This window comes from Rattus rattus, chromosome 15, assembly GCF_011064425.1.
Source record: "Rattus rattus isolate New Zealand chromosome 15, Rrattus_CSIRO_v1, whole genome shotgun sequence".
Taxonomy (NCBI): domain Eukaryota; kingdom Metazoa; phylum Chordata; class Mammalia; order Rodentia; family Muridae; genus Rattus; species Rattus rattus.
The window spans coordinates 67,134,740-67,660,679 of record NC_046168.1 but is presented as its reverse complement, the minus strand read 5'-3'; the positions used below and the strand labels follow the sequence as shown (position 1 = coordinate 67,660,679).

The 525,940-nt window shown below is 41.8% G+C and overlaps 2 protein-coding genes, 1 non-coding gene and 2 pseudogenes across 3 annotated transcripts; 2 read left to right on the top strand and 3 right to left on the bottom strand.

Moving 5' to 3' along the window:
* Positions 1-38,559: 38,559 nt before the first annotated feature.
* Positions 38,560-68,417, bottom strand: Txnl1 (thioredoxin like 1). Its single transcript, XM_032885355.1, has 8 exons — positions 68,109-68,417; positions 59,063-59,159; positions 57,306-57,479; positions 54,977-55,099; positions 53,106-53,175; positions 51,808-51,980; positions 49,974-50,078; positions 38,560-41,684 (listed from the first exon to the last, which is right to left on the bottom strand). The coding sequence occupies exons 1-8, from the start codon at positions 68,204-68,206 to the stop codon at positions 41,655-41,657; spliced, it is 870 nt and encodes a 289-aa protein (XP_032741246.1). The 5' UTR covers positions 68,207-68,417; the 3' UTR covers positions 38,560-41,654.
* A 10,413-nt stretch (positions 68,418-78,830) lies between these two features.
* Positions 78,831-350,765, top strand: Wdr7 (WD repeat domain 7). The gene is made up of 28 exons (XM_032885554.1): positions 78,831-79,023; positions 90,668-90,840; positions 91,265-91,371; positions 94,203-94,281; positions 97,808-97,982; positions 98,620-98,696; positions 99,739-99,858; positions 104,600-104,745; positions 105,407-105,509; positions 108,119-108,260; positions 108,474-108,722; positions 109,351-109,571; positions 127,697-127,892; positions 133,002-133,216; positions 150,051-150,820; positions 152,336-152,424; positions 164,780-164,872; positions 167,253-167,371; positions 169,362-169,485; positions 197,545-197,658; positions 235,436-235,657; positions 273,974-274,160; positions 287,447-287,564; positions 289,541-289,690; positions 290,163-290,245; positions 297,692-297,791; positions 342,130-342,234; positions 348,159-350,765. The coding sequence occupies exons 2-28, from the start codon at positions 90,682-90,684 to the stop codon at positions 348,360-348,362; spliced, it is 4,467 nt and encodes a 1,488-aa protein (XP_032741445.1). The 5' UTR covers positions 78,831-79,023; positions 90,668-90,681; the 3' UTR covers positions 348,363-350,765.
* Positions 279,682-279,785, bottom strand: LOC116885088. Its single transcript, XR_004385959.1, has one exon. It is a non-coding gene; the product is annotated as a U6 spliceosomal RNA (small nuclear RNA).
* A 94,489-nt stretch (positions 350,766-445,254) lies between the features above and the next one.
* Positions 445,255-445,679, top strand: LOC116884779 (annotated as a pseudogene).
* A 63,490-nt stretch (positions 445,680-509,169) lies between these two features.
* Positions 509,170-510,040, bottom strand: LOC116884407 (annotated as a pseudogene).
* Positions 510,041-525,940: the final 15,900 nt, after the last annotated feature.

Genomic DNA, 525,940 nt, shown 5'->3' with positions numbered 1-525,940 from the left:
TGGAGGAAAAATAAATAAATAAATATTAAAAAATACTCAATTTAATAAAGATGGGAAAAAAGTAAAAAAATAAAATAAAATAAAAATAATTTGATGGACAAAAAAAAAAAAAAAAAAGGAGGAAGTGTTACAGCAATGGGCAGAGACCTTCCAAGCATATCAGCAGACCGTCAGTTATGTGATTTCTGAGAAGCCAGTTCTCTTAGCAGGGAAACAGAAGCTTAACTGGCTTTATCATGATGTGGCCTTTGTTTCTATAGAGTTGAGTAGGTTCAAGCCTGATTTGAGTAGGGCCTCACACTTCCTCTGTTCTCTGAGAGATGTCTGGGATATGGATAGCATTCTACTCTCCCTCGTCTGGCTTGGGAACCCACACCCATAGTCTATCTTCATTTCAAAATAATTTTGATTCAAACAACTCATTTAAACTACTTTCTTGTCTTCTATCACCCAGTAAATCTTTAATGGCTGTGTTATTTGTTATACTGACAGCATACAAATGGATCACAATGTTTTTCTCAGTCATTGCTCCTTTTGAGGCATAAGTCTTATTATTCTTCCAGAGTCAGTGTGTCTTGGTGCTGAAGAGCACGTGCTCTGCTATTTCTCAAAATTCCCCCATATCTGATATTTTTTAAAATTGTGCCCTAAAGATCACAATGATAGGCTAGGTGGCTTTTCTAGGCACACTTAGTCATTAGCAAATATTAAATGACTTTCCATTAAAGACAAATCCATCAGAGTGTTGTCTCTGAGCATCTTTGAGAGCAGCCCTGTGACCCCTCTAGCATAATATCTTACAAGACATGGGAACAGAGGAGAATCAAGGCTTACTTCATCAGTGAACGTTAGTCAGTGTTCTTCAAAGAACTGAGGAAAACAGGAAATGGCTCCTGACCATTCTAGAAAATGAGTCCATGGTGTTACAGAGACCATAATTGCACTTATAAGAAAGCAGACATGACTTTATCATTAAATGTATAGAGAGTTAAAAGGCAAATAAAAAACCCAACATATTATGACTTTATAAAAAGTAGCTCAACCAAAGATATTGTTGTAAATGCCCAATTATTTTAATTGAGAAGACAAAAGTCACTCAGTTGAAAATAGCCTTAGGGGAAGTGTGGCAGTTTTGATTAAAATGGCATCTATAGGCTTATACATCTGAATACTTGGTCTCCAATTGATGGAATTGTTTGGGAAGGATTAGGAGGTGTGGTTTTGTTGAACCAGGTATATTACCAGAGGGTGGCTTTGAGGTTTCAAAAGACTGGTGGAATTTCCAGTGTTTTCTCCCTGTCTCCCATTTATAGATCAAGATGTGAGATGCCAACTGTTTCTGCCATCATGCCTTTGCTCTCCCATTATGGCCTCTAATCCTCTGAAACCATAAGCCTAATAAATACTTTTCTTTATAAGTTGCTTTGATCATGGTGTTTTATCACCACAATAGAAAAATAACTAATAAAGAAGTTGGTGCCAGGAAGTGGGCTACTGTGGTGACAGGCCTGATCAGGTAAGAGAATTTTATTGGGAATGGGTGGTAGAAGACTTTGAGATGTTCAGCTAGAACAGCAATTCAATAGTGAAAACTCTGTAAACAAACTTTAATGGATGATCATAGTAAAAGCTTGAAAGAAAGACAACATCTTTTAGAGGAGTATGGGCTATAGAAGCTCAGCTCAAGAGGTTTCAGAGGGGAACAATATTTTGGGAACTAAGATAGAAACCATTCCTAAGATGTCTTGTCAATGACTATGGCTCTTATCATGATGATTTGCCCCAAGGCTATATTGAAAACTCTGGACTAATGTCTTTGGCAGAGGAGATTTCAAGACAACCTAATATTGATTCTGTGTTGTGGTTATCAATAATCACTCTTATGCATGTCTACCATGAAAAAGAGCAAGTGAGGTGGGAAGAAACAGAAAATGTATAGTTTGAACATTAAAAGAGCACCAAGAGCTCTAGAGCCAATATTTGGGCCAAAAGAGGTAGTAAGGATATACAGGAGGCCTAATACAAATTAGACTAAAGAGGGCAGGGCTCTCCGGCCAAGACCCCACCCAGCCAAGTTTCCATCTTGTATAAAGAAAAAGGTCCAAGGATTTTTCTGCTCCTAAAAAGCAACAACATATTAAGTTTCTGAAAATATGATTCAAGGGGGCCAGATACCATCTCAAGAGGGCAGGCTAGGGTTGGGAATTTAGCTCAGTGGTAGAGCGCTTGCCTAGGAAGTGCAAGGCCCTGGGTTCAGTCCCCAGCTCCAAAAAAACAAACCAAAAAAAAAAAAAAAAAAAAAGAGGGCAGGCTAAACTGACCATGTTGTTCATATGGTTCTGGCTTTAGACTAATGAAGGACAAACAAGGAAAGGATTATAGAATCAGCCTCTGTAGCTAATAGGGGTCAGTGGGGCCAAGCATGTGGCAGGGAAGTCTATATATCAAAGACATGAAAAAATTGTTGTATGAACTTGTGAAACTGAAACCTGGATTGCACTGGAAATCCCGAGATGTTAGAATTACCAAGGGCATGAGATATCTGCCAAGGAGAGATGCACAAAGAGAGTGGGACCATCCAAGAGAGAGAAGTATGCTGCAGGCATCAAAACTAAAAGAGAAGAAAGCATCATCCAAGCCCTTTGATATTATATGTGAACCTAAAGGATTTGAATTTGTCCTCTTGTGTTTTAATCTTGCTTTGGTCAAACATTTCTTCACTATGTTCTCATTTCTCCATTTTGGAATGGAAATATATACTGTATGCCACTGTATGTTGGAAGTATGTCATTTCCTTTTTTAAATTTTACAGGGGTTTACAATTAAGAGATTGACTTTAGTCTCAGAAGAGAGTTTGAGCTTTGGACTTTTAAGCAGTGTTAAGGCTGAAAGAATATGGAGACTTTTGTTGAAGTTGAACTAAATGCATTTTGCATTAAGATATCGCTATGAGTTAATGGGGCCAAGGTATTTAATATGGTTGTTTGAATGGGAATGGCTCCCATAGACTCATATGTTTGAATACTTGGTCTTATGTTGGTATAACTGTTTAGGAAGGAGTAGGAGGTGTGTCCTTTTGGAGGAGATAGGAGTAGGCTTTGAGGTTTCAGGACCTTTCTCTGACTCCTACCTGAAGACGAAGATGTGAGCTCTCAACTGCTCCTGCCACCATGCTTTTGCGTCACCCCATAGACTGCAACCCTTGAAAGCCATAAGCCCAAAAAGATGCCATCCATGGTCATGCTATTTTATCACTGCAATTGAAAAGTAACTAATATAGGAAGCAAAAACCTCCAATGCTCATTTGCAAGTGTATTAAAACAAGCAAACAAAAACAATTGAATATACTGAGCTGCTTCTGACATAATGTAAAGCTGAAATTATAACAGTTGGATCCTATTCTCCCATCCTTCTACTTCCTTAGAACAGTATTCATAGTACTGATGCATTATGGGGCTCCAACATCTGAGATGTGAGAACTCCAAGAGTCAATCAAACCTGTTAAATGTTCACTACCCATGGCTAAAAGACACATTCATGGTCAAGACTTCTGATGACTTCTTTCCACACTTGGAATTGTTCCCCCCCACCTCACTGTTTGCCCAGAAAAAGTATTCTTTTGGCAGACTGGAAAGAAAATAGTATGTCTCTGTGATTTAGAGTCAGTTCTCTAAAAAGATTGCTGTATTTTCCTCCACTTGGATTTTACTTCAATTTTTGTAGTTAATCACCTTGGGATGACGGAGACTCTCCCAGGCTGCCAAACCAGTGGAATTTGCTCATCCTGCTACTCTCCTTTGACCATCTGTGGCATCTGGCACATTGACTGTTATGCTCTTTTAAAAATATCACCTTCCTCTGGTTTCCAGAAAAGAACATTCTCTGGGTTTTCCTTGCACATTTTCCTTACCACCTTGTTTGCTGGATCACATCATGAAATATAGTTTCTCTAAGTTCATTTATGATTCATGAATTTCACATTCTCTGAGGACCCGTAGCCACACGATGCATACCAGGTTGCTAGACTTAATCTCACTTGCTCTACAGAAACTCTTCACAGCCCACTGACATCTAGCTATCTCCACTAGGATAACAAAAAGGAATGTGTTACCTTCACACATTTCCAAGGGCTAAGTACAACTTCCATCAAACATCTGGAAAACTTCAAAACCTAGGAATCAGTCTTGTATTTCTGCCTCCCTACCAATGCTCCATCTCTGACCCAAAAGGGACACCATTACTGTCTTACTCCAGGTTTTTGCCACCATCCTGGCCCACATAACATCCACATCTACCATTTACTTTGCCTGCATATGTGTCATATGAGAGATGTTTGTCTAGAGAATATATTGATATCATTAGCCAAAGTCATCTTGTGGATTTAGTCAATTCCTACTATTCAAATGCCTTAGGACAGTGGTTCCCAACCTTCTTAATGCTGCAACCCTTTCATACAGTTCCTCCTGTTGTAGTAACCCCCAATCATAAAATTTTTTCATTGCCACTTCATAACTGTAATCTCTCTACTGTTATGAATCATAATGAAAATATCTGTGTTTTCTGGAGGTCTTATGCAACCTCTGTAAAAAGAAGTAATTCATTCAACCCCCAAAAGGGTCACAACCTACAGGCTGAGAATCTTAGGGGTTAATGAAAGTAAATTGCAAAGAAAAGTTACTATGAATATAGGGCACAGCTGTGCCGTGAGCTACTTGCTTTGGGACTTCATGTGAATCATTTGTGATGGTGGAAAGAACAAAGTGGTTACAGATATTCAAATTGTTGGCCAAATAGCTAATAAAGGTCATGCTGTCACACTCAGCCTTAGTAACAGGCAATAAATTTGTTGAATCAGGTTTCTGCTGTTAACTTTAAAGGGCTAGATTAGTCACTTCAACATTTCAATTTTTAAAAACAAATAACTCTTTCTCTTGATCCTCTGAAGAGCAAAGAAAGCCATGACGCTAGACTTGTGTCCAGTTACTCGGCCAGGACAGCAAATAGAGGCCTGTGGGCATTCAGGTGTTTTCCAAGAGGGAAAAGGTCACCAATTTCTACCCTTGGTAGACAAAGGGATGGCATATTTGCTTGTTGGTATATGAGCTCTTGTGTTTACACTAGGCAATACATAAATGTTTGAGTCTCCCAAAAACAAGAGTATTTCTTCAGGCTCAACATTGTTAAGGAGAAAATACTTTTTGATGAAAACATAAGAAGCCATTTTCAAAGACTGGTGCTTTCCCACAGATGGTCAAATCACTCAGCGCAGAAGCCACCTCAGAAAGTGCATCACGAAGCAACACAAAGTAACACTCTCCCATCACCATCATCATTCCCACATTGAGATTTGTCCATTGATAAACACTGCATCAGCTCTTATACCCTTTGTTGCCACTGAAAGTAGGACTGTGGAATTTTACCCCATCCTCAGAACTTAGCATTACAGACTTTATGCCTTAGATATGCATATACCCATTACATGACAGAAAAGGTGATACTCTAAGAAGTTCATTTTGTAATGGTTCTCAAAGCATTAAGAATGTAAAAATATCTCCCAAGGCACTGTGGTATTAGGGATTATGTGAATTTTAAAGCCAGGATGCCTAAGTTTCTACTTCTAGTAATCACCTGGTATGTGATCATGACATGTTCTTAGGCAAATTGAAACCATTACTTGGGTTGTAACATGAGTAAGCACACAGAGATGAGTCATTCCACACTCTAAGGGAGAATCACACATGAGGAGTATACAAAATATCATCTAGCTCATGGTATGCCCTCAAAAGACCTAGTGAGGTTTGTCAGTCACCTAAGGGGCTGGGAAAGAGTAGGTTACCTCAACCACCTTCCAGACATCCTGACTCATGAAGTTTGGACAAGATCCTGGAAAGCTGGGTTTTCACAAAGCCTGCAGGGGAACTGAAGCGTCACTGTTATGACAATAAAGGTGCCAAATCTGAGGTTCAGTCTTATCACCTGAAAGTGCATTACTTTCAGGGATCTTATTTTTTTATTGGTATTCTACTGATTTTTCCAGAGGTGTTAGGAGTCAGTTCAATCCTATACCTTCTAAAATAACATCTTATTCTTGTATTTTATTTTTCACTTAGCAGTTAAGTCACATTTTTTCCAGTAACTTCTTGCATCCAAAATGACTACCTTGGTTGGAACATGATAGCCATCTGTTACATTGTATCAAGGATTCTCTCTCTCTCTCTCTCTCTCTCCATACATACACACACACACACACACACACATACATACATATATATATATATATATATATATATATATATATATATATACACACACACACACACACACACACACACACATATATATATCCTAACCTGATCTTCAAAAAAGCATCTAGAATAGAACAAGAATGTTTCAGAGCTGTCCACAGGCTGACATTGTCTCCACTGAGACCAGCAGGTCTATGTGCCCATGTACCACACACCTGGTTTGTGAAATTAGCTGTAAAAACACAAAGATAACCAAGAAGCCTCTTAAAATATGAAGATCTTAGACCAAAGACCATATTTTATAAACTTTATTCCAGTGCCTTCTGAAAAAGCAACTTTTGTAACTTCAATTTCACCATGTTGATTTTAGAAAAAGGACTTCAGAAAATAAAGGCAAACACTCTATTATCTTCTGTGGCATTCAGTGAAGACAGCATTGATTCATGCTTCTTAGTTCTCTAAGGACGAGGAAATTTGTTGCCAAGAATACAAATTTATTTTTCTGGTGTTTGTACATGCAGGGCTTTTTTAAAATAAATATCAGTGTGATTTGACAAGAGAGACAGAAAATAATAGAATTATTCTTATTAGTGGGATATTCACTTCAAACAAAGCTCTTTGTGGCCTTTGGTGACTCACTGAGTAGTCTTTGCTCAAATTCCCTTGAATTCTGTCTGCAAAGAGCAATGCTATGAGCCTAGCCCAGTACAGTACTCACTAGCACATTGTGGGATCTGTGACTGGAAAATTGAAGGGTATTAGGACTTTCACAAATGATAGTGAATTCAGTTTCATTTACACATTGAAAGACAATATTTTATACCACTCAGACATGCTCCAAATTCTAAAACCTTGAACTTAAAAAACTGCAGAACTTGCTTATAAGGCTCTCTATTAGCATAAGCATGTGGGATTTTTTTTTCAACCACTTTGACGTGTCCAGCCATCTCACATGTATGTACACAGGTGTGAAGCCACAGAGATTTTTCAATAGAAATTCCTTCACCTCTCCCTACTTAGCAACAACTGTAAAGGTTAGTAAATTATAAAAGATTGTGTAAAATAATATGAAGTAAGAAAGAGTAATAAAACGTACATAGCTGATGATCATAATTATATTCAGCAAGTAGCCTGTACCAATGCTGTAATAAAAGTCTACAACCTGTGGTTTTGGTAAGCTATTGGTTCTCAACCTGTGGTTTTCAAGCCCTTGTAGTTAAATGATTCTATCACAGGATTCACACATCAGATATTCTGTATATCAGATACTTGCATTGTAATTCATAACAATAGCAAAATTGTAGTTATGAAGTTGCAATGAAATAATCTTATGGTTGGGACTCACCACAACATGAGGAACTGTGTTACAGGTTTGCAGTAGTAGGAAGGTTGAAACCCAGTGTTAGTTAGGTTAATGACTGGTGGATTGATTTAGTGATGTGATTTATTTTTTTAGTGATGTGTGTGCGTGTAAAATCTTCAAGTTAGGTAATAGTATATATAATCCCTTCAGTTTATTTGTAGAAATCTATTCAATGGAAATAAAAATTACAGAGTATTAAAGAATATGCAAATGAAATATGTGTGTGTGTGTGTGTGTGTGTGTGTGTGTGTGTGTGTGTGTGTGTGTGTATACAATGACCTCTGAGCTGGTGCAATACACAGAAGAGTACAAACACATTCATTTTGGAGTGAAGAAGCAAGGGTGACATCAGAGTCTTGCTAATGTCTTCTGTCATTAAAATGTGTCACTTTATAATTTATAAAGTGCTGATTTTATAATTTAAGAGAAATTTAATTTTAAAATTAAAGCAAAGACTATGGAAATATAAAAACCACAACTGCTGTGCAAAAATAAAGGGAGTGTTAGTTGGTGTGACATGTTTTTGAATAGTTCAACTTAAACCTAGATTCTCAATTGTAACAATAGCCTCATAAAATACACATTATTGTACCCATTCATAAATGAAAGAATAGAAACTCTGACTTTAAGAGTTGGCAACCTAACAATTAGATGATCAACTGTTCCCAGGCCATTTTTCATGCTTTGGAAAATGATTTTAACCTCTTACTCTTGTCTCAGTCTTTGAGGACCTGAAGCTCTCTCATCCTCTTAACTGAAGACATTCTCCGAAGGGCCTCATGGATGGCATGAAAAAAGAATATTGCCAGAAAAATGGTGTAATGTTAGCATGAAGCATGCTATAGGAGGAAGGAGGAATCTGACACTGGGAGAGGCCTGGATCCCACAGAAGTCCGGAGGTGGAATTGGCACTTAGTTTCTGGCAACAATGACCACCTTTGTGGTCCTTCTTTCTGCATGTCTGCAGCCTTTTTCTCCTGTACTGGATTCTAAACAATTAATAGAAGCCAAATTGACAGCCTCTGGTGTAATGCAACTACAGCCATGTGGGAAAGTCAGGTCAAGCTAGCATCCAGAGAAAGACAAGGAAGGAGGAGGCTGTACACTCCTGAGTGAGACTCTGGATGACACAGTGGTCTGAGGAATCTGGTATAGATGAAACAAAAAGGCAGCATGGAGCCAATGACACATGGGGACTGATGGGAGGTAACCTTTCTTTCCCATCAAGGAAGGAAAACTTGAATAAACCTCTTCAAAAAATTTTAAATCATTTTTATTGAACTCATCATATTGGTCTCATCAATGGACTGATCTAATTACACCTTGCTACAAATGCTAGCAAACTCGTGGGCAAACCTCTTCATCTCTGAGGATGAAGACTCTGGCCCACAGTGACATGGTCCCCATTCAACCAGGCAAGAACTGTCTACTGAGGGCTAATCTAAACCAATCATCGCTGGGCATTCCCTAGAGAGAGGGACTCAGTGACATGGAGCTTGTATCCTAGATGGCCAGGTTCTCAGATTACACCTCGACCCTCTCGCTGGTGCGCCTGTGCAAAGCTTCCTGGCATTATTGTATTTTTTACTTCTGGTAACTGCTTTAAAAGAACAGAGCTCTTTGTTTAAAGGGGCCCAGGGACTTCATAATTGCCACAAGGCACATGAGTGATTCCTATACTTTCTAAACTGTTTCTCTTTTAACATTAAATATTAAATTCATAATGTTTAGCCAAACTGTAGATGCTACCTGGAAAGGGGAGGCAATGCTATCAGAAAGATGGCAGAGACTGGTAAGAGGGACTTCCTGTATTACTTACCTCACAACCAAAAGAAAAATATCACACACACACACACACACACACACACACACACACACACACACACACAAAAACACACACACAGAGCAGGGTGAAGAGGACAGGCTGACCTACCTGATAAAAAATGGCTGGAAAAATAAAGTACTTTGGCTGCTGGAGTGCCTAGGGCTTTGGTCTCAGGCTGTTCTGACTTGAACACGACTATGATTCATCTGCCTATCTCAATTTTTGCCTGTAGATTCTAGAAGGAGCATTTTCAGAATCTTTAGGAGTTCCAGACCACTCCATTTTTCTTGGTCTCTTGGTGCCTCTCTTCTCTCATGACTGGCGTTTGTTTCTCTCACCCAGAATATTTCAGCTGTAACTTGAGCAGAAAAGTTGAGCAGCTCTCATCCAATTCTTCCTCCATAACAAGCTAATCCCCAGCTCTCAGGGGACCATGTGTTGAAAGATACGTGAGAGCATGGGAGGAAGCTGGAGAAAACACAGCTCTACCAATTTTTAAAATAATAATGTCCATTACTATTATTTATTATTATGGCTATTTTGCAGAATGGCTATGCTACAAAAATCATCTGTCCTCAATTTCTTGATGCAAACCTCCAACCTGCAAATACTAAACATATCTGTCTCTGGGTCAAAGAGACATCCAGTGCTCAGCAAACCAAACACATAATCCAGAAAACAAGATCTGAGCTATTTTGAAAAGGCATAAAGGCAGAATAACAAAACAAAAACAGCAATAAAGCCCAGTTCATCGACCTGAATCTGACTTGCAACTAACTGATTCTAGACTAGTTAAATAATTTGATCTTGAGTTTGCAGAATTCACTTCATACAATATATCCTCATCGTGTACGGAGTAGGCTGATTGGACAATAAGAAAATTAAACCTGAAACAGATGAATTCACGTTTTAGCAATCATGGACCTGAGAAGCAAGTGGCCATGTTGAAAGAACAGTTTTGGATCTGAGGCTCACACTGGGTGTTACAGAGATGTTACTGCACTTCCTGCTGCAGGCTGATGTCTGCATTTACTAGAGGAGCTGCTTCCTTGGTTGTTTTGATTCCAGTGCCATTTTAGGAAGAGTTCCTTTAGTCCTCACTGTGCCCAGTATGCTGCTCATAAAATAAGTCAACATCAGCTTGGTCCTGAAAGTTCCAACAAAATATTTTAATTTATCATCTCCCCCCAAAATGCTCATGTGTTGAAGGTTTGGTACCCAACTAATGGAGTCAAGCCCTAAGAAGTGATCAGATCATGAGGCTATCAGCAATACAATGGGTTGATCCAGTGTTAGAGTCATAATTTCTCTTCTTGACATAGAATCTCAATATAAAGTCTAAACTAGCCTTGAACTCACACTCCACCTGCCTGTGTCTCCTAAGTGCTCAGATTACAAGGTATATGCTACCATCCTATATTAATGGGTTCATAATCTGAAGTCATCATTGGGATGTAACAGCAACCTTAGGATTGAGGGCCTACTGGGGTGTCATATTTTCCAGGCCTTGCCCTACCTTCTGTTTGCTTGTTGGCTGCTATGAGGTCTGCTCCACCACACCCTTCAGCCATGATGTTCTGCCTCTCACTGGCCAGAAAATGTAGAGCCAAGTGGTTGTGGATTGAAATATCCTAAACCAGGAGCCACAATAAAATTGTTCTGCTATAAGTGGTTATCTCAGGTACTCCATCACAAGTATTATACTTTAGTTTACTTTCAGCTGCTATGACAAAACACTACAAAAAAAAAGCACCTTGAGGAAAAAAGAGTTTGTTTGGCTTACGTGTCCCAATCATGGTCCTTCATTGAAGGAAGCCAAGGCAGGAACTCAATCAGGGAAGGAACCTGAATGCAAGAACTGAAGCAGAAGCCATAACGGACCACTGCTTCCTGGCTTGCTCTCCACAGCCTTGCTCAATTTGCTTTCAGTCACAATATAGGATGGCTCTTAGTGGGATGGAACTTCTCATATCAATAATCAAAGAAATACACTGACTTGTCTACAGGCCAATATAATAGAGTGTCTTCTTAATTACAGTTTCACTTTCCCAGGTGACCCAGCTTGGGTTAAATCAGATGAAAGGCTACAGAGCACTAGCTCCAGCTAGAACTCAGAAATCCTGCAAAAGCTGCAAAAACATGTAGTTCTCTTTTCAGGAATACTTCTCGGATCTCAATATTTTCTCTCTTCTCTCATTAGCATTACCTAGTCACATAGCCAAATTAAGGTCTGAAGGATGCTGTTAAATGCCTAGGTAAGGACTCAGGCCTTGCTTGTCCTGAAAGGGGAAGAGCATATCTGTGTCACTCTCTGAAACAGGAAAACATTTTCAATTGTGTGTTAGTTATGGTGTTATTGCTGCAAACAGATACCGTGACCAAGGCAACTCTTGTAAAGACATTTAATTTGGGCTGGCTTACAAGTTCAGAGGTTCAGTCCATTATCATCAAGTTGGGAATTATGGCAACACCCAGGTAGGTATGGCGCAGGAGTAGCTGAGAGTTCAACATCTTGTTCCAAAGGCAAACAGAAGACTGGAATCTTGAGACAGCTAAGAGGAAGCTCCACAGTGACACCCTTCCCCCTATAAGGTCACACTTACTCCAACAAGGTCATACCTTCAAACAATGTCACTATCTCAGCCAAGAATATTCAAACCACCACAAATAATAAGTCTCTTCTCCCCTTAACAGATATGAAAAATCTTGTCCTTTCAGATAAAAACTAATCAGGATTTTTTTTTTTGTTTTGTTTTTGGTATAACTTACTATAAAGAATTCTGAAAGAATGGTCACCTTGTGACTATAGAATTGCATCCTCTAGGTAACCTCTGTGAACAGATTAATCCAACCAAACAATGATAAAGACTACAGACCACAAATTATGGCCAAATCAAAGCAAGCTTTATTGTGCACCCCAGAGAGCTGGCTGGCAGTCTCACCCATTTCCAGGGTTCAGGAGAACATCTTCAAGCCAGTTTTTCAAGCCCTTTCAATAGGACAAAATCACAGGGTTGGGGTAGGTGGAGGGATTTTTGCAAGCAAACATGGTTATAGAAGTGAGACCAGCAGTTAAGGAACTCTTCCTGTAATATTTGTTAAAAAACGGTCAATGGTTACAGTGGTTGGCGCAGCCCAGTTCCAGAACCAGAAACTTAAATTTTACAGAAAACAGAAATCTAAATGACTTCTGATTACAAAATGGAGCCTGGCTGGTTTCTCACAAAAATGTACATGGAACTGAAAAGTAAATGCTGGCTTTTCCTCTTACATTCCATCCTTAATTCCTATGTTTTATCAACGGAAATTATAATGTGACCAATAATGAAAAGTATGACTTTTCAAGAATGTTATAACACAGGAAAACATCATTTGTAGTTTGACAGATTTCTTTGTTGACCTCCCACAGAAATTCTTAAGCTACTATTAGTTGACACTTGGTGAACTAAATGTTATAAGAACATTGGACTTTAAAAGCTGTAAAATCTTCTGTATATGCACTGTTACATTGTTCTTTTAAAATTTGTTTTTTATTTTTTAAACTAGTGTACAAAGTAACCTATGAGAACTTTCAATATATTTTATTTGGTCTGAACCACCACCCCAACTTTTTCTTTCCTTAATACTCTTTCCCCAGTTTCCCTCGTACTCTTTCCCCAACATTCACCTTCACTTTGTTCCACTGTCTCCCCCACCTCCTTCCCATAAAGATTTTCTTTCCAAACTCATGGATTGAAAAAGTCTCTTAGGATTAATCCATATTTACTGCCACCTTATAAAAGGAACCAGCACTAGAACCAAGAATCTACACATGAGATATTCTTCTCTGAACCAGAGTTTCTTTGTTCAATGTGTTTTCCATTTTATCCATTTTTCTAAAATGTTTATAATTTAATTTTCTACACCTGAATTAATTTCCATTATGTATTATGCATCCTTCTGTTGATGGACCTCTGGGCTAATACCATTTTTTTTGCTGTTGTGAATGAGGAATTAATAAAACAGCTGTGCAAGTATTCCTGATGTAGAATCCTTTTGGTCTATGTTCAGGAGATATGCAGCTGGATAATATAGTCATTTTCTTTTTTAGTTTTTTCTGATGTCACCACACTGGTTTTCTATACTAGGTTACCTTTCCCCAGTGAATAAAAGTCCTTCTCACCATATCCTCCCCATCATTTATTATTTTTATGGTGGCCATTCTGATGGAATCTGTAATGGTTTCTAATTATTGACAACAGAATCTAGAATTTGATCTGAGAGATACATTTCTGGGCATGTGTGTAAAGGATAATCTTATTGGTTTAATTAAGCTAAGAAGACCCGCTCTAAATGTTGGCAGCACCATTTCCTACATTAGGGCCATAGACTACAAGTCAAAAAGAAAGTTAGATGAGAACTAGTATTAATTACTTTCTGCCTTCTGACTATGGGTACAATGAGATGAGCCACTTCAAATTCCTAATGCCATGACCTCTCTAATATGATAGAAGTATCTTTAAACTGAGAACCAAAAAAATGTTTTTCCCTTAAGTTATTTTTGCCAAGATACTTTATCACAGAAGTAGGAAAAGAAACTAATACAGAAATTTGTTATTGTAAGTGGTGCCACTAATGGAATAAACCTGACCACATGGTCTGCTTTGGGAACTGGCTTGTGGAGGAGTTTTTAGCTGTAGGATAAGGAAGCCCATTTTATGACAGTTAGTCTTGTATTTTGAGTGTTTAAATTTTGTAGTTTTTAAGATATTCTTAATATTAGGCCCCTGTTTGAAGTATAACTAGAAAATAAGTTCTCCTTTTATGAACATTTTCTATCAGTTTGTTGATACATTTTTGGTATGCAGAGTCTTTTACATTTAATTTTATCATATTTATTAATTTGGGCTATTTCCTGTGTTAGTGGGGCTCTATTCAGAAATGTGTTGCCTATACCCACATTCTAAAGAGGTCTTCCCTGTATTTTTAAAGCAGTTCCAGCACTTACCATTTCAAAATAAGATCTTTGATACAATTTGAATCCATTTTTTTTACATGGTGATGGATATAGATTTAATTTTGTTCTTTTGCAGTGGGAGATCCATTTTTGACAGAGCCGTTTATTTAAAATGCTATAGTTTTTTCCAGTGAATATTATGACACCTTTTCAAAAAAAATTAAGTGCCCATAAATGTGTGGGTTTATCTTTGGTTGTTTTTGTTCATTTCATAGATCTACATGTCTGCCTCTGTGCCATTGCCATGCCTACATGTCTGTCTTTGTGCCATTGCCATGTCTACATGTCTGTCTTTGTGCTGCTGTCATGCTTTCTTTATTACTGTGACTCTCTTACATAATTTGAGGTCAGGTAATGTGATGCCTCCTTCCTTGTCCTTTCTGCATAGTTAATATTAATTAATATTGAATAATCATGGATTTTTGTGGTTACATATGGTTTTTTTCTAGTTCTGTGATGAATATGTTTGGAATTTTGATGGAGGTTGCATTAAATCTGAAGATTTCTCCTTATCTTCAGGAGCTTCTGGAGTCAGGACCATAGTCTTTCCGCCATCAAATGTCTTCTTCCGTTTCCTCTTTGGTGCTTAAAGTTCTTCCTTATACAGGATTTCATCTCCAAAATTAAATTTACTCCTTAATATTTTTTTAATTTTTTTATTAACTTGAGTATTTCTTATTTACATTTTGAGTGTTATTCCCTTTCCCGGTTTCCGGGCCAACATCCCCCTAACCCCTCCCCTACTCCTTAATATTTTTGAGGCAACATATATCATCTAAAATCTAGCAATCCTAGAGTAACAATATCTCTTAGTGAGAATGACTACATAAAATTCCAGACAAAGAATTCAAAACAGTGATGATGAATATGCTAAAAGAAGTTAAAGGCACCATTAATAAACTCCTGAATGAGACAAGAAAACACAAACATACAAATAAATGAAATAAAGAAGCAAATACAGAACTTAAAATGGAAGGTAAATGCTGATGAAAAGACAAACTAAAATGATGTTTAAAACTAAAAATTAAAAGAAATTGTACAGCTCATTAGAAACCCTTATTAATAGACTGAATCATGGGGAGAGTACATAGCCAGGCCTTGAAGACAGGTTAGAGGAGTTGATATCTTCAGTCAAGGACAATGATAAAATTTTAGAACTCTACAAATGCAACATGCACTGTCTCTAGGACATCATTTTAAAAAATTAGTAATTATGGCCCAAGAAGAAGGAGAACTCCACACTAAATGCACTGAAAATATTCTCAATATAATCATAGAAGATATCCGAAATCTAGCTTGAGGCCTATCAAAGTATGAGTCATATAAACACCAAATAATAGCAGAAAAGACACTTCCTACATCATATACTTAAAACATAGTGTCCAGAACAATGAAAATATATGAAAGCTAAGGGAAAAGTACCAATTCATATATGAAGCCAGAAACATTAAAACCCAAAAGGAAAGAATGGTATCTATTTATTCCTGAAAGACCGCAGCTACAAACTCAAACTAATAAACCCAGTAAAACCATGTGTTGATGGAGAAAGAGAACTATTCCATGACAAAATTAAACTAAGATATTTTAATGACCACTAAATTAACTCTTCAAACTATACTGGGAAGAATTATTCAGACTAAGAAGAATGAAAAGGCTGCAGTGGGAAAATAAAAGATATTGAAATGTTAAACAAATAAGGACTAGGAACACACCAAACACTACAAAAATCAATACAATAAAAGGACCCCAATCACACATTAAAAGAACTCAATCACACATTTCAATAATAACTCTGAATTTGTTGGGGTTCAGGAAATTGCCACATGAATCATGTGTACACCAATTAAGCAAGCTATCACTTAGTTAAACAAGAACAATTTATTGAACACACACCATAATACTGGATGTCCAGGTCCACAAGAAGGAAAAGCCTAATTGTGGTTGGATCTTACAGTAGCCTTTTTTTTTTTATAGAAAAACCCAGGTTCAAAAGTTCAAAAGTAAAAGAAGCAAAGCAGTTGGCTTACTAGGCAAAGTATTATCAGCTAACCTTTAAGCTGATTGGTCCTGAGTAATGTAAGGAGATGATGGATGGGTGGTGAACATGGGAATTTCAGAACATTGAGATAACAAAGCATGAGTACAATAATCATAACTTTTTGGCTTATTTGTAGCATTCTTCAGTGTCGGCCACCAAAAAGCACAGTGAGCTCATTCATAGGTGTAGGAAGGGCTGCCTGGTGATCAGCCCTGGTGCAAGATATTAGACATAACAGTTTATATTGACCTTTGATTTGATGGGTCCTATGCAAAGCTTTGTGGAAATTTTTTTAAGATTAGCAAACCTCATACAGAACCTTTGGAACATAATGAACAAAACAAGGTATGTGGCCAGCATGTCCTTGAACCAAGTCACTTCTCTGTGTCAATGACGGGCAGGCATATTACTGCAACAATATGAAATAGCTGGCAGGCATGGAAGAAAATGGCTACAGCTACTTTGGGGCAGGGGTGGGGAATATGGGAGAGCCAGATCATAACAAATTGATAGTCTCAATTTCCAAAATCAGAAGACACAGGCAAGCAGACTGGATTCAAAAACAGGATGCCTCTGTTTGCCATCTCCAGGAAACACACTTTGCCACTAAATATAAGCAATATTTTAGGAACCACAAAACACTGTGTAGCAAAGCAATCCCAGGCTAAATGAATAGTACTGAGGATACCAGCACACCTGATTTCAAGTTAAACTATAGATTCATAATAACAAAAACAGCATTGTACTAGCACAAATACAAACACATAGAGCAATGCAATAAAATGGATTTAAGAATTGAGTCTCCTAATTCAGCTTCCATGCCTGCCTGCAGTCACACTTCTCCGTCATGATGGTGACTGAATATTATCCCTCTGGAACTGTAAGTCTAAATAAAACCTTCTCTCAGTAAGTTGCTTTGGTCACCCTATTTTTATTTCAACAATAGAAATGAAAAGGAAACAGTCATGTAGGGATGAGAAGCCTGTTTTGGATGTAAGTATGACTTGTTGGGCCTTGGGATGTGATGTGACTGCTATCAGACAAACAAGCTCTACTGAGCTAATGGCTGTCAGTCAGCCTTCTATGATGCTGATGGATGCTTGTGACGGTCAAGTTATAAACAGAAAAGGTTTACAGCTTTGAAGGTGAATTCAGGTCCACATTTGGCCAACCGTATTGCTCTCAAATGTGTACCAAGACACTATGGTGGCAGCGTGTGGTAAAATCATTCACCTAGTAACAAAATGCCTAAGTTTAAGGAGGCAGAAGGTGTTGGTTGATTCTCAATATTTCCTTCATAGAACATCTCCAGTAGTTCTCAAGGTTCTCAATATCCCCTTTATAGAACATCTCCAGTGGTTCTCAATATCCCCTTTACAGAACATCTCCAGCGGTGTAAAACCATCTACTATGCTCCAACCACCACCACCCATTGAATGGTAGAAACCCTAACCAATACATGGAGTACATTTGTCTAAATCGTAAGAAATAGGGGCCTGTTTAGCGCCCATAGATTGCTTTTTAAACAAGCGCAAGAATACAACAGAAAGTACCACGTATACATTCTCGTGGTGTCCAAAGAAGTTCTGAGAAGTTCATGTTGCTGCATATGAGATTTGATAGGACTATAGAGTGTCCCGTTTTCGATGAGAAAGGAGACTCTTTTATGTCATCTATTCAACAATGGTGGAATCAAAGTCCACCGTGGCCAATAATAGAGATATTTTCAAAGAGGGGGAGGGGAAGGGAGAAATAATTTTTAGTGAGAAGATAGGAAAGGAACGTATGTTTTTTCAGCCTGCTCCAGGCACTATAGAACAGTAAGATACTTCCCTATGAGAAGACTTTGCAATTGCCTTGGGCTTGGCCTGGGATGCTGGTGTTTTCCAACATAAAGAACTCTCTCAAGGATTAGCGAACTTGACCAAAAAGGTGAGAGTGGCATGCTGCTCCACTCTCTGCCTCTCTCTGACACCATGTCTCAACTTTTAATATTGAAGGGTACTTCTGCATGTATTTTAAAACCATGGTGGACACAATGAAATAAAAATATTTAAGGTACTTCTTTTTCCTGGGGAGAGATACAAGTCCAATAATTAATCATTGATCAAACCACCAATGCCTAAAAGAGAGGTGGTTTGACTCATAGTCTCATAAAAAAGAACTTGGTTTTTCCAAGAACTCTTAATTGAATGCCCAGATCAGTAATAGGTGCCTGGCAGCCTCTTTCCTTGGTGCTTAATAGCGTAGGATGTGCACTTGACTTCCTACCAAAGTATAATTTCATTGGAACAAAGAGTAACTTGAGATTTACAAAGCTAGAGGTGGTTTTTTTGTGTGTGTGGTTAATAAAGTACTGTTTAAACCTTAAAATTATCCCAATCTACCCATTAAAATGGCCTATAGGATAGAAACTGGTAGTTTATACTGTTACATTTTTGTTTGTTTGTCTCATTAATTTATTTATTCACTTTACATCCCCAGTCCCTCTCCCTCCTTCCCCCCAGCCCCACCCTACCACCCATATTTGTTTTTTTAAAGCTCTTTGCAATTAATTATTAGCCTTAAAGTCAAAGCTTTATGTGTCCTGTATTATAAAAGTTATTCTGCTTTCTTACATCTCATTTCATGGGAAATAGAAGGTCTTTGGGATAATTAGGTGAATGCTTGTGAAAGAACCTAGCGCAAAAAATTTCTAATAAATTGATTAATTCCGAATTAAGCATCGCTGATTGCAAACAGCAGAGAAGTGGTTGCCAGAGGCTAGGACGAGTGGCGGTGATGGGGAAAGGTTGGTCAGCATGTGCTATGTTACAGTTCGATGGGAGAAAGAAATGCCGGTGAGCTACTGCATAACAGGAGGACCACAGGTACTGATAGCATTAGGTATGGGGTCCTGCTGAAGGCAAGTAGATTTGGGGCCGTTCGGAGAGGAGAATCGAGAGTCCCATTACAGCAGTACTGTGTATGCCAGGTCCCAAGAATGGTAGGTGGGGTTTGGGGCAACCTAAGTAGGAGGAAGGACAGAGTTTTAGTCCATGTCAGTGTCAGCAAGAAGCCCTAGGAAGGAATTGGGAGACATTGGGTCACCTAGGGAGTGGGGAAGGATAGGCTAGAGCCCTATATGGCAGCATGATCAATGCAGGTAGGGTTTTGAAAAACCTCAGTAAGAGGAAGACGAGGACCAGAAACAGCCAAGTCCCAGGAAAGGCAGGGTCTTGGACAGCCTTGGACAGGAAAGGCTACAGCTCTCATCAGCAGTGTGCTCAGCACAGGAAGGCAGAGCAGTGTTAGACCTCAGGGAGGAGGCTGGTTTGTTTGTCTTCATTTAATTAAGGGGAAAAAAGAAAGACCGATAAGCAGGTATCTCAGCATCTTTCTATTTCATCTCTGAACAGAAAAAGATAACTGGAACAATCTTCCCTTCCACAAGCTAGACTTCAAAGTATACTACTAATGTGGGTATCTTGACAGTTTTGTGGAGTTTGTGTGGTTGGTTGTGTTTAAAATTTTTAATGGATGCCTTTTAAAAAACACAATTATATATTTAAATAAGTGTTATCATTTACATTAATTCCATAGGTTACAAAGATGGCATGCAAGTATTTTCTCTGTGCATGGGTGGTGTGAAACTTTATTCTCCAATATGGCATTGATGTTACTCTCCTGAACTGTCAGCAGCTGTGATCGCCCACAGGAGACTCGCGTAAGATTGGTCTCTTTAACATTTAGTCAGAGTGAAGGGGAGATCAAGAGGCAGTTGTATGGCATGCATGAGACTTCACCTTCCCTGGGGTATATAATTGGTTTGAGGTTGTTGGAACAAGACGCTTCTTCTATGGTGTCACAGTCTATACATTGCCCATGCTCCTGTAAGCAACTCCAATGAAACTCATTGGCTAATCAAACTAGACCTGGGTGGAATTATTTCTTTGGTTAGTAGTTAGTTTCCTATTGTAGTTAATAGATGTTTGTGTCTTCCTAGGAAATGTTTGCTGATGCTAGAACTTCAGTACCAAAAATGAAAATAAAGATCACAAAGGCAAGTAAATTTTTATTTAATTCTTACTTTTGCATTCCATTCCAGAAGCATGGGCCATGTCCGCTCACTGTAATACAATACATGCACATGTACACACACGAGAGAGAGAGAGAGAGAGAGAGAGAGAGAGAGAGAGAGAGAGAGAGAGTCAGAGACAGAGACAGAGACAGAGACAGAGACAGAGACAGAGACAGAGAGACAGACAGAAACAGAGGCAGAGACACTCAAAGTCTGAGAGGATGAGAAGCCTCACCTCTGAACTTCTTGATTCTAAGTAAACTAATTATTAAATGATGGCCAACTGCATCATTACCCTGCTCCTGGCCTGTGCCCTCATAGTTTGTCAACACTGGAGGTCACAGAGCCTGGCCTCAGAACCTCTTCTCTTGTCCCTTCTCACACACACACCACATGAGATCACAGACACCAAAGCAGATTTACATGGTTTCAGGGTTAGAGCAGTGATGTAGGGTTCTTTATACATCCCTGTCATAAATGATGACCAGAAGCAGCTTGTATTCATATAGAAAGAGCACACACACACAGATAATACTGTATATATCACACTGCAGCATTCAATAGTACTGTATACATCACAGTGCTGTGCACGTCACACTGCTGTGTATGGCACAGTGCTGTGTTCATCATAGCTGTGTGTACCTCATAGTGTTATATGTATCATGGTCCTGTATACATATGTAGTGCTGTGAACATTTATAATGCTGTGTACATATGCTGTGTATAATGCTGTGCTGAATATGTGCACAGTATTGAGTATATCATGGTGCTTTACACGTTCATAGTGCTTCTTCTCAGCTCATACCTACCACTCTCTTCCTCAGGGCTTCTATTGTTGCCATAGAACACCAGGACCGAAGTCACTTTGTGGAGGAAATGCTTTATTTCATCTTGGACTTCAAGGTAACAAAAGTTAGGGCAGAAACTCTGGTGGGAACTGAGGCAGAGACCTTGAAGAGACGCTGCTTACTAGATTGCCATGGCTTGTTTGGTTGACCTTTTTGTGCCATGCAGGACCACCTTCCCAAGGATGGCACCACCCACAATTGACTGCCCTTTCCACATCAATCACTAAGAGAACACTCCCCAGCCTTGCCTATCACCAATCTTACAGAGGCATTTTCTCAATCGTAGCTCCCTCTTCACGGAGAACCCTAGTTTGTCTCAAGTTGACAACAACAGAAAGGCAACCATCACTTGGGCAGTGAGTGTTCCTTATGATCAAGTGATAGAGAGACAGAAAAAGGTTGCTGTCAGCAGATAGACAGAATTGAGATGGGACAACTGCCCTACTACTGCCCTTGTTGGTGACAGTTGATCCTGACAATGACTTGGGAAAATCTCCCAGTGAGCAGAAACTTGATTGGTCAGTGAGAATGACAATAAAGGGGCATCAATATCAGAACATGCATATTCATGGCTCTGCAGCTGAGAAAGAGATGGTTGGCTTCCCACTTCCCAAGGCTAATCTTTCTGCCACTGCCAACTGACTCACTGTTAGGGTCCAAAAATCACTGAAGGGAGATCCCAGACTCAAATAGTATGCAAAGGCAAAGAGTGTTTACTCTGCAGAAATTACATGCATTCAGGGGTCAACCATTCATCAAAATGGCAACAACTCAGGGGGGTTGTAGTCCCTCTTGTATGCAGGCCTACGGGGATTTTTCCAAAAGGGCTAGATAACCTCTACTATAATTGCTATGGACAAAGCAGTGACACTGGTGCAGTTTTGATTGACTGCTATGTTAGTTTCTTCCTATTTGGTAAGACCTTGAAGAGTCTTAGAAACCAGCTCAGTTCTGGCCTTGTTATTGCCTCCAACCAGGTGTCCCAGGAGCTGACTCAGCTCCAGACTTAGCTTCCCTAAGTCAGGGCCATCATTGGTTAATGGCCCTTTGTCAGTGGCTCCCTCCGAGGAGCCCAGTATGCTTCCCGGGGAATTGAATATTTTTGTTCCCAAGGTTTGTGAACCTCTTATCACCTGAAAGTAAAAAAGATGGGCGCTTAACTTAACATAGTGCTATACCCAGGAGACAGCTAGGTACTTAGAGTGAGCCCCTCTACCCTGGAACAAGAAGCTTCCAAACACGCTTAGCCTTGCTTCTTCTCATAACAGCTGATGTGAGGCTAGACCACCTGTCACAATGCCCTATGGCTCACTCCTGCAGACCAGGGGCTACTTGATAACAGAGGAAGTGAAAGGGAGGTTTGTGTTCCTGGACCCCACTGGCCCTGGTATCCTATCCTAGAAGGGTACCTCAGAGGTGCTAATTAAATTTGCTCAAAATCTCTGATGCATCATTCTGTGTTGTCGGGTCATAGACTTTCAATTTCCCGAGAAGACCCATCAAGAAAATAGCACTTCAATATAAAATCACGTTTCTCTAAGTGTTAGCAATCAGGCGCTAACACCGGCCTAATCTCACCAGCTTATGTCATCAACTGAAGCCACCAGGTGTGACAGGTGTGGCATATAAAAGCGCTACCCCCATCCCCATCACCACAGGTACCTCTCTGTCTCTCTGTCTGTCTCTGTCTCTCTCTCTCTCTCTCTCTCTCTCTCTCTCTCTCTCTCTCTCTCTCTCTCTCTCTCGCTTGATCTCACCCCGTTCTCTCCCTCTCTCCTGTTCTCTCCCTCTTTCCCATTCCTTTTCTGTCTCTTTCTCCCTCGTTCTTTGTCTTGTTCATTCTCTCCGTTCCTCTCTCATGTCTCCACTCCAAGAAGACCTATCGCTCTCCCCTCTCCTCCAATAAACCTCTTACACTGGATCTGTTGTAGACGTAATGTCTCAGCGGCACACCTTGCCAGAAGCCTGCAAAGGAACCCCCGCCCTTGCTGCTCTATCCTATCACTGCGTCCTTTCATCTTGGAACAGCTTCCTTCAGTCGCTTTGCTCATGCTCAGCTGGAGCTTGTGTCATGGGCTGCTAGGGTAGCTGGGGAACATTGTGTCACCTACGTATTCTTGCTCTCTTCTCAGCCTAAGTGGGAAACTTTCAGTAAGTCTGTGGGAAAACACAGGGCTTCAGCTAGGATGCTCAAAAATGTTTCCATTTATGTACCCCTACTTCATTCTTTATCCTGTAGGCTACAGCAAGGGATGCCAAGAAATGAGGAATAAAAACATCCTGTGTGGAGGGAACTAGTTCAGTGGTTTGTTCTGTCTTTCTTCTTAACGATAATCACCATATGATCTATTTTTAGTTAGCTCTAACCCCAGCTCCCTCCCTCCTTCCTTCCCTCCCTGCCTCTTTATTTTCTCCTGTTTAGATACACAAAAGCTGCCTTCTGGATCTGGGCTCACTCTGCCATCCAGAGGACCTTACAGGACACTAAGAGTGTTCTAAGGGGGCCTGTAGGGGGCCCCAGGAACAAACAGCTTAGACCCCTCCTTCACCAGTCCCCTGCCAGTCAGGTCCTCCTGGAGCATAACTAAGAGGTGACGTGGACCATGTCCCCTGGCCTCCATTGTCTGGTCCACGGCTCTCCCTGCCTTTCTGAGGAACCTTTTGGGGCCCCAGGAGTGTCCAGCTTAGACCCCCTCCACAGCCAATCCCCTACCTTCTGGGTCCACCCAGGGTACAACCAGCAGAGGAAGAGAGCATCTTCCTGTTCCCTGAGATCCATTGTCAGGTTCTGCCTGTCTCCCCAAGGAGTCCTGCTGACATCAGCACCATCCAGCCAGGGATAAACAGATGGCTAAAGGACAGTGTAAGAACACAGTCAACAAGAGCTATGGCAATATGGCACCACCAGAGTCCAGCTATCCTGCTACAACATGCCCTGGATATCCTAACACAACTGAAGCATAAGAAAATGACACTAAATACAATCTTATAAAGATGATAGATAACTTTAAAGGGGAAATGAATAAATCCCTTAAAGAAATACAGGAAAATACATTCTAACAGGTAAAGGAAATGAATAAAACTGTCCAAGAACAGAAAATGGAAATAGAAGCAATAAAGGAAACATAAACTGAGGGAATACTAGAGATGGAAATCCTAAGGAAGAGAACAAGAACAACAGAGCCAAGCATCACCAACAGAATACAAGAGGTGGAAGAGAAAAATCTCCAGCATAGAGATATGATAAAAGAAATTGATAGATCTATCAGTCAACAAAAATGCTAATTCTAAAAAGTTCATGACACAAAGCATCCAGGAAATCCGAAAACACTATGCAAAGACCAAACATAAAAATAATAGGAATAGAAGAAGAAGATTCTCAGCTCAAAGGCCAAGAAAATATCTTCAACAAAATCAGAGAAAATTTCCCTAACCTATAGTAAGAGATGTCTATAAATGTAAAAGAAGCTTATAGAATACTAAATAAGTTGGACCAGAAATGAAAATCTTCCTGCTACATAATAATCAAAACACTAAATGTACAGAACAAAGAAAGAATATTAAAAGCTACAAAGGAAAAGATCAAGTTACATATAAAGGCAGACCTATCAGAATTATATATGACTTCTCAACAGACATTCTTAAAAGCCAGAAAAGCCAGGACAGATGTCTTGCAGACCCTCAGAGAACACAGATGTCAGCCCAGACTAGTATATCCAGAAAAACTTTTTATCACCACAGATGGAGAAAAATATTTCATCAGAAAACCAAATTTAAACTGTACCTTTTCAGTAATCCAGTCCTACAGAAGATACTAAAAGAAAAACCCAATGAGGTTAACTATACCCAAGAAAACACAAGAAATTTAACACCAATAAAACCAAGAGAATCACACAGAGAGACATACAGACATGAACACATACACGCACACACACACACACACACTCACACACACACACACACACACACACACACACACACAAAACCATCAACATCAAAATAACAGAAATGAAGAATCATTGGTCTTTAATATCTCTCAACATCAATGGACTTAATTCCAGAAAGAAAGAAAGAAAGAAAGAAAGAAGAAACAAACAAAGAAAGAAAGAGAGACACACATACACAGAGAGAGAGAGAGACAGGTTTATGGAGTGGATGTGTAAATAGGATCCATAATTCTGGTTCATACAAGAAACACACCTGAGCAACAAAGATAGACATTACCTTAGAGAAAGGGCTGGAAAAAGGTTTTCCAAGCAGACCCAAGAAGCAAACTGGAGTAGCCATTCTAGTATCTAATAAAATAAACACAGAAAATTATACAAGATACAGAACATAAATTCCAAATGCAAGGTATTTTTGTTATGGGTGTTTTGCTATCATCATTATTATTATCATCATCATAATAATCATCACCATAATCATTATTATTATTGTCTCACTAGTAGTCTTTTCTGTCTTCAAACTCACTCTGTAGAGGTTAGCCTCAAACTAACAGGGGTCTGCCTGTCCCTGGGTCCCTAGTGCCATCATGCGTGTTAAAATCATTTTAAATAAAAAAAAAATCTTTGACAAGGTACAAGGATCATTAAAGACCTAAGTCTGACCATCCAAACCTATCAGAAGCACAGCTTAGGTAAGCATTGGACAAAGCAGGGTTGCCAGCCATAGAGACCTGCTTTCTATAACAGAAGGAAATGAACAATGTCTGGTCGCCTGGAAGGCCAGCCTGAAAATGGTCAAACACCTAGCGATCCTTTGCTCTTCTACCAGGAGTCAGCCTCCACCTGAATCCAATATCCTGTGCATTGTTTAGGTTCTAATCCTGAGCTTTGTCTCTCAGTGACAAGAACTCATCCTTATGAAAGAGGTGCCATGTGCTTTGCACACTCCATCAGTAGACTCTCTCCTTACGATAATCACAGATCCTTCTTCTAGGCCCTAGCCCTGAGCTCTGTTTCTCAACCAGTAGAACTTACTCTTGTTGTAAAGGTCACAGAGGATTTGCTACCTTGCAAGAGCTATTCTACGTAGCTCTATGCCTAAAATGTTGCTGCTATAATTATCAGGTAGAAATACTGAGCCTAAATGGGTCAAAAGAATAAACCATAAAGTCAGATTTTGTAAGTTTTGACCCAGTACCTGAAAGGATATTACTGACTCTTATGTTTCCTTCTTCACCTCACCTGGATCATCTTCCCAGACTGTGAGTTTTACAGGGTCCCCAACACTAAACAAGGGCTAGTTTATCTCAGGAATTGTAAACCACCGGTATAGCAAAGAAAAATATTAACAGAGCCCAATACAGCAAGACAAAATTCCACTAATTGTATCCATTGCTTCCTGAAAAGGTCAGTACTAGGTTCTGCAACAAAGGCAGGTACTACTTCAGTCCACTGTCCACAATCCGCAGTCATTACCTGGAACCATCCACTTCCCTCAACAGGACTGCCATTCATATCAGACTCTGTGGGGTCAGCGCTAGCTTTCTTCACTCACAAAGAGCTAGGGCCAAGGAGCAGCATAGCCACGTTATACTTTCTGTCAGTGCAAGTCCCCCTGGATCTAACAGTCTCTATGCTCACGTTGAGTTTCGTTGTTGCTTCTGTATTGACCTAAGTACTCAGAGTGTCCTGGGCTGAGCAAACAATAATTCCACCCACAATATTCTTCATTTCTGGAGAGAAATGTACACAGTTACTCTGGGTGGATGGAGAGCTCACCATGGGACAAATGTGTTCTTTTTCTTCTGTAATGCCGTATCATTTTTGTCTTCGCTAAGCTTTTGTCAGGGCCTCAGCCCTTCAGAAACTCACAAGCACTGAACTTATCTTTCTGTCAGCCTTGCTCCTTAGAAATGTTGAGTCAACACAATTAGGAGCAAATTTACTTTCAAGTGATCAAGAGAGAAGAGTCTTCGTTTTCTCCCTTTTTATCCCTTTATACATTAGCCATTTACAAATAAGATGTATATAGCAGTCTAAATGAAGGCAATTACGATCACCGTGGTACTTTAGCATTGGTGGCCGCCAGGACTGAGAGGGTAATTGTTCGTCCATGTGCAAGAAATGAGAAGTAAGGCTTGCTTCCCCCCTAAACTGAGGGTTAGAAACTAGGATTGGAACTAGGATCTCCATGAGAACAACTTAATTGCTTTTAATATCCAGGCTGCATGTGTGAGAGCATCTTTACTTTACTGTAAGTTGTACAACCTTCCAAGTCACTCTGCGTCGTTGACAACTGGTAGACGCCAGTCTGTCCCTGTGTGTCATCTCAGGAGAACGTGTGCTTATCAAGCTCTTTGTGTTTTATGAGCTTGGGTCTTAGCCACAAACCAGGCAGCAGATGGAAACATTGATTACTGAAATTGATGAGAGAGATCTTTACAGGGGTTTATCTGGGACGCAAGTGGGAGTGTCTCCTGGCTGTCCATCAAATCTGAGAGACCATTGCTTGATACGTACAGCTTTATTTTGTGTACTTGTGAGGAAAGTTATACAGTATCCGTTGGAATAGGAGAAGCCACCCATTGGGAGATGTGATGTCATTCCACACCCCACAGAGGTGTTAAATGTACACGTAACTTGGAGTTTTGTCTGTGCCCCGTCCAAACATCAAACCCTGAACAGTGCAAGGCAGAACACTTTGGGGAATCTGATCCAATAAATCCCCATGGATACCTCTTTCTGTTTGCAAATTGGTTCTCTGAGCCTATTCCTTGCAAATGAATAGCACTTGCCTGGGTCATTTCTATAAAATCAAGCATGCTCAAAATCACAGTTGGGAACAGGCTAAAGAGAAAGGAGCGAAGGGGGATGCTGGGATGATGGTGGTGGTCATGGGGGGCCATATACTTTGAATCAGTTGTCAAAATATATCATTATATCTCTCCCTCTTTCGAGGGCCTTAACTCTCCCCAATTTAGAGATTATTCCCACGAGAGAATCCCTTTTGGCTTAGGGCCCCACCAACAGGTAAATGAATAAAGAAAATGTGATGCATATGAATGGCGACCTCATACTCACCTCTAAAGAATGAAATCATGACCTTTGTCAAGAAAATGGATAGTGCCAAAGGTCATTATGTTAGGCAAAAGAAAAATCCAGTATCAAAAAGACAAATACTACATGCTTTCTCTTCTATAGATGTCCTAGATTTTAAGTGTTATTATGTGTGGGTCTGATGAAGCTAGAGAGGGGATCATGAGATGGGAAGAAGAGGCTTCAAGGAGGAGTAATAACATACATGTGGCACGGAAGCAGAGGAGTGGTTATTGGGGACAGCAGGAGGGGTGGGGCTGGAGAAGGGAAGGAGGGAGAGCAATCAGAACAACGTCTGTACACTAGTAGTTCAATGAGCACCGGGAAATGGTTCAGTGAGTAAAGCATTTGCCAGGCAGACATGAAGACCTGAGCTCTGATCCTCGGGATGCATGTGAATGTTGGGCACTATGGTGTATGTATGTAATCGCAGTGTTCTTATGGTGAGAATGGATATCAAGAGAGTCCCCTGAAGATTACACAGCCAGTCCAGCACATGAAACAGTGGCTGACACACACCTATCATACACACATACATAAAATAAATACAGGATAAAAAGATAAATGACACCACAATAAAAATCCTTTACTTGGTATGCTAATTTTTTAATTAATATTTATGCAAAAAGGAAGATAATTTTCTGACATGAAAGAAAGAAAGGAAGGAAGGAAAGAAGGAAGGAAGGAAGGAAGGAAGGAAGGAAGGAAGGAAGGAAGGAAGGAAGGAAGGGAAAGGAAGGGAAAGGAAGGAAGGAAGAAAATCTAGCCACTAGGGTAAAGGTGATAGTGTGTAATCCTTTTGGAAGTGTGAAAATGTGTGCAGTCCTATTAACATAGATGCCGTGTCCCAACTGCTACCATCTGGTGGCACAGCACACCTCTTTGTGTACCTGCCTCCAGTGCTAACACATGACCACAAGGCAATCCTTCTCATGCACCTACCACATTCCAACATAACCTCATGTTCACATGGGCACCCCTGTTTGCAAGCTTGCTATGTCCCAGTGCCTTCGCATGGTGGCCTACACACCCACTCACACATTTGCACCTGCCATGTCCCAATGTCACCACGTGGCACACATTTTCATGCATTCATTCTGGGCAAACACTACCCCCTGGTGGCATGGGCACACCTGGTGTTACATCTGCCATGTCCCTGCATGTCACCTGGTCATGCAGGTGAGCCGGCTAGCCCGCTATAGAAGGTCACAGGAGGGAGGAGTTTATATACTTACCACATCCTAGCTCTGCAGCATGGGGGTGTAGACAAGACTGTTCCTGAAGTTGCCACGTCCCAGTGTCACTGTGTGGTGAGGCACTCACACCTGTTTACATGCTGACCCGGTCCCAGGGACACCGGTGCTGTCGAGAACACCTCCATTAACATGCCCCATGTGTCTCAGAGGCACCATATAGTGGCAAGGATATACCTTTGGCATGCCTTTCATGGCCAATCGCTGCCCTCTGGTGGCATGGGTGTGATTGTTCACGTACCCGTGGTGTGCCAGCGCCACCACAAGGCATTGTGGGCATGCCTGCTTATGTGCCTGCTCTCTCTCAATGCTGTCACACACACAGCAGGGTGGGCATGCGTGTTTGTGCACCTCCCATACTCCCGTGTCTTCATGTGGCGGTGCTGGCCAGCACATTAGTGTCCCTGCCAAGTCCCAGGACCAAGCACACCTGTTTGCATGCCTGCTGTATCCAGTGACACATTGTGGCGGCTTGGCACACTCACCTAACATGTCCCAACTCAGCCAAGTGGCAGTGTGGACAAGCCTGTTCACACACCTTCTGCATCCTGGAGTGTGGCTGTTTTAAACCATTCCACCTTCCAGCGTCGCACTTGGCTGTGCTGGCTCACCTATAAAAGTCTGCTTGGTCTTAGTGCCACCCGCTAGCATCACGTGTACACCTGTCCTCATTCCTGCTGGGTCCCAGCAGCACAACATGTCAGCGTGGGCGGTTGTGTTCAAAGATGCCATGTGCCAGCACCAGTAACCACCTCTGCTCACGTGCACGCCTGTGATGGCACCGCACTTACTGTTCGTGGACTCGCTGTTTCTCAGCCCCGCATAAATGGTAGCCTAGACACACCTGTTTTTAGACATTCCGTGTGCCAGCACCGCCACCTGGTGGCACAGGCATGACTGTTCATGTGCCTGCCATGTCCCAGGGCAGACATGTGGGAGTCATCTGTTCCTATGCCTCCTGTGTACCAGTGCTGCCACCTGCTGGCAGGCAGTGCACTGTTTGTCTGTTCATGCCCCTGTCATGTACCCGTGCTGGCATATGGCTGTACTAGCAAACCTGTTACAACAGTGATGTCCGAGCACCACCATGCTAGCTTGTCCTTTTGTTAGCCTGTCATTTCCCAAGGTTGCCCTGTGGTCGTGTAGACATACCTGTTGTCATGCCTGTCGTGTCTCCGGACCATCACACAGCAGCATGGACACCCATGTCTGTGTCTGTCATGTGCCAGCACTGATCCTGCTAGCACAGGAACATTTGTTCACGCCTGCACTGCGTCCAGGCGCTCTCACACAATAGCAGGGGCATGCAATTTCACATGCCTATGGTGTCCCAGTACTGTCACATCATGACACAGTCATGAGTGTTTGCATTTCTACTGGGTCCTACCATACCTGTTCACGTGTCTATCATATCCCAGTCCCACAATGTGACAATTCAGGTAAGCCTGTCCCCATACCAGCGATGCCCCAACGCTTCCTCATGGCAGCAGGTCTCTCCTATTCATGCACCTGCCGTGTCTCAATGGCCCCACGTGGTGGCCTGAGCATGTCTGCTTGCTCACCTCCTCAGTCCTAGGGCCACCAAACATACATACATGCATGTTCACGATCGCCACATCACAGCAGTACCCATCTCTTTGCACACTGACTGCGTGTGTCCCAGTGCTGAAATGAGGTGTACCTGGCTGGTCTGCTCATGTCTGCCAACTCTGATACCATCAAAGGGTGACGCAGCCACACCTGCCTGCACCTGGGCCCTCTCTCAGTGCTGCCATATGGCTCGCCTGTTTGAAAACCTGTGGTGTCCCAGCACTGCCCTCTGGTGGCAAGAGCACACCTGATTGCATCTGCGTTGTGCCACTGCTATGTGGCAATGCAGTCATGACTGTTCTGTTCATGCACTTGTGGTGTCCCAGCACTACATGTAGCTGTTTGGGCGTATCTGTTTGCGTGCCTGCTATGTACCAGCCCTGCAATGTTGTGGTATGCACCAGCACCTACTATGTCCCCGGGCCACCATGTATCAACATGGCACTCCTGCGGTGCCCAGCACTGCCACATGGCGGCACAGGGTGGCATTTTACCATAGCTTCCATTTTCCGGCACTGCCGCGTGGTGGCCCACCAGTGTCACCACAACTCAGAGGGACTCCCATGTACAGACGCCTGCTATTCCTGGTGCCCCAAGTGGCAGCACGGAACATGTGTCCTCATGTGCCTGCTACGTCCCAATAGCAGCTGGAAAACCCTGTTTGGTCACCGGCCACACACTGGCACCACCACAGGGAAGGACAGCAAACTTATTCCTTGTACTTGCTGTGTCCCAGAAACAACACGTGGTGGCACAACGCTCCCAAGGACCCAGCTGCTGTTCCCAGCCCAGCGGCATGGTCATGCCTGTTTATGCACCTGCTCTGCCCCACGCCTACATGTGGTGTCATGGGCAGGACTGTTCACACATCTGCGGAGGCCAGAATGGCCATGTGGCGGCATGCGCACAGATCTTCACATCCAGGACATATCCTCATGCTGACATACGGTACAGCGGGCAGTGCTGTGCATGGATTTCCGTGTCTCAGTGCTACCAAAGAGTGGAAGGCATGATAGTCCTTGTGCCTGTCATGTCACAGCACCTCCACAAGGTGGCACAGGCACAGGCACATGCATATATCGGTACTGCTCTGCGTGATGTAGAAACATCTGTTTATGTGCCTGCCACGTGCTGTCACTGCTTTGACCAATATGTCCCTGCACCACTGTTTAGGAAACAGCACTCCTATTAGCGTACCCGCAGTGTCCTAGTCCTGCCACACGTTTGCCTGACTGCTATATCTCAGTGTGAGCAGGTGCAGCACACCTGTTTGTGCACCTGCTGCGTCTCAGCGCCAACACCTGGCATCACAAGACAGACTTTTTGTGTACTTTCCCTGTGTCCCGGGATTGTCACCTGGAGAAATATTTATAAGCATCCATGTGACTGCCAAGCCCAGCCATGCCAAGCGGTGGTGAGCGCTCCCGTTCCTGTGTCTGCCGTGATCCAGTGCCATGGTATGGTGGCACAGGGATCTTTTATCATGTATGCCAGGTCCCAATAACGCCACCTGGTGGTGTATGCACACATGTTCATGTGCCTGTCGTGGACCAACACTACACCCCTGCCAGTGCTGCCACATGTTTGCACCTGTGCAATTTTGCATACCTTTCCGTGTCCCAGAGCTGCCATGTGGTGGCAGGGTCATGCAAGTGTGAGTAACTGCCATATCCCAGTGCTACCATAGGGTGGCCCAGGAAACTGCCATATCATACCACCAAGGGACTGTAGTGTGAGAATGCCTGTTCATGTGACTCCCACGTTCCAGCCAAAACACATGGCATCACAGGCAAGCCCGTGTGCACATCTGCCTAGTCTGGGACTTCAGTGTAATGCATGGCCACACCTGTCCCAACCATTCCATGACGATGATGTTGGTGTTGCCGGCTTACGTGTTTGAAAGCCTGAGATGTGTCAGTGCTGCCCTCTGACCATGAGAGCATGCGTGCTTTCACTGGTGCCAGCAAAACCAGTTCGCACATCTGCTGTCTCAGTGCTGCCCCCGGGCAGTACAGACATAACTGTTTTTGTAACCATTATGGCCCAGCCATGTCGTGTGCCAACGCGAGCACGAATGTTCACAGCCACTGGGTGCCAGCATCACGAGGTGCTGACGTACATGTGTCTTTGAATGCACCTGCCGTGTTCCAGGACCACGTCATGACAGCACGGCTCCCTCGTTCCCACACCTGCTGTGTCCCAGCTTGTTTCCATGGCTTTCGTGTCCCAGCTCCGCCAACCTGGCACACAGGTTCCTGATACTAAACCTGCCATACACGCCTGTGTGCACACCTGCTGTGTACCAGCGCTGTCACGTGTTGGGTACACCTGCTCATGTGTCTGCCCCACACCTGCATGACTATGTGGTGGATGAGACTGCCTTTCCGTGCTCCTGCTATGTCTGAGCGCTGTTCACATGCCCACGCCCGTTCATGTGCCTATCCTGCTCCAGTGCCCCTGTATGGTAGCACGGCACTCCTGTTGGTGCGCCTGCTAGGTTTTAACACCACCATGTGGCATTTTCACATGTCCCAGGGCTACCACATGGTGGTATGGGTGACGTCATTCCTAGACTCACAGGGTCCCACGTGGCAGAACGGCTCTCCTCTTTGTGCACCTGCAATATTTCAACACCTCCACGTAGTGTGGGTAAGCGCATTCATCTGCCCGTTCCAGCACCTACCTTCCCCTGGCATCACGGGCAGGCCAGTTTGCTGTCTGCCAAGTCCAGTGCCACAGTGTAGCCGCACAGCTATGCCTGTTTCATCTACAGTGCTGTTTTCCCTGTTCCCAAGCCTGTGGTGTTGCAGCACCGCCCCCAGGCAGCATGGACCCACTTGTTAACACCCAGGCCGTGTCCCACCGTGGCCATTGGCTGTCCGGGCACATTCGTTCACACGCCTGATTCCACATGGAAGTATAGGCACGCTTGTTTCTGCAACTGTTTGCTCCGGTGATGCCACGTGGCAACATAGAACATGCACTTGGGAGACTACTGGGTGCCAGAATTACTCCGTGACGGTTTTCACACCTGTTCACACCTGCCATTTTTGGGTCCCACCTGTTTGCACACCAGCTGTGTCCCAGCACCTCCACATGGTGGTACAACCACGCCTGTGTGCGTTCCTCCAGTGGTACAGCACCGGGAGTGGTGCCATGAATGGGCCTGGTCATTCCCTTGCCGTGTTACATTTCTACCCTGCGGCCACGCCTCTTCACGCCCATGCCATCTCTTAATGCTCCCTCCCAGCAGCACTGGCTCGTGTTCTTTGAAAGCTGGAGTGCCCCAGCCCCACACGCAGACAGCTTTGGCACATCTGTCCACATGCCTGCCTGTCTCCCGCCGCAGCCATCTGTCAGGGTAGGAATGCTTGGTTGCTTTTGGTCGTTTGTTTACCCTTTCCCAGAGGCCGTCCATGGAGGCAGCCATGTCTGTTCCTGTACCTGTGTCCTAGTGTGCTGCCTCACCTGTATGAAAGTGTGTGGTGTCAGAGCACCACATATCAATGGCACAGGCACCTGTCTGCACTTGTGCCTTGTCCCAGTGCTGCCCTGTAGTGGACTGGGCATACCTGTTCATGTGTTTATGTCCCAAGGCCAACACATGGTCGTGTGGGCTTGCCATGTCCTGGCAAAGCCATCAGACAGCATGAGGATCTGTGTTTGTGCCTGCTGAGTCGCCCCTGGTGATACAGCATGCCTGGTCATGCACCTGCTGTGTCCCCGTGTCGGCGGATGGTATCAGGGGCAGTTCTGCCGATCCAAAGGTGCCATGTGGCAACAGAGGCACACATGCGCACATTGGTGCCATCTCTTAGTGCTGCCCTGTGGTGAGGATTGCTCACCTGTTTGCAAGCCTTCAAGATCCGGTACCGCCTTCTGATGATGACACAGAAACCCCTGTACCTACCCGCACTGAGTCCCAACACTGCCACACGGGCAACACAGACATAACTTTTGCGGACCTGCTGTGTCCCAGTGTCACCACATGGCAGTGCGGCTATGCCAGTCTCCATACATGATGGGTGTGTCCCAACTCTAGGCGGCCGTGTGGGTACACTCGTGTCCACGCCCCATGGTGTGAAGCACAGCTTACCTGCTGCCTTAGTGAGGGTTTTATTGCTGTGAACAGACACCGTGACCAATGCAAGTTTCATAAAGAACAACATTTAATTGGGGCTGGCTTACAGGTTCAGAGGTTCAATCCATTATCATCAAAGTGGGAGCATGGCAGCATCTAGGCAGGCATGATGCAGGAGGAGCTGAGCTCTACATTTTCATCCAAAGGAAGCCAAGAACAGACTGAGCATCCCCAGGCAGCTAGGAGGAGGGTCTCCAAGGCCACCCCACAGTGACACAACCTTCAACCAACAAGGCCACACCCACTCCCTGGGCTACGCATATGCAAACCAGCGCCACAAGGTGGTAGCACAGAAATGCCTTGCCATGTGCCTGCCACACCTGGTGGCAGGGGTACATCTGTTTGCCTGTCTGCCGGGTCACAACACCATTTCATGGCAGCACAGATACACTTGCCTGCTGGCTAGGTCCCCCTGCTTTCAATGGTACTGAGGGCAATGCTTTCTGTGTCCCAGCACTGCCTCATGGCACTGTGGGCATGTGTTAGCTTACGTGCCATGTTCCAGTGCTGCCACGTTGTGACACTGGCACCCATCTGTACATCTGCCACAGGCCAATCCCACTACGTGTTGTGGTTTGTCCTGGAGTTATCTGTATTTTGATGCTAATTCCACTGCCCCAAGGACAGCTGCCTAGTCGCATGCTCAGGAATCAGGTGACTTCATGAGAACTTTCCCCTCATTTAAGTTGTAAAATACAGGTGAGGGCAGGAACAGGATAGAAGCAGGCCTGTCATTGGAGGAGAAGGAAGGATGGGCGAGAGAAGAGCTTGAAGGAAGAGGAGGAGATAGAAACGGAGACAGGAGGGAGAGGGCGAGAAGCCATGGCAGGTGACCTTAAGATTCTGCTCTGTGTATTTGCAGGTTGTTATTAATGTTCTTAAGGGATGGATGGTACTGGGCTTTGTATGTTTAGGTGGGAAATTATATCTTATCACTTGGGTCAAAGATTATTGTGTTGTGTGTTCTTTTATGTGACGGTTTGAGTGTAGGAAAGTGTGTGGTGGCTGGAGACACTGGACTGCCGCGGAGTCGGGATGTGTTTCTGCCAAGATATCTAGCAGATCTCTTGGGGCACTGGGGTGCCGGACCTAATAGGGATAAAAGACCACCCTACTTTTTTTATTTTTTATATTTTACTACAACAGGCATCCATATTCAGGCATATGCCAGCGTGTGGGGGCACAACACTCCTGTTTATGTACCTGCCACGTTCACTAAGTGGCATCGTGGGCATATCTGTTTGTGTGCCCGTCATGTCCCAGTGCTCTCACATGGTGACCTGTGTCTGCACGTTAGTACCTGTTGGATCTCAGCATCACTACCTGTGCACAGTACACCTGCCTTTGTACCCAGTGCTCAGCACCGATGGATGGGCAGGGCTGCCCACAGGGACACAGAGCACATGGCTCTGCAGCACACCTGCTTGGACTCGTGCAATCTGCCAGTGCCACCGCATGGTAGTGCTAGCGCTCCTTTTTAAAACCCGTGGTGTGCCAGACCTGCCACCTGGCGGCATGAGCATACCTGTCTGCACCCATACCAGATCCTGAGGCTGCGCAGGGCAGCTTAGGGACACCTGCTTATGTGTCTGTCGTGTCTAAGCACTATCACATGGTGGGATATCCATTCTGTTTGGGCACCTACCTTGTACACTGCCATAAGCATGCCTGCTGTGTGACAGCATCACCAAGCGACAGCATGAAGAGTACCATTTACATGCTTGCCATGTCCAACACAAGCAGGTAGCAATGAGGATAGGCCTATCCCAGTGCTTGCCATGTGGCAGTGTCACCAAACGGGCATGTCTGTTCACATACCTTCTGTGTCCACCTAAATGAGGGTGCAGACACACGTTTGAGTGCCCGTCATATCCCAGCACAGAACAAGGCCAAGCAGCATGACTCCTATGGCCCAGCATCTCTGTGATGGCATCGGCACATATTCACATGCCTGCCATATACCAGGGTTGCTATACGGTGGCATGTACCAGCCCTGCTGCATGTAGCGCTGCTAATAATGCACTTTTTGGGATAGATATGTCCCAGGGATGCTATCCACGTGCCAGGGCTCAGCTTCCCCACTATGAAGCATACTTTAGTGCACCAGTGCTGTGACATGGCAGTGGCGTCTTTTCTATTGCTGTCAAGAGATACCATGACCAAAGAAACTTAGAAATTAAAACAGGGACTTGCTCATTTTCAGAGGTTGAGTCCATCACAGTGAGGAGCATGCAGTAGGCAGGCAGGCAGGCCTGGTACTGGAACAGGAACTAAGAGCTCCTATCTAACCCATAAGCAGGAGGCAGAGACTAGCCTGGCAAGGGCTTTGAAAGCCCACCCCCAGTGACACACCTCCTCCAATAAGGCCACACCTCATGATCCTTCCCAAACAGTGTGCCAACCAGGGAAAAGCATTCAAATATAGGAGCCTACTGAGGGCCAGGAAATGACAAAAGGATTCTCCAGATGAGGAACAAATGGTGTCACCTATTGTGCTGAGGATTGAAGCTTTCCATGTCTGCTCTTCTGAAGAACTCAGAAAACGTTTCTTCTGCATCCTAAGCATGCCCAATATTTCAAGTGCCCCCAAACACTTTGGCATCTTTACTTTCTCCAAAGCCTCCCTCCCCATGGCTGCTTGTCTACACATCTGACCTCCACGTCAGTGTTGTTCAGCTTCTCCCTCCTTCTCTATTCTCTTGGTAGCTAATGAAGTTTACTGCCCTAGGCTTGTTTCTAAATTCTAATAAAATGGTCCTTGAGCACTTATTTGGGCCCATCATTAAATTCTCTTATTAATGAAACCACCAATGTATTTTAAACTTGCTGTAATTTGACTTCCTTTTTTTCTGCAAACTATGAAACAAAAAAAGCTCCATGCTCAAACACAAAACTTGAGGTAACTTAAATGTGTTCCTGGGTAATGATCTCAAAAAAAAAAAAAAAAAAAAAAAAAAAAAAAACCCCTCCATACCCATAATAAACTACCCCTCGCCCCTCGCTCCCTTTACAAAATGTACTATGTGCCTTCAACCCCAGCAGTTGGGAGGCAGAGAGGCAGGAAAACCTCTTGTAAGGCCAGCCTGATCTACATAGTAAGTTCCATCCAGGACTGCCCTCCACAGTGAGACCCTATCTCAAATAAATAAACAAACAAACATATATTAAAATGCACTTTATTAATGAGACTAAAAACTTTAGGAGTAAATTCCAATTTCTCCTGTATCAATATTTCTCAACCACGATAATCAAGTGAGGTGAGTAGACAAATGAGACATTGAAATTTTCATATATAAACAACACTTAAGAAATTGTAGACAAAAATTGTCTTTGGTGTAATAAAAAAAGAAACCAAGGGTATTGGTATTGATTCAAATAAGCTACGTATCAGTCACCTTATACTTTTCAATGTAATTATAACATAATCCCTCCTTTTTCTGCTGTGATTTCAAAGGCCCACACCATTCCCAGTTGGCTCTCCTTGCCTCATAGTTCTGGATCAGACTGTACGCAGGCATTCAGCTACCACCCCAGTACCATGCCTGCTTGCCTCCTGCCATGCTCCCCAACACAGACTCACCCTCTGAGTCAGGGTCAATGAGTTCTTCTGTAACACGCCTTGGTCAGGGGTATTCACAGCAATAGCAGACATGTCCACATATGCATGTACATGAATATAACCTGTCAAGTACATTTGGTATTGCTTGTTTGTATTTAGGGTTGGCCACTTGGGATTGGATAACTTACCAAGAGACTTTTCCCCGGGTAAGACTGGTTCTTAGTAGCTTTTCATGTAGAGATTTGGCAAGTCAGCTGACAGTGTCATTGTACAGGTCTTGTTCATATTAAGATCTGACAAGGATGTAACTGTCACGTACAGACTGTATCTCGTTGCTGACATTGTGATCTCAAAGCTCTCAATTTGATACTAACAACATCCATAAAACAAATGCTGGTATTAAATATACACTAATAGCAAAAACTATTAATAGTACAAAAAAAAAACTTACACATCTTTAATCATTTAAAGAAACACGGTTGGCAGAAGGCTAAGTGACTAACTCCATCCAATATATTCGTATGCCGAGAGGGTCCAATTTGGTACTTGACAGCAGATAGTCAAAGTATAAAGACCAACGGGAACTCTTGAGTGGAGTAACAAGGGCTAGTCTTATTGTTAGGCTTTCTCTGAAAAGCAATACTTTGGCAATACTTTGTTTCTGCTGACAAAGCATTTCATTGTATGTCTCAACTAGGCAGCCTGACGTGAAAAACGATGCATGCAGATTTTTGGTAATAAATATTAGTTTTCTAGAAAACATTAATGGATGGCTAATGATAAAAGAGCTAAGGCTACACATTCCTCATGTTCTTTTGAGAAAAACTTATATGTAAATATACTTACTTATATCTAGAAATATATATTTATATTAACTAGCTTAACAGAAAATAGCATTTTAGCTTGGTTTTATATCTCAATCATGCGTATTTGTTTGTGACACATGTAAGTTTCCTACTAGCATTCTTCACTATTTACAACTTGAATGATGGAATGTCTGTAAGTTGCAACAAAGTAACAGGAATCATATGAACAACAGAAAATCTGATGTCTGATCCTTTGCAAATGTGAAACCACTTTTACTTGGTTTTTCAAGTAGTCGAATAAGATGAGACCATTTACACCTGAGATGAGGCACTTTTATGATTCCCCCCAAAAGGATAAGTATAAACTACAACTTTTCTTGTTAATCGTATTCTCCATTTCAGGTATGATTAACTTCAAGATGGTTTACAGGTACTATAAACTTTTATTTTGTTGTCTTCCATTTTTCCGAGTCAACAAACTCTGTGAAATACATAAAATACAGCCGCACCACAGACCAGTTACTGTACTCACATACAAATGATCTGAACATCACATAAGGACACAAGTTTCAGAAAAGGAGTACTTCAACACTACTTCAACGACGACGATACTTTTTTCATAATTATGTATAAATACATTAGTATCCAAAGGGCAAATCTCTGCACTATTTCTAGATAAGAATGTCCTCAAATGTGTAACTGAATTACAAATTATAGTCTTACATATGCTTTTAAAGTAATGAAGTACAAGACAACCTTGTGGGCCGGAGCAGCAGTCTTGGAGAGGCCGCGGTTTGTTCCTACCACCCACACGGCAGCTCCCAAGCAGCTCCCACCCCTTTTCCAGGGTTTCTGAGGCTCTTCTGGCCTCTGTTGGGCACCACACCCACATGAATACACACACGGAGGCAAAACACACATGCACATAAAAAATAAAGTATTTAAACATTAAATTTGCCAATATTAAGTGTTAAAAAAGCATGTAAGAACAAATATTTGTCTTAGCCAGTCTATTGTGAAAGACCTTTCAATCAGTTGGGACAACTCATTCTAAGCTTTATCATGTTTTCTATCTATATATTTAGAGTGAATGTTTTGGTGAACTTAAGATAATAAATTAGATTAGATTCCACTTCTAAATTTCGATAAATTCGTTGTATTATATTTTTCCAAATTTTCTGAATTTAGTATTAATGCCTGCCTTATTAAAGGGAATAGCTGACTCTAACTTTTAGGTTTATACAGAGAGTTAAAATCTTGGCACGAGAGTGGTATATGCCTACAATCCCACCATTTGGGCGGCAGGTACACAAGGATATCAATGGTGATGATAACTTAGAAACAAAACATTTGTAAACCTGTTAACTGCCAGTGACAGGAGTAATAGATGCTTAGAATTGAGTAAATTTATAAAGCCTAGATCCCTAAATATCTTTTGATAAAATAAGTCAGTATGGTCTTGAACTTGGTTAACCATCCCAAATCCATGCATCAAAACATTCCACATATACGGATGTCTCAAGTCCATATCAAAACACTCCACGTGTATAGACAGTGCTCCCAAGTCCTGCAACGTCCCGCTCCTCTAGAGACAGACTAGCTTTTAGTCAATGACTCTTCTAAAACAAAAGCTTAGCCAATGTTCAAATAAAAAGAGAGAGAATGCATTTATACAGAATGACAAAAATTTAAGCTTGGCAAAGTAATGACTTTTATTTACAACTGCATGTATCAAGATTACAATAGAAACACTAGTAATACCATCTGAACAAAAGCAATGATTTATTGGTACTGGCAACAAATAAAAGATTAACAGTTTCCGAAGAGAATCAAGCAATTATCCAGGAGCTGCAAATCTGACTGCAGTAGTCTTCCAGTGTCTTTTGTACCCTAATGGCTTTCCCCCTTTTTGCCAACTACCTAGAAAAACAAAAATAAAAAGTACAATTATGTATAACTTAATGATTCAGTTTAAAATAGATACTAACGTAGTAAGTTCAAAAAGACTTTTGTCCTTTTGTCCTTGTATTAATTTTTAACCTTGAATCTTTTCCACATGCAATGTGTTTTTATTGTGGCAGCAAACTGTAATATCCCCTTCCCCTAAACACAAGGAATTAAACACATGCAAGCTACTTTTGGTTTTCCATTCTGTCTTAAGAAGAAATGTAATTTTTCCAAGCCAAGTTGACAGTTTAGAGAAGTTAATTTAAAAAAAAAGGGATGCTATGTGAGTAAGACACTCTTAGTGTACTAGTTTTAGGCAATTAGACATCTAATGTTGATTACAGGATAACCTGTATTTAAAATGATATGCTAAAGTCACTTCTTCTAGACATTTCCTTCAATATGAATACAGACTGACAATGATGAGTTCTTTTCTAGTTTTTTAAAAAACCTGGTTGCTAGAAATGGTCTATAAGAAATATAAAAAATAAACCTTGCATCTGAGCAATTAAAGAGAAAAAAAAAAAAACTAGTCCTGAAGGTCTATAAAAATACCTTAGTTCCTATAAATGTCATAACATACACACACAAAAAAGACCTGGTAATCTACCAAAAAGTCATGAAAATAGGTCCTCTGCTGGTTCTGTGTTCTAGAGTAATTTACCTAAACAGAGTGTATCATTAGATAATATATTCTCACAGCATAAATTTCTCAAAAGAAATCCCCTTTAAAATGAAGTACATGTTTGTTGGTAATAAAAAGACTTATAAGTACATGAAGAAAGTTTCTTATTTTAAAGTGATTCTGTTCTTAATAGTAGTGTCCACAGGCTATTAATACACGTGCATAATAGAAAATAGCTGGGGCAATGTCATTCATGAGAACAGACTTAGAAACACCTTCCACTGAGAATTATTAACTACAGAAAGATGATGTTTCTGAGTTTTTGTGTAGTTTGTTTTCCACTCAAGCCAGGGACAACTTTTAAAGAAAGCCCTCTTTGGCCCATGCAAACTATAACAGAATAGCTCAGAAGTCAAAGGGACAATAGCATCAGAAAACAGAAGAGTGGACACAGGTAAGAAAACGGGCTTTAAAATACACCACACTTGGGGTTGGGGATTTAGCTCAGTGGTAGAGCGCTTGCCTAGGAAGCACAAGGCCCTGGGTTTGGTCCCCAGCTCCGAAAAAAAGAACCAAAAAAAAAAAAAAAATACACCAGACTTCAGGGAGAGGGTACCGCCTATTCCATGAAAGAATTTTAGCTGACACACTATACAAAATTACTAATCACTATATTACTTAGGAAATGCAACAGGGAGCTATTAGATTAAGCAAAAGAAAACAATTAATAGTAAAACAAAATTTTAGAGGATGTGATACAGTAGAAGATGCAAGTCTGCATACTGTTTCACAGGCTGACAACTCTCAACTTGCCAATATGTATTCTCTGTAAAAGAAGAAGAAATTGAGCATTCCATGCAGACTCTTACCCCACATAAGCTCTTTTATTCTGTCTTAATTCTTTCTATTACACCCCAGAGAGACCAAAGTCTAGGTACATCACAATTAGATGTTAAAGGCTTTCACTCAGTAAAGAATCCATTGATCTTCTGCATTAGTGTTTTAACCCAGCCTGGTGTTTAGTCCGTATGTCCTTCCACTGGCCTTGGGTTCAGCATGGAGGATACACCACAAAAAGATTGAGGACACTGTTCCAGTGAGAAAACTCACAGCTTGCAACTACAGCCTAAGAAGTATGCAACACTAGCTCTAGTTAAAAACAACCACAAAAAGGCAAAAAAGGAAAGAAAAAGAAAAACTTGTACTTTCTAAAACAATTCTCCTGCTCCTAAAATATAAAACATTAAAATGGATGAAAATATTACTCAACTAATTAAATTTAAAAGCATTTGTAATATTTAAGTTTTACTTCAAAATTATTTCTCAAAATATTAAACAAAACAGCAGTAAGTTAAAAACCAAAAACAGAACTGCCTTGTGAGTGCACAGTGCGGGAAGAAAAGGCACCTGATCGCAAGCAAAAGAAAGGGACAACTGAGTCGTGAGTGGTGGATCTGAGGAAGAGATGGTGGAGGACTCTAGGTAAGAAGAGGCTGATCCAGATGCTGAGGCTGAAGAAATCTCAGAGCAACAAACGGGGAGGGTGGAGGGTGGGTGAGAGATGAGCAATGAAGCAAGGGGTGCGGGGGACAGTGAGACAAGTTTATCTGTATATTACTTCATTTAAAAAAATCTTCTGCTTTTAGTTCATTGAGTTGTATTAAAAAAGCTGAAAAATAAACAGATAGAAGCGTTATAAAAATAGCGTATGTGGTAAATGGCCAGTTTAGAAAAGTCTATCTTTATAAAAAGTGATAAGATGTGGTCTACTTTTCACATGCGTTTTGTACCCTAAAAAGCGAAAGCCCCAAATTTCTCACTTTTGCACACTTGCATTTTAATATAAAGCAATCTATGTAAAAAGTCTGTTTTAGCAAAGAAAATATTTACTCTTAGTCAAAACTGCAAGCTTTCCATGCTGTACCATGAAGAATGCATTTACAGCAAACAGCCACAGTATGCATGACACCTTTGAGGGCAAAACCAGCCGAAAAGAAGGTCGTTCTATTCCAGCAGCTCTATGGTGAATGACAAAGCTGTGGCGGCATGCAGAGGCTTCTAAAGTAACTCTCCACAACCAAGATCTCTCAGGGTTACCTTAGCTTCTGTCACCTCAGTGACATGGGGGAGGGTCATTGACATGCTGAAAACTAAAATAATCTACAAATAACTCACACAACAGAATGTACACTGAAAGACTTAAAACTTACTATGTGATCCATTAAACCATTTGACGTAGCTCTCTCTCCACTACAGCACAATTATCATATATATCTTCACTTACTATAGAATATATACCAAATATATTTTGAAAATTCAAAAATTACAACACAGAGCCTTTCAGATCAACTACACTGTAAAGGGAGTTAAGTGTCACATTTGACTTGTCACTGGATGACTTCTGCACCTTTGAATTTTCGTGCCTGGGTCTCAATGTTTCCATTCTGTCCGGGGCACCTATTCACTCTCTATGGTTTCCTCTGTCCAAATTCTACATTTAAAACAGATCAACACTCCCTGTATCCACAGTTTTTTCCTACTTTCCTAAAGATGGTCAGAAAGGAGAAAATATCATTGTGCTGAAAATATGTGAGAATACTTTCACTGTCATGTTTCTGCTGCTACATAAGAATACAATCCTGTTACAAATAGGGACAATAATTGCTGTGGCATGGTAATACATAAACAGAAAAGTCGAACACATTACTGTCCCAAACTGGAACCCAGAGCTGATAGTTTTTAATAAAGAACTCTATAAAAGGACCAAATAGGCCAATCTCATATAAATCCTCTGAAGTTTTTCTATATTGAAAATATTGTTTCTTATGTAAAAAATAACCCTATTAAAAATTAGTGCCTGTGGGAATAGGGAGGCAAAGTTTAAAACAGAGGCAGAAGGAACCGCCCATTCAGAGCCTGCCGCACATGTGGCCCATACATATACAGCCACCCAATTAGATAAGGCGGATGAAGCAAAAAAGTGCAAGCTGATAGGAACCAGACGTAGATCTCTCCTGAGAGACACAGCCAGAACACAGCAAATACATAGGCGAATGCCAGCAGCAAACCACTGAACTGAGAACGGGACCCCCGTTGAAGGAATCAAGAGAAAGGACTGGAAGAGCTTGAAGGGGCTTGAGACCCCATATGAACAACAATGCCAACCAACCAGAGCTTCCAGGGACTAAGCCACTACCCAAAGACTATACATGGACTGACCCTGGGCTCCAACCTCATAGGTAGCAATGAATAACCTAGTAAGAGCACCAGTGGAAGGGGGAGGTCCTTGGTCCTGCCAAGACTGAACCCCCAGTGAACGTGATTGTTGAGGGGAGGGCGGTAATGGGGGGAGGATGGGGAGGGGAACACCAATATAGAAGGGAAGGGGGAGGAGTTAGGGGGATGTTGGCCCGGAAACCGGGAAGGGGAATAACAATCGAAATGTAAATAAGAAATACTCAAGTTAATAAAGATAAGAAAAAAAAATTAGTGCCTGCAATCAGAATAAATCTCACCAGAAGCAATTACAAATCAATGTAATATTAATATTCTTAATATACCTAAGAAAAGCATTCAACCAATTAAAACTTCAATTTCGAAGCCAAAGGGTTCTGAATCCTGTTTTTAAATTCTTCTCATAGCACCACTGCTAGGGACCATAAAACTGCTCTGTAAGGAAGTCTGAAGTCAAAACTATCTTAGAATACTACAATTATTTTCTTTCAAATTCTCATTCTCTTTAAATACAACACAAATGGTACATGCCATAACAGGCTGAATACAGAAACCAATATTTTCATGAGAACTCTATTCTCATGATAATATTGAGAATATTAGTGAATATTTCATAAAAATATAAACCAATGTTATTCTTATTAAAGTGGTTTTTCTATTGAAAAAGGTAGGCTTTTTCAGATTTTTTATATTTTATTTTATGTGTACAAGCATTCTGCATACATGTGTGTAGAGGATGTGTGTGCCTGGTGTCCACAGAGGAGGGTTTTAATTCTCTGAAACCAGAGCTCTGTGCTCGCTTCAGCAGCACATATACTGAAACCAGAGTTCCAAACTGCTGTCAACCACCATGTCAAACCCGGGTCCTCTGAGAGAGACACAAGTGCTTTTAACCACTAAACTATGCTTCCAGGCCCTGAAAAATGTGTTTTTTCACTGCTAATGTAGAATACATTTACTTACTCATCATGAGCTTTTTTATTCCCAGTTTAACCTTTTCTTGGTAAGGCCTCACACTTGCAGCAGTCACCCTACCTCAACCAAATCTGCAGGTGAATGGATGGACCTAGAAAAGAGTAGCTAAGATCTCGAAAGACGAATGTCATGCTGTATGTTCTCTCTCATCTGTCTCACCTGTTACATCTACACGGAGTAACCACCGAACTGACAAAAGCAGGGCCGGAGATGGGGCCTGAAAGGGGAAATAGCTGGACACAGGTGATAGAAAAGGGAGTGGGTAGATCCAAAGGGGGAGAAGGAAGATCAATACAGAAGGAAGAGGGATGAATAACACCAAGATGGCTTGATAAAGTCTCAAGAAATCATCTCATATTTGCCTAAAATTATACACAATATATACGTGAATGTACGCACACACGCACACATGCACTTGCACCCTGAAGGCAGTTAAGCTATGAGGTAACAAGGCTCCACACAAGAACCACAGACTAACAAGCTCAGAACCAGAGATAAAACCTTTGCAGGCTTGGGGAGTGTTATCCAAGGGACTCCCAAAACAATACTGATTACCAATGCAGCCAACCTTTGGTTGTCACTCAAGGGTTGAAGGTTGGACTACTGCGGAAGACACCACACATGAGGACATATGACCCAGAAAGCCTCTTTGGCATGATTTCAGAAAATACTACAAAAACTATCAAGGAAGGCAAGCAATTATTCAGCTCTGTCCAGCAGCAACAATGAGGAAGCACAACAGGCACCGACACAGCAGGATACGCAAAGGAGCAAGGAGGGTAATCACACGGTGGTGGCAACCAACAGTGTCTATCTGGAACCAGCCAGCTTCCCGGACTACTGAGGTCATGGACATTAGAAAACACTTATTACTGCCACTCTGCTAGATCAGCATAGCCCATTACTACATTTTAAATCTTATCCTTACATCCACAGACCTCATCAAATCTTTTCCTTAGAGAAAATGGAAACCATCACAGAAAAACAGAACTAGACACAAGGCAGAGATCAAAGGATCACGTGGAGCCAGTCCCAGGGGTTTCCACAGCTCCTGCACCTCTGCATGAGGGGACACTGGAAGAGAGGGCATAAAGAGTCTAAGAACCAGAATGTCAGATGCCCACTCAAACATTCTCCTAGAAAGTCTACACAAATAAGACAGGAGCAACAGCAAATCAATGGACCTGTTAATATCCATGGGGAAAGTTTTTGCAGGGTTCAACACCTAGGCAAAAACCTGGGGGCAACTTTTGACTTCTGGGAAAAGGAAACTTGCCCTCTCCCAGGTTGTAAAGCAGAGCACGATATGAGTATGGAATGAATGCGACTGAAGAAAACGGGCTGCCGACTTGAGATAGAGGGTGGACAGTTGCCAACAACTTAGAACAGGAAGGGGCGGAGGGAGGCAAGAGGGAAAAGTGATATAACTCTGTTTTAATTAGAAAACATTTAATTAAAAACATACAGTTACTAATATATAATAGATTTATTAATTGTAATTTAAAATTTTCCCAACTAATCTTTTTCCTTTGAATAAAGGCCTCAAATGAGGTAGCAAAGCTACCACAACTTCCCAAGTACTGAAAATTACAGGTATGAGCCACTATCCTGGATTCCCTGTTTAATTGCTACTAAATAAGTATGTTAATAAAAACTCTACTTGGCCGGACTTTTAATCCAGCTTTTAATCCCAAAACTTGGGAGGCAGAGGCAGGGAGATCTCTGTGAACTCAAACTGCCAGCCTGGACTACAAAGTGAGTTCTAGTACAGCAAACCCTGTCTCACCCTGTCTCAAAACAAAACAAAACAACAACAAAAAAATGCTTATTGATCTTCAATCATCTTTCATACTTTAAATGATACCCAAAACCAGAAAGTTTAAGAACTGTTATTTTTCCATCGTTTAAATAAGGTGAAAAAGGTGCACAAATAATAAAAAAAACTCTCAAGCAAGCACCCTCCTCAAAAGCAGCTTTGAAAGGCAAAAAGAAAAGGCTAAACAAGCTAGATGGGTTTGTGATCAATACTTAAGACAGTCACTAGGCAAACTATAAAAATTACAACTGAACAGCTGACTGGTAAAAACGCAGAATAGAATATTACTTGCATCAAAAACAGAAGTTAAGCAGCAAACACTGAAGGAACAAATAGGATATTGAGGCAAAACTTAATGGTAGGAAGATATTAACCTGATACACAGTATAAACCTTACAGAAGAGCTAAGCCGGCGACAAACTATACAATGAACAGCTAGAGCCAGGCCAGTGCATTTAAGTCAAGCCAGACAAGCAGACAGCCAAACATCTCTGTCGCGCGTTTATTTTTAAAGGAAAATGCATCCCATACAGTAAAAATGAAGCTGCTTTCTACCTGCTTCTCCTGACTAAGCATTTTACACATGCAAAACACCTGGGCACAGCAGCGCTAAGTTCTCAATTATTTCCACAGCTCCCCAAACTCATGCTATGATTGTCAGAAGCTACTGAAAAGTAACCAGCATGTGCTATCCAGGTCTTCCAATTTTTTAAAAAAGCCAACATGCACCTCACTGGACCATCTACGGCTAAGGAATTTAATTTTCTATAATTAAATCAGGTCTATAGCTATCACCAAAAAGAAAAAGACTCCTCAGGATGTTCTAACTCCACAAAACAAGTCCCTGCACGAAATGTGCTGGGAACCATATACTTGGTGAACTGGCAGCCCTAAGGAAACTCATCCCTGGTAATTACGTCCTAGACCGTTGGCTAAGCACAACCATGAGAAGTACTGTGGCCAGTGTTTCCTGTAGTCATGTTTCCCAGCAGGTTTGGCACCTCCGCATATTTAAAAGCCACCCACACAACTGCTGCCAGTAACAAGGTGACCCAGAAAGCATGGGAAGAGGCTGGCCCTCACTCCTCAAAGTCCTTGGTATACAGTAAGCTCAACGGAAAGAAGCCTTAGGGTTGCATCCTCCAAGAACACAGACATATAGTTATAAAAATAGGAGAAAACTTACAGTCACTTTAAAAAGAACACAGACAGTGCTTAGAAGGTCAGACACGTCCATGTGTTAAGATTGGTTTACTCTTTCAAAGTAAAACCATTCAAGTCTTTGTATATACATTTCACTATCAGCAAAGTCCTTAAAATCTTACTATGACTTCCAAGTAATAATTCAACTATAATTTCTTCATTATTCCTAAGCATTTTCTATAACAGATGATTATTTCTTACTCAGATGTATGTACTAATATTTTTTCCATCAGTTAAGAGTTATATTTACTAAAGACTTTTTAGTTGAATATCTCAACATGGTGCCTCCATTTAATCGTTCATGAGACACAGTTTTGAATCTTTATGTTTATAAACAAGGACAACTAAAATATAAGAAATTTTTCCTTTGAAATTGTATTTTCCTTAACTGTCATTTGAACAAACTTACTCGTTTGAAGTCATTCATATTTGTTGCCTGGACGGGAGTACCAATGAAAGTAAAATAGGAAATTCTTGTTGTTTCTTCTTCTCCTTGATTAGACTGAACAAATAACTGCAACGAAAACCACATTTGTAATTTATAATTAGTTATTTCTCATGACCATGCCTTAGATTTAATCTATTGGTTATTAATCTTTCTTACTAAAAACATTTTCCATCCTTTTTAGGAACGAAGTAAGATTACACCTGGGCTCCTAAAACACTGCCTGCTCCCTGTCTGCACTGCAGGTCTCACTTTCTGCAGGGATGCCCTGGCAAGATGCCCACATACGCAAGTTCATAGTAATCTAGCGAGATGGTATAGAGAAGTCATAACTAAGTCTTGATAGACTACAATCAGAGTGTGGAACTCGTGGCAGACTGCTATTAATAATTTTATTAAAATGACAGACTTTCAACAGTGGGAAATCTCTTTAATTAATATTCTTTCTGGTAGTCATGCACTCACTCTATTTCCTAGAATAACAGAAGAAATGATGTTGGCAATCTGCTCCGAAGACTATGTTCTGCCCTCTGATGTGCTTTAAGGCCTAACTCTAACTCTCTATTTTAAAATTTCTGTCAGCACTAAGAAACAGAATTTATTACTTATATATTGCTTGTATTGCATTTTGAAAAAAAATCTTCTATTAAAAAAATTCGATAATCTAAAAATGTTTTCTACTTAATAATACTGTCTCACTGAACAGGACCTGTACTGGTCTGCACCAGGTCCTGTGTATGTATAACAGCTTCAGTTCAGTGTTTATGGACTCCTAAACAAGCAGCTGTCTGATTCTTGTGCTGTCTTCTCTTGGGCCTTCTTCCTTCTGTTGGTTTGTCCTGTCCAACTTAGATGCAACAGTTTTCATTTTATCTTTTATTTTTGTCATGCTTGGTTGTTATCTCTTAGAAGCCTGTTCTTTTCTAATGATAGACAGGGAGTGGATCTGGATGGGAGGGGAAGTGGGGAAGAACAGGGAGGAGTAGAGGGAGGGGAAACTGTAATCAGGATAGAATTTGTAAGAAAAAAAGGTCGGATTTCAATGAGAACAAACTGTCTCTCTTCATAGTGTTCTAAGATATTACTTATTAATTTTTATTGTTTTATTGTTAAAACTCCTTTCAAAGAGTTTATCTAATCAATTTAAAGAATATAATAAGTGCACCATTAAACTAGTTCCCAGTTTACTTATATTCAAAATTCAACTTTCTTTGATTAAACTTCGATCAAGACTATTACTTTAATTCAACCTTCATTATCATAAAAATGATAGGTATGCCTTATGTGTCTTCAGTTAGGTCACTGCCTAATTTTCTGGACATAATCTCAAAGAAAAAAAAAAAAAAAGGTTTAAAGCCAGTCGTCTTAGTACCATGGTAATTACACTGAGAGACTACATTCTAGAAAATTAAACAGGATTTTTCACACCGGTACCAGAACTCATCACCAGCTGTGATAGAGTATACAGAAATATCTTCAGTTTAATGGTAAATGTTCTAGAACTAACAAATCCTATTAATCAACCTCCATTTCTCAACTTTACTGGATAAATTCTACTTTAAAAGATCATTTAGAGGGGCTGGAGAGATAGCTCAGTGGTTAAGAGCACTCACTGCTCCAGGTTCAATTCCCAGCACCAACCTAAGAGCTCATAACTGCCTCCATTTCCAAGGAATCTGAATCCACACAGACATAACATGCAAGCAAAGCACAATGCACATAATGCATCACCTGGATACAGAATTCAGCAATACTGTCCCCCAAGCAGAGGAAGATACATTAATGAAGTGCTACTCACAGTTACACTGTTCACATTCTGAAATTTAACATAACGAAGAGGAACAATGCCATCTTCTTTAATGTCATCTTCTGTCAGTTCCAGAGCTTGGGTTGGCTCACTCCTTTCTGCCTCCTCAAAGTCCATAGATCGGGGTAGGTTGATAAAAATTTTTACATATTTAGGACCCTGACCTATAAAATGGTTTAAAAATAATGAAGTGCTAAAACTATAAACATAACAATATACTTTTCCTTTATCATCAAATGCATCTTATACAGAAACCTGTGTAGGTACACACCTACAAACACATCTTCCAAAACCTCCAATAAAACTTAATCTGAATATTGACAGTCAATCTTTTTCTCCTAATAATTATTTGTTGGTATCTTCTTAGCCTAGCTCCACTCTTCATTAGAAATAAGAAAACATGCATGCACACAGACAGTCCCTACGCTCGCTCAATGACAAAAAACATACAGAGAGTTGGATGTGGTGGGGCACCTGGGAGGCACAGGCAGGCAGATGTACATAGCAAGCTCCAAGCCGGCTAAGGCTACATAGTGAGATCCTGTCTTAAAACAAAACAGCTATACTATAATAAATATAAGACTATCAGTGAAAAGCTTCATAGAACGGAGTAATGGATTCTGATAACATATGCAGGTGAACAACCTTTCATAAAATACATATACTAATTTTTCTGTTGCCAACAACTTACTCATTTTGTTACACAGGAGGAAAACTTTATTAGCATTAAGACTTATCAAAAAAGGAATTAATCATAAAATTACTAAGCTTTACTTTCAATCAGTTAAAGAAGAAAATTGAACCGAATGAATGAAGCCCCTTAGTCCTGACTGCCTTCTCTCTCCAAAACATCAGGAGTAAGAGGGAAAAAAAAAGAGTTGTGACAGAAAAAACAAAACAAAACAAAACAAAACAAAACAAAACGGTTGATTTGATGAAACATAAACCCAAGTCTGTAAAGCCACATTGCTATACATAGACATGACAGTACATCAGTAATGACCTGGAGCCTCATTTTTATCCCCCTGAGTAAGAACAGTCTGAAAACAATTTTGTTTCTAAAAAATGACTGCTAACAATTTAGAAATGGGAGGAAAGTATCAGTACTCTGTAAACAAAGGAGAAGCAAACATTTTTACTTTAGTTCTTAATCCCATATTATGTGGACATTTATAATCTTCCATGAGCAGCATCGAAGATATACCTCTATTTGAAGAAAAAAAGTTTTAAATGCAAGCCAGGTTTAACAAAGTAGAAAGTTAGATTTTCATTAACTGTCCTTTACTCACCATTATCTGGTCCTTGAAACTTCATGGAATAAAGTTTAACTGGTTGATTGAATGCCACAGTAATAAGCAGCTGTAGGGGAAGTAGTTTAATTATAAAAGGGTTTGTTAACACAAGGAATACACAAAATGGCTAAGGGAACTGAAATAAAGAGTGGTACAAACCTAGTTCATCTAACAAAACCACTACAATACAGACTCTGTGAGGCGAATAGTCTGACAGTTAAGGACTGCCACCACCAACTACTGCAGTAAGCTTACTAAACCGAGTGTAAGAGCTGAGGACCGGGCTGGAGAGCCGGCTGTCGGTCATGAGCACGGCTGCCCTTGCACAGGAGCCATCTTCAACCCCCAGCACCCAGGGAGTGGTTGACATCATCTGTCACACCCCAGTCCCAGGGATCCAACACCCTCTTCTCACACCTCTAAGGACACCACATATGCATGTGACGCACAGACAGAATGCAGATAAAGCATTCATATGCATAAAATACATACATACATACATACATACATACATACATACATACATACATACTACCAAAAAACAAAGAAAGAAAAAGAAGCTAAGAACCTGGGATCTACAAAGAGACAAGTAACCCACATTCCCACAAAAACAAAATTCCCGAGTGAAATAAATATAAGTTCTAAGTTTTAATATGCAACACACATCTTTTCTAGTGCACCAAGTATTTAGCCACACTGCTTGACTACTGGAAGGCAATACACAGCTATGCAGAGACTGACCCTCACATGAACTGTGATCTAAAATTCAGAAAACAGGGCTCTCTCTCGGGACCCGTAGCTCGGTGTGTGTACAATGCTGAGTAGTGGGAGAGAGAAAGGGGAGGGAGTCACCAAGATCTAAGGCCCCAAGGCCTTCAAAACTTGACTCTAAATGTGTCTAGAAGGTCACATATAGGAACTAAGACACCAATGCTGTCAAGGCTCTCTGAAACTCTAAGTTATCCATTAATTTTTTTGTCCATTCAAAATTGTATTTGTTGTTCAGAGGTATACTCCTACCCCGTAAGAAAGACTTCCCTTAACAGAAGACTTCAGCAAAGCAATAGACAATGCCACCATCTACCCTGTCATAGCTTCAGGTAACTATACACAGGAATATGAGACTCAGAGTCCGGCGACTGTCATAGGATAACTGCAGTTAGAAGAAAGGGTTTAGACTTAATATTTCAAAATCATATTGTGTTCCAAGAAAACACAATGTCCTCTGTCCTCTGGTTACAGCACTTTCAAGCTTAGCTCGCAACAGCGTGTCAAACACAGCAATCATGGCAGTGAAAAGCTGAAGCGCTGGTAGGACTTTGGTGACCAAGCAGCACCAGTGTGGAGTAAGCAGAACAGAGGACTAGAAAGTAAATTAAGGAAAGCAGCAGCGAGGTGGTAAATGAAGAGAGTGATTGAGGTATCTCCCACTTTCTCTGAGAACAGTATGTTTACACTTGGGACTAAGGAGATGGTCTGACATGGGAGTTCTCATCTAAGCAACCTCTACGTCTCAGACACAAACTACCTGTGTGGGAAAACACAGAAAGCAGTACAAAGATGACCAATGTGGTGGTGACATAAGCAGCTGTGGAGCGCACCACGAGTCCTGCACTGCTCTGTAGGGCACATGGCAGCTCCCACAGAACACAGAGGAGGTGGATCCAGATGGTGATGGACAGGACTCAGTCAAAGAAACCCAGAGCTATACAAAGAAAAGGTAGAAATGATTATGTGGAAAAGAAAGACATAAGCCATGAGACGAGGACAGGAAAAGGCGGATCATCGTCTGGTGAGAGCACGAGCAGGAGCGTGTAAGCGGCCAGCCCCGACCAGCCCCGACCAGCCTTGCAGCAGCACTGGATTACCTGCTCGTCGCAGTCAGACTCCAAGAAGGACAGGTCTTTTCGTAAGCAGTTGTCAAAGCCGTGCTCATCACTTTCATTGAGACATTCGCAGCCAGCTTTGTTAATAAAAGGCATTAAATCCATCTGAAACAAAAGAAACCAAGAACTTAGGCAAAACATTTGACTTTAAAAAAATACAAAGACTTGGACCTTCAAAATCAGGTGATTTTGAAGAAAATGTTTGCTTAAAATAGTTACTGAAATTTTTATAATGGTCTTTCCAATTGGATTTCTAACTGAAATCTATTACTAATTATTAAAACTAAATCTAGGCTTAACTTCCTTAGCAAGGTACCAGAAATCCAACTTGCAGGCCTTGGTACCCCCAGGACACTTACTACAAAGAACGTCTATGACTGACTGTATATACGGAAGCCTCTGTCAAGGACCTAGGACACTTGCGACCTGGAACTGGGAATAGATGTAAGAAGTACAGAGTCTGAGGCCAACCTAGGCCTCATCAGATCCCATTTCAATCCAAACCACACAGCAAAAGCAAGCAAACAAAACACAAAATCCAACCAAACCAAAGAGAAACTAACAACAAATATTACCATCAAAAGAGTAAGATCTCTGTCCCCATGAGACACCTGACTTCAGGAGAGGGCAAACCCCAAACTGAGAATGGCAGGCTAACACGCATCAGTGGACTAACCTCATTCACCCTGAGCAAAAGTATACCCTTACTTCACGGGCTCACCCCTCCTTCATAACATGTAGGTAAGAAGGGGGCTCAGTCCTTTCTTAGGGAAACTAAGTTCTAGGAATCGACACAACCCCAAATCAGGTCCAGGTACTACAAGGACTAAAATAAGGGCAATGGTGCTGGCTGTGAAATTACCACATTAGCAGGACACCACTAGCTTAGTTATAGATAACAACAGGTCATAAGGGCACAGTTGCCTAATTTAGATGCTGTTTTTCTTTAGCTCAAAGCAGCTGAAACCAGTGCCACCGTAGTGGAGTCTAGGCAAGTGTGCCCAGGAACTCCTCTGTCTGATCACGTCTACTGAACACAGGACCCCACACTAAGATCCCACAGTGTGACCACACTGCAGGAACCACCAGTTACTTCACCTTCTTTCCTCCAACCATTGTTTCCCATGCTTTAGAAATACCTTATCCCTCTTAAGTGTCTCTTAATAATATTCTTGGGGACACAAAGTAGAAAAGCATTTTCTGGTCTTCAAGCTTGGATGACTTGTAAATAAACTTTCTCTTTCACAAAACTTGTTTCAGTAATTGGCGTACCAGTACAACAGGTATAAGGACTCGTTCAGTAATTATCCACCCCGACTCAGACACCGTTTATACTTTCTGATTTTAAATACAAACTAATTGCATAGACTAACAGAATATGCCATTATTGTGTTACAGATATTCAATGACAAAGACATATACACACACACACACCATGCACACAAAATCCAAGCTTTCCTGTCTACCTGACTAATTTTTCCGGCTTGACTTTAAAGGGTTTACAGAGAACACACTGATCTGCTTTACTGTACCTAATGTAAATGTTTTAAGGTATTGGCTGCAACTTGAAGAACAATTGTAGCACCATAAGGTACTTCTGAACTTGGCTTCCTTCCTGAATAATTTCAAACTATACAGAACTGCATTAGAACTATTCATATTATGTACTTTAAAATATTGAGTTCTTTAGTCATCTAATTTAAAAAAAAATACCTTACTGTTCAAATACACTCAATCCTAAAGTTACATTTGATTCTAAATTAGACTGTAGGAAGTTAAGTAACATGGGGATTCAGTACATTAAAATTCAAGTCACTTTACATAACTATAAAAATGAGAAATATTACTTGGGCAGTGGTGGCGCAAAATGGTGGGAGGGGAGGGCAGAGGCAGGACAATTTTCGAGTTCCAGGACAGCCAGGGCTACACAGAGAAACTCTGTCTTGAGGAAAGAGAGAGAGACAGAGACAGACACAAACAGAAAGAGACAGAGAGACAGAGACACAGAGACAGAGAAATGTTTCTCAGTGCCATATTTTCCACTCACGAGAGGGACCAAGCATTAGACTATGGCTACTTAATAGTTTAGAAAACAACTGTAAGTGATAAAGGAATTTAGCCTAAGAAATTTAGGGGAAAATGATTTACAATAAAAACTTAAAGTTATAACAGACAGACAAAACTCAATAATCCATTTAGTTTGAAAAGTGCTCATTTGAAAGTATTTTGAATTAGTAAGAAATAAAACAGTACATTTCGTTTCAACAAATCACATCAGATTGAAGCTACTGTCTACTCTTTGGTGACATACATAGCCCTTGGGAATGTCTGTGTCCTCATTGCTTCCAGGGTCATTTTCTAAGTGCTGCTTGATTTTTTCTTCCAGTCCCACAGCATCTGCTCCTTGATACTGATCAATTCTCACTTTGTTTCGAAAAAACAAAAATGTAGGTGTTGCTGATATATTGTTGGTAGCAGCTGTTCCCTAGAATCAGCAAATTAAAGTGTTAAAAATTAAAATAAATCTTATACCACTTTTACTTTTCACTCTACAACCTTAAGCAAATTAAAATCACAAGTACCAACCAGAAAAATAAAATAAAATATTACTAATTGTTATTTAAGAGAGCAACTGGGCTCAGTGGTACTCATGAATGCAAGCAAAATACCCATTCCCATTAAGTAAACAAAGAATAAAGAGCAGACCTACTGGGATTTGCTAAGGAGACACAGCTATATACCCACACACCCACAACAGAGAAGAGCTGCTTTTGTTTGTTAAGATACAAGCTTTATCGTCATTCGCTTTATCTAACAGAACAACTGCCTTCTACTACAGAAACTGCACTTTATGGCAGGCAGTGTTTTTTGTAATTATGAGTATGAATTTTTAAAAAAAACAAATAACTAAAGGCTGGGCACGCTAGTACACACCTTTAATCCCAGCACTTGGGAGGCAGAGGCAGGCAGAGCTCTTGAATGTGAGGCCTGCCTGGTCTATACAGAGTTCAGGACAGCCAGGGCTAAAGAGCACTGTTTCAAGAAAGTTCTACAATTTAATACTGAGTGGAAATTAATAATAATCAAAGGTCCACAGTTTAAACTTTGATGACAATGATTTAAAACCAGCAAAGCAAACCTGTTCTTTCACATACGCCAATCCTATGAAGAGGTACAGAAGATGTATTATTCAAAGAAAAAAACTAAATGCTAAACTCGAAAAGTTAAACTACTAGAACAGTGTTATCTTAAAAAATAAAAATTAAGACACAAATGTGAACTGTACTTATGAACTAAGAATATTTCACATATGAAAAACACTTGCATAGTTCTTTATTTCTTAATTCTCTATATGCAAATACGACTACCACACTACCATCACCAGGCTGATAATACCTAGAGCATATGTCCCAAATAACACATTTTCCCACAGTTAGAAAGGGAAAAGACAACTCACAGATTGGGCAAATATATTTGCAGAACATACTAAACAAAGTACTTTTACCTGTAATGTGTAAAGAACACTTACAAATAAGAACAAGAATAAACCACCCCCCTTCCCCCAAAAAAATCAACTTTTGTAATAGGTAATTTGACAAATGATGTACTTAACATGAAAAGTAGTTAAGAGGGGAATCAGGGAAACTGAATCTACTTTTACTGTAACATGTTTAAAAAAAAGAAAACATTATTCAAAGATAGAGGAACCGAACTTTCTTACATATACTGTTCTTAACAATGTGCAATGTATAACCACTCTTCAAATAACTTTGGAGATTATGAAATGAGCAAATTAAATTAAACTATGATCAAAACTGCTCTGCTGTACCTTGTGATCAATGACCCAATGCCTCAGGAGAAGATACAGGACTGTCAGGTAACTATTTTAACAACATTCTATTAATTTCACCTCATACAATAAAAACTTGAAAGCATATGCTAACCAATGTAGTCAAAATAGAATAATAATTCTAACATTTTCCTGCCTTCTAAAGAATAAATATTACATGAAAAAAGACACAGTGGGTATCATCAGTGTTGGATTTAGGGAAAAGACTCTCGTCTTACCTGGCACTGATGCACATCTACTTCCAAGAAGACTGCCTGTGGGTACTTATTACTCATAGAACTGAATGCCGGGGCGATCCTCAAACATGGTCCACACCTGAGAAAGAGAGCCACATCCAGTAAACAGACAGAGACTGTTCTAACTCATGCCATGAAAGCACTTGTCAAGTTAAACACAATAAGGCACACTGACTCTCTTGGCGTCAGGCATTCTAGTATACTCACCTGGATTATTTATAATACTGTATTAACACCATATTACCCTAATGAGTACAGATACAATATTAGGTCTTAGGCTGAAGACTATAAAATCTTTCCATTTGTTCTCATGCAAAGAAAACAAAGGAAAACAAAGGGTTATGTTTATAAATTTTTAAAAAGTCATTGTGTTAAAGAAAAAAAAATCAATCCTGGATTAGGATTAATAAACAATCTTGATTTTTAAAAAATGAAACTAATAAATTTATATTCTAACATTTCTGGGGTCTTTTCAGTGATAGTGATAAATCAAGTGGTTATTCAAATTTTAAAAACTAACAACAAGGGTTGGGGATTTAGCTCAGTGGTAGAGTGCAAGCGCAAGGCCCTGGGTTCGGTCCTCAGCTCGGAGTGGGGGGGAGGGGCGGGCGACAAAACTAACAACAAAAAACAAAAAGAACCTCTCACTGAATACACAATCAATGATTCCAGATGAACTGAAGATTTAAATGTGAAGTAATAAGCAACAGGAACTAAAAAAGACTGTAAGAAAAAGACAGCCTAAGTTGAGGTTCATATCAAATATTAAGACCTCTCATAAAGCTTTACTAACAGCGTGCAATACAACAGGTTGAACATATTATTTGAAAACTTTTAGAATTCAAAATGATCGTAAACCTCAAAATTAGATATTATATCAGCATTAAAAAAGTGTGACTATCAGAGCGTTCTGAATTTCAAATGTTCAGATTTGAGATATTTATCTGGTAAAGTCTACATTAACTATCCCAAACCCCACCAAACTCTGAAAGCTGCAAACACTGATCCCATGCATCTCAGGTACGGATAAAAGTCTGTAGAGGAATAAACAAACTGGTTAAGACACAGGCCTAAGTCTAGAAGCAGAGCCGCACTATTCAACCATCTGACTTATTAAACATTGAGAATCCAAGCACTAGAGAAAGGTGGTCTTTTTAGTGATAGTGCTAGGTCAAGTGGCTATTCATTCACATTTAAAAAACAACAAGAAACAACCTCTCACTGAGTACACCATCGGCAAGTCCAGATGAACTGAAGAGTTAAGTGTAGTAAGTACAACAGGAACTAAAAACCTGTAAGAAACGATTTCTTAAACAAGACAAAGGACTGATATCTTGATAACTTTAAAATACCAACCCAAGGGTTTTTTACTCATGAAAATAGCAGAAGAAAATACAACCCTTCCGGGGAACAAAGCGCTAGGTACAGGTGGACATATTTAGTTTTATTAACGTTAATTTTCTCAAACCTAAACAAGAACTGCCTATGTGGGTATGTTTCCTGAGCAAGTTCCATGCCCAGGATCCATATAAAGGTGGACAGGGAGAACCAGTCCCACGTGTGTGCCTGCACAGCATCTGTGCCCATGAATACACATCACAGACACAGAAACGATAGTAAATAAATAAGCAAAAGACAATGCTCCTCTTATTAGTAGCTCTGGCCAGCCTGGAATTCACTGGTTGAAAGTGACTCAGCTGCCTTCCTAGCACTCCCTAAAGCATGCACTTCCATACCCAGGCTAGCAAATAACTCTTTAACCATTAAGTCCATGTTATAGTGATATTCCCTCTGCCTGTCATCATCCACCTAACTGTCTACCCACCAACCACTGAGTGAGCTAATTTATGTTAATGAAACACCCTGTAGCTAAACAAACTTTATCAAAACAACATCACCATGCAAATACCTACTTCAAAATCTAACCTGTCAAAAATCAAAATATACCGTTTGAGAGATACACACTAGCCTTCTTTCACATTTTAGTTTTTTCTTTTTTTAACGTTTGTTTGCTTTTATGTGTATGAATGATCTGTTTACACACACACACACACACACACACACACACACACACACACACACGCACAGAGGAGGCCATCAGATCCCATTACAGTTTCAGATGGTTGTGAGCCACCTTGTGGTGCTGGGAATTGAACTCAGAACCTCTAGAAGAGCAGTCAGTGCTCTTAACCACTAAGCCATGATGTTTACCTCTAACATGAGCACTCAAAGGTTAATAAACTTCAGTGGTAGAAAATGTGAAAAGTTCTTGGTTGAATTCACTATTGATTATTTAACTAATGAAAATTTTCTATAACTAATTCAATAAGCCAGTTAGTTTTCCTGAATAAAATAGAAGCAAGAAAACCTTTCATAGATATTATCCAGTATTTCCGAATGTCAGACTGATTTTCTCCTCTGCAGATCTTGACTAGCAACCCCAGACCTCTCCCCTCCACCACCAAAGAAAACCAAAACCAAAACCAGGATTTTTTTTTTCTTTAACTTGTTGCAATGGGGCCCAGAAATCATCTAGTACACGGGTTTAAAGATGGGAGAAGAAAAGTACTTTTCTGCCCTAAATATCTTTGACTGAAGGTTATATTTAGTACAATATATAAAATGGACATGCAAAAAGGGTTTTGAGTTATGCTTTTGGTAGAAGAACATAGAACATAAGCTTATAGCTTCCGACTACACAAAAGAACCAAGTCAACAAGACTAAACTTTTAAACTGATATAACTAATGGAAATTCGAAGGTCTCTTGTGTATACTGTATATCTGCAAACAGGAGTAACTTCATTTCTTTTCCTATTTACATCTTTTTAATTTCCTTCTTCCACTTTATTGTTCCAGCTACTGCTTCAAACACTACATTGAAAACAATTTAAATTAAACGGGACAGTGGACAGTCCTGTTTCATTCCTTAATTTAAACGGGATTTTTTCTTCCTTCCCCAGGATACTGGCTGTGGGTCTGTCATATGCCTTTAAGTTGAGCTCTGCTGCTCCAGTCCTACTCTCTCCAGGACTGTCCCATGAAGGCATGCTGGATTTTGTCACAGGCCTCTTCTGGATCTATTGGTCTGACCGTGCGATTTTAACTCCATTTACATAATTTGGTACAGCTCTTGACTTACATATGATGAACCATCCCTGCATATCCAACCTGCATAGAGAACTCATTGATATATCCCTTTCTGCAAGTATTTTATGAAGAATTTTTGTGTCTTCACCGGGGAATATTGGCCTGTAGTTTTCCTGTTGTTGTTGTGTCTTTACCTGGTTTTGGTATTAGAATAATACTGGCCTCATAGAAGTTTGAAAATGGGGCAGGAGAGATGGCTCAGTGGTTAAGAGCACTGACTGCTCTTCCAGAGGTTCTGAGTTCAAATCCCAGCAACCACATGGTGGCTCACAACCATCTGTAATGGGATCTGATGCCCTCTTCTGGTGTGTCTGAAGACAGCTACAGTATACTTCTACATAATTACATAATAAATAAATAAATAAATAAATAAATATTTTTTTAAAAAAAAGTTTGAGAATGGTCTTTCTTTTCTTCAAGTATCGGTTATAATATGTGCGTGTGTGCATGTATATGTGTGTGTGTGTGTGTGTGTGTGTGTGTGTGTATGTGTGCGCACGCGCATGTGTATATATGTAAAAAGAGGTCATAAATTTGAAGGGGAGAGGAGAAATGGAAAGTTTGAGAGTGGGAAAAGTGTTAATATGTAACTAAAGTTCTCATGCATAAAGTTCTCAGGCTTGGTGTGGTAGCACATGCCTTTAATCCCCAAAATTTAGGTATCACTGACACATAAGATATTTAAACAACCTAATATATATAAAATTTAAGACTACTGAAGAGAAAAATATTTGAAGCATTATGTAAAATAATTTTAAAATTCATAAAAGTTAGGATATAGGGCTGGAAGATGGTTCAGTGGTTAAGAGCACTGACTGTTCTTCCAGAGGTCCCGAGTTCAATTCCCAGCAACCACATGGTGGCTCACAACCATCTGTAATGGGATCTGATGCCCTCTTCTGGTGTGTCTGAAGACAGCTACAGTATACTTATATAAAATATAAATAAATAAATAAATCTTTAAAAAAATCAACTTATGATATAGTAGAATCAAAGACTTAATGCACAAAAACAGTACAAGAAAGTAAAGAATAAAGACAAGAAATGCAATGAGAAATACAGCAAAGGGCAGACTCAACCTATCATTACTGATAACAGTAATGTAAATAAGTATTTAAAAAGCAATTATGGTGAGGTGTGGTGGTATACACTTTCCATCCCAGCTCTGGGGAGACAGAGGAAGGCTGATCTCTGCAAATGGGAAGCCAGCCTGGTCTACACAGCAAATTCAAGTACAGTCAGGGCTACAACTAAAGAGGGACCCATCTAAAACAAAGAACTGAAGGCCAAAAGTTAAATAAGTCATTCAAAATCCAACACCCTAGTTAGAAGGGCCACAAGCAGGATCAACAATTCATAAACCTAATCCAACCCAAGTTCTTTTTAAAAGTTATTGAGCTTTTAGTAATAAATTTTCCTTCTAGCTCTAATACTAAATGAGACTCATGAAATTCTTTCTCCCTACCTTCTACAATAGCCAGTGCCTTTATCTTGAGTAAGGCTTGTATAAACATATATACAACCATGAATAAAGAAAATGTATGCACTTTTAAAGCCTTATTTCATAAGGGCTTGCTTTCCTATATGTTTCAAACAGGCCATTTCTAAATGTACTGTGGTTACTAAAATGCGCCTATATCTGTAACTGGTTCTGTAAATCACATAAAATAAACCCATTAAACTTTATTAATAAAATAATACACTTTGGCCACCTGCTGTATTATACAATTCACAAAGATGTTAAATTATTTTCACCTCATTTAAAGCTTTACAACTGCCCAGAAGAGGGCTAAGGAAAAGAGGTTCAGCAGCAGATCACTCACCTAGCATGTTGGAGTCCCTGGGTCAATCCCCAGCCAGAAACTAAAAACCCTCTAAAATCTTTAACTACCGTCCCCAAAAGTCCACAACAGATCTCCAGTGTTTAGCTGGTGTTCTTCATAAAGCAACAGCCATACCCTACACACTCTTGAAGAAACTGTATCCTCTTCAAAAGGAATAATCTATAAAATACAATTCTCTTTTTATGTGGTTTAAATTCAGGCAAAACTAAGAGTGTGAGAATGCAAGAGTGAAGAGAAGGAGCCTACGGATGCAAAGGTGGGGTTGGAAATAATGGTGTTCGTTACTTAGTGTTGGTTATACAAACGTGGACCTGGGAAGATTTATTAATTTACAGTTAAATTTGTTAAATGTATTAAAATACAGTTTAGTAATTTATGTCTTCTTGAATGTTAGTTATCAAAGACCCCCACCCTCCATGCCAAAAACAAACAAACAAACAAACACTCCAACTGAAACTTTACTCCAGGCCTCGGCATGTCCTGGTCGTACCCACTTCACCTGCATCGCTCACATCACTCGCAAGCATTTATCTTTCTAGCTCCCGCAGGGTACTGGGCTCTTTATTTTGGTAAATTACTTTCAGTCCTCAGCAATTTAGTAATATGTAATTGATATATTATGTATGTTAGTATACTTTAAACAAAACAAGCTACATACTACAGGAACTCATATGCACCACCACCATCCTCTCTGATTGGTATTTGTAATGATTACCAATAGTCATTACAAAATAAGGTCTGCTTTAAGAAAATAAAATACAAAGTAACGGGAAGACTCAAATTACTGAAAAAAAGGTGTGATGTATGTACCCCTTGAAGGTAAAAACATTCATACTATACTAATAGGAAAGAAACTATACATTCTTTTAGCTTAGTATACCCACAAACCAAAACAGTAAAATGGCACTGCTGACAGCCACTCAATGTATCTGGCCATATTTCAGAAGCAACTATTTAGAGACAGTAACTTTAGAAATCTTGTCAGAATAGATATTTAAGACAGAATTTATCCTCTTAACAGTATGAAAGCTTAATATTCTCATCTTACCAGGAAAGTATGAGTAAACTGAATTGTTGATAGGCTTAAGAGTATAATGTAGACAGAATTAATGCATTCGAAGCAATCTTTATCAAGAAATGAATCAAAGCATAGACTGAAAAAGATGTAATATGCCAGTGTCCACAGGAGTGTTCATTATTAACAGCTACAAGCAAACACAAGTGTCAAGAAATGAAAAGGAATGAACTTCTGCGACATCCTTTACTGCAGATGAACCTTGAGAATATATGTGAAACAACTAAGAAAAGAAAGGCAGCATACGTTGTCACAGCTCACTCACGTACGTGCCTAAAACAAGCAGATTCCTAGAGACAGAAAGCACAGTAGAAAGTCAGGAAAGCCAGTGGACATGGGCGAGTGGGATCTAACAGGGTTTCGTTCTCCTGAAGAAGTGAGCACAGGGTATTTCTACTTAACAGGTAGTTTCTGCTTGGAATGATACGGCTATTTCAGAAAATAAAGGTAATAATTGCACAATATTGTGAATGCACGTAACACCCCTGAGTTACACTCTTTGAAATTGCTAAAATCACTCCATGTGGTGGTGCATACCTATAATTCCAGCATTCAGAAGGCCTAGGCAGGAGGATCACAAGTTTGAGGCTGACCTGAGTCAGCTACATAGACACACACACACACACACACACAGCACTAAAATAATCAATTTTATGTTGTATTTATTTTACTATAAAAAGGAAAATGGGGGCCAGGCATGGTGGCACATGCCTTTAATCCCAGCACTGGATAGCAGAGGCAGATGGACCTCTTGTGATTTTGAGGCCAGCCTGGTCTACATAGTGAGTTCCAGTAAAGCCAGAGAAACCCTACCTAAACCCCATGACAGGGGGAAGGATTTAAAAAAAAAAAAGAAAACTAGAAATAAAAACTGAGTGGTAGGGTGCTTACCCAGTATGTTCAAAGGCCCTGTGCGTACATCAAAGAGCAACTGCAGATTCTTAAACAAAGCCATCTACACACTGCTTGAGGATAATTAACTTAGTGCAATGGCTGATAAGGCATACGCAATTTAGCTTAAAATACATAGTTGAAGTAAACAACAGGGTACTAGAGGAAATTATGCCCTCGACCTAAAATGAGGTAACATTACCTTTCTCTGAGTAGTCTCTGTGAAGACTTTATTAGACAATTACTTGCAGGTCACAAAGTATGGATGCACTGCAAGAACCTCAGAGAGAAAGGCCTTGATGGCCCACTTTGAAAGAATGGTAAAGATATTTAAAAGTAAGAAGAATATAAATACAACCTCACTAGACTTATAAATGTTACCTATTCTTTTAAACTAAAAATGTTCTCTACATGTAAGCACCTGTTTGTCCTAAGTTTTTACAAAGGAAATGTAGTTTTCATTCCATTAAATAATAAGTAATGTAGCTCTTTACCAATCAGTCCCTACAGGTACCCTGAAAATGACTCCACGCTGCTAACAGAAAAGGTCCATCAGTAGCAACGTTTCTCCACCTTTCTCACTCCAGTCCTTAACTAGTTATATTATCCTGCCTCTGGCATGGTAAGGGCAAATTAAATGACCGGGTGACAAAAGTGTGAATGCTCCAATTGGCCAGAAGTAGAAGAATGAACTAAAAATAAGATTTGTTGAAGCCATCTGCTCTCTTTCACTGTAGTCTAAGCAAATGAATGGCATTCTCCAGGCTATACACAAGGAAGGCTAAGAAGACATTTCTGGAACTCTGACATTCCTTTGAGACATGTCCTGATACACATGATATAGCCTAACCCCTTCAATTTAGTAAATGTAAAAGCATCCTATCACATGGGGTCTCTATTTCACTCTATTAATGTACTTGCCCCCTTTCAGTTCTGTGGGAGACCCGCCTCCAAACAAAACAAGTACCACCAACAAAACCCTTAGAACTTGTTTTCTTCTCTATTTGTAACCTGATCCATCCCCTAGAGCTATCTACAGTTTATACACAACAGTTCCTGAACCCTGTACTAGAAACTCAATTTTTCTCTGGGTTTAAGAAAAAGCATACAGGCAAGTAAATCTGTTATGTAAACTCCCTCCCAGTTGGTTTGTGTGTAAATAATTCCAGGTGGTCAAATGAAGATCTCTAAACCTTTTAACTTGGTACTGCTACATTCAAGGGCTCTGTAAATAACACGCTCAGTTTTTTTTGGCTCTTAAGGCCTCGTTCCAATTTACAGACGAGAACATTATTTCACGCCCAATAAGCGATCCTTCGGCTTTTTGTCCTTTAGATCAGTTAACATCTTTCCACATTCCTATCGTCTTAAATCATTAAGTTAAAAAGGCAATTTGGACAAACACAGAGGTCTGTCTAACCGGTGACATGCACAAACTATATTTTGTGTCTGTAGTCTGCATACACAGAGGAGCCTAAGACAAAACCAAACATGCAACAAACATGATATGCACAATAAAAACACTGTTCAGACATTAGCTTAATTTAAAATGCACCAACTACGCCACAACACTGCACGTCATTCTGAATAGATGGGCACCGACATCTGGATCTTTCAAAGGCTTTGCAGAAAATACAGGTGACGAGAAATCAAAGGTTTGGAAAAATAAGCTTTCAGAGATACTAAAATGCAAATGGTGGTTGTTGACTCTTCCCAAAGATAGGAAGCGGCGCAAGTTGTAGAGGCTGAGACTCCTACAACCTGGAAACATCGCGGGCCACCCCTCAAGAGCAGAGACATCTGCGATTTTAAACTCGGCGGGCAGGCATGTCCTGAGCGTCGGGACCCACCAGGGTGGCCTCTGTGCCCGCCAGGAAGCCTTCGATGCACATCTGAGACCCGAACTCTAGAGCTGAGGCCTAATCCTGGCAGCGGCCTGGGCTGTAGTCACCACCGGACATTCCAAAGCATAAGACGACAGGAGAACCGGGACCCGGAAAATGAGGGTGGGGAGGCTGGGGGAACAGAGACCCACAGAGGAATGCCAAGAGGACCCAGACTCGGCCTTACCCTCTCATGGTGAACTTGACCACAGCAAGTCTGGAGCCCGCCCCACTCAGCTCCGGCTGGAAATCTGGATCGCTCCCGACCGGCTTCACTCCCACCATCCTTACAGAGAGCCCGGCAGGACGGCCACGACGCCTCCGGCCTCAAAACTTAAGACGAAAGCCCAAGAGAGGCCGGAGAGAGGCTGCAGGAGGCCGGGGCCTGGGCGAGAACGGCGACCACGACGTGTCCTCCCGGAGCTGCGAGTGCCGAGTCACGCCAGGGAGCAGGCGAGCGGAGGGGGAGGAGACGCGGGCTGGGAGGGGAGCTAGAGGGGCAAGGCGCGCAACACCCAGCAGCCACCGCGCTGGGGGAGTCTCGGCCCTTGCGTGTTTGACGTCATTTCCACGTCTTCCGTTTGCGTGCCGACCTGAGGCTTGCACGACCCGAACGGCGCAGGCGCAGACTGTAGATTCCGCGGCGCCGCTGGCCTTCTGAAATTAACTCCCGCTATCTTCGCTCACCTAAAGTTCTCTTTTGTTCTGTTTTGCGTTGTTTTGACCAAGCGCTGACTTTGAGGAGACCCGGCTAAGAGACCGGCACATGACTACAGCCTAAGATCATAAGGCACCCTTTACAAGAACTCTTGACAGTGCTCCTGTCTTGTATTCTGGGCAAGTCACTCGGCACATATAGATATCAGGGACATTTCTTTCAATACGTATGGGTGTTCTCCGAGCAGACATTCAAAAATATGTACCCAAAATATGCCAAAAGGAGACATCCCAATTTTTTTAGGAATCTGGAGTCTAGTGACACACTAAATTAACAAATATGAAAGTTGGAAACAAGCGAGGTGAGGTTATGACTCAAGGTAAAGGGTAGATGTAACTTCAGAATTCAACCTTGTGTAGTCTGGGTTTTAAAAAAGGGACTAGGGACTAGGAATTGGAGAGGGGAAAGTGGGAAGGAGATACAGAGGGCCCGCAGCAGGAGGGAACTGGAATTGACTTGATCAAAACTACGTATGTGTGTGAAATTCTCAAAAAAATATATTTGATATACGATGTGGAAATGCGTGAAAAGGCATCAGTGACAGGCTTTCCGTAAAGAAAAATAATTCCATTTCGAAGGAGAAAGGTGGTAGAAATATTTCAGATAGAGGAACCAGCATGTGCAAGTGAATTGAAAGGGCAGGTAATAGGCAATATTTGCTTAATACATGCATCAGAGTATATATATGTATATATACATATATATTCGTGTTTATCAGACAGTGTAATGACTAATAGAAACTGGCAGCATTTTCCATATTCTCTGCAACTTGTCCAATAGTGCTGGGCAAGCCATTAACCTCTCTGCCATTAACCGCTCTGAACCTTGTCTTTCTTGCTGAGAAAATGTGTTAATTCTACTTTCCAGCATGGTGAATTATAGTGATGTTCAAACCACATATACAATACCCAGCAAATATTGTTTATAAACAGTCGTTGTTAGTCAGCTAGAGCTGTGTTAACAAAATACCACAGGAGAAAGTGGCTTATACAACAGAAATTTCTCATGGATCTGCAAACTGGAAGTCTAAAAGAGTGGGAAGTGGTGGGAATAAGTGGGAAAGAGGGGTGAATGCAGGAGTTAGTTTCCTGGGGTTGTTTTATTTGTATGTGACCCCCTTTTGCTTTCTAGCTTCACATGAACACGATATGATGCTGATATGGTCCATTAGTAGTAGTAGTAGGAGTAGGAGTAGTAGTAGTACTGGTAGTAGGAGGAGGAGGAGTTGTAGGAGTTGTCGTAGTAATAGTAGTAGTAGTAGTAGTAGTAGTAGTAGTAGTAGTAGTAGTAGTAACAAAGATCAATTGTCTTAGGGTTTTACTGCTGTGAACAGACACCGTGACCAAGGCAACTCTTCTAAGGACAACATTTCATTGGGGCTGGCTTACAGGTTTAGAGGTTCAGTCCATTATCACCAAGGGGGAAAGCATGGCAGTGTCCAGGCAGGCATGGTGCAGGAGGAGCTGAGAGTTCTACATCTTCATCTGAAGGCCGCTAGCAGAATACTGGCTTCCAGGTAGCTAGAATGAGGGTCTTAAAGCCCACGCTCATAGTGACCCACTCCTAACAAGGCCACACCTATTCCAACAAGGCCATACCTCCTAATAGTGTCACTCCCTGGGACAAGAATATTTAAACCACCACTCAGATCTTATTAAATTAAGACAGAATAGCTAGATAGGAAATAGGAGGGGTGTCTTAGGGTTTCATTGCTGTGAAAAGACACCATTTATCTTTATAAAGGACAACATTTAATTGGGGCTTGCTTACAGTTTCAGAAGTTGGGTCTATTAACAAGGCAGGAAGCATGGCAGTGTCTAGACAGGCATGGTTCAGGAGGAGCCGAGAGTTCTACATCTTGATGGAAACTCCACAGAAGAAGACTTGCTTCTAGAGAGCTAGGAGGAGGGTCTCAAAGTCCACCACCCCCATGGTGACACAATTTGTCCAACAAGGCCACACTGCCTAATAGGACCATTCAACTCCCTAGGCCAAGCATATTCAAATCATCACCAAGATTATGAGAAAGGAAAACCCCTCTCTTCCTTTGTTCTGAGTCTGTCACTTGCTAACACCCAGATTTTTTTTTTACATAAGTAACTAGACCATAGACCAAATAACTGAGAAACTTCACAAAGCAGCTTGTTAAAAATGTGTTATGACACAACAACAAATGCTGAGTAAGACATTATGGGCACACTTCCATTTACAATACCATTCTAGACAGCAAAATATCTTGAAATAAACCAACCAAGGAGGTGAAAGACCGCTACAATGAAAACTACAATGCCCTGAAAAAAGGAGATGCAAAAGGACTCTAAAATGCGGGGAAGTAACCCGTGTTCATGGATCAGTGGAATTAAGATGCAAAAATGAACACCCTGCAAAAAGTAGTTTACAGACTCAGTGCCATCCCAATCAAGAAACCCACAAAATTCTTTACAGAAATAGGAAAAAATAAAAAAAAATGCATATAAAATCTGAAAACAATCCAGATAGCCAAAACAATTCGAGCAAAAATAAGGACACTAGGGGACTTCCAGACATTAAGATAGATTGTAAAAACTACAGTAATGGAAACAACCTGATATTGGCACAAAGTAGACATATAGACCAATGAAATGCCGGCCCACCCAGTCAGAATGACAAAAACCAGTCCAACTGATAACAAATGGTGGTAGGTTGTGAAGAGAAAGGATCCTGCATCCCCTAAGGTGGTGTCTTAGTCAGGGTTTCTATTCCTTCACAAAGCACGACCAAGAAGCAAGTTGGGGAGGAAAGGGTTTCATCAGCTTACACTTCCACATTGCTGTTCATCCCCTAAGGAAAAGAGGTCAGGGACTCACACATGGTAAGAACTTGGAGGCAGAGCTGATACACAGGTCATGGAGGGTGCTGCTTACTGGATTGCTTCCTCTGGCTTGCAGGGGAACCCAGGACTACCAGCCCAGGGATGGTACCACCCACAGTAGGCTAGGCCCTCCCTCCTTGATCACTAATTGAGAAAATGCCTTACAGCTGGGTCTCATGGAGGCATTTCCTCAAGGGAGAATCCTTCTCTGTGAGGACTCCAGCTTGTGTCAGGTTGACACACAGAATCAGTGCAGGTGGAAATGCGAGTGCGTGCAGTCGCTCTGGAGATGAGTGTGAAGGATCCTCAAAGAACTAAAAATAGACCTACCACATGGTCCAGCTGTACGGTTTCTCGGCATATACTGGAAAGACTCAATGGCCAGCTCCGTGCACTTGCTCAACAATATTCATAACTGCCCTAGTAATACTAGCCAAGAAATGGAAACAGGCTACACGTGCTTTAACAGATGATGGGGAGTGAAAATGTGGTACATGAAGAGTCCGAAGGAGGCCCACACTCAGATAGCATGCAAAGACAAAGAGCGTTTTCCTCTGCAGACGCCTCTAGCATGCAAGGGCTACCATTGTTTCCAAATGGCAACACCCACAGAGGTGTGCATTCCAGTTCCCTGTAGAACAGGACTGCTTAATTGCTTCTGAGATAACAGCAGACTTCTAAAATTTAGGGCACATTCTAAGGGGTTGCAGAGACCGTTAACCACAGATCACAAAGAAGATATACACCACAGGACCCCAGGTGCAAAAACAGGAGATAAGATATCGACTGAGTATGTCTAAACAGAACTTCAAGGACTGCTTAGTTATAGTCTAAAACTTTTCCATGACCCTGCAAGCTGGTAACAAATGGTGAAAGTTAAGCTAGATAATTGCTCCTAGTGTACGTGTACGTAGGCATTCTGTTCTAACCTCTTAATTCAATTTATGAATGAAATTATATGCAAGCTCGCAGTGAGGTTTTTTACCATGTGAACAGAGGCTCTGAGAACAAAGGGCAGAGATAAGTCCCCCTCCCCTTTTCTCCCTGAGGCTTCAACTTAGAGAAGCACGACTCCCTGCTGAGGCTTTACCTAGCCTCCTGCTGTGTCACTTTGAGGTGCTAACCGGAGACTGGCCGATCAGCTGTAGAACTGCAGAAACAGCATACCTTTCTACTAGCAAGTAGTCCACGGCCTAGTTTCTGAGTGGAGATAAGATGAGATATGAAAAATGGATTCCTCAGTACATAATATGGCCCCATACTATCCAGCCGTAAAGAAAAATGCGATTTGTAGATAAATGGATGGACCTATAAAAAAAAAAAAAAGTCCACAGAGTGAAGCAACCCAGACCCAGAAAGACAAAGTCCAGATCTCATCCTCAGTTTCTGGCTTGAAATCCTCAGATGTAAATATACAACAAGGAGCAGCCATAGTTAACAAGGAAAGTATAAGGGAATGGACTTGGGAGGGGAATACATAATGTGATGTGGAAAACAACAAGGAGAGCGCTGTGATGGAGGAGGAGGAAAGTCAGTACAGACAGACAGAAGTACAGAAGTACAGAAGTACAGAAGTAGCACCAAAGAATTGATAGGGAATCACATTGTTGTATATACCTAAAATTATACACAAAACACATAAGCTTGCACACCACACACACACACACACACACACACACAGAGAGAGAGAGAGAGAGAGAGAGAGAGAGAGAGAGAGAGAGAGATTTTAAAGGAAGTTAAGCAACTTGGACCAGCACGTAGCCCTTCACAAGAACCAAATACCAATAAAACCCCCAGCATCCAAGACCAGAAACCATTGAAGGAGGGTTTAGTCAGGGTTGTCCAAATGACTCCTATCTTAATTTGGGTTTTATAGCTGTGAACAGACACCATGACCAAGGCAACTCTTATAAAGGACAACATTTAATTGGGGCTGGCTTACAGGTTCAGAGGTTCAGCCCATTATCATCAAGGCAGGAACATGGCAGTGTGCAGGCAGACGTGGTGGTAGGGAAGGAGCTGAGTGTTATATATCTTGATCTGAAGGCAGACAGAAAAAGCTCTCCTCGGCAGGCAGTCAGGAAGAGGGGGTCCCTTCTTCATGAGCAGAGCTTGAACACTAGGATACCTCAAAGCCCAACTACTCAGTGACGCACTTCCTCCAACAAGGCCATACCTATTCCAACAAGGCCACATCTCCTAATAGTGCCACTTCCCATTGGGTCATGCATATTTAAACCAGCATAACTCCCAAGGCAATATACACCGTTTCTGTAGTTTTTGTTTGCTTCTCAGGGGGTGGAAGTCCCGACCCCACCCCTTAATTTTAAGAAACCACAAACTGTGGACACATGACCTGGACAACCTAGCTGGGTCTGACCTGTAAGCCTTTGTTCTGTGGTCTAGCATTCATAATTCTAGAAAACACCATGAAAAGTATCAAGGGAAGGAATCGATTAGACAGTCCTATCCATCTTCAACACCTATGAAACATACATTACGATCATGGCAACAAGTGGTAACAACCAACAGCTATCTTAATAGATATGAAGCCCACTCAAAAGTAGGGGAAATTGTGTAAAAGGTTAGTCTGGTGCTGCTTGTATCCAAATGCTAAATTCTGTACCTCAAGATCTGGTTGCTCCAAGACAAGCAGATCCTCACATATACCAGCCTTTGTTCTGTAGATCTTACTCCCCAAGTTATCCATGATTGATTTAAAAAAATGCCCACAGCCTGGGCTGGGCAGAAGAAAGGAAGCGGAACAAAGGTTCCTGGGCTTGGGCTCTCAGGCAAGGACCAGGAGGAAAGAGGAAGAAAATGGATGAGGTTGCCATGGGGTACGTGGACTGTGAGTGCACAGCCTCGAGGCCCAGGAAGAACACGTCAAGTGGTATCTTGGGGCTATTGACAGGGAAGTAGACAAAATAGCATAGAGGGTTGACATCTGCCCAGCTCTAATGCTTTAAGGCTCATTATGAATAGAAAGACTTTTGTATCTTTTATTTGGTAACTCTATGGTCTAAGTGGGGTAACCCCTCCCACCCCCCGGAATAATATTTACAACTACAAAATCATGCCTGGTACTAGAAACTTAGCCAGTTTCCAGAGGTCATGGGTCTTAGAAACGAATCCACCACTGACACTTTGCTAGACCAGCCTAATCCATCACCACATTCTAAAATCTTATCCTTACATCCACTGGTGAGTGTGACTACCACACCTCATTGGAGCCTTTCCTTACAGAAAATGGAAACTGTCACAGACAAACACAACAGGACATGATACAGAGATCAGTGGATCACGGGGAGCCAGCCCCAGTGGATGTAACCACACCACAGCTCCTGCATCTCTGGCCGAGGGAACACTGTGCAAGAGAGGGGCATAAAGATGTTTAAAGATGTCTGCATGAAGCACTCTTCTAGAAATGTCAGTATAAACAAGGCAGAAACAACAGCAAAAACAATGGACCTGTTAATGTAGAAGGGGAAACATTTTGCAGGGTCCAACTCCTAGGTAAAAACCTACTGGGAACTTAGTCTCTCCCAGAGATGAGCCTTCTTCCCCTATTGGTTGTCTGATGCTGAGTTGACCACAAATAGCAATATTTGTCAGTTATTCGTCAGTGGGTTGTAAATAAATTGGATTATATTTGTGCACACGCAGAGTATGTAATAAATATAACAAAAGAAAATGAGGCTATCAGCTTGAGATTGGAGATACTTGGGAGAAGCTTGAGGGAGGGTAACTGAGGGGGGCGGGCAGAGGGAGGAATGGGGCCAAGTAAGTGACGCAATTCTATTTTAATTAAAACATTTTAAAAAAATAAAATAGCTAATCAATTTCCACAATTAAAAAAACGGCGTGATGAGCTTATACCTTATGCTCAACCTCCTTGTGGCATATCTGTGACTAAAGATCCCGTTGGTCAATGTTTATTTTCTAGCCAGTGTTCCTTTCTCCAGCCTGCGTCATGTGCCAAAACAAATCAAAACCCCCGGCAGCTTTAGATTTAAAAAGGGCACATACCTCCCCTAGGATCTAAGTTTAGTAACAGATTAAGTAGCTTCAAGACCTACAGTTTCACACACAGCCTCTGCAGAGGTACTGGGGTATGCTTTTCTTTGAATATCTGCCTCTTTCCCAAGTGTGTCTTTTCAATTAATCAATAAATTCACCAACTCGCCTTCACCCTGAGTCATCCTTACATCGCTTTTGTGGCACCCTTGAGGACTGGGTACACCTGAGTAGAGGCCTCCTCAAGCTTTGGGGAGGGGTCCTTAGCCTGTAGCACAGACACTGAGCTGTAGTTTATGTTGCCAATAACCAGAACAGGGTCGTGACTTATGAGCTCATGTAACCTAAAGGTCTTTAATGAGCCTTGATTCTCATTTCCAAAATCAGTGAAACCATATGGGGAATCAGGGCTTCAACTCCTGAGTTCTGGTGTTGGGGAGGGGATCCAGTTCAGTTCAGAAGGGTGGATTATGATTTCTACCTGTCCTTCCACAGCTTAGGAATGAAGTTCTGCCCTTGCGTGCGCGCACGCGCACACACACACACACACACACACACACACACACACACACACGCACACACACACTCTTTAACTGTTCTTCCATGTCACAGAAAGCATCTAAAACAAGACAGCTAAGAAGGTTTCTAAGACACACCATGAAAAGAACTATACAAGTCAGATCTGAGACTGCATTTTAATGTTCATTTTTTTGTGCCCTTCCATATATATTTTCAATCTTTCTCTATCCTCACCTTTGTCCTAGGAAGATGATGTTCATGTACTGCATCAAGGTCTCTCCATAGGATTTATTGGATGTCAGAAAATAATGAGATCTAGATACGTCCTTCTTCTTGCTCTGTTGCCACAGGTTATGATACAACCACAGTCTGCAGCATATGCCATACCATTTTCTAATTCATGCGCTTTGCTTCCCTTGCCTCATCATAGCTAGGAATAGGTATCACTCCTGGTACCCAGGTACAATGTGAGAAACACTGGCCTGGACACCTGCTGCCTGGAAACCTGGGTTGTTATTCTGGATCCTTCTCATTCTCTGACTTGTTCACCTGTGTCTAGCTTGCCCCCCCCCTCACTGTTCTGGTAAAACTGCCTTCTCTTTCTGCACTGCCTTAAGTAGCTTCCTTTCCCTTTTTCATGAGGGTTGCTCATATCCTATTCTATCAAATCTTTCTCTGGTTCATCACTTTATCTGCCACTCAGTTATACATCCCTTTCAAACATTGGTGTTTCTTTCTACAAACTATCTTTACTTCGTTAGGGATTAAAGGTGTTACTAAGGGTGTGTCTGTATTCCAGCCAGAGTAGCCATGTTGCTGGATCAAAATCCCTCTGTGTATAGTCAAAGGACACTCCATCCTATCACAAGGACGTTTTCTCAACTATGTTCACAGCAGCTTTATTCGTAATAGCCAGCAAGTGGAAACAACCTAAATGTCCCTCAACTGAAGAATGGATACAGAAAATGTGGTACATTTACATAGTGGGGTATTACTCAGGTGTTAAAAAAAATGATATCATGAATTTGCAGACAAATGGATGGAACTAGAACAGAGTCATCTTGAATGAGGTAACCCAGACCCAGAAAGACAAACATGATATGTACTCAACTATAAGACGATATTAGCTATGAAGTAAAAGACAATCACGCTATGGTTCACAGACCCAGAGAGGCTAAGTAACAAGCAGGACTTCACTGGGGAAACAAGGATCTCCCTGGCAAGGAAAAGGAATAAATTTTGCTGGTGGACTGGGGTTCGGGGGGATTTGGAACCAGGAGGAATCAGGTAGTGAAGAGATACTGAGAGACACAAATGGTATTGGGGGACAGTTGGAAACATACTCAATAGAAATTCTATGAAATCTATGAGAGTAACCCTGGCAAAGACCTCCAGTAATGGGGGGCATACACAGATCATCAACGGGCTTTCTTCTGTAACCAGGCAAGGCCTCAAGCGGACACTAACTCAGCCGCAAAACCTTCAACCCACAGTTTGTACTGACTGGAGAGTGTTCTGGGACTGGAGCCTCGCAGAATCATCATTAGAGAGACCAGAGAGACTTCGTCCAGCAACTGATGGGAGCAGATGCAATGTCCCACAGCCAAACATTAGGTGGAGCTCGTGAGTTCTTCGGAGGAGTGGGAGGAAGGGCTGCAGCAACCAGAAGAGACAGGTGCACCAAGAAAAAATGAGAACACGGCCCACAGAATCATCAGACTGGGACTCATGGGCCCTTGCAGAGATGAGCGAGCCTGTAGGGGTCTAACCAGGGTTCTCTGCATACAAATTATGGCTACTCAGGGCTTGTTGTCCTGTGGGAATTTTAGCATGGGAGTGAGGATGGGGGGCTGTCCCTGATTCTTTTACGTACTTGTGGAACCCTTTTCCTCCTACTGGGTCGCCTTGTCTAGCCTTGACTTGGTGGTTTGTGCCTGGTCTTGGTGTAGCTTGTAATGTAGTGATTGATTGATGTCACTGGGAAGCTGCACATTTATGAGAGGAAGTGGAAGTGGGGGTGTGTGTGTGGAAACTGCACCCTGGATGTAATATATGAGAGAAGGAAAAAAAAAAAAAAGAAAAAAACAAAAATAATAAATTTGACCTCACCTTAAAAATGTTCATTTTCCTTAGCCATTAGGTACATGTACATCAAAACAACTTTGAGATTTCATCTTACCTCAGAACGCCATAGATCAACAAAACAAATAACAAATGCTGGAGGAGATGTGGGGGAAAGAGAAGAATGTAAGAAGATGGGTGGGTTGGCTCTGCAGTCATCATAGCCTTTAATAAAGAAGACCTGAATATTTTCCTAGGACGTGTGTGTGTGTGTGTGTGTGTGTGTGTGTGTGTGTGTGTGTGTGTGTGCGCGTGCGTGCTGTGGAGGCGCTACCTTAGATGCTGTCCTTCAGATCAGAAGGAAACAGTATATATGATGTCCTGCCTTCTGAACCCATACTTCGGGGTGAAAAGTAAACTTCCACCATCCTGATCCAGGAAGGACCTGATCGTCTAGGCTGACCATTCCATCCTTGTATGCTTTCCGTCAAAGGAACTGGAAGCCAGAACGCAGCCTAGACCGGACTTATAGTAGACAACATGGCGACAGCACATTGGGGACTTCAGTCGCCACAGTAACCAGACCACGCCCTCCTGGGCTGGACGTGCTGAGAAACTGAGCGGTTTCCACCTCGCCTCGCTTTTGCGACAGTTGCAGCGACGTCACGACAGTTGAGGCCGGTGTCAGCTGATTTACGGCAGCTGAGGCCGGTGTCAGCTGATTTACTGCAGCAGCAGCAGCGGCGGCGGCGGCGGTGGCTCCTTGCAACCAGGCAGGGTGAGGTCGGCTGCACCTGCTTGGGGTCCCTCGAGGTCGCCCACCCAGAATTGCCCGGCTGGTCCTCCTCACGTACGCCGCCTTCTTTACCTCCTCTGCGGGGGCGCCCACAGCATCTCCTACAGACATGATTATCGCCTGAGGTGAAGCTTTGACAGGTAAGAGAGCTTTGGAGCCTCCTTGTGAAAGCCCGGCTTTACAGCTTAGCCTTGGAAGGCAGGGGTTAAAGGTCAAGGGTCACGAGCCCTCCGGAGCTGGAGACCGTCCAGCTGTCAGGTTGTTCTGGTTGGCTGCTGCTCTGTTTGGTACTTCTGCTTCAGACCATCTCCAGGAACCTTTTTCTGCAGCGTGGGGGTCTGTCAGGATCCCTTTGGGGTCTCTAGCCTGGTGACATTTGCTGCTTGTGGAAATGGCCCTAGTCTTTAGGTGGAACTGCTGTGCTCCCAGGGATTATCTGTTTGCTCCCAGGGTCGGGTGACTAGAGATGATCATGGACGTTTATTGGTAATGTTCTTGCACTGGGTTCCCTATGTCCGGACTTACCTTTCCCTATTGGTACTACTGTTTGATTGATGCTCCTGGCTAAGGGGCGACAACACTGTCTGTTAGAGGCTCGTCTTTGAGAGGCCACTTGCCTGCTGTCTTTTAGGACTTGCTCTGACAGAATGCCTGCTGTCTTTCTGACTGGTGGGCCCTGGCATTCTGAAACTATGTTCGCAGCTAGCGCTATCCTGCCTTCGATTTGAAAATTATGTCCTTTTTAATCCACCTGCAATGTCTGCACCTTAGGCGCTGTGCAGAACTCTCTGGTTTGTAAGCTCTTGCCGATTCAGGTGCATCACAGACTGCATACATGTTTTCTTGATGCTGACTTTAGTGCTTAGTTAGTACCAGCTATATATTTCGTTTCTTGTAATATTTCTCATGGGACAAAGACTCTTAATTCCCTTCTTTCTCTTCCTCCTCTTCCTCCTTTTCTTTTTTCCTTCCTTCCTTTCTTCCTTCCTTCCTTCCTTTCTTTCTTTCTTTCTTTCTTTCTTTCTTTCTTTCTTTCTTTCTTTCTTTCTTTTTTCTTTCTTTCTTTCTTTCTTGAGGTTGTCTCTCCTTGTATAGCTTTGGCTGTTCTAGAACATGCGTAGAAATACATCCTAGTGCAGTACAGGCTGGCCTCAAACTCAGAGATCTGCCTGTCTCTGCTTCCTGAGAACTGGGATCAAAGGCATGTGCTAACAAACACACCCTGCTATGATTCTTCTCAGTGATGTTTATTTCTTAGAGAACTTCCTTCCCAAGATTACAACGATCAAAGAAATTGAGTGGTTGGTATTTTGTTATGTAACATTTCCAGTTTGCTTCAGCTTTTCCCTTTGTAAGCAGTCTTATGATAGTATGGAGGTGGTTGTCAGACCCCAAAGGAAAAATTCACGTTGAAATTGTCTCTATTATAAAGAATGAAAAACTACTTTGATTTTTACCCAAAATTTCAGCTCTCTGGCACTTCAGGTTGGGAGAGCAGACTGCATAACAACCGGAAAGCCTTAGCGTCAAATGCCAATTAAGAATTATGGTAGGGGGTTGGGGATTTAGCTCAGTGGTAGAGCGCTTGCCTAGCAAGCGCAAGGCCCTGGGTTCGGTCCCCAGCTCTGAAAAAAAGAAAAAAAAGAATTATGGTAGAGGAGTTAATTTCTCAAAATTTCTACTTAAAAATTCTGCAGAGCTCTGCTTTCCTAATAGGACAAAACATCTGGGTGACCGAATGAATCATATAAACTTAGTCCTACCTGTGGGAAGTTGAAATTTGGGGTACAAAGCCTTATCTAGATATTTTCTTTTATTATGAATACAGTTTTTATTATAAAAAGTTAAAGGAAATGGAGCAGTTTTTCCCCTGTGAAAGTTCAGCATTCAGTCCTTTAAAAGCAGTGAGCAGTGCCTTTAGTCCTAGCATTCCAGAGGGAGGGGTAGAGGCTGATGGATCTCTGTGAGTTTGAGGCCATGCCTGTGAGTTTCAGGACAGACCAGACTACACAGAAAGACCTTGTCTAAAGAACAAAACAAAACAGAACAAAATAGTGAGCTATTTTGTGCTTCTTTCAAAACCACAAGGTAACCTACCTCAAGAGAAGAGTAGGATAACCTCATGTTGAAAGGGAGTCTTTAAGTTTGTTTTGAGGGCTGGAGAGATGGCTCAGCGGTCAAGAACACTGAGTGCTTTTCCAGAGATTCTGAGTTCAATTCCCGCAACCACACAGTGGCTCGCAACCATCTATAACGGGATCCGATGCCCTCTTCTGGTTTGTCTGAAGATAGTGACAGTGTAGTCACATACATAAAACAAATAAATCTTAAAAACAAGTTCGTTTTGATCCTCGGGCAGAGGTGTTCAGTGTCCATCACTGGGGTAGTTCAATATTCCAGTTCACATTCTGCCCTATTATTCCAACTCTTGCCGCCGTTTTCTTACTATTCACCCAGTGGAGACCAATACAATGTGTGCGGGGTACTCGCTTTAGTCCGTGTTACTAAACGTGTGTTCTTTTGAGTGCCCGAGTTTTTAAAATTATGTCGTGATTGTATCGTTCTTGTTCTCCCAAGGTGACTAATGCTTCTAACCTCTGACTTTTAATTTAAAGAGGATTTATTTTTGTTCGAGTGTGTGTTGCTTGCGTGACTACGTGCCCTATGTGTGCAAGCCTGTTGAGGCCAGGGGTAGGCATTGGGTCTCCTGGAGCTGAAGCTGTCCCAGGTCGTGAGCCACCTGAGGTGGGTGCTGTGAACTGGAGTCAGGGCACTGTAAGGGTAAGGAGTGCTTCGAGCTGCACCTTTAGCCTCCCGCCCTGCAGTGTTTTAGAATGCACATGTGCTTTGGCTGATCTGTCTGGGTGTATCCACGGCGTCTAACTTTCCTAGCACTGTAGAGGTTATTGCAATAGCAGTCGGTGACACGTAAAGGCCACTTGTTTCCTGAGTATAAAGCAGTCACTGAAGCTCTGTCAAATCGTGTCGGAGAAAAAGCTAGAGAGGTGCGTGCTTTTGCAGGGTAGCTCTTGGGGGTTGCCGTGGCCTGTGGCTGCACTGGTGCCTAGGGGCACTCAGCATCTCTTTTTCCAGACTGTTATATATAAACGTTAGCCTCGACTTACAAGGAATCTGAGCTTTAATTTCTTGTGTGTATGGCACTGGGATTGAGCCCAGGGCGTTACACATTCTAGGCAAGTACTCTACCGCTAAGCTCAGTTCCCAACCCTGAGTTTTTAGCATTTTCCGGTAAGCATTTTATCTTATTTTCATTTTCCTTTTTGTAAAATTGGCTATCCATCTAATTACCATGTTTATTTTGTAGGTCCCGTCTTGGTGTGTTGCTAATAGCAGAGAATCACAGATTTTTTTTTTTTTTTTTTAACCATGACATGGGTTCTTGCTTATAGTCATGGAGGTCTGACTTTGAGTGGGCCTTTTGTGATGAGAGTTTTACATGGGTACTGAGGGAGCACAGGTATTATCTAGTCGGAGATAGGAAATGCACAGGTACGAGCATATGCGTGTGTACCGTATACTGGCCTCTCTGCTTTTAAAAAATTACCTGTGTTTAATTATTGGGCTCCATCCTGAGGACTTTATCTGATTGTAATCACTTCCTAGAGGCCTCACCTCTGAATATCCTGGGTTAGTTTCCACTGGCTTTATTTATTACCTTGAAAAGAGGATTACGTTTCACCACTAAACCCTGGCGGACTTACTCCATAGCACAGATCGTTGTCAGTCTGCATGTTCAGCTGAACATGTCGAGGGTTTCCTAGACCCTAGTCCTGTAAGTTTTACAGATACATCTCTTCGCTTTATGCCGTATGTCAGTGTCCTTTTCTGTACTGCACTTCACTAACAGACACTTTCGATTTTCATATACTAGATTTCCCCTTACATTTAGCCTGCGGCTACAGGTTTTGTTTCTGACGTTTTCTTGACTATATCTCAAGGTAAGTCCTCCTATGTTAAGCATCACTGATTTCATAGTTTTCCTTTAAATGTCTCCTTTTGTATGTCATTATGTGTTGTGATCCAGTTCCTTTTCAATACAGTGTGCCAATTTTCCTATGCTCATTCCCACTTTCTCCCACGTACGGGCTATATTTTGATATTTATTCCAACACTGGATCGTCTTCCTTTAGTTTACTTTTCTGTATGTGCTCTGATGCTATGCTTTCTATGTTCATTTTAAGATTTATTATTACTGAGATGGGGTCTCACTTGAAGACCTGCCTGACCTCAAACTCTGCCAACCAGGCTGACTTCTGCCTTCTGAGTGCTAGGATTAATCCTGTTGCTGCCACGCCCAGCTTACGTTTATTATTTCTATTTGTGTTTTAGTGTATGTGCATGTGCGGGTGCCTGCATGTGTGTGTGTAAATGTGTAGGAGGGTGGAGGACAGACAAGGCAGTTGGAATTCCAGGAAGTTGTAAGTCACCCGATGTGGGGACAACTGTGCAAAGAGTAGGCTCAGGAGAGAAGATTAGGGTTTTATTTTAGGATATGTTAAAGTTTCAGAACTTACTAGTTATGCAGAGGAGTTTGAAGTTCAGGAGACAGCCCTAAGCTGACAGGGGAACCCTCATCATGTAGCTAGCATTTTATTTTGAAGAGGGAATGTTTCCTTGTTTTTTTCACTGTGCCGCAAAGCCACTGCTTCACTTGCAAAGACTGCATCAGCCAGTACAGCACATGTTAAAACACTGCAGCAGCCAGTGCAGTGGATGGTAACACAGCAGCCGCCAGTGCAGCACATAAATGTAGCCCTTCATTCAACACGCTTTTCTGTGCTCCCAGAGATTTCCAATGAGAAGATACATTTCCCCCCTTAAATCCATGGATAGATATAAATGAGTTATACATACTTTCAGTACTGTGTGAAACTTACATTGCTCTCCTGAAATATGGAATTTTTATATGAGTACCCTGTAGCTGTCCTCAGACACACAAGAAGAGAGTCATCAGATTCCATTACAGATGGTTGTGAGCCACCATGTGGTTGCTGGGATTTGAACTCAGGGCCTCTGAAAGAGCAGTCAGTGCATTTAACTGCCGAGCCAACTCTCCAGCCCAAAATACGGAATTTTTATACTCATTTTTTTTTGTTATTGCGCTGGCTAGGTTTATGTTCTATTGACAGAAGCCAAAATCACTGGGAAAAGGGAAGATTAATTAACAAAATCTCCCCGCCAGATTGGCCTGTGGTGCATTGTCTTGAGTGATGATTGATGTGGAGAGCCCAGCTTACTGTGGGCAGTGCTACTTCTGGGATGGTGGTCCTGGGTGCTGAGCAAACCATGAGGAGCAAGCCAGCAAGCAGCATTCCTCTATGGTCTCTGCATTAGCTCTTGTCTCTAATTTCCTGCCCTAACTTCTTTGATTATAGACTGTGACGTGGAAATGTAGGGGAAATAAATCCTTTCCTATGAAAGTTTATATGGTCATGGTGTTTTATCACAGCAATGGAAACCTTAACTATAGAGGTAAGGTCTTACCACGTATCCTGGCTGGCCTGGAACTTGCTATGTAATAGACTAGGTTGGCCTTGAACTCATGGAGATCTGCTGAGTGCTGGAATTAAAGGCTGGTGGAGGAGCACACCCAGCTTTATATCCACTTTTAAAACTGGATATTTTTAATCTCATAATTCTCAACACCAGAATTTAGCCCCTAGTCTAAATACCTAGTCTAGGTTATTATAAAAAGATGTACATTGTGTTTATCTGCATACATTAGGAAGTTGGGGGGATTTTCTTTAATAGCACTGTTGAGAACAGTTTCTTTTCTATCAGTTTTCCTAGAAGTTATTTCAGGTCTTTGATCCAGCACTAATCTAAGAAAACCATGCTGGGGCCAGTTATATCGCACTGTTTTATCTGGTGTGTGTGTGTGTGTACTCCTTAATGAATTTTACATATTTCCCATACATTTAGTCACTCAGTGGTTCATTCCCTCTGAAGGTTGCTCAGTGTCATCTTGACCAGCCAACCCTCTTCATGGCAGGATTTGGTGACGAGCCCTGGGTTTTCTACAGAGTTCTCCATCAACTTCAGTTACTTCTGACAGGACTGTAGAGCTCACCATGACCTTCACCCTCTTTAAAGCACCACAGTTCATCTTGCGTTTTACATTTTGGCTCGTCTTCAGGCAGAGCACAGTAAACACTCTCTCCAAAAGCTTCCGGTGCATGATTGCTGATTCTTACTGCTACATGCATCATTCTCTGCTGGCACATCTTCCTGTTTCCCTGAATTTACGCACGAGCACACACACACACACACACACACACACACACACACACACACACACCACACACACACACCCACACACACACACAGGCACCACACACACACACACACACACACACACACACACACACACACACAGAGGCACCACACACACACACACACACACACACACACATACACACACACACACACAGAGGCACCACACACACACACACACACACACACACACACACACACAGAGGCACCACACACACACACACTCACACACACTTACACGCACACACAGAGGCATCACACACACACACACAGAGGCACCACACACACACACACACACACACACACACAGCGGCACCACATACATTTATGGGGATCGAGGTTAGGAAAAGTAGAAGAAAGTCAGGAGAGTGTGCAGATGTGAAGGTAAAGAAGTGTTTCAAAGGCTGCGTGAACTACATCAAGTGTTGCTGGTAGATTAGTTAACGTAAGGAGCAGGACCTGAGCTTAGTTTAGCTTGGGGTTGATGGCCTAGTGAAGCAGCAGTTTGTAGCTAGGCATTGTCTGTAGTCTCTAAGGAGGACCGTAATATAAATACGAATGCTGTAGCTTAGGTTACACATATCCTCTGAGTTTAGAGGCAGCCAATGGGAGAGCCGGTTCTTCTCCAGCTAAGGTGACTCATACCTTCATACTTACAGCGCGTTTTACTGATCTGATTTCTGAGACATTTTGACCTCTGTCTTGGTTGTCTCTTCTTCTGGGTGGTTTAATTAAGTTTATATATGGTAAAGTTTCAGGGCTCAACTTAGGGACTGAGGATAGTAGGAGGGAAATAGTAGCACTAATTAGAGGTCCTGGGAAGGTGAGAGGGAAGGCCAGAAAACTGGTCGTTCTGCCAAGTGGAACCTGTTTCTGCTGTGGGGTGAGAGCCGATGGGCAGATCAGTAAGTGCTGAGGTTTGGTGCACATGCCTGATGGTCGAGGAGCTCTGGCAGCTGGGGCAACCACAGAATTAAAAACACCAGGGATATGCCTGACAGTCTGTGACTCACTTTTAAAATTGTGATTAATTTCTGTAAAGATAGCCACATAGTTCTTCAAAACCTACAACTCATCGACTTAGGGCTGTTTCAGTAACGAAAAAGTACGTACACTGCTATGTTAACATCCTCTGCTCTTCCCACACACCTTGTGAACAGACAGCACTGGAACTTCCTTACACACAGCACTCCTAAAGTGCCAGCTTCATCAAGACAGTATTGTTTCCTTCCGTCCAGATGGGAAAGGATGACCTTGTCAGCTGTGTGGTGTTGGAAGGTTGTATCCCTCATAGCTCCAATTCCCGAACTGCTCTGTTAAGGTAGCAGCTGAGCGCTCAATTTCTCCCCTGCTTTTTCTGACCTAGCCATCTCTTCATTGTTGGCTTGTTTTTCTAAGTCGTTAATAAGGGCAAAGGCACAAAGAAAATTCGTTACCTTCTTGTTATGTTTTTGTTTTTGTTTTTTTTTTTCTTGAGATGATCTCACTGTGTAGCGTTGCTTGTTCAGGAAATCAGTGTGAGGACCAGGCTGACCTCAAATTCATAAATTCCTGCTGCTTCTGCTTCCCCAGTGCTAGGATTTTAGACATATGCCACTACCTTGTCACAGAAATTCATAATATCAATGGCCACTTTGTTGATGGCAGACCGCAGCGATCTTGACCTGGACACACTCTCTTGACAAATGATGTAGGACCAGCCTCTGAGATTCCAGTGAACCTTTGCAGCCTTGTCCTTTTCCTCACTGCCGTGGTGAGTATGTTTAGCTCTTAGGTGTTCAGTTGCTGCTTTCTGCATCTCTCATTGGTGGAACAATAGGTAGTGCCTGCACTAGTTCCCATAGCCCCATTTTCACAAGAGTCTGAGTTTGTCTGTGAGGTATAGTGCTCAGAAAGAGCACAGACCGAGAAGATGTCGGTGCCTTCGTGAACATGGTCACTGTCCTAGGATGGAAATACATCTCTTTTTTTGCATTTAAAAGTTATAAAAACAGTATAGAAAAATTAACATTCTTCTTTTTATAGGTTATTTTATTTATTTACATTTCAAATGTTATCCCCCTTTCCCATCCCCCCACATTAATATTCTTATACCTGATTAAAAGGCATGTGTGTATATATTAGGCTTGGGTGCACATTTGTGGAGCAAGTGCATGCTTGATGCCGAAGGTTAGCAGGAGTCGCAGATGGTGTGAACTACTGTGTACTTCAGCATGGCCTTCTTTAGGGCCTCTCTTCAAATGCAGTTACATTGGCTGGCAGGGGCTTCGACGTGTGAGATTTTTGGGAGGACACATACTTTGAGTTCACAAGAAAATACATTGCATACAACTTGAGCGTTTTACTTACTTGTCTGTAAAAATACGAAAGACAGTTTATAGATGGTTACAGTAATTTGAATATGGACAGTATTGCTGGTGCTGTTTGATAATGGTATTGTGTTTATCCTGAAGAAGAGTGCTTTCATTTTGTAAGTTCTGTGTTTAAAAATATTTAAGGGTGATACACATAATTTTCACGATACACATAATTTATTTTCTAATATTTAGCTTTCTCCCCATGGACAAAATTCCCATGGCTGAACTTCTGACTTTTCTTTCCAACTTTCACACCATGAGATAAACAATAGTCACCTCCTTTGGAAAGTGTGGAAACACCTTCTAGTTGTTGTAAAGTGTGCAATCTTTTTAACTTTGGGCCGTTTTGCTATTGTATTCCCTCCTTATCTTGGGGTTACAGGGACACCTGGTTCCTGACAGCTGTCTTAGAGAGTACTTTGAGACCAACATCCTTGGGTCTGAAATGGGAAAGGGCAGTCCTGCTTCCAGGGCCATCGTCCCTGGAGCTCAGACAGCATGAGACAGTTGGACAGATGAACCTGCTTTCCAGTTGCAGCTCTGAGCTCTGACCCTCGCATGTGTACAGCAAGTGCTTCTCCACCGAGCCATGCCTCCAGCGATGTATTTTCTGTTTCCAGAGGCATCTAGAATTGAAATGTTTTTATTTATTAGATAATGCTATAGTTTAGAATATAGCATCTCTCCTGAAAATACTAGTTAGAAAATGTTAATATACAGTCAGTGCTTTGGAGAGTTAGTGATGTAATTTTTTCAAGCATTCCCATTAAACTTAATACACTTTTAGTCATTTAATTGATAGTTTTACTCTTGGCCTTTCCATGAATATATGATTTTTTTTTGTTTCAATGATTCCTATGACTTGGTTCATTTCGATTCACTATAAAGATTTTTGGGATATATTTCTTTTCAAGCAATAGATGGTAATGTTAGCAATATGGAGACTGTAGAATTAATAAATAATTGACTAGTTGAATGCTGGTGATTGATTGAAGAGCGACACTCCATGAATTTATATTGCCCCTTTCCTACTTCAGGTAATTCCTAGTGATATCATTGGCTCAGTTCAGAGAAGTTCAGATTTAGATTCTTGTGGTCTGATGATTAAACTTGTTTTAAATCCTGTGATCTAATGACTAAATCCAGTTAAATCTGGACTAACTTGCCCATTTCTCATTTTTAATCAGTTATATAGAGATAAGTCTATCCATAGAAGTATTTGTTATGATTTAGTGATGTAAGCCACATTATCCTTTATTCCATGTTATTTCCTGAGTATTTCTGGTGGCTTTTCTAAAGTTTCACTTTTATTTAATTAGACTTTTAAAGGTTTACATAAAAAATGTTTTTAGGTACTTACTACCATCTACTCATTGGTCCTAGGTCTGCTTTCATTGCCTTTAGCTTGGGTTGGGTTTTGAGTAGATCCTGGACTATCTAGAGGAATGGTGTTTTATTCCCAGAGATCCTGGGGTTGCATTCAATGCTTTGAGCTTGATTGTCTGCTTGGGGGAAATCTTTGGTGATATGATTGAAAGCCAATGTCATCACCATGGAAAAATGAACTCCTTCCAAATATGTTTCTCCAGAAAGTCTTTGTTGAGGAGGCCATGCTTCTAGGAACACACTGTTCTGAATTTACTAAAGTCAGTTTGGAGTTTAGTTTTTCTTGCTAATGTCTGATAGGAGTATGGAAATAATTGCAATCTCACGATAGCTTGTACTAATATAGTATAAATGACTTTATTAATAAGGATGTTTCTTGAGTTTTTTCTTTAAATGTATACCTTTTATTTATAATAAGGAAATATTTTTGAAGAAACAGACTGGTGAAAGCTATAAATTGCAAGAAAAAAAAAGTGTTGTATAGGTTGTTTCTGGTAGATATTCTAATGTCCCTCAACCTTCTTACTTTCCTCATTTTCTCTTTAGACAGTTTCTTTCGATTGACCACGTGTCAGGCTGTAGGATGTTTCAGGCCTGGCATAGTTCTCTGTGGAGTACTCTTTATCCCATCCTTGTAACTTCCCAGAACTCAACATTTGCTTAGGTCTTTAGCCATGAGGTTGTAACACAAGCGGTTTAGCAAAAAGTTATGTTATATGAAGCAGTGATTCCTCATGTTCATGATTTCCTACAAAAATACCTTGAGTACACAGTAATTAATTATCATTTCAAGTTTAAATCTCCTCGCCAGAAACACACCTTAATTTAGGTGCAGTTGTTTAAGGACATTATTTTCCTCCAGGTTTCAGCACTACAAAGGACACACGTGACCTCTGGAGTAAATGTGGTTAAGTGAGTTTCTCGTTAAGTGTGTTCACTCAGTGTTTAGCACACAGTGAAACAGACCTTTTAGTTTGTTTTGGAAGGGAAGTATTTTATACTACTTTGGAAACTCAAAGAATAAGGGAGACTATAGGTTCTGGTGTCAGGGTGCTGATCTAGGCCCGTCACTTGTCTCTGCATGACTCTGTCAAATGACTTTGTCAAAAGACAGTGCCATAGGACTTACTTACGGAATGCGAGAAAGGCTTGAGATTACATGTATTTCCATTTACCCCTACACAAGGCTTAGAAGGATTCTCAGACCATGAAAGTTCTTTACATTCTTGTCCAGTGATTGCTGGTATAGTCTTTAAGTACCATGTTTTTTGAGTACAGTTTTGGATTTGACTGTTTTACTTGTGGAGGCAGAGGACTTGGATCCAGTCAGCTAGGACTTGGATCTGAGCACTGTAGCTCACTAGCTCTCTGCCTCAGGGCGGAATGCTTGTTTCATTTCTTGTCTTCTACGCTGGGAGACTGTTTTAGGACTTGAAATAAAATGGTGCACTTAAAGTTGCTGTATACACTGATGTGATAAATCAACGTATGTTGAAATGATTAGACTTCCAGTAGTAAAATTTAAAAGTTGTGAATGCCTCCAGTAAGTACTTTTGCCCAGTGTTTTAAGCCCCTGACTTTGGGAGTAAATATAAATGAATTACTTTTATTTGAGAGGATTTTAAGTGGTTAAAATTTGGTATTTAGAAAATATACTTATTTTCAAATTATACAAGTCAACTTCATAATAAAGGCATATAATGTGTTTTAAGAAGAATATCTGACATTATTCTTATTACATTTTCAGGTTTGAAAAACACAATGGCAGGAAACAGTCTAGTTCTGCCCATTGTTCTCTGGGGCCGCAAAGCACCCACACACTGTATTTCGTCAATACTGCTGACAGATGATGGGGGCACGATTGTGACTGGATGCCACGATGGACAGATATGTCTCTGGGATCTCTCAGAAGAACTGGAAGTGAGTATTCGAATGTTTGCTGCACATTTAAAACACGAGTCAGTAATTGCTAGCACATCGTACAGCACACTGCCTGCCCTTACTGTTCAGTGTCTGGGCATTATCTCTTTCAGTCCGAGCCTGGATATTGATAGTGACTACTTAAACATGATTACTGATTGAAAGGCCAACTTTCAAAAAATTATTTAGGTGTGTATGTGTGACTCCATGTGTATGTGTGACTCCGTGTGTATGTGTGACTCCATGTGTATGTGCACATGCTGCTGGATGTTCACAGAGTCCCAGAGCCGGAGTTACAGGGGTCGTGAGCCAAACCTAGGTCATCTGAAGGAGTGGCACATGCTCTTAACCCCGTGCCATCTCTCCAGCCCCAAGGCTAACTGTGTAACGTGTTATTTACAGCAGCATATTTTTGCCTCTCTAGGTTAATCCCCGAGCACTATTATTTGGCCACACAGCAGCCATCACTTGTTTGTCAAAAGCCTGTGCTTCTGGGGACAAACAGTACACCGTGAGTGCGTCCGCAAATGGGTAAGTCGCAGTCGGCTTTCCTTTTCAGTTTTTGGTCAGGTTTCTCTCCTCACCCCCCAAGTTTTTATGTCTTAAAGAGTGAGGATCTTGGCTGAGCGTGGTGGTGCACACCTTTAATGCCAGCACCTAAGGGGCAGAAGCAGGTAGATCACTATGAGGCCAGCCGGATAGACAGAAAACTCTAGGCTAGCTAGGGCCACACAGTGAGACCCTGTTAAAAAAAGGCTGCAGCTTTTATTTGTTAGTTAAAAGTGTGTTTATAGGGGCTGGGGAGGTGACTCAGAGTTCAAGAGCACTCACGGCTCGTCTGAGGACCCACTTTCAGTTCCCAGCACCCATGTTGGGCAGCCCACAACCACCTGTAAGATCAACTCCAGGGAATCCCACCTCTGCTGGAGTCTACGGTACCCACATGCACATAGCACATCCTCAGAGAGACTCACACATAAACACACAGGGAAAAATACAAGTAAGTCTTAGAAATTGTGTTTATAGGTTGCCGTGTGACACTGATATTTTCATACTTTCTAACCAGCACCCCTAGGGGGGATTTTCTTTCTATTGCAGCATCTTCTTGCGCTGTCTAAATCTGAAAGAGGATGTTTGGATGTTTGAATTACAGTTTTAAGAATACATGTTTTCACAAATAATTTTCTGTGATACTTTATTGCCTTTTTTTGCTTTTGAGAAACCCAGGCTATCACGAAAGGAAAAGCATGATCATAGCTTGCACAGCGTTTTTATTGAGTCAGCTGGCAACTCCGGGGTTTTTAGGAAACTCGAGTGATGCCATGCTGTCTCCGGCTGGGAGGCAGAGCTCTGCCAAGCTTTTGCTGTTGTGATGCTGTGTGCTCATGTGCACACATGAGCAATTCCCCTGCCTCAGGACGGGCCTTGTGTGGAGAGGCAGCCACTGATCAGTCTCAGTAGGGTCCAGAGGGGGAAGAACTTTAAAAACATTTTTTTTTGAAACAAGTTGGGGAACTTGTAAGACATTTATGTGAAACATCTTTTCTCTTCTATAATTTTTGGGTTGGAATTTATATGAATTTTTTGAAGCAGCAAGAGACAATATTAAGTAAAAACAATACTTTTTTTTGTTTTGGTCATAAAGGATCATTTTCATTGGTACACTTGTTTTACGGTGAATGCTGATTGAAAATTGTTTCAGCAAGGTATGGTGATGTCTGCCTGACACACCTGTTATCCCAGCACTCCAGAGAGAGGTGGGATTGCTGCAAGTTACAGGCTGTTATCGGCCTTTAATACCTAGAAAATTCCATGCCAACTGGAGCTACATAGCAAGACTCTGTCTCAACTATCAAACAACAGAAATATTTTTATATCATTTGAGATGTAACAAAATGAAAACCTTTAGTAAGTATCATTGCATTTTTGTTGCAGGATATTTGATCACAGGGTGAACCTTCGAGATTGTGTTAGTTACTGAAAAAACTTGTTTCTAGTTGTGGTGTGGCTCTGTCCTTAGCACACAACTTTAATCTCTCTGGCTAGAATATAGACATATCACTAGTACACACATTTAATCCCAAACAATGGAGGTAAAGCTGGTTTGTAGAAGGAAGCACCCGTGTTAAGTTATATGTAACTGAGTTGCAGACAAGTGACAAATCAGAAAGATTGGACAGAGTAGCAGGTCCACCTCTCACAAGAAGAGAGAATACAGGGAAGCTCCTGAAGAAAGAGCAGCGCAGGGAGAGGAGGCGCTTTACTGGACAGTCGCACAGAGACAGGCTGAGGAGAGAACAAGCTAGACACAGGTGAAGACAGAAGAAGCCAGAGAGTGAGAGGGAGTCACCAGATTAGAACAGATTGCTAGAGTTATTGTGAGTCAAACAGAGCAATTCAGGAAGGGCAGAGAGAGAGAGAAGCCAGACTGAGTCAGTCAGCTTGGAGAGGAGCTCGAGCCAGAAAAGCTTAGCTGAATCAGACAGCTAGAGATCAGAAAGGACAAGGGAGGGTAGGAGGCTGACTCAGCAGTGAGCCTCAGAGGCTGGAAACCCTCTGGGCCTACATAAGATGGCACAGAGGCCAGAAGCCTCAGACTAGGCCTCAGCCAGCAGATAGAGGGAGCCATCCTCGGAGACAACAATTACATCCGGTGAATGAAAGTCACTCTACACATTTTCTTAATATTTTTCTGTTAAGTAACCTTATTTCTTTAAAAGACAAGGCATAGCAACATGTATAATTTTCAGTGTATTCTTTAGTTTGAAATATAAGGACTTTTTGTTGATGTAATAAAATGCTTTAGTGGTGCTGACATTTGGGGCTCTGTTGGTTTTAGCTGCTTGTGTTTTGCAGTGCTGCATGTGCAGGGCACACTAATGTAGCCCTTGGCTCTCAGACGTTCAGATTACAGCTTTATCTCTGGCTGTTCATTCAGTCCTTGCAGATCACGTCCAGGTTGGCTCTGCTTCTTTATTAATTAAGTTCGAGCTTCTGGACGAGGGAACAGCTGCTGGTTGGAGCAGCCAGTATCAGAAACCTCTGCAAGGGAGAAGGAACGTTCTGGAGAGCCTCAGTTAAGTTATGCCAAGAACTACTCACAAGACTCTACCAACCAGTGAGGAATCAGGAGTGCGTCTCCATTACAAGACTGATGTAGACTGAAATGGGGTGTTGACAGTTGGAAATGGGGTTAGAATAGTGAGGGAGGGGAATGGAAAATTTGATCAAGAGCAATAATGACTATAAACCTCTTTCCTTCCTGCACTATATTAGTTCCAATGGAACCTTAACTGTAAGCCACTGTGACAAGGTTACTATTGTAAATTAGATCCAGGATGAGCTATTATTTTGTCTTATAGAGAGATGTGCCTCTGGGATGTGAATGACGGCAGATGTATTGAATTTACAAAATTAGCCTGCACACATACTGGCATACAGGTTTGTATCTATTTCTTTGTCTGAGTCAACACAGTTTATGACAAGTGCATCATTAAGACATGGGACTCACTGGCCATCCAGCTTACTTGATGCGTTTCAGGCCAGTGAGAAACAAACAAACAAACAAATAAGGTGCCTGGAGAATGACAGATGAGGTTGTCCTCTGGTCGCTACAGGTATGTGCACACATTTGTGTGCACCAGCTGCACTCATGCAAATGCAAATTGCTTCCATTTTATATTATTTTAGTGTAAAAGCTGTGTTAAGCTCATCATATGCAATCATTTTGACTTTCATACAATTTACAGTTATGGCTTAACTTCTGGCTTATGTTTTAGGGGAATTATTTATTTCTGCTGAATATATTTTGAGTACTTACAAAAATATCTAATTCTGTTGTAGACCTTCTGTGTTTAGATTAGCAGTCATATATAAATAGAAGACACCTTTTGGCAGATTCCTGGGTAGTATGGCAACTTACTCTGTCCCCGTCGCTCATTCAGATCCAGAGAGAAATTGTTTAATAATAATAATAATAATAATAATAACAATAATAATAACAATAACAATAGCAACAATCATATTTACTATTGTTGTTATTACTGTCTTCATCATCATTATTGTCATCATCATCGTTGTTATTATTATTGTTGTTATTATTGAGACAGGACCTGTCTACATAGCTCTGACTATTCTGGAACTTACTATGTAGACCAGGCTTCCTTTGAACTCACAGTGATCTGCATGCCTTTTGCCTCCCAAGTACTGGGATTAAAGGTATGTAGCATTACATTGGCAAAGACTGTTTTTATGTACAGAGATGACCCTTGGTGACATTTGTACTCAATGAAATTACATAAAAATAGCAATTTATTAAACAATTATGTACAACATTTTATGTTAATATTTTTGAGCATTTCATATGCATTTAGTCCATTTTCATCACACTTCTCCACTCCCAAGTTCTCCTGGGTCCCCTTCCACACCCACTTCTCAAATTCTCGTCCTCCTGGTCTGTAGATATTATGGTTTCTACTGAGTTCAGTTAATGTTGCCTCTGTATGTACCTGGGTGACCACTTGGGTATAAGCAACCCGTGAGGGAGCTTAAGGTCACTGAAGAGCACTAACTCACCTCCCTGAGCAGCTTACCGGAAGCTGGGGTGGGGTGTAGCGGTAAACAGTTAAGGCGCTCTCTGCGTGGCTCTGCGCCCACCCTCGGTCTTTATGTTCTAATATGCCTTAACGAGCTCAGTGGCTGGCCACTTCCAAACCTCCACACTGCTAGCACACACTTCTCTGGTATTCCTGAGCTATTGCATTCTAAAATCTGTACTTTATCCCTGCTGCTCCAGACCCAGTCAGAGAAGTGGCCTCTGGGGCTGCTTTTCCCAGATTCTTACATGGTGGGTCTTTGTCTTCTACAGCTCTCATGTTTGTATCCTCTTCCTTCCTTCTGCCCTGGCTATTTCCTTCTCCCTGTCCTGTGTTCTCCTTTAGGAAATCCTCAAAGTCCTGCCTCTGTCCCCCGTCCAGCCATTGACTGCTGGCTCTTTATTGATCAGTTTAAAAAACAACTGTTGGTAGGGATGTGTGGATCCCCATGTAAGCACAAATCAAATCCCAACAGTGGGGCCTTGTGAGTCATTCATCCACTCGTGCTGGAACGGGAAATGGTGTGGTTGGTTATGTGCAGGTTTTGTGCAGCAGTCACGGGTGTTGAGAGTTCATGGGCGCAGTTCCTTGTCATGTCCAGCAAACAGTAGAGACATCTTTTCTTAAATGGTGGAAAACTTGGATCTCTATGTAGACCTCCGCCTTCCCAATACCAAAGTGTCTCAAATGCAGAATCAGTATGCGAAAAAGTGTTTGGGAATATAGCATTAAATCAAGTACAGAGGCTTTTAGTCAGGCAATTCTAATCAAATACCCATGCCCTCGGGAAAGTACTCTTCTCTGCTACTTTCTCTGAGCTCATTCTTTCCACACAGCACACCTTCCCCTTGTATGTGTGTACATGCATGAGCTAGGAGTGCCGGGAGCCTTTTTCAGGGCTCTCCAGGGGTCGCAGGAGCCTCTTTTGGTAGTGCCTAGGGGTCCTGAGGGAAAATAACAGATTATAATATGCATGAACATCAGCCACCCTTCACATCTATTCTCTGTTTAGCACATTACTAAATTTCCTTGTTGGCGTGAAAAAATACCTGCTAAGAAGAAATTTAGGGGAGGAAGGATTTATTTCAGGTTACTATTGAAATGGACACAGTCTGTCATTGTCAGAAAGGCACGGCGGCAAGGTAAAGGCACGTTTGCAGTTAGGAAGCAGAGAAAGAAATTCAATGTTCAGCTCAGCTCTCAGCCTATGTGCTCGCTCCACCCTCACTAAGTTGGGTACCCCTTGCTTCTTCAGTTAAGCCAATCTAGAAGTGTAAAGATATTTTGAATTCCTAACTGGTTTGTGCTGGCTGGTTTTATATCAACTTGGTACAAGCTAGACTTATCTTAAAGGAGGGAACGTCAATTGAGAAAATATCCCTTAAGTCTAGTGGTAGGGCTTTTTTTTTTTTGTGGGAGGGCCCAGGTCCTTGTGGGTGGTGCTGTCCCTGGACTGGTGGACCTGACTTCTGTAGGAAAGCAGGCGAGCAAGCCATGGGGAATAAGCCAGTAAGCAGCACCCTCCATGCCTCTGCCTCAACTCCTGCCTCCAGGCCCTGTCCTGCTGGAGCTTCTGCCAATCACTGTTTGTGATGATGAACTGTTACATGGGACTGTGAGTGAAGTAAGGCCTTCCTCTCCACCTCGGTCATGGTGATCACGGTGATTCATCATGGCAGCAGTGACCCTCACTAAGATGTGGTTCAAGATTCTGTCAATGGCTGGGCCGTGATCGACAGTGTATCCATCACGCTCCCCTGTTCCTATCAGAATTTGTATTGGTTCTGTGACTCACACGAGTTTCATTTTTTTATTTAATTTCTTAAGCTCATTTTATTTGTTTTCGTTTACGGCTTGTGTGCTGATTCCCTTCCTTCTGGGACTTTGATGGCAGAGGCAGGTGGATCTCTTTGAATTTGATGTTAGGACAGTGTATATGGAGAGTTCCAGGCCAAGCAAAGCAGAGCAACATTGTGAGACCCTGTGTCAAAACAAAACAAAACAACAATAGCAACAAAACCAGTAAGCAAAGCAAAACAAAAGAACCCAAACCTAAACCAAGCCAAAACACAAAACCAAAAATGAGTCTCCTACCTCCTCATGTAAAAGTCCTCTTTAGATGCTAGGATAAAAAGTTTAATCATTATTTTTGCCTCGTAAGAGTTCAGAAGCGAGTGTGTGACCTTAGGAAAATATGTTGTCTTAAATACTAAAGTTTAGTATAATCCAATACTGATTTAGTCTTCTGAAATGATTACTGGAATAGTGTAATGTTTACAAGAATACCATAGCGTGTTTAATTAATGCATGTAATCAAGTTTCCCGACAGAAGCAGTACATTTAAAAATATAGTTTTTAAAATTTGACTTCAGTTCTACCAGTTCTCTGTTGGAAATCAGCGAGAGGGAAGGCTTCTGTGCCATGGGCATTACCCTGAAATCCTCGTCGTGGATGCCACCAGCCTTGAGGTGTTGTATTCTTTGGTATCAAAGATATCACCAGACTGGATTAGCTCCATGAGTATTATCCGCTCTCACCGGACACAAGGTCAGTACACAACTCCTTTTGGCAGCTTGAACATCTTACTGCTTAATTTACTGGAACAAGCTATAACTGGTCAGAGTTAACAATTTTGTTATATTCTTATATTCAACAGATATTTGTTTCAGTAATTTGTGATCTGGCCCCGTCACCATGGGTTTTGGCTGAGTTAATATTTAACTCACACGTGTTAGATCGGCTTCCCTCAGTGTGACCGGTCACCACCAGGCCTCGGGAAACTTTAGCTTCTGAGTCTTCTCCCGTGAGGCAGGCTTAGCATCACTACAGTAAGAACTGTAGCTTCCTGTGCATTTCTGGATTCTGGTCTTTCCTCTTTCCAAGAGGCACCGTTTCTCATGGAGACAGTGAAAAGGATGAGATAAAACTGGATGAGCGTCTGGGACTGTGCTTGCAACAGTCAGCATTGCTACTGCCGCTTCATTTATTTTGAAGCCTCTCTTTAAAAACTATGAGGATAAACGTAATTTTTTTCCAGAAATGGACATAATGTAAACACTGAGTTTATATTATTCGAAGCATAGGGAACCATGTTTTTTACCTGCGTTCATGAGAGCAGGCTGTTTTAATGTTAGAAGAAAGCATGGTGTGTTTTACCTTGACTTCTTGTCTCTCCCTGGTTTAGAGGACACTGTGGTAGCGCTGTCCGTGACAGGTATTCTGAAGGTGTGGATTGTGACCTCTGAAGTTAGTGGATTGCAGGTGAGATGGGCAGTGATACCTATCCCTATCATTCTATCATTTAAACCTTGTAGGATTTGTGTCAGTAATTTTTTTTTAAAAAAAGCGTTTCTATTGAAGATAGAAGAAGGATCCTTCGTTATGTTTGCTACTGTGAGTGAATTATTTTCCTCCGTTCGGATGGAGAGCTTTATTCCATCAAGGATGTAAAATAGGGAATGCATCGCCTATATGCAGTAGAGAAATGTAAGAGGGGTTTTCTCCTGCTTTTGTTTAGAACAAAGTTAGGAGGTGGCTTGCTTGAATGAACTAAAGAAGCCAACTACTCGTTTTAGTTACTCTTCCACTGACAGAACAGTGACAGAGTGCCTGACAGACGCACTCTGAGGGAAGGTGTCTGTACACCGTGTGGCAGCCCGGAGGCAGAGAGTAAGGAAGTGACTTAGGACCAGTATAAGTTTCAAAGGTCTGCCTCCAGCAACCAACTTCAACTGTACTCACCTCCTCGGGTTTCCAGTGCCTTCCCGTATCAGCAGAGGGTGCAGAATAAGGTTTAACGCTTGAACCCATGGGACATTTCATATTCAAAAACCAATATAAAAAAAACAAAGCACAAAAGCCATTTTTAGTTTTCTTTCATAGCATATGGACTAGAATAATTATTTATTCTAAATGGAAAAATCAGTTTCCTAACAATATTGATATTTTCCACCTCAGTTAGGGAACTATTAGTGTTGAACTTGGAAAAGACTGGAATAATTAATCATTTTTTTAAAAAAAAACTAAAGTATTTATACCTATAGGAAGACTGCAAAATTCAATCTGCCATTTCCAGTGAAGATGTTCTGACTTACACCATCAGGGTTTAAATGTTGGACAGCTTTGTAGCAAAGACATTTTCGTCGGCTGCTCTCAGAGCACATTTTTTTGCTGCTGTAAAGGGTGAAATGATGGGTGTATCACATGGTACTTCTGTTCCCTTGTGGTGTCTTTATCACGTTGTTGTGATGATTTTAATTAATATATGTTATTCCTGAGACTTTGGAAATCTTTTTCTTTCCAGGACACTGAGCCAATATTTGAGGAGGAATCCAAACCAATTTATTGTCAGAATTGCCAAAGCCTCTCTTTTTGTGCATTCACACAGAGGTCGCTCTTGGTCGTATGCTCCAAGTACTGGAGGGTAAGTTGAAAACATGAAATCATATTTTTATTCTTTATGGTTCAATATAGCTTCCCAGATTTTCAAAGATATAAGACTTGGTTCTGACAGTTTTTGGGGAACTGGGATTTATTTCTATGTAGCAGTCTTTTTGTTTTACTCCGTGGAATGAATGATTTAATGACTATTTTATAGGTCTTAATGTCTACTTTTTGCTATTAGTTATTGTGTAAGTGGTGGTAACGAGGTCTCTGTAGGCTGGGCATTTCTCTTTGTAGTATGTTATGAAACCTAAATAATACATGTTTCCTGGCTTCTTCAAATTGGAAGTCTTAACTCTGTCACTGGACAGCTAATGATGAGAGGAGGATTTTTCCATCTGCATTGCTTGTCTTTAATAATAGAAATTAGCCAGTGTGTTTTGAACATTGGTTCTGTACTTAGCAATTTTCAAAACTTTCCATGTTTTAAAAACTATTCCTTTTTTTGTGATTTTTAATAAAATCATTTCCCCTTTCCTTTTCCTTCCTTCAAATAGTCCCATATATTCCTCCTTTCTTTGTTTCACATTTATGACCTCTTCTCATCTCATTAGTCACTGATGTGTGTGTGTGTGTATGTGTGTGTGTGTGTGTGTGTACTTTCCTAAGTACATGAACACAACCTGTATAGTGTTACTTGAATGTATGTATGTATTCAGGGCTGACCATTTGGTATTGGATGGTGAATTGGCGTGCCTTTCCCTGGGGAAGACTGTTTCTCCAGCTCTCAACATTCCTTAGATTCCTCTAAGGAATGTGTGGGCTTCCTCAAGGTCAGCTTGTCTGTTGTCACTGTCCTTGCTCAGCTCATGTGCAGGCAGTCATGCTGGCGAGACTCCATGGTGCAGCTTCTGACAGTTCTGAGAGATGTGATTTCAGAGCAAATCCTCTGCTTCTTGGGCTCTACAACCCCCCCCCCCCGCCCCAAGATCATTCTACAGTGGTCTCTGAGACTTAGCTGAGGGAATTATTTCGTAGGTGTATCCATTGGACTGGATTCCACAACTCTGCTTTTGGATTGATAGTGCTTTTCTGTAGTGATTTCCATCTGTTGGGAAAGAGAGGTTTCTTTGATGTAGGGTGAGGACAAATATTTAGAATTTAGTTAGGGATTATACTGGCTGAGTAATTTCAGAACTTATACCATCTGAGCAAAGTGTGCTTGTTATTTAAATCTGCTTAACAAATCACTCAAAAACTTACATTAAAACAGTAGAAATGTGTTCTTGTCCAGTTTTGTGAGGAATCAGGGCTTAGTTTAACTGGGCACCTCAAGTTGAGTTCTCCATAGGCTGCCATCGCTGTATCTTTGGAGACTTTGATCTCGTTTGCAAGTTTCCTGTTTGGAGGCTCTCCTGTTCTTTCTTATGGGACAGTTAGGCCTTTCTTCTCTCTGACTGGTAAATGAAGACATTCTTCCCATTCCTTATTCCTTGAGCCCTCTCACTGGAGCCACCCTCAGCAGGCTAGCAAGCTTCTCTCCCAGTAAGTAAACAAGTAAAGGGCATTTGAAGATGCTCTCCACGCCTCTCACTATGTTCTAAAAGACAAAACATGCTCTAGGAACTGTCAGAAAATCTAGCATGTACTGAAGGGAGGAGGGTGTTAGGTGGGCACATCTCATAAGCCGCCTACCACGGTAGGAACAGTTGCTTTTCCTACCTTGGAATACTAATTTATTTTTATGTGTATGGATGTTTTCCTGCAGTTTGTCTGTGTACCAAGTGTGTAGTAGATGACAGTTAATACAGAGGCCCACAGCTTGTCAGGTACAGAGACTAAGAGACTTGGGCATACCATGCTTCTCTCCTCAAGGGTCATGGATCTCTGTGGAAGGAGGTGGCAGAAAGATTTAAGAGCCAGAAGTGGTCCATGACGTCAGTGACAGTGCCTTCCAGATGCAGCAGGGCAGTTGTCCATGAGAACTAACACTGCTGTGACAGCATTGTGTGATATGTCCTCCAGCCTGACAAACTCATGGCAGGAGGAGGGGAGATGGACGTGAAGTCCCACCCCTATTGAGGGGCTCTTGGCATTTGATGGCTTCTGGGAAAGGAAAGTTAGTTTTCTTTAACGATATGACACCTGGTCTATTGACCACACTCCCGGGCAGCTCCAGTCCCAGGGAGAGTCAGCTAATACAAACCAGGCTTAGATTGGTTTAAGAAGGTGGTGGAATGAAGTTTGTTGGGTAGAGAGGTGGGGCATCCTGGAGGATTTGGGAGAGAGGAATGAATATGATCCAATAACATGGAATGAAATTCTCAAAGAATTAATTAAAACATTGTAAACTGCTTACCTGAGCTAGAATGATGCCCACACAGTGAGAAAAGATGTTTATGATGTATGCATATATGAATAACGTGTTCATGTTATAAAAAGCTTGTATGAGGAAGAGTAAAAATGTAAATCAACCACTAGGAAAATGGGCAAAACTATTTGAGAAAAGGAGAGAGCCAGGTGGTTAGGAAATGTGAGAAAAGCGCAGTTTCACCGTAAGAGACGTGCATGTGAGAACAAAGCAGGACCTGGAGAGCTGGTGAGTGTTGGCAGTTGGCAGTCCTTGCTCTGTAGAAGCAAGGAGTGGCATCAGACCACAGTGTCAGCAGGAGAAGCCAGGTGTTCCTGCAGATGTCCACAGCCCTACCCTGAGGGGAGAGGAGTCAGGAGGGCCCCTTGGGGCCTACCGCTATCCAGCCTCTGTGAGAGGAGAGCTCCAAGTTCAGGAGAGGCGCTGCCTCAGAGGAACAGGTAAAGAGTGAGGGAGCATGATACCTGCTATCCTGAACACACACACACACACACACACACACACACACACACACACACAGAGTTAGAGCCTTTAACTCACCAGGATGACTTTGCAGGTGTCCAGAATTTGCCAGCTTTGCTATGATCAAATAACATTGTTTTGTGCATGGCTTTTATACTTTATGACACATTTTACTTTTTCGGTCGATCAATGGCTATTTCCATGCTTAAAAAAATAACTCCTCACGTTTTTAGTAAAAGCATACAATAAGGTAGCCCCTGGGGAGAGCAGGTGAAGGCTAGAGCTCCCTCAGTGGCAGATTCCTAAACCACTGCTGTGTGACTCCCAGGAAGACCACATTACACTGACGTGATTGATGTTCACTTCACACGAGCTTCCCTTCCCTAGGGCAGTAAGGGCATTTCTCACAAAAACTAGCCACTCCTTTCCTGTTTTCGATGCAGTCGAGTCATTGGATAACAGTTCGGACAAACAGTAGTATAAACAAAAAGTATAAAACAAACAAACTAAAGGTCATCTAGAGAGTTTTATAATCTGAAATACTCTTAAATTTGGCCCCAAACTTTCTGTGTAGCTGGGATTGACCTCAAGCTTCTAACCCTCTTGCCTGCACCTGAGTGCTGGGGTTGGTATTGCAGACTTACTTTGTGTAGTGGTGGAGATGGAACCCTGGGGTCCCATGCACGCCAGGCAAGCACTCTACTGAGTTATATTCCTAGCCAAAGGCCGTTGTTTTCTCTGAAGAAGAGTAACATAGAAGACTGTGCTATTGAGTGATGAATTCTCACTCCCCTTGAGCAAAATTTAGAATGTACTTTTGCCAAGTATTGCAAATATTGCAAGTGGAAGAAAGAACTAGTCTGTTAGAAATGTAGCCTAGGGGTTTATACCTCCTAGTTTTGTCACATATTGGTATGTACCTATATACCTATTTCTTCTTTCTTTCTCTTCCTTCTTCTCTTCTTTCCTTCCTTCCTTCTTTCCTTCCTTCCTTCCTTCCTTCCTTCCTTCCTTCCTTCCTTCCTTCTTTCTTTCTTTCTTTCTTTCTTTCTTTCTTTCTTTCTTTCTTTCTTTCTTTCTTTCTTTCTTTTTTTTTGAGACAGGGTATTATTATGTGGCCCTGACTGACCTGCAACTCTTATGTAGACCAGGCTAGCCTCAAACTCATAGAGATCCACTTGCTTCTGCTGAGATTACCAGTGTGCACCATACCCAGTTTCTGATGTGTGACATTGAACAAGTGTTGCTAGTGTCCTCTGTATCCCTCTCCTGATGGTAGATCAGGGGGCCAATAGCCACTTGCCTGTGTCTTTTAGTGGGTCTGAGGGTCAGATAAGATAAATATAAATGTACCGTGAACTTCATGTGCTTTGTAAAAGTGAGCCTATGCAAGGTCACTGGGTGCTGTTCCTAGTGAAATTATAGCACCTTGACCTTTCCATACAGAATTATTAAATATTAAAATGGAGTCTTTGCGCTTCCTATTCATAATAATAATTTTAGAACACTGATGCAGTAAGGCCAAGCAAGATAATTCTACTGAGCAGAAAATAATATAATGTCACAGTATATGGTCAGAAATGTACCAGATACAGTATCAGTTATGGTAAGTATTCTAGAGGGTGGAGTTCTTAGTATTTGCCTTTATCCAAGGTGCGCCTCCTTCCTTGACATACAGCAGACTGAGGGTTCTGGTTACTACACTGGGGCCATACCTGCTGCGCTTGACCGAGTCCATTGCCTGCCAGAGGCTGCCCAGAGCTGGGGCCTATGGTGACTGCCCCAGATCTCTCTGAGAAAATATCTTCATCTGCTAAATCATATTTCAAAAGCCTGGGTTTGTTAAATATGTTTTCAGAACTTTTCTTCCAGGTGAAGTGTTATTCTGTCTTATTTAAATCATACCATGCTAGAATAAATTAAAATTGTGAATTTCTTTTTTTCCTAGGTGTTCGATGCTGGCGACTACTCCCTGCTGTGTTCAGGTCCTAGTGAAGATGGACAGACATGGACTGGAGGGGACTTTGTGTCTGCAGACAAAGTCATCATTTGGACTGAAAATGGGCAGAGTTACATTTACAAACTCCCTGCCAGGTATGAAATAGATAACATAAAAAGATTTTAGTTAAATGTAAAGGATTCAGAATTTGAGGTATAACTCTAAAGAAAGAATGTTTATGGAGTGTAAATATTTAGCTTCAGGATGTCTTAAGGTTTGTATGTAATCCCAGTTTAACTTCTAGGTACAAAGAAACAGGTAGACTTGTTTACACTCATTTATTTACTATATGCATGTACGTGCATGTGTGCATGCATATACCACTGTGTATATGTGCAGGTCAGAGGACAACTCGTGGCCATCAGTTCTTTCCTTCCATGTAGGTTCCAAGGATCAAACTCAGGTTCTCAGACCTGGCAGCAAGCCCTCTTACCTGTGAGAAGTCTCACGAACCTTTAAAGAATGTTTTTTTTTAAAGCTATTTAATCTGTACTTAAATTAATTGAAACTTAAAATCCCATTTTTGTCTCTTGTGATAAACCTTGGAATAAAATATTTCATATTTTATTATTTCCTTTATTATTTTATTTTATTTTTGAGACAGGATCTCACTATGTAGCTCTGGCTGTCCTAGAACTCACTGTGTAGCCCAGGCTGGCTTTGAACTGCCTCTGCCTGCAAGTGCTGGGACTGAAGGGGTATGCCACCACACCTCTCTGTCCTATGGGTATTTTGATGCTTACTTTCCTGTTTCAGTTGCCTTCCAGCTAGTGATTCATTCCGCAGTGATGTGGGGAAAGCAGTTGAAAATCTGATTCCTCCCGTGCAGCATAGCCTCTTGGATCAGAAGGATAGAGAGGTAAAGTCCTTCAGGTGTTGTTTCTGACTGATAGTTACATTGATGTGTATAGCATTCCAGAGGCTCAGTGAAGCCCAGCAGAGTGTTAGATCTCACAGAACATTGATTGGGTGATTACAAGCACATTTCAAAATTTGCAGATTTTTAATATGCAATTTAACTATTAAGTAGTACCTGCCTTTATGTAAGAATACAAGTGATCTCATCTTGATTATGGATTAGAATTGACCTTTTACAAAATTCATATTGACCATGAAGTTATTGTATACTCACACAGTTAGAACACAGTGAAGATGGTTTTTAAAGGCGAGGGTAATAAGGGTGCTAACGCTGACCGATGCTGTTATTTGATTCATGCATCACAGTATCCCTCAGATCAAGTAGTGACTCAAAAACCTGGACACTAAAAGTAAAAATTAAGCATTTTTTCTGTATTGAAATGGAAACTCACGGTGTTTTCTAAAAGCCTTGTTTTACTATTTATAATTGAACTGTGCGTGCTGGAGGGAGGGCTCAGGCTAAGAGCATTTGTTGCTCTTCCAGAGGATCTTGGTTCAGTTCCCAGCACCCACATGGTTGCTCACAACTGACACTAACTGTGATCCTAGGGGAACCATACTGTTTTCTAGTCTTTATGGGCAGCAGGCCACACATGGAGTACACAAATGCAAGGCAGGACTCATACACATAAAATAAAAGAAAAGTGAAATGTAGTAACACTTATCCTGGATTTGCACTCCGGTCTCTGGGAACATTGAGAAGAAAAGCTTTGTCCAGGAGAGGAAAGTCTTGTGTGCTCTGGTGTAGGTTGGGTTCCAGTTTAGCTTTCTGACCCTTATGTTCACCGTCAGTGGGGAATGCAGGCAGGATAAGTAGAAGGGAAATGACTTTGTCAATGAATATTTAAATATAGAATTTATACATCTAGGTATACTTTAAAATCCTATATGAATTATTTTCTCTCTCCTTTCTTGAACTGTTAACTTGCTACTGTCCAGCTGGGTCAGTCACTTCCAGCTAAGCTAAGGGGTAGGGACGTGTATGAAAAACGCTGCATTAAAGAACATAACACAGTGTTCACTACACTCCTCGTTGCTGTCACAAAATACCTAACATCACTGTAAAAGAAGCAGCGTGCACCTTGCCTTAGAATCGGAGGATCCCGTCTGTCTGTCTTGGTGGGGAGATCTAAGGCAGCTGGTCCCATTGCTTCCGTCATCAGAACACTGGCTCAGCTTGCCTTCCGTCTGATGCAGTCCTCCCCAGCCTGTGGGAATCTAGACGATCTTTAGCACATCTTCAGACGCCCCGTCTTTCCGGATTCTAGATCCTGTCGAGTTGGCAACCATTATTACCCATCATGTGCCTGTGTTCCTCTTTAAATCCCAGCTGTCTAGTACGTGCTAGTTTACTTAAGTTGTGTGTGTGTGTGATGTGTGAGAGACGCCCAGACCCTGAAATGCGACTTTGGTAGCTTCCATAGCTTCTCCCTGTTAAGTGTGGAATTTTTTAATTTAAATCATCCAAGTTTAAGCAAAGTTAATACTTCCCTATACGTACTATAGGTAGTTTCCAGAGGCCAGTGACTTCTGTGAGGCAGTGGAATACTGCAACTAGATTATTTGTTAGCTATAATTTTTGAAACTGAATTTTATATTATAATTTTTTTACACAATTTTGTAACAATTAGTTTGTTACAATTAGTTATATAAATGTGGTTAATCAAATGCTATAAAGTATCCTTATTTTTAAAAATGGATGGGCTGGAGAGGTAGCTTAGCTCTTAAGAGTGCTGGCTGCTCTTCCAGATGTCAGGGCTTGATTTCCACTACCCATATGGCCTCTCCCAAGCATCTGCAACTCCAGGACCAAGGATCTGGAGCCCTTTTCTGTCCTCCACACTCACCAGGCATTCCCATGTTGTATGGAAATGCTATTATTCCTAGTGACTTAAGAGAAGGAAGAAAGATAGCATTAGTGAATTCGCTTCTTTTCTAAGGTGATTTATTTTAGCTGTTATGTTTTGAATTTCATACTAAATTCTGTATTTACATCATTCTTGTCTCGTGCCTTCCCAGCCCAACTTCTCCCCTGACTCTCGGTTCCTGCTCAGCCTGGGCCTTCCTCCTCTTTCCTTCCCACTGTTACCCAGAGATGTGACTGCCAATACATTCTGCTGAGTCCGCTTACTGCTGCTTATGTGTGCAGCTCTTTTTTATTTTTATTTTTTACAGTGCAGACTTCTTTTTTGTTAAGAGTGACCTGACTTCTATATTAATTATTTAACAACAAATAAGTAACTTTCCCTGTGATTGGTAACCACTTTCTATAAAATGGAACACAGGACTATAAACACTGGTTTAGAGAAAGGCTATAAATAAATAAAAGGTTTTCATTCCCTTAGCGTTTGTTTCTACTGTAGTTGACATGAATATTAACACTATTAAATTACATGAAAATACACTGCATAATCATGCTGTAAGTTCTTTTAGAACTGTGGTATGAATCAAAGCATCTAGACACTTTAGCATGAACACGTTAATCTAAAAATTCCAAATAACAGCTAAAGACACTTGATTTTTCTTTTTCTTTTTTCTTTTCTCTGGCAGTTGGTAATTTGTCCTCCTGTTACTCGGTTTTTCTATGGATGCAAGGAATATTTGCATAAGCTACTAATTCAGGGTGATTCTTCTGGAAGGTTAAATATTTGGAACATAGCAGACATAGCAGACAAACAGGAAGCCAATGAAGGTAATAGTAAATCTGCACATGGAGTTCGTGATTCTTTCTATAACATTCTGAACCTTAAAAAAACTTAAAATATCTATATCACTTTCTTCTAAGTATTATATTTGATCAAAGTAGACTCTTGGTACATTGCTGAATCAATCGATCAACATTATTTAATGTCATTATTTTTTAAATATATATGTATTTATTTTGTATGACACCAAACCTCTACAGGGCTAAAAACGACAACTTGTATTAGTTTGCAAGACGCATTTGACAAACTGAAGCCTTGTCCCGCTGGAATTATCGATCAGCTGAGTGTGATTCCAAACAGCAACGAACCACTTAAAGTAACTGCGAGTGTCTACATACCAGCACACGGGCGCCTTGTTTGCGGCCGGGAAGACGGAAGCATCATTATCGTCCCTGCCACCCAGACGGCCATAGTTCAGCTACTGCAGGGAGAACACATGCTCAGACGAGGTACACTGAAGTCCACTGTGTTCTGAGCATCTGCAACCCTGACGTTGAATTTCCCCACGCTGTTGTTTAAGAACTAAAGCCAGTTGGTGTTGCTAGTGCAGTTGGTTGTAGACATTCAGTTAAATTCTAAATCTCTGTTACGGAAAAAATACTACGAATGACCGTAAATAAGAAAGCATTCAGTTTTCATCTCCTTCACATGTATCAATAGTTTCATAAACTATTAGTTGAGTTGATTACTATATATTATCAGCAATATTGATACTCTTCTAAAACAGTGCACTAATGTAATTTTTTTATAGCTGTGTGAACAGTTAAGTAGATAATGGAAATTAACTACTGCATGTTATGTACTCAACATAGCAGCATTATTTTTATTTCTATTTGTAATAAATATGGGAATTATTTTATATTTTGTACTAATTCTTTACAGTTTGACAGATAGCACGCATGCACAAAGCCTAGCATCATTTTAAAGGCCTGCTAGTTTTGGGGAACTAGCTCTACCCTGCTGCATAGACCTGTTCTACAAGGAGAAGTTATGGCGCTTCAGACATTTCACGTTTGCCCTTTGAAGCATTGTGAAGGCTTTAATTTTCCAATTCTGGATTCCAAACCTCTTTCACAGGCTGGCCCCCGCACAGAACCCTCCGTGGCCACCGGAACAAAGTCACGTGTTTGCTGTATCCTCATCAGGTCTCAGCTCGGTATGACCAAAGATACCTGATATCCGGAGGTGTGGATTTTTCCGTCATCATTTGGGACATTTTTTCCGGAGAAATGAAACATATCTTCTGTGTTCATGGTGGTGAGATCACACAACTTCTGGTACCGCCAGAAAACTGTAGTGTAAGTTGCTTTATCTAATATGATTCTTTTGTGGTAGAGGGAGGGGCTCTGTTGCTCTCAAGTGTATAAATGGGATCCACAGTAACTTAACGGGTAAGACTTGTTTTATTTTTGGTAAATATGGACCTAATATTTATTTTTCATTTTTGTTGATAATTACATTGTCAGAGCTGCTTTTCTGTTAGTACATCTATTTAGAGCAAATTAACAAAATAAATTATTCAGCATTTGTATACCTCTGCATGTAGACATTAAGTTCTTTAAAATATTAGCTAAACTTCCTTATATATTATGTTGTCACACAATATCTAAAATGGTCCAGCAGGGGGCAGCATGGCCTTCGGAGACCGTAATGTAGGCAGCAGCTATGTTTGCGCCTTCATTGCACAGTGCTGGGTTTCTGTTTCTGGGGTACAGGTCTGACAGTGTGAATAGCATACGTGACTAAATATATATTAGTTTGACAAATGTTCACCGCCAGACAGAAGAGTTAACAAATTACATCCTCTTTTTCTTTATTTTTTTTAGAGTTTTATATTTGAGTACTAAAATGATTTACATTGTTTTCACCTCTCCCTTCCCTTCAACTCCTCCTGCACACCCTTTACTCCTTTTCAAATTCATGTTATCCTCTTTTAAAAGTCTGCTTATGTGTACGCTCATGTGTGCATGCACACACAGACACACACACACACACACACACACACACACACACACACACACACACACACCCTACCTTACAAAATGCGTCTGTGTTGGTTGGATGTACATGTATTTAGTGCTGAGCACTGGGATTGGATAATCTATCAGGAGGCTTGTTCCTGGAAGAATTGATTCTTTCTCTCTCAGCAGTCATTAATTGCCTGTAGGGTCTCCATTTCTGGGTAGGACCTTGCGAGGTTTACGCTGTCAAGATTGGCATGTCAGCTTGCGTTGTCGTTATGCAGGTGTTAGACAGGCAGCTGTTTTGTCAAGATTTCGTGACCGTAGTTTCTGCATCACATCTAGAAGATGCCTTTTCCTACAGCAGGCATCCGGGCACTCAGGCTCACATGATATTTCTGCTCCGTCTGATGCAATTTTCCCTAAGCCATAGTTTTTCTTTCTAGTAATTTTCCTTTCATTCTAAGGACTGAAAGCTTTTTTCCTGATTAGCATTTTTCTTGCATTTTGAGTCTGAATTTTTGTTGTAAACTGGATTTGAATGTCGTGTTTCAGAAGATGTTTGTAAGCCTAGCACAGTATCTGAGTCAAGCAAAGGAAACATGTTTATGTAATTACCAAAAAGCAGGAGCAGGATATTACTGCTTATTAAAGAGAATTGTCAGGCCTTGGTGATTAAGAACATTTGTTGCTTTTTCAGAGGATCCATGTTCAGTTCCCAGGACCCATGTGGAAGTTCACAACTATAATTTCAGTTTCCGGGGTTTTGATGCCCTCTCTGGTTTCCTTGATCAAACTGCATTCACCCGTTATATAAATACATATATGCAGGCAAACACTTACATACACACATCATATACACACACAACTTTTAAAAATGTAGTTATCTACAGTGTTCTTTTTTCTCTTTACACCTAATTCATTATATTTCGAGAGCATTTTCATACCATCAGTGAAATTGAAAAATTAAGAATTAAGTAAATAATTCTAGATTGCATAATGGAGGGCAGGACTGAAAGTGACTTTCCTACCTGACCCCCTGCCTAGTGTGGCCAGTGGCAGTCGTTGGTTGAAAGTGTTTCTAGGAATCTGCTGCTGACAGAAAGGGCTGGAGATTTGCTAGAAGGGAAGCTTGGGAAGATTGAAGGGAAAGAGCTAAGCTGGTGTCAGGATACAGGTAATTTAAAAAGATGTCCTCCTATTTATTTATACATTTATGTATATATTTCTTTTTGAGAAAGGGTCTCACTTGTAGCTCTGGCTGTGGAAACCACTGTGTACACCAGGCTGGTCTGGAATCACAGAGATCCTTCTGACTTCGCCTCTTGAGTGCTGGGATCAAAGGCGTTCGCTACTGTGCTTGGCTTTCTGTTCATCTTTCTACGTTAGTACAAGGTTGCTTTTAGTGATTTAAGACACAATTTTAATTTAATTTTACTGGTTTTCTGTTACTAGGCATAAGCATTAGTATAGCTAAGTGTTTTTGTAGGTTGAGAACTTTTTCTAATAGATTCTTAAGTTGGGATTTGTGTACAAAAATAAATGAATTTTTATATACATTTTTTTCATACAGTCTTGATCATAACTTTTTTTTCCCTCCTGCAGTTCCTCCCAGATCCTTCAAACTTTAGGGTTTTTTTTTAAAAAATCTTTCTCTTTTGAAAACGAAAACCCTTGCTTTCCTCCCAACCATATGTTCTCTCTCTCTTAAAAAACATAAACAACCCCACCCCCCAAACCCCAAACAAACACTACAAACATACAGAAAGGAAAATCAAAACAAACATGGGGTATATATCCACCACACTCCAGGGCAGCCCCATGCCCAGGAGCAGTTGGCCAACAGCAAACAAACTTCCCCTTTGTGTGGGCGTGTGGACTTTTGTGTTTTGTTCTCACGTTATTTTGTCATAGTTTTCAAGGCATTTGGACTGAAGTGGCCATATCACCCTCCAAAAACTAGAATTAGGTCTAGCTGCCACTGCACTAAACAGAATTCTTTACCATCCTCTTCAATCTTAAAACTTCATTAATTTGGGGGGCATAGGCAAGAAAAGCTCCTGCTTTATTTAAAAAGATAGACTACATTGGACATTTTTGGCTGGTTCGTGTAGTCTGTGCTTTCTGATCTTTCTTACCTTTGTGGTATGAGGGATCACACTCAGGACTTCGGGTGTTAGGCAAGTGCTCTCCCCATCTGGCTGCACCTCAACCCTTGTGTTTTTAACACCGCTGTTCCTTCTGCGCCTGAGCTAGGCTCTGAAGTCCCTAAGCCCAGGTGACTCTGGAACTTGGGACTCCCTCTGCCTTTGGCTCCTGAATGCTGGGATTGTGGCTCGGCTTTTGTTTAGTTTTTACTCTGTGGTCATATGCTGCTGTATCTAAGATAAAATGATATTTTTATGCTATATATTACTTGAATGGTCAAATTATGTAATGTGCTCCAACTCTTTTGTAGGGTCCTGAAAAGAGCAATACAATACTAAGGAATTATCAGTGCAGGAAGGTCCCTTTCACAGCAGTAAGAGAGATTCAGTCAGCCTGCTGGCTGTGTCAGTATTAAACCAAATATTTAAGAAATGTCTCTATTTTTGTACATTTTTATGTCTGTCGTAAGCCAAAAGAAGATTCCAATGGGCATGAATTTAATTATTTATCTATTATTTAGTGTGTGTGTGTGTGTGTGTGTGTGTGTCTGTGTGTATATGTGTGTGTCTGTGTTTGTGTGTTATGTGTGTGTGTCTGTGTGTCTGTGTGTGTGTGTTATGTGTGTGTGTGTGTTTTGGGTACACATGTGCGTCTTTTGGAGGTCAGGTTACTTATTCACCTGCATGGGACTGTTTTGATTTGGGACAAGGGTATAATTGTGAATAAGATATAGTTCATGTTCGATTAAGTCTAATCTAGGGAGAGAGATTAGCAAGAGAGCGGTCTGACTCATGAAGCAGTTGTGAGGTTTGATGCAGCAGAACACGTTTTTACCCATCACAGCTCTTTGAGAACAGAAGAGACTTTCAGGAAAGCGGCTCAGGGTAGTTTTGGGAGACTCAGAAAGATCACATCCATTGCGTTGGGCTACTTTTGTGTGTGTGTTTATGAAGTCACAGATGGTGTGCCAAGAAAGCCCAATTCTCAGGCGATTTTGCCCATTTGCAGTAGGGCTGTGAGCTCTTTATAACTGCTTTCTTCTCATCCACGCTTAAGCTGCGTGGGTTAGGATTGTTCAAGTAAGGAGTCTCTTATTTCTTCCCAGTCTGACTTTGAAACTTTCAGAGAGGGCGGGAAGAAGGATCAATTAATTATATTTTAAAGGTTGACAAGGTAATTGTCCATATTTGAGGGATAATCCAGCAACTCTGCATCTTTTTATTACTTGGAATAGAATTTTCAAGATATGAAGAGACTGAGTGAGAAGTTTTATTGTCTCCTAATTTCTTAGAAAATAGTTTTAAATTCTACTTTTTCCTCTCTGCTCATTGTCCAAAATTGTGGTTTTCAGTGGCCTGAAAAGCTCAACAGGGTCGTTTCTTTGTGATACCCCAGTGTGGATCACAGAGGGGTACAACTGTTACCTTTGTGGGGCCTTTGTCAGGGAGACCACACATCATAAAAGCAGGAGATCTTGCCCCTTTTATTGATTTTCGTAGGACATACATTGGCTTCCTCACTACTCTCTTGCCTAGTAGTGTACTTTCAAGGTTAGGTTTCTTTATATTCTTTGGTATAACTTAGACAGCAAACCAGTATCTCTTTTAAACAAAGATACATGCATTCTGTTAATATGTTAGGACAGAGACACTTTGTGCCTATGTGGGAGGCATGTAAATTCAGTGTTTATATCCTGCAAGCATGACAGGCCTCAATGTGGTAAGGCAAGGCAAACAGATTAACAATTGCAACTCAGATGTTGGACTGCATTCATGGTCTCTGTTGAGCCACAGAGCAGAGGCCACTCTTGTAGGTAGCCACCTGGTTTTTTTCAGTGCTGATAACTCAGTCTGGGCTGAGCTGGGTTGGGTGAAGAATGGAGATGGTAAACACCTGTATATATGTGCATGCAAACATTGTTTATTATTTTTTAGTATAGGCTTTTGCTGGGGTTAGGATCAACCGTGTCATTCTGTTGGTTATGCCTCCCAAGTGTTTGGATTGCAGGCAAACACATGTCACTGCGTCCTGCACCGGCTGACTCTTTTGAATTACTTAAAACAAAACAAAAAAATCGACACAACCACCGCAAAAGCCTTAAAATATTTTCAGGGTCTTCGTACCTAGCCTTATTGGTCTGTAAAGCCCATTAATACAGATCCTGTGGGCTCTGACTACCTCAGGTTAGAGGCATGAATTGCTGTGCCAGCTTTCATGTTGGTGTCAGGGACCTGAACCTGGATCACCATGCTTGCCCAGCAAGCCCTCTACTGAGACATCTGCCCAGCCCAAGTGAACTTATATTTGAGAAGATTTTATTGATATATGTGACTATCTGGCCTGCATACATGTTTGTACACCATGTGTTTGCCTAGTTCCCTCAGAGGTTGGAAGAAGGTATTACATCCCCTGGAACTGGAGTTGTGAGCTGCCAGGTGGGGCTGGGAACTGAACCCAGGTTCCCTGGAAGAGCATCCAGTGCTCTTAGCACCGAGACATCTCTTAGCATATTTTAGATATATATTTTTTCTTTTGATATTGTGGATGTTATAATTCCCCTTAAGAGTATTAGTTTGAGCTCTTAACTAAAATATTAAATATATATGTTTTTATTGTTGAATTTTTTTTTTTTGGTTTATATCTTTGAATTCTTTAAACTATAGATATTTTCACTTTTTTGTTAGTTCACGTTGAGTTTTTCTTTTTGGTGTAGTTTCACATTTTTTTAAAAGTTTGGAATCCCCTCCCTGCTGAAAAGTTCAATAATGCGTGAATAAAGGCAGTGATTGGATTAAAAATAAATACAAAACTTTTTTATAACTGTGTGGTGAGATAAGAACAAGATTTTCATTTCTCATATAACATAACCACTATGCTATGTTTAAATATATCTTTCTCTGGCATCCTCTGAATCTTGTGTGGAAGATTCATATTTATTTGATGCTTCTGAAAAAGATGGAGATTCTAGTTATCCATCTTGTATAGGGAGTAAAGGAGGATGTTAACATTATCCTTAAAGTAATGTTATTCATGTGATTGGTTAGTTAGGGTTTTAGTTGGGTCATATGATCTCATAAAATAGATATGAAAAACCAGCTTTTTCTTTTTTAAAGTAAAGTTTTCATTTCTGATACTGAAAAAAATTCTGTTTTTTTTGTAGTTTTGTGCAAATGTGGAAATGAAATTAATATTTAATTTCATAGACTCTTTCTCCTTTTAGATAGAATATTTAGAATGATAAATGACATCTTAAAGGTACATTTATGTTCCAAAGAAAGAGTTCTGGGAAGTACGAGAAGTAATGATTACGAGACAAGCGGGATTGATTCATGAGAAAAAAAGCTGGTCAGTTACAGCTTGTCTAATGATGGGCGTGCTTAGGGGGAGACAGTCAAGCATTCAGAGATTTAGAGGACATTTATACAAAGAGAAAATTATTGGGACAAATACAAGACTGCTCTTCAAACAGTGCCACCAAAGGATTATTGTAGTTTAGGAAACAAAAGTAGGAAAACTCGAAAATAAAAATGAATATTAGTTGCATTAGAAGCCATTGGAGAGTGGAATTGTCTCCCCAGGGAACTAGTGGCTGGGCTGAACTAGCTGCCTGGAATATGTGTATTCGTGCTTAGGAACATGTTACACGAGGGGTTTCTGGGAATGCTTTAAAATGTGTAAGGTCAGACTGGATGACCTAGGTGGTATATTTTGACTTTCAGACACCAAGATAGCTTGTAGGATTTTGCTCTTCAGCACTTAAGGTAATGGGAGGATTATTTACTGGCAAATTCAACAAACCTTTTTAAATATTAGGATTAGGTTCCTTTGACAACCAAGTCTCTGTTTTGGTCTAATATTTTTCTACTTGTCCTTACGCCATTTACCTTATTTTTTTCATGAAAAACAATTTTTATTTGGCTAACTATACGGTTGCTTATTGTTAGCTTTTACTTTTAACTTAGAATTTGAGGTCCTAACTATATATTGCCTTTAACACAAGATTAGTATTGTGAAGTATTTTGGCCTATAAAATTATGTCAGTGATAGGCTACTTTGCCTAATCCACACAGATTCTCTATAGCAATGAAACACCTTTTAATGAAATTGATTAACTTGAGATTGGTTGAGGTCAGTGGTTCCAGAAGTTGAAATTGTGAGGTTCGCAATTGGGGTACTTGAAGAAATACTAGAAATTGTATTTATTGGTTCTTTTAAGTCTTAGTAAATGTAAGTTTCTAAACATTTATTTGGATGGGCAGTGATACCATCACTAATTTTAAAAAAAAATCATATGGTATATATTTCCACAAAGAGGGGCCCAAGACCCTCTTATAAGTATGCATCTAGGTAAACTATTTATTTGAGGCATTTGTAGGTTATACTGTATGAAGCAAACAAAACTTAGGGCAGGAGAGATGGGTCAGTGGTTAAGAGCACAGACTGCTCTTCCAGAGGTCCTGAGTTCAAATCCCAGCAACCACATGGAGGCTCACAACCATCTGTAATGGGATCTGATGCCCTCTTCTGGTGTGTCTGAAGACAGAGACAGTGCACTCATATACATAAAATAAACAAATCTTTAAAAAAGAAAAGAAAAAGAAAAAAAACCCCAGAAATTTCAGTGCTGGCATTAAACTCAAGGCTGCATGCATATTATACAAATGTCCTATCACCAAACCATATCCCAGGAATTTGTTTTTGTTGTTTTTTACAATAACACCCTACTACTTTGTAACCCTGACTGGCATAGAATTCATGATCCTCTTGACTTGACTTGGATTTATAGTTTCTAGTAGAGTTATCACAAATTGGCAGAGAAAATATTGATGTTATTTCTTTTATAATGTTTATTATTTTTTCCTTTTATTGAGAATAATTTTTTCACACAATATATCCTGATTACAGCTCCTCCTACCTCTTCTTTACTTCCCCTTGTATCTGGATTCAGCCCTCGTCTCCTTGCCCAGAGTGGAATGACACCTCCTCAGAGGAGGAGAGGGGATGAGGAGCTGTGCAAGGGGGAGACTGGGAGGAGATGGGGACCTGCAATTGGTACCAACGTGAATAAATGGATTAATTCATGGAGGAAAACTTTAAAAGGAGATTAAAAGAAGAAAAGACTACATAGGCTGGAGAGATGGCTCAGTGGTTAAGAGTTGCTTAACTGGAGTTCTTCCAAAGGATCTGGGTCCCATCTCAGCAACCACATGGCAGCTCAGAACTGTCCAGATACACACGCAGGCAAAACACCAATGTACATAAAATATAAATAAATAAATTAAAAAGAAGTCATAAAAAAAACAAATGGACTTCTGTGGGATAATAATAAAATATAATGAGATAAAATTACCACATGTGAGTAGGACAGAACAAACGGAAGGAAAAGAGGCCATGAGAATGTATAAGAAGCAGACCCACTGATTTGCACTCTCAGGAATCCCATAGCAACACTAAATTGGAAGCCATTAATATGCACACACACACACACACACACACACACACACACACACACACACATAGACACGCATGCAAGCACAGGATCAGAAGGGAATAGAGAACAAAAAAGTAATATAAAAAATAAGATAAACTTAAAAGCAAACAAACCAGGAAGAGCCCCAACATGAGATCATGAGACAAGGAGCCTCAAAGATGCCATTGAGTTCATTTCTGCTGCCCCTCTCCTGCTGGGAGTGCAGCCTACCTTTAGGAGAGTTCGTTTCCCCAGTGAGTTGCCCATGGAGGAAACTAAGTTTTATTTGCAAATGATTTTCAGCTGGAGCTGGCTTCTGGGCTGGGCATGTGTCTACTTCTCCTTTTAGCTCTAGAACTGGAGCAAACCCATGCAGGCCCTGTGCACGCTCCTCAGTCGCTGTGAGTTATGTGCATTGGCACTGTTGGTTTTAGGGCCTTGTCTTCACGGTGTCCATCCCCTTGGTCTCTGTTGCTCCTGCCTCCTCTCCGAGGGGTTCTCTGAGCCCAAAGGGGAAGGATTTGACGGAGACATCCCATTTAGGGCCGAGTGTTGTGCATCATGTCTGGCTGTGGGTCTGCGTATGTTGCCATCTGCTGCAGGAGGGAACGTCTCTAAGGTGGCTGAGCAAGGTGCTGATCTGATAGAGCAGGATGGCGTTAGGAGCTATTTCATGGCCACCCCTCTTCTCCTTTTGTAATACTTGGGTTTTATCCTAGGTCCTTGGGCTATCTGGTCTAAGGTTCTTGGTCACCAAAACAGCGTCAGGTATGGCTTCTATCTCCTAGAGTAGGCCTTGAGTCAAGTCAGTCACTGATTGGTCACCCCCACAGGCTAAGTGCCACCATTACTCGAGCATTCTTTCAGGCAGGGCAGCATTGAAGATGAGAGAGTTTGTGGCTAGGCTGGGTTTATGTTTGTCCCTTGGTGTCATACAGAGTGCCTTCCTGTACTAAATATGCTAGAACGTAGGGGTGAAGTCTTTATGTAGGCACCAGTTCGACTTCTCCATATCCATGTTTAATGAGTTCTGTTGGTCTTGTCTTCAGCAATGGGTCTTGCTGTCAGTTTGTGGAGAGCAACATTGGAAATAGCCTGGGTTGTGTGGGGGTTCCCATGGGACCCCTTTGGCCAACAACTCAGTTAGATGTAACCCAACCCCAAAACACTGGAAGCTTCACTGGGTGACCAGAATGTCCAGTTTGGGCTCTCTCTCTCCCTTATTTTTTTTGGCAAATTGTTTAGATTGCTTACACACACACACACACACACACACACACACACATATTTATGATTCCCATCTTCCTGAAGAACCACCGTACTGATTTCCATTGTTGCTGTGTGAGTTTGCACTCCCACCAGTAATGAATGAACATACCCCACATCCTGACCAGCATGGGCTGTCATTTGTTACATTGTAGCTGTTATGAGAGGTATTAGATGAAATCCCAAAGTAGTTTTGATATATATTTCCCTGATGGCTAAGGATATTGGACATTTCTTTACATTTTTCTCAACCATTTAAGTTTCTTCTTTTAAGAATTCTCTGTTTAAACCAGTACTCCAGTTAATTGGGCTATTTGTTTTGATATCCAGTTTTTTAATTCTTCACACACTCTAGATACTAGCTTTTTATCGAATATGTATTTGGTAAAAATATTTTCCCTTTCTGTAGTCTACTTTGTTCAAATGACAGTGTCCTTTGCTGTGCAGAACTTTTCAGTTTTATGAGGTCCCATTAATTAATTGTTCTTAGTTCCTGTACTAATGATATCCTGTTCAGGAGATCTTCCTGTGCCAATGAGTTCAATGGTATTTCCCAACTTCTCCTTTCTCAGATTATGTTGAGGCCGTTGAGCCACTGTGTGTTGAGTTTTGTGCAGGGTGACATGTATGGGTCTGTTTGGATTCTTCTACATGCAGCTCTCTAGTTTGACCAGCACAGTTTTTGAAGATGCTATCTTTTTTCTAGTGTGTATTTTGGTTTCTTTATAAAAAAAAACAAAACAAAACAGAACATATTCATAGGTGTGTGAATTTATGTCTGGGTCTCCAGTTTGATTCTATTGATTAACTTAAAAGTTTTTTTTTCAATTTTTTTAAACATTTATTTATTTATTATGTATACATCATACAGCTTTCTGCCTGCATGTATGAAGGCAGAAGAGGCACCAGATCTGATTATAGATGGTTGTGGGAACTGAACTCAGGACCTCTGGAAGAGCAGACAGTGCCCTTAACCTCTGAGCCATCTCTCCAGCCCTGACTTAAAGTTTTTATGCCAGTACCATGCTGTTTTTATTCTATAGCTCTTCAGTACAATTTGAAGTCAGGAATAGCGATACCATTTTCACACAGAGGCACAGAAGTTATACACGCACCCCGACAGTTTTTAGTATGTAAATGATGGAAAGAATTTGGAATATGAATGCTTTCCAAATAAGTTTTGGTGAATGTGCTACATTTTTTAGTTGGTGACCTTGGTGTATGTGTCTCTGTGAGTGAGTATAGCCTTGTCAACCTGGAACTTTCTGTGAAGCCTAGCCTTGTATTTATTTTTTAATTTTTCCTTTTTTTTTAATTTATTTTTACACTCCAGATTTTATTCCCCTCCCAGTCCCCCCCCCCCGGGTTCCACATCCCATACTTCCTCCCTGACCCCCCTACTGACCCCACCCCCAAGCTGTCTCCACAAGGATGTTCCCAACCCACCCACCCCAACCCTCTGGGGCCTCCAGTCTCCTGAGGGTTAGATGCATCTTCTCTGACTGAACCCAGGCCTGAGATTCTTCTGCTTGTATGTGTTGGGGGCCTCATCTCAGCTGCTGTATGATGCCTGGTTGGTGATCCAGTGTCTGAGAGATCTCGGGTGTCCAGGATAACTGAGGCTGCTGGACCTCCTACAGGGTTGCCCTCCTCCTTAGTTTCCTGTAGCTTTTCCCTAATTCATCTAGAGGGGTCAGCAGCTTCTGTTTGTTGGTTGGGTGCAAATATCTGCATCTAACTCTTATAGTTGCTTGTTGGGTCTTTTTGGAGAGCAGTCATGGTAGGTCCCTTTCTGTGAATGCCCCATAGCTTCAGTAATGGTATCAGGTCTTGGGATCTCCCCTTGAGCTGGAACCTACTTTGGGGCTGTTGTTGGACCTTTTCTTCAAACTCTTTCTCCATTTCCATCCCTGCATTTCTTTCAGACAGGGAGAATTATGGGTCAGAGCTTTGGCTGTGGGATAGCAACCCCCATCCCTTACTTGACACCTGTCTTTCTGCTGGAGGTGGATTCAATAAGTTCTCTCTCCCCCTTGTAGGCCTTTTCATCTAGGGTCCCCCACCCCTTGAGTCCTGAGAGTCTCTCATTTTCCAGGTCTCTGGTATATTCTGGCGAGTCCTCCCAACCTCCTTCCTCTGAAGGTCGCCTGTTTCCATTCTTTCTGCTGGCCCTCCAGGCTTCAGTCCTTTCCCCCCACACAATACCAGACCATGTTCCTTTCTATCCCCACCCCATCCCCGTTCCCTCTCCTGGCCCTCTCTCCCCCTTTGTGGTTGCTTTCTTCTTCCTCCCAAGTGGAACTGAGGCGTCCTCACTTGGGCCCTTTATCTTGTTGACCTTTGCGAGTTCTGTGGACTATATCTTGGGTATTCTGTCCTTTTTGTTGTTGTTGCTGTTGTTGTTGTTTGTTTTTGACTCATATCCACTTATTAGTGAAAACATACTGCATGTCCTTTTGTGTCTGAGTTACCTCCTCAGGATGACATTTTCTAGTTCTATCCATTTGCTTCCAGAACTCAGGAAGTCCTCATTCTTATTAGCTGAGTAGTACTCCATTGTGTAAATGAACCACATTTTCTGTATCCATTCTTCTGTCATGGGACATCTGGGTTGTTTCCAGCTTCTGGCTATCACAAATAAGGCTGCTATGAACATAGTGGAACATGTGCCCCTGTGGCACGGTGGGGCATCTTTGGGGTATATTCCCAAGAGTGCTATTTCTGGATCCTTAGGTCTATATCCGATTTTCTGAGGAACCTCCAAATTGATTTCCAGAGTAGTTGTACCAGTTTGCAATCCCACCAGCAATGGAGGAGTGTTCCTCTTTCTCCACATCCTCATTAACATGTGTTGTCACCTGAGGTTTTGATCTTAGCCATTCTGACTGGTGTGAGGTGTCAGGTGGAATCTCAGGGATGTTTTGATTTGCATTTCTCTGATCACTAAGGACTTTGAACATTTCTTTATGTGCTTCTTAGCCATTCGAGATTCCTCTATTGTGAATGCTCAGTTTAGTTCTGTACCCCATTTTTTGATTGAGATGTTTGGTTTTTTGGAGGTAAGCTTCTTGAGTTTTATATATATATATTTTGGATCTTAGACCTCTATAGGATGTGGGGTTTGTGAAGATTTTTTCCCAATCTGTAGGATGCCAGTTTGCCTTATTGACTATGTCTTTCACCTTACAGAAGCTTTCTAGTTTCATGAGGTCCCATCTATCAATTCTTGATCTTAGAGCGTGAGCCATTGGAGTTCTGTTTAGAAAATTTTTGCCTGTTTCAATGAGTTCAAGGCCCTTTCTCACTTTCTTTTCTATTAGATTCAGTGTATCTTGTTTTATGTTGAGGTCCTTGATCCACTTGGACTTGAGCATTGTGCATGGTGACAAATATGGGTTTATTGTCATTTTTCTACATACAGACAGCCAGTTAGAGCAGCACCATTTATTGAAGATGCTTTCTTTTTTCCATTGTATATTTTTGGCTTCTTTGTCAAAGATCAAGTGTGCATAAGTGTGTGGTTTTATTTCTGGGTCTTCAATTCTATTCCATTGATCAACCTGTCTGACTCTGTACCAATACCAGGCAGTTTTTGTCATTCTTGCTCTGTGGTAGACCTTGAAGTCAGGGATGGTGATTCCCCAGCCATTCTTTTATTGTTAAGAATTGTTTCTGCTATTCTGGTTTTTTTTTTTTTTTTTTTTTTTTGCCTTTCCAGATGAATTTGAAGATTGCTTTTTCCATATCTTTGAAGAATTGTGTTGGGATTTTGATGGGGATTGCAGTGAATCTGTACATTGCCTTTGGTAGGATGGCCATTTTTACTATGTTAATTCTGCCAGTACATGAGCATGGGAGAGCTCTCTATTTTCTAAGATCTTAGTTGATTTCTTTCTTGAGAGACTTGATGCCTAGCTTTGTTTTTAACTCTTCTTATTCCTCTTGGCTCAGCCCTTCAAGTGCTAGGATTACAGGTATGAGTCACTGTGCTTGGCTTGTATAATCATTTTAATTACATTATCAGAGTATTTTATACATTATTTTACTATAGTCGATGTTTCCATGTTTAAGTAGAAAACGACTGAAACATTATTGATAGGTTATAGAATTAGTCATTATACACAAAGTAGATGACTAGTGTTACTGTTCACAAAGAAAGTTGGATCTAAGTCAAGAAGAAATATGAGATGCTAAATATTTTTAGGACATGTATCTTTAATAATTCTGAGGACAGATAAGAACATGTTAATTGTATTTTAGTGACTCTTTTAAGTGCTTTTCATTTAATAGATAGCTAAGAATTATTTATCATAATTCTGCTCATTGAATCAAAATTAATACCAACAAAGTGCACAAATGGTCCTTTTCCTTCTACATTAAATAGGCATTTGCTTTGTTCATATTGTTAATTTTCATACAGGTTTCAAAGGTAGCCATTAACTCAGTTAATTTAGTGAACTCACACTTAATAAGGCTTAACTATATTGAGTCATTTCTACTCTAGGCTAGTTTTCTTTATATGAATTGGACTAACATTTTCTTGAAAGAAGGAAAAATAGGGTTATTTTAACCTTTATTTATAAAACAGGGGGCCATATTTTCTTATAAGTATGTATAATAACCATCCTTTGGGGGACTTACTAATATTAATTTTTTATGTGTGTTTTCATTCCTTATTATTTTGGTTATTTGAAGACTGTTTCTTGTAGTAAAGCTAAGTTCATTCTTCAAATATTTATAATTTACAGTGATCATATGAAATTTTTATAAATGACCAAATAGCACTTTGTGGGGCACTTTCCAACCTCTTCATTTATTGCATTGTAAGACAAGGAAACTCAGGGGCACTGGGCGTGTGGCTCGATTGTTAGAGTGCCTGCTTTGCTAACATGTGTGGTGTCTTGAGATCATTCACTGGCACCATAGTGAAAGCCAGGCCTGGTGGTGATACACTTGGGTGTTGGAGACAGGAAGATAAGTCCAACATCTTTATCTGTATAATGAGTGAAGGCCAACCTGAGAAACATACAGAAGTTCCAGGTCATCTTTGGTTACATAATGAGTTTGTATTTAGGTAAATTTATGTGATAAGAGGATATATTGTGTATACATGAAGAGACAAAATTAGGACATTATACTTTTCTTTAAAATAAGTGTGCATGCGTGTATGTGCATGTGTGTGTGTGTGTGTGTGTTTGCACTGTTGTATACATGCAAGTGTTCACACTTTTGCATGAGCTTGTATTGCAGGCTAGAAGAAGATTTTGAGTGTTCTCGTTTCACTCTCAGCCTACTTCTTTGAGGCAGGGTTTCTCCCTGAACTTGGGGCCAGCATCTTGACTGGGTTGGTATCCTGTGTCTGCTCTGACTGGGCTGTGAGAGCCGTGGTGGGGCTGCTTGGCTTGTTGCTTAGGTGCTCGGATTTTAGTTCCTGTCCTTGTATCCAGAGGAAGAACTCCCAACCAATGGTTCATCCCTTCAGCTCTACATTATAGCATCTTTTAAAAACCGTAATGTCTCCTAGTCCCCTTGTAAAGCTTAGGCTGTTAGCTGACATTTGTTTCGTAGTCTCCCTCCTTTTCCTCTGTATAAGAACAATGTGATATAACCTTTCAGTGTTCTTATGAAGATGGATTGCGTTATTTTCATCTTTCGAATGACTCACTTGCTTATCATGTTCTGACTGGAACTCCTCAGGAGGGTTTCCTGTTTGTAGGAATTTTGTTCATTGAATGGCTCTATTCCAAAATGCTAGATTATAGAGGGGAAGGTTTATTTGGGTTTATCGTTCCAGAGAGAGAGAGAGAGAGAGAGAGAGAGAGAGAGAGAGAGAGAGAGAGAGAGAGAGAGAGAGAACACGCACTGAGAAGCCCATCACTCCAGGGATGTGGTGGCATAGCCTCAGGCATGGTGGCTGAAGTAGCAGGCTTAAAGCTCACAAGTACAAAGCACTGTGAATGGTGTGAAGCTTTGAAATCTCAAAGCCACCTCCAGTGTCACACCTCCTCCAGTAAGGGCACAACTCCTAACTCTTCCCAAACCAACTGGGGACCAAGTATTCAAACATGTGAGTCTACGGGGGACATTCTCATGCAAACCATCACAAAGTTCATTGCCAGTGACATGTGTAGCCCAAACTGGCTTCTGACTCTGACACCACTGTCACCTGCCTCAGTGAAGCACTGTGCCAAAGAACTATTAGCTCTGCGTGGTTGTGTGGTTCATGTGCTCGTGTGTGTGCGTGGGTGGTGGTGGTGTGCGGGGCTGCAGAGGTTGGTGTTGGACGTCTTCCCCAGCCGGTCTTCGTGTTATTTTGGAAGGAGGTTTTCTCCCTGGTTTGGCTCACTGACTGGCTGGACTGGAGGCTAGGATTAGCCCATCTCCTCTAACCCAGTGCTGGTCTTGCAAGTGTGCACCACTGTGCTCGGCTTTTAGTGTGAGTGCTGGGGACCCACATTTAGATCCTCATGTGCAGCAGGCAGTTTACCGACCAGTTCTTTTTATTGGAGGTTTTAGAGAGCTCATGAGTTGAAGCAGTAAAACCACAAGTTGTGGAGAAGGTTCGAGTGCTAGGCCTGAGCGGGCTTGATGGAAGCACGTGATCAGAGGGAGAGCAGCCGTATCTAGGAATAAGTCTTTCCTGTCAGTCAAGATCAGAGATGAGGAGCGCTGCTTCTGTGACAGAAGTAAATAAACCATGTTTTCAAAACAAGTAAATACCAGATGCAAAATAAAGTCAAATCGCCAGATATAGCACTCATCTCTTTTTATAAAATGAGTGAATTATTTGTCAAATCCGAAGTTAGTACTAATGATAATTTATAAACACTCAAGGCTTATACATTATCAAACTGTCTTTCATCTGGAGTTAGCAATATATGTCTTGTGCAACTGATAGATTTAGTGTGTGTTTTGTAAAATAATTGAAAGTAAGAGGCCCAGGATATATATATTTGCATGTGTGTATTTCCACTTTTAATCTATTGTGGCTAAATTTGAATTATTTTTTAGTTTGTTAGTTTATTTTTATTTATTTGGTAATCATAAAATTAATTTGTATGTGTCAGAAATTTGTTTATTTTTCTGTTGTTATCATATCGTTTTCCTGGAAAAAAAGGCATTGAATATTCATAAACAAGCTTAGTAAGTGCCTAAGACAAATCCATGTACTGCTTTAAGCAAAGTTTGTAGTATCTCCCTGAACATGGTTTTCTTAACTTTAAGATTACTTTCAATTATAACCATTCACCAGAGTGAAAGTATAGCTAACTCACCGTGAAGAGGGAATAGGGGATGTGGGCAGGACCAGTGAGAGCCACAGTGCCCAGATACCAGTATCCAGGATGCTGCACTGTTAGGAAGAGAAAGCTCAGTCTTGAGCTAGGAACATTTACAACAGAAAAGAACCCAAGCATAGCAGCTTCCCAAGGGGGCTTTAATTAGAGGATGAGGATCAGACAAGTTTAGAGGTGAATGATGTTCTACATCTTGGTAAAACGGACATATTTGCACCAGTACTGCAAAGGTCCTGGGATATCCTGTGGTTCAGATTAGAACTGAGAATGGGTCCTTTTGCCTGTGATCCTAGTACCTGGTTGGTTGAGGTAGGCATATTCTAAGTCTGAGGCCAACCTGGGCTAGGCCAGGACACTTGACTCAAAAACAAAACAAAACAAAACAAAACAAAACAAAACAAAACAAAACAAAACAGCAAAGCATTTTCAATGAAACAAAAACTGGCAACATTACTTATGGGCCTGATTTCTTAAGGCCTGTGATTTCATAGTCACAATAAATTCAGAGATTGCTTTTATATGGTTACATTTTAAATTGCTTACAGATTGTCCTATAGAAAGTGAATGTCTTTTAATTTGCTGAGGTGTAGATTCAGCTCTCTTTTGCTAGTGAAAATCATTTCTTTGCTTATTTATAAATGACGATCGTTTTAAAGGGAAGTTGAAGGGCGGACACTAGTGACGAGCAGGGAGCTCTGGACAGTGTTTGTGTCTGTCGTGTGGTTAGTCGATTGCCGCACCTTCTGTCATTACACAGACTCCACGAAGGGAGCAGGGGTGCCGGTCTGCATAGCTGTGGCTCTCAACGAGTGACTGTGCTGGCGGGACTCTGAGGGATTTCTATTGGGACAGAAGTGCAGGGACAAGCATGGGTCTAAATGAGTCATGAACAGAAAAAGAGACCACAGAAAGCTCTCTCTGGAAACAAAGAAAAATAAGTTCCTATAATGGAAAGAGAACAAACATATAAGAACAGATCACCCCTCCTACCCTGACCCGCACCATCCATTGTTGCCTTCTCAGATATGGCAATGTTTTTAGTGAGGTTATTTTCAAATTTCAATGACATCTTTCTAGTCTTTAATCTTTTAAAACATATCCTATTTGAACCAGGGACTTTTCATTATAATCTAAAGGAAGAACTTGTTCAACATGACTTAATATGGTGGTTGGTTTTCAGTGGAGTATTCATATAAGTAATTTTCATTTAAGTCACTGGGAGACAAGATCTATCTTATTCCACTTTTAAGGTAAATCTAATGAAAGTTTATTCTTCGTTTTAGGCAAGAGTTCAACACTGCGTCTGTTCTGTGGCCAGTGACCACTCTGTAGGGCTGCTAAGTCTGCGAGAGAAAAAATGCATCATGCTGGCGTCTCGTCACCTGTTCCCTATTCAGGTGATCAAGTGGAGGCCTTCTGATGACTACCTGGTGGTGGGATGCACGGACGGCTCTGTGTATGTCTGGCAGATGGACACTGGTAAGAGTGGATGTGGAGAGGGAGTAGGGTCAGAAGAATGTATTTCATTTCCTGGAAATAGGTCTTTATATGAAAATCAAGCCCGGGAATGTACAGAGTTTCCATGTATATTTCTTTTACTGTCCTCTGTAATACTGCTTTTGTCCATGATGCATATGTAGCATCCTTGTATTTGTTATATTGTGTTTGACCTTGTAGATGGTTCAACGGTCTTTAAAGACATGCGGTTGAGGGTGACGTGCCCATGGGGACCGTAGGCAGTGATGCCCACATTGTTTATGGGTGGCAAGCAAGGTGAGGGGGACAGCTGTGCCTCATGTTAAAAAATAGTGGGAAAAGAAAACCAGCTTTTATTTGAGCAGCAGAGAAGTGAAGCTGGCCAGGTAATTTTAGGAGCTAAATTGAAATGGACATTGTAAGCTTTAGAGAAAACATGTGAGATTTCAGTTTTCAGTTTTATGTATGGGTTTGGTTTAGAATAAATATTGCTCGGCTGAAAAGCACAGGGACCGATAGATGTTCACACGCAGATCAATACAGCTTTTACTAGGAATATTTCGGCAGGTGACTTAATGCTGTAGCTTATGTTTTTATCAAGCATATTTGATCATACTTTTGCAATTTTAAGTAATATGTATGAAAGTTTTTACTCCGCTTCTGTCTGCTCTCCACAACCGTTTTGAGGTAGATTGGACAGGTATGCTTGCTTGTACTGCTACAGAGCAGGGATAAGTAGACATCTTCAGCAGAGGGAGCATTTGTGAAATCTAACAGACTTCTTTTGCATTTAACTCTGTGTTCTGCTTTATACCATAAGAGATATTAATATTTTCTGTTCTACTTTAAAAGCACTAAAGATTAAAGGAGAAGAAAGGAGACTGAAGTCACGTAGCTCTGTGGTAAACATTACCACTGTGACGTTTATTTCTGACCTATTTTGGGTGTTTTAAGGGAGGAATTGCTTTGGGTGGAGCGATGGCGCAGCTGTAAAGAGCACACACTGCTCTTGCAGCGGGTTCTTGTTAGATTACTCGCACTCCCGTGGGCAGCTCCCAGCCTGCTGGAACTTCCACTGCAGGGGCATGACTACCTCTTTGGGCTTTGCAGGCACTCTCACTCACATGCAGATAGCCACCCCAAGCCATACACATTGTTTTAAAAATACGTGAGAAAGAAGCAAGGCTTGGTTTTCCTGGGAGTCTGCCAAGAGATACCAAGGCAGAGTGTCTCCTGTTCCCCTACAAAACCTTAACTAGTTCCTATATCAATGTTCTCTATGATAAGCATCGGTAAACCTCAGGATTCAGAACTTAAAATATCATCAGCTTCCATCATAGCATTTGAGGATTTTACAGGAGATGGAACTCAACAGCTTAATGAACGTGGAGGGGATAGCAATAAGAATGGAGCCATATCTAAGAAAAGATAAGCTCCTGGTTGACTACAATGACAAAGACAATTCAGGACAGATAAAGGAGAATAGTGCCAAGGCAGTGACGTAGATGTGATCTTCAAGATCAGAGCAAATCAAGATCTCCTCAAATTAAAAAAAGACATACCCATCCAGATAAGAGGCAGGGAGGAAAGGCCAGAATTGACTGACACCATGCATCAAATGGACTTCACAGATTATCTACAGAATATTCCACCTAAAACCCCAAAGAGTATGATACTCTGTTATGCTTGCAGACAGGAGCGTGTTGTCCTCTGGGAGGCTCCACCCATCAGCTGACTCAGACAGATACAGACACCCATAACCAAACATTGGATGGAGCTTGGGGACTGTCATGGAAGATTAGAAGGAAGGATTGTGGGCCCCGAAGGGGATAGGGACTATGTGGGAAGACCAACAGTCAACTAACCTGGACCCTTGTGGCTCTCAGAGTCTTAACCTCCAACAAAGAACATACACGGGCTGCACCTAGGCCTCCCTGCTCATATGCAGTAGATGTGCAGCTTGACCTTCATGGGTGTCCTGAACAACTGGGGTGGGACCTGTCCCAAAAGCTGTTCCTATGTATGGATATGTTCTTCTAGCTGCCTCTTCCGGCCTCAGTGGGAGAGGCTGCCTAGCCTTGCAGAGACTTGAAGTGCCAGGTAGGGGAGTCCCCATCAGCTTAAAGGAGAAGGGGAGGGGAAGGGAGGAAAGGTTGTGGGATAGGGTGATTTGGAGGGGGCAGTGAGCAGCATGTAAAGTGAATAAGTATAAAAAAGTCCACCTCTACCCGTTGGCCAGTGGGCGCTTCTCAAGAATAAACTGCAGCACGGACAGAAAACAAATCTTAAGAGATTCAGAAAGAATGACATAGCTCTGGTCGCCCGTCTGACAATAGTGCCACAAAGCTTGAAATTAACAGCAAAGAAATCACTAGTAAGTACAGAAACTCCCTGAGATGAAACAAATCATTACTGAATGATGAATGGGTCAATGAAATAAAAAAAGAAATAAAAAATTCCTGGAACTAAATGACAATGTAAACACAATATGAAAAACCCCTGGGACACATTAAAACCAGTCCTGTAAGGGAAACTCCAGCTGTAAGTGCCTGCAGTAGGAAGTCAGAAAGTACACACATAAGGAGCTTGATGGGGTCACTCAAGAACTTCAAACAGGAACAAACCAAACCCAAATCCAGAACATGACAGGAAATGATAAAAAAGCAGAGCAGAAATCATTGAAATATACAATACAAAGAATCGTATATAAGCAATAAAAAAACAATACAAAGAATCAACAAATCCAAGATAAACAAGATCATCAGACCTTTCACACACCAGTGAAGCTCAGACTACTATAAAGAAATAATTTAAAAATCTGCTCTATTAAATTGAAAAATATAATTGAAATAGATTAATTTCTGGATTCATCAAACCACCAAACTTAAAGAAGAGATGAACAACTTAAACAGACCGACCGTGAGTGAAGAGACTGAAACATGCAGAAAAAGCCTTCTGTATAACAACAGCTCAGGCACAGACGGGTTCACAGCAGAATCCTGCTAGACTGTCTAAGATCCTCAGTCAGTTCTCACAAACGAGTTACATCCATGCCCAAAGATCACTCACTGTCGCCAAGGATGGTTCAACACACACCTTAGTAAATGCAGTAAATCACATGGCTTAGTGACAAAATTACACGATCATTTTAAAAGTTGCAAGGGAGAGTCCTTGATAAAATCCAGCTTGTTCATAGTAATAGTCCTTGAAGAAACATATTTCAACCTAGCTAAGAATACACATACACACACGATAAAACCAGAGCCAACATAACCCTTAATGATGAAAAGCTTCAAGCAATCCCTATGCATTTGAAGAGAAAAAAAATGCCACTTATGTGTGACTCTGGGGGCATCTAACCTAAGGTCAAGCAGCGGAGCTGGTTTTTACGCAAACAGGGAAGCATCCAGTCCATATGAGAAGAGTTAGATTGAGCGTCTCCCCAAACACTATGAGGACAGCTGAGGTAGCTCTTTGGACTTTAAATACATTTCATACATCAAATCCTGCCTGAATCTGATTTATGGAGCTTCATTTTTTATTGATATGATAAATAAATAAATTTAATAAATAAATAATGTCAATACCTTCATGATGTACCTTCCTGACTCTCTGGAGGCCTGTGTATCACTAGCTGCAGCTTGAACATCAGGAGGAGGAAAAGCATGTATCTCCCATCTCAGCTGAAATCCAAAGCAAATGTGATTTCTCTGTCTTTACTTATTGGCCTTCCACCCCACGCCCTGGATTTGTGAGAACTCTCCTATAAGCTGTTAACTATGTGGGTCTCATCAATCAACAAATAGTTAACATAAACATTTTAGTGTGAGCAAAGCACCTTAAATTCTGTATGTCTTGTGTGGTTCCTGGTTCTGGATTTGAGGAGGCATGTACAGATTTAAGTAAGGGTCTGAGGACCTGTCCTAGCAGTTAAGGCCACTAACCTAAGAATTCCCAGCACCCGCCTGGCAGCCTGTAACTCTGAACTCTACTTTCAGAGGCTCTCACACCCTCTTCTAGGCTCTGCAGACACCAGGCATACATGTGGTGCACAGACACACATACATGCAGGCAAAACATTCATGCAAATAAGAATAGTTTAGTCTTAGAGATGTTTAATATACAGTTGAAAAGCTGCTAATTAGAAGTAAGGAAAAAGTAAAACAGAAAAAGAGAAACTGATAAAATAATCTGGGTGTATGAAAAGTGAGGACAAAGTCCAAGTTATAGAGGAAGAAGTTTGTGTTCTAACTTAAGAAATACATAAACCGGGCTTGGGCACACCTTTAATTCCAGCACTGGGAAGCAGAGGTAGGTGGATCCTTGGGTTTGAGGCCAGCCTGGTCTGTAGGTTAATTGCTACGACAGCCAAGGCTACACAGAAACTCTGTCCTGAAATACCAATCAACCAACCAACCAATCAATCAATCAGTAAATAAATAAGATATAGAAGGGAAGACCAGATGAGGTGCTTTGTAGTAGCTGTGGGTAGAAATAGTACTTAGTTTATAAACATATGGGATTCGTTAGAGGGGGAACTAAGAATCCAAAAGATCCTACAGTGGTGGGATACTTTTCTCGCAGCCCTAGTTCGTAGGAGGTGCAGGATTTGATAACCAGCAGTGAAGACGAAATTTTTGCAGACTGAGATACAACATTTCCATTCTTGTTCTGTGGATGTTTTTTTTGAAAAGAAAAGCTTCAGAAATTATTGAAGGAGAAAATGGACCCATTTTAGTGAGAGTTTTTGTTGTTTCAATGTTGATAGAAGACAAAGAAAGGTGAGGTCATTGAGTTTGGTATTTATGAAGAATGTGAAGGTAATAGACCAGTTCAGGAAGCCTCCTGGGAACCAGGAGGGGAAAGCCTGACAGAGGTTCTTAAAGCCTTAGTTCTGAATCTGAGTTTAGTGGGAAGGTTTGTGACACCTTCGGGGAGAGCAGTATTTGTGGCGTCTACACGGAAGATTGGTGTAAGGCAGAAGTGCAAGGTACCGTTTGTGGATAAACACTGATAAGACATCCTACAAAAATGCTATACCATATTTTCTGTACCTAAACAAACAAATGGAAAGTGGATCAATCGTACTCTGTAACCCACGCTGCCTTGCAGGTGCGCTGGACCGCTGTGCAATGGGGATAACAGCCGTGGAGATTCTCAATGCTTGTGACGAAGCTGTCCCTGCAGCAGTGGACTCACTCAGTCACCCAGCAGTCAACCTGAAGCAAGCCATGACACGGCGGAGTCTCGCCGCCCTTAAAAACATGGCCCACCACAAGTTGCAAACCCTTGCAACTAACCTTTTGGCTTCTGAGGCCTCTGACAAGGTGAGCTCTGTATGCATCTTCGTAGTCCGTGGGTGCCATGGAAGCTTGTTTATGAAGTAGCCTTTTCGAGTCCTGAGCATTCCGTCAAAGAGAAGGATTTATTTTTTTTTGCCATTCAAAATCTTAAACTTATTTTTACTGAACTAAATGATGTTGGTTTGACATTATAAAAACACTTTTGTTTTAATCTTTTGCAATCCAGACACTGGCTGGCAGGAGGATGTCCTACTAATGAACAGCGGCAGAGCCAGTCATTTAGCTGGCCCCCCATCCTTCATTTTGTAGAGCTAAGCTGCTGTTTATTCTGTGGCTGTCTTATTCCTGATTTCCATTGTTTTCATAGTGGTTAAAGTTGTGTATAAAACTGAAGGGGTTGAAAGGCTTAGGTGCACACTGACAGTTATCCACGAATCAAGGAATGTCGGTCGTGGATGCGATACCGCCGACTGACTGTCCCATTGACCCATCTCCTCTGTAATTGGCAGTGATACCTCCCTTTGATCATCCTTCCTTTCCCCGAGACATTAATGTTTTATCGGCTCTGTTGGAGTCTATTTCGTTAGTGGGACGTAGGAAACCCTTCTGTGGTTTACCCCCTGCTTTCAGGCCTGTGCTGAAAGTCTGAGGAGAAGTCACAGCGTAAACGTGTTTGTTGCTGTGTTTGCCATTTCTTTCAAAGGCTCAGGTACTCGGCCCAGGAAGTCATTGTCCCATTATACAACGTGGCACGACTTCCACCTTTTACAAATGTGCAGCATATTAAAGAAAGCATGTGTCCATGGCGTTATCGTTAAGAAATAAAAGTTATGTTCTTACATTTCTTGATGGTAGCTCCTAGAAGTACAAAGTTAGACAAATCATTTTCTAACATATAGCTGGGAAATTCAAGAACAATAAGCAGGGTAGTACTATTTATGAATGGCTTTAGTAAGTGTCGGGGTTGATTGGGTGGTTGTTTCAGTCTTGTGTGTCCCTCTTTTAATAATGAATTTTATAGTGCAGTTAGTGATGAAGGCAGCTGATAGCTGTGGGGAGTAATTTTCACCCACGCGGAAGACGGTTATAGGAGGGGAATGGCTTAGGAAGCGGAGGCTGCAGGAGGATAATCACTTCATGAAAAATGTATGTTGGCTGTACCATTAGGGATGTCTCTAACTGTTCGCGCATGCTGCCACAGTCTCTGTGAGCTCATGTGTGCGTCGGCCCTGCTGTCCGGAAGAGGCTGTGTGGTTGGTGTCATCTCGACCTCTGGTTCTTCTTCCACATAGAGCCTAAAACCTTGTCGGGAGGGGTTTGATCAAAGCATTCCTTTTAGGACTGAGATCTCTAGGGTGTCTGACTGTCTTCATACTGTCTGTTTGTAGGTCTTTTTGTTAGTTGGATATAATCTAGAAGAAGCTTCTCTGATCAGGGGCAAGCCATGAACTGACCTGTGGACATAGCATATGTAGTTAGGAGTCATTTTGTTGCTATGTTTAGTTAGCAGAATAACACGACTAGGTTTCCCCCAGGGCCTAGCCTTCTCTAGTCTCAGTTTCTGGCCTCATTAATTGTCCGGTGTGAGTTCCATCGCATGTCTGGTCTTGCAGGTGAGTCCCTGTTGTAGGTCACAGGGTTCACAGCTTGGTGAGATGAATGATTGCTTCTATTCTCTATCATAGAGGACACTATCATAGTGCAATGGATACTAGTCAGTAGGGGTAGAGCTTCAGGTTGGGCAGCAACTGATTTCTCCATGTTCAGTGATGTAAGTGGTATCTTCAGCGACAAGGACTTACCTTCAGGGTGTCGGAGGTAACCAGTCATACTGGCAGTTGCCTGTAATGTCTTGAGGTGTGCTCTGTGGGGTCCCTTTGGTCAATGACGTAACAGGATGCAACTCATTCCTACTACTGAGGTTTTACTTCATATGATGCCTAGTTTATGCATTGCCTCCTGCGTTGTATGGTAACCCCATTTAAATTACATTTACATATGTTATAAATCTTAGGAGGCTTCTTCCAGAGTAGATTTCCATAATGGTCTCTCAAAAGGTTTCTAGTGTTAGTTACCCTCTCCATAGCCCCTCCTTTACACTGACTTCCCATCCCCATTTCAGTTTAATCCCCCAATTCTAATTTTTCCTTATCCATTTTATAACACTAATATTCTGTTTTCCCTTCCTTGGAGCAGCCCCTCATATCCTCTGATTCTTCTCAAGCTATTGAACTTTGAGGATATTCTAAATACAACACACATAATAAGATTAAAAGCTAACATCCACGTATGAGAGAAAACGTGCAATATTTGCCTTTCTGGGTCTGGGTTACATCACTCAGGATAATTGTTTCTAGTTCTATCCATTTACCTTAACAGTTAAAGAATATTACATTGTGTATATGTACCCTATTTTCGTTATCCATTCATCACTTGATGGATATATAGGTTGCTTCCAATGCCTGAGTAGAGCAGCAGTGAACCAGGTAAGAGGTATGTTGATTAGTTTTATGTCACGTTGACACAGCTAGAGTCTTTTTAAAGAGGGTTTCTTGTTTGAGAAAATGCCCCACCAGACTGGCTTGTGCACATGCCTCTAGGGTGTCCTTATGATCACTTAGTGATTAATGTGGGGGCACTGAGGGAGGTTGTTCCTGAGTTGTATAAGAAAGCAGGCTCAGCGAGCCATGGAGAGCAAGCCAAGAAGCAGCCTACTGGCCTGTGCTTTAGTTCCTGCTTCTAGGTCTCTGCCTTGAGTTTCTGCTCTCAGTTCTTTCGATGATGTTCTGTGATGTGGAAATTAAGCCAAACAAACCCTCTCTTTCCCAGCTGATTTTGGTCATGGTGTTTTATCAAAACAACAGAAAATCAGCCCACACAGCAGGCATCTCTACCACTCGAGTTCTTTGAGAAAGGTATCCTGGCTTGTAGGCCCTCAGCTCCTGAGGAGCCTCCCACTGATTTCACAGTGGCCCCGCTGGCTACGCTCCCCCGCAGCAGTGCTCCCTTTCAGAGAAGCTTCTCCAGCACCCGCTGTCTTGATGTGTTGGTCTTGGCCATTCTTACTGGGGTAAGGTGAAAATTCAAAGTAGTTTTCATCTGTATTTCCCAAGTGACTAAGGATATTAAACTTTCAGGAAATGTTTTTCAGCTGTTTGTGTTTCCTATTTTGAGTTATATTTTAGTTATGTACCGTGTTTTAAAATTGGGCTGTTTTGCTGATATTCAATTGAGTTTTTGTATATTTAAACCTCTGTCACATACATAATTGATAAAGATTTTTTTCTAATTCTATAGGCTGCCACTTTGCTCAAATAATGGTGTTCTGTGCTTTACAGAAGCTTTTCAGCCCCCTGAGGTAGTTTAGTAATTGTTCGTCTTAGTGCCTTTGCTATCCCTCTTTTCAGAAAGTCCTTTCCTCCAACAATGAATTCAAGTGTGTCTGGTTTTATGCTGAGATCCTTCATCTGGAGTTGAATTTGTGCAGAGTGATAGATTTGTTTCTATTTTTATTCTTCTACATGCAGCTATTCAGTGTGACCGCACCGCTTCTTAAAGGTGCTGTATTCTTTTCAGTGAAGTTTTTGTTCCTTTGTGAAGAATCACGCATCCATAGTGTGCGGGTTTACATTTAGGAACTCAGCTCCGTTCAGTGGTCACCGTGTCGGGTTTTATGTCTACACCACAGTGGTTTCCAGTAGCTCTGGGGTACGGTTTGAAATCTGGGATGGCAGCACCTCCGGCAGTTCGTGTATTGTTTTAGCTTACATTTTTGTTTGTTTGTTTTTCTATGAGGTTGAAGATTGTGTTTTCAATTTCTGCGAATAATTGAGTTGGAAATTTTGATGGGGTGGGATCTGTAGATTGGTTCTGATAGCATGGCCATTTTGCATGGGGACTTGGATATTTTTGTCTTGTTTTTCCTTTTGTCTGTAGTAAAGTTGCTGTGGGCAGGCATCAAGTGTTTTTTTTTTTATTTTCAGTATTTAATGTAATATAACTATCTTACCTGTGACAATTACTTATAACATGCCTGAGACACTCATGGAGAAGTTGGTTGGGAAGTGTAGATTGAGATCAGACTGTGAAGGAACTCGATTGTCGTGAAGGTTTAACAGGGAAGTCTGTGGTGTTGAACTCTTTTCAAAGGTTTTGTTAATGAAGAGTTTGCCATGTTTAATGACATCTAGAGAATACTAATAAACGTTGTCATAGGGAAGCAGTAGGCTACCGTATTGATGCAGTGAGTGGTCATGAGGGTCAGAAATGGGATTAGGCAGTGAAGCTAAGGAAGGGCTGGTGTGTGCTCTCCAGTGTAAGGCGAACAAGCAGGTCTTCCCAGAAGAGAGCAGGACGGTTCTGACTCAGGATTATTTCAGAGCCCGAGTGCTAATAATAGAACTGACTGTACAGTCTGTGGAGCAGGCCCTGAGGAGGATTATAACAAGAGAGGGTTGCTTCGTCTAGGTGGCAGTGTGAACTGGGTGTGTGTTCTTAGGGACTTGTGATGTTGGTCATTTCCAGTACCCCTGGCCTAAAGGGGAGGGGGGGCACATGGATGTCTTCAGTTAACATTAAACCCGTGGTGCCTATCAGCACATGCAGCATATATCAAACACATATCAAGAGTCTCAAGCATCCACGCTCTCTCAGTCCCGATTCACGTGTGATTGTTTCCCATCTCAAAGCCTCCGAGCCACTCTCACGGCCCCTCTGTCTCTGGCCTCTCATTCTTCTCATAGCAGAGCTAGGCTGGCAAGTCTGCAGCTCTCGCTGTTCTCAGTATTCTCTCTCTCGCTCTCTCGCTCTGCTTCTCTCACTATCTTTTTTCGAGTCTTTCCTGCTATTCTCTTTTGTCGCAGTTAGCCCTGGCCATATCCAATCAATCTCCAATCTATCTCTCTCTCCCCCCACCTCTTGTTTGTGTGTCTGTCTCTCTCTCTGTCTCTCTCGTCCTCTGTCTCTGTCTCTCTTTCTCTCTGTCTCTCTGTCCCTGTTTCTCTCTGTGTCTCTCTGTCTTTCTGTCTTTCTGTGTCTGTCTGTCTATCTCTCTGACTCTGCTAGATGGCTTTCTCTCTCTGCCCCTCTCTTTGCCTCTCTGTCCCTGTCTCTCTGTCTCTCTGTGTCTCTGTCTCTCTCTCTTCTTCGCTTTAACAGATGGCTCTCTCTCTCTCTCTCTCTCTCTCTCTCTCTCTCTCTCTCTCTCTGTTCCTGTTTTTCTGTATCTCTCTCTGTGTCTCTCCCTGTCTCTGTCTGTCTGTCTGTCTGTCACTCAGACCTTCCCCTTAACCATATTATGGAGTGGTCATGCCAGCAGATCTTTCCTGCCATGCCTCTACATATAATTTTCTCCTGCAAGCAAAACCACTTTTTAGTAAAAGTTTATTCCCAGGGAATTTTCTTAACTATGGATTGTCTGGCAGTGTGTTCTGTTTCAAAATTTTGTAACTTGACTGCTGAGGGTCACCCAGGGCCTTATATATATCAGTTAAATACTTTTGAGTTATGTCCAAGTCTGTCTGTTTTGGAAGAATATTTTGCTGATTATATATTCATAGGTTGCTAGTTCTTTTGTTTTAGTACTTTGAATATCCTTTTAAATTTCTCTCCCCCCTACCCCCCAGTCACTAGGAGGCCCTGACTGGTATCGAACTTGTCATGTATCTAGTCCAATATCAAACTTTCAGTGGTCCTCTGCCTCTTAAGAGCTGAGACTTCAGGCAGGCGTGATATTATACTCAACTTTTTGTTTTAGCAATTATATATTATTTATATTATTGTTCTTTAAGATAGGGCTTTTCTTTTTCCTATGTCTATTGACTATTGAAATATGTAGTGTTCTGGTTGTTTTTGTTCTCACTTTACTGGGAGTTTCCAGAGTTTCCTGTGTCTGAGGCTCTCTCTCTTTCATTAGGTGACCTCAGTAACTCATTTGACTGGTGTCCATGTGATCTCTTTTGGAACCTTTTTATTTCTTTGTCGTTAGGCCTGCCTAGATCTGCAGTGATGCTCAGTACTCTTCAGGCCCTTGGAGCTAAGAACAGTATTTACATGTTTAAAGGGTTTAAAAAGGAAAGTTTGTGACAAACATTGCATCGCCTGTAAAACCAGTGCCGTGTCACCATTCTTTGTCCCATCTGATGCTAATGATCACAAATAATAGCAGCCATTATCTCATTTGAAACAAGCCAGCGAGAGCTTTAGGACCCACCCTCTACTAAGGTCAGTCTTAACCGCTTCCTTAGGTGCTAGCCACATCAGTCATCTTCCCTGATGACCGCTAAGGCTCGCCCAGCGCCTTACACACGTTAGTTAGTGTGTAAGCTCTGCTTATGAGCTCTCGGGCCTTCCTGCCTCACCAGTCGTGTGTGAGAGCATGCTCACGTTTCACAATGTATAAAGGAACACCTTTTATAGGCTGTACAGGCATGTGCTCTTTCATGTGTGTATGAGTGCATATCATATGTGCATGTTTTATAGGTTGGGGTAAAATACCTTTACATTTTTCAACTCAGGTCGTCAACATATTTTCTAGTTTGAAACAAATGGGTTTTAAATTTCTATGAATACAATATCAATGATTCAGTTAACCAGTGAAACTAGATTAAAAGTTATAACTAAATAACAAGAACTTATTTTTCTAATTATATTATTTTGGGTTATTTTCCATTTTAAAGAATTCTTAAATTAGATATAACTTATTTAATTATGATGATTTTATAACACCTTCAAATAATGAATTTCCAAGGGACTACGTGAAAGAACTCTTTGGTCCTAATGCCTTATCGGCCATATACCTTTTGCATAGTGAGTGTTCAGTGGATTTCTGATTGGCCTGCACAGGGTACAGTCAGCCTAATGCATCATCAAATCCTAAGTCAAGGAAAAGCAGTTTGTTCTATGATGTTTTTAAATTCAGATAGTGTTTTGCTTCAGAAATACATTAACCAGGTTTTTTTTTTGTTTTGTTTTGTTTTTTAGAGAAAGCATAGTAGTGGAATGTATGTGAGATACAGCAGGGTTTTTTTTTTTTTTAACCACTCCTTATAAATCTAATTATAGATCACCAAGGAGCACTAAGGAAGTTCAATGTGTGACCTCGGGAGCCAGATCCTCCTAGTCCTCATATGAGATTCTCTATCTTTAATTCTGCTTTAAGACCTTGACGTTATTTTTATAGAAGCATGAAGGTTTTTGACTAATTATAAATATTATAGCAATTTGAAGAATTAAGTTCTTTTAGTATTTGTGAAAAAAAATCTGTTTTTTAGACCATATAAAATATTTTGAAACTTTTTGACTTTTATAGTTTATGCTGCAGTCCAGTTCAGTAAGCATTTATTGACTAGTTAGGTACTGTTTGGCCCTGAGAGCCAAATGAATAAGACATGATATTTACTCTCAGGAAATATGAAGAGATAAATTGTAAAGCCCTGTATCCAATGGTGTGGTGAGAAATGCAGAAACTAGTGCAGATGTCTTCCTAGCCTGAGGTGACTGGGATTGGCTGTTCGGAGGAGGGATAAGTGAAATATGTTTAGATTTTGAATGGAGAAGGGCTGCTGTGTGTTCAGCAAAGAAGGAAATGGAGAGGCTCTGTTCAGTCAGTGTTCTTGGAGCTCAGCTGGAGGCCAGTAGTGGTGGGAAAGAAAGGTGAGGTCATCTTGTACCAGGGAAGAGGCTGAAATTTTTACTTTTTATCTCAGTGGCTTTCAAAAATTTAAAAAAAAAATCTTTAGAGTTCTTTACTCAAATGGAATTTTACATGAAAGCCAGTCAATAAATTTGATAAGAAGGAGTACAGTGGAGAATTTAAACTCAATAGTTGAATTGAGTTGTATTCAGTGGGAGCCGATGATTGATTGGGTATGAGTAATAAGGAAGGTTTATCAAAGGTCTCCTGATTGACTGATTAGAAAGTGGCTCTATCAAGTCTGGTATTGGAATATGGGCAGGTTTTAGAGGGACAGTGAAGAGCTGTGTGCTTGATTCACGGTGAACCTGAAGTGCCTGTGTGTCACATATGTCAGGATGTTTGTCAGAAGCTTTAATGTAAGGTGCAGAGACTGGAGGGATTGCTGGGGTGAAGGGATACATAGGTTAATGAATTCTTTATATATATGTATATATATATATATGAAATATATATGGATATATAAAAATAAATATATTCACATGTATAATTAAATATATCTGAAAAAATACATATGGTTGGTTCTTAGTTCTATGGAGTGAGATCATCCATTCATATACAGACTCTTAGAAATAGGAGCTTTACCTAGTCACTATTGCTGATGCCAAGAATGCTTGCTGACGGGAGTGAGATATGGTGTCTCCTGAGAGGCTCTGACAGTACTGGTACAGATGAGGATGCTTGCAGCTAACCATTGAACTGAACAAGGGGACCCAGTGGAGGAGTTAGAGAAAAGACTGAAGAAGCTGAAGGGGTTTGCAACCCCAAAGGAAGAACAACAATATCAACCAACCAGACCCCACCAGAGCTCCCAGGGACTAAACCACCAGCCAATGAGTACACATGGAGGGATCCATGACTTCAGCTGTACATGTAGCAGAGGATGGCATTGTCCAGCATTAATGGGAGGAACAGCCCTTGGTCCTGTGAAGACTCATTTTCCCAATGTAGGCTAATGCCGAGTTGAGGTTGGAGAGGCTGGGCAGGGTGGGAGCATCCTCAAAGAAGCAGGGGGAAGGGAAGGGATTATGGGAGAGGGGAGGGAAAGGGATAACATTTGGAATGTAAATACATAAAATATCCAAGAAAAGTAAAATAAAAAAAAAAGAAATAGCTTTAAATGGAACATGGTGAGGAAGGATTAGGGTAGGAGAAAGAGGAAACATCTGAGGAGAACCAGAAGAATATGCTGATTAGCAACGCTAAGAGGTGCAAGCCAGAAGAGATTGCTCTGTGAAATGCAGCCATCCTTCCACCTTCCAAGGACCAGGCAGGTTTGTCAGTCAGGTCAAAGTATCCCTTCTTCAGACCATCTTTCCAGGGGCAGAAGGTGTCTGTAAAGGACTGAAGAGTGACTAGGAACAGTGGGTATAGAAATAACAAGAGAAGTTTGTACAAGAGGAGAAGGGGGAAGGGCAAGGGAGCAGTCAGGTGGACATGCAGTTGGAGACAGCAGAGAATGCCCTTGGTTGAGGACAAAGAGCGAGAAGGGAGGGGGAGCTTCAAGACGGAAAGGAGAATTGGTTATTGATAAATGAGGAAATGCTTGTGCATTTAAGGGAAATCTATGGGGATGCAGGGCACTGCAGTAGGGGGCTGGGACTGACAGGTTCGGGCCAGAAGAAGCTACGAACAAGGAGAAAGAGGGGCTAAATGTGCAGTTGTCATGGGCTAGAATAAAGGCATATGGAAAACAGGGTGCCTTTTCTTGCTGCTGCAGAATTGCAGTCCTGTCAGAAGAGTGGAACAAGGTAGCTCTGAAAGAATGATTGTGGCCAAGCATAGGGTCACAGTTGGATGGGGGTGGATGAGATGGTGGTCTTTGAGGAAGTGTGGAACCCACTGACAGGATGCCCCTATGACGGGGGTTACCAGACTGCTACACATTGAAGTCACCTGGGATCTCTAAACACTGCTGCTGCCCAGCTCCCACCACAGCCTTTCTGACTCGGTTTATGCGTAGGTTCAGCAGTGCACTGAGAGCTTCGGGAGGCCCTCAGGTCGGTCTGTGTGCAGCAGCGCTGAGTGAACAGCTGTGGGGAGTTTTCGCCTGTAGAAGGTTGTGGCACGAATGCGCAGTTTCTCAGTAGCCAGGCTGGTGAGCATGGCTCTGTAGTGTCCAGCTGAGTCAGCAGAGGGCATTATGACTGAAGTCAAGACAGCTAAGGACTGGTGAGGCTCTCTGACTCTGAATCTTCCAAAGCTTTTCAAGACTTAGCTGTTTCCCATTAGGTCAGGAGTCTCAAAATAAGAACGCAGTGCCATCCAAAAAGCTTTGGACAGGAACAAGGATGGAAAATTGGTTTAAGAATAGCACTTTCACATGTGTCTAGTGAAATAATAGTTTAAAATTCATGCAGACAACCTCCCTTTGAATAAACTAGTAATAAGACTAATGATATATTATATTTTAAGAGCAAGAGCAACGTCAGATATCCATCATTTTTGCTGTACTGATACTAAGCATCCCATCTACAGAGTCAGTGTTTGTGCATGTGCAGTAAACCTCTGTGCCATTAACTGTTTTCTTAACTGTGTAATCACATGCTAACATGACTACAAAGAGGTACAAAGCTAGTTCTGCTAGTAAAATATTCCTAGAATGACCAGGAAGGCTATGACTCTGTGACACTGACATTGGAGTTTTAATCTTTTTCAGCATAGACTCAGAGTGACACATATGTCTTCATACTGCACTCCTTCAATTAACAGTGTAGCAGGGGTTCTCACGGCATGTGTGTCTGACAGGAATCTTTGCAGTTCGTAAGCCCCTTGACCACAGCTCTCCCTAACACAGCCATTCCCCACTGCAGCCCCTGCAGTTAGTTTAACTATTTTCAGGTATCTCTGTGACGTGTGCATTTGACACAAGTCAGAGGAGAATGCTGTGTGTATTACCGATCAGCTGCTTCCAGCCCCTGCAGTAGGTGGTCATTTTTGTTACATGGCAAACAGTAAGCTTGGAGTTAGGAGTCAGCTGCTCACCTCCTCACAGTCTGTGCTGCAACAGAGGGCTCTTGTCTTGCTGTTCAGGGCTCTTGGTTCTTTGGCTGCAGCTGGAGCTTGACTCCCTGTCTGCTGTTGAATTTTACTATATTACTTTTCAGTCTGAATATTATTTAATAATTATTATGTAATAATAGCATCCAGTCTTTATAAGAAATACCTTCAGAATGTTTCTTATGTAAGACATACCGTTTGTATTTGATATTTATAACTACACATTATTTATTATCTGCTAATAAATTCCATTAAAATATAAAAGCTATACTCCTTGATATGTTTAATATCATTTCTTGGTCTGTATTTAGTTAGCTGCTTATTAGGGGAAGCACATGGAAAGGAAAAGATAGACTGTATTACTGTATTATCATTCACACATGACCATGCATTCTCATCCTGCAAGGACAGATTCTTAAGAGGAGTGTAGCGTTGTCTGTTCCGGACGAGATCGCATGCCCAGGGTGGTGTCATGGACACAGTGTTGAGCTCCAGAGTGACTGGATTCTCTGAGGCACTTCCCTTAGCCTACCCGCTAGCATGAAGAAACACTAGTGTGGCAGCAGAGGGCGCCAGACAGCCACGCTGGGCATACAGATTTCCTTGTTATTTTTCCACCTCCCCGAATCTCTTCCTTTCTCCTTCCTCCCTCTCCTTTTTATCTTGATACCTAGAATAGTTAATGTGGAGGCTATGTTGTGAATAGTTTCTAGTAAGTGTGGAGGATTTCCCTCCCTCACCTACCTGAGAGCATTTTAAAAGTCCAACGTGACATCTAATTTATTGAGTGCACCATTACACTTACTGTTGTGCAGGAGAACTTAGACGTCCCTTCATAGAACTTCTGTCAGTATGATATCGCCTACCAGACCAAAGGGAAAGTTATTGTTCCTTTCTGTTTCCTGTGAAATAGTTTTTGATATAAGTCAATTTTTATATCTTATATAGGAAACTTGTTATTTAAAATGTACAGTATAAATCTTATACCCATTCAGTTGTGCATTCCATAAAATAGTAAATTCATATTTGTTAGGCATGTTTTCTTTTGCAATCTCTTTTTTCAGTATTTATTTAAAGAGGTATCTGTGCATGTCAGATGTACGCTCATTTTCTAACCTGTCCTCCTGTCCTTAAGGTCTTTAATCACTGATTTCAAAGCTGATATATATGTATATGTATATGTATATGTATATGTATATTTGTATATATATATATATATGTATGTATAATGTGTGTCAAATTTTAATGGCTATAGAGACTCATTTGTTAGAGTGGCCACCATACAAGCATTTGGAGCTGCCTGAGTTTGAATCACTGAGCCTGACTGCTGGTCGTGGCAGTGCGTGTAATCTCAGAGCTGGAGAGGCGGCACAGGGCGAGCTCCATCAGCAAGGCTCAGAAGGACGCTCTGTTTAAAAAGCTGTGGCTAAGAGGAAGACATCTCACATCAGCCTTGGCCTACATACACCCAGACACATACACCTGACACAGTGTCTGTCTGTCTGTCTCTCTCTCTCTCTCTCTCTCTCTCTCTCTCTCTCTCACACACACACACACACACACACACACACACACACACACACACACAAGTCAATGTTTCTGCTTTGCATTTGATTCTGAATATCAGCTGGCATAATACTTGGTAGTACAAATCAACTATTTTCGATAAAACCCATATCAAATGATATTATAGATTTGATTCAGGAAGAATAATAAATCACAAGACTATTTAAAGATAGCATTGAAAACTGTGTTATTGAATAATGATTTCAAAGTAAGTGAGCTTTCAAGTCAGGATCAATGAAGTGAATGGTGAGAGAGTAAGGTTTCGTGTAGACAGTGGATAAAATGGAGTACACTTAAAGTCCGAAACCCATTAAAGACACTTAAAACATAATTCTGGTATTCAGAGACAATGCTTTCAGATGTTTCAACAGATATGATTTCATCTAGAGTATATTCAATTATATAAAATGATCAAAACTTATATCTACATGTCATCATTTTTTTCTGCTGAACATTCTGGATCGTTATGTTTTGTTTGTGGGGCCTACCATATCTGACATGTGTTGTGCATGTTGTGCATGCGTGGGTGAGCATGCTGGGACGAGAACTCTGTCATTTGTTCTGGGTTTTACATGAGAGATGCTTTTGTTTTTGTTTTTCTAACATTCTTGCCTCAGGTTCACTTTCTGTTGTAAGTCATCGGTTCATTATTTTTCTCCTAGGTTTTCTTTTTTTGTTATTTTTAAAGCAGATTTTCCTTAAGACTTTAAATGGTGTCAGGCGTGTTGGCAGATGTCTTTAAAAACCCAGCACTGTGGAAGCAGAGGCAGGTGGGTATTTGTGTCTCCAGGACAGGCGGGGATACATAGAGACTCTGCCTCAAAACAAAAGAAATCTCACGTGGCTGAAGGTGTACTTCCTCCACACAGAAAATGAAATTACAATAAATTAAATACTTGAAATAGGCATAGGATAAATCTGTGTCCGAGCCTGTTATTACAGTTGCATTCCCTAGCAAGTTTAGACTCAGTCATTTGTATATACTTTATAATTTAACCTTCCTTTTTTGTCTTTCTTAAGTAAATTTTCAACTAATTTTTAAAGGACGAATACTTTGTTTTCTCTCAGGCATATCATACACCATAGATCACTCCTCGTATAACTGTTGAACTGAATAGAATCCTGCTCTGAGATTCTTTAAGGGGAACTGTTTCTACACGTTCCAGCAGATCTAAGAAATGGACAGAGTGAACTTCTTCACCAGTTAGCTTTGAAATTGTCACAATCCATGATGATTCGAACAAATCAGTCTGGTCCTGGGTGGTTTTGAAAACTTTGGAATTTACTAGATGTTTTTGCTCCTTTTTCTATAGTGTATCTTAGCATCACACACTAGAAAACTAGGCATGAGAGTGATGAGCTCAGCCATTTCTTTACCTTTAGCCAAAATGTCATTCTCAAGCTTTGGTGGGCATCTGCTCTTCGCTGGACAAGTCTTCTAACTCAGGGTTCTGGTTATGAGGTTCTGGTGACTGGAGACATGATGCTCATCTACTGAGGGATGCCGTCGACTCACTCCCTTTTCCCTTCAGCCTTACTCTGAAGAAATATCTATGTATTTGTCTTGGTGTTGGTTTCCTTTTATATCTTGCATTCCCTTTTTGTTTACGTTGCTGTTACATTCAGTTTTGAATCACACACAGCACATTCAGTATCTTTGTAACAAAGAGCCTTCAAACCTCACACCTAGACATGGTATTAATTAGATAAGGTTTTTGTTGTGAGCATGTGGCTGTCTGCTGGAACAGCTTCAGAAAGAGACACAGATGCTCGCAGAGCTGGGGTGCTGATGGGCACATGTGTGGCTGACATCAGATGAGACAGTCGACTTGAAGTCTGTCTACCTTGTGTTTCCCTCTTTCTCTTTTTCAAGCCCTTCTCACTGCTCCGGTAACTTTTTAGCCAGACTTGCTTGATTTTATGTGGTTTGACTGGCAATAGTCTCCTTTTCCTAAAAGAATGCTGCAACTGTTTGGTGGAAAGGATGTTATGTAGAGGAGCACTGGGAAGACTTCATTTGACTTGATGTTACAAATTCCCTCACACCTCGTCTCAGCACTGTGCACCCGAGACTGGTATTTCTGTGACACAGCAGTGATGAGGACAGTTCCTGGGCGTGGGCAACAGCTTAGGATGTGGTAGCTGGGATTCACAACAACCAGTCTCGTATTAAGTTCCCACGTGACTCACGTGACTTAGTGCTCGAGGGTACAAAGCACTGAGCATGGTGCCTAACGTTACATGTTACGTGTGCAAGCACAGTCTTCACTCTGCCCTATCGCTCACATTCTTGGGGTTATGGCACCTTTAACTTGCTCACATGGGTGATGTCTGCTGCCTCCCGCTCCATGTCCATGACCCTGCTCTTGTTCCTGGTAAGCTAACAGCACTGAGTCTAGTCACGTGACTCCCTCATCTGGATAGTTGTTCTCTGACATCACTGTGTGAAGTTGTATACTTGCTTTATCTAAGGGAATTCAGTAGATTCTTATACCTCCCTAGCCACACTAATTCACATCTGATGCTCAGGGACCTAAATTTCACCAAAACTGTGATGTTCAGGTTTACAAAATAAGGTTCAAAAGCGGCGCATGGTCTTGTGAGCTCTTAGTGAACTGTGGCCCCCCTTCCTGCTCTTGACCACCTGTGGGTTCCTTCAGCATCCGCCCTGTGATTTCCACTGCACTCAATGAGTGTTCTCTGCTTCTCCACTTAGCTCCTGTAATTCACCCGAGATAGACTTCTCTGCTGTGTTCCCTTAGTTTCATATTGACTATTAAATAGTGAAGCTATATCTTATGAGGTTTATTCTTTAGGTTGTTTACTGTATGTAGTATAGAAAGATTTATAGCCTCCTATAAACATCATTCAATTCAGAGAAGCTTATGTAATAGAGGCAATGATAGCATCTGCTTGAATGACTGTGTGAATGATTTTTGGAAGCTGCACAACTTGAGATATTTTGTGAATGATGATAGAGGAGATGGAGAAGGAATGTGGTCCTCGTGTAAATGTGTGCAAACATCGTCCTCTCGGAGGCTGTTTTTGGAAAGGATAAGTGATTTGGTGTTACGTTATTGGATGGCCTTCAGGGGTGAAATGGGACCAGCAGCGGCACGTTCTGAATGGTGTCTCGTGCTTTGCAGAGAAGTCTGGACTTCTGCTCAAGTTATAAAATGCTACTGATAACCTCAAGCTACAAGCATAGTCAGGGCGGATGGAAACGGAGACAGGGTGCCAGTTAGGGGGATTTGTAACTGTTCCATGACGAGTTGGTGAGCAATAGGAATAATTTTGTAAGACTTTTAGTGTTTTTTGATCATTCGGCTTGGCTGTTTGGTTGTGCAGAATGAATAAGGCATAATTAGTTTGTTCATGATTTGAAATTTCCTCACAGAGAAAGGAAGTAGGTAATTAAAACATTTTTGAGATATCCAAGTATCTGGGGCGTAGTGACTGTAAAATGTTAGGGGGACTAACCTCTGTGGGCTAACCTTTTCCTGGGATAGTTGAGAGTCCTGTCCTCAGTATAAATGAGATATAGTTAACGAAGAAAATGTTTATATTAATGAAAACACTCACCCGTACTGCTTTAATGTGCATCTATGTTGTGATTGAGAATTAGGGTCATAGGAGAGAAGGATGTTACAGAGAATGAGGAAGACTCATGCCAAAGGACACATGAGAGGAGCTGTGTGTCACAGGTCACAGATAAGGTTCAGGAGCCTGTGGAAGCTGAATGGAGAGTTTATAAATGGGCCTTGAATTTGGGCTTAAGGAACCTATATTTTATTCTATAGTTTTAATTTTTTAGTTATGAAAAATAGCATGTGTTAATTATGTGCAAATATATACTAAACGTTCTATGATTCCTTCAGAAAAATAATTGCTGTTTACCTTCTGGCTAACATTTCTTCCCATCCTCTCTTGCAGCATTTATATATGGGCATTCTGAATTTTACACATGTACATGCACACACACAAACACTACTAAGTGAAGTGTACAGTATGCACTTGTACCTCCACAAGCCATTGTCAGATACAGAAAAAAGTGGAGCCCTGCCTCAAAGCTGCCCCGATTCTCTCCACTCTCACTAGATTTAGCTAAAATGGACAGTAAGTAAAGGAGAGAAATAGAAAGAACATGGTCAGGATTGCTGTGCTTGTGTGATCTCAAAACCGAAAGACCTGATTGTGTCTTTCTGGAGAGTGTGTAAGCGGCACAGGATTCCTATGTGGGGTGCTGCGGACTGACCGGCAGCTTCTGTTGTGCACCTACAAGTCATTTTCGGAGCCCACTGATGATGCCGAAACCAATTTTAATGAGTATGGAGACTCCCACTTCAGTAATAAGGCTTTATTAATGTATACTTGGTTTTAATTAACCGTTATTCTAATGGTTGGGTCAGTGTAAAGTTCTCCTAATTGCATATGCTCATATCTTTTACATGTTGCTGGTTGGCAAGGATATGTTAATGACCCAGAAGCCCTACAAAGGCAGCTTCATCAACTTTAATCCAGCTATTTATTGCTCATTAATGAGTGTTGAAATTAAACACTTTGAATTGTAACTATTTCTTTAAAAAATATTTGTTACAGGGGAATTTACCTAAATATTCTCATAACTCCCTGATGGTTCAAGCAATAAAGACAAACCTAACAGACCCGGATATCCATGTGCTTTTCTTTGATGTGGAAGCTTTGATTATTCAACTCCTGACTGAAGAAGCCTCTAGGCCGAATACTGCACTTATTTCCCCAGAGAATCTGCAGAAAGCATCTGGCAGTTCAGACAAAGGGGGCTCTTTCCTGACTGGAAAACGAGCAGCAGTTCTTTTCCAGCAAGTGAAAGAAACTATCAAAGAGAACATAAAGGAGCACCTCCTTGATGAGGAGGAGGACGAGGAGGAGGTGATGAGGCAGAGGAGGGAAGAAAGTGACCCTGAGTACCGGGCCAGCAAGTCCAAGCCACTTACCCTACTAGAATACAACCTTACTATGGATACCGCAAAATTATTCATGTCCTGTCTCCACGCCTGGGGTCTGAATGAAGTTCTGGATGAGGTTTGCCTCGATCGCCTCGGCATGCTGAAACCACACTGCACAGTGTCCTTTGGTCTCCTATCCAGAGGAGGTCATATGTCCTTGATGCTTCCTGGTTATAATCAGGCTTCTGGAAAGCTCCTGCAGGCGAAAGCAGAAGCAGGACGGAAGGGGCCAGCAACGGAGGGCGTAGGCAAGGGGACCTACACAGTGTCCCGAGCGGTCACCACGCAACATCTGTTGTCCATCATATCTCTGGCAAATACTTTAATGAGCATGACCAATGCGACTTTCATTGGAGATCACATGAAGAAGGGCCCCACCAGGTGTGATCATGAGGTTTAATCTTATTCTTTGTTTTCCAAAGGGCTAGGAGAACCATACTTTATATTTGATTCTTGACTCTGCAACATTCTCCACTTTAGTCACGTTAGTGATTTCCCATTTCAATTGTAAAGTAGACGTTTCTAAAGTGCCAAGTTTAAAACATGATAAAATTGTAGCACTGTTTTGTGTGTGTGTGTGTGTGTGTGTGTGTGTGTGTGTGTGTGTCCATCTCTATATATGTTTAAGTGTATTTACAATGTAGGAGTTGGTCACAGAGGATGACTCTTGAGTAAATAAAATCTTAATTTTTTTTTATTTAAGATAATTTTTTTTCTGTGATAACTCTGACTGGTCTGGAACTCAATATAGACAAGACTGGCCATGAACTCCCAGACTGGCCCCTGGCTATTGGGGTTAAAGGTGTGTGCCACCACAGTTGGCAATGTTTATTTTTTAATTGTGTGTTTGTATTTGGGTCTGTGCATGTGTGAATGCAGGTGCCTGTGGCTTTCAGGAGAGGGTGTTATCCCCTGGAGTTGGAGTTAAACTTGGTTATGAGCTGCACAATGTGGGTTTTGGGAACCATGCTGGTCCTCTGCAAGAGCAGTGCGTGCTTTTAACTGCTCAGCCTTGTCTTTGAGCTCTGTAAATACAACCTTAATTTATAGCTTCTGGACGTTTGAACTGATACTCGGTTCAAAATGTGTGTCTGTTCATAATGTTTCTCATTGTAATCTGTATGCAGTAACAGTGTGCCCACGTGCTTGCACTGGAGTGTGGTAATAAGTACAGTCCATAATGTGCAAAATATGGGGAGAAAAATAACTTTAAAAACAGAATAGTTTTAAAACAGACTGTTTTGATTTTTTTACAATACTTAGCCTGAGTGCTATTTTCCATTTTACCAAAGTTATGAAGACAACTTATTATTACACTTCATTAAAAGTTGACCATGTCAGGTTTTATTAAACCTGAGACACATATGTAGCATTTATTTTATGTCATGCTCTGTTCTAGTTACTTGTACAAAAATTCAGTGTCCTTAATCTGGTAAATACTTTGATATATGGAATTGCTGAGCCAGAATCCAAATGAGACAGTTTATCTGTGGATTCCAAGATTTCTTTATGCTTTATTGCCGCGTATATGAATGCTTTTCAGATTAGTCTATTTTTCCATAAATTCCTGTGCGCTGAGCTCCCAGGATGCTAACAGTAAGGGATGGCTAAGGATGATTTTGACTTGTCAACTGTAGTTCACTGGAACATTCAAAAGTATGTGTTAAGACTAACAGAAAGTATACATTTCATTTAAAAAGTTTGTATTTTCTACTTCATAATCATGTAATTATTTTACTGGAATTTGAAACATAAATAAGTATGAAACTTACAAAACGGTCATCTGTTTGAAATAGTAAGATGAAAATGTCCTCTGTGTGTTTTTCATGTAGAGGATAACAATTGGAACCTCTCTGGAAATAGGAAAATGTTCAATGTCTTTTTCTTCTTTTAAAGGCCACCTAGACCAGGCACCCCAGACCTTTCTAAGGCAAGGGATTCCTCTCCAGCGTCCAGTAACATTGTGCAAGGACAGATTAAACAAGGTAAAATTGAATCTTATAAGTAATTGACATGGCATTTCAGCTGTAGAAACGGAGAGGGCATTGCTAATGTATAATCATAATATTTTGTTTGTCTCAGATTGTTAAAAGAGAGAAAAGTTGTTATATTCCAGATGTAAATATGGATAATTAAGATGTCACTTAAAAGTAAATCAGATTTATTTGGAAATTGATAACCGAGCATATTTCAGATAATTTCATTATATTGTCTTTGGTCTAATTTGTATGTATTAGGACCACCTTCACTTGACAACAATAGTTAACTGTGTATCTTAAGTTTAAAAGTGATACCTGTTTTGAACTCTGCATGGGAATGTTCAAATTCACAGGTTTATGCTGTGACTTGTGCTCTACTGTCTGCCAGTGGTGTCTGTGTTGCCATGCATAAGTCAAAATGCCCAACAAACTGTCCTTTGCATTTAAATAATTATATACATAACTTTCCTTTTTAGCTTTGTGTTTCGTTTGTGAGCAGGAGGGGAAAGGATGCATTTCTCCTCTTTTTGAAATCAATCCTAAAATCTTCTGTGAATTAACATACTACTACCCTTTTATTTATGTTTTCTAGCCTTTTAATACTAACACATGAAATACCCACCCCTCCACATACACCAAGAATGTTGGGGGGGCCACTTGTGCTCACATAAGTGTCTTGGGCCAAGATCAGTGCTGGATTTCCTGGAATGAGATGACGTTTAACAGACTTAAATGGCATGCCTGTGGTTTAGACAATAGTAAATGCTTCCCAGCGTCCGTCCATCCTTATCACGGACAGTGGGCTCCCACGCTCTGCACCCTTCCTTTCTAGTTCTTCAGACCCATGGGGCCCCTTTCTCACTTCTCTGTCCTTCATAAAGTTATAGAATCACTTTTGCATGGTTTACATTATCAACATAAAAATGACATGTAGTCGTATTTAGATAATTACAGTGTATTTAGAGCATGCATTGTACATGTACAAATGCGCACAAAGCAGAAATGTCTGCATAAACTGAGCATCCTTGTAACCATACCCATAGAGAAGGCCCAGAACTCAGATGGCACTGCAGAAGCTCCTGCGCGATCCCCTCTCTGTCTCCCTCACAGAAGTCCCTGCGTGTTCCCCACTCTGTCTCCCTCACAGAAGTCCCTGGGTGTTCCCCACTCTGTCTCCCTCACAGAAGCTCCATATATGTTCCCCTCTCTATCTCTCTCCCTCTCCTGAAGAGGCTCCCAGTTGAACATCCCTCTTCTGGGATCTGAATCCGAAATGATTGAGGATATGAATTTTGAGTGTCTTCAAGATGCTAGAGTATGTCTCACATAGCAAATTATAGTAAGAACAAGGTGCCCTTAAAACAATCAGGCTGAAGAGCAGGCTGTATAAACAGACGGACTCTCTGTTTAAACGTGACTCTTCTCTGCAGCTCATCACGATGCACGATATTCCAGAATTAGAAAAAGCAGCAGCTTTTAAAGTGCTTTTGGAAATTTTCTGGTGACCTCTTTCCTTTTTATTTACTTTAAAATTTTTTCTTTGCTGTCGTATCATATTTAAATTCTTAACCTTTATGATTTATTTTGCATTTCCTGAGATTTGCTTGAGCTCTTTTATCATATAGGACCTATATTCTTTTCTTTGGCCTCTACCGTCAGACTTTTCAGTTTTATTGCATTAGAACTGTACTTTGTCACTTTTGTTGTGTGCATTATAAGTTGAGTGCATAGACAACAGTTTATACGTATTTTTCCCTGTTCAGATTTTTTCCAGTATACTCTTTATTGCATGAAAAAGATACCCTTATATTATTAATTTGTTGATATTTTAATTTATTAATAGTTACTGACTTTAGTTAGATTTTCTTCCTCTATCTGTCGAAATGATTTTATAATTTTTCTCTTTTCTTCGTGAGATAAAAAATTTTGATGTTTTTGTTTGAAAATCACTTGGAATGTAGAACATACTTTATTATGATGACTTATCTGTTTTATAGGTTATTACATATAACTTGTAAAACTTGTTTGAAATGTGTAGTGGTCATGGGGATTTCACTGTGTAGTTTCATTTCTGATAATGGCTCTCTGGCAGGGTGGTGGCCTCAGCGAGTTAGTGAAGGAGGACTCTTTGACTTTTCTGTGGAGTGTGTGTGGATGACTGTGATTGACTCTTGGGTCGTCTTCCTCGTTAGCCGAGAGCTGCAGGGCTCAAATACATTTTTAAACTATGTATTTTAATTTTTAATATATTTTAAGTTATAATTTTTGTTTTTTGCTTTTTGTCTTTTCATTTTAATAACTTTGCACACTTTCTACAAATTTATCAGGTAGAAAAATTATAGAATTCTTAGAATTTTCTTTTTCATTTCTGTTATTCGTCTTCAATTTTTTTTTTTAAAATCCAGATAGCCTAGTATGAAACAACTTTTAGGTCTTCTCTAAGACCTAGCTCAGTTGAATTCTATGATTTTTCTGCTTCTAGGTGTTTGGTTTATATTTATTAGCATCTCGTTATTTCTGGTTTAAGTTCACTCCTAAATGTCTGGTTTCATTTTATGGGAACCCGAGGTTAGTTAATGAGATATGGCTGTTCCCCCATACCCTCATCTCCAGTCTGACGTTTCTTCCCGAATGCTGCTTGGCGGCTCCCACACTTCCCATCGCTGCGCTTCTATTTATCAGCAGTTAATTTAGTGAGGATATATTTAATTTTTCCAATTTTCCAAGGTTTTCCAAGAATGTGGAATGTGTCTGGGTTCTCATTGATAGCGAAGTAATATTATTTGATTGATTGTAATCTTTTCGAATGTTCCCAATTCACTGTATTTATGTCTTCAAAAGTAGCTGTGTGTTTGCGGCATGTATGTGTCAATATGCTCATATGCTGTGAGACAGCTAAATCAAGCTGATTATTAAATGTGTTACGTTACCAGTGTGCACATCTGTGTAGATGTGTATGTGTACACCTAAAATGTTTACAGTCTGATGTTAGGCGGAGGATTTTATAAAGTCAGCTCAGTTTGTTCAGTGATACTTAATATACAACTGATCATTGTCTGCCTTCTTGTCTGTATTAAGTAAATAAATACTATGAAATCCCGACACCATAATTATTCCTTTGCTTCCTCACTTTCTGTGAGATTTCTTTCATTTTTAACTCTGTTAGCTACAAAAGCATTTGGACTGTCATTCTTATTATTTGGCCCAGTTTTGTATAAATGACTAGTCTTTATGCTTGCTTGTACTTTTTTCTAAAATATACTCCATTTTTAATACTCAGCATCTTTAGTTACTATGTTAGTTATATAACTTCTCATCCTTTTGCTTTCTGTCTACTTGGGGCTTTGTATTTAAGGTATGTTTCTTATGTAGTTATCATGTAATTTATGTTTTGTTCTTTTAACTAATGTGATTTAATTTGGTTTGTTTTTTAAGAGGGTTTCTCATGTAGCCCTGGCTGTCCTGAAACATGCTGTATAGACCAGGCTGGCCTAGACTTTGCAGAGACTGCTCTGCCTTTGCCTTCCCAATGCGGGATGGAAGGTGTGTGCCACTATACCTGGTTGCAATTTGCTTTTATGAGATTGGAAATTCTTTTACATAGTGCTTCAAATATTTTTCTTTTCAGTAGTCTTTTTATGTATATACTAGTTTGCTTAAAATCGCCTCATATGCCATTGATGCCTTAAATTCTTAATATTCTATTCATTTGCTTGTTTATACATGTTTTTGCTTGTTTACTTACTTTTATATGTTTGTGTGTATGTCCATGCCCACAGTGCCATAGGGTACATGTGGAAGTCAGAGGCTTCCCTGTAGCTCTCAGGTCTTTCAATTGGCTGTACCTGCCTCTGTGCACTGAGCTAGACCACTTTTATGCCTTCCTTCCATATTTTAATTTAGGCTCTATGCCAGTAGTTTCGATTTAATTAGTCATTTTTCTTTTTTTTTTTCTTTTCTTTTTTTCAGAGCTGGGGACCGAACCCAGGGCCTTGTGCTTGCTAGGCAAGCGCTCTACCACTGAGCTAAATCCCCAACCCCTAGTCATTTTTCATTAAGGTCTTATTTTTCTTTAATCTTATCTTAATGTATTTTTAGCCTGGATAATCTTTTTATTACTTTTACTTTTGCACACTTACAGTCCAGCTGTTGCCCGCTCCTGTCCACCCTCTCACAGTTCCTCATCTCATTCCTCCTCCTTTTTCCAAGAGGATAGCCCCCACCCCTCATCCTCCCCACTACGTGGAACCTCAAGTCTCTTGAGGGTTAGGTGCGTCTTCTCCCACTGAGGCCAGACCACACAGTCCTTTTAACTCTCTTAACTCTATCTTTCTCTGAATATATGGGTTGTCTAATGCTTGTCATAGCTTTGCTTGGTTTTTATTTTTTTCTCTTCTGGAGACAGAGGTTCTTTGTATATCCTTGTCTGCCTGGCGGGTGGTGGGGGTAAATCTTGGTCTGTAGACAAGACTGGCTCTGAACTTACAGAGATCCATCTGCTTCTCCCCTTCCTCCCAGCTCCTCCCAATGTTAAGTTTAAAGACATGTACCACTAAAAGTCCTTTTTTTTCTTTTCTAAGTTTCTTAAGACAGGGTTTCTCTGCATAGCCCTGGCTGTCCTGGAATTCACTCTGTAGGTCAGGCTTGTCTTGAACTCAGAGATTCACCTGCCTTCTGAGTACTGAGATTAAAGGGGTTTTTAATTATTCTTATTATCAATTATACTTCCTGCCTCTAAATTTTCATGCTTGATTATCATGGAAAAGTGCTTAAATTTGTCAGATAGGATACTGGATATTTTTGTATTCTTACAGAACTTTCTTTTAGAATGGAGTTCTGTGAGGGCAGCTTGACCATCATTTTTATGATTTGGTAGGTAGATTTTTGAGCACTGCTCTAGGTAACACGAAATATTTCTTATTACTGAGGCAAGACCTGCCTTAGGACTCAATCAAATGTTTCATAATCCTGAGGCTTCCCAGCAGGCTGGTGGAGGGCTTTCTGATGGTCTTCCTCCCTCACTAGTTTCCTGAAGTGCTCTGATTGGTACTCTGCTGAAACGTGAGGAGAACCTTCTGTCATCTGCACGTCTAGCATCTCTCTTCTCTTTCCCAGCCTTTAAGTTCTAGCTGTTCCGTCTCCCTAGACTCCCACTCTGTGTCTCCAACTCATTGAGTTCTGATTCCCTGAGTCATGACTTAGGAGCTCTGTCAAGTTAGTGATTCAGTAGTCCAGTCATAGAGTTCACTTTGTCTCAAGTTTGTGAAAAAATGTTAGTTAATATAAATAAAAATTTTAAAATGACATGTTAATTATAAATAACAATATTTTAAGGGATTCTCAGATCCAACCAGCACTTCACTTTCAGTCTAGATCTCTGCTACTGATCTTAGAAAAGAGCGATAAGCTGTTGATCAGTTTGTAGAAAGATTTCCTAGGATTAATTAACAAGACAGCTTCTCATTTCTTAGATTAGATGATATAAATTTGACTCATTTCTGAAAATAACTTTGCAAAGAGCATAATTTAACCTTAAATCTTTTACCAGTGGGCTTGCTTGTGACTTGCCCACAATAATATCATCAGGTTTCCCTTCCAGATCTTTCCCACCTCCTTATCCACCCAACTTTAATGAAAGAAAGAAAAATCTAGATAGTGTCACTAAATAAGAGGGGAGACAATGTCCCAATTTAATTGCCAATTTAAAAAAAAATCAGCTTATTACTCTAATTTGTTGTAGAAGCCAAAAACGTAGGGATTGTTGTCTTGCTCACGGATTTTTCACAAGTTGTCGGTACAATGGTTGCTTCATGGACGAAGCTGGTAACTAATGAATCCGTATGTACCCTCTTTCTGCTTCTAGAGTAAATATTTCAGTAACTAGGTACTGTGAATGTACAACAAACCAAGTCCTGACTTCAGGGAGTGCGTATGCCTGTTGGAGACAGTGTAGAAGAGTGTGGCTCACGATGGTGCTGTCACAGAGTTATGGCTATGCCAGTACAGTTTGAGAGCCGCTGGCTCTTAGGCTTTGTCTGATTTTTGTGTTTTCATGTTTAACTCAATATTTGGAATGTATATTAAACACCTAGTAAGTGTTTATGATATGGGATGTTTTAATAGCTTCTCATATAAATTCATCTTTCAGTGTAATGAGTTATTTCCCTCATTCTCGGGCTTAGAGGACTATCTCTGTCTGTCTGTCTGTCTGTCCATCTATCTATCCACCCATCTATCATCTATCTACCTACCCACCCATCTATCATCTATCTATCTATCTATCTATCTATCTATCTATCCATCCATCCACCTATCTATCTATCTATCTATCCACCCATTATCATATATCTATCTATCTATCCACCCATCTATCATCTATCTATCTATCTATCTATCTATCTATCTATCCACCCATCTATCATATATCTATCTATCCACCCATCTATCATCTATCTATCTATCTATCTATCTATCTATCTATCTATCTATCTAAAAATTTGTATTCCTATTTATTTACATGTACATGTGTATATGTCTGTATATGTGCCAGAGGTTAGGGGCATCCCCTGGAGCTTATGCAGTTATAAGCTTCCTTTTGTGGGTGCTGGGAATTGAACTTGGGGCATCTACAGGAACAATACAAATTCCCAACCACACTGAGCCACTGCCATTTCTCTAGCCCCCACTTACTGATTTCTGATGTTAGTGGTGAAGATATTTTAAAGCAGATTTTCTTTTAAGTCTCTGGCTATAGCTACAGTCCAAGAAAAGTCACTGTTGTATCTGACCTTACTTCAGTTCTAATGTGAGCTAGTGATGATTCCAAGACTAAGTAATAATACTTGTGTCTGGGTTCAGTCAGAGAAGATGCATCTAACCCTCAAGAGACTGGAGCCCCCAGGAAGTTTAGAGGTCTGGTGGGGTGGGTGGGGTGGGGTGGGGGACATCCTGTGGAGACAGGGGTGGGGAGGGAGGGAGTGCGGGGGCGGGGGCGCGGGGTGGTGGTGGAGGAGGAGGTATGGGATGTGGAACTCTTGGGGGGTGGTTTAGGAGGGGAATAATATCTAGAGTGTAAAAACAAACAAACAAACAAGTCATAATATTTTATTTTAAAGAATATTCTAAATTTATTTTTATTTTATATGTGTGAATTTTTGCCTGAATCTATGTAGATGCACCACACTGGTTTCTAGTGTCCACAGAGGCAAGAAGAGGGTGCTGGATCCTCCAGGTTCCCGCTGTCTTGAGCCACCATGTGGCTGCTGGGAACTGAGCGTAGGGTCTTGTGCAAGAGCAGCAGGGGATGGTAAGCACAGAGCCGTCGCTCCTGCACCACTCCTACAGTCCTTCAGCATCATGAGCGTCTTGCCATGTTGTTGCCCTATCACGCCTGCCTTTCATCACAGTGGATTGTTAATTCATTCTGAAACAGTAGATCCTTAATTCTTTCTGCTGTCCGTACACTTGTACACCCAGCACTCATTAGTTATTTAATTCTCTCACAGAGTTTTTTGGTTTTTTTTGGCCTAATGGTGTTTGACAGTTTGGTTATGCATTGCTTCCTGGTTTGTTCCTCAGTAGCTAAGTAAACATGTCTAGATGATAAGTAAGCACATTACTGAAATAAGGTTTTCCAAGAACGTTACAGTGGCTTAATACAGGGAAATATTTATGATCTGTGGGGTATCCAGAAACAGTAAGTTTCAAAAGTCCACCAAAAACCCCTCCAGGTTTGTATAAGTAACTGTCGTAGTTACGCTTGCTTCAGCAAACATACTCGATGTTTGAAATGATCATAGCTGCTGTGGACTGTAGACCACAGCTTTCATCTTAATGGGCGTAAGAGCTAGTTTTGGGGCGATTGCCCAGGAACATGATTTTGGTTACCCCATTTTTTAGTTTTTGTTCCAGTAGAGAAACAGTTTCATAGTTTTACAGAACAAAGTAAGCCATAAGTCAAGGCAAGTTTAGAATGCACTGGTGAGTCATTGGAGTGATGGTTCCAGCAAGGCAGGGAAGGTTTTTATAGCTTGAAGATGCTATCTGGTGACAGCCTCAGCTTCTGCTGTGGTGGAAGCCAGCGGGCTGCTGAGTTAATAGATTCCTGCATGTTAGTTCAGACAAAGAAATAGTCAAGGCATGTGTGGTCCACAGGACTAGAGGTGGCCAGGATGGGCAACCAGCCTATGGACTGTATCACTCCAGCTTCTTCACACTACTGTGCTTCTAATGAGACTGTCAGTCTCTGCAACCACAGCTTTTAAAAAATTGGTTAATTAATTATTTTTGTTGAGAATAGATATACAATATATTTTTATCACAGTAGTTTCCATTTTCCCAACTGCTACTAGATCATCCCACCCAAATCCATAGCCATTCTCTCATTAGAAAACATCATCCAAATGATAATATAAATAAATAATAAAATGAGATAACAATACAAACAAACAAACCAGAATAGACTTTTTTTTTACAGAAGTTTTTTATTCACAGTTCCAGATTATCAGTCAAATACAGTTTGATTGGTAATATTTTCAAGCATTTATAGTCTTGAAAAAGTAGGGTATTTTGTGTGTATTTATTCTCATGAAGTAATTGAAAGATATTTGTAATCAAATTAGAAGAGTAAGCAACACCAAAATGGCGCAGAGCCTAGCAGTCTAAGGTCTATTGAGAACACTAAGGAAGAATTTGTCTGGAGATGGTAACTTGTTGTTTCAGCAGAGAGGGGCAGAGTTGGGAACTTTGTGATTCAGTGTTTCTGGACATGCTATGTATCATGCCTGGTGGGACAGTGGAGTTGGTGATGCGGAAGATCACTGATCAACCAGAGTTTACTTACATCTGAGTCCCACAGGAAAATGGTTAAGAGCTGCACTGCAACATTGCCTTCATGGTTACCATACACACATTCACAATGGTTAGGTCAGTCAGCACTGCTTTCCATTATCTCTTCTAAATTAGGACATGGTAAGTGTGGAGTTCTCATGACCAAAGGCATTAGAAAAGCAGTTTAAAGTTTTTGTTTCACATTACTATAACATTTACAGGAAGTTACTGTACTAATAGTGACATTTGCTTGGGGCCTCAACATGCAGCCCCACTTGTCAAGGGAGGTGTTACATTGTCTCACTTGAGTTCTTTGAGACCAGGCTGCTTCCAAGCTACTGATCCTTCTCCCCCTTAGCATCCTCCTCAGTGCAGGGGTTGCGGACCTGTACCTCCACTCTCTGGTACACTCCCTAGTTTATACCTCAGTTAGATCTTGGGAAAAGACAAAAGACCCCATTAATGGTTTATCGTAACTGTGTTCACTTAAATAGAGTGCCACGTATGTAAAGCATATAAACACACAGCCATAAAAGCAAGGGTAAAAGGGAAATGAGGCCTCAAGATGCCCGCACTAATGCCAGACCTGGTGCAGATTAGCCTCGTGGTAGATAGATGGTGGCTGGTGCTTCAGCAATTCCTAGTTTCTAAAGTTTTTCTACTTACCCTATTGTGCTCTCTCCCTCCCTCCTTCTGTTCTCTCCCCCTCACCCTTCCCTTCCCCCTTCCCTTCTTCTCTCCTTTCCCTAGCATTGTAATTACCATTAACATATAAAGGGCCATCTAGTATTAAATAATTTTATTTTTCCAGTGTTAAGCTTTTTAATAAAACTTTCCCTTCTAAGGCATTACGTTTATTTTTCTATAGTTTTAGATTTTTTTTTTTTGTGAAAGTTTAGGTGGTCTTTGGGTATATGCACTGAAGGGCTATTGAGATTTAGACCAATATGTAAAGAACCTTTGTCATTCAGAATGTTAATCTCTGTCACACACATGTTATTTACCCCACCGTAGCAGTAGAGGAACAATGGAGTTGAGAATCAACCTCAAGTGAAAAAGATCGATTTAAAGGTAGAAAGGTGGATGTCATAATGTTGAAACCCATGCTTATGCTAACTCACGGAAAGCTGGAGCAAACACTTACAGGCCTATCTTGCTGAGTAAGCTTGTTATAACGATCTGGTTTCCATGGGACACTAAACGACTGATGAGGCTCAAAACTACAACAGTTCTTCCTTAAAGGGCACTACCTGGCAGAATAATAGACCGTATGTCTCTTCAACTGTCCACCCTGTAAGAATGGTGACACGGCCGCCTATCTGCTGTAGTCAGATGAGCAGGCGTGATTTATGCTATGAATCTTGAAAATTCATCCATAGGATGCATTTCTGATTTGACATTTAAACCTTGAACATTTTACTTTGAGTAATATTTTTTTCTTCCAGTTTCTGATTTTTTTTTTTTTTACATGTGGGCAGTTATAAGAAAAGCTGTGACAAGAGTTTAATTTTTCAATAAACTGTAAAAGTGTTTCTGGATTTTGCCATTCTAGTTGTGAGGTAGTATGAGTAAAATATTTTTTATGTTGCTCCAGAGATCTTTAAAGTTTAGTAAATCCAATTTCTTAATCTCTGTTACTTCATTAGTAGCATCTGTTGGATTTATTAAATAAATAAATAAGCACCTATTACTACTTGCATTAACGTGACTCCACAATTATAATACCACGGATGCCTTTTCTCTCCCTGTGCGTAGCTGCGTGTGTGTTGAGCGGCAAGTCCTCGTGTGCATCCTCAAGCAGCTTTGCCAGCTGTGCTCCCGGCTTTCTCTTTGAATATTCATGCAATGAGGAAGCATCATGATTTAATCCCATTTATTTGACATGGCTGATAGTGACCAGTCACTACCGAACTTTCTTAGATCTATTTTTTATTTTTCTCTGATCTTCTCATTCTAGTGTGCCTACAGAGTTAGGGTGAAAAACAAAATTAACACAGTGTTCTCTAGAGAGTGTGGGAAAGGGACCTGTAGTGAAGGAGGGTGGCAGGATGGGAGGGTGACAAGAACATGGTATAGACATGGGACACTGTCTAAGAACACATTTTCTGCAGAAAAGTTTCAGCTGTTGGGGTTCCCAGAGCAGGGTGTTCAGCATTTTCGGTGGCGTGACCTTCAACCACACAGCCTGTCCTGTAGTCAGCACTGCCTCACCTGCTTCTGACACGGAGAGGTGAATCTCAATCACTTAAACCGAATTCGTAATTAAACAATGACGAGAAATGAAATTATTCAGTGGAATGTATTAAGGATTTGGCATGATTTTTAGTATTTAGTGGAGTTTTTAGGTATTATACAATTAAACACATAAGTGTAACACCAAGTAATTATGCCCTTATAACAAACAAAGCCTGAGTCTATCGTAATGAGAGAGCTCTGCAGTTTTCTCTTTAAACCTTGCCCGGGTGCAGAAGGCATGAAGCTAGTTCCCATTCTCCTCCTGTTCACAACTTCTCGGTTGTGCTGGTCACCTCACACGTGCCTGAGTGACATGATGATGCATTCGCGTGAGGATCATAAAAAGCTTGCTTTCCTGCAGCTGCCCAGTCATAACAAAAGGACTTCAGTGCATAAAAAGCAAACATCGTTCTGCAGACAATGCCTGATCTGCTCTGGAGCCCAAACCCATTGCCGCTCAGTGACAGAAGAAAGGAGAGGGATTAATTTGAAGATGCTTATGCAGGCCATATGGTAATTTTTCCATAGGAAGGAAGTGTCGAATGGTGACCCCTAAATCTTCACATTGACCTCCAGTTGTAGAATGCGTACGCCATAAGGTCCCCTGGCTTTTTCATGTGATAATTTAAGCTGCAGCATTCTCCTGGCTGTACAACTTTCTTGAGTGGGGGAAGGGCTTGCTTTATTCACCGAATATGAATTACAAAATTCACAATTGTTTTAGTGCCTATATTTTTAAGCTGAATGAAACTATATTAAAATTCTTCTCAGAACAGTGAAATGGAATGAACTGTGTTTGTTCTTTATGTTATATTTGATAATGAGTTTTTATGTGAGTGTAGGGAATCAAAATGCTATTGATATTCTTTTGAAATATTTAACAATAGTCTACATATAATATTAGAGAATAAACAGAAAAATATGATCAAAATATGAAGGCCTCCTAAAATTTTTCTCTGTGATATATTTTAAAGACTTGGGTTATATTTCTGGTAATTTTTAATGTAGTTTGTTTCGTGGTTATGTTTTTTTTTACATGATTTGCTCTATTGTGGATTTGTAATATCAAAAAGATCAGCGGAAGTTGAACTGCATTGCGATCCCTCTTCAAAGAGACACCCCATCCTTGTGGTGCTTTCTACCGAGCGCTCCTTCCCAGTTACAACACCGTTCTTTAGTTCTGTGTTCACTATGTTTTGCTAACTTTGTCTTCACTCTTCACTAATACTGAGCTTTCTTTCAGAAACCGCTGTACCTCAATTCTTTGCTCTTTCTTTCTCCTTGTTTCCTCTGCAAGCTGCTGCGCCTGTCTCTGCTCGGTCTGCCGCCGACCACTCTGGCTCTGACTCTGCCTCTCCTGCTTTACATACCTGCTTCTTAGTGAATGAAGGTATTCTCTCTCTCTCCCTCTCACATTGGAGCACTTCCTTTCCCTCTCTGCTTTGGCCTGGTAGACTTACCCTTGGATTTTATTTTTAATCTGATTTATACATCCATCTGCTTTATTTTGTATGAATCCCATTCCAAAACCTTATTTGCTGAACTCAATGCCAAGTGCCAGTTGTAAAAAGTGTGATGTCCCCCCTGCTTGGAGTAGAACATGTCTGCTGTCCTCTAGAGCACTGTCACAGGAGTGCAGAGATGCTAGCCTTGGTTGTGAAGTCTGTTGGGAGTTGAATTGTTGTCATAGTGGTCTTTGCCATTTGATTTGTGGCACTAACGATAATAAACTTATTATACATGTACTATTAGTAGTGTATGAGAGACAGTGGGCTGTCTTTACACAGCCATATGCTCTAGTAAAAGACAGGTGAGTCTGTTAATTTGCATCCTCCTTTGAGAAGTCTTCAGATTGATTATATAAGCTGATAGAAATTCACCTTTTCTACTGTTTCTGTTTCAGGCAGAGGCATAAAAATCTATAATGTAAGCCTTTGGTTTCTGTTGGGCTAGCATATCTTTCTTGTGTAGTTACACAAGTGGAAAATAATTTGGAGAATGTGAAATTGAGAATGGACTATTCAGATATTCGCCACCCAGTCCTCTCTTGGCATTGTCTGTACCTGAAGTACCAGAGCTCATGAGCCCCACAGCACAGCCACTGTCTCCATGCGGTCTCCACCCTTACCAGTCTGTGTAAAATAAAGAGATTAACTTTACCAAATCTAAAACATAAATCTAGACACTCCCCAAAGCTACTATTGCAAGGCCATTCAAGCAGAGGGATGGTAGGTCGCTAGCGAGGCACAGAGCCAGCCCCTGTTACAAGTAGTAAGCACTCTCCCAGAAAGAAAATGGAGGAATTTAACAAGAGAGTGTGTTGTTTGTTTCATTTCCCAATCAGAGGACTGTGCTGCAGCTTGTGTGTGAAGGCCGGAGTGAAGTAATTAGAATAACATTTGTCGAGCTATTTTTAAAATAGGTATTTGTTAATTTATGCTGTACTGCAAAGCTTTGGTAAGGATCATGATGTGTGAAAGCTTAGTGGATAAGCAGTTCAGTAAGCCTGCTGGCGAGGCATTGACACTAGCAGAGAGATTATTCATGTGAGTAGGTTATGTATGTATCCATATATGTGTATGTGGATAATATGTATATATCCATATATGTGTATGTGGATATATCCATGTGCTGTACATTTCAAAATGAAATGTATGTCCATCACCTTTATTGATGCAACTACATATTTGTTATCAATTGATGAGAATTTCTTACTGAATGGATGAGTTTTTAAGTAGATGACTTGTCTCTTTAATAATTTAAGAGATCACTTTATAATGTATCATAGTGTTTTGTTATTAATTTAGAAGACTTTAGAAGTTTTAATGCCTTTAAAACACAGAACTGATAAAGTTCTATGCTCATGGATAATACATTATGAATGCTTACGAATGCTTTTTCATCCATTCCTGATTATTCGTCTCTCGATGTTATCCTTGGGAGAAAATGGCACAATGCACTGAGCTAGTAATGCCCTCATACATAATTTGAGAAGATGAACATTCATTGAATTTGTATTTATAATGTATAATATACAGTTTTGCACACTTATAAAGGTGATATAACTCATAAAGTCTGTATACTAGCAGAATGGTAGTCTGTCCTCTCGTATAATTAGATTTCAAATCAAGAATCAGAAATTTGGAAAGAATAAATTGATTTTCTTTCAGTTGAAATCAGTGATGGTTAAGACTGTAAATTTTGGATTGTCCAGTTTTTAATTTTGTACAGTCTTCATTTACATTTCACTAAAATTGGCATTATGTTATCTCAGCTTTGATTGTGATCAAGTTTCTGATTCTTGTAGTAAGAGACGTGATTGTAACTATCTTAATTCAAGCCCCTGACAAAAAGGGAAGACAGCTTCTTTGACCGGGATGTTGGCCGCACACAGATCATTGAAGTGTTGATGTCTGTGAATGGCCTTTTACATGGCAACAAGTTCACATGGACAGCTCTCACACATGTTTATTCCATTCTTCCCCATCTTCTAATATCTTTATTTTAGAAAGTCTTTTTAGAAATGTGTTTCCTTTGGGAATTGGCAAAACTGTGTGGGCAATTATTTTCTATTGGTTTTTATAAACTTCATATCTTACAGAAATGATTGAAAAATGTCTTATGTCATTTCATATATAATATTATTAAACTAAAATTATGTATAGCCTACAGATCTTCCCTTTTTGTTTTTGATAAGTGTACATAAATAACTTCCCCTTTCCTGTAGATACCGAGATGTCTAACGCACTTGTCCCATGTCACCTCTGTAGGATGGAGCCAGTTAGCTGCTATGCACTGTGTCATGCTGCCGGACCTGCTGGGGCTGGGTAAATTCAGGCCTCCTCTTCTGGAGATGCTGGCTCGAAGATGGCAAGATCGGTGTTTGGAGGTAATGTTGAGTGACAAGGAAGGCACGGATATTTCACAAACTCACTGCAATGTGAATTTTAGGCAAAAGTAACTTTTATCCCCTGTGCCTTTAACATTTACTCATTACATTACAGAAAATAGGGATTCAAGATTTCCCCATCCTCCTCCTTTGTTTCTATAGTAAACAGTAAATGTCCTAGTGTGTTTATTTACTTCCTAAAAATTCATTATTTTATTAAAACTTTCACAAACTTTGTATAGTTATTTCTTAAGTGTTGGTTTCTGTAGAGATCATGCATTCGCATGCAAAGACATATGACCCTTCCTCCACGATAGATTATCTGGTACAATCCCTTATATTAGATTTCCAAGAGAGCAGTCAGAGACCAGATTGAAGGTCCTATGTTATAGTAAAACAGGACAGTCTTCCAATTATAATAGAGCTGGACTTAATGCTGGTGCCAACTAGTATTTGCTTGGTAACCCTGGATACTTTGCTTGTTCTATTTGTAGATAATTTGTAAGGTTGAGATAATAATGTAATTCTAGGGCTGGAGAGATGGCTCAATGGTTAAGGGCACTGACTGCTCTTCCAGAGGTCCTGAGTTCAAATCCCAGCATCCACATGGTGGCTCACAACCATCTGTAATGAGATCTGATGCCATCTTCTGGTGTGTCTGAAGACAGCTACAGTGTACTCATATGCATAAAATAAATAAAAAAATTTTAAAAAATAGTGTAATTCTAATGAGAACACACGCATTGCTAGGGTAAGTTGTGCATGAACATCATGGATTATACAAATGTACACTTGCTAACTGACCATGATGTCATTGAGAAAGAATTTGATAGGACCTCTGTATGTCTGGCCTACTGTTGAATGAAACATCATAACCCTGTAAGAGAATTGCCTGCTCCAGCCTCTGTTGACTCAGCTCCAAGCAGAACTGGAGCATGCTAAAGTTTGCATAGATGTGGATTTGCACTGAGTAATCTTTTCACTTACTTTCAAAGACAGTACTTACAAAGGTTTTACTCAAACTCCTTGTTAGATGAACCTGAGTTATCCCTTCAGTCTTAAATAGTTAATTGAATAAATTGATCAGTGCTTTGCTTAAAATTAGACTAGCTTCTTTGGGCTCATGCCTGTGGAGTTTCCACTAAACATAACTAAAATTAAACTGCAAAATAAAAAGTTGCATGACCAATTGGAAGAAAAATTGATAGGATTTTGAAAAATGATTCCCTCAATAAAACTGAGAGAGGCTATGTAGGAATGTATTTGCCCATTTTGTTTGTGTCTAGGTCTATGGGAATCATGTGGATTTATACCTATTTGATTATATGAAGGATCGATGCTTGAGGCAATGTTGATGAGATAAAGTAGATAACAAATATTAAAAGGCTTGGTGAAATGTAAATCTCAAATCAAGAAATAATTTTTTGGAGACCTCTGTCATCTCTCTGGCCTGTTGACTCAAACATTATTATCCAGTGAATGGCTTTAACATATTTATTTGCCTGCCCTGATTCCCTTCCCCTAGTTCCAAGCAGAATTGTAATATATAAGGAATTCACTAAATTAGGTTAAGTTTCTATTGGGCATAAGGAAAAACAATTTAATCCTCCTAACATTGATTTTTAACAATAATACTTACATGGAAATTTAATAATTGGAAGTGCTGTATAATAAGAATGCTTTAGAAAATCAAGTTTTAAGCATAAAGCTAATTAAATGTCTATCCATTAGCTTAAAATATTTTTGAATGAAAGTATCTTTAATGCCTATCTGTTGGCTTAAAAATATTTTGAATGAAAGCATCTTTGATCAGGTGTAGGATGCTAGCATTTAATTGTTCCATGACTACTTACTTCATTATTGGATTAATAGTCTTATATAAATAAGAAATTTCTATGTCTTCTAATTTTATATCATATGAATTTTCTGGTTTGTGGACATCACTTTACAATGTGTTTCTTTTCTTTCATTGTTTCTGTGATTTTGTTAGGTGAGAGAGGCTGCACAGGCCCTCCTTCTAGCAGAGCTGAGAAGAATTGAGCAGGCAGGACGGAAAGAGACTATTGATACCTGGGCTCCTTACTTACCTCAGTACATGGACCATGTCATATCACGTAAGAGTGCTTTTCTGAAAGCCTTGGGAGGGCTCTGTAGAAAGAGTGCCAGACTGGCAAGTGTTGATGCTTCATGAAGTGAACACAGGCGAGAAGACGTCCTAAATCTGGTCTTCTCTATTTGAAGTTTGGTAGTGTAGAATATGGCAGTTAAAAGGAACAAGATAAAACAAATACTAAAATATTCACTAATGATCTGACTTTATAAAATTAATTCCCAATAAGAAAACATATCCCAATCCTGTTTAACCCTGACTTTTCTGTTGTTTCTGTGGACTTCTGGGTCCCACATGTTCCATACTGATTTTGTGGTGTGCATAGCGACTTCTCGCAAGCTAAGATTACATGAAAACCTGAAAGGCAAGGGTCTAGTGAGACTACACCTGCGTGCAGTGGGCAGAGGGAAGATTGGGAGGAGCTGTGTCTGATGAGTCTGTGCAATGAGTATGTTTTAAACACATTGGAAAAATTATTGTATTTTTGGGAACTTTGTGAAAATTATAATTTTTGTACTCATGATGTTAGGTTAAGTATGCTTTGGGAAAAGGTTATACTTGGCACCATCATTTTTTTCCTTTCTGATAAAAATATTTGTCCTAAGTTTATTTAAGTCTTTGTTTTTCTAAAAACAAAAAGGTTAGTAATTAAAACTGTATTTTGATTTATGTTAGTAAGATACTTTCAGTTTTTAACATAAAGTCTTGATTAAAATTAAAAAACATTAAATGGGCTTGCATTTTTACATAATGAACACTGGACTTTAAACAGACTTTGTCCACTGTCAGTTGTTCTTGTAGAGGAGCGCTTACCTGCATCATATCCGTCTTGTGTGGTGACAGCAGCACGTGTGCCGTTCTAGGAGCAAATAAGAGTACGATTGCAGGAAGTCTGTAATGGCTAGAGTGGACTTGAGGACAGGCCAGCTGTGCTCCCCCTCAGATGTCATTAGGCATGTGACTTCGGGGACTTTACCGAGGCTTTATGAGCGTCCATCGTTTCAGTTAAAAGTGAATAGGAGGCTTTGTAGAGTCGTATGCAGTAGAACGAGTTGACCCTTGCTAAGTGTTCAGGCTGGTACCTAGCTTACAATAAGCACTATTGATTTGCTTAGTAAATAAAATTTGAGAGAAGGGTGGTCACATTTTTACATGATGTGACATAATTAAAACTTTTTTCTATTTGTGTATAAGATATTTGTTGAGTGAATTTCTAAAACCTTTAAATAAAAAACTAAAAAGTAATAATACGGACAATAATCACAACAGCAACAACACCCAAACCTACGCACTCAGCAGAGTCTCAGCTTTTTGTCTTTTGCTGCCTCTCTGCCATGATGTGAAGTGCTCCGCTCCCCCGCGCTCTCCTTGCCAGCACTGATTGGCATCCCTGAAGCCATAGACTAATAAACTCTCCTTCCCCAAAGAGAAACAACTTAGGACCTCTAACACATGTCCACTTTATTCAGTATATTAGCCTTGAAATCCTTTTGACAATTTTAACATAAAAATTTTTATAGCTGGTGGTGACTTTAGTGGTAGAGTGCTTACCTGTTTTGATCTTCAGTACTACAAAATAAAATAAAAATAGATTTACAAATAAATAAAAAATTAAAATAAGTTTTCAGAACATACCATTAAGAAAGAAAGAAAAGAAAGGTGGGGTGAAACCCGTCTACCTTGTGAATATGTGAATAGATAATGTGACACACTCCCCCAGTTCCCCATGTGAACATCACCCTAGAAAATAGATTCTAAGGATGAGCTGTGTCATAACTCTTTGTACAAAATGTCTTCAGAGGTCTGTGGAGATGGCTCAGGTAGATCTCCTTGTCCTGGAGCAGCAGACATAGGAGAATCCCTGTGCCCTAACCAGATCAGTGAGCTCCATGTTTAGTGAGAAAATGTGACTGCCCTCAAAATAGTGGCACCCCATATATACACACACAAATGCACACAAACACACACACACACACACACCCCTCTCTTCATTCATATATGTATGTATAAGTAATATTTATATATATATGCATGTGCAGATATGAATAATATATAAATTATATACAAATAGTATATATAATATATGCATAATATCTATATTTAATATACCATATATCACATATTATATGTCAATATACAGAAATAAATACTTTTAAAATTCATTTATATATTAAATGTATGAAATATACAAAATGTATAGTTTATATGAGTTTATACAAATATGTGTGTATATATAGAATACATATATATGCACACTCATAAATTTTACCATGTATCACATTAGAGGACAAACTTCATGAGGTATTTTAGAGTAGGCTGAAGGGGAACTGCACATTAACAAGTCACTACAAGTTCTTTTAAGAGGAAAATTGAATTATAAGAAATTAAAAAACAATGAGAAATATTTTCAAGACATCCGTACTCAGCATGAACTCAGGCTGTCTCTGAAAGGGGTCTGGGAAGCAGCTGTAAGAGTGGGCAAGTGGAGTGACGGCCCCTCGGAGCCCGGATTAGTGATTGCGTATGAAGACCTACGAAAACCACCAAAAGGCACAGTGCAGAGTTGTACTTGGGGCCAGGTCGGAAAAGAGACGCCACTGTTGTTTATATCTGATGCCATGGTATTTTCCTCCTGGAAAGGAGAGAATGGCTTCGCCACACCCTAAGCTGAAGGCTGAGGAGAGCCACTGACTATCCCACCAAGCAGCCGTCGACATGCTGTGAAGGGGGTGCGTGTGTGGCCCGGGAGGGTAAAGCATACAGAGGAAGGACAGCCATCATCATTGGAAACTTTCTCTGTAGCAGTGAGACTTTCGCTGGGCACTCGCCAGGCCTGTGCTTTCTACTGTAACCGTCGGTATGACCTAGTGCAGTACTGTTGTCCTTCTCTGTGTTCCGTTTTCTTTCCCTGAGGGAATAGGCTAAGGGCACTGAAAAAGTGTCTGAAGGAAGGTCCTTCAGACACCTAAGTGACTGCTAGAGTCTAAAACTCATTTTTCTTTTCTTTTTTTAATTTTTTAACTTTTATTGGATTTTTTTAAAATTTAATTTTAAATGTTATCGCCTTTGCTGGCTCCCCTCCAGAAACCTGCTATCCCATCACACCACCCCCCTATACACACACTTTTATGAGGGTGCTCTCTCTCACCAACCGCCCACACTCTCAGACCTCCAGGCAGTCCCTAACACTGGAGCACCAAGCCCTCCCAGGACAAGGGCCTCTTCTCCCATTGATGCCCGACAAGGCCATCCTCTGCTACATATGCAGCTGGAGTTATGGGTCCCTCCATGTGTACTCTTGGGATGGTGGTTTAGTCCCTGGGTGCTCCGGGGCATCTGGTTGGTTGATATTGTTGTTCTTCCTATGGGGTTGCAAACCCCTTCAGCTACTTAGTCCTTTCTCTAACTCTTTCATTGGGTACCACGTTATCAGTTCAATGGTTTGCTGTGCACATCCTCCTCTGTATTTGTCAGGCTCTGGCAGAGCCTCTCAGCAGAGAGCTACATCAGGCTCTTCTTAGCATACACTTCTTGGCTTCCCCAATAGTGTCTGGGTTTGGTGTCTGTATATGGGATGGATCCCACATGTGGGGCAGTCTCTGGATGGCATTTCCTTCAGTCTCTGCTCTACACTTTGTCTCCTTATTTCCTTCTGTGAGTATTTTTGTTCACTTTTCTAAGAAGGTCGAAAGCATCTTCACTTTGGTCTTCCTTTTTGAGCTTCATGTAGTTTGTGAATTATATCTTGGGTATTCTGAGCCTTTGGGCTAATATCCACTTATCAGTGAGTGCATACCAGGTATGAGGTCTTTTGTGATTGGGTTACCTCACTAAGGATGATATTTTCTAGTTCCATCTATTTGCCTATGAATTTCATAAAGTCATTGTTTTTGATAGCTGAGTAGTATTCCATTGTGTAGATGTACCACATTTTATGTATCCATTTCTCTGTTAAAGGGCATCTTGGTTCTTTCCAGCTTCTGGCTATTATAAGTAAGGCTGCTATAAACACAGTGGAGCAGGTGTCCTTGTTATATGTTGGAGCATCTTTTGGGCATTTCCTCAGGAGTGGTATATCTGGGTCCTCGGGTAGTACTATTTCCAATTTTCTGAGGAGTCACCAGACTGATTTTCAGGGTGGTTGTACCATCTTGCAATCCCACCAGCAATGGAGGAGTGTTCCTCTTTCTCCACATCCCTGCCAGCATCTGCCATCACATGAGTTTTCTTTTCTTTTCTTTCTTTTTTTTTTTTATCTTAGCCATTCTGACTAGAGTGAGGTGGAATCTCATGGTTGTTTTGTTTTACGTTTCCCTGATGACTAAGGATGTTGAGCATTTCTATAGGTACTTCTCAGCCATTCGGCATTCCTCAGTTGAGAATTCTTTGTTTAGCTATGTAGTCCATTTTTAAAGTTGGTTATTTGATTCTCTGGAGTCTAACTTCTTGAGTTCTTTGTATATATTGGAAATTAGCCCTCTACCAGATGTAGGATTGGTAAAGATCTTTTCCCAATTGTTGCTTGCCATTTTGTCCTATTGAGAGTGTCCTTTGCCTTACAGAAGCTTTGCAGTTTTATGAGGTCCCATTTGTCGATTCTTGATCTTAGAAGATAAGCCATTGGTGTTCTGTTCAGGAAATTTCCCCTATACCTATGTGTTCGAGGCTCATCCCCACTTTCTCTTCTATTACTTTGAATGTATCTGGTTTTATGTGGAGGTCCAAGATGCACTAGACTTGATCTTTTTACAAGGTGACAAGAATAGATCAATTTGCATTCTTCTACATGTTGACCTCCAATTGAACCAGATGGTTTTAGCTCCTTTATCAAAGATCAAGTGACCATAGGTGTGTGGGCTCATTTCTGGGTCTTCAGTTCTATTCCACTGGTCTATCTGTCTGTCTCTGTACCAGTACCATACAGTTTTTATCACTACTGCTTTGCAAAACAGCTGGAGGTTGGGGATGGTGATTCTCCTAGAAATTCTTTTATTGTTGAGGATAGTTTCTGTATCCTGGATTTTTTGTTATTCCAAATGAATTTGCAAATTGCTCTTTTTAACTCTGTGAAGAATTGACTTGGGATTTTGATGGGCACTGTGGAATACTATTTAGCTATTAAAAATGAGGACATCATGAATTTTATAGACAAATGGATAGAACTAGAAAATATCATCCTGAATGAGGTAACTCAGACCCAAAAGGACATGCATGGTATATGCTCACTGATAAGTAGATATTAGCCAAAAAGTAAAGTATAAAGTACCTAGGATACAACCCATAGACTCTATGAAGTGAAACATACAGAAAGGCCCAAGTGAGGCGGCTTCACCATCTCACTTAGAAGGGGAAAGGAAATGGTCACGGGAGGTAGAGGGAGGCAGGCACCTGGGTGGATGACAGGGGAGGGAAGGAAAAGGGGAACAGGATCAGATATGGGGGGAGAAGATAGGAGAGAAGCCCAGAGAGCCAAGAGAATGATTGGAAATAAGCAGCCTAGGGGAGTGGGAGGTTGGGGGCCAGCACTCTAGAAAGTACTAGAAACCTGGGAGGTGAGACACTCCCAGGATAAATTGGGGTTGACCTCAGCCAAAATGCCCAACACTGGGGAAAGGGAACTCAAAGAGTCCACCTCGAGTAGATAGACAGGGCTTCAAGTGTAAGGACAGGGTTATTAACTCACAGTCAAAATTTCTGACCCAGAATTGTTCCTGTCTGAAAGAACTGCAGGAACAAAAATGGGAAAAATGACTGAAGGAATGGAGGTCCAGTGACCAGCCCAACTTGGGATCCATTTCATGGGGAGGGGCACCAAGGCCTGACACTACTGTATTATGTTGTGCTAAGGAACAGGTACTTGGCATGGCTGCCCTCCAGAGTGGCCCTACCAGCAGCTGACTGAGTCAGATGCAGATTCTTACGCCCAACCATTGGACTGAAGTCAGGGACCCCTGTGGTTGAATTAGGAGAAGGACTGAAGAAGCTGGAAGGGAGAGTGACCCTATAGGACGACCAACAGTCTCAACTAACCCAGACCCCAGGGAGCTCCCCGAGACTGAGCCACCAACCATAAGCATACACAGGCTGGTCCGAAGCCCCTGGCGTATATGTAACAAAGTCTGCCTGGTCTGGCTTCCATGGGAGAAGATGTGCCTAATCCTGGGGAGATTTGAGGCCCCAGGGAAGCAGGAGAGCACCCTCTTGGAGGCAAGGGGGAGGAGGAATGGGATGAGGAACTGTGGAGGCGGGTTAACAACTGGAATGTAAATAAATAAAATAATTTTTAAAAACCAAGATGATAAAAAAATTTGAATTGTATGTTCAGTAATTTTGTGTGCCCATGCAAGGGAAAAACAGCATACATTCTTCTAAAACATCCCCTATTATCAACTTTTGATCTACTGTGTTAATCAATTGGCTGTAATGCCAACTGGGTGTAGAATCAGTCGCACTTTCTTTTATTGGAAGCTTTCTGTTTTAATAAAAGAGAGTCAAGCTAAAGGGGCAGGGATTCTGAACGTATTAAAGGGGCAGAAAGCATTTAACAGATGAGGAGTGAGCACAGACGGCTGTCGGACAGATCTGCTGTCCCCAGGGACCAGGAGGTTAGGGAGCAGCTGCTGGCCTGCCCACACCTGCTGTCCACCTGCTTGCAGTGAAGGCTCTCCCGCCGTCGTCCTCGGGGCTTGTGGAGCCAACCATCACTGCAGTTTTAAAGCACTGTTTGACCAACGCCACTGGCCTGAGACTCTTAGAAAATACACCACTTACCATCAATAGTCTTATAATTAACCATTCTGAGGATTGAAGATATGCAGTAATTACATATTCAGGAAGTGCCTGAGTTATACCCACTTTTGCAGACTTTTTTTTTTTTTTTGATTAATTAAAAAATTCTCTGGGAAGCCCTCAGCCTGCGAGAGATAACCCCTTTACCTTTGAGATCAGGACCAGAGCTTGTATAGGGAGCAGCTTCTTCCAAGTGCAGTCAGGAAGGGGAGGGACTGCAGGTAGAATGATGCCAGCCTTCCACGTCACTAATCCCCCATATTTTATGTAGGTATGGTGGACAATAGGCCGATAAAAAGCTTTTTATGGGTTTGTGTGGAAGAAAGGAACGCATAGGCCAAGGCCAGATGCTTCCCGGGAGTCTTGAGAGCAGTGATGCCACAGTACAAGCAGCGAGCATGGGCTGCTTAGCCCTTCCGATTCCTGTGCCTGTTTGGGTAGCTTGGATTTTCTTGTCTTACTGCCTGAGAGTTCATGTAAATGTCTCTCTCCCAGGGATCCTGATGGTAGACTAGCAGTCAGGAGGGAGGAAAAAGCAAAGCCAGTCTGCCTTAACTGACAGCCACACATTTCCCTAAGACTCCAAAGGCCACAGTTAGTGAATGGCACCACGTGACTTAGGCTTCAGGTGATGGACTTTTGTCTTGAACCAGTCAGCAATCATGGTTCCATCCTTTGTAAATATAAAAAAAAAGGAAGGAAGGAAGGAAGGAAGGAAGGGAGGAGAGAGAGAGAGAGAGAGAGAGAGAGAGAGAGAGAGAAAGAAAAAGGGAAGAAAGAAAGAGAAAAAAAAAGAAAGAAAGAAAGAAAAAGAAAGAAAGAAAGGAAGGAAGAAAGAAAGAGAGAGAAAGAAAAGTGATCTTTTGCTATCAACTTCCTGGCAGGAAAATTTAATGATCGCTGTGGTGATCCCTACTCTAATGCTAGCACTGCATGTATTCTGCAACATGTGGACATGTCATACATCTTTTCTGAGTCATCAGAAATGTGATTCACATTTTTATAGAATTCTAGTACTTTTACTAAATAGGGATTAATGTTATTTTTCGAAGCCATTGAATTACAATGTAGATAAAGATAAGCGTTGCCGAGATTTATTTTGAAGATGTTTCCCAGAGCCTCCTTTCATATATTTCTTACATTTGACATTGTACATGTAGCATTTTGATAATTGACTTTTTTATGGGGTCAGGCACCTGCCGGTTTATGAAATATGCCTGCATTTACCCTTCCTTCCAGTCAGTGACTTCCCTGAAGTAAATGCTGATGGTTCCCATTTCCTTTGGCCTCCAATAGAGATTGACCTTGTGGGGCGCTGGGTCACAGGCGTAATTGTTTCTCGTACATCGTGTTCTGCTTGCTCACCCTGCTCATCTTTTCCAGCTTCAGAGACGTTGGCCACGTAGACCTCACTCTCACTATGTAAACTAAAAGTCTCTCCTCCGGTGTGTGCTGTGATCTTATACAGTGCTCATCAGCGTAGTATTAATTTATGTTTGCCATCTCAGATATTGGTAGAAAATGTGTGACACATTGATGACATCCCGATGCCATCAGACAGCTTGATAAAGTCAAGCAAAGGAACAAAGGTTCCTTTCTCCGAGTCCCTTCCTGTTATGTTGGGTTGACAGGTCGGGCTCCTCTCTTACTCAACCTTGGAAACAATAGAATTTCTTTGTTCAGTGAATGTTTTGGGTTTGACTTCCAGTAGGCCATACTGTCATACCTGTTTTTAACCTGGAATTGAAATCTCACTTCAGATGTTTAAAAAGTAGTGGTGACTGAACACAAATATGGATGGACCAACCACACACATGCAGATCAGACGGTGATGTGTGTTTCAGCTACGTGGAAAGTGTAATATCCCGGAGGTTAGTGTGCTCTCAAGGCTGCTAGTGCCAGGATTTACTGTGGGAAGAAGGTGGGAGAGACTAGCAAGGGGGACACAGGATTGAATTGAATCTGGCCCTGCTCTGAGGCCGGACCGTGACAGCCGTCCTCGCCGCCCTGCCTACTTTCTCTTTTATACTTATTTACATTTGTCTTGCATGTTTGGGACTTTCTGAGATAACCACGTTTGGGGAAGGACTTCTCCACACTAAGACGTTTTAAATTACTGAATAGATGCTCACAGTAGTTTTATGATTCTATTTTTGGTTGAAGTAGTTTTATAAAACTCTCCCATTCTTAAAACATTAACTCTAAGCAGAGGCTGCCATTTGAGGCCACGCTGTGGCGTGACTACTACTGGCTTACGGTCATACACAACCCCTCGATTGAGAACATCTTAGATGGGCATACGGAATGCCTCTTGCATTTCAAGTGGTATTTCTTACAATTTTTCTTCTCTGTCTTTTCATTGTTTCGCAATTGTGATGATTCTTATTGTTATTGAGTTGTTTTATTTCTCTCCTGACGGCTTCTTTCTGATTCCTGATTTTGCTGATTGTACTGCTGTGGGGGTAGGGCAGCCAGGTACTGAAGCTCACCGTGTTCACACATTGGGTAAGGAAAGATGCTCTATTGGAGAGCCACGTGACAGAGACTTGGAGTGAGCGCCACCCCTGCCTCATGCCGCCCTCACTCTGTCTGCCCAGATCACCTCTGTGGGGGCTTTGTGGCTTTCTGGGCATCGTCTTATTTTTAAGTGAGAATATACTAATCTTACAGATTTCCTGCTTTATGAGTCATTGGGATTAGATGTGGCTCCTTCAGAACTGTCTGAAGGGATGGTATTCATCTTATACCGAGTGCTGAGTGTTAACCCCTTCTGTGTACTGGGAGGCAGAAAGGCTTTATCTGCAGATGAACTATATTTATTCAGGGTACAGTATATACCATATCTGCTTACAGTGTTTCAGTGGGAGTTAGGTATTTTTTCCTCGTTTTTCACCTAGAATGTCAGGGGAGTTGGGCTTAACTTTAAACACCCTAGACTGATAATCTATTTAACAACAATAAATGATTCTGCTTATCTATATTTGGCCACAAACCTAATGGAATTTCTACTTAAATATATAGCTACTTAAAAGAAAATCCCTTTGACATTTTTGAGGCATTATTCAATATTTCTGTGATTTTTCCTTTTATGTATTCAATAGTCTTGGGAGCTAGTAAAATGGCCGGTTAACAACAAACGCATATTTTGTGGAGGTTGGCTGTTCAGACCTGGTTTAAGTTATAAAAAGGAACCCATGTAATCATGTACCATGGGCTGGGAGCTCTCAGTGTTAGCTGAGTGAGTGCATGGCTTCCCTCTGAGGATCAGCACTTCCACACTGGCATCAGAGGACAGTCTGCTACTGAGCACTGAAGGAGCCCTTAGCTGTGTTCCACAGTGTGGAACAAAGGGCAGAGTGAAGGGTAAGAAAGCTCACCATCTGTTCCCTGGAGAGCAGTTAGGAAGTGTGGTACCTCCTAGTCTAGGCCTCCTTACCTGCCTCTCTCTAGCTCACCCCATTTGGGTTCTTCTGCAGAGCTACTTGTAAGACCTCTCCTTTCGACGAGTGGAACAAAATTTCTCCTTGATGTGCAGTTTATGCTCAAACAACTAGGAGGCAAGCCTGGCTTCCTTTGAGATGTTTGTGCACTTTTAGCTTGGAAGCACTTAAGCCTGTGAAGACTGTTTTATAAAGGAGAGCTGCCCACTCAACCTTTGATACATTCTTTTTTTAAAGTGATGTTTAAATGGAAATGCCTGGTAATATCTTTAGCTGAAGCTCTAGTGGCCTGTGTGATAATAAATGACCTAATATCACTCACTACAAAGAAGAGAGTATTGATTTGAGTCATCATTCTCTTGCTGATTTGCTGAAGACAAAAATTTATAATGCTAATGGAAATAAAGTACTTTATAAAACATTCCTGTGAACACTGGAACATGTTTTTCTACTAAAGCAAGTGTTCCAGTGAGGTTTTAAATATCAATTCTGTAGTAGTTTGAATGAGAATGGACCCCCTGTAGGCTCCTTTGTTTGAATACTTGGTCTCTGGTTTAGTGGAACTGTTTTGGAAGGGTTAAGAGGTATGGCCTTGGGAGGAGGTGTGTCTTTGGGAGTGGGCTGTGAGCTTTCAAAAGCTAACACTATTCTCAGTTACTTATCTTTGTCTGCCTCCTACTTGTGGATAAGGCTGTTAGCTTGTTCTCCAGCACCATGCCTGCTGCCATGATTTTTGCTGTGATCTAATATCTAATAGCTAATGATGGTTTTTTGCTCTAGTATTATTTGCATATTGTGGGATTAAAGTTCTCCAACTACCTTAATACCTTTTCTCCCCTCTCCTTCTCCCCCTGCTTTTTTATATAGTATTTTGTTCTTTGCTGTTCTCTAGTGATCTTGTTTTGCTGTTTTAACTGCCCTTACTGTATTTATTAAGCATATTTTGATGTGGCTATATATTTTAAAGGATTCATTGTACGTGGCATTTGCAGACTTTGTTATTATTTTTAACACTTTTAGCACACAAGCATAAAGAAAAAAAATTCTTTTTGTTTGAACACCCTAATTGACCCCAACAAGATTGAGATTGATCTGGTTTCTTTCAGCCTGTTAAATGCCAGTCCAGTCGTCTGTAACAGTACTTAGTGTTTTTGTAATTTTCCTGTACATGTTTTCTGTTTATTCCATAAAACTTTCTATCACTTACAAAGATTTTCTTTGCTTGGTTTAAGGATGAAAACAGCCACCATTACGTATTTTTAATGCTTGCTTTAAACCTGTGCCCCACGGGCCATGGCAAGCCTGGAGCATGGTCTCTTACAGTCATGTGAAGGACGTTATGCTTATGGGGAAACGCTGATGAGACTTGCTTTCGAAATGTTCTGAAACTGAAGAACATCCAGCTTAAAGACGGGGTGTGGAAGAGGATGATGATGGTTCTTAATTCACACGAATTCCTAATGGCTCAAAACATGATTGAATTCCATCTTTAGGGCTGAGGACTTAGGTGTGGAGATGAGAGAACAACTTTCAGGAGGTGATTCTTCTGCTGAGTGAATTCAGATCGTTAGGCTTGGTGACAGGCATCTTTACATTCTCACAGAACTGTCTCATGGACTCAGAAATGCTGCATTTCCTGTGCAGTGAAATCTACTTGCTGTTTTCGCCTCTTGTCGCCTTTGTAGAACCATCCCCATCTCTTGATGCTCTATTCGCCAATACCGTCTTGCTCTAACATGATTTTCTGTATCATACATATGCCATGTCCATGTATGTACTTATACTAAAAGTGTAGAGGAAAGAGAGCTAGTGTAGAGTCAGTGTAATCTTTATCATATGTAGACAACTATTCCCTAAGATGTATTTCTGTGCAGATTAACTTTGACTTGTGACTCCTACGGTTGCAATCATCTTTTGGGCAATACGTTCTACCTACTCACCCAGCAAATGCAGTATCTTCACAGATACGAGATAGTTTTTACCTAGTAGCACGATTTGCCATGACGAGCTTGACATACTGTCTGAAAAAGCTGATTCCCAGAAACACAGAATACTTGATGACCCCACATATTTTATTATATGTTCCGTTATTTTGATTTAAAGTGTGCAAATCTGTTAGATATAGATTAGCCATTTTTTGGCTTTGGAACTTCCCCCCTTATATATAATACTATGATTTTATAATTTGACTATGGTTATCTCATAATAGCCATACTCAGTTACAGTAATTACTTTATGGATTAGTTGATTGGATGATAGTAAGTCAGTTAATATGAGTAACTTTCTTTTGCTCTAAGATACTGTGACGTTTTCTCTGTGAAGTTAATTTGCATGACTTCCTAAGAAGCATACTACTTGGACTTTGGTTATTTTTTTTCCTATTAAGTATTTAAAATAAGTACAATAGATTTTGTTTTGGATTAAGTTTGTGGTTGAAGAATTCTTTTTTATATACTTTAAACCTTAATTGTGTGTGTATGTGTGTGTGTGTGTGTGTGTGTCTGTGTGTGTGTTTCTGTATGTGTGTTTCTGTGTGTGTAGGGGGGTGGAGATTATGTGCCTGGTGAGTTCAGAAAAGGGCATTGGATACCTTGGATCTGGAGTTTCATACAGTTGCCAGCCACGAGATGTGAGTGCTGAGAACAGAATTCAGGTCCTCTGGGAGAACAGGACGAGCTCTTACGTAGCTGAGCATCATTAGCGTTTGTCAGTTGTTTTCAACCAAAAAGACGTTTGTTGTCATTTCATGACCAAATCATGAATGCAGGTAACTACAGCCATCTGATATTTGACAAAGATGCCAAAATACATCGGAGAAAAGTTAGCAAATAGTGAAGAATGAATTAGGACCCTGCATTTCACCCTACCTGATAAAGACTGATGGGTCAAAGACTGGTGTGAAGCCTGAAATGCTAAAACTACTAGAAGAAAGCATAGGTGTAGGGAAGTCCTTTCTAAAGAATATGACATTCGCCTAGCAATCATGGCCGACCGTTGACAAATGGCACGTGATAAAAATACAACTAAGAACCGGCTGTACAGCAAAGGAAACTACTGAATGAAGAGGAAGCCCACAGTGGGAAGGAGTCTACGAGCTATACATATTGACAAAGGCTGACTTTTCAGATGTAAAATATATACAGATTCAACAAACAGAGCCAACGGGACAAATGGCCCAGTCAAAACTTGGACTTGGATCTGAACAGGGAGAACAGAGAAGAAATTAAAATGGCGTCATCCTCATTTTGGAGTGGCTTATTTCATTTAGCAGTGCCATTCAAAGGCCCTCATGTTGTAGAATGGTCAGAATTGTGGATGAGCGTCAATACAGTTTTATGCATGCAGTCATTGATTACTACTTTCCTGTTCATTCATTAATATTTACTTTGTTTCCACTAAATGGAAGTGTATGTCCTTGCTACCATAAGCATTGCTGCTGTGAACTTAGGTGCCTACTGTTTCATTACAGTCCTGCTTTTAATTATTTTGAAAATATATTGAAAAGAAGAATGTATAGGTTTAAAGGGTAATTCTGTTTTTGTTTTTTAAAGAAACATTATATTATATTTTCCATAAGTCATACTACTTTACATTCTCACCAGTAGTGAACAGAAATGAATTTCTTCATTTTCTCTGACTCCTCCTTTAAATTTCAGTTGTCTTACAAGGCATGGTGCGTTATTGAGGCTTTGATTTCCACTTTCCTAGGTACTGGTCATATTTAGCATCTTTTCCTGTGTCTGTTGACTACCTATGTATCTTCTGTGGGAGTGTATTATTTTTTGCACATTATCCACTTTAGGACCATGTTGGAATTTATTGTTGTTGAATTATAACCATTTTCTGAGACATTATGTAGCTGTGGCTGGCTCGGAATCCACCATGTACACTCGAATGACCTAAGTTGCAGTAATGCTCTGACCTTTGCTGCCGTCACAGATGAGTACCGTGATCCCAGCCCAGGGATTATGCCGATCAACCGTACAGTAACTTGCTAGCAGATGATTTGAAAACCGTCTGTCTCTTTCCACAGGTGCGCTTCTCGCTCAGGACTGTGCAGGGCACAGGCAGTTTGCCTATGTGTAGCTCTGTTACATGTTCTTTTAATGTCATTGTCAAGAAATCACTGTCAGATCTGATACCATGAAGCTTGTCTCTTGTTTTCTTCTAGGAACTTTACAGTTTTAGGGATTTAGGTCTTAACTTTTAGATATTTGATCATTTGAGTTAATTTTTATTTATGATATAAACTCAGAATCCAACTTAAATCCTTGCTTGTAGATACTATCTAGTTTTCCAAGCTTATTTGTTGAAGTGACATTTCTATCTTTTATATCTTTTTAATTTAACATAATTATACGTGTGTATATGCGTATAGAAGTAGACAAACCATTTAGCTTTTGTCATGAAACATAAATTGGATATTGAGATCTTTTTCTTATTCTTTTTTACCTTGATATATCTTTTTATTATGCTTGGCTTCTAAAATCGACCTTTGGGCTTACGGGCATTCTGCTTCAGTCTAGTCTTTGATACTGCATGAGGGTGGCAGTGAATAAATTCATCGTGTCTTCGTTTTTTGATAGTGTGTCTTAGTATATTTCTAGAAGTGAAATTGTTTTTTCCCTTCCACAGGGATTAGATTGTTCTGCACTTTCAGCAGTGGTCCCTGTGAGGCATTGTCCTCCAGCAGCCTTTACAGCTGAACAGATTCTTACACTCTTGGAACCCCATATCTGTGATGGATGAGGAATGAAATATCACCATTATTTTAGTTTTACTTCTTGTTAGAAACTTGCTCAGTACTTTTTCATATGAACCTTATGAATTTGTTTTCAAGTACCAGTTCGTATTGGTAACTCTTATAGTTTTCAGTAACTGTATTTGTAAGATTAAAGTATCATCTAGTATATCATATTTTTTTATTTTGCTTATGAGTCTATTAAGCATTAGGAGTTGTAGAAGAAGAGAGGCTGCCAGCCCAGGAAAAGGGCACATCAGGAAAATCTCCTGCTGTACAGGCAGATAGATGGCTGGAGTCTGATTCCAGAACACATACAAATGAGGAAGGACAACCAAACTTTACAGAGTTGTCTCTGATCCCCACAGTGTGCTGTGTCAGGTGTGGCCCACAGACCCCCTCCCCTGCCCCCCCAAACACACAACACGAATTATATTAAATAATTATATTAATTATATTAAAGTGGCTACCTAATTTAAAGATATTTTGTTTTTATTTTAAGGTGCGATTCAAAAATAAAGTTGACATTCTTTTTTATATTTTTATGTCTTGGTTATAATAGTGCTTATAACTTTGTTTGCAAGTTGATTCTTCAAAAGCTCTGCCAGGGGCAATGATGAGTGCAGCCTTAGTTAATTCAACTTTTCATTTCCCTCTACATCATGAGTGAGATATGAATAGCTTTTAAAATGAACTGTGAGATTTAATTAGCGTAATGTAGTAGAATGATAACATGCTCTTATAGACGCATTATGCTCGTTACAGACCTTATGTTTGATGTCTTCAGTCGTTTGATTCCATTCTGTCATTTTCCTAGACCGAGTTAACTATATTTCACCAACCTGCTCATTTTGTTTTCTCTGAGGCTTAGCACTTTACTAGTTTCTTTATATTCCATCCAAGAAGGCATTTTTATATTTTATGACATAATCTATTTCATTGTGATCTTAGGGTATGCAGCCTTCATACAAATAAATCCATATAAGTATTTCACTGATAATACCTCCTTTGGGAGTAAGATAAAGACTCCTAATTTTTGATCGCTTGTTAGAATATATTAATTGTTTTAAAAAGGTGATGTTACATACTGATTGTGTTTTTCTTCCCCAAATGACATAACATCAAGTCCTTACCGGACCGTTGATAAATTCTTGGCTAGCCTTATTATTCTGCCCATTGCTTTATTGTTCTAGCATTTGCCCAATGGTTCTCTTTTCATTTGGCACTGGTATCTGTTGATGTGGCCTCAATGATTAAAATAACACATGGCCACTTTTTGGTTCACTCTGCATCTCTCTTGTGTCTTCCCTACTTTCTTCCTAGGACAACCATGTGTGTAAGGAGCCAGTAAGGCCTTTAGTAGAGCAATAGCCTTGTTAGAGGCAACATTCCAGGGACTAGGGACTAGATGCGCTTCCTGCTCCTGGGTTCACACTATCGATCCTCAGTGGACAGAACTGAGACAGAACTCACTCGCATTCTTTGTGTGCCTGCCGTTCTCTCCTCTGCTCTCCTATCTGGGTCTCTCTCCACCGCCTCTCTTTCTCCTGCTTCGTGGCTATCATCACCCTACTTAAAATAACACAGAGTTCACGTCAATGTTACTCACTTTTATTCACACAATGATTCATTCTAGCCCTCCCCTTCTGGTTATTTGGAATTTCTTTCTCTGAGTAAAATTAATCTGTTCTCATTATCCACGGTAGATTTGTTCTCCCCAGCCTTAGTAGACTTCATGTAACTTAGAATTTCTGACACATACCTTGTAAACACCAGTTAACACTAGGGTGCAGTATTCGCATACAGTTCCTGTTTATTTAATTATTTATTTATTTATCTCTGAAGCTTTATATTGTACAGTCTTTTGGCTTATTTCTCTTGTCCTTAGCTCAGGGTCTTTTATGTTTCCTCCTTTTACGGTCTTATGCAGTAAGATTTGTAGTAGATCCATTTGTAGGAGTGTGCACCCCATCCAAGATTCCCTAGCATTCCTGTAAATTCATTATTTTAAACAATGGCATTTGAAAAAGTTAACTCCCTCACCTTTGGATCTTTGGGATGTGACTCATGGGTAGGTAGATGTTTTGTTTCTAGTGCTGCAGTCTTGCGGAGGGTCTTTCTCGCGTGTTAACATTTCCCCGTGTGCTCTGTAATCCACCCAGCTCCGGCACTTGCTGACCTCAGCCACATTCATATTTGAATGTAGCATAATTTGAACGCATTGGCATCTTATTGTGTTTTATCATGTTTCCATTTGGTTAAACATAAAGACAAAAAGCAGTCTCACCAGGTTGCTAGAAAACCGTTGTTTTTCTTGGTTGTTTCTCACAGACCGTAGATTTAGGTAAAACCCTCTGGCCTAATGCTTGTTTTCCCATAGTGGCTTCTGGCTGCCTACCCAAAATGACTTCCAGAAACTATGCTTATAACCAAAAAGAGAATACCAAGACTCTCCCACTTCACTTCAGATATTAAGTTCTCAGTGCAGTTACTGACCTCAGCACCATTTTACTTATGCGTATTAAGTTCTTCTTTCTACCACAAGGTGCCCGGTGCTTGTCTTGAAGGAATCCTGCTTATGAGTTGGTAGTGGTGGCAAAGGCCTTTAGTCTCTGGGAAGCAGAGTCAGGTGGGTCTGTATTCATTCAAAACAGTGAGTTCTAGGCCTGCCAAGGCTGCATAATAAGACTCTGCCTAAAAGACAGTAAAGTTTATTCTTTTCTGCCTGTGTTAGAGCTATCTAGAGGAACAGACCTAATATAATGAACCCGTATATATTAAAGTGGGATTTATCATACTGGTTTAAAGGCTGTGGCTGTCTCCTGACAGAAAGGCCCAGAATCTGATAGTTTCCAGTCCATGAGGCTGGATGTCTTACTTTGCTTTCAGTGATGTTGGATGTTCGCAGAGGTAGGTCCTGAATCGGCGAGAGGGGCTCAGCCACAGATGAATGACCTTGCCAGTGACATCGAGGGAAAGCAGGGGAGAACAGTCTTCCTTCTTCCATGTCTTTTTCTGTGGGACTTCTGACCTCCAGCGATCCAGGCTTAGGTGGCTTCTTTCTACCTCAAATAATTCAATCCAGAAAAGTTTCTCCCAGGTGTGCCCAGCTGCTTGGGTTTGAGTGACCACCAGATGTAGTCCTGTTGACAAACAGGAGTAGCCGTCACAGGTTTCCCATCTTCCCTTAGTGGTTTATTTCTCACTGTGTGTGGGGCTCCGACCTCTGCGGTCTCCTTAGCTGCAGCATTTCCCACATGCTGCCACACCCACCTCCCCTGTCCACGGTCTCTTAGTGCGCTGCTGTTTGATCTTGGAATTGTCTTCACTCAGGGCCGTCCCATTACACACGTCACACACCCTCAGGACCCAACTCAGGTTTCCGTCTCAACTATTTTCACTTACACACTTACAAATCTGCTTTAGCGGCATGGTTGTCGGGTTCTCTAATAGAAGGTCTTATATTCCCCCATAGTTTATTCCCTTTGCTTAGAAAGCCCCCCCCACACACTTTTTTTTAAATGCACGGGTAAATTTTCTCCCCATTTGTGTTGCCTGTATTAGGAAAACCAGTCTAGAAAAGTGCTATTTCAAACTTTTTTGAAAAACGTATTTAGTCTTCAAATGAAAACTCGTGTAAAACATGTGCAAGCCTCTTCACACAATTACACATCTACATAATGAGGTAAAAAAAAAAGTGAATTTCTTTTTGAAAATTGCTGGCTCATTCCCAAATCTTTGTTGTCATATAGACAATTCTCTTTTCTCTACACAGGTGACCGTGTTTCTCTTGTCCACATTCCTGTAGCTACTCCCTCAAGCCCGAGCTCACGGCAGCCCCTGCACTGAGGCTCTCTCTTTAGCCCCACGTCTTTCACTGAGAAGGCTTGTTGGGCAGTGGCTGGAGTGCTCTCAGTTGTGGAAATCTGAGCCCTTGGCACAGTTACCTGTCTTTCCATATGAGCCAGCTTGTGCCTGCTGATTCGTTTAGAGCTAGCCCAAGAGTCAGCATCTTTACTGCTAAAGCCATCCTCTTTTGCGTCCTCCACCAGCATCGCTTTCACTGACGTTGAAGCACCTGACTGTTAATATGTGCTTAGCATGTCTATATTCTGCTGTTTATGCTGCTTGGCTTTCGGTGTGCACGGCCTTGCTAGTGTCTGCACAGCCATTGCTAGTGTGCAAAGAGAGGGAGGAGAGAGGCAGAAAGGGAGAGAGATAGAAGAGGGAAAGAAAGGATATGGACCTTTGAAGGGTTTCAGTGTCAAATTCTCAAGCAGTTCCGAGATGCATAATTCTGCTTGTAACTGAGGGTTCAAATCAGGCGGTTCCAGTGTTAGCATGTGTCAGGACATCTTGCCTTTGTTTTGCATCACATGGAAGGTCACAGCATGCGAGTCCTCCTTTCATTTGTGTCTTCTGAAACAAAAAATGGCTTTTAGTCCACTTACAGCCTGCAAATTAAACACATATTTTAAAAGGTGCCTATGCTGAATTTCAAGTTTCAGGTATTACTTTTACTACAGATCATTTTCAGTATTGTTTCAAAAAGAAGAAAACAAAGCTGTCTGCTCTCACATTATTATTCTGTTGAGCTAGAACACTACCTGTGGTGTCTACCACTTGTACATTGCCCAGCTCGTTTTGCTCTTTTCAGAATGGCTTATAATTACATTTTATATGAGAGCAGTTTCATGAATAGTTCAAAATATTAGGTAGGAAAATGTCTTTCCATAATTAAGCATCTATCCTCATGTTACCAAATAATTATATTCTAATTTAATCTTAAACTATTTTAATCATATTTTTATTTCTCTAATTGCATTGTGTCTGTAATAAGGCCATTTCTTTCTGACAAATTAAAATGATCTTTATTCAGAATAAGGGATAACTACCTTCAAATGATTTTGTGCGAAATCTTTTCATTCCATAACATAGTGTTATAATTTCTGTTTTTGATGCTTAGAGAGGAAAAGTAGATACTGTGTCTTTAATGGAAAGCAAAAGGTTATCTTCTGTGGCCTTTGTGTGTATGTGCTGATGTGAATGTAGGCAGCCAGACAGGCAGTGTGTGCAGAGAGACTAGGGAACGGCTGCGGATCGATATGTGTGGTGTGAAGTGAATTAATGTGAGGCAGGCCGTCTGTCTGTCATGATTGTGGGGAACGTGGAGCAGTGTTGGTCAGCACTGCACAGATCTGACTCTAATACGTTTCTGCCTGAAATGCAGTGGAGATATTCACACGTTCCCTTATTGCTGGATGTCACTCCATTCAAAGTAAATGTTCATATTAAATCATTGCCTCAAGTGTACTTTAATTAGATCACGGCAAAACCACAGTTGCAAGAAACTGATGGAATAAAAATGCCTGCTATTGTTCTGGATATATTTTTCAATCTCACTGGAAACCTATATTTTATGAGAATGAAAAATATAATTTTTATTAGAATTTTGTATGTTTTTGTTTTTCACTCTAACCATATTATCCTTTCTATCTAATCCAATGTAAAATTATAAAGTTACAATGAACTGAACTCGTTTTATATTACAATATTAGTTAATATGTGACATTAAAAACTCTGACTAGGTTAAAGTCTCTTTGCTTGTCGCGTTAATCATGTGTCACTACAGAATTTCTCTGAGTTCATTTCACTTGTCATTACTCAGATGTTGAAAAACGCTTATAATATGTAAGATATGAGATGTACATTCTGGCTAATGTGTATATTTTATTGTTGAAATTAAAAAGCATATTTCTGTGTCTAGGTGTTTTGCCTGCTCCTAAGTCTGTGCACTATGTGCTTGCCTGGCTCTCTGAGGTCAGGAGGGGCATCAGGCCCTTTCAGGTGTTATGAAGCACTGTGGGTGCTGGCAGCGGAGCCTGGCTCTCCGGAAGCTCAGCTCATGCTCCTACCCTCTGAGCCGTCTCTGCAGTCCTCTTGGTAGAATTCCGAGTATAGTGTTAGTCTGTTGATTTTGAAGACTCTATTCTTATATTTACATTAAAAACATTTTTCTCCTAATTAAAAGCAAAACATATGTTCCTTTTATATATAAAGTAAATAGCTGGAAATGCTTGGTCATTATAGGTCCTTACCAATGATAAGTTGGTATATAGAAACCTACAGGTCTCATAAAAGTGTCCTGTTGTCTGTCCCTTGCTTCTCCTGCTCAGTGCAGTGCCTCCCACCCCACGCTGTCAGGATGAGACTTCCGTTTACCATTTTCATGCTTTGTTCTGTGTTCCATGGTTTTCCATTTTCTTCCCAAGTCTCATTATGGATCTGTATGGCAAAACCTATGATGGTAAAATGCACATTGTTGCACTGTGCAAGGCCTGCGTTTGTAAACCTCCTCTTTCATACATTTGCTGTATCTCTGTTGTTAGATCTCTTGCTCTCCTTATGTATTTATTTTCAGTGTTTTCTTTCCCCTTAATACCTTTAATGTTATTTCCTAGTATAATTAGTATAATTTGTGTTATTGGGTTGGAGTTATTGTGTTCTGTTCAATCCAATTTATTGAAATTTATGCCCAGTATTTTGAGTATATTTGTCAAAGTACTATACTTCAGTTTATTTTAAATGTAATTTGACATATAACATGAATTTACAGGACAAAAACAAAGATTCTTTCTTTAATTGATAATTTAAAAGCCTTTGCTTAAAAATAAGCAAGTTTATGTATACAGATCTCATAAAAACTCTTTTTTTATTTCTCCAGGAATATTTAATATTTTTGGATAATAAATCATGAGAAAGTAATTTTATTCTTTGAAAAGCTGTCATATCAGTAAAACACTAATTTTCTCTTATCTCTGCGTTTCATTGGAAATAATATTACAGGAGCTAGGGAGATGCTTTAGTAGTTAAAGTGCTCATTGCACAAACACGGGCCCCTGAGGGCTGGAGACAGAGCTTAGCAGTTAGGAGCCCATGCTGTTCTTGCAGTGGACCAGGCTTCAGATCCCAGCACCCCACCAGGCAACTCAAAAGTCTGTGTAACTAATTTCAGGGATTCCGATGCTCTTTCGACCACTATGGGCTCTAGAAGCACTTGTGGCACAGATACATCCACACAGACACTTGTGTCATAGCAGACATAAATAAATCTTTGAAAGCATAAGAACCTAGACTCAGATCTCTAGTGGCCATGTACAAGGCGTGCCAATGGAAGCCTGTGATCCGAGTGTTGGTGGAAGCAGCAACATGTTTGTCTCGCAGGCTTGCTGGCCTGTCCCAGCCAATCAGTGGGCTCCAAGTTCTCAGGAAGCCTGTGTCAGAAGATGAGGTGCTCTGCACAGGTGGTGGGAGACATCAGGGAGGAAAGCCCACGTTAAACTCAGGCGGCACTCATACCTGCCTATACATACCTGTCCACTTCTTCATATATGCACCCACTGTGTACACACAGAAAAAAGTAATATTTTCTCGCAATCTTTGGTTCTGTCTTGTGACTATTGTATCTTTTTGAAATAGTTGTTTACATATAATTTACATGTAGCAAAATGTGTCCTTTTGGCTCATGATTATGAACGATATGTTTGGTCACATTCAGCTTCCACAAGCAGGATGTAGATTAGCTTTGTCTTTAAAGGTTTATCTAGGGAAGCCTTTGTTATGCCCTTCGCCCCTACCAGCCACTGCTCCTCGATGTCTGTGTGCCTTACGAGAGTAAACAGCACGCATCTAAGTACTGTGGAGACTAGAAGCAGCAAATTGGGTTTGTAACAATAACTTCTCCTGCAGATAGAGCACAAAGTGCTTAGCACCATCTTAACATGCTATTGATCTTTATATGGACTGATAGTTTAAAGTTGTTTCCTGAAAACAGACGGCAAGGATGGCTTTGATGGAGGACTGGAGAGTGTTGTGATTTGTCTGTCTGTCTGAAGCACCTAGCCTTCACTGTCTTCCAGAACGTTTAAGGAGTCGTGGGCAATGGGCTGCCATCCCTGCTCAGTTACGCAAGTTATGGATAGCATTGAGCTTACACTGGGAAAATGGTCTCTTTCGTTCCCTTGTTAGTAACTAAGTAGCACTGAAGATTGTGAGCAATAAAAGATATAAATCACATTCAGGCAAAATCAGGACTATAGTTAAATATCTTTAAAGCATGCAATCTTGGGGTGATGATGTTGTTTAGCTGGTAGAGTGCTTATCTTCTTCCTTGGTCCTGGCACTAAGGAGGTAATAATGGCAAGAATATCAGGAGTTCGAGATCATCCTCAGCTACATAGCAAATGCCTGCCTATGTAAGACACTGGGTCAAAACAAAAACAAAACGAAGTGAGGAAAAAGTCATGTGATCCTAAGCGAAGGAAACTCTCATGGGGTTTCACCTTGCTTCTGTATGAATGCTCTGTTAGCCTTTTCCTCATCTGTTTTTGGGGAGTACCCACAGTATACACACAGTGGCATGGGGCAGCTTGGCTGATACAGAATTTTAGGAATCCAGACTGGCTTTATGGAAATATAATTCATTTACTAGCTTTTCTCCAAACATACACAATCTGGAGAGCTTTTTGCTGTTCATACAGTTGTGCAGCCACCATCGCAGTTGTTGAAAGCCATCCCCACCACTCAGCAGCATCTTCCCTGACGCCCACTCCTGCTCATCCGTAGGCCAGTGTGCAGCTCTGCATGCATGCTCTCCCCTGTCTCTCCCTCCTCCCTCCTCCCTCCCTCCCTCCCTCCCTCCTCTCTCCTTTCTTCCTTCCTTCCTTCCTATAGATTTGTTTTACCTATGTGAGTATACTGTTGGTGTCTTCAGACACAGCAGAAGAGGACATCGGATCCTATTACAGATGGTTGTTGTTGGGACCTGAACTCAGACCTCTGGAAGAGCAGTCAGTGCTCTTAACCGCTGAGTCATCTCTCTAGCCCACTTCTCTGCTTCTATCTCAGTAGATTTCACTGTCTTTGTCTTTATATATAAATAGCATGAGGCCATTTCTTTAAGTTTCTAGTGGGTCTACAGCAGCTGCTATCAGAGCTCCGTCTTCTTGCATTGCCGAGTGGCAATGTTGCTGTGTCTATTCATGGGTTAGTTTTCATGAGGACATGGTTTCATTTCCTGATAGTAATTGCTGGATCATATGCAAACTTTGTTTAATATTTGGGAGTAATTGGAATGCTACTCAGTGGTGAGATTTGGAAGTTTCATATTCGGTCTACATACTAGTCTCCTGTTTAATATGTGATTTAAAAAAATTCTTTCTATTCTTGTCTGTGTCTTGGTCTATTTTTTTCTCTTAAGAGGGTTTTCGCAGAGCAAAACTTGTTTTAATCCTGATGAGGCCCAGCTAATCAATATTTCTTCATGTGGATTATACTTTCAATGTCAAGTCTAACCTTAGAGATCAATGATTTTTTTAAAATTTAAAAACCTCTTATTGTTTTATATTTTATATTTAAGTCCATAATTGAGTTGAGTTAATTTTGTATAAGATGTATGGTTTCATTGAGATATATTCTCTTCCTAATAATTCATATATAAGAGCTTTTTCTCCAGTATAGTAGTATTGAGAGATGGATGAGCATTGTGAAGGTGAGGCTCACAAGAGGCTGGTCAGTTATTGGTGATGTCCTTTGAGAGTGATTGAGGTAGTTCTCATGGGACCTGATGCTTGCCCTGTCTTGTATCATTATATAATCTTTCTTCCCTCACTCTTGCTGTTAGGATTGTAATATACCACTTACCACGAGGTCCTCACCAGAGCCTCATAGTACACATCAGTACCAGGTCCTTGTTACTCCAAAAGAGTAATATAGCGGAATTTTATTGGACTGGAAATAAAACAAGATGATGAAATTCTCAAACAAATGGAATGGATCTAGAAATTACATTAAGTGATAATAAATTTAAGTAAACTCAGAACGACAAGTATTCCATATTCTCTGCTATATTTGGAATGTAGCTTGTAATTTGCATGCATCATTATCATACACACACACACACACACACACACACACACACACTAGAGAGGGGAAGGGGAGTTCAGGGGAGACCAGGCCATGAGATTAGAATGTGTCAGAGGGAGGAGGCTGGGGTGGGGTTTGTAGAGTTTTTGCAGAAAGAGGCCTCAAGGTGTTGGTAGTAACAATGATTCAAGTTTTATCTTTTATTCTGTAACACTAATTTTTGTAGTTGCCTTTTAGAATTCTCTGGATTTTTTATGTGGGCAATTTATCCTTGAATAGTATGCATAGTCAGTGTTCTTTGGAGGGACAGAAACAGGATCGATAAATGAGTGATGGATGGATGGATGAATAGGTAGGTAGGTGGATGAGAGATGATTAACTAAGAGGAATTGGTTGGTTTGTGCAATTAAATAGGTAAAGTCTCACAGTAGGTGATGTGCACGGTGAAGCTTTGGGAAAATGTTAATGTTAGGGCTCAGTCTAAGTCTGAAAGCCCAGGCGGCTTAAGAGCTATGTGTACATGAACTCAGTCAAGTCAGTAGCCGAAATGAAACACCACACTGAGCAGTTTGCATTGTTCTTTTCAAAGTGCATAGATTTTATCTTCTGTTTGGTATGTCATACAGTTTTCATATATTGTTAAATAGGCAAATATGGTCAGAGTGTAATCTTTGTGTATTCCTGACTGTAGAGTGAAAGGGATTGGACTTCCTCCATTAAATATAAATGCCATTTGCAGGTTTTCCTAGACATCTTACAAGTTGAAGAAATTCCTTTCAATTTCTGGTTTCCTATAGTTTGGATAGGGGGCTTATGTCTGGGAAACCAGGAAAGGGAATAACATTTGAAATGTAAATAAAAAAATCCAATAAAAAAAGAAATGTCAATTTTTGTCAAATAATTACTAAGACCTCTTGATTTCACTTAGCTCACTCTTTGGATTACACTATTTGGCTTTTTAAACTGAACCAGATTTGTATCCCTGAGGTAAATTCTTCTTGACCACATTATATAAACATTTATATATATTGTAGACTTAATTTCCCCTCCCTCCCTCCCTCCCTCCCTCCCTCCCTCCTTCCTTCCTTCCTTCCTTCCTTCCTTCCTTCCTTCCTTCCTTCCTTCCTTCCTTTGAGACAGCGTCTCTCACTATGTAGCTAGGCCGGCCTTGAACTTACTATGTAGACCAGCCTAGTCTCCAACTCACAGAGATCTGTTTCCTGAGAACTGGGATTAAAGGCTTTCATTCACCATTATGCCTAACCCCCATTTGTTAATATCTCATTAAGGATATTTCACCTTCTATTCACGAGACATCTTAGTTGGTAGTGTTTGGCTTTTATTCCAAGTTTTATAACCCTTTTTTTCTGAAACACATCCATCAAAGAACCAATGTAAGTCTTTGGTCTTTTGACCTCAGTTCCACTGAGATGTCTGTGTTCACTCTTTAAACTCCACCTACAATCCTGAATGTCTTCCATGGACTGAGTGCCTTGTACAGCTCTCGAGCTCCAAGGATGACTTGACAGCATTCAGACTGAGTTGTATGAGTCTGGTTCTTCATCACTATGCTGTGATGTTCTGTAATACTATCCTCCTTGTCCCAGGAATTTACTTCCTGGCAAACCTTGTGATGAAATGATGTGGGGTGTCAGGGAACTTAACAGTGTTGCTACGTTGAGAACTTTGTCTTGCTGGTTTATAGGATGAGTATAAATGGTTTACTTATAAGCCACAACTTTCACTTTCATTGAATCTCTTAATTTCATGGGAAAGGGGAACGCTAGTGATCATGGCGGCCCAGACTGGTTTTTTAAAATATCTTTTTTCCAGTTTCTCTGATTGTTTTCAGAATTACTGATCATTAGCAAAAATGAGAGTGAGACTTCAAAGGTTATATTTTAATTCAATTATATGAGAAAATGATCTTTGATTTTTTTAAATCATTTGAACAATGTGTCCTTTTAGAAATGTGGGGTTTTTTTTTTTTTCCTTTTTATCGTCTTTGAGTTTTTCAGGTAGCTAGTGTTGATTAAGTAATTAATAGTTTTCTAATAAATCCTTCCTTCATGCTAAAACTGATCTTTTGAACTCAAATATAAATGTACTTTGTAGAGTGGTATCACAGTCATTTTCTGTTCATTGGGGGCCATTTTTTGGCATTATTACTGCCATTTTCTTTCCCTCTTTGCCTCTCCCCTTTCCCCCACCCTTTAAAGGGAGATGAACTGATGCTACCGCAATGGTATCACTCTGTTCTCCGTAGTCAGTCTTTAGGTCTTGTGCTCACCTCTAATTGTTAGCGTCACTCACAGTGGTGAGTAAGTTAAGGTTTTCTCTTTGGTTGCTTTTGGTAAGCCTGGGAAATCGTGTAAGGCAGTACACTTAGAAGAAAAGCAATCCCTTAATATCTCTAGTATTTAGTCTGAAAAGATTAGGATGGCTCCTATTTCAGCAAATATTAACATACTTCTTTAAAAAACTTGATGAGAAATTTCCACTTCTATAGTAACCGTGATGGACGGATGATAGTCATATAAAAACACTATAAAGTCTACTTTCCATTGACAACTTAGAAATAATGTGGTAAGTGGAAATTAACACCAGAATATATCTTTAGGGAGATATGGTTATGGAGGGGAAAGATGTCTGTGTGAACTAGCAGAATGGACACTGTTCAATTTGATAATTGATTTCTTTTATTTTTTTATTTTATTTTTTTCTTTGTCTTCGGAGGCAATGCATGTCTCCAGGCCCACTCCTTCTTCTTCCTCACCTGCCTGCCATCCCCAAGTATTAACATATTAACACAGAAGAGAGTAAACCTTTCAATTAGTTCTTGTTTTACCTTTTTTTCTGATTGCTGCATTATTCCATCTAAATCAGGTAACATAAGTGTAGCAAGAGTGTTGGTGAAAGAAATCAAATAAAAATGTAATTTACATCAGCATTTTGTGTCTGATTTTCTTGGCTGTTGGTTAAAAATAAATACAGGCTATACCTGTACACATCCGCCCATATAAATAAAAGAGCAGAAGTGAATACTTCACTCCTTTATTTGTTTACTAATGTACATTGTTGAATGTTACCTTTAGAGTAAATGACAGTTTTACAGTTTCACTCTCTCTTCATTCTGTAAAGTGAAATCTTGTCACTCTTACCTGTTTAGCTGGAGTCACGGCGGAAGCCATGCAGACTATGGCAGCTGCTCCAGATGCCTCGGGGCCAGAAGCCAAAGTCCAGGAGGAAGAGCATGACCTCGTGGACGATGACATCACCACCGGTAAGCCTGGGAAAAGTACTAGAAGGTGTTGGAGCTCAGATCGGTGTTTCAAGCTGTTCTCATTTATTGGGGTTGTGCCTTGTTTGGGATGGAAGGCAGGAAACTTGAAGTGGAATTGTTGCTTTGGTCCAGGATGGCACATGTCACTGTGGCGGTGAGCCCGTGAGCCGGGCCCTTGCTTTTCTGGAAGTCTTTTAGTTGTGAAACCAGGATCACTACAAAGCTTTGGACATGGAGAGGGATATACATGTGCATTAGGCTGTGAGCGGCTCTGTAGTTAGAACACGAATTCAAGAGTAATTGTGTTGTAGTAACAATGTGTGCAGTGCAGGCTGCATGAGGAATGCACATAGATTCTTTGCACTGAGATTAAGCCGTGAATGCTGCGTTATAGTTGCTGACGTTTAGCTGCTGCCAGACACTGACCTGTGCTTCCAGTCATGGAACCAGGAGTTTGCATGTGACATAGGCAGCCTATCTTTGAATCATTGTGACTAATTTTAATTGATGAATCTCCACATTCATTGTGCTCAATTTCTTTGAATGTACTGAGGATAAAAACAGATTGGATACTTTTATTGAAATTAAAGTGCGGTTTTCTTGTTTGTTTTTTTGTTTTTGTTTTTGTTTTGGTTGATCATTTGCAAATGCATAAAAGTAGTTGAAAATATGACTAAAATCTCTAATTATTATTAAATGTGAATAATAGCTAAAATTTTAAAAAATATATGACCAGAAAATAAGAGTAAATTTTTGATAAAAACAAAAAAAAGTAGAATTTTCTTTCTTTCATAACAATATGTAGCAAGTCTATTACTGTAACCACCTGAACGCCTGTACTGTGCAGGCGTTGAAAGCTCATTGTTTTCCTTCGGTCTTGAGCTTGTGTTTCAGAGCTGAACCCTTAGGCAATGGCTTTGAATAAGTTTTGCCTAAATAGGAGAGCAACAGATGAGGTGAAATGATGGGGTTTCCTTGTTACTTTTTAATACAAGTTTTTATTCTTTGAAATAGTAATTGTAACATTTCCTCCTTTTGTTTTCTTTCCTCCAATGTCTCCTACTTGCTCTCTTTCAAATCCATGGCTTCTTCTTCTTTGTTTTAATATATAAGCATACAACACACACATATACATATATGTGGGAATATATGGATGTAGATTTCTAAATATATAATTAGAGCCTGCTTAGTCTATAATGTTACCTATGTGTATATAATCTTGAAGTTCATATACACTTGGAATTAGATTACCAATTAATTGCTTTTAACACGTAAGTCTTCTGGTGAAAATATCTAATTTAAATATAAATGCTGTTAGGAACCTCCAAAGTTTCAGAAATCATTTAGCATTTACCAATATAGTTCATTTCAGTAGCAGCTAAAGAAAATCATTCATTTGCAGATGCTTTTTAAGTAAGAAGATAAGTTCTAGCTTCTTTCTACTGCTTTTTAAAAACAGTGCTATGGAAATATTCTATCTTAAACACCTAGAAAGCTAAAGATCTTCCTTGTAAAAAGTAATTGTTTAATTTCTTGCAAAGGAGAACTTTGCAGTAGTAGAACAGATCAGTGAGTAGTCTTGAAAAAAGATCACCGTGAGCCCTCAAATAAACTTTAAAAAATTAATAAAAAATTTGGATAACACAATTACACACTCACGAGGGTGTACCAATGCTCATGACTTATCCTTACCAGTTTAATGCAGTTTTACTGTAAATCTCCTTTGTGAATTCATTTGTGCTGCCCACCGTGTATTTTAATCTGTTTAATTTGGCTAAACATGTGTGACAAATGGCATTTGTCAGTTGATTTATTTGCTTCATACCATGGGTACTAGAAACGAGATTGTTCAATATCCAAAGACTTTAAATAACCAAGAAGGCTTTCGTTAACATGTTGTCAGAGCAGCGAGCACGCTATCTATCGTCTGTTGATCGCTCAGGTTGCCTTTAGACTGTGTGACTTGATTAAGCTGTGCTATAGATTTTTGTGACAGTTTAGAAGAAAACCATATTTCTTTTTATTGACTGGAATCCTATATAAATTGCATTATGAAAAATATTGTAGATGCATCGAGAAAAACCCGCTTTGAGCACAGTCTTATTTGGGGATGAGCAGCATTGTCCAGTCCCAGTGCTGCAAAAACAAAGGCTGTCCAATGCCTGTGAACTAAAATTCAAGTAGTGTTTTTGCTTATTTTAAAGGAATTGCTAATAATACCGCTTCATAAAATACCTAAAAATTATGTCATGACATAATTTGATGTATTTAGGTTAATGTGGTTAGCTATTTAATTTTATTTTTGTTGTATGTAGCTGAGTTATTCTTAGAAGTAATTTGATCATTTATCATCAGTTGAAATGCAAAATATAATTTCCTATTTTTCTAAAAGCAGGGTGACTGTCTCTGAAATGGTAATTTTGGCTGCGAATGAATGAGGTATGAATGTTGTTTAGGACGTTTAAAGCTAAACCTAGTGGCTTTTGTTAGTGTTTGCCTCACAGAAGGGAAGAAGCACACGGGTAAAGCCTCCTAAGTGTTGGGTATGATCAATGGAACTAATTAAGTGTATTTGAAATGAAGAGTACTTAATTGGAAGAGAACAGCTGGAAAAACTGGGAGAAAAGAATTGAGTCTTGGTGGAGACGATTTGAAGCTTCGCCATGTCATTTAGACAATATGCTTCTGCTATTTCTGTCTTTCCTTTCAAGCCAATAACCATTGATCAGCACTGCAGAGCAATGCCGTGTGCTCGTGAACACCCTTAGATTTACTTACCATTCCATCTTAACGGCCGCCGAATTCTTTCCTTAACTGTGCTTTAAATTATATAGCACATTTATTTTGGTGGGTCAACATTTTTATGTATAAATATTAAAGATTATTTTTACATGAATCCTATATCATGTAGTATACATGGGAAATGTGCTTTCTTGATAAAGCTGCCTCAGGGCTACCAATATTCTATATATTTAAGATCTTTTTTTAACCAATAATATTCTTAAGGTTAAGTCAAGATTATTTACAACTTCTAGATCCAAAGAGTAACGTCCTACACAGTGTGTCTGCTTCTATCTATATACTGGCCGTGACGTTCTAACCTCTGTGCCACACTACACAGTCCGTATTGTAAATAATGCCTTGCCTGCCTTGTGGATTTATTTTATTTTACTCATGTGAGCGGTGCTCCTGTTGGTGCACAGGGCCTTCATCTTGGTGTCCACCCCTCTGGCTCACCACCCTTCCGTCTCCTCCTCCATGAGGTTCCCTGAGCTCTGATGGAGAGGGAATGTGGAGGCATTCCACATGTGGCTGAGTGTTCAAAGTCTCTCGCTCTGCATGATGTCTGGCTGTGGCTCTCTGTATCTTTTTGCATCTGCTGAAGAGGAAGCTTCTCTGATGAAAGGTAGAGCTGAACAAGACCCTGGTCTGTGAGGATAGCAGAGCATCATTAGGGATCACTTGATCACTGCATTTTTTCTTTTCTTTAACACCAGTGTCATTATGGTTTTTATGACACAATCGTACTAATAGAGGAAAGCGCATTCAAAACTGACCTCCATAGAACAAATTTTAGATGAGGCAGGATTGATTCTTAAGTGGGCCTTCTGTGTGACTGACTTTTCCTTTATAGAGATAGCCTCATGATTAAAAAGAATAAGCATCCTAAATTGAAGTTTGAGTCATAGATCCTCCAAGCTTTTTAAAATTTCAAACGTGAAGGTCGCTGGCGTTTTCAGGTGAGGCTAGAGCGGCGATGCAGTAGTCGGCAGACGTAACCACTCAGAGTGAAATAACTGAGGCGTATGGGTTGGGTCGGCCCATTCACTCTTGTTTTGTAAAATTGTAATTCAGTGCATTTTAGTTACCAGCTCAGGGACCCACTGCTGACACACAGAGCCTCCTAAATGCTTTGTGTCGCTCTGGAGTTAGAGCTGCGGAGACCTGGGTGTGCTAACCTCCTCACCTCAGCTGCATTTGGAGATATAGCTCAGGCCCAGTTAGTTATTTACATAAGTTTGTATATCTGGGATGGAACCCATTTTTTTGTAGATTAATGTAGTTTCAACTTTCATTTCTTTTTGAATTATAGAATCAAAGTATTCTCCAGGTATGACATTAGAGGTTGTTTGTTTCTTTTAAGTAATCAGTCATTAATTTATGGCAGACATTGGTGCTCGGTGTCACTGTGTGTCACTGGAATAAAAGAGTCTTTTAGTTTGATTCCACAGAAACATTTAGTCTGAGTAAAAGTAGTATTTCTATATATTTTACTTTGAATAGTATATGGCAGTCTCATTAATGAGTGTGTGTGTGTGTGTGTGTGTGTGTGTGTGTGTGTGTGTGTGTGCGTGTGTAGTATATTGTTCTTTAGAACAAGTCATTGAAAAACTGGCAGCAACACATTCTAATGGGGGACAATAGACAGTAAAAATAATAATTAAATATACAATGTGTAAGATGAGGCATGCTATAGGAAAAGGTATAGAACAGTAGGATAAATTTAAAGTGCTCAAATTCTTACGTATCCAGAATTGTATGCCTGACTCTTATAAAATCATTTTGCAACAGATACTAGTACTGGCCTTATACATAAAAGGGGAAGCAGGCTTGCAGACAGAGCGTTTCTGGGTCTTGTGCTTGGCAGCGAATATCCTAGAATCTAACATCAGTCCCTCATGATTGAGAATTATTAACCTGTACTGTCTCACGTTCTCAGTGAATGATTAGGCAGATCTATCTCCCTCCCTGCCTCCCTCCCTCCCTTTAATTGAATGATACACAGACTAGTTGTATGTTATGGTATCACATGAGCAGTACGGCACTTAGCCTGTCTCACTGCCTAAATTCAGGGAGTCCGACAAGGGCTGCTCATGTAGCTCCATGGTAGAGCTCCTGCCTAGCCTAAAGCTTCAGGTCCAGCCTCCTAATTAAAGTTAGGCCAAAATACTGGGGAAAGAAAAAAATCACTTATTTCTTGTTTAAAATTTCCAACATTACTTAGAACTACTCTTATAAGATTACAAATAGAAGCATTTCTTGTTGCCACGGCCTCTTTATCACATGCGTGTTGAACAGAGAGCTCATTGTTCTGCCTCTTCTCTGATGTCATCGCTGTACAACTGACACCTTAACAAATATTCATGTATTAAAGTCTCAACATGTCTGTTAAGATAAAGCTGAAAAGAATGTCTGCTCTGAGACTAAATATTGATTTGCTCATTTTACTGCTTACTAAAGGGCCTATTCATAACATATCCTTACAATTTTTTTCTGACTAAAAGGTGAAAAATTTGCCATGTTAGGGTCCAGGTAAGCTGCACTGGGGGGAAAAAGAGGAGCATTAGTCACTCAGTGAGCAACATTCTTTCCTCACACCAAAGGAGACTCTGGACTTAGTAAGAATTATACCTGTGTCCTTTGCCTTTCTCATTTTTAAACTTGTAATTGACAGTGTAAAGAGGAGCGTAAGGAGTATCCGATCTATACACGTAAGGAGTACCCAATCTATAGAACTCTTTTAAAACACCGTCTGCTCTTTCATTTCTTAGATTAATTTTGCTCAGTAATTTTTCCTTTTACATTAAAGATTATATAGTATAATTAAATCATTTCCTTCTTCACTTTCCTCCCTCTACAGTCTCCCATACTCCTCCACTCTCTCTTTCAAATTGATGGCCTCCTTTCTTCATCAGCATTTATTGGAGGTATATATGTGTATGACTATACATTGTATTCCTAAGTATAACCTGCTCATCTGTAAGAGGTAACTTGGACATGTGTTTTCAGGGCTGATAGTTTGGTGTCAGTGCCCTGGAGAGGACTGTCTCCCACTTCGAGCATTCCTCAGTTGCCTGTGGTAGTTGGTGCAGTGTTGAGGACTCATGGCCTACCCACCCTACCCCCATCCACTGTGGCAAGTCTGTCGGTGTTACCCTTGCTCATCTCATGTTCAGGCAGTTCTGTTGGTGGGGCCTTATAGGTGTAGCTTCTGCCATTACTAGGAAACACAACTTCAGAACAAGCTCCCGATTCCTGGCAATCTTTCCACCATGTTTTCTAAGCCTTAGGTCAGGGAGGGTTTCGTACATGTATCCACTGAGAGACTGGGTTCCCGGATCTGCATTGTGGTTGGCTGTGGTTTTCTGGAATGCTCTCTTTCTGGCAAAGACAAAAGTTTCTTTGTTGAGAAGTGTGTCATAAATCACTAAATCTCTGTGACCTTCCACTACTCGTTCTTCTAGCTTTAGACCGTCACTACTGTGACGTGTACCGTGTTCCGGCTCTTGTGCAGGTTACCAAAGCACTTACTTCTTCACAACGTACAACAAAAGCTGGGACGTCACAGTTTTCTCAGTCGAGTATCTGATTCCAAATCATTTCCCTTTCCATGCTTAACTTTTTAATCTGAGTAAGAGAATATAAATTAGAATATTTCTATTTTAATGTTCAATGTTTGCCTTTAGTTGCGTATTAGTGGATAAACACAGTATTTCTAAACATGGTATTTGACAGTTTCTGACAAGACACACAGCATGCCTGCTGTATGCTGTTATGTGAAGTTAACATTACTTTTCTCAAATATCCCTGCTTTGAATTTTATTTAATTCTTTTTGTTTTAGCTACCAGCTGCACGGTCCTGATGTTCACATCTGCATCTGCAGCCTCTGAGATGCCCCATCTGAGCACTAGGCTCGTACGTTCTCTTCTTGCCTGCGTGTCCCATGGAGACTTAATCCACGCCTAGTACCTAAAGCCTTGTCCAAAACTAGCTGCCTGCTCTTTCTTCCTGAAACTTGTCTTCCTGTCACTTCCTCAGGTGAAGCCTCATTACTGGCATACTTAGTTCCGCCAACAGTGCCCACTTGCTGCTAATCTGTGTAAACCGTTTGCCTGATATATCACTTCCTAGGAGTGTCCTAGGCCTGGATGCTGTTTCTCTAGTTATCTGTGTTGCTGTATTCTATAGCTGCCGCCCCGACGCCATCTCTTGCCCCCGTCTATCTCAAGTCTGTCTTCCTTGGAGTCTCAGTGCCTTGTGCCTCACTGCCACTCTTGTCCATTGCTGGAAAGTGCTGTCCCCTGAGGATATTCCCAAGACTTCCCTGAGATCTGTAGAGCCCATCAAAGAGTCCACTTCTCTCCTGAGTCATCAGCTACTACAGTACTTGACTTAGTTCCCCCGCAGTAACCATAGTTCACGCTGCCTGAGCCCCTCTGCCTCAGCTCTCTCACAGGCGTGATGGTCCAAGATTCCCTTCAAAACCTACCTATCTCATGGCCATCTTTGTGAGTCCTTCTGGGTCTGTTTCATAGCTTTTCCCACTCTTTTCTGCACTCTCGCAGAATAATATCATGGACTTTTATGTTTAACCATTTTACCTGCCTTTGAGAGTCATTCACTGCTATGTGATTTTTAAGCTGTTTGTATTTCTAGCATGAGTCAATGCCTTGAAATGTGACACCTCTTTGATAAATTATTTAATAACTAAATAATTGAATTACTGAACCTGGAATTGTTCTTCATTTGAAGTAGCACTCATTACATATTATATGTTTTGTAAATGTATAGATTCATATACATTTATTCTAATCTTTTGTTATGGGGTATATGCATCTTTTAACCCACTTCATCTAAATTGTTATTTAGTGACTCAAAAAGTGTTTGTAACAAGCTGGTGAAGGATTTAGGGCTATTTCCTGACAACTTTCTGTCTTGTAGAGGAAGAGACTGGAGACAGATATAAGAAGATAGCCAACTATCAGGAACCAATCGCAGCTGATTTTCATTAAAAGTGTGTCTTCTCTTAGAAAGGATGTTTGAAAATTATGAAAAGCATGGGTTGTGCAGGATTTTATTAGGGGGTAAAAGGACAGGAAAAGATACCCTAAGACTCCGTGGACTGTAACTGAAACCCTGACGTGTGTGGAAGGTTGAGCAGCTGTTGTGGGTTCTCAGGCAGAAGGAAGCCGGTTTTCAAGTGCCCTCTTGCCAGTGTGGTCTGCAGAGACCTTTCAGGGTTACAGTCTGTGAGATGACAGTTCTACCTTCCTGACAGGCTGTGAGTCTGTGTTTGGTGGCTGCCTCTTCTCCTCCACTCTCTGCATTCCCAGACTTTGCCGTGGTAACTGCTGCATGAACATGGGATGTGGTCCTGTCAAGGGAATGAAGTCTCACGTTAATTTCTTGGAGCCAGAGGTTAGCAGGATAGTCATATGTAATCTGAGGATTGGGGCCTACTGCAGAAGAAGCAAGGTGGTTTGTGTAGAGGGAAGAGGTGTGGAAGTAGGCTGCTCCAGGAAGTACGCAGATCCTATAGGAAGTCTGATAAGTAAAAGACTCTCAGGAGTAGATAGCAAGGTGCGTCTGTGAGTAGGTGCAGCAGCCGCTTATGGGCATTGAGGAAACTTGCTTTGTACTGTCTGCTGAGGGGCCAATGTCGGGGATGACTGAGGACAAGCCTTTCTTGAGGAAAGTCAGTGTAGGATATGTGAGGGCGGGCCAGAATAAATGATTTCATTAAATAGCATTTAAATGGTTAATTTCTCAGTGAATGAATTTTAGGCTATTATAAATGAATAATCTACTTAATATTGCTGTATTTTCCTAAGAATGTGTTTGTACATTTAAATGAATTAAATATCACAAAGCATGAGAGGTGCTGGAGCATGAATTGTTTGAGATGACAGTTGCCTTGGCACCAGATTTTTCGTAATGATATTTTCTAAACAGACCTGACCTCATTCTGATAAGCACTGTTACTTTTTAAGTCTACACATATAGGACATTTGTACATAATATTTTTAAAAGGTTTTAAATGTAATGTAATTAATGTAATCTTAGAAAACTCACATACACTGCCATGTTTAACAAAAGGAACTTAATAACACCACAGCACACTCGACTCTCTTAATACATAACAAGTATCAGACTATGGCCTAGGCTTTTTAAAAGCATTATAACAACCCATGTGACACATCTTCATTAAACAGATTCAATACAGGAAATAACTTTATGTAAATATGAAATTATACAAGTGTGCACACCAAAAACCTAAACATGATTGACTTGTACATTGAATAGCTGCTTATACATCCTTTTGTTGAGCTTGGGGAACCACAGAAACTGTTAATTGAATAAGATTGTAGGAGCAGTATTTAAAGGGAAAAAGACTCTTTCCAGGTAAGTGAATAACCTTGAAGATGAACTTAAGTTTGGTCCTTTGTGGGCTTCGTGATGATGTCTCGAGAAGGAATTGCACTGGATCAGGGTACACCATTGTATACCTGAATGTGAGTTGAAGAACCCTATAATTGATATCAAAGCCATATGACCAGGAGTCATAATTCACAGAAAGAATGACAACAGTGTCTCATAACTCACAGGCCTCATGTCACAACCATGAGTAATCCTTCTCCTGTGCAAGCCATGTGGGGGAGAAGGAGGGTTTCCAATGTGCTGGTCTTCCCTGGTACCTGGTAGTTACTCTGAACACACGGGAAACAAGGTCATGAAATTTGCCAGCCCTGTTGAATCATGATTTTTTTTTTCTTTATGAAAACCCATTACTAGGCATACAGGTTTTCCCCTTTAATTTGAATTTCTTTGTTTTACACATTCCAGAAGAATCCATTTCATAATCATGGGGGTATTAGGTTAAATAAAAAGAGGAGCAGTAAATGATAATCTAGATTAACCCAAGAGAATTTGGCTTTTGATGTGCAACATTACAATTTGCTGTCTTAGATTGTTAGAATTAAAAAGTTTCATTGAAGTTTTAATCAGTCATTCAGCTTTGTAGAATGTTTAATATAGGTGTAGAGTTTTTCCTAGGAATGTCAGAAAACAGTCCATAGATTTCTTTACAGATTCCCATCCATTTCTGTTCAATACATGCAGTGTTGTTAAATCCATACTTATCTGCATAGATCTCTTCTAAGGAAGTCAGCATATCAATTCCAGAATTTTATGGGATTTCCTTCAAGGATGGATTCGTGATCCTCTTAAAATCAATAAGATGGTCTCAGAGTTCATACCCTTGGACAAGGAACTATAGGTAACTGAAGAGTGTGAAGAAAATCAATTTATATATTTGAATGCTCAGTATGCAGCAGGTCACGGAACTCTTTGGAAAGGATCAGGAGGTATGACATTTTTGGAGATGTGTCCCTGGGGTTGAGCCTTGAGGTTTTAAAAGTCCATGCCATTCCCAATTAGCTCTTTCTTTCTCCAACTTGTGAATAAGATGCAATCTCTCAGCTCCTTCTCCAGCACCAGGCCTCCCCGCCCGCTGCCACGGTCTTCGTGAGAATATATGTGTACAACAATAATAATCAGTAATCACTGGAGAAGCTGAGGCAATCAATTTGAGAGTTGGGGCATTGTTAGCATTTGAATCTTGGGAGGGGCTGAAGGGAAGACAGCTGCAGTGTACTTATATATAATAAATAAATACATAAATAAATAAATAAATAAATCTTTTTTAAAAAGTAGAGTTTACTGTTAAGATTGACAGAATAAAACTCTTGATGATAACCCTGTTTCATTTGATTCCCTTTATATGGTTTCTTGTTTTAGTTAACAGATAATTTTGACTACTCACAGGGTTCGAACCTCCAAGGGGAAGGTGTGGTCTCCTTAGCTCTTCTCGCTGTACTTCAGTGGTAGTCTAGACAATCAGTTTCCAGACTTCTTTCACTGGAAACTTCTCAGACTTGTCAGTGATATTCTCTAGAGCACAGTCCAGAACCAAGCAGGCTACCACTTGATGATCAGTGAAGTACTAGAGAACTATTGCTTACTTTATCTGGCTACTATAATTCTGATATTAAATCACTTAACCAAAGAAGCTTACCTGTAACAATTGCCTAACTGCAAGTTTCTACATGAATTGTCTTCTTGAATTAGAAAAAGATACTACGTATCCTTTATGGTTTGTACCTTACTGATTTTTGTTGAATATTTGGATTGGAAATCTTTCTTTCCTGTTTATTATATGAGGTATTTCCTCTACCATTATATGTTCTGAGAATATGATCTCCAAACCTATGTTGTCTTTGGTGACTAGTTAGGGTGATCAGCCCTCACTCAAATCTCTCTCAGTTGGCTTTTCATCCCATATAAAACCACTGGTTTGTAATTCCAATCTGTTCAAAGATTCATTTTTTTTCATAACAGTATTCCTATAAAATGTTCTAGATACTGAAATCAGACTACGTTGTTTTTTATGAACAATGTAGGTAGGAGATAGTAGATTTTACATTTGTGCTCTCATGCCTAAGCTACATGCATATTAAGAAGTTTAAAGATTATTATTGATATATTTTGGTTTCTGGTAAGGATGATTTTATCTTAATTAGCAGCCAACAGCAATAATCAATCATTTTCAGGGTTTCTGAAGTCACCTAGAGTTCGGTCTGCACTGTCAGTTGATGTGCAGAATCTGTGTATGATGTGCAGGACCTATCAGGAAATTATCCACATCATAACTGTATGTGAAACTAATACTGATGACTGTATTTGCTTTGATTATCACCGTGAATTCTTATCGATCATCTACTCATAAGGAAACAAACAGGCTTGCTTTAAATTAAAACTTGAGTTTCTCTGTTTTTGAAGGTTACTCAAAGGTCATGTGAAACAGATCATATTAGAGCCCTGCACAGGGTGTGTTTTAAATATCAGTTTAAGAAAATTTGGCTTGTGATAGAAAACTAAGAAATCAATTTATTATGGTATTCAATTTCAATTTCAATTATTAGTAGATTTTCAGATATTTACATTTGACTTTATTCATACTAATTCATTAAGGCAGTAAGGAAACATGAACATTTATAAATATGGTTTATACTTTTTGAGACTTTTTAAATGAGATGCTTTCAAAGATTTATGAGCTTAATTTTAAAGGAAATTAAGGAACAGGAGATGTGAAGACTAGTTGGAAAGCATTGATAATCATAAACAAAGTGACCCCAGCCTACTAGAACATTCTATTCAGTGGCTAAAGCCTACTTAAAAGACTTTTTTTCCCCTTTCACGTTCTTTCTGAACTGAAGTTGATGCTTTCTGAAGGAGAAGTGGCAGGTGCAGAAATCTCCTCTCTGGGCAGAAGTCACCCACATTTAAGGGAAGACACACAACAAATGAAGCCATCTGCCACTCCCAGCCCACTAGCCTTGCCCACCGTTGGGAAGGGCTGGCCCGTGAGTGGCCTCTGGACAGGGCTCCTGCTGAGGCTCATTTCAGAGGGCGATGGCCAACCCTGTCAGGATGCATTCTGAGATGTGACTCTCTCACCAGCCAGTCTTATGGAGATCAAAGACCTTTTAATTTGCGTTTAATTACGCCTTGAAGAGCCGTGCGCCCTGTCCAGCAGTACGTATTGTATAAAAACAACCACATATGTACACGGTCCTTTGAAACCCGAAGTCCCTTCAAATGCTAAAATAAAAATATTCTTTCTGTAACTCTTGTCATGTTCTCCCCATAAAATCCCGAGTGAATAGCATAATATGAGCAGTAAATTGATGCTTTGTAACAATTTCCATTTTTTGAAAGGAGCCTTTCAACTAACGTTTCTGGAGGCTTGGCTTGGCATGTTTGTCAGTGTGAATTCTTTTATGGTTGGCATATAGTTTCCAATTAAAATCATAGCATTTTTTTATTGGGAGCAATTTTACTGGAATTTTAACACTGTTGTAATCCTTACTATTGTATTAAGGTTGTTTTTTTTTTTTTTTTTTGTAAATTATCACAATTTAACCACAGCAACCACCAAACACTAAAAGTTTTATATCTAAAGTTGTAGTCCAGTGACCAATTGACAGCTGTCATAAACAACTTGTCTCTGAGTTAATACTGTTTGAGCGGGCAGTGCCCTGATTGAAAAGCAGATGTTAGCGGCATTAGGAAGCAAGTTAATTTGAGGGTTTTACCTAAACTGAAGATCACCACTAATCATGTGCTTTTGAAGTACAAATGTAGCCATTACGTAGCACAGCGGCCTTGTCCTCCGCTGGGGAATGTGAAGGCACAGAGCGTCACTGGATCCAGCTTTCTGTGGATATGACCTGGAAAGAGATCTAAAACTCAGTCATTGTGACCATGTTGTAAGCCATTCGATCAGTGAGAACAGAAGTCTATTGATTAGCAATAACTGACATTTAAAAATAACCGTGTAGAAAATGTTATTGGATTTATTAATGTTTCTCATCAGCTGTAATCACCAACAGATTTAAGTAAAAATGTCACAAGCTGAATCTGTTTAACAGCTTGCTATTATAAAACTTGAAACCAGTTATATAACCTCTAATTTTGATGAGTATATTAAAATGCCATGTTATCAAATCACTCTGAGTGGACTTAAGAAAGAGTGAAAAAATAACCAGAGAACTGCTTTACATGCTGAGATGAAATTCATACAACAAAGGCAAAAATTTTGTGGGTTTTTTTTTTGTTTTTTTGTTTTTTTATTGGATATTTATTTCAAATGTTATCCCCTTTCCCGGTTTCCCTATCCACAAACCCCGTATCCCATCCCCTCCCCCTTCTTCTATGAGGGTGCTCCCCCACTCTCCTACCCCTCTTCCAGCCTCACTGCCCTGACATTCCCCTACACTGTGGGGGGGGGGTGGTCCAGCCTTGGCTGGACCAAGGGCTTCTCCTCCCATTGGTGCCCAGCAAGGCTATCCTGCTACATATGCAGCTGGAGCCATGGGTCTGTCCATGTGTAGTCTTTGGGTGGCGGTTTAGTCCCTGGGAGCTCTGGTTGGTTGGTAACAATTTTGAAGTAAACAGTTTGGCTTGTTTTTAAAAATCATAGGACATTAAAAGTTGACATGTGACTTGCCTAGGAGTAAGCTAGCTTTATACCAATGTAGACAAACAAGTGGTTTCTATTCAGAGAAGCTGCTGAGGCAGTTACGTATTTTCACCTTGTAACACAGCATCATGTACAGAAGTGAAAGCATTTTAAAAGCAGTGTTGTGAGGGTTACATACAGAAAAAACAAAACAAAACAAAACAAAAAAACCGAGTTTGTATGAATTCATCCTAAAGGAATCAAAAAGAAATCAAAATAGTAAGATATCTTTAAACTGTATCCAACTTGTTTTTTTACCTCTTTATTTTTGAAAGAATTGGCTTAGATTTTCATTCAGATGCTCTGGCCTGTTTGAAACAAAAGCAGGTCTATCGCCCAGGGACTTCTGCACTGTGTGAACAGACTGAACTGAATGCACAGAGATATTTTAGAATCACCACTTGTGAAGAACCACAGAGGATGAAGGTGGCCATAGTTTTCCTTAGCATTCTTTTTGCATGTCTGCTGGTAGCACATGTATATAATAACTTTAATAGCGAGCTTTTTAGCCTACTTTAGATATGTGTTTATCATATTTATTTTTATTTCAATCTTGAGGAGCCTAGCAATATGAATACCAAAATAGTTCCTATATACAGGAAACCTTTTATTTTGTTGCATATACTCAAAAGTTAGAAAATCTTTCTGGCAAGATAGCTCCGTGGGTAAAGACCAAGCCGAGTACAGTTCCTGGGATTCCAATGGTGGAAGGAGAGAAGCAGATTCCTACAGGATGATGTCCTCTGATCCCCATACTTGTGTAATGTGTACACACACACACACAATGAAATTGATAAGTAATAAAATATTAACTATCAAAGGCTTAGGCATAGACTGTATTTTAAGGGCAGATAAACAGGTTCTCATAAATTGGAACCAGAAGGAAAACCATCTGTATTCTGTGTATTAATCTAATAAAGCAATAGAATCACGTAAGTGTTGTCTAATTCATCAGGTTTGGGCCTTTCAGACTCACCTGTCTTGTAGCTTGTCAGAACTCCCTTCTGTTTAAGGAGGAACAGCACCCAGTGTATGCCCTACCTCTATTGACACTACATACTTAGCTCCTGTGAATGTATGGACATATCTGGCTAAATCCTTCCATTTGTGACTTTTAGATAATTTCCTGTTTTTTTTCTTTTTCTTTTTTAAGTTTTACACTTAAGTTAGAGTTATTGGAACATGCACTGATTGGTTGTATCTTTAATTCCTTAAGACCTTCACATTGTTTTGTACTATGACTGTTCTGTTTTACACATCTACTATTACCATATGATGGCCTTGGTCTCAAATAGTCTCATTAGAGTTCTGCCTTTCATTTCCCTAATGATTATTAATCCCAGGACAAAAAGACATAATTATTTATTATCCTTTTCGAAATATGGATTCACCATTCCTAATCTTCTTGTTCAGTATTAAAAGAACTCCTTTCCCCTTACTGTCCGATCTTTTCCTCTTCATTTATGAATGGCTATTTTTGATTTTTCTTAAGTTAGTACACAGTATTAAGTTTCATTATGTTATTTAAAGAAACATTGCTTTGAACAACGTGGTTCTTCTCCTTCTCCATTTCCCTAGCCTGTGCTTGCACCCTGTTCTGCTCACCTTTTTCTGTGCTCTCATTGTCATGTCTCCCATTGTCCCTGCTCAGCTTCCTTAACATCCTACTCCTCCTGTGTTCGCCTTCTAGTTTATAATTGTCTGTTTTAATGATCTGTGATGTTTACTAGATTACAGCCTGACAAAAACAGTCTCTATAACAATTAAAATACAAACTGAAACAAATTTTTTTCTTTTTGCTTGCAGTATAGAGATGTAATTTTAAGTCGTTAAACTTGCAATTTTTGCTTTATCTTATGAGTAAAAGGAGGTACCATAGCACCCCATGAATGTTTAGTTTATGAAATCATACACATGTAGGTGCAAAGAGAGACTGAGAATACACGTGGGTTACAATTGTCCTTGAACAGTGTTGACTTTTCCTATTTTGACTTGTGTATTTTCTTTGTTTCTGGATATGATTTGGAATTGGGTGTATTGATCAAATGTGTCTTAGTTGTATAATTCCGCTACGTACTTAGGAGAAGAGGTTTCTGCCAACCAAAAGATTTCCTCTTTTGATAATTCTTTGCTCAGTTATCTGTAAACAGCTACAGAGTTCTCTAGTTTCCTGCCATAGGACTGTCTTTTTAGCATTTTGAACATTTTTCCTTTTATCAGCAGCACAGTTTACACAAGGAGACAAGAGTTTTCCCAGAATTTCATTGCTATTCTTTAACTGTTGTGTCTAGAAGATTTACTTAAGTCATGGATCAAATCATACTTATAATTTCTGATTTATAATGGCAAACTCATTTTTATAAAGAGGACATACTATAAGAGTCATGTACTATAGATTCAACTAAAACTCATTTCTATTTGGAATGATATTTTTATTTATGTATATTAATGATATTAGTAAAGATAAATAATTAGCACAGGATTATATGGTGGTTGCTTAATAATGTGTTCATTTTTAGTTAACATTGTTTTCAATAAAATACAAAACACTTTTAAAACATTTTATACTCCTTCTGTCAGATGTAAATCAGTGGATCTACCCAATCATGAACAAAAAATGACTCCTTCCTCCCTTGAGTTACGTCAGGTACCCTGTAATACACACCTGAGAAAATGGAAGGTGTTCAATAAATATTTGAGTGATAGTTCAATTAGCAGCTCAGTTGCTTATTGGCTACATATAAATAGATTATTTTAATTACAATATTTTCAAAATTGAACTAACTTTTCCAATACCAAACAACTTCCTTGATGCTGTGCTGTTGACCTGCCGTACTTACTTCCTTTCACCCTTTGTTCACACAGAGTCCTGCAAATCGTCTGGCAGTTCGTGCTTCCTCACGGCTCCCAAATCTAGCTGAGAGCTTAGTCAGTCTCCTCTCTTAGACCTTTCTGTCTGCTCGTGCAGCCATTCCCTTATGGAGACACACCACCTTCCAATCCTCTCTGCTCTTAGGATCATCTTTACAAATAAAATACTCATCATGTTCCTTGATCTGGTGCTTCAAGTCCATCAGTGAGCCTTGGTGCCTTTGACATAAACCTCCTTCGAGTTGTTCCTGTGACCATCTTTGTCTAACTCTTCCTGCTACTTGGCTTCATTTCTCAACCTCTCTGTTTCCCTGCAGTTATCACAGTATGTTAGCTTTTTATTCTTTTTACCTGTTTACATAGTTTCCTTTTTGGAATCTTCCTATTCAACTTATCCTATCCTATCATCTAGCTATCTTCTACTCATATCTCAATACTCAGATCTTACATGTTTTCTGTAAAGAATTTCCAGTCTGATCCAACAGACCCCCTATCCCCAGGCAGGCTTCACTACCATTTGATTGTCCCTAGCTTAACAGCAGATAGATGGATAGATATCCACAATTACCTATTTATTTGTTCAACTTCCATTTTGAATTTTGACCTCTATGTTTCCTTTTAAAGATTTTTTAATTATATATTTGCATATGTTTACACATTATTATGTGCACATGAGTATTCGTGTTTGTGGAGGCCAGAGGTGTCAGATGTGGAGGCCAGAGGTGTCAGATGCAGATGTGTGAGTTTTCCTGGAGCTGAAGTAGAGACGGTTATCATCTGCTTGATGTGAGTGCTTACAGTCAAACCAAGGTCCGCTGGAAAAGCCCTGTGCTCTTAACTGCTGAGCCAGCTCCAGAGCCCCAGACATCCCTGTCTTAACCAAAGTTCCTGGCCCATCAATTTTAAACATACATCTGATAAAGGATTTAACATTCACTTAATTAAAGAGTTCTGAACTTCAGGCTTAAATATACCAGAATTCCTGGTAATGGTATGCAAAATGTCAGAAGCATGACCTGGTCAGTTTTCTGGAGAGATAGCCCTTAATTCTTCGGAGTCATTCTCCAACAACTTTAATAGTCACCAGTTATGGTCCCTTGATACAGCTTTGATGTTCAACGTATTTTAAACTATAACATCCTACCACACAGGTTTCTTTTTCTCCTTGTCAGTTATTTATGCAAATAACTTAAAGTAGATACTGCTTTTTCTTCTTGGCTAGAAATGTTTAACTTTTCTTTCCTCTTTCTCCTCTGCCCTTTGTAATAGAGTGGATCTGGAAAGATCACCCTTGTGTGCCTTGCCTGCCTATGCTCACGGGACCCATCTGTTTGAGCTTCCTGGGGTGACAGACAGACCCCAGCTTATTTGAGAAAATTTGAACAAGTAGACTCACTTTTGTAGACATTGAGGTGGTCTAGGCTGTAGTTTTGGTTGCTGTTTTGACAGTCATTTTCACAGAAAACATCTATTTTAGTCAGATCATAACTGCCCTTCCTGTCTCTAGTCCTCATATATAAGTATGCTTACACATTGTACCATGTAGTCCTGTTTCATTTTGTTAAAACTCACTTTTTCTTTGTTTGTTTGTTTGCTTGTTTGCTTATTTGTTTCTGAGGCAGTCTCTCTCTGTAGCCCTGACTGTCCTAGAACTCTCTCTGTAAACCAAGCTGGCCTTCAATTCAGAGATCTGCCTGCCTCTGCCTCCTGAGTACTGGGATTAAAGGTGTGTGCCACTCACTGTTTTAGTTTTAAAGGTTTTGTAGCATATGTAATCTATTAGAACTTATTTTTATATTTAATTAAGCAGTCCCAAGATCTTTCTGTGTTGTTGTGTCTAACTGTAGTCTAGTCACAGTTCATTCATTATTTTGGTAATTGGCATTTGGGTTGTGAGGGTTTTTTTGTTTGTGTTTTTTTTTTGTTTGTTTGTTTTGTTTTGTTTTTTTTGTTTTTCACCATTAAAAGTTGGTGCTATGAATGTGTTATCCACGTCATTCATATACTTAACTATAATTTTTATTTTGATTGTATACTGAGGACTGAAGTTACTCAGCATATGCAGATGTTATCTGAGATTATGTGGTTTTACAACTGCTCCAACACGTACTGTCCTGTTTTTCAGTTTTGCCAATTGAAGCAGACATGGTGGTGTGTGACGTAGTACCATTGTGTGGGAGGTGGAGGCAGATTTGTATGAGCCTGTGAACAACATGGCCACATCCTGTCTCAAAACAACCACATCAAAAATATACTCTTTTTAGATAGAAGAGATTTGATTCATTCACAGGGAGGGATGGTGCCCTGTTGTGCTCTTAGCTGCATCAGAGTTTGAACATAGGTCTTTCCTAACTTTTGAGAGGCATGCTCAAACATTTTTTTTGAAGTTTTTTTTTTTTTAAAGGATTTGTGTGTGTGTGTGTGTGTGTGTGTGTTTGGAAAGGTTGGAGATTTTTGTTGTTTTGTTTGCAGTTTTTCTTTTTGGTCGTTCGTCATTTTGTTTGCAGAAGTTCTCTGTGTGTCTGGAACACTCGTGCTTTATTGGTCATTAGTAGCTTCGTTCACACCCTGCCTTGCATTGTGATTTTCTTTCAGGAACTTTTTCTTAGTTTTCGTGTTGTGATCTTATCTGGCTTTCCTTGTATTGTTAATGCTGTTTTGATCTTAAGGTAGCCTTCATACCATCATTTGTACTTTCCTTCAAAAGTTAATGTTTTACCACAGTCATAGCAATTAGTAGCTTGCTAATGACTGACTTTTTTTGTGTGATAGGAGAGGAGAGTTTAATTTCCTTTTACTCACAGGGCAAGCAGACACAACAAAACCATGTTTTCAGTGTGTGTGCATGACCACCGTGCATGACCATTATTTTCAGTGTGTGTGTGTGTGTGTGTGTGTGTGTGTGTGTGTGTGTGTGTGTCTGTGTGTGTGTGTCTGTGTGCATGTGTGTGTGTGTGCGTGTGTGTGTCTGTGTCCACTGATTTTATTGCCGATGCTTGTTTTCCCTTTATTTTATGTCTGTCACAGGACCTTGCTGTTTTATTACTGTAGCTTTATAATCAGTGTTTACACTCTACAGAGCATGTTCTCTCTTCTTTGTTGTTTTCTTCTTCAGAGATGTCTTGCTTATTCTTGGAGCTTTGTTCTTCCAATAATACATTGTATAGTCAAATTAATAATTCATCACAGGCTTTGCTGGAAACCACTCTTTCCCTCTGCACCTGCTTCTGGAAAGGACTGGCTTTGGGGGCAGTGCTGTTCTTTGCAAATAAATGTGTCCTGAGCAGGCATGGAAGGCAGGGAATGTGAGAAGTGCTTGTGACAAATCTCTTGTCCTGTCCTTCGTGTTGTCTGTCAAAAAAGGGGCACTGAGGGCAGAGTGAGCCAGGAAGCCAGTGGCCTTCAGAAAAATCCCTCTGAGGAAAGCAGAGGTGGGAGGATCAGGCTCCATTAATCTCCAGTTTTTAATTATGTCCACTTCTCAAGTTTGCCAAGACTGACTGTGGGCCGTTTGCATGCCCAGCATTCTGTGCTCTCTGACTCCCAGGTAGTCTTGTCTTCTTTGGCAGAAGTCTACTTCTGTAACTTACAGAGCCTGCAACTCCTACCGTCATTGTAGATTCTAATAAGGCATCTTTGAAGTAAAAGACTTGTTATAGTGTAAATGACATTTACACTTCTAGACTTCTGCCTGTAGCTGTCCTGATACAGAAGGGAAACTCTTGAGTAGCTTTCGGAGCTCCATAAAACATTTTGAGGGAAAGAAGACTTTGCTGTGTGAGCTGATGCCGCCTTCATCCCCGTCTCCCATCTCTGTATTTGTAGAAAGTGGGGCTTACGGTCTCTGAGAGCACAGCCAGTCTGACATGTGCTTCCTTATCTGTGATTGGCCTTCCTCATATGTTTCGTGGCATGCTGGAGACCTCTGCTTTCATTTCTCTTTATATAAGGAAGCACTAAGGAGCCCATGAGAATGCATGCAAGGAAGGAGATGTAAATTCTGTAGATAATATAGCCTGCAATGCTGAGTTCTCTGTTGGCTCTACATAAATCATTCCAAAGTAATTACTTTCCTGTGAGGCAGGGCATAAGGCTCCATCTTGTTGTTATTTTATACTACAGAGGGATGAACATTCTAAATAGTGGTTTCTGATTTAGTATTTCTTCCTCAGAGCATGGAACATATCAGCAGCATTAAACTCCATGCAACAACACCTTCAGACACACACACATGCACATAAACATGCACTGTATACTTAAACCAGCGTGAACTCTTACATATACTCATCCCTGTATATGCATGTGTACGTGTCCACACTTACCTTGCAGTACTCTGGCTGATGCTAAGATTCTGTTACTGAGGGAAAGATACACAGTAGTATGTCCCAAAAATGAGTTTTACTACATCTGTAGAACTTCACATTAAGCAATGTGGGAACAAGGTTAGCTGGAGAACAGACTTGAGCTTTCTCTCTCTCCCTCTCCCCCTCCCTCTCCCTTTCCTCCCTGCCTTCCTCCCTCCCCCTATCTGTGTCCCTCTGTGTGTGTACACGCTTGTTTATGTTCATGTAGATGGGTGTACATGTGTGCAGGCATGGATATAGTGATCAGCCTGAGACGTTGTTCCTTGGACACCTGTTGGTTTTGAGACATCTTTCTTACTGGAACGTGAGGCTTGGTAATTAGGCTAGGCTGGCTGATCTCTTTCTCCAGTACTGGGATTCCACCACACCTGGCTGTTACTTGGGCTCTAGGCATCAAACTCGGGCCAACTAGCACTTTATCAACTGAGGTGTCTCCCCAATCCAGTCTGTCATTAGACCTGTGACCTGGGTTTGCCAGATGAAAGAAGCAATATGGAGGCTTTCCATTGCTCCATTCTGTTTCTTATGCTTGATGCACAATTCGGCTTTCTCAGGCTCTCTCCACGTCGTCTTCCCTCTCTGCCATGCCTATGTATGTTCATCCTGTCTTGTGGTCTGACCCGTTATCCACCCAGGAGTAATTTCCTGCCTCTTCTCATTGCTCTAAGGCTTTATTTCCCTTTCGTCTGGCCAGTCTTCTTGGCCTCTGTGTCTTAAGGGTATTTAAACCCAGCTCTATTTAAACCGATCTTCATTTTGTCAGTGATCGTTTTCCTGGCTCTGAACACTAAACCTGTGTTTGACTCTTCTTTCTGGTGTCTTTTGCTAGGGAGATGGGCCAGACAGTGGGAGGGAGCACATGCTGTGCATACAAGGAAGCCCAAGTTCCATTTCCCAGCACCCACACCAAAACCAAACAGAAGCTAACAAACATGGCCACATGGGCCTGCAAGCCTAACCTTGCGGGGAGTAGAAACAAGAGGTCCTGGGAGCTGGCCGGTCAGCCCCATAGCTCAGACGTCAGATCTGAGGTTCAGCGAGAGACCCTGCTTTAACTCTAAGGTAGACTATCACGCAGGAGGGCAGCGGGTCCCCTCCTCCTGCTGCCACTGTGTGGTGTGCCTGGCTGTGCACATATGCACGCACCAGTCCATCATAAATAAAAATAAAGCAACAAACACAGAAGAGAGGTTGTGATGAAATCGCTTGTCTCCATTTCTGCTGCTTTCCTCCTAGCTTCAAAGCTATTGAATTTTATATCTCAATTCTCTTCAATGGATAGTTGTTGGGATTATCTTTCTCATAATCACTGCAAAGTTTTGAAGTCTTCTCTTGTTTTTCACTGCTTTTATAAATCAGTTTCCTCAGTCTGATAGTCACAAAACTCTATTTCATACTTCTTAATTTCTGTCTTTGGTCAGTGCAAGCTGCCGGTATTCTGCTTCTGTCATTCATTCATTCATTCATTCATTCATTCATTCATTCATCATTCATTCAACACAAAGTCCTTAAGTGTCCACATGCAGGCATTGTACTAGATGTACTGTGCCCTTAGGCATCATCTATAAACACAGTGATGGAAATTTCCATCATTATCTTCATGTAACTACATTCTACCAGGTAGGAAGAGTGATTGTGGGAGGGTAATGAGCATATGAAATGCATGTATTAACATTTTCTTCATTGATTTGTTTAGTGTGTACATGGCTATGCAGCCTGCACTGGGGCCGTTGGCTTTCTTCTTCCGTCATGCAGATTCTGAGTGTTGAGTTCAGGTCATGAGGCTTAGTGGTAAGTGTCTTTACACAGCGAGCCGTCTCGCCAGCCGTGGATGCATTTTTAATGTGTAGTTGAGATGGGAAACAAATAGAGCAGGGTAAAGAGGAATAAAAGAGGAATAGAGCGGCACAGGAGAGGGTGGATGTCAAACTTCTGCTTCCATTTCTTTTTCTTATGTACACCCCTTTCTTCCTGTCCAGTCCAAGTGCATTTACGGGCCTCACTAGAATGCCACCTGTTTCAAGCCTCTTTTGCCTGTTGCGACCACATCTCTGAATATCCATGAGACTTGTATATTTGTACTTGAATCATAACAAGTATTGCTTTCCTCCCTGGATTTAATTTATTTGTTAATCCATCCTTGCTTTTCCTGGTAGTTATTCTCATCAAGTTAGGTTGGCATGGGGGAGATTAGTAGACCACATTTATGGGTGTATCTGTGAAGGTGTTTCCAGAAATTATTGCTATGGGGAAGTGACCAAAGAAGACCTGCTTGAATATGGATGGCAGTGTCTAAAGCTGAGAGTCTGCACAAAACAAAATGGGAGGGAGAGGAGACCCTGTAAGGCAGGTCCAGTCCTTTTCACTGCAGCTCTCCTTCAGGATGCAATCCCATGGTCCTGACGTTCTGCCTCCCAATGGATCTAAAGCAATGGGCCAGATGGCCCTGGATGGAAACTGTGATCCTGAATCAGTGCTTCCTTCCCCACGTTAGTTTCCTAGTGTTTTGTCAGTGCTAGACATGGAAACAGCACAGTTTGCTGTGAAGTTCCAAAAGCTTTGCCCAGACTTTCTATCCGATTGTTACTTCTCTGAGATATTTGCTTAAACTCTTGGTAACTAAGAAGAACATGAGGTTTAGATTCTGGCTCCGTTACTTAACAGCAGTTGGAATAAGAACTACTCAACCATTAGTTATGCCTTGGGATGTTCGCCTTGTCCCCCGTCTAACACTGTGTTCTCCCTCGTTCCTTCTTTCACTTTATTTGGCTTCCATACCTGTGTACTTCTGTCTTCGTCTCCTACCAGGAAGGTAGAGGCTGAAGTGCACCAGTACAGGAGGAGGTGTGCAGTGAGTGCGGGTGACCACTGACTCCGAGGCGTCATTGTTAGTGTTTCTTAGTGATGGAAGGACTGCTCTGCTCTGCAGTCTCCCCTGACCCTGCCCACTCCTCCTCTGACTTTCAATTTGTTTCCTCCGGGAATCAGATAAGCATAGTCCACTTTAAAGTCCTTGTGTTTATGGCTTTAGTAGCTTGGCTTTTTGCATGCAGTAGCTAGTAGATGATTATGTTTCATAAACGTAAATGCAAGCAAAATGTTTCATAATGGCTGGAAGAGGAGAGGATGAGAAAGGGTTTCCATCCCTGAGTTGCAGCCCCTGAGTGTGTGGCAGCTCTTGGAATGGAGAGTGCCCCTTCCTAAGCCCTTCACTCTCCTGACCAGAAGCACAGGGTTGTATGAGCTGCTGAGATTATACAATGCTTTTTTGAGAAAACCATATAATGAACCTGCTATCTGTTCAAATTCTTAAAATCATTAGTACTTTGTTGATATTAATCTCCACGTACTTTCCCTATGTAACCATGAGTACACAATTTAATAGGTTCAACTGTTGAGGTATTAACATATGAATATATAAAACTCATCCAGAATATACAAAAGCCATGGTTCAATTCTACCAACACAAAACTCCCCATTTTTATCATCCCTAAATTTGATCCATGTTTCCGACGGTTTAGAAAAGCTAACCATTCCCCCTCCCCCACTGACCTAATGCTTCACTGCCTTCCTCAAATAAAACAAATCAATATACGTACCCAACACTCTTGAGCAACCCTGTAATAATAAAGCAGAGTACATGAAATTGAAATAACTAATTCCAGAAAAAAAAAAAAAAACCTGAGTACCTTTCTGTAACCAACCACAGATGATGTGCAGTATTATAAATATAAAAGTTGCTCTATTTAAATTTTCCAAAGAAATGCTTAATCTCCATCTAAAGGCATTAAATGAATGCATCTGCAGTTCTTTGCTTTCTCACCATCACATATTTAATGTAAGAAATTCTAAACCGACATATTTCAAAATCGTCAATTTCATTCAGTTTTATAATTTCTTTCCTCACCCTTTTAATTCTGCATGCATCTTTAACTGAACATTTATAAAGGAGCATACACATTCTAAATCATTACATTTTATATCAAATATTAAAATATTCTATGGAGCAAAACATCTTTTAAAAGTGTGCATTAATTTTCCTAGAAACATATTTCGTCCATTCTCTGTTTCCAGCTGTGGTTTTGTTGGCTTCTCATTTCTCAAAAATTTACACTAAAAATTAAATGTGCTTTAAAATATTCACTCTTTATACAGGTGGAGACATATTAAATTCTTATGCAGAATAGTGGAAGATCAGGCTATATTGTTCACTGTTTTACTAATCTTTGATAGTTGTGCTTGGATAACTAAATAGATCATCTAAGATTCAATAGGCCAATGGCAGCATGTAATAGCTATTCAGAGGCAATTAAACTGCCTTTTTTCATGCCAGCATGTGAGCCGCCCTTTTACAACCTTCAACTTGATTTGTGGTGATTCAAAATTAACTTAAAAGTCTTGTTTGCTGACAGCTTAAAGCTTAATTGACTGAAAGCCAAATAGAGTGTGTTCTGTATTCAGCACTAAGGCTATTGATAAAGCCATGTGTAAATTGTGCATGGTGAAAGACAGTGATTGGGCCTCCTGTTCATGTATTAGTCCACAACTCCGCGTCGCTGCAGTCAGAACTGCTCTGTGGAGTCTTTTATCACCAGGTCAGCTCTCTCTGGAGCTGCCCCAGCAACAGAGCAGTCGAGGATTGAGCTTGTGTGATGCCGTGGGCCGACCGCAGTTGTTTCTTATTTGTGGGTCCATGTGAAAAATGTATAAAACCAGCCTCTCATCTCTGAATGAGACCTCTGGTGGCATTTTTCAGGAACCTTGTGGTTTTTGTATTGGTCACCTTAGGAAATAGCCAAGTCTTTGGGATGAGAGTTTTGAAAATATTTTAAGAAAAATGAGTATTATGATATTGATATCTCTTACAAAAATTAAAGTGAGCCGTTTTGAACATTTAACTGGGATAATAACGGATGCTTAGTAACTTCAAGGGTGGTGTAACTATTAATCCTAATAATAATTAGACTGTGCTATACTTTAAGTCATTTTACACAAAGCATATTTCGCTAATTATTTAATCTTACATAAGAGTATTATTTGTTTTATTAATTAATCTGATACTGATTTAATAGTTAAAAATTAAAATTTTTATGTATTACATGTTGAAGATGTTTTATAAATAGCATTTGGAGGTTTCGTGGTTTTTTTTGGACACACTGCATGTTGATATATAAATATGCTTGGGGTAAACTCTTCTCTCTGAGGTTAGCTTAATTTTAAAATCAATGAAGATTCACTATGTATTTTTGAACTCTAAGTTACATGTTGTCTATACTAAATAAGTATTTGACTTGCAGTTAACCTAATATATCTTTAAAGGCACAAGGTCTTTCAAAAACAGCATGTTTCGTTTTGTTTGACGGTGTAGTTTACAAATGAAAACAATTGTTAGAGAAGAGATCAAATCCTGTTCTTTGTTTTCAGCATTATTTAAAGAGGAGGCAAAATTTAAATATAGGAATAAAAGTGATTATCACTTAAAGTAATTTAAAATGTTTTTCTCAATAAAATTTTAAAAATGCAGGACAGGCGGCATACATTTTGAGTCCATGGTAGGTAAGAATTTTTCCAAACTGAATTTGAGAGGGACTCAGATCATATGGGCAGGCCTTGCAGACATTGCCAGCCCTGCTGCTAAGCATAACAATCCAAGCGCACTGAAGGGCCCAGGCCAGCTTTTGCCGCACCAATGCTTTACAGTGGCTTTCATTGTGAGTTTTGAGGTAAGGTCTTATGTTGACAGCCCGGTTTGGCATGCCCTGGGCTACAGTCTTGATGTCATACTCCTGGAAGCTGATAGCTACACAAACTTTATAAACTGTCTGTTTTAGAAGTTCATTTTTTGTAAGCCATTATAATTGCAAACATTTGTATATTATATTTGCTGCAAAGGAATATTTTTCTAAACTTTTGAGAATTTTTGAGTTGGGAAGGAGGGAGCTCATGCTCACAAGCTTTGCGCTGAGTTTGGGCGGATCTCTGCGTGCTCCTCTCTTACGGTGTGGGTCAGTTCTAGCATAGCTATGTTTCTTCAAATGTTCCAAAGAAGCCTCTCCTTTTCCTAATGACTAGTCCTCTACCCATCCTTACTTCATTCCTTGATAAATTCAGCACATCTGCTAAGAAAAATGTACTTCAGAGAGTGCTGACACAATTCTGGAAACTTCAGTGCTGCCATATGCTACTCTGGAAGTGTGGACCATTAAAAATGACCTGGAGTGACACTGGGTTTTCTTCTTTAATTGAAATCTTTTACTAATTATGATGTGGTGTAATTGCCAAACTATCCAAGTATTTCTGCACTTATTTCTTAGCAACTGGAGCTTTATTTTGGTTTATTATTATTATTCAGAGAGAAATGAAGATAATAGGCCAAAATTAGAATACTAGGAAAATTTCAATACTAGTATTTTTATCTCTATAGTATATAATTGGAATATTAAAACATTTAGCAAGTAAATGAGCTCTTTTATTTGTATTTAGGGCCAAAAATATACCTGGGAAAATATAACATTATTCTCTTAAATATTCAAATAATCCTATGACTCTCATTTGCACTAACATCTATGTTAAATAAGTTTTAAGTGGTAAGTTATTAAACTGTAGATGGGATTATAAGTATCTGGTCATTTACTTTTATTTCTGCTTTATAAGTAAAGGACAAATTAATGTCTCAGCGAAACAATATTTTCTTTAATATCAACTTGAAAGTGAGTTTGGTGTTATGCCAAGAAAAGATTACTTTGACCATCCAATGATCTAATAACTAAATCCAGACCATTCTGTGTTATCTATTTAACCTTCTAGGTAGTAGAAGATGTGCCTGCCTTGATTTTCTCCCTCAGTTTCATAATATTTAAAATAATAATGGGTCTCGTAAAGTAGTTATTCAGGAACTGAAATGAACATCTATTGAAATTGAGATAATAATTATATTGATATATGAAGCTTTGTTTAAAATACAAAGATCAAAGCCAAGATTACCTACTATTAGGGATTGAGGTCAGTCTGATTCTGCTTGATTTCTTTGTGAGGCTAAAAAACATTTGATGCTGAAAGGAAGGAAGGACACTGAGTTTTCTATGTATAGTACAGTGTGGAATGGTTTGATTATAGCTCTGTGAGGCTGTGTCTTGTTTCTAACCTAGATTGATCATTACATTGAAGTCCTCTTTCCTAATCACTTGTCATCTTTGCTTGCTAATCCATAGCGAGTGTGGTGATATTTGGGAGTGTTTTGATGAGAGGATGCAGTGTGAGGGAGGAACTGAGACATCTGGACACTGATGAGCATTTACTCGCTGTCCAGACCCACGCTGCAGAGGACGCCAAACAAGTCTAGATGTTAAGCTTTTTAGGAAGAGTGAATGATGGCTAATGATTATTTAATGACAGATCTCTGGACTGAGAGGCATTTAGCACTCAAAGTATACTGCAAAGCCTATTTCTCAAACCTTCAGACAGGTTTATTTGGTCTCACCTTGAATAGAACAGTACCATATTGATTTCATTGGTGTGGATTTAAACACACTATTGGCTTAGAATAGCACTGCTATGCAGTGGAGAATGACTGGCCTAACCCTTACGGTGACGCACAGCTCTTCCTTCACACTGCCATGTGAGCCTCAGAGGTGGTGATGAGTTATTTCCAATGATGATGAGTTAGAGGTTACATGTATCCTAACAGCATGCAGACATTAATTGACAGGAGATTGTGCAGAAGCACCTCAGACTCATATCCGTGTTTTAAGTCAGTAGCTTTCAGTCCTGTCATGTTTGAAGACACTTGTTCTGTGGCAGTTTTGATTTTGTATATGCCACACTGAGTTTCCATGTCTGTGGAAGCACTTCAGTGTTCAGTTGGTGGATGGTCATGGTGTTTATGCTAAGTACCTTATTTTAGCGTGTTTGAATGTTCCCTTTGAATCTCCATGTAAGGTTTATTATGTTACTTCAGATGTCTAGTAGAGTATCCTTCCCAAAATTGTATATTAACATTATTGCATACAATGTATGAGAATTTATCTTGAAAGTTTTTTCTAATCAATTTTGCTTACTTATTATTTAAGGAACAATTAAAATGGTACAGTGTTGAAAGTCCCCAGTAGCAATTCACATTGGAACGGGTATTAAATATTAACACGGTTCTATGCACAGCCAATGACATCTAAGCCAGTTAAGATTCTTGGCATCAGTCTGAATTATGTTCACCCACACTTTGTACCTTTCATCTTGTCACTCAATAGAGCAGCTCCTGTGCCACCACTCCCTCCACCCTTCCACCCCTCACACCTTCTACCCCCTCTACCCTCTTCAGTCCCCTCAGTCCCACCCCTCCTCACCCTCCCGCCCCAGCTATGTCCCGGACCCATGAGATGGCTTACATCCCAATCTGGATTTACTCTCTCTTTACAAATTTTAACATTATCTGACTTTTTATTGAAAAATATGGAAAGTAACTGTGAAATGCTTATAATTGTATCACCACAACAAGTACATAGGTCTAGTGGATGTTTGACGTTCTGTAAATATGCAGGTGGAATTTGTTTAGATCCATTAAAAAATTAAAAACAGACTTGAACTTTTTGATAATGTTTTTAAATGGGGAATTTATTTCTTCAACATATTTTGATGGGATTTTCATTTATAAGAAAATGTTTATTATTTATTTTACAGAAATCAAAAACATTGGGTAAAGTATTAGAGAGATAACTCTTTCTGATGCTGATTGAAAAACAAGTGATCTCTAAGAGTAGCCTTGATCACAATTTACTTCTGGCTGTTGGTTGTTTCTCTCTGTGTTAGTCCTTGCATGGGAATGTAAGACACTAACACTGGTGGTCTTGTGGGGTGAGGTAGGAATTCTCAGTGTTCTGTCTTCTCTTGACTTGATATTCTTTTTATTTTTCTTTTTAAACATTTTCATAGTTCAGTAAAATGATAGGCATCTTTGATATGTGTATTAACAACATTAATATATACATATTTTATGACTTTTATATGGGAGTATGTTTAACAATATAAATAGAATTAAGAAAGGAGTCTATCAGGGACCTCTCTTTTTTAAGTCCCAAGTAGCCTGATGACTTGCTCTAGTCAAGAAGAATTTTGAGTAAGTCATTGTTTGAGCATATAACAGAAGTAGATCGCTACTAATCCATCTAGCATCATCCTGTCAACCCAAGCATTTCACTATATACATATGTAGGGTGAGACATTAATCTTTTCTGTTAGTGTTCATTTTATGAATGGCAGATTTCCCAATCTATAGCCATAATATTTCAAGGAATGCGCTGCTCTCGTGTCTCTCGGTGTTATGTTAAGATGGACTCAGATCATCTGGGAAAAGTTTTGAAGCCCAGCGGCTGCTATTTTCTGACATGCACAAGATTGGTTACTAATGTCCACATTTTAAATGGAGTTAACAATTAATAGGAAATCATGTTCTATATCTGTATATGCTTCCAGTTAATAGTATAGGTTTCTAATAAAGGAAATAATTTGTGGACAGAATGTCTGTGAAGAAAAAGTGCCAAATAACAACTGAAATTAGCAGTGTGTTGAAATGAGGATTCGTGAAACAATGTAATAAGTTAAATTAAAGCCATGTAATAATTTTATTAGCACTATTAGCACATAATTCTCCTCCTACATGCAGTTAAAAGCCAACAGAATCCCACACCTATAAAAAGATTAGAAATGAAAAGTCTGTGTAACTGTCTGTTAGATTCAGACTTTCCAGTTTTTCATAATTCCTGAATGCCCTCAGAAATCTGTGGTAAAATGAGGGCTGGCATTGTAGCAGCTCTCCTTCGGCCTAGACAGACAGAGTCCTTGTGTGATGACGGTGAGCAGACAGTGATTTGTCAGTGGCTCTTTAGACTTTGAGCATGGACTCTGTTCACATTGGTTTGCCTTTTTCTGTAAACCCAAGGGTTTATATTCCTGTTTATTTATTAACGTGGCTCTTTTAAAAAATTCCCAAGTTGCCTATGACTTCTCCATTTTTTACAGTTCTTTTCTCTATATTTAACCTCTCCTAAGTTTATTTTCTAATTTTTTAAATTTTACATTTCTTATTCAGTTCTCAGGGATTATGTATGTTATGTATGTTATTTATCACATTTTAATAACTTTCTGGATGCTGAGTTCTTCTCCATGTCTGTGGTTTGTGCTCTGGGTAGAATCTTCACTAGAAAAGTTGGCCCTGGGCTGAGCCATCACAGGTCACCCAGATCTGTGGCTGTTAACACCCAGGTATTGTGTTCTCCTGCCTTCGGTTTCCATCCCTCCTCCTCAGCAGGAGGCAGCAGAAGAGAAAATTCAGCCTGTGATCAGTGTTCAAAAGCAGAGGCAGCCAGAAACCCTGGAAACTCCAGCTTCCTCCACAAAACCCTTTTACCAGTGGAGACTTCAGTCGGGTATCATTGTTTCGTTATTAGGAAGGGTACTACAGTGATTTAAAAAAAAAAAAAAAAAAAGTGCTACAAGTGCTCCATATATAAACAGCTGCCCTGTAACACCTCATGTGGATTAAAGCTGTTGTCCCTTTTGGTCTCAATTTTACACCACTGATGTAATTTTTATGTGAATCCGATAAGTGCTTTGTCATTTTATGCATAAAAATGTTTCAGGTGTAACAGTTTATTTTACTGACTTGTAATGAGCAGGTATAAAAATCTCTGTAGGTGTCCTCTGGAAATTCATGTTTTAAAATGTCTTAAACCCAGCTTTCTGTGTAAGTCTCAACCTAGGAGTTGGGGATTTTTAGGGCAACAAACAAGTAGGAGACAAGATTATACAAATGACTTGCTGTTTTCAAATGTGTACAGTTTATGTAACTATCTCCCGGAAAGTTCTCTTTTTTCAAGAATAATTGTTACAATTTGTATAGCTATAGTTAAGATGTTTTTAAATTCCTTGGGTTGTTGTTTTCTGGGTTTTTTGTTTGTTTTTCTTTTTCTTCTTTGTTTTTAACATAGTGAGAGTGCAGTAAAGGTAAAGAAAATTAATTTGCTTTTTGATGCTTTTTGAAAAAAGTAGAGTAATACAGATCACAGAGAGCAATGTGATAGCACTGTGTGAAGAAAAAGAAATATTTACATGATTACTCGAAAAGCATGCAAGTCCCTGTCAGTAGCTAGGCTCTCTTTGGCACAGCCTGCTGGCATACACCACCATAGCAAGCTGCAAGGGTTCCAGGCTTTTAAGTATCAAAATAGCGTGGGACACCAATAACACTGTTTTACAAAGTAATTTTAATGTGGTCAGATAGTTTGAGTTGATCTGATTTGACAGGAAACGCCGTCATGCATTTTTTAAATGTACACACGTAATACACATTTTCGTAGAGACATTACTTCAAAATAGCTCAATCAGTGAGTGCCTGAGACACAGACCTTGCAGGACCTAGTGTGTTCCAGCAGGGGGCCCTCGTGCATCCATACAAAGTAATAGCAGGTTTGTTTGCTCTGGTGTTTGGAGTGTGGAGTGGTGCAGCACCGCAACAAAAGCAGAAGGCAGTTAGGTGTGGGGGCAGGACCCCTCCACCCCAGCAGGGTGCGGGAAATGTGCTGGCAGATAAGGCTTGGAGCAAAGCAACCTTACTGTTTCTATCACGATGGGAGGAGCTGGAAGGCGGCTCTCTGCACACATACCTACGTTAGCACACCCTGGACGTTTGGAAATAGATGCAGGTGCTCTGTGACAGTCGTCTAAACTAGTTGCTCTTCTTTCTGTTTTTCTTAAGAGGTTGAGAAGATGTAGAGCATGTCTAGAGTACATAGATTTCGTGCTACAATTTATTCGTACAAACGGAGTCACTCTAAGTTATGCTAGCAAATGAAAATAACATGTAATGCCCCCTCTTACTGAGTCACGGTTCACACAAGGAACTGAAGTCCAGCAGTTATAATGCAGGCTTCCTCAGATCCCCACAGGTCCCTGTGAGGCCAGGGTCAGCACTGGCAGCATGCAGTCTAAGTCCTTTCTCACCCTGGATTGGGACAGACCTAAGGTTCATCTCATTCACCCTCTATTTAACAACTTCATTTTTGAAATATTCAAGGAGAAAGTGGTAAACTATATAGCTGAAATTTAATCAGCAGACTATGATTGTACATTCCTTTAAAACTAGATTGTTTTAAAAGTGAGTTAATATTAAAAGACTTTTGTTCTTTTTTTTTTTTCTTTTTCTTTCTTTTTTTTGGAGCTGGGGACCGAACCCAGGGCCTTGTGCTTGCTAGGCAAGCGCTCTACCACTGAGCTAAATCCCCAACCCCAAGACTTTTGCTTCTTTTTAGTATTTTAAAATTTGTTTTTAGAAAGCTCTTTTAAGGCCTATTTGGAAGCTTTCTATTTTATATCTGGTGAAGTTTGACAGTCTTTTTTTTTTTTTTTTTTTTAATGACATTGTATTTTGTCTGTCTTACAGAATCCTAAGAATAACAAAGATATTTAGTTAATCTTTAGTTTAACATTTAGATGGCAGGAACTCCTCAGTTTCAATGTTTTGAAATGTAATTCTAAAATGTGGTCAGCACACGGTAAAAATCTCAAAAGAAATATATGTGTAGCTCACTCAGGTATCACATCTCGAAAGCCTCACTCAGAATGTGGCATATTTACATTTGGGGATATAATCACATACACTGAGTATCTACATATAGAGAGTTAATCAGCAGCATATCATGATGACCAAATGGCTTACCTTAGCAGTGAATTGTTAGTATTCTATTAGGTACTGGGTTCGTCAGTTAAGATCAGAGTCAGTCAAAATGAAGATGACTTTGATTAGTGTACATCTAAGAGACCATTTGACCAACTTTTGGAAATCTGATTTGAAAGCTTCTTGATAGAAGATTTCAATTTCACTCCCGTGTAACATTTTCAGTTCAACTTCGCCGGGGTGGTTTTTTTTTTTTTTTTTTTTTTCGTTTTTATGGTCAATGTTTGCTAATATTGTCACATGACATTTTAAATGTCTTCGGGCTTGAGAAGATAGAAATAGATCCATTGAAAATTTTAGAAGAATTTTTTTTCTAGTCAGAAAGTAGAAATCTGTTGCAGCTCTGGGAATTCATAGTCACAGAATCTTGTGTAGTGCTCTATGTGTCAAGACAGGCTGTTCTGATACCACACAGAAGTTATAAAAATTATTATTTTCTTTAACTGTTAAAGCCTAGTATTAGCACACACACACAAAGAGTTATTTCAAATAAAATAAGCGTGTGGGAACCAGGATCTAAAATACTTCCTAGCTTAATCCAAATTGCTTAAAACAGTTTCATCAGTGGTCATGTACATATCTCTAACACATTTTCTTTTCATAAAAGCATCTTTTGTTTTGATAAAATATAGGATATGTCTTGTTAAGTGCATATTATTTTTCCTTTATAGATGTCCCATCTTATTTTATACATGTGATTCTAAGATATTTTTAAGACTAAAGAAAAACATTTAATATCTATTTCTACTATTTGTATTTACCAAAGACAAATAGCTATTTTTGAATTTCCAAAATGAATTTTTAGTACATTTTAATTCATATCACATTTATAAAACGTTCATGTTATTATGAGTGTCACTTGGACTCTGTTGTACATGAAAAATTTCTGATAGAAATTGCTGTTCTATGACCAGTGTTAAAATAATGCACCAGCTTTAAAAATCCTAGTGGTATGTGTGTAAAGTCTGACATGTTTTACATAGTTACAATTTGAAGGGAATCTCAATTAATTTTAACCTCATTGTTCATTAATTTTAACTAGAATTTCCCAAGATAAAAGTCAAGTAAGAAAACATTATGATATTCAGTTCAAAGAATCGGTTTAAAAACAAAAAACAAAAACCGTTTTTTTATATCAAACCACAGAATTCCTAAAGTATTTTATCAGAGTAGTAAATTGGTGGTATCTACTTATCTACGGTTTTAATGCCTAATACAATAACAACCTTCTATCAATATATGGCTAATTGCAGATATAAAGTATCTACTGGTAGCTCATCTCTCATAAAACCGCCTTTAGCTTTAATTCAAGTCCATTGATTCCTATTCCAGTTAAAGCTGAAGAACTTAATATGTCTTTTAATCCTTTTATTGTAAGCTAGGATAAAATTAATTTTACCCCAGAACTGCACAAAGCCAATTAACATGATCTTTAGAGTTATTTAGTAAAGTGCTTCAAATTGTTACATTTATCTTGACCTCTCAGTTGCACCCTCCGACTGCTTTTTAAATGAAGTAATCAATATCTCACAGCCCTTTTAATAGCTTAAACTTCTCAAATATTTTACCTGTGCTCCAGTTAAGCTGTAAGCAAAGTGTTTATTCTTGTTCCTGTAAATCCGGAGTCAATTATGCTAAATCTAAAGACAGTTGTGTCCTTTTGAGAAACCCTATGAATTAAATGGTTGTTTTAATGAAATCAAACCCTCATGTTGTGTTAAGAGCAGCCCAGTCATCAGAAAGCATCATGCTCACACAGAATGTATTTTCTGTTTGCAACTTCAATGTAAGACATTTATGTCCCTCACCATCCAGTTCCTTCTATTTTCTGCACAGGCTAGTTGAAGGTATTAATTTTCTTACTGTGATAGGGTGATCAACCGTCCTGTCAAGAAAATGGATCTCTATGTCACCCTTCAGCATGATTAAATGGGGCCACGTCTCTGTGGGAAAAAAACCACCAGATTTCATGAAACTGTGGGAAGACTTACATTTAAAGAACTATTTTATTTTTAACATCTCCAGATCTCCCTTTTGATCGGCAGTTTCATTTATAGGAAAACATTGCAGCTAATTAACAGATTTTTTTTTTAACAGAAAATGTAGGCCAGACCAATAAAGGAAAGACATTTCCAAATCTGGGAAAGTAAAGGCAGGTTTGCCGTTATTTTTGGCACAGCACCAGGGATGCATCTGGCCCCTTACGCCGTCCGTCACTCAGCAAGCACTCAGTGTCTCTCTCAGTGGCTCTTCCTTTTCTATTCCCGTGTTCACAAAGAGCTAGCTCTTTACATTTGAGTGATTGTAAAAATTAAATACTGAATGTTAGCAGCACTGGAGTTAATAACTGTTTCGACAGTGTTATTATGAGCCCAAGCACATGCCAAACTTTAAATTACACCAAGCGATGTAATTAGTATTTCATATTTGCCACTTAGCAGAGGGCACCTGTTACAATCCTTACTATTAGTTTAGAAATAAAATGTATCAATGGCTGACAGAAAGTAGCGAATTAAACTAGTGTAAAATCTTAATTCCTTCCTCAGGAGTGGGAGTCAAGTCCAGATTGAGGTAATTAGACAGAAGGGACATAGAGAAAGAAGGTGGGGGCCAGGGTGAGGGTGGAACTCTTCGAATGCCCCTTGTTTAATTTCCTACTGGAAGCTGACCATGTGTGCTGCTGTGCCCCTCCCCCTCCAGCCTGGCGCTGCAGAGGCTGAGCGGCTGGGGTCAATGCCTTGCCTATTGATCAGTATCCCTGCAGTCCCTTGCTCCAGCAGCTGCTCCATCGGCTTCTTTCAGGGCCTGCTTCAGTACATTAGAATAGAAATCCATAACCAGAGCTGTGCTCATCCAAGCAGGGGAAGAAACTAAATTAAATGGTATAAAACAATCTTGGATCAGGAGTTTGTGCCAATTCATCTTGATCTAAGATGTCACACCGGGCTCTCTGTCTGAGCACCTGGGCTAGAGGCAGCCATAGTGAAAATAGATGGAGCTGCGATCATTCATTTGTCAGCTGAGGAGCAAGGCAGCAGTTAGCAATCCCTTCTGCAGAGGTCAGCTGACAGAACAATCAGTGCAACTGCAGAATAGAGCTTCCCTTTGAACTATTGTTGTGGAGCGTGCTCCTGCTGAGACGTGGGGGAGGGGAGCAGGAGGCATGCAGTGCCACCGAAGATGACTCCAGTCACAGTTGCTCTGTGTTCTAACTCCCTGTGCCTGTTAAGTCTGTGAGCAAGGCTGGGTCTCCGTGAACGCAGAGATCTAGGTATCCAAGTGTTAAACATGACTTTGTCTGGAACTAAGGTCCTTTTAAACAGAGGAAGTAACTATTGATGTTCCTTCTCTGGTGTCCTGAAGCTTTTACATTTCCTCCTTCTACTTTAATAATTGTTAATCTTTTTAATAAATATTTCTTTTGTCTTTACAAACAAAATTTCTGTTAAGTGGGAAAATGTATAATATAGATTGGAAAATTTTTTTTAGTATAAAATATTTTTAAACATCCAAGACCAGAGTTTTATAGGAGATGTAAGAAATGAGATGTGATTTTTTTTCATGGCCTTAGAAGTTACAAAGTCATGTTGTCACGTCAGGGGAGCGTCATGACAAAGACAGTCTACATGTGATCTGAAATGAGCACCTAAGATTGCACACGGTGTTCAGAGGGGGAAATAACGAAACTTTATAGGGAACTGGTGTGCTTTAAGGAATAAACCCATAAAGATCTGGAGCTTCCTGTACTCGACTTGAGAGCTATTAACAAGGCGTTTCCGTCTGCGTGAATCAGTGACATATTCTTGTTCCACCCTGGTGTCCCGGTACCATTTTCTGAAAATAACTATTCTTTCTGAAGTGCAGAATCGGAAATGTTAGAACGTTCTCCTAAACGCATAGACTTTTTCAAATGGTATTTTTTTCAATTTGAATTCCTATATTTTGGTTTTTAGGTTGCTTATCAAGTGTCCCACAAATGAAAAAGATGTCCACATCTTACGAAGAAAGAAGGAAGCAGGCCACTGCTATTGTTCTCCTGGGAGTGATAGGAGCAGAATTTGGAGCTGAAATTGAGCCACCAAAGCTGCTGACCAGACCTCGGAGCTCTAGTCAGATTCCGGAAGGATTTGGGTTGACAAGCGGAGGTTCCAACTACTCTCTGGCCAGACATACTTGTAAGTTCTCAGACTTCAACCTGGTTTTTAAGACATCATCATTGTCAACAGAATATCAGGATATTGACTGTATCCTGAGCTTTTAGCATATCTGTAACAGTAAGGGAAGTTAGGGAACAGTACCTCTCCTTAGGTCTGTTTCTCTTTAGTTAGAATTGCCCGAGTTTCATTTTAAGTTAAAACTCTGTTTTCAGCTCTTCTCCAAAGAATGCATTCCTGAAATTTGTGTTCCTGAATTTTTAAGATTCTTCTCCAAAATGTTTGAAAGTGTGTGTGCATATAGATGCACATGCACACGTGTACACACACACACACACACACACACACACACACACACACACACACACACACACGCATGCGCACACACACCTGTGCACACACATACTGCGGCACTCACTTCAAAAGGAATAGTTAAGATAGAGATTTTTTTTGTAGGCAAATTTGAGTGACCATGGCCCAGAGAACACAGAGCTAAGTTACCGTCGGTCCTCACATTCTCCTGTGGAAGTTGTTTCATGGAGTTTTATAGTAACAGAAAGAAGAAAGTCATAAAGTAATTTAAACATATATTGGTAGCCACATCAGCAGTGCAGTTTCAGTCTCAGAAGCTATCTGATGGTTTCTTAGCTCTTGAGTTGATGAAAGCTAGTGGTCTGCTAACTTAATAGATTCCAAAAGGGTTTTAATCTCCCCTTCACTGGTGTTAGTTCTGACATTGAGGTGGGCAAGGAATAGCTGTTTAGCGAGGTAAAGCTTGCCCAGAATAAGATACTTAAGCCTCTGGATCTACAACATCCGAACTTTTAGATGCCAGTGTGGTTCTAATCACCCAGTCAGTGTTTTCAGACACAGCGCTTTTTCTAGGCATTCTCACTCACAAAAGCAAGTTTCAATTAAAAACTTGTAAAATTATTTCTGCAAAACCCTGTCACTGGCATCAGATAGGATTTGTAAAGTTGGACCAGTGATGGAACATAGAAAATAGAACTAGCATGAATAGCCTCTGTAATTAAAAACAAAACCCACTAACAGTTTTAAAGAGGTCCAACTATTGTAGTTCCTCTTGTGACATGCAGTTCTGCTTGGGAACAGCGGATGAAGGTGTTTTGTCATGAGGTCTGTTGGTGCTGAAACTCCTTCAGGTAAGAGGAGTCTTCTTACCATGTGACAGAAGCATCTCTAGTGAGTTGGGACATCTTTTTATTTATTTTATTTTTTGAGACATGGTCTTACTATATAACCCTGGCTGGCCTGGAACTCACAAAGATCTGCCTGCTTCCTTCTTTGGAGCGCTGGGACTAAAAGTGTTTATCCACAGCCCCTGCTGAATGGAGACATCATTTAAGGGCAAGGTACAATCCTGCTGATTTCAGGAGATGAAATTCTTTAAAAAGATTTATTTTTTAAATGTCAATTTTTATTTTATTAAATTGTGTGTATGTGTCATGGGTAGGTTTAGTTGTTCTATGGAATAATTTATATTTCATTATTCAGGAATTGTAGAGTACTTCTAATGTTACTCTTTAACCCATAGCTTGTCTATGCAAAAGTCTGGAATTCATGAATGTACTTCCATATGTCTTATCTTAAATAGAATGAGTTGATTTGCAAACTAGAAAACTGTAACTAGAAAAAGAGGAAAGAAAAAAAGAGAAAAGGAAAAGTTATGGCAGAAGAGAAATAGAGAGTTCTTTTTCCAAAGAAGTTTTGGGGATTTAATAAGGAATTTTAAAGGATGCTTATATTAGTCAGGGTTCTTTAGAGGAAAAGAACTAACTGAAAGAAAGAAACTAAGAAAGAATATATAATGTATGTTAAAGTATATATTAAAGAGAGATGCGTTAGAGTGGCGTATAGGCTGTAGCCCTGCTATTCCAGTACTGGCCTTTCACTGGCGCTTGTAAGGGCTGCTCAGAGCGGTGCAGCGCTGCAGTCTACCACTCTGACCTGTAAACCAGGCCCTGGTCTCTCCTCAGTCAGCTGAGCTCTGCGGGTGCCGGAGAGAAGATTCTCTTCCAGAGCTCGCGTAGAAACCTTTGGACGACATGTCTGCAGCTGTTCATGAGTATCACTGAGTTCATTCTTTCCCTTTATCACTGCATCCTGCGATGCTTGGCGACCGTTTATTTGTTTGTTTGTTGTTTGTTTGTTCTCTGGACCTCATTCTTTGCAGAGATGCTGGACTCAAGCAGCCAGCATCACTAGTTTACTTATTTTTCCACAAATTGTTAAAAGTTTTATGTATAGAGTCACTGAAATCCTTGCTCTTCACAATAAGTACATCAGGATAATCAAATACATTTATCTTGGTAAGTTCTTTTAATAGGTAAGTTCTTTAAATAGTTAACACCATGAATTTTTAATGCTCTACATGAATCTAGGCGAGCCTTCAGTAACTGGATATATCAACAAAGTGGAGAGTCTATTCCAGATACTTTAAAAAAAATTCATCTTTATACTTCTGTTTCTTTAGTACCACCAATTGTATTAGCCAGGCTTCCCTAGAGCAGTGGTTCTCAATACCAGAGTCATGACCTTTTGGGGGTCCCATATCAGATATCATGCATTCAGATATTTACCTTATGATTCATAACAGTAGCAAAAATACACTTATAAAGTAGAACAAAATAATTTTATAGTTGGGCGGTCACCACAACATGAGGAACTGCATTAAAGGATCACAGCATTAGGAAGGCTGAGAACCACTGACCTAGAGGAACAGAAGTGACAGAATGAACATAAAACACATACACACACACACACACACACACACACACACACACAGAGTTTATTAGAGTGGCTTATGAGGCTGGTGTCTCAGCAGGTCTTCATTCTTTGCTTGAATTCTGAAGCAGTTAGGTTCTAGTCCTGTGGACATAATGCCTAGGCAGCAGCACAGACACATTTGCCAGTGAAAGTGAGGGCAAGTAGGCAAAAAACACAAGCTTCCTTCTTCCATGCCCTTTTATATGGGCTGCCTGCAGCAGGCGCGGCTCTGCTTTAAGGTGGGTCTTCTAAGGGGGCAAATGAGCCCCCACCCCCAAATTCCCTTATAGGTGTACCCAGCTACTCGGGTTTTAGTTGATTCTAAATGTAGTCAAGTTGACAGTCAAGATCAGCCGTTACAGTGTTAGTCCTGAAATCTCATCTTGCTGAAAAGCAGGGAGTGGACGTCCACGTGAAATGGTCTGAATGTGTGTTTCTGGCCTCAAGGGAGACAGACTGACGTTTGCTGTGTTAGGGTTTTTGTCCATCCTTCACCATCCCTTGGGTGGCAAATAAAAGGCACCGACATTTTAACAACCTAAAGGTCTTAGAACCCGGTATGCTCTGAGACTTTGGATATTGGACTGCATATGGAAAGAGATGAAGATTCTGTTTCTTTAGCATATTATAATTATGATGATTTCATTGTTAGAAAATGATTTTCAGAGATTTCTAGAAAGAAGTCTTATGTGAAATTATATTACTTTGCAGTACTGCCTCGGCCTGGTTCTAAAATGCTTTTCCTATTTTTCAAAATGAGATTTACATTATATTATTTTAATAGTCATGAAATATTTGTGCATGAATGTACACTTGTTTTCCTGTGAGTTCACATATATGTGGATCCCTGTACGTGTGTGAATACATACATATGGAAGCCAGAGGACATTGTTGGCTATAATTTTCAGGGTCCATCTGACTCTTTAGAACTCTCTTAGTCAAGGCTTCTACTGGCCTGAAACTCAACAGGTAAGGCTGGGCTGGGGCCAGCGACCCCCAGATAGCTGCTTCTCCGTACTCCTCAGAACTGGGCTCATAAGCACATATCTCCACGTCTGGGTTTTAAAATGCAGATTCTGGGGATTGAACCAGGTCCTTAGGCTTACAAAGCAAGCATTTTGCAAACTGATATGTCTTCCCAGCTCAGATATAAAATATTTTAAATGTAATCATGGATTTGCTCTTACCTTCCATCGCATAACCCTATATTTTATGGAGAGGTCTCCTGGTCTTTGGTGATGGACTTACCTACAATAACAAGTGACGTTTGAGACCTTCATTTTTCAAATAGGAATTTCTGTGTTAAATTTAAGTCTTGCTCTGCCATTTGGAAATATATGTCTAACTTTCAGTCAGTCATATGTAGTATTAATCGACCATAATGCCGTCTTCTCTTATATCTGTCACTGTTTTGTTCTATGGCAGGTAGAATGCATCATTACCATTGAGTAGTTACTCTATTTGCTCTCTTATTGAATGAATAATAATTATCATTTTGAGATAAGGCCATTAACATGCAATATTTGATGAACTTTAATTGCTAATTATATTAATTACTTTTTTGTTGCTGTATAAAAACCACTATGACCAATGCAACTTATTTTATTTTGGCTTAACGTTCCAGAGGCTTTGCGTAGGCAGGGATAGCGTGGTGGCGGAATGAGAAGTGAGAATCCCCATCTTGAACTTACCCCTGATGTACTGATTGAAATAACATGGAAGAAAAGCTGTAAAGCTAATTTTCAAAGCTCTGAAATTAATGAGAGGCCTAGATCAGGCTACACTGTTTCCGTGTGTCCTTGAGTCACTTAGTTCCTTTTTGGTTGCAGTGTGCTCTGTACATAAGTGAGGGGACCTGTTTTCACTTAATCGTCCCCTTTGGCCCAAAGAGTCTGCTTCCAGATACCAAACATCCCAGAAAGTTCACCTCCGTCTTCTACTCTCCTCTCTGGGAGGGTAGACTCCCTCTTCTTTTATACTAAATGAATCCAGTGGAGATGATGATGGCAATGATGACGACAACGATGATTATTCTTCCACTTCTTCCTCATCCTCCTCTTCTTTTCTGAAGTATTACTTCAGAGTATTATTTATGGTATCACCTTGTGGTTCTTCTGCTCCATTTTTTTTTGGTCTTTTCTGCTCATTTTGTAATTATAGAATTATGCTGGCACATCTGTAGTAAATCTGCTTTGACCTCTCATTGGATTCTTTACTTTAGGCAGGTGTTATAAGTCATTTCTCTAGGCGACAGCCTCAAAGGCTGATTTGTGTCTAGGACTGTTCTTGGGATCAATAGCTTCAAGGGAAAGGAAGAAGGAGAATTGGCCAGGGAAGATATTGAGCTGAGTTTCCATTGCAAAGAACGCGTTTGCTGATCTTAGGGAACCCTGCGACTCATTGACCCCTTACATTTGCCTCTCCTGGGCACAAGTCTCAACTCTAGTAACTTATGTCACTTTGTCATTGAATCAGAGGTGCCCTAGAAGAGGCTGTGACCCAGGATGCCTCTTTCCTAGAGCGGAAGCTTCAGGGAGACTCAGCTAAGACATGTGAACTGCTAACAGCCCCAGCTTTTGTGGGTGTCAGTCCTCAGTCTGAGGAGTAGGGACAACGTCCCCTGACTCTACTGCAGGGTATGATGGCCTTGCACGCACTGTTTCCCTTTTTATCAGTACAGAAACGATTAGAGGAAGGGACCTTTTCGTTCCAATCTGTCCATATTTCTTATTACACTTAAAGGTAAATATTTTTCCCACCGGACACAGTATAAAGTGCACTCATGGTGGGTTATGAGTGAATATTTTCTCTTTGCCAGGTGTTTGCAAATGTGCTATTTTAATCTATTATTCCTATCAGGTGCATGGATATAGGGCCAGCTCCTGAAGCAAAGGCAGTCTATCAAGGGCCCTTCCCTAAAGAAAACAGACTTTTCCTCCCTGTACAGCTATCAGTTTCCAATAACTCCTAAGCTGAGGATGGGACTTTGTGATCCACTCCCCAGCCCATGCTGGGGTTGCGCTGGTTTGATTTTATATAGGTCTTGAGAATGCAGCTGCCATGAGGTCACATGTGCAATGGCATGTTGTGTGCAGAACACACTGTCTCACAGCAGTTCTCTTTTCCTCCTCAGTCAGAGTCATTCTGACCCTTCTCTATTCCTGAACCTTCCAAGGAGGGGTGAGATACAGGTATAGGTATAGATATAGGTATAGATATAGGTATAGATACAGGTATAGGTATAGATATAGGTATAGATATAGATATAGGTATAGGTATAGGTACAGGTATAGGTATAGATATGGATATAGATATAGATCTCCCATTCAGTGTTGAGCACCGCACAGTCTTTACTCTCTGCATGTTGACCAGCCGTGTGTCTCTTTACTAACCAACCATCATCTACTGCAAGAAGAAAGTTCTCGTATGAAGGTTGATTTACACACTAATGTAAGCCAAACTTTTAGGAAACAGGTTAATACTAGATCCGTTTAACAACAACAGTAAAGAAAAATAGTAACCGGTTCTGTCTTGTGGTGTAGCCCTAAAATCCATCCAGAAACTAGATACTTAACATGGTGTCGTTATACCACTACTGCACCGATAGGCACATTTTGCCAGGCCAGTTGTTATAGTTCCTGGGACTCACCGGTGGGTACGACTGTGACTTTTCTTCCCCAGTAGCACGCCTAGCACCTTCCAGTACTGTAAAGCTAGGTAGTAGGAATGAAGCTTTCACATGAATGCCCACTTGATTTCCTTATATTTTGTGATTAAGGTACATGTTCTCAGTAATAGAATTGTATCATCAATTATGGGGGTTAATCTAGAAATGTGTCAATATCCTATTTGAGGTGGGTTGTAGGACACCATTGGCCAACAACTAGATGAGAATTAAGCCATGCCTAGCACTGAGCTTTTGATCGATAGCATCTAATGTCTGAGAAAGGAGTTACTCCTTCCCCCTTGCCGTAGGCTAGCTCAAAGTTAATCTTTTAACTCTAAAATGCCAAAATGGACTAGAAGACCTGGTTCAAACTGTAATAATATGTACTGTATCCTCCATTTCACAGTTGTAAGTAAGCAAAACTGAGCTGTGCTGGTAGAAAGCTGAAGGTGTTCGGTGAGCACCAGGCTGTCTGCAGATGTGAATATCTTGCCTCTCTCACTTAGGGATGAGTCGATGCTGACAGGAGGCAAAAGCACACAAACTCTGCATGCATCTCTGTAGTTTGAAAATGGCTTTCAACTTTGGTATGAAAATTTAGATTAAGAAAAGCATTTTTTTTCCTTTAGTCGATCATTACAAATATTGTAATGACAAGCTCTCCAACTGGCTATGGTATATGATCCCTAGACAGTGCATGGCCATAATGATGTGCATTTTTGCTTTTGTTGTAGGCAAAACCTTCTAGATTCCATTCCATTTTCAGAGGAATGTCATTAAAATAATAATGGATAAGGACTAGTGTAAAAGTTTGTCAGTTGGTTTTTATTATCTTGTATTATTTGAGATTATATTATAAATCCTCCTCCCCTTTCTTCTCTTAATCCCTACCACATCAGCACCCTGACTCTTTTTCAAATTCATGACCTTCTTTTTCATTAATTGTTGCTACATGTATGTGTGTATATATATATATATATATGCATTCAAATATATTCCTTAGTTTCATTCTTCAGTTGCCTATGGTTTGTTGTACAGGGTTGAGTCCTCCTGGGTTTTCTCTAGTCCGTTAGCATGTCTGTTGATGCTGACCTCGTTCAGCTCATGTTTGGGTAGTCCTGTTAGGAAGACTTAATGATTGTAGCTTCTGACATTTCTTGGAGACACAATCTTACCACACACTTCCTGTTCTATTACTTACAGTCTTTTCATCCCCTCTTCTACAGTGATCCCTGGGTCATAGGTTAAGGAGCCGTACCATAGATGTATACTTTGGGACTGTGTTCTCCAGTTCTGCATTTTGGCTGGTTATGGGTTTTCTGTAATGGTCTCTGACAGTTGCAAAGAGAATATATTGTTGTTTTAAGGGGTTATGACTGCACATATCTATGTTTATAAAGACAAATGCTTAGACTATAGTTAGGAATTATACTTGTTTAGTAAAGGGGCAGTTGTGTGACCTCTTCCAAGATCCCTCACATCAGCAGCCCCAGTTAGTTGGCTAGGTTTCCGGTACCAGGGATGGCTTCCCTCTTGCGGAGCTGGTCGTGTGTCCAGTGAGAAAGTTATCGGTTGCTATTAGGCTATTGTGCTACTACTGCGCCCTTAGTTGTCATGCCATGTGGTCTTTTCATGGTTCATAAATATCATAGCTGGGAAGGGCTGTTGGTTGCTTTCCACCTTTGGAATCTATAGTAGAGGTTTCTTTCTAATATGACAAACATTCGTCCCCAGGAAGGAGGATGAGGTCAGTTTCAGCTCAGGCCTGTGAAATGCAGTGTCTTCCGAAACAGAAGCCTGTCTTCATCTCTAGGGGGCAGCCAAGTGAAACAGCACCAGCCTGAAATGGAGTCTTGTGGAAACCTTGACCAACAACTCAAAAGAGAGATTCTTCTGTGTCCCTGGCGCTGGGTTTTGTTAGATAATCTTTGGCTCCAAAGGGAGGGAGATTGTCAGCCTAAATGGGAAGACTTCCTTTCAACTATTTATGGATATTTATAGACAGATTTGCCAGTACTATTTGGTCTGATTATGTAGAGAGCTATTAGTGTGAGTTCTTCTGACCATTTCACTCTAAGGTTGTCCTCTCTCCTGTGTTTATCTCCCTCTCCCCTTCTAATTAAAGCCCCCCTATGTTTCCCATTTTCTCTATCAAATCACTTGTACCCTGTCATTCTCTATTCTGTGCTCCCCTACACTAGTTTTTGTGTGTGGTAGTCTCAAGGTGGTCATTGTGTTGCTGATTTTTGGTGGTCTTATTAGTGTTCTCAGCGGTATTTCATGGTTTAGTAATTACGGCTTTGTTTCGATTTGAGAGAATCTTTTTTATGCTAATTTCCTCTCTTCAGCACAAAGATTGCTCCCTTTATTTATTTATTTATTCATTCATTCATTCATTCATTCATTCATTCAGTTTTGGCTTGTTGGTTAGACAATTTGCAGGCTGTTTATATCTATACATGGAAAGTCTTTCTTTGTCCTTTGTGGTGATTTGAATAAGAATGGCTCCCATAGGCTCATATATTTGAGTGCTTGTGGTCATCAGGAAGTAGAACTGTTTGAGATGATTAGAATGGTTAGGAGATGCTGTCTTACTGGTGTAAGCATGGCTGACTTTGAGATTATTAGAACGGTTAGAAGATGCTCTCTTACTGGTGTAAGCATGGCTGACTGAGATGATTAGAACGGTTAGGAGATGCTGTCTTACTGGTGTAAGCATGGCTGACTGTTTGAGATGATTAGAACGGTTAGGAGATGCTCTCTTACTGGTGTAAACATGGCTGTGGTGGTTTGAATATGCTTGTCCCATGGAAACTGGCAGTATTAGGAGGTGTTGTGGCCTTGTTGGAGGACGTGTGTTGCTGTGTAGGTGGGATTTGAAGGCTGCTGGTGCTCGAGCTGCACTCAGTACGGAAGAGACAGTCTCTTCCTGGCTGCCCTCAGATCGGCATGTAGAACTCTCAGTTCCTTCTCCAGCATCCTGTCTCCCTGGACTCTGCCATGCTCACTGCTATGATGATAATGGCTGAATCTCTGACACTGTAAGCCAGCACTGGTTAAATGTTGTCCTCAGTGAAACCCTTACTAAGACAATGGCCTTGTTGGAGGAAATATGTCACTGGGGATGGACTTCGAGGTGTCAAAAGCCCATATCAGGTTTGATGCTCCCTTAGGCCCTCTTCCCACCCATGAATCAGGATATAGCTCTCAGCTATTCCTGCTTTAGTACTAGCCTGCATGCTGCCCTGCTCCCTTACATGATGACAGTGCACCAAACCTCTGAAACTGTAAGCTGGCCCCTAATTTAAGTGCTTTATTTCATAATGTTTCTTGCTTATGCTATCTCTTTAGAGCAATAGAACAGTGATTAAAACACTGTTGAGAGTAGTGGATAGTTTTGTAGGAATATTCATCTAGGTTGGCCATCATGGTCTTTCAGGATTTGAATGCATTGCTCCCAAATCCTTTGACTTTCAGAGTTTCATTAGAGAAGTCCTCTGTTATTCTGATGGGTTCCCTTTATATGTAACATGTGGTTTGAGGGTTATTGCTTTTGTTGTTCATACCTGGTGTTTTAATTATGATACGTTGTGAAGATTTTCACTTCTCATCTTGTCTGTTTGGTGTTCTATGTGACATTTTATCTGTATGGCTGTGTCTTTCCTTGGGTTGTGGAAGCATCCTTTTACAATCTTATGGAAGATCTTGTCTATGCTGTTGATTTGGGTTTTCTGTTTTTCTATGCATGATTGGAAGGTTTGGTCTTTTCATGGTATCCTTCATTTTCTGTACTGTACTTTAGTAATTTTTTTTTACTTTTTTTATATTCTTTATTTATTTTATCTAGATCATGTACTTTAACTTCTAGACCTGATATTTATCTTCCGCCCTTGTAGGGTGTTTCTTTGCATTTTTCGTTGAATTGTTAGCCTTTGTAATTCCCTCTTCATTTCATCTTGAGTCCTTTCCAGTGTTTCTGGCTCTGTACTGGGTGTTGTCTTCAAGTTGTGGGTCCCCCCGGTCATTCCCTTTGGCTTTGTGTTCATTTTTTTGGGCATCACTCAGCTGTTTATTTTCATTAAATGTCTGTCCCTTTTGTTGAGCTTTTCCTTTGAGTTTTCTTTAAATGTCTTGAATTCTTTGATGAAGTTTATGATTGTTCTGTGTCCTGGAGTTCATCTAGGCAATCTTCATTGGCTGGCATTTCTACAGGGCTGGTGTTTTGGAGGGGAGACACTTGAGTGATATTTCATAGGGTTTGCATTTTTGTGATAGGAGTTGGATGTGTGTAATATTGTTGTTCTTGTTGTTGTTAGTTCTGTGTCTGACATAAACAAAGCAGGTTGAGGCAGACGGAAGAATATGCTGGAAGGTGGGCCTAGAATGGACAAATGACTTAGATGGAATGAAGTTAGGCGGACACAGAGCTTGGTCTGATATGCAAAATATGCACCCTGATTCAAGTTTGGGGTATCAGGGTAGATCTGGCCAGGTGGTGAGGTTGGATGTGGTGGGGAGACAGGCAGCTGTGAGCAGGCAGGGGCGGTCCTTGTGGGAGCCCAGAGATTGCTTGTGAAGCAGGCAGAGTTGGCCACAATAGGCTGCTGCACTGGATGTGGCGTGAGCTGGAACTGTTGAATGGGAGAGGGTTTGTAGAGGGGAAAGTCATGCAGACTTACTTACCTAGACCCTGGAGAAGGATATGCAAGATCTGTCTTGGTGTAGAGGTTAAAATAATTGTTTTTCAACAAGGGATAGAGCCATATTCTTGGTGAACTAGAGTACAACTAAATGAGAGCATCAGTGAGATGCTACCAAAGGAATGTTTTAATTTTATGAGTCTGCATCCAGAGTTTTATATTGTTGCGGTGCTGTATATGTTTAATTGTGTTTTGCTTATAGTATCCTTTGTGAAAGTAACCCTCCAGATACTTCCCTTGCTTTCTAATCCTGAGAGTATATTAAATGAATATATTAATATAGATTGAGATTGATTTTATAATGAATCTCTTTCCTAAATTTTATTACATATTTAAATGAGAAAAAAAGCTTAGCCCGAACTCACATAAATCCCTTTCTTGTGTGTGTGTTGGTTGGGGGTCGGAGCCTGGGGATTCCACAAGCATCCTAGCACTGCTCCGCATGCAGCCCTTAATCTCAGTACTTACCCGCAAGAGTAGGACAACACCATTGAATTAGTTATGAGAGAAATAAAGATAGACAAAGAAAAGAAAAACTAGTGATATTTGTAAGTTACAAAATGAACAATAGCAATAGACACACAACACACACACACACACATACACACACACACACACACACACACACACACACTCACGTATGCACGCACGCGTACACAGCACAGATGGCAGTTCCTAAGGATATACCATGTTCAAAGCGTGGTATTCTCACTGTTCAGTCATTAATTTATGTTACTGAGCTACTGCTGTGGCCACAGAGGTCTCATACTTATCTTTTCCCTTTCACGCCGGGCATTAATGCTCTCCAAAGTCTGTTCTTTCTGTTCCTTAATGCACTGCATGTTTCCTACCAGCCCTTCTCGTCTGCTAACTTACCTTGACCACCTCCCTTCCTCCCGGCGCTACTTTTGGATGTCACTAATTGCCATGAGATCTCCTGAATGTAGGTGTTGAGCTCCAGTCTGTACTGGTCTCATGTCACAACTAGGGTATTTTAACAGTGCGGTGTTGGAGCCTCCTGTCGAGCTCCTGGTCACAGTCAAGAGGGAGACTCTGGTGTCTGTTATTTTCCTTTTGGTGTTTTTAATAAAGGTTCTCATCATGTAAGCCAAAGTAGCGTCAGACTTCTATATATAGTCTACTTGTGTCGAGCTTCTGAGTCTGGGGATACAGGAGTGTACCACACATCTGGCCATCTTTGACAGTTTTAAATTTCCCACAGATAATTTTGATGTATACCCAGAGTAGAAAACTCAATAGAATATGGAATCTTTTATAGTTATTTTAAATTGAGTATTTTATGGTAGTTCTTCTGATCATTAAATTATCTTAATGCACAGATTATACTTTGTTAAATTTTCAAAGAGAAGAGATAATGGAAACGAATCAGGATGAATAAATGACACGTCTACCACCCTCTGAGCTAATTAGTTAGATAATTCAGTCGTTTTTATTACAATTTAACTATTCTGAGACCGAATTGCTTTGGTTGAACCCTGACAGAGTCACTTAGTAGCTGCAGGACCTTCAGTTCTTCCTGAGTTGGTTCCTTAGCTAGGAAACTGTTTTTCAGAGTCGCTGCAAGGATGAAGTAACCAATGTGTGTAAAGTATTTACAAACCACCTGAGATAAAATTCTTTTAAACCTGTAGGTGTTAGAATTGTTCTTAGAAACATTTGTGAGATAAGGAAGGGTAAATGTAAAATTCACATTGGCTGAGGATAGTCAAGTGCTTGCTTATCATACATGAAGCCTTAGGTTTAATCCTCAGACCATATAAACTAGGTATGTGTCACAGGTCTGAGTGTGACCAATGTTTCAGAGGTGAAAAAAGGTCACGAATTCAGTCATCATTGGTTGCATAAAGAATTCAAGGCCAGCCTGGGATAGAAACTGTCTCTCATATGTATGTGTGTGTGTGTGTGTGTGTGTGTGTGTGTGTGTGTGTGTGTGTGTGTATGTGTATGTATATGTGTAATCTCCTTAAATCTCTAAGAAATTTATAAATAGATTTTATTATAAACACATTATATATGAATTAGAGTTTCTTTTTCACATATAAACACCATGACTAAAAGCACTTAGGGAGGAAAAGGATTGTTTAGTTTTTAGATCACAGTTCATTATAATGGGACATCAGAGCAGAAATTTGAAGCAGGGAGAAAAGGCAGGAGCTGAAGAGACCCGGAAGGAATGCTGCTTCCTGGCTCATTCCCTATGGCTTGCTCAGCCTGCTTTCTTAAACAGCCCAGGGCCCCTGTCCGGGGGGCACTGTTCCCAGTGATCTGGGCTCTTCCGTATCAATCACTAAAGAAATTCCCTAGAGATCTGTCTACAGGCAATGTGAGGCAGGCATCTTCTACTAAAGTTTCTCTTCTCAAACAACTTTAACTTCTGTCAAACTGACAAAATATTAACTGGGAAAATTGACTCCATGTCAGTTTGACACACCAATACGTTACCATTAAACCATGACCTTTCCTTTCCTGTTTTTTCCCAGGATCTTATATTTATATCAATATTACAGAATAAAACATAGTATAAATTCAGTCTCTTTAAAAATGTCCTAAATAAATCTAAATATTCAAAGCCACTTAATGTGTAGCTCTATAGACTAAAAAATAACTTATAACTTCTTAATATAAGACCGAGGGTAAAGTCACAGTCTGAACACAGAAACATCAGGCCCCAACACTGTAAGTTAAATCCTATAGTTCAGTGTCCGCCATGTTGGGTTTACTCACTACCCTCTGGGATCCAGAGGGCTGAAGAATCTCCACCTTTCAGACTCTGCCACCCTCAGCACACACACACCTTGTCTCCTATGCCCAGACCAGCTCCACTCATGGCTACTCTGTTCTTGGCAGTTGTCGCAGAGTCTTGCCATCTCTAATATGCTACAGTCTTGGGGGCTTTACCTTCCTTGGCCTCTCTTCATGAACTCCGACTGTGCCGTATGATGCCTCAGCTCCTCTCCATGCTGCCTCAGTCTTGCAGTTTCTAGTGTAACCAAGTGCATCTTCACCAGGGCGTCTCCCAGTGCCGGCCCTCAGCTGCGCTTTATGACCCCAACCAACCCCCAGCTGTGTAGCTGTCATGCTGCTAACACCAGTAAGGTGGGGATTTCCTACACGTTGACCAAGTGTGGCTGATGGCACGTGGTGCAAACTTGGCCCCTCGGGAGCACCGCTTCCATGTGCTGTGGAAACATCTCAATGCTGAGTTCCCACAACTGATTGCTCAGCTCTAGGTAACCAGCACTAATTGTCTCTGTTCAGCAGTTTCACTTCAGAGGCACTGGACTCTTGATAAACACAGCTGGTTCTGCACCTTCAGCTGACTAGAACTTCTGACTCTTGGAGTTCTTGTTTTATACCTTAGTTTGAAAATTGTGTTCGACAGAGGCCTACAGTTTTCATAAAGATGTTATCAGTAGCAGTGTAGGTCTTTAATATTAATTGTAACTGAATGGCTTTTTTGTCTGTGTGTTTTAGAAGTTGGAGTTTGGCATCACAGTGTTTTTGCAAAAGGAAATTTACAGAAACAACAAAATTCTTTTTTTAAGTATGAAAACTAGAAGTTGTACATCCTTGAAACTCAATAATAATAAATATTTTTGATTTTCTCCTTATAAACCTGTCTATTTATGCTCAATCGATGGTGTTGCATGATTTTTTTCTTGGGGACATAAAAGTACATCTGTCCACCGAAGATTAGATATGGAAAAAACAAAGGAACAATTCCAACCACGTTCACATAGTCAGGTGACGCGGTGGTTTTGGGGGGGGGGTTGTTATAGCACTGAATGTGGGGGGGGCTGATTACAGGAGCATGAGTGACTCAGAGGCAGCTTTGTCACCAGGAGGTCCTCTTCAGTGTGGATGACAGTGGCCCATAGGTCTGCATCACTGGGCTCCCTTCCGTGGCATCCCTGCAGCATCCCTAGGCTTCCTTCTCCCTCCAGGAGAGACGATTTTAATCCAGAGGAAACAGAGGCATTAATGGAATTAATGGCATTAATTCCCTTCATTTGTTTCTTGCTTTGCTTCAGTTCGTAGCCAATCCTCATTTCTCATACAAACCCACGTATTGCACCAGGAAGCTTTATTGGTTTCATCTTAGCTATCTCTCCAGAATGTACCTGTTTCTGTCCCATCCCATCTGATTGGTTGCTATGTTTTGTCATTCATTGGCGAGCCGTCCTTCTTTACTTTGATCTCCGCTGTAGGGTGTATTAGCTTAGCATCCTTGATGGTGGTGCTTTTACTTCTCATTTGAAAGTCGCAATTCCTCTGGCCCCATCATTGCATGGCTCACCCCTTCACTTCATTTATGCCTTGGCTTAGATTTCCCCTCCCCGAAGATTGCCCATACTTTGTTGTTTAATCTTGTGGCCTCTTAACTTCTCTATTTCATATGTAATCCCTGTTAGTCTATGCTTTCCAAAGTCCTTACTGCTGTCTAACTATACAACATAAGTTTCCTGTTATAATAATGACGCTCTACTGAGAAAGGAACCACTGTCTATTTTGTCGACTGAGTAGTGACTAAGTACTCATGGCAGTAGTGACTAAGTACTCATGGCAGTAGTGACTAAGTACTCATGGCAGTAGTGTGTGAGTGGTAATGCAGCTCTACAGTGTTTTTCACCATAATCTAAACTTCAGCTTTTATATGATGTTTGACCTGACTTTGCTGAATTTTTTTGAAGGTCTATAACCTATTAATCCAGATAGGTATGGTATGATATATCCACCCATTAACAATAGGTTCTTTTCTGACTATTAATTTCAATATAAGTAAAATATGACATCATTGTATCCAGAATTTTTTCTGCATAAGAAGTCTTAACAATTGCCTAAACTTCTCATTAAGGAGTTTAAGCTGGACCTAAAAACCACATTATGAATTGTGCCACTGTAGATACTATCTAACAAATGCCATGTGAGGACCATCTATTTGTTTATTTTGAGGCAGTGTCTAGTATATAGTTGGGCCAACCTACAAGTCACTGTGTTGACCAGGCTGGCTTTAAACTCATAGAAATCCACTTGCTTTAAAGGTTTGTACCACCATGCCCAGATATTTTACAGTATTTATTTGTTTGTGTGTGCATTTATGTGTTCAAAGGCACATGGCATGACACATATGTAGAATTCTTTAAGGGAGCACATGTTCTTCAATCAGATGGGTCCCAGAGAGTGAACCTGGGTTGTCAAGCCTAGAAACAAGTATCTTTACCCACTGAGCATCATCACTGGTCCAAGTACCAAGATGAAAGATAACAGCAAATTTAGCAAAATAAAAAATAAAATAAATAAAATAAAAATTACAAATATTAAAAGTTTATGCTGTATACTTGGAAACTATAGAATACCCAACTAGCTAACCATGGTGAACATGATAGAAAGTCATACAGAAGAATCACGTTGGAACACACCTAACAAGACTCAGAATAGCAGAAAGAAAATTACAAAGTATTTTTCTTCAGAGTCTGTAGAAAAGCGGCAGATGGTGTACAGTTTCACCTTACTGAATAGTCATAGAATTAGGGGGAGGAGGGGTTTACTAGATATACGTATGTATTGTTAATAACATTTTTTTTAAAAAGTGAATGGATTTTCATGTAAATATGACAGTTCTTCAGAACAAGATTTCAGGTAGAAGCAGCTAGTGGTAGAGCACTGTCCTAGTAATCAAGAGGCCTTGGAATGGGGGGAAAAGCATAAAAGGTGTTGATAATAACAGGCGCTGTCTCAAGTCTGTCAGTAAACTTAAGAAATACAGAAAAGATATAATATTTTATTGATCTGAGTCATGCTAAGTAGAAATGATCTAAATAAATAGGAAGGAGTGAGTATCTGACATTGTAAGGACATTGGTTTCCTTCCTTAAAACAACAAAAGCAGATACAGCCCTTTCAGAGTAAATACCAATGGTTGCTTTGCTGGCGTACATGATACCATGGCTTTTCAATTTGTATACTGAAGCAGTCAGAATCAGATGAGACAAACATGGCATTTCTAAGCAAAGGAAGAGGAAGCAGGGCTCTCTACATCTGTACATCAAGGCTGCCTCAAATTTACAGTAATTAGTCAAGAGAGAGCATCAGTCTCATAAAACAATCTAACACAAAAATGTCAAGAATATGTAGAAATTTGATTCTAGATCGGTAAAATAAATGATAAAATTCAGTGCGCCTTTGCATGTCTATAGGGTAGTAATCAAATTCGGGGCTTTTTGCATTCTAGTAAAGTACCCCAAAGTAAATTGATAAGACAAGTAAGTTTAATAATACTATACTTCATTTTATACTTTTCTCATTGTTATGACAAAATACGCGATTGCAGTATATGGGAGAAAAGGTTTATTCTGGTTAATGATTTGAGAGAGAGTCAGTCCGTCATAGCAGGCAAGGCATGGTGAAGGGAGCTTGTGGTAAGACTCCGCACACAGTGGCATAACAAAAAAACAGAACTAGATAGGAACTAATGCTATGTTAGATATTAATTGAGAGGTTTTACTCCACCTTTTATCATTCGGTTCTCAAATAAAAAACATAAAACCTTTGTATTTACAGTAAGCCTTACAGCTGTGCAGATACAATCCTCTATGCTGTCTCGTCTGTCTCTCTGTTAGTAATCCTGAGATATCACTTGCCGGGACAAGTTTTAACGATTCATCTACCCCGTGGCATCTTCTCCTCTCCTCATCTCTCCCTCTCTCTTCCACTCATGGTCTCTGCTTCAGACCCCAAGCCTGGCAACTGAAGCCTCACCTACCTCTCTTCTGCCCAGCTATAGGCTGTCAGCATTTTCAGTTAAGCAACAGTTTTCAATTAAGGAGCAAGGTTACACAGCATCACTTGGTGTGTGTGTGTGTGTGTGTGTGTGTGTGTGTGTGTGTGTGTGTGTGTGCGTGTGTGTGTGTGTGCGTGTGTGTGTGTGTGTGCGCGTGTGCGTGTGTGTGTGTGCGTGTGTGTGTGTGCGCGTGTGTGTGTGCGTGTGTGTGTGCGTGTGCGTGTATGTGTGTGTGTGCGTGTGTGTGTGTGTGTGTGTGTGTATGCGTGTGTGTGCGTGCGTGCGTGTGTGTGTGTCTGTGTGTCCAATGTGTGCGTGGTATGTGTGAAAGTGTCTGGTGTGTAGTGTCTGTGTCTGTGTGCGTGTGTGTGTGTGTGTATTTCCTTGTTCCTGAGGCAGCCAGGCCTTTGGGACCTGTGTTCAGCATTACAATACATAGGAACAAACCAAACCTGGACAAACTAGACTCTTTGGGGTTAGTTTTTAAAGGCCAGTCCCTGTTGACCCACGCATGTTCATCAGGCCTACCTCACAAGGACTGCACGGCTATCAGAATAGTGCCATTTGCTGGTGGGCAGCATTTAGACCAAGAGCCCATGAGGGCTTTTTAGATGCAAAGCAAGTCAGTGATCATTGGGTTGCCATAAAACACAGTAAAATTAAATTTCTAATGACCATTAAAAGTCAATACATGTGGACTTATCAATGTTTAAAGAGAAGACAAATTATTTCAAAACTTCTTACAGATTATTCAGGAGAGTCTGAGTTTGGGATAAGGACAGTTCCATAAATAGGAACTAGAAAGAAAGCTCAGCCAAACCATAATGAAGATGGATACATTGAATTATATTAGAATTCCAAACCTCTATCAGAAAGTGAAGAGTAAAACTACAGAGAGAGTGTGAAGTAAGCGAGGAGAGGCGATGAGTTCCTGTGTCTAAAAAGGTGATAAAGAAACAAAAGTTGTGCATCAGAAAAAGTAGGTGAAGGAGTGTCTCAGGAAGGAAACAAAAATGGCTCATGAGCCCTGGAGAGCTGCTGAGCCTGTCATCACGGGACTCGAACATTAGAAGCACAGTGTACAGTGTGCCGTCATTTCTTACCTGACACACCGACAGCTTAAAGTTCAGTGGGACCAAGCGTTGATGAGGATGTTGAGCAATCGGAGCTCTTTTTTATTTCAATGAAATGTAAAATCACGTAAAATGAGTTTGTGATTACCAATATATAAACTTGTGGTAACAAGATAAAAGCTAGGGAGCAAGCTTCCAGCTCAGAGGAGGATTCCCTGGAGGGTCCAGTACTTCAGAAGGTGCTTCCTGGGTGCTGCAGATGCTGCACATCCCCGTGCAGCACGAGGACCCAGAGCAACCTCTCCGTGGACGTCTTAGACACACACAAGCTAAACAGCCCTGCTTTGGTTCAGGGTATCTTGGTAAACTTTCGCTGTCATCAGAGATTCCATCGTGCCTTCTATAGATCACACTCAGATAGGTACTTTGGAGAGTGCTTTCAGCATCTGAAATATATTATTACATCTCCATTTTGCAGCTCTTTTAAAAGACTATAAAAGCTCTCTTTAGCACAGAGAGCTTAAGAAATTACTTTGAGATAGTCTTATGTTGGAGCCTGGAAATTCTTGAAGGAAGAGAGGAAGTTAAGATATACCCACCTCAGACAGAAGCTTCATCAGTTATCTGTACAGAGAAATTGATAGAATTTCACAGTAGAAAGTGGTTAAACACTACAGGATGGTAAGGAGAAGCTTTATGATATTTTTATTAATTCTAAGTATTTCATACAATGTATTTTGATCCAGTTTACCCTCTTCTTCCAACTCCTCCCAGATCCAACCCCACATCCCTATGAATCTAACTTCAAGCTCTCTTCTTTTAAAAATGAAGAAATAACATTTTGTTCAATTTGTGTTTCCACAACTAGACCTGGGTATAGGCCTGCTGCAGAGTGTAGTAGATCCACTAGGCATCACACCAGTAGAATAAACAAACAAACAAAAAACAACAGAAATGGACTCTTCCTCTTCTGGCAGCTATCCAATACCAGTTGCTCCTCAGCTATTTGGTGGAATTTCACCCCCACTTTGCCTCCTCCATACTGTGAGTTTTGATGGCTTGAACATGCACAGGTTTTGTGCATTCCATCACAACTACTGTGAGGTCATATGTGCATTGCCCTGTTATGACTTTTGGCTCTTACAATGTCTCAAAGCCCTCTTCAGTGAACATATCTGAGTCTTGGAGGAGGGGTGTGTTATGTATATTAAATTTAGTCCTGAACACTTCATAGTCTTTTATTCTTTACATGTTGTCCCCCCATCCCCGGGAAGAGGTATTGTCTTTGTGTTAACTGCTATCTACTGCAAGGAAAACCTTTTCTCTTGAGGATTGAGAGATGCCCTGATATATGAGTATAGCCATATATTATTAAGAATCATTTTAATAGAATGAACACTTAGCAAAATAATTACAGGAGATTCTCCCTATAGCCTATTGTCTATCTAGTCATAACTTTTTGGCCTCATCAACAGTATCAGGTATGGGTTGCAGCTCATGAAATGGGCATCAGACCCAATGTGAAAATGGTTGGTTACTTTGGTAACACTTGTGCCACTGTTGTACCAGTGGGCATATCTTGTGAGGCCAGTCACTACTGTAGGTGTCAGGGTTTTCACACCTCGGGGAGACTGATGATTACTCTTCTGCTCCAGTACAGAGCTGCTATGGTAGCCACCTGCCCGCTTGCAAGGCATGGGTAAGTTACACCTACCTGGAAGGGAGGCATCTTTCTCTTTGTTGGGTCATTGCTGGGTTCAGTTGTCAGTGCCTGACACCGGCCTGACATTTCTATGGAGGAGTGCAGTTGGTTTGGAGCTGAGGTGCTGTACAATGTCGTGTTCCAGGAGGAATAATTTACTCTTGCAATTCTAAATATAGTCACAAAACTGAGGACTTGCTGATCGCTACAGTTTCCTTCTCTGCTTGATTCCTTGTGCTAATGATACTCTCCATTAAGTGTTATGAATCAAGGATTTATGTTATTATCTATATTTGAGAGACCAACCAAAAACTGTTTTCTTGAGGCTTGAGAGAAGGCTCACCGTGTGAACCACCTGCCACACAAGCATGAGGGCCTGGACTTGGTCCTCACAACCCATGTAACAATCCAGTGTAGGACTTGTCTGTATTCCCAGCACAAGGGGGATGTGGCAAGTAAATCCCAGAGTCTAGGGTACTGGCCAGGGAGTCTGCCTAACTGATGAGCTCTGGGTTTAGTGAAAGACCCTGTCTCAACCCCCTCAGTTTGATTTCTGTTCTTCCCATGCATACTCTGTGTACACTCGACTCACCCCTTAGGAACATAACACGACATGAAGGAACATGACAGGCTGGGGTGAGTGTTCCCTGATTAACGGTGCTTGCCCTTCAACCCTGGTTAGATTCTATAGCTCATGTAAAGCTGAAAGGGAACAGCCGGCACCCAAGAGTTATTCTCTCACCTCCACATCCAGGGCACATGTGTATTCACACGCACACGCGCACACACACACACACACACACACACACACACACACACACAGAGAGAGAGAGAGAGAGAGAGAGAGAGAGAGAGAGAGAGAGAACAGAGAGAGGATAGAGAGACAGAGAGTATAATAAATAAATAAAGAAGTTTCCTCCTTTTTTCCCTAAGAAGTTTCCTATCATGCTTGCATGTTTCTATACATTGCTACTGAAAGCAGTAGGTTTAAACTGGAAAGAGGCAGACCACTGACGAGCCAGCGCTGTGTGTGGTAAGCACAGCTAACCTACCTTACATTTGCTGATGTGTGGAGTGGGAAGTAGCTGTGGCTCTCCTGTTTGCATCTCGATGGCCCGATAAAGCCTTATCCCTCACCTACTCCTTCAGAAGAATGTTAGTGATAAGGAATAATTAATGATTTGTTAACAAGATTAAATCTTTGATTATAATGTACAATAGATATACAAATTCTATATTTAACTTTTATTTGCCTTTTAATTGCCATGGCCTGCTATGAGGTATTCTATCAGGCTGGAGAAATGGTTCCTCTAATCTCTTTTCCCCAGTCCCAGTGGACATTACGATGTATTTTCTCCCAAATAGAAAAGGCAGTACAGTTCCATTATATGTTGTAAAATGTTGCAGTGCCATCCATTTTAGCTGTGGTTGTCAGTTCACTGGGACAGCGTTCTGGGAGTAAGGAACGAATAAAAATGGCAAGTAGAGGATTTACTCGTGTTTTTGTGCTAAAGAGGGAATAATATTGGCAGGTGGAGAATTCTTTAGACTCTTAAGCACTGAAAAAGAGTTTCTGGCAAAGAGAAAGTAATGCATTAAACCCAAACCCATTTAAAATTCTGCTTTGTCTGGCTGACCATCATATTATGAGAACAGTCTGCTTCCAGTGTCTCCTGTGCCAGCTCTGTGACCTTCCCTTTGCCTCATGCAGCAGTTGGTTTGATTGGAGCAGGCCCCCGTGCTTCTGGGAAGAGCATATTTCTGGGCAGTAGCACTAGTCTTCAAATATTGATGTGGTCGCTCCCCAAGTATGGCAGTATTACATGGTTTTTATGCAGAAAATCATTTTAACTCTTGTCCTTGCCAGAAGTCATATTGCTGAACCTACAGATTGCCCATCGATATAATTTTTGTAACCATAGAGTTTGCTTTGTGGATATTTATATAGCATGCATATTTATATAGCACGCATTCATGCATATAATGTGTGGGCTCAAAAGATGTAATAATTTTAATGCTAAATAAAAATGGAAAAGTAACTACTTTTCTATTTGGTACCTTCCTTATACCTGTCATCTCAGTGCACACACATGAAGAGCCATGCAGTTATTTGCCTCACATAGACAAGGGCTAAGAAAAGTAGTATGTATTAACTTATACTGTATGTAACTGCCAAAAAGTCAAATATGAAATGGTGGCAGTTTGCATGACCCAACCTAACAAAGAAATTATCAAAGCAAGTCACGTATAAAGGTGAGCCCTGATTTACATCTGTACCCTGAACCACGGACAAACACAGATCGCTCCCACAGGATGGTCAAGCTCACGGGTTAGTTATGACTCAGGCCGTGCTTCAGCAGCGTACGTTTGACCGCTGTATTAACAGAACATATTTTTCTCAGCAGATCTTCACTGTGAATCAAGTGTCTTATAGGCAGGGTTATGTGAATCCTTGTAGATTAATTCCTCAGATTTCCTTATGTGTCTGACTTCTCGGCATGGTATATAGCAGTTTTATTTCTGAACTCTGCTGCTTTCCTGAGCTTAGCTATTTATTAATGCCTTAGGTAGTGGTTGAAGGCGTCCAATGGAAATGGAAGGGGCAAATTTAAACCTTGCTTAAAATTATAACAAGAAGGATCTCATCACCATTAAGATTGTATAGCTTTTATTAATCTACTTTACATCCTGTTGCTTTAAATGTTTTTCACTTATGTGCATCTAGCTATGTCTATTTCTGTATGAGTCTATGCCATTTGTGTAGAGCTAGGCTTACAGATGGTTGCGAGCTACCTGATCCGGATGCTGGGAACCAAGCTGCAGTCCTCTAGAAGAATAACGAGCATCCTTAGCCACCGAGCTCTCCCCCAACCCTATCCTGTTTATTTTTGAGATGATCTTTCATTGTTTGCTTTGAGTTCTTTTAATGGATGTAATTGGTCTGATATCTATTTCTCAATTCTGAATACAGTATGTATTTCAAAGCCTCAACCTTTAGAGTAGCTGTGGACGGGGAGTATTTTACACTTAAGTTTAATTACTTCTAAACTTGATCACATTAGTGCGACTTTGGGGGTATGGATGTTTTCCATAGCCTTTGTTTTTAAAAAGCAATATTGATTGAGAATTTCATACATGCACACAATGTGTTTTAATTAAGAGCACTTCCTATTGTTCCCTCCCCTCCAATTTCTTCCCTGTACCATTTCTCCCCATAGAGTCGTGTGCATGGACTTGGGTAGTATCTGCTGGTCTTGGGTAGTCTCTCAGGGACCCTATCTATCACATAACAGACCCTCCCTCTCCCGGCAGCGTTTAGTTGCCAGTAGCTCCTCAGTGAAAAGTGAGGCCATTTTGGTAATCCTGCAGGGGACCTTATCAACTTTGACCTTTCGTGTCCTGTGGCAAGTGCAGCAGTCCTTTTCACTTTCTCCACCTGGAAACCAGAGTGAGGTACACACTTCTCTCCTGACAGAAGTAAGCAGCCGAGGAGCTTCGCCCTCACTGAAGGGACTTGTTCACTCCATGATCTTATGCTTCAACACACGGCCTTGCTAGAAAAACTTCACTTCCAGTTACCCTTTTTTTTCTTTTAAAGCTTCTTCACTCAAAAGTCTTTGTGTATGAATTCCACAACAGTAGAACTTGTAAAGTTTTGTTTTATGGAACGATGAGAGGATTGGAAACCTTAAGGAAGTAGTAAATGAATACAAAGTATAAAACATATAGAACTATTAAGCTAGTATAGCGAGACAGCACACAGATGCTATTAAAAGTCTTTCTACTGCTTGGACAGTATATAGAAGGCAGAGAGAACACCAAAGAAAGCTTAGACTCTGGAGTACATTTACCCCAAACGGTGGCAGAACGTCTGTGTTATATTAGTTTCTCTTTTAGAGTAGGAAAACTTGAGAAAGCATTGTTCTGCATTTCTTCTAGGTTTTATTTGGGGGGGGGGAGGTAAGTAGAGAGCAAATGATAGTGGTGCCTGGCAACTGACAGGTCAGATGCAATCTTTTCTGTCAGGAGTAGCAATAACACCTATGTGAATTTTATTCATAGTCATTGTGAAGAAATGTGTCTCTGTTATAATAAAATCGTATAGGTGCTAATGAGAAGGGAATCTCATACAGATGCCTCCATGTACAATGCCTCACAATTTTGAAGCAATTTCTAAATTTGTATGAGCACTGTAAGGTACACGATATCATTTACTCTAAGGACATAAATACCACTCCAGTCTGAGTACTCTAAGCTATATTGTACCATTTACTTTAAGAAAAGTGGTGCCCTCCAGTGAACTCAAGCAGAAACATCACATCTGCTTTGACCTAAAATTCAAAATGACACTAGGCTTACTGGGGTCATATACACTCCGATGCCATTTTATAATGATTTAAGGAATTGCCTTGTTACTTTGTAAACCAAGTAAAGAGAAGTAAGCATTTCTTCTGTGGTTATTTATTTATTATTTTATTCTGTGTTTTTATGAATGTGCCTTGGTACTATCAAGTGGCAAGGAGAGAAAATTGTATAAGCTTTTGAAGCTATTTTTAAAATGTATTTAATTGTGCATATGTATGAAAAGGGGGTAGACAGACAGATGTCCAGATAGAGTGTGGAAATGTATGTGTGGCTATGTATAGAGGCCAGAAGAAGGCATCAGGTCCTGGAGTCAGGTGGTTGTGACCTATCCATTGTGGGTGCTGGGAACTGAACTCTTGAAATCTGATCATCTGCCAGGGACAAAAAGATGCTGAGCCATCTCTCCTGTCCCAGGAATTGTTTATAATAGTGTTCTACCAATAAATGAAGATGGGATATCAAAATGCAGTTATGTTATCCCCCAGTGAAGCACCAGACCTCGACTGCAGTCCCTAACCCCACCCTAAGACAGTCAGACATGGCCTACACTTCCACTTTGTAGGATACTCAGGTTAGAGCATCTGAAATACTGTTGGAGACAGATAATCATCCAGACCTAAGGAAACTCCATGGTGAAAAGGAGTTGACAGTAGGTGGAGGATGACTATAGACTTCAAAATGTAAGAAAGAGAGATTTGTATTATAATTAGAAGAGACCATGAAAATAAGTAGTTATGGAAAGAGAGAAGAAAAGGAGAGGCAGAAAAGGGGAGAGGGTAGGTAGGAAGGGGGCCAGAAAAAATGGATACAATTGTACCTGGCAGTCTATTCGATAAGTCTAAAGAATTGATTATTATTCCAGATGTGGTAATAGTTTTGTGGGCTATTGTGTGTGTGTGTGTGTGTGTCTCAATATGAAATATCTATAAGTGGGACTTGTTGCAAAGTAACTCAAGGTGCTAGAGAGAAATGTGCCAAGAGTAGTTAATTTTTTAAGCCAGGTGAATTTATTGCTCACAGTTTAGGAAACTGGGACATTTGACATCAAAGTGGCACAAGGCTTGGTGTATTATGAGGACTTGTACCTCATCGATGACACTTTCTAGTTTGTGTCATGTGGTGGTAGGAAGAGTGAACAAGATTTTTTTGAATCCTATTTAATGAGGGCACTGATGTCATAATCACCACCCAAAGGTTCCAACTCTTAACCCTTCCACTTTGAGATTAGATTTAAGCACTTTCAGATCACAGCATCTGTGCAGGTAGACCGTGTGCGGTGTGCGGCGTCTGTGCTGGTGGATAATGTGTCACTTGTGCTCTGTCTGCACAAGTCGGTAGGATGCTGTCTGTGCGGCATCCACACGGTGGATACTGCTCCGTGGGCAGAGTTTTGGTCCTTTCAGGAACCATGAAATCTTGTTGCTTCCCGGGTGTGCTTGCTCTCTCCCTGCCTCTGTGATACAGTTTGTAAGTGAGCACTTGACTGGGATTGTTAGACTCCTCCCATAACTGAGCAGGGCTCACACTGAGCTCCTTTACTGTCTCGGAGCAGAATTGATCTCCCATTCACATTTGATTCACCCTCTACAGATTTTGAAAGGAAGAAAAATGGCATTGCTAGCTCAGTTAAACTAGGCCGGAGTTAATAAGGGGCAAGCTGGAAACCAGTTGCTGGGATTTTTGCTGCCTTTGTCTGCCGTGTTTGGCTGTGCTGATGCAGTCGAGAGTGGGTGAACAGTCTTCAGTTCAGCATCCTGGAGGTGTGGATGTCCGGGTTCTGCTGTCCGTGTGTGTGGGGTGACTCTGTGACAGACTGTTAAAACAGCATGTTACTGTGGCACTGTCCGGAGAGGACAGCTTGAATGCTTCATTTGGCATTTCAGACATAAAACCCCTTTGCAGACACTTTACAGAACTGTGGCTATAACCTAGATAATATTTTTGTGTAAACAATGTACCTAATTTGGACAGAACCTATGATTGTAGGTCAGGAAACTTCATTCATTCTGTCAGTATCAATAATATGTTGTGTATGCTTTCTGGGAATGAGTTTTTTTTTTATCTCCCTAAAAAAATGAAACTAGTATTGTCTTCCTCACAAAACTATTTTCAGAATAAATGAAACAGTGCATGTCAACACACAGTACCGTGCCTGCTGCCTACCAGTCGGGGGACAAATATAGATAGCTTTGTGCATTTTTCATTCCTCCATTTTGCTGTGTCTTCCTTATTGTTTGCTGAAATGGTTTGCAGTATTTTTGAAGGATAAGTGTCCAGGAAGTTTTCCACTTTAAAAAAAAATCACTCTAAAAGCTAAGTATAATTTACAATTAAATATGTCTAGGCTTGAAGAAAATAAAAATAGTTTAGCTAATTTAAAGAAGGTAATGGAAGGAGAGTAGTATGATCTATAAGAGCCTGCCCTCTGTTTGCAGAGCTGAGATCCTCCAGACTCAGAATGGACCGAGGACACAAAACCTGACTTCCTCTTGATCACAATATAGAACTTCTCCAACCGATATCAACTCAAGAAGCAGGCGTTATCCAAATAACCGTATCTTATTAGATGAAAAGGTGTGTGCGCCAGTGCCCACCTTCGGTACCATACAGTTCCCTGTACGTACCCAGTGATTTAGCCAGTAGATACAAACGTAGGGTTTTCCTTATCTGAAAGCATATGCAGAAGCAAGGTGCAGAGTGAGAGAAAATGCCTGAATTGTCTGAAGTACATTGTGAATTTTACAGAACTGTGTTTACCCCCCTAATTCTGATACCTTACCCCTGACATTTTAAACTATGGTTGGTGCTATGTCTTATTCTCAAGTATGTGAGAACAGCACAAATGTTCATGCACTATTGTTCTGATATACATTCCTGTCACACACTCCTAGATACAAGAAAGATTAGGTTGTATTAAATCCGTAAGTTAACAATATTTTGGTGATCTTATTTTTAATTATTGATCCTAGAGGATTTAGACTTTTTTTTTTAAATAACAAGGGGGTACTATACCCTGTTTCAGGCTTTACTTAAATGTCAATGACAGTAAAATAACAGAAAAACAAATTTCTTAGTTTGATAACATTGTTACTTCTTTTATGTCCATTAAAAATGAAGACTGGAGGGGCTGGGGATTTAGCTCAGTGGTAGAGCGCTTGCCTAGCAAGGGCAAGGCCCTGGGTTCCGTCCTCAGCTCCCCCCCCCCCAAAAAAAATGAAGACTGGGTTGTAGTGCCATTATATAGCTTGCAAATTTAGTGAAAAAGAGCTATATTTGAAAGTTGTTTTTAACATTAAAATTATACATTAGCCAATACAGCGAAGCATCTAATTGTTTCCTGTCCCTTCCAAAATTACTCAGCCTGAAAAGATAGCACATATTGATTTACTGTATAGTAAATGTTCAATTGTCTCTGTTCCTCTAATACACACACACACACACACACACACACACACACACACACACACACACCCCACTTATGTACACTTCACGGAACTGCATATCAAACCCTTGCTTTCACTAGACATCACAGAATAAGGATGCAGTATCTTTATCCTTTGTAAACGGAAACGGTATTAAACCCTCAAACAGCAGTGGTGGTGCAGGCTCAACATGGAAGGTCTCTCTTTGCTTTTATGATCAAAATTAAAACAAATGTCCAAAGGCCAAGCACTCATTCCCTGACAGCGTGTTATCAGCCTATTTCTGTGCACATGTAACAGTCTCTACTCCCAGGCACCTGCGCATACTGTGAGAAGCAACGGCAAAATGTTGCATACACTTCATAACGTCTTTAAAAATTGATATAAATATTATGCAGATTGCAACCGCTCTTTCCCAGGCCTTTGCTTTCTTTCGGACAAGGGCCACTGAACCAGAAAGCAGGGTTTTAGTCACATGCTGAGCTCTGGATTCCCAGCTGTTTAGGTCTTTGTCGTCCTACCTGTGATTTTTCTGAAAGCACCTGATTTTCCAGCATAGACTGAGCTACTGGTTTTAATTGTCTTGAAGCTAACTCAGTAAAGTCAGTGATAGGTTCCAGCTGAATTGTATTAGAGAACCAGCTAAAAGGTGGTCTCTGAAGGCAGCAGCCTCCAGAAGTAAGGTTCACTGTGGGCCATTTTTTTCTTCCTGTTAAATGAGTGTAAATTGTCACCTAGGATTTTAGCCTGTAATGCTGTTTGCTTCAGGTATTTTTGAGGTTGACATGGCTTTTCCTTTGTTACAGCTTATGTCACCAGATATATTGCTGAGTGCCCTTCTGTTAAAAAATAGAGAAAGTTGAATATTTTAAAATAAATTGGACCTTCTCTATTTGAACATTAATATCTATGCCTAGTTTAGCTTTGCTGGAGCTCCTGTAAGCGCTGACACCCTTTGCATGGTAGAGCTGAGGAGGAAGGCTCGTGTTTACCGGAGCGTTCCCATTAACACAGCCACCACTTCTAGGTTAGATAATGGACTCAAAGGTTAAGAGCAGAGGATTTCAACAGCTCCAATCAGCAGGGCCTTCCCAGGGCTAATTACCTCTTTACTGCACTGACTCTAATGTGACATGTTTATTGCTTTAACTAACAACTCATTAGCTTAGTTGATGTTTTTGTCAATATTAATTCGTTCATTTAAGCCAAGTCAAAGCTTAAACAAAGATGTCCAGACTGAGAAACGGGCAGCCAAGTGACTTTTGTTTGCCCATCTTCCCAACCCCTTATTTTCACTCAGTAAAATGAATGTGCTAAAGTGCGTGTATTGAGAAAGTCAGTATTTGTCCCTTTCCTAGCGCCTAGAAAAAAATCAGAATGTTCTTCTATGCCGACTCCAGGCTGCACGTGCAGCTTTCCTGGTCTTTAGCAAACGCTGAGGGTAGAGCCTTGGTGGTCTCCACTGTCTGTCTGTGAAAGGTTAACCTGCAGGAGCTCTTTGTTCCGGCTCACGCTCCCCTGTTATTAGGAAAGAGAGCAAGGAGTCTTTCAAAAGATTTTATCCGCCACTAGATCATCATAAGCTTGCTTTAATATTTATCTTGTAGTGAGAGTGTTACTTCCTTAATTATATTAATGAATTATTTAAGAGAAGATGCAATTTTGAGGTCATAATGGAACCTTTCACCTTTTTGTCATTCTTTTTGTGTGGATTTTCCACTTTGCTTTTGGTTAACGTTAGCATTTGTTGGAGAGGTTCATCAAAGACTGATTGGAGTCTTTTTTTTTTTTTAGATCTTTTAAATTTTATTTTATATGCATGACTGCTATCCCTGCATATTTGTGTGGGCTCCTTGGGTTTGCCCATTGCTTGTGGAGGTCAGAAGGGAGCTTGGAAGCTCTGCATCTGCCTGGCACTGGAGTTATAGATAACTTCGAGCCACCATGTATATCCTAGACTGAAACCTGGGCTCTTCATAAGACAAAGAAGCACTCTTAACCACTGAGCACCTTCCCAGCCCCTGCTTTCATGTACTCTTAAATAATGGTTGGATTCTTCTTATACTACAGCTGTGCAAATGGGCGAGCGTGCTCCTCAGGCCGAGTAGTGACTTCAGAACCCAGGATTTACTTGCAAGTCCCCTTCACCAGGAGTTTAATAGCCCCCGGATGACAGGAAAGGGTTGATGTGCCATTCACCTGTGGCAGCGAGTGTGGACAGAGTGGACAGGCCGGGGTCCGCGTCTTGGAAAGGTGATCCTCTGTAGGAAAGACCAGAGGAGGCTGAAAGATGAACAATCCCAGAGGTGGCTGATACAGAACACTAGGCCAGAGTGCTTGAATCTCACCAGAGTGAAGCCAGATGGACACCAAATTATTATCAGTAATCACAGGAGCCAGTGTCACAAGAAATAAAATATTTTGCTTTGCGTGAAATATTTTGCTGTATACTCCATGCTGAAAACTGACTACATTCACCTCTAGGTTTCTCAGCTAACGCTCTTTCCTGATGCTACCTGAGGCTCTCCCACCTTCCACTCTGCTGGAGCCTTACTGACGTCACCAGGAACATGCACAGGGTCAATCCCATTATCACGGCTTAGCCCTGTGTCAGTCTCTGTCCCCTGTGTCAGTTCTAGCTCTGCTGGAACCTGAGACTTCCTTCTCTTGGTTTCTGAAACACCGATTTCTCTTACCTCTTTGGCCATCCACACTGTTTTGGTATTTAAAGGTTCTTTTATCTAATGATTTTCAGATTTTTACTCCTAGCTGTAGTTTTTACACCTAAACCCATATATCCAGGGACTCAGCTGACAACCACTCTGCGATCAGCAGAGCTAGTGGGCTGTAAGGCACTTGGTAATTAAGATGTCCACATGAGATTTGCCGTTCAAATATTCCACCATTCCTTCCAGCAACATGCTCTTACACAGTGTATGGTAATCTCAGATAATCAGACACTTCACCCAGAGGTTGTGGTCCAGCAGGAAATGCTACAGGCTTCCACCAAGGAATCCTCTCTGATGGGGGCACTTAGGGAAGTTTTTTAGCTGTGGCGGGCTGGGAGGCTGGCAGCATTGGAAGTCGGGAAGGTCCTTGAGAGCATCGGCCAGCAGCTGGTGCTGACAGGCAGGCATGTGCGAACTTAGCGATGGGTCCAGAAACTCGATGGCTGAACACACACATCTACCCTGAACATCTACCCTGTTGCCAATGAAGATCAGTGCAGTGAGTTAATATGCCATGCCTGGGCAACAGGGTAGGGCCATCCCAGGGCTGCCTCTGAAGTTTTAGTTTGGACCTTGGTCCAGAGGGCATTATCTTTGTCTTCCAGGGCCCACAGCTTAGGGATGATTCATTAACATAACGTCAGCACTGGTGTTGAGATGGAAGGCAGAGACAGGAGTGTTCCTTGGCACCTTGAGACAAGCTGACTTGCTATATGCAGCCACAAACAACGAGACCCTGTCTCAGACAATGTGGAAGGCAAGGACCTACACCCAAGGTTGACTTTAGCTCCACAAGTATGCCGCAGCACATATATAAACAATGCATACACATATAGAGGGGTGAGAGAAAGAAAACACAGAAAGTAATGTCCAAAACTAAACTCAATTCCGGCCCCTACCTATAATCAGCAGGCAGACAGTGATCTTCCTGCCCTTACTTGTTTGACTAGGCTAAATTCTCAATCAATCAATCAATCTCTCTCTCTCTCTCTCTCTCTCTCTCTCTCTCTCTCTCTCTTTAATAGCCAGTCCCAGAACCCATGCAGTTCTGTCTGATCTGTTCTCCCTTGCTGAACCTTTGGAAGCTTTACCTGCTCTTCCCAGGCTCGCCCTCCCCCTGCCCTGTATGATGTGCTCTTTACATAGCAGCTGCTGCTTTCCACTGTGCAATGGGATAAGGCCACTCTCCTGGCCAGAATATCCACGGTTCCTCACCGGTCCTGCACAGCCTGTTCTGTGAAGACTACTGTGCTGTATGATGCTGCCCTCTGTCTTGTCCACTGTCCTGCAGCTCTGCTGGTTTTCAGTGTCTTAGGTGTCCAGGCAGGCACCCTCCTCACACTTCTTCCACACAGTCATGTGTTTCTCTAATTCTGCCCTGGCCTTTGAGTCATCTTCCATCCTCCTGTCTCTGGCACTTCTAGGCTCCTGTGCTTGTTTTTCTGCCCAGCACTTAGTAGTAGCTGATGTGTTTGGTTCATCTGGCTCTTATAGAAGTGTTATACAAGCCTAGGATTTGGGGGCCTGGGTTGAAAATAGTATCTGGTTCATTGCTGGTTCTCAGTAAAGACTGTGTATGAAAAGATAATTTAGCTACTAAGTGCACGAACCAACCCTTAATTGTGGTCCCCTTCTACCCCTTCTTTCTGCCCTCTCATTGATGAGCCTCTCACTAACCCTTCACTAGCCCTACTGAGGAGAGAGTAAAGGAGTATTTGGATTGGCCAGCATTCAGTGGGTTACATTTTAACAGACTCTGATCTTACAAAGGTTTGCTTCTATTGTTTTAGTTCTTCATTGCTGACCCACAGCTATCCAACCACTGGTACGTCCTACTTCTCTTAGACAGAAGGGCGTTCACACTGAGCAGTAAATACCCTTCTGTTTGTAGGATGGCCAGACTATCTTATATTCTAGTGTGCTGTCCAAAATGAGTTAACCAAAAGCAAAATGAGACTATGTGGTACACCTTTGTTAATTCGACATTCAGTAAGACAAGGGAAAAATTAGACTTTGTATCATGGAGAATTTGAATTTGAACTTTATATTCTTTTCATTGTAAGAAAGGAAACATGTAATTATTTTAATTTAGGACTATTTTGGTTAAACGAATGTAAGACTAATAAGTTTTAAAATATTCTTGCTAGTTCTCCAACAAAGAACTCTGTTCTTAACAGACTTCTTTTATGTTTTAAATCAGAAGAAATGATGGCTTATTTTTTAATGTCATACAGCAAGTGAAAAGGACTTCTGAGAGAGGGAGGGAGGGAAGGAGAGAGAGAGAGAGAGAGAGAGAGAGAGAGAGAGAGAGAGAGAGAGAGAGAGAGGTGTTTGCCTTTGATTTGTTTTTCAGACAAAGACTCATTATGCAGCCCTGGCTGGAGCTCACAGAATCCCCCTGTTTCTACTTGCCAGGCCTTGTAGTTAAGGTGTGTAGCAGGGACATCCAGTTATAAAAGTCTTAATTATTCTCTACTTACAATAACACATCTCACATCATCTGTAGTCAGGTACCTGTGTGGAGCAGAGGAATAGAATTCTCTTGGCCCTCTGCCATGCCTGTTCTTTGATAGACATAGCAACTGGGAAAAGACTTCATTCACTAGGTTACACTTTGAAATAAGTGGCCAATCATTATTTATTCATTTTGCACTCTTTGTAATGGCATAAATCATAATAAATTCATTTGGTTTAAAGTGTATATAATATGCTCTCCCCTAGGAATGTCCCTATAATTGAGCTATTAATTAAAGTATTTTAACAATATGGCCCTTTGTCCCCTCTCTGCTACTCAGACCCAGGGAGTTAGCGACTGTTTCTTCATTCTGAGGCCACCGAATGAGATTGTCGTGACTAGGACTGTTGCCTGGTGGAAGTGAGCAGAACCTGATCATTAGGTTTCCTTCCTGTGGCTATGCTGGTAGCGTCCCATTGTCTTTGAGGGCCTGTAGAACGGTTCTCTGGAGGGCTGTGGTCGTTTAAACCAGTAAGAAAATGTCATTCAATTTCCACTTGTTAAAGTATGGTTTGATGCTCATTCCTGTTTTAATTTCTAATTCCTAATTTTTTTTCTAGCAAATATTTTCCCACCAGCATTAGTTGTCATAAAAGCCAAATTTCTACCTTGAAACCCAGAGTAGCTCTGAACTTGATGTCTCCTCCTATCTCTTACACGGTCCTCCCCTTGGTCTGCAGCCTGTAGGCCTGCCCTCACCTTCTGACACGGTGCTAGCTGCTCAATGACTTAGGACAGGGAGGTCTAGATACAGCTTCAGTGGCCACAGATGCCCTCAGAGGTCTTCCGGTTCCAAATAAGAAAGGACAATAACTCTCAGGCAAAAATTACAATGAAAGAAAAAGCCGGGCCAAATGTCTTCAGTTTCATACTCCTATAAGGATCCTCTCTTGTTTGTATCTTGGTAGGATCTGATCCATCAACCATGGGAAATCAATATATGGAGAAATGAATATACAAAGAAACTGAGGTGCCGTGCTGTCATGTATGGCAGGCAGCTGGCTGTGTGGGGTGGCTGTGTCCTCTGTGACCCAAACAAGCATGCTTTTCTACATGTCTGTTGTATTTGTTACATTCGCTGTGAAGGGCTGAAGGCCTCACTCTGAGGCTCAGGCAGTGGGAAAAGGGGACATAGTATAGATGCCATGTGAAAGGAGTGGTAAAAACAGGGGACATAGTATAGATGCCATGTGAAAGGGGACATAGTGTAGATGCCATGTGAAAGGGGACATAGTATAGATGCCATGTGAAAGGAGACATAGTATAGATGCCATGTGAAAGGGGACATAGTATAGATGCCATGTGAAAGGGGACATAGTATAGATGCCATGTGAAAGGGGACATAGTATAGATGCCATGTGAAAGGGGACATAGTATAGATGCCATGTGAAAGGGGACATAGTATAGATGCCATGTGAAAGGGGACATAGTATAGATGCCATGTGAAAGGGGACATAGTATAGATGCCACGTGAAAGGGGACATAGTATAGATGCCATGTGAAAGGAGTGGTAAAGCAGCACGATGCCCACAGGCACGTTTTCAGGTGGTGAAGTGTCTTCACGTAGTAGTGAGTTTATATAGCATTCTTTAATAAATGAGTCTGTGCTTTGTAATACATGTTCCAGAATACAGATCCATCCAGCATTTTTTGTAATATCATTAAAGCACAAATGATTTCAAGTGCCTGTGTTCTAAGATTTGTACATTTATTTTTGAAAGGCCATTGTAACTAGCCAGATACTACAAATTACTAAGGACTGGTGGGACTTTTTTGTTTTTGGCTTTTCTTGCTGGTTTGTGATTGAATAGTATTCCTCGTGCCAGAGCAGCGAGTGAGCCATGTACAAGCCTGACCCTTTAACCACACCTTCACTCCCTGTCTTTCTCTTGCTTCAGCGTTCAGCTGGAAGAGTAAGGTGTAAATATTTTTTTGCGCTGTTGCACTTTTAAAAACCACTAAGATTAAGGTTGATATCCTTCAAAACTAAGAAAGGTAAAATAACACTGAAATACTAGCTATTGATATCACTGTTGGCTGCAGGTTGGCAGAACTTTCTCGACAGCCAAAGGCACAGAGTTAATTGTGATTTATCCAGTGTTGGACTTCTGTCCATTCAGCTTTCATTTTGTTCTTGTGGGCTCTGCGTCTGTGTACACTTGGCCGTGTGATTGTACATTTGGGCACCCGGTGGTAAAGACAAGCTGCATGGGAATTCTCTTTATAATTCTACAGGCAGGGAAAACTAAGACGGCCATCCTTTGACCTGGACTGTGGCTACAGGTTGCAAAATATAAAGCAGAATTTCAGTCTGTGGTGAGTTGAGGTAGAGTTCCTTGGTGTGTCCAGAGCCAGTGGCTAGGAGTCAGGCTTAGTATTTGTTAATCAGAGAGAGAACATTTCTTTTTAGTTTCTTACAATGTCTAATCTCTCAAAGTAGCTATGTTTTGCAATGTTTTAAACACTATACACTAGTAAAATTTCTAAAATTACAGTATTTGAGGAAATTAAGAACTGTTTCAAGTTTATTTTTTGTCTAATATAAACATTAGAAAATTCCTTTACAGACATAATTTTATTTAAATTTTCTGTATTCCTCCCCTGTATGCCCCTCCAGTTTGCTGTTTATTTATTGTGTGTCCGTCTTCCTGCAAATGTCAGTTTCACTTTTCTTTATAAGTGCGTAAAATTACATTGCATGTATGCACCACATTTTATTTATTATTTATTTAATTATTATTTAATTTATTATTTATTAGTTTGTTCCAAGAGATTCCAACAGATTGTTTGAGCGCTTACTACAGTCGCTAGCCGGGCAGTGCATTCTGTAGCATAGGTGCAGTCCACTCTTGGATCTTTCATCAGAGAAAGCCATCCTTGTCACTACTTCATAGACAAGGACACTGAGGCCCATGAGTAACTGAAGTCCCAGTCTAAAAGTTAGGAAAGCATGGTTAGCCCTCTGTGTGCCTCTTTCTCAGAAAGTTGTATGGTCTGTGATTTAGGAACTGCTTTGTAACTCCCCTCTGGAGAACAGACAAAGACTCTTCAGAATTAGTGTTCTTAGCCTCAGGTGACAGCATTTGCCTTAATTCCACCACCTGGGAGGCAGAGACAGGCAGATCTCTCTGCCTTTGAAGCCAGCCTGGTCTACATCATGAATTCCAAGACAGACAGACAGACAGACAGACAGACAGACAAGGCTAGGATAGAGAATATCTGTCTCAAAAAGCAAAGCAAAACAACAATACGAAGAAATAAATTTATTAAATTGCTATAATGTCTAGTGGTTTTCTTTTTGAATGTCAGAGTGCACTTTGAACAGGCCTTTGCAGTTAATGGCCACTGAACATGGTGAGCAACCTGTCACAAGGCTCGGCCTTAGCCATATAACTCAGCACAATCAAACTAGGTCACTTGATCAGATTCAGAATTATATTGTGCTACTTTTATATTTGCAATATAAATTCGTGTAAACAATGTTACTATAAATGGTACCAGAATGTAGAAAGAAATCTTACATGGTGCCTTCTCTAGCCCTTCTTCTGACATTACCTCTAGAGACAAGTCTTACTGAGGGAAGTGTTTGAATATGATCTGTGATAGATATAATTGAAAAGTTAAAATTGTTAAAATCCTACATTATTTGAACTAGCATTTTTTGTGATACTGAGTTGAAAGTAGCATTATAAGGGAACTAGGCTATTCATATTTTTTTTTCTCCATCTTTATTAACTTGGGTATTTCTTATTTACATTTCGATTGTTATTCCCGTTCCCAGTTTCCAGGCCAACATCCCCCTAACCCCTCCCCCTCCCCTTCTATATGTCTGTTCCCCTCCCCATCCTCCCCATATTACCGCCCTCCCCACAACAATCACGTTCACTGGGGGTTCAGTCTTGGCAGGACCAAGGGCTTCCCCTTCCAACTGGTGCTCTTACTAGGCTATTCATTGCTACCTATGCAGTTGGAGCCCAGGGTCAGTCCATGTATAGTCTTTGGGTAGTGGCTTAGTCCCTGGAAGCTCTGGTTGCTTGGCATTGTTGTTCATATGGGGTCTCGAGCCCCTTGAAGCTCTTTCAGTCCTTTCTCTGATTCCTTCAACGGGGGTCCCGTTCTCAGTTCAGTGGTTTGCTGCTGGCATTCGCCTCTGTATTTGCTGTATTCTGGCTGTGTCTCTCAGGAGAGATCTACATCCGGTTCCTGTCGGCCTGTACTTCTTTGCTTCATCCATCTTATCTAGTTTGGTGGCTGTATATGTATGGGCCACGTGTGGGGCAGGCTCTGAATGGCTGTTCCTTCTGCCTCTGTTGTACACTTTGCCTCCCTATTCCCTCCCGGCTATTCATGTTTTAATGTAGAAGTAAGTATTTGTATATAACTATTATATAATTAAGTACTGAAGAATATACTATGAAACATTGTAACCTAACTTTTCTCTTGAAAATATGGAGCTAAGTAAAATAAAAGTTAAAAAATCTTTTATGAGTTTATTGTTCAAACCTTTTTTGGGGAAAAAGTTGAAGTATACTAATATTTTCAAAGTATACTTAATATTGTGATTTTTATTTTTTAGGCAAGGCACTGACATTTCTTCTGCTACAGCCACCAAGTCCCAAACTTCCTCCTCATAGCACCATCCGGAGAACTGCCATTGACCTGATCGGGCGAGGGTTCACCGTGTGGGAGCCTTACATGGACGTGTCTGCTGTCCTGATGGGGCTGCTGGAGCTGTGTGCAGATGCTGAGAAGCAGCTGGCCAAGTAAGTGCGGAGCCAGCGGGTCAGCACGCGGTTATCGGAAGAAGTTGTTGAAGGCGTTGGTTAGCCTTCAGAAACTTGCTTAGTCAGCAGTAAATCTACTCGGCACAGTGGTCATGCTTATAGCCACAGCCCGGAGTGCCAAGGCCGGAGGATGGTTGTAAGTCCAACGCCAAACAGGGCTATACAATGACACCCTGTCTCAAAACCTTTAACAATGCAGACAATACAGAACTCCAGAGAAATGTGACAGGTAACCTTGAGACAGTGAGTGACCTGTGACATAATCTTCAAACTGTGTTTATTCCACCTGAGATGTTACTGACGAAGGATTATATAAACACACTGTAAGGACAATGACACACATACATGGCACTAGAGCAGAGTGTTTGCTAGGAGAAGGTGGAGCTCGACAGTCTGGAGATTGTTCCTCTGCATGCCTGTTCATTTTTAAATTAACTTTATCGGACAGTTTCTTTTGCATATCGTCAGGGACAGGTTAAATGAAGATTGTAGTTGAGATGGTAGGATGGCTCAGCAGGCAAAGGTGCTGCCACCACGCCTCACGGTCTAAGTTCAACCTGGGTCCCACATGGTGGAAGGAAAGAACCAGCTCCTGCAAGTTGTTCTCTGTATACACGTGTGCACGCGCACACACACACACACACGCACGCACACACACACGCACACACACACATGTACACACACACACGCGCACACGCGCGCACACACATGCACACACACATACACACACACGCGCGCGCGCACACATGCACACACACATGCACACACACACATGCACACACACATGCGTGCGCACACACACACACTGGAATGCATTACATTTAAAATACACTATAATGATCATTATAAAAATTTAGAGGGAAATGTAACCTGAAAGAATTGCTAACCTGACGTGAGTGGAACACAGCCTTTGTGAATTGTCTGGGAACCATGGTAGTAAAGGCTGACATTGGTGCCATCTAACACCCAGTCTCTTGGTTCCAGAAAAACGTGCCTCTTCGGGGTGCATTATACAAGTGGCCTACAATTGGTGATTATCGTCACAAGTAAACTCACAATGTACTTCTATCATAGCCTCCTAGTTCCTAATAGTGCTAACCCAGTAGACACCCTTGTCTATTAAGCAGTTTCTCCCCATGCCCCTGTCTGCATGCCTTAGGAAACACTGCATCCTTTCTTAAATTCGCCTGTCCTAGATAGTTCACAGAAGTGGAGCCTTGCATCCTGTGGACTTCTATGATTGACTTCTTTCACTTAATCCCTCTTACAGAGTCCGTCCGTGTTGTAGCGTGCTTCACTGTGTTACTTTGTATTTTAGCCGAGTTCCGTCCTACTTTTGGTGATGACGTCTTGTTTATCTGTTCATGTGTGTCTATGTGAGAACCTGTTTTCATTTCTGAAGTGGGATTACTAGTACATAGGATAGTTCTGTGTTTAAGAGTTCCAGCAGCTGCCACACAGCTTTTAATGGTGACCGAGTTCTCGTTCCTGCCAGTGCTGCACACATAGGAGTTCCACTTCTCTGTCTCCTTTTTAAAATAACTCATCTTAGTGAGTACAAAGTAGGAGAAAGTCCCTATCTGTCTCACCATGCCTCTCAATGACATGCCAATGTCGTCACGGTTGACTTTGTAGAAAACTGGAGCGAGCTGCTCTCTGCTTCATGGCTGTCTTCCTTTATGCCATGGCCCCTCCAGTTACAGCATGCTGGGGGCCTGCTCTCTTTCTGCTGGGTACAGTGCTGTGGTTTTGTCTGCAGATTAGCTGTCCATGGCAGTGCCCCCGGTTAACTGAAGGAGGAGGTGTTTAGTGCAAACCTAGCCTTCAGCTTCTCTCTCTTCCCTGTGGGCACACCTCCACGTGTTCTGATCTCACCTCCACGTCTCCCTCACTGCATGACTGGAAAATAAAGTATCTCTTTCGGAAGGTTGATGCTAAATGAGTTTATGTTCACAAAGAGTTTAGAGGAGTGGTTAGTACATCCTAAGTGTTTCAGTTTGTTTCGAGGTGAGTATGATAAGGCACTGTCCAAAACCTTTAGCTTCCTGCTGGCTTGCTGTTTTGAGCCCAAAAGAGTTCACAGCACGGACTGTTGCTTCTGAAGCTCTCTTCATTTGTCTTGGGAAGCATGCAATCTCGAAATATGGTTTGTTCTCAGATCTGACCAAATACTATTTCACAGTTTCACTGAGGAAATTCAGGGTACAGCCTTGAAGCCAGAACCATCGAGGGATGCTGCTGCTGCTGCTCTGGCTCTGGCTCAGGCTCAGCCAGCGCCTTTCATGACTACCTGCCTAAGTATGGAATTGTCCACAGTGCACTGGGTCCTTCTGTATCAGTCAGCAATCAAGGAGATGCCCCATAGACATGCTCACAGGCCAGGCTGACGGAGTCAGTTCTTCAGCTGAGATAGCCTCCTGCCAGGTGACTCAGGTCGTGTCAGGCTGAAAGTCAAACCTAACCAGGACATTGAGAGACTGGTGATGTTACTGTGGCAGCTGCTGTGTAAGTGGGGCTGTTTGTGACGGCCCCAGCATTCAGAAGATTACAGACTTTATAGATCATTGGCCAGAATGGTTCTGATAAAGGGGGCAGCAGATAGTTCTCAGGTGACTGTTGGAATTAGGAGGGAGTGTTAGCCCAGAAGTCTGCACCTGTCGTCCAAGGCAGCCATCTTGTGCAATTCTCCAGAACGAATTTTCTACCTTTAGCTTCCTGCTGGCCTGCTGTTATCTGCCCAAAAGAGACCATAGCACAGGCTGCTGCTACTGAAGCTCTCTTGGTTTTCTTGAGAAGTGTCCAAGAATAATTTTTAATTATCTAAAAATATGGTTTGTTTTCAAATCTGACCAAACGCAATTTTACAAGTTTTTATACCTCTTTTGTTACCTGGAAGGTTCATTTTAGCTTTAGCATTTACAATTTTGTTTTTTTTTAAAATAAGTTTATATTAAACTTATATCATCAAAGTAAATGTGTGTGTGTGTGTGTGTCTATATATATGTTCTATCTACAGGCAGTATGTCAAGAGACATAAATTCTATAGTTTTCAGTAGGTAAACCTTGGTATTACCTCCTTTCTGTCACAAAGATTAGTATGACTTTTTCTACAAAGCTCTGAATAAATGAATGTATCAGCGTGTAGCCTTGAGGAGTCCGATGTACTTTTCATCATGATAAATTGCATAATAAGCAAGAAAATGTTTGCTTATTAATCTCTAACAAGATTTAGATTGAAAATGGCCTGTTACATCCGTGGCCTACTTGGTCCTGGCAGGAGCTCTGAGATGGGGAAGTAGAAGCACAGCAGAGCAGCAGGGCACACAGCAGCTTAAAGGTGATCTTACCCTCCCCACCCACCCCTCACACCGGGCTGGGGCGGATTTACTGTGCACACAATAACCCGGGCTCCAGGGCTGCACTGCCCTGCTTCTGTCCCTGATGTCAAGCTTGCCATGGGAAAACGCTTTACATGGGGCGAGTGCTTAACATTTTAGTTGATACTTCTGGAAAGAGCACAGCAAATATTTCCTTTATTCTTTATTCTTATAAGATTATGAAGAAAGGCTTGGGGAGAACAGACAATTCAGGCCTTGTTCTAAAGAACATGCATCACAGAGGAGTGCTCCCTCCCTCTCTTCCAAATACTGACATTCCCTGTCAGAACTGATGTCTGAGTTTTCCCACAGCACTGTAGGAGACTCCAGGTCAATGGAGGGCGTTCTCAGAATTCAGGACACCTTACTCTAGAATGTGGTCTCACCTCTGCTGTCTGATGAGGCAGCAGCACTTGCTTTCTGGCTTCTGGGTGTTTACTGAGGGGTGCCTGTTACCTAACACTGGCCCTTTCACACATCAGTTCCTCCCAGTTTCCAGCAGAATGAACACGAAGATCCTGTCTCCTGATTCCAGGACTCCGAGGGGTTGGAGTGGGGAAGGGGTGGAAGGCCTGACGAGATGAGTTAGCAGGAGAAGTGGGAGGTGTGCCGGGATTCTCACATCAGAACATTGTGTGGAGAAGAGCAGTGGTGCCCAACAGACCAGCCACAGGCCAGGCATGGCCTGTCTTTAAACAGAGCCTGAGTGAAAATCTCCTTCAGTCTGACCTATCCCAGGATGCAAACTGGGATCCACCCAACAAATACACGCTGCTCCCTGCAGTTGTCTTTGGGAAGTGGAATGAAGGTTAGGCACAAGGTTGATTTAAGCTTTTACTTTAGAAACAGGTTGTAACCGGAAGCTCCTTGCTGGGCCACCCACTGTGTAGTGTACACTCAGGTGCAATGGATCTGCAGGTTCAAAGAACAGTCTTCAGCGTTGATACTTGGGAAACTGGGATTCACCTCTTAGAGCGCTTAGTGTAAGTAATAAATAATTTGGGAATAGGCTCAAATGGAAGCTCAAGGTCAGTTTATTAGTTTAAAAGAACCCCTGTGATAGGCAAGCTATAAGCATGCAGCTCCCTGGAGGAGAATTGGGGGTGGGGCGGTGGGTGTCCTGTTTAAGCGGTCAGGAAGGTCAGACACCTGACAGACAGGCAACCGCGTGGCTGGGAGGGAGCTTTAGGGAAATAGTAAGCAAGCCTGAAATGTTTGGGAGTCCCAGTGTGTTAGGGAGTGCCTGCTTAGAAAAGCTAATGGAGGAGGAAAAGGGAAAGGCAGTATTGTGAGTAATTCAGGGGAGTGGGCAGATCTACAGCAGCTGTGTGACTGCGAACAGTGAGCTGCTGTTCTAAGGGTTCTGGGAAGGAAAAGTATGGATTCCCTTAAAGCACTTAATCTCTTTACCCTGGCTCACTGTGAACTGTCTTCCTAGGGGTGACCTCTTAGCTAAGTGTTTGACCTGCCAAAGCTGGAGCGCTAGTCCCAGGCCAGAGTCTGTTGTCTTACAGGAATGAGATTTTCCTTACTGCTTCCTCTAACACTTGTACCTCTGAAGGAGTACCCCTAAATTAGAGGTCAGAGCCCCCCAAGCTTCTGGCTCTCTGGCTATGATGAGGCAGTCAAGGGGCTCAGGGACATTTTGGGGTTTAGTTTAGGAAAAAAATTATCGTTTACTTTTCTTGGAAGTCTTTATCCTAAACTGCCTACCTAATTTCTATTTCCTGTCAGGCCTTTATCTGCTTACTCTGCCAGTTCCCAGTGCTACTCAGGGTGGACCGCTGTGTTTTCGTGTAGGTATACAGAAGCCCCAGGCAGTAAACATGATGTTCCCCATTTTGCAAGTGCACACACCAAGATACAGTATATGAATCTGTGAGAGACACCATCCTTGTTCTCTAGATGGTAAAAAAGAATGACTGGGTTTAATGTAAGATCTAGGTGACTCCAAAAGCTAAAGCCATAACATAATTCAAAATCCGAACGCCTGCGAATTAAAGATATCTGAAGTAAAGCTTACAACGATGGTAAGGGCAGCATTTCAAAGGTTCCTTTGGGTTTTATATTTACAGAAATTTCCATTAAGGATCTTGTGCCTTGTAGAAATTTAAATTTTTGTTTAAATGTTGCTTAATTACTTGACTTTTTTTTTTCCAACCTTAACAGGAGCCATGCTTATCTTCTCTGTGTGGTTCCAATTTTACTATATATGCTACCAAAGCCAGACTCATTAGTGTGTTGCTAGACAGTGATGGAATCAGTAAACTTTTAATAAAACTGTACTTTATACCCGACAGCCTCCATCAGCTGCATCTGTCCCAGTACACTCAATGTGCTATCTAATTTCAATATATTAATCATAAAGAGTGATGGGTGATTTGTTCTGAGGACTGGCCCACCTCTCGGAACCCTCAGCTCCCATTGCACAGCCCCTGTATTTCAGGCTTTGGTGTTTGTTTGGTAAGTGAGCCACAGGTAGTGTCTTTTATGAGGATATTTTTAAATGAACGAGACTAGTCTGTTTCTTCAATGTGAACCGTATAATAACATACTGAGGCTGTCCTTTTTCTGAAATAACTGATGAGCCAACTAGTTAATTGTAATAAACTGTAATAAAAATTAGAGACACATAGTTTTTGTTTTGCTTTGCTTTGTGGGGAGAGCTTCTTTTTTAAAGATCTCTGTGGGTCTGTACACACTGATAAAGTGTTAGAAATGGTGCGTAAATTCTACTTTATAGACAAGTAGAAAACTCCTGTGCTCCTAGAAGACTAGACTCCTGCCAGGCTTTGTGTGACCTGTGATTTGGATTCTATTTGCCTAGGTCACGGTGTAGGGCTCTTATTGAGAAAGAACAGTGGAGCACAGCCCAGCTGCTGAGGGGGCCGTGCCCATCATGTGCTGGACAGCTGAGGACATGAGCGGATTACAGAAAGCCTATTGCTTTTAGGGTATTGTCACAGCTTACCAAACACAGACAGGGAAACAGAGCTACGAGAAGTCTCGAAACTTTGGTATACAGAGAAGCACCATACATTGGAAAGGTTCCTTAGAACTATATAGAATTTGAGAGAAGGAATGAGTAGTTTAACTCAGTCATTTCAGTTAACTTTGAGGGATAGAGAGAAACACACTAAAAATGAAAACATGCTTTGGAATTCTATATTGGACAATTTTTCTGTTCTGAAAAATTCATTTATAAGGGTTTGTAATCTGAGGAAAGCCCTTTACATAGACAGAGTTAGAGTAGTTTTTTATTTTCTGTAAATATATGCAGCTAACATGTTTGGAAGAGTAGGAAAATTTTCCATCTTTGAGCTTTGGAAATGAATTCTACCTTGAGTTAAAAAAAATGAAGCTCTAGGCTTTGGTGAGATTGGCTCAGTATGTACTCGCTGACCAGTGATGCCAGCCAGGTGCATCCCCAAAACCTAAGTAAAAGCAGAAAGGAAGAAGCAAGACCAGAGTTGTCCTGTGACCTCCACAACATGTCATAGTATGCATGTGCACACACATGCATGTGTACACACATGTACACACACAGTAAGAAGCAAAAATATTTTCAAAAGTGAGGTTTCACTAAGCACAGAGGAGCTGCATATTCCTTGTTAAGTAATAAACAAATATGAACACACTAGTGTTCCCAGGAAAGCGTAGGAGGGAGTCCTGGTGTTATGTAATTAAGTATGTACTTAAAACAATGTTAGCATCCTTTGTCTTGATAGCGACTGTTTTCAAAGCCTTGTTAGTGATGGCTAAGATTGTAGGCTGTTTGCAAAACTATTAATGTTTTCCCCTGAATATATCCAAACAACGTTCCTTAATTTGACAGAAGTTGGCATCTAGAAGTTTTAGATGGTAACATTTTACCACAATGTTCTTTCTGTAAATTTTAAAATGATTTTCCTGAAGTGGAATAATCTTGGAATTGGATTTATAAACAATCATGAGAAGAGTGAGCTCAGCCCAAGGGGACTGACTGTTTCTGTTCATGTTATTTATCTACGGTGTCGCTCAACCCTGGGGTTTATGATTGGAAAGGTGGAGGAACATCAGGAGAAATGCTAAGTAAGACAGTCTGTGCTCTCCAACTTCCTTAGAGTAAAGACTAAAACCAAAGGCCTACTCTATTGGACTGTAAAACAAAGGGTTTACACAGCAGCCCATGGGCAGGGTCAAGAGAACAGAGTAAGGCTAAGTTTCCACACAGGTTCCAGAAACAGACGAACAGCCCTCTCCCTTTCATCAAGGTAGAATCTCACAGTAAGATTTGTAGCACACACATAAGAGAAGCCTGAACACGTACTGTGGGGTAAGGTGAGTCAGGTGCACATAAGCCAAGGCATGCTATAGCTGGGTGACTTTGTAGATCTTTGTTTAGCCTTCTGAGAACTCTCTGTACTGATTTCCTGAGGCTGTACCACACCGCACCGTCAGAGAAGAAGGTGCCTTTACACGTCTTCGCCAGCCTTTGTTGTCAGTTGCAGTTTTTCGTCTTGGCCTTCTGACTAGGGTGAGATGAAATCGCTAAGTAGCTTAGATTTCACAGAACTGGTTGTTAAGACATTGAGCATTTATAAAGATATTTCTTAGCCATTTTCATTTCTTCTTTTAAGAATCTCTGTTCAGATCCATAGCTCATTTTTAATTGGCCTTTGTCTTCTTGATTCTCTGTGTTTTGAGTTCTTTATATACTCTGGAGGATATTCCCAGCTCTGAATCTTTAGATTTGGTATACAGTCTGAAGTAGCCACAGAGGCCATAAAGTCGAAAGGGACCATCGTGAGAAACAGAAGGAAGGAGCTCTAGACAGGGTAAACAGGACAAAGGGACTATGTACATTGTGCACATGGGGCGCTCTATAGGCGCAGCTCAACCTTTCCATGCTCAATGAATTGTATAGGTATTCTCTTTTCAGTGGGGCCTTACTGTCAGCTTTTGGAGAGAGGCTTATTATCTTGGCAATTGCCTGTGCTATTTAGGGATTTTCCTATAGGACCCCCTTGACCAACAAATCAGTTAGATGTAATGAAATCCTGGGAGAGACTGGAACTGGACGCATCATTTGTTGATGAGATGCCCAGTCAGGTCTCTGTCTCCCCCATTACTTGGCAATTTTATATAGATTATAGATACTGTATTAGGTTTTCATTCTGACCCTCAAACGGTTCTTAATTTTAGCATCTCCATGTTTCTGCCCTTGTCCCTTTCTTTGCTTTCCCTATCCACTTGATTCTCCCATTCTAGCACCCCCTATCTATCCATAACTACCTATTCTATATCCCTTTCCAAAGGACATACACTATATGCCCCACCCTACTCTCTCTCCCCTATACCTGACTTCTGTGGTTGTCCAGACTGTAGCTTGGTATCACTGATTTAACAGTTACTATCTGCATACAAGCAAACACATACCATATTTGTCTTTCAGGGTTTGGGTTACCTTACCCAGGATTGTTTTTCCTCATCCTAACCTTTTTCCTGGAATTTTTGCTTAACAGTTGAATAATACTCCCTTATATAAACATGCCACATTTTCTTTATCCATTCTTCTGTTGAGAGACATCTATGTTGTTTCCAATTTCTGGCTGTTATAAATAGAGCAGCAGTGAACATGGTAGAACAGGGGTCTATGTGAAAGGATGAAGTATGTCCAGTTGGGGCTCTGTCTCCCCATCACTTGGGTATAGTCCCAAGAGAGGTGTAGATGAATCTTCAGGTAGAGTCTTATCTTTCTAAGGAACGGCCACACTGATTTTCATAGTTGATGTACACATTTGCCTTCCCACCAGCAGTGAAACGCTTGTCACCATGAGCCTCCCATCCCTTGTGTTATTGATCGAGCCTTTCAGGCAGGTGTGAGATGAATCTCAGAGGAGTTTCACTTCCCCTTTCCCTGACAGCTAAGGAAGGATGCTGGACGTTTCTCTACGTGGTCCTCGGCCATTTCAGTTTCCTCTGTTGAGAACTCTCAGTTTAGATTTACCCCAGTTTTTATTGGCTTGGAAAGATTCTCCGATGGTAATGCAGTGTCTAGTCTAGAGGACATAGCTCCAATGGTAATGCAGTGTCTAGTCTAGAGGACATAGCTTCTTCATTATACCTGGAAACTTAGCTTTTTAACAAGGTGGCTGATCCCAAGACAGTGACACCCTGGTTCCTAAGCAGTGAGTCTGACTACCTCTGTTAGTCCTGCTTCAGGCTCCTCCTCAAGTGATCACTATCACCAAACCCAAAGGGCAGTGTGAAAATGTGTTTGATTCACTTTCTTTTCCATTGCCTGTGACTTTTCTTCAGACCGTGCCTTTTACCAAACCTGGATGTTTTCTTACTGTAATAAGTTTGGTAATTCTCTCAAATCCACATGGTCTTTTGCTGATGTGAGAGAAGGCTAATGTATGGCTAGGCCTTTGCTTTGAAGTGAGTGACTGATCTCTGTCCCCTTTGCTTTCTTTCACTTTATAACTGCACGATATCAGTCATTACAGGAAGCATCTATTATGCACACACGGCAGAACTCAGACATAGTAAATGTGAGCATTATCTGCTCTTCTGGAAGCCAGGCAGCTCAGCAATCCTGCTGGGAGCTTGGGTCACAGGTATTTACTCTGACCCTGGGTTCTGGGATCCAAATCTGATCCTCATGATGGTAGAGCAAGACACTGACACCCTCTTTAACGGCCGGGTGATCTCTCCAGCCCCAAGACTTCTAATTTAGCTGAATGTGATCTTTAGAAGAATTTTATGGGTCCTAGTTCTATCTCTTATTATAATTCATCTCCTTTCAAGTATTATGGTCAACTCAACTGATAAGCATATCCTGTTCTTCATTTAAACCACTCTTGACATTGAATAAAACAAGTGAAACCCAGGTATCTCAATAGATCCCAACAAACTGCTTCTCTAAGCAGTCTAGCCACTTAACTAAAGCCATTTGGTCATGTTACCAATTCACTAATCTAGTTCACCAGTGTCACCATGCCCCTCTACTCTTTACTTTTTACAAAGATCAGTGTTCCTGAAAGACAGTAATCTCCCTTAACTACAGGGATGCATTGTAAGACTCTGAGTTGACTCACGAAGCCATGGTAATCCTAGACCTGTTACATGCAGTGTTTTTCTTTACATATGAACCTGTGATATAGCTGAACTTTTAAATTATGTGTTATAAGATATTAGAAATAACAGTTAAACTGAATAGTCATAACATAGTGCTATAAAGGCTATGTGAGCATAGGTCCCTCCACCAAATAGCAAATTGTACCGTATGTTTCCTGGTTGTTTTTCTCTGGGTGGGTGTGGTGTCTGTGTGAAGAGACAAGTAAGATGTACCATATAAGCACAGGGATGTGTTAACAGTGTTATGTGTTAACTGAGGGCTGCCAGCGTGTACACACTGCTGATATCTCCACAGTGTCCGAGCACAGGTGTCTGCTCGGACCGCATATACTCAGTGTGTACTCGGGACAGAGGCTGGCTGCATGTACTCAGTGTGTACTCGGGACAGAGGCTGGCTCACTTACCAGGCATCCGCAGCATGAGATACCAGCACACGGCTCTGAGTTTCATGCCGTTTAAAATCTATTCATTATTGCTGAAATTTCCCATTTCATACTTTTAGGAACCCTGGATAGCAAATAGGAAGGGACCATGGCGCACCAGTGCCTAGGCACCTCGTTTAACATTCTCTGAGCTGGTTTTTCATTTATGGAATTTCTTTGTTCCAAGGGGAATGTTGGGGGCAAATGCAAGCAGACATGACACAGAGAGAAAACAAACCTACCTTTCACCCCAGACTAGGCTGTGTCTAGTTCTTTTCTTCTGTATTGAGCTTTGCTAACGTGGGATGGATCCCCCAGGCAACCAATTTGTCTTTTCCCTACAGCCTGATTTTACCAAGTTGATTTAAGTTTGTTCACAATGAGTTAACACACACACACACACACACACACACACACACACCCCACCTCCTGCTTTCAGTATCCTCGTCCCCTAGTCAGATAATTTGATGAAAATTAAAATACAGGGTATCCAAACTGTTTAACTAGTTTTTGGGCTTTTAAAGAAATTCACCTAAAATATAGATATGTAATATGAATTTACCAATAATTATTAAGCAGTCCACTCTGAAGCACTGCCGCTCAGGTAGTGAATGTGGCCTTGCTGTATTTGAAGTGGTAAAGTGTAACGCAGGAGAGAGACGGGCCGGCTGCATATCCTGTTTCCTACTCTCTCCTGCTTGGGCTGGGCCAACCCAGGAGCACTAGGTCGAGCAGCCCACGCCTTCTGTTTATATTTGGTTCAGGATATAGGCTTATTCTCAAAGCTCACTTTTTAATATATTTTTAAATATCAGAGAAAGCCTCTGTGTACTCTTCTCATCTGAGTCCATACTTTGTAGCTACCCTCAGTTTGGAAAAGGCCTGGAGAAAGCTATATATTGTCAAACGTTTAACCCATGGTTCTCAATCTTTCTAATGCTGCCACCCTTTAATACAGTTTCTCATGTGTGGTGACCCCAACCATAAAGTTATTCCATTGCTACTTCATACCTTTACTTTTGCTATACATAAAAATTTTGGTACACATATAAATATCTGATATGGAGGATATTTGATATGTGACTCTGTGGAAGGGTTCAGCCTCCCACACGGATTACAACCTGGTTGAGAACCACTGCTCTTCAGCAAACAGTGCTCACTGAGTGTTAGAGCAGTGTCAGCCATCAGTTTACCTCCTAGGCGGTCAAGAATGTGACTCACCTCTATTTCAACTAAAAACTAAGACAACCATTCTTAGGTTAACTATAAAGAGACAAACTTTCTGAGAATGTTTCGTAATCCAGTTTATACATACAGGTCATAGATTTGTTTAAAATATATTCAAATGGATCTTCATATATTTAATAAGTTAAAATTATTTAGCTAGAAAAATTATAATGAATGTAATAAAATTCTTTCTTTGCATAATTAATATGTGGCTCCTTGGCTACATTTTAGCCAAAAGTCTTTGTGTGTGTGTGTGTGTGTGTGTGTGTGTGTGTGTAAATATATGTATATATGTGTGTGCATATGTGCATGTGTGTATGCATGCATGTGTGTGTATAGACACACACACAAAGTGAACTTAGTGATAAGGCTGCTGCTTTCCTATGTCAGACATGGAATGCGTTGTCTACACCGTTGTTTCAACTCCCCACGTTTCTCGCAGTCTAGGAAAGTTCACCTCAGTATGGACACCACTTCATGAAGACTGTTTGCAGACCTTCTCTCTATTAAGAAAATTAGCAGCACCAGCTCATTTTCGTTGCAATGCTGAGTGTCAGCAGTGCATGTACTTGGTGGGTTTTCTGCAAGTCCTGGTGTGGGCTAGACCAGTACTGCAGAGCTTTCAGACTGAAAACACGGCCAAGTAGCTGCTTTTGTCATTCTCGGTTCCTATCACAACTTAAGACAGGGATGAGTTCTGCTTCCTTCCTTGACAAAGCCTCGATTATAGTTTTTTAATTTGGACTTATGAATAAATTATCTTTAACTTAACCTAGGACAAAAAATTAAAACATCCAGCAGCATACCCACCCCCGCCTGTTTGAGCCCTGTGATATGTATTCACTCATAGGTCTTGATAATTTGTTAACAAGGCGTTTTGAACCTTTTGGACAGATGCACATACTGTTTTCAATCTTCATGGTTAATAATTCGATTTAGTATCCGATGCCAGAACACCCTGACTCTGAATCAGTGCGCATTGTTGTGGCTCTATTATATTCTAACTGTTTGAGTGCTCCCATTGACCTTGAGCTGACATCATAAGCTGAGTCTAATCTTTTCAGTCTATATTTCTAATGCTTCTTTTCTTTCTCCTTTTCTCCTGCTCCCTGTTTAGCATCACAATGGGGCTGCCTCTGAGCCCTGCAGCTGACTCTGCCCGATCCGCAAGACACGCCCTTTCTCTCATAGCCACCGCCAGACCACCCGCCTTCATCACCACCATAGCTAAGGAGGTGGGCAGCCTTCGTCACGTGCTCCACGTCCCTCCAGAGGACTTCCTCCATACTGTAACTCTGGGGTAGACCCGCAAAGAATCCTTGTCGTTCAAGCAAAGCAAGTTAATAAGTTAGCGCTGAAATGAATGTATCATGTGTGCACGAACACTGAATTCCGCACCTGTGGAATTGTGCTTGCGTGCTCCCGTCTGTTCTCAGAATGAACACACTTGTAATATTTGATGATAGCCTTTCCGTATGAAATACAAGAGGCCTATGTGAATTAGAAGTTATGGAAGGCATTCGTGTTTCTCAAGTGTAAGCAAATACTTGTAATCAAAACTAAACTTATTTTGCAGTGACTCTCAAACTCTATACAAAAACATAAGCCATAAATTCGGTGATTGTTTTTCCCAGTCTGTGTCACAGATAAAGGCTGGAGAGGCCATTGATTCCTGCACTTCTGGTGTTCTAATTAATTGCCCACAGCCAGCTGACAAACTAGTAAAGAACAATGAACCAAGTCTGTGCCCTTCCCTACACATCTTCGCCAGAGAAGAAGGAAAGGATAAGTCCCCAGTGCTCGCATTAGCACTGCACAGCTCAGTGTCCACAGGTTGTGGGCTCTGTCCAACTGCTTTTCCTGTAGCTACGGTAAACTTTAAAACAACAAATACCATTGAGTCTGCTCAGGTGGCCTGGAACCTGCTGGGCCCGTGTCTGCCCCAGGGCCATCCTTACAGGCATGTGGGAAACCAGCTAGAAAGGAGGCAAGGCGATCCTGTCCGGATGGAGTTCGCATGGTCGATCGGAAGCAGTGGAGTTATGAATTCTGTGTGCAGGTGTGCGCATAGGAGGCTCCCCCCACGCTTCAGTAACACACACTTAATGTTGTGTACTTGTATCAAGAGTGTGTGGCATTTGAATGAGTAGTTTTATTTAACGTAGAAATCTTTGATCCATTTTCCCCATGCGTGCAGTGTGTTCAGGTGGTCGCACTGACTGGTCAGGAGTTCACACTCACTCTCACAGGTCTGTGTGGTAATCACATCCCAGAGCATGGTCTCCATTACTTACTTAAGAATACTGCTGGAGGAAATGAGGATTCTCGTACCGAGACATTTGGTCGGAAAGCTCATTTGGAGCATTTTAATCCTCTACACTTACTTCTTTTCAAAATGAAATTGCTAGTGCTACTTTTAGTCCTGGCTTATTGGAGAAAGGCACTAAGGTACTCCACAGTGCATCCAGGACTTGTCCAAGGCTCTAAATATTCTGTCTCCTTCGAGCTGTAGAGTTTGTGCTTTATATGAGAAAAAACAACCCCAGTGAGTTTCCGTTCTTTGCTGTGCTCGTTAGCTTTGGAGGCATGTTATTTAAACTTCCCCACTAGCTTTAAAGTGCCGAGAACAGTCAGCACCACGAACGTGTCACTGTTGTTATTCACAGGCATGGTAGTCATATCAGATGCTTCCTGGGCATTTTCTAAAAGGACCTTCGCAGCAAATTACCAAGCTTTTCCAGTTTGTTCCTTTTTTAAATGCCATGCTAGTCTCTGGCCACATCTCACTAAACATACCCACTCACATCTAAAACATCAGTGATACCGTGCTAAGGGCAATGCTTGCAAACCAGCTGGGCATGGTGTTTTATGTCTGTAATCCCAATGTGAGGCAGGTAAGTTGGAGGCAGGAGAAACAGTTCAAGACATCTTTAGCTGTGCACTAAGGCCAGCTACATAGGCTTCTCTCTCAAGATGATGATGATGGTGATGATGATGCATGAGGAAGTTGTAGAATTTTGTTAAACCCTACATCCTTAGTTTTTATTATATGTGATGCTTCTTTGCGACTGAAACAGTTCCTGACCTACCCTGAGTGATTTATTTTGATAGTCCTGGTTGATTGTATTTTCATTTCTCTATAGTAAGTGAAAAGTAAAGCAGTGAGTAGAAATGCAGCAATGGCCTCTACAGCGTGGCAATTCTTTTGTAGGTGCACAGACACACGGCCCTTGCAGCAAATACCCAGTCCCAGCAGAGTATCCACACCACCACCCTGGCAAGGGCTAAAGGCGAAATCCTGAGAGTCATTGAAATTCTCATCGAAAAGATGCCTACGGATGTTGTGGATCTTCTTGTGGAGGTGAGAATGTCCTGCTTCCAGTACCCCTGTCCGTGCAGTAAACAATCAAGGGCAAAAGTAGGAGGAAGGGAAGAGCGGAGGGAACAGTGGATGGGAATGTGTCACGTAACCAAGGTTAACTCCCGTGCCTTAACTCCACTTCCTCAGAACTAAAACCGATCGCTGTAGCTACTGACCTCAAATGGAGTTGATGTGTATGAGAACACTTTCAAGGCTGTGTTGTCAACATCCATAGTAAACAAAGCCACTTGCACCATGTGCTAGGGGAGCCACCCTGCTCTGTGCATGAGCAGTCAGCTTTAGAGGAAAGTAGTTTTTAAAGTAGTTTTAAAGTAGTTTTTGTTCTATTTAAAGTAAATATGCAATCACACTGTATGGATTTATACAGACACAATGAAGCCTAATGGAACCATTTACATTTTAGAAAACGGAGCATGTGAAATTAACTTTCCGTCTGTGTCTTTTGTCAAAGGTCATGGACATCATCATGTACTGCCTGGAGGGATCTTTAGTTAAGAAGAAGGGTCTTCAGGAGTGTTTCCCAGCCATCTGCAGGTAAAGGCGCCTTCAGCAGCATGCAAAAGAGTCGATTGTCGGTAACAAGTAATTTAAAAATTTAGTGAGGCTAAATGAGAAAGCCAGGTATTAATCATTACTTGCTTACTTTCTAGAATAATCCTGACAGTTTCTGATAAGAGCACAGATAATAGAACTAGTTATTTAATCAGTTAGCATGGACATTTGGTCATGGCTCAAAAGCGAATTGTATATGTGTGTTCCCATAGTCTACTCAAGCTGTTACTTGTCTTACAAAACACTTAGAACACTGTTGACTTGGGGAAAAATACACTTCCCAGCAACAGAAATCAGGTCTTCTTTCACTTACTAGTAAATTTTATTTTGAGAATAATGTATTTACATATTGTCCTATTAATATAAGGATTTCCCCTGTAAGGTTAACAGGAAAAGAAGGCCAAAAAGCTAAAACTTTGAAAATGGCACTAAATATGTGAGCTATAACCTAGGACTGCTCTTTTATGTAATATAGACATTTATTTATACAAATACAGTGAGGATTGGCTTTGCATCAAAATGCAGTAAGTTGTGTTTATTTGGGACTTTGGGTAAATGTGCTTGGTCCGTGAGCCTGACACTCTGGGTTTGATCCCTGGGACTGACACGGTAGAGTGAGAAATGACAAGAAAGTGTCGTAGTGGGACTTATTTGACTGAGCGCTAATGGTGCTGGTAAGGCACAAGCCACTGCCGTGTGAATTCCTTGTGTGCAGAACCTGTTCACTAAAGCTGGTTTTCCAGCTTTGCCCAAAGCCTCCTCTACAGGCAGCTCCTCAGGTCTCTACGCTCTGCAGACATCCGTGACTTTTTGACCAAGTTACCCTGCAAAGAGAGTTGTGCTGAATGCTAGTAAATTTGTCTTTACTGAACACTACATATACATTTCCCCTCTGACTTGGCAAAAAGCAACCGTACTCTGTTTATTGATTTAGTAGTATTTTATTGAATACCAACCGTGTACCAAGCACTCGATATTCTCTGGGGAAGGAATGGTAGATTCGGTCTCTGTGCTCCAGGATCACAATGGCTGATGAGAAGGATATTACGTTGGCTCTCTGAGCTATGGAGTGTGCCTGGTAGACTGCCTACCAGAGACTGAATGGGCAGTTAGTATAATGCTCAGCTTGGTGTACGGACTCAGAAATTCATAAGTACAGTGCAGAGGGTAGCAGTTTCCTGTTAAAAATGCCTTCACAAACATGGCTGCCAGCTAGAGAGAGCTTTGTCCTCTAAGAGAACTAGTGACAGCTCTAAGAGCAGAGGTGAGTCTTAGGGACATGCGGCAGAGAGCTGGACAGGAGGGCTTTGTGAATGAGGGGTGCATCATCGTGAAAAGCGGGGTGAACCAGGCTGCTGTGTTTGGAGCCACAGAAGTGGACCATGAGTTTGACCAGGCTGTGTAGTGGGTGACTGGAATGAAGGCTTCACATAGATATATAGAGCCCAGCCAGGGCTTTGAACCCCCACAGAACAGTTTCACCTTTATTTAATAAGCAAGGGAGAGTTAGAAAAGTTTAAGCAAAATATTAAATGTATAATCATAGATTAGACACAAATTTTCATTGTAAACTCAGTACTTACGTGCTTTAGCAAAATCAGAAAGTATTTGGACAGAAGAGTTAAAAGTTGGATTTTAGAAATGATTTAGCTTTTCTTAAACTATGTTATTATGTAGACAGACTGATTGATTTTCCTTTTCAAGTAAGAAGCTGAATCAGCTCATTTCACCTTAAATGGGCACTTAAACTCTAATAAGAAATTGCACACTGTCTGCTGCAGAGCGCTTCATGAGCTCATCCTCAAGTGACTCCTCCAAACTGTGGTTTGTCGGGAGCCTGGGGTCAGTCACGACAGGGACAGAACGCAGAAGAGCTTCTACCATAGCCTCCAGTAAAGCTCTTAAATTAGTAACTATTCTATATCAGTATTTGGTACTCATCCCTTCACCAGTAGGAATCCCTCTCATTATTTAATTCCTATTCCTCATACCTAAAAATCTCCCCAGGAGGTTGTCTTACAGTGTTAAGTCTCCATATTAAAATAAACTAAACTAGGGCTTGGGATATTATCAAGTAAATCTATGTATGTATAACTCTAGACTCTTATCTATATTCCACTGTACAACAAGAAAAACAGTTCATTTGAAGGCTGTTTACAATAACATAAAGGATACAAGTTTAAGCAGTGTATGGTAGATTTTCCTGTAATCCAAGCACTGAGAGGTAAAAGCATGAGAATGAGGACTCCAGCCCATCCTTGGCTGCTGAATGGGTTCTGAGCCAGCCTGGGCTACATGAGACCATCTCTCAAAAAATAAAAAAAAGTAAAAACAACAAAACAAGAACCAAAATTTATTTTATTTGAATTATCAGATTTTTAAGAAAACTAAAATAATTTGTATTTTATATTTGTAGCTGGGCATGGTGGCATATCCTTCTAATCCCAGCCCTTAGGAGGCAAAGGCAGGTGAATCTCTGAGTTCAGAGCCAGCCTGGTCTAAAGGTAATTTCCAGGATAACCAGGGCTACATAGAAAAACCATGGGGGAGTGTTGGTGAGGGGGAAGATTATACTTGTAAAGAGTAAGTCTTTAAAAATATGTAAATTTTAACTATTTGCTTTCCATATTTATTAGAATATTAGCTACCACTTATTGCCATACCTACTATCCTTGCTAGTCACTGTGGTAGACTACACTGTTGATGATGATAATGATCAAGATGTCTTGTAACATGACAAACTAAAGTATAAGATGAAGAGAAATACTCTCATATTGAATTTGGACATGCCAACCCAACTGGAGAAAAGATTCCCAAGGGCAGGCAGAAGAGTTAGAGACCTACTTGTTTTCACAGTCTGATGTCCCTTAAAAATACTGAGCTAAAAGCTATAATATATATGAAAAGGACCTGGTCCAGACCCATGATGTAGGCCCTGCGTTTGCTGCTTCGGTCTCTGTGAGCTCATATGTGCCTTGATTAGTTGATTCCAGAGGGCCTTGTTCTTCTGTGTCCTCCATCCCCTCTGGCTTTTAAAATCTTTCCACTTCCTCCTTCTCAGGACTCCCTGAGCTCTGAGGGAAAGGATTTGATTCAGACCTCCATTTAGATATTCTCTCTCTCTCTCTCTCTCTCTCTCTCTCTCTCTCTCTCTCTCTCTCTCTCTCTGCATCATATCTATCTGCAGGTCTCTATATCTGTTCCTGTTTGCCTCCTGAGAAAACCTCTCCAATGATTATGCTATGAGTATAGCAGAATATGGTTAAGAATCATTTTATTAATTTTTTTTAAAGACCAGTAATGTTTGGTTTTATCCTAAGTCTCTGGGCTATCTAGTCTGTGGTTCATGATTCCCTAGGCAGTGTGGGTATGGACTCTGTTTCGCGGAGTGGACTTAAGTCAAATCCCAAAAATTCTGTGCCACCATTGCCCTAGCATATTTTGCAGACAAGACATTGTAGGTCAAAGATTTGAGACTGTCTTATGTTTTCATTAAAGTTTTTTCTTTTGCACTGTAGTTTGCTTGTGTTTCCCTCCCTTCCAAGTCCTCCCAGGTCATCCCACCTTCCTACCCAACCAACTCTATATGTGTTCTCTCACTCTCTCTTTCTCTCTTGCTCTATCTCAAAGGAAAAAACAAACAAAAACCCCTAAAACCCAAAACCAAAAGCAAAGCAAGCAAGCAAGCAGGAAGACAAAATATGCCCAAAGTGAGTGCAAAAGTCCACAGAAATGCCACCAGCTTCTTTTTGTGACAGTCATCTCCTGATGCGCATGAGCCTACTTGGGAGTGTGGTTGGGATAGCCAGTAACAACCCATTAGAGAAAATCGATTTTCCCTTTGGCATCAGGTATCAATGGCAAAATGTCCTTGTGTCCATGTCCCCCTTCTCACATGCCTTTGGGCTTGCCTGTGGGGGATTATCTTGATTACAGTAACTGATGTGGGAAGACTGAACTGTGGGTGGCACCATTCCCTAGATTTGGTCACTAGCAGAATAGGAGTGGAAAAAGCGAGTGGAGCAACAGTCGTGCACTTAGTCATTGCTCTGCGCTCTGCACCATGCATGTGATGGACAAGCTCTTTTTAAGTTCCTGCCCCCTGACTTCCATGCTGGAATGGACTGCAACCAGGAGTTGTGGGCTACAGTGAACCCTTCTCCTCCAAGGTGCTTTTTGTTGGGTTACATGTTCATGGCAACACAAATGGAACTAGGACCCTGGGAATAATAACAAAAGGTTCTTGCCACCTCAGTGTCTTGTTACCATCTCAGTGACCTGAACACTGAGATACCAGAGGTCTAGAGAAACCTGAGACTTTTCATTGGGTGAAGAAGAGAACAATATTAAAATCTGTAGTGGACTCCTGCCTCAACCCTTTAATGCCATCAAAGGTCAGAACAAATGATGCCTACCTCACCGTCCTGTCAGTGAGAACCTCACCATCCTGTCAGTGAGAACCTCACCATCCTGTCAGTGAGAACTGGCAGTGCTCACATGCACAACTCTTCCCAGTAGTAAGTAGTCTAGGGGGGTGGGGCCCAGAGGCTTCAGCAGTGCTCGGTTTGCTGCAGCAGCACCAAAATGGGTTTCTACACACAGACTGCTGACATATGTAAGATGATTTATTCTTATTCTTATTCTTATTATTATTATTATTACAAGACCCAGGAAGGAAATTTTAATACAAAACCCTTAAGCCAAAACCAGGGCATGAGACTGTCACTGCCCAGAAATCTTTAAAGTGTTTTGCAGAAATGTTAGTCAAGTAGTAAGTTACAAAGAATGAAAAATGATAGAACTGTAATATATGGTCCTTTCAGGCAGACCAAAGATTTTATTCCAAGAATAGATTTAATCTTTTTTATCCCATAAATAATGGTGTTTATAGATGATGTAAAAGGAGGAGGTTGAAATCCAGAACGTGAAGAGTAAGTAATGCAACAAAAACCTTTCATTTAAGATCCCGTCATCAGAGCTGTGTTGTGTTGTTTTGAAAAATGTTATTTTGAAGATGATAATTTTATTTTGCAGTAGGATTTTGGCAGTATAAGCATTAAGTATTTGCAGTAATGACACTGCAAATTTTATTTCTCGGTAGCCATTAACCACAAGAATAAATGTTAAAAGACGTGTGAGGTGTTGAGCTTTGTGTCACTGTAATAGGACGTAAGTTGTGATGAGTGCACGTGTACAGAGAGGGGTGCCAGCAGTAACACGGGTACAGATGTGAGTGCCCCGACATGCGGACTGATACAGTTACTAGTAACCAAACAGCAAGCGTTTTAAAACTCTTGGAAAGCATATTAACTTTCACGTTTAAGAACACTAGATCTTTGAATGCAGATTCCTACTTATCTGAGGTAGAATAACCTGCTACTTTCTGTGGATGCTATGGCAGAACATTTGCAACTAGTGCCTGCCTTCCACGTCACTGAAAATGAAACCCTGGCCTTCCACAAATCACAAGTGGATTATGGATGAGGCTTATGAATAAGACAAAACATCTCAGAATCTATATCTTTTTAATAAATAGAGACAAAAATTTTAGCACAATAGTTTGTTTTCTAGATTTTTAATATCTGTGTGGCTGTCCTATGACTGCCAGGGCAGAAACGGCTGTCAGAACGCCACTGCTAACATTCAAGTTTGTGTCCCTGTGCTTCCCTTCCTAGAATTACACAATTGCCTTTAAGCATGCATTGGAGTATTCTTCCTGTTTTATCTCCCTTGAAAAAGAAAAAAATGCCTTAGGGTTTCTGTTGCTGTGATAAATCACTGACCAAAGGCGACTTGGGGAGGAACGGGTTTATTGCAGCTTACAGTGTACAGTACCCAGAGGGGTGCTGCTTACTGGTTTCATCTCCATGACTTACTTAGCCTGCTTTCTTATACAACCTCAGACCACCCACATAAGGGTGTTACCGCCTGCAGTGGGCAGGTTCTCCTGTATCAATCATTTACCCGAAGGGCCATCAAGTGGAGGCCTTTCTCCACTGGGATTCCCTTTTCCAAGTTGACTCTGGTTTGTATGTGTATTAAGCTGAGAAGATCTAGCCAGCATTCATTGCATTTTCCTCTCTATTAAAAGGGCCTTCGTTTTCTCAGCCTCTGTTCTTATACAACTTAGGATCACCTGCTGAAGGGTAGAACCCACCCACAGTGGCCTAGGCCCTCCATGTCAAGAGAATGCTCCTCAGGCTTGCCTACAGGCCAATGCAGGGAGGCTTTCCTTGGCTGAGAGTACTCTGTGTAAAATAACTCTAGTTGGTACAAAACTCAGCAACACAGGAAGGCAGAGCAAATAATGTCATTGGCAAAAGATGTCTTCAAATACAAAATCTAGTGTAGCCCCCTCCACTTGGATAGCTCACGGAGGCCATGTGAAAGTATATTTAAAAGTCTTTCTGAACATAAAAACCATTTCTGATGTATCTGATTCTAGGACTCTTCTCACCTATAGGTCCCAGATGTATGGACTTGAACTGAGTATGTCAGAGCCTAGGCCAGAAATTCAAGTACTTAATCTACTCCCAAACCTAATCTAGAAAGAAGTATTAATAAGCCAGCCTCTTACGATCTCTTACTGCCTGTCCCCTCAGTTATGTAGCCAAATTAATAAACCTAGTAAATATGGAAGACCTTGGACATTGTCACAATATTTTTCTCTGGTGAGTAGCTTTCTAATGCCATTAGGACACATGTGATTTATGTAACCTTCTTATTATTGTTCTATGAGAATGTATATTACAATAGTTAAGTAATATGAGAACATAACAATATGGGAACCTCTCAGAATCCTCATTTCTGCTCAAATAGAAGTGTTTGCATAAGTTGTCAGAAAACTGGATTTTCACATTTATATTTATTGCCTTTGATCCTTTGTACCTTAAACTTCCAAGTGTATTTATTATTATAAAGTTGTTTCCTATCGAAAATAATTTTTTAAAAACACGGCCTCACTCTGTCAATAGTCCTTGCTGGTCTGGAACCTCTGGTGTAATCCGTCCACACTGGCCCAAAGTCACCTCTCTGTTCTCTTGCCTCTGTCTTCCATGTGCTGGGTTTGTAGATGTGACTAGCCACTAGAGCTGGCTGAAAATTCATTAGCAGGCCTAAGTGCTATTCTGTATCAATTCCATTACAGGTAGTTTTTTAAAAGTACTCAGTACTGAAGGGAAACATTTTTTATTCCATATGTTGTTTACAGATGTATTTAGAAATAATGAAAATATAAAGGGATTAAAGCTTTTATCTACATGTACATACATACATATGTGCATGTATATTTTATGTGTGTATGTGTATGTACACGTCTGTGCATGTATGCACATTGGCTTTAATCTTTGAGAGTATTGGTTTTGTCTTAAATATGCAGACAATCTTACCTGGCTTTTGTTTTTGTTGTTGCAAAAATGTCCAATTCAGGTTCTACATGGTCAGCTATTATGAGCGGAGTCACAGAATTGCAGTTGGAGCACGCCATGGCTCAGTGGCCCTGTATGACATCCGGACTGGGAAATGTCAGGTAAATAAATCATCCATCATGACTTTCTTTCCATGAAGCTATGAAGGGAGTGAGAGGCTAGCACTTCACCCGGTGACGGACAGACCGGGCTGCTGGAACATTATGGATAATGTGTAAGAGATCGATAGTTTAATGAAGGACTCAGAGAATATAGAGCCCGCCGTCTCTATTCCCTGGGATTGGAGGCTGCCACGGTGCACAGTGGAGCGAGAGGAGGCACCTCTCATGATTGATTGTACAGTGTCTCTTCTTTGCTCGGTATTGTCTGGGTTTCCTACTTCTGACATGTTTCCTGAAGGGTTGGATGCTACCTGTGAGGATGTGGCCACAGAGTGAAGATGGTGAGAGCCCTGAGTCAGTCAGCAGTGATGAGCAGTGATTAGTCGGCGTTCGTACAGCCAATCACAGTGGCGTTTAATACAACTCCGCTCTCTTCACACTGATAGTGGGTCACTTCTCAGACTTCATACTACACTGTATGATTTTAGGACATTTTATTGTTCATGAAATTTTTTTTTGGCTTTGATCTTGTTTATCTGATTTTCAAAATATACCCAGTGGATAGATGGGCAAATATATTCCCATTTGAGATAGAAAAGGAATTGAAGCTCAGTGTTTTAAATCCCCTTTTCCAGAGTCAGACCATTAGCTGACAGCAAAGCCAGGGCTAAATTCTAACAAGGACCTGGAAAATCTTGATGCTCATTGACCACATCATGACAAGTCATAACTTTTCAATATAACATTTAGTACTGCTGAGTTCTTACAGTGTAGAGAGGAAATGCAAGAAAGAAATCCAGAAGGGTGTCTAACACTGAAACTTATTTCTTCAATGTAATAAACTGTTAATCTAATGCCCCCTTCAAAGCTTCCCTTTAATCTGTTATGAAATAGTCGCAAAGCCTCACAATAAATGCTAGGGGTCAAAGATTCGGGTTTCAGACATTGTTAAAGGGTACTGTCTGAGTATTAAGTGCATTTCTCTGAGGATGCTTCTGAGTGTGCAGAGTATGCACCACTGGTATACTTGTTTGCTCTCCGATTGGTGCATTTCCTTCTGCAGCTCACTGTGGTCCGTATCACTTTCCTCCCGGCTCTTACTGAAATCCGTGACGACACTCTGAAGCTGTTTAAAGGTTGAGTTTTGTGCTCTTTATATAATCCTTTTGAAGGGGGGTTGCAAACAGCATTTCTGCAATGTCCCGTTTTTAACTTTCATTTGTTTTGTGTGAGGGCAGAGGGCACAGCACATGTGTGGACATCGAAGAAACTTTGAGGGAGTCAGTTCTCTGCTTCTAACATTTGGATTCCAAGGATCAAACTTAGGATGTCAGGCTTAGCAGTAAGGGCCTTTACATGCCACACCACAACATGCCCTCCCCCCCCCCACACACACACCCCACATGCTATACCCCAGACCCCAGAATATCTTCTAAGAACTTTCTTATGTGTTCCTTGTTTGTATATTTGTTTATTTGAGACCTGGTTTAACAATGTATCCCAGGCTGGTGTATGTAGTCCAGGCCGGCTTCAAACGCACCAAGATCTACTTGCATCTACCTCTTGAGTGCTGGGATGGAAGGCATGTGCCACCATGCTGGGTTTCTATTTACTTTATTTTGAACCTACCTAAATATATAACTTTACATATCAGTGAGATGCCATGTCGTGTTTTGATGCATGTATATATTGTATAATATTGTAATCACGTCAAATATTTGTGTCTTCAAAAGTTGATCACTTCTTTTTGATGAAAACATTCAAAATCTAGTAACACTCTTAAGTGTCTGTTACATTGTTCTGTAGTTAGCACAAGTGCAGAGCACAGTAGAGCATCTCACTTCTTCATAACTTAGCACCGACCAACCTTTCCCATCCGGCCCCCACATCTCCTGACTCTGATAACCACAGCAGTTTTGAAACAGTTTCTTAAAATTGGAGTATGTTACTAAATAGCAAACTGGAAAGAAACACAAACATTTACAGGGTTAAAAGCAGAGGGAGAGATGTCTTGTAAGCTTCTTCAAAACTGAGAAGGTGTACACTATTACAACTCTGAGCATTCCCTATAAGGTAGATCAGGTCTATAGCCAGGGCCCAGCCTACGCCTAAGCTCATGACTTTTAATGATGTTTAAACTGCCTCAGGAAACAGCTCTAGTGCCTTTTCTAACAGCTTCCCTTCCAGCTGACCTTTTCCTGTTGGTGTAATGTGGTGATCCCATAATAACCCAGCCACATGTAGTTAACCTTTCCTTTGCAATAGACCAGGGGACCTGGGATCTTCTCTCATAAGAACATAAGTCATACGTACCCTCGATTGTTCTTCAGGCCTTCAGGGGTCTTGTTCTTCTGGTCATCGAACATATGGTCCCACTGCGAGCTTCGTCTCATTCAGTAGCATAATCCTCTTCTCCCATGGTCCATCCTGGCCTAACCACACTAAGCTGGCGACAGTTAGCGCTCCCCTTAAAACTACTGTTAGAATTGACCACAGTCCTTCGAGTCCTGCACTCCTCTCGTGAGCCATGCCGTTGCCAGACTCCTCACCTGTCTGTGCACACCTTTCTCGCTCACAGCCATCCTTGCTGGTGTTTGTAGGTACCAGATTTAATATCTGTAATTCAGTGGTTGAACAGTTTGTTTGCCAGAGAAACCAGTGCAGTGGAGAGTATATTCTGAAACCACACTGCCGGGACTTAGTGTTAGAAAGACTAGAATATATTCATATATATATATATATATATATATATATATATATATATATTATAACATAAGCCATGGTTATTATTTGTCTGTACCTTGGTTTAAATAGGACAAAACCAGTCAGCTCCCCGTTGCTGCCATAGTACCAGGTAGATTTGGTGTAACTTGGCCCTCGTGTCTTTTCTGATGATCTACCCCCCCCCGCCCCGCCCGCATTATTTCAGTTAACCCTTTAAGGATAATAAACATAGCATCAACGAAATAGTCAGCAAAATTCAAGCCACCCAGCCCACTGACCTATCCCTACTCATCTCTGTTTAATAAGTTTTATAGTCTGTCCTTCTTTTTCTGTAACATTCTGCAACCTGATTGATAATTATTGGCAACTTCTAAAAATGAATGTACTATTAACTGTATACTGTATACTCTTAACTAAAAACTAATGTACTATTAGAATATTTCTGAGTAAAGTTATTTAAACAGTTTTAGGTTTGTGACAAAAGTGAATGGAAGATACATATATCCACTGCACTCACGTAGGAATGGAATTCCTCTTAGCCGTCCTCCACTGGACTGGTACACTGTCATGGTAGGGAAGGCCAGAGTCTTCCCCAGGGGTTTCATGGTTGCAGCTGCAGAAATACGTTGGTAGTAGATGCAGGAGGCGGCGTGTGTGCACTTACTATCGTGAACGCAGATGTGAAAGCTGAATGCAGCATGAATCTCACAGATGAGCCAGATGACTGGGGCTTCGATTCCATCTTCGTAATAGAGAAAGAATGGGAGGCTAAACAGGAGTGACTGATTGGTGAGGAGAGAATGAGCCTGGAAAACAGCCAACAGCCAGGGACAGTCCTCTGACTCTGATGGTGGGTCAGTGGTGTGGGGAGCTACTCCTTGACCAGACTACTTAGATGTGCTTGTCATGGCCCTCTACTTAAACTTTGATCTCACTTCAGGACCTCCAAGGGACTTGAAGGGTTCTCTGGGTCTCTGTACCTCTTCCCAATGTGGCCACATTGAATAAATCTCAGTTCTCTGGTTTCCGGTATTAACCTGGCTCTTTTTATTCGCATGTTAAGAACTGTTGGCTGAACCTGACTTGGGGCACAGGTTGTGACCAAGGTTCAACAAGATTTCTGTAAGTTACAGCGTGACTTTTGAGCACATAATTTCTCATTACGTGCTCATTAAAAATGAAACTTCACCCTTGGCCTGACTTTCTTTTATCTGGTATGTTGAGAGACAGGGAAACACATGGAGGCCAGCAGACAGTTGTTGTAAGAGTTGGCCCTTTCCTCCCGCCATGTTTTGAAGCATCCTTCTATCTTCCTGCTGCTGTACCACACGCCGAGTCTGGCTGGCCGTGAGGCCCTGGCCCCTTCTCCTCTCTCCACCGCCTGTGTTGCTGGAGGAGTGCAGAGATTACAGAGAGGTGCCACCTCACAGGGCTTTGTTATGGGAGTTCTAGAGCCAAACTCAGGGTCATCAGGCTTGTGCAGTAAACCTTTCATCCACAGAGCCATCTCCCTGGTTCCACAATTAGTCTGTTTGGCTTCCTGTGTTTGTCATCTCAGATAATAGACAATTTATTCATCAATTTATAATTTATCATTTAATCTGTTTATTTTTAAAAATTAAAATAGCTCATCACTGTGCTAGACAGCATATTACATGCAAGAGATCACAAAATAAGTGAGTATGTCCATCAAGGAACAAGTGGTGGTAGAGACAAGCAGACCCATCTAGCTAAAGCCTTGTGATCAGCCTTTCAAGATGGGGAGCCCGCAGAGCACAGGAGCAGTAACCTAAATTCATGCAGGAACCTTAGGAGAGCTGCTCTGGAAAGGGTGCTGTAGAGGGAAGCAGTCTGAACGGAAAGCCCAGAACAGTGAGGGGTCCAGAGAAGGAGGAGAGTGACTGAGACATTGTTCCAGGCAGAAGATAGGATATGTACAAAGCCCAGAAGTTTAGCACGAACAGCAAAGGCCTGCCTGTTAGAACCTTGTATGTGCTGCCCTATGCACAGGGAACTGGTCCATATCACAGCAGGGCCGAGGGAGTTACACATGTGACAGGAGCTTCACAAGGAGAGACACATCTTATCTGCATGTGACATGTGACACATGTTACACTGTGACAGGAGCTTCACAAGGAGAGACACATCCTATCTGTGACGTATTAGGTGCTCACTCAGTGCAGCTTTGTTATAAGTCATATAACGCTAAGTTCCAAGAAGATAACCAACTAATATTTTCAATGTATAGTATATCAATATATTATTATATATAATATAAATAAAATGTTATTTATAAGAAAGGGGGGCTCAGTGAGCTTGCCAAATGATTTCAGGGCGGGATTTAAAGTCTTTTATTAAAATAAGCCCCCGTGACTTTTCTGAAATACACTTAATTATGGCAAGCACCCTGAAGTGGTAGATATCAGAAGGAAGCTAATACTCAAGTCTAAACAGACGTGCTGGCTGGCATGCCTGCAGATAGAGAAGTTCAGAGGACACCGTTGTCTGTGAGCATAGCCACATGTGACTTGCAGTGAGGAGGAGCAGTGGATCTTAAGGGACGGTAAGATTGGTGGTTCTTTAATGCTCCAGTGCACATTCTAGGTGTTTTCTCCTTGCTGTCAGTATCTGCTTCCTGTGACTTCTGGAGCAGCAACCAGAGCTACAGCACAGGAGCAGTAGTAACCTGGAGGAGTTACCTAGTAGGCTTCCTGCTCTAACAGGGAAATTCTATTTAGAGAAGAACCTCAAAGAAAACACAGATTTCCCCCAAACAGTAGTGGAATTTAGATTGTGTTTGTCAAAGCTTTCAGTATCTTAAAATGATATTTCTAAGTGACTGTGCAGAGCGACTCTTTTTTCTTACCCCTCTTGTCAGACCAGCATCAGACCTGGACTGTTAGTGTCCCAATAACTTTGCACCAATATGAAAATTCCAGTCCTTGGCAATACCTTGCTCTTGACAAACCCAGTAGTTGCAAAAATCACTTCAACATCTTTGCAAAGGTATTGAGTAAACTAAAACAACTTTTTTTCTGAGTTCGTGTCTTGAGCAAGAGTCTGACACTATGGCCAGGCTGGCCTGGAACTCACTCTGTGGATGAGGATGGCCTGGAACTCACAGAAGTCCTGCATTTCCAGGCACCTGGCTTAAAACTCTGCAGGATCTGAGAATTCTCATCATTTCATTCACATTTCTCAGCAGGATTCAGGCTCCTGCACTGCCGTTTTCTTCCTTCCCTTCCACATACAGAAACAAACATAGAGATGGAGGGATGGTTCAGTAGTTAGGAACCTGTGCAGATCTCTAAGAGGACCTGGTTTCCATTGCCAGCACCCATGATTCACAACCACTGCAGTTCCAGTTACCAGGTATCCAGTGCCCTTGTCTGGCCTCCATGGACACTGGACATATGTGGTGCCATATACATATACGCAAGCAAATATTCACACGCACAAAGTAATAAATATTTTAAAAGTAGAAATATATTTGTACGAATTCATATATGTATATACAGTTTCCTTATATAAGTTATAATGGAATAATCAAGGAGCCATAGTGCAACGGTCCCTCTTGGTCCACGACCCTCAGACCTAGCGCTGTTATATGTAAAGCGGTATTTAGCAATGCATATCATCTCATATCCTTAGTCATCTCTGACCTTTTCATATCACCTTGTAGAGGAGTGTGAACGCTGTGTAACAGTTGGGAGACTATTTTGTCAGAGGAATGAAGAAAAAGTCTCCCAGCACACAGAACACAGATGTAGTGTTTCGGTTTTTAGAATATTTTTATCTATGAGCCCATGAGTATGGAGCCTGCAGAAACAGAGGCCAACTCCTCACTGAATGTACTCAGTGCTCCCTGCCATGTCTATCCCTGTTCTGTACGCATCTTAAAGCAAGGTCCAGCCCAGCAGTTGTTCCACAGACAGTTCTCTTGAGTCTGTAGCTCATGAGAGGAACACAACACATAGTGGGTAGGAGCTGTTATGGACGTGGGTGTTTTGTCAGGATTTGGTAGGTTTTACTGGGGCTCTGGCATATTGGGAGATAAGGCACTCAGGTGTTTAGCACCCTGGGTCCATCAATTAGCACAAAGATTGCTCCATCAATCAAAAAATACTGCTCAAACATAGAATCATATAAACCAATACCGATTTGAAACATTTCCTTTTAATTTAACATCATATACAATAACTTTATTTCTCATGTCTTTTAGTATATGACCAAGGACTCTTTATATTGGCCAACTGATTTGAGATCTAAGATAATTTTTCTAGCTAAGTCAAACTAGCTTCTTATTCTTAAAGTGATCTGAAATCAAAAGCATTTTACAAATTGGTAAGATAGCTTAGTGTGCAAGGCACCTGCCACTTAGCCTGATGACCTGAGTTCAGTCCCCATGACCCCCAAGGCAGAGAGCAAGCTGACCCAACAAGTTGTTGTCTGGCTGCCATAGCTTACAGTGACAAGCCAAATAAATAAATGAAAATGCGATTTTAGAGACACAAAAGCCTCAGTATCATCCTGGGTGCTCATACTTTGCCTGGACTTTCACGATTATTTCATTTAAGGCTAATTTCATGTTTTGAACATGCGCTCTTTAAAAAGCCCCTTTCTCATGCTATTCTGTGATTTTCTGCCTAATACAACTATATAATTTACACAGTCGTCACAGTTAGCTCTGAGGCAGGTGCTGTTTAGAGATAAGAGGCCTAGTGAACTGACGTAACCGGGGACTGGCATGCTGTAGCATAGGCAATCAGCTTGGCTGGTGGAAGTAGAGACTAGAGAGCCCCGGGCTGCTGCGAAAGTCAGGGAAGCAGTGCTGTCCCCCTGCCATCAGTATGTGATGGCTAGAAGGGACAAGAGCAGGAAGAATCCCCTGAAGGACATACTGTTGGGGCTGAACCATGAGGGGCCAGCTGTTCCTTGTTTGGCCACATGAGGAGGAGCACTTTGTAGAGAGAGGACGAAATGTCAGCAGAAGCCTGGAAGTGTTAGCTTGTGGTGCACTGCAGAAGGGGTCAGGAATTTGGATGCCTAGAAGAAAGGTGTGAGAGGTTGTGAGTCTGCTAGAGGAGGAGGGGGATGAAGGCTGAGGAGGAGGGCAGAGTGGTGGTGTGCCTTTCCTGACAGGAATCTTCTGAGGATCAACAGTGTGCCCGTGTGTGAGTGTGCGTGCGTGCGTGCGTGCGTGCATGCATGCATGCGTGCGTGCGTGCGTGCATGCATGCGTGCGTGCGTGCGACCAAATATAACCCACTCAGTCTCATAGCGTTACTTGTGTGTATGTTTTCACAGATGACCATTTGGTATTAGATAACCAACTGGCGTGTTTTTCCTTAGGGAAGCCTGTTTTATTCCCAGCCCTCCTTAGTGGCCTATAGCTCCTCATGAAGGGTTGAGGCCTTTTGGGCTTTTCCCAGTCCACTTTGGCATGTCTGCTGGTGTCCTTCTTGCTCAGCTCATGTTTTGGCAGTTGTTAAAACCAAAATACATATGTATAGGAAATATCTTATGAGTAAGTAGACATTAATAATAAACTTACCAGAATCAGCTATCTACCCAGAGGCCTGGGCCAGTGACTAGTGAGAAGGCACGGGCCTTCCCTGCAAACCTTCCAGTCCCTCATCTTCCCACCCAGCTGTGAAGCAACCACATATGGAAGCTTATCTGCTCTCCTGTGAGGAGACTGTCTCAATCCAGGATATTCACTATGCAGCAGAATCTAAGCAGAGTCTACTCTCCGAAAGGGTGAGAGAAGTGAGGAACAGGCCATAGAATAGCCTCCGCACCTACCCAGTGCTCCTCTCTCACACATACTGAACGTGGTCCTTTGTAGTGACAGAAGCCTCAGGTCCCTGGGCAAAAACCCAGCATATGGCACTGTTACTATGTTGCCGGAATTTATGTAAATGTCTTGTCAGAGATGAATTAAAACTTACAGCAGTAAATCTACAAGGACACAGCTATAACTCATATAGATATATTGCTTATAGAGGAGACATATATCACACATGTGGGATTACTGCCTCTTCAGTACTCAGAGGTTAAAGAAGGTAGCAGCTTACACGCCATTATACGTAGTCAGCAGTTTGTCATTCCGTGGGAGAGTGTGGTGAATGCAAATACACACACGTCCTTCACCCCGCTGTCTGACTACTCTACATTTCAGCACCAAACAGGGAACTGGGAAATTCACTCTTAAGCCATTCACTAACTTGCTACTTAATTCTCTGAGCCTTATATCATTAGATCTAAACCCTGTTTTACACACCTGTAGTACTAACCATGTGTGTTTAACTAACAAGTGTGTCTGGCTAAGAGTTTACTTCACATTCATTCTCTAGGCATTGAGATGCAGCAGCATTCTTTTCAAACTCGAATCAAAACCCATGAAGTACAAATGTAGGCATCTATGTTTCTATGGAACACCCCTATGTAAATCCATGGCAGGCTACAGGTTAGAAAGTTTACCTAGGAATAGCATGAGAATTGTTGTGTTAATATATCAGTCCTCAAAGTCTGTGACATTAAGTTATTTCAGAAACTACTCCAAAAGTCACTTCTATCTGAAATCATGTAGACTAAGATCGAGCTTTGGATGACTGGAATTTGAGGTGTGTTTGTATTATCATTGAAAAAATATTGTAATAATAACAGAATAATTGGAGAGCCCAGTCCTCCCCTAAGGGGGAAAAATTGCTCACAGAGGAAAGTAACATTTGAAGTCATGGTCTACACACCCTGATAGAGCTCACACAGGCTGGAGTCTTTAGGTTTTCCTTTTACATTTGAGAGTATTTGCCTTCCATTTTACTGACTTCCTAACCAAAGCTCAAAGCCAAGAGAGCTCAGGCCACTCTGAGCTTTATTTTCTTACCAGTCCTCCTGTTGACTCCTTTTCAGCTCTTCTGAAGGGAAGCTCTAGCAGATAAAATCACTAATAGAAAATATGCTGACAGAAGTCATCTCTATCTGGTTAGCCCCTTGTAGTTTTACCCCTGATTGAGAATTTTTGCAGAATACAGATAAAGTACTAAATTGAGACTTTTCTAGCCTCTGGTTTTCTCTCCCAGTTTGGTGGGATCTGATCTCTTTCTTGGCTACCACTGTACCAGGGCGGTATACTATTGAAATAATAGGTTTCCATGCATGGGAGCAGACTCACATTTTTTCTGTAGAGAGAACTAGGAGAAGGCACTTTTGGCTACAGTGCTCTTTGACACTCTGAAGCCAATGAAACTGTCAGGACATAGGCCACTAAGCATGTAGTGTCTTACTATCTCCTTATTAATTTTCTTACGATGTCATGCACCAAGAATTTGAAGGAGAGTAACTGAAAACACTCCCCAGCCAGAGCTCCCCTGTGTAGCACATGCAACTCTTGGTCAGAAATGTGCATAGACCCCTTCTCTACAAGGGTCATGACAGAGTCCTAGAGGGGTTTGTCTCTGCAAAGGTGCTTTTCAGGATTGAGGTGCTTATGAGAAGTGGAGAAAGTTCAAGCGTGTTCCCTGGCCATTCCATGACATAACTGTTAGACATTTCTGAGCCTCCCTCCCCCTTCAACTCAGCCACTACAATCTGGAAGGGCATCTTGTAATGTCCTCACCGAGGCTGCTGTTGTGGGCAGGCATTCAGTCATCATTCCAGCAGCTGCGGTGACGCCACCAGAGAACTAGAGAGTGTGTGAGTATAAAACCAGGAGATGAGAGAGGGGCATCAGACCTTCCTGAAGAAGTGGCGTTCAGCTCTGCACTACGTTAAGTTCACAGTGTTACTGATCATTATGGAAGCATGGACTAAAAGGAATACATACGGAAGCCTTGAGGTCAGGAAGAGGTTAAAGCATTGAAGAAGCTGATTGGAGAGAAGGGGTCTGAGTTGTATGTCTAGAAGATGGGTCAGAGGCCTTGCAAGTAAAGATGAAGGATGCTTATATTCCTAATGCACTGAGGACCACTGGGTTTTGAGCGAATGTGATAACCTAAAGTACCTTTTGTAAAAGATCATTTCTGCTGCTGTGAGGGGAGTATAGCAGGAAGAACTAGGTAGGGAGAGCAGACAGGCTTTCTAGAGGTATTCTAGTCCAGAGTACTTCTAGAGTAAGAGTCTAAGTAACGACTAGAGAGAAATGGACCAGCTTAAGATAAATTCTAGGGGTACGATTGCTAAACTTTTTAAGAGTGAGTCCTTGGAAACATTCTCAGTTTTTGGTATGAGCAAACGATTGGATGGGAGACACGATGCTGGAAGAGCAGGTCTATGGCACAATGGCCTAAAATCAGTTGTTCAAATTCTGCTGTTAGCCTTGAGATACCTACTAACCAGTCAGATGACATAGAGGCAGCTGCTTACAGGACTCCAGAACACAGAGACATGTGTGGACCAGACATCAAAATGAAGACCTCATGGCATGTTCCTGTACTCAGATCATGGCAGCATACACATAAGTGCTGTCTCTTTATGAAACTCTTTAGCATCCAAGATGGGTAGGAGAGAACATGTGAGACTGGCTGGTTGAGGACATGGAGGAAGTCAGAAGAGTCTCAGACTTCATTGCTGTCTAAGTGTGGAGAGGGGGCGATGCTTTGGGAGGAATTCAGAGCAACTCTAACAGGAGATGGCCCTTTGGATCGTCACAGAAGGAATCGATTCTGGCAGCCGAGGAGCCAGTGCAGAGGCAGGCTGTGTAAACCGCCCTTTGAAGGAGCGTGACCAAAAAATTCAAGTTTAAAAAACCACACCCTGGCTGTTTAAGAAGTATCCTGGGGTGGGGTGGGGTGTTTTTGGAGATGTTTGTTTGTTTGTTTGTTTGTTTGTTTGTGACAAGGTCTCAGGTGAGGCAGACGGATCTCAAACTTCCTACGATGCCCTAAACTGCCCCCCTGCCTTCACCTCCTGAATGCTGGGATTACAGGCAAGCATCTCCATGGCCAGTCTGTCTGGTCTTGGCAATGGAACCCAGGGCCTCATACTTGCTGGGCAAGCACTCTACAAACTAGCTATACCCCAGCCAAGATTGTCTTTTAAAAGAACTGTCAGGTACTGTTTACTGCTAGTGACTGGCTGACATACCATTTACCAAGGTAATGCATGAGGAGTAGGCGTGGGTTTTACAGACATGAAAGGTGTTTCTTTTGATATTTTTTCCTGAGCATGATACTCCAGCATGTTGTCTGAATACTGATGCGAGCTGACGCTGTTACTGTAAACCACTGTGATAATCATCGAATGCCAGCTGACCCAAAGAGTCACGGTCTGCACTAATGAGAGTAATAAGGAAGCCATTGACAGAGTGAGTCGCAGCGCAGTACCCCAAGATTGGAATAGAATCCCACACCTAATTTTAATGAGTCTTTAAAGCCATATGTTAATTTGGTGATTTCTCCACAGCCCTGGCTTCTGATACTCATAAAAGGATAAGCAACCCGACTTGTATTTAAGTAAGGGACACACACTCGGTTGCCAACAGTGTGTGCTGTTTATTTGCTCACAAGCACACACTGGTCTATCAGCCAGTTGCTCTGGTGCCTGACTTTTACATTTATGTTTATTCCTTCCTTCCTTCCTTCCTTCCTTCCTTCCTTCCTTCCTTCCTTCCTTCCTTCCTTCCTTCCTTCATTCCTTCCTTCCTCATCCCCACTTGCCATGTGTGTGTGTGTGTGTGTGTGTGTGTGTGTATGTGTCTGTGTGTGTGTCTGTGTCTGTGTGTGTGTGTGTGTGTCTGTGTCTGTGTGTGTGTGTGTGTGTCTCTCTGTGTGTGTCTGTGTGTGTGTCTCTGTGTGTGCGTGTGTGTGTGTCTCTGTGTGTGCGTGTGTGTGTGTCTCTGTGTGTGTGTGTCTGTGTGTGTGTGTGTGTGTGCGCATGTGTGTATGTCTGTGTGTCTCTGTGTGTGTGTGTGTCTGTGTGTGAGTCTGTGTGTGTGCGTGTGCATGTGTGTGTGTGTGCATGTGTGTGTGTCTCTGTGTGTGTGTGTGTGTGTGCGTGTGTGTATGTGTGTGTGTCTCTGTGTGTGTGTGTGTCTTGTGTGTGTCTCTTTGTGTGTGTGTCTGTGTCTCTGTGTGTGTGTGTGTGTGTCTGTGTCTGTGTGTGTGTGTGTGTGTGTGTGTGTGTGTGTAAGCAGGATAGGGTTCTGTTCACATCTGTGACTTTCCACAGAGGAACACCTCGTAGACGCCAGTGGTTTTCATGACTGCACATCCAGTACAGAAGGAGCTGTTCTCCTGCTTCCCACCGTTTTCATAAAGCAAACGCCCAGCTGTTTACAGCTGTCTTTGTCTGGTTTTGCCATTGATTTTAAATCACGGGGATCGATCAAGTGGTTATGGAACTTTAAAAATCCTACCAAACACAATTAGAATCACAGGCTTTTTAATCTGCTAACATAATATCTATAGAGATGAATTGTCCATTATTCTTAATTTGGACTACATAAACAGTGCCACTGTGATGCCAGCGTCTGGGGCTGTGGGTGCTCTGTGTTTCCTGGCTTCAGAAACAAGCATCTGAAATCCATGCGCATCTTGGAGTGTGTCACTGCAGAGCACCTTCTCAGCCAATGAGAGAGCAGCATGCAGATCCAACTGCTGTCTGGACACACGTCTCTGCCGCAGCACAGCAGCAGGACTGAGGCAAGCTGAGTTGACACAGAGGTGAGAAGTCTAAAATTGAATAGTTCAACATGAAGTCTTGAACAATAGGGAGGTGTAAGGGGACAGCAAGGGACCCACAGGCATTGCTTCTTAAACACTCCATGTCAGATTCCTGTCCTCAGACAAACCTAAGTCTGACCTGTTGTTGTGGGTAATGAGGTAGCTCCTGTGTTTCCCTGAATATCTTCTACATGATTACATATTATAATTACATAAGTAAATATTCAAAAACTTCGGACTACTCTTAGAGGTCAGCCTCTGATTTTTAAGAAGCGGTGATTTCTCTGTAGTTTGGTGTCATAGTGCAGTTTTGTTGTCACGGCAACTAGACCATGTAACATAACTTTTCAGAATGGAAACCTGCCTTAAGTTTATTGCATCAGCACCAGTTATAAATGAGGAGCTCAGAATACATGACCTAGACGGTCTCTGACCATGACCTAAGTCTGAAATTTGCTTTATACACATCAGATTTCAATAATTGAGCATAAAGTGGGAACTCTATCAGTCTCTCAGACACTAAAATGAAATAAGCATCAACAGGCAAGTTATTTCTTTTTAATTCATGTTCCTTCTAGTTGCAAAACATTTCCCTAGAGAATCACAAGTTTGGTGTATTTTCATGGTAGCATTTCACTAAATAGCATAGTTATTTTTCTTACTACTTGATAATAGCAATCAGCAAATAGAGACAGAGGGGAAGAAAGGCAATGAATTGTCTCGCTTCTGGGCTGAGCAAATAGAAACCATGCTTTTACAGTGCTGGAAGAGGTCAGCGCCTTGCTTTCCAAACCTACTCGCATGCCACTATGCACAGGGCAGCTTTCTTTGTTTAAAATGCTTTTGATTTTGTCACAATGGCTCTGCACTATTTTTGGAGGGATATTTAGAGTCATTTAGACTTATCTAGGACACATTTTTAATACTTCATGGCATCATTTTATTTATTAATTTTTTGAAATTTGAATAACAGATAAAATATTCAGTTTTTTTTCTTTCAGTACATTTTCTTTGTGTTTCGAGGAAGCTGGCTCTGCATAGCAACTTAGAAATAACTCCTAATGATTAACAGAGTGATGGATGTGACAAATCACCTTTTTCTTGAGAAATAATAAATCAACATATCCCTACCCGTAAATTTTTACTGAAAAATGTGAAATATTAGCACCATATATTTAACCAGGTGTCAGATACAAACACTGTTGTCAAAGCATTGCTCTCAGAACCGGTGGACCACACTACAATAGAACTTTGCTTTATTTCTTTCAGGAATAATGTGATTCAAATATAATTTACAATTTATAAAATGTCATCTTTTTTACTTATGTGTCCTTCTTGTGGTAAGCAAGGCACAGTCTGAATATTCCCAATAGTAGATCCCAAAGTCAAGATAGGACAGTCTCTAAAGAGAATTGTTCACTCGCGAAAATTTTAGTAGAACTTTAATATTAGGAAGACTCACCATAGTGTCTCATGGGCATGTTTGCTGTGTTTATGGTTACCTAATTCTGTCCCGGTCCTGTTAGTACAACCTTTTTTTTTTTCTCTCCTGCTCTTGTGGTGATGTCGTTTTTTTAGGCAGACTGTATATTTTGAAATCTGTTCGGATCTGGGGGAAGCTTGGTTGAACGCAGTGTGTGACTGAACTAAGAGCCTAGTGCGTTGTTAGTTACCGGGCACTGGCTTTATTTTCATCTGGGAGTGTTTTCCTCCAGTCGCCATGGTGTATTGTGGGAAGTCAAGCAGGGCAGTGGCCTTCCCCTGGTTCTATTGATTTGCCCTTCAGCTGTGTGCAGAGCAGAGAACCTCAGGCCTTGTTGTTGATTATCTGCACAGTGTCTCTGGGAGCTGTATTGACCCATTGCCGCTGACTGCCTGTAGCCCTTGATTTTTCACACCGTATCCATGACACTCATAATAAAACATACCATCTTATTGCTTCTCAGCTCTGGGAGTCAGTGCCGTCAGCCTCCCCACGCCACAGTGCTTCAGGAGCACACTTATTATATGTGGGCTAAGGTGCAGCGATTCTAGGGCTCTGACTTGTCTTTTAGTAGCTCCCTCTATGGCAAGAGTCCACACAGGGTTTGCATTTCTGAAGCCTTTTAAAGGCCAATGTTAGCTTCATATCTGTTTTCACCACAAAATTTTGAATAATTCAAAATTAATTGTAAAGCAGTAAGCACATTAACCAAGAATATCTTGCACTAAGCGATTAACTCAGACACTGCATTTTCAAGTACACGCGAGGATTGTTCCGTGATTTATCTGCCTCACATGTTTATTACAGTGGACAGTATGAATACGAGAAATTATACACGTTTAAGGTTATCCTTGCCTGATGTCCTAGATACTTAAGTGTTTTTAGTAAAATCTTTCTTAGCTATCTTGAAAGATTTACGTTTTATTTAAGATACATATAATCAAACGGTTTTCTTTAAACATAGATCTCTTTTGATCAATATTAGTGTTTTTTACCTTATACTAATATCAGAATATTTTAGATGTCGTTACCACCTACATGTTTTCCAAACCAGGATTACCATCAACAATTCCTTTGTGCAACATGTGTTGAGTAAGATTATAAGCAGAGTTAAGAGTCATGGAAGACAGGATTTATTTTTTTCTAGTAGAGAGAGAATGAACACATGCAGGTGTTTCCAAGACGGCCTTCTAATATTGTAATGCTCTGTAACTACTTTTATTGTATACAAAGTAATGTAGCCCTGGGGTGGGCGATGGAGGGAGGGAGGGAGAGAGGGAGGATATTCTAGTCTTAGGCTGGAGATTTTTATAGGTGAGTGAAAGCAAAAGAATTGCAGGCAAGATTATTAATACAGTGATTGCTCTTTGCTGAGGTTAATTTGAATGTTTTTATTAGAGCAGATGAAAAGGAATTTAAGAAACCTAATTTTAATGAAGTCAGTCTTTGAGAACTGTAATGGAGCTCACATCTGTCTGTGCACACATTCACCCTTGTCAAGCACCTGCAAGCTTCACCAGTAAAAGACAAAGAGAGGAAAAGGATCCTGCCTTTTAAGTTTCATATCACCAATTCACAAATAACTTTTCACAGTTTGAAGTAATTATTTCTTTGTGGTGTGGTTATAGATTTAGCATTTACATCCTCCTGTTTTGCCAGATTTTAAAGGGTTGGTTTTAGGTTTGAGAGATACATAGTTTTCTAAATAACTGCTCTTAAAAATATCAATCCATTTAAACTAAGAACGTTCAAGTGGAAGCTTTTAGCAAGTGTTGTTTTAGGGACTGTCATGGTGTAGTGCAGCCTCATGTGTTGCTTCTGCAGCTCTGCCCAGGAACCCAGACATGTTCACTTAAAGCAGGTGGGTCATGGGTTTGAGGCCAGCCTGGGCTACATAGAGAGTTCAAGGCAAATCTGAGCTACATGAGGAAGACCCTGTTTCAGAAAACCAAGTAAATAAACAAACCAAACATAACCAAAGTTAGAAATAAATCAGAGGAAAAGCATTATTACCCCTTCTCCCAAATTAGCATCTGTCTTCTATTCCTTTAAATTAAAAACTTAAGGCTTTCCAGTATTTTTATTAGAATTGTTAAGGTTCTTTTCAAATATCGTATCAGTGTATATTCATGGGGTGGGATGCTGACAACACAGCGGCACCCATAATGTGCTGATGTTACGTACCACTGAGCCTCTTGCTTAAGCAGAGACCTGTTCAATTCTAGGTTCCACGACCTCTGGCAAAAATGACAGGGTACATTTCGCCCACTGTAGTGAAAACATTGCCCAGCCGTGGCTGACTTTCCCCTGCGTGGACCCAGCACTCGCGGCTGGTCTGTGTCTGAGTGAGCATCAGGTTCCCAGCAACCACATTTACAGTTCTTCTGAGTTTGTCATGCAGATGGCTTTTGGTAATCTAAGGTCCACATCCCACTTAAGCCTAAGTGCGCCCCTCTGTTTTGGACATGAAGAACCACTTTTAAGTGTACAGGAGACTTCCTCTAACAGAACCTACAGCATCAGGGATTGCAAAGGTTAAGCCTTATCATCTGCACCAAAATAAAAAAAAAAGTGAGGTTTCATCAAAAACTTCCATCCTCACAACCTTTCAACCACAATTTGATGATTATTATCGATTACCTCACAGCCTTTCACTCATGCTCTGCCGCTGTGGCCAGCCCTGATATACAGACAGGGCTGTGGTCCAGCTGAAATAAGACTCCATCTTGATAATGGACTGAGATGAGATGCTGTTATTTGATAAAGATAATTGATGTTTCACAGTGAATTGAAAAGCAGCTCCAAGCTCACAGTCGCTGGGGCCGCGTTCTTCCACAAATATGGCCGTTAGTTATAAAAATAGAACAAAAGAATGGAACTTAAATATTTGTGAATGGCTTATTAGAGACTTTTAGTAGTAGGAGAATTTTTCTTCCTTTCCTATTTGTTCATTTTCAATGCACAAAAAGAAAAAAATAGGAAGGACCCTATCACATTATTTTAAAATTTAGTTCCAGATTAATTGTTCACGGATGTTACTGATTGGATCTTTGGCACACTTAGCACCTAAATCACGTGTTTAGGTGATGATGGGTGGCTGCCATGTGTAACCTGGGAAACACGAGCACAGTTAAATTTTATGCTACCAGTAATTTTTGGAATGTTTGTGCAAACTGTATGAAAACACAATCTAAATTATTGATCATGAAATCATGTCTCCTGGAAAATGCAGTTCAAATAATCTGTGAATGCAGATAGGGTTTCTCTTCATTCATTATTAACAAATGTTTCTGCAAACACCACGGAACACTGCATATGTCCGCCTTGCTTCCTCAGCCCCCAGCTTTAGGTTGATTAAGGTATCATTCATCCCCAGTACTGCTCGTCCAGCTTCTTTACTCTTCTCACCTTCATAACCCCTAATTAAGCAATAAGGCTTGACAGGGAGTATGGTTATCGTGAGATAATGACGCCCCAAGTGTGTTGTGAGTCACAGGGTTCAGCTGAGTGCTTCTAAACCTCCACGGGTGTGATTATCTCCTGATAAACATACCACATGGCTGCTCATTGATACCACGGATGCATGCCCACCACGAGTGCAGGTGACATTGACATTTTCTTGCTTACCTGCTCACCTAATCCAAAGAGCTGGTTTTTGTAAAGCCTCCATTGCCTCAAATCTTACTGAGTTTGAATCCACAAGCTCTTATTTCATTGTTTAGATGGAGGCAGTTGAACTTCCAAGTACACGTGTGAAGAAAAATTAATAACCTCACTCTTTTTTAAAGGTTAAGCTTCCACAGAAGGTAGGCCTTAGGGAAGGCAAATTTCTCATCGTGGTGGTTTTGCAGCTGCCCATTTAGTGAATGGCAAGAGTTAGCCATTCTTATGAACTCAGAATTGCATATGCTTTTCTGCCATTGACGTCACCAAGCTCTTGAAAGTTCTCTAGAAGACAGTAACTGAATTTTTATCTCAGGAAGCTTTTTTGTAATCTTCCATTTGTAACTACTACTGTTAAAAGTAGGATGAAAGGGGAGATTTCTAACCCCTTAGCTGTTTTCTGCTTGATTAAGACTTTGGAGAAAAGTAATTTGTATTTCCTGTGTTGACTCTAGCTTGTTATTTTAAAAACCTAAATCATCTCTTGTAAATTTATTCTGACTTTAATTGAAGAGACCACATTTTGGATGATATATTTCTTAGGGGTGTGTGTGTATGTGTGTGTGTGTGTGTGTGTGTGTGTGTGTGTGTGTGTGTGTGTGTGTATGTGTGTGTATGTGTGTGTGTGTGATATTAAAAAAATGGAATGAAAATACCAGTTATAGCGTTTGAATGTTTTGATATGAATTCAAGCTAATGCGTCTTCTGAAACACACTTGGAGAATTTTTGATGGTGATAAAATGTTCTGAATCTTTGCCTTCTGCTCTGGTAGAACCTAGCTGCATACAGTTCTTGAGACTGAGGAATATGTTTTAGATATTTTATTGGTAATGTCTTGAATTTACTCTCAAGTTGCTATATGGCTAGTTACTAACATATTGTCTAACTTGTTTCTAAAGAAAAATATATCCTTGCAAATTAATTTTTCTCAAGAGTTTGTAACTTAAAACAAGCAACTCAACTGTGTTATAGCTTCTTGATATTCCTGTCAGACCTAAAAGTATCTTCTTTTGAGGAGTGTCTTAGTTCCCTGTTGAATTCTAGTGTGGCCTAGCATAGCATTCAGTGTCATGTAACAGGTATTTGTTGTTGAAACTATGCATTTAGGTTTGTCAGCTTAACAAGTTTCCTGGTGAAGTACTGTCACTTTAAGAAAAACAAAACTACCATCAAACCAAAAACTGGGATTTTGGTACCTACTTACTATTAAATGATTTATAATATTGGTCATTCCATTCTATTTCATTCATAGAAAATGTTATTTTTAAATAACCTTAGCCACGCTTACCTTAATTCCTGTGACAACTATTCCCTTGCTAGCAAATGTCAAAACTGTTTAAGTCTTGAGCACTCTGCTGTAGACCCAGATGCCACTGCTCACACGGCCAAGTTCATCCATCCTTAACAGCATCTGATTTTAGACTAGAATCTTTTCACACTCAAATCCATAGTAAGTGTCCTCTAAATGAGCTGATGAGACCTAGGGAAACTAATATCCTTCTTCATAAGGAAAGCAAATGTTTCCTAAAACATCAGCATCGTTATGTGAGCTTGACTGCTTGGTGCTTCGTTAATGTTGTTTCTTAACACAGCCATCCAAGCAAGAAACCCAACAGAAATTCTGATATAAAACACCATAGAATTTTGTGTGAAATCCATGAAACCACAGGTAAAAGCTGAAGACCAGTGACTCTCCTCACCCAGCACCTTCATGCCTGCTCGCCGCAGATCATAGCATAGTAAAGCTCTGATAAGAGGCTGAGGGAAGGAATAGCGGAAGCTGCTGCCAGGCAACCAAGAGGAGGGGACACTGGGAGCTGAGAGCCAGAGGTCAGAGGAAATCCTATGTGTCTCTAAGTCATCAGGGGCTCTGCAGTCTGGGGCTCTGGCTTTAACAGTGAACCCTTCCCTCAACATCAGAAAGTCAGCTCACAATCAGATCTCCTCTTGATAAGATCTTAGGGCTTTAAAGATTTACTTCAGATCAGTGTGGGAAGAGCAGGAAGGTAGGTCGAGCTAGAGCGAGTGTGACGAATCATAATAATCATGACTGATCTTTTCAGTTCTGTTCTACTGTAAATAATTTGAAACTTCCTGTAATGGTTTTGAAGTGCGAATCTATAAATACTAAATTAACAGAAATATTGATACTATAATATATGCTATACTATATAATATAAATAATACTTCATAATAACTTATGAAGAGAAATGTGTTTCTGCATGGTTTTCTGCTCTGACCTGATACTGTTCCAGCCTCACCTCAGGCCAGACTGACTGGCTTATTTTTATTTGCATATCGGCTTTTCTCTGTGACCTTAAGCCATTCCTTTGCTCATGCTATTTCCTTCTTTGGCATCTCTCCACCTCTCATCCTCTATGTCACATTTTTAATTAAAGAACCGCTGTCCTTGTCTGTTGGTAAACCCAAGGGTAGCTTAGCTCTTCACTAGTTCCCAGCTGCCTACTACCACCGGGTATGAACTCTTATTCCACTCAGTATTACAGTTCTGCTCTGCTTGCTTACCTCCTGCTCTCCTGACTAGAACCAAGGCACATGGCTTCCCCATCCTGCACAGAGTCGGGAGAGTGTCCTTTCTCCCACAATGAGGGAGAAAGTGAGCATATGAGGCCAAAATGATCTTAAAGGTAAGTGACCATTGAAACTGGACTAGGGAGCACAAATACACACACACACACACACACACACACACACACACACACACACACACACACACACACGTCAAGGAGGTGGTGTAAAAGAGAGAGACTAAAATTTAGAGTGCGTTAACTTATAGTACACCAAATAACATGAGCTTTGGATTCCAAGGCTCCGTGGGAGGTCTGTGGATGCTCACAGGACGAGAGTAACTTGCTCTCATTTGAAATGGTTCACTAGTGGTAGTTATGAAAATACCAGAACTCTGATTCTAAATGGTATCCAGAGATCTCTTGAGAGGCATGAGAACTATCTTAGTCAGGGTTTCTATTCCTGCACAAACATCATGACCATGAAGCAAGTTGGGGAGGAAAGGGTTTATTCAGCTTACACTTCCACATTGCTGTTCATCACCAAAGGAAGTCAGCACTCGAACTCAAGCAGGTCAGGAAGCAGGAGCTGATGCAGAGGCCATGGAGGGATGTCACTTACTGGTTTGCTTCCCCTGGCTTGCTCAGCTTGCTCTCTTATAGAACCCAAGACCAACAGCTTAGGGATGGCACCACCCACAATGGGCTGGGTCCTCCCCACTTGATCACTAATTGAGAAAACGCCCTACAGCTGGGTCTCATGGAGGCCTTTCCTCATGGAGGCTCCTTTCTCTGTGGTAACTCCAGCCTGTGTCAAGTTGACACACAGAGCCAGCCAGCACGAGAACCATCAGGAGAGCGGACACCGTACCTCACAGTTAAGTTTCTTATTATGGCTTCATGTCAGGACTATTCATGCCTTTCAAATTTTTGTTATAAACACATTTTTCCAATCTTTAACATGTTTTTTTAAATCAGTTGAAATCAAAAAGACTCGTGCTGTTTGCATGCATGTTGTACTGACAATGAAATAGAGTAATTCAGATGACCAGACAGCAGCTTCCTCTTTCTGTCCCTGTGTTCCTTAAGACAGCTGCTCTGTGACTGATCCTCAGCCTAGGACCCATTCCAGGCCAGGCCAGTCAGCCAAATGCACCGTGCAAGGCAGTGCTTTAGACTGGGGAATGGGGCAGGGCACCTTGGCTTGGTGTGGACTCTTAACAGCACATAGAGCTCTGCACCTTAAGGCCTGTCTGTGTAAAGGAAGTGTAGAATATCTGTGTAAAGAAGAGTTGCCCACATAGAGTGTTTCATAGCAAGCTAAGCACCTCAGATATGGTAGAAGCAGGATCCAGACAGAATTGAATGTCGTCTTTATGCAGGCTATTCCCTAGGGAATGAATTTTTCTGCTAATTTTGCCACTTACTTTATAAGGCTTGAATTTTATCTAAAAATAGAAATATTGCATTTCTGATATTCACAGTTAACTCTTTTTTAAAAGGCCTTAAATATTAATTTGGAGCAAGAATTAGAAGTTTAAGGTTAGGGTTATATGGAACCGGGATGGTAATGGAGAACCTCTCTGAGTACTGGGTAAGAGCTACCATGGGAAACAGTATTTCATCAGACAATGGTGAGGTAGAACAGTGCTCTGTCTCCTTCAATCCTGCCCTGTGGCTGATCAGTTACTTTACTAGTATTCCTCTGACCTTGAGGTTCAGAGACTAGATGGTCAAGGGCCTGCGGCATTTGTTAAGGTTTTTAGTAAAGGACATCCCATGGCCATATTGGCTATATACCCTATGCTTGTCCATGAATGAAAACAGTCTGAAGTTTAGCCAGAGCTGTCACAGATGGGGACTCATGGAACTTTACCCTGACTGCCATGCAGACAGACTAGCTCACTATGCCAGTGACCAGCAATTCTTGAAACTGTTTTGTCCCTCATAAAGTCAAAGCTATGGTGCACGAATGTTGCAGGTGGTTGACTCTGTGGGCTCCGTAGCACATGTGAAAGCATTGAATGAAATGAAGTGACTGGGCATGGGTGACAGCAGCTCTCCGAGCAGACGAATCCTAAGCAGAGTGGGGAAGCCTTCCGAGTTATTTTAGAATAGCCAGACGGTTTACGTAAATTCTGATGGACTTGAGGAAGCATATCTGACACCAAGGATTTAACATCCAGAAATCAGAGGTTTGCTGAAGTTTCTACCTAATATTTAGCTTTTCTCAAAAAATGAACAAAAAACAAAACAAAAGAGCAGTTTGGGCCAGGTGTGGTTGCCTAGGCTTTTAATCCCAGCAGAGTCCGGCAAAGCTCTGAGTTCAAAGGCAGCCCGGTCTACTTAAAGAATTCTGGGTTAGCAGAGCAACAGAGTGAGACTGTGTCTCTAAAACAAGCTAGCACGCACAGCAAGCTCGACAAACTCATCAATTTACTTCCTTTTTCACCATTTATTTTTCTCGGGAATGAAGCCACTTGCTACCATGAGAGGCTGCCTGAGAAACAGGAAACTGCTGACCATGCTGAAGCCAAATCACTGAGGACTGAGATTTGAAATTGGCATCTCGTCTGGGGGAAAAGCTCTTAAAAAATTGAATTTGTAGCAAAAAGAAATGCAGAAGTGTGTCTAATTTACCCAGATCTCCCCAGATAGGCTGCTCGAGCTCTTAGCTCTGGGGAGGCTCTTGTGTTAGCAGAGCACTTTAGCTCAGACAGTCAGAAGGGGCTTCTGTCTAAGCAAGGGGGTGGGGGCTGCGTGTCTCTTTTTCCTGTTCATGCTGGTTTATAGGAAGCCCTTTCATAGAGTGGTGTTTTCCTGTAAAGTGATCGTCGTCCCCCAGGACACTCTTTATATTCCTGGATACATACTCTACAAGAATCAGGCAGATACAGTGTCAGTGCGTGACACACTCTTGGGGACGCAGCCTCTGCCTACCTGGAATGGCATACATTTTATGCTGTTGGTTAAAAAAGAACAATTATGACTATTGCCCCATTACTGTTTAAGGGTACACTGCATGCGTGTTTGTTATCTGACTGAAAACTCACAGACACTCGAGGTTTTCTAGAGTTGCAGCAGCCCTGCGCCCCTTCTTATTAATGTTCTGTTGATTTTAAGGTCATTTTGCATGATTTATCATCTCAAGAATAAGAGTTTGTTGCTTTTTGTGATTTTTTTTCCCCTAAAGTTCACTCCAAACAACTAAATCTTAAACTCTTGTGGTCCCTGGAAAAATATGTTTGAGCAATTTTAAGCAATTTATTGGTTTAAATTAGGTAAAATTATGTAAGAGCATAATTTAGTAGCCCTGTGCTTATCAAGAATTTCAGCACCCGTCCAGTAGACTTGGCTGTGAGCTATGCACCATCGTAGCCATTATAGAAAGAGAACAACTTCAACAGTTGCCTGCTACTCCAGCAATTGCCTAGTCTTCGGAACTCTAGTTAGAGCAGCTTCTCTTTATCTTTAGTATCAACTACAAAGCTTCAGACTTGAGGTGGCTGGGGTTACCAAACTTGCCACATACTAAACAGTGCCAGCAACGTATTAATGCAGGAGAGTGCTAGCAGTCTCTTACTACATTCAACAAGTTCTGAGGAAGAAGAGTGTTTCATTTATTAGCTGAAATAAATTTTCAATGTGTGATTTAAATTAGTAAGGCAACATAGTACTTTTAAGCAGTCATCAAATATTTATTTTGTCGGAATAGTTAAAGCCGGAATGCAAACAGCAACCTTCCCTTAGAGCTCAAACTGTGGTACAAAGCGAGGTGTAGTAAGTTCTAGAATATGGTGGCTGGTGTCCCAAGCTAGAAGTCCTGCGAGTGTGCATTAGTCTAAACGTCTGCTTTTGTTTCCTGGCAAAGTATGGTAAGCTGTGCTGTACTATTCAGGGGCTCCCTGGCACTGCGGAGGAAAGCAGGGCTCTGTCGGCCCAGGAGGCAGGGGAGTACCTTTTTTGGAACTTCTGAAAATCAAACAAGCAAACAATCAACAAAACTAACCGAGCTGTGCAAAGCATTCCACCACTTACAAAAATATCCCTTATTTATTTCAGGCTGTCTTCCGCACCTTGATTTGTCTTTCGGTTCCAGATTTTTACGAATGAATTAATTCCTACAGATGAGAAAGCAGCTACTGACAGCATAGATCTAAAGTGTTTGTAGGGGAGCTAAGACTTGAGAGGAAACAGCCTTCTCTTGCAGTTTCTTTGTCCTGTTCGATAGTGTGCCCTCTGAGGGAGGGATGGAGAAGTACCTTGCCATGTCCGTCCGTATGCTGTATGGAGGATGACACAGTCAAGCCGTGCAGTCAAGTCCAGGGCCCATTTGGGCACCGTGAGTCTTCTCAGGTGCTGCGGTCTCTCCCTGCAATCCGACAGTGCAGTCGAGGGGTTTGTTTAGTTTGGTTTTTAATGAGTTCTGTTTAGTAAAATTCAATTAGAAGCCCAGGCCTTCTCCAAGGTGTGAAAGGGGGGGTGCAACTGCCGGTCTCCAGGAAAGAGCTTAACTGCCCTGTTAGCTGACAGCCATGTCTTCTACTCTGCTGTAGCCTTCCATAGCACCTCCGATGTGCAGTTCTTTTAAGGAAAGGTGACTTGGAAGAATGAGATCCGTTTCAGTCAGTTAGGCATCCAAGGCTGCAGACGGTGACTGTGAAAAGTCTTTGTGAAGAATAAAAACACAAATTTTACAGAATTATTTGTATATACATCTTACTTAAGGAATAGTATTTTGTGGATGTGAATGTCACTTCTGTTTTTAAGTTAAGACGGTGTCTTTAAAAATTTAGAAATATTGAAAACCTAAGACATTGCGGGCCTTGTTTTTTTATTGTTCCAAGTTCGTGGCAGTAGAGTACAGCACTTGATAACTGAAGGAAGTAAGATTGTAACAGCGATTTCCCAACTAGCAGTGTAAATTATGTGTCATAGAATTCATCCCACGCTTTCCAGTGTCTGAAGCTATCCTTTTACATACATTATCTCTAAGAATATTCATAAAGCTTCATTTTAAGAAATATACCATATATAGAAAATTTTAGTAGAACAAAATTTTTAGATTGATTTGAACCTTCATAGCAAATGATAGCAATCCCACATCTTTCAAAGGCCACAGAATCTACCTGGTCGGTCTGTCTATCTATCTATCTATCTATCTATCTATCTATCTATCTATCTATCTATCTATCTCTACCTCTTGTGGTAATAATGAATTATGTATTAAAGTAAGTTTGAAAGAAAGAAGCCTGCAGGACACTCCAGCCACTCATTCTGAGGTGATGCAAAGCAATGAGGAAGGAGAGAAAGCTGTCCACCACCTTCTGTGGGCTCGGCCTGTGTTAACTGTATTAACAGAGACATTGAAAGATGGCTAGAAAAATGGCTCAGGAAAAGAAAACAATGGTCAGAAAAATAGTAATAATAGTGTAGAAGCAGGCAGGCAAGCCTTCCTAGGGAAAGGTTATCTGTGCACTGGCCGTCAACAAGAGACAACGACCAAGGAATAATATAACCAAACAAGTTAATGGTCTCTACTAGAATCTTATACAATAAGGGAATGCCAGAGGGGTAGAATGAAGGAAGGCAAGTAAACTAGAAGACTGAAGATGCGGTGTGGAGCGATGTCTCAGTGACCAAGCACTGCTACTGTGCAAGCCTGAGGATCTGAGTTCTAAGCTCCAGTACCCACATCTGAAACTGGGTTAGCTTTAATCCCAAGATCTGAGAGGAGGAGAATAGAGGGTCTCCACCAGCCTTATTCTATTAGAGACTTTGTCCTGAGGACATAAGGCAGAAGTGATAGAAAGGACACTGTCATCTGAACTACACATGTGCACATATGCACACACACCCAGAGAGACAGACGGACGGATAGACAGATGGACAGACAGACAGACAGACAGAGAAAAAACAATGAAAAGTGCAAATGACACTTTGGGAGAAGCTAGAAGTGCCTGGAACTTGTGTAAGGGAGAGGTCATGCTATGGCTTTGCTAATGAGGCAGCCCTTGGAGCTGAAGGGTTCTGTTTTCTTCAGAGCCCTGTGGGCTGCTCTATACCCCACTGTCAGAACTCATCTCTGTCTCAGGTCTCTCAGGCAAGGCTGATGTGACAAGTTCCTGAGCTCTCATTTCACAGTAGCACCGCAGCTGGACAGAAAGAACAAAGCCCACTCACAGAGGCCGGCTTCGGAGACACGCACGAGAGGTTTAAGGAGGACGTCCTTAAACTAAAACCCCAACTACACAGTTGTTTTTTAAATAGCTTTACGGATATATTAGTATTTGTATTTAATTAAACAGAATTACGTTTATATTTTTAAAGACTGTCATAAACAGAATTAATTCAGTGACCAAGGAAAAGAGGGGGCTTAATAAATAATAATGTGTTTTTCATATCTGTTTCATGGATCTTACAGTATCTCATTTGATATTTTTCTTAATAAGGAAGGTATTGATTTAAAATGATGGAAAAATCCTGTTTTTTATTCCTTTATTGAATATTCATTTTTATTTTCAGGCCCTGCTATTGGATGTTACATTAATTAAAAGTAACGCCATACTTTTCTATGGGCAGATTGGCATCTCCTCCCAGCCCTGCTTGGTCTGCTTTTCACTAATTTTGTAATCTTTGTGAAAGGATTGGTTTGTTTAGACTCAGAAAGCTCGCATAGCCGTACTTGACCAAATAACTGTTCACAAGGGTGCAGAAATGAAACAGACCCTTCTAGAACTAACAGTGCATTGTAGGTCCAAGCTGTGTGAGCTCAGGGTTTTCTTGAGATTTGGTTGCTCTGGAAAGTGTGCAGAGGTTTCCTTCAGATAGAAGGTTTATGGTTCACTCCATGCTGTTTATGGTCACTGTTTATTTAGTATAAAAATAAATTTCTGGTTCCTCATGCATAGAAGTTTGAACTCACAGTTTCTGGAATTTGTTTAAATACTTTCTACCTTTTTGGTTGAATATAGATGTGAGCGGACAATAAGAAGTAATTTTAGATTGAAAGCTAGAAAGTGAAAATGCTAACAATCTTCTGACCAAGCAGTCCTGAATCAATATGCAGTATTATAAATTGAGCAAAAATGTATGGCTTATTGGAAAGGAGGCACTGTCACTTGTGACATGCACAGAGGTACTACAGCATGAGAGACTACAGCGTGAGAGTCTACAGCGTGAGAGACTATAGTGTGAGAGACTACAGTGTGAGAGACTACAGCTGTAGGAAAGGAGCGCTTGGAGCCGGTTTACAGGAAAGGCTTCATGCTGAGACAATAGGTTGAGGTTAAGGTTCCCCAAGGGACACGGGGAGCAGTATCCACTGAGGCTTGAGGAAACTAGGAAATGCACTCCACAAAGCCTTTCAGCCTCTTGCCCTAAGTAGCTAGCCTCTTGTGAGCCCATTTCTCAGTACTGCCAGGCAGCAGCAACACAGGGTCACACAACTTACTCTTTTCTGATGTATTTCCCTGTTCATACATGGTATGGCTGCCTTCATGGGGAATTATAATGTGCTGTACTCAGTGACTGCTTACGGAGTTGTAGTTGGATGAATCATAGCAATGCATTCAGTTTTGTCACCACCACAGGCAGGTGTGTGTGTGTGTGTGTGTGTGTGTGTGTGTGTGTATCTGTGTGTGTGTATCTGTGTGTGTGTGTGAGTGTGTCTGTGTATATGTCTGTGTGTGTGTCTGTGTGTGTGTGCGTATGTGTATGTGTGTGTGCATCTGTGTGTGTATCTGTGTGTGTGTGCATGTGTGTGTGAGTGTGTGTGTGTGTGTATGTCTGTGTGTCTGTGTGTCTCTTGTGTGTGTGCGTGCACACAAGTGGCATGGAAGGGGCTGGAATATTTAACTCAGCATGTGCACATCCATCCCTGAACCTATATTTCAATATTTCCTTGCTGATAAGTGATTCTAAATTGTACCTACAGAGTCCCAGGTTTGAACTCGACAGGAAAGGTGAGCTTATTTACATCAGAGCCGAACTTGATAGAGACACTGAATGCAGACAGCGGTGACCATCTGGGCAGTCTTCGTGTCTGCAGTTTATTTCTCTACCCTTTGGTGGACAGGATTTTAGCAATTCTGTGATTGCTTCCCAGCTTTCATAATAATGTACTGTACACTGAGTTATCTCAAACCAGCACTAGAAATTAAACACAACAGGCCCGTGACTAACTCTGATTTTCATTCATTCATACATAGTACAGGCTCTGTCTTTTCTAGACTCAGACTTTAGCTGAATATTCTTTCTAAAGCGTCCAGGTTGTTCTACAGTGTATATCTAAAGCAAAAGTTATTGAACTGAATGACTAGGAGCTCCAAATCTGTTTCTGAAACATTTCTTTCCACTGTGGCACTAGACTTGGGAAGTGAGGTGACCTGCTGGCTGTCACGTTTCGTGATCTGATGTTTCAAGTACACAACAAACATGGAAAATGTTCTGTAACACTTGGGTGGCTGCAGCTGTCATCTCATTTTTTCCTGGATTAAGTTTGGTCAAGAAAGAAACTGCCTCATTTTCTAGTTGTCATTTGCCCAGGAAGTGAAAGCAAATCGTAATGAGGGCGTCACAGCAGGAGAGCGCCTAACAAATGAGAGACACATTGACTGGCAGCCAGCATGTCATTTCAGTGATAAATGTATTTTATACACTATGCTCAAAGTCACTCACTATTGTCCTTGGGTTCCTGGCTGCCCAAAGTTGAAGTGAAATTCACATTCTAAACCGTTCAGACGATAAGTGCAAAGACAGTCAGGGCACAGAGCCTTACTGTTTAAAATGTCAGCAATCTACCTTATTTCTGTAAGTAAAATATACATTTTTTCCATCTTTATTAACTTGGGTATTTCTTATTTACATTACAATTGTTATTCCCCTTTCCCGGTTTCCATGCCAACATCCCCCTAACCCCTCCGCTTCCCATTCTATATGGGTGTTCCTCTCCCAATCCTCCCCCCATCGCCCTCCCCGCAACAATCACGTTCACTGGGTGTTCAGCCTTCGCAGGACCAAGGGCTTCCCCTTCCACTGGTGCTCTTACTAGGATATTCATTGCTACCTATGAGGTCAGAGTCCAGGGTCAGTCCATGTACAGTCTGTGGGTAGTGGCTTAGTCCCTGGAAGCTCTGGTTGGTTGGCATTGTTGTTCATATGGAGTCTCAAGCCCCTTCAGCTCTTTTAGTTCTTTCTCTGATTCCTTCAATGGGGTTCCTATTCTCAGTTCAGTGGTTTGCTGCTGGCATTCGCCTCTGTATTTGCCTTATTCTGGCTGTGTCTCTGAGGAGAGATCTACATCTGGTCCCTGTCAGCCTGCATTTCTTTGCTTCATCCATCTTATCTAGTTTGGTGGCTGTATATGTATGGGCCACATGTGGGGCTCTCTGAATGGGTGTTCCTTCAGCCTCTGTTCTGACCTTTGCCTCCCTACCCCCTCCTAAGGGTATTCTTGTTTCCCTTTTAAAGAAGGAGTGAAGCATTCGCAGTTTGGTCATCCTTCTTGAGTTTCATGTGTTTTATGCATCTTGGGTAATTCGAGCATTTGGGCTAATATCCACTTATCAATGAGTGCATACCATGTGTGTTTTTCTGTAATTGAGTTACCTCACTCAGGATGATATTTTCCAGTTCTATCCATTTGCCTATGAATTTCATAAAGTCATTGTTTTTGGTAGCTGAGTAGTATTCCATTGTGTAGATGTACCACATTTTCTGTATCCATTCCTCTGTTGAAGGGCATCTGGGTTCTTTCCAGCTTCCAGATATTATAAATAAGGCTGCTATGAACATAGTGGAGCATGTGTCTTTGTTATATGTTGAAGCTGTTGGGTATATGCCCAAGAGAGGTATAGCTGGGTCCTCAAGTAGTGCAATGTCTAATATTCTGAGGAACCTCCAGACTGATTTCCAGAATGGTTGTACCAGTCTGCAATCCGACCAACAATGGAGGAATGTTCCTCTTTCTCTACATCCTCACCAGCATCTGCTGCCACCGGAGATTTTGATCTTAACCATTCTGACTGGTGTGAGGTGGAATCTCAGGATTGTTTTGATTTGCATTTCCCTTATGATTAAAGATGTTGAACATTTCTTTAGGTGCTTCTCAGCCATTCGGCATTCCTCAGCTGTGAATTCTTTGTTTAGCTCTGTATCCCATTTTTTAATAGGGTTATTTGTCTCCCTGCAGTCTCACTCCATGAGTTCTTGTATATTTTTGAGATGAGCCCTCTATCAGTTGTAGGATTGGTAAAGATCTTTTCCCAATCTGTTGGTTGCCGTTTTGTCCTAACAACAGTGTCCTTTGCCTTACAGAAGCTTTGTAGTTTTATGAGATCCCATTTGTCGATTCTTGATCTTAGAGCATAAGCCATTGGTGTTTTGTTCAGGAAATTTTCTCCAGTGCCCATGTGTTCGAGATTCTTCCCCACTTTTTCTTCTGTTAGTTTGAGTGTATCTGGTTTAATGTGGAGGTCCTTTATCCACTTGGACTTAAGCTTTGTACAGGGTGATAAGCATGGATTGATCTGCATTCTTCTACATACTGACCTCCAGTTGAACCAGCACCATTTGCTGAAAATGCTATCTTTTTTCCATTGGATGGTTTTGGCTCCTTCATCAAAAAATAAACTGACCATAGGTGTGTGGGTTCATTTCTGGGTCTTCAATTCTATTCCACTGGTCTATCTGCCTGTCTCTATACCAATATCAGACAGTTTTTATCAGTATTGCTCTCTAATACTACTTGAGTTCAGGGATAGTGATTCCCCCAGAAGTCCTTTTATTGTTGAGGATAGTTTTAGCTATCCTGGGTTTTTTGTTATTCCAGATGAATTTGCAAATTGTTCTGTCTAACTCTTTGAAGAATTGGATTGGTATTTTGATGGGGATTGCATTGAATCTGTAGATCGCTTTTGGTAAAATGGCCATTTTTACTATATTAATCCTGCCAATCCATGAGCATGGGAGATCTTTCCATCTTCTGAGATCTTCTTCAATTTCTTTCTTCAGAGGCTTGAAGTTCTTATCATACAGATCTTTCACTTGCTTGGTTAAAGTCACACGAAGTATTTTGTATTTTTTGGGACTATTATGAAGGGTGTCGTTTCTCTAATTTCTTTCTCAGCTTGCTTCTCTTTTGTGTAGAGGAACGCTACTGATTTATTTGAGTTAATTTTATACCCAGCCACTTTGCTGAAGGTGTTTATCAGGTTTAGTAGTTCTCTGGTAGAACTTTTGGGATCACTTAAATATACTATCATATCATCTGCAAATAGTGATATTTTGACTTCTTCCTTTCCAATCTGTATCCCTTTGATCTCTTTTTGTTGTCTGATTGCTCTGGCTAGAACTTCAAGAACTTTATTGAATAAGTAGGGAGACAGTGTGCAGCCTTGTCTAGTCCCTGATTTTAGTGGGATTGCTTCAAGTTTCTCTCCATTTAGTTTAATGTTGGCTACTGGTTTGCTGTATATGGCTTTTACTATGTTTAGATATGGGCCTTGAATTCCTGTTCTTTCCAGGACTTTTATCATGAAGGGGTGTTGAATTTTGTCAAATGCTTTCTCAGCAATCTCTCAGTTTGTTTATATAGTGGATTATGTTGATGGTTTTCCACATATTAAACCATCTATACATACCTGGGATGAAGCCCACTTGATCATGATGGATGATTGTTTTGCTATGCTCTTGGATTTGGTTTGCAAGGATTTTATTGAGTATTTTTCCATTGATATTCATAAGGGAAATTGGTCTGACATTCTCTTTCTTTGTTGGGTCTTTGTGTGGTTTAGGTATAAGAGTAATTGTGGTTTCATAGAAGGAATTTGGTAGTGCTCCATCAGTTTCAATTTTGTGGAATAATTTGGATAGTATTGGTATGAGGTCTTCTATGAAGGTCTGATAGAATTCCGCAGTGAACCCATCTTGACCTGGGCTCTTTTTGGTTGGGAGACTTTTAATGACTGCTTCTCTTTCTTTAGGAGTTATGGGGTTGTTTAAATGGTTTATCTGTCCCTGATTTAACTTCGGTACCTGGTATCTGTCTAGGAAATTGTCCATTTCCTCCATATTTTCAGGTTTTGTTGAATGTAGGCTTTTGTTGTAGGATCTGATGATTTTTTTAATTTCCTCTGTTGTTATGTCTCCCTTTTCATTTCTGATTTTGTTAATTTGGACACACTCTCTGTGTCCTCTGGTTAGTCTGGCTAAGTGTTTATCTATCTTGTTGATTTTTCTCAAAGAACCACTTTTGGTTCTGTTGATTCTTGTATAATCCTATTTGTTTCTACTTGGTTGATTTCAGCTCTGAGTTTGATTATTTCCTGCCTTCTACTCCTCCTGGGTGTATTTGCTTCTTTTTGTTTTAGAGCTTTTAGGTGTGCTATCAAGCTGCTGATATATGCTCTCTCCTGTTTCTTTCTGTAGGCACTCAGAGCTATGAGTTTTCCTCTTGGCATAGCTTTCATTGTGTCCCATAAGTTTGGGTATGTTGTACCTTCATTTTCATTAAATTCTAAGAAGTCTTTAATTTCTTTCTTTATTTCTTCCTTGACCAGGTTACCATTGAGTAGAGCATTGTTCAACTTCCATGTATATGTGGTCGTTCTTTCCTTATTGTTATTGAAGACCAGCTTTAGCCCGTGGTGGTCTGATAGGACGCATGGGATTATTCCTATCTTTTTGTATCTGTTGAAGCCTGTTTTGTGCCCGATTATATGGTCAATTTTGGAGAAAGTACCATGAGGTGGTGAGAAGAAGGTATATCCTTTTGTTTTAGGATAGAATACTCTATAAATATCTGCTAAGTCCATTTGGTTCATAACTTCTGTTAGTCTGTCTCTGTCTCTGTTTAATTTCTGTTTCCATGATCTCTAGTGTATGATTAATAAATAAATGATCAACCTGTGTGTATGAAGACATTGAGTGACAGTGTATATTCAGAAATACAAACAAAATAAATATAAGAATAGTTTAGCTTATATTTAGCATAAAGTTAATCTAGTATAGCCCCATATTAACAGAAGGCTGTATTTCCTTTTAAAAGGATTGTCTCATTTAAAATACCATACACCCTTTATTATTTCACATAGGTGACTAATGTCATAATTTTCATCAACTTGACACACTCCTAGGCATACCTGGGGAGAGGGATCTCATTTGACAATTGCCTCCATCACACTGGCCTGTGGACGTGTCTTTCTTGATTGTTGATTGATATGGGGGTACCCAGCTCAGTGTGGATGGTGTCATCCCTGGTGACTCAGTAGCCTGGGCTGTGTAAGGAAACTAGCTGAGCAGGCCATGAGGAGCAAGTGACGAGCAGCACTTCTCCATGCTGGCTGCTTCAGGTTCTAGGCCCAGGCTCCTACCTTGAGTTCCTGTCTTGCTTTCCCTCATGATAGACTATAATCTGCAAGCTATTAGACTTCTTCTTTTCCAAGTTGCTTTTCATCATTGTAGAAACCAGACCAGAACAACTAGTCTCTATCCCAAGCCATAAAGGCAACTAAATACGCTGTATTAAATGATGTCTCTTTATTGCTGCTGTTATAAGGCAAAGCATGGTTTTGGGGAAAACCACGTTTCATATAGTGTTAAACTTGCTATTTTAACATTTAAAGTCACCTGACAACTCTGATTTTTGGAACAAATGCACTGTTTAAAAATTGTCACAGGGAACTTCAAAATTGCTCATTCTAGAAGGAAACAGATAAGTTGTGTGATTTTTTTTTAATAGACACCCTAACACAGAGTTTAGAAGATAGGCTAGAGAAATGATTAGTAAGTAAAGAGATGATTAGTAAGAAAAACTTCTCTAGTGTATGATTAATAAATAAATGATCAAGTTGTGTGTATGAAGACATTGAGTGACAGTGTAAAAACATTTGCTGCACCAGCTTAGAGCCTTAATAGGTCTCTGGAACTCATGTTAAAAGTTAGAAGGAGAGTCCAGCATGGAGGCACACATCGTTAATCCAAGTCCTTAGAAGGGAGAGTCAGCCAGAGCTTTATGAGTTTGAGGCCAGCCTGGTCTACACAGCAAGTTCCAGGACAGCCTGAACTACATAGGGAGACCTTGTCTTTATTATAGTCAAAAACAGGCAGAAGGAAAGAACCAACTCCACAAACTTGTCTTCTGTCACACGCTCCATGCACCCCTTCCTCAACACATACACATCATATACAGACTCCTCAAAGTACCTGAAAGGGCATATCCACTGAGGATTCCTTTTTCACAAGTACTTCTAAAAGTAGTAGATGGGACTAGAAGTTAACGTGTGTGTGTGTGTGTGTGTGTGTGTGTGTGTACGTGTGCGTGCGTGTGTACGCGTGCATGCACACGCATGCGTGTCTCCTCGGCCAGGTGTAGAAGTAAATGTCTATAATTGAAGCAGTCAGGAAGCTGAGGCAAAAAGATTCAGAGTTCAACACTAACCCACAGGACAGCCAGTCTAGAGGGAGCTCAGATTTCTAGCTGTCTTATAGACACGTGGCAGGCAGCACGCAGGGTCTACTGGTTCAGGCAATAGCAATCAACAAAGCAGCCCCTGTCCTGGATTCAACTGCAAGCGTTTAAACCTCTGAACACAGAGCTGCCGTGGCTTCTTCACTGGGTAGGGTGGAGGAAGACTGGGCTCGCAGCCATCTCAGTCCAAGGAGGATGGTGGTTCTTCCACATTAATCGGTATCTCTTCTCTACAGTCCTCATTGTCAATGGTTTTCATGGATCCATTCATTGTGTGTCCTCTGCAGGCAAAGAAAGGAAGCAGCTCTTAAGAAAAGAATAATTATAAAATTCACGGTCTGCCCCTTTCTTGCTGGACACACAAAATGTCTTACACGAAGGGAGCCCAGCTTTTTTTGTTGACTCAGTTCCTTCCCACAATCTTAGCCCCTTGGTGATGTTGCATTGATGTGAAACTGACTTGAAGGTTGAAAATGGATATTTAAAAAAAAATCTCTTCATCTTCCTTTCAGAAGGAGGCTGGAGTGGTGCTTTTTGATTGTATATTATGCTAAGTCTGGAATGAAAGTCAACCTGAATGGCATCTTCCTAACAGGATGCACTAGAACTAATCAGTGAATTGGATTATTTTCTATCACTGTCTGATTGAAACAAATAGGCATTCAAAGAGAAGACAAGTATATTTGGTATCATTTGAACATCTTAATGGGAATAGACTTAAGGATAAATATAATAAAGTGAGCTACCATAAGTTTTATTATAAGATAGAAGCCAAGTAAATGGATTCTCTTCCTTTAACAAAACAGCGCTAGCCCTTTTGTCCATTTGCAGTTACTAACAGTGATTTATACGCCATTTGGGGATAAACCAACTGACATTGATGAATTAAATGGTGTTTCAATATCTACATACTGATAATTCTTATGACATAAGCAATATAGCCTTTTGATTTTTCCTGTAGGGAATCATATTCTACTGGCTTGGAAGTAGTGAATACGTGGTAAATGCTGATTCTTTTGCCTTTGTAATGAGGCATTACCAGTAACTTTAGGGTTCAGTTTTGCTCCTCATTAGGCAATATGATTCCATTAAAGAAACAAAGTTTTAAGCATGCATGACTCCTACATGTCCTGTATTTAAGAACATTAATACACCTTCCTCTATAGTTAATCTCAGCAAGAGGATGTTTAATTCACTTTCCATTGAAGTAAAGTTCTTTGAGAAATCTATAGGGAGTGATGATTACATATGCAGTATATTGCTAGAAGAAATTGCAGCAAAGTATCCAGTGTATCTTATATTGATTCTACCTTATGATTCCATGAATTGATGAAACTAGGAGCAGAGCAGTATTGGTCATTGTGATCATTAGTAAAAGAATCTGCACATTAATGTGAAGAACGGAATATGTATGCATATATGCAAACAGATTCACGTTCATTTCAACCCGCTATTATCTTGCCTAGTTCCTAATGGTATGACTTTTTTGTTTTTAGAATTACACTAGGAAAGTGTTTAGTTTATTATACATTTACTATTGTAAAATGCAATAACCATGGATAACTGATAAAGTTCAAGATTAAGATAAAATTAGAAATATAATCTGTCTGTAAAAATATGTTTTATTGCTTAAAATTTTTAAAAGATGGCCTTTGGCAACTTCCCAAGACTCTAAGAGAAAGGCTTGAGCAGGTTCCAAGCAGTGGTTTTAAGTCCACAGAGCCTGGCCACAGTCAGACGACCCACTGTTCGATGGTGTCATGATGTAAGCCTTTTTAGCAGCCACAGTGAGATGATCATCTGTTTAATGGATTTAAGTTTTTTAAAAACTACTTTTATAGGATATTCTTTTGTTTATTTACATTTCAAATGTCATCCCCTTTCCCTGTTTCCCGTCCGTAAATCCCCTATCCCATCCCCATCCTCCTGCTTCTATGAGGGTGTTCTCCCACCCTCCCACCCAACTTCCCGCCTCCCTGCCCTGACATTCCCCTACAATGGGGGATCAAACCTTGGCAGGACCAAGGGCTTCTCCTGCCATTGGTACTCAACAAGGCCAGCCTTTGCTACATATGCAGCTGGAGGCATTGGTCTGTCCATGTGTACTCTTTGGATAGTGGTTTAGTCCCTGGGAGCTCTGGTGGTTGGTATTGTTGTTCTTATGGGGTTGCAAATGCCTTCAGCTCCTTCAATTCTTTCTCTAACTCCTCCAATGAGGACCCCACACTCAGTTCAATGGTTGGTTGTGAGCATCTGCCTCTGTGTTTGTCATGCCCTGGAAGAGCCTCTCAGGGGACAGCTATATCAGGCTCCTGTCAGCTCGCACCTCTTGGCATCCCCAATAGTGACTGGGTTTAGTGGCTGTATGTGTATAGGCTGGACAGGTGGGGCAGGCTCTGAATGGCCATTCCTTCAGTCTCTGCTCCAAACTTTGTCTCTGTATCTCCTCCTATGAATATTTTTGTTCCCGCTTCTAAGAACTGAAGCATCTACACTTTGGTCTTCCTTCTTGAGCTTCATGCGGTCTGTGGATTGTATTTTGGGTAATCCAAGCTTTTGGGCTAATATCCACTTATCAGTGAGTGCATACCATGTGTATTTTTACTTCACTCAGGGTGATATTTTGTAGTTCCATCCATTTGCCTAATAATTTCATGAAGTCATTGTTTTTGATAGCTGAGTAGTACTCCATTGTGTAGATGTACCACATTTTCAGTATCCATTCCTCTGTTGAAGGGCATCTGGGTTCTGGATATTATAAGTAAGGCTACTATGAACATAGTGGAGCATGTGTCCTTGTTATATGTTGGAGCATATTTTTGATATATGCCCAGGAGTGGTATAGCTGGGTCCTCAGGTAGTACTATGTCCAATTTATGGATTTAAGTTTAATGTCTACCTTAGTGACTTGTCAAACCTATCACTTATCTCTTGGAACAGATAAATGACTCAAATATCTGCTGAAGTTTTCCTTAGTTGGTTGTTTGGAAGAAAAGAACAGGGGATACTTTTCCTTGGACATAATTCCATCTTAACTTTTGAACTCACCTGAAGTGGCTGTGTGTAAATGAGCCTTCCCTTGCCCAGAAAGGCAGGCTGTCTGTCTGTCTGTCTGTCTGCCTGCCTGCCTGCCTGCCTGCCTGCCTGCCAGCCTACCTTTGTTTCCTCTCTGCTATGAGCCTTACCAGCCTGTCATGAAATCTGTGACTTCCTGTGTTGGGATCCTGGACAGACATGCAAGTCATATGTGGAGCCTCTTCCCTTCTTTTTCCATTTCTGATTTGTCTGCTATAAATATGAATGTGTTAAAAACACCTACACGAGTGACCAGAGCTTGACCCACAGTGGCATTCGTGGTCATCATTAAATGGGATTAGTATCAATTAAGTGCCCATCTTGCTAGGCTTGCCTTTCCAGGACTCTAGGCTTACTCCCTGGGCATTCTCTGAATAGTGTGGCCAGCTCCAATCTATCTCTTGCTTCCATAGACCAGTGGATGCTCATTCAGGCAATTTTTAACTTCAGGCATCTCCCATGTTTGTCCTTATGAAACATGAGGTGCATGCTTGTCCTCTTTGCTTGAAGCAGTGCATTCTGGGGTATGAATCCCCTGTGGAAGGCATAACTGGGTCTTCTGTGGACATGTGCAGCCACTGGGAACAGAGCTCCCAAGTGTCCTCAGATCACATCTACCTTACTACTCCAGATTCAACCCTGCTGCTCCTAAGGTAGACACTTCTTTCTCAGTCCCCAAGAAATTGGTGCCGTGACGTGTAGGCCATGCTCCTATCTGTCTGTCTGTCTGTCTGTCCATCTATCTATCCATCTATCACTTTGTGTTTATCTGTCTTTCTTTCTATCTATCATCTACCAATCTATCATCTATTTACTGTTTGCAAATACATGGTCAATTCTTTGTAAATCTTTTACATATTTATGATAACAAAATTTTACCTAGTTTCATAATTTTTCTAACTTTGCTAAAAGTAACAAAATGTTTGGTTTGTGTCTCAACCACATAGATGAGAACAGAATCATGGTGAGAGAAATGGGTAGGAGATATCTATTACTAGATGCAATATGAATAAGCACTGCTCACTCTACATCTTGTCCCTCAGAGCTTTATTTTCGTTGGGCAATGGGTTGGAACGTTTGGTATTCTGTCTTCTGACTGGTATAAGTGCAGAATTTCTCACTCCGCCCAGCACTGCAAAAGTAGACTTTTCTTCATCTCATCTCTGTCTTTCCATACATCAATACCTTTGGGGAAACACACATGACAAGGCATAGATGCCCATCTATACATAAAAGGCAGCCAGACTACCTTCAGACACCTGGAAACGGCCTTTAGAGGTTAGCATCTGAGACTGGTTTGTGCCTCACAAGGCACTTACATGTTTACTGGGATCCTCCACACCTGGGCATCGAACACAATGTGGGAGTTGAGTTTAAAGTCGGTTCAGGTGAAGTTTGCACCAATCCTTAAGTCCAGAGAATCTGAATCAAAGACAAGGGCAACATTTCATTATAATGGAGGACAAGGCAAGACGCTGATGACCAGTAGCTGTACCAGTGTGGATTGCAGAGCGTCTGCCCTGCTCCTGTCAGAGTGCCTCATCCACAAGAGACCTGTGTGTCAGCTGCAGCTATACTCCTGGACCCTCTGCAGGTCTCTTTAGAGGCATCTCTGTGGGGAACCCAGTAGCATTATATCACATGCATGTACGTGTGTGTGTGTGTGTGTGTGTGCGTGCGTGTGTGTGCGTGCGTGTGTGTGTGTGCGTGTGTGTGTGTGCATGTGTGTGTGCGTGTGTGTGTGTGTGTGTGTGTGTGTGTGTGTGTGTGTGTGTGTGTGTGTGTGTGTGTGCCCATGACATGCACACACGTGCACTTGCATTTGTGGGCTGTTTGCATGTGTTTTCTTTCACCTGCTGTAAAGGAAAATCCTGCTTAGTCCAAAACAGACTTCTAAGAAATGGATGTTCAAACTTGGTGTCTATCTGGACTTCAGACCATTTAGATAGAATCAGGCCGAAGGTGAGCAGACTCTGTATGCCGTATTTATTACTAGACACAAACAGCATAAATTAGGTTGTAATGACTGTTTCACCATAAAAGAAATGTGCCTACTAAACAAACTTTTCCTGACTACCTTACCCTTTTCCCCCTCCCCAAAAAATATTGCCAGGAAGAATGTTTATGGCATCTGTTAGAGAAGCCATGTCTGCAGGAAAACAGATACATCCTGACGTGGAGCTTTCCCTCCTTCACATTGACCTTCTAGACGCCAGTCTCTGGAGAGCATGACGATGTAGGACGGACTGGCCAGATGTGTCCTGAAGGGGCAGTTGGGAGCCTGGTGCCTGGCTGTCTGCGCTTAGCAGTGCTGTGTTTCCCAGGAAAGTATGCTACCTGGCTGTTAGGTGTGACATCCTGTGCATGCCTGACTTAAAGTCCACTCACTGCTAATTGAGGCAGGATGCTAATCTGAGCAGGTATTACCTTCTGTGTGGATATTCAAAGTGTCACTGCCCAGAATGTGCTCTGACTGCACTCAGCTGAACATTGAGGCTTTCAAGACGGAACAATGTGTTCTTGGAAAAATTTGTAGTCTGGCTATGGTTTTAGTTGAATAATCAGATCCCATAACATGGAGGAAACTGTTTTGAATCAAATATTTGCAATGAAAGGCCTGTATTCTATAGGTAAACTTGTCTGGTCCATAGGTCTGTATTCTATAGGTGAACTTGTCTAGTCCATAGGTCTGTATTCTATAGGTGAATGTGTCCGCCCATAGGCCTGTATGCTATAGGTGAATGTGTCTGATGGTTTTAGTTGAATAATCAGATCCCATAACATGGAGGAAACTGTTTTGAATCAAATATTTGCAATGAAAGGCCTGTATTCTATAGGTAAACTTGTCTGGTCCATAGGTCTGTATTCTATAGGTGAACTTGTCTAGTCCATAGGTCTGTATTCTATAGGTGAACGTGTCCGCCCATAGGCCTGTATGCTGTAGGTGAACGTGTCTGGTCCATAGATCAGTTCTTGTGTCATCCTACTCTAGTGAAGATCAAGTGTCCAAGCTGAATTAGCCATGTGCGAGCTGGCCCCAGGTCTTGAGCAGCTCAGTTCACACGAGATATGGTTAGAAATCCAGACACAAACCTTAAACAGTCTGCAGGAAAACAGATACATCCATGTACAGGACTCGAGATCGAGTGGTAGTGCTTGCATCATGTTCAAGACCCTGGGCTCAATCCACAGTGTAGAATGATGATGATGATGATGGTGGTGATGATGATGATGATGGTGGTGATGGTGGTGATGGTGGTGATGGTAGTGGTGATGGTGATGATGATGATGGTGATGGTGGTGGTGGTGATGATGATGGTGGTGGTAATGATGATGGTGGTGATGGTGGTGATGATGATGATGATAAATAATTTGTTTTTGATGACCCTCTATTATAAACCAAGGTTTCACAAATCATTTATCTTAAGAAATATAGAGATTCAAATTGCCCCAAAGCAAGTGAGATATATTTGTTGTCTTTTGTTTTCCAGACCTGAGTACTAATCTTGAAAAATGAAAGTGCTTTTCCATTGAGTTCCTTAAGCTGGTCTTGTAGGTGCCAGAAGACATTTAATTTTTTGAAAAATTCTCTCGTGATGTTCGATTGCACTGGTTTCCTTCAGTGCACGAACCCACAGCTCTACCTAGCACGCTTGTCCAGCACCATGGATAGCTCCCACACATATTTAATGATGGCAGTCTGAGGTCTGTTTTTAAGCAACCTAGAATGCCCAGTAATGCTGATTCGGACATAAACTGTTCTAAATTTTTAGGGAAGAGGTCATTTTAAAAAACATTATACTTAAGCCGTTGAGTTATGTGATTGTTAACATTTGTGTGGTCATTCCTAGTTAAACAAGCATAAGAAAAAATGTGAGTAACATTTGCTGAGTTTATTGTGTGCTAAGAATTGTGGTGGTTGCAGTAGTTATATTAGTTCATTTAATTGTCACAAAGTCCTCTGACACACGTACAATCACTATCACTATCATCATCCCTATACTATACATACTGAGACTCTGAGGCTAAATAATGTGACCCTGGTTCCACAGTGAATGAGGAGTGAGCCAAACAGTGGGACTCAGTTCCCACACCCTCTGCTGCCTAAAGCCCAGCCGTGCATCACCAGAATAACGTTCTTTGTTTGATCCCTTGAGCATCAAATCCAATGACAGGAAAGAAGATGCCAAGGCCATTAAGAGGTGCTCTGCTCATGTCTTTCTGTCTCCCTAGTCTCTCTCACTCGAACTGTCAGATATGAATTATATAAAATCCCTTATACAAATGTACAGTATCTATGACCCAAATGACATCACAAGTCTGTGCCCACTGAGGTTCATCCCCGGTTCCATTACAGACAAAGGGAAGGCTCTGGGTGTTAGCTAGCGTAGTGAAGGTATGGTGCTTAAATGTTCAATGTGGCTAGCTTACACTGTTATTCTAATGGCCTTAGCATGCAATATTTTCTATAAATGTTAACCTCATCAGATGAGTGCATTTTTTATCAGTAAGGACCTTTTATCAGATACATTGCTCTAAAATACACCTTCGATTTCATTATTCATGGTTAAATCAATGATAGCTTTTGGCACAGGTTCAAGGCTGTCCCTGTAAACATGATTTATATGTGTCCATATCTCCAGTGTGTACATGTGTACACACATGTGTACAGTGTGTAATTGTAGCTGTATATGGTTGAATGGAGTGTTATTGCTGTCAAATTAAGGATAAAACATGAAAATTGCGTAATTATTAAGGAGTTGAAATTAGCCTTTTACTTGTTTCAGAGCAAGGAGATTACAATACAGTTTTGCTTGGCTTTCACTTCAGATAAACAAGTTCCTGGGTAATTTTTTGGTGATTCTTTTTGTTTGTTTGTTTAAATTAGTCCGGGTTCACTAGAGGAACAGAACAGACAGGATGGGTCTCTGTCCCTACATGAAGGGATTTATTAGAGAGGCTCACAGACTGTGGTCCAGCTAGCCCAACAATGGCTGTCTACCAATGGAGGATTCAAGAATCCAGTAGCTATTCAGTCCACACCATTGGATGTGTCAGCCTGTCTTCAGTATACATCAAAATCCCAAAAACCTACGCTCTAATACCAGTGACAGAATGGGCTTGTGAGCCAGGGCATGTAGTCAAAGAGAGCGTTCATCTTTCTTCCTCATCCTCCTCTTAGGCTGCAGCAGAAGGTGTGGTCCAGATTAAGGTGATCTTCCCAGCTCAAAAGATTCGTATTAAAGGTGTCTCCCCTCAAAGATCCTGACTAGAAGCCAGTCCTCCTACGTAAACTATTTAATTTAAAAAGAAAAAAGACAAAAGCTCCCACAAGTATACCCAGCCATTTGGCTTTTAGTTAATTCCAGACGTAGTCCAGTTTACAGTAAGCCATGGTCACCTTTCTCATTGATTGTAAAATTACAGTCTTTAATGTAAAAAATTATAACTCTGTTTGTCCACTAATATGCACTTTCTCTTTGGGCTCATATGCGTTCAAAGTGTGGAAGACAAACCCACTCCTTGAAATAAGATTAATGCTATTTTATACATGAAGAATTTGTTCACTGTTTTTTATTTTTATAACTTGACTTTATAAATACAGAATGTTGCAGTTTGCGGTATCCAGTATCTGTGATGTTACCTGTTCAACATTGAGTTTGTTCACAGAAGTGCTTGTACGCGTTCTATGGAAAGCATGTCACTGATGACCCATGAATTTCATTTCAGACAATCCACGGACACAAGGGACCTATCACTGCAGTGTCCTTTGCTCCTGATGGGCGTTACCTTGCCACCTACTCAAACACTGACAGCCACATTTCTTTCTGGCAGGTAAGCATGTCTTAAATACTTTATGTTCTTCGGTGAGAAGGTCTCCATGTCGGGCCTGTCTCCCAGCCTCCCTCTGCGCCCTTCCTTCCTCCCTTACACCCATGGCGAGTGTCCAGTTGCTGGTTGTGTGCTCAGCACTAACTTGCAGGATGCTAAAAACACAGCAATCTGGCCAAGAAGGAGCACCGGCTCGCACAGGGCTTCAGGCTAAGGAAACACAGGTAAAAAGGCAAGCAATTCCATTACAGAGAATCTGAGGATGGAATGGCTCTCAGAAGTGATAGGAAGCCTTCCAGAGCAAGGGCACTGGTGGAACCATGAGCAGAGGAGGAGAACATGGGAGGCCTAGGTGGGTATGAGTCCAGGGGAAAGTGCACTCCGTCGAGGAGCTTACAGTAGGTTTCCACAAGGTCCGTTATCTGCTGAGGTGGAGCATAGACACGAGGTATTTTCCTATTTATGCGAAATCCCCTTGTCTCCTGTTTGGTTTGCATCATGTTTTTGTTCGAGTGCTAAGTTGTCCAGTTTTGGCTGTTTTGTTTTGTTTTGTTTTGTTTGCCATGGTCTCCCTTACAACCCAGGCTGGTCTCAAACTCAGTATCATCTTCCTCCCTCTCTAAGTGCGAGGATTATAGGCATGTGCTACCAGGCTGGTATCCACATCACATTCTCTGCCACTTCTTGGAATATATGTGGGGATGTGTGTGTGTGTGTGTGTGTGCGTGTGTGTGCGTGCGCGCGCATGCATGTGTGTGTAATACAATGTGTGTGTATATATATATATACAATTTAAATTGATTACTAATTTTGAGCAGCTAATCTTTACAATAGGCTATTTCATACTAGATGTTTAGTTACTACCATCTCCTCTTCCTTATTTTAACTCTCTTTAGTTCTGACAATTAGAAAAATGTTAAGGAGGCACCCTCCTCACCAGTGGTTATTCTAAAATTTTGTTGACAACTGCATTTTTTAGAGGATACAAATGCACTACATAGCCTTCCTTAGAAGCTGAGAAATAAAATTAAAGTTTTGACAAGGTTTTAACACAACTTGGTGATGGTTTAAAAACAAAATCAATAACTAATAAAATGTAAAACAAATACAATAAATTGTTTAATTAACAACATCCTACTGAAATGTGATACCTTCAAATCTGTCAGAACCTTTTTCTCCTTTTTAATCTAATTTAGCCTTCCAGGATATTTTCTCATTATCCCTTTTCCAGGCCGAGTCTCCAGCGCCTTAATTAACTCCTATTAAACTCCATCTATCAGAGACCTCACCCACTCTTCACTCTGAGCAACCACAGGGCCTAAGCCCCCAGGATTCCATTCCTATCCGCAGATGGGCTTAGAGCATGGGTCCCTCCAAGAGCTCAGCCAATTGTGTTTTGGGTTTTTTTTTCCTCCTCACGCCTGGTACAGTGAGCCACCATTATTCCACCTGTACTTTCATACACGGTTCCCTTTAGTTCCTGTTTCCCTGGAGTCTTGGATGGGCGTGTACATTGCCTATGTCTCCAGGGCTAGGTTCTGACCCACACCGCAGAGACAGGGATTAGCAAGTCCAGAGTCTAATTCTCAAGGGGACTAGTTTTTCCAGTGTTTTCTTTTTTATAAAGAATAGACAAACCAAGCCGTGTGTGTGTGTGTGTGTGTGTGTGTGTGTGTGTGTGTGTGTGTGTGTGTGTGTGTACTTTTTGTTCAGCTAAGAAAGTACAATGTTACAGAAAAGATAAACCCGATTCGACAGCTTTTCAGCACTTTCTTGAACTTGCCGAGTGGTAAGCTTGGTCTTATCCCTGTCTATATCACTAAGGTTCTATTTGAATACATTTGTTTATTGTTTTCTCAAAACATTCTCCACTGCCATCCAGATTCTGTACCCAACATGGGTGTCATTCTTATCTTAGAGGCCAAGGTCATATACAAGACGGTGTGCTCTTGATTCCTCTTCTAGTTCCTCTCTGCGGGCTCCCTGACACTTCTGGGTTTCCCAGACACCTGAGCAGTGAACGTGGCTCCCTAAGACCCCTGCTCCAAAGGCAGCTTGGTGCCTTCTGCTCAGCCACCTCCAGGTCCTTCCTCCTCTGACAGCCAACTCCCACGTTCCTCCAAGTTTAAATGGAAGGCGTACAAACAGATCATTCTGGCTGTCCGAGAAAATAGCACAGCTCTTCAAACTGTGGTGGCCTTTTTGTCTGTGTGTGTGTTTCGTTCTATGAAGGACAATCTACAGTGCACTGGGGGAGTCTCCTGCTGCTGTACTGATGTACACCCATGTCGCTCAGGTATAAAGCTATCTGAGAAGACTTGTGATCATTCCAGGAAGTGAACTAGAATATATTTTGAAAAGTTAATGAAGTTTTATTAATACAAAGCCTTACTAAAACTATCAGCTATAAAATCTTTGCTGAGAAATGTTAATGAGAAATATTGGTTGGGTAATTACTCAAGTGGGACTCAGTAAAAGGTTTGTATGCAGCATTACTTACTTTGAGGAAGGCATTAAAATATTCTCTTGTTTGGATTAATTATAGCTATGTGTGTTTCTCTGCTCAGAAAACAATCTTCACATAAGTTGTGTAGTAATACGTTTGTCTGAAGGAAAGGGAGAAGCCAGGTTAGGTTTTAGTCTGTTTGTATAACTAGCTGTTAAATAGCATGTTCTGGCAGCCACACAGCATACTGCCACAACTTGAATTCTTCACTTCAGTGTATCTGTTTACTGTAACAGCTAGGAGAGCTTGCCAATGAAAAACATCTTTAACTCTCTCCAAAAATTACCAACACCACCTAACAAATGTTGTACTTCAAAAGGTTAATAAGTTACATGGATGCTGGTTTCTTTTTATTTGCTCCATCATACAGCACTCAACCACTCAAAACCAGTGATGTAAATCATAGCACGAAGATTGTCTTAACATGCTGTTGAATGGAAAAGGAGATTGTGAAACTATGTCTTAATGTGAGCCTCTTTCTTAGGTCCATTATTCTTTGTGTGTGTGTGTGTGTGTGTGTGTGTGTGTGTGTGTGTGTGTGTGTGTGTGCTATGTGTGCATACAGTGTGTACAAATGCAAGGTATTTGCATGTGATATGTATTGTAGTATTGCATACTCTGTACATATAAATGCAGGGTACATTCTTGAGAGTACATATGACGTGTCCACACATGGTACACATGAATACATAGTGTGTGTGTATATGTATATGTTTGTGTTGCAGTTTGCATGTGTATACCACGTGTGCATGCAACTGTGTGTGCATGTGTGATTTTTTGTATGTGCATACATTGTGCATGTGTGTGCGGGTATATGAGTGAGTGTTAGGGGGGTCCAAAAGTTGTTTGCTAAAATGCTGACAGTGCTTGTCAGAAGAAAGTAAGATTTGGGGGGATAGGTTTCTTTTTTTTTTTTTACCTTTTTATAGTTTTATTTAAAATTTTATAGTATTTATGATTTTTGTAACAAGGAAAATGTATAATATTGATAAATCCTGTAATTCTATATAGTTTTCACTCAAAGTTTTAAGTTTCTTTGAGTTTATCATAGTTTATGGCCAGACGCTAATCAATAAACTAATGTTGATGATGACTAGCAGAGTGGTTCATGGTTTTTTGAGGATCAACCCTCATCCTGGGAACTAAGAGCAGTGCTCCTTTGAAGGCTGTAGGGAAAGGTCAGGAGAGACATGAAGTCAGCGAGCGCCTGGGTCTTCATCTTCGCACTTCTAACATATGTGCCTTCGAGAACTCGGCATCCCAGTTCTAAGATGGAAGGCTTTTTCATGAAAGCTCTGAACAGAGCAAACAGATTCAGTTTATGATGGGAACCCAGATACAACGATGGCTCGTTCATAAAACGTGCCCATCTATGGCAAGTCTACAAGATACGCTCTTCCTTCGACGCCCAGTCCATTTCCTGTACATGGCCGCATTTCCGGGGGCAAATACAAAGGAATGCACAGCCAGGCCTATTGCCTGCCCTTTGCATCCTCAGCCACGAGCAGGGCTCAGGCTTCATAAATATTCTCATAGCAAAGCCATACGGAATTAAAATACGTTGTAGCCATTTATCAACTGAGAAATCATGTATCTTTAAAGCATAGTACACTTGTTGATGCCAGTTAATGTTAACTAACAATTTCCTGGATCAATCGGATCTGTTCTATAAGATGACTAATTATATACTGTTAGGTTTTATAGATGTGAGACTAGCAAATGACGTTCACCATTTTATCTGCATGTAAAGCAGTATGGCTTAGGTCGTTACCTTTCATGGAGTGTTTAGGATAAAGAGGAAAAGAAACAAGGACAGAGACCCTGGGAGGATAACAGGTGAGGTACTGCTTGACTTGAGCAGAAAGAGTTAATGATGACCATACATTTGGTTTAAAATGTGACCTCGTACACTAGTGATTTTTTTCACCTCTTGTGTTCGGCACTATTATTAATGCAGGAAAATCAGTAACATTAGTCATCTTAAAAGGGTTATTACTCAAGATGATTTAAATTGTGAAAATGTCAGTGGAGCCTGCACGCACCCTGCTAGAGATGCCGTGATTTACGCCCTCTGACACCATCCTGCTACCGAGAAGCCTGCAAAAGGAATGGCTTATACTTTGCACTGATCCAGATTCAGAGCGCGGTATCACAGTAACACATCCTCAAGGTCCAAAGATCTGCTCGGATTTCAACTGCCGGTGCAGCTGGGTCATCACACGCATGTTCTGCTCGCATAACTAGCGTGTGGTCCATGTAGATGAAGATGCTTTAGTCACCGGAGGAGTAGGAAGTGAGTATTAGTGTGCAGGGGCAGATTGTTCCCAAGGCCTCTTCCAGGTTTCAGAGTGCGCTGTCTGTGATTTATGGTGGCACCAATAATGCATATGGAAGTCGTGTAAGTGATGTTAAGCTGTTCAAGAAGCCGTCAAACCAGACGACTTAAGCAACAACTGTGTGGTATTCGGCACCTTGATCTAATTACACAGTTGTTCGTGATCCATAGGCTTCATGTTTCCATTTTGTAAATGGATTACGAAAAAAACGCATTTTAAAAACAAACCCAGAAAAATTCTCAAAAAGGCAAAAAAAAAAAAAAAAAAAAAACTAAAAAACTAAAAGTCCACATTGTGGATAGGGTAGCAGGGTAGGAGAAGGGTGGACATGTGTGCCGGGCTGCTGTGCTCACACCTGAAATCCCCACGCTTGGTAGGCAGAGGAAGGAGGAAAGGGATTCCCTGGGCAAGTGGGTGAGCTCCAGGAGCTGAATGTGTGAGGCCCAGGTTCAGGAAGAGAGACGTGATGTTGCCCCCAGTATATAATATGGAGAGTGATTGCAGGTGACACCTGATCATGGACCACTCACATACACACACACACACACACATACACACACACACACACACACACACACACACACACACACACACACACACACACACGCACACACACACACACACACACACACACACACTCACACACACAGTGTTTTTCCAGAGCTTTTGGAAAGGCAGATGGTGTAATGGTTGGTGATGGGTACAGGCCTTAGGGTGGGGCCCGGGCAGCTCCCACTCAGTCCGTACCTTGGTGGTACTTTACTTTCCTCAATGAATTATAAACCAAATCCTGTCTGATAGACCTGTTTTATAGCAGCTTTAATTCAGCTTCTTTCCTCGGAACCAACGGACTCTTTACTGTCACACTGTGCTCACAGAGGAAAATTTCTCCAGCCTTCTATGTTCACATCGATGGCGTCCTAACAGTTTGAAATCTACTCAGAGGAGCCATGTAGAGTTAAATAACTCAAGCTGAGTGTGCATCGCCATGCTGGAGGAGAGAGTAGCAGAAGAAATAAGGCACTGTCTGGAGGAGGGGAGGGTCCTGACGCGTGTCTTGATGTGTGTGTCCCCTGTCCCTGCAGATGAACACCTCACTTCTGGGAAGCATTGGCATGCTGAACTCAGCACCTCAGCTGCGCTGCATCAAGACCTACCAGGTACCTCCAGTGCAGCCCGCATCCCCTGGCTCGCACAACGCCCTCAGGTTGGCCCGGCTCATCTGGACTTCCAACCGGAATGTTATCCTCATGGCCCACGATGGGAAGGAGCACCGCTTCATGGTCTGACTGCCGTCTGCTGTCCTGACTGCTGGCTGATTCTGTATAGTTGAGGCTGATGTTGCTCTGTTCCTCCTCATACTGGACTGTCGCTTGCTTCCTGCCCACCTCAGTGCCATCCAGGGCCATGGCCCGGTCTGTGTCACTTGTGCATGCTTCATGGGGGCAGATTCCACATGGGCAGCCTATCGATTTAAAGTCATACACATACTGCTCAACAGGATGCGACCGTTCTGTCACTAGGTAGTATTTCCCTGCCAGAGATAGAAGGGGACAGCTAGTGGTTGTTTGATGCAACAGAAGCCTGAGAATCAATACCCGGTGTGATTGCACTCCCGGCCCTACAAGCCCAGCTCAGACCTGGATGCTGGCACAATGTGGAGTCCTCATTATTGAAATGACTTCCTTTTGGATTTCCCAAACATGCTGTTGTTTACTAAACCTATTCCATGTTTACATTCTTTTTTTTTTCCTGCTAGCAATTGATAGGCAGTTACTCAATTCCATTTCCGAGGATGTGGCCACTACCTTCTCAGTAACACCAATTCTAAGTTGAGGCTAATGAGAAAATATTAAATTATATACATATTTTTTCTTCTAGAAAAGTTTTCCAGATCGCTAGCTTTCTAAATGCTCATTTCTGATTCAATGTTAATAGATTTCATAGTTTAAAATACAGATCATTGCTACTCACCGTGCAGTGACTATAGCCAATCTTCTAAGGGGACATTCAACAAAGAACCAAGTTTAGAAGCATAGCATATTTGTATAGTGGAGTGTCACCATGTGTCACTAGGTTCTCCTGCTCAGGAAAGGCCTCCTCTTCTTGGGTACGTCACAACCCATAGTTCTCCTGTGTATGACAGTGTCACTTACAGTGGGCATTTCAACCTGGCCTTCCAAGTTCTGACCAGTGAAAGAAGAACTAGTAAGGCATTTAAGTAGCATCCTAGAAATCTCAAAGCTGTGCAGACACACTGTTCAGAATGGACAGAAAGTGTGAAGGCTGCCAGTCTGTTAGAGTGGACACTACAGTGAACGTGTTCCTGCTTCAACCTGCTTTACCTCCACTTTCTTCTTGTGTCAAGTTCTGTTGGTCCTCTGGTAATGGAAGAAAGAAATCCATAGCAATGTTTTGTATGACTTGTTCCTAGATCTTCTAATCTGTATTGGTGGAGGTTGATTTGTTTGTTGGTTGATTGGTTAGACACACAAGATTGTTTATTATATACAAAAATTGAAAAGGAGCTATTGAATCCAGAGAAAATATGTGATATTAACAGAGGAACTAAAATGGTAATGAGAGCATTTAGTCTTAAACTCATAGACTGTCCAAGTTCATGTGACATGTAGAAAGGTGTGATCAAGGTCCTGGAACAAATATGTAGTTTACAGTCCTCCAAAGAACATGTGAAGAAGCTAATGCCCTCAGAGTGTCTTTTGCCTAGTGTTGTATGTTATTCTCATTCATGGCAGCTCTATACTGCCTCTTGGGTTTTGATGTTGGGGTTGTTTCAAAAGTGAATTTATTTCACATGCATGGATATCATATTATATTTATAATGATTATATATGTAGTTTCCAAGAAAGAAACCAAGAACTGTACAGTGTAGACTTTTGTGAACATGCTAATATATTTGATGTAGATGGAGAAATGTCCAGTAGCCTCTAGAGTCTGCTGTCTGCTCAGCATAGATTTACTTTATAAACTTCATAGGAAAGAGTTAAACCAGTTGGAATGATAAGGAAAACACAGACCTTAGTTTTTGTTTTTTGTTTTTTGCTTTTTTAAGAAAAATGTTCTATACATTTTGAAAGAGATGCGGGACCAGGGGTCAACAACAGATGGAATCACATCATAGAGTTGGGCACAAAGCAACGAGGTCACAGGGGCAAACTGGTCATAGGTCCAGGCCAGTCCTTCCATGCCCTGTGTGTATATTCAGAAGAGCACAAGGACTGTAAAACTCTGTGCGCACAGAACTTCATGCTAGACGAATTGCTAACTGATAAAGTATCATTTACATTTTAGTTAACATAATGCTCTCTTCGGGTGTTTTGACAACCATAGTCTCCAACTTCATCTCAGCTTGGATTCCTCAACACTGAGGTAAACTTTGTATTGTCCTCCCAGTGTACGCTTGTAGTGTTTTATTGATTTTGCTGGCATAGCACTTGTACCCGTCCTTGTAAGTATAAATTCATATGTGGCTTCACTGGTGACTTACAAGCAAAAGGTGACATGATGTGACACCTGTATGAACATGTCATGTTTGAAACTGCATATAGTGAATGAGTTAAAATGCTCTGTCTCCTAAGACATTCTGGCTGACTCCATTTAGTACACTCTCTATGTGTTTAAAATTGCGGTGTCCATACGTGTGTTAAATAAAACTGAAGAGACCTAAAGAATGTTCTTATCCTGTCCTTACTGTTCACTGTGGTCCCTCTTAAACATTCTCCACTGAAACCCATTTGTCCCTCTTGCCCTCCTGTTTCTAGCTTGTTTGACTGGAGATCAAGTTTCAGGACAGGCAACTATCTTTGTTCTCAAAGGTCAGTAGAGAGATGGTGATGACTCTTGCTTGGGGCCAGATGGAGAAACTCAACAGCACCCTCTGTAGACTGGGCAGGGCATTGCGTGGCTGCTGCTTAACCTCCAGCCTGACTTTCACCCAGACAGATAGACATTGAACCAAATTGTATCTGTCAGCCCTTATGACAGGGGTTATCTACCTAGGAACCAGACGTGGAGATCATTGAGTTCATCTCACTTCCTCTTCGGTTTGAAGTCGAATTTGAATGCTGAGGGAAGAACAGCCAATATTGTAGTCACCCACGGAGCATTCCAGAACAACGAAACCCATCTCCGGCTTTTCATAGGAGAATGCAGAACAGCTTGACTCGAGTCATTCGTTTATCAACATAATCATCCCTGGGAATTAGACAGCGGTAACACCGTAAATGTGGTCTTGTAGGAAAAGAAGAGCTGTAACAGTTCTGTGTGGCCGGTGATCACATAAACTGATCAAATGTGGAAAGGGCATGACATTAATAGGAAGGTAAAGACAAGCGATGCTGGGTGAACTTTCACCTTTCACCCCTTTGCCTGACTGACAGAACCGAGTGTTGGAGAAAATCAATACTTCAGAGCCAGGAGGGAAATATTTCCACCCTCTAACTAGAGAATATATTTTGACAAGGCCAAGATAATACAAGCTGCACAGGAGAAAGAGAAAAGACTCATTTTTAAAGCTTGACACTTCAAGGTGTTTTTGTACAAGGGTTTAGAGATCGTCAATACATACAAATACCAAAGGTCAAACAGAGAAGCCACAAGAATTTCAAAAATCAGATGCTCCAGTTCTTTTTGCTGTTTACAAACTAAAATAAGAAAATAGACTACCTATTGGGGGTTATATTTACAATTTTTATTTAAATGAGCTGAACCCACCATTGGGTACTAAGGGCATTATCTTTTTAAATTTTGTATAGTCAAAAATATGGATAAACCAAGATGATAGGCGTTCAGACTCCTTATTTCTACAACTTGCACTTCGTGTGATCGTGACTGTGACTTGGACTTATTTGCTTCAACCATTTGCATAGGAAAAGAGTTAGAGCTAAAATGATTTGTAGTTTCGCAAATCCTCATAAGCATATCATTTACCCAGGTACTCTAATTAGGACCCTTCCAAATGAGAGGCTTTGCACCTTTATGGAGGGGGAAAAAAGCAACTCAGTCCACTCTTGTCCACAGACCTGGGTCCCTTCTGTAGATACAATGGGCAAACAATGGGATTATTCTTTCCCCTACAGGTAAGAAGTTAAGGCAGCCATATGCTCCCAGACCTTCCAGACAAGCTCAGAAGGACAAAGAAATCCTAAGTAGGGTATGCTCACAGCTGAGTTTTATCCCCTTCTCAAAAAGATCACCGAAGCCCAGCCTCAGTTTGCCTACTTTTCCTCTATTAGCAAATGGCACTCTTTTCTGAGGAGATAGGTCCAGCTGGAGATGTTCATGTTCAGTGTGGTTATTTCAAATAAGAATGCTGATAATCCAAGGCTACTTGATAATCTAAGAATCCCCAGAGAAAACCTGGAACGGCCTGCCTGGTTTGCAACTATGGCATCAAGTAAATGGATGCTACATTGCTAAATCTGTGAGATTACACAATAGAAGAGCAACAACACCCACTAGGTGTTCCCTATTTTGCCTGTCTTGGCTGCGAGCATCCTTCACTCTTCACTCTTGGATAGCTCAGCCTGATAGAGCTCCAAGGTTCTACTCATGTTCATCAGGCTCTTTGCCAGATGTCATGGCGACCAACTATCTTTCCACCAAAAGCTTTGGAGGTGAAAAACTGTACAAACATATGCCCTCGCAGCTCTAGAACTACAATGAAGGCTAGCTGAAGCCATCACTGACTGCTCTGCAGCTAAACCTCTCCCTTTGCTCAGTCCCAAATTCCTTCGCTGCAGCCTTGATCCTGAGAACACCATAGCACAAATCTATTCTGTGTTCTCTCCCTCCCTCCTCCCTTTCCTCCCTCCTCCCCTTCCATCCCCCTCCCCCCTTCTTCCCACTCCTCTTAATCCACATCCCAAAGAGCCACTTGGTACGGTACCAGGAAGCATTCCAGAACAGGATTTGATACCACTGACCACAAGAGGAAGAAGTAAGGGGCAAACGAAGCCTGTGGCACTCTAGAGCTGTGTAGTTATTAAAACCCACTGATGATGTCTCTGGCCAGCATACTGACAGAGGGTGGACACTGCATGAACCACCATAGCAGCCATTTGCGATGCAAGGGAAAGTATAGTAGAAAAACGACTGTAGATAATACTGAAGAAAGAGATGGCTCAGAGCCTAAGAGCACTAGCTACTCTTGCAAAGGACCAGGGTTTTAGTCTCCACACCCACATGGTGCTCACAGCTGGCAGTAACTCCACCTCCAGGCAATCCAAATCTCCCCCCTTTTTGTGACTTTATGACTGCAAGCACCAGACATAGCATGGTGCACATACACAGCTGTAGGCAAACAAGTGCTCAAACACATTAAATAATTTTTCTAAAAGAACTATCAATTTAGATGACTCTTCTAGTGCACCTAAAGGAGACAGTGAAAGGCTAAGGGTGATTAGCCACCAATTAAAAGCTAAACAGGAGAGTCAGAGGCATCCATTGGCAACATTACAGAGGACCTCTTCTGCCACCACAGGCAGGATGTGCATCGGACTCAAGGCTCACAATGAGAAGTGAAGTTCCAGAGCATCTGGAGTTCTTGACCTCACAAGGTCTGCTGCCCCAGAAAGGAGTCCTGGTTGAAGTAGAAAAAGGCTGTGCAGATGAGGATAATAAGGAATGTCCCTACCTCCTCTCCCAACCTTCAAACCAGTAGACCACTTACATCACTGTCACCCAGCTGCTGAGCTGCTGCTCAGCTGACTGGAAAAGGGCCAGATCTCCAAGGAGCTACGAAGCCTCACCAATAGGGACTCAGAAGAAAGGTGAAGAAAGGTGAAGACGAAAAGACTATGTCGAGGGTCCCGAGAAGATACATTATAAAGTAAGGCAGGGAAGAGTTTATTAATATGTTATTTACTGCTGCATACCTACTGGTGACAAGCTGCTCAGGTGAGAGAAAACAGGCTGAATCTTAGCCAAAACTGCACAATAGCCATGGTGGAGAGAGGCCAAATGCTCAGAGATCAAAGTGCTGGAGTAGACCCCAGTAACAGAAAAACCAGGAAGACCTTTGCCCAGGGAAAGACTTTTTATCTACCATTTCCTTTATTTTCTCATAGTGTATTTCATTTACCAAGCAAAAAGAAGTATAATAGGTCAGTACTGAGGGAAAAAGATGACATTATAGTACCGGACCCTCCCTGATAATATCAAAAGTGGTTAAGTCCTCAGGTAATAGAGATCTGGAAGGTAAGCATGACCTATAGAGATCTTCACCAGTGATTAATAAAACATTGGAGGGCAAAAGAAGACAAGGCAGCCATTCCATTAAAAAGTCAAATTTTTAAGTCAAGTCAAGTCAACCTTGCCTTGTTGGTAAACATGAAGGTCATAGTTGTCAAACGCTCAGCCCATCATGAGAAAAGCTTTGGGTTATCTTGCTGACCAGTCACGAAGAGGAGCCTAGTGCTTCCCAACACACATGCAGGGGGGCATTGAATGAATAGTAAAGGTGTCAGTGGTGACTCGAAGAACAACCATACAGTGAGGGGTAGAGTTCTCCCACTGTTTCTGTGCTGTGCTGCCATACAGGTAATGGGTTTCAATGTGGCATCTTTATATGTGTCATTTTACGTTCTCCCAACTTACCCCCGCCCTCGTGTTTCTGTTTACATAGATCCTGTTATCCTTTCCTGTGCTCCCTTTAGACCTTTTTCTACATCTGTAGCCTCATTTCTACTTGCAAGATTTCCCTATGAATATAACTCTCTATATGAATGTAAATCTAGATTCTACCTATGAGAGGAAATATACAATATATGCCCTTTTGAGTCTGGCTTATTTCATCTAACATGACCTCAAGTTCTGCCCATTTCCCTACAGTGATATACCTTATTTTCAGTGGAATAAAATTCCATTGTGTCGATACATCACATTTTCTTTATCCACTCAGCTATTGATGTTCCTATAGGCCGGTTGCCTGTCTTGACCACTGTGAGCAGGGCTATAGTAAATAATGTTTCAGCATTCCGACTCAGGATCCTTTGGATAGTGGCTCTAGTTTTAGTTTTGGTAGTGGGCAGCATTCCTTCGCAGCATTTGTTGTTGTTTGTTTTATAGATGGTAGACATTCTGACTGGGATGAGACGGAATCTCAGTGTGTCCTTTACTTGCATGGCCCTGATGGCTAAGCATGCTGAACCCATTCCCCAATATTTATTAGGCATTTGTATTTCTTCTTTTGAAATTTGTCTGTTCAGTCTGTTAACCCATTTATTGGTTGGATGGCTGGCTATAATTTAGTTTGGGCAGTTCTTTATGGAATCCATATATTAATCCCTGATCTCTCACACAGATTGTCTCTCCTCTGCTGGTTGTTTCCTTTGCTGCACAGAACTTTTTAACTTCATATAATCCTACATGTCGGTTATTGAGATCCTTCCCTGCGCTCACCGACACAGTTCAAGGTGCTGTGATAGTACCTCCAGGTGTTTGTCCTACTGTTTCCTCTAGAACTTTCAGAGTTTCAGGGCTTATATTAATGTCTCAAAGCACATGACACATGGATGCCAGTGGGACAGAGGGTGTGTGCTCATCCCCTGAGCTGGGCTGTAAACACCTGTCATTTCTCTGCTGAATTCTTTCTAGGAAATGTTTGGGGCTCAAAAAAACTTACACCCTGCACATACCCTCCCAACAGCAGCTACCATCAATAATTGGTTACGTGGAGGGGGGTATTAGATGAAAACTCAGCTTTCCTAGCCCCATATTGGAACATCGCCAAAGCAGTGAATTCCTATCTCCCCTTTGCAGAGGACAGAAGTCTCAGTCCCATAGACAAATTACCAAGGTCACATGACAAACAAAAGGCAAGTCTACTACTGGCGCTCAGACTCAGTCACCAAGGCCCAGCTTCCTGGGTTCCTTCTGTGTCCCTTGTGTGGCCAGTGAATTGTTGTTGTTGTTTTTAAGATAAGTTATATGATATTCTAGAAACATCATATATCTGAAATGGAAGTAGAAATCAACTTTGGAGATCCCCTTCCTGGTAACTTGAACTCCCATGTGCGCAGAAGTATTACAAGACATAACGTAACTCCACTCAGCCAGTGTACATGTCACGGTCCTGTTGCTGTACTGCAAATTTCATTTTGGCCTACAGTTTAAGGGTATAGAATATGGTGTCCATGATAGTGAGAGCGACTCCAGCTGTGACCTCAGATGCATGAGGCAGCCAGTGTCCCCAGTCAGGAAGCAGAGAGAAAATAATGACACTCATGCATTTCCTTTTCTTCAGTCTGAGCTCACAGCCCAGGTAAAGTGCCAACCATATTCAGGGTGAATTTCCCCACCTCTAGAAACTTCCTAACAGACACACCCAAGGTGATTCTAAATCCATCAAGTAGACAATGAGATAAACCACCTCAAGTCTACCACTTGTCACCTTGCTATACAAACGTATTACTTTTAATCCTAACTTCCTAAGTTCATCAAAGAGTGTCTCTGCCAGGTGAGAGGCCACTCAAGCATCTACTGTCACATGGAAGGTTTGTGCCATCTTGTTTCCCTGTCCCTGATCATCTCACCCTAGGAAATACTGGAATGTACCAGAACTTGCTAAAGAAAACAAAACCATACTATGTACTCATGTCCCTTAGCTCCCTTGGCATGACATGCTTCATGTCCCTACAACAGTTCTCATGTCTCTTTCTTAACCAGTCAGGGAGGCTCCCTGAGGGTTTCAGGCATGCTTTGCGACTAAGTTAGGCATTTGGTATATTTGATATATGTAATTTCATTCAGGCCTCTCAATACTTCTATGGGTTAAACTATATTCTATAGGTTGGAAAACCACCATACGTATAGGTTAAGGAACTGCCCTGAGGTCACACAGATAGGTAAATGGTAAAGCTAAGATTAAATTTGAAGTGCTCTCTCCTCTCACTGATGGACAGGGTCTTCAAGGGCAATTCTGTAGTACCTGGAGAGACATGGCTTATTTTTCTATTGACCTCAATAAAAAAACAACAGCAAGGACTTCAAAATCCATTCTTCATTTATTTATTACACGATGACTTATTGAATGCCTATTATTTTCCAGGCATTTCCAGAGAGGGCGAAATTAATACAGCCCAAGCACTCACGTCGTTTATGCATCTCAAAATCTATCTAGCTAATGTGGTGCATTTTGCAAAGCCCATTATACATACTGCACATGCTTATGCATACAGACGTGAATTCTCCCTCCCTCCTTCTCTACCCCCCCCCCTTTGTTAAGCACTTGTCTTCAGAGCCTTTATTCCAAAAACAATTGGTCTAAACCTAAAGGGTTCAGTGTGGGCAAAGAGGAGGAGGGAACAAAGAAAAGAGATGAGTGCCTGGCCTAGAAATGAGGGAGGCAGCATTCAGAAAGCTGTTCATTCAAATATATGCATATCAGTAGTTGAAAAATTACATTCATTCATTCATTCATTCACTCACTCACTTACTCATTGTGTAAATATCTAGTGATCATCATCAGGCAGAGAATGAGATGTTGGCCTTGCAGTGGGAATGGAGTATTCGTGGGGTCTCCTGAATGGGGATTACATGCTAGAGGAGTGGGACAAGGGAAAACCAAATTTTAAGCACAAATGTTCATAGGAGTGAAAAGAAATCGAGGAGACTATAGAAACCCCATCATACATTATCAGAGGTAAACAGAGGAAGATCAGGGCAGCCACATATCTTACAGCAATTGCAAGGGAAAGTGACGCCAAACAAGTTAAAACACAAAGGTGAGGTCTTTGAGGCAATAGGGGAGGAGGGCACGGCAGGTGATGAGCTGAGCCTTGTCCCATGAGTCTTGTCCTTGTTTTATATGATGAACTCAACAGTCCCTTTGAAGCCACTTTCAGACGATGTTGGGAAACATTCTGGATTGTGTGTTGTAACGTGGCAGGAAATAGAGCCAGGCTTGGGAGCTGAGGCCATAAAAGGCTTTCATCAGTAATTTAGCAGTGTGGCTTCTCCTGAAAGGTCTGCAAAACTCATTCTAAGTAGGCCACGCTCCATCTGTTGGCTGAATAATAGGAAATGGAGAGATATCCGCTGAGGTGGTACGGTGGCTGCTCTTGGTTGTCAACCTGACTACATCTGGAATGAGCTGAGCACACCTGTGAGGGATTTTTCTCTTTATTAAGCCATTTGAAGTGGGAAGACCCACTTGTAATCCAGATCTTTGAGATGGGAAGATAAACCTTTAACCCAAACCTTTTGAGGTGGGAAGATTCACTTAATCGGGCCACACCTTCCACTGGCAGCCTGTATAAAGGACGTAGAAGAAGAAAGCACACTTCCTTAGCCTGCTTGCTCTCCTCTCACTAGCAAGTCGGTTTCTTCACTGGGATTAGGGATGATTTCTCTGGGATTTTGGCATTCACTGAAGACCAGCTCAGACATGCAGTCTCATGGACTGAACAACTGCTGGATTTTTGGAACACACACACACACACACACACACACACACACACACACACACACACGTAGGAGATCACAGCAGAACTGAGAACTTAGGCTGCTGTAGAAGGTTCAGACATAGGGAAACCCCAGGGACATCTTTGGAAGGAAGTTTGGGGAGACAGCTCAATGCCAGGAGTGAGGATGAACCCAAGGCTCCCTAGAGGAAGAATAACATCTGTACCTTCCTTCCTTCAAGAAGAGCTTTATTGAAGAGCTTCCAGAGAGCACCATGATGGAGAGCAAAGGCAGAGAGGATGGGTGGGAAGAAGAGGGCACGAGGGACAGGTGATACAGAGTCTTCTGGGCTGGAAAGGCCTGCAGTAGATTGGCTGTCCCATAGGACAAGTCCACGTTCAAATTTGAACTCTACAGAAACCATGGGCTGACTCATGGGTAGGAGAAAAGTGGCTGAGATGCTCTAACACCAGTGAAGAAGCTGCTACATCTGGAAAGAGATGCTGAGGATAAAACAACTCCTCCCAGGACAGGCAAGGAGACACACATTCAGGAAAGTGATAGGTTACAGTAAGCATTGGTGAGGTACCACTACCAGAGTCCCAGGAAACATGTTTGAAGTCAGTCTACTACAGATGCTGGGCAGCCTGCCCCTTAAATGGCTCTATGATTTAGGCATGTCACAGCATGTTTCCTTTGTTATCTTGAAAAATGAAGAAGACAAGCTAGAAAATCCCTACCCATGGTGATCATGTGGCTTATGTGCCCCAGAATAACACCTTGGAGGGCCAACCAGAGCACCATCCAAAGCCTAAGCCAGTCCTGAGAAAAAAAATCCCTGAAAAACTGGTCTCAGAACCTAAGTATCTTTACTCCCAGTTTAGTATCTACTTTCCAATGACTTTTTACAGATTGGGGACTGAATCCAATGCAGCTAGAACCAAATGCATCCAAAGTGCCCGGTGCATTCAGCCTTTGGCTAAGAACGTGACAGACATCCTACCCAGCCCTTGGTGTACTGTGAAACTCTGCTTTGGCAGAAGTTTGCCCTGTTTTAGCCCCAGAAAGGTAAGATTGCTAGGGAACATGTAGCCAGCATGAGGCACTGCTGTATTTGCCTGTGGAGCCATCATGAATGGGGACACACATGTACCCAGAGAGCTACAGAACAGGACTGTTGCATACATAGGACAGGGCCATATCTCTCTCAGCAGTGCCTGCTATTTGTAAGGATACACAGCATGGGACATCTAATTCAAGCCAGTTTGTCTTACAGAAAGAGTAATAATGTACAGAAATAGGCTTCCATTTCAAGCCTTAGGTCCATGTAGCACTTGTGTACAGTGACTCTTGACGTGTAGCTTCATCTCATTTCTGGCTATTTCCTCACCAAGGAACATAGACAATGCCACCACGCTGATACATTATCACCAGAATACATCAATCAGTACTATGGAAGCATTGAATAAATTGTGAAGGCTACACACACACACACACACACACACACACACACACACACACACACACACACATCATTTGCTTAGAAATAATTTCAGACTTATAAGCAAGTTTTAGAAAGAATCCCCACATTCCCTTACTCAGCACCTTTGATTATAAACATGAGACATAATTAGGGTTTAATAATCAAGTGCAGTAAATTAAAACTGAGCAGTATCCTTAAGCTAAACTACAGCCTTGGGATTTTACCAAAAGTCTTAGTAAATATTCTTTTTCCAGTCCGAGATTCACCACAGGATCCCAAGATCGTTGATTTTGATGCCAATTTATAGAGTCTTCCAATCCCCAACAGGCCACAGTCTCCTTTGTCACTTGTGATGTTGCTACTGTAAGAATGTAGGTTAGTGGGCTGGAGAGATGGCTCAGCCATTAAAGGCTAGGCTCACAACCAAAATTATAAGAATGTAGGCTAGTTGTAGAGAGCGCAGTCAGCTTGATGATTTGGGAGGTGTTTTCTATCATATATGAGTTCCTGGTGTGGTTTTGTCTGATGTTTCCCATGGTTAGGTGCAGAGAATACACGTCTGTAAGAGCAATGGAGAAAAAGGGGTGTCGGGAATGGCACCATGGTTAAAGGGTTTGCTCTGTATGCCTGAGGACCAGAGTTTAGAACTCCAGTAGCCACGTAATGCTAACCACAGGAGCCTGTGTCAGTAATTCCAGTGCTTCATCGAGCTGTGAGGTCGAGAGTGGAGACAGCCACTCACTGAGGCTCACTGGGCAGCTAGCTTGACTGCGAAGTGATGATTAACAGACCCTGCCTTAGCTAAGGTAGAAGGAAAAATTGACAGCCATGGTTGTTATGATCTCCCCCTCCCTCCCCCCCCCCTCCCTCTCCCCTCCCCTCCCCTCCCTTCCCCCCCCCTCTCACACACACACACACACACACACCATGTGCCCCTCTAGTTATCCTGTGTCACTATGCTGGTTATGGGTCTTTCCCTGTTATTTTCCTTTGATCCCTTGAATGAGGTGATGTCTGTGAACAATGCAAACAAACTATGATTTTTGTAGTCAGCATTTAATGAGCGTTTCATGGGAGAGTCTTTGAGAAAATGGAAAGACACTGTTTCCTTCATCCTTTTGTCTGGTAATGTCAACATCTGGATGATTCTTGGTTGTGTCCCTTACAGTCATGGTTCCCTCACAAGTGGAGATTTTCCTGCTAGCAAAGTTGGTTGAATTGTTGCTCTTTATCAAACAATGGGGCAAAAGTAAAAAAGTTCCAACTGCTTGTTTATCATCATCTGGGAAACTATGATTAGGGTTATGAGGTCAAGCTTCCTTAACTGGAGAGAGCCAAAGGTGCAAAGAAGCAAGGGGAGCCCAAACCACACTGGTAGTTCTAGGGACACACATTCTTCTATGAACAGACAGCTCCTGCCTACTAAGCTTCTGCTGCCTTTTAGGATGAGTACTGCCTGTCCACCTCTTCTTTCTTCCTGCTTATTGGGAACATTTTGTTTCTACGAATGTCTGAGCTCCAAAGCAGCATGACCACAGGACCAAGGGATTTGCATGAGAAAGGTCAGTTGTGCCTGGCAGCAGATTATCTATCCAGGCTGGGGTCACGCCATCCTGTCCTCATCCTCTGGTGCCAGTAACTCTGCCCAAATCAGAATGGGAACCAGGCATTTGGTGGGGCCCATAATGGCCCAATAGGTTTGTTGCTAGAAGAATGAGAGAATCGTTGCTGGGATGAGGAGACAGAGAGAAGGGCATTTACTGCTTCACCCAAACTTGTTCTTTCCTTCCTGACCTGAATTATTTCTTTAGGATCTCCCACTGTGTCCATTTCCTGTTGTTGCTACAACAAATTACCTCAATGCAGTAGCCTAGGGCAACACAAATTAATTATCTCATCATTCTGGGATAAATCACTCTGACTGGACTAGAGTCATAGCCTAAGTCTTTCTTCTCCTTCAGGTGTGGGGAGAGGGGGGCTTCTTCTTTTAGAGGTACGAGGACTGAGAGAATTTCTCCCCTGCCTTTTCCAGGTCCAGAGGCTCCTGGAAGTATTTGGGTAACAAGTCCTTGCTTCATCTTCAAACTTCATCTTCTCTCTACCTCTGTTTCTGTTGTCAAATTGCTTTCCTGTGGGCATTCCTGTTATAAGAACTGATGGGTTTATAGAGCACCCACTAACACAACTCAAGATAATCCCATGACCCTTAAATTGCGTGCATCGACAAAAGTCAGCTGGTAAAGTGCTTGCTGCTTTAGCATGACTTCCTGTCCTCCAGGATGTACATGAAAGTCAAGCATGGCCATGATCATCTATGACCTCGGCATTTGGGGGGCTGAGACATGCTGATCTCTGAAGCATAGTGGGTAGCCAGTAAACAAAATCAGTGGGTTCCATGTTCAGGGGGAGATCCCATCTCAAAAAACACAAAGGAAAGAGCAACCAAGGAAGACAGATGTTGGCCTCTGCCTTCTACATTGCACCTGTACACATATGTGCATGAATTCTGACACACATGCACACACGTGTACACACAGACACAATCCCATTTTCCATGTCAGATATCAGAGGTTGATTTGGTGAGCTCACTGGAGTTCAGGTTGAGCCTCACATTGTCTTGTGCTCGCTGCTTGGCTTAGTTTACATTCTGCCGCTGTGATAATGATTACACGACCAAAAGCAACCTGAGAGAGAAAGTATGCATTTGCCTCACATGTCCATACTGCAGGACATCATTGAGGAAAGTCAGGGCTGGAACTCAAGACAGGAACCTGGAGGCAGGAACTGAAGCAGAGACCACCAAAGAACAGTACTGGTTTGTTTGATTTTTTTTTCCCACATAACTTGCTCAGCTTGTTTTTTGTTTGTTTGTTTGGTTGGTTGGTTGGTTGTTTGGTTGGTTGGTTGGTTTTGTTTGGTTTCGTTTGGTTTGGTTTGGTTGGCTGGGTTTTTTTATACAACCCATCCAGGGGTGGTACTACCCACAATGAGCTGGATCTTCCCACATCAATCATTCATTAAGGAAATGCCCTACAAATTTGCCTTCAGGCAAATATGATGGATGAATTTTCCCAATTGAGGATCCTCTTCCCAGGCAATTCTAGCTGGTGTTATGTTGACAAAACCCACCAGGGACGCTGCTTTAACAGAGGATGAAAATCGCAGTGGCTTAAATACAAGGTGTGGATTTAATTCTCTTTCATATGCAGTTCAAGGCCCTAATTTCCCCAACACCATCCTGAACATTAGCATCAAGGGTATTTTCTTTTTCACTCAATCTTCCTTCCTTCCTTCTTCCTTCCTTTCTTCCTTCCTTCTTTCTTCTTCCTTTCTTCCTTTTTCTTCTTATTTCCTTCCCTCTTTTTCTTCTTCCTTCTGCCTTTCTTTCTTTCTCTTTTCTTTCTTTCTCTTTTCTTTCTTTCTTCCTCCTTTCCTTCCTTCCTTTTTTCCTTCCTTCCTTCCTTCTTTCTTTCTTTTTCTTCTTTCCTTTTCCTCTCTTTCTCTCTCTCTCCCTCTCTCCTTCCCTCTCTCTATACTACATCATTTATGTGAGGTCAGAGGATAACTTTCAGAAGTTGGCCATTTCTATATGGGACCCAGGGACTGAATACAGGTTATGAGACTTAGTGGTCAAGTATTTTTGCCCACTTGAGCTACCTCAATGGCCCTATGCTTTCAATCTTCTATTTTCTTTTCTGTTGGTTTTTTTTGGGGGGGGGTGGATTGGAATTAAGGCCTAGCCTCAGACTTCTGTGTAGCTGAGGATGACCTTGGGCCCCAGTTGCTCCTACATGTATCTCTCAAATGTTGGAATTACAACTTGGTACCACCAAATCAAGCTTTTTAATTTTTTAAAACCTGTGTCTCTATCCTCATCACATTTTTCAATGGTTTGATGTGCCTACTTCTGCTCCACTATCATGCCTGAATTCCATACAGCAGGAAGATGCATGGGAAGGAGTCTGCAAAGCCTTTCTTTGGCTTGTATCAAGTCAACTCACAACCTGTTAGTCATGTGGCTGTAGCCAGCTCAAGGAATGCCGCAAAGTGGCTGGAACCATGTGTCTAGATAAAATGTCACTGAATAGGAAGTAAAAAGGAAAAAGAAATGTCCCCACCAAACAGGCAAGGGGGCATAAGGGACTTCCGTCCAATTTAATTGGTGAAAAGGAACAAACCAAGCAAGATGTGAGGTTTATCCATGACTTGCTTCAGATCTAGATCCATCTGATGAGAGGATTCAAGGTCAACTCTGAGAGAGACAGATGGACAGCCTGCTTCAGCTAACTGACATCATCCCCACATGTACCGTGGCTAGGTGGAAAGCGTAAGTATATAGAGCCTAGTAGAGCTGACCTGTTTCCTGGCCCTTCCCTCTGATATCTGATAGCTGTGTGACTCCCTTTGTGTCTTCCTTTCTTATTAAAGTGAGAATGACATCATGGACTGTGGGTGATCTTGTGAGCAGTCAATGAAACAGCATTTGTGAACAACCCCAACCAAAGTCTAACATATGGTTGGCACCGAAACTATGTGGTTGCAGTGTCCACCTACTCATCCATTGACGCTCACAGCAATTTCTCAAATCCTAGAGACAGGTATGTGTGATTCATATTATATTACTGGGCCTTTCAGAGCAAAGTCTTTGAAAAATGGAGGGATGATTTGGCTCTACCGCTCTCCTGCTATAATTTTTGTGTTTGGAAATTCGTTAAGAATTCATTTTGATGAATCGCAAATGCATGCACCATGAAAAACAATTAGCATTAATAGTGTAAAAGAAGATCAATAAATAGATTCATTTTTAAACTGTAATAATTTATTTGCTTCCTGACTTTTGGGAAATACTGCATCTTCGGGTGACACACCGATCATTAAATAGCCAAACTGCAATGATTTGTGGGAGGAAGTGGATTTCCAGGAGGCAGAGCTCTTCAGCAACTCTGCACCAGGGCCAGCCTTCAGCCAGGGCAGCAGCTCCAGTACATGCTGCTGCGGTGTGCAATTCGGTGCAGCTGTGTGTAGCGCGGGCACTTTCCGCATGGCTCTCAGGTGTCTTCCTGTGCAGTCTGCCGGAGGGGACTGTTCATGGAACCAAACGCCTGTAACAAGGATGACAAACATGATATTCATCAAACAAGGAACAGGGAAGTGAAACCCTGCTAAAGACCAGCATGCCGAGGCTCTCCTTGGGTTACCAAGAACAGAGAAGCACAAGATTACTTGTCTGAGGTGAAGAAACTGGGGGGAATTCTAAAAGTGAGTGTAGAGGAATAGATCAAATGAATGGGGAGAGCCTGCAGCCATTAGGGATGGAGAGGAGACGACTGAAGGAATCCCTTTGTCACATGACGGGAGAACAAAGGACCGGCTGCCAACATCACTTCTCCCCACCAGTGAAGGCTGATGACACCCGAATACCAGCAGCAGCCCCTTCAAGCAGATGAGGGGAAGACTTGTTAGTGAATAGGAGCAGAGGGGTCATGAGAGAAACGGCCTCTAGCTTCTTTGCAGTCCCTGTGGGATGCCATGTTGATAGCTGTGGGTAGAGAAAGTGTGCTCGGTGGGCAGTGGCACCAAGCCAGGGGTGAGAAGTATAGACAGACAGACCATGACACTCTTGAGGTCTAACAGCTTTAAGCTGAAAGTGCCTGGTTTAGAGGTGGCAGCAGATGGCCATCAATGTCCGTCCCACCCACCAGGCCTTGGGCCAAGGGCCAGTGCAGATTACATTTTAAGGTGATAGTCATCTTTGACCTTTGGGACCTCCAGGGCCACTGGTCATCCATCTTAGAGCCGCTGACCAGCAACCTCTGGGCTATTTTTATGACCAGCAAACATTGCCCATTGATTGAATTGATTGAAATTGCAGCTGGTTTGTGGGGGAAGGACGCTGGCTTCCCAGGGCCGAGTTTGCAGCTTCGCATTCTGTTACTACTGTTGACTCTTTCCTTTCCTCCTCCCTCTTCAGCATGAAGCTTGTGAGGAAGCAGCATATATGAAGACATATATCTTAACACACACATGTAGACAGATGCAAACACACACATACACACACAGAGAGACAGACAAATACACACATACACACAGGCACACATACAGACAGACCCAAATACACACATATACACACACAGACACACAGAGACACAAATACACACATACACAGACAGGCACATACACTGATAGACAAAAATACACACAGACACACACACAGATACAGACACCACATGGGCACACACATATACACACAGGCACACACACACAAACACACACACACAGAGACACACAGAGAGAGACACACAGACAGACACAAATACACACATATACACCTAGGCACAGACACACATAGAGACACTAAAACACACATATACAGATAGGCACATACACATAGACAGGCACAAATACACACATACATACACAGACACAGACACACAGTCACAAATACACATAAACAGGCACACACACAACACACAGACAGACACAAATACACACATACACACACAGGCACACAAATACACACATACACACACAGGCACACACACGGAGACGCACAAACAGACACAAATACACACATATACACTCAGGCACAGACACAAACACACAGAAAGACACAAAAACAAACATATACAGCCAGGCACAGGTATATACACATAGACACACATACATAAACACACACACATACACATGGATACAAACACACACACACACACACACACACACACACACACACACACACACACACACACACCTTAACTAGTAGGTTTCCTGCCATGGTACTTGTTTTTTCTGTCAGAATTTAAAGGAATTCTCAAAGGTCAGTGGAGAATGGCAGAGACATGTTCAACTCAGGAGAATATACATACGTAGATACATGTGCAAGCTCACACACAGGAATGGGGGTTGAGATGCAGGAACAAATGTCGAGATATAGAAATAGAGATTTAGAAATTAACTAACACATGTATAAAACTTCCTTTCAGGTGTGGTTGAGTGAGTTTTGTACAAGGCAGACGAGACGGCACAGACGCTCACTGCGCTCGTCCTGTAGAGACCCACAGGCTCTCTGCTGGGTCTCCTGCCCTGCCTGGGAGCTGCAGCTGCCTTGCGTGGGTGGTACATCCTGACTGGACCTCCCCACTGCTCTCCCTACAGAAGAAACAAGACAGAGCAGCTCCCTGGCTGTGTGAGGTCAAACTAGATTAGAGGTTCTTTATTCTCCAGCATCCCCAGTGGTTGAGCCCCTCTGAATGAACTCTCTGGCATGAACTTGCTTACAAAAGGAAGACATTTCAACAGGGAAGCAACTTCCAGCTTTCACAGTTCGGAGTTCCGGATCATTGGCTCTCCTGACCTTGCAGATGGCTGGGGCTGTCTTACTGTGCTGGGCTGATGTCCACAAGTACAAGCCCTGATTACACAGAGAGTCGGCGTCTCTGAGCCTCTCCTTTTCGGCCTTTAGACTACTTTAGCCCAGGACTGATTCTCTCTTAGAATGTTTTTCAGGGGCACCAGCAAGTCTCACTCTGGGTAACAGATGAATATGTTCTAGAAGGTGGCACTTTGGCTCTCTCTGAGAATCTACCTAAGATGACAATGATGAGAGGGCTGGTGAAAAGGTAAGTCCCAACCTTGAAGGGAACATAAGGAGAGGCCATTGGTCCCTGAGAAGTGTGCTCTGGTGGACTCTCCACTCCTCACCCTCTTACTTTTCCCCTGACTTCACTAAGGCACGAGGGAAGGGGAATTTCCAGGGAATGGGCTATTCCACTTTCCTACCCTGCCCGGAGGTTTTGGGTTTTGTGTCAACCTTACAACACACGTCAGGACTCAAGATGTCTACCCAGGAGTAAGCCCTCTGAAGGCCTCCCAGTAAACGGGTACACTGGACAAGTCCAACTCCACCATCTGTAAATCAGAAGACATCTCTGATGCCCCACATCCTCCCTCAGACAACCCTTCTAAGAGAAAGGAGGTCCTTCTTCGGCCCTGGCTTCTGGGGAAGGGGTACACTGAGGGACGTTGTGGTGGTTAACCCATTAACAGGAGAGCTGGGAAAGGTCACTGGGAGACTTTCTACATCATGTACTCAGTGTGGCTAGGGACTCGCATGGTGGCTGCAGGTAAACTTTTGTGAACTTCTGTGGCTACCTTACAAGGTACCCAGATACCAGCCCTGGCTTAGAAAGAGGTATTTCGGTTGATCCTTTTGATCACAATGAGATTGGCTTTCGTAAAATCCAGACATAACAACAACAAAACATAACCAAAAACGAACACAAAACAAAAAGCCAAAACCAAACCAAAGCAAGCAACAGCAAAAACCCAAATAACTTTCAAGGATATTTTGCTATTCGTTTGTTGTTGTTGTTTTTCTTTCCATTAATAAAAATTATCTATATTTAATTTTTGAGTGCTGAAAAGATGAGTACTTACTGCTTGCTTTATCACTCTGATTTACTTCATGTTAGAAATATCCGGGCTAACATATCTCATGCCTGCCTCTGGCAGCCTCTCCAGTGTGTCTCTGCCCTGCTTCTGTTTACAGCCATGATACTGTTGGCTAGACAATCCTTCGTCATGCAATGTGTAGGAAGTTCCCTTGCATCCCTGTCCTCTACTACTGGGTGTCGCTAACTCCCTCAACTATGACAAACAAAAATGTCTCTAGGCCAGTGGTTTTCATCCTTCCTAATGTTGTGATCATCATGTTGTGGTGACCCCCAACCGTAAAATTAGTTTCTTTGCTACTTCATAATGTAAATATCTGTGTTTCTAAGGGTCTTATGTGACCCTCAAGCAAAGGTTGTTCTGCTCCCAAAGGGGTCATGACCCACACATTGAGAACTGCTTCTCTGGGCATTGCTAGTATACGCTGGGGGCGGTGTGTGTGTGTGTGTGTGTGTGTGTGTGTGTGTGTGTGTGTGTGTGTGTGTGTGTGTGTAGTACCAGATTAAGGAAATGCTGTTCTGAGGTACAGCTACAGCAAGTCTCTTCAGGCTGTCAAGACTGAAATCACTACCTCTAACAGTCTGTTTTCCCCTTTCATCTGTAAAATGGGTATAAAACCATAGCCAGCCAAGCTGTGATATGGCCGTGTTTATTAAGTAAGAGTTATTAGAATTTAAGACATTGTTGCTAAAACATTAACCCCTTAAGAACAGGGATTTTATTGAGTCCTTTCACTGCAAGTCAGGCGATGGAGAGACAAGAAGGAAGGGGTGATGTATTCAGAGTGTTGCACTGGTCCCTTTGTGCTGACCTGGGGCCCCTGGACATCTTGAGAGCATTCAATGAGCTACACTGGGCCCTGTGAGCTGGCCTGGGCCTCTGGACTCCCTCAGCTCCAGAAGTCAATAGAATCGACCCCTCCATGGCCTTTAACCTCTGCAGCAGGGCTGTCATGAGAGAATGGTCTCAAACTGGAGTATGTACAAATCCATAGAAGCCTGTAGGAAGCACCCTGAGGAGGCTCAGAAATCTGTATTTGTACCAGCACTTCCCCCTCCCCCCTTAATTCTGTGAGGCTGCTTTGTCACCTACAATTTGGGGCATCTGAGCTGGCCCAGGAATTGCATCATGGAAACAAGTTGTTTTCAGCTTGACCAGCCCTAAGGAACAGATGAGTAAGGTGTGGAAATCTCCCGTGCATTCACAGTAGGTAGAATCACCAGATGCCCTGGCCAGTGTCCGGCCAGCCATGGTGGCTATGCCTCTTTCCCAGGATCTAGGACCTTATACTGGGCTGAGTTTAATGTCTTAATGCTGAGGAAATGGAGCCTAAGTTCTTTGGAGACTTACAAAGTAAAGTGCCCGAATCTGAGGTACCCAGATCCAAGCTGGTGGCCCCCAAATGTGTACACCTTGCAAACCAGGCAAGCTGCAGATTTTTGTTTTACACAATTCTGGAAACTTCTTAGCAAGCCCTGAGTTTCCCCCAAACCCCACCTGTATGCAGAATCCCTACTCTTTAACCCCATTGACAGCCACCTCTGCTTTTTAAAGGCCCACAAGACTCTATGAGGCCTTAGGGCCTCTGGTAAGGCGTCTTCCAAAGGAAGAAGCCATCCAGGACCCTGCATTGAAAAGAAATCTAATGGTCTTTCATCTATCTTTAAATAAGGTTGTTTGAGCTTTTTTGTTTTGTTTTCTGGGTTTTTTTTAATTTGTATTTTTGTTTTGTTTTGTTTTGTTTTGTTTTGTTTTGTGTAGTCACTTTCTCTTGTGTCCATTCAAACCACTGATGAAAATCTAGGCTTAATGGGGCCTGAGGGCAGAGTCCTGTGGCAATCACCAAAAAACCCACCCTGCTTTGCCGTGCACTGTTTATCCATGCAGATTCCATGATGAGACTCGGAGTCTTTCTAGAACAGTGGTTCTCAACCTTCCTAATACTCCCAACCCCTTAATAAACTCCTTCATGTTGTGGTGACCCCCAACCATAAAACTTATTTTTATTGATATGTCATAACTGTAACTTTGCTACTGTTATGAATCATTATGTAAATAGCTAATATACTGGATATCTGATATATGGTCTCTGTTAAAGAATCATTTGACCTCTGAAAGGGGCTGTGACCCTCAAGTTGAGAACTGCTGTACTAGAATATTCCCTCATTGATACAGAAGAGGTCTTCAACTTTCCTGGTTCCTCAGAGACCTCCTGGTCTCATGGTTCCTTCCCACCTGACTATGTTTGCTTTTCCCTTATCAAACTATAGCAGGGATGGGGGATAGGAGATTGGGGGATGGGGTGGGAGATGGGGGAATGAGGGTGGGAGATGGGGGTGTGGGATGAGGGAGTGGGAGAGTGGGGGAGAGGGAATGGGAGTGACTTTCCCTATGTTCCCAAGGTAAGAGCACAGCGAGAATCTGGTGAGCTCAGTCAGACGGTTTAGAGAACCTTGAGAAAGATAGCCTCTTCTTTGTGAAGCCTCATAAAGGGAATTCACCACAATGGTTCTCTCAGGATGGTTGTGAGTGAATGGGATGAGGTTTAAGAACAGTGAGTGACACACAGTATAGGAAACAGTCACCAGTAACTGTCAACTTCAGACCTTTGTTATCCTTAGCATTTGGTCTATTTTGAAGTTTCTTCCTTGGGCCCCTTCTTTGGCCACCACTAATGTACAAACCAGAGAATGGCTCCCAGGGAGACCAGCTGCACGTGGTCTTTCTGTCCTGGGCCCGAAAGTGCTGGTGCAGCAGTTCTTAACTGCTCGGGTAGGTCCTTCTCTTGACTTCCTCATGGGGGAATCTGTGGTAAGTGACTGTGTTTTTCTGAGTCAGTCTCCTGCATTTCAGGCTCTCCTCAGACTCACTGTAGAGCCAAGGATCCCGATCCTCTTATTTCTGCCTCCCAAGTGCCCCCATCATAGGAATGTGCTGTCACAGCAGGTTTATGTGAACCCAGGGTTTGTGGGTGCTACCAACTGAGCTATATCCTGTGGGACCCTTAACAAGCCTCCTACTTATCTCAGGCTGAGTCTCTGCTATAGCAAGAAGACAATGTTTCCTTAGTCCCAGAAGGATTTCCTGCTCTTGGGACCCTCTTCCTCCCACTGAGCTGCCTTGTCCAGCCTTGATGTGAGGGCTTGTGCCTCGCCTCATTGCATCTGGTTGTGCCATGTTCAGTTGATATCCTCGGGAGATCTGGTCTTCCCTGAAGGGAAATGGAGGAAGAGTAGATCTGTGAGGAGAAGCGGGGCTGGGTAGGAACTGGGAGGAGGGGAGGAGGGAAAACTGTGGTCAGGATGTATTGGATGGGAGAAAGATAAATCATTTTTTTTTTAAAAAGAATTCCACCTTTGTACCAAACGTGCACATCGGCTCCACCTAAACTTTCTAGTTCCGTGAAATTCAAAGTGAAATGGGTCAGACCTCTGCAGCTCGCCACAGCTGTTCTACCAACCTTTTCTATCTTGTTGGGCAAAACTGGGCCAAAAGAAGGGATGGACTGGGAGAAGACATTGACAGGGTCAGTGTGGGAGGAGATTCTGTGAGGGCGTGAAGAGGTTGTAAGCAGAGCGATGCTGCAGTGGGATCCAAGACTAAGAAGAGTCCCCTGCCATAGGTGTGCAAGCGAGGCAGAGGCCACAGGGGAGCTGGCAGACCTGCACGGCTGCTGAAAGGCAGCCTGGGAGAGAATGAGGACAGGATGACCTGACCTGAGACCCGACCATGCTGCTGCCAAGACCCAAGAGAGGGGAGGTGGCATTAACAGGTGACAGAACTTGGGGTGACCAGAGGTGGGGCAGAGGGATTTGGGAAACACGGTGCTGCTGTTGTTTGCGTTTGTGCTGTCTTTTCTGTTTTCTTTTGTCAGTTCAGAGAACTGAACCCAGAGCCTTGCGCATGTTAGCCAAATACCGCTGAGCTGTATGCCCAACTGTGATTTGTTTTAATTAGATAAAATTCATTGCAAAAATCCCATCATTCTCATGTGTATAAACTTGATGAGCTTTGATAGATCTGCAAAGCAGCACGTCTTCATCACTATTTAGTTCCTTAATAATTCCATCCCCCCAAATTTGCAACCATGAACAGAATTTTTTACTTCCCCCTTTCTCTATCCCTACCCCACGGCAACTACCAATCTCTTCAGACCTGCCTATTTGAGATTCTTCCATACACCCAGAACCTTAACAAGGTCCATTCACAGGTAGTTGCGTGTGTCTGAACTTCATTCCATTCTCCACGAACACAACCTACAAACTATAATTTAATGACCCAAGGAGCATAAAACACACCCCAAAGCTGAGGGAAGATTCATGATGATGGGTTGTGCAACAACCCCACCCCCACCCCAGAAAGCACATGCCGGTGCAGGAGCAGAGAGAGAGAGGAGAGAGTTATCTGGAGGGACAGAGACAGGGATGGGGCAATATTCCAAGGCAGTTGGCATTCTGGATACATGACACAGCAAGGTAGACAAGGTCAAAAAGCACCTGAGAACTCATTTGGGACTGACACCACAGTTCTAGAGGCAACAATCAAGGGGACAGGGGGGTGGTAGTGACGGACACTAGGCTTTGTGATATGGGTGTGATTTGAGAACAGTATCTAAGGCAGGGGAGCATCCCCTCACTGCCTGCCCGCCGTCAGTGGGTCTCTGTAACAGAGGAGGCACCTTGATGGAGGCCCAGGCACTCTAAAGCAGGTAGCATCCCTGTAAATTAGACCTCAGGGTAACAGAAGCAGAACAGTCTCCAGGGCCATTCATTCAGCTCCTTTATCGCATGGAGGAGAAACCCAGCGAAAACGGTGTCATATCTACCGTGATCCAGATCACCCATAGCCCAGGGCCAGTCTAGAGCTCCAGTTCCTCAGGGTGTTTTCAGCCTTATCAACCCCAGTCCTGTCCCATGACAAACATTTTGTAATGGTGTCTCTACTATGTTAATAACGCATCCAAAGATCACACACCCTGCTGCCTCATATAACAACCAATATAATGCCATGCGAGAAATATCATAAAGAAGTAGTTCAGTAAGGAGAAGGGGGAACAGCATTCAATTTTTAAATTATATGTATGCTTCTCTGTGGGGTGCATGTGCAGGGTACAGGTGCTTGCATAAGCCAGATGCCCTGAAGCTGACATCGGATTCCCTGAGGCTGGAGTTACTGGTGGTTGTGAATCACCCAGTCTGGGTGCTGGGAACCAACTGAAGTCCTGTACCAGAACATTATGCACTCTTAACCCCCAGCCATCAGCTAGGTTCAAATGAACACCGCCATATAGAGGCAGACGAATAGAGAACTGTCGTCTTGGCGACGTAAATAGGCAACTGTTGTGTGATTTTTTTTTTTTTTTATCTGAGACAGTAATGACTCTTGGTAAAGATAAAGTGAACTGTCCAAAGTGTAGGGAAAATAAGGCCTAAGTGTGAGCCTAGGCTATAACAAGAGGTGGAGATAAAGCCACGGTGCTTCCCACAGGAGGGCAGACTTGGGGAGTCTGAGGGCGGGAGAAGTACACATGACAGGGGTGTTAAGAAACCAGGCAGATAATGCCTTTATTAGGACATTGATCAAGGTTCCTGTAGAAGTGTAAATGTAGATCTGGAACAGAAGGAGGCTCTGCTAGCCAAGGGAGAAAGCAAACAGCACATCAGCTTTCTTTCAGAGGGAGGGTAGTAGACCTCTGGACCACCGAGTCACCCTGAGCTCCTTCTCCTTCTCATGTACTTGAACACCTGATCTTTTCCCCTTTAGGGATTGCTAGTTCCCATCATACACATGGTTGGTTTCCTGGTCCGTCTGGAATTGGCACAACACCGGCCATTGTGAGGGGATTCTGCTGGTCTGTTGTGACCAACAAAATGAGTTGCTTGCTAACTTGTGACATTTTCTAGAGCAAGGAGACAAAAGAACACGAAAGTCAACGAGAAGAGGCTAAGAAGGTAGGAAGTTTATATTCAGATGTGCTCCCATTATCAGTCCCGGGTATTCTCAGGATGAAGGAACTGCAGGCCTCTCTGGCAGACAGAGAGGCCATTCCTGCTCCCTGTGAGCACTAGATGAGGTCACAGGCTGTGAGGACCTCGAGTGAGCCCTGGCTCAGCCGTGCCCCTGTGTCCACACAGCTGACTGCATTCGCAGCAGCTCTTCACTCTGTCCAGCCCACCCCCTCCACTACCCTCCACCCCCTCCAGTCCCAACAATCCCCGTGTCACCGCTCAGGAGCATGGATGGCCCTTTGTCTCTTGCTGCTGCCTGTGTGCATTCTCCAGTGGGCACAGCAGGCGACTCGCTGCAGGGCCTCTGTCCCAGCCGGGATTACTGGTCTGCCTGCAGCAGCAGATGGTAGCGCTTAGAGCCAAACTACACTCGCCTGCTTTGAACATCTTGAAAAGATTTCTTTAGAAGTTAAACTTGGCCTGGGAGTGACAATATGGTTCCGTCTGTGGCTTTGAAAAGGTCTCTGGGTGGGGTGAAGGGAGTGGCAGTTTCAGAGCCCCCGCCCCCTCCTGCCTGGATTTGGCTCTTGTTCTCGGAGGCGGCCTTTCTTGTGTCTTGTGGCCCCTGTAGCTCCTGAACTTTGCCTCCATTGTTTGAGAGTCACACTTGCATCCTGTGCCCGTGCTGCGTCAAGGCCACCGTGTGTCCAGAGCTGTCCCAGCCTGGCATGTTTTGATGTCCCTGGGCAGCTAGGGAGTCCCATGGGGCAGGAGCGTGTTGGCGCCCCAGGATGGTTTCGCCTTTCTTTCAACTGTGAGTCTCAGACATTTGAGATTTGAGACCCAAATCCTCTGGCATGAACCTGGACCAAGTGACAGCTTCTGAAATCTTGGCGCTCATGCCTAATTGCCCTGGAATAATGCCTTCCAAATCGCTGTTCCAGCCTTGTACCATTTAATGAATCCTTTGAGGGACAAAGGGTTTGATCATTTCTGAACTCGGATAACATTTCCCTAGCCCGCTCCTGCCATTTTCCTGCTGCTATTTGGTCATGCTAAACTCTGTCCAGGAAGACCCAACTTTCCCCAACAGGACTGTCCCAAGGGTGAGTGAGGTTTTAAATTAGCAGAAAAAGCACGCAGGGCTTAGCGCTTGGCCAGATTGGCCCTGTCTCTCACAGGAGCCTCTGCAGCCGGCACAGGCACCATTGCCCATTTATGAGATGTCAGGTGGTCTACAGATGGGAACATAGCATTATTGATTTTTACTAGCCTGCTAAAACCTAGAGAAAGGAGGAAAAAAAACCCTCAAGAGCTCCCGGTGAAGCTTTGTTTCCTAAATGATGATTCCAGAGCTCCTAGTTTGTCAGAGGCCAATGTAAAATATTGGGACTGATGGCGATATAATAAAATGAAATATTCTTAGAGCCATTACCTTCAGAAAGGAGCAGAAGATCTCTGCTCTGGCTTGGGGTGGTGGGGTGGGAGAGAGCCGCAGAGGGCAGGGCACAGGAAAGCAAAGAACAAAACCAGCAGCTCCAACCCCCAGGCAGCTTCTTTGATAAGGGTCGCGCAAGCGCGCGCGCGGGCATGGATATGAAGAGATGAATCCCAGTGGCTCTAAATAGAAACAGCCCCTCTGTAGGCAGCAATGGGGATTGCGCTCCTCCGACCTGATGCTCTCCCTGCCTATATACCTAAGTGTGAAAAGTTTAGGGTCAGGCTCTGAGTTCTCTGGGGAGTGGGGAATCCAGCGTCCTAGAATCCTGATTACCCCACCTTCACCACTTAGGTAGACGCTTTCTTCTGTCTGTCTTCCCAACAGACAGGCAGCCTTTATTGCACGACTTGGGTACAGTTGCTTCTGCTTCTGGTTGGAATGCAATAGACAGATGCAGTCCCTGGAGCCCCTTCACGGATCGTGTGTCCTACTTGGGTCATTTTTCTACAAATATTTGACCTTAAGCAAAACCTGTCCAGAAAAATCCCCCAGTTGGCTCATGAAAAATTATCTCATGAGGTGACTTCTAGAAACGAGGGTCTTGTTTTGTGGCTGAGCCACCAGGTCCTTTTAAGTGTGTCAGCATACATCTGTGTATGCATGTTCATAAACATGGGAGTATGTCCATGTGTGCATGTGCATGTGTGTGTGTGTGTGTGTGTGTGTGTGTGTGTGTGTGTGTGTGTGTGTATGTGTGTGTGTGTATGTGTGTGTGAGTGTGTGTTTGTGTGTGTGTGTGTGTGGTGTATATGTGAGTGTATATGTGTGAGTGTTTGGATATGTGATTATGTGTGTGTGGTGTGTGTATGTGTGTGGTGTGTGTGTGTATGCGTGTGTATATGTGTGTGTGCGTGTGTGTGTGTGGTGTGTGTATTGTGTGTATATGTATATGTGTGTGTGTGTGTATTTGTGTGTGTATTTGTGTGTGTATGTGTGTGTATGTGTGTGTGTGTGTATTTGTGTGTGTATGTGTGTATGTGTGTGTGTATGTGTGTGTGTGAGTGTATGTGTGTATGTGTGTATGTGTGTGTGTGTGTGTATCTGTATGTGTGTGTGGGATTTTTATATGCTTGTTGGATTGAGATAGGGATGATATTTGATTCATGGAAACTTTCTAAACTGTGCAATACACATTGTGGCACTATAGAGAACACATTAGTTGATTGATTGGCTGTTTTGAAATTAAAAGGGCAAGGTGCTGTGAGCCATGAGACCTAGGCCCTGGTCAATGGATCAATTGGCAAATATCTATTGAGCTTGGAAAAATGCTGGATTGCACACTTTGGCAGACTCATAGAAACATACATTTCCCTGCCTCAGTTGACAGAAATGTTCGAAGAAGTCACCAATAGCTCAGATCCACAAACTGGGTCCTGAAATAACAAGAACTCAGATAAGCGCGGGACGTGGAGATCCCTTGAACAAGGGAGCCGCCATTAGCATCCGGTAGAATGTCCTGAACTCTAGCTCGGGGATATTGATTGGCAGGACAGTTCTACCCTTGCTAACAGGTAGCGTGGGCTGTACTCTTGGGTTACCAAGGGACCCAGTGGAGTTTAGATCCACCTCTCTTCTAGCTCTCTTTTCTGTCGGGTGGGCTGGACAGTGGCTCATAACGCTGGAGTTAAGTAGAAAGGACCTGGAAACTTCAATCTTCACGTCTCCGGGACCACTTGTACCGACAGCCATGGCTGTGATCCAACCAGCAGTAAGAAGCCATGAAGTGTGAGGAGCTGTCCGAGGAGCTGTCCTCACAGATGTGAGGAGCTGTCCGAGGAGCTGTCCTCACAGATGTGAGGAGCTGTCCGAGGAGCTGTCCTTACATACTCCATTACAAGATGGCACCAGCATCTGGCAGAACGCACCTAGTAAAAAGGGCAATACACAGGCGCCTGGTAACTTCCCTACTCGAAGGGACACGTACGTTATGGTACGTCATCTGGCATAATTGGCAGCGACCAGTCAGAGAGTGACACGTCCTAGGCGAGGATAGTTTCCTATATAAGGGACGGTTATTCCTCACTCGGCGTCTCCGCATTGTAAGCTTATGCTCTCCCTCTCAAGACGCAGTAAAGCTTTTTCTGTAGAAGGATCTTGTGTGTGCCGCTTCGTTCCTGCTGGCGAGACGTAGCGCGGGACATCTGGTGCCAAAAACCCGGGAAAGACCTCGCCATCGTCAGCACCTTCGGAGATCCCTTGGCGACAAGGAGGATTCAGAACTACAGGTAGATACGTTCGGAGAGGCAGCCCTCTCTTGGACTTTGGTCTGGGGTTGTCACCGCCTTGGGAAGGATTTGTTGAGGCTATAGTATTTGTCCTGGGAGCCACCCTACTCTTTATGTTCTGTTTTCACCGTTTTCGCTGTTAAAAGGACGATCACAGCAGCTGAAGGCGCGTCTCAGTCTCTCGTATATAAGTGAGCTTCGCGCAGCTCCCTTTTACCTTCGATTTTGACTGTTGAGGAGCAAGGACGCGATAAGGCCAACGTAGATAAGCGGCACCGTCCGGCGAGGCGCGTGTAAGACTCCCATACATAAGAGAGCAGCGTGTCCGTCTCTACCCTTTCACCTCACGCCTTGTCAGACGGACGTAGATAAGCCGCCGGCGTTCCTGGCCCATCATGGGATCCTCACAGTCTGTGGTCACGGCCTTGGAAACAGTGTTAAAGCAGAGGGACATCAAAATTGGAGGAGGAACACTTAAAAACTTTGTGAAGGAGGTGGAGAGGGTGGCGCCTTGGTTTGCCTGTTCAGGCTCGTTTAAGATTGCCTCATGGAACAAACTTGGAAAAAGACCTTGACAGAAAATTGGCGGAAGAGGATCTGCGCCTAGGGACCAAAGCTATATGGAAGCTGGTTAAGAATTGTTTAAAGGATGAAACATGTAAGGCAGCAGTAATAGAAGGACAGGCCACTCTCGAGGTAGTCCGGGAAAGTCTGTCAGAAACCGAACGTAGTGAGAGGTTGGGCGCGCGCAAGAAAAAGGACGTCCTAAGAAAGAAAAGGTGCCCTCCCGGTAAGTCCGCAGACAAGGGAGCGTTGAAATTTTCAGATTCCAGCACTTCCTCCTCTACACATAAACCAGGAGGGGGAGCCAGCCTATACCCTGTGAAAGAGCTAGAAGCGCTGAACCTCGACAGTTCTGAAAGCTCTGAAAATAAAACCTTAGACTCAGAGGAGGAGGCTGAGCTAGATGAGGAGGAAAGATATTACCCCGATGAATGTAGGGGAAGTAATAGAAGCCTTCTAGCACGGCCGCCACCAACGGCGCCCCCTCCATATGAGACACGCTCACACGCCTTCTCACTAGTCCCCGAGAAGGTGAGAAGAAAGCTGAGTATGACATTTCCTATCTTTGAGACTCCGGAGGGAGGACGGGTCCATGCCCCTGTTGAATATAATCAGATTAAGGAATTAGCAGAATCAGTTAGAAAGTATGGAGTCACGGCCAACTTTACTCTAACACAACTCGACAGGTTGGCCATGACAGCATTGACACCAGCTGATTGGCAGATGATTGCTAAGGCAGCCCTTGCCAGCATGGGCCAATACATGGAATGGAAAGCGCTCTGGTATGAGGCAGCCCAAACACAGGCCAGAGCGAATGCTACGGCCTTAATACCTGAGCAACAAGAATGGACTTTTGAACTCTTAACAGGACAGGGCCGCTTTGCAGCTGATCAGTCTGCTTACCACTGGGGCGCCTATGCTCAGGTCTCCAGCACGACTATTAGAGCCTGGAAGGCACTGTCCAGGAGAGGAGGGATTGATAATCAACTTACAAAAATCGTTCAGGGACCCCAAGAAAATTTCTCAGATTTTGTAGCTAGAATGACAGAGGCTGCAGGACGAATCTTTGGCGATCCTGAACAAGCAGCACCACTAATAGAACAGCTCATTTTTGAGCAAGCCACCCAGGAGTGCCGAATAGCCATAGCCCCCCGAAGAAATAAAGGGCTACAGGATTGGCTTAGAGTTTGCAGGAACTTGAGGGCCCCTTTACTAACTCAGGCCTGGCGCTGCCATTCTCCAGTTCCAGCGACGCCCCATTAAAGGGACGGATAAAAGATCATGCTTTCAATGTGGGAAAACAGGCCATCTAAAAAGAGACTGCAGGATGACAAAAAGAGACAGGGGGTCTGTAACCCTCTGTGTCCGATGTGGCAAAGGCTACCATAGGGCTGACCAGTGCCGATCAGTGAGAGACATTAAAGGCAAACTACTTCCTCCTTTGGAGACTCGACCTAATGAGATGTCAAAAAACGGGCTGGTGGGCCCCCGGTCCCAGGGCCCTCAAAGATATGGGAACCGCTTTCACAGGGCCACGACCCCGGCAGAGGAGGTCCCCCAAGAGCCGACACAAAATTGGACCTGCGTGCCGCCTCAGACTTCTTTCTAATGCCCCAGATGGGCATTCAGCCAATTCCTGCTCAGACTGTGGGGCCTCTACCCCCGGGAACCATAGGCCTTGTCCTTGGGAGAGGATCTCTCGCCCTACAAGGACTGATAGTCCATCCAGGCCTTGTTGAAACTCAGCGCTCTCTTGATGTTCAGATTCTTTGTTCAAGTCCCGATGGGGTTTTTTCCATAAGTAAAGGAGATAGAATAGCACAGTTATTACTCCTTCCATGCTTCCAGGCCACGATACAGGATACCAAGGGACCCATGGGGTCCACTGGTCATGATTCGGCATATTTGGTGGTTCACCTTAACAACCGCCCAAAATTGAGCTTAGAAATTAATGGAAAGAAATTCGAAGGCATACTGGATACTGGGGCTGATAAAAGTATAATTTCCTCAAAATGGTGGCCTCAATCATGGCCTACGACAAAATCTTCTCACTCACTACAAGGATTAGGCTACCAGTCATGCCCTATGATCAGCTCTGCCACTCTAACTTGGACAACTGCCGATGGCCGACAGGGACAATTTATTCCTATGTACTTCCCCTGCCTGTTAATCTTTGGGGGAGGGATGTTATGCAGACCATGGGACTGACCTTATCTAATGAATACCCCCCACAAGTGGCCCACATGATGTCAAGGATGGGCTATAAGGAAGGGAAAGGCCTAGGGCGATTAGAACAGGGTTGTCTCACGCCCATTGAACCGATCGCCAACCCCCATAAACAAGGCCTGGGTTTTTCCTAGGCGCCATTGGGGCAGCACGACCCATACCATGGAGGACGGAGGACATGGTGTGGGTTCCCCAATGGCCATTAACCTCTGAGAAATTACAGGCAGCTACAGGACTGGTGGATGAACAATTAAGATTGGGACATTTGGAGCCCTCCACCTCTCCTTAGAACACCCCAATTTTTGTAATAAGGAAAAAATCAGGAAAATGGCGACTACTCCATGACTTGAGGGCCATTAACGATCAGATGGAATCCCTTGACCCATTCAGCGGGCCTTCCTATACTCGCCCTACAAAAAGATTGGAATTTGGTAATAATAGATATCAAGGATTGTTTTTTCTCTATTCTGCTTTACCCCCCAGATAGGCCCAGGTTTGCTTTTACTGTCCCATCAATTAATCATACTGAACCTGATAAAAGATACCAGTGGAAGGTCCTACCTCAGGGCATGGCCAACAGCCCTACGATGTGTCAGTTATATGTTCAGGAAGCCCTCAAACCAGTCAGGGAGACCTATCCAAATTTACTGTTAATCCATTCCATGGATGATATATTGATGTGTCATAAAGACTTAGAATTACTCAAACAAGCCTATTCCTTATTACAAAAACCGTTAAACAATGGGACTTACATATTGCTACAGAAAAGGTCCAAATTGCTGACACAGGTCATTTTCTAGGATCCATTATTTTCCCTGATAAGATTATACCCCAGAAACTGGAAATCCGTAGAGACCACCTCCATACTCTTAATGACTTTCAGAAGCTCTTGGGAGATATCAACTGGTTGAGACCATTTTTGAAAATCCCTTCCGCGGAATTAAAACCTTTGTTCAAAATATTGGAAGGGGACGGCCACATCACCTCCCCTCGTGTGCTAACTCCCGCTGCAACCAAGGCCTTACTAAAAGTAGAAGATGCCATAAAACAGGCCCAATTGCAACGCATTGATTGGTCTCTACCTTTTTCACTCTGTGTACTAGATACCAAGGATTTACCCACTGCAGTTTTATGGCAACAAGGTCCACTGTTATGGATCCATCCACATGCTTCCCCTGTGAAGATTGATTGGTATCCAGCTGCAGTAGCACATCTGGCTATTAAGGGCCTAAAAGCTGCCATCTGTCATTTTGGGACTCCACCCCAATCCTTGATTATCCCATATACACCCTACCAGGTCCAAACTCTAGCCGCTACCTCTGATGATTGGGCAGTGCTGCTCACATCCTTTACAGGGAAGATAGATAATCATTATCCTAAACACCCCCTATTGTGTTTTGCAAGATCACAACCTATTATTTTTCCTCGCGTCACATCCCACAGACCATTAAAGGAGGGGATAACGGTGTATACGGATGGGTCAAAAACAGGGGTGGGAGCATATGTGGTAAACTCCCAAGTATTCTCACGACAATATTTTGAAACCTCACCCCAAGTGGTAGAATGCCTAGTGGTCATGGAGGTCATTGAAAAATTCCAGGTTCCTCTAAATATTGTTTCAGATTCCTCCTATGTGGTTAATGCTGTTAGTATTCTTGAAACCGCCAGTATAATTAAAACCACTAGTAAGGTGGCAGATATTTTCCGAAAAATCCAAATTATCCTATTAAATAGAAGATTCCCTGTATACATTACTCATATACGGGCCCATTCTGGACTCCCTGGCCCAATGAGTTCAGAGAATGATTTGGCTGACAAAGCCACAAAAATGATAGCTGTGGCCCTGGCCTCTCCTTTAGAGGCCGCTAAAGCCTTTCATGGCAATTTCCATGTCACCTCAGAAACTTTACGCCGCCGCTTCTCTATAACTAGAAAAGAGGCACGTGATATAGTCACCCAATGCCAACAGTGCTGCCAGTTCCTCCCAGTTCCTCACATCGGGGTCAACCCGAGAGGAATACAGCCATTGCAAATCTGGCAAATGGATGTGACTCATAATTCTACTTTTGGAAAATTACAGTATGTGCATGTATCTATAGACACATGTTCTGGCATTCTACATGCCACCCCACTTACAGGAGAAAAAACAACACATGTCATTCAGCACTGCCTTGAAGCATGGAGTGCTTGGGGAAAGCCAAAATGTGTAAAAACTGACAATGGCCCCGCCTACACATCTCAAAAATTCCGTCAGTTTTGTGCTCAGATGCAGGTTACCCACCTGATGGGCCTGCCCTACAACCCTCAAGGACAGGGAATCATAGAGCGTGCTCATCGGACGCTCAAATCATATTTAATAAAACAAAGAAGGGAATTATGATAGAACTCCCCCAACACCCCAAAAGTGGCCACTGCTCTGGCCCTTTTTACCTTAAATTTTTAAATCTTTGATGAAGCTGGACAAAACAGCGGCTGAGCGACATTGCTCAGAGCCCAAGAGGACAAAAGAATTAGTCAAATGGAAGGATGTATTAACAAATGAATGGAAAGGCCCGGATCCTGTTTTAATAAGATCCAGGGGAGCGGTCTGTGTTTTTCCACAGGACAATGAAAATCCCATATGGATCCCAGGACGACTTACTCGGAGCATCACAGCAAGTGATCAAGAAGGGACTGGGACCCCTGCACCTCCTCACTCTTCTTCCATGGATGCCAGCAACGGTGCAGGGCGAGCTATGATGGGGAATAATGTCAACCTTTCCACTCCCGATGCCGGTGATGTACCACTAACAGGGATTTAGGGTTGGCCTATTTACCTAAGGATCCACAGGTTGAACGACTAAAAGAAAATAGGACTATTCCCCTTAAGGGCAGCCTTTGTTTTGGCATATTCAACAAAACATCTTTTGATCTCCCTTGCATTATGTTATATAATCAATCTTCTGCTTGGTTAAGGGAGGCCACATGGGGAACTGGTGAGGAGGACATTGTGGCTAATGCCACAGTTCTCTATGGTGGTGGCCTTACATTGCGTTAGTGGTAGCTGCACTTACGCCCATGGTGATGCTACTTGGAGGAAAGGGAGAAAAGGGACGGTTGTCATTTTCCTGGACGGGGAACATCAAACCTGCTGCCTCTGTCTGGACAGCTACTCATATAAAATATCGCAGTAGTTACCCGCATGGCTCGCTTTTAGCCCGATCCCTGTTGATGCCCCGGGACCATGACCTTATTTAGAGGAAAAAGAGATTTTGATACTTCTGCAATTATTGCTGGCATTATTACTACGACAGCAGTCGCTCGCTGCCTCGGTTACTGCCTCGGCATTGGTCTTGTCAAATTCAGTACAGACAACCCAAACTATCAATGATTTATCGGCCACCGTCTCTGTGGCTCGGGACAGACAGGCCTCGGCCAATACTCAGATATAGGGAGGCCTTATGCTTGTCAACTAACGTATAGATGGCAATTAGACATTCTATGGCAACTGGCCCAGCTTGGCTATGAGCAAAAACTCCCAGGCCTTTGTGTCACCTCCATATAATATGACAAATTTACCCGAGCTGCTAATCTGTCTAAGAGTCTTTCACAGCATCTGTTACAGAATTGGACCTCGGAGTTTGAACAGACACTTCGGGAGCTGAGAGCGACCATCATTCAAGTAAATTCTACCCGACTGGACCTGTCTTTGACGGAGGGATTGTCGTCCTGGATCACCTCAGCAGTCTCTTATTTCAAGGAATGGGTGGGAGTGGGACTTTTTGGAGTGATCCTCTGCTGTGGATTAGTGTTACTCCTCTGGTTGCTTTGCAAATTGAGATCTCAAACAAGAAAGGACAAAGTAGTGATTGCCCAGGCGCTTGTAGCCCTTGAACAAGGAGCGTCAGCTGATATCTGGTTGACCATGCTCAAGCAACAGGTCGCCGGCTGGACAGCTCTTGCACTCCTAGAACCTCGGTTCATTGCACAGGATTAGAGTGTCCGGCTTGAGCAGCCCATGAGGGGTGACGAGCTTAGCATCGCACCGGGAAGTTCTACCAAATACCCTCCCTGGAAGGCATGTCATATTACATGAGGGTTTCTGCCCCAGTTTTCCCTCCCTCGAAAAATGGCAGTGCGACGGGTCGGGAGTGCCCTGGGTCCCAACAACAGCCTAAGGGTATCTCTCTTGTACAGGTTCGCCAACTTTGTACGAGGATATGACCTCTGTCTTCGCCCTCCTATATCTGGGTGTCCTGTTTGCTTAAAAAAACAGAAAAGGGGGAGATGTGAGGAGCTGTCCGAGGAGCTGTCCTCACAGATGTGAGGAGCTGTCCGAGGAGCTGTCCTCACAGATGTGAGGAGCTGTCCGAGGAGCTGTCCTTACATACTCCATTACAAGATGGCACCAGCATCTGGCAGAACGCACCTAGTAAAAAGGGCAATACGCAGGCGCCTGGTAACTTCCCTACTCGAAGGGACACGTACGTTATGGTACGTCATCTGGCATAATTGGCAGCGACCAGTCAGAGAGTGACACGTCCTAGGCGAGGATAGTTTCCTATATAAGGGACGGTTATTCCTCACTCGGCGTCTCCGCATTGTAAGCTTATGCTCTCCCTCTCAAGACGCAGTAAAGCTTTTTCTGTAGAAGGATCCTGTGTGTGCCGCGTCGTTCCTGCTGGCGAGACGTAGCGCGGGACAATGAAGTGATTTGCTTAAGCCTCCACGGTTATCGTCTATTTAACTATGAATGTCTCCAGAAAGTGGTTCCGATTGGCACCCACAACTGACTTGTTGAGGATGTTCCTGCTCAGAGAAATGACAGAATCTTTTCTAAGGACATACCTAACCACAGTGGTCCAAGTAAAAAAGTTTAAGAACCCAAGTTGTGCTTGGTCTATGTTCATGAAGTCTGTTTAGCATTTATTTAGTGTTAAGATCACTGGCTATTACGACGGCCATATTAAATATGGACAAGGTGTACGTCAGAGCCCTTTAAAAAGTCGCAGTTGGAGACAGGGTTACTCTACCTCTATGACTGAACCCCGTGTCATCAGTGGTTGCTGGTGTCTGCTCAAACCTCACAAGCAGTTAGGGAAGAAGCTGTGCCGTGTAACACACTAAGACAGAAGGCTAAATTGCCAGTCTTGTGATTTTTCAAGGCGACCTGCCAGGAAGACAAATGGTGTTCAAAATAATAATTTTTACTACTTTGGAGGTTAGCAAATGAATGAAGATTCAAATCTCAGCTGCCATAGCCTCGCACGTAACTTCAAGGTGAAGATGGAATTCCTTTCCCCTCTGGTGATGGAATCAACATGGCTCGGGTTGGTCAGCTCTCAGGAATGATGGTGACCACCCAGAAAAGCACGGACAGCATGGTACACTGTGTGCGTCTGTTCGGGATTTCTCCTATGAATAATTTCAGAATTTACATAACATCAAGATTTGATTTGATGCTGGGTGTACTGTTTATGCCAGAGTCAACATCTATATAAGTAATTCAGCTTCCAGCTATAGACCAAAATAAATCACTACAGAGGGAGTCAAAAGGGACCTCCAAGAAGTAAGTTTTGCTGAATCTCCATTTTCATGAGAGAATTATGGAGGCTCTAGGAATTTCAAGGGCAAACTCTCCTCCTGCCTTCTTTTCTCTACCCTTGCCCCTGCCTTGTTAATGGCTACTCTCTCACTGTAACCAAGGTAACCAGGGCCTAAGCAGAAAGGACCCCGCTCTGTCAGGGGCTGGATGCTCAGCACGGGTTAACCCCAGAGGGGACCTGAATGACCATCGGTACAGAATCTCTCTCCTCACATCTGCCAGGGCTGAGTGACAGCTGAAAGACTGGATGTGTCACCAGGAGACAGAGGAGGACCAGCACACAGGAGATTCTTATCAGTTTTGTGAGCACCTCAAATTACAGACATTAGGTCCAGGGCTTTGTTTAGCAATAGGTGGCGTAGCAATTGGCGTTTGTTCATTGATTAACATGAATGCATATTGTAGCTGATGTCTCAGGATACATAATTTGTGTCAAAGGGTTGCCTTTGTTTCTGGGGATTCTTGAGGGAAATGTGGAAGACCGAAAATAGCCTTGGTGTGAACCCCACCCCCTGAGCCTCACTGGGGTACGGCAGCAGCAGCTAGAGTCTCACAGACCAGGGGACAGGCAGGCAGTAAGCAAGCTCCAGTGTAGACAGTAAGGGTTGTGTATGTCTTTGTCATAAAAGGTGGTGGGGAGTTGTGCTATATGCCCTGACCCTCCCAGGCCCAGCAATGCTGGTTCCTACCCAGCAGATGCCAATAGCAACCTTTACCCAAGTTTCAACAACCAAAAATGTCTATATCTGCTGCATATCCTGGAGTAGCACTCTAGGAGTGTGTGGGGCTTGCAGAAAGAAAGAAAGAAGGAAAGAAGGAAAGAAAGAAAGAAAGAAAGAAAGAAAAAAACTGGACAGCAAAAACATCTGGCCAGAATAGAAATCAAGCACGTTAGGAAGCCCTTATGATCTTCCAGTGACCCAACACTTTCCTGCCATGGACTAATACAATTTTCATAGTAGTCCTCATGAGAGGGTCCTTCTCTGCTTCTTTTTCTCCCCTAGTAGATTTGTTTATTTTATATGTGAGTTAGTGCTTTGCCCGAGTGTATGTGCACCACATTGTGCCTTGTTCCCACAGAGGTCAGAAGAAGGTGCTAGATCCTGTGGAACTGGAGCTAAGAATGGATGTCACCTACCACATGGATTCTGGGAATGAACTTGGGTCCTCAGCAAAAGCCATTTTAGATCAACCTCTGAGCCAGTTAATTCTCCAGTGCACGCTTTTCTGTTTTCCCAATGAGGAAACTGAGGCAGAGAAGTTAAGTAATTTGCCAGAAGGTAAAAGGCTAACTAGAAGCAAGACTGGGATTTTAAACAGTGTTCTTTTACCCCTCTCCTTCACCCTTAAATATTTAAGAGCTTAAGAGCCCAATAGCCCAAGACCCAGGTTCTCACACTGGCTCTGCTCTTTCTCTGGGGACACTTTTATTACATTTGCTGCAGCTGGGCCCACTGCAAGGTATGCCACCAGTCAGCTCTCTTGCATAAAGTGCTTAGCATGGGAACAAAGATAACAGCACCTGACTTAAGGCACAATCATTCTTCCCATCATGCACTAAGAAGCTTTCTTGAGGGAATTGGGATAGAATCTGATGAGGTTTGACCTTCCATGCCCAGCCCCTTCTCCGCCTGACACATTGCCCTGGGGAAAGTGTGCCTTTGTCCAAAGGTGCCACTGTAGAGTCTAGTCTTTAACCTCTCCAACTTGAGCCATGTTTACTAAATAAAACTGCTGTGCAGAATCCAGGCCTCCAGGGAGTAAGGCAAGGTGGAAGAGCAAAGGTCAAGAGGCAGGGTCAAAGGGCTGAGACCCTGGGGGAAACAGGAGATTAAACATCCCCTTTTCAAATCGGGAGCTTTGGATAATTAATTGTTCCCCAAACACGAAAGCGCTCACACTCACTGTCCTGGGCAGCTGCTCTTCCTTTCTTGCTCCTAGTTCTCCCTGCAAGATGCCTTTCCCTAATACCAAGGTGCAATCTAGTCCCAGGAGGCGGTGGGGGTGGGGGGGAGTGTCCATGGCTGTCCCCACTTAATTGTCCTCTTACCCTTTCGGTGGAAGTTTATCACCCACACAAAGGGTGGACCCTGGAGGTACTAACCCTGCAAGTGTGAAGACAGTGGGGGTGGGATTACTTCATACCGGGGTCATCCAGGGTCCATGGCTACTTGCAACACTGTCTGTCATTCATCATTCAGGCTACTTGGGCTACCCTGAATTTGGCTCATGCCCATCTTCAGTACTGGAAATAGCTAGGATGTCCAATGAAAGCGTAGTGGTTGATCTCCTGTGGCATACATGTGTATGTGTGTGTGTGTGTGTGTGTGTGTGTGTGTGTGTGTGTGTGTGTGTTGTGGGGCAGGGGGCCTAGGGATTTGTTCCTTAAAGTCTTTAAAATCACTCTTCACCTTGACAGGCAATGTTGACCATGAACATGAAACAGCCATCTACAGGAATCTTTACTGGTTGCACACCGACATCTTTCCCATCAGCGAGATCTTGTTCTACACTTGCAAAGACTAGCTATTCAGGGCCAGGGAAGCTGCTTCCAGGGTTTCCACAAAGGGAGAGAGACTCCAAACAGGGAAACTCTCCATCCAGGCGTTCAGCTTGCTTAGCTCTGGGAGCAGCCAGCTGGGGCAGGCACCTCTTGGAAGGTGTGGGGCTGAAGCCAGTTCTGGGAATGTCTTGAGATGTCTGGTCACCCTTTGGTCAAGTGTGGAGAGTGTGGGATCAGCATCAGATATTACAAGAGGCTGCAGTGTGTGTGTGTGTGTGTGTGTGTGTGTGTGTGTGTGTGTGTGTGTGTGAACGAGCCTTCCAAGAGCTCCAGAGAGGAAACACAAAGGCCTCTTAGCCTTCCTTTATTCTTCCTGATAGGGTAGATGATGAGCCTCCGTTTTTGTGTCTGTGATAGCCCTGCTGTGAAGTACACTTAAGAAATCACAGTTTCTGAAATTCTATAAATCATTATTCTAGCCTGCTCCCTACTCCTTCAAAATCATTTATGTGGTGAAATATTTAGCGCTATGCAGGCTAGTCTGTGTGCACCTGCTGTTGGAAATTGTGCAGAAGGACTTCGGGCAGGTGGAGGTGTCCCTCCGGCCCCCACCTCCCCTTTGCCCTTTTGTGTACGTGCAGGTGTTTCCATCTGAACTGTTGTCATAGCAGCCTCATGGTCTCCTGACCCCCATTTAGCTGAAAGAGACTGAGCCGTGTGATGGAGATGGATCAGCCTCTCTTGAGGGCACCAGAAAAGGCCCGTGTCAAAGCAAGTGTGCTCGCATATACAGGACAGGAGGAGGGCTGGGGCGGATGTGTACAGGGACAGGGCTGGCCCATGAGCAGATCAGCCAGTGATGATTTTGGAAACAGCAGAAGTCTTTAGCTCCTGTCACCTGCTTTATACTGTCGCTGTTCTCAGTAGAGTCTAGTCGGGTAACGAAGGGTCAAGCACATTGACATCCTTTGGATTTGGGTCTGGGCAAAGAAGATTGAAAGTATTCACGTTTCTATGTGCTCGCTGCTTTGGCAATGAGTGTTTGGACTTGCTTCCTCAGGCCCTGGCCAAGGCTGGAAGCTCTGGCTTTTTCTAGCAATTTCCACCCCTTATTTCCCCTATCCGCAGTATATACGCTAACATGTATAGACGTTAACATGTATATATGCTAACATGTATAGACGCTAACATGTATATACGCTAACATGTATATATGCTAACATGTATATATGCTAACATGTATATATGCTAACATGTATAGACGCTAACATGTATATACACTAACATGTATATATGCTAACATGTATATACTCTAACATGTATATACGCTAACATGTATATACGCCAACATGTATATACACTAACATGTATATACTCTAACATGTATATATGCTAACATGTGAAAGGACTGACTGAGAAACAGCAGCCAAGATCTCCAAAGGGCAGGGCCTGATTGATTTGCAGTGACTGATCGGTTTGGTGTCCCTTCTCCTCAAATACCCATCTCGTCTACAGAGGTGCTGCATTTCCCTCCTCTGGCCCAGCTGCGAGCTGCTGACATCCAACACCTAGAGGGTGCTTGCGAAGGTTACGGGTACAACAAGCAAAATGAAAACCCATAGTTTTTTTTAAAGCTTTATGAATTGGGAATGTAAACCTGGAAAATGGTTCTGGAGCTACCAATGGACCATCAGTCTGCCCGGCCCATCCATCCTCTGGCGGGGCCACTCATATTACACTTGCTTCTGGAAGCAGAGCCTTCCTCTTGCTTTCCCTCCCACCCTCATCCCAGCCAGGCAAACAGATGCAGGCAAAAGAAACAGACCCGAGAGCCCTATAGCTTTGCATGTCCCGGTGAGGCTTTAGGAAGGTGCTGGCTAGGAACAGGGGTAGTGGCTTTGCTTCCAAAAGAGCCAGTCTGTTGACTCTGGTCAAGTGGCTATCAATCCAGCGTGGAAATAAAAAAAAATGCCAGCCACAAAAGAAAAGCACTTTTCCAGCCATGCATGTCCATCGTTCACAGCGGCTGTGGCTGTTGAATGAGACACAGTGTGGAGCCCAGGAGGCCCCTCTACAGCTCACCATCTGTATGAACCCGGTCTGCTGCACTCTTATGGCCATGTTGCCTCCACTGCTGTGCCCAGGAGCTTCTCCCTCCAGAGAGGCCTTCTGGGCAACTCAAGGTTGCAGTCCTTCAATCCTCACTCCTTTTCTGCCTTATTGCCTCTATGACAGTACAGTCATAGTTTCTTTAGTCACTGTGAGCAAATACCCCAACAAAGGCAACTTAGAGGAGAAGGGTTCACTGTGGCTCACAACTCTAGGTTTTAGTCCATCATGGCAGAGAGGTCAAGGGGGCAGGAACTTAATAGGTAGTCACATCACATCCGCAATCCACAGCAGAGAGGGATGAATACGTGCACGCTCCCTACACAATTTCTCTACTCTTCCACATCCAGCACCCAGACCCAAGGAATGATGCCATAAAAAAATAGTTCCACAACAACTACTCCAATTACTACTGGACATGCCTAAGGGCTAGCCCGATTTAGATAGTCCCACTTTGAAAATCTTTTCCATGGTGATTCTAGATTGTATCAAATTGATGGTTTAAGTCAAATCAACCATCAGAAATGGTTGCACACAAACACGCCATGTTCCTGATTGATTGGTTGGTTTGACTTAACCCTCTCCTCCAGGATGGGAGCAAGATCACTTCTGGTTTTGTTTGCTGTTTTGCACTAAAGAATCTAGAATCACATGTGGCAGAAGCAGGTTGATAATAGTGTGTGTCGATCGAATAAATGAATGAATGGGAATCCCGAGGGCAGCGGGCTCTTTCTCATTTGAACTCCAGCACTGTGACTTCACTCAGAAGAGAAGCCAGGTACCCTTCTTGTCCTTCCTTCCTGATGATCTTGCCAGAATTTTCCTGGTAACTGTTTTCTCTCTCATCTCATGGCTTTGTCATGTCACATGTTCCAGTGTGACGAAGACTCCCTGTGGTGCTTACGTCTCTGTCTTCCCTCTTCTAGACATGAGAACATTAATTCATAAAAATGTCTCTGCTCCCTGTGGCCCTGTTTCTAAATTCCTTTCCAGGGAAAGACCTAAACAACATCTACCCTGCCTCCCAAGATCCCAAGGACAAACCAAGGTGTGAATCTACAAAGCTCACCCCAGAGAACCAGTGAGTTCATTGGGCTTCCTTACAGCCTATAGGTGAGGGACAACTCATGGACTACAGATATTCCTCCTAAAGGGCTGCACCAGAAAGTGTTTACTAGCAAGGATGATGGCTTTCCCATAACTGCATAGATGGAGTCCCCCCCCCCTTGCTCTTCTATGGCATATATGCCCTAAGTCCTCTTTGTTTGTTTGTTTAGTATGTATCTCTGTATGGTACATGAATATGTGTGTGTGTGTGTATGTGTTTGTATGTATGCATGTGTGTATATAGCGTGCATGTGTTGTGTTGTATGTGTATATGTTGTGTACATTGTATGTGTATGTATGTGGTGTGTGTATTTGTGTTGCATGTTTGTGTGCGTAATGGTATACATGTGTGTGGTGTGCTTATATGTGTGTATTATGGTTGTGTGGTATGTGTGGTGTGTATGGGGTGATGTGCATGTACGTGTGTATGCATGCATGTGTATCTATGGTGTATGGAGAGCATGTGTATACATGTGTGTGCATGTGATATATGTATACAGGTGTGTGCACATAGAGGCTAGAAGAGCATGTTGAATGTCTGCCTCTGTTCTTCTTCTTTTCTTTTGTAATATTTTTGAGACAAGATTGAACTATGTGTCCTTGGCTAGCTTGGAACTCAACAAGATCCACCTTCCCTGGATCCCAAGCTGTGGGATTGCTAATGTAGGCCACTACACCTTCCACCTTATGTTTTGAGAGACAATCTTTCACTGTGCCTAAAGCTCACCAATTCTGCTCTGCTGGCTGACCGTTAAACTCCAAGTTCTGCCTATGCTAACCCCCAAATGCTGTTAGGTATGCATAGGTATGCCCAGCTTTCATATGGGCACTGTGGACATGAACGTGGGCTCTCTTATTTTCATAACAAGTGGTCTGATCCATAAGTCACCTCTCCAGGCCACCTACAAGGTGTTTTCAAGGTTCTTCTATGTATCAGTATTACATTAATGTATCAATATTACAACAATGTATCAGTATTACATTTATGTACCAATATTATATCGATGTATCAATATTATATTTTTTGATAAATAATATTTGTTATAAGCATATTAGATCATTTAAAACTACCTTTAGAAGTCCATGTGTGCAAGAGCCTGCCCCACACGTGGCCCATACATATACAGCCACCAAACTAGATAAGATGGATGAAGCAAAGAAGTGCAGGCCGACAGGAACCGGATGTAGATCTCTCCTGAGAGACACCCAGAATATAGCAAATACATAGTTGAATGCCAGCAGCAAACCACTGAACTGAGAATAAGACCCCGTTGAAGGAATCAGAGAAAGAACTGGAAGAGCTTGAAGGGCTCGAGACCCCATATGAACAACAATGCCAAGCAACCAGAGCTTCCAGGACTAAGCCACTACCTAAAGACTATACATGGACTGACCCTGGACTCTGACCTCATAGGTAGCAATGAATATCCTAGTAAGAGCACCAGTGGAAGGGGAAGCCCTGGGTCCTGCCAAGACTGAACCCCCAGTGAACGTGATTATTGGGGGGAGGGCGGCAATGGGGGGAGGATGGGGAGGGGAAGCCCATATGGAAAGGGAGGGGGAGGGATTAGGGGGATGTTGGCCTGGAAACCGGGAAGGGGATTAACAATCGAAATGTAAATAAGAGATACTCAAGTTAATAAAGATAAAAAAATGTCCATGTGTGCAACATAGAAAAGGATGCCAGCAGCTAAGAGAAGACCTGACAGGCATTTAAAGCGTATCTACAAATCATCTAGCTGTAAGTTGGCTTGAATGGGTCACAGGCTCAAGGATGGAGGTAAAGTCCCATTCGGATTGACCCTGGTGATGGCCTGGAGCTAGGTTTAAGTAATAAATGAAATAAAGAGGCTCTATTTTAGTACCATTCAAAAACATTTATTTATTTTTCCTTTTACACGTGTGAGTGTTTGCCTCCATACACGTGTGTGCACTACATAGGTGCGTGGTGCCTTTAGCAACCAGAAGCGGGCATCTAATACCCTGAAACTGAATTTACAGGCTGTCGTGAGTTGCCAAGCAGGCGCTGGTCCTCTTCGGGAGCATCAAGTTCTCTTAACGACCCTGTCCTCTCTCCAGCCCCTATTACCATGTTTTACAGATATTTTTTTTAAGATTGTCTATTCATGGAAAAAAGTAGGAAATCAGTCTTTCATTTTCTTAGTACTGATGGGCTGGGCACAGTAGGACTCCGTCTGTCACTAGAGGAAATATGGCCTAGTGCAATAGATGGAAAGAGTCTCTGGGAGCACTGAGACACAACCCTCAATGATAAAGGAAAGGCAGAGTCATGTGTCTGTGGTTAGAGCATCTTCCATTAGAACACTCTTCCACTGCTGGTGGGAGTGCAAACTTGTGCAACCATTCTGGAAATTGGGAATAGTTCTACCTCAACACCCAGCTCTACTACTCCTGGGCATCTACACAAAAGATGCCCCACTATACCAGAGGGACGCTTACTCAACTATGTCCATAGCAGCTTTATTCATAAGTGCCTGAAACTGAAAACAACCTAGATACCTCCCAAATGAACCATGGATTTAAAAAAAAAAAGTGGTTCATTTACACAATGGGAATACTACTCAGCCATTAAAAACAAGGACATCATGAATTTTGCAGGTACATGGATAGAACTAGAAAATATCATCCCGAGTGAGGTGACCTGGACCCAAAAGCACATGCATGCTACGTACTCGCTGTTAAGTGGATATTAGCCATAAAGTACGGGATAACCATGCTGTAGTCAACAGACCCAAAGAAGCCAAATAACAAGGGGAACACAGGGAGGATGCTTGAATCTTTTTCAGAAGGGGAAACAAAATAGATATCAGAGGTCTATGGAAGGAAGGAACTGGGTGGGAGAAGGGAGGGGGAAGGTTATATGTAGGGAGAGCAGGGGAGAGAGATGGGAGATTAGCGATAGGAGGATAATCTGTGCCAGAGACCTGGGATAGGGAGAGGCCCCAGAGGGTCTATGGGGTGACTCTCGCTGAGATTCCTAGCACCGGGGGATATGGATCCTGAAGTGGCTATTCCTGTAGCCAGGGAGGACTCCGAGTAGAGGGATAAGGACAGCAGCTCACCCACAAAACTTTCCATCCAAAATGTGTTCTGCCTACAAAATGTGCAGAGACAAAAACAGAGCAGAGACAAAGGGACTGGCTAATCAATCACTGCCCCAAATTGAGACGCATCCCATGGGTGAGAATCAATCCCTGACGCCATTAATGATACTCCCTTATGCTTGCAGACCGGAACCTAGCATAACTCTCCTCTGAGAGGCTCCACCCAGCAGCCAGTGGAAAGAGATGCAGAGACTCACATCTAAATAATAGATGGAGCTTGGGGAGTCTCACAAAAGAGTTGGGAGAAGATTGAGGGGCCTGAAGAGGACAGGAACTCCACAAGAAGACAACAAAGTCATCTAACCTGGACCCTTGGGAGCTTACAGAGAGTAAATCACCAACCAAGGGCCCAGCACTGGCTGGACCTAGGCCTCCTGCCCACGGTAATAGATGAGCAGTTTGGTCTTCATGCAGGTCCCCCAACAACTGGAGTAGGGGCTGTCCCTGAGCCTGCTGCCTGCCTGCCTGGATCCAGTGCTCCTAAATGGAACACCTTCCCTGGTCTCAATGGGAGAGGAAGTGCCTAGTCCTGTATCGAATTGCCAGTGAGAGCCAGGCAGTGGGGCACAGAAGGGGCTAGTGGGGGTTGACACCAAGAGGAGGGCTTCCTCTTCTCAAAAGAGAAAGGGAAGGTGGAATGAGGGAGAACGTGTGTGAGGGGGTTCTGGGAGGAGAGGCTGATACTGGGTTGTAAAGTGAATGAATGGATGGATGGATGAATGAATAATAAATAAATAAATAAATAAATAAATAAATAAATAAATAAATAAATAAATAAATCGAAGCTGAAGGGTGAGCTGGAGCGATGACCCAGTGGTTAAGAGCACTGTATGTTCTTACAGAGGACCCAGGTTCAATTCCCAGCACCCACATAGAAGCTCAGAATTGTCTATAACTCCGGTTCCAGGTGATCCAACAACCTCACACAGACATCCATGCAAGCGGAACATCAATGTACATAAAATTAAAAATAAATGAAGAGGAAAGAAGGAAGGAAGAAGATGGAGAAAGGAAGAAGCGGGGAGAAACAGTAATAGGAAGGAAGAGAAGGAGAAGGAAGAGGAGGAGGAGGAGGAAGAAGAGGAGGGGGAGGAGGAGGAGGAAGAGGAGGAAGAGGAGGAGGAAGAGGAGGAGGAGGGAGAGGAGGGTGAGGAGGAGGAGGAAGAGGAGGAGGAGGAATTATCATCATCTCAGACTGTCCTTGCCTGGAGGCCACACCTTGTTCCAGGTCCCTGTCTCCAGCATCCACAGTGCCTTTAGTGCCTTCAGTGTCCCCAGCAGCCTACCATCTGCATTCCTGAGCCCCTTGTATCAATCACCCTTGGACCAACCAGAGACTCTTGCTAGATACCAGAACCTTCATACTGGGCTTCCCAGTCTTGAGAATTGAGAGGAGATAAATTTTGTTCTATAAAAGTTCTCCAGTCTCCAGTGTGGTTATAGGAACAAAACAGACTAAGGCATAGCATCCCTATGTGTGTTGATTCTCTCACAGTACACATACTGCTGACGATGCTTACTGAAATTGAAAGCCTGCAGACACTCAGTTTGTTTGTACCCATATGGCTGTAGACAATGACCCTGTTCTCAGGTTTGATCCCAAGTCAAGAAATGTCATTGTAGTAAATGCTGATTGGTCGTGGACTTCGGCCAAACATGATATCATGTTAGACTACAGCAAGGACCCAGTTCTTCATGTTCCCCTGAAGCCCTAGCCATACCCTTGCCAAGTCTGAGCTTTCTCTACAGGCATAGTGACCTGTCCCTTGTCCTAACACTAGTCTCAGCCCTGTTTCTTGCTTTGGCCAACAAGATGTCAGCAGATGCAAAAGAAAGCTATTTGGTCAAGGTCAGCGTACAACCAGCTGATCCTGCCCTGAGAGCTCCTTCACTGATTCTAGACACTACTGTGTGAGCAAGTACTTAATACTGATTGTCAGTGGGGATTTCGTGATTGGCCATTACTGGCTCACAGGAATGACGGATAGCTGGTATGGGGTCATCGTGAAAGCATTCTTAACAGCTAATTCTTTCTGGGATGTTTAATGTCCACATTCTTGTTTCAAACCATCCTGGGCTTCTGATTTTCTCGAACTTCGTCTTCTAAGCTTCTACCTCTTGGCGTGTTACCTCCATATGCTCCTCTCTCTTGGTTCATTTGTCTGTGGGTCCATTATGCTAATTTTCCCTCTCAATTTTTCATTACTTCATTATACAACATGAACACCAGAGCAAGAAAATGAACAAAGGGAAAGCAGCAGAATTTCAGCAAATTGACTGCTCAACTGGAAGATTGAGATATGGGATGAATGAACGCACTCGAAAATGGAAAACATCGATTGCTTTACATTTCCATCCATTCCGCGTTCATCAGAGAACGCTCACAAATCGCGTCAGGACAATCATTAACCTGTCTTAACTATCCTAGAAGAACTGCTCGGTGACCGTTTTCATTAAAGAATATTAATACGAGCTGCACCAGGGAGTGCAGAACACCCAAGAACAAAGGAGGAAGAGGATGGCCTCCTGTCAGTCATAGCCAGCTGGGAGCCTACTGAGATTTTCATAATGAAACTGTGGATATCCAATATTTCCACTTAGATGCAGAATATTGTCAAGTGGTGATGTCTGACATGACATCAACTATCTCTAAGTGGATTTCTGTCCTGAGAAGGAAGGCAACACAACAGGAAGACCACAAAAAAAGGAAAGGGAGGGAAAGACGTGGGCATCCTAGGGCTGTCCGGAATGGGGGAATGAGTATCTGCCTGAGCTTTTTTTTTTTTTTTTTTTTTTTTTTTCGAGCTGGGGACCAACATAGGGCCTTTGCACTAGGGCGCCTACCACTGAGCTAAATCCCCAACCCCCCTGTCTGAGGTTTTGATTTGAAGAGATGCATTGGCCTTTTTGCGATTGGACAGACTTTCTCAAACCTCTATGATATTCCACGCTTACGCTCGGCTGCCGGAAGTAGAAACCAAGACCCATGAGATCTTAACCCCACATACTCAGGATTGGGACTCTGGAACCTTTTAGCTTTTGTGCCATGGACATGTGTAAAACTGTGACCTTGACTGTCTCTTTGATCCACCCAAGACCTCAGGAATCATGGGGAAAGAAAGGAAAGAATGAATGAGGTCTGAGAGAAGAACATGGATGGGGGAGTAGTAACCACCTTTATTCTGGAATCAGATCCAGGCCCTTGGAAAACGGACCAGGAGAATTTTTCACCCTCTACTGTGTCCTGAGACATATTGGAACTGTATAGTGCTTGTCCCTAATGTACTCCTACTTGAGTTGTTTCCCGAAGTTACTAAAAGAACATTAATAAGACAAGGTGAAGAGGGAAACATATGTCTATTGATTGTTTTAGAGCCTTCCTGTATTCATTTTCATCTGTCTTCAGCTCCAATTCCAGAGTTCAGAGCACTGAGACACAGCTCTCTCTGGGCTACTTTGCTGTTGAGTGAGCGGTGGTTCTCAGAAGTAGAATCTTTTGGCATCAGGGGAAGGAGACTGTCATAAAATGAGTCTTAGGAAAGACACGTGAGACAGTGCAAAGGACACAAGTAAGATGGGAGATGCTGACTTAAGTGTGTTTTAGATTCCTGTTGTGAAGACTAAAGGCTTAACTGAGGACATTATCCGAGTTTGACTAAATGGAAGTGAGCCAAATGATACATTGTCCATGCCCCAGGGAGCTCTATATTATTAACTCTATAATAAGGATGCCATGAGGAAATTCCCATCACATGGTGTAAGCACAAGCAGTGTACGCTTAGGCATAGCAGTGTATGGTCCCACCAGTTCTACCTTGGATATGGTTACAGGGGCGGGGGGAATTTTGTGGCAGCAAAATCACAGAAGTGACAATTGACTGATGTAAAAAAGAGTTGGAACCATTCTTCCAGTGAGCCAGTCTTAAAAAAAAAATACACAAATATAGAGCCATCCAGATTTGCTTAAGGATGGTAGGGGCATCTAGGTTAAGTTCAAAATATTCTTTATTTGCCACAGACCTGTAGTAGCACCAGGTACTTCCACTCCTTGAGAACCTCCGTAGTGGGTACACCAAGGAAATGCAAGACTAAATCCAGTCAGCAGAGCTATTGATCTGCAAGAGAAGAATCAGAAAGTCCACAGCAAGGGCTCCATAACCACAGGACCAAGCTGGTTTTCTCTGAGGGAGCTTCGCTAAATGCCTTTTCTAAGCCTCTCGAGGCTCACCCTCCATCCTTGCTAGCACCCAGCCTCTTGATTCTACAACGATAACATGGAGCTCTGTTGGTAAACGACATTCCAACTCTTTATTTTTTTGCATGGCTTTTTCCGAAGGTGTCAAGTCACAAATCTAATAAGGGGAAGACAGCAGAGTACCTCAAACGTTCATGACAGCAGCTAATTCTAAGACTGGTATAATGCAGAAGACTTCAGGAGTCACAGAACTTAAGAAATTTCAGAGTCATCTTGGAAAAGATTTGGAGACCTTTTCCCTCTGTCCTTCCACTGTGTTCTCCTTATTTCTAGTATTTTCTTCATTTGGATCTTAAGAATGAGATTGTCCTGAGCCTACTACTACATTGGAAACATACACGTATTGTGTCCGTCCACAATGTCAGAATTAACAGTAAATTCATAAGTTATATCAGAATTCTAGCTGCCGTTTCCTTTCCCCCCTCCTTCTCCCCTTCCCCCTCTCCCTCCTTTTCTTGCTCCCTCCTCTCCATCTTCCTTCTTCTCCTCCTCCTCCTCCTCTTCCTCCTCCTCCCCATTTTTTGGCTGCCGACTAGTCTTAATTTGCCTTGATAGCTGACCATTAGTAATCACAGGTTCCTCTATTCTAATCTTAATTACCAGTATCAACTCTCAGGTTACACATTACACCTCCACATACTAATTATCTGTCTGTCTGTCTGTCTGACTGTCTGTCTGTCGTTCAAAATAGCTCCAAAAGGTTTAAAGAGTGCACAGTGGCGTTCTCAGAGACCTTACTGGAGTCAGAGGCCCACCATTTATACAGATACAGAGAATCCTTGTAGGTGGCTAAAAGAGACAGTAACGACCCAGCTGGGGAGTTGTGGAAGGCAGGAGAGCTGAGCTGCAGAACAGCAGGAATGGGCTGCAAAGGTTTAGAATCCTAGAGATACAGAGGCGCAGAGCCTGTCCAGACGGATGGGCTGACTGATGGATGGACAGCTGGATGGACGGCAGCTGGAGTGAGCTGCACATGCAACGAGGGTCATGCTGAACTGAAGGCCCGGGTCAATGAGAAGCTCTTTCCCATGTGTCCCTTGACACATGTACCTAGTGGTCAGATGACAAGTTAGCGGGGCCATCACCAACACAGCATATGTGTCCATTTTATGGGGTCCTGGAAAGAGTGTTGTACTCCTCATTGGTCTTGTGTGCTTCCTAAGTTCTTGGCTCACTTTATTTCTGATATCATTTAAATATGTCCATGTGCACATATGTTCCCAGTCTACTTCAGTAAGTTTACAGGTGACACTTTTTTTTACTCGCTTGAATAAGTTATTTCTTTATTGTCATGGTTGTTGTTGGACAAGTAGTAGTGTCCACATGCACAAACCTCAAAATGGAGGCAATTGCTACTTTGTAAATTAGAGTCACTCAGGGCATAACAAGATCCACAGCCTAGGTGTTTTAAACCTTTGGCACCTCAGTGTACCTAACTTTGCAATAGGAATGGTGAAAAAGCCCTACAATACTGTCATGAGGGTTACATAAATGTATGCACAGTGCCTGGGACAAAGAAAATGAAATGTCCTTATTTGCCAGAGCTGCCCTTCTCCTCTTTGCTCTCCTGTACTTCAAGGTCAGACAGATGGGACAGGAATGTAGGCAGCAGTTCTACTAGGTGGGCTGTGAAGACACCAATGGAGATGTGCCGATAGCTCTAGAGAGCAAAGCAGAGGGACTAGAAAGACTGAATGTTGACCATGTTGTAAAACTACAATTCCATTCATGGTAGGCTTCTAGGGCTCTGCAGGATCCTCTAGACTCTGATGCCTACCCTCAATAACCTTGAATTCTGTAAAGTTGGAATTCTGTAATTATTTTTGAGCTTCAGAGATTGCGGATATATTCTTTTGTAAAAGATTGAGAGCCCCTAAGAAACTCACCTAAGAACTACAAGCTTCCTGATTCTCCTTCTAGACCACCAGGTTCAGCAAGTACATAAATGCTTAACTGAAGTTAATTGTAGAGCCCTGCTCTGGAAGCAGTATTGTGCATCACCATTGTCTTCCAAACTCCATACAAACTTCCTGAAAGGAAGGGACTCTGGAATCCACTCTCTTGTCTTCCCACCGAATGAAAGAAAGTCATGATTCTCTTGAAAATCTGAGAACTAGAGCTAGAGCAATGAAACACAACTGTGGATGGCACAGACGCAGAAATACAGACGTAGAAATACAGACGTACAGAAGACTCTGGGGAGTGATTTACAGATGCTGCTCTGATTTGCTTTCCTGCCTATCTCTAGTGCTCACTGGTACATAGTGAAGATTTCATAAAATTTCCCTATGTAGTTGAACAGATTCATGAAAGGATGAGGGAGACCTATGACTGATAGTACCAAGTTGAAGTCTCATGACACTAAGGAAAGTCTAGATTCCTAAGAGGCCTTTGGGCTTCTTGATGGCCTGGGAACTGGTCTTCATTCTCCTCACATGCAGTTGAGAAAATGGTGGTTCTGTCACCCAAGTAGACAGACAGGCCAGATGCCATGTTAGAGTCTTAGAGTCATTCTTTTTTTTTTTTTTTTTTTTTTACTGTAAGATAAATTGTCTTTATTTATTTTTTTTTTTTATTAACTTGAGTATTTCTTATATACAGGGAGTGTTATTCCTTTTTCCGGTTTCCGGGCAAACATCCCCCTACTCCTTCCCCCTCCTCATCCTCCCCCCATTGCCGCCCTCCCCCCAACAATCTAGTTCACTGTGGGGTTCAGTCTTAGCAGGACCCAGGGCTTCCCCTTCCACTGGTGATCTTACTAGGATATTCATTGCTACCTGTGAGGTCAGAGTCCAAGGTCAGTCCATGTATAGTCTTTAGGTAGTGGCTTAGTCCCTGGAAGCTCTGGTTGCTTGGCATTGTTGTTCATAAGGGGTCTCGAGGCCCTTCGAGCTCTTCCAGTTCTTTCTCTGATTCCTTCAATGGGGGTCCTATTCTCAGTTCAGTGGTTTGCTGCTGGCATTTGCCTCTGTATTTGCTGTATTCTGGCTGTGTCTCTCAGGAGCGATCTACATCTGGCTCCTGTCGGCCTGCACTTCTTTGCTTCATCCATCTTGTCTAATTGGATGGCTGTATATGTATGGGCCACATGTGGGGCAGGCTCTGAATGGGTGTTCCTTCTGTGTCTGTTTTAATCTTTGCCTCTCTATTCCCTGTCAAGGGTATTCTTGTTCCCCCTTTAAAGAAGGAGTGAAGCATTCGCATTTTGATCATCCGTCTTGATTTTCATTTGTTCTAGGCATCTAGGGTAATTCAAGCATTTGGGCTAATAGCCACTTATCAATGAGTGCATACCATGTGTGTTTTTCTGTGATTGGGTTACCTCACTCAGGATGATATTTTCCAGTTCCAACCATTTGCCTATGAATTTCATAAAGCCATTGTTTTTGATAGCTAAATAATATTCCATTGTGTAGATGTACCACATTTTCTGTATCCATTCCTCTGTTGAAGGGCATCTGGGTTCTTTCCAGCTTCTGGCTATTATAAATAAGGCTGCTATGAACATAGTGGAGCACGTGTCTTTTTATATGTTGGGGCATCTTTTGGGTATATGCCCAAGAGAGGTATAGCTGGATCCTCAGGCAGTTCAATGTCCAATTTTCTGAGGAACCTCCAGACTGATTTCCAGAATGGTTGTACCAGTCTGCAATCCCACCAACGATAGAGGAGTGTTCCTCTTTCTCCACATCCTCGCCAGCATTTGCTGTCACTTGATTTTTGATCTTAGCCATTCTCACTGGTGTGAGGTGAAATCTCAGGTTGTTTTGATTTGCATTTCCTGATGACTAAAGATGTTGAACATTTCTTTTAGGTGTTTCTCAGCCATTCAGCATTCCTCAGCTGTGAATTCTTTGTTTAGCTCTGAACCCCATTTTTTAATAGGGTTATTTGTCTCCCTGCGGTCTAACTTCTTGAGTTCTTTGTATATTTTGGATATAAGGCCTCTATCTGTTGTAGGATTGGTAAAGATCTTTTCCCAATCTGTTGGTTGCCGTTTTGTCCTGACCACAGTGTCCTTTGCCTTACAGAAGCTTTGTAGTTTTATGAGATCCCATTTGTCGATTCTTGATCTTAGAGCATAAGCCATTGGTGTTTTGTTCAGGAAATTTTTCCAGTGCCCATGTGTTCCAGATGCTTCCCTAGTTTTTCTTCTATTAGTTTGAGTGTATCTGGTTTGATGTGGAGGTCCTTGATCCACTTGGACTTAAGCTTTGTACAGGGTGATAAGCATGGATCGATCTGCATTCTTCTACATGTTGACCCAGCCCAAGACTGCACTCCTCAGACCTGTAGTGTGCTTCTCATTGGATTGAGAAGATTTCAGCTTTCATGGAAGCTGGAGCTGTACATGCTTGCTCACAACTATGACAGCACTGGTGAAGGAAACAGTTGTTCCCTCTGAGGGAAACAGGACACTGACTTGGAAATTATCTGGGTCTTTGCCATATTCCAGGCTGTGCCAAGGCAATATGTCAAAGTATGCATCACTTCCCTTCACCAGCTTCTCTGAATCTTTGTTACTAAGGGAGTCCTAGTGTGCCCTGTCAGCTGCCAGCTCCCAGACCCCCTGCCATGACCTAGTTCTGACATTAGATGTACCCTCCACATCCTAAGGCTCATCCTTTCAGGACTTTGTTAAAGACGGAAGCTTAAAAACTGAGTAAAGGAGCCTACTAAAAAGTTGTCAGGAGCTAAGTGACTATCTGTATAGGTGGCAGTAGAGGCAACACGAGCAAGTGAACATAGAGCCATTCTCATACTTACCATCCCACCATGTCAGAGTGTGGGGTGGAGTGAAGAGTAAAGTTTTCCCAAGAGAGAAATATTCTTGTCAAGAACATAGTTGAGAAAGGAGAACTCTCTGTTTCTCTCTGTCTCTGTCTCTGTCTCTGTCTCTCTCTCTCACACACACACACAGATTCATGGACATGCACATACACACACACACATACACACACACACACACACACACACACACACACACACACACCACTATCAGGTACAGTGTGAAACAGCCTTCTACAGCAAGTTTCACAGAGATTGTCCCTGTGGAAGAGAAAATCCTTTTGTCCATTTATGTGTTTGAGGAAATACAATCGCTTTCATGTGCAAGAGATGACTTTAAATGTTAATCCTATGGGAATCAGATGGGACAAATGGCGAATTGATGGCTTTTTCCTCAAATGAAAGTTGTGGGAAAAAGGAGATGGTAGAAAGGGAAAGAGGAAATGAAGAACGGAGAGATATTGGGAAAAAGAGAACGGGGAGAAAAGAGAGACAAGGAAGAGGAAGAGGAAGAGAAGGACAAGGAGAAGGAAGAGGAGGAGATAGAATGGGGTTGGGTATAGCTATTTCACCAGGAGGTGCTGGACTGAGCCTTGGTCTCAAGTGTCCTGGGCTCGTCACCTGCTTACACTGGGGCTACACTCATCCTTTTCTTCTCGACCCTCACCCTTTGCTCTATCAATTGCTTTGGCCTTTGCAAAGCCTCAGGCTCTTCTCAAACTCTCTTCTCCAGGGAACTCTGCTCACCTCCTTTTCCTCCATTAAGAACTTGGCCCCTCAGCAGCATCAACATGAGTCTTCCATAGAGAGCCTGGGAGTGAATCTCACTCTGTGTGCCTTCCTCATTCAGAGGATCTCAGGGAGAGCTCATCCCATGATCCCTCCAGGGCTTTGCCCTTGTATTTCTTCTATTGGTTCTCTGCCTTAGCAGAGATCAGTATGCATGATCCTATGCATCACTCACCTGAGAGATGCTCCTCTTTCTCCTAGATCTAGATGCCTATTCTATCCACCCCTTAATGTATACAATTTCTCCTTGCCAGAGCCCTTCCTTATTTTTTATTGAATATATTTAATTTACATTTCAAATGTTAGCCCCTTTCCCAGTTTCCCATCCATAAATCCCCTATCCCATCCCCCCTCTTCCTTCTTCTATGAGGGTGTTCCCCCATCCACCCACCCCTTCCCACGTCCCCACCCTAACATTCTCCTACACTATGGGATCAAGCCTTGGCAGAACCAAGGGCTTCTCCTCCCACTGATTCCCAACAGGGCCATCCTCTGCTACATATGCAGCTGGAGCCATGGGTCTATCCATGTGTATTCTGTGGATGTTGTTTTAGTCCCTGGGAGCTCTGGTTGGTTTTTTCAAAGAAATAGGGGATTGGCTCAAATTAGATGATATGGGAAGACCCAGCCCACTGTGGGCGACAACATTCTCTAGGCAGATGGAGAAATTAAGCCAAGCATAGGCAAGCAAGTGAGCATGTAAATATTTCTCTCTGCTTTTAACCAGATGTGATGTCATTAGATATTTTAAGTTTCTGCCTTGACATCCCACAGTAGGCTATAACCTGGAATTGGGAGGTGAAATAAGCAACCTTCTCCCACAAGTTGCTTTTTGTCAGCATCAGAGCAATAGGAATAGAATTAGAACAACTTCCAAGTGTGGGCTAATTCTCTCCCAGGTTTTTAAAATGAGAAATTAGCAGGTGAGGGCAGAAGAGGGTACCTGGGAGACAGAGAAGGCGCTCTGCCTCTGGCTTGCTGGGCAACTGTGGCAGCATTTTTGTGAGTGGAGCTGAGCAGAATTCTCACAGCAACTCCCATGATGCAGAGTAGTAGCCGAACATAGGCACCTAGAAACCTGGTTAGTTTTTTGTCAGTTTGATGAAAGTTTGAGCCATCTGTGAGAAGGAAACTTCAGTTGAGAAAATCTCTCCACTAGAGAGGGACCTGTAGAACATTTTCTTGATTGATGATTGATGTAGGAGGGAGGAGCACACCGAGGGCCGTGCTACAACTTGACAGATGGTCTTAGGTGGTATATGAAAGCAGGCTAGGCAAGTGATGGATGGCAAGCCAGTAAGCAGCATCCTTCCACGACCTCTGCTTCAGTTCCTGATTCTAGGTTTCCACCATGACTTCCATCCGTTATAGATTATAAGGGGGAAAACCCTCTTCTCCCCAAGATAAACCCTCTTTTCCCCAAGTTGTTCCCACGGTATTCATCATAGCAATAAAAAGCAAAGCAAGACACATGGCTTTGCAAAATCAAACTTTGACGTTTACTGTCTCGTTTTTAATTAGCCCCTTCCATGTTTCTTCTCCCGTCTTAAATCTTGGGACTATGAAAGAGCAAAGAATCCTCTTCAACAGTAAGGAGCCTTGAGCTAAAGAAGAAGAACATAGGCACCCAGTGACCACAGTCAGCTAGACAAAGACAAAGCTCTGGTGTGTGTGGAAAAGCCCTCAGTGCACACAATTAACCCTGCGTGTTGGTGAAGTACCGCTTGGATAAAGACCTTACCGTACTCACCTCTCACAGAATTCTGCCTTTCTTGGTAGTTTCTGATACGTTTTTCAAACTGGGACACCCTCTTGAAAGGCTGCTGACTGGCACATTCACTGATGGAAACTACATCCTAAAAGGTTCCTAGATGCTCTCGCGTGCACTGAAAAGATGTCAGCCTTCAGTTGGAAGTGAAACTGGGGCTGTGGTTTCCTACGGAGAGCGAAGTGGGAAGGCAGAGATCCTAAGGTTCAGAATTAGAGCACTGGGAAGGGAGAAGGTAATTCATGGGGGAGAAGAAAGCTCAGTGGCTGCAGTAAAAGAAGGAACAAAACCAGGCACGCAGGCTGTGGAAGCCAAAGGAAAATGATCAATAAGATTTCGGGAAGTGAATACATCATTTGACATTCCAGTCACGCCACATGAGTGGATCTGGGACCTGGGCTGTGTGGTAGGGAGGCACATTATGGATAAAGCTTGTAATATGGACATATTGTTTAAAAATATAATAAAAAATACTCAAAATGCATTTTTGAGGAGCCAGTTCTTATTTTGTGGATTTTATTCTCAGTAAGTTATTCAGCATTAATTCACAGTGGCCAATATAAATCCCTGTGGGAGTTGATCAGGTCTTTGGGGACCAAAAGCCAACATGGGAAGTCAGCACTGTTGATCTTTGCTTTTCTGTTTCTTTTAGGTTTATTTATTCTTCCTGTCTCTCTGTCTCTCTGTCTCTCTGTCCCTTTGTCTCTCTGTCTCTGTCTCTCTGTCCCTTTGTCTCTCTGTCTCTGTCTCTCTGTCTCTTCTCTTTGTTCTCTCTCTCTCTCTCTCTCTCTCTCTCTCTCTCTGACAGTCCCTTGAAACTAGAGTTATAGGCGATTGAAAACTACCTGATATAGCGTCTGGGGAACCAAGTAGGGTCTTCTTGAAGACCAGGAAATGCTTAGCCAAGCCATCTCTCTAGCTCCTCTTCCTCTCATTTGTCGTCCTCCACCTGCCATGTGTTAGTGATGCCTCCTTTGTTTTCATGATCTTCATTTCTCCTATGAGCACTTTGGTGGTGGAATAGCACTTGGAAAGTTCTGTGACATCCTTGGAACTTGGAACATCATTTCCTGTAAGGAATTAAGTCACGAGTAGCAGTGTTTTTGACAGCAACTGGAGACTATTTGGTGATGAGTCCTTCTCTTAAGCTCTTGAATCTTACGGCGGAGGCAATCCCTTTCTTTTCTTTTTTTTTTTTTTTTTTTGTTTTTTTTTTTTGGGGCTGGGGCCCGAACCCAGGGCCTTTCACTTGCTAGGCAAGCGCTCTACCCCTGAGCTAAATCCCCAACCCCTAATCCCTTTCTTTATCAATGCTTGAGAAGGGTTGTTCCTATTGCTTCTGATGGCACTGTACTGAGGTTTGAAAACCAGCCGTGTGCTGTGGCATGCACATCCTAACCTTCCCAGGCTCAGTTCCTGATCTGAAAAGCAGAGACAAGAATAATCTGTTCTGCATGGAGCTATTGTGAAGCTGAGATAATGCCTGAGAGAGATACCATCAGATGCTCTATCAATCAATCAATCATACTGCTTGCCTAGTAGGGTTTTCTGCCAACACGTGGCCCCATGGGCTTCTATTATGCAAAAAAAGAGTTGATTGTACCACGGGAAAAAATATGACTTCATTTAGAATAAAAGATCTCTATTTAAAAATATTTTAATTTTTAGATTGACATATAGTATAATTGTACATATTTATAAGGTACTTAATGTCATTTCTATACATGTATACAGTGTGCCGTGATCCAGTCAGGGTGACTGGCATGGATAGCACCTCCCACATCCATCACTTCCTTTTAAAACTAAATAATTTTTTTTACATTTATTTACTTATTTATGTGTTTATTTACCTCTTCCTGTGTAAGCGTGCATGCATGTTATGGTGTACATATAGAGGTCAGAGGATAACTTGTGGGAATCTGTTCTCTCTTTCCGCTCTTTGGGTGCTAGAAATCAAACTCAGTCCTGAAGAACAGCAGCACGGCTCTTTATGAACCAAACCATGCCCAATCATCTCTAGTGGCTACTTTGAAATTTTAGGTGAATTGTTTGTTGCCAGCCATGACTATCCTCCTGTGCTACATAGATACGAGAAGTTATTCCTCTGATTTAATGCTATCCCCAAATCTACTTTCTGGCTTCTGTTCACTGTACCCTCAACAGTGTTCCTATGCTTCAGTAACTATTATCTACTCCCTACTTCTTCAAGATAAACCTTTCACCTTCCAAACGTAGGTGATGAGATCACGGCATTTGATCTTCTGTATTTCACTTGAGGCCATCCAGTTTTACTTTCTAAAAATGACAGAATTCTACCTTTTTGTGATTGCACAGTATTCCTTTGTGTATTGTGGTGGTTTGAGTAGGAATGGTCCTCATAGGCTCATATATTTGAATGCTGGGTCATTAAAGAGCGGTGCTACTTGACAGAGATTAGGAGGTGTGGTTTTGTTGGAGTAGGTTTGACTTTGTTGGAAGAAGTGTTCCACTGGAAGAGGGCTTTGGGACTTCAAGTGCTCAAGACAGTCCTGTGTTTCTCTCTTTCTGCTGCCTGTACATATGGATGTAGAATTCTCAAGCTACTTCTCTAGTGCCCTGTCTGCCTGACTGTCACCCCATGCTTCTCGCCATATCGATAATAGACTAAACCTCTGAATGTAAGCAAGCCCCAACTGAATGCTTAAAAAAGGGAGTTGCCATAGTCATGGTATCTCTTCACAGCAATAGAACACTGACTAAGACATGCATATATGCCACATTATCTATTCATCTAATTAGGATGGACACTTGGGTTAATTGCTTTTGTTGGCCATAGGACAATGAATCTCTTTGAGATTTAAAAACAAGGTTTATGACTTTACTCTCTTAAAGTGTGGATGCTAGGAGCAAAACCTGGGTCCTCCTCAAACTGCTGAATCATCACTTCAGCTCCTCTTTTGAGAGTTTTAAATATGAGAATGTATTGCTTTTCTCAGATAACATAACAAAAATATTTTATACAAGTGGAAGTACACTAGTATGGTGTGAAGAAATCCTGTTTTTGGTGAGTCTCTTCCTGGTCTTCAGGGGTCACTTCCTCAGTGTTTCTTCATATGACCCTTATATGGTGCATGATTATAGATAGCATTCTTCTTATCTCCCTCCCACCTTCTTTACAAGTCCACAGCATTATGGCATGAAGATGCAGCTCTTGCTACCTTATTTGACACTAATCACCCTTGAGAAGCTCTTTCACCAAATACTTTATATTGAAAATTAGGGTCTTCTTTCTGGGTTGAATCTAATATGTTCCCCACAGCGTGTGGCACTAGTCTGAAGGCTTCAGAGTCTTGAGGAAGAGGAGGTAGGGCTGTTGAATGTGTAAACAGGCTTTGGAGGTCATACACACCTTGGGCTTCATTGTACTTTGCAAATATAAATGTAACTTTTATTTGCCAGATGAAATTGTCATCTCAGAGGAGGGTTAATGTTGAATAAGCTCACCCTTTCTAGGTTTTTCTGGTCTCTGTGTGAGGCTGGTTGAACTCAGTTATTCTGACTCAAACTCCTCTCCAGGCTGACTGGTTCAATCTGGCTTCTTTTGGCTTCTCACTGAATTGCTGTGCTTGGCCTCAGACTAACTCCGTCGATCCATTCTAATCTTCTGGCTCCCTCTCTGGCTTGTTCTGTCTTCACCTGTAACCTGTCTCTGTAAAACCATCCAAGCAAAAAATTGCCACCTCCTCCTCTCTCTCTTCTGTCTTGTTCTCATGAGTTGGGAGTATGCTATCTTTGATTTACTCTGTCAAATCTTTCTCTGATCATTTTGTATCAATTAGAGGTCACTTTGAAACATGGTTGCTTCCTCTTTCCTTTATTGTTTGGGATTAAAGTGTGTAATAAGAGCACTACTTAAACTTTCCTGAAACCATGGGATAAAATATATACTTCCTCCTACCTTCTTTACAGGAAGGTACAGACAAACAAGGTAATGATACAGGCTTCAATGACTTCAATAGACAAATTGGGGTGAAACATAACTCAGTCCATGACAAGGACTAAAGGGGTTCAATCATTTCTAAGGTAAAAGGGTTGAAAGGTGTCATGATTTCTGCTATGGCTCTGGAAGCAAGTCTGGTGGGAAGAAATAATGATTCTGACATCAGAGTGCAGCAAGGGGGCTAGGTAGGCCCATTTGTCTGACACTGTTTCTGAATCTCCAGGGACTCCCTGCCTTTTATTGTTTGAGATGCACCTCCCCATTTCATCCCATAGATGGGTTACTTTTTCATGTCAAGTTAGTATATGATGCTTTTAACCCACAAATAATACTGACCATTTCATTCCCCCAAGACCAACATAAATTTTAATAAGAAAACAAGAACTAAAAGTATAATTAGTATTTATAATCATGTGGAATTTTAAAGGTGAATACAGAACAAGATTCCATAGACCTCGTGGGATTCTGATGTTGCTTTTAAGATTGATAGCTGAGAAGATCATAATTCATGACATGTTATGGGCACCTTGACTTGGCCACATGTCCTTCAGTCCACTTTCTGTGACCACACCCACCTGATTGCAGACATGAGAGGAAAGAATTAACTTCTTTTGTAGTACTAAGTACTATATAGTACTAAGGAAGTAATAATCATCTCCCATAACACCTATCACATTTCCTTTTGAATACTTTTATATATGCACACACATACACACACATGCATACATACACAATGTACACATACACATTCAAATACACCCCATACCATACACACAAGTGCACACATATGCATATACTATGTTCACATAGTCGTCTTGTCTTTATAGACTTCATCAAAGGGTCTTACCCTAGCCATCTTGAGACTTTATACTGTGGGTCTCTCCTATTTTGAGTTACTTGAGTAATGCTGAGACACCAAGAAGGCAAAATGTGCCAGCATGCTGACTATGAAATTTCACTTCCTATCATGGGGTACACAGAGACAGACACTGTGTTAACCTTATTTAGATTATGGATACTAAAAAGCACTGTGATCTTTGCTTTTCTTTTCACCAACAGCATCAGGTGTGATATGATTTTTCCCCTAATATGTTGATCTGCTCAGGAAACAAAACAAAAATATTTTGGAGTCCTGGAAATACAAGAGCAAGGTGTCTGGAAGCTCCATTTCTGGTGAGATTTCTTTTGTTCTTCCGGGGTTGTTCTCTTGTCACTGCAGCCACTACTATCAGCACCATGGACAGCGTCAACAATTTCAACAAAACCACCAGAGTATTTGACAATCTGCGTTTACCACCAGGTTGAAAAATGACAAGCTGGCTAGTATTTCATGATAACAGAATATTATACAAATGTCTAGAGTCCTTGCAAAGTGAGGCACACAGGAGTTGTGTGTGCACAGGTGAAAGCTGACACCATGTTATGAGAGAATTACCTTTATATAACAATTCAGGAAGAAACTAAGAGAAAGACTAGTGTTTCAGATGACCAAAATAGATCGTCAGGAAATAGAAGTCATAGGAAGTGGGAGGATATGGCAGTAGCAGTGGGACATTCTAGATCCTGGGTAGGTGTGAGCAGGGTACTGCATGGATCATTCTCTGCCACTAATTTGCCAAGTGACCTTGGTCAGATTCCTCATCCTTGATAAACCAATGTGTTCTCATCAGTGAGACAATGGCACTAAAATATGAACCCAAAGTTCCCTCTAGCTGTGTGACTCTGTAAATTATACAAGGCATGAAAATTCACATAGGCCTTAGAGACGTTGAGTTGGAAGTTGGTGAGAAGAATGCTTTGAGTAGAACAGAGATTAAGAGATTACAATAAGATTGATGAAGATTTGGCCCATGCATTTTGGTGAGACAGTAAACACAGATAGGCTCTTGAAGAGAAAAGTGTCACTGTGACTTTTACATTTGCTCCTTAGCATCCTGTGCCTGTTCAACAATTAGCTGTACTTCTTCATTTATTTGGGGACAGAGAGTCACACCAGTGCCAACTTTTAAAGGGCATGATTGTAACACTCATCATAAGCACTCATTCTAGTGATGAGCTCAGGAAATGTCTAAATAGAGACATCTTTAGAGCTGGATGATTAATCACAAGTCGTAAAAAAATGGTCAATTATTTCTCAGAACTAGTAAAAAAAAAAGCCTGGCTTTAGAAATGTTGGAGTTCATACATCACATCCTCACAGACATATTTAGGTATGAGAGGAGCTGTGTAATGTGAGCTTTGTCCATTACACATCATCACGTCTAGTGAACCAACTATAGTTAGACTCAAGTGGCACCTTCAGTGAAGGGTGGAGCTAGAACTCCTGGTGTCTTATCCAACTGCTGTTCTGAGCTATTAAAAGGCACTGAAGGGCTTGTGAGGGAGCCTCAAAGATGCCTTTCACAGCACCTAGGTCTATGTAGAGGATCAAGTTCAACTGTGCTGAAGAGTGGAAAGAAATGTCTGGAGGCTATAACCCTAGGTGTGCTGTTGACTGGCATACAGACATAAGTGCTATACAGAATGTACACAGCTTTCCTTAATATTCATCCTATTTATAGTTGGCTGATATGAGCAGGCAGAAATCCAGGGTGAACTTGGAGTTTTTAATTTTGTAATTGAAGCCCTACTCATCCAGTCTTCCTTCTATGAATACCTACATCCACTTTATTGTCAAACTACCAATAAGAAAGGTTTTTGCTTCAAAAAACTTTTTGGTTTTGTGCCTATATAGTCTGAACTTTACATCATGATAGAGCTTTAAATTAGTAGAGCCTGAAGGAGCCAAGGAACAGCATCTATCCCAGCTGTTAGCAAGATAGTGACATAAAGAGAAATATCTTTAGAAAAATTTACCTACCTGCTGTAGATGTAGGAACTTGCACCTGACAATAATTGATACATCGCTAACCCCAGTGATGATTCAGTTAAACGTGATCTCTCATTCACCTGAGCCCTTCAGGAACGGTGAGGCTTGTCTTTGAACTCACTGCAGTAGGTGCCACACACATGGTGGTCCTCTTCTTGACAACTCACAGACTAATGCACAGCAGGGACGTAGGTCGTTCTTCAGAGGTTAAACTGATTTTTATCTAGGTATACTCATTTTCCTGTATGGGTCTTAGACATGCTTAGACTTTGGGGAAACTTTGGAAGTAAGGCTACCCATTGAAAACCTTTAAAGGTCGTGTTCTTTAAAGAAAGTATTTTGCCAAGACTTGATAGAAATGAGAGTGGACATAAAGCTTGATATTTATGGATGAAAAATCACAATAATAGCCAATGATTTCCACAATCAATATAGTCACTGTGATAAAATAAAGAATAGTAGAGTATTTTGGAATTCGAAGATATTTGACCCAAATAAACTTTGCTGAATTCCTTTTTCCTTTTAGTATTTGTACTGGCTGGTTTTGTGTTAACTTGACACAGCCTCAGTTGAAGCAATGCCTCCATGAGATCCAGGTATAAGGCAGTTTCTCCATTAGTGATCAGTGGGGGAGGTTACAGCCCATTGTGGCTGATGCCATTCCTAGGCTGATGGTCCTGGGTACTATAAGAAAGCAGGTTGAACAAGCCATTGAGGACAAGCCAGTAAGCAGCACCCTCAATGGACTCTGAATCAGCTCCTGTTTGTAGGTTCCTGCCCTGCTTTAGCTTCTGTCCTGACTTTCTTAGGTGATGAACAGTAATGTGGACGTGTAAGCTGAATAGACCCTTTCCTCCCCATTTTTCTTTTTGGTCATGGTGTTTCCTTGTAGCATATAAATGTTGGTCCATGTTTAATTCACAATGGCACAGATCTAGGATCTGCTAGTGTCATACTTCTAAGAACTTACTCACACCCTCATCAAGAAGACCCGAGTCAATCCAGCCACAAGCACTACAGCAACCTAACATATCTTTACTATTTTTTTTCTTTTTTTCAGAGCTGGGGACCGAACCCAGGGCCTTGTGCTTGCTAGGCAAGTGCTCTACCACTGAGCTAAATCCCCAACCCCATATCTTTACTATGGGTTTATGGTAAGTCAAAGGATGTCCTTTTGGTTATCTTCTCTCCTACTTCCTGGCACTCTATCTTTCCCTTTGGCCCCATTCCTTTTATTTCAAGTGTTTTGTGGAGGCATAGAACACATACTCAGCTTGCAGAATGTTTCCATGTCATTTAGCAGAGTAGTTTACATCCGGGAGTTGCATGATCATCACTGACACATGGCATTCTCTCCCCCACTTCAGCAGTGCGGCTAAGCATGTATGGTTACTGCTGAATCTGTGATGGGGGTCATTTCTTCCCTTCTTACACAGTACCCCAGTTTACCAGATCAAATCAAAATCCCATTGCCCTTGAATTCTCTAAGTTAACCTTTTCAATGTATCTGACTCACCGTCAAGCACATGTGAATGCTCAGGTAGTTTGTAAGCCCCTAGAATAACCTAGTTAAATGTTGTAGAAGATCATTACTCACTTGTCATGGTTCCAAAAGGGAGAGGCCAGCATGTAGCATGTGACAAGAAAAAAATGACCCATAACCATCAAATATGGTTTTCACTATGGGCTTTACTGAGTTAATGCTGAATGAGGTGTGGGTGGGAAGGAAAATAATTAGCAAAATATTGTTGGTATCAAAGAATAACCCAGTTTGTAGAGTGGCACTCAAGTAATAGTGTCATTTGTACAGGATTTCTGATGACTCATAGGATAGGGAAATGGTCATAATTTAAAAGCTGCCATTGAGAGAGTACTTGGTATTGTATCAATAGCATGCTAGTCATTTCCCATAATTGGTTTCAAACCTTGTCAGGTACAGGAGGAATTGGGCTGTGAGTCAAGCTGACACACTCTCCAACAATTCAGTTGATTTGTGTTTGCATCTCATTTTGTCGGGTATTTCCCGCAGCTGGTAGAGATAACGACATCCCACAGTGTTCTGGATATTTTGAAGGGTTTTGTGGGAAGCCTGGCTGGGAGCTTTGACTAAGAGTTCAGAGTGCACCTGTCTGAAGCTGACAGCACTATTTGATGATTTACAGTGCAGCTTCAATGACATCAATAATTCATATGTGCTGAGAAATATTTTGTGCATAAGTATGTGTGTGTGCATATTCGTGTGTGTAGGGTACAAGTCAGTGATGGATGTCTTCCTCTACTGAGCCCCACCTCATAATTTTAATATGTTTTAAATTGCAATGGAATCACATCACTTTTTCCACTCCAGCCTCTCCCAGCTACCTTCCCTTGCACTTCCCACTCTCAGAATTTCTTTGGTTGTTATTGTTACATATATATATATACATACATATATATAACATATATACATATATGTAACAGCACAAGTAAATATGACTTGTCCATTTTTGTTTTTGTTTATGTGTATATGATTTCAAGGCTGACCATTGCCCATTGGACAACCAACAAGGTGGCTCATTCCTGGAAGAAGTTAGCTCCTTCTCTCACAGACGTTTATTGCCTGTAGTTCCTTGTCTAGAGGTGAGACGCCATGAAAATTTCCCCCTTCCAGCTTAATACATCCATCAGTACTGCTGTTGTTCCTGTCTTATTTATGCAACCATTTCTAGGAAAGACTGTTCACAGGATGCTCCCCGGTATTTTGATTTTTAACAGTTTTTCTACCCTCTCTTTCAAGATGTTTTCTGAGCTATAAGTACAGGCAATATTTTATATATATATATATATATATATATATATATATATATATATATATATATATATATATATATATATATACTGAGCTCCCCACACTCCACTGATCTCTGCACTGTCTCCAATTTTGTTTACCTGTGATGGTCTCCATCTTCTGTAAAGAGACGCTTCCTTAGTGAGGGTGATAGCCACCCTCATCTGTGGGTATAGGCTAAGATTTAGAATGTTGTAAAGAATTATGCTGGCCTAACAAAGTGGCAGTAGTACAATCTTTTCTAGATTTCCAGAACCTGGCATAATTCCCCTACGGTTCAGTGGGCTTTAAGTTTCATCAGACAGCTGTTGGTTGCCACTGACACGTGAGTGCCTCTGTCACACCGTTTTACCTATCTTGCCACACTGGTAGTTGTGGTTTCTAAGTGTTGCAGTGGGGTAGGATTGTTTAATTACTTTCTTCCCTTAGCAGCTCTTACACTATTTTCTGAAACCATGGAAGTTGGGCTACAGGAATGAGAATGTCAGGACAGATCCAGTTTGAATCATCTGAGTCACGTGTTCTCAGTGTGCTATGTCTTCATCAATAGAAGGCCACCCTTAGTCCCTTTGAGACAAGCAAAAGATACATGTATAATTATTGTTTTGGAAGCCACATGAGCTGCTCTAACCAACAATTCAAAAGGAACTTCCTTGTGCTTGGTCCTGGAGTTGTGGGTAGTCTCTGGTTCTTATGGGAAGTTTTGTTAGCCAAAGTGGTATGGCTTCCTCTGGCATACATACATACATACATACATACATACATACATACATACATACATACATTCATACATACATACATTCATACATACATACATACACACATACTTATTAATTGTATATAATTCTAGATAAAAGATAAAATAATAATTCTTTGAGGCTTTATCAAACAACTTCAGTGTTATTTGTCCCTCCTCTCCTTTTTGTTTTGACTTCTCTCACCCTCTCCAGTTGGGTCCCCTATTTGTTTTCCTGTTTCCTGCTTCCTATCAGCTCTGTTTTGCTACTCATCTCACAAGCTGTCTCCACCTCTGGTCTCTATTACATATGGTTTCTGGGCTTACTCCACATCACATATTTATATTTGAGGATTTGGAGGTAAAAACCAGAGAAGGAAAATAGGGGTTTTTTTGGCCTTTCTAGTCTGGGTTACCTCACTCAATACAATCTTTTCTCGGTCTACCCATTCATCTACAAACTTCACAATTTATCTTTATTTATAGCTGACTCGTGCATGCAGCATATTTTCATTACCCATCATTGAGCATCATTGAGCAACTCTGTGAAGTTGGATGTCAAGTCCCTTGGCCCATGCCAAGAAGAAGTATAGCTGGGTTATATGGTTTAATTTCATTCTGTTGACGAGTTTTCTGGACTGTACCAGGTTTCATTCCCAGCAACAGTGGGTGATGTTTCTTCTTTCTCCAAACCTCATTAGTACTTATTGTTAGTTGTTTTGTATTTCTGCCATTCTGACTGCAATGATCTCAAAATCCTTTTAATTTGCATTTTTTTCTAATTGCTCGGGATAATGAACACTTTTTCGAGGTACTTTGTAATCATTTTTATGTCTTCTATTGAGAACTCTGTTTAGATCCCTTGCTCATTTTAAAGATTGGGTCATTTGGTTTTTTTTGATTTTGTTTTTGTTTTGTTTTTTTTGAGTTCTTGCATACTCTGGGTATTAATCCTCTGTCGTGTGTAGCTGACAAAGGTTCTCTCCCATTCTGTAGGATTCTTCATTGTTCCATTGATTGTTTTCTTAGCTGTGTGGAAGCCTCTGTGTTTTATGAGGCCCCAGCTGTCAATTGTTGACCTTAATTCTGGGCAAGTGGAGTCCAGTTCAGAAAGCCCTCTACCACATTAATGCCTGTCGGGGACTGTTTATGCTTTCTTCTAGCAGTTTTGTGTTTCAGCTTGTGTGTTTGAGATCGTTGATCTACTTGGAGCTAATTTTTGTGCAGAGTGATAGATAAGGGTCTGATTTAATTCTGGATGTGGATATCCAGTTTTCCCGGCAGCATTTGTCTTTTCTTCAGCATGGTTTCGCCTACTTTTCTTAAAATGCTGTCTTTTCCCCAGCATGTTTCCCCCTTCTTTATCGAACATCAAATGGCTGGAGTTACGTGTACTCGCACTTGGGTCTTCTACTCATCCCATTAGTCTACAGTCTGGTTTTTGTGCCAGAATCATGTTGTTTTTATTACTATGGATCTATAATGTATATTAAAATCTGGAGTGGCAATATCTCTAGCATCATTCATCTTGCTCAGGATTGTTTTGACTATTTAAGGTCTTTTGTGGTTTCATATGAATTTTAGGTTAGTTGTTTTTATTTCCGTAGTGAATGAAATAAAGATTTTTGGGGGGATAGTTGTGTGTCTGTAAATTGCTTTTGGTAATGTCTTATTTAGGGTTTTATTGCTGTGAACAGATGCCAAGATCAAGGCAACTCTTGTAAGGACAGCATTTAATTGGGGCTGGCTTACAGGTTCAGAGGTTCAGTCCATTATCATCAAGGTGGGAGCATGGCAGCATCCAGGCAGGCATCGTGCAGGAGGAGCTGAGTGTTCTACATCTTGTTCTAAAGGCAAACAGGAAAAGACTGTCCTCAGGCAGTTAGGAGGAAGGTCTTAAAGCCCATGCCCATCGAGACACACCTATGCCAACAAGGCCACACCTCCTAATAGTGCCACTTTCTGGGCCAAGCATATACAAACCACCACAGGTAGGATGGTCATTTTCACAACATTAATTCTACCAGTCCAGATATATGGGGTGTCGTTCTACTTCCTAGTGTCTTTCTTCATCTATTTCTTTTTTTGACTTAAAATAATTTATTTTTATTTGTTTATGTGAATATGTTTATGTCTGTGTATACTACATACATTTTGATGCCTGCGGAGGCCAGAAGAAGGTACTGGGATCTCCTGGAGTCAGAGTTACAAGTTGTTGTGAGCTGCCAGTGAGGATGCTGGGAACTGAACTTGAGTCCCCTGGACAAGCAACAAGTGCTTTTACCCATTGTGCCATATATCTAGTTCCTCCACTTTGACTTTAAAAAATAGCTACACTATCCTAGAAAGAATAAAGTAAAAGAATTTAATCAGTAGGTAATGACACAGAAATAGTTTACTTACTATTTTCTAAAATTTGGTACAGTTAAAGTATAGGAAAAATTTCAAGCATATAAAGGAGTTGAAAGAAGGAATACTTTTATATCTAAAATGTAAATTGTCCTGTTAACATTTTACTATATTTGTTCATCATTAACCTATGTAACTCCACCCTTCTATCCAACAGTAGCCCTTTTTTTTGGCAGGGAATAGGTGAAACATCTTAGAATAAACTGAAGTCAACAGTGTTTTCCTTCTAAATACTTGTACATATTATTTATTGAAGTTTACCATTCTGTTTACAACTTTATTTTAACTTATATCTTAAGTACAATGTACTTTCTTAAACTACTTTTGAATTTGCTGAGTTTCAAATATGTTATGTGTTGGATGTTGACAAACATAATAGTATAGTTCAAACCCACATCAAGATATAAATTACTTGTTCACATTTTTTTTTCTGTTTCATCTTCTTCTTTCTCTTTTGGTATTCCGATTATATACATTTTGACCTTTCGATATTAGTCTATGTGTCTCTGAGATAATTTTTCTATAGTCTGAGAATGATTGGCCCATTTTCAAGTTGGAAAGCTGGTCTTCTCAGTGGTCATCTTCACTCTGCCCTTAGTTTATCTTCTGAATATTTTAGTCTAAACATTGCCTATTAGAATTTGTGCTTGGTTCTTTTTTGTATGTTTACTTTCTCACTTGAAATTTGCCGTTCTTTTATGGCTTTTAGCTAGCTATAGTGGTGTATATGTGTTAATTTCAATCTCTAGGACATACATCTACATTTAGGTTCTGGCAGTTACGCTTTTCCCCTTGAAAATGGATCACATATTTCAGTTACTTTGTATGTAGATGAATTTGGGGTGATTGTCTGGATATTTATTGTGGAGACTCTGGATTTGGTCACATTTGACAAGTCTTACTTCCCTTTTCCATTCCTTCCTGTTTCCTTTCAGACTTAAAACTTGGTTGAATGTGGATTACAAATGCTGCCTTATATGGCAGCTCTTAACTTTTTGGTTCAGGGATTGGCCAGATATTTGATCAAATTTGAGAATTTTTTATTTCCAGGACAACTTTTTTCACCACAACACTTTGATTGCTGGGAACACTGCCCTCTTTGTACATTCTGCGTATTTCTTTAGAAGTTTACAGTTTTCATCGAGGGGACGTTTATTTCCCTTGTTATGTTTATTCAAAGATGTTTTATTGTCTTTATAATATGGTAAATTGGACTGTGTCCATGATTTTTTTCTCAGTGTGGTTTTTGTTGGTATGTAGAAAAACTACTGATTTTAAGCTTATTTTGTAGCCTGCCACCTTGCTGAAATTGTTCATTGTTTCTGGAAGTTTTCAGTGGAACTTTTGGGATCTCATATGTACTGTATCATATAACATACAAAAAGGTATAACAATTTGACTTCTTTTCCCATTTGCATCCCTTTGGTTGCCTTCTCTTGACTTACTGCTCTGGCGACTGCTTTCAGCACGATACCAGAAGGGAGTGGGGAGAGTGAGAAGTGCCATTCCTGATTTTAATAGGATTCCTTTGAAGATTTCTTTCCTTTTTTTATTTAAAATAATGCTGCTGTAGGTTTGTAAGATATAGCCTTCACTACATTGAGTTATGTTCCCTCTTGTCCCACTCTCTAGGACAAGAATAGATTCACGAAAATCTGTTCAATTTGTCAGTGGCCTCTTCATATATTGATACGATCATATGACTTTTATCTTTAAGTTCATTCATATTATTTATCATATTTATCAAGATACATATGCTGAACCAACCAGGAATCATCAGGATAAAGCTAACTTGGTTGTGTGGAAGATTTTCTTAATATGTGCTGGTATTTGGTTTGTCAATATTTTATTGAGGATTTTTCTATCTAGGTTTACCAGGGACATTGGCCTGGAGTTTGTTATTGTTTTTGGTGTGTCTTTACCAGGCTTGGATATTGTAAAGTAAAGAGTTTAGGAGTGCTCCTTCTCTATACATTTTTGAAGAGTTGAAGAATGATTAAGGATGATTGGTTATAGTTCTTTGAAAAGTTTGGTAGAATTCTACTGAATCCATATGGGCCTGTACACATTTTTAATTGAAAGACTTTTTTTTTTCTTTTCTTTTTTTCGGAGCTGGGGACCGAACCCAGGGCCTTGCACTTGCTAGGCAATCGCTCTACCACTGAGCTAAATCCTCAACCCCTTGAAAGACGTTTTTCCCTTTTTTTTCTGTTTCAATCTCCTTCTTTGCTATGGTTCTGTTTAGGTTGTTGGTTCTTTATTTAATTTTGGTAACTTAGATATATCAAGAAAATTTATCATTTTCTTTTAGATTGTTCAGCTTAGTTGAGTACATGTTTTTAAAAATATTTCCTCATGGTATTCTGCATTTTTTTATATCTCTTGTAATTTTTACCTGCTCATTTCTGATTTGTTAATTTGGGCTATCTTTCTCTTTGCTTTTGGTTATTTGGGCCAAGGATGTATCTTCTCAAAGAAACAGCTTCTGGATTTACTGACTCATTACACACACACACACACACACACACACACACACACACACACACACACACATACTTGCTGCCACAAGAACATATCGCAAATACACGCAAAATACACGTGATATGTATTATACATACACACAATGTATATGCTTTATACTTGATTTTTTACTTCGTTAACTTTTGCTTTGATTTTCATTATTTCTTCCTATCTATTGGGTTTGGGTTTTTTTTTTTCAAATCCTTCAATTAAATCTTAAGTCACTTTTTCTGATCTTTCTGATTTTTAATATAGGCACTTGAGGCTATACATTTTCCTCTTAAGCCTATTTTTTTCTTTTTCTTTTCTTTATTAACTTGAGTATTTCTTATTTACATTTCGATTGTTATTCCCTTTCCCGGTTTTCAGGTCAACATTCCCCTAACCCTCCCCCTCCCCTTCTGTATGGGTGTTCCCCTCCCCATCCTCCCCCCATTACTGCCCTCCCCCCAACAATCATGTTCACTGGGGGTTCAGTCTTAGCAGGACCAAGAGCTTCCCCTTCCACTGGTGCCCTTACTAGGCTATTCATTGCTACCTATGCAGTTGGAGCCCAGGGTCAGTCCATGTATAGTCTTTGGGTAGTGGCTTAGTCCCTGGAAGCTCTGGTTGCTTGGCATTGTTAAACCTATTTTTAATGTGTCTCAGTTTTCATTGTATTGTGTTTATGTTTTCATTTAGTTTCAGGAATATTTTTACTTTTCTTTTGATTTCTTTTTTGGAACATTTATCAATAAATTATGAATCGCTTAATCTTCATGAGTCTGAACACTGGCTTGAGTTTTGTTTGCTATGAATTTTAAGTTTTATTAGACAATGGAGGGATTATTTTGATTTTTCTGTATTTGTCAACGTTTGTTTTATGTCTCAGCGTGTGTTCTATTTTAAAGAAGCTTCATGTGGTGCTGAATAGAATGTAAATTATTTGGCATGTATGTAAAATATCCTGTAGATATCTGTTAAGTCCATTTGATGAAGATGCTAAATGTTTCTGAGTTTTCTCTGTTTTTGTTCGGATGACCTATCTTTGGAGAAAGTGTGGTGTTGAAACGGCTCATTGTTACTGGGTTTGTGTTCATCGGTGTCTTTAATTCCATTTTATGTCTTTTAAGTGCTCAAGAGTTTGGTGCATCCATTTTTAGTACTGAGATATTTTCCTGATCAATAGATTCCTTGATTAATAATGAAGTGACCCTTCGCCATCTCTCTTGACCAGTTTTAACTTGAAGTCTATTGGTTATTAGAATGGCAACTCCTGCTTGATTCTTCACCCCATTTGCTTCGAACACTTTTTCTAATCCCTTCAATTTAAGATGGGTCCTATCTTAAAGCTAAAATGAATTTCTTGTAGGCAACAGAAAAATGGATTTTATTTCTTCATCTATTTGGCTAGCCTGTGATGGTTTATTGGTGAGTTGAAGCCATCAATAATTTTACTAAAAGGTTTGTTACTTTGCAGTAATTTTGACTGTTCACATTCTTAGTTGTGGTTTGCCATTAAATTTTAGCTTCATTTGTTTTCTCTCCTGGGTGTGCTTATTTCTCTCTTCTGTTTGGAGTATTATTTCCGGTGTTCTGCTTAGCATTTTGTTGCTGTTGTTGTTGTTGTTGTTGCTATTGTTGTTGTTAGTTTGGATCATGGGAGCTTTTTCTTTCTTCTTCAACATGGCATAGTTTTGCTGGGTACAGTTGTCTAGTTAGCATTTATGATCTTTTAGAACTTTTAGTGCATTGTTTCAGGCTTTTCTGACCTTTAGAGTTTTCACTGAGAAATCATGATATTCTGGTTGGTTCCCTTTTATACGGTACTCATTCTTTCTCTCTCAGCTTTCAGTAGTTTTTCTTTGTTTTACGTATATCACTATGATATGTCATGGGTGTTTCTTTTTGGTTTTGTCCAGTTGGGTTTTTGTGTACTTTTTGTATTTGTAGGAGTATATCTTTCTTAGTTTTAGAAAGTTTTCTTCTATGGTCTTGATAATCTATTCTATGTCATGAGATTCTTCTCCCTCTTCTATGCCTTTAATTGAAAGATTCTGTTTTTAATGGCTTCCTTTATTTCTTGTTTATTTCCATTCGGTGTTTTTAGAATTATTTCATTTTCTTTGCTTATTTTGTATAGATTCTTACTCTATCTTTGAATCTGGATATCCCATCTTCTGCTTGATTAATTTTACTTGTAAGTAAACATGAGTTTTCTAATTGGGATATTGAGTTTTTAAATTCTATTTTTATTTCAGCTTGTATTCTCTTCAATGTTTCCTTCTCCTTATTGAATTTAGATTTCGACTCCTGAATTGTCTTCATTACTGCATTCAGGTGTGTATTTGTGTTTTCCTTGACATTACTTAAGGGTTTATTATTCTCTTGGAGTTCAAGGAAGTGTGTATGTCTTTCTTAAATTAAATGACTTTAATTTTTGATAAAGTTTATGATTGCTCTTTTATTTTCTGCATCCTTGGATTCATTGAGGTAGTTCTCATTAGAGAACATATCTTTAGGACTTGTGAGGTTAATGCAGAATGTGATATTTGACCATTCGTAAAATGTTCATGATTTGACTGAGCATGTGGACTTTTTTCTTTTTTCGTTTTTGGTTCTGTGTCTGATATATGTCCTTCCTTAGATTGGACCAATAAAGGTGCTGTCTGTCCCAAGTTAGGCTGCATAAAGCTGGTTGTTAGTTATTTAATTGGACCATGGAAGGATGGCTTCCACACCATGGGTCTAAAGCTAAGCTAGGCAAAGAAGGTTGACAAATGAAGAGGGTTCGTGACCGCATGTCTGGAACTAGGCTTGTGAGTTTGCCGATGGCAGTGTGTTAGAGAAAGGGAAAGCAAAGGAAAGAAATAACCTGCCCAGGAAAGGTGGCTCTCATGTGAAGAGGGTTTGTGGGTTATAGGTCTGGAGCCAGGCTCGTGGGTCTGTAGATGGCAGCAGGTTAAAGGAAAGGCATAGAAAGAGAAGTAGTGACTTAACCAGGAAAGCTGGCTCAGGCACAAGCAGGGTTTTCAAGCCATGGTCTAAATCCCACCTTAGTTTCCAGACCGGGTCTCTCACTGAAGCTGGAGTTTGCCAACTGGCTAGAGATTCTGTTGAGGCAAGCATCTGGGATTCTCCTCTCTCTACTTCCTTACCCCTTTTAACATGGATACTGGGTTCATCAAGTACAAGCCATATCCTCATCTCCAAGAAATGTCGTACAGCCCATTCCCTAGCAAAATAAGCCCAGTTCTGCAGCATTTGCTAATTTCCATGGTGAAAATAATCCGTCAACACTAATTTCAAGCTGCTCTTATGATGTAACTAATTGTGGAGCTGGGATGTGACAGAGGGACCAGGTGTCGTCCTGCCCACTCCAGCAGAGGAAGAGCAGCAGGCTCAGCATACATGTGCAGAGCGGTCCTATATGGAGTGAGCACACACATCCTGATCCCCTGGCTTCTGCGAGCTCAGAATGGGGCTGTCTGTGTATGAGACTCTTAGCATTTTCAGGGACAATTATTCCGTTCTAGGCAGCCTGATGGGACTGCAGTGGCTGCTTCTGTTAAGATGAGTGCATTCTTCAGTGTCTTAGCAGGAGCAGTTTTGAGAGAAAAAGCGGATGTTATTAGTGATTTTACTAGGACAACTAAGGCATGCCTGGGAAAGCAGAACAACATGAACCCATTCCTTCAAGCAAAGTGTGGATTTAATAGGGGGGAAATCTTGTGAGATACTTACCAGAGACAACTACTCAGACAAGGGTTCAAACCAAGGGAAAGTCTTTAGTAGCCAGCCGGTGGCTATACTTGGTGTTCAAGCCACAAGGGCAGTGCCAGTCTTTCTTAGGGTGAGCATTTCAGCACAAAAACCACACCCCGTGTTGACATACCTCAGTTAACAAGAACAGCTAGCTAGAAGGGGAACTACAAAAGCCAAAAGGCAAGGTTATTACATTAAAGACTTTCCCAGAATTATGGAATTTGATGGATTAGGTCTCTGCTTTCATTTTGGCGGGTGTTGCTGCCTATGCACTGGACTCCAAGGGCTGAATGCCACTTCCACCACGGTGTCAGTTGGGCTAAGGTCTGGGGGACCTGTTGCAGAAGCCTCCTTTGAATTCTGCACCTTGAACTTGTTTTTATGCCCTTCTGGGAGAAGCCCCCATGTAGCCTAGGACTTCAGCCAACATGGAGCCGGGAAAGTCTGTAGAGCTCATCAAGACAAGTGAGTCTTCAAGCTTATAGCTTCCCTTGGTGAATATTTCCAACCACTTCAAATACTCGCTTCCTGTCTAAGTAATTGTGTCAGCAGCTAAATGTGTCTGCTATTGGTATCAGTCCAAACTTCCTGTTCTCATTAAAAAAAAAAGATAAGATTTGTGACAGGAAAAAACAAACTGACAAACAGCTCTCTGTTTTTGCCATTTTAAATTTGTTTGTAATTCTTTTTTTTCCTTTTCTTTTATTGGATATTTTGTTTACTTACATTTCAAAAGTTATCCTCTTTCCTGGATTCCCCTCTGGAAACACCCTATCCATCCCCCTCCTCCTTCTTCTATGAGGGTGCTCCCCCATTTACCCCCTCCTTCTCACTTCCCTGCCCTGGCATTCCTCTACACTGGGGCATCAAGCCTTCACAGAACCAAGGACTGCTCCTCCCACTGATGCCAGACAAGGCCATTTTCTGCTACATATGACTGGAGTCATGGGTCACTCTATGTGTACTCTTAGGTTGGTGGGTTTTAGTCCCTAGGAGCTCTGCGGAGTCTGGTTGGTTAATGTTGTTCTTCCCATGGGGGTGCAAACCCCTTCAGCTACTTCAGTCCTTTCTCTAACTCCTTCATTGAGGACCCTGTTCTCAGTTCAATGGTTGGCTGCATCTGCCTCTGTATTTGTCAGGCTCTAGCACAGTCTCTCAGGAGACAGCTATATCAGGTTCCTGTCAGCAAGCACTTCTTGGCATCCCCAATATAGTTTTGGTTTGGTGACTGTATATGGGATGGAACGCCAGGTAGGGCAGTTTCTGCATGGCCTTTCCTTCAGTCCCTGCTCTATTCTTTGTCCCTGTATTTCCTCCTATGAGTATTTTGTTCCCCTTTCTAAGAAGGACTGAAGCACCCACACTTTGGTCTTCCTTCTTCTTGGGCTTCATGTGGTCTGTAAATTGTATCTTGGTTATTCCAAGCTTTGGGGCTAATATTCACTTATCAGTGAGTACATACCATGTGTGTTTTTTTGTGACTGGGTTACCTTACTCAGGATATTTTCTAGTTCCATCCATTTGCCTATGAATTTCATCAAGTCATTGTTTTTAATAACTGAGTCCTACTCTGCTATGCAAATGTACCACACTTTTTGTATCCATTCCTTTGTTTGAAAGACATCTGGGTTCTTTCCAGCTTCTGGCTATTATAAATAAGTCTGCTATGAACATAGTGGATCATGTGTCCTTGTTATACGTTCAAGTATCTTTTGGTTATATGCCCAAGAGTGGTATAGCTGGGTCCTTATGTAGTACTATGTCCAATTTTCTGATGAACCACCAGACTGATTTCCAGAATGGTTGTACCAGTTTGCAATCCCACCAACAATGGAGGAGTGTTCTTCTTTCTCCACATCCTTGCCAGCATCTGTTGTCATCTGAGTTTCTGATCTAAGCCATTCTGACTGGTGTGAGGTGGAATCTCAGGGTTGTTTTGATTTGCATTTCCCTGATGACTAAGGATGTTGAAAATTTCTTTGGGTGCTTCTCAGCCATTTGGTATTCCTCAGTTGAGAATTCTTTGTTTAGCCCTGTACCCCATTTTTAAATAGGATTATTTGATTCTCTGGAGTCTAACTTCTTGAGTCATTTGTATATATTAGATACTAGCCCTATATCATATGTAGAATTGGGAAAGATCTTTTCCCAATCTGTTGGTTGCCATTTTGTCCTAATGACAGTGTCATTTGCCTTACACAAGCTTTGCAATTTTATGAGGTCCCATTTCTTGATTCTCGATCTTAGAGCATAAGCCATTGGTGTTCTGTTCAGGAAATTTTCCCCTGTGCCTATGTGTTCGAGGCTCTTCCCCAATTTCTCTTCTATCAGCTTCAGTGTATCTGGTCTTATGTGGAGATCTTTGATCCATTTGGACTTGATCTTTGTACAAGAAGATGAGAATGGATCGATTTGCATTCTTCTACATGTTGACCTCCAGTTGAACCAGCACCATTTGTTGAAAATGCTGTGTTTTTTTCCACTGGATGGTTTTAGCTCCTTGTTAAAGATCAAGGTGTGTGGCCATAAGTGTGTGGGTTCATTTCTGGGTCTTCAATTCTACTTCATTTATCTACCTGCCTGTCTCTGTACCAATACCATGCAATTTTTATCAGGATTGCTCTGTAATACAGCTTGAGGTCAGGGATGGTGATTCCCCCAGAAGTTCTTTGCTTGTTGAGAATAGTTTTCACTATCCTGGGTTTTTTGTTATTCCAAATAAATTTGCGAATTGCAAATTCTAACTCTATGAAGAATTGAGTTGGAATTTTGATGGGGATTGCATTGAATCTACTGATGTCTTTGGCAAGATGATCATTTTTACTATATTAATCCTGGCAATCCATGAGCATGGGAGATCTTTCCATTTTCTGAGATCTTCTTCGATTCCTTTCTTCAAAGACTTGAAGTTCTTTTTTTTCCCTTTTTCTTTTTTTCCCTGGAGCTGGGGACCAAACCCAGGGCCTTGAGCTTGCTAGGCAAGTGCTCTACCTCTGAGCTAAATCCCCAACCCCTTGAAGTTCTTGTCATACAAATCTTTCACTCACTTGGTTAGAGTCACAGCATGGCATTTTATATTATTTGTGACTATTGTGAAGGGTGTCTTTCACTAATCTCTCTCTCAGCCTGTTTATCCTTTGGGTAGAGAAAGGCTACTGATTTGTTTGAGTTAATTTTATACCCAGCCACTTTGCTGAAGTTATTTATCAGATTTAGGAGTTTTCTGGTGAAATTTTTGGATCACTTTGGTATACTCTCATATCATCTGCAAATAGTGATATTTTTACTTCTTCTCTTCCAATTTGTATTCCTTTGATCTCCTTTTGTTGTCTAATTGCTCTGGCTAGGACTTCAAGTACTATATTGATTAGGTAGATTTTTGTGGGATTGCTGGGAGCTTTTCTCCATTTAGTTTCATGTTAGTTATTGGTTTGCTTTATATTGCTTTTACTATGTTTAGGTATGGGCTTTGAATTCCTGATCTTTCCAAGACTTTTACCATGATGGGATGTTGAATTTTGTCAAATGCTTTCTTGGCATCTAATGAGATGTTCATGTAATTTTTTTCTTTGAGTTTGTTTGAGTAGATTAGATTTATGATTTCTGCATATTGAACCATCCCTGCATCCCTGGAATGAAGCCCACTTGATCATGATGAATGATCACTTTGATGTGTTCTTGGATTTGGTTTGCAAGAATTTTATTGAATAATTTTGCATCAATATTCATAAGGGAATATGGTTTTAATTTCTCTTTCTTGGGTCTTTGTGTGGTTTAGAGTTGAGTGTAATTGTCGCTTCATAGAACCAATTGGGTAATGTTCTTTCTGTTTCTATTTTGTGGAATAGTTTGAAGAGTATTGGTATTATGTCTTCTTTGAGGATCTGATATAATTTTGTACTACACCCATCTGGTCCTTGGCTTTTTTTTTTTTTTGGTTGGGAGAGCTTTAATGAATGCTTCTATTTCTTTAGGGGTTATGAAACTGTTTAGATGGTTTATCTGATTCTGATTTAACATCAGTACCTGTTGTCTGTCTAGAAAATGTCATTTCATCCAGATTTCCAGTTTTGTTGAGTATAAGCTTTTATAGTAGGATCTGATAATTTTTTGAATTGCCTCAGTTTCTGTTGTTATGTTTCCCTTTTCATTTCTGATTTTGTTAATTTGGATACTGTCTCTGTGCCCTCTAGTTAGTCTGCCTAAGGGCTTATCTGTCTTGTTGATTTTCTCAAAGAACCAGCTCCTGGTTTTGTTGATTCTTTGTATAGTTCTTTTTGTTTCTACTTAGTTGATTTCAGCCCTGACTGTGATTATTTCCCAACGTCTACTCCTCTTGGGCATATTTGCTTATTTTTGTTCTAGAGTTTTAAGTGTGCTGTCAAACTGTTAGTGTATGCTCTCTCCAGTTTCTTTTTGGAGGCACTCAGAGCTATGAGTTTTCCTCTTAGCACTGCTCTCATTATGTCCCATAAGTTTTGGTATGTTGTGCCTTCATTTTCATTAAATTCCAAAAAAGTCTTTAATTTCTTCTTTGTTTCTTCCTTGACCAGGTTATCACTGAGTAGATGACTGTTCAGCTTCCATATATGTGTGGACTTTCTGTCATTTTTCTTGTTATTGAAGACCAGCTTTAGTCCTTGATGATCTGATAGGATGTATGGGATTATTTCCATCTTCTTGTATCTGTTGAGGCCTGCTTTGTGACTGATTATATGGTCAGTTTTGGAGAAGGTACCATGAGGTGCTAAGAAAAAGGTATATTTTTTTGTTTTGGGAGGAAATTCTCTCTCTCTCTCTCTCTCTCTCTCTCTCTCTCTCTCTCTCTCTCTCCTTTTCTCCATATATATATATATATATATATACACACACACACACACACACACATATGTGTGTGTGTGTGTGTGTGTGTGTGTGTGTGTGTGTGTATTAAATCTACTTGGTTTATAAATTCTGTTAGTTTCACTGTGTCTCTGTTTAGTTTCTGTTTCCATGATCTGTCCGTTGATGAGAGTGGGGTATTGAAGTTTCCCTGTACTATTGTGTGAGGTGCAATGTGTGCTTTGAGCTTTAGTAAATTTTCTTTTGTGAATGTGGATGCCCTTGCATTTGTAGCATTGATATTCAGAATTGAGAGTTAATCTTGGTAGATTTTTTTCCTTTGAGGAATATGAAGTGTCCTTCCTTATCTTTTTTTGATAACTTTTGGTTGAAAGTTGATTTTATTCAATATTAGAATCTCTACTCCAACTTGTTTCTTGGGATCATTTGCTTAGAAAAAAGTTTTCCAGCCTGAGGTAGTGTCTGCCTTTGTCATTGATGTGAATTTCCTGTATGCAGCAAAATGCTAGCTCCTGTTTATGTATCCAGTCTGTTATTGGGGAATTCAGTTCATTGATGTTAATAGATATGAAGGAAAAGTGATTGTTGCTTTCTGTTATTTTTGTTCTTAGAGGTGGAAATATGTTTTTGTGGCTCTCTTCTTTTGGATTTGTTGAAAGATTACTTTCTTGCTTTTTTCTAGGGTGTAGTTTCCCTCCTTGTGTTGGAGTTTTCCATATTTTATCCATTGTAGGGTTGGACTTGTGGAAAGATACTGTGTAAATTTGCTTTTGTCATGGACTATCTTAGTTTCTCCATCTATAGTTTTTGAGAGTTTTGCTGGATATGGTATCCTGGACTGGCATTTGTGTTCTCTTAGTGCTGTCTCTATGATATCTGCTCAGCATCTTCTGGCTTTCACAGTCTCTGGTGAGAACTCTGCTATAACTCTGATAGATCCGCCTTTACATGTTACTTGGTCTTTTTCCCTTACTGCTTTTTTTTTTTTTTTTTTTTTTGGTTCTTTTTTTTTTGGAGCTGGGGGCCGAACCCAGGGCCTTTCGCTTCCTAGGTAAGCGCTCTACCCCTGAGCTAAATCCCCAGCCCTCCCTTACTGCTTTTAATATTCTATCTTTGTTCTGTGCATTTGGAATTTTGACTATTTTGTGATGGAAGGAGTTTTTTTCTGGTCCAGTCTATTTGGGATTCTGTAGGATTCTTGCATGTTCACGGGCATCTCTTTCTTTAGGTTAGGGAAGTTTTCTTCTATAATTATGTTGAAGATACTTACTGGCCCTTTAAGTTGGGAATCTTCTTCACTCTCTTCTATACCTATTATCCTTAGGTTTGGTCTTTTCATTGTGTCCTGGATTTCCTGGATGTTTGGGGTTAGGCACTTTTTACATTTTGCGTTTTGCATTTTGCATTTTCTTTGACTATTGTGTCAATGTTTTCTATGGTATCTTCAGCCCCTGAGATTCTCTCTTCTATCTATTCTGTATTCTGTTGTGATGTTTGCATCTATGACTCCTGATCTCTTTTCTAGGTTTTCTATCACCAGGGTTGCCTCCCTTTGTGATTTCTTTATTGTTTCTATTTCTATTTTTAGATCCTGGATGTTTTTGTCCTATTTCTTCACCTTTTTGGTTGTGTTTTCCTGTAATTCTTTAAGGGATCTTTGTGTTTCCTCTTTAAGGGCTTCTACCTGTTTTACCTGTGTTCTCCTGTATTTCTTTAAGGGAGTTATTTATGTCCTTCCTAAAGTCCTTAATCATCATTATGAGATGTGATTTTAAATCCCAATCTTGCTTTTCTAATGTGTTGGGATATCCAGGACTTCTGTAGTATGAGAACCGGGTTCTGATGATGCCAAGTAGCCTTGATTCTGTTGCTTATGTTCTTGTACTTGCCTCTTGTCATCTGGTTATCTCTAGTGTTACCTGCCCTTGCTGTCTGCAACTGCAGCCTCTCCCTCCTGTGATCCTCGTTGTGTCAGAACTCCTCAGAGTTCACTCTCTCTGTGGTCCTGTACTGCTGGGATCCTGTGATCCTGAGATCCTGGGTGTGTCAAAGCTCCTGGGAGTTAAGTTTTCTCAGTGTGTTGCAGGAGTGACCTGGTTGCCAGAGCCCTGGGTTTGCTTTGGGCACAGGTGCAAGCTGGAGGGAACCTATACCTCTAGCTGGGCCAGGGCTTGTGTTTCCCTGGTCCCAGTTATCATGGGTTCTGGAAAAGATTTTGTGGTCTCAACTGTGATCTTGAGTGTGCCAGAGCTCCAGTGCTCCTGGTTGTGTCCAATCTCCTGGGAATGGAGCTTCCTCTGTGATCCCGTAATCCTGGGTGTTTCAGAGCATATGGGAGTCACTTCCTCTGGGTGTTGTAGGCATGGGTGCAGAGCCAGCACTGCAGGTCTGCTCCACGTGCAGGTTCAAACTGGAAGGAACCAGTGCCACTGTCTGGGCAGGGATTCCTGTATCCCTGGATCCTGTGAGGTCCCAGTTACTCTGGGTGTTGGGACAGTTGTTCTGGTGTCCTCACCTGCGATTGTGGGCATATTAGAGCATCTGGGAGTCAGGCTTCCTCTGGGTGTTGTGAGACTGGGTGAAGAGCCAGTACCCAAGGTCAGCTCAGGGCACAGGTTCAGACTGGAAGGGACCTGTTTGCAATTCTTACTTATGACTGTTTAGATGCGATTATTAATGAATTTGCAATGTGGGAGCACCTGCAAAATACTGGGTTTTCTGCTTTCTACCATTTGCCATGTTTCAATCCATACACTTAGCATTTTTATGACAATGTAGTACACTATCCTCCTAACAGAATCTCATTTAAAATCCTGTTCTCCACAGATAATATGTTCTAGTTTTCTATGAAATGATTGTTATGGTTGCTGGCTGGTGAGGAACATCTCAGTTGATTTGCACTATGGGACGCACAGCATATGCTGGGAGCCAAGTACTGTCTGGATCTGGTTTAGGAAGTGAATGTATGGGCAAGGGTTGCCACTGAAACACAGGGTTAACATTCACCAGTCTTCTGCTTTTGTAACTCTCATGTCCTCGGAGGTCTCAAATGCTGAATCTTAGCCACACATCAACAAACAAACTTAACTAATGGGCAACTAGCCTTATGTAGGCCTTAGGATGACCTCTATGTTATGGCTAAGAAACATATGGGCATTTTAAATACGTAGCAGTAGGATGAAGCCTGCCAACTTTCTTGTGGTTTCTGAGGGACATCTTGCTGACCAGGTAGTTACTCACTGGCCATAAAGGATGAAGGCAGAGAGTTTTGATGTGGAGATCAAGCCCTGAGATTGAGAGCTTGGCTTACCACTGTGGGCTTATACTTCACACCCTCTCCATTCAGAGTCCAGCTTCATAGGCTATTGATTTGAGTGAGTGTGGCTTTGGTTGTTGGGGAAGATCGATAAACTGTATAAAGGAAGAGGGTTAGACTTCAACGAAACCTTTGGCCCTAAACCTAAGGCTGAGTTAGTTAAATTTGATTATCTTCTTGTTAGGGATGGAGCCTCATATTGTACAATGAGCTTCTGGACAGACACTTGAGTTGTGCTGGTGGTGCACACTCTGTCGTAAGTACTGTAGACATGTCGCCTTACTAATTAATGCTCATTACAGCTGTGCAAAACGTGTACTATTCTCACCTCCTTTTGTAACCGAGGCACAAAGAGATTAAGCAACTCGTTGAAGTCACAAAGTCAGTACATGATGAATCTAAATCTGGGATTTGAACCCTAGTGCCTTTTATACAGGGTCTATACCCCTCTTCTAATGAAATTCCAGTCTTTTTTTTATTAATGGGTTGGGGGGGGAGCTCTGTCTTTGTCCTTGGCCCAGGCCAGGCTACCTTACATTGCTGAGGAAGAACCACAGACAGCATTAGCCAGAAGCGTCTATCTGAGCCTTGTGAGCTGAACAATGAAAGGCACAGCTAACATACTTAACCCTAATTTTGCCTCTAATTTCCTTCCTAAGTCAATTTTTCTCCTTCTGATGAAGTCTGTCTCAGTGTGGTGGGTGGACACATGAAGCGGTTTAGATTCAGAAAGTCTTATTCGTGTACGGGGAAAAATGCAGGGGGTGATTACAGTCTCCAAACACAGAGAGGAAACCACAGCTCTTTTCTAGCTGACAGTCCATCTACCTGTCCATCCACCTATACATCCATGCAGTTACCTGCTTATGTGGCTATCGCTTTGCAGGAGGTTGATAATAGCAGTGTTACAGCCCCTGTTCAGATGCTGCCTGGCATGTCATTCCACCCCAACTCTGTTTATGGCCATCATAAAATGTCCGTGGATAGTCCAATTGCTGATTTTCCAGAGTCTTTTTCTACTGTCTGAAGGATCAGGAAGAAAAAAAAATCTATTGGCTGAAGAAATTAAGCCATTTTTCTTCAGGGGAGAGAAATGGAGAAGTAGCCGCTCCACATTAAAATGCTACAGTGGATTCCAGATGAATGAAAAATTGGTCTATGTATGAGGAGAGTGGGGAGAATTGAAAGGGCTATAATTAGCTTTTGGCAGAGGCTCTAGGGTGGGGCCACATAAAATGATGTGGAGGGTGTAAGGGGACCACATAAAACTCAGTGGAGTGGTAAGTGGGGGCCACATAAAACCTGGTGGATGGAATTAGTAGGGGCCATATAAAACCTGGTAGAGGGGTAAGCCAGGCCCACCTAAAACCCTGCAAACGGTAAGCTTTTTGGCTTCTATCCTAGGGAGTTGCTTCCTAGGCATCATTTTGTTCATTTTCCATGCCATTTATTTTTCCAAAAGGCTGGTTGTCCACAAGATTTTATTAGAGATGTGAAATAGCTGAGCCCTTCCTGCCACTAGAGCCCCTTGTTCCTGTTGGTTCTGTGAAGCAAGTGTCACCCAACTGCCCATCATCCCTCGAAACAGACTAGTTCTATCAAGAAGAGGACTTTACACTTGAAAGGGTTCAGGACCTGATCCATCATCATGGTTTCTGGTGTTTGGCTAGCATCTGATCCAGTCTTAATGCTAGAGGGCTAAACATGACCATTGTGGGGCATTACCAAATGGGAGAAGCTGTTTGGATGGCAGTGGGAAAATTGCTGGGGAGCCATAAAAGCAAGAGAATTCACTTGAGATGCTCAACCCAATCTGGCCTTTGCTGAGGATTCAGGTCTCCTGGCCTTTGCACCTAACTGAAGTGCAAACTTAAGGGTTCTTTGGAAAGTCGGTTGGGTGTGTTTTGCTGGGGCAAAAAGGTGAAGAAACATTTAGCTGAAGTGGACACAAATGAAAGGCTAAGGCAGACTCATGAAGGAACGTTATGTTGAGGCAGACACAGGAGAGAGGGTGTTCTGCTAAAGTAAGCATGCGAAAGGAAATGTGATGAAAGATTCTTCACTAATAACATGTATATATCGATCTGCCTTACATTGTGTAGTTGAGCTGCATTTGTTGAGACTCCATAGAGAGAACTGGGCCACTAAACTTCTAGTTATATGTGGCAGTTTCTGAAGACTCAGGCTGATTGGCAGAGTGATGTCAGCTGAGACAGACATAGTGCTGAGGCGAGACCAATAGAGGACACTTGATGTTTGAAGAGAGTATAAAAAAAGGACTTGAGGACAGTGATGGGGCCTGAGCTTGGCTTACTTATAGGGCTTGCTGCGCAAAGCTTGTGGGTCTCATGTCTTTGCTGAGAGAGTCACAGCTGAGAACTTCTCGCATCCCTCTGGGTCCCTCCTGCTGACTTGAGCCAAGGCTGAAGGCCTGGCTGTCTCTGATTGGTAAATGCTACCGCTGCTGATTTGTGTTTGCTATACTGACACTACTGAACTAGACGGTTGGTGTATCCATGAAGTGTTTGCAAGTGAATTGAGCTGCTGAGCTGGGAATTGAACTACCAATTTCCATACAACACAGATGAGAGTTGCAACAAAGATCCACTTGCCAGCCCCAATACCTTTTCTTTTCCACTGCCTCTGGTGGGTGGTTGGCTACAAGGAAGGTTAAAGCATTTAAGAACTTATTAAAAATACATGTTTGAAAAAAAAAAGTTACACCTGACCTTCCTGATCTGTCTTGGAGTTCCTGGCTCAAATAGGCCATTTCTCGTCCATATCGGTGAAACAGGTCTTACACGGCCTGTCCAAGACTTGTCTTCTTCCTATTGCTGGCTTTTACTTTCCAGTGAAGGTGGAGACTGACGCAGTAGGGTAGAGCAAACTGAATGTATGTCTTACCTTTGAGTGATATGGTTAGTCACTTCACTGCTTTAAGGACGGATCTGAATTTTGATGTGTTTAAATGGACGTGCTGAGATACTGTGTTGTCCTAGGAGGAACTCCATGGACTATTTTATTATGTTTGCTTGCCTAGCTTACATTAAGGGCCTCTGGATTCTTGCTGTTCTCAAACATTATGCACCATGCACAACTTCATCACTATTTTTCATATATGCGTGTCATTGTTACAGCACAGAGGGTATGTGCTTTTTCTCTCCCAGATCCTCCTAAAGGGTACCAGGAAGCACCAGGAAGAGGCAACAAACCGTCATACCTGATACCTGCATATTTTTCCAAGGAGCAATTAATGGTGGGAAGGTACGAACAAGTGTCCGAAGAGATGTGAGGATGGGCCCAGATGATAGAGCAAGTCAAACATTTCTTAAGTCTATGTGGTCCAGGCCTCCAGCTTTAGAGTGGCAAGAGAGCGTTGTGCACTTAGGCCTTGGGCTCAGACGGGACTACAGAATACCTTATGACTGGGTTTTCAGCCTCAGTGGTCTCAGGGAAGAAAACTGTAGACTAATTTCTTTTGACAAACATGGATGCAAAATAGTCTCAACAAAATACTTGGAAACTAAATTCAGAAACACATTAAAAAGATCATACATTAGTGCCAAATAGGCTTCATTCCAGAAAGGCCAGGTCGATTGAATGTATATAAATCAATAAATATTATACAATAAACCATATAAACAAACTTAAGGACAGAAACCGTGTAATTATCTCAACTGACATTCAAAGCAAAGGTCAGCAGTCTTTGTGACAAAAGTCCTGAGGACGTTAGGGATTCATGGAACATTCCTCAAAATGATAAAGGTTATATACAACAAAACTATAGCCAACGTCATTTTAAGTAGAGCCAATCTGGGAGAATTTCCTCTAGAATCAGGAATGATACAAGCATGTCCACTCTCCCAGTCCTGTTTGAGTGGATGCATGAAGTCTTAGTTATATCGATTAGATACAAGAAAAATATAAAAGAGATTAAAAGTAATAAAGGAAGAAGTCAAACTATCCCTATGTGCAGATGATATAACTTTTTTGAACTTTTCTTTTTACTTAAAAGACCCTATGAATCTACTAGAAAACTCTTAGGCCTAGTTGTCAGATTTAAAAAATTCAATGCTAAAAGGCCAACAACAGTAGCCTTCATACAGACCAGCAAAATACTCTTAAAAATATGAAAAATATCTTATTCAAAATAATTCCAAAAAATTAAGTAGAAAATAAATCCAGAAATTCATTTGGAACCACAAAAGACCATGAATGACCAAAGTGCTCCCACGAGTAGGATCATAGATGGAGGTATTTCAATACCGAACCTCAAGTTACACTACAGTGCTATAGCGACATTAAAAACAGGCAGGGAGGGGTTGGGGATTTAGCTCAGTGGTAGAGCGCTTGCCTAGGTAGCACAAGGCCCTGGGTTCGGGTCCCCAGCTCCGGAAAAAAAAAAAAAAAAAAAAAAAGGAAAAAAAAAAAAAACAGGCAGGGAGACCAATGAAAATGAATGGATGACTCAAAAGTGACAACACTATGTCCATCTAATTTTGGACAAGGAAGGCAAATATACATTGGAAAAACAACCTGTCCAGAAAAAATGGTGCTAATAAAACTGAATATCTACCTACAGAAGAGTAAAATAAATTTATATCTCTTACCTCATATCAAAAATCAATCCAGAGTGAATCAAATGCTTTAACTTAAAACCTGAATTCTGCAAATTCTAGAAGAAATCATAAATACTCCTCATGACATTCGGGCAGGCTTTGACTTCCTGAACAGGACATTAGGGGTGCAGGAAGTGCTCAAGTACCAACAGATGGGACTCCAGGAAATTAGAAAGTTTCTGCAAAGCAAAGATACTATCAGCAGAGCACAAAGATACCCACATAATGAGAGAAGTTCGTTTCCAGTGAACTTCAGAAATCTTCAATGGACTGCAGAGAAAAAACACAGAGGAAATGAAACTGCCAAGTAATAAAGGGGCTAAAGAGTTGAATAGGCAGGAGGAGGACGAGGAGGAAGAGGAAGAGGAAGAGGAAGAGAAAGAGGAAGAGAAAGAGGAAGAGAAAGAGGAAGAGGAGAAAGGAAGACAAGGAGGAAGAAAAAGGAGGGGAGGAAAAGGAAGAGGATAGGGAGGAGAACAAGAACAAAGAAAAACACAAGTGGCTAATAAAAGTGTTCTATAATAAAATCTAAATTAAAACTACTTTGAGATGCCATATTACTTTAGTCAAAAGGAAATCAAATGCTGGAGGTGATAAAGAAAGAGGAGCCCTTACTCACTGTTGGTGTGAATTAATAAGTTAGTGTAGAAATTAGTGTGGGTGTTTCTCAAAAAATTAAAAATAGAATTACCATACGATTGCGCTGCTTCATTACTGGCCATATACACAGAGAAATTTAAGTCCTCCTGTGTGTGTGTGTGTGTGTGTGTGTGTGTGTGTGTGTGTGTGTGTGTGTGTGTGTGTGTATTTTTACCCCATGCTTATTTCTGCCTTATTTACTATGGCAAAGAGACAAAACTAATCTAGATGCTCATTAACAGATGAATGGATGATGAAAATCTGGCAGAAATATAAAAGGGAGAAATATTCAGTACTAAAAAATAAAATAAGAAAAATTTCAGAAAAACGAATGAACTTAGGATGAGTGGTATTAAGTGAAGCTACTCACCTCAGAAAGACAAAAGCCACATTTCTCTCCTGCCTATGCTAATCCTAGCCTATATTGTAAACCAATGTGCTCATGGCTTTAGTATGACACGTGGAAGAACAGGAAAGGGTAAATATGAGGATAAATAATTCATAGACAATAATATAAAGCTCAACTACCGTGGATTTTGTGATGGATAAATGCACGAGAAAGTAATTGATAGGAACAGTGTAAAATCCAAAGGGAGGCTCTATATCGTCAGAATGACTATTCTAACTTTCTAGTTCACTGAGATTTTGAGACTTTGGGTCTGGGCACATGCTTGTTTGAGTGAACACATTTGTCTTAGGGTTTTACTGTTCTGAACAGACACCATGACCAAGGCAAGTCTTGTAAGGGACATTTAATTTGGGGCTGATTTACAGGTTCAGAGGTCCAGTTCATTATCAGCAAGGTAGGAGCATGGCAGCATCCTGGCATAGTGCTGGAGGAGCTGAGAGCTCTAAATCTTGCCCTGAAGGCAAACAGGAGAAGGCTGCCTTAGCCCAACCCCACAGTGACACACTTCCTCCATCTGGCCACACCTACTTCAACAAGGCCACACCTCCTAATAATGCCACTCCCTGGGCCAAGCATACTCAAAGAACCATTGCATTAGTCTAGCTGTGTGATATTTCTTATTTGCAAATTCTGTACAATAAAGCAATTTTTAGTTTTTAAAAAAGTTTGTTCACATCCTGTCTTCTCTGAAGCATAAAGGCGCTGGCAAATGTTTAATTTGGAGTGAAACAGAAATCTGTAGAGGATAAATATGTTAGAGTAGAGCTCCAACATTGCTCCCCTAGGCCAGTTATCATTGCATGATAACCCATCTCTCTGAGCTATCTTCTGAAAATCTGGACCTTGGGGAGTCTGGCTTGAGGCCAACCTTGGCATCCGCTGTGTAACCAATCCCTCTGGCTATGGCTGAGAAGTCTGTGGAGTTGAGTGTCCTAAATGCTGTTGAGACCTGCTCAGTTTTCCTTCAAGCCAAAGGAAGGGGACCGAGACAGTAGAAGCTCTGTGTAGGGCTGGGTTGGGGACAGGAAGAAAGCCAGTACATAAAGAGGAGAGGCTGAAGTCAGGAACCTAGTCAGCGAAGCCTTTATGGCTTCTCTATATCTTGTGGTTTACCTTAAAATGAGTATCTTTGTCATAGTACTTTTGGGTTGCTGTAATGAAACATAGAAATCGCAGTGATATATAAATAACAGAATTTATTTAAGTTCAAGGTGACAACAGAGCCAACAGATTTAGTGTCCGGCAAGGTTTTATTCTTTACAGATGATGCCTTCTTGCCCTGCCCTCCTGGCTGACAGTGGTCAGGCAGCTACCCTCCAGCTCTTACTAGGACTCAGTCCCTCATGACTTAACCACCTTATGGAAGCCTCTACGTCTTCATTCAGTCACGCCGTGGATAAAGTTAAAGCATGAATTTGGAGCAAGGCAGGCACCAATGTTCACAACGCATCACTGAAATTAAATTAAAAAGCCTTTGGATCTTATTAACATGGTGTGGATGTGAAAACTGCTTAAGGAGTCAAAAGCTACTGAGGCTGGACTGTGACGATACCAATGCTCCATTGTGGTGGCTAGTTTTTACGTCAGCTTGACACAAAATCATTTTTGAAGGGGGAACTTCAATTGAGAAAATGCTGCCCACCAGATTGGCCTGTGGGTGAGGCTTGGGGGCACTTTCTTGACTGATAACTGATGTGGGCAGTACCGCCTCTGGGCTGGTGGCCCAAAGGACCTTACAAGGACAGACCGAACAAGCCAAGGGGAGGAAGTCAGTACGCACCAGTCCTCCGTAGCTTCTATATCTGTTCCCACCTCCAGGTTCCTGGTCTGAGTTTCTACTCCACCTTCCCTGTATGACAGATGAGCTATAAGGTGAAACACAAGTTGATTTTGGTCGCGTAGTTTTATTACAGCAATAGAAACCCTAACTAAGGCACCTGGATGCCATGATCTGATTTGACATTTATTGGTTACAAAACCTGCTGCTGATGACAGCACTACAGGGGCCATGTGATATTGGTCCCTGAATGTTGGGGGGAAAGGAGCACCTGTGTCAGGGCTCCCTAAAACCAGAGCTTTGAGGATATTTTGAAACCGCATGCAGGACCAGCCCTCTTGTAATGTCGTGTCTTGCAGTACTGGAGCTCGGCTCTGCTTGGCTTGGCCATGAGCATCACCTCCCACCCCCTGAACACTGGCGACCTGTTCTCTTGCAACCCCACTAAAGAGCGAAAGCGGCGAGCAGCAGACAGGCTGGCTGCGAGCTTCCCATTTCAGGTTTTCCAGTTCGCCAGCCAGCCAGGCCCCATGCCTGCATTTCTGCTGAGGCAGGTGAGCCCCTGGGACCTGACCTCTGGCCCTTTGTCCCTCGGCAGGGCCAGTTGTCAAGGAGATGACAAGATTGGATTCTGAGTTAAGGGAGCCAATCTTTCTTTCTAAATTTATCTTCGCTCTCTGCTTTCTTCCGCTTTCTGTCCCGCCCTCACGACCTTTTCCTTTTTTCTTTTCTTTTTATTGCAAGCAGCCATTAAAAGAATGGTGGTCATTTTTGAAATTGTGACCAAATTGTGTGTGTGTGTGTGTGTGTCTCTGTGTGTGTGTGTAAGACTTTTTGTTGCTTTTTAGGATACCCCTGCTGCAGTGTTTATTTTGCAGAGAAATACCATATTATTGATATCTTGACAAACTCTCCTGTGTTCATCACAACATCCTAAGAAGATTTATTTCTAATTGCCGGATGCAAAGGACAGAGTTGAGAAGGCAAGGTTCCCGGCTATGTCATGACTAAGATGAGGTTCGATCCTGCTCTAAGCTGACTGGGGCTTGGGACCATGGGCTGTTCCTAGGCACCAGAGGCATGTAAGCTCGAGGGTGTGTGTGTGGGGGGAATACATTCAGCAAGATACAAACCATTGAGCTTAGAGCTCCTTGCCACAGCTTGTTCAGGTGGTGCTGATGCTGGGGATGCTCGCTGTGGCTTGTGACATCACCTGCATCATCTGTCAAGGGCTGTCAAATTCTCAGACCAAACCTGGGACAGTGCTTCTTGTTTCTCCTTTCCACACCTAGCTTTTCCTGTTTCCTTCCAATAATAAAAATTCTAAAGCTCTAAGATTAACTCTATGCTCTACGAATCAGACAAAAATGATTTGGTTGCAATTCTTAAAATGACCACCATTCTTCTAATGGCTGGATGCAATGAAGAAAGGAAGGAAGGAAGGAAGGAAGGAAGGAAGGAAGGAAGGAGGAAGAAAGAAAGAAAGAGAGAAAGAAAGAAAGGGGTCAATTGTAAATATAAGACATACACTAGAATTTGAAGATTTAAAATGAAAATGAATGTCAATATTTCAGTAAGTTAAATATTAATTGCATGTTGAGATATTGTTTAGACTATAATCAGTTAAAGGCAATATATTACTATTGTTTATTAATATTCCCAGTCAAAACGATCTTAAAACTTTGAGTGCACCCCTGCCCCCATGATATTCTTGCTGCTGTTATTGTTTTTGAGACATGGTCTTGGCTACATTGTCCGGACTAGATGGAGACCATGTCCATCTTTCTGCCTTAGCCCCCTGCATTCTGGGATTAAAGTCCCGAGCCACCGCACCTGGCTATCAAACCAAGAAAACACGTGGATGGACTGAGAGATGTTGCTGAGTCAGACCCTGCAGTCTGAGAAGATGGCATACTGTCAGAGTCCGGTTACACGGGTTCCAGGAAAGGCGAGATGGAGGGCAACTGCCAGGTCTGTGTGGGAACAGAATGGAAGCTGAGAGGAGGAGGCAGGGTAGAGGAGTCACTGTAGAAGAAAACCAACCCCGAATGGTCCTATGACGGTATCGCATCTGTCTATCTTCTAACTCAGAGAACATGTAACGGAACAGAATCAACCTCAGTATAAGCTGGAGGCTTTAGTTAATGTGTTTGACATTGGCCCATCACTGCTAACACACGTACCACACTCGTGCTAGATTCTAATAGACAAGTGTGTAAACTGCATGTGTGTGGTACATAGGAACTTAGTGCTTTTGGCTCAACTTTCCTGCACACATGCAATTGATTTTTAACATTTTTAATTTAATAAAAATTGCATTTATTTACTTGCTTACCTAATTATGTAGGTGTGCATACAGTGGTCGAAGACAACTTGAAACAAATAGCTCCTTCCTTCTGTTCTGCCAGTCCTAGGGATTGAACTCAGGTCCTTGAGTTTTAGAAGCAAGCACCTTTAGCCCTGAGCCATCTCACAGGCCCATGATTGTTTGTTTGTTTTAAGTAAAAAGGTAAAGTATTAGTTAACATTTAATTTCGCCTCTTCGTGTTCTATTAATGTGGCTACTAAGAGAATTAACATTGTGCCTGCATTTGACCTCTGTAGCTGCATTTCCTTTGTCTATCACGTCTGCTCTCCCAGGTACTTAACTATGCTGCTCATTCACCAGCCTGGAGTCTTATAATAGGCGGACTATAGACTCCCTTAAAGCCCCGGGATCCCCACAGTGGATGGGTTCTAGTTTTCTCCTGCCCAATCTGGAAGAAATGGGGAGGAAGGCGAGGGCAGACTGGCTGGGTCCCTCTAGTCTGCTGCCTGCTACTGATCTGGAGTCCTTTGTGGTAAGACAAGATTCCGTGATACCCGCTGCCTACCCTCCCCAAATCTGGGGACAAGGAAGGCAAGCCTTACTCCTCCATCCCTCTGCTGCCAGCACTGGGGGAAGGGGTCTGAGTGGTCGTTTGGATGCCCTAATATCTCAGCCCCATCCTCAAAGTGATCCAGTTTAAGAGAGGCTCTCAATACCCAGTAGGGATGCTCTTTCTCAGGACAGCACTGGGATGAGCCACCCCTGGCTCCCTGGGGGATGCTCTCTTTTCTGAGAGAAATCCGGAACCTGCTGCTGGCAATCTTTCCTGGAACATCTGCCTTTCTGCAGAGATCTGTGAGGCATCGTCGTATATATGTCTTAGCGCGTGTCTGTAAACAAACTCTCCTCTCAGTGAACCCTGAAGTCCTGAAACACTCTGAGCCAGTTGCTCAACTGTAATGGTTTTCTAAGCAAAGTCCCATCTGGCCTCTCCTCTGAGAACCAAAGGTCTGAATACAAATGAGCACTGGGGCCTCTCTGCCTGGAATGCTGTCCCTAAGCAGCTCATGGTGGCTGGGCAGATGTGGAACAGGGTGCCTTTGTAGCCTTGTAGGTGTGCGTTGAAGCCCCATTGACACTAGAAAAACCTGCCTTCATTGAGTTGTATTTTAAAACTGCAAAATAACCCCGACACTTGAGAGGGAAATGTGGTATGACTCTCTGTACCAGCCATCCACATGTGACAAACATTAAGATTTACCATTAGACATCCAGTCACTTTTAAAAGACAGGAGCTGGTACGGCTACGCGACTTTCCATCCCACAATCCCTCGCACCCTTCCTTTCCAACCTGGGCCCGGCAGAATGGCTCCCGCAAAGAAGGGTGGCGAGAAGAAGGGCCGTTCTGCCATCAACGAGGTGGTGACCCGAGAATACACCATCAACATTCACAAGCGCATCCATGGAGTGAGCTTCAAGAAGCGTGCTCCTTGGGCACTCAAAGAAATTCAGAAATTTGCCATGAAGGAGATGGGGACTCCAGATGTGCGCATAGACACCAGGCTCAATAACGCCATCTGGGCCAAAGGAATAAGGAATGTTCGTACCGCATCAGAGTACGTTTGTCCAGAAAGCGTAAAGAGGATGAGGATTCACCAAACAAGCTCTACACACTGGTAACTTACATGCCTGTTACCACATTCAAAAACCTGTAGATGGTCAATGTGGATGAGAACTAACTGCTGAATGTCAAATAAAGTTACAGAACTGCCAAAAATAAAAATAAATAAATAAATAAATAAATAAATAAAAGACAGGAGCTGTTGTAGTTGAGGAGAATCACGACTTGACTCAGCCAGAGGACTCATCTATGATGTTAGCCGTAACATCACCACAAACAATACATTATTATTGCATTAAATTATCATTTCTATTTTATTATATTTATATTTATATATATTTATATTATAAAACATTATTTGTATACAGTGTGCTCATTTGTATATATAATATATTACTAGACATAAAATATTTATATATAATATAAGCCAATGTCTAGTAAATATCTACAAGATGGTTCTTGTGCAGCAGCTACAGTTTTCTTCAGGAAGGGTGGAGGGATGGAAAAGCAGAATCCCAGTAGGCCAAGTCCTTGAGTGTGATTGGTCTTTTCCTCAGCAGCACCTTCTCAGCTTGCTGTTGACGTGGCTTCCAGAGCTGGCCTTTCACTACCCGATTCCCTGGGGCAGTTGATTCCTTAGCTCGGTATTTACTTTTCACAAAAATAACTCTTAAAAAGATTTGTTTACTTTTAATAGTTGTGTATAAGCACTTGCCCGGATGTGTCTGTGTACCATATGCAGTCATTGGCCACAGAGGCCAGAAGAGGGCATTGTATTCCTCTAGAACTACAGTTACAGTTATGAGCCACTATGTAGGTGCTGGGAATTGAGCCCAGGTCCTCTGGAAGAGAAACCAGCACCCTTAACTGCAGAGCCTTCTATCCTGTCTAAAAATAACCTTAAAGGCACTTAAAAATTAACGCTGAGGCTAGGGAGTGACTCAGCAGTGTAGATAAAGGCACCTTCTGTTATTCCACAGGACCCAAGTTAGTCACTGGCAACCCACACCACTGATAGCCCCAGCCCCATTCAGGCTTCCATGGCAACCCCACTCACACAGATATGCACACAGATCTGCATAAATAAATCTTTAAAAAGTAATGCTAGGGGACTTGTGTTGTTACTAACTCCACTGTGAATGAAATGCTGGAGGGGGGGGGTCTGTCTATTGGATTGAGGTGAAAATACATTGCAATAAAGATGTAGTAGAAGATATGCCGGTTTCATCAAGCTGACTTAGGAAATGGAGATCTCCAGTTAGGTTCCAAGGGGGTAAGGATGAGTAGTAATTTTTTTTTTACATTTTTATAAATTATTATAATTTTTCTAATATATATATATATATATATATGTATTTGATCTGGGAATATAGCTCAGTTGTATATATACAAAGTCTTGAGTTTAGTCTCCCAAACCATGTAAGACTGCACATGGTGGCATATACCAGTATTCATGGCATTTGGGAAGAGGCAGGAAGATTATAAAGTTAAAGATAGCCCTCATCTACATAGTAAGTCTTAGGCCAGCCTGGGCTAGATGAGCCCTTGTCTTTTTTATTTTTTTAAGTTACTTTTTAATCTTTTTATATCAGTGGTTCTCAACCTGTGTATCATGACCCCTTTGAAGGTTCAAAGGACTTTGGGGTTACCTAAGACCATCAGAAAGCACAGATATTTACATTTGATTTATAGCAATAGCAAGGTTATGATTATGAAGCAGCATCAAAAATAATTTTATGGTTGGGGGGATATGACATGAGGAGCCATATTAAAAGGTCATAGCATTAGGAAGGAAGGTTGAGAACCACCGCTCTAAATGATTTTTGAAAAGGCGTGCTAATTCACGGAAATTTGGGGACTAGAGAAAAACACACAGAAGACCAATCCTTTATAGTTCTACCGTGCAGAGAAAGCTGCCCCCCATCAACTTCCAGGACTAGCTGGTTATTTAAATATTTAACTATGATAGTCTATACTCTCTTCAGTTCCTGTCCATTGATGTCCACAATGCTGTGTGCGCTTCACCGTCAGTAAACCCTAGTGTCTGTTGAGGAAGGTGAAGTGGACACGGGTCTGTGGAGTTCTGTCGGTCATACTGGGTAGAACCTTCCTGGAAAATGTAATGACTCTTGAGCTTTCTCTTCAGAGCTACACTGGGACTGCTGAGACATCCAGCCTCATGACGGAGAACCTATTGGAGTCTCAGCCTCTTCTGTATGAGTCGGCCATTGGGATCTACAGAGTGAAAGAAGAGAGACTCCCACAAATTGTCCTCTGATTTCCACGTGTGTGTGTGTGTGTGTGTGTGTGTGTGTGAGAGAGAGAGAGAGAGAGAGAGAGAGAGAGATGAAGTAAGCATAATCTCAAAATACACACTGTAGAGAATAGTTTGTGAACTATCTATCTTTATGATATTTCTTGAATCTGAAATGTGACCCCACAAGCCCATGGCTTAGGCACCTGGTACTTAGCATGTGGTGTTATTTGAATGCTGTGGAACCTTTAGGAGAGTAAGGCTTGCCAAGTTAGAATTGATGCGTGGGAAAGGACCTCTGAAGCTTATAACTAACTCTGCCATCCCAGCATACGCCCACACCTCCATAGATGATGGCTTTCCTCTATGGCCATTCCCTCAATGTTCTGCTTAAAGATGGGGTGCTTGGATCCTCCTGTCTCTGTGTAAAACGGGGGAACAAAGAGACCTGCAGTTAAGCACACTTCGCCTCAGCACCGCGTCATGGCTGGCAGGGTGGATGCGTTGTCTCTGCATATTAGTTCTTTGAGGAAGATCCCAAGATGGACCTTCCTGGCATTCTTCTTACAGGATCTTAGCCAAAGGTCCCAGCTGCCTTGTCTGACTTCACACCCTTCCACTCCTTCCTTGGTTTCTCGGGCGGCATAGTTGCTAGGAGCCACACAGAAAGATTAGGAGGAGGTGAAAGGTAACACTGGAGGTAATGTTTACTCTCCCATGGTCCCTGTGTGATCCAGAATGAACAAAGAGACAGCAGATAAGGTTAATCAGTAGGGCAGGCTGCCTGCTCCATAGAGACAGTAGTTATACTCCTAATGAAAACCTAAGAGTGGTATTTGATAAAGGGGGAAATCATGTGGTTCTCGCCACTGAATCCTTCAGAAAACCAGCCCTTTCCAGAAGATGGCTTGATACTGTCTGTAAATACAATTAGTCTGGGGTCTCTGCCACACGGTAATAAAGATGTCTCTTTAAAAAGCAGGAGGGAGATTAAATGATGGCATTAGTAAAGCAAATATATGTATGATAAAGTTTTATGAGTGCTCCTTCCAAGAAAGGAGCTTCACAAAACACTATTTTATTACACTTGCTCTAATGCTCAGGGAAATGTCGCCTCCCTTAGCCAATGTGAAAGTAGGTGGGCATAGTCATCTATTATGACATCTCTTTCTTAATTATTATTTGCAAGAAGATTCAGACTAGGAAAATACTGGTATTTTAAACTGGACTTTTTAGGAAAAATAACTAAAACTTGTTTACAGTGAAGGATCAAAATAGTAATCATGATAGCATATGGCCTCTTGTGAGCTTTTGCAATTTGCTTGGTTATAGGATTTTAAGAGTCTGTTCTCTAGCTCTTAGGGAACAGGATCTAAGCTGATAAGTGGGCTCAATAGTTCTCTGGGTACTACAGTTAGCTTTTCCATAAGCACAACTCTTAAATAAGATGAGAATTTCCATCCCAGGTGCCATTTAGACTTGTTCTTATGGGCCTAGGTTCACAGGCTAACGGAGGCAAGAAGTTCTTTTAGGTGACATCATATTGCTCTTGACACAGAGCTTAATCAATGTACCATAATATGATATTTTTGTATTAGATAAAATAAAACAACATTCAACATCCTGATAAGGATGAAACTTTGAACTCCATGTTGTTATGTAACCTGACTTTTGGTCTTCCTATATGGAAAATTGTCCCAAATGAAATGTTTCTGTTGTTTGTTTTGTTTTGTTGATCGAGAGGTTCGAGTTCCCAAGGTTGGAGAGAAGTTGGTTCCAGGTCTTCTAGACTTCTGCCCTAATAATTAGATGAGGAATACACTAGGACGAACTTTCTAACTCCACAGCACTAGGCTTTTCCCACAGGTTGTCTCGTCCTCTAGATTCCCTCGACGTTAATCCAAGAGAAAGCAAGGAAGAAGCCAAACTTTTTTTTATGGCCTTATCTGGTAAGTCATATTCCATCGTTTTTTTTTTTTTTTTTGGTTTTTTTTTTTCGGAGCTGGGGACCGAACCCAGGGCCTTGCGCTTCCTAGGCAAGCGCTCTACCACTGAGCTAAATCCCCAACCCCCCATCGTTTTGTAATATTCTTTTTGGTCCCCTAGGCCAGCCTTATGTAGGAAAGGCTATACAGAGGTAGTGTTACTAAGACCTAAAAATCACTGGAGACCCACATGGGAGACTGGCTACCACATTCACTTGTTAGAGTCTTCCTTTTGTCTTCTACCCACTGAATTTTTCAAGTGTTATTCATGGTTTCCCCTCAAACCATGTTAGTAGGTGTTTGGCAGAAGCCACCCTCTGCCCCTGATTGCCCCCAGCATTTACAATGTAGTATATATCGGCAGCGTAACCTTCCAAGCTTGAAAGCAACATACTGCTGTACTTCACTTGGGGTTACAAAGCTTTTGGAGTTCATTCTGAAAAGATGTAACCAGGATTTCTTAAACTCCCTTCACCTTGAACTGTCTTTCAAAAGATGTATGTCGATGTTTCCAAAAATGCCGGATCTGGAAGGATATGGTTTGATAAATGGGTCTTTGGACATGTTCCAAATTAAAGCTGAGCTGTCTTGAAGATTTTTAGTCTCCATCGAAGTTTCTGTAGCTCTGTGATATTTGTGGAGCTATCAGTAGGGAATAAGGATGAGTTTGTCCTGAGGGTCACCTTCTTCTTGGTTGTTGTATTTGCCACTTCCAGGCTATCGGAAACCATAATAAGGCCTCAGATAAAGTCTTTCAAAAATAATTGAAGTAATCCTACACAGCCACTTTTGTATTAGAAAAAACCGTATTTATGTTGGTGGTTCCTAATTAGGAAAAGAGAAGATGATGTCACCAGTCTACATGATTACTGTGGGACTTAGGAAGGAACAGCATTGTCAAGTAAAAAGGTTCTGGTGTCCAAGAACTTCCTGTCATAACTCCAGCCACTCAGGACCTGGGGAAACTCAGATGAGTCCCTTTAACTGTTTATGCTTCAGTTCTTTATTTGAAAAATAAGCACAATAAGAAAACTAACCATGCAGGGGGAAAAAAAAATCAAAGGATACATAGCTTTAAAAGTCTTCACTCTACCTCTGGTCCCTAGGAGGTTTCAATAGAAGTCTTAACTCCCTATAAGGGAATGGACTTCCTTGAAAAACTGGTGCCTCTGTTGTCCTTAAAACGTCATGTTTCTGAGTTGCCAGCAAAATGAGAAAGCGATCAAGTAAGAATATTCACTGGAAAAGAGTCTAAGAAAATTAGGAGATGGGAAGGTTCAGGAGGCAAGAAAAGGGTTGACATGCATCAGGGATCTGACAGATGTCACCGGTATCCAGTTTTTTCCATCACTCGGTGACTTCATCAGCACACAGAGATAATGTACCCCAATTTTACAGTTGTAAAGTTAAAAGAAATGTCACAAACTTAGTCAGTCTGAAGACTCATTTGATAGTTAAAGAAACAGTGAACGACAAAGGGTTAACATGTCACAATAGCCCTCGGGTTGCCAGACATGAGACCATGACCCTCATGCTAGAGTCTGGGCCTCTTTATGTGAATAAAACAAATGTCTTATGTGAATAAAAAAAATGATTGTTAAGATGAATTTTCCTGATAATATAGGACCTAAAACATTCCCCTGCATTGTGCTGTATCTGACAGGCCCCTATTCTAACAAGTACCATGGGGCAAGCATGTCACCATAATTGCTTGTTAGGCAAGACATCTACTGAGGATGGGGTTAGAACACCAGCGCTGTCAGAACACAAGGGAAGCCTGGTTCTATTTTGTGGTATGATGACATTGGGCTCTTGTTTCCCTTTGATCAATTTTATTGAAGTCTGGTTTACCTGGCAGAAAATGCAGATTTTAATTTTGTCGTTTTGTAGGTTTAGAAAATTGCATATATGTTCAGAACAATTCCCACACCTTGGAAAGTTCCCTCCTGCACCAGCCAGCCTTTTGCTCCACGAGTGTGTGCTTAGCAAACATCAGTCTGATTTCACATCAGAGTCTCCTGTCAGGGCTAGTCAGCAGTTCTGGCTTGGTCCTTGCACTGTCTGGTGATCTGAGAAATAAAGAGTAGAAAAGCTCTTACTTCTGTGGTCAGCTCTTGAGAGAAACGACTGAGTTGCAATACCTTTGTTTGGCATCCCAAGCCAGAATGATAACGGGGGTGAGGTGACAAGTCTGGAAATCACCACGGACCAACAGGCTTGGGGAGGTCTTAAGAGTGGATTTGTGGGAGAAGAGAGGACAGGTAGCCCAGTGGAATTGGATGGCCAGAAGCTGACCTCTAACATCAACTGTCTTCTCATGGATTTGAACACTTACTGATTGAAGAGGGCTGTGAGTATCCTGCTGAGTAGCTGCAATAGACAAGTGAGGTCTAGGATGGGAGAATCGGGCCGTTTCCATAATTATTGCATAATATAGCACATGCTGCATTAACATACATTATTTACTAAATAAATGCAGGTTTTAAAAAAATGTCGGACTATGATCCTGTTGCCCTTTTGCTTTTGAAAATGGCCTTGGTGCCTCTCAGGCCTTGGCCAGCTCTCCTGGGCTTTGAGAAGCTCCAGAGTGGGAACATTTGCCAAGCCTCTAATGACAAGGGCCCATTAGAGCACATGGCTGGATTCCTGGAACCTCCAAGTAGATTTTTTAAAAAAAATGGAGCCAGAAAATTAGCTTGATACTCGCTCTGCCAAGGAGGGACACACATCCCCAGTGGTGGCAGCTCCCTGGAGGTGAGGCAGATGGGTCATTATGACAGCGCTGCCAACAGCAGCTTGGCTCCAAGCATCTCTCAAGCTCACCGCATACACACACATCCCTCCCGACACTGGGCAAGTTAGGAATCCTTGTGACCCTCATGGCTCTTGCTGTCAGTACAAGGGGCGTTATGAAACTCAGCAAAGAGTATTTTAAAAAGGACGAGAGTAGCGAATATGTGAAATCATTAACAATATGGAGAACTGTTTTATGCCGAGGTGGGGGGGGGGAGGGAAGTCAGGTGTCTTGTGACAAGGGTGTGACAAGAGTGAGGGCAGCTAGTAGCTTATGAAGATATGAAGCGGTAGGGACCCTGCTGTGACTGTATTGTTCTCCCCAAATTCATCTGTGAAATCCTAACCATCAGTATCTCAGAATGGGACCTAGTTAGGAAGTAGATCTTAACCGGGTTATTACGAATAAATCGAGCTCCTAAGTGGCCCTGATCCAATGTGCTGTTGTCTTTACAAAAAATGAATACTCAGAGATACGCAGCATAAAGAGACAAAAACTTTTTCCAGCTGAAGAGAATAGCTTGTTCACTGTTTTCAATCCAAGCCTCTCTCGAGCTGAAGGTCTTGATTTTGTACTTTTCTCTCTCCAGCATGGGAAGAAGTAACTTCTCTTGTTTAAGACCCTGCGCTGTAGCACTTTGCAGTAACAGCTGTCAAAGGCTAACATCCTACTGCAGAACACAGGAGAGTCTCCTCGGATAGAATAGGATCAAGAGTTTTAGTCCCTAGACCAAGGAGAGTCTTGGCTGTGATCTGAGTATAAAAGAGGAGCTATCCAGCAAGGAAAAGAGGTGGTGCAGCTGAATTAGAAGGGAAAGATACTTGGCCAGAAATATATCTATCCAGGGGTCTGGTAGACCAAGGTGGACCTTTGAGGATTACGTTTATGCAGCTGGAAACTTCTAGAAGCCTGAAGGCAGGCAACAGATGCAGTCTGAGAAACAAGCCTGAAGGAGACCAGTGTAGCCAATGTCCGCAGGCTGCCCCACACAGGTGTCTGGAAATGTCCCTAATCCTCTATTGGCAACTTCCTCCTCCAGATCTCACCTCTGAAACAAAGCTATAAACCAGGCCACTGACCATGTCTACACATTTACTACTGGAGATAAAGAATTCTTTTCCTCTGTAGTGATTGATTTATGTGGGAAACTAGGATCAGGTTAATTGTTACCCACAGAGTGAGCTACTACTGCAAGACTGGGAATGGGGTAACTGGCCACCCCATCCCCTTGCACTGTCCTTGGTTCTTCACACTGAGAACTGTAGATGATGCAACCCCATGCCGATTGAAGCTGGCCTTGGAGGGTCTCACCTGCCTCACTGAGCCAAGTTGTGATGCTTGTGGATTTTAGTTTGAGTTTGTTACTTTCCAAACAATAAATGGGCATGTTTTCTGAATGGAAACAAGCCAGTCTGTCTGGATTTAAAATCCTTTCTGGGAACATGTTGGGTGTAGTGTGGTGGAGGAAAGCTATGCATTGGTAGAACAAAACTGCTGTGAGATTTGTCTCCATCAAGGTTCTTCCTAGTCCAAAACAACCACCACATCAGAGAAGACTGCTAGGTTGGGGAATGAGCAGAAGTGGGAGATTGTTGGAAGTTCAAGTTTGGGCCTTCTTTTTTGGGGGGGGGGATAGCATGAGGTTGAACAATGAACTCTCTCAGGGCCAATTTCTGAACGGTAGAGTTTGTCGTATTGTCTAGAGAAAGGCGGGTACTACTGTTCTCCAACATTTTGTAGGCTGTCACAAGGAAGGATATATCTGGGGTTGTTTTTAATACTGGTTTTCAATTGATTCCTCTATCTGCAGGCAGATATAGGTCTTCCAATATGATTTAATCGTCTAAGCCCCAGGGACTGGTAAACTCCTGCAGGCTGCAGAGGGGACTTTCCAATTCATTTTGAGTTCTTTTCGGAAGGCAAGCCCCAGCTCTGGGAAGACCAGTGAGAGACCTGGCCTGGCTTCTTGCTGTTTCTGAATATAGTGAAAGGCTCACATCATAATAATGACAACAATAATTCCAAATGTGACGGCTGTGCCTTTGGGGGTGCGTGGCTGCTCTCTTGGACTTAACCTCATGGAGCAAACTGCCATTAAAGGGTCAGTGACACTATCTAGTAGAATGGGACAAGATCTTATAACTGCCTCTCAGGTCTGAATTCAGACCACAGCCTCCCTTGTGGTGGGCACACGGAGGGAGAGAAAATGGCAAGCTACTGACAAAGCCAGGTATAAGTGAGAACTTCTGCGAAGTCTCCATGTTACCTTCTGGACTCTGATCACTATGCACAAGGCCAGTATCTTTGCCTTATTCTGTTTAACTTCACCAAATGAGGGAATGTTGGATGGAACATGAGACAACCTGGAACATGAGTATTAAAAGGCAGAGGAGGTGTTTACTCTTAATATGCTCCTCTTCTAGGCAATGCAGAGAGAGACGTATCAGAAGCAGGATCTCCCTCTGGTAGGTAATACTGTCAGTATGCCAGGGGTACCTGGAACTCAGGCCAGGAGGTTACGCGTGGTAGTATATTCTCAACCAAGGAATACTTTGCTTTCTGGCAAAACTCCAGAAACAATGAATTTGCCAGTGCCTCTACATCAGTAGTTCTTAGCCTATGGGATGTGACCCCTTTGGCAAACCTCTATCTCCCCAAATATTTCTATTACAATTAATATACTAGCAAAATTATAATTATGAAGTAACAATGAAAATATGTTATGGTTGGAGGTCACCCCCCAACATGAGGAGCTGTTTAAGGGGTTGCAGCATTAGGAGGGTTGAGAACCATTGTTCTAAATAGGTGCTGGCCTCTCTGAGTCAAGCAGTGGGTGAACAGGGCCACCTTTAATACTCTGTGTGGGCAGCACTGACTGTGACTGGTCACAGGTTGGCCATTCTAAGTATTAGGAATCAGGAACTTGGACAAGAAAAGAATTTGCCGTGGCTTTACATTCTAGGCAACTGGCCACATCATATTCTGCTCAAGCCTGGAGATTGATTCTCATTCTACCAATAGATGTGATTTTGGGTCTTGTGTTTTAATTACTCTTTCTCAGAATGAGCTGCCTCTTTGTCAGAGGTTGCTAGCTGATTTCACAGTGGAGCAGTGGAGAAGGCCCAGTGGCACGATCCAGTGTAGAACCATGCAGATCCAGAGGAACGATGCAGAAAACTCTGAGGCCTTTGTTCAATCATCCTTTCCCAGAGGACCCAAACCAGACCTACTTAGAGCTTTCTTTTTGTTTCTTTCGAAACAGGGTTTCACTATGTAGCTCTGGCTGGCCTGGGACTCACTACATAGGCCTTGAATTCATATAAATGCATACATTAAACTGATAATAGATTATCGTAGATTCACTGATCCGTGACCCACAGGCTGATATCATAGTTATACTGATGGAATATGAGAAAAACTGCTCGAAAACAATTCTTTAGTGTATGTATACAACTTTATCACTTTTAAAAGTTGAGAAAATGGAAAATTGGGGATTTCGCTCAGTGGTAGAGCACTTGCCTGGCAAGTGCAAGGCCCTGGGTTCAGTCCCCAGCTCCAAAAAAAAAAAGAAAAAGAAAAAAAAAACGTTGAGAAAATTTGTATACTAATGCATGGTTATGTTTATTTGTTTTGCATATAGAGCTAAATCTTGGCAGAATATTTGATATTGCCGGATGGCATAAAACATCTTCAGCGTTAACAAAGGGCATGCACCACCATCCTCAGCTACTGTCTTTCCCAGGAAGCCTGCATATCTCCCCTCCATTTTTGAGCTGAGTTTCTGCTGTGTATAATCAAAAACCCTTGGCTTAGAGCACTAAAGAATATTGACAACAAAATTAACAGTTTTTAGACAATTAGTTGTAGACATAAAGCAGCAAACACACTTAAAATAAGATTCTCAGCGCCTCTGGGACCCAAACTAGCCCACTCCCATCTTCAGACGGAGGCTCCTAAGTTCAAGGTCAAAGCGCCTGGTTGTATGCGGCCTGGTAACTGAAGAGGTTAGTGCAGATTTACGAGGTGGAGTGTCTGAGATTGAATGTGCTGACCACAGTTTGCTATATACGGAGGGGCAGGACATGTGTGAGCTATGTGGTCAGGTGACCATGAGAAATATAGAATGCGGATTGTTAGGATTGGGAGAAGAAAGGCTGAAAATGGTGGAAACACTGATGGTAGGAAAAGTTTGTCTGTAGAGATGTCACAGGAAGTGAAAGTACGGTCTCCCTAGGTTGGACCTCTGCCTCTCCCTTAGACAGGTGCTTTAGCAAACAGTGGGGAAAAACTGTACCAATAGAGGGACACTCAGATATGTAACCAATATGGAGTGACCTCCCCCTCCCCCTTTCTCCTCCTCTTTCCCCCTCCTCTTCCCCTCTCTTCCCCTTCCCCTTTTCCCTCTGTTTCTCCTCCCCCTTCCTTTCCCCTTCCCCTCCTCTTTCCCTCCTTTGTTTTTCTCTCTCTGTGCGTGCATGAGCACACATGTGAGCACACGCGTGTGGTGTGTGTGATTGTGTGTGTGTGTGTGTGTGTGATTGTGTGTGTGTGTGTGAAATTCGGGGTAAGAGGCGTGGCTTAGAAGCCGGAACAGACTTGGTTCATCCCACAGGCAGCTGCCAGCAGAGGGGCGCTTCCAGTCGTGATTGAGAAACGGCTGTGCGCTATCTTTCCCAGAGTGGGTTGATAGTAATTAATTGTTCATTGATCCCTCAGGTCAGCTCGAGGTCACCAAAGTTACTCTAGTGGCTTGCTAGTTTGCCAAGCAACCAGGAGGAGTAGTTTTGAGACCAGTGGGAGCTGGCCTGTGCCCTCAGCCCTGACAAAAGGTGATGGGATAATTATGACGACCCTAATGTCTATTATTGCAAATAACACGCAGTGAGGCGTTCAGGAAAGACGTGTCAGCCCATCACTTAAGACTCGAAGAGGAAGATGCACACGTAGGAGGAAGAGGAGGAGCGAGTAGTTGGAATCAGAACTGGTATTTGAACACTTTGTTCCCGGTTCGTGGTGTTGTTAAGCGGAGGTGGGGAGACCTTGCTGGAGGAAGGGGCAGGATTTGAGAGTTCAAAGCCTGGCTCCTATCTCTGGTTCTTTCTCTGCCTTGTGTTTGCAGCTGAAGGTGTGATCTCTTGGCTTCCTGCTCCGCGTGCTTCCTTCCATCCCTCCGATGGCGTCATGGACTTCCTTTGGAACTCTAAGTCAAAACTGGCTTTCCCTCCTATAAGATGCCTTCGTCGTGGCGTTTTACCACAGCCAAAGAAGAGGAACTAATAAATGTAGAAAAAAGAAATGGTTTTAACAGTGGCCTTTTCTTTTCAGCACAGGAAGTAATATTTCAATGGGATTGTTATTACGGCTGCCATCTTAGGTAAATGTCCTTCTGGGTACAAAGCTATTCCTGAGAAATCCCAGGTCTCCCCCCTCCATCTGCCGGTTTATCCACACAGGAATTTGCGGTCCAAGACAGAGAAGGCTTCTGAGATCTGAAGGGCACACACAGCAACAAAATATGAAGGTATTCAGACCCAGATGGTGCCCCTGCCGTACCTTCCCAGCCTATAAATGGTCCCAACACAAGTCACCCACCCATCACCTGCACTTGTGCTGTCTTTATCCAACAAATAGGAGTGGTGTACTTTGTGTTAGACACCATCCTCAGTGCTGATTTTACATCCACGTTCACGTTCCTGTGCCAGTCCTAAACGGTCTTCCTTGTTTATATCTTCCCCTACCAAATAGACTGTGAACTTTTCAAAGATTAGCTATGTTGGGTGTCCTTGACAGCAACCACATTCAGCCTTTATTGAGTATTTTATGGGGTACACTCCAGCCTTGGTAGGCTTGCTGATTTATGTGAGATGAGATTCAGTCCTTTCTAAAAAATCTGCTTTGGTTAAGAGGGAAAGACAACGGATAGGGTATTATGTGAATGTTCTTGTTGAAATATACTATGTTATAGTTATTCTAAAGCTCCAACCTATAACCATAATAACTCAGGGAGGAGAGGAGAGTGAAGTAATGACCACTCCTTTTGGAATGCTGTATTTCTGGGCATCAGTACTTTTCTATTTAAGCAAGATGGATGTGGATACCTTTTATGGATCTTACTGGCAATAGTTTTTTTGTTGAAACACCCTTTCGACAGGTTGACACCTCCACTGTACGGTCATCAGTGACCACCAAATCTGATGGATGCCTTTGGGGCATGTGATGCAGGTTTTTCTTGTAATGAAATGTTTCAGGTTATAATTTCAGACTCTCCTTGCTTTCTTCCCGTGTCCTCAGCGGCCATTCTTATCACCACACACGTTATCATTCTCATCTAGGTTCTTAGTTGCCGCCTCTACCAATAGTCTCCCTAGGTGGCCTGGTCTCCCTTTCTTTGGACTTCACAGGCAGATCTCCCTAGTTGGATGTTCCATGTAAGCCTTACACTCAGTAAATGAAGGCTGACAGACCATTTCTCCTTGCCTCCCCAGTCTCATCTCCTGATGTTTTGCCCACTTAGTCAACAATGCCATCCATATTGGCCCAGTCACAAACATCAGAGTCACCTTAGCCCTCGTTCTTCTTGTCAGTCCTCACTCCCAGTTAGTTGCTCATCGACTCCAGAATGAATCGAGCATATATATGTAATTAATGTGCATTTGTAATGTGTATAAGGTGGAAGGAGGGAGGAGGGAGGGAGGAGGGAGAGAGAGAGAGAGAGAGAGAGAGAGAGAGAGAGAGAGAATTTCACCCCTGTTCCATGGTGCATCTGTGGTAGCTCAAGGACAACTTTGAGGAGTCTCTTCTCACTGTCCATGTTTATTTTGAGGCAGGGTCTCTCTTCTTTCTGCTGCTGTGCTGTACACTCCAGGCTGTATTGCCCATGCATTTCTGGGTGATTCTCTTGTCCTCACTACCCATTTCTCTGCAACAGTATTGGGATTTTAGGTGACCCTCAGTACATCTGAATCTTTTATAAAAGTTCAAGGGATTGAACTCAGGCTTGCATGGTACTACTCTCTGAGCCATTTTTCGGAGGCTTTTAAAGCCACTATCATCCTCTTCGACTACTGGACCACAGCCCAGTTCTCTGTTCACCCTCCCCATCACTGACCATTGGGGTTGTCGCTTCAATTGTCTGACCCATGGCTATACTCTTGTTCTTGCTACATTCACATCCTACTCTATACCGGGAGAGCTCTACTTAAAAACTCTGCATGACATCCCCACCACCTTAAAATTCCATCAGAGTTTCCCATATCTCTAGAAGATCAAGAAATTTGCATGTTTTCCATGATTATAAAGCCCATAATCATTGGGCCCCTTGTAACTTCTCCTGCCTTAAATGTTGCCATTCCTCATAGGACAGTCAACTGTCCTGGATTATCTGTCCTCCATCATCTTCAAGCCCTCACTCCCTAGTTAGACACCATCACACCTCCAATCTCTACGACTTTATTCCCATATGTCCTTAAAGCTATGTCAACACTTACTATAGTAGCATTTGTCACACAATAGGTGATATATCAAACTTTGTTTTCCACTATTAATCTTTTCTAGGTGATGAAGGTACCATCCTCTGTTGTCATAAAGCAAATTTGGAGACCAAATGCAGGAGCAGGAGTCCCACCATGGAGCCGACACTTTATAACTCTTTTTATTAGGCTCTTCCTAGATCATCCAGTCCCAGTCAGCCACCTCTGCTTAGGAATCTGTTGATCCTCGTTAACATAACCTTCCACCTGGGGGGATTTTGCTTGATTCTTTGTTTTCTCTCAGGCCCCCAATGTGGGCTGCATTGCAAAGGTTTGGCAATTTGTTGGGAGAAACTAGTTCCGGATGAATCTTTTTCTACAGTCTACTGAGTGTCTCAAATCAGTGTTCTCAGAATTTATGAGGTAAAAATAATGCCGTATCTTGTATCAACAAGTCCAAGCACAAAATGACTTTCTTAACCTTTACTTGTAGGTAGCTTAAAGTGGTTCCACCAACTGTAGTCTAAAGGCTCTCTTTCGAGACAGCCCTCCCTTTCCTAGGTACCAGGGTCCTTTTGAGAATTAGCTTCTGAATGTGAACAAGCCAGCTCTTTAAAGTTTAATGCCCCAGCCATTTTAATTGTTTCTTCCAAAGTACAGAAGAGCAGCTGAGCCACAGAAGCAGTGATCACTTGCCAACTTTTCTCTTGCAGAGCCAGCCAAGGTCTTCCTGAGATTTATAGTCGCCCCGTCTGAGACCCTGGCTTGGCATCTACCTTTGCTCTCACATAAAAGGAGCCTAATTTCTGCTTTTAAGAAATGTGTTGCTCGAGAGATTTTTGATTTGGGTTCTTTTAAGAATAATGCAATAAAGTATAATAAAAGTTTGAAGTTTTTTCTTTTTTTTTTTTTCTCTTAAGTGCCCTTTCCTCTGTCTGCACTTAAATTGTCCCGAGACTGTGTTGCCAGGTAAAATATAGGACACTTTTTATTGTCCCTAGTCTGACTTCCATTTCCGTAACAAAATATTGGAGACTTGAAAGCTGTGGACAGAACTCCGTCAATAAAGTGCTTGTTTTGTAAGAGCAAGGACCTGAGTTGAACCTCAGGACTAACACAAAACAAAAGTATAACAAAACAAAAACAAATGAACAAACAAACAAATAAACAAAGATCTGTACTTACAAGCCTCGTGGTGAAGAGAATGGTGGGTATCTGGGGCTTGCTGGCCATTCCAGCCTAAGAAATGAGCCCCAGGCCAGGGACAAACTCTGTCTCCACAGCAAGTTGAGGGCTGGAGACATGGCCCAGCCAATAAGGGTCCCGATTGCTCTTCCAGAGGGACTGAGTTCAATTTCCAGCATGCGTATTAGTTAGCTCAGAATTGACTGCAAGTCCAGCTGCAGGGAACCCAGGGGATCCAATATCCTCTCTGAACCTCTGTGGTACACAATATATAAAAGAAAATTAAAGGGGCTGGAGAGATGGCTCAGTGGTTAAGAGCACTGACTGCTCTTCCAGAGGTCCTGAGTTCAATTCCCAGCAACCACATGGTGGCTCACAACCATCTGTAAAGAGATCTGACGCAATAAACCTAAAAAATTATAAAAAGCAAGAAAAAATGTAAAACAAACAAAGCAGATGTCCCCTAGCTTCCATGTGTGTTTGTGTGTGTATTTGTGAATATATGTGCACTTATACCCATACACACAAAAAAAAAATGACTCTAAGACTTGGTACTTTATGAAGAAAAATAGTTGTTTTATTTGGGCTGAGACAAAAGAATCCCCTTGACTCCATCCCATTGAACAGTCAACCACATCATGGTAGGACAATGTCTGTGAGGGTGAGGTCACATGGTAAGACAAGAAGCCAGAGAATGAGGAGAAAGGGTAGGAAAGAAAGGAAAGGTTTGTTCTTTTTTACCAAACCTTTCTGGAGAACTAACCGTTTCCCATGAGTGCTTGGTTAATCACATTGACAGTAGCACCCCCAGCAAATGCATTTGGCTGCTTCTGAATGTCCCTATTACGTCATGCTTTGCCACACGGGGGACAAGCTTCCAGTATGTGAAACTTTGGGTGGCACTCGGACCATGAGGCTCGATAAATCTAAATTTCAGAGACAGAGCAAATGCTCACTTGTACACATAAATCTCATGCAAATTTTAGAACATTTTTATGTTTTTAAACTTTTTGTTATTTATCTAAAGCTCAAATTTACTGGACCCCCTACTTTAACTTGCCAAATCTGACAACCCTTGCCCAAGGCCTTTGGTTTCTTTCATGTGAGTCTGAAAAACGGAAAGTACTAATCTATATGAGAGAGCACTGCGCCTAACATCAGTAAGTCAGCGAATAAATAAATGAATCCTGTCAGTTGAGACATCGTGCTCACAAGACTATGTCTTTACAGCTTGCTCATAAATATTCCTTTCTTGTAGTCCAGGATAAGTGAATAGAGTTTCTGGATACATTTCCATCCGTGCATTTTGTCCATTATTGAAAAGATATGTTTTTAGGAGACTTGTACATAGATAGGTGAAAGTCTCTGTCTCTGCGGACACAATTGAAATTTCATGAAGCAAAAGAGAAAATTATTTATTTGAGCTGTGATTCCCCTCCCCCAAAGATGAGTGAAAAGAATTCATAAAAAGAGTAGAGCAGTGGACCCAGAGAAATAGACGGATGGATGGATGGATGGACAGATGGACACACACACACACACACACAAACACACATAGAGTGTGTGTTCTTCTTTGGATGCAAGATGTCCTTTCTACTTCCCCCTCTTTCCTCCCCAACTCCAGCTCTCAGAGCTGGGTGAGTACCGATGCCCCCAGAGGCAACATTTGGCCTTGGGTTTGAAATCGATTCTTTCTGGGTTACAGGGTGTCAACAGCAAGCAGGAGCTCAGCTGTCACTTGTAAGACTTCTATGGACTCTGACAGCAGTGCCAGATCCCTGCCTGCTGTCTTTTGTATCAGGCTCTAATCCACATGGATGATGACATAAAGGGGGCCCACATGGGACTGCCTACATATGGGTTGAAGTTGGCCTGTAGGATAGTTCTAAGAGGTCATTGTGATGACCTCTTCCCGCTCTGGTCCTGTCCTGGCTTATCCTTTTGACTTAAACACTAGCTTTGGGGGCTTCCTTGGAGAAAAATCTTTCTGGCCCAAGACCCAGGAGTCATGCAGTCTCAATAACAATCTGGTATATACCCAACATGGGTGGGAGGCAGAGTACCTTTATGGGTATCTTAGTTAGGGGTTTTCTGCTTTGAGCAGACACCATGACCAAGGCAAGTCTTATAAGGACAACATTTAATTGGGGCTGGCTTACAGGTTCAGAGGTTCAGTCCATTATCATCAAGGCAGGAGCATGGCAACATCCAGGCAGCCATGGTACAGGAGAGTTCTTCATCTTCATCTGAAGGCTGATAGAAGACTGGTTGGTTTCCAGGCAGCTATGAGGAAGGTCTTAAAGCCCACACCCACAATGATACACTTCCCTCAACAAGGCCACAGCTCCAAATAGTGCCACTCCCTGGGTCAAGCATATTCAAACCACCATAATGGACAAGTCTACTTCTTACAAAGGACTTGTAGGAAGTTTTGGGAAGCAACATCTACCTAGACAGGTAGTGAAGGGTGAAAATTGAAGATGGGAGTTTGTGGTGATTCTAGAGTGACAGTTTTGAAACCTCAGAGTTGAGGGGGAAGAAAGAGTTTTTGAGCAGGATTTTGGAAGAGATAAGGGAAGCAGAAAGAAGTGCAGGGATATCGCCTCCCGAAAACAGGCCCACGGGAATGACAGCAGAGAGGGATGGGGCAGATATGAACACCTGGAAGCAGGAGGTGAACAATGAGGCACTCTACACTCTGGTTTGGAGACGTGGGCGAACCTATAGTGAGGGACACTTACGAAGCACATAGTCCCGGGACCACTCCAGAGCATGTAGTGCTGTGAGACGACAAGAACACATTGTTACAGAGTTCCTGGGGATGTCGTACTGAGATTTATAGATCATGTATCTGGGACTGTCTGGGGGACGAAAAACTATTTGCTTTCTACTTTCTAGGACTGGCTGCTTTCTGGTCCCTTATAAAATAAACAGTGGATGATATTGTTTGGTTGGAACCCCTGCTCATTCCCTCTATAAGCCAAGAAACCCTGTTTGTTCTTCTTCCCCAACCCTGCCCGCAAGGAGAAAACTCTGGGTTTACATGCCATCTCTCTCAGTCTCCGAGTTTCAGGCAATCCACCTATCAATGCCTTCCCAAGGGCTCGGCTTTTATTTTTTTTAACCTTATATGGGCACAATCCCAGCTCCTAGTTCACACATCATCTCCCTGCACCCAAGATCTATGACCCCCCCCCCTTGCTTTAGCCCAGGCTTGCAACTCCACTGACCTCCATTTGTGGGACTGGTGAACTTGCCCAAAAGCTGCTTCTCAACAAACCTGCCTTTATTCTCTTGATTTGGCTTGAATTGACTTATTTTGTAGGGAGAGACACCTATTCGATATTAGCAGACATCAACTGATCACTGAATTGTTTTACTAGATAGGATGGGTTGGAGAAGGAAGAGAACTCAGGTTTCCTGTTCCTGTCTAGCCAGTCTTGGGTGTTCAGATCTCACCATTTCTGGATTTTTCTCACTTCCGTCAATTCAGCCAATCACAAGCATCTAGCAGGAACCTTGGTCACTCCAGCGGAGCTTCTCCAGGAAGACAAGTGGTGGAGTGGGATTCAGCTCTAACCCTTTCGTGGGACATGGGAGGAGCTTGTGTAGTTGATTGAAGGACATACTCTTGGGAGAGGCACTTACTCGTTTCTTGTCACTACATCTCATTTTTTTTTAAAAAAAAAAATTAGTCACGTTCATGAAGTAAACAGCAGGTCAACATACTGCTTCAAATTAAGGAACAGACGCTGCAGAAGTGGCTATGGCTTCAGCGTGTCCTGGAAAAGTTTGTGTCTGAAGTTTAATTCTCAGTATGAGGGTGTCAGTGATGGAATCTTTAATAGGTGGAACCTAGTACAATGTAATTAAGACACCAGGGCACAACCATCAGAAGCAATTGATGTAGTTCTTGCAGGACCCTAGTTGGTTCTTGCCTAGCGTGAGTTATTACTAAAGGAACAAACCTGGTGCCTGAATTTCTCTGTTTCTCTGGACCACCCAGTGGTTATTTCCTCTTACAAGCGTCCTACCTTAATGCACTTACTTTGCTGTGCTACAGATGGCTCTCCCCAGAGCCCAGTACACACTATGGTCATGCCTTTGAATCTCTAGTGAGGTATGGGAAAGTATCACTGGCAATCTGTCAGAGCTAAGGAACCCCACCATCCTTGGGGAAGGCTGTGGCTAGAGACCGAGAGCATGGCGTGTTGGATCCCTTGCTTTCTATAAAAAAAAAATAAAATTCTTTCTTTATGAAGTTCTTATTCTTGGTTGGGTATTTTGTTAAAGAAGCAGAAAACACTTTCAGTGGGAAAGAGACAGCCTAGTGATCAGATTCTTTTCCATTTGGACAATATAGAGGAGGTATCCCTCATCTTTAATATTTAAAACTTCTCATCTGAAATATCGTGACATGTTCTAAAGCAGAGATGATCTGGCTTATGATGAGGACTACAAGAGAGAAACAGCCCGGTGAGAGGATCGTCAGAAGCCAGGTTTCCACCAGGTCTTTGAGAGATGCCAGAAAGAATATGGGTTATGATTGGAAGAGATTGTCACATGGAGGCCGAGCATAGAGAGCAAGGGATCCAACACTCCATGCTCTCGGTCTCTAGCCACAGCCTTCCCCAAGGATGCTGGGGTTCCCTAGCTCTGACAGACGGCCAGTGATACTTTTCCATACCTCCAACTAGGGAGAAAGAAATCCCAAACAGGCGTCTCACCCACGCAGTGTACGGCACTGTGCGATTAGGTGCCTTCGGTCTCAGCTTCTCCTAAGATTCTCCTCGCCCTCATTCCTCCTCTTCTTCATTCATTCATTGCTCTTTGTCCCTAAACCAGGCATCCTCCTGCTGACTGACGGGCTCACAGCAGGGCTGTGGTGGGGTCTGTCTGACTGAGTTAGGAATGAAACAGATTGTTGCTGCATTTCTAGGTCTTGGCTAGTGCACAAGTCCTGTTTTTATATCCCTTGCCTGGGATGCTGATACCGTGGAGACTGGATGGAAATGAGGGAGACTTAGTTCCTATTAGTCAGCGTACAAAGTTGGCAATCTGAGTGTCTAGACGGCCCTATCGAGTGAACAGGTCTATGGCAAAAGTTAGCCTGTATCATATAGTTTATTATGGATTAATATGCAATTTCTTTCTTATGTTTTCAAATATTGGGAATAGGTGTGGGTATCAGTCTCTGGGCACTACCCGAGGTCTAGGAAGCTCTGATTGGGAGGAGACCTTTCCAGATTAACGGTAGAAAAACCGTGGCTGGGAAGATGGCTCAGCTGATAAAATGCTTTCTGTGCGAGAAGTGCAGACCCCACCATCCACACGAGAGCTGAGCCCAATGCCCACCCATAATCCCATCCCATAAGTCCAGGAGCAGTCTGCTTCATTAGACTAGCTCCCAGTACCGTACAAGGCCCTGTCTGGGCAAAATAATGGGAAGAGTGATTGAGGAAGACATTTGACATCAACCTCTGGCTTCCAGACACATGTGTACACACATATACATGTTACACACATGTGCACCCATGTACATGCGAGCACAGATGCTCACATGTACAGATACCACATACATATATGTATATGCAAAACAGGAGGAGGATGTGATGATGGCGGTGGTGGTGATGGTGGTGGCGGAAGAGGAGGAGGAGGAGGAGGAGGGAGAGGAGGAGAAAGAGAGAAATAAATGGTTAGCATGGGGGATGGAGAGTTCTGCATGGCCACCACACAGTGACCCTCTGAGGAACTAGTTCCTGTACCAAGGCCACTCAGGTGCTTCCTACTCTCCCCATGTCTTGGCTCGAAGTGCAGTTTATCTTCTCGGATCCCTGACATGGGCTAATTGCTTGTAACAAAACTTGGCCTTAGAAATGTCAGGCATAATGGTAAGAAGGGGGAGGAGGAAGGAGGGAATTAAAACCAACAAGAGGAATTGGCAGAAGCCACCGTGGAGTGTGCAGTCCCTGGGCTCCGGGGCCAGCCAAGTTTATTAACTGATGCGGATTTAGAAGGTCACCACCTTGCACAGCGGTCACTCCAGCCCAGTGGCCCCCAGGTAGCAGCTGTCATGAGAACACTGTGGAAAGGGCAGAGAAGTGTCAGCAGGCCCCACAGCACTTCCCAGCAGCTCTGAGGCCAGGCCAGGGCCTGCCCTCCACCAAATGCCAGAGTAAAACATTTATTAAGCCAGTTCCTTCTAGTCCACTGGGCCCATCACTGACAGCAGGCAGCCTGCTTCTGAGGCTCAGCCTCAACTAAGGGAGGCCACAGGCTTCCTCTCCTCATTTCCTCCCCTGCCCTGCTTCCCTCTGCTGTTCTGGATGAGGTGGCACTGTAAGTTAAGAAAAAGTGAGCTTGCTTCTGGCTTATACCCAGAAACCCCATTTTCAGTGACTTTCTAGCTTTGCTCTGGAGTGCTCTCTCTCTCTCTCTCTCTCTCTCTCTCTCTCTCTCTCTCTCTCTCTAACAATTCACATGGAATTGAACACAACTGTTCTAACACAGGTATTAATAAACAGTTATTAAAGCACTAATGACAATACATTTGGCTGTGGACTATTTCATAATGGTCAGTAAAAAAGACTGGCCAAGGGCATTGCCCCAGGCAGATAATTAGGGGTTCCTCAGTCCTGCCTCTGCCCTGAGCCTCAGTCCTTTGGTTTTGTGTTGGTTGGTTTGTGTGCGTGTGTGTGTGTGTGTGTGTGTGTGTGTGTGTGTGTGTGTGTGTGTGTGTGTGTGTGTGTGTATTATTGGAGTGGGGTTGGGGATACTCTGGGCCTACCCATTGTAAAGTAAAACTCAATTTAAAAATGATTTATGTGTAGGAATGTTTTGCATACATGTATGTATACACACATATGTCTGGTGCCCATGGAGGCCAGAAGAAAGGGCTATAGACTCCCTGGAGCTGGAGTTATGGACAGTTGTGATAAACCATGGTGGCGCTGAGAACTGAATCTGAGTCCTCTGTGAGAGCAGTACACTTAATTGCAGAACTAACTCTCTGAAGTCCATTCCTTATGAGGTCAGTTCCTCCTGCTCTTTGCCGGCGCTCTTGGCGTACCATGGCGAGATCTGTGGCACACAGCTAAAGCCATAGGCCATTTGTTCAGGCTCCGAGGCAGACAGCAGGGCATTTGCTCACCGGACGGTCTGGGTTATTTTTGTGTTTCTGATACCTTCTAGGTGGCTAGTCACTTCTCTCAATTTTAGTCTCCTTGTATGTAAAAGGGTAGGTGTGGTCCCTACCTCACTGGGCTACTGTGGGGATTTAGAATGTTTATATACAAAAACCACTTAGAGGGCGCTGAGGAAATGGTTCAATCAGTTAAAGCGAATCCACAGAGAGCGTGCAGAGCTGTGCTGTGTTTCCAGAACCTGTGTAATGAAAGTGGGAGGGGGAGTGGCCTCGAGATAGATCAGCTGTTTAGAATGCTCACTGCTCTATCAGAACCAGAGTTCAGATTCTGACACTCACATCTGCTGGTTCACATCTGCCTGTAATCCCAGCTGCAAGGGATCTGATGCCTCCTTCTGGCCTTCGTAGCCAGGGCCATTTACACACATGTGCACATATACACACACATACAAACACACACACACACACACACACACACACACACACACCACAGAGAGAGAGAGAGAGAGAGAGAGAGAGAGAGAGAGAGAGAGATGCACAAACTAAAAAAATAAAATAAATCTTAAAAAGAAAAAAAAGAAGGCATGGAGGTGTGTTCTTGTAACTCAGCTCTGGGTAGACAGAGAAAGGCAGATCCCTCGGATTTGTCAGCCAGTCAGCTTTGCTACTTAGTGGGTTCCAGGCAGGTTGAAGGACATTGTACGAACAAATGAGATCGGTAGTAACCTTGGAATGACACCTAAGGTTGTCCTATATCTCCACAAGCACATACATGCACATGCACATTCAGGAACACGCTTACACACACATATGCATACACATAAGGCAGAAAGGAAATGAACAAAACCCCATTTGGAAACAGTGCCTGGCACGTGAATTTGATATGAATTTATTGGATTACACTTTGATGGTTTCGTTTGGGTCCTTTTTTTCCTAAGACTCACACCTGGCCATACTCAGAATGAACAGCATCATCCAGAAGGTGCTGTTTAGCGTCTGTTACATGTTGGTAAGTTCAGCACCTCCCCACGACTTTCACCAATTTGCACAGAGGCCAGCCCTTGCACTACCTCCATGGAGGAACCATCTTGTACACTGATACCTACAAGGATGGATTCAGGAGGCCTCCAGGGCCGAGTCAAGACCCAGAGCAGGCAGCAATAAAAAGTAAGTCCTGGGGTTGGGGATTTAGCTCAGTGGTAGAGCGCTTGCCTAGGAAGCGCAAGGCCCTGGGTTGGTCCCCAGCTCCGGAAAAAAAAAAAAAAAAAAAAAAAAAAAAAAAAGTAAGTCCTGGCTACTGTTGGAGGCTCATGCGCTTCCACCACAAATGGGGAGTTTGGATTGTATTTCTGCAACAGTGAAAGAGACTTCAGGGACAGCAAGCACATCCGACATGTAGATATGGTTTGAATCCTGCTTTAAGCAAACCAAATAACAGCCATAGTTTAAAGGTGATGGGGAAAGTCTGATCATAGAAAGGTTGTGTTAGGCATGGCAATGAGGCTGTGCTCCAACACACTTATTGTGATCACACACACACACACACACACACACACACACACATTTATAGATGAAGCAATACAAAACCTTGATTTAAAATAGTTGGATGAGCTTGTGTCAACAAATATGAACAGTTGTTGAAGCTAGATGACGACAGAGAGACACAAGGGTCTGTTTGCAAATTTCTATGATAAAAAGTCAGAATTAAAACATAGTAGAGACACAGCTATTTTTGTCTTGAGCCTTGCAACTGTGGTGCCTGTCCCCACACTGGAGTAAGAACACTTCGACCTGAGATGTTTGAAGGAGACTTTCAGGTAAAACATGAAAACTGGGAGAGTCTACTCTTTAGGCTAAGAGACCCAACCAGTCTTCTTTACTCATGTCCCTGGATCAGGCCTTGGGTCTCAAAGAACGGCTTTCCCAGTCACAGGAACACATGAGGAGAAGGCTTCTTGAAAGGTTTCTGCCCCACCTCCATGGACCCCCCAAATGACCAGTTCACAAAATCTTACTACCTCAGGAGAAATAGTTTCTTTTAAAGGTTCAGGGTTCAAACAGCTCTCGTTACCTCTCACCTTTTTAGGCCACTGTTGGGAGACTTTGTCAAAGCCCAGGATCACATGAAGAACCAAAAGCTAGAGACTACCATGCTGGTGTCTTCAGGACTGACTGCTTGTCTAATCTTACAATATACATAAACCTGTCATTTTGACACTGTCTCCTGAATGTTCCTCAAGCCATTCTGTCTTAACTAAAGGGTCATTCTATTCATCAAGATTTTCTTGACTCTTCCCAGATAGTCACAAGAACTTGTCAGTCACTTCCCAGATCGATGGACCCACCCACTGTTCTCCATTGTTCCATGTATGCCCACTGCATCCTCATCATATTGTATCACGCTATTTGTTTATGTCCATATCCCTCCTTGTCATTTGAGAGGCACTGTGAAGGCAGGGACTGTTTAAGGTTTGTCTCTAAATCCCAGAAACTTAGAACAATGTCTAACACAGTAGGTGACTTTGGATACTCATTTAATGGATGAATGGATTAATGAATGAATTATCCATGAATTAACCAACCATGCTTCACATTTTGGCTACTGTGCTATTATTGCTATACCTAACCAAGTGTCCAATGCTTTGCCACGAACCAAGGACAATGGATCCTGAAGGCACAAGATCAGGATTCCCCTTCATTTCCAAACTTCAAAACAGTTTTCAATAAAAATATATAGAACTGGGTCATAGCAGGGCACAATATCTCTTTGTTTCAGTTCTTCGAATCAATTCAAACCCCATTAATACTTAATTTAATTCACTGGGCCTTTTTTCTCGAACATTAACAGATATGTTATTAAACTGTAGGGTCATCCATAATTGGTCATCTCTCTGTGAATTAAATTTTGAAAAGGAAAAGTAAGATGAAGGAATAATCAGATTTCCTATTTATGCAAGGCAACCAAGTTAAATTATATTTGCTTTCTAAAAATAGATTATTTTCTTAAGTATTAAACATTTGTTTTGCTCTTAACCAATACCAATATATAGTACGTAGAATTAGCAAATAAATTCTAGGTAATAATATTACACATTTAATAGATTTAGAATGTATTGAATGATGTTTGAGTGTAAGGCACTGAGCAGTGTCTTAGAAGGGAACAGAGATAGATGGCACATGGTCTGCCCTTTTAAAAGGTACTGTTAAACAACATACCAGGATGAGCCTTGGGGGAAGGGCCAAACAAAGCTATGGAATTTTTGCTTCAAGGTACCAAACTGAAGCTTTAAGTACATTGAAGTATTGTTATAATAACATGACTAATGGTGGAGAGATCACACTTTATTACTCTTGTACAGTGATAAGCACTCAGAACAGATCTCATTTCCAACTGACACAGACTGTGATGACACCCTGTACCTGTGACCTTCTGAGACTTCTCTGCACCCACCCAAGACTGCTTTACCCCAGAATGGTGCTGTGTGTCTTGATCAGATTTTATACAGGTTAGTTGTTCTTAATGAGAGACAAGCTCCTTACGCACACCTGGGGACAATTGACAATGTCTGAGGCATTTTGATGGTCATGATTGGAGGGCACATAACTGCTACCCAATGGCCGATGATGCTGCCAAATGTCCTACAGAGCATAGGATAGCCCCTACAACAAGGACTTAATCTGGCATATGGTGTATGTATTCTGAGTTTGACAAATCCCCCAGCCTGGGACTCAATCTGTGGTTTGTTCTTCTTGTGATCTGGTGGACTTCAGTGATATTATGAACCTCCAGAGAATATGTGATAATTTTCATGTGTGTGTGTGAGATGGAGGGTAGATTGAATAGTATCTCTCCCAGATCATGTTCAGTCAGAATCTTGAATGATTTGGAAATAGGAAGGAAATTAGGTGAAGATGACTAGAGACTAGAGTGCTGCTGCTCCAAATCAAGGAACATGTGGACCATCCAACAGTTCAAGGAAACAAGGAAGGATCTGCTCCTAGAGTTTTCAAAGCTGGCATAGCCCTGCTAGCATCTCAATTTTGCTAGAATTTTGAGAAAATCATTCATAGTAATATTTTTTCTCATTTTAAGACTAACTCTTTGAGAATTTTGTACAGGGGCTGGAGAGATGTCTCTACAGTTAAAAGCACTGGTTGCTCTTCTAGAGGCCCTGAGTTCATTCTCAGCAACCACATGGTAGCTCACAACCATGTATAATGATATCTAATACCCTCTTCTGTCTGATGCCCTCTTCTGTCATGAAGACATACATGCAGATAGAGCACTTAATATACATAAAATACATAAGTACATCTTAAAGGGAATAAAATGATTCCTACCTCTCTTAAAAAATTTTGCATAGTGCATTTTGATCATATTTATATACAATTGATTATTAATATTCTGCGAATATTAATATTGGAAATTCATGCAGTGGCAGTTATTTTACCAGCTAGTTGCTCAAGTAATCCCACAGAAACTTTCAATATTTCAAAGCCTAGGCCTTAGTGGAGCAGATTTCAAGTAGCTCATCCAAGTTTAGCTGGTCACCAAGCTCCATCCAGCCACGTGGATGCCTTCTAGGCCTGTAGTGACATCTGTCTCCTCTGATGTCTCCTGGCAAAAGGACTGTCCTCTTCCTTCTTCCTGGAGTTCCTTTCTCCCTCCCAGGAAGTCCCGCCTATCTCTCTCTACTGCCCAATCACAGGTTTTAATTTTTAGCCTTTTATTGACCAATAGGAGAGCAAGGTTTGTACAACAAAAGCTGGTATACGGTATATGTGAGAATTTGCTCATCTTGGGGCACACAAATGTAAGTGTACAGTTTAGCATTAGAATACATAGTGGCACCAGACCAACCCAAACGTATTTATTCTTGTCACCCCAGCCCCTTTTTGACCCACCCACCCTTTGTGTCCTACTTATCAAGTTCAATTTGTGTTCATCTATTCTTGGATATGCAGCCTTGGATGAGTGAAATGTAGATGACCTACCAGGGCTACACTTTTGGTTTATATTTTTTAAGCTTCATTTATTTTATATTGAATGTGTATTTTGCCTGCACATATGCATGTGCTTTGTGGGTGTGTGTCTGATACCTGAGATCAGAAGAAGGTTCAGAACTCTTGCAACTGGAATTATTCTGGTGGTTCTGGGCCACCATGTGAGTGCTTGGAATGAGATCTGGATTCTCCATAAAATTAACAAGTGATCTTAACTGCAGAACCAACTGTCCAATTCCCTAGGTGCTATACTGTTAGGAAAACTCCCTCTCCCAGCATATATCAAGTGCCAGTAGTTCCTAAGTTAGGGGGTAAAAATTTGTGCCCACTTCTCCTCTTCATGGTGAGATGTTGTCTGGCTTAAGCTTAAGCAGGTCTTGTGTGGATTCATATATGCGATTGTCCTGCTATGTCTGGAAAATGCTGTTTCCTGGTTGTCATCCACCACTGCCAACTTTTATAATTTTTCTGCTCCCACTTCTGCAAAGGTCTCTGAGCCTTAAGGGGAGGGAATACGATAGGGCTGTGTCTTAGTTAGGGTTTTACTGCTGTGAACAGACACCGTGACCAAGGCAACTCTTCTAAGGACAACATTTCATTGGAGCTGGCTTACAGCTTCAGAGGTTCAGTCCATCATCATCAAAGTGAGAGCATGGCAGCATCCAGGCAGGCATGGTGCAGGAGGAGCTGAGAGTTCTACATCTTCATCTGAAGGCCGCTATGAGAAGACTGACTCCCAGGCAGCTAGGGGAAGGTCTTATAGCCCACACCTACAGTGACACACCTATTCCAACAGGCCACACCTTCTAATAGTGCCACTCCCTGGGCTGGACATTTACAAACCACCACAGGCTGTCTCATTGCATTCCACAATCTATTATTTTCTACATCTTGACTGATTGTCTGCCTCTATGTTAATCACCATCTATTGAAAATTCGTCCTCTCTGGTCTTGAGATCAGGACCACACCACATTGCCAAGGGAAACCTCCTTAACTTAAACTGCTAGTCCCAGACTGTATCTGGTAAGAAGGCCTTGTATAGAGGTTGTATTCCAAATATCAGACAAACATAGGAAATTGACTTTGCTCAATTAAAAAAAAAAATTCTTTGAGAAGTTTGAGAAAAACTCAAGCTGAAATATATGGGAAATGAAAAAGTCAATCAGCCAAATAAAAAAAACCTTGGTGGAAAGTCTCAATCAGCCGATCAAAACCCTTGGTAGAAAGCGTCACCAACAGAATGGATAATGTCTTTAAAACACAGAGTCAATATGGAATACAGAGTAGAGGAATTAGACCACTCAATAAAAGGTCAGTGAGAAATTAAGAAAAAATATGAATGGGACATGAAAGTCTGGGCACAGCATGAAAATACACAACTTCTGAATTATGGACATAGAATAGGGGAGAACTGTCATAGAAAAGTCATGAAATGTCTTCTGTGATCATTTTTTTTTAATGGCAACCTTTAAGCATCAATACAAGGTCCATATAGTTCTAATGGACAAGGGTTTGATTTGCCCAACATTGTACCTTTCTTTTTCTATTTGGTAATGTTCTCTAATTTCCTACCTCTTTTTACAGTCTGAATTTACTCTGAATTGTTTAGTGTGAAGTTGACTCCATACCCAATCATGTGACCCAGGCCCAAACTGCCAACAACAGCTGTTGGGAGCCGGGCATGCGGCCAAGATCATGGGCAGAGGTTCTGGAGGAGTTCTTTCAATGACAGCTGCATTGATATGTGAATGCCTTTGCTGGTGACTGCCTTTGCCACCATAGAGATTCTTCCAGAGCAGAACAGAAACTCAAAGACAGAAGACATAGTGCAAATCTCAATAGCATGAGTGGTAAATAACTTGGGAGCCATGTATTAAGACCATAACTGTCAGGATGCTATTGTGGGCCTCTGAAGTGAGAACCTTTAATGAGAAAGATGATATCTTGATACTATTTGGAGCTCTTGATAAATCCTGCTATTGAAGATTCATCTTTCTTTCACGTAACCACTGAATCCACCCTGCCCTTGTCTTTGTTTAAGCCAGAATGAATTGAGTTTCTATCACTCAAGAGTGACCAAAAGAGCGACTGGAGAATGATCTCCACCATCCTTTTGAAAAAATGAAAAATAACTATATTAGCATCCATATTGTAATTATGTCAGAATCTGTCACACAGATTCTGTGTGGGTCACATTTTCATATTGATCAATTTGGGTTTGTGTGTGTGTGTGTGTGTGTGTGTGTGTGTGTGTGTGTATACAGCTCTCCCTCCCTTCCCTTCCCTTCCCTTCCTTCTCCTCTCTCTCTCTCTCTCTCTCTCTCTCTCTCTCTCTCTCTCCCTCTCTCTCTCTGTATGTGTTGATGTTGAGTGTTTCGATGCACTGGCTTGGGTGGGGTGCATATGGAGGTCAGAGATTGACGTTTTTGGATGTCTTCCTTAATCACTTCTTCACCTTTTTAAAAAAATTTACTTATTTTATTTATTTACTTATTTATTTATTTATTTAATTATTTTTGTGATAGGGCCTTTCACAGAGCCAGAAGTTCTGCCTTTCAGTAAAATTGGCTGTCTAGTGAGCTCCAGAGCCCTGCCTGTCTCCATGTACCCCACTACTGGAGATGTGGGGGACAGATACTGCTATGCCCAGGTTTTATGTAGATCCAAACTCAGGTCTTCACCTGTGCCCAGTGACCAATTTCCACACTGAGTCAACTCCTCCATCCAATCACCTTGACTGGATGGGAATGCCCTTCTCACCTCACAAACTTACTATAATCTTGGGATGAGTTTCTCACCTTGTGTCACATATAATCAAGTGACCTGACTCCTCTATCTGATCCCTCTGGTACTATGAGGCAGAAATAGTGCCCCCCCCAACTCCCAAACAGACATTGTTCTCAAGAATGACCTTAAGTTTTGAGTAAGACTAAGGAAGGGGCCAGCAGTATAGTAAAAGTTGCATCCTACTAGTTAAGATGGCTTCTACAGCCCTCTGTGGAAGCAAGAAGTCGTCCAAACTAGACTCAAAACTGCTGCTGAGCTGAATAAACCCCACAAGGTGTGGATTTCAGTCATGTCTGAAAGAGTCTTGGTATACAATTAATCTTAAAGAATAGAGACAACTCTTAGAGAAAGCTCCCCTGAGCTCCACCTCTCTTACTACCTGTGGGTGGACAAGGGTCAGAGTCGGGTGACAACACAGTCCAACATCCTCACTTTGTTTTCAAAGAATCTAAAGCCATTAAGGCAGAGATACCCTTAATAGTTTTACAGGTGACACAGCTCCGTGCAGAGCAACCCATAATGAGAATCTCTCTACAGTGGTTTTAGAAATATGACCTTAAAGTTCTCAGATGCCGTGGGACTGGCATTTCCAAAACACTGCTGCCTTCTGCTGCAACTAGGCTTCACCAATAGCCTCTCACAGGCTCTCTTCACGGTGCCAAACCTCAACTCCTTTGAATGACCCCTTCAGTCCTGGGCCATCAATTCCAACTGAGGCTGCACCTTCACCAATGACTTCCATGGCCTCTCCTAGTACTCAACCTCAGCTGCTCTTCATGTCTTCAAAACCAGAACCACCTGGCTGTCTCTTACACACTACCAAGTCCAGCTACAACACAAGGTACAACCTTGGAATCTCTGAAACACGGCTGGCAAAAAACACTTCCCAGAAGATTTCACTTCAATGAAGCTGCTCTCTTCTCACTCACTGCTAATTTCTTAGCTCCAGCTGACCAGCATCAGTAGTCCCAGTAACTCAAAGGTTTGCTTTAGTAGTTCTGGTATCTTGTTAATCACAGCTGATTCTTCAGCCCCAGCTAGCCAAAAACCACAGAATCATCACAATCAAAATAGCAACCGCTCTGATAAGAGTCTCTAATCTTCTCTCTGAAATTTCACAAGCCAGGCCTCCATCTTCTGCACTGTTCTCAAAATTATCTTCCAAGCTCCTACAGAACAGTCCACGGAGCTCTTAACATCCCAATGGCTCAAACTTCCTAGCTCAAACTTCCAAAGTCCTTCCACAGTCCTCCCCAAAACACTGTCAGGTTGTCACTCCTGGTACCAATTTGTCTTAGTCAGGGTCTGTATTCCTGCACAACACACTATGACCAAGAAGGAAGCAAGTGGGGGAGGAAAGGGTTTATTCAGCTTACACTTCCACATTGCTGTTCATCACCAAAGGAAGTCAGGACTGGAAGTCAAGTAGGTCAGGAAGCAGGAGCTGATGCAGAGGCCATGGAGGGATGTTACTTACTGGCTTGCTTCCCCTGGCTTGCTCAGCTTGCTCTCTTATAGAACCCAAGACTACCAGCCCAGGGATGGCACCACCCACAGTGGACTGGGTCCTTCCCCCTTGATCACTAGTTGAAAAAATGTCCTGTAGCTGGGTCTCATGGGGGCATTTACACCACACAATACTGGGACTCAGGACAAGTCTCAGGGTACAGCTTTACAAACACAGTTTCATGAGTTCCAATCTCACTGACTCTGGATCGGGAGATGTGCATAAACCAAAGGATCCTTCCAAGTATTTCTAAGATCAGGTATCCAGGGAAACGTGAGTTCCCCAATCCCTTCCTGAATTCTTTAGACATCAAAATCATCTGCTAAAGAGATGCTCTTCTGTTCCAGTAGATATCCACACATCACACCTGGGAAGACCAGTTCCTGGGCACTTAAGAAATGAGTTACGGAAGTCCTGCCTCTAGCTTCCAAAGACGATGGAATTCCATTCTGTCAGAAGAATGGTTCTGAATGGGGTAAACAGCCAGGCCATGTGGGCTACTCTGGTCTCTCCTGAAGTTTCTTATTTGCTTCTTCTACACCCAATCTGCTTCTGACCACAGAATGAAAGATGTCACTCACGGAGATTTTGATTAATTGTCTTTCTCCTTTTCTGTTTTCCCATTTTGGGTTATTCTCTCAAGTGTCTTATGTTGATAGCCCCCCAGGGAGTCTTTTGTTCTGAAGAGGTGAAAAATTGTCCCCACAAAAAGAGTTCCCCATCCAATCAATTCTCCCTCACCATTTTATTGATTAGCTGCAGGAATGTTTTTTTCATTTATTAATTATGAAGCTGTTTCTGTGATTTCTTAATGTAACTATTGTGATTTTTCTCTTATACACTGAGTTAACATTGACTGACTTCCTCAAACTGCTCAGATTATAGAGCTGTGACTCAGGGATGTGGTATTTGGGCAAAGGAAGCCATGAAGCGCATAAAAGCACAGGCAGAGGTCTGAATCTTCATTTGGGTTGGTGAATCGATGGCTTGGGAAAGAAAATGTGACTTGTCTTCTTCAATATCTGCTGGCCTCAAAATACCATCCCAATGAGCTGTTCGGGTGAGGAGTAATTAATTAATTAGTTGTTGCCAGTTAAAAACAATGTTGGACCCAGGTAAATGTTTCAGTTAATAAAATTGATTTTGGCAATGGCTTTACAAAGGGATTTGGAGTATAGATAGGAATCTTGGCCGCTCTTCCTCTTAGCTCCCTGTTCCTTTCTCCACCTCTCCTCCTCCCTCTGCTGAGTCTGACAGGAACAGGTGTGTGTTGGGACCTCACTCAGCAGAGCAAGCAGAGCCCTACCAACCCCACCCCTGACTGTGAAATATTTTTTTTTGCATGTTCCAGGTCAGCTTTCTCTTATATTTTTGGTTGTGAGCCTAGCCTTTAATGGCTGAGCCATCTCTCCAGCCCAAGGCCAGCTTTCTTTACTCTTAAGTTAGCAGAAAAATTTCTTACTATCGATGTTCCTGCTGAATGGATTCCCATAGCTTCCCAAGGAGGAAAGGCTAACCTATTCAGAAGTGAGGCAGTCTGTACCGAGAGACCAGATTCTTGCTCTCCAACTCCCAGTAACAAGTCCATTCCTGCCTCTCACTATACACATTCTAGAAAATATTTATGACAAGGACCCTAATTCTGGATGAGGGGAAAGGTGCATGCAAGCACTTCATCCTTCAATTATCCAGAGACTGCTTTGAGGCAATCAACCTGTGTGAGCATGACCATGAACAAGGGACTATTCTGACTCTTGGGGTACTTTCCCTTTATTATTGAAACATTCTTCATACAGATCTAGATCTTGGGCAGTATCCAAGAGGAAAAAAGAACTGTTAGTGGAAGGGAAAGATTAAGACAAAAAAAAAAAAAAAAAAAAAAAAGGCACCTACTTCAAGTACTCCAGAGGTAAAGGTGAATGTTTCTTATGTGAATTATGACAGGGAGCAATGGATGGGGTGGGATGTATGAGTGACATTATTGGGTGTAACTGAGGCCAGTGGAGAAGGAAAAGAAGGAGAGACAAAATACAGTCAAAACTTCTGGGCTCCTGAGAGAGCTCAATGAAAATTTTGAGCATCAGGGTCCTGTGGCAGAATGCTGCCCAGGTAAGGTACAAAGGCAGCAGAAGCCTGGATTCTCAAACTGTTAAATGAACTATAAAAAACTTGACACTTGCTTTTTGGGGTGGAAAAATAAATGAGAAGAAGGAAGACCTAAGAGAGATTACCAGAGATGGGTTACAAGGCTGAACTGGGTTCTCCAGTAGAGAGTCAGCCTTCCCACAGAAGGGACAGGGGGAGCTCATGCTATGTGGAAGGGGTTGATGTCTTTGAGGAAATGACACTCTGGGCTCTGAAATAGGGCTTTAGCAAGTACTGCTTTGTGTGTTAAGAAGGAAGAGATGTGGAGAAGAAAACATGTTGGCAAAAGTCACAAAGACATGTAGAGTTCTCACCCAACTTCCAGCCAAGCAATTCCTGCCACCAACATGCACAAATCCACGGCAAATTTGCGGAACAGGCTGCTAAAAGGAAGATTGGAAGCCTTAAGGGATGAATCCAGTACGTGCATCATGGTAGTACACGCCTTCAATTCCAACACTTGGGAGCCAGAGTTGGAGGCCAGCTTGGTCTGCTGAGCCAATTACAGGACATCCAGGGTTACACAGAGAAACCATGTCTCTGAAACAAAACCACACACACACACACACACACACACACACACACACACACACACATACACACACACAAAGTAAAAATCAAAAACAAAGAAGAAAGAAATGACTCCCGTTGTTAGTTGCAGGCAACATAATATTGTTACTAATAAACCAACCAAGCACATTTTTTCCTGATAGGCCTGAAGATTTATGTCATGTCTTAATGACAGATCATCCACATCCCAGCAAAGCAACTGACTTGATTGGCCTGATGTTCTAATGAGTTGAATTTATGTAGTTAGGATTGGTGAGCATGGATGAGACTTCTTATTGCAACAATCTAGACTGCGAAGGCAAGAGGAAGGTGGGTTTACAATCCCATTCCCAACCTGCATGAAGAACCTTTTTCTGAAGAAGTGAGTGAAAAAAAAAAAACCAGAAGTCATGCTTATCAGGTTTCTCAGTATGACTCACGTCTGTGAGAGACAGATAACACAGCAAAAGAACAAATCAATAGTCAAAGTTATTCTGTTAGGTTGGTATGTGGAAATGAGCCAAGAGTGTAACAGGAATGAGCATAATGTCTGAGTTTAAGTTAAATAAAATCAATCACAAAGACATAATGTGGTGGCACTATGGTTTGAGTTGTAGTTAATATTAAAAAATACCATCAGGGGCTTTGACTAAGACAACGAAAAGAAACAGCAAAATGAGAAGGCCGATTGCAGTATTCGATCCATCTTGCTTCACTTCTCAGAAGCAGATAAGAGTTTCAACACAAGTAATTAATTTGTGCTATGATTCCAGAGAGCATCTTTCTATGTGTGAAGGAAAATACCAGCAAAGGCTATGGAGTCAGTAATCGTGGGTAATACCATCCTGGTGCCAATGGGAAACTGCAAAGGGTGGTCAATCCAAATCTCCGGATTATCCCAGGGGAGAGTGGGAGAATGGTGGCCTTTATCAGCTATTGGTTGAAGGCTTCCCTGTGGAGTGAAAAACCCACTGGCACCACTGACTGTGGACAAGATGGGCTTTGAGCAAGTCTTTAGAAGATAACACATAAAGGTACCCACAGATGAATCTGGCAGACGTCAGCATGCTGGGGCTCAAAGCGATGAGTACCAGTAACATCTGACACAGTCTCTAAGAACTACAGAAAGAATATCCATCCATCTTGTTGTCCAACCATTATCTGTAAGACTCTGACTCCCGGTGATATGGGCAAGAAGAACTTTGAAAAGCTTGGCTGTTTCATACAGTAGGGGCACAGCTAATAAGGGCGTTGATGACCACATTATTTGAAAATGCAATTTAAAGGCTTCTGTTTGGAAATGGAAGACATGTGGGTATCTGTCATTTTGGGTATCAAAAGATTCTTTCAACTAAACAGGTTGAATTTTAACTCACCTCCTCCCTGCAATCCTAAAAAATTATAGTAGAAAATAATTGTTGATGAATACACAAAATATTATATGACCCTTATGTCTGTTTCCCATGATAAGATTATTCTAGAGAAGAAGTTCTGTGGGTTGCAACCACTTTGGGGTCATTATCAGATATCTTACATATCAGATACTTACATTACAATTCATAACAATAGTAATTTCAGTTATGAAGTAGCAGCAAAATAACTTTATGGTTGGGGGTCACCACAACATGAGGAACTGTCTTAAAGGGTTGCAGGTTGCAGCATTAGGAAGGCTGAGAACCACTGTTCTAGAGGGGTGGCAGGAAAGTATAACTTTAATTTTTTTAAACCTTATTTTTAATGATAGTTCTTAAATGCTTTAATCTCCCTTTTAGCCCACCACCTTCTAGAAGTAGTGGTAAAGAAAGGATATGAGTAAAGTAGACCTGTTTTGAAAGGTTCTTTAGAACAACTCCTGTCTGTGTTGTCTGGAAATAGGCAGTTTAGTTCACAGGTTAGCAATGGTAACTTTTTCCACTAGAAAACACTTCATGGATACACCCCTAGCCTAGTTCGGTAGAGTCAGGATAGCAAACACAAATCAACAACAATGACACTATCTCGCAAAGACAGCCAAGCCTCGGTGTATTGAAGACTTAGAACCTGTCTTAATTCCTTTCTCATTGCTAGTAAAGTTCCAGAGAGATATAGCCCATCCCCATAATGGTGGGGAAGCCATGACAGCAGCCAGTGAAGATGGGGCTGGAAGAGGAGTCTGACCTGTCATATTACATCAGCACTCAGGAAGCAAAGAGTACAGGAAGTAAGTCTACACCATAAATCCTCAAGGCTAGCCCCTTGGTGACCAATCCTAGAGGCTCCACAACTTTCTCAAATAGTACCAACAGCAGTGTTTAAATATATTAGCCTGTGAAGGACATTTCACCTTCAAACCCTGTCAGTGCCCAGTGCAATGCTTCAGAACTAAGACTTGGGCAAGTAACAGGAATTTCATCAATAGATTTTTCCATCAATGGATCCATAATCTGATAACATTATTGGGAAGGGGTAGAAAATATCAGTATTACTGGAGGTAGCCAGTGGCACTGTCCCCTCCCCTTCTCTGTTCTGCTCTTCCCTACTTCCTCCTCCTCTAAGTCAGCCAGTCTTCCCTCTCCTGCTTTTATCCAGCTCCCTGGCTACCATGGGGCAAGGAACCATGACGTCATTCCTCAACACCAGTCTAGATTTATGAAGCCAAGAGAAGGTGGGCTGAACATTATGAAATCATGCTGTAATAAGCTTTTCTTTTTTTACATTGTCTCAGGTATTTCATCACATTTGATGAAAAGCTTGAACATAGATGGAGTACCCAGCTATTATTATTACTGCTCTATTCATGTAATTGCAGCCTCTCAGGAAAATAAAACCTTGCCAAGAGCAAAGGGATTGCTGTAGGAGGATCCAGAAACTGACTAGATGTCTCCCTAAGCATTTGTTGACGTCTAGCTTCAAACTATCTAAGGAGCTTGATCAAAAAATAAACCTAGCCTGGCATCGGTTTCCTGCAAGGATTATGATTCTATAAATGCTTAGCTCCCTCAGATCTGTGTGAACATTTAGTGCCTGATCTCCCTCAATGTGTAGTATTTTAGGCTTTGAGTGGAATTGTCATGGGCCAATGCAATCAGACTAGTGGGAAAAACAGACTGGTTCTGACCTCAGAGGTACAGGAGAGTTCTGAACCTTTTGTCATACCCAATGAATCTTCTGACAAAGGTTTCTTTTCTAGGGGTGCAGAATAAAAGCTGGAGGTGTTTATTTGATCTCTTCTCCTCGGCATACCTAACTCCACTAATGATTACAGAAGCACACTCCCAGCACATTCAGTGGATTTGGAGTCCTGAAGAATCATTCCATTCTCTCATTATTCCGGATAGGCTGGTAGGAGTCTCTGAGGATGGAAAACTGCATTTGAAGAAGTGTAGAAGCTCATCTTATCTCTGTCTGCCTAGGGCTGCATTTTGCTCAGAGTTTAAGCTACAAACAGAAACGTCTTCAGATCCAGAATTTCTGGGAAAGTCTTTATTCAGGGCTGTTTGCGTGTAGCAATATTTTAGACCAATTCTGATTTCTCTGGGACTGGTGGTGAGTGCCTGTAATTTCAGTACTTGAGAGGCTGAGCCAGAGGATTATAATTTTAAGACCAAGTTGAGCTACATCGTAGAGTTTGAGACCAGTCTGTCTCCAGGAGCACTCTGCCTCTCCCTCTCTCTCGCTCCTCTCCCGCCTTCCCTCTGTGGGGTGTGTGTGTGTGTGTGTGTGTGTGTGTGTGTGTGTGTGTGTGTGTGTGTGTGTTTGTGTGTGTGTGTGTTTGTGTGTGTGTGTTGTGTGTGTGTGTGTGTGTGTGTGCTGTGAAATTCTTATCTCTACTGTAACATTGACCAAAGGAGAATGGCTGAGTTGCACCCTAACCACGATACCGTGTGCAAATGTGAATATTGAATTCTCGGTCACATTTTTCTCCAAGGCTCTTCAGGTTCCTTTTTTCCTCGTACAGCCTTCATTTTTATGCATATAGGTGTTTTGTCTGTATATGTCTGTGTATCACCAGGTGTGTGTAGTGACCTTAGAAGCTAGATGAAGTCATCCGATCACCTAGGACTAGAGTTACAACACTTATGAGCCACAATGTGGGGATCAAGCCCAGGCGATCCGGAAGAGGAGACAATGATCTTAGCTGCTGAGCCATCGGTGCAGCTCTGAATGTCACGTACTTGCAGCCAGTCTCTGAAATTAGGACTTGAGAAAAACAAGAGTAAATGCAAGGAGACAAAGAGCTCAGCCAAGAGGGATACAAGAAAGGGGTCTTTCCAAAGAGCAGGGGATTGATGTACTTAGGGACCGAGCAAGTCCTTGGTGGTTTTGTTCTAACTCCTGTTTAGAAATGAATAGACACTGGAAGCGCAGAGTGATGGTGGAAACGGTATGTGGCTAAACTGATGATCAGAACCTAGATGTTTGGATCTGACCAGTTTGGGCAACATCAGGAAGAAAGGACTTGGCAGAGGAAAGGGAAGTAGAGCCTAAGAAGTTTGTGCTGATTATGTTGACAAGTGTGTCTCTAGGAGTTTTTAAAATGTGATTTCCAAAACTCCGCTGTGTGTGTAGATTAGTTTCTATTGCTGAATAACGAACTAAGCAAACAGGTCTTTCCTGGTTTCCGTAGATCAGGGGACATAGTTAGGTTTGAGGTAGCTCATTAGACTATGACTAAGAATGAAGCAGGAGCTGTGTTCTCATGTAAAGCTCTGTCTAGGGAAAACCTGAGATACAGTTCTTTGTGGACTATTGGACTGGACATCTCAGCTCTGTGATGGTTGCTGGCCAGATGTCCTCTATTTCCTTGCCATGGGGATTTTCAGCATGGCAGCAAGCTTTCCTCAAAGATAAACGATACTCACTTTATATCCCCAGTGGTGTCTCATCAACTCTACTGCATTATCTTCTCTAGAATCAAGTCACCACAACCCCCCTCAAGGGATGGGGAAGACAGCAGGGCATGAATACTAAGAGGTGAGTAACACTGGAAACCATTCCAGAGACTGCCTATCAGCAACTCATATTTTCAGTTGAAAATACCAATAAATCCCTTGCTATATATAATTTCACCCAGAAGGTCTTAATGACTTGTGTATTCTTTATACATATATGCATTTAAAATATTTTTCAAACTATATATTTTCTTGAGTTACATGTCCTAGTCTCCCAGAAGCACATCACAAATTGGTACCGATAAACGTTATTCTATACCATGGGTAGAACTGACTAGAATGTGAGAGAAATAGGTCAAATGTACAGCAGAATGTCAGCTTGATGCCAAAGAGAGATGCTCACTGAAGCCAAAAAGGAACTTTACCCTGGGTGCAAATAGAAGACTTTGGTATGGCTGAGGAATTCTAGCAAGGCAGGAACAGTTCATCACTCAACAGTATGTAATAATGGCAGTTTAGAGACACCTTATAGGTCCTGTGTAAATTAACAGGTGCCCGTTGTGCTGAACTCATGGCCAGCTCATCACTATTTACAAAAGTATTTGAATCACATCAAGCATGTAACTCAAAATATCAGGGTTCCAAGGTGTGACTTGTAGTTCACTGGGGAAAAAATCCTTGCCTAGCATGTAGAAGGCCCCTGCATTAAATCCTAGCACTAGAGGAGAAAGAGAAAAGTGTGACACAAAGAAAGACTGACTACCACAGAAATAAATTATCCAAGCTAATTCACAGCAGTGAAGATAAGAAAAGTCCCAGCAGGCACTGCAGTTTCATCTAAGTTGAGGTACAAAAAAGAGACCCATAAACTCAGCAGTTCTCAGCCTTGGCTACATTTTGGAGTCACTCAGGAAAGTTTTGTTGACTGTGTTCTGCCCCCAGAAGGTTTGATTTAACTGATCTGAGGTGGAGTTTGGAAAGCTCCCCGGTAATCATGATATGCAGCCAAGGCTAGGCACCATTGAGCCACCAGCGAGGCATTGACTTGGTCAGGTGTGCAGGGCTTGGGAATAGGGAAGTGAGCGCCACCTACTCTCCTTTGCGGGCTACTAAGTCTGAAGAGTCAACTGAAAATCCTGGAGGACAATTTCAGGGGAATGGAAGAAGAAATTTCCTCACACCATTGTCTGCTGGAAGGGGTTTTAGCTTCCCAGTCTCATTCCCGCAATAATTTGACACTAAAGTTAGAGTCATTCCAGTAAGGTATGTTTTACTGGTTTCTTTTGTGTGTCAACTTGACACAAGCTGGAATTATCATGAAGAAAGGAGTCTCCCTTGACGAAATGCCTCCATGAGATCCAGCTGTAAGGCATTTTCTCAATTAGTGATCAGAGGAGGGGCAGCCCACTGTGGGTGGTGCTATCCCTGGACTGTAGTCCTGGGTTCTACAAGAAAGCAAGCTGAACAAGCCAGGGGAAGCTAGCCTGTAAGTAGCTCACCTCTGTGGTCTCTGCATTAGCTCCTGCCTCCTAGTTCTTGCCCTGTGTGAGTTCCTGTCCTGACTTCATTTGGTGATGAACAGCAATGTGGAAGTGTAAGCTGAATAAACCCTTTTCTCCAAACTTGCCTCTTGGTCATGATGTTTTGTGCAGGAATAGAAACCCTGACTAAGACAATGTTATACCCTGTGTTTGCATGTAAATTAGTCTGATTGCATTGCAATAACAGAATACTATGTACTGGGTAACTTCTAAGAACAAAAATGTATTTTTAATAATTTCAAAAGCTGTGACATCCCAGACCACAGCTCTAGTGAAAGGATTTGTTTTATGAGGGATACTGCCCTCCTCCAAGATGGTTCCTCAATGCTGTGTCCTCTAGAGGGGAGAAGCGTTATGTCTTCACATGATAGAAAGTAAACGGGCAAGCTAGCCGATCATTGTATAAGCTTCTATTTTATTACATATCAATTATATGAACTTATGGCATTGCCCTATGTAGATAGATGATGCTTTGATTATGTCTACTCTCTTACTACCTTACCCCATGCCTTCCTCTTTCCTAGTAGTTCTTCTGCTTTCAGATCATCATCATCATCACCACCACCATCATCATCATTATTATTACTACTATTGTTACTACTATTCCATGTTTGTGTGTATGATATATATGTATAAATATAGGTGTCCATAGGCATCAGCATGCCATAGCAAACCTACAGTGATCAGAGGACAACTTTCAGGAGTTATTCTTCACTTTCCATGGTGGGATCCAGGAAACAAGGTCAAGTCATTAAGTGTCCATAGCAATCACCTTTAGTTCCTGAGCCATCTCCCCTCCCATCAGCTTCCACTCACGAGATAAAACAGGCACTATTTGTTTTTGTGTACCTGGCTTATTTTCTGTAACGTGATTTCCTCTAGTTTTATCCAATTTCTTACAGATGAAATGGTTCATTCTTGTTATGACTAAAAAACAACTTCTCTCTCTCTCTCTCTCTCTCTCTCTCTCTCTGTGTGTGTGTGTGTGTGTGTGTGTGTGTGTGTGTGTGTGTGTGTGTATACTATATTTATAAAAAGATGATTCCATTAGTTGTTGAACACATAGGCTGATTCTGTATCCTGGCTACTGTGATAAACACTGTTTCCCTGTTGGTTTTACTTCATTTGCTTCAGATAAATGTGCAGAAGCGGGATAATTGGATCATATGGAAGTTCTATTTATACTTTTTCAAGGAATCTCCACATTGTTTTCCACAGTGGCTAAGTGTGGTGGTTTGAATGAGAATGGCCCTTACAGGCTCATCTATTTGAACACTTGGTCACCAGTTGGTGGAACTTTTTGGAAAGGATTAGGAGGTGTGGTCTTTTGAAGGAGGTGTGTCATTGGGCTTTGAGATTTCAAAAGAGTAGTGATTTCTCTCTGCCTAGTGGTTGTAGATCACCACTAGGTAGATGTGAATTCTTAGCTGCATCTTTATTCTGCAATCACAGATTCTAGCCCTAACTCTTACCATGAGCCCAATTAAACGCTTTCTTTTAAGCTTCTTTGATCACGGTGTTTTTTCACAGCAATAGAAAAGTAACTAACACACTAAACTAATGTGCAGTCTCACCAACAGTGAATAAAGAGTTCTTTCCCCTCCTACTTCCTAGTTTTTATCCTTTATGTATTTATGTATTCACTTATATATATACATGTGTATGTATTGCTATTGTGACTGGGGTAAGGAAAAAAAAATCTCAAAGTAGTTATATTTTGATTTGTATTTTCCTGATAGTTAAAGATAGTACCTGTTTTTGTTTTTGTTGTTGTTGTTCATATATTTTTGAACTATTTGTAAAAAGCATCTTTTATAAAGCCCTTAATCCCAGTGACAAAGGGTGAGCCCTGGTGGGCCTCACCATCCCATAAAGGCCCAGAGTTTCAGAAGAGAAATATTCACACCATAGCTGCAGGGCTTGGCTCACATTGTCAACTGACCCTTCCTCCTTGTTACAGCATCTGTTCACAGAGAAACTCGGGGAAACCCGGTAGCCCAATGTCACTTATGGACCTCGTCTACACTCCTACCCTTTGACTTCCCTGCTTCTCAGAAGCTCAAAGACCATTGCCTAGACCCCTGATGCCTGTCAGACCTGACATCCTTGAGAGACCAAGGTGGTAATTTTTCTTTTGGGTTATCAAATTTATTCAACTCATGCCTCAGTTTTTCAGAGACTTCATAGATGGTTTCAAGTGTATGGTCTGGGGCATGCTAGGAGTTAATTGTGAGTTAATTGTAGCCCATTACTTTCAAGGATGAGACATTTCACCAGAGGGCAACGCTAGCAGAAAGTCCAGGCAGTGGGTCAGGAGAGGGCAATGACAGAGGTAGGCAGCTTTTAGTGTGCCTCACTTCTCAGAGATGGCTTCACATGCCCAGCAACAGTAAGAGGAAAGACAAATGGGTGTGGGAGCTTGGAGCAGAACAACAGGGAAGAATATTAGGAAGGAAGAAAATTTAAATGGATTTGAAGTTTTGTTGGAATTTCTTGGTTCCTTTGAGAGAAAAGAGTTCAGTGATTTCCTCAAATGTGTGCAAACACGGTGGTTTAAGAAAGGAAACTTGATTATGAAGTCTCTTCCCCCAACCCCCGTGTGTGTGTGTGTGTTATAGTAGAACATATATTCTAGACTAAATACATTGGCAGAATAAATTACAAAAATTGACAAATTCTAATGGCACATTAGAATCATTTTATGTAATATTAGTCTTTCATGACTCCTGATTTGGGTTGAAGTAGAGATTTAAAGGTCAACACAAAACCGCACTGTTACTGATGTAGAAGTTGGAGGAGGAAGAAAAGAGACCCAGAGAGAGGGGGGGAGAGAGGAGAGAGAGGAGAGAGAGAGAGAGAGAGAGAGAGAGAGAGAGAGAGAGAGAGGAGGAGGAGGAGGAGGAGGAGGGGGAAGAGGAGGGGGGAGGGGAGGGGGGGGGGGACATATGGAGGGGAGGCGGAGGGAGGGAGAGAGAGAGAAGAGGAGAAAGGAGAGGGAGGAGAGGAGAGGAAGGAGGGAGGAGGAGAGAGGAGAGGAGAGGAGAGAGAGAGAGAGAGAGAGAGAGAGCACTGTAAACACCCCAGGCATCCCTGAGAAGTTTCTTACTTCCAAATAGAATGTAAAAATCAAATCTGTAAAGAAATATGAGGCCAAAGCAGGTGCTCTTGGAACAAGCAGCCTGGGAGACTCGGGAAAACACTGGAAGGTAGAAAAGATGGGAGGAGCAGTAAGCTGTATTCAGGAAGCTGCGCAAAGCGGGCCGGAAGCTGGTCAGAGAGAGAACAGGAGGAGGAGGCAGAGGAAAAGTGCAACAAAAAGTGGCCTAACCGGGCAGGCTCGGGGCAGAGAGCTCAGACAGAGTGCCCAGCCTTGAGTAAGGTGTTACCAGAAGAATTTTTCATTTACATCACACAAACGGAGAGTCAGGAAAACACTGGTCCTGACGGACAAAGAGGGCAAGCGGATAACAAAGGGACTCAGAAGAGCAGAGGTTTTAATGTCTTCTTTTACTTCTGTCTTTACCAAAAGATATTATATTTTGATGTAAGGTCTGTGGGTTGCACTCTGAAAGCAACCACAGGCAGACATGTTGTCTCCCAGGGAACCAGTTCCCAGCAACTCTCGTGATTCCTGATCCCCGTTCAGCCCCACCCAAGGCTGCTGCTGAGTATGGTAGGAAATTCCTTTGTCTTTTGTTGCGTTTAACTCTTAGGCCTGCTCTCCAGCCAGAGCATCTCTGTTCTGTACCACACGACGTGGCTGGGGCCAGTGTGCCTAAAATAGACTGGAACACCCTTTGCAGAAAGCTGCCTGAAATTAAACCCACGGGGACTCGTGACGCTCAGTTGAATGGACGCCGGGAATTGCCAGCAGTCACTGGGGAGGAAGCAACAATTATTCTGAGCATTTGCAGGGAGTGGGTGTTGCCTCTGAAGCTTCCCAGATTGCAGTCACGGCGCTGCCCATCTCTTAGAACGCAGAAAAGATGACCACATTCCTTATAGCCCGAAGAACTTAACCTGGTTTCTGGAGAAGCTGTTAGAGCAGATCATGAAGCAATCAATGTGTAGTCAGCCAGAGTGGGCAAGGCCCGTGTTAGCTGCAAGGAGTAAATCAAGTTGGGCCAATTTAATTTCCTTCTATGATAGAGTGACAGGCTATGTAGATAACATACAAGCAATAGATGTAATCGACCCGAGACCTCAGCAAGGCATTTGCTCCCGACCCACGTGGCAGCTCAGTGACAAGCCAGCTTGCTATAGTTCAGGACAGGGGTCATCAACCCAGGAGTTCTTACACAAGAGTGGGGGGATCTGGTTCCTGTCACACATTCCTCCTCTCTCCTCCTCACTGCAATAAGGTGTTGTTCATAGTTCATTGTTAAGCTCTCTCTGGCAAACATTTCTTTTGTGCCTCTTCATTTTATGCACCACTGGTCCTTAGTACATGCTTATTGAATAAACATTTATGTTATAGTCATTGATATTAGGGGCCAGACACTGGGGAGTCTAACGTCAGCCCAGTAAAGTCTCAACATGCCATAACCCACTTATGTGTGCATGGGCGTGTGTCTATATGTGTGCGTGCATGTGTGTGTGTGTATGTGTATGTGCACACATGTATGCGTGTGTATATGTGTGTTCAGACTTGAATGACTTGTTAGGGTGTTACCCACCTTGTTTTTAGAGATAGGGTTTTTTCATTGTCCTAAAGCTTAACAATTCTGCTAGGATGGTTGGCCCTAGAGTTCTGCCTTCCTCTGCCTCCACAGTGCTGGACACTACCAGACTAGTATTTTTAGTTCTGTCCTGGGAATGGAACGCAGGTCTTCATGATTGTGAAGCAAGTGTTTTACCAACTGAGCTATCTCTCCAGCCCTGAAAACCACTTTTGCATCTTTCGCAAAGTGAGAAAAAGTATATGCAATATGAAAAGCAGGATTTGGCTCCCAAAATGTATTAGCCATGTAGACTGGTAGCTTAGATATTAGGGTTTTAATAATTCATACTTGAACAAGACATAGGGAACTGACCAGAGGCCTAGGGACATGAAACAAAGTTCAAGACCCACACTGGGTGATTTGGGTATAGTTGGTCTATGTTAAATGTCGGCGACACTAGACCCCCAGGTGGCAGAAGACACCAAGAATCAGCAAGCAGCATGAAGTACGAGCCATCCAGCCCTGAGAGGAGATCCTGTGCAGTTCCCAGTCCTACTTGTGGGAAGGATGAGGAGAAACTGAAGTGAGTGCATATGAAGATGATGGGGTGATTCAGTGGGTAGGGAAATATCAGAGGGTGGAGCTCCAGGGAAACAGAAGCAGCAACTCCACTGAAGAGAGGCTGTCGGGTGTAACAACTGTCACCGAGGGCATAGGAGCAGTAAGTAGGGCACAGGCCTTGCATTGTTCCTCTGAGTAAAGAAAAAAAATCAATCACGAGATCTTATTGTTAAAGTTTTTCTTTTTCCAGCAAATAATACATACATACATTATTTTAATACTGCAAATGCTGCAAGACTTGAAACAGCACACATGGGTCTGGAGAGATGATGAGTGAATATAGTACTTGCTGTATAAGCGTGAGAATTGAGATTTGATCCCCAACGCTAGGGATTGCCAGACTTAGTGACAAACATGAAGCTATCTGTAATCCCAGAACTAGGGGAGGCAGAGACGTGAGGGGCTCTGGGGCTTACTGGATAGCTTAGCTGAATCACTGAGCAACGCTGGAGCAATCAGTGAAGACTCTCTTCAACTTCTGGCTTCTGTATGCCTGTGTGCCCCACTCCCACCCGTGTGTGTGTGTGTGTGTGTGTGTGTGTGTGTGTGTGTGTGTGTGTGTGTGTGTGTGTGTTATACACACACACAGTGTGATAGGGGACAAGCCACCAAAAAGAAGAGCAGGCCTTTGAGTCCATGAACAACACACAGCCTAGTATGTGTCCAGCCCTCCTCTCCCATGGCAGGGCTACTTCTGGACTAGTGATCTACGTGAGAACTGTGTAAGCACCCAGCCTCAGGTCTACATCCTCTGATGCTTGCATTAGAAACCTCTGTCTGAAGATGGTGGGCCTGCTTCATGAAGGAAGTTCAGGAAGTGAAGAACTGGACACTACATATTCCTTTCTCCCTTCCCATTTATGTTTTCTGTCCTAAATTACAACAAATATGTCCCTCATTTCTATAACAGAATATGTGACAGAAGCCACTTAAGGGAGGGATTATTTGGCTCACAGTTTGAGGGGACAGTCCTTCATTGGTGAAGAATTCATAGAAGCAAAGTCTTGAGGTAAATGGGCATGTTGCATGTGTGGTTACAGAGAGAGGAAGGCCAATGCTGGCTTTCAGTTCCCTCTCTTCTCTTTATTCGGTACTGGATCCCATCTCATGGAACAGTGCCAACCACATTTGGGGCGGGGGGTTCTCTCACCTCAGTTAATCCAGTCTGAAAATGCCCCCCAAGACATGCTCTTAGGCAGTTCTTGAGGAAAACCAACCTTAGCCATCACAGATATTTATTGGGTCTCTACCTCACAGTACAGTGGTTTAGACTGTTCATTTGCTCTCTGAGGCAAATGTGATACAAGGAGATCTCTCCTTGTTCTCTCCATTTCCAGTGCATTGTACAGGGTCCGGCTGAGAGTAAACACTCTGAACTCTAATATCCTATGGACTCTAAAAGAGAGATCTATCAACACTGTTCTAAGCCAGAAAATTCAGAGAGCACAGAGTGAGCATGGAAACAGTGAGAGCTGGCAAGAGGAGACTCGCTTTTGTTGCAAGGAGTTCACAAGTCAGAAACTGAAAGATGTGGAACCCTGCCGAGCACAGAGCCTCTGTGTGATCTTCATGGCCACCATAATGAAACTCCTCTCTTCTCATGGGATAAGTAGCAGCTTTGCCAGGACAGCAAATAGCATCCCTCTCTCCCTGGCTTTGGAGTGATGAAGATCTGTTCTCACTCTTTTTCTCCCACCATCACTCAAGAACAGTACTTCCCCTAAAGTTGGTAAGTAGCAGGAGAATAGGGATCTACAAGCTATGAGGAAAGCTTCCTAGTTCTTACCCCCAAATTTCTAGTGAGATGTGACTTGAAAGCTGTGATCTATGTGACCCACAAAGAATAGAAGCTGTAGTAATGATTCTTACTGAGTTTGGGACCCTCTGAAATTTCTCCCCACCATAAGAGCTAGGCAGAGCCGGGGTTGGGGATTTAGCTCCGGGGTAGAGGGCTTGCCTAGGAAGCGAAAGGCCCTGGGTTCGGTCCCCAGCCCCAAAAAAAAAAAAAAAAAAAAGAGCTAGGCAGAGCCATCTTTTCCCTCTAGAACCAGCAGGCCTCTGACCTCCCCGGTTTGAGCTGGTGACCTGTGACTCTATCCCCAAACAGCAGGCCTTCATTGAATCCTTTTCCATCCCCAAGGTGTAGGTCAAGTTCCACCTCTCCGTACTCAAGCCTTTGCAGACAGACTCTATCTCTGATAGGGTCAAAGCCTCATCACCAGGACTTTGCTTCCCCTTTCTATATCTATCTCCATTTAAGTCTTAAAGTGACTTTACATTGTCCTTGTGTCTTCTTATCTATCACACATCCTGTGGGGACCTCTGGGGACCCAGCACACAGGGGAAAGCCCTTTCATCCCAAAATCTTGACAAGAAAATAAGGAATAAAAGACCAGCAAGACTCACCATTAATTCCAGGCTGCCAGATTTCGACACCACCTTTCCTCATCCCAAAAGTATTGTTGGTTTCAGAAGTTTTGGAACACACAGCAAATAATGTTTGAAAGTTGCGTGTATTCTAGTCTATTTCCTGCCAGGACAAACAGGCATGCATTTTTCAAGGACATTGAAATCCTATCATGTAGTTCTCTGTGCTTCTTTCCCCTTTGATATTTTATGGGCACATATTGTGTTGTTAAACATCTTCCCAAAGTGTAATTTTTTGTGGCTTCAAAACATGGCGCCATACAAATTCACTTTTGCTATTTTGCATTGTGTTGGGCACTCCAGACATGCCTATTTTCCATTTTTAATGTTATTCATTGTTATAATGACATGGCATTCATTCATGTAGAGGTCAGAGGATGATTTTGCAGAGCTGGTTCACATCTCCACCTCCCCATGGATCCTAGGCTTCTATGGCAAACACCTTTATCCTCTGAGCCATCACATCGGCCACATGGATTCTTGGAGTCTCTTCTTACTCTCTCAGCCCTACCTCTGCCATCACCTTCAGGTCTGAAGTACCTTTAGTACTGTGACTTATTTACTTGAGAAGTTTTCAAACCCTGCCCTGTCTTGACCAGTCCCTCCATCAAGCATATCTCTCTGCTTTGTTCTCAGCTCTAAGTAAAGATGCTAATGGTTAGGCCCTAGACTCTGGTTTTAATTAGGGTTTCCATTGCTGGAAGAGACACCATAAGGCAACTCTTATAAAGGACAGTATTTAATTGGGGCTGGCTGACAGGTTCAGAGGTTCAGTCCATTATCATTAAGGCGGGAACATGGCAGCATCCAGGCAGGCATGGTGCAGGAGGAGCTGAGAATTCTACATCTTCATCTGAAGGGAACCAGGAGAAGAGTGACATCTTCAGGCAGCTAGGAGGAGGATCTCGTTGCCCACTCCTGCAGTGACACACTTCCTTTCGCAAGGCCAAACCTACTCCAAGGCCACACCTCCTAATAGTGCCACTCCTTGGTCAAGCATATTCTACCTACCATTACCCTTTAGTTTTCCTCTGCTGTAACCAGCCCAGTGCCTCAAGGACCAGCTCTCCAGGGCTGATCCAATACTTGGTTTACCTGTTCTTTCCCTCTTTCCAGTCTTAGACCTTTGACCAGCCCCTTCCTTCTGAGTGTCTCTCACCCCATTCTTAATATCATTCTTTCCTTTCTATTTCTTGCCCCAAGTCTCATCCTCTACATGGATTTTCTTCTTGAACAGTCATGTCTCATTACTTATGTGTGGTAATGAGGGCTGGTCAAGAAATGCCATTCCACCACAATCTATGGATGACCCAACTCAACCTGTAGGCATCTCTCCTAGAAACTAGACATAAAGCCTTTGGGACTCCTACTTTAGGTGGACCTACTGTGGGCCCTGAGCAGGTCTTTTTTTAACTTATAAAAGATGAGGTCTCCTCTTTCAAGGGATCTTGGGTGGCTGTGCAAAACCAGCTAATTCTATCTGGAACAAAGCCCTAGCCCTCATTTCTAAGAGGAGACTGGGGCTTCAAAACTACTTGGATTCACTTTCTAGCTTTCTACAGTCTTGGCATCCAGGCAGGTTGTTTTACTTTTTGTACCTTCGTTTGCTCTCTTGGCAACAAGACATGAAGATTAATGGGTAATGAATCTAACATGTGTAGAAAGTGCCTGGTCTTCAACAAGTGGTCCAGGTATAGTGATTAGTTATACAAATATCCAGATCTTTCTCTCTAAGAGATGAGGGAGTATAAAAGGACCCCCCCATCTCCTTTTCCTTCATTTCTACCTACAGAACAGAAGAAGGCCCTGCAGTCAGGGAGGGAAGTCAAGGTTCAAATCCGACAAGGAAGGCAGAGTTTAGAAGGTTCCATTCTAAACCTGGAATGTTTGTCTTTCAAAGGGTGTGACTGTGTATCTTGCCAGAGTCTGATAGACCGAAACTATGCTGTGTTCATCTCCAAGTCTTCACAGTACTTAACAGATACTCAATAAACACAACAAATTCGATAAGCTAAGGTTGGAGTTAGAAGGTGAAGCTGGTACTTGAAGAGCTGAGGGTGAAGTCATCAATACTGAAAAACTGTCACCCATCTGGGAAACTGGTGATGCTTCCTGATACTCACGGAGCTACCGCTGTCTGAGCTGAGGAGAACACAAAGAGGTGTACATTCTAAACCGCAGGTGTTTGCTTTCCTTTATCCTCTACTGTTGATTACGAAGGAAGCGGGAGAAAAGTGGGCATGACTTGATGTCTTAGTCAGGGTTTCTATTCCTGTACAAAACGTCATGACCAAGAAGCAAGTTGGGGAGGAAAGGGTCTATTCACCTTACACTTCCATATTTGCTGTTCATCACCAAAGGAAGTCAGGACTGGAACTCAAGCGGGTCAGGAAGCAGGAGCTGATGCAGAGGCCATGGAGGGATGTTACTTACTGGTTTGCTTCCCCTGGCTTGCTCAATTTGCTTTCTTATAGAACCCAGGACCACCAGCCCAGGGATGGCACCACCCACAATGGGCTGGGTCCTCCCCACTTGATCACTAATTGAGAAAATGCCTTACAGCTGGGTCTCATGGGGGCATTTGTTCATCTGAGGCTCCTCCTTCTGTGGTAACTCCAGCTTGTGTCAAGTTGACCCACAGAACCAGCCAGCACATTTGTAAAGGTTGAAAGGTGGGTACCACTGGCTTTTATTAAATTAAGTGGAAGGTTAAAGCAATACTACAGGACTTATCTGGCAAGTAAAGGTCAATTAGCTGTGCAGGAAGGATTAAAATATTCCTGTAATAGGGGAGCTTGAGTTTGTGAAAAGAAAATTTTTAAAAAATCTCAGACTTCATGAAATGGGATAAAAAAGATTTACCTTGTAATGGGCATAGAACTGATGCTCAGGCAGATACCAAGGTCGGTGGGACTCCCCCTTGCTTTTGTGTGCCTTCCTTCTTAGAGTGGCTCCATCACAGTAGTCTACTGGTGCCTACATGTGGAAAAAGGTTCTATCACAGAGCTTCAGCTAGACATGTGCCTGTGCAACTGTTCTCTGACCCTGGAAGCTCATGTGTGGTGGTTGCCAAATGTCACATTGTGGGTAAGTGGTAGAGCGATCACACTGAGGTCTGCTAATATAGAGCATGGTTCTCATTCCACTGTTTTAGGGGTGATCACACCTACAGAGGCAAAAGAATCCTTCCAGGAGTTTATCCCTGCTCTGCACCCCCACTGTATGTCTGATCTGGAGGACTTGGGAATGATACTCAAAAGTTACATTTTAAAGAAGTCCTTCAGATGACCATGGGGTAGATGATTTGAATGTGTTGCACAACATGGTCTTAGGGTGTTGCACTTACTGGAAGGAAAAATGACCAAGCATCCAGCTCTCTGTCCCCTGCCCCATATATTTAGTTTCAGAAACTCAGAGGTCAAAAAGGCTATTCTACCAATTCTTGCTTCTTGCTACAGGAGGTGGGGTGGTGAAAACAACTTTAGCTGAAATTCCCTTCCACTGGGGATAAAGAATTAACGCTACCTATTGTGGAAGGGACAGTTGGAGTAACCTGGAAGAATTTCCCAGAGGATGTGAGCTCAATGATCTCATTAGCAAGCACCCCATCCCAGACTCCTCTGAGGAAGCTGTTAGCATCATCTGCTTTCCTATTTGCCAGATAAAGGGCAGGGTTCTTTTCTAATTCTAATCTTGTCTACTGGCACCAGCAAAAGTCTTTAAAGAACATTCTGGAATCTCAGTGTGCTCTTGGAAATACTAATAGAGCAGCTGGTGATGTGAGTATTGGGAAAGATAAGTAGAATTTTCATTGAAAACTTGAGGGAGGCAAAGACCGACACTGGTTCTGAAGCCCCCTGCCTTTTCAGAGGCGGCTTAGGGGGGCTGACTGTGCTTTTGCTTTTAGTATTTCTGTATTTCAAGCTGTATGTGCCAATCATCCAAGGAAATGTAAAAATCTCAGAATGCTTTGTCTTCTATTCCAATAAATTATTTTAGACCAGCTGCAAGTCCGCTTGTCTTTCTGCTTCTTCAAACCCAAAGCTTAAAAACCTGTGTGATTTTTTTTCACTCCCCCATGTGATTTCTTTGTCTAGCTGAGAGGAAGAACTGCTCCTATGAATTTAAATCTTTCCAGCGTCCTTTTGAGGTGCTGTTTCTGGATAGTTAGTATATACTTCAGGGCAAGACTTTCCTCTTTTGCTGTAGCTTCCTCAGGAACTAGAACAGTGATTCACAACCCTTTAAGGGGTCATATACCAAATATCCTGCATATCAGATACCTACATTATGATTCATAACAGTAGCAAAATTACAGTTTTGAAGTAATGATGCTATGAAATTATTTAATCATTGGGGGGTCACCATAACATGAGTAACTGTACTAAAGGATCATAGCATAAAGAAGGTTGAGATCCTTCACAACATGATCAGTAGAGAACCACTGACCTAGAATGTTGTCCTTAAAAAAATATTTAATCATAAAATATTCATTGGGCCTACTGTGTGCCGTAATGGGGGCAGACATTTGGTTATTCGTCATGCATAATGCTGGTTGTGCAGTCGCCTGGCATTTTATATATAAGATATATGTTAAATAGTAATGTAGGAATTAGGTAGCAACTGGACAGATTGTGTTGCAATAACTTGTCAAATCTATACTTACTGTGAGGATGAAGAAGAGTTCCTGTATGATTCCAGGATGTTTTAACTGAAAGGTGGGTCCTGAGCATCTGTCTGTGGAAGATGTGGCAGTGGGAGGGATGATGAAAGGGAGGAGAGAAAGCCTGAAGATGATTCTCCAGATAGGCAGAGGCCACACTCCATGTACGGTGTCAGTCTTTGCTTGTGAAGCATGCCAGAACCTAAGGGTCTCTCCTTTTCACTTCTGTTTGAGAAGCCTGTGATGAATAGGACTGCATGGCAGGTTAGGAAACCAGGTGAAGTTACTGAGTATTTATCGTATTGCTGTTGTTGCTATTCAGGGAGATTTTATTTAAAAGCCAGGAGCAAAGAGAAGCCTGGGAGCTATAGGCACCTCTCTGTGCAAGGACAATCTGAATTGAAGGGTAAGAAAGGACAAAGAGACAGAGGCCTCTGGCCATGTTGGCCAGATGGACTCACTATTTTGAGGCAGAAGTAAACCATGCACAAGCAGACTGGTGAGCACTGGGATCGGTTTACTTCAGAATTTTGTGAATTCTGAGCACAGAGACGCATGAACATTTAATTTCCCAGGCAAAACACCATGTGCTGCAATATTTCTTGGTACTGTTGGCTCTGAAACAAAACATTTTATTTCAATCATTTATTAATCTTAATAATTGAATCTACTTCTTGATTGATTGGCAGCCAGAGAGGTAATCAATTATATTGATTAAATTTTTACCCATACTCAGGCTATCTAGATTTTCATAATGAAATTATTATATTTCACAGAATTAAGAATTACAGAAAGAGAGTAGGGGTCTGTCCTGTGTATATTCTTCATTTAGGTGTTAAGAGTAGTTTATGCGCCGCCGAAATAGCTCAGTTGGGAGAGCGTTAGACTGAAGAGTAGTTTATGCATCTGATGTTGATATTTAATTATCAACATTGTAATAAAAAAATAAACATTGAGCCTGGATTTCAAAATTCCCCCAAAAAGGGCCACCAGTAGGCCTACCAATTTATTTACTTTTAATAGATATATTTTGATTGTAAACCCCCAAAGAGATTACTTCATGGGGATTTGACTGAATTTTATTGGAACACAATTTCCATGAGAATATTTATATAATTGTCTAGGAGTTAATCTTTTAAGTATTTTGACGAAATGTTGCTAATAATGAACACTTTACAAAGCCTCACTCTAGCAACCATAATTGGCTTTTTTTTTTTATTAACTTGAGTATTTCTTATATACATTTCGAATGTTATTCCCTTTCCCGATTTCCAGGCCAACATCCCCCTAATCCCTCCCCCTCCCCTTCTTTATGGGTGCTCCCCTCTCCATCCTCCCCCCATTGCCGCCCTCCCCCCAACTGTCTAGTTCACTGGGGGGTCAGTCTTAGCCGGACCCAGGGCTTCCCCTTCCACTGGTGCTCTTACTAGGATATTCATTGCTACCTATGAGGTCAGAGTCCAGGGTCAGTCCATGTATAGTCTTTAGGTAGTGGCTTAGTCCCTGGAAGCTCTGGTTGCTTGGCATTGTTGTACATATGGGGTCTCAAGCCCCTTCAAGCTCTTCCAGTTCTTTCTCTGATTCCTTCAATGGGGGTCCTGTTCTCAGTTCAGTGGTTTGCTGCTGGCATTCGCCTCTGTATTTGCTGTATTCTAGCTGTGTCTCTCAGGAGCATAATTGGCTTTATCATAGATTAAAGTTAATTTTTTCTGTCCTAGGGAGTTTATTTAACTACTGACTCTTAATCCCTCTGGCTCTTGGCCTCTGCTAACTGTGGTAACCAATAGAACTTTAAGGTTCACTTTGTATTTGATATCCTCCAATTGGGTTGCAGGACCGTGAGACTCAGAATTTTCCTTTTAAATAAGCTCTATTTTTACATGGATTATCTCATTAATTTTGTAAGAATTTCATTCAATGGATATCATGTATTTTGATCATATTCACCACCCTCAGTCCTCCTCCAAACTCCTCCCAGGTTCACCTCTGACCTCTCACCCCTTCTGAACTTTACCTCCTTGGTTTTTCTTTCATAAGGCACTGATTGCAATTTGTGCTGCCCAGATACTTATGGCTACAGGGCGCCAGACACTGGAACATGACTGACTTCCCAGGGGCCATATCTTTAAAGAAAACTGAGTCTCCTTCCCTTAGAAGCCATCAGCTGTCTCTAGGTCTTCAACTGGCAGTGGGGACTTGTACAATAAAGTTTATTAAATATCTTCAACATATAATAAAGTGTGTCAAAGTATATGTTTAGTCAAGTTTTGACAAATTTATATACTCATGCTATCATAATATATCAAGTTCCTCTCTGCCTTTCCTAGTCAGTTATCATCTCCAGGTAACCACAGATCAACTTTCTGACCCTACCAATTAGATTTCTCTTTCCTAGAGTTTACAAGAATAGTGTCCTAGTCTTTTGTGTCTAGCTTTTTTCATTTAACATATCATTTCAAATTGAAATGTGTCCATTAGCATGTATTCTTAGCTCACTTCCTTTCAATGTAGTAAATGTGACATTGTACTGATACACTCTTGTTTTCATACATTTGTCTGCTGGTAGATATTTGTGATGCTTTTAGTTTGAGGTTATTATAAATAACATTGTTGCAAATTTTCATGAGCAAGCATGTATGAACATGTATTTTCATTTATCTTGGGTAAATACCTAAGAGAAGGGCTCCATTTGCTGTCTGTTATTGCCAACACTTGGTACTGTCAACATTTTACATGTTAGCCAATCCAGGTTATGTTTTTCAAAAGATTTATTTATTATTATATTTATATGAGTACATGGTAGCTGTCCTCAGACACACAGAAGAGGGCATCGGACCCATTACAGAGGGTTGTGAGCCACCATGTGGTTGCTGGGAATTGAACTCAGGACCTCTGGAAGAGCAGTCGGTGTTCTTAACCTCTGAGCCATCTCTAGAGCCCCCAGGTTGTTTTGATCTTATATCATGGTACATGTTTATGCAGAAAGGACCTGAAGGACCTGTGGCACATTCATCACAGCTTCTGTGTTTGGCTGCTTAGGTACAAGATGGGTTCTGCCTTGTGGATTACAGGGGTCACAGTGTCCTTTGAAGTCCAAATACACTGTTGGATTTCACTAGAAGCCAAGGTCAGATGAGCCTGATGAACTTGTTCTTCACCCCTTTTTAGTTGTAAATCTTTAGGTCCTTTCGTAGTCTTATTCCACAGTCTAACACCACCTCATAGGGTCTCCTGGGCCTACCAACACATTTGATGAAGAAAGGCCACCAAGAATACTTCCCCTCCTTAAAGAGTGCATACCAACTCTTTTATTCTGTGATGCATTTTAGTGACAAAGATGAGGAGGGAGAACGAGTGCCAGATGTATCTAGAATGGGTCTGAACATTTGTCTTAGTCAGTGTTTTATTCTTTATTGTAAAGAGGTACCATGACATAGCAACTCTTATAAAGGAAAATATTTAACTGGGGCTGGTTTACAGTTTCAGAGATTTAGTCCATTATCATCGTGTGGGAAGCATGGTGGCATGCAGGCAGACAGGGTGCTTGGAGGACCTGAGAGTTCTACACCTGGATTCACAGGCGGCAAGAAGGAGAGAGACACTGTGTCTGGCTTGGGTTTCTGAAACCCAAAGCCCAACCCCAGCAACACACTTCTTCCAACAAGGCCGTACCTACTCAAACAAGGCCACATCTTCCTGATCCTTCTTAAGCTGTACCACTCCATGATGACCAAGCATTCAAATATAAGAGCCTATAGAAGCCATTTTTATTAAAACCACCACCACCACCACCACAACAACAACAATTGCATTCTACAGTGAAGAATTTAAATTAAAGAAATGCTGGGCTCATCATGCAGTGACAAAGCTGGCAGGAGGAAATTGATTCCATTAAAGCTCAAAACACTAGCGGAAAAGGAAGCCTACCACACTAGAAGAGAAACCAAAGTGCCATGCCCCTTGTTTTGAAAAAGAAAAAGAGGGAAATTCAGTTAAGACTTTGAACATGTAGACCTGTCTTGTAGTAGCTGCTTTCCCATGCTGGATTCTAAAGCTCTGTGACAGTGATGTCTGTATTAGCTGCTTTCTCTTTGTGGTGAGTACATGCTTAATAATCAGAAACTTAAGAGATGAGAGGTCTATTTTAGATAATAGTTTGAGAGATCACAATCCATCATGGTTTGGAAAGAATGGTGACAATGGCAGCTTATAGCCATGGCAACGTGAGTATGAGACTTCTTGCATGTATTTTGGTGGATCAAGCAAAGGGAAAACTTGGAATGGGGCCAGCCTATAATCTATAAGGCCTATTCACAGAATCACCTTCCTCTGGTGAGATTTTACTTTCTAAAATCTCACTACTCCCCCAAACTGTACTATGAGCTGTTGATCAAGTACTAAAGTGTATGAACCTATGGGGAGCATTGAACAATCAAATCATCACACAATTCACCCCATCTCCCTGGCCTTAGGGTGTGGAGAGCAGAGGAAGTCCTTAGTGAATGTGTGCTGTTGACATGAGTGTAGCCATGTCAAGAGCATAGCCAAGTGCCTCAGATCCAGGGAAATGTCAAAGCCTTCTTCAGGTTAGCATCAGTGAAACGACAGAGGCTTCCCCTAGACTATGTGCATACCTTCTATAAAGATTAGCAGGTTGGGGATTTAGCTCACTGGTAGAGCGCTTGCCTAGCAAGCGCAAGGCCCTGGGTTCGGTCCCCAGCTCCGAAAAAAAGAAAAAAAATATTACCTAAGCCTACCTTCTCGTTCATTAATAACCCTGTCTCTTCATTAAGGAAGTTAATGTATACAATAACCTCATCTCTTTGATCCCGTTGTATAAAATAAACACATTGAGTTTTCCAGGCTACTGCTGGTACATCGCCATCAGAGCCCAAGGCACACCCGACCCAAGCTTTTCTGTATACACGTGTGTGTGTGTGTGTGTGTGTGTGTGTGTGTGTGTGTGTGTTTGTGTGTGTGTGTGTGTGTGTGTGTGTGTGTGTGTGTGTGTGTGTGTAGGTAGCTTCTTATTCCTAGTTGTTCCAGCAGTGAGGCCAATTCCTAATCCATACAAGTGGAGACATTAGAAGAATGGGAATGGGCAAATATTGGTCAGGTTTCTACCCAGACAATAGCACTTCAGTCTCACAGTTCAGTTCTCCATATCTCGAGATTGTCTTGTTCTACAGCCAAAGACGTGGGCCTGCCAGCTGCCTTTGGCCTCCTGGTGTTCTGTTTAATGGATGACGTTCATTTTTAAAGTCATAATAGAGTTTTGTTTATAACTACATTTCAAGTACAAAAAAACCAACCAAACAAACAAACAAAAACAGTCAAAGGTTTTAAAGGTTTTCAACAATCCTCAGTGACTTTAGAAATATTTTTACTGCTCACTCTGTCTTCAGTGAAGTCTGAGGAATAGAATTCCATGACATTGTCTAACATGGACAATCCTAGTAACCTGTTTCCAGGGGTTTTGGTTTTAACTTTATACTTCAATAGATTTAATTCTTAGAACACCAGTCCATTCTACTAAAAAATTCAATACAGTTTTCCCTTTGGTTAAAATTAATAGAATAAAAGGTGTAGATCTGGAGACTAATAGGAGCTGCAGCTTTAGTCTTGAAGGATGTTTACCAGGAAAGACAATACTCACTCCCAGGGAGAGCTGGTGCACCCATGTTCAGGTCCAGATGTAGCCTCTGCTATTAAAAGCCTGGTGTTTCCTCTGTACTTCTCAAAGGGGTGAGGCCATGTTAGCCCTATACATGATCATCAGAGGCCAGCTTAAAATGGCTTCCAAGGGGCTGGAGAGACAACTCAGAGGTTAAGAGCATTTGTTGCTCTTTTGGAACATCTGAGTTTAGTTCCCAGCACCCACATAATGGTTTACAAGCATCCATAACTCCAGTTCCGGGGAACCCCATATCCTCTTCTGACTTGATGCATATACACATGTGGCATTCTATATGCATGCATTCAAAGTACTTGTGCACATAACGTAAAATAGATAAATCTAAAACAAAAGTTTTATTAATTATATTATTTACATTTCAAATGTCCTCTTTGCTGGTCCCCCCCTCCATGAGCTCTCCACACCATCCTCTCTTTCACCTCTTCTCCCCCACCCACTTCTACTTCATCCCTCTAGCATCCCCTTTTGCTAGGGCATCAAGCCTCCACATGATCAAGCATATCCCCTCCCAGTGAGGCCAGACAAGGCAGTCCTCTGCTACATATGTAGCAAGGACTGTGGACTGGCCCATGTATGCTCTTTGGTTGGTGGTTTAGTCAGTCCCTGGGAGCTCTGAGGCAATCCCACATGATCCTCTCATTAGATACTTTAAAAACCTTTGACAAAATAAAACACCCCTTCATGTCAAAAGTCTTGGAGAGATCAGGAATTCAAGGCACAAACCTAAACATAATAAAAGCAATATACAGCAAACCAACAGCCAATTAAATGGAGAGAAACTTGAAGCAATCCTACTAAAATCAGGGACAAGACAAGGCCACCACTTTCTCCTTATTTATTCAATACAGTACTCAAAAGTTCTAGCTAGAGCAATTAGACAACAAAAGGAGGTCAAAGGGATACAAATTGGAAAGGCAGAAGTCAAGGTATTACTATTTGTGGATGATATGATAGTTTACATAAGCAACCTCCAAAATTCCACCAGAGAACTCCTACAGCTGATAAAAACTTCAGCAAGGTGGCAGCATTTAAAATTAACTCAAACAAATCAGTATCCTCCCTCCACATATAGGATAAAACAAACCTTTAAGTGGTCCCTGAATGTTGCCTATTGCCTTCCTAGCAAAGGGCAATTCATTCTTCTTACTGCTTTGATATTGTGCTGAAGGAACATTCCTGAGATTACTCATGTTCCAGAGGTGTTCGCATGGGTAAGATGTGCCCTAAAACTTGTCTCTCCTTACAGCACTTCCTCTTTCTCAGGTGTAATTTTAAAGCATAAAGAATAGTCCATCTAGGGCTGGAGAGATGGCTCAGTGGTTAAGAGCACTGACTGCTCTTCCAGAGGTTCTGAGTTCAATTCCCAGCAACCACATGGTGGCTCACAACCATCTGTAATGGGATCCGATGCCTGGTGTGTCTGAAGACAGTGACAGTGTGTACATAAAATAAATAAATCTTTTTTTAAAAAACTCTATCTAGACTCAACCTTTTAGGGTTTAAAATGTATGACTTTTGCATTAGGATTCTCCAAAGAGACAAACCCAGTTACATATATAGTATAAAGACTTGGATCATATGATTATGATGGCTGAAAAGTCACAAAATAAACAGAGCAAAGCCTTGAGAACGAATAAAACCCATGGCTGAAAGACCTATCAGCCTGAAGGCAGAAAGAGACCATGGGCTCACTTGAACACTCAAGCATAGGATGCATTCTCTCTGGCTAATGCTTCTCTGCTACTGAGTCCTTCAAAAGCCTGAATGATAGCCACCCTGTCTCAATCTTATCTGCTGACTCATGTGTTCTTTGGAAGCACCCATAGACATACCCAGAATAATGTATAACTAACCCTCTTGTCACCATTCACATAAATTTAACCTTTACAACCTTGACCCAAAGTTACCTAACCTCCCTGTGCCTATTTCCTTATGTGCAGAGCGTCCAACAGCATCCAACACAGGGTAGAAGTAGGATGGGAATGAGGAAGATTTAGAAAAGTTCCACTGACTCTTCTCTAACTTAGCTACTGCTCCTTCATGGACTCCATTGCTGTTCTGATCCTACTCTTCACCTTATAGTGGTTCTGATACCTACATTTGACATTCAAGCCTGCATTTGATTCTTCCAAGAGACATTGCCTTTTATTCTATTATCTGGCAGCCTCTCTTCATTATAAGTCTAATTGCTCCACTCAAAGTCTTTGATAAAGACCAAGACAGAGAACAGATGAGCTGGATCAGAAGGACAATGTTGTCTGCAACTAAGACTTTTGAACAGCTGGCTTCCTCCCAAACTGTCTAATTACTATTGATAAAAGCAAAACCCCAAAGTCATTTCCCTGTTGTTTCTCAGCTGCCATATTCATTCTAACGACCATGGGTTTCCATGGTGATAGTTCTTTGGCAACATTGAAAACTAGGATTATATCTGTGATGCAGGCCAGAGACACATGAGGGTGATGGAAATATTTGATGTAAAAGAATTCTCCCCTTTACACACAAATATCTAAAAACTATTAATTCGAGGCAGCAGCAAGGAAGAACTACATGAAAGGAAATTGATTTCTATTTAAATGGTATGTTCTCATCACCTTCCTTTAGCGTCTAAGCATTCATCTTTGAGTACCTGTGCTAATTGATTTCAAGTGCAATTCAACACAGTAGCTGGAAAATAATAAATCTTGGGCCAAAAGGCTAAAGGAGGGGACTTGAACAGGCAGGGGACATAACATTTGGCACTTAAAAGATGCACCTGCGTCATCCTGAGGTGAATCTTGGAATGGTATCCTGAATGGAAGTGGCAAGAGTAGTCCAGTCAGCAGGAGACTCATGGTTGTTTCTGTGGTGTAAAATCCCCTGGACTTGAAATCCACCAACTGATGAAGGACTATAGACGTTTAAGCCACCGCTTGGTCTTAGATGGTCTATTCCAAAGCAACTTCGGGCATCTCTGAAGGGAGTGCACTTCCTTGCAGCACCTGTTGCCTTCTTTGCCTACATCTGATGCCTATTATTCTTCAGGGCACGGAATGTTGGAAGGCGCATGGCTGAGCTGGTTCCTGTGAGATATGCCTGGGCCATAAACTTAACTCCAGAATAATTACAATGTGAAAAATCCAGAGCCTGTGACCAATATAAGGCACATGGACCTTTTGGATTTTGTGCAGGTGATTCTCCATGGGTTAATGTCTTCAAATCTTGCCATTTCTCATCCCTGAGAGAAGTAGGGGCTGATGGAGGTAGCGTCAAGAGCTAGGTTAGAAGACTAGATAGTAACAAAAGGTCGCAATCAATAGTCTTCATATAGAGACTGTAATGTTTCTTTCCAGAGAAAGAATAGAGGACATGAAAGAGAGAACCACAAATCCATCGGAATGCCCCATGCTAAGAAGCTACCCGATCATGACAAAGCATCATGCCTATGCTGAACACAGTTTATCAGAGTGAGACCCACAGCCTGGGAACTGCGCCAGCAGGTGGCTTAGTTTGGAAGGAAAGGACAGATGCCATTGTCAGTGTGCAGAGCCCAGAAGAGCTAGCATTTGAACCTTTCACTCTCTTCAAGGCTGACTCATCTTGGTGGTCTGGTGTTATACTGGCTGTTACATTTTGTACCCAATGTGACACGCTCCGCAGCAGTATGGAATGCAAGTAACCCCTTGACATTCCCCAAGTTACACTTCAGCAGGCCAGTGCCACCTACAAGGGTTTTTCTCGAAATTATTGACAGCAAGAGTTTCTTTTTGAGCACAAAAAGTCCTGTGCAGGATGGGTCTACAAAATCCAAAAGGAATGTCCATAGAAGATCACAGCACAAAGCGACTTCAGGAGGCTTGAACACAGAAAACCGTTAGTCCAAATGTCCAGTGCCTTCATGACTCAGTCTAAGACAGACTGAATGACTAATGGCTTTCATAGTTTATAGTCTTGTATAGATAGTGGCAAGCTTTGCACCGTCAAGTGAATGCATCTAAATGTAAAATAATAATTTCTGTCTTGTTCAACATGGCGTAAGTTGTCTTCAAAGCCCTCATCTCCCTCTGTGGTGATTCACCCATTCATCCATGTATCCCTGGTCTTTTTCTCCCAAGGAGTTTACCACCTTCTGGGGGAAGGTAGACAATGAATATAAACAAAGCATGTGGGGTTAGGGATTTAGCTCAGTGGTAGAGCGCTTGCCTAGCAAGCACAAGGCCCTGGGTTCGGTCCCCAGCTCAGAGAAAAAGAAAACAAAAAAAACAAAAAAAGCAAAGCATGTTTACCTGTGTTGTGGGGATACAATAAGGAAGGATTTTTACTATGAATGACACTTTATTCAGTCATTTTTCTTTAGAAGTTAAACTCTGGGGATTCAAAATTAACCTCCTTACCTGCCAGCTTCCCGCACAAACCAGGAAAAGTTCAGACCTTGTGCTCCGCATTGTTCTGCTGTGCTTTGTCTAAATAAACTTTTTCTGATCCTCTTACCCACAATTTTCACTTGGGAAGACCAAGTCCTCAAGGATGGCATTGGGCACTGCTGTCAGGGTGAGGTTTCTGGTGCATTTATGCTTAGTTTTTGGACCGTTTTTCTGGGTTGGCTTGGGCAGAATCCTCCTCTCGGCAACAAAGACTATATGCTTCCCACTGAACTTTTTCTCCAATCCATGAACTAGCCAGACTTGGATTTTCTGGAAAGATTTCAGCTGAGAAACTGGTACAAAAATCATGATAGCTGTCGGACCACCACCGACTTCAATTTTCTTGGCCCCGGTGATGTTGAGTTCCCAATGTTGTGATCTGTGTTCCTCTCCAGCTTGGACAGTGTCTGAGATGCCAGACTTGAACTCGTCCGGCTTCTCACGGTTGGGTTTCAGCAATCCTGGCTCTCAAGCTGAACACGGCTTTGTCCTTGCAGAGTGCTGGCTTACAAAATGGCACAGCTCTTGCGAAGCGATACGAAAGATTTAAAACACAAAATCCTGGCCATTGGCAAGTTCAAGCCAATTCCATGTCCCATCCTAGATTGTTTCTCCGTTGTCTTCCACCTGCCAACCACTGCTGTGGCCTATTGATTTCTGACATGCTGTGATGTAAAATGGCCGTCGTGGTATCGTTCAACAGAAAGCTGACAAAAGAGGAAGGCAAACCCTTCTAGTTCATGCTGAGAGTTACTTTCCTCATACCAACTGTCCACTACAACCGACTCCAAATTATGCATGCAGGTGGGAGGCGGGAACAGCCAAGACAGCTCGCAGAGGGAGGAAGACGAATAAAATTTCCCCTACACCCATTAACTGGCTTCTACTTCTGAAGCTATGAACAGCCAGAAAATTGTGGGAGAGGAGAAGCTGTGAAATACATGTTTTGTTTTGTTTTGTTTTTAACTAAACTTGTAGGGAGTGGGCATATGATCCGAGCATCTATCTGCTACTGCAGAAACTGTACCTCCTGGAAAACTGTCCCTTGATTGCAAAACAAAACAAAACAAAATTCCTCACTCTGAAATAGAGGGAAAGGCTTCGGGGATTAATCTGACAAGGAAAGAAACAGGCGTTAACAGGCAGGACTTGTTGGATGTTCAGGACTGTTTTTGTCTGCTAAGGGAGACTGAGTCAGGCTCTCCCTGCTCCTGGGCATAAGGGAACATGAGTTATCTTCCTCCTGACTTGGGTCAGCAGGTTCTCAGGGAATACCTGCCAGCCCTTTCTCTCTTGTGTTTCCTGCCCAGTGAGCAGTTGATTCTTTCCCTTCAAGATCTGGACTGGGAAGGAGGGTTGAACATTTAGTAGCCATTTATAGGTACATATGTATAGGCACATAGCTATACAACCATTGGACCTCACAGACAGGAGAGAACCTTTACTGCTCTACTTACGGCCCTTGGGTTGGGGATTTAGCTCAGTGGTAGAGCGCTTGCCTAGGAAGCGCAAGGCCCTGGGTTTGGTCCCCAGCTCCGAAAAAAAAAAAAAAAAAAGAAAAAGAAAAAATCTACTTACGCCCTTTGCCCAATCTAAGTAATTTCTCATCACCTTACATTCTGCACTTAAAAATGTTTCAGTACTCTTCCCATGGTGCCCACTACAGCCCTGGGCTTCTTATTGACCTCCAGCAGAACTATGGGGAAATGGCAATTCTCCACCAGAATAAGCAGTGCGGTGCAAGGGGAAGCAGGAAGCAGCAATCAGGAAGGAGGATGGGCTTCTGGACATGCAAGGACATTTGAGAATGTCTGATGATGTCAGACATTGCTGTAGTTGAAACCGACTGCCTCCCCACAACCCCATACATGTACCTTGCCACTGGGTCCTCCTCAGTATTGTTGTGCCCCCCAATCACTTAGCATGCTTATTACATGCACATGCATGCATAAATGAATGCATGGGTGCATTAATAGGTGAGCATAAGAGCGAGTCTGTAACTTCAAAGTGCTTACAATCTTTTGCAAGGCAAGGTTATCCTACATCAAACAATTAAAGAACAGCACACGATGGAAACTAATTAATTTCTAAATGATCGAGTGCAGGCTATAAGTGCCCGAGTTTCAGAGGATGGAAAGATCAATGTGGGCTGGAGGAGTTAATGATGGCTTAAATATAATTCCCTGACATTATAGCACCGTGCTAACAGCAGTCCTGGTCTTAAAACTGAGGAGATGAAAGCCAATACGTAGAGCCTATTTACCCGGTGTGGCACGGCAGACCACCACGATATCGGGAATTGAATTAATGACATTGGCCTTAGGGGTTAGTGCTGTTCAAGTGGACTTATTCTTACACAACTAGTGAGGAGCTATGATATGATTCGTTCTCATTGTATTCTTTTTTCTAAGATTTTTTTAATGGCAGTAAAAATTCACCCAGTATAAAACCAACCATGTTAAAGTTTAAAATCCAGCAGCCCTTAATGTGATGTACACTGCTGTGTGTCTAGTGCATGTTTACTCACATTGGTATCATCATCTCGGAAGAAAACTCATTATTTTTCACCCAGTTGTGTAACGTGACAGACTGAGTGGAGCCCTGGAGAATGAGGCTCAGCTTCGCCTCTGAGGTTGATGAGTAAGCCAAGCAGGCAGAAGCCAGGGAAAGTCAGTTCCGTCATTTGTAAGCTGAGAGAGTTTGACTAAGACAAAACCAAAATCTGCCAGCCTTAGACGGTCCCAGCTCTAACTTCAGTCTTCTTTCACATCTAAAGACAAAAAAGACAAACAAATTTTTAGTTTGGTTATAATGGGCAAAGTCCCTAGGTCTCTCTCTCTCTCTCTCTCTCTCTCTCTCTCTCTCTCTCTCTCTCTCTCTCTGTGTGTGTGTGTGTGTGTGTGTGTGTGTGTGTGTGTGTGTTTATGAGTTTGCGTGTGTTTTAAGGCACGGGAATGAGAAAAAGGGGCAAGCAGCCAAGGCTAAGATGTGTGCAGATAATATATCAACAAGAGTAGAACTGAAGGAGATTACCTAGCTATGACATTTTTATTGCAGATTTTAGTTTCTGTTTTCTTATTGGACAGTGATTGAATGGTTGATTTCAGAGATAAATTAGCTTCTACTGATGAGCAATGCTGATATTCTGATAAATTTCATGTGTGATATCAAAGGTGAAAATTACTTCTTTTTCTTCCACTCCAACTATATTTTAAGGGACTTTTGTTAGAATTTCATGCATGAGTATTAAACTTATATCATTTCACTTCCTTAACCCCCAACTCCTTCTACGTTCCCCACTGCTCTAAAATTCATGGCCCCTTCTTCTGTGATTATATCTGTATAGCTATGTGCCTATACATATGTACCTATAAATGGCTACTGCTGGGTCCATTTACTGTTGCTCATGTAAGGGTGGTTCTGATGCTGTCTTGTTCCCCAGCTGGCTATTGATCTGTCAGTAAAGAAGCCATGGGCCAATTTCTGAGCAGAAGGAATAGGCAGGACTTCCAGATATCGGGAGGCAAGTGGAAGAAGCAAGGGAGGAGACAAGAGTTCACCAGGCTTCAGATGGAGAAAAGTTGACCAAGCATGTGAGATCTCAAAATGGAGTGGCCACAGAGGCTGCTCCTTCAGTCAGGCAGTTGGGGATGTAACTGAGTAACTAAAGTTAGGGCAGGTGGGAGGTACTGAGCTAAGAATGTTGATAAGGAGCCAGCACCCAAACCTCGCTGATCCTGGCCCACAGCTCCCTGCTCCCATGGGAGAGAGAGCTCATTGCCCAGACGTGTGGGCAAACCTGAGACTGCAGGGCAGGAGAGACCTCCACTTCAGCCCACCTTTGCCCACATCCCTGGCCCAAGAGGAAACTGCATAAGGCCTCTGGGCACAGGAAGATAGGGGCAGTCAAGCTGCAGGAGCCCTGCAGTCCAGACTGTGCCCGGATCTGAACGGACCAGGTCAAATAGCTACCTGCACCCAAATCCCGTGGGAAGGAGAGCTAGACCTGAAGAGGGGCACACACGCCTAAGAAACCAGAGGAGACTACTCTCTGCCCACATTTCTGACTCTAGAGGAAAATGCCTAGCACCATCTGGGCCCCCTGTGCATGGGGACCCAGGAGAAGGAGGGGCAGGCCCTTCGGGTTGCTGCCCTCACAGAGAACTGAAACCCAGCCTCGAGGAGCGACTTGAGGCCTGAGACCAGAGGTAAGACCAACTTTTCTGCTCCAAGTGACCTGCCTGGTGGACTCAGAACACACAAAGGCAAAATTTCTCTGGAACAGGACACTTCTGGTTTCTAGTGGGTGCCCGAACCTGGCTGCTCCTGCCCCACAGCTCCCTGCTCCCAAACCCCGTGGGAGACAGAGCTCATCGCCCAGACTTGGCGATCCTGAGACTGCAGGGCAGGAGAGACCTCCAGTACTACCCACCCCTGCCCACATCCCTGGCCCAAGAGGAAACTGTACAGGGCCTCTGGGCACAGGAAGTTAGGGACAGTCGAGCTGCAGGAGCCCTGCAGTCCAGACTGCACCCAGATCTGAAGGGACCTGGTCAAACAGCTCCCTGCACTCAAATCCCATGGGATGGAGACCTAGAACTTCAGAGGGGCAGACACACCTGGGAAACCAGAGGGGACTACACTCTGCCCACATTTCTGACTCTAGAGGAAAACACACAGGGACCCAGGAGAAGCAGGGGCAAACCCTTCAGGTTCCTGCCCACAGTAACTGATATGCTGAAAGCCAGTGGACACGCCTGAAAACAAAACACTCTGTTCCCATAATTGGCTGAAAGAAAACAGGAAAACAGGTCTACAGCACTTCTGACACACAGGTATATAGGATGGTCAAGCCACTGTCAGAAATAGCAAAACAAGGGTAACACCAGAGACAACCTAATGGCGAGAGGTAAGCACAGGAACCCAAGCAACAGAAACCAAGACTACATGGCATCATCAGAGCCCAATTCACCCACCAGAGCAAACACTGGATATCCAAACACACCAGAAAAGCAAGATCTAGATTTAAAATCACATTTGATCGTGATGATGGAGGACTTTAAGAAAGACATAAAGAACTCCCGTAGAGAAATGCAGGAAAACACAAATAAACAAGTAGAAGCCCTTAGAGAGGAAACACAAACATCCCTGAAAGAATTACAGGAAAACACAATCAAACAGGTGAAGGAATTGAAAATGTAAATAGAAACAATAAAGAAAGCACAAAGGGAGACAACCCTGGATATAGAAAACCAAAGGAAGAGACAAGGAGCCATAGATACGAGCATCACCAACAGAGTACAAGAGATAGAGGAGAGAATCTCAGGAGCAGAAGATTCCATAGAAATCATCGACTCAACTGTCAAAGACAATGAAAAAATGGAAAAAGCTACTGGCTCAAAATGTACAGGAAATCCAGGACACAATGAGAAGATAAAACCTAAGGATAATAGATATAGAAGAGAATGAAGACTCCAAATTCAAAGTACCAGTAAATATCTTCAACAAAATCATAGGAGAAAACTTCCCTAACCTAAAGAAAGAGATGCCCCAAAACATACAAGAGGCCTACAGAACTCCAAATAGATTGGACCAGAAAAGAATCTTCTCCCATCACATAATAGTCAAAACACCAAATGCACAAAACAAAGAAAGAATATTAAAAGCAGTAAGGGAAAAAGGTCAAGTAACATATAAAGGCAGACCTATCAGAATTAAGCCAGACTTCTCACCAGAGACTGTGAAAGCCAGAAGATCCTGGACAGATGTCATACAGACCCTAAGAGAACACTAATGTGAGCCCAGGTTACTGTATCCAGCAAAACTCTCAATAAACATAGATGGAGAAACCAAGATATTCCATGACAAAACAAAATTTACACAATATCTTTCTACAAATCCAGCCCTACAAAGGATAATAAATAGTAAAGACCAACACAAGGAGGTAAGTTACACACTAAAAAAGCAAGAAACTAATCGTTTTGCAACAAAACAAAGAGGAGACAAGCACACAAACATAATCTCACCTCCAAATACGAAGATAACAGGAAGCAACAATCACTATTCCTTAATATCTCTCAACATCAATGGACTCAGTTCCCCAATACAAAGAACACAGATTCACAAACTGGATACATAGAGGACCCAGCATTCTGCTGCCTACAGGAAACACACCTCAGAGACAAAATCAGACACTACCTCAGAGTAAAAGACTGGAAAAAACTTTCCAAGCAAATGTCTGAAGAAACAAGCCATTTTAGAGAAGCCATTCTAATATCAAATAAAATCTATTTTCAACCAAAAAAGATAAAGAAGGGTAGTTCATATTCATCAATGGAAAAATCCACCAAGATGAACTCTCAATCCTAAATATCTATGCTCCAAATACAAGGGCACCTACATATGTAAAAGAAACCTTACTAAAGCTCAAAACACACATTGCACCTCACACAATAATAGTAGGAGATTTCAACACCCCACTCTCATCAATGGACAGATCATGGAAACAGAAATTAAACAGAGACATAGACAAATAGAAGTTATGAACCAAATGGACTTAACAGATATTTATAGGACATTCTATCTAAAACAAAAGGATATACCTTCTTCACACCACCTCATGGTACTTTCTCCAAAATTGACCATATAATCGGGCACAAAACAAGCCTCAACAGATACAGAAAGATATAAATAATCCCATGCATCCTATCAGACCACCACGGGCTAAAGCTGGATTTCAATAACAATAAGGAAAGAACGCCCACATATACATGGAAGTTGAACAATGCTCTACTCAATGATAACCTGGTCAAGGAAGAAATTGAGAAATTAAAGACTTCTTAGAATTTAATGAAAATGAAGGTACAACATACCCAAACTTACGGGACACAATGAAAGCTGTGCTAAAAGGAAAACTCATACCTCTGAGTGCCTGCAGAAAGAAATAGGAAAGAGCATATATCAGCAACTTGACAGCACCCCTAAAAGCTCTAGAACAAAAAGAAGCAAATACACCCAGAAGGAGTAGAAAGCAGGAAATAATCAAATTCAGAGCTGAAATCAACCAAGTAGAAACAAAAAGGACTGTACAAGGAATCAACAGAATCAAAAGCTGGTTCTTTGAGAAAATCAACACGATAGATAAAACCATAGCTAGACTAACCAGAGGACAGAGAGAGTGTGTCAAAATTAACAAACTCAGAAATGAAAAGGGAGACATAACAACATAATCAGAGGAAATTAAAAAAATCATCAGATCCTACTACAAAAGCCGATATTCAACAAAATTTGAAAATCTGGAGGAAATGGACAATTTCCTAGACAGATACCAGGTACTGAAGTTAAATCAGGAACAGATAAACCAGTTAAGCAACCACGTAACTCCTAAAGAAATAGAAGCAGTCATTAATAGTCTCCCAACCAAAAAGAGTCCAGGTCCAGATGGGTTCAGTGCAGAATTCTATCAGACCTTCATAGAAAACCTCATACCAATACTATCCAAACTATTCCACAAAATTGAAACAGGTGGAGCACTACCGAATTCCTTCTATGAAGCCACAATTACTCTTATACCTAAACCACACAAAGACCCAACAAAGAAAGAGAACTTCAGACCAATTTCCCTTATGAATATCGACGCAAAAATACTCAATAAAATTCTGGCAAACCGAATCCAAGAACACATCAAAACAATCATCCACCATGATCAAGTAGGCTTCATCCCAGGCATGCAGGGATGGTTTAATATGTGGAAAACAATCAACGTAATCCACTATATAACCAAACTGAAAGAAAAAAACCTCATGATCATTTCATTAGATGCTGAGAAAGCTTTTGACAAAATTCAACACCCCTTCATGATAAAAGTCCTGGAAAGAATAGAATTCAAGGCCCATACCTAAACATAGTAAAAGCCATGTACAGCAAACCAGTGGCTAACATTAAACTAAATGGAGAGAAACTTGAAGCAATCCCACTAAAATCAGGGACTAGACAAGGCTGACCACTTTCTCCCTAACTATTCAATATAGTTCTCGAGGTCCTAGCCAGAGCTATCAGACAACAAAAGAAGATCAAAGGGATTCAGATTGGAAGGGAAAAAGTCAAATATCACTATTTGCAGATGATATGATAGTATATTTAAGTGATCCCAAAAGTTCCACCATAGAACTAATAAACCAGATAAAGATCTTCAGCAAAGTGGCTGGGTATAAAATTAACTCAAATAAATCAGTATCCTTTCTCTACACAAAAGAGAAACAAGCTGAGGAAGAAATTAGGGAAATGATACCCTTCATAATAGTCCCAAATAATATAAAACACCTTGGTGTGTTGGCAGGATTAATACAGTAAAAATGGCCGTTTTACCAAAAGCAATCTACAGATTCAATGCAATCCCCATCAAAATTCCAATCCAATTCTTCATAGAGATAGACAGAAAAAATTGCAAATTCATCTGGAATAACAAAAAAACCAGGATAGCTAAAACTATCTGCAACAATAAAAGGACTTCCGGAGAAATCACTATCCCTGAACTCAAGCAGTATTACAGAGCAATAGTGATAAAAACGGCACGGTATTGGTACAGAGACAGACAGATAGACCAGTGGAATAGAATTGAAGACCTAGAAATGAACCCACACACCTATGGTCACTTGATTTTTGACAAAGGAGCCAAAACCATCCAATGGAGGAAAGATAGCATTTTCAGCAAATGGTGCCGGTTCGACTGGAGGTCAGCATGTAGAAGAGTGCAGATTGATCCATTCTTATCACCCTGTACAAAGCTTAAGTCCAAGTAGATCAAGGACCTCCACATTAAGCCAGATACACTTAAACTAATAGAAGAAAAAGTGAGGAAGAATCTCGAACACATGGGCACTGGAGAAAATTTCCTGAACAAAACTCCAATGTCTTATGCTCTAAGATTAACAATTGACAAATTGGATCTCATAAAACTACAAACCTTCTGTAAAGCAAAGGACACTGTTGTTAGGACAAAATGACAACCAACAGATTGGGAAAAGATCTTTAACAATCCTACAACTGAGAGAGGGCTCATATCCAAAATACACAAAGAACTCACGAAGTTAGACTGCAGGGAAACAACCCTATTAAAGATGGGGTTCAGAGCTAAACAAAGAATTCACAGCTGAGGAATATTGAATGGCTGAGAAGCACCTAAAGAAATGTTCAACATCTTTAGTCATAAAGGAAATGCAAATCAAAACAACCCTGAGATTTCACCTCACACCAGTCAGAATGGCTAAGATCAAAAACTCAGGTGACAGCAGATGCTGGCAAGGATGTGGAGAAAGAGAAACACTCCTCCATTGTTGGTGGGATTGCAGACTGTTACAACCATTCTGGAAATCAGTCTGGAGGTTCCTCAGAAAATTGGACGTTGAACTACCTGAGGACCAAGCTATATCACTCTTGGGCATATACCCAAAAGATGCCCCAACATATAACAAAGACACATGCTCCACTATGTTCATAGCAGCCTTATTTATAATAGCCAGAAGCTGGAAAGAACCCAGATGCCCTTCAACAGAGGAATGGATACAGAAAATGTGGTACATCTACACAATGGAATACTATTCAGCTATCAAAACAATGACTTTATGAAGTTCATAGGCAAATGGATGGAACTGGAAAATATCTTCCTGAGTGAGGTAACCCAATCACAGAAAAACACACATGGTATACTGTCGCGCCCAACCTCGACCGGCAAGGAAGACACGACCAGCAAGATCTTCTTCAAGCAGTTTTACTCAGGAACCTTAATACCATCTTCTGACCCGGGGAAATCCCTGCACCACACTTAAATAGTTAGCACTAGCCAATCCCAACAAGCCATGTGGGATAGGTTGTACTTTAATGGAAACGACCAGGCCAAGCAGGAACAGCCAAATAAGGACTTGTTTTTTCTCAAGGACTTGTTTTTCTCAAGGACTTGTTTTTCTCAATGAGCAGATGGCAGGAACCGGACTTGTTTTTCTTAATGAGGGAAGGCAGAATTGGCGCCCTCCCAGGCCCGGACCTCGCAGCCCTCTACAGTTCCCCCTTTTTGTTTTATTGGTGCCCAGGCGACACTGGCATATACTGGCCGTGACTCCCCCTGTCTTAGGATCGTCCCTTCGTGTACCCGGCATAGGATTACCTTTGTCGTCCTCAAGGCTCCATGTCTTAGAGTGAGAAGGAGGTTGCCGTCACTGAGTAGGGTCACTCGATATGCTCAGGGACGATGGAACATGCCAGAAACAGGGGGGCCCAATGAGTAAGGGGTGGCTATATATCTTATATGACTGTTAGCACGCCTGGGGGGGACTGTCCTGCCTCAATGACTGCAAATGCCTGCACGACCATGGCGCATGCGCCTCTGTCAATGAACCTCATCCTGCACAAACACCACAGGCTCACTAGGGAGACCAGCAGCAAGAGTCCAGCTAGGGCTCCCATACCCGCCCACTCCCTAGATGATTCACAGCAGCAGCAATCCAAGATGACAATCCCGAAGCCAGTCCAGCATCCGCACGCGTGGAATTCACGGTCACAATGGCTACATGTAGCTGATGCTTTAAAAAGTCGAATTCTCCAGTCCAATTACCCAAAAGATAACTTAACAACTGCTTAGACAAATTAAAGGAGTGGGCTTAACGGTCATGACATATCAGCATGGGTCTCGGGAACACCGATAGTATCCCCCACCGGGGCTCTGTTTGGACTAGCACTTTGGTCACACCGAGAGAAGTGTCAGCAACAGCAGGATCTTCATTCTTGTTGCACCTCCTGGTCAATCTTTCAGGGACCCACAACGGATCTTGCCGGTCCTGAGGAAACACACAAACAGACCCTCTCGCCCACGCCAGAACGGGATCTGGCCCATGCCATAAGCCAGTGATCACATCTTTCCATTTCACATAACCTTTCAACATGCCCGCCCGACACTGATGTCGGGCAGCAGCACAAAGACCATCATTATTCATTTGTAAATCTTGTAACAATCTTCACCTGTTTAAATTTTTTTTTTTTACAAATATGTGCGAGTTAGAATCTTGAGCCTGTCTGTGATCAAACTAAACTGTAGCCAGTGCAACACTGGCAATCTTTAACCACAATCTTTAAGCTTCCTTTTACACCAGAGCACAACCATAACTTTGGAAACAAAACTTCAACCTCCAACAAACCATCTGTTCTCCAAAATCCAGTCTCTCCAAAACCAAGTCCATTCCTCATGCTTTAAAGTTTGACCGCCAATTCTTGCATATGAATGGATGATGGTGCAGGCTCTAATTTCTCAACAAAGAGACATTGTCCTAAATTTTTATAAGTCTGGTTTCTAGGATAAGAATTATATTAAAATATTATTCCAATTAAGACCTGTTTCCCTGGATTGGCTCATGCCATGTGTTGTCTAAAATTACTCTATCATGGGGTTTAAGCCAACTTTATGTTACCAATGTTATAACTTTTTAACCATACTCATTAACTTAAAAGCCAGTAACCTTTAACCAAGACAATGTAGAGGTATTATACACCTAAAACCAATCAGAAACAAAAATGAAGTGGCTACACATATCTTTAATATTTAAACCAATCACCATTTTTACTTTTTCTAGTTATAGTTTTAAGAGAAACACCTTGTCACCTGTTGAGTCCAATAATCCCAGTCAAAAATTTTTCTAAGAGAAAAATTCAGTACCATTACCATAGAAGCTCCTAGTGCCTTTAGGATCGGCCAGTGTAAACATTTAGCCAGCCCCCTGGGGAGCTTCCTCAGCGGACTTAGGCTTCTAGCTACAGATGCAGGCTCCAAAAGCCAATTGAAACTTTGTATTTGTTCCTTTCTTGAAAGGAGTTAAAACTACATCAATGGGTGAATCAACCAGCATTTAAAGTTTTAACCATTTTTTTTTTTTTAAACATGAAACAAAAACATTCAAAAACGAGAAGCAAAACCCAGACATAAATTGACATACATGGACAACTTGGTGCACCAAGGACAAACAATAGACATAGAGGAAAAGAATTAGATGGTGTTCAACCAAAGGGACCCAGACATCCTAAAGGACCCAGAACCAGAAATAAGCACTTCTCCAAGAGGAGCCAGCAAGGAGGCAAGACGTCTCCCACCTCCTTCTGTTCCCAGGAGAGCTCCAAAAAGGCTTAAGCTCATTTCCTTCTTTTGCCAAAACATCTGTGGAGAATCCGGGAGGACTGTTTCTCTCAACCCCATTCTCTCTCTGGTCTAGGGTGTAAACTGTCTCCAGTCAGGGTCCAAAGACTAAAAGCATCTATGAGAATTGACTTTGCTTCTCTAGATTTTAGCATAACTCTAAGAGAACACATATACAAAAAAAAATTTTACCGTTATAACCCTGTCCCTTTTGACAAGGTTTACTCAGCACTACCCCAAATCTTTATCTTTGCACCTGCTTTCAATTTCTGCAGTCCTTCTGAATTCTGCTTACTGGGGCCTTTCCTGGCCCATTTTCTCCCAATTTCTCAACCTCCCTTTCCAATCCAGAATATTCAAACTGCCACTAGCTATAAACCAAGGACTGACTTGTTCTATTAATTCCTGTAACTCATCCTCAGTATCCGTCCCCTCTGTCTCTCTGTCTGTATCTGATCTTTCCGTATCTGTTTCTTTCTCACTTCCTTGCTTTTCCGATCTTTCTTCCTGGAGCATTTCGAGAGCTGCACGTCCCTTTTCTAACACTTCCTGACAGCACCTCTGATCCTCCAAGCAACTTTCAACCAGACGCCAAACTTGGCGAACTCCTGGTTTTAAGGTTCCTTGGGACCATGCAAGGTCTAAGTCTTCGCCTAGTTTGTCCCAACAGGCAACAGAAAGATTACCCGAGACTGTGAACCAGGGTGCAATGGCTTTACATTCACTCAGAAACCTCTCTATGGTGCTCCTTTTTATCTTTAACTTTCTTGATTCAAACAGCTCCTGAAGAGCCAGAAAAATCGGGTGGGATTGTGAAATCCCTATCACAGCTATAGGCAAAAATGATTCCCAAATGAAAAAAGAGGTTTAGAAGCAGCCACAAAATAAAGAAGATGAAAAAATCCATCGACTACAAGGCTGTCTGTTTTACCTTCGGTTCGCTACTACATGAACTTTACCTTCGATTCGCTACTACTGCGAACTTTACCTTCGTTCGCTACTACTGCGAACTTTCTTGCTTACTACCCTGAAACTTTATAGCCGCTAATTTCCCGCGGTCCTTATCGTCCCCACCTTACCTTGGGAACTTTTCCAGCGCTGCCCTGACTGCAAGAAGTTCTGATCTCCTTCCCCTGTCGGTTGCTGCCACCACTTGTCGCCCCAACCTCGACCGCAAGGAAGACACGACCAGCAAGATCTTCTTCAAGCAGTTTTACTCAGGAACCTTAATACAATCTTCTGACCCGGGGAAATCCCTGCACCACACTTAAATAGCTAGCACTAGCCAATCCCAGCAAGCCATGTGGGATAGGTTGTACTTTGTGGAAACGACCAGGCCAAGCAGGAACAGCCAAATAAGGACTTGTTTTTCTCAAGGACTTGTTTTTCTCAATGAGCAGATGGCAGGAACCAGACTTGTTTTTCTTAATGAGGGGAAGGCAGAATTCGGCGCCCTCCCCAGGGCCCGGGACCTCGCAGCCCTCTACAGTATACACTCAATGATAAGTGAATATTAGCCCAAATGCTCGAATTGCCCTAAATGCACAGAACACATGAAACTCAAGATGGATGATCAAAATGTGAATGTTCCCTTTAAAAGGGGAACAAGAATACCCTTGGGAGGGAATAGGGAGGCAAAGTTTAGAACAGAGACTGAAGGAACACCCATTCAGAGCCAGTCCCACATGTGGCCCATACATATACAGCCACCAAACTAGATAAGATGGTTGAAGCGAAGAAGTGCAGGCTGACAGGAACTGGATGTAGATCTCTCCTGAGAGACACAGCCAGAATATGGCAAATACATAGGTGAATGCCAGCAGTAAAACACTGAACTCAGAACGGGACCCACGTTGAAGGAATCAGAGAAAGGACTGAAAGAGCTTGAAGGGGCTTGAGATCCCATATGAACAACAACAATGCCAACCAACCATAGCTTCCAGGGACTAAGCCACTACCCAAAGACTATACATGGACTGACCCTGGGCTCCAACCTCATAGGTAGCAATGAATATCCTAGTAAGAGCACCAGTGGAAGGGGAAGCCCTTGGTCCTGCCAAGGCTGGACCCCCAGTGAACAGGATTCTTGTGGGGAGGCTGGTAATGGCAGGAGGATGGGGAGGGAAACACCCATATAGAAGAGGAGGGGGAGGGGTCAGGGGGATGTTGGCCTGGAAACCAGGAAAAGGAATTAACATTTGGAATGTATAGAAGAAACACCCAATTTAATAAAGATGGGGGGGGGGAGAAAGAAAAAAAAAGAATGTTGATAACGGCATGCTTTTCCAGGTGGGAGATAAGAAGCACCCAACAATTGTGTCAGAAGGCAAGTTGAAATTGAGCAACTGAGTGTGTGTCTTTTATCCATGCATTCAGTGGAAACTGGGTGAAGGCTGGTAGCTTGGCCCATTCCTGGATATTAGGTAGAGTAGCAAAAGTGACATGTAACATGTTCATGTGTTTAGGTCTGATTACTCAGGATTGGATAAACTATCAGGGGACTGTTCCTAGAGAGGACTGATTCGTTCCCTTTGAGCAACCATCAACTGTAGGTAGCCCTTCTTCTAGGGGTAGGCCCTTGTGAGATTTCCTTATGAGACTAGCATGCCAACTGGTTGTCATGATGTAGGTCTCGTTAGGGTGACCATGTTTCTGAGATTTCATGGCTGCAACTCCTTGTCAAGTACAGAAGGCACTATCGTGAGGCAGACATCCTAGTCCCCTGGCTCTTATGTTCTTTCTGACTCTTCTTCCTTGATGTTCCCTGAGACAAATGTGTGGAGGTTGAGTTGTATAAATATCAGCTGGTGTTAAGCAGGGCGAGCCAACGCCAAGTCTTGACTGCTTCTCTTTCCCAACTTTGTGCACCTCATGAAAAGGACATATTGCCATTTCTCCAAATAGTTTCCAAATAGTTTGGGTCTCCAAACCCGAGGCTTGGTAACCCAAGCGAATGCCCAGAATCTCTAAACTAATGGGGCAAAACAGGGGTAACTGTATGCTAAGTTGCCTGGGTTCACGAAGTGTCTCCTATAGTCCACGTGCTGCTTCAAAGCAGTTTTTGCATTGATGGTTAATTTTCTGTGTCAGCCTGACAGGGTTAGAGGACGCCTCTTGAGCTGGGAAAACACTAACTCTTAAGTGTGATTGAGTCTGTGAGAAAGGTGCCTCCACATGCAGGAGTAGGTATGTAGTTCGGCATGTCAGTCAGTAGACTCAGAAAAGCTTTGCTGTCATCAGTGAAGGTGGGTGCCATCTACTGAGTATCAGGATAGAACAAAAAGGCAAAAGGGGGGTAAGTGTTCTTACTTCTGCAGTACTTTGAATAGCAATGGCCTCCATAGACTCGTGTTTGAAAGCTTGTCTCACAGCAGGTGACACTGTTAGGAGGTGTGGCCTTATTGGGGTAGGTATGGCCTTGTTGGAGGAAGTGTGTCACTGTGGAGGTGGGCTTTGAGGTCTTATATATTCAAGCTATGCTCAGTGTGATAGACAGTCCCCTTCTGCTGCCTACAGATCAAGGTATAGAACTCTGATCTCCTTCTCCAGGACCGTGTCTGCCTGCACACTGCCATGCTTCCCACCATGATAATGGAACCAAACTTCTGAAACTGTAAGCCGGACCCAATTAAAGGTTTTTCTTCATAAGAGTTGCCTTGGGGCTGCAGAGATGGCTCAGTGGTTAGAGCACTGACTGCTCTTCCAGAGGTCCTGAGTCCCCACCCCTAGGACTCTGCCTATCTCCACTTGGGCTTAGCTTTATGTGAGTGCTCAGATCCTGACCTCAGAACCTCCTTTCTGTGCAGCAAGAGCTCTACTTGCTTCTTTAGCATAGTAAATGAATTCGAGGGTTATTTTTCCAGGTTTACTTCCTTCTCAACACTGAGTTTTCTGAGATGAGCAGGCATATTAATGATAATTTAACTTAACCAAATTCTTAGACACAAGTCCTGCATACACACCAATGTCACCTTTACAGTTATAATATCATGGTTTTTGAAAACTCAAGGAATTGTAGAAAGTAGCTTGTCCATGGAGACTGGTTGACCGATTAGAACCATAGTGGTATGGAGAGGTGGGAACGCTGCAGATCCAGAGGAGAGGTTGGAATGTTGTAAGTCCAGAGGCTAAATACCTTACTTGTGCTAGCTTTAGCCCTCTGGGCAGCCATTCCTTCCCCACCTTTATATTGGAATTAAGGTCTCGTGGCTAATACACAGAAGCCTTTTGGAATCTACTAACTTAGCAGACCACTAGCTTCCAACAATCCCCAAACTAGGAATGTCACCGGCCAGCATCTTGAGCCTTTGAGAAAGCTCCTCCTGTGTCACTGTACCAGTTTCTCTGACATACCCACCAACATACTTTAAACTTGCCTTGATTTATGACTTTCTTTGTTCCGTAAAACCATAAAACTGCTTCTATGTTAAGACATTGTGTTTGGGGAGACCTGCGTCTATGATCCCAGGCTATATTTATTTATATATGCTTCAGACTAAACCATGTCTTTTATCCCTTCCCA

Excerpts from the sequence above, each read along its gene's own strand:
- Txnl1 (XM_032885355.1), bottom strand. The coding sequence starts at position 68,206 with ATGGTGGGAGTGAAGCCGGTCGGGAGCGATCCAGATTTCCAGCCGGAG. Across the intron at positions 59,160-68,108 it reads GTCAAGTTCACCATGAGAGG|GTGTGGACCATGTTTGAGGA; the intron begins GTAAGGCCGAGT and ends TCTCTTTCTCAG. Across the intron at positions 50,079-51,807 it reads AGAATGTGAACAGTGTAACT|TTATTTGTTCAGTCTAATCA; the intron begins GTGAGTAGCACT and ends TTTTCGTTGCAG.
- Wdr7 (XM_032885554.1), top strand. The coding sequence starts at position 90,682 with ATGGCAGGAAACAGTCTAGTTCTGCCCATTGTTCTCTGGGGCCGCAAA. Across the intron at positions 97,983-98,619 it reads CCGCTCTCACCGGACACAAG|AGGACACTGTGGTAGCGCTG; the intron begins GTCAGTACACAA and ends TCCCTGGTTTAG. Across the intron at positions 108,261-108,473 it reads CAAACAGGAAGCCAATGAAG|GGCTAAAAACGACAACTTGT; the intron begins GTAATAGTAAAT and ends AAACCTCTACAG.